Raw genomic sequence first — 576716 nt, forward strand, 5'->3', positions numbered from 1 at the left:
AGTGTTAGACTGGCACACCTGACTGGCTCTGTTGGTAGTACTGTGACCCTTGGTCTTGAGGTGGTGAATTCGAGCCCTGTGTAGAGTTGACTTAAAAAACATTTTTTATATTACAGAAAATAGAATATTAGACCTGCCTTAAGTAGGTGCCAAGGGAATTTTTGCTTTAGTAGAAGCGTGGCCTACTCTTGTAGGCTCTGTTGTCACCTTAAATAATATTTAAGGGATAATAAATTTGGAGTACCTTTTCCTTTTTGATTTGCATCCCCAAACTTAAATAAAATGCTATGTGCTACTGCTGCAATTCTCTACAGAACTTACTATGTAATATTCAGGATGATAACTAAATATCATTTGAAAAAATATGGCAGCCTGGAAAACATCTATAATAATGACCTACTGAATCTTTTCATAAAAACTCACCACAAGTAAAATTATTTTCATTTACCCCTACACGTGATCCATCTTTCTAGTTTACATCCTCTGCAGGTGACTAAGCTAGTGATTAACCTTTATAATTCTAATAATGAATTTTCCTCTTTATTCTATAATATTTTTGTAATTAAATTATATATTTGGGTAGCTTTCATTTTATTGTTATAATGTATTATTCACTTTTTCGAAGTTGAATCACTATTACTGTACTGAGAGAGCGAGAAAATATGATATTATTCCTGTCCCCCCAGGAACTTAAACCATCTTGTGGAGGAGAAAAGGCCTACACAAGAAATAGTTATCTACAAACAAGATGACATGTAAGTGCCCAAATTAGTGGTAAACTGTGTTCAATATGTGTTTGAAGAGTCAAAGATTTTAGTGAAGAAATTATTATTGAACAGGGTTGAAAGGACAGGTGAGATTTCAATAGGAAAAGTGAAAGCAGAAGATTTGAAGTAGCCAGAGATAAAACAGAATAGGGATTGGAAATAAAGCAGAAGTAGATCCAAATATCTTTTGAAAGCCAACCCCCAGGTATCTAGACTTGCTGTCATACACAATGAGGAGACCAAATCTTCTTGGCAAGGAAGAACCTTGACACAGTAATTTAAAGAAGTTTGGACTGACAGGCAGGATAGATTAGAAAGGATAGTGATTGGATTGAGGGCATAAGAGAAACTGCAAAAAAAATGTAGTTTTCATTGTGACCAGTAAGTTCTTTTTTCAGAGGAGCATCAAAAAAATTTTTGAACATCTAATGTGTAACAAGTACCATAATAGGAGATAGAAGTCACAGTCCCACCCTCAAGTTGTTCATAGTTGATTTGGAGAAAATTTTAGTAGAGGTTATAAGTATTATGACAGAGTGAAAGTCCAGTATATTATGGAAATGCACAGCAAAGTTACCTAATCCACTCTTACTGAGTCAGAGGCAATTTCTCCTTTTGAAAGAACTTTCCTCATTCTCAAAATATGAGTAGGAATTAGTTAAGAGATGAGCAGTGGCCCTCAAAGAGAAGTTATAGCACCCATGAAACCTTAGAGAGGCCTGAGAGGGTGGAGCTTTTTCAAGATGGTGGGAGGATATTAGATTGTAGTAGAGTTTGGGATACTAAGTGAAAGTATTACAAGAAATGGCCTAAAAGAACCCAGATGACCCAACTGGGACTGTATCGCAGAAGGGCTAGCACACTATGCTGAGAGTTTGGACTTATCCTGTAAGTCAATGGAATAATTTAAACAGAGGAGTTTCAAATTTGGAAACTCGGCTGTTAATATAAAGAATCAACTGAGACGGAGGACATTGAATATAGAAACATAGCAGCTAGTGTGACACTGGCAAGAGATAATGAGAGCCTGAATCAAGGTTGAGTCAGCGATGAGGAAGAAGCAGCAGATTGGGTTGGGATCAAAGAGAACCAGGGGGACCCAGTGAATCACTAAAATGAGCATTATAGAAGTGAATATTGTAACTTCAAGGCTCTAATATGGCAAAGGAATGAGAGAAATTTAAAAATCTCACAATATGCAGCTAACTGCCTTTAGAGTCTTTTCAAATAGAACAATCTTAACATCATGTGTTCAAATTTTTGGTTCCAAAAATATATGCAGACACCTTTCACCCATTACCTGTAGAAATGCTTTGAGAACAGAGCCTTCCCTAGGTAAATCAAACAGAGGTTCACTTTTATCTTTTTGAGTGAATGCCTTACTAGACCAACTTGTTGTGTATAGTATTATACTAGGGCATCGGGAGTGGCCTTCGCTATAAAAATGAGTATCCAAAAAAAATGAGTATCAAAAGCAGCCTTAAAAGAAGCAATAGCAACAAAAAGATAGCCTAAGATGGCAGATGGTGGAAAGATAATGAGGAAGTTGTGTCAGTAGTAGATGTGGGATCTTCCAAGAAGAGTTGTCCTCTTGCACAGTGCTCCTTTCTCCCATCAAGTCCTCAACCTGCTTAACTTCTCAACCCTGGAGCTCTTCCTTCCCCCTCTACACAATTAAAAAGGAAGGTAGAAAAACCCCAAAACTATTTCCTATTCAGTGAAACAAGTATCCAAAATGTGTGTTTGGTTTGTTTTTAATTGTATAAATTAAACAGAAAAAAGAGGAAGTTTTCTTTTGCTTAACAACTTTCCATAGATAGAACCAATCAATAATTTATGTAAGATATCATGGAAGATATGTGTAAATTCCTAAGGAAATTTTCTTCAAGAAAACAAATTATTCTCTTTAGATGTCATATAGAACTACTTTGGTCTTTTGTTTGAACATTTTGTTTATTTATTGGAGAGAGAGAGAGAGCATGACTGGGGAGGGGGGTGTGGAGGCAGAGGGAGAAGGGAGCCTGACATGGGGCTTGTTCCATCCCAGGACCCCAGGATCATGGCCTAAGCCAAAAGCAGACACTTAACTAACTGAGATACCCAGGTGCCCCTACTTGGGTCTTTTAAAGTAAAAATTTGGGATCCCTGGGTGGTGCAGCGGTTTGGCGCCTGCCTTTGGCCCAGGGCGCGATCCTGGAGACCTGGGATCGAATCCCACATCGGGCTCCCGGTGCATGGAGCCTGCTTCTCCCTCTGCCTGTGTCTCTGCCTCTCTCTCTCTCTGTGTGACTATCATAAATAAATAAAAATTTAAATAAATAAAGTAAAAATTTTATTTAGTTTGTAAAGTAAATAAGTTTATTAAACTTGTTTATCCTGGCACTGGTGATGCCCTCTAAGAATCACATATTCTCACATGTAGAAAAGTAGATATTTTCAGTAATAGTTCAAAGAAAAACAGATGTCTCTCCTTGTCTCCCACTGCCCCTTTTAACTGAGTTTCAAAATCCCACTGTAAGCTGTTGCAATGGGCATTTAGTCTTTGGGGTTTTTGTTTTGTTTTGTTTCTTCCTACTGCAAGCAATTTTATACTCTGTTGCCAGTCATATTGTCAATACTCTTATCAAGTTACCAATGGTTCAATCTCAACCTGAAATTCCAAGTTGTAGCAATTTACTTTTCGAGCCTTATCTTCCACCGCTCTTTCTAAATAGTTTCTAGTTACTCGTTTACTTTAGCTCCTTACTAGATCGTCAGCCTTTTGCATCATGGAGGGAGTCTTATCCTTTTTTTCTGTTCCTGAAGTACTGATTTTAATTGATTGATATGCTGATACCAAAATAGGAAGTGTTTTTAAAATTTTAAGTAGATTTTCATTTAACTTCTGTTAATCAGGCTTCTTAATCTGAGTTCTCTGTCTGAAAGTTTTGTGGGTTTGTTTGTTTTTTTTAAGATTTTGTTTATTTATTCATGAGAGACACACACAGAGAGAGGCAGAGACATAGGCAGAGGGAGAAGCAGGCCCCATGCAGGGAGCCCGACATGGGATTTGAACCTGGGACCCCAGGATCACACCCTGGGCCGAAGGTGGCGCTAAACCGCTGAGCCACCTGGGCTTCCCCCTGAAAGTTTTTTAACTATAAGTCATTCAGTGAAGTTATTCTGTGGGACTTGTGGCATCTCTTTAGGCTTAAAACTGACCAAAATGATAAGCACTGTGAAAATGTGTAGATGTGCAAAAGAGAGTGAGAATTTTAAATAAACGAGTACTGATTTTATCCATAAACCACTCTCAGCAGGTGTGGTTTTAGAAAAAAGTGAGGGCAGCCTGGGGGGCTCAGCGGTTTAAGCGCCTGCCTGCAGCCCAGGGTGTGACCCCGGGGTCCCAGGATTGAGTCCCACATCAGGCTCCCTGCATGGAGCCTGCCTCTCTCACTCTCTCTCTCTCTCTCTCTCTCTCAGTCTATCATGAATAAATAAATAAAATCTTTTAAAAAAGAAAAAAGTGAGAATAAGTGAGTTTAGAAAAAGATCCATTAGTTAAATGCTTTTATCTTTCTTGTTTTTTACTAGTGTTTTTACTTTTTCAGTCATGTTAATAAAACAGTAAAATCACTTTTCTTCAGGTATCCAGCAACAAGACGGTGTATACTATACCACTTTGACCACCAGGCGGCTCCCTTATTTCATGTTCTAAGAACTGGAGATCACTCCATTCTCAATGTCTAGATGTGTCTTGTTAAATTTGGTTCACAATGTTTTCTTATTGAATTTGAATAACGATCAGAACAGGCTCCTTGAACACTATTTCCATTAGAAGAGTCCAGTGCTTTGCATTAGTGGAGAAGATTGGCGCTACTAGGCAGAAAGTCCACAGGTTACCCCTTTTCACAAATACCAAAGCCGGGACTTAACAAACAAGACCTTGTTAGGACTTCACTTTAGTCCTGCAATGAAACATAATTTACAATTCCTGAAACACTGGCAGAGGCATCTAACCCAGAGTTGTTTGAACATTTTCACGTGACACTAGCATTTGCCAGATTCTATCAAAGTTTAGCAGAGTTATCTGGAAAGCATTTTATTAAGCAAAGTTAGGTTTTAGAGTTTTTAATTTTATTTGTTTATTTTTTAAAGATTTTATTTCTTTATTCATGAGAAACAGAGAGAGAGAGAGAGAGAAAGGCAGAGACACAGGCAGAGGGAGAAGCAGGATCTGCACAAAGAACCTGATGCAAAACTTGATCCTGGGATCAGGATCCAAGCTGAAGGCAGATGCTCAACCGCTGAGCCATCCAGGCATCCCTAGGTTTTAGGGTTTTCTAAAACCATTATTGACTGGGTTTCTTGATAATCAATTTTTTGAAAAAAAAATTCTCATTATTTCCTCCCCCCTATTTTCTCTCCTCTGATTATTTTCTATCTTAAAATTGCATTTTAACAATATTTGAGACTGTTGGACAGCCTCCAGGATAACTCTGTATATTATCATAAGAACAAAAAAAGGATTAATTGCTATAAAGTTTTTGTGTTTTTAGGTTTCCATTAAGAAGTCTTCAGATGTATAGGGGTGCCTGGCTGGCTCAGTTCTTTGAATATGTGACTCTTGACTTTGGGATCATGTGCTCAAGCCCCATGCTGGACATAGAGCTTACATTAAAAAAAAAAAAGAAGAAGACTTCAGATCTATAAACTGACAGGAAGTTCCCCAATTATAAGATCTTATTTGGAATTTTAGGTAGTAAATGCAGCTACTGATAACTCCGTTACTAAAGGCAAAAGTATAATAGTGAGAAAAGAAAGATGTCATTACATCTATTCTAATAAACCAAAATATCCCAAATGATGAGGGGAATGTTGAGCTATCATAGATCATATTTGACTTGAATACGATTTCAGGTTGCCTATTTCAGGAATGTTGGATAATTTTTAATATTACTTTATTACCTAAATCTCAGCCACTATTTTTTCATGTTCTCAAAGGAGAAATTATTTTACCCCTGTCTTCCAAACATGATCCTTTTGGAACTGAAGGCTGTTTCTACCATAACACAATTCAAGTCTTCCATATGTTTCAAACAGGAACTCTTTCAACTTGAAAATTCTTAGCATCATGAATAATGATATCCTCACACAGGCTTTATAGGCAAAAACCAGAAAAAACAATAATTGACTTGTTGTTGTTTATAGAGGGGAGGTGGGGCTGAAGGAGAGGGAAAGAGAATCCCAAGCAGGTTCCATGTCTGGAGCAGAGCCCAATGCAGGGTTCCATCTTACAACCCTGAGATCATGACCTGAGCTGAAATCAAGAGTCAGATGCTTAACTTACTGAGCCACCCACGCACCCCATGACTTTTGACCTATGAGCAAAAAAGCTACATCCTTTCAAAGAAATTCACACAAAAATATTTTATATTCTCCACCCCAAAGCTGATTTGAAGACAAAATTAAAAATCTGAATTAGGATTCCTTTAATTCATAGATTGTCCGAAGTTCTGGAAATAACCTGTCTTAAGGTAGGTAGGATCTTAGCAAATTATGTTCTATTTAGATCTTCTTCTTAATCATTTACTATTTCAATCTTCTTCCATGTCATTTACATACCTAACATATAAGAGGAGGATACTTTAATACCTATTCTCCAGGAAAGGTGTAAAATCATGATGAGCCTATACCTGAACTCAGCCAAGTCAGCTGTGTTTTGTTTGGCCTGTATAATATTTAAATTTTGATTTTATTTGAATGCCTTTTTGGTGGGACCTGGACTCTTCTAAAACCCAGCAATTCCTAATTGTCTTCTACCCATCAAGTCTTACTAATTTACATTACCTTTCTAACCTTTGTAGACTTTTGGTTTGTGCTCCCTGTTCCAGGAATTTCCATCGCAGGCATTACCTACATATAAGAGCCTGGGGGAAACACTTGGCATATTGACATAATTCAAGAGGAGAGGCAGCCATGGCTCAAACTGAACGAAGGCAGATTGTTTTGCTTTCTCCACTGGTGAGAACTTTTCTTCTTCCATAAGGAGTCAACTATTATTTCTTCATTATTCCTCTGTCTCCTTTTGAAACCTGCACATGAATACTCATGGGATAAATGACTACTTCATTTTTTTAAGCTTTTACCCATTTATTTGACAGAGAGAGAGAGCAAGAGCACAGGCAGAGGGAGTGGCAGGCAGAGGGAGAGGGAGAAGCAGGCTCCCCGCTGAGCAGAGTTCCCCACAAGGCTCCAGCTCAGGACCCCAGGATCAAGACCCAGGCAGAAGACAGACACTTACCTGACTGAGCCATTTCTTTTTTTTCTTTCTTTCTTTTTTAATGTTGTTTTTTTTAAACAAAACATCTGGGTGGCTCAGTCAGTTAGGTGTCTGACTTGATTTCAGCTCGTTATGATGATCTCAGGGTGGTGAGATCAAGCCACGTGTCAGGCTCCACACTGGGTGTGAAGCTATTTAGGATTCTTTCTCTCCCTCTCCCTTTGCCCCTCCCCCTACTAGTGCTCTCTCTAAATAAATAAATACATCGTGTTTATTCACAAGAGACACAGAGAGAGGCAGAGACAAAGATAGAGGAAGGAGAAGCAAGCTCCATGCTGGGAGCCCGATGTGGGACTTGATCCAGGGACTCTAGGATCATGCCCTGAGCCCAAGGCAGAGGCTCAACCACTGAACCACCCAGGCATCCCTAAAAAAAAAAAAAAATTTTTTTTAAGCTGTGTTATTCTGTCCCAATATGGCTTTCTGTAAACCAAAAGCAAATTTCATTATACAAACATCATAATGCAAAATGGAATAATCATCAATCATTCCACATTGAATCCTGGTTGGTTGTTTTTATGGAGGCTTCTCTTTTTTGAGGGGGGAAGGCTTCCCTTTTTCTCTTTATTTCTCTCTTTCTCTTTCAGATTTATTTATTTATTTGAGAGAGAGAGAAGGGATAGAGGCAGAGGGAGAGGGAGAGGAAGAGAGAATCCTCAAGCAGACTCCCCACTGAGCATGGATCTGATGTGGAGCCTGATTTTACAACCCTTGAGACCAAGACCTGAGCCAAAATCAAGTCAGACACCTAACTGACTGAGCCATCCAGGCGCCCCAAGAGGGTTTTTTTTTTAATTAATGCTTTCTTTTTTAACTTAGTAGGAGAGATGATCAGCAAAAATAGAAAAAGAAGGCCACCTTGAGAAAGGAAAAGGAGACAGAATTTCAATCGCACCTTTTAGTATGGTAGGACCAGAGAGAAGAGGCATTCGAAAAATTATTTGCTCTAGGTCAAGCCCCTTGCTTGCAAACTGAACCAAAGATGTGTGGAGCTGTGTGCTACTGGCCTTCTCAGAAATTCACCTCAGTGTCCTTTCCCTTCACAATCAAAATTTATTTGTACTGTTTCTCACCTGAAATTTTTTTTTCTTTTTTTTTAAATTTATTTATTTATTTATTTATTTATTTATTTATTTATTTATTTATTTATGATAGTCACAGAGAGAGAGAGAGAGAGAGAGGCAGAGACACAGGCAGAGGGAGAAGCAGGCTCCATGCCCCGGGAGCCTGACGTGGGATTCGATCCTGGGTCTCCAGGATTGCGCCCTGGGCTGAAGGCAGGCGCTAAACCGCTGTGCCACCCAGGGATCCCTGAAATTTTTCTTTTAAGGTTTATTTATGTGTTTGTTTATTTGTTTATTTATTTGAGAGAGAGAGAGAGAGCATGAGTGGGAGGGGCAGAAAGAAAGGGAGAGAGAATCTCAAGAAGACTCTGCACGAAGCATGTAGCTCTACCCAGGGCTTGATCTCATGACCCTGAGATCATGGCGGGAGCTGAAGCCAAGAGTCGGACACTTAACTGACTGTTCCACCAAGGCACCCCTCACCTACAATTTTTGTGGTTGTAACTCTGGAGTATTTATTCTTTTAGTTGCTCATGTCAAAAGAAGCACTTGGTGATATGCTTTTAAATAGATAAGTTTCAAAGCTAACATAAACTCTCCCCTATAATTTTTCTTTTCTATACTACAGAGTCTCCTTCACTTTCCTGTTAGCCTCTTTCTCATGTCTTATTTTGAAATGCTCTCACTGGATTTTTTTGTTTTGTTTTGTTTTGTTTTTTTGTTGTTTTTTAAAGATTTCGTTTATTTATTTGAGAGAAAGTGAGCTAGAGAGAGAACATGAGTGGGGGGAAGGGCAGAGGGAGAAGCAGATTCCCCATTGAGCCGGGGAGCCTGATGCAGGCCAGGACCCTGGGATCATGACCTGAGCTGAAGGCAGACACTTAACCTCTTGAGCCACCCAGGTGCCCCAACTCTCCTCATTTATTGGTAACCTTTCTCTGTTTTGTTTTCACCCAAATTATGGGGGCCCCAATCAGACCTTTAGTACCGTCATATTAGTATATAATGAATAATGATTTCATTTTGGGGAAGGTTACTGATGCTACTATTCCTGTTAAACTGGCCTTTCTAGACCAAAACTTGAGCTAGATTCAAAAGGTGTAGATTTTAGTTCACAGCATACAGATGTACCTCTCTAAGCAAATCTGCTACCTGAAAACCTGGCTTGGGGATCCCTGGGTGGCTTAGCGGTTTGTACCTGCTTTTGTCCCAGGGCGTGACCCTGGAGTCCCGGGATCGAGTCCCACGTCAGGCTCCCTGCATGGAGCCTGCTTCTCCCTCTGCCTATGTCTGTGTCTGCCTGTCTCTCTCTGTCTCTCATGAATAAATAAATAAAATCTTACAAAAAAACAAACAAACCTGGCTTTAGAGACTATAAAAGTGATTCTTCAATTAGAAGGATTTACTATTCCCTCTGCCAATTCTTAAAAATAAGCTCTCCTCTAATACAGTCTTTTCAGAAACACATCTATCATGCAAATTAACATGTGCTTGCATAATTTGGAGAGTAAGAAGAAAAGTATTTACAAATTGAAGCAATATAAAAGCCGCCAATTTTATAGAAAGTAACACTACGTCTTTGTGTCATGTTATCCTACACTGCTCTTTCCTGCACCTTTCTTAGGAAATCTCCAACCAAAGACAAAATTTAAAGGGCTTCATTTCTACTACTATCCTCCAGCCTAAGTAATTAAACCCCTTCCCATAGAGTAAATAGAAATGAAATTAACTCCTCAATTTAAGAAAAGTAAAAGCAAACATATGTAATCTCTCTTCCTTTTTAAGCTTCAAAATAATTAAGTTGATTTGGACTCTGACTCTTTATTCTGTAAGATTACATTTTAACTGAAACAGACAAAACAAGAACTTCCCTTATAATTCAAACAGTTCCTTGAATTTTTCAGATAAGCTCCACCCTTGGCAGCAATGACATCTCAAAGGTATAAACCAACACCTAAATTCCCTTTGCACCTGGGATTAGGGAACAATATTTCCGCGTGTGTGGATGTGAGTGTGGGTGTGTGTATGAGAGAGAGAGAGAGAAACAGAGTCATAGACAACAAATTAAAACTGAGAAAACTGGAATTCCTAAAACTCAAAGCTCAAAACCCTCTTGATCCCTAAAGCAGTGGAAAATCCATTTCACTTACATTGTTACCCAGAAGTTAGAAGTGGCAAAACATAGGGAACTTATTGTCTTAGAAATATAGCATGCCACACTAGCAAAGGAAGTAAGTGGTTTGAGTAGGGTGCCCATTATTTTTTGAAAATAATATAAAAAAAAAAATTTTTTTTTGCCCACCTTTTTCCAGGGAACTAACTACAGGAAATTCAGTGGTTCCTTTTATACTCACCAATTTTACACCTTTGTCTGATAAACTCAGGAGTCTACATTTCCAAAGTGAGTGGCTTACTTCACAGAATGTGGTGGGTCATTTTATTTTATTTTTTTAAAGATCTTATTTGTTTATTCATGAAAGACACACACAGAGAGAGGTAGAGACACAGGCAGAGGGAGAAGCAGGCTCGGTTCAGGGAGCCCAATGTGGACTTGATCCCAGGACTCCAGGATCACACTCTGGGCCAAAGGCAGGTGCTAAACCACTGAGCCACCCAGGGATCCTCTGTGTGGGTCATTTTAAAATTACTTCTTTCTGACTATGCTCTAGGTGAAACCTTGACATCATTGTCATATTCTGGATGGGTATGTTTTGCCACTTAAAATTTTTTTTGTCTAGTCTTACATCTTCTGTAAGTACAGTTTGTTTTTTTTTAAGATTTTATTTATTTATGAGAGACACAGAGAGAGAGGCAGAGACACAGGCAGAGGGAGAAGCAGGCTCCATGCAGGGAGCCCGACGTGGGATTTGATCCCGGGTCTTCAGGATCGCGCCCTGGGCCAAAGGCAGGCGCTAAACTGCTGCGCCACCCAGGGATCCCAAGAATAATAATTTTAAAAGAACAAATTTTAATTTAAAAGATACTATTCAAATTTAGTAAAATAGTTCATGTATGAACTAAAATATGTACTAACCAGATGCAAATGTTACATCTTGCAGTGTGCACTAGGTTCATGATTTTAAGCTTTAAACATAAATGAAACTTTCAATGAGTATATACAATAAGAGAATAAAAATCATTGTGTATCTTAATCTCTACAACCACATGGTATCATTTCTTTTGAGTCTACTGTTTAAATTCGAGAATAAGTCATACTACAGGAGCCTGAGATGTAGACTGGCCCCAAAATAAGCTACAACTCTAAACTATTCTGAATTTACTCTAAAAATGCTTCTGTTAAGTTTAATCTGCATGTCTTGAGACACTGCTGTATAGCTGAGAATTCTCTGAATTAACTTTTATGTAAAATAAAATGTTTATTGAAGCATAAGTAATACAAATGTGCTAGTTTGAAACTTTCATTAGTGAAACTCAGTAATAGCAACAACCGGTAGAGAATTTATACTAAAAAAAAGAATTTACAAGGGAGTATTCTATCACCGACATTATTAAATTAAAGACTAATGGTGATAATAAAAAGCAAACTAGCTCCTAGTTTGTTTTTATTATTGTTTTTAAATGTGTGCCCTTATTGCCTGAACCAGGAAAGTACTATCCCTATTGCTTTGCCCTTGTTACTCGGCTGCCTACTTTGAGCCAGGCATGCTGTCAAGTGTTGGCACACCATGTTGGACAAGGACAAACGACCTCCTGTTTTTATGGTGCTTCCAAGCTCATGAGAGATCAACGGAGACTAAGTAAACAAATAAGAATTTATAAAATTCAAAGGGCTATGAAGGAAATTAATCAGATCCAGAGACAGAGAATTAAAAGAAATCTATGGGACAAAGTGGTGAAAGAAGGCTCACGTTCTTGGAGCTTGATGAGCAAGGGAGAGGGGTGTGAATTGAAGTTGGCAGATAGGCAGACACCTGACCAGCTTTGAAGAATTAGGCTTGTATTCAAAGTGCACAAAAAAAATCCAAGTTTTAAGCAGTGGAATGACATAAACTTATGTTTCCAAAAGATGATTCTGGCTACCATGCAGAGAAGGGATTGAAATATGGTAAGAATAGATTCTTGAACACCTACTACACTGTTTCTAGCCCTGGAGAAAGATACTCATGGCTTGGCCTCAAGAGATGGCAACAGTGATGGAAAATATAGTAACATGTTTTCAGTAGGAATGAATGAAAGTGGGGAGTGAGGTAAGGGAAGTTGTCAAGAATGATGCCCAGGTTTTTGGCTTGTGTAAATAAGAGAATGCTGATTTTTACTTAAATGAGAAGTTTGAGAGAGGACAGGTTTCCTAATGATAACTTGATCCAACATGCATCTCTCTGTGAACTTTTAGTTGTTTTGTTTTTAATAGACCTTATTTTTACAGAGATTTTAGGTTCACAGAAAAATTAAGTAGGAAATACAGAGAATTCCCTTATATTTCCTGCCTCTCCTCCCTGCCTCCCCAACCCCACCCTCTCCCACTGTCATCATCTCACATTGGTCTGGTACATTTGTTAAAATCAATTAATCTACATTCACTCATCATTATCGCCCCAAATTAATACTTTTCATTAAGGTTCACTCTTCTTGTACTTTCTATGAATTTTGAATAATGTATAATAACATGTATCCACCATTACAGTATCAAACAGAATAGTTTCACTACCCTAAAAACCCTCTGGGTTCTGCTTATTTATCTCTCCTTCTTCCTAACCCCCTTCCAGTAACCACTGATTTTACTGTCTCCATAGTTTTGCTTTTTCCAGAATGTCATATCATGAGAATTATTCAGTATTCAGGCTTTTCAAATTGATTTCTTTACTTAGTAATATGCATTTAAATATTTTCTATGTCTTTTCATGGCTTACTAGCTCATCTCTTTTTTTCTTTTTTAAAGATTTTATTTATTTATTCATGAGAGACAGAGAGAGAGAGAGAGAGAGGCAGAGACACAGGCAGAGGGAGAAGCAAGCTCCATGCAGGGAGCCCAATGTGGGACTCAATCCCGGGTCTCCAGGATCATACCCCAGGGCTGAAGGTGGCGCCAAACCGCTGGGCCATCGGGGCTGCCCATCCATCATCTCTTTTTAACATGGAATAATATTCCATTGCATGGACGTATCATAGTTTATTTATTCTTGGTTGACTTCTTGGTTGCTTCTAAGCCCTGGCAATTCTGAACAAAGCTGTAACATCAGGTGCAGATTTTTGGGTAAACACAAGTTTTCAATTCATTTGGGTAAACACCAAGGAGCACAGTTGCTGGATCATATGGTAAGGGTATGTTTAGTTTGTATGAAACTGCCAAACAGTCTTCCAAAGTGGCTATAACATTTTGAATTCCCATCAGCAATGAATGTTGCTCTACATCCTTGCTAGCATTTCATGTTGTCAATGTTTTGGATTTTCACCATTCTATTAGGTGTCTACTGGTATCTCATTGTTGCTTTAATTTGCATTTCCCTAATGACATATATATTGAGAATCTTTTCATATGCTTATTTGCCATCTGTATCTCTTCTTTGGTGAGGTATCTGTCCAGGCCTTTTGCTTATTTTTAAAATATATTTTTATTAATTTATTTGAGAGAGAGCACAAGTGGGAGGAAGAGGTAGAAGGAGAGAGGAAGCAGAACTGAGCAAAGAGCCAGCCATGAGGCCTGATCCTACCATCCTGAGAGCATGACCTGAGTTGAAGGTAGATGCCTTGCCAACTGAGCCACCTAGGCACCCCTTTTCTGCCCATTTTTAAAAAATATTTATTTATTCATGAGAGATACAGAGAGGGAGAGAGAAGCAGAGACACAGGCAGAGGGAGAAGCAGGTCCCATGCAGGGAGCCTGACATGGGACTCAATCCCGGGACTCCAGGATCATGCCCTGGGCCAAAGGCAGCGCTAAACTGCTGAGCCACCCAGGGATCCCCCCTGCCCATTTTTAATTTAAGTTGTTCATTTTTTTTTTTTTAATCTTTTTTTTTTTTAATTTTTATTTATTTATGATAGTCACAGAGAGAGAGGCGCAGAGACACAGGCAGAGGGAGAAGCAGGCTCCATGCACCGGGAGCCCGATGTGGGATTCGATCCCGGGTCTCCAGGATCACGCCCTGGGCCAAAGGCAGGCGCCAAACCGCTGCGCCACCCAGGGATCCCTAAGTTGTTCATTTTCTTATTGTTGAGGTTTATTTTGTTTGTTTTCTAAAAGATTTATTTATTCATTTTAGAGGGAGTAGGTGTAGAGGGAGAGTGAGAGAATCTCAAGAAGACTCCTTGCTGAGGGAGGAGCCTAATGTGGGGCTCAATCCCATGACCCTCAGATTATGACCTGAGCTGAAACCTAAGAGACCAACGATCAACTGACTGAGCCACCTAGACATTCCCTTATTGTTGAGGTTTAAGTGTTCTTTGCATATTTTATTTCATTTTATTTTTAAAAGATTTTATTTATTTATTTGAGAGGTGCCTAGGTAGCTCAGTCAGTTAAACATCAGGTCATGATTCCCACTTCCTGGGATGGAAGAAGTCCTATGTTGAGCTCCTTACTCAACAGAGAGCCTGTTTCTCCCTCTCTCTCTGCCCCTTCTTCCTGCTGATATTTTCTCTGTTGCCTGCTCTCTCTCTCTCTCTCTCTGTCAAATAAATAAATAAATAAATAAATAATAAATAAATAAATAATTTTTAAAAGATTTTATTTATTTGAGAGAGAGAGAGAGCACAAGCAGGGGTGAAAGGGGCAGAGGGAGAGGGAGAAGCAGATTTCCTGCTGAGCATGGAGCCCGATGGGGGAGGCTCGTTCCATCTCAGGACCTGGGGATTAAGCCATCCTGGAACACTTTTGTGTCTTTTATTTTTTAAAGCTTTTTTTTTTAAGAATTTTATTTATTTATTTGAGAGAGAGAGAGAGAGATAGTAACGGAGAGCACAAATGGGGGCAGAGGCAGAGGGAAAAGCAGGCTCCCTGCGGGGAGCCCAATGTGGGACTCAATCCCCTGCCCCCAGGATCATGGCTGAGACAAAGGCGGACGCTCAACCACTGAGCCACCCAGGCATCCCTCTGCTGTTTTAGAGTGGAATATTCTGAATAGAGAATCTATTAGACCCATCTAGTCCAGTGTGTTATTCAAAGTCACTGTTTCCTTGTTGATTTTCTGTTTGGATATGCTATCCATCGATGTAAGTGGAGTGTTAACATCCCCTAGAATTATCGTATTACTATTGATTACTTCTTTTTATATTTGTTATAAGTTGTTCCTTTCTTCTCTTGCTCTCTCACAATTTGCTGGCTTTCTTTAGTGATATACTTCAATTTCTTTCTGTTTATTTTTTGCCTATTACTAGTTTTTGACTTGTGGTCACCATTAGGTTTATTTATAATATTTTATACATATGCAGTCTATATTAAGTTGATGATTGCTTAAACTTGAACTCATTCTTTACTCTTCTCCCATGATTTAGTTATATGGTGTCCTACTTTACATCCTTTTGTGAATCCCTTGACTGATATGTATACTTAAACTGGGTTCTTGGAGGTGTTTTTAGGCCTTTTTTAAAGAATATGACTGCTGTATTTTTTAGGTGTGAAAACAGGGGATCTCTGGGTGGCTCAGCAGTTTAGCGCCTGCCTTCGGCCCAGGGTGTGATCCTGGAGTCCCAGGACTGAGTTCCACATCGGGCTCCCTGCATGGGGCCTGCTTCTCCCTCTGCCTGTGTCTCTGCTTCTCTCTCTCTCTCTCTCTCTCTCTCTCTCTCTCTGTATCTCTTGTGAATAAATAAATAAAATCTCAAAAAAAATTAATGTGAAAACATTTCCCTCCTTGTTACATGTGTCCATTTTTACTTTTTAATTTTTAAAAATATTTTATTTATTTATTCATGAGAGACACAGAGAGACAGAGACATAGGCAGAGGGAGAAGCGGGCTCTCTGTGGGGAGCCTGTTGCAGGACTTGATCCTAGGACCCTGGGATCATGACCTGAGCCAAAGACAGATGCCCAACCACTGAGCCACCCAGCTACCCCCATAGATGGCTTTTCTGATATTGAGGTATGTTCCCTTTATCCCCACACTTTGAAGAGTTTAATCAGGAATGGATGCTATGTTTTGTCAAATGCTTTCTCTGTATCTATTGAGAGGCTCATATGGTTCTTGTCTTTTCTTTTATTAATGCGATCTATTGTGCTGATTGTTTTATGAATGTTGAACCACCCTTGCATCCCAGGGATAAATGCCACTTGGTCGTGGTGAATAATCTTCTTAATTACTGTTGGAGCCTATTGACTAGTGTCAAGAATGAGAATTTTGCATCCATGTTCATCAGGGATATTGGTCTGTTATTCTTCTTTGTGGGGTCTTTGTCTGGTTTGGGGATCAAAGTAATGCTGGCTTCATAGAGTTTGGAAGTATTCTTTCCATTTCTATCCTTTTAAGATTTTTAATTTATTTATTCATGAGACACAGAGAGAGAGAGAGAGATAGAGAGAGAGAGAGAGGCAGAGACACAGCCAGAGGGAGAAGCAGGCTCCATGATGGGAGCCTGACGTGGGACTCAATCCCAGGTCTCCAGGATCACGCCCTGGGCTGAAGGTGGCACTAAACCGCTGGGCCACCGGGGCTGCCCCATTTCTATCCTTTGAAACAGCTTTAGTAGAATAGATATTATTTCTTCTTTAAAGGTAGAACTCCCCTGGGAAGCCATCTGGCCCTGGATTTTTGCTTCTAGGGAGATTTTTGATGAATGCTTCAATTTCCTTGCTGGTTATTGATCTGTTCACTTTTACTATTTCTTCCTGTTTCAGTTTTGGTAATTTGTAGGTTTCCAGGGATGCATCCACTTTTTCCAGATTGCCTAATTCATTGGCATATAGTTGCTCATAACACATTTTTAAAATCATTTGTATTTCCTTGGTATTGATTGTGATCCCTCTTCTTTCATTCATGATTTTATTAATTTGAGGGTTTTTTTTCTTTTTAATAAGTCTGGCTAGGAGTTTATCTATCTTATTAATTCTTTCAAAGAATGAGTCCCTGGGGGACGCCTGGGTGGCTCAGTGGTTAAGCGCGTCTGCCTTTGGCTTGGGGCATGATCCTGGAGTCCTTGGATAGTCCCACATTGGGCTCCCTGCATGGAGCTTGCTTCTCCCTCTGCTTATGTCTCTGCCTCTCTCTTTCTTTGTCTCTCATGAATAAATAAATAAAGTTTTTATTTTTTAAATTTTTTTAAAGATTTATTTATTTATGATAGACATAGAGAGAGAGGCAGAGACACAGGAGGAGGGAGAAACAGGCTCCATGCCAGGAGCCCGATGTGGGACTCGATCCCAGGACTGCAGGATCGTGCCCTGGGCCAAAGGCAGGAGCTAAACTGCTGAGCCACCCAGGGATCCCCAATAAATTTTTTAAAAGAGGAGGAGGAGGAGGAGGAGGAGGAGGAGGAGGAGGAGGAGGAGGAGGAGGAGGAGGAGGAGGAGGAGGAGAAAATCTGTCCTTGGCTGAGAGTGGAGTGTTGAAGTCTCCTACTAGTAATGTATTATTATCCATGTGTCTGCTGTTAATCTGGTATTATCTCCATATACTAGAAATCTCTTGTCTCAAGCTGCTTTTAGGATTTTCTCTTTACCTCTGAAATTTGCAAGCTTCACTATTATATGTTGGGATGTTGATTGGTTTTTGTTGATTTTTTTGGGGGGGGGTCCTCTCTATCTCTTGGATATGAATGTGTTTTTCCCTCCTCAGATTAGGGAAGTTCTCAGCTATGATGTGTTTCAAACACACTTTCTAAGGATCCCTGGTTGAGCGTCTGCCTTCAGCTCAGGATGTGATCCTGGAGTTCTGGGATCGAGTCCCGCATTGGGCTCCTGCATGGAATCTACTTCTCTTCCCTCTACATGTGTCTCTGCCTCTCTCTGTGTCTCTCATGAATAAATAAATAAAATCTTAAAACACACACACACACACACACACACACACACACACACACACTTTCTGGTCAGATCTCTCTCTCCACATCCTCTGGAATCCCAATAAGATGGATGTTATTCTTTCTCAAACTATCACTTAATTCTTGGAGTCTCTCCTTGCAGACTCTTAGTTGTCTATCTCTTTTCCTCAGCTTCCTTCCTTTCCATCAACTTGCCGTCTATGTCACTCACTCTCCTGTCTCATTACCCTAGCAGTTAGAGTACGCAGTTTAGACTGCATCTCAGAATATTTTAAACTTCAGCCTGATTAGATCTAATTACTACAGTAAGAGATTCTCTAGAGGGCAGCCCCCGTGGCGCAGCGGTTTAGCACCACCTGCAGCCCAGGGCGTGATCCTGGAGACCTGGGATCGAGTCCCACATCGGGCTCCCTGCATGGAGCCTGCTTCTCCCTCTGCCTCTCTCTCTCTCTCTCTCTGTGTGTGTGTGTATGTGTGTCTCTATGAATAAATAAATTTAAAAAAAAAAGATATTCTCTATAGTCTTTTGTACTTTTTTCAAAGCCACCAGTAATTTTACAATTGTAATCCTGAATTCTAACTCCAACCTCACTTAAATTTATATCCATTAGATCTGTGGCAGAGAGTATTACTTCTGGTTCTTTTTTTTGTGGTGGATTCTTCCTTCTAGTCATTTCATCCACTGTAGATGGCTGTACAAGTGAGCAGAGTCAAAAATATCAACCACAACCCAAGCAAAACATACCCTTGGAGCCCAATGTTGTGGTCCACATGACTCTCACTCTACTACATACTCTGCCTAGTATATATTTAATTTCAGTTATTGAGTTCTTCATCTCTGATTGGTTCTTTTCTTATGTTTCCTATCTCTTTGTTGAAGATCTCACTAAAATGCCCCACTCTTTCCCCAAGTCCAGTGAGTATCTTTACAATCATTACTTTAAATTCTCTATGAGGTATATTATTTATCTCTGTTTTGTTTAGCTCTCTTGCTGTGATTTTGTCCTTTTCTTACATTTGGGACATATTCCTCTGTCTCCTTATTTTGTATAGCTCTCTGTATCTGTTTCTATGTGTTAAGAAAATCAGCCATATCTCCTGCTATTGAAAGTATGGCCTTCTGAAGTTCTCTAGTGCCCTGCAGTGCAATATCGCATGTTGAACGGGGGTGTCTTTAGGGGTATCTGCAATGTGTGTTGCATGTACCCTACTATTGTGGATGAGCTGCATTTGCTTTCAGTCCAGTCATCTCCAATGGATCTCTTTGCCTGTTGTGGGCAGGGTTTGATCCCTTTGTTGTTAGTGAGCCATTTGGGGGCTGCCTTTGGCTTGAGTTCAGTCAGACCAGATATTTTCCAAGGATGTAATAGCACTTGGGTGCTGTCCTATATCTTCCCCTGAGAAGCTTTCATTGGTGAGTGGAGCCTGCAGTCATACCCAGTAAATGCCCCCAGCCTACTGCTGGGGTCACAGTTGGACTGGTGTGTGTGGTTATCTTCCTTTCTCCCCAGGACAGGAGTCACTTTGGAGTGGTTTTGTGGGGGTAGGGTGTAAGGTGCCAGAGAAGTCCATGCTGATCCCCTCCAGTGGAAGGATCTGCAGCCACTTGGGAAAGCTCCTGCCAAGAGCAGCCAGGTTGGAGGGGGGAGATCTGCAGAAGGGTGGGGCAGTGAGTGCTGTTAGCAAGTAGGTGGAAAGTGCACTGCCATGCTGGTTCCAGCAGGTATCTGTATATCTAGGCTGGGGGGCAGGGCAGGAAAATGGCACTTGCCAGCTCTTTTGCTCTTGGAGAAGTTTTCCAATGATCCCTGCCCCTCCAGCTCTGAGATTAGTAAATAAATATTCCCATATACCCCAGGCATTTTTCAAACTGCTGTGTCTATGCTGTATCTCAGTAAGCTGTTTGTTGTGCTGTCCTTAAGGGCAGGGACTCAGTTTCCTATTGCCCTCTGTGTCTCTCAGTTGTTAAGCCCCAGTGATTATAAGAACTCACAAGGTTAGGTCCCTCTGCTTTTCAAAGCTAAATGTTATAAGGATTTGTCTCCCCAGTGCAAGTTCCCCATGCTTGGGGTGCCTGGTGTGGGGTCTGCTCCTCTCCCCACCCCATGCCTGTCATGTCCCTCCCTCCTGTGAACAGACCAGTGGATCATTTTGGCTCCTGACTGGGTCTCCACCCTCACTATGCTCTTCTATGTGGCCTCTTCTCTCCATTTAGCCCTGGGGAGTCAGTTCTGCCAGTCTTCTGGTCATTTTCTGGGTTATTTATACAGATGTGGGTGTTATCTAGTTGTATCTGTAGCGGGAGGTGACCGTAGTGTCTTCCTACTCTACTATCTCCCCCGGATGTCCCTTGGGTAACAGTTCTTTAGCAGATATGTCTTCTGTCCAAATATTTCTTCCCAGTCTGTGGCTTGTCTTCTCATGGTCTCAGTTAGTTTTCAGTTTTATCTCTCCAAACCACTGCTTCATGTTTCATTTTAATTCAATCAAATGTGGAAATATTTTATATTGTATAAAACTTTTTCTTTTTTTAAAAATGAATATATATTTAAGATTTTTTATTTATTAGAGAGAGAGAGGCAGCACAAGTGAGGGTGGTCAGGAGGGGCAGAGGGAGAGGGAGAAGCAGACTCCTTGCTGAGTGGGGAATCCAACACAGGACTCTATCCCCAAGATCATGACCTGAGCTGAAGGCAGATGCTCAACAGACTGATCTGCCCAGGTGCCCCCAAAATGAATATATTTTATTATTACAAAAGTAATACATATTCCTAATGGAAAATTTGAAAAACACATAATTAGGAAAGAGAGGAAAAACCTGTGAAAAATTCTGGCACCAAGAAGACTAGTGGCCTTGGGAGTATCTGGAAACCACACCCTTGGCCTGGGCAATTTGACAATACATGTCAGAAGCCTAAAAAAGATACCCACCCTTTGACCCAACAATCCTTATTTAGAAATGTATTCCAAGAAAATAGCTGGATGTGTGCCCAGAGAGTTAAATACAAGGATGTTTCTAATTTGAAAAAATTAGAAACAACCTATATTAGTTTGTTAGGGTGGCCATAACAAAGCACCACAGACTGGATGGCTTAAAGAACAGAAATTTATTTCTCATGATTCTGGAGACTAGAATCCAAAAGCAGTGTAGCAGCAAGATTGGTTATCTCTGAGGCTTCTCTCTTTGGCTTCTAGATGGCCATCTTCTGTGTCTTCATATAGTCTTCCTTTTGTATGGGGACCAGTCCTAGTGGATTAGGGCCCACCCTAATGACCTCATTTTAACTTAATTATCTCATTAAAATCTAATCTCTAAATAAAATCACATTTTGATATACTGGGGGTTAGGACTTCAACATATAAATTTTAGGGGAACATGATTCATTCCATAACACAACCTAACCCAATAATTGTGAATTAGTTATGAAGTAGTCACACAATGGTACATTCATACATTTTAGTTCATGTGTGAATTTTTAATACTACCATTAAAAATAGCTCTAGAAATTTATGTGGCACAAAAAGCATTTCATGATATATGTTGCTCAGTGAAAAGAATGGGCTATAAAATAATATGGGTAGTTCTCTTTCTTTTCTTTCTTCTTTCTTTTCTTTCTTTCTTTCTTTCTTTCTTTCTTTCTTTCTTTTCTTTCTTTTTTTCTTTTCTTTTCTTTTCTTTCCTTCCTTCTTTCCTTCCTTCCTTTCTTTCTTTCTTTCTTTCTTTCTTTCTTTCTTTCTTTCTTTCTTTCTTTCTTTCTTTCTTTCTTTCTTTCTTTCTTTTTCTTTCTTTCTCCACACTCAGCATGGAGCCTAATGAACGGCTTGAACTCACAACCCTGAGATTATGACCTGAGCAGAGATTGAGTCTCAACCAACTGAGTCACCCTAGTGCCCCTGATTGTTGTTCTTTCTGTGTGTGAAATAAATACACAAATGCACAGAAAAATAGCTGAAAGGGTTTAATAGCAATTATATTCAGGGGATGATATGTATGATTTTAATTTGTTTTATTTTTGTTTACTTATTTGTTGCTTAACTGTGCATTTACACTTTTTTTTCCCACAATAAGTTTGTGCACTATTTTAAAAGAAACCCCTCATGATACAAACACCCCCTAAAAAAAAGAGGGGGAAATCTACCCTACCCTAAGTATACCCTAAGTATTTTTTTATAACAATTCTCCACCATGTTGTTTTCCTTTAACTGTTTCTGCTTTCCTTCCCCTAAACTGAGTTTTGGTGAGATATAAAGCTCACTGTTTCTATTTGCCCCTATATAGTAATAGCCTGCTCATTTAATGTGCAGTGAAGTGCTCAGTGTACTTTATTCTTTTTTGGAGATTATTTGGAAAGATTTTTACTTAATCATAAGGCATCGCTGAAGCCAGTGACATTATGACAAAATGATTCATCGTGGTTTAGGGCTTATGATCAGATAGGCTCTGAACTCTATTTTCAAATTTATAGAGAAAGTTTTTAAAAATAGAGTGGGTTTCCAAAAAGAGAGGAAGGTGAATATGTTTGGCGTCCTGATTCTGTGATTTCTAATTTAGGAGGCAGAGTGTCTGTTCACACCTCATTCATGGGAGAGTAAACTGTAGTCATTTTTCTTCTAAAGTCTGTTATTTCTTCAGAGGCTGAACCTACCACTCCAATCACTGTTTTCCAGTCCTGCTCCTTACCCCCCCACCCCCGCCCCACTTCTGTAGCTTGGATAATTTATGCACAAAACAAGTAATGTCTGAATAAAAAGAAAACACCCAAGTTAAGACATAATGAAATAATCTGAGGTTACCTGAAAACAGGATTCCACATGTAAAGCTTTCACTTTGCATTATATACCTTCATGGCCATCGAAACTTTTGGTGAACTGAACTGTAGCCACTCCCCGGGGTGTTATATGGAGTGGTGATGGATTTAGCATCACTACACCTGCATCAGTAGGTAGTATACAACAAGAACAGAACTTGAAAATTTAGTCTTATAATAAAGAGGGTATCTTGTATTGAGCACCTTGTTTACACTGCTGGCAAGTCTTAACAATACCTCTAAAATTAAGAATCCTCCTAAGAGGCATGTATTTCATAGACCACTTCTTGCCCTCAACTTATCAAACAAATAGAGCTGCTTGTGCTCATTTGTCCATTTTTACAACAGAGTAATGATCATGCACTCCACGTTCCTAGCATTTTGCTTTGATCCAGAATAAAATCTGATTAAATATTTACATCTATTATTTACACTACTCTCAGTGAGCAGCTTTGATTACAGTGTCTAACCTCCATCTCCTGGCCAGTAAGTGTGAATTAGGAATTCTCTTCAGGTTGGTTCTTGTGGTGACCAGTCAGCCCTTACTACCTTACAATACTTTGAAATTGATAAACATAAAGAAGGAAAAGAAGCCAAGAGGTTGCCTACCAAGGTGTCTCTGGCAGAACTCTCCTGAACAGTTGTTTAATCTTTGGTCAGACCTGGATAGTACTTAGATAAGAGATTATCTGTGAATATAGAGTCTTAGAGGTGTTTCCTCTAGGCTGACAGCTCCTCAAGAGCATGGGCCACGTCTTTTTTGTCTTGAGAGTTCTAGGCCTGGCATAGAACAGCCATATGTATTATGTTCAATTTAATTCAAAATCAACCACCTACTTCCTTATCACTCTCATTCTATATATTTTTTCTGTAATTAACCTGTGATATAAAATTCTAAAGGCTTGAATATTTTTCTATTATTACTTGAAATTTCAGAGATGAATGACACACCTGAAACTGCTTAACAATAACCCACAACCCTCGGACCAACTCACACCTGAAACTAATGCACTATTGTGTGTCAACTATACTTCAATTAAAAAAATAAACACATAATTTTTAAAAAATTAGATTCTATGCCCTACATGAGGCTTGAACTCACAACTCTTAAGAACAAGAGTCATATGCTCTACCAACTGAGCTAGCCAGGTGCCTCAAATAAATATTTTTTAGAAAAATTAGAGGGGTGCCTGGGTGGCTTGGTCAATTGTCTACCTTCTGCTCAGGTCATGATCCCAGTCCTGGGATCACCCTGAGTTGGACTCACTGCTCGGCAGGGAGTCTGCTTCTCCTTTTGCCTCTCCCGCTGACTTGTGTTCTGTGTGTGCTTGCTTGCTTGCTTGCTCTCTTTCTCTCTCTCTCTCTTAAATAAAAACATTAGAGATGCAAGAGACCTTAGAGATAATTACTACAGAATGCCTTCATTTTACTTCATTTTACATGAGAAAATGAAGTCCAGAGAGGTTATTTGACTTTTCAAAGCTGGTTAGTGACAGAGATAAAGCCAGGAGAATCCAGGTCCTTCTGGCTCCTTATTTGCTACTAAATACTCCTAAGCCACTGAGAAGACTGATTATGCTTTAAGTTGTACTGTTTTTTTTTTTTCTTTCCTTTTTTCCTACCTCTCTTCACATGTTCCCCACCCCCCCACCCCTCACACTTGGACATAAGATCATGCAAATCGGAGAACTTGGAAGTTTTTAGAAAAACTGGGCTATATTGCGTTGTGGCCCAGGATGGTGGAAGTGGAACTTTATCCTTCTGGAAAGGTATTATATTTACTCATGTTCTCTGGGCAGTGGTTGAATGTGAGAGCTTTGCCCAAGTGCAGATATCTTTACTGCACAGTGGATGTACCTTGCACTGGAATGTCAGGAGACTGATCTCTCATCTTGCCTCTGTTATCACTCCTGTGGCCTTGGGAAACTTAATTTTCCTCTCTGGGCCTCAGTTCTTCATTTATAAAATATATAACCTGGAGCAGATAAGCTCTAAAATCATATGATTCTACCTGTTTCTGCTTCTGATTTATAAACATTAAACTTTTTTTTTCTACCTTTAGAGTAAACGCCACACCTAAGCCCCATGGAATTTGGTCACCCTTACATTTTTCCATAAATGTGGATAGGTCTTCTCTGCTCTCTTTGGTATAACTGGAATGATTTAATTTTTAAAATTTCAATGGGTTCAATTACTATCTTCCACTTGTCATTCTACCAAAGAAGTAATTGGCACAATAGTTAAAGTTGATCTATGACTCAATTCCTTTGAGTTTTTTTTTTTCAAGTGTTACTTTGAAAATCTTTAAGCCTCCTCTAGCTATCACTTGTCTAGAGTTACATGGTCTCTATGCATCCTGTCTTCTTTTGCTTCTTGTGGAATTGGGAGAGAGGGCATAGTTTCTCCTCAGGATCAGGAATCCCAGGAGGTGTCCAGAAGAGGGAACATTAAGTAGAGGAAGGGAAAGCTGCCAGGTTACTGACTCTGCTGTAGCAGGTGACAAGTAGTTGCAACCTGACTCCTCTCCCCACTGTGGGGTTACTGGCTTTGTGTTGTCTCGGCAAAGTCCCCTAGACATGTCATGGCAGCCTATCCTTTGCCTTCTTCTGCTTAAATGCCTCCACGCCCTGGAATGGAGAATCAAGAGATCAGCTTTTCTGGATGCAGTTGAAAGGATGCCCTGTTTGTCAGAGGCAAGTGGCCTGACTTACCTGAAAATTACCCTGATGTGCAAAGCTGCAGAATGCATAGCTGTTTGTTACCTGCACTTAAAGGAACATAAGGCCCAGTGTTGCATTACTTTGTTTGTCTCTAACAGATCTTTCTCTTTTGCATCAACTGTTTCACACTGTCAATCACTCAACAGCAATTATGAAGCTCTTGCCTTAAGCATGAAGGAAGGTTGAGAAGGAAGAGAAACCATGACCTCTGGCCTTGAGGACTAAAAAATTGCTGAGAGAAGACTTGAGAATGCATAAAAACAGTAAGTACTTCATAAACAAGTATAGATGAACATAATGGAGAGTATTTCCAGACATGTTTAGGAGTTAACTGGCATAATCAAGCTTGGGTGCAGTTAATCAGAGAAGACTTCTAGTTTCTCACAAGAACAGGCACTACAAATTTAATTGAATATATTAACATACTTACCTAGAGAACTCAGGGACAATTTTACAAAGGATTTGAATGATTTCAGAAAACCCCATCAAGTCATATTCCAAAAAATATAAAAGATGCGAATGAAAAAAATCACATGGGAAATATGTGAGAAAGAATTGAGTAGAGTGAATGAGGAAGCTAAACAAGTAATTTGTAGAAATCTATGCTAGGCTGAGGAATTGGATCTGATCAAATGTGCAACAGGAAGTCACCGGAGGTTCTTGAAAATGGAGATGGCCTATGAAATCATCTAAGGAAGATTAATCTTCCTGCTATACATAAACTAATATAGAAAAGTTAGTGGCAGAACCCAGGACAGGGCCTTACTTGTGGAAATCAAGTGAAGATAAACTGGTGGGATGAGATGGAACAAATTGGCAGGGCTTGACTTAGGTTTGGACAATAATAGCCAATGTTCATTGGTTGCTTTCTATGTCCTGGTCTCAGGGCTGAGGGCTTGTCACATGACTTAGAACTATATGAGAAGAAATTAAATAACTTGTTCCAGACCATGCAACTATGAGTGAGGAACTAGAATTTTAACTGAGGTATTCTGGCTCTAAAGCAACTTAACTACTCTGCTAGACTGCATCTCTGAAGTCAAACAATAAAGGAGAAAATTACCCTGCTGCAGTGGTTGAGAGTTTGCCCTTCAGATTCAGACTCCTTGGGATTTCATCCTGTCTATGACACTTACTAGCTGTCCACTCCTGGATAGTCCACTGAAAATTCTACCCCTCCTTTTCCTTATCTATAAAATGAGGATAAATAGTGCCTGTGTATACTCTTGTAAAGTATAAATGTGTTGTAGTGTGTACTCACTCATCCTAATACCTGACACATAGTAAGTGTTCAATAAATGTTAACTACCAATAAAATTGTTGTTATCATCCTATGTCTTGAGTCCTGGCAAAATAGTGCTGTAATTGCCCAAATAAGAAAAAGGGGAAATTTGGCTTAAGATTTTTTTCCTCTCACAAATCCTTTGCTCTTGAGTTATAGACTCAGGGATCAGTAGAATCACACTGAGGGAAGTGATGAGAAATGCAGTGATATTCCTAAGAGAAGAAAATGCCAGTCTTACAGATCATTGAAGAAAAATCATGCTAGGAGTGAGGGAAAGGGAAGGAGGCTAAGACTTTGATTATTGTAGAGCCTCTTAGGTTGTAGGCAGGGAGGAATGGGATTGCCATTTTATTAACTTCTAGATGAGCATGAATTTAACTTCCCTTTTGGTTTCCTCTTTTTCATCCTCACTATTAATAAACTATGCATATATTGAGAAGTAATATATGCTGCAACTCCTCCTCAGAACTGTATGTACTTAAGATGTAGTTAGTAGGGAAGATTTTAAAGGACATGTTTAAAGAAAAATACAAAAAGCAGTAACATGATACGTGACTGTCATTGTTCATAGATCTTAGTGCTGCTGGCCTTCTAAAGTCTCTTTCCTCCTAGAGAAATCTCCAAGAAATCTTTGTGCCCACACATAATGACTACTTAGGAGCTGAGTCAAACAAGGAGTCTTATTTTAGTTTTCTAAATACCAAGTCTGGGCAGGCCTGTGTTTTCACTACATGGGTGGGGTACGTGGTTAAGCTTATTCACATGTTAGTTGCCTAAGTCACCTCACAGGGTACCATGGCTCGGTTAATTCTCTCAACTGACCAGAGACAGCATAAATGGGGTGGGGGGGGGTGGTGCTAAGCTACTTCCCACTGAATGTAACAGGAAGTAGTGAGTTGACACTCCACCCTTTGAATTCATTCTGTATTCTGGCATGGCTAAGTGAGCATGGCTAAGTGATATTGAGAAAAGACAGAGTAATCACTGGTGACATTAGTGCTCTCAAAATCATTAATTTGCAAATATTTATTGACAATGATGAGCATCTATATAGAATACAATATCTAATACATAGTAGAAGATTATATATTGTTGACTATGAGCCAATGCTTGGACTGCACATTGGCCAATATACAGCTTTTAACTGCATTTCTTTTTTTTTTTTTTAAGATTTTATTTTCAAGTAATCTCAGGCTCAAAATCATAACTCTGAGATCAAGAGTTGCATGCTGTATCAACTGAGCCAGTCAGGCATCCCTTAAATCCCTTGCATTTCTGTAAGCAAAATTCAACTATATCTACAGGTAAGAAAGATGAGGTACAATGTAGATTAGATGTGTTTTCTCACTTTTGTTTCTTCTGTGAAGAAATCCCAGCTCCACTCCAGCCATGGTAAAGTGTGATTACGCAGCAGTGATTAGTGTCTGTGAACTCATGTTGAGTGGTTGTTGTAGAATTTGAAAGGGCAAGGCATATTCCCTGTACTACTTCTCAACTATCTCCAACAAGCTATCACCAAAGAGACAGAAAACTTAAAGACTTCCTTACAATCATTTTGGAAGGGAAATACCTATTTCTGGCTGAGATATGGATTCTCTAAAGTAGAGTTTATGAAGAGTTTATTATCTACTTTATAGTGAGGAATTCAGCACAAAATATGGAACAACCTTGTAAGGCAAAGTGATTAGCATAGAGCTAGGTCCTACAGGTCAGTTATGACCTGGATGTAATTTGGGTACTCTAGAAGTAACTTATTTTCATGTTCTATGGCCTGAGTTTTTCTAGAGTGTAGTTGAATAGTTTCTTGACCTAATTATTCTCATAACGTACAGAGCAATCACCACCTTGAGATTAGATCTCCTGTAAACATTCAAGTCATAAACTCAGTATCAGTTACCAAAGATCATCTGGTTTAAGCAATTTTTTTTAACCTGCTACATCCTTAGATAAATTAGACCAAGCACCTCTTGATAGGTTTCCATTTTTGTCTCTACAGTTTTACCAATTAAATGGGTTTTTTTTTTGAGAATCTAAATTTGTTTTCTAGAAAGATGAAGAATTTACTTTTTCAAACAGCCTATGTTAATACTAATTCTGAAGCAAAGTAAAGCCCATGGAAAAGAAAAATTTATTTCAGTCTACTTTACCACTTGGAACATTAATTCCATAAGGAAAACACTTGATTAAATTCTGCTGGCATGTAAAGCTTATATAATGCATTGCTTGGTTCTTTAAACCACAATGAACTTTTTTCTTTGGATGTTTCCAAAATTGCATTGGAATCTATCAAATTTTAAAATACATATCCTTGGATACCACAATTTCACTTCAAGGAATTTCCTCCAGAAAAATATTTCCATTGAATGAAAGTCCATTCTGAACTGGAAGCCACTCATCCTAATTTCTGCCCTTGGCTCCAAGAATGGTAGACAAGAGCTTGGCAGATTCTCTTCTGAAAAAATTTAACAGCACAAAAGAAATGATTTTTGGAAGCTCTACAATAAAGCAGATGGATTCCTGCTTGATAACTTCAAAGTAAAGCCCACCAGGGACAAACCTCATTTGAGTACCCAGATCTAACAATCCCTAGTATGTGAAAGTCACTTGACATTTGAGTAATGTCTTTGTCAAAGGAATTTTGGAAAGCAGAGACAATGCAGGAAAATAAATAAATTATATCCGTGAAACATGAGTAAACAATGGAATGCTATATTAAAAAGGAATGATCAGAGATACAAGGAGCTCTTTGAAATGAAAAATATGATTGCTGAAATAAGAAATTCATGAATATAAGGAATTTCCCAGAAGGTAGATCCAAGAGATGACATAGAAATGGAAAATAGAAAAGTTACAAGGTTAGTCCAGGAAGCTCAATATTTCTTGGAATATAGAGAGACAGAGTACAGAGAAAGAGAACAAACTATATCAGAGTCCCAATAACAAACCCACTTCACCCCATATGGTGCAATAAAGAGAATTTTACCAAGTGGCTACTTAAAGAAATGTGAACAGAAAGGATTAGGGAAACACAAGGGTGGTATGATGTCTGGAGACTAGCCACAGTGAGAAACTTACAGTCCCAGGGCAGAGGGGTTAGGTTGGAGGAGTACTGTAAATGGAAGACAGTGACAACTTGAGCCCAGGAGGAAGGGCCTCCCAGTGGGAAATACAGCTACTGCCTGAGACATGTGGTTGTACATAAAGGATACAGCAGAGAAGAAATACTCTGACTTCTCTCTCTTCCTGTGATCTAATCTCACATTGGACAAACCTAATCAGAAATCAGCTGATACAATTAAGTCCACAGGAATCATTCTCTCAGGGCAGGGCAGGGCTAATAAGCGAAGAGAAATAAATTATCAAAGAATTATACAACAACATTTTCCCATCTGAAAAACATCTGGTGTTCATCCCAGGGAAATTAAAAAACAGAGCAAACCAAAAAAACGCCCTACATAAGGCACAGCACAGTGAAATTTCAGAACACCATTAACAAAGACAAGATCCTAAAAGCTTCCAGAGAGGAAAAAACAGATCATATATAAAGGATCAGAAATCACAATAGCATTGGATAAATGAACAGCAACATTGAATGCTATATGATAATGGAGTAATGTCTTCATATTTCTGAGGAAACATCCTTTCCAAGCTAAACCATCAATCAAGTGCAAGGGTGGAAAAAAGACATTTGCAAACATGCAATGTCTCAAAAAATTTACCTTCTCTACACATATCCTTAGGAAGCTATTACAAAACAAAGGAATAAACAAACAAACAAAAATAGAAGACTCTGGGTTGAGGGAACGTGATATATGCATAGCCAAGAAGTGAAGGTAAATCCTGGGCTGACAGCTGTGCAGAAATCCTAGAACATATCTAGTTTAAACAGAGCAGGTGAAAAGAAGCCTCCATTAAGATGTTTTTAGGGAAAAAAGAAATCACTAATCATTTTCAGAGAGGTTTAACAATTCTTTGGAGGGTTTGGGAAGGGCAATGAAAATGAAGCAAATGACTGCTTAAGAAAATCAGCCTTCTACAGCTATTTGATTTCTTAATTTGTGTATACATATTGCTTTGATACAACATTAACTTTAAAATACTCTCACAAGAATGTAAAGCATAAGTGCAAAGATATTACTGTATGTTATATCACAAAGTTGAAAATAACCTAAATGTCCATCAGCAGGAGAATGATTGAATTACGGTATTGCCAAATGATAGAATACTATGTATCCTTTAAAAAGGAGAGGGGCACCTGGGTGGCGCAGTGGGTTGAGTGTCCAACTCTTGGTTTCGGCTCGGGTTGTGATCTTGGCGTTGTGAGACTGAATCACACGTCCAGCTCCCAGCTCAGCTCAGAGTCGGCTTGAGATTCTTTCTCTCCCTTTGCCCCCCTTCCAACTCTGCTTGCATATTCTCTCTCTTCCTCTCTCTAAAATAAATTTTTTTTTTTTAAGAAAAGGAGAGAGAATCTAGATGTATACCAAGTCTTAGGTATATGTTTAAGGGGGAAAAAACAGGTTTCAAAACTTGTATCCATAATGTGATCCTATTTTTTAAAATACAAAAATTCTTTAAGTATATATTACCTTATATGCAGAAAATCAAAGATTGGAGAACTGTGGATTTTTAGTTTCTAAGTAATTTTTTTTGTATTGAATTGTTTTAATGAGGATAGGCTTTGTGTACTCAGAAAAATCAACATAGATTAATTTTTAACAAGATTACTTTGGTACTTAGAAATCAATTTTTCTATACTTTCAGTTAACAATATTCATTCATCAAACTATTGTGTTTGGTATTGGAAAGACAGATGAATAAAATATATTTTCTGCCTTCAACTTTATCACAATCTAGTGAAATATTTTTAAACTGCCCTGTGCTTCAGGGGTAGAATAAATATTTGATCTGAATTTCATTTTCAAAACATATTTTAAATATTAAAACATCTGTAACAAAATTAATTAATTTAATATAAAACATTTTAATATATTGAGATCACCACTTGTTTTTTTTTTTTCTTAAATATTTATTTATTATTTTCTTTTAGAGAGGGAGGGAGAGAGAGAGATAGTATGTGCATGTGAGCTGGCAAGAGAAAGAAACAAGCAGACTCCCCACTGAGCATCATAAGCCCAACTTGGGGCTTGGTCCCAGGACCCTGAGATCATGACCTGAGTTAAAATGAAGAGTCAGATGCTAGGAAGGAAACTGAGTGGGGAAAAATTAGAGAGGAAGACAAACCATGAGTGACTCCTAACTCTGGGAAAGAAACAAAGAGTTGTGGAAGGGAAGGCTGGTGGGGGGGGATGGGGTAACTAACTGGGTGATTGGCACTAAGGAGGGCACTTGATGGGATGAGCACTGGTATTATACTATGTGTTGGCAAATTGAATTTAAATTAAAAAAAAAAACAAACAACTGGATGCTTAACTCACTGAGCCACATAGGTGCCCCAAGAGACCACCCCTTGTTAATGTCAGGTAAACTATTTTTTTTGTCAGACATAAATTTTTCCTGTCATTTTAAAGCACATATTTGAATTTGTTGTGAACATGTCATTACATAGAAAGGTTGTAGCTTTACATTGATCTTTTCAAAATCCACAGTGCATATTTCTACTTCTAGAAAAATCTACAGGTGACTACAACCACAGCAAAAGTGCTGAGCACAATTAAATACACAGCAAAGTTCACCTGCCTGATGAACATTCTTTTTTTTTTTTTTTAAGTAAACTCTATATCCAATGTGGATTTTGAACTCATACCCTGAGATCAAGAATCACATGCTCTACTGACTGAGACAGCGAGGTGCCCCCTGATGTACATTTTTATGTGCAATACAACTAAATGGATAACATGTCAGGTGGCATAGGTAGAGTTTTGCAAATTTTTAAATTTAGAGCTTTGTAAATTTCCAGTATTGTCTGAATTTTATAGCAAAGGATGTGAACAGTTGTCTATTTTTGTGAAGCAATTTTTGAAAGATTTTATTATGGACACTTTGAAATAGATACAAAGCAAACAAAAGAATAATGAACAACTTTATACGTATCACCCAGCTTTAAAATTATGAATATTCCATCATTCTCGTGTCATCCAAATCTCCATCTGTTTCCTCACTTGATTATTTTTTCCAATAAACATTTTCTATTACTCCCATTTCAGGTTTCTGAATCTGCCTAGTTGAAGAGCCATTTTAATCACTTAGCTTTGTTGATCAGCTGTTTCCCAATATTATCTAGTCTAAACAAAATACAGAAATATTTTGGATACTGAAGCTTATACAAATCTGCAATTATCATTTACAAGTCCTAATTTCAAACTTCAGTGTTCACCAAAATAACCTGGTTTTCTGAGATTTTTTTTGGTTAAAACTAATACATAAAAATGCTATAAAACTTCAAAAATCGGGGGGCACCTGGATGACTCAGTTAGTTAAGCATCCAACTCTTGGTTTCAGCTCAGGTCATGATCTCAAGGTCATGGGATCCAGCACTGTATTGGTCTCTGCATGCAGTGTGGAGTCTGCTTGAGATTCTCTCTCTCCCTTTCCCTTTGCCCCTCCCCCTGCTCATGCTCTCCCTCTCTAAATAAATAAATTAATTAAATCTTAGAAAAAACACACACACAAAAAAAACCCCTTCAAAAATCATACAAAGTGTGTGTATAAAAAAAGAACATCTTCCTTCCCCTCCCCCTGAGAGGAACCCAGTTCCTCTTTTCGGAGACCAATTTCTTGAGACAATTTCCAGAAATACTCTCTGCGTGCACACACAAGCATGTACATAGCTATAATCCTTAAAAGAAAGCCCTGATGGTGGTGTACACTGTTTTATACCATACCATGCCTTTGTTCATTAATATATCTTTTAATAAACAGATTAGATCGAAGTGTTTCTGAAAAGGCACAAAAACTGCTGGTATAGGGAAACTGTATCTCTAACAGCACATCAGTGAATGAAGGGAGGAGGGAGCCAGTACCTTGCTTTGGGGAAGTAGAAAAAGCCATATGCTATTTGAGCTGAATCTTCATGGAAAAGCCTACATGGCTGAAAAGTAGAAGATTATTTTAAGTGATAATACTTACCAATTCCAAACCTAGTTTATTTGGGTTTTCTTTTCTTTTCCTCATGGCATATGTTAATTGGCAGGTACAAAATATCTATAGCGGCTGCTGGTTTGTTGAAAGTCAGCCCTACTATGGTGAAAGATTATTAGAATATGAATCACAAGACCTGGGTTCTAGTTTTAGGCAAGCCATGTGACCTCTTCAGTTTCCTCATTTATATAATGAAGACACCTTGTACTTGTCTTTCTCACCAGGTTTTGGAGATTATCTGCTGAACTAGAGTACTACCCTATGGTGAAAGCAATTTGTCTTGGAGTCTGAGACAAGGTTTGAAATCACTATTCTGCTACTGTGAATGGTACAGTTGCTAAATCATTCAGTCCGTTCATAGGAAACTATTGAGTATCTTCCATATTGCAGACACTGTCCTAAGCATGAGGATACGAGGGTGAATTTAAGATAGGAACTTAAATTGTTTTCGAGCACTTAGTGTGTGCCAGCACTGTGCTAAAACCAAAAAGTAGTGGTAATTCCTTAGGCAGTCTCATTTGCTCACACAGCTACAAATTACATCTATATGCTGAAAATCCCCAAATTTATACCTTCTGGCCTGACCTTTCTGAACTTGAGTCTTACATATACAATCTCCTTTTCAATGACTCCTTTTAAATAATTCCTAAAAGACTCAAACATAATACTTCCAAACCTAGACTAATTTTGATCTCAGGCTATCCTTCCCTCCTCTCTTCCTCATCTTAATAAACAGACCATCATCCACCAAGGTGTTCAAGCCAGAGGTCTGGGGGGACACCCTGACGGCTCCTCTCCCTTACCTCTCACCACCTATAAGATAAATTAGTTTTACCTAGAAGGTAGATCTTGAATCTATCTACTGTTTTTCTCTCTGCAATCCCCTCTGCTTCTTCTTCTTTTTTTTTAAGATTTTATTTATTTGAGAGAGAGGGAGAGAGAGAGCATGAGTGAGGGCAGGGGTGGGGGGAGCAGAGGGAGAGAGAAGCAAACTCCGGACTTAGCAGGCAGCTCCTATGCAGGGCTAGATCCTAAGACCCTGAGATCATGACCCGACCTGAAGGCATACACTTAGCTGACTGAGCCACTTGTGCCACATCCTCCTTGCTTCTTTGCAATAGAGTCCTCACCATTTTCTTTGCTCCTTCTTGCTCCCTAACAAGCCATTGGCCATAGTGGCCAGAGTAGATTCCCAGCACGAAAGCAACAGCAACAGTAGTGATAACAAACAAAACAAATTAAACAAAACTGAAAATAGAAGAATCCTTTCATTCCCATATCTTTCTGGGAGGAATTCAACCCAGCCCACCCCCATCCCCACCCTCTCCACCCCAAGTCTGGGGCTTTTGTTGTGCTGATCAGGATAAATTGGTTGAGGCACAGATTTAAGTCAGAAAGGATAGGTTGACTTAGCTTAACAAGAGCAGGGAAAGGGATCTTGAAGATGAGAGAATGAAGCCAAGCAAAGAAGAGCCAAGTCCAAATCTGGCCTACTTTTTTGGGGTAATATTTAAAGAGAAGAGAGATTGGAGAGTATTACTGTGCTGTGCTGAGTAGAACTTAGATAAATCAAGATTTTTTAAAAATCATGTTTACTGAGATTCATACACGGAAATTTCCATTTTGTGCTTATTTCATAGGCCAGTAAATATTAGATTACTTTTCATTTTATATTCAGTATCTGTTGTTTTCTTTGAATGAGATCTTATGCTAATATGGGCAACGAGTGGGCTCAGCTTTATTCAAAATACACCATTGTGGGACGCCTGGGTGGCTCAGTGATTTGGCACCTGCCTTTGGCCGGGGGTGTGATCCTGCAGTCCCGGGATTGAGTCCCATGTCGGGTTCCCTGCAAAGAGCCTGCTTCTCCCTCTGCCTGTGTTTCTGCCTCTCTCTCCCTCTGGGTCTCTCATGAATAAATAAAAATAAAATCTTAAAAAAAAATACACCATTGTACTTAGGATAAAATCTAAGTCCCTGGGGGCACTTGGGTGGTTCACTTGGTTAAGCGTCTGCCTTCAGCACTTGACATGATCCTGGGGTCCTGAGATCAAACTCCACATGGGGCTCCCTGCTCAGCGGGCAGTCTGCTTCTCCTTCTGCCTCTCCCCCCCCCCCCCCCCCCCCCCCTCATGCTCATGCTCGGTCTCTCTCTCTCTCTCAAATAAATAAGATCTTTTTAAAAAATCTAAATCCCTTATTCCCTTATCAGGACCTAAAAATCCCTAAATCATCTAGCCTCTATTTAACTCTCCAATCTTATATCTGAACTAGTCTTTCCTTTGCTGACACGGGTCTTCCTTTGGTTCTTCAAGCACACAGAAGCTTTTCCTTTCTTAGTCTCTACACAGCTATTCCCTCTTTGGAATGTTCTTTCCATGATGGCCCATTCTTATCTTTTTTTTTTTTTTTTTAAGATTTTATTTATTTATTCATGAGAGAGAGAGAGAGAGAGAGAGGTAGAGACAGGGGCAGAGGGAGAAGCAGGCTCCATGCAGGGAGCCCGATGACGACTCGTGGGACTCGATCTGGGATCTCCAGGATCATGCCCTGGGCTAAAGGCGGCGCTAAACTGCTCAGCCACCCGGGCTGCCCTCCCCCATTCTCATCTTTTAGGTCTCATCTAAAATGTCACCTTTTCAGAAAGTTCTTTCTACCTAGCTTAGCTAGACCTCCATTTTTGTTGTTCCTGGCACTCTATGGTTTCCTTTATAGAACTTTGCAGGTGGTAATTTATTCACATGTGTGGTTATATGTGTGTGCACACATGTCTGTTTTGCTCATTGTCTGTCTCCTGCAGATGTAAATCCAAGAAGACAATGGGCTTGTAGGTTTTTTCATTGCTGTAGGGCCAATGCCTCACAGTGCTCTGTGCAGAGAAGGCTGCCAATGAATATTTGAGTGAACAAACAGGCTCTTATAGAGCTTAACACTGACAAGAAAATACAGATGCTGAAGATAATGTGTTATGATGACTATAACAGGAAAGTACAGTGTTACTGTAAACCTGAGGAAGCTAAATTAAGTGGGGAGCAAGACAATCCAGGCCTCCCTGATCTAAGAACTGATCAAGAATTGGCCTAGTGATGAGAATAAGGAGTGTTCCAGGCAGAAGAAATAACAAGTGTGAAGGCCTTAGGATGAGAGTATGAAGTATTTGGGGGAAACCAAAGAAGACAGTATGGCTGCACTGTAAAGAGGAAGAGGTGGGCCCATGGAATGTGTGGCAAGCCTTAAGACTGGGAACTTTATCCTAAGAGAAATGGAAAGTTTCAGACAATAGAGTGAAGTAATTAAGTTTGTGGTTTTAAAAGACTATTATAGATATGTGGGGAATGGATTACAGGTGAGGAATGGGTAGCTCGGAGAAGTAGGCTAAGGCAGAGACGATTTAGGGTGACTAGCTAGGTAAAGTGTAAGAGTACAGGCCAGAAAAGATAGAGGCATGGCTGAGTTTGGAGAAGAGTGGTAGATTCACAAAATATTCAGAAGCTAGTGTAGTTGAGATACGGTGAGTCATTGGACTTGCCATATGGAGTGTGAGAGCCACAATGACTTCCAGGGTTTTGATTTCAACCACTGAGTAGATGTGGTACCATTTATTGATATGAGAGAAAACTGGAAGAGGAGCCAGTTGTATGTGAGTGAGTGGAAGGAAGATGACGAATTCAGCTGTGGACAAGGTTTGAGGTACCTGTGAGGTATACAAAGATTGATGCCAAGCAGGCAGTTAAATAGGTGGCAGTGTGATGGTCAGTCTGCTGCACACAAATGGAACCATCTGTCTAGGGAATGAGTGGAATCAAAGGCTTGGGGATAGAGTCCTGAGGTACTCTCACCATTTAAGGGTCAGATTGAGAAGAAGTCAGGAAAAGTGACCAAGGAATAGAGAGGTAAGAGTAATACGTGATGTATTGGAAGGCCTTAATGAAACGGTCTTAGACAAAAATCTCAGTGAAGTAACAGTCAGATTTTGAGTACAGAACATTACTCAGGAATTTAAGCTCTGATAATTCTCCTTCATTAGGAAATTGTATACAGTAGCCCCTACTCATCCAAGGGAGATATATTCCAAGACCCCCAGTGGATGACTAAAACTGGATTGTATCATACCCTATGTTTTTTCCTATACACACATACTTATGATAAATCTTTTAATTTATAAATTAGGCAAAGAGATTAACAACAGTAACTTGTAACAAAATAGAACAATGTACTGCAGTGAAAGTTATGTGAATGTGGTCTCTCTCAAAATATACTGCACTCAGACTTTTTTTTTAAAAGATTTTATTTATTTATTCATGGGACACACAGATCGAGAGAGAGGCAGAGACATAGGTAGAGGGAGAAGCAGGCTCCATGCAGGGAGCCTGATGTGGGACTCGATCCCGGGTCTCTAGGACCATGCCCTGGGCCGAAGGCAGGCGCCAAACTGCTGAGCCACCCAGGGATCCCTGCACTCAGACTTCTTGTGTAGATGTGAAATGAAATACCCACAAGATGGAATGAAGTGACATGAATATCATAGATATTATGATAGGCTACTATTGATCTCTGACTATTTGTCAGAAGTGGGATCATCTGCTTTCAGACTGGGGTTGAGTATTAGTAACTGAAACCATGGAAAGCAAAACCATGGATAAAGGGAGTGGTTGTATCAACATTTCTTGGGGAAAACAAAAAACACCTCCTCAAATCCCACCTTAAAAATGACTTTTAGTTTCATAATACTATTTTATCCCTCAATATGTGTTTATAATGCATATACATTTTTATATTGTTGCAGTTGTAACGGATGCATTTTATTTTTTCCATTTTATTTATTTATTTTTAAAAAATATTTTATTTATTTATTCATGAGAGGCAGAGACACAGGCAGAAGGAGAAGCAGGCCCCATGCAGGGAACCCGATGTGGGACTCGATCCGGGTCTCCAGGACCACACCCTGGGCTGAAGGCGGTGCTAAATCACTGAGCCACCAGGGCTGCCCTATTTTTTCAATTTTAAAGGAAAGGAATTTATGACTTATAATTATCATTTTAGTGGCTGTATAAGTTCCATTAGATGACATTTTAGAGATTTAGAAAAGGATATGGCTGATTCAGGCAGATAAACTTTTTCTCAGAATCCACCTTCGTTTACCATAACAAGATCACTTTATTTTTTATTTAAGTAGGCACCACACCCGGCATGGAACCCTACACACCATGGGGCCCAACACACCTCAAGGCCAATGTGGGGCTCAAACTCAGGACCCTGAGATCAAGAGTTGAACACTTAATCAACTGAGACATGCAGGCACCCCAATAAGGTCACTTTAAAGAGTTAAGAAAGCAGAAGCAAATGAGCGTCTCAGTAATGCTGTCTCCTGGAGTTTAAATACAGATAAATAAATTTCAATATGAGGCTTTTTCAACCTCACACATAATTTGAATGATATCCTAAGAATGGGGTTAAACCAGAGGGACACATGTTTATTCTGTTGATCTTTGAAATACAAAGACTTACTTCATAGATAAACTGGGAAACTGAAGGCCAATATATCACCTTGAATGCAAATTATTCTGAATCTTCAGCAACAGATCATGAAGTCAAGGGCAAGAGTAAATGATGCTTTTATGCATTGACATTAAATCTTAAAAACAGGGGCGTCTGGCTGGCTCAGTCGGTAGAGTATGTGACTCTTGATCTCAAGATTGTGAGTTCAAGCCCTGCACTGGGTGTGGATCCTACTTTAAAAAAAATCTTAAAAACAGACTGAAGAATTCTAAGGTATCCAAGAAACTTACACACATATATGTATATATGTATAAATATAGCTTTCTTTGATGATTTCACACCTTCAAAATTCTCTTTACAAGCCATCACAAACATCCTTTAGTACAAAAGGGCTGAAATGGTTAACACCTGCTTCAGTTCAAGTGCTTTCATTTGTTTAAAGTTGACTCCTAGACTGATGAGTGAGATAAACTGAAAAAGAAGCATTTTCTGGAAATGTGGAGTTTTTTTTCTACAGGAAACATGACAAAAGCAGAAAGTGAACTCATGATTGAGCCAAGGACACTTTAACTCTTTGATCTAGTGAAACTAGGTGTTGAAATCAATTATTTTTTTTTAAAGATTTTATTTATTTATTCATAATAGTCAGAGAGAGAGAGAGAGGGGCAGAGACACAGGCAGAGAGAGAAGCAGGCTCCATGCATCGGAAGCCCGACGTGGGATTCGATCCCGGGTCTCCAGGATCGCGCCCTGGGCCAAAGGCAGGCGCCAAACCGCTGCGCCACCCAGGGATCCCTAGGTGTTGAAATCAGTACATTAGCTCAGAAAAGTTAAAAGTCTTTTTCCACTGACATATAGCTCTTTAGTTTGGTGACGTCAAAAGTAATTAATCAGGCACGCCTGAAATAACATAACATTGTGTATCAACTATGCTCAAAAAGTTTTTAATTAAAAAAAAAGAAAAAGAAATAAAAGCACTGAATGGAGGGATGAATTAAAAGGGTGGGCAAAATATAATAATCTTGAACTCATCAGGAAAAGAAAACATCAGGAAGCCCCAAACATGAGGGGCTCAGTTTAGTTCAGTAAGTATGTACTGAGCTCCTACATTGTGCAGGACAAAAGTGTCAACTATAGTGACCATGACATCTTTATTTAAAGGCTTGTCTTCTCTCTTACTCATTGTTTTAAGATGGGACTTCACCACCTGCCTGGATCTCATTGGCAGTTTCCCATGTGTTCTGTCTCATGCGCAGCTGTTTTTTTGTCTTAGGAGAGGTTGTTGGGATATCAGATGTCTCCAGAGCACCAACCAACTTAAGGTAGTTGGTTCATGGGCTAAGGTGTTGGGGTGGTTCTTCTGGTGGGGGAGAGAAGGAGTGGGTGATAATGAGACGTGTGGGCCTCTCAATTACATGGAGACTCTGGAATTAACTGAGTATCTTCTACGTGCCATATTCTCATTTAATTCTTGGTTAATAATCATGATCGTATGAAGGAGATGGCTCTGCATTTTACAGATAAGGAGACTGGCTTAGTGATCTATCTATCTAAGGTTACAGAGTAAGTAGTGGGTCTGGGATCTCAATCTCTTCTCCAGGTCTTCAAAGGCTTTCTTCCACAGTGCACAGGGTCCCAGGAGAATTTCAGGTCCAGAGAGAATCATACTGTGCCCTCCACTCTTACATTTTTACAAGACAAAGGATCTAGAATGGACATCTAAAGAACTAGTAAAAAGAGGTCATGGGCCAGCAAGCAATTCGTAGCCTGAAAAGTCAGTATGTGGTGTCTGGGTCTACCTCTCCTTGTTGTTGGTCTTGATGAGGAGCTCCTGAGATTAAGACCTACCGTTACTGCCGGTCTTCTTAAGTTCTTGCCCATACTACAAAGACTTGTTTCCTTCATTAGACAAAACTAGTCATGGCTAGTCCAGTTCTGTCCCAAATAACGATGCCGAACATCAAATAAATCCCTTTGCGGACTACGGCACTTTCCGAACCTGTAGCACACATCTTTCCAAGGTATCGAGCAACGGTGAAGTTGCTGACTGGAATAAAATTCTCGATTCCTTGCGATGTAGGAAGGTGGCGACAGCATTTGGTTTAACTGGACTTCCTGGACACAATCTGAAAAAAAAAAAAAAAAAAAAAAACCAACAACAAAAAAACCCTCACATCCTAACCAGCAAAATTTTAATCTCCCTGAGGTTTAGCTCGAGGAGATTTAAACAAACAAAAAGAAGCCGAGGTGTAAAATGCCCATAAAAGATCAGTTAAATTTCCCCTCCGAGCTCGGTCCAAACGTTGACGGAATTAGGACAGAACAAAAAGAGATGCGCTTACACGTCCTCGGCGCGGAGATACTGAGGTAAGGAGAGGAGTTCTGAGGGCGAGACTTCGGACGTCCTTGGGGACCGCTCCCGTCCGGGACCTTCTCTTTGGCAACACTCCAGAGTCCGAGGCCCCAGGGCTCCCCCCTGCGGGAAGGGGAAGACTCGCGTGGCCAGGGCGCGCACGCGTACATTCACGTGTACACACACACACGCCCGCGCGCGCGCACACTCTACACACACGCACGGCCTGTTCCCTCCGCTCCCCCTTCCCCGGGGGGCGGGGCCTCTTTCTCTTTAAAGAGCAGACGGCCTCGGCGCAAACCCAGGCTCTCTAAGGCCCCGGGGGCCCGGACCCGAGCCGCGGGCAGCCAATGAGCGCGGCGGAGCGGCTCGAGCGCGGCTGACGCGGCACCAATGGGCGCCCGCGGGGGGCGGGGACAGCGGAGGAGACACTATTGTTGATGAGGAGGAGCGGCGGCGGCGGCGGCTGCACCACCACCACCTCGTTGCTGCCGGCCGCGGCCCGGGCGCCCCCTGCTCCCCGGATTCCGGCTTCGTCACCCCGTCGCGGGGACCTTCCCTCCGGCCTCGAGAAGCCGAACCCTGCAGCCCAACAACAACAAGCCCCCCCCGTCTCGCCCCGTCACCAGGGAGGGGGGGACCATGTCCCAGCGGGTGAGGCGCAATGGGTCCCCCACGCCGGCCGGCTCCCTCGGGGGCGGTGCGGTCGCCACGGCCGGGGGAGCCGGGAGCCGCCTGCAACCCATGAGGGCGACGGTTCCGTTCCAGCTGAAGCAGCAGCAGCAACATGGCAGCCCCACGCGGAGCAACGGCGGCGGCGGCGGCAACAACGGCGGCTGCTGTGGTGGCGCCTCAGGCCCCTCAGGCGGCGGCGGCGGCGGCGGCGGCGGGGGCGGCGGGGGCCCGCGCACCGCCTCGCGCAGCACGAGCCCCACGCGCGGCGGCGGGAGTGCGGCCGCGCGCACCAGCCCCACAGTGGCCACGCAGACGGGCGCGTCCGCGACGTCCACGCGAGGCACCAGCCCCACGCGCGGCGCCGCGCCCGGGGCTCGCGGGAGCCCCCCGCGGCCACAGCCCCCGCCGCCGCTGCTGGGCACCGTGTCGTCGCCTTGCTCGTCGCCCACCCACCTGTGGACTGGCGAGGTGAGCGCGGCCCCACCCCCAGCCCGCGTCCGGCACCGGAGACGGTCCCCGGAGCAGAACCGTAGCTCCCCGGAGAGGAGGAGCCCAAGCGCCCCGGTTTGCAAAGCAGGTACGTGCTGGGGACCGCGCGGCGAGGGGAAGGCGGCGGGAAGGGGTCCTGGGCGCGCGCGGCTTTCGCGCGGGGACTGCGGCGCTACCGCGGAGCGGGGCGGCCGGGGGGCGGGGCCGGGGCGGGGCCGGGGGCGGGGCGGGCCCGCCCTCCACACACCTCGCTCCGTGGGCGTCTTATTCATGGCTCTACCGACCTTGCTCCGGTCCCGCATCGGGCAGGTGCAGCCGCTAACCTGGTGGCTGTGCCGAGACGTGTTAATGATGAACCTGGGATTCTGGTCACACGCTGGTTCCTGCTTACCCTGCCTTGGGAGTGAGGCTAGGCGTGGTTTGTCACTTGGGTAATGTTAGTATAGCACATGTCTGCTGCTAAGTATTTCTTTTTCTCAAAACAGTTTCAGATTGTAAAGACTGAATTCATTAGCATAGCAGATTTGGATTCCTGTAGAGACGTGAGGCTGGGAGCCTTTAGCATTTCCTAAGACTTGGTAAAAGTGGGTAGCAGGAAAGAAGTAAGTTACAGAAGATTCCTTTAGAAGGGTTATGGGCTTCCTCCTAGAGTCCGGATGTATTTCTGATATACAGATGTTGTTTAGATGTAAAACCATTGATTTGTTTTATTAAAAAACGAATCTAACATTTATCCCTTTGTTATTATTTTAGGGATCCCTCAAAAAACCCTGTTGTTTTTCTATGTATTTGGGAGCTTTCTTGGAAAAGGTTCTGAATGAAGCTGTTGGGTTCCACTGGAGTCATTCATAAAGAGTAACTCAGAAAGAAATTCACATTGTGAAAGTGGAGAGATAAGATTTGTCATCGAATTGCCTTCGTATTAGAATATAGTGAGAAAAAGAAATAGGTGGTTTTTAGCTTATGCAGTTATACTACCTTTATTCTTCCCTAGAGAATTTCTTTAGACTCGGGCAGAATTACTGGAAATTTCAGGAGACCTAACACAGTACATCTCAACCAAATAAGAGATTAAGTAGTTTTAAGGGTCCCTTCAGAAATGCAGGGAATGGGATGAATCTTTCTTACTATTTTATCAAAGATTTTAGACAATGGATACGTTTGGAGAGATCGCTCTGAAAAATGATCAATAGTGTTTTCTAATTAGAAAAAGAATACTGTTTTAAACCTTTTGAAAATGCAGGGTTTTTTTTTTTTTTTGACTTTTACATTGTTAAAAGTACTAGAATCCTCCTCTCCTTCAAGTAAATAGTTGTCACTTTACTAAATTCCTACCGTGTGGTTGGTGATTTACCTACAAGATCTCATTTTAACTCTCATGATAGGTTTTGGAGAGGTTAAGTAACAAGTGGTAAAGTCGAATTTGAATTCTGCTGGATGGTACTCCAAAACCGTGTCTTTTATATCAAGGAGGTAGCCTCATGATGTATAAGAGAGAATCTGGATATATATGATGCAGCAAAATTACACATGCTTAGGTTTTGAAGCAAGTCTTAGATGTATTGGTGAACAGAATTACTTCAATTTGCCCTCTATCTTCTGGAGCTGGCACAGTGTGGAAAGTGGAAGCAGAGCAGCAACCTGAGGAGAGTCTGGTTAAATTAAGTATTGGTAAAAAGTGGAAGAAGATGTTCTTCTGCTTTTTAGGACCCTGTTTTGCAGGATGTGCCCACTGTTCATATGTCCCAAAGCTGCCATGTCTCAGATCTGCCTTCCAGTCATAAAAGTAACCCTTCTCAAAAGCTTCCCACCATCTCCCCACCAATACCAGAACAAAACAACCAAAACCCCCCCCAGAAAATAAAAACTTTTTCCTCCGGTGCAGCACTCTCAACTAGATGTTGAAAGGAATAATGTTCATCATTAAGTCATACTGAAGTGAATGTCCGATAGCTTCCTTCTTGGAATGTCTGGTTTCATTCTAGTGAACTTTCATGCAGAGTAGGACTTTCAGATTTCAGATTTCACGTCTTTATAACACAAACACAAACACAAAATTTGCTGTTTTCTTCAGACTAAATCTGGAGGGAGAGAAAGGGAAAAAGAATCTCTTTAATCATTGAGACTCCCTTTTTGCTTTGAGGGAAATTTTCTCCAATTTCCAGCCTCTGTGAAATGTGAAATCCTTACTGATAGAGGAGAAGGGCCTCTACTTCTGTAAACCTCATATGACTCAAATTCCAGGGATCATCTAGATAAGGCTGCCATCTTCAAGGTCTCTGTCACATGAATTGGATGCCCTAACCTTTATTAGGGAACCCAGTATCTGGAAGCCTCAGAGTTGGAGGGCTCAGAATCTTCAGGGGCATCTTACTCTGCTAGACTCTTACCCAGTTGCTTTATTCCTCTAGGGTCAGAGATAATCATTGGTTAATCCAGAGCTTCCTTCTTTTCACTACAAGAAGGTAACCCAGGCATCTAGCCCTGACACATTTTAAACTTCTCACCTTCAGCGCCTGCCATCTCCATGGCAAAGTGGTTTGCCATTAGGAACTGAGATGTGCATAGAGAGGGTAACTAGGCAACAGTGTTAACTGCAGATAAAATAGGGAAGAAGGTGAGGTTTGTTTTTGTGCTTTCCCCTCCTTTTGTCTTTTTTTTTTTCCCCTCCTTTTGTCTTAATAAAATGTCAAATAGCTGTATTACAAATAGAAAGGTGGCATATTAGCATAGGCTTTGGATAGACAGTCTGGGTTTAAATTTGTTTTCTACCACTTAGAAGCCATGTGATATGGGGAAGTGGATAACTTTCTAACCCTTAACCTTTTTATCTGTAAAATAGGTGATCATGTTGATATATACTTCATATGGTGGTAAGGATTAAATGAAAGGAAATGGAAAAATACTCAGCACAGTACCTCAGTATAAAAGTTAGCTATTGTGTGTCACATTAGTTTTGCTTCTAGTTCTAATGGATGTAACATAAATTGCCAACATAGGCTTAGTTTTCATGGTTGTATGAAATTTCAAATTGGAGAGAACACTGCCTGTCAGCATCCAGAACTGTAGCTCACCTGTGGTCTGGGTCCCGCCCCCCCCCCCCCCCCCGCCGGGTTTATCTGTATCAGAATTACTTAGGGTCCTTGCTAAAAACGCAGGGTTTGAAAGTCCCCCATAACACCCCCTCCTGTGATTTTGCTGTAATCTAAATTTGAAAAGCGGGCACTAGAAGCTCCAAAGGAAAATAGTTTCATTACAGAAAAGAACGCTAGTATAGTATGTATAAAAATTAGTTTTGCAGTGTGGCTCTTACATATGTAGCAAGTTGTGTTTTTACTAATTTTTCCCTTACTTGGTATACATTATGTTATGTGTGAATTTGGTTGTTTATTGGGGTGGGGGAGTGGTAAGAGCAGCAACAAGAGATGGACTTTTCTGGACTAGTAATCGGGAGGTAGGTTACCAGGACTTGATCTCTATGGCATTTGGGTCTTCTGCTTTCTAGTACTCTATGATATACACAGCTTTAAGAATTCAGTGTTTCTCTAACATTTGGAGGATTGATTCTAACTTCATACCTTTGGGGGAATCATTTTGGGTTGTTATGTGTATTTAATAGTTGATGATGAGGCAAAGTGGAACCTTACTCTTAGTTCAACATCTTGGCTGGTAGACTTTACATTTAATTCAGTTTTGTAAGTAGTGATTGAACTACTATGTGTGTTAATAACTGTGCAGTACAAAGATGTAGAAGACACCGGGAACCCCAGAGACTCACAAATCAGCCATGTAAAACATGTACAAAAGTATATAATACGTTGAGCACTCTAGGCTCATAGAAGAGTGAATAATTCTGTAGGGAATGGGTATAGAAGTTCTGCCAGAGGAAGGTGGCTTTAGATTTGGGTTAGAAAAAGAAAAACAGAACTTTATACTTGGATCATAGAGGTGTGGAAATAGGCATGACATATTCAGACTTATGTGTCATAGAGTATAGGATATAGGAGAAAAGGGGGATGGAACAGTAGAAAAGAAAGTAGAAACCTAAGTTTTCAGGAAAGCTTTCAAGATAATGTATGAATTAGAATGTATTCAATGGTTCATGGCTCTGCAGTCAGACTTCTAGGGTTCAAATCTTGGCATTACTGCTTATTTAATTTAAGCAAATTCACTTCACCTTCAAAAAGACTGCTATCGGGGTGCCTAGGTGGCTCAGTCAGTTAAGCATCTGACTCTTGGTTTCAGCTCAGGTCATGATCTCAGAGTTGTGAGATTAAGCCCAGTGTCTGGCTCCATGCTGGGAGTGGAACCTGCTTAAGATTCTCTCACTCCCTTTCCCTCTGATCCTCTCTCCCCTCCCTCTCCAAAAAAGGGGGGAATACTAATAGTGTTTATAGTAGAGGATTATTAGAAGGATAAACTCCTTTTAATCTCTGTGGTAATAGAAATCTCTCAGTATTAGCTATTTTCATATCATCTTTATCATCCTCGTGATCTGAGGGTTTAGACATTTGAGGTAATTTGTTAGTGGTAGTAGCATTTATATTCTTAAGATGTGTAGAGTTCATAGTTACTTAGATGAGTAGAACATGAATTTGAGATGAGAGAGACTTTAGGATAGTAACTAAGGCATCGAGCATGTGAACATGTGAATTTAGGAGCAGTGGAAATGGGGATGGCAGGATAAAAGAGAGTGAGGAGGCTTTGATTTGGTAACCTGATAGAATAGAGATTGATAAAGAGGCAGTTGAGAATGATTGGTTGGTTGGTGGTACTAATTGTGATAAGCAGCACCATAGGGAATGCAAGTTTGTGAAAAGAAAATGAACAAAGTTTTAGACGTGCTTAGTTTGTGCTCTGAGGAAATCCAGGCAATTTCCTAGACTGTGGAAAATACAGTTTTAGAATTCAGGATGCAGTTTGATTTAGGGACAAAAAATTGGGACTCATTGATTTCAGTTCAGTAAACATTCAATTAATATGTTCTTCATGCTAGGCATTTGCATGTGGGCAATACTTGAAATGATCAGAATGGATAAGATGATGGGGAGAATGCTGGGATAGAACTCTGGGAGAAAATCAAGCATTTTAAGGGTAGAAAAAAAAAAGCCAGTGACGAAACCTGAGAATATGGAAGAAGGAGAAATAGTAGAATAGTGTTGAGGAAGCCACAAGAAAGATTGGATTTCAAGGAGGGGATGATAAAGATTTTCAAATTCTGTGAAGAGAACAAGTAGGCTGACCCTGGAGAATAGACTTTTGAATTTGGCATTTGGGTCAGTTGATGATCTCTGAAAGACAGTAGTTTGTGGGGAACAGAAATTGGACTAAAGTAGTAGGTGAGGACGTAGAGGTAATAGAAATTACTTTTAAGGAGTACAAATTACTCTTATGTCACTGAAAGGAAGGAAAGTGACAAAACAGGATGAAAAGTCGAGCTAAGGTTCCTTTATTTATAGAATGGAGAAAACTTAAGCAAGTTTTTTAGATATGGGGAAAGGATTCAGAGGAGAATGAGACCACAGGTATAAGAGAAAATGGAAATAGTAGATGGGGCAAGGTCATGGAAAATGTGAGTGGCAGTGGGATCTGACACATGGAGAGTCTGGAAATCTCAGAAACGACTAAGGACGCTTCTTTCTCCAAGGATGAGACGGTAGTAAGGGTGGGTTAAGATGATACATAATTTAGCAAGAGAAGGGAAGGAAGCAGTAGAAAGGAAGGAAGTTGAGAAAGTCAGCTACTTCTATCTCCAAACTACACGCTCTGGTTTCTCTTCAGATCGCATAAATCTTTCGCCTTTTACTATCTCCAAACTACTTTAAAAAAATAGCATATTTGTCTTAAATACTATATTTTTATTTTTATTTTTTTAAAGATATATTTTTTAAAGATTTTATTTATTTATTCATGAGAGACAGAGAGAGGCAGAGACACAGGCAGAGGGAGAAGCAGGCTCCGTACGTACGGAGAGCCTGATGTGGGACTTGATCCCAGGACTCCAGGATCATGCCGTGGGCCGAAGGCAGGCGCTAAACCGCTGAGCCACCCAGGGATCCCCAAATACTATATTTTTAAATTTAAATTTTGTTTTTATCAAAGTACATTTATGTAATTAAAAATATCAGCACTGGGGTACCTGGCCTGCTCAGTCAGTGGAGCGTGTGACTCGGGGTTGTGAGTTCAAGCCCCATGTTAGGTGTAGGGATTACTTTAAAAACCTTTCAAAAATCCGATAACACTGATCTTATAATCAAATAAAGTGTTTTCCTGATATATCTCTCTTCTGTCTTGTGACTCTAGAGACAGTCACTTTCAATACTTAGTGCTCTTTATTTATGGGGAAATTTTTTCTGTCATTTCTCCTTTCTGTTCTCTTTGTTGTATCTTTTTGGAATCCCTGCTCTGTGGGACCTCTTGAATTAAACTAATACTTTTCTTATTTCTGTCTTAGTTTACATCTTTGTTCTTCTTTCTAGCAGATTTATTTTATTCTCTTTCCTTTCAATTGATTTTTAAATCTTGGTCATCATATTTTCATTTTTCTTTTTCTTTTTTTTAAAATTTTTTATTTATTTATGATAGTCACAGAGAGAGAGAGAGAGAGAGAGAGGCAGACACACAGGCAGAGGGAGAAGCAGGCTCCATGCACCGGGAGCCCGACATGGGATTCGATCCCAGGTCTCCAGGATCACACCCTGGGCCAAAGGCAGGCGCCAAACTGCTGCGCCACCCAGGGATCCCTATTTTCATTTTTCAAGAGAATTTACTTTGCTCTGATTGTCAATGTCTTCTAAAAATGTTTATAAAAGGTATAAATATCCTCAAAATTGTTTTTTAGCCCTCTGCATTATCTTCAGAGCTCTTTTTGTCTTGAGCTTTGTCTGTCATGTTGAAAATTGTCATTAGTTTTCTGTTAATATTTAAATAAGGGGGAATCCCTGGGTGGCGCAGCGGTTTGGCGCCTGCCTTTGGCCCAGGGCGTGATCCTGGAGACCCAGGATCGAATCCCACGTCGGGCTCCCGGTGCATGGAGCCTGCTTCTCCCTCTGCGTATGTCTCTGCCTCTCTCTCTCTCTCTCTCTGTGTGTGACTATCGTAAATAAATAAAAATTAAAAAAAATTTAAATAAGACCCAAAAATTTGTCTGGCTATTCGTCTGGCTAAGTCACTGATGGCAGACTAGAGGATCTTACAGGAGAATAATGACAAAAGGATTCTCTAATGCAGAGTTTTTTCCTGCCAGGTTTCCCAGGGAAGAGTCTTACAGTATCATGCCTGAGGATATGTCTGGTGTCTTTAAGTCCAGAGCCTGCCTAGTTAATCTCTCTAGACCAGTTTTCCCCAGTCTTTTTGCTCTGGAGGTAATTTCTGTTTCTCAAGGAACCCCTGCTTTCAAGATCAATAAGCTAAGATATGATGGTATGGTGGTAATTAATGTTCTTTTGAGTACAGACTGATTTCTCTGTGGATCTATTTGACCAGTGAGTTACAAGCTTATTTATTTTGTATAATTTTCCCCTCTGCCTCTTGGGGGGAAAACATGGTTTAGCTTACCTTTCTTGAAATCAACCTTCCTTCCTTCCTCTTTCTCTCCTGCTTTCTTTCTTTTTCCTCCCTATTTCTTCCTTTTTTTCCTCTCCCTGTTTCTTCATTCCTTTCTTTCCATTCTTTCCTTTCATTTTTTTCCTCCACTCTCCCCTCCTCTCTTTTCTCCCTTCTTCCCTATCCCCCCTCTCTTTCTTTCAAGCTCCATGCCCCATGTGGGGCTCGATCTCATGACCTGGAAATCAAGAGTTACATGCTCTACTGACAGCCTGCCAGGCGCCCCAGTCTCTTTTCTTTTCGTATATATTTTTAAGATTTCTAAGCCAATTTCAGTACATTTTGCTTAAATAATTGGTTTAAACCAAATGAGATTTATTTTTTCTAAAGGTAGACTCAATAGATTTAATTTATTTTTATTTCTTTTTAAAGATTTTATTTATTTATTCATGAGAGACACAGAGAGAGAGAGAGAGAGAGAGAGAGGCAGAGACACAGGCAGAGGGAGAAGCAGGCTCCCTGCAAGGAGCCCCATATGGGATTCGATCACGGATCCTGGGATCACACCCTGAGCTGCAGGCAGACACCTGACTGCTGAGCCACCCAGGTGTCCCTCAAAAGATTTAATTTAAATAAAATTAGTAAAGTTAGTTTTTTACAATATGAAAATTTATTGACAAAGTTGTATAATAAAGCTACAGAAACCATAAGCCAAGATAATATGAAAAAAAATTTAGCCTGAGACAGTTTGTGTAATAGTTAGAAAAAATTCTTTCTGTAACATGATCTGTCTCAGACGTAAGTCATCAAAATTGTACACTTCTTTTGGTTTCATGATCTCTTTTATAGACTTATACATAAAAAGTGATTGTTTCAAAATTTTAAAAATTATCTCTTTAAGGCAATACATGTACTTGAGTGTTTTTATTTTGTTGTATGAATAATTCTGGGTTGGACTTGAAATGAACACACCCACATTTCAAATGAAACAAAACATTTCTTTCCTTGCTTTATGCTTGTTAAACAAGAAAAAGTTTGTTTATTCATATAAGAAGTTGAAAATGCAGCAAAGTATTCATTGCTTTCCTGTGAATGGCAAGACACTTTCTTTGCACAGAAATCTAGAACTTCTGTTGGGCAGTTCAAAAAATCTTGGATTGAGTTTACCATCAGACTGCAACTAATTTATCACTTCATATATTTGCTCTGAAAACTTGGCTGAAACATCTTTTATGTGGTTGTCGTTTTTCCTGTCTGTTGTCCTTGTGGGTTATACATTCCTATTCCTTCAGTCTTCTTAGAAATATAACAGCCTTTCTATCAAAGGCTTGCGTACAGTGGAGGTGAAATTACCTTTAGTGTATTCCAAAAAAAATGACATGGATTTTTTTAGTTGACCATTCTTTGTAAACTAGTATAAAATTCTTTTGGAAGTAAACTTAAATATTTTGTTTGGAGTTCTTGCTCTTAAAGAGCTGATTTTGTAGTTGTATGTTATAGTTTACCTACCAGCAAGTATTCCTTCCCCTCCTGCAGATAATATATACACATGATAAAAAAGGTTATAAATGGTAAAAGAAAATAGTAAGAGGTCTTCTCTATACTTGTCTTTAAGTTCATTATTCTCAGAGAAATTCAGTTAGCTGTTTTTCTTATATTATTCCAGATTTATTCAATGCATGTACAAATATGTATATATGTGACTAAACTTATAGGTTTATTTACTACACATATTTCATCAGGCTTTTTTTTGAATATTTAGATCATTTCCAATTTTTGCTGTTCTTACTATATTGCTGTTCATATACTATGTTGAATATTTTTGTTTATACTTTGTACTAATGAGTGTGTATCTGTAGGATGAATTCTTAGAAATGAAATTTCTTGTTCAGAGATATGCATTTTTCTGTTGTCAAATGTATTTCAGGGCTTCATATTAGTTCATACTTGACTTCCAGGAGCCTATGTTCTTTTCCCCCATTTTGCTTTGGATTATTATTTTTTTTATGATTCCATTTTATCTTTACTATTAGTTGTATCTCGTTTTACCACGCTGTAAGTGGTTACACTCAAGCAGTGCTGTCCAAAAGAACTTCCTGCAGTGATGGCTATGTTCTGTATCTATGTTGTCTAATATTTCATGTTAGAATCTTCTATTAATATACTTCCATTTCCTGCCTCCCATCCTTTGTGCTCTCATTGTCAAATATTTTGCTTCTCTGTTGTAAATCCTATAATACATTGTTGCTATTTTTACTTTAGATTATCTTTTATAAGCAATTAAAAATAAAAAATCTTTTATATTTACTTATTTTTACTGTCTTCAGCACTTCTAAATTGTGTGAAATAGAGTGGTTGTAGTGTGAATGAAAAAAGGGCTTATTTGAGAAGCAAGTAATTGATGGGACTTGTTAACTGATTGCATTTGAGGGATGAGGGAAATGAGAGCATAATGATGCTGAGATTTTTAACCTATTTGGGTTATTAAGTTAATAATGTTAATGGCAACTGGTTTCTTAAGTGCTACTTTATTCTGTATGCATACAGAATAGACCACAAACTTTTGGAGTAGGGTGCAATAATATTTTTAATAATAGACATTTTGGAAGATAAAGAATAATTTTTTTTCTTTTTTTTACGCATGCCCTTCTAATTTACCATTCTTAAAAATCGTTATTTTACTTGGTGTTATACTGGGATTTACTGAACTCTAGTAGTTTCTGGTAAACACCATTTCACATTAGTTATGTTTTCCCTTTGTGCATGTACTGATATTTCTAAAGATAAGGATAAATGATGTCTGTTTATATTATTTTAGAACTTGAGCTCACTCTGTGCAGAGCTGCTTAAAAGGTATTAAGAAGACATCCCTGGCCTTAATGGATTTTAGAATTGGAGAAGCAACATAGAATTTTATAATATTCAAGATTTAATAGTAAAACAAGGAAACATATAACATTACTAAGAAGAGTAGTATTTAATGGCAAAAGCCTGATAATGGCTATATGGGACTCTATTGTGAGTCACTCTTTATGTACAAGGATTGCCAGGTGATTTGTAGGTAGACCGTCTTCTCCAGAAAGCAGTTGCCATTCATGGTATGCCTAAGAATTCTTGTAATGTCTGCTTCTGGAAATTGATACAGTATCATAGGAATGCACCTGATCTACTTCAGAAATGTTATGTTTTTTTTGTATAGGAAAGGCATAGGACCACAACTTTGGACAGTCTCCCTACCAATTTTTTTTAATACCGTGTGGTCCACTCAATGCTTCTGGTTATAATTAATTTGTTCCTTTCTCCCTTTAGTTGGGGGAATTGGGTTAGGTAGAACTTGCAAGATTTAAATGACATCCAGTAAAAATTTTCTTCAAATGAATGAATGAAAAAAAAAATGAATGAATGGTTGGATTCTTGTCTTTGAAAAAATATTGTGAAGACCCACACCCCATCCTCTATTTGTCTTCTATTTTTCCCTGTTTGTTTGGAAGGCTTGGGTAGCATTGGGTTTTGCCTAGTTTGAGTACTATTTTTTTGTCTTATAAATGAATTTTTTGGATGAAGATTATACTGCTAGCTCACTACTAAGTATAGTATCTTTGAAAATCCTTGGAGTCCTCCTATTGGAAATTCCTTTAATACTCTAAAGTTGCATATTTCTAGTAACAGTTGATTAGATTATTCTGGTCCATCTACACATTCTTGACTGGTACTTTTTAAATTAATAGTTTACTTTTTTTCTAAGGATTTTATTTGTTTGTTAGAGAGGGCGAGCATGCATCAGCAGGCGGAACAACAGAGGGAGAGGGAGAAGCAGGCTTTCCGCTGAGTAGGACCCTGGGATCGTGACTTGTGCCCCCCCTAATAGTATACTTTTAATTTTTTAATTGCTAACTGTGTTTAAAGCTTAGTTGGAGATTATGGAACAGTTTCCCTCTTTGTAAAGCTTTTTAAAATGTCGTGTTAAAAAAATAATAAAAATAAATAAATTAATTAAAATGTCATGTTAAGCTTGGCCCTGGGCCGAAGGCAGGCGCTAAACCGCTGAGCCACCCAGGGATCCCCTGCTGTGTGAATTTTGATAAATAACACAGTTGTATAACCACAACTATGATCAACATACAGAATATTTCTATTACCCATAAATGTTTCTCACACCGTTTAAGCATTCTCCTTTTACCTCTGGGCCATAGCAACCACTGATTTGTTTTTGGTTGCTGTAGTGTTATTCTTTCAGAACATCATATAAATGAGTTACACAGTACTTTGTCTCTTGAGTCTGGTTTCATTTACTTAGCATAATGCAATTGAGATTCATTAATGTTATTGCATGTATCAGTAGTTCATTCCTTTTTATATCTGAGTAGTATTCCATTATACCCCAGTTTGTTTATTCATTTACCAGTTGAAGGATACTTGGGGATTTTCATTCCTGATATTGGGAATTTGTGCCTTCTCCCTCTTTTTTTTTTTCTTTAATATATAGTCAGCCTTAGGTTTATCATTTTTGTAGATCTTGTCAAAGAACCAGTTTTTGGTTTCATTTACAATGTTATTTTTCTGTTTCATTGATTTTTGCTCTTGTCTTTATTATTTTCTTTGTTTTACTTACTTTGGGTTTAATTTGCTCTTTTTCTAGTTGCTTCTCTGATGGAAGCTTAAATTACTCATTTGAGACCTTCTTTTCTTTTCTTTCTTTTTTTTTTTTTTGAGACCTTCTTTTCTAATAGAAGCATTTAATGCACATTTTTCTCTGAGCAGTTGTTTAGCTGCATCCCGTAAAATTTGATTTTTTAAAAATTTTAGTTTTTTATTTATTTTTATACTTCGTGAAATAGTACTGTGTAGAAAGCATCTTTCAACTAACATCTTTCATGAAGAAAGAAGTACTTTCAAATCTGTGTGGAAATATAAGGAAATTGCCATATTCTTAATTCTGTGAACCAACACTATGTAAAAAGTGTCTTTTAAATTTTTTTTATTTAAATTTTAGTTAACACACAGTGAAAGTTTAATATTATATATTTAATATATATATTTCAGTTCAAAATATTTTCTACTTTCCCTGAAACTTTTTTGGCTCATGAGGTAGTTATAAATAGTTTGTTTGAGAATATTCTAGATAACTTTCTTTTATTGTTTTTTAGTTTGAGTCTTTGTCAGAGAACATGTTTCTTATATATAATTTCATTTTTTCTAAGTATATTAAGGTTTGTTTTATGCCCCTGCATATGATCTGCCTTGAAAAATGTTTCATCTGCCTTGACAAATGTGCCCATATGTATTCTTGTATTCTTAGCTGTTGTTGGGAGTGGAATGTTCTATAAATTTAAATTAGGTAAAATAGATTGATAGTAGTTTTTAGCTCTTCTATATTCTTGCAGATTTTCTGTCTACTTGTTTTATCAATTACTAAGAAGTTGAATTCTCCAAATACAATAGTAGGTTTTTCTTCCATTTTTGTTTGCTTTGGCTTCATGTATTTGACACTTTTTTTTTTAATGTGCAGGAATATTTAGCATCATTATGTTTTTTTATATTGACCTTATCATTATGAGTTTTTTTTCTTATCTCTGGTGATTTTCTTTGTTCTGCAATCTACTTTAATGTTTGTGTATGGTCTACTTTTTCCATCTTTCAATATTATTCTATATTTCCATCCTATCTGTATTATATATGGTGGGTTTGTCTTATAGACAGCATATAATTGGGTCTTGTTTTTTAAATAGACTTTATGCCCATTGAGGGACTTGAACTCATGACCCTGAGATCACGGGGGGGTCCCCAGGATCTGGTTATTTTAATTTAGTCTGATGATATCTGTTTTTTAATGTGTTTCGATCATTTACATTTAGTGCAATTATTATGTTTGGCTGTTTTATTATTTGCTCTCTGTTTTCCCTTCTGTTTTTTTTGTGTCACCTTCTCCTCTTACCTATCTTCCTTTGGATTACTTGACTATTGTTTAGTAATCCATTTTAAGTTATATATTGGCTTTTTGGCTATTGGTTTGTATAAATTTTTTTGTTGGTAGCTGAGGGGATTACAATATAGATAACTTTTTATATACTTGAAGTAAAAGGCAGAGATTCTTTAATCAGCTGTGTCTCTTTAGACTCTTCTTTTATGTTATAGTCATGTCATATATATTACATCTTCATACATCAAAAGCCCTATGCAGATCATGTATATAATCTTATGTATGTATCTGCACAGTATACTCTTATAAAATTTTACATGATAATGATTGTTTCAGAAGAAAATAAATGTTCTAATTGATTAAAATTAGATATAGTCAAAAGCAGACTGGGTCTTTATTATAAGCTCTGTATTAAAAGCAATTGAAATGGGAGAAAATTATTTTAGGAAAATAAATGTGAAGATTGGAAAAATAATTTATGTTCTTTAGGAAAATAAATATGAAGATTGGAAAAATAATAAAAAATTAATAAAAAACTAAGTGAACTGACTCAGAGTTCGTATTGGAAAATACCTTGTTTGTAAAAAATTATTGTTACAGTTTTTTAATTGTATATACATTTATTTATTCATGATAGAGAGAGAGAGAGAGAGAGGCAGAGACACAGGCAGAGGGAGAAGCAGGCTCCATGCCAGGAGCCCAACACGGGACTCGATCCCGGGACTCCAGGATCGCGCCCTGGGCCAAAGGCAGGCGCCAAACCACTGCGCCACCCAGGGATCCCTAAATATCTATTATAGATACAGGAATGAAGAAAAGAAAAAGGTCCCTGCTATTGGAAAATATATACTAACAGGGAAAGTACACCATAAAACCAACAAATAGGTTAGGTAGTAACAATAGAAAAAAAAAGTGGGGTGAAGGAGTTAGGGAGCATGAGGTAAGGGGTTGCCACTTTTTAAAAAAGATAGATAGATGGGGCTCCTAGGTGGCTCAGATGGTTAAGGGTCTGCCTTTGGCTCAGGTCATGAACTCAAGAGGCCTGGAATCGAGCCCCAAGTCAGGCTCCTTGCTCAGCAACGAGTCTGCTTCTCCTTCTCCCTCTGTCTCTACTCATGTTCTCTTTCTAATAAATAATAAAATCTTTTAAAAAACTAAAATATAAATTTAAAAGATTAACATTTATTTACTTATGAGAGAGAAAGAGCACAGTATGGAGAGGCAGAGAACAAGGGAGAGAGTCTGAAACAGACTCTATGCTGAGCTGGATGCCGGGCTGGATCTCATGATCCTGAGATCACAACCTGAGATGAAACCAAGAATCAAATCAGATTGCCACCCAGGAACCCCTGGGAGGGGTTGCCATTTTATACAGATGTTAAGGAAAGCCTTTCTGGTAAGGTTATATGTGAATAGAGACTTTAGGACAGACAGGGGAAAAAGACAAGGGCATCAGGGGAGGGATCCTGCTGTAGAACAAGCTGAAAAGTCCTGAGGTACAAGTATTCTTGGCCTCCCCCAAATCACTTAACCGTTTCCTCTCCTCTACCCTCCCAATCAAACAATACCTTTCTAGTCGTTCTTTCCTTTCCATACCCAATATTACAGACCTAATTTCAGCCTTTGTCACTTCTTGCTTTAACAGTTCCACCACACTAGTCTGCCTACAGCTTCTCCCTTCCTCCATCCTACACTCTGCTACCATTTATGTTACCAATTCCCTTAAAAGTTTTCGATGATTACACAATACACATTGAATAAAATCTATAATCTTAGTTTGGCATTTAAGCACTCCTCCAAATCTATCCCAACCTGTATTCCCTATTTTTCCTACTGCTCCTAGAAAGAGTCAATAGAATATAGTGTTTAAAACAGAGGCTCTGTCCAAAGTTTGAATTAAAAACCTTGACCTGGGGCAGCCCAGGTGGCTTGGTGGTTTAACACTGCCTTCAGCCCGGGGTGTGATCCTGGAGACCTGGGATCGAGTCCCACGTCGGGCTCCCTGCATGGAGCCTGCTTCTCCCTCTGCCTGTGTCTTCGCCTCTTCCTCATGAATAAATAAAATGGGGATAATTAAGATATTCCTTTTAAGATTTGTTGTGAAGATTGCTTAAAAAAAATCTATGTGCAGCATTTAGAATCATCTCTGGTAAATCATACATATTTCATAAGAAAATAATTTCAAATATTTATATGTATGTCTCTTGCAATCTCCTAGTTTATTCAATAAAATTTATTAAATCATGGTACATCTACATATGAAATACGATTTCAATAAAATGAGTGAGGTCTACGCTATATAAGTTAGTTATACCTAAAAAAAAAAAAAGTTAAAAATCATATAATCCTTCCAAAAGAGAAGTAGCTCTATGTATAAAAAAAACATTCCAACTTTAACAATAAAAATGTGTAACTTTGTATACAGTATGATACCATTCTACAAAAGTTGTCAAAAGTTAATATATATGTATACAAATAGTTATATGTGTAGGAGTATATCACTATATAAAAATTCTTCAAGAAAATAAAAAAAGCTGTTAATAAGAAGCCATGGAGAAGAATATCTATTTTCCATTTTAAATCCTTCCATGAAGCATGAGCTTCTTTTAATCATGTACATGTATTATTATTTTAAAAAATTAAAAATATTTGGGGGCACCTGGGTGGCTCAGTTGGTTAAGTGCTGCCTTTGGTTCAGGTAATGATCCCATGATCTGGGATGAAGCCCTATGTCAACTCCCTCCTCAATGGCAAGCCTGCTTTTCCCTCTGCCCCTTCCCCCACGACCTCGCTCATGCTCTCTCTCACTCACTCTTTCAAATAAATAAACAAATAAAATCTTTAAAAAATTAAAAATATTTAAAACCAACACATGCCAGGCACTATATTCATTTACGGTCTGTTGGGACAGGCAGGTTCTACACAAGTAATCAGAAACCTAATGAGACTTAAGAAGGAAGAAGAACAGATTGTTCTGAAAGCTTATGGAATAGAAGTGTCATCAAGCTCAGACCTGAAGAATTAGCATGAGTTAGCTAAGGAGAAAAAGTTCTTCAAGCTAAGAGGAAAGAATGTGCAAGGGATATGAGGCAGAAAAGAGTATTTTTGCTCAAGAAATCAAAATATAGTCAATATGGTAAGGCCACACAGATAGAGTATGGCTAACTTCCTTTTTATCCTGATGAAATCCCACCCTTTTAAGACCCAGTTCAAGTACCATATCCAAGAAACGTTCCCCAACTTTCTTCTGTTTGTAGAAGCACTGAGTATACACTTTAGCACCTGCGACACAGTCTACTGAACTCAACTGTTTGTCTCTCACACTAGCCTATAAGATCCTTGAAGGAACGGATTTTATGTCTCCTTTGTCAGTTATAGAATACAGCAGGGGTTAGCCAACTATGACCATAGGCCACGTACCTAAGAATGGGTATTTACATTTCTAGAAGGTTGGAAAAAATACCAAGAGTATTCCGTGACATGTGAAAATTATATGAAATTCAAATATGACATGTGAAAATTATATGAAATTCAAATATCAGTGTCCATAAATAAAATTTTATTAGAATATAGCCATACTTATTTATTTACATGTCACCTATGGCTGCTTTCTTGCTACAATGTCAGAGATGATTGTTGTGGCAGAAACTATATGGCATACAAGTTTAAAATATTACTGTCTGGCCCTTTCCATAAAAGGTTTACCCACTCCTGGTAAGCCTTATATCTGGCATAATGTCCCTGAACTTTCTTTATAGTCTCCCTATTTGAAACTTGAGTGGCCTAAAGGATTATCAGAAATTCCAGGGGGTGGGGGGGAAGAAATGAAATTCTAGGGTAGTAATGCACACTTAATATTATAATTTCTTATTCTGAATATAATATAAATACCTATTATTTTCATAACTATAGTCTCCTACAGAAACCAAAATCCTACTAAAATCTGGACAGTTTATACTTACATTTTTTTAAGTAGGCTCTATATCCAGCATGGAGCCCAAAGTGGGGCTTGAACTCACAATTTGGAGATCAAGACCTGAGCTGAGATCAAGAATCAGTGCTGAACCAACTCAACCACCCAAGTGCCCCAACGGTTTATACTTTCTTAATGTAATTATAAATATTTTCTATTTTGAAGAGCACATGTTTCCTATAAAAATAAGATTTAGTGCACCTGGGTGCACTGAGCACTGGCTCAGCTGGTTAAGCATCTGTCTTTGGCTCAGGTCATGATCCCAGGGTCCTGGGATAGAGTCCTGCATCAGACTCCCTACTCAGTGGGGAGCCTGCTTCTCTTTCTCCCTCTGCCTCTCTCTCTCTTTTACATCAACACACACCCACACACATGCTCTCTCTCACATATGCTCTCTCAAATCTTAAAAAAAAAAAAAAAAAAGGATTTAATGTTGAAGTCATCTAAAAGAAACACAAAAATGTATCCTGAGCCGAGGCCTCATAGTCAACATGCTCTCCTCTACTGGTTGTTTTCCTGACAGCTGAGTGACAATTCTTCATTGTCAAATAGGTCAGGGACAGTTAATGCATCCCATCCAGTTAGGCTGGAGCCACATGACTGGTTTTTGCCATGTGTTATGAATAAAGTGACATGACCAAAGCTGATGTAAGAATAAGTGTACCATCTCTAAGTTTTCCCCTGTCTATGTGGTGCACAGAAAGGACTAGTGAAGTTTCAGCTCGGGTCTCTGAGTCATTGGTTGGAGGACAGCTATGTGAGAGAGCCACTCAACATACAAAAGCCTGAGAGGACTCTGCTGTGTTAAGTTACTGAAATTTCTAGTCTATGTTTTAGCAGACAGTGTTAACTACCATAACATAGTATATGATAGTTGTATATGATAGTATATGATAGTATAAGAGAAACTGAGGTGGGAGGAACATTGGTTAGTGTAGGTATTTATGTTGTTCTAGCAATACATGGGAATATTGGTGAAAACTCAAAGGACAAATTTACCTACTTTGAGGATATACAGTATCTTTCAGAAATTATACCTGAATCTATCAATGCCCCACCCAAATTCATTCACAGCCACAAAGGAGAGCACCTACAGTTTCTATGGACAGTTTTCCAGTTTCTCAAGCTTCTGTACCTCTCTGCCTGGGAGCATTCTCTAACTAACGGAGCAAACTCAACTTGGCAGGAGGGCAAGCAGAAAGTGCCTGGGAGTCAACATCCTTCAAACTCTCAACCTCTAAGGAATAAGAAGTGGTGGATAAATATCCTAGCTTTCTCCTTCACTGAGGTATTTCTACATAATCTATCAGAGGTGCTCATCAAGTGAGCTCCAGTTCCACACTATAGTATACTACTTTTCAGTGCATTCTTATTGGCTTTTGTCCCCCTGTGTCTTCCCTACTTCCTCAATCAAACAAGTCCTTCCTTATTTCAGGATCATCTTCTGGAGAACTTAAACTAGAATATCATGGAACATTAACTTCTAAAACTACATCTTTATACAACTACCTTTCTGTCAGTATGGCAAATAACGTGGGAACAATACACTGAAATCATTAAATTACTTGTCTGACCCTCTGGACATCATATTGAAGATCACAATTACCCTTGATTTAGAAACAAGAAAAAAAAAAAAAAGAAACAAGGAGAAAAACCAACACTTTCAAGCTTTCAAAGTTAGTAAAGTGTTGGTAAGTTTATTTGAAACACTGAATATAAGGACTCAAACTTCAAAATGCAAACATCAAGGAAGACCAAAATCTTTGCCTGTCTAGTATATACTCTCTCCCCATCCTTTTCTTTCTTTTGGCAACAGACTCTGGTCTTGAATAGCATGTATAAAGGACCCAGACTTGGTTAACAATAGTACCTCTCCTTTTGGGTGCAGTAACTGGTGCTGGAGTGAGCACAAAACCTAACACAGTCCCTTGGTATTTTTTTACCTGGAGTTGGTGGGGAAGAAGCCCCCCTGTCTCATGGGTCTTGCAGATGAAAACACGAGTCTGGAATGGTCTGCGGCCTTGTTCCTAGCTATGGAGAGAAAGTTACTACACTAGAAAATATGAACTTGAGGACACAGACTTACTCTGTCTTATTTCATTTGTTTATTTCAATTGTTTCTCCAGCAACTAAAATTTTGTCTAGCACATAGCAGAAACTCAATAAATACTTGTTAATTTGAAACAGTAGAACAGAATGATGCTAACAGACACAGATGAAAGATTATGACAAAGTATCCTGAAAACATCCTTGTGGACAGATCTATGCAGGTTCTTGGTTATTCAGAATTTCATTAATTCTATTGCCATTCTACTTAGTAGAAGTTGGGTTCTTATTGGCAACCAAAAGTCTAGAAAAATATATCTCAAACAAAGGAAAAATCCAAAAAGATGGATAAAGCAAATTGGTGCTTTTTAACATTTCTTCATCTTTGACCTCATAAAACACTGAAAAATAAGGATTCCAAAGGAAAAAAAGCAAGTCATCTACCACTTTTTCTAAAGGATGATTTAAGGAAATACTTTTACAATGACATGCCTGAAAATTCCATCTAAAACAATGTGAGGAACATTTCTCTGAGTTTTGTTCCCTCTTGGCCAAAATATCTCCAAGAATAGTTTTTATAATTTAAGCTTGATTCAATTAACAGATTAACTTTCAAAAAAATCAACCTGAATAATTTCGGCAGAAAATATCTTCTGGTTCATCTCCCCTCCCCCTGCTTTCCAAAATAAGCAAACTTTATTCTGTCTTTATTATTTATTTTGCAAAGCTGGTACTTTTTCTTGCACTTCCGGCAATAAAAGCAAAGATTTCCTAAGTAAAAAATCTCACTGATTTCCATACTATGTGGGACGACAAACCTGTTGGCAAGTAAACACTCTGATACATCATAATTATTTAAAAAGACATACTTTTCTTTATCAATGACAATTTTTTCTCCTTGAATCACCACTGCTTTATTTTTGAAATCATGTCTGTTTTAAGATTTCTAACATTATAGTTCAGTATCTATGTTTACAAAATATTGGTTGTGATTTTAAAACACTGAAAAATACTTCTACTTGAAATGCCCTGTTTTCCAACTTGTTCAGCCAATTTTTCCAGATCACTCTAACCATTCTATCCACTATCAGTGTATTTACTCTCTCTGTTTCCCCTAAAATTACTCATGCCAGACAATCTTAGAGGAACTCACTACTAGAGACTCCTCCAACTAGAAGCAAGAATGGAGGAACTTCTCATATATATTATGCCTTATTTTTATGTTCTTTTGAAACATCCACCCTAGTATAGTGTTTATTTGTAATAATTAGTCAATGTCAACTAAATTATATTACATAATAATTGTGACAAGATTTTAAAACACAGGCCTTGAGATGCTAGGGTGGCTCAGTTAAGTATTTGCCTTCAACTCAGGTCATGAACCCAGGTTCCTGGGATAGAGCCCTGCTTCTCCCTCTCCCTCTCCCCTCCCCCTGTCCCCCGCTTGTGCTTGCCTTCTCTTGGTCCCTCTCTCTGAAATAGATAAATAAAATCTTTGGGGGAAAAAATGATCTTGAAATGAAATAGGAGTTGAAATCCCACATTTAGTGACTCTCTGAAATACTACATGACTTAACTCTCTGGGCTCAAGAATGCTCATTTATGAAATGGGACTAAATATAGCCTAATTTGGAGGCATGCATCTAATGCAAGAGGTATGAATTCAAACATACTTCCTTTCTTCTTTCTTTGCTTATACAGAAAATAAAGAAAACTGCATCCCAAATCCAATGTTTTGTATTACACTCTAAATAACGCCTCTCTTTTTTTTTTTTAAGATTTTATTTATTTATTCATGAGAGACACAGAGAGAAAGAGAGAGAGGCAGAGACACAGGCTGAGGGAGAAGCAGGCTCCATGCAGGGAGCCTGATGCAGGACTCGATCCCGGGACTCCAGGATCACGCCCTGGGCTGAAAGCAGCGGCTAAACCGCTGAGCCACCCAGAGATCCCCAATGCCTCTTTTTAATAAACAGATCCTTATGTTGGATGAGGATTATTACTAATCTCTCTTTAAAAGTATAAAACAGAATATTTTAAAAATTGTACTTCCTAAATGTTTAGATACTCTAGATAAACTAAGTTCATGCATGTATAGTTCTGCCCATTGATGTGACAGGTGCTTCTCAATAAAATCTTTAGAACCTAGTTATTTTGACTAGTAATATGTATACTGATTTGATTGTGATTTTACTTCTAACTCATCCACTATCCTCTGTATTATTCCTCATCCTCATTGCATCACCTTCTCTGTGGTTCAGTCATGCCAAATGTGATTTCACTACATATCCTCATCCACCACTATCCGAAAGATGGAAACCTACAGAAATAAACAGCCAGCATACCTCTTCAACTAGATAATCCATTATTTATTTACTTTTACTTAGATCCCTAAATGTCATAGAGGGGCTCAATGGCTAAGGTTCATCTTGAGACTGGTCTAAAACATAATACAAGTACCACCCAAGGGCACCATGATAAAGCTGTTCCTCTAGATATAAATTACTTTCTTCAAAGAATTCAAGAACAGAACATCACTCTACAAAAATAGAGAACACATACACAGAAGAAACTTTCTCTAAGCCAGCTCAAAGAGAAAACTTTACCAGAACAGTCCAAATAGAGACCCAGAGCATGTGGAATTAACATTATTGCCTTATTTTTAATCTTTTTTTTCTTAAACATTTAATTCCATTGTAAATCACTGCCATAATACAGATGGGTTTTTTTGTTTTGTTTTTCTTTAAAAGAAAGCACTTTTATGCTTGGGGGTTGGGGAGAGAGGAAGAGAGAATCTTAAGCGGGTTCCACATCCAGCATACAGCCCCATCCAGGGCTCAATCTTATGACCCTGAGATCATGACCAGAGCAGAAAGCAAGAGTTGGATGCTTAACTGAGCCACCCAGGCAACCCCAAATAGGTTTTTTATTAGACCTTTTATTACAGAAATGAAACATTCTACTTCAAAGTATTTAAAAAATAGAACTGTTTTGGGCAGCCCCGGTGGCACAGTTTAGTGCCGCCTGCAGCCCAGGGCCTGATCCTGGAGACCCTGGATCAAGTCCCACGTCAGGCTCTCTGCATGGTGCCTGTTTCTCTCTCTCTCTCTGTGACTATCACAAATAAATAAAAATTAAAAAAAAAAAAAAGATATTTAGTAAATGTTTATTGAATGAATTCTGTGGAAGGTAGGCAACATAGGATGAATAGAGAAGGCAGTAGAAATGATAGGTTCAGAATTGCTTGTGATTCATTGCAGATGGATCTGTTTATTTTAGTTTGGGGTGGAGTTTTTTTGTTTGTTTTCAAGAGAAGTGAAAGACCACAGTGGGAGCCCAGAAAGGAGCTATGACATATTTATGAACTAAAGTAGCATGAATTTTGTTTACAGCTGGCTGGTACTGTATATGCTAGAGGGCTAAGTCCATGTTTCACCACAAAGCATTTCCTCTGTTTGTTTTGGACTTGATTTTAGTGTTAAAAAAGGTTGCAATACTGGCTTTAGAGTGATGAATTAAAGGCCAATTATTCCTTTGTAAGGTTTTTAGTTTATTTCTTTCCCCTCATAAGGAACTTTTATTAAGGGATCATGTCTAACCTTTCGCTTCTTATACATGCCTGACTGTCCATTGTGACTTCTGACTGTTGGCTTTATTGAAATGGCTTTTGACTTTTGAAGGGAGTACAGTATGCTCTACATACTAGTGTTTTATGTTTTTTTTTTCTTTTTTAATCCTCACAGCAATCCAGAGGCAGGGTCTTTCTCAAACTTCTCTTTCTTTGCAGGTCCCTGGAATATTCTTGTTTCCCAGGGTTCCAGTCAATATTGCCTTCTCTTATGGATCATCAATTGTTTGTGTACCAATAGTTTTTTACACAAATTACTTTCAAATTTGTCCTTCTGGCATGGAACTCCATACATACTCTGTAGCCACACTAATGTGTAAAACATTCTATACCTATATAAAACTTAGTGCATTTCTCAAAGAAATATCTTACAGTTGCCCAAGCATGAAACTTTTGGAAATCATAATCATGCTAGATGCTATTCATTGTGTCTTGGCTTTGTGCATAAGCATTGTCATGTAGCCCTCATAACAACTCTATTTATTTTACAGATGCATTAAGAGAGATTCAGAACAGTTAAGTAACTTAACCAGGTGGCACTATAGCTGATGGAGTTGGATTTGAACAGGGTCTAGATAGTTTCAAATTCCACATTCTTTCCAATCTGCTGCACTTCTGTCCCCTTCCCTTCATAATGAACACACTGCACATAGACACTCCTAAGTGGACTCAGAACTATTGATCTCTTGAATTGCTCAGAAATATTTTGTGTCTTGATTCTAGTTGCCTTACTTAACTTGGATTATTGCAATAGCCACTGGATAGATTTTCCTGACTTAGTTTATTCTTCATCTGTACTGCTGCCAAAAAATTTCTTCTAAAATGCAAGTCTGATTATGTCATTTCCCTTAAGAAATCCAAAATTTGGGGTGCCTGGGTGGCTCAGTCAGTTAAGCTTCAGACTCTAGATTTTGGCTCAGGTCATGATCTCAGGGTTGTGAGCCTGAGCCCTGTATCGGGCTCCACACTGGACATGGAGCCTGCCTTAAGATTCCCCCTCCCCCACCCCACCCCATGTGCACTTGCAGGTGTATGCTCTCTCTCTTAAAGAAAGAAAGAAAGAAATCCAAAAATCTTTGACATGCATTCAAGGCCTCCTCTGGTCAATTCGTGGTCATATTGAATCATCGTTTTGTTTTAGCCATTATAAAGTACATGTAACTTCTAGAGCTATATTTCACCATTTCTTTTTCTTTTGGCACATCCAATCCTATTCCCTTACCATCAAAATCCCATTTTTAAGAGTTGGTTCAAGTGCTACCTCCTCTGCTCTTCTAGGCATTTCCTCTTCCCTTGGGTATCCCTCATTTGTGATTACTACTACTTTCATCATACCTCTGAGATGGCTCTCAATGGACCCACTTTCTGGTATTCATGCCCTTGTGTAATACCCTCCCCTTGATTGTGAGCTGGACCTAGTGACTCCATTCTGATGAAAGAATACAGCAAAAATGATGGGATGCCATTGCTGAGATTAGGTTACTAAAAGATTGTCATTTGCATCTTGCCTTTCCTCACTTATTTGCTCTCTGTGAGTCCTTTCTGTTGAACTTGTTATATTTAAGTAGTCCTAGGGAGAGGCCCAAATGTAAAGAAATTGAGGGCTCTGGCTGACAAAAGTCAGCAAGGGCTTGAAGTCTGCCATTAGCCCTATGAATGAGCTTGAAAGCAGATCCTTCTCCACTTGAGCCTTGATAACTGCAGTCCCAGCTGACATCTTGATTGCATGCTTGTGACAGACCCAAGTCAGAGACTCTCAGGTAAATCACACCTAGATTTCTGACCCATAGAATCTGTGAGATAATGAATGTTTGATGTGTTAAGCCAAAAGTTTTTTAGTAACTTGTTTTGCAGCAATAGTTAATATGGATTTTGGTAACTGCAAAGTGGGTGTTACCATAACAAATATATATAAACGTGGGAGTGACTTTGGAACCAGGCAGTGAGTGGAGGTTGTAAGAATTTTGTTGATCATGATAGAGAAATTTCTTTGAACAGACATTAAATTTGTGCTTTGAGGAAGCTGCAAGTGAGGGCTCAAAAGGAAATGAGAAATGTATTGTTGAAAACTGAAGGAAGGGTGTTTCTTGTTATACTGAGGCAGAAACTTAGCAACACTCTTGCCTTCAGTAGCCTGGAAAAGTAGGAAATGTGCCTAATGAACTGGATGTTCTAGCTGTGGAAATTTAGCAAAGTGTTGAAGGATTTCTAACCAATGTGTGGGACAGATTTCTTCTTTCTGCCTCTGATAAAATGTGAGGTGCCCTGTGAGTTCTCGTCTTAGACTGTGGCCATAACCACTCTTCTAGTATTTGTCATACTGTTTATGTACTTAATTATCTGTGTTTCTTAGTAGACTTTGAGTTCTGTGTCAGGCCTTCTAATATAGTAGGTCTTGCTCGGAGTCCAGTTTTAAAAAGATTTACACTCATATCTTGGCTCTGCCTCTTACTTTGTAATGGTGACAAGTTATTTAACTTTTCTAAACCTCAGTTACCTTATCTGGAGGATGGGATTAATGATGATAAACTCCTAAAGATGATGCCTTTTGACTTTTGTGCACACTGCCATGTCACCAGTACCTAGAAGAGTCTAGTAATAGGTGTTAATAAAGGTTTATTGAATTAATGAATTGAGTAGTCCCTGCCTCAAAGTGTTAAAATGAGATAATGCATGGAAAGCAATTGCACAATGCTTGATATGTATTAATTGCTAAGTCAGTGTTAGTTGTATTTAGATATTTCTTTGTTTTCTCATTTTTATTTTCATTTTTTCCCTCATTATTTATATAGTTCTTTATGCATCAAAACTACTCCATGAATAAAACAACTCACTAAGCAGAAAATACATATATGGTTCTGGATAATAGCTCAGGAATAGTTTGAGTTTAAAGTATGATTATTTGGATGTGAAGAGACTTCTTCTGGCCATGATGAGAAACTGTCTCTGGACTTAACCTCCTATGGTAAACAATGAGAAAATTGGACAAAAGATATCAAACAGCTGTTTTTAGATATTGGATAACAAGCAGTGAGGGAATATGATTCCTGAGAAAAAGGGAACAAGTAAGATGAATGCTATAATTGCCCTGGATTTCTGCTAGAAGACACATTTCAAAGCATGCAGGGGGAGTCTTCTTGGTCAGTCTGTGATGTCTGGTTGAATTGATGAGATAGAGATTGTAGTTCAGAGAGGTTGAAGTGGCTGAAAATTGCTAGACAGAACTTCAGAAAAAAGGGAGCCATGTAGAAAAAGTATTAGAGATCTGCATAGGGGTTTCCTTTAGCCTTTATTAAAAGAGTGTATAGAATGTGTGTATGTACAGTAAAATTCCGTGAAGCTGGACAAGGATTGGGGAGCTGTAAGTTGAATAATTCCTAAAGCTGAGGAATTGCTTTTTTTTTTTTAATCACCCAGGATGCTCAGTAAAAATCCCAAGAGGGCCATGCCTTATTAGTAGGGCTAAACTAGCCGAGAGTAAAATCTTCCCCAATCTGTCCTAAAACTTAAAAACAGACTTCAAAGATCAAGCCAATCTGCAGGTTACTTATTGACTTTCAGAACAAAGCCTAACAATCTTTAAAGGAGATAACAAATTCCAGACATTTAAAAGTATATCACTGAGTATAGCATCCAATTAAAAATGACTAGAATCAGGGAAACATGAAACCAGGAGACAACTAAGACTAAGATAACACTGTGAAAACAAGATAACAAAGATGATAGCAGACAAAAACTTTAAAAAGATGGGCATTATAAATGTGCTCAAAGATTTAAAGGAAAACTGTAGTGAGAAGAAAAAGTAAATTTAAAAAAGAACTGAATGGAATTTGTATAGATGAGAACTACACTAAGTAAAATGAAAAAAAAATCACTGATTAGGATTAATAACAGTTTTTTATCTAATGAAGGAAAGATCAATGAACTTGAAGACAGCAGTAGAAACTATCCAAAAATTAAACAGAGAAAAGAAAGACATAAATGAATAAATGAACAGAGCTTTTGTGACCTGTGGTATAATGTGGGTTTAATTTTACTCCAGAAGTAAGGGGGAGGGGGAAAAATTTAAAGAAGTAGTGACTGAAAATTTCCCAACTTTATAGACATTGTAAGCCTACTGATCCAGGGGGTTCAATATCCTGAGCAGAATAAACACAAAGAAGACCGTACTGAGGTACATCTTAATCAAATGGCTAAAAAAACAGTGATAGAGAAAAAAATTTTTAAGGAGCTAGAGGAAAATAATATTTTATGTACAAAGGGAAAAAAAGGATAGCAAATTTTTTGCTGGAAATAATATATGACAACAGAATGAAATGATACCTCTTTAACTTGAACTTTAATTGACATACAAAATTATATTAGTTTCAAGTCTGCAACACAGTGATTCAAGAATTCTATACATTACACAGTGCTCACCATAAGTGTATACTTACCATTTGTCACCATATAATGTTATTACAATACTAATGACTGTATTCCCTGTGTTGCACTTTTCATCTCTGTGACTTAATTATTTTATAACTGGAAGTTATATCCCTTAATCCCATGGAAGGTCCTCTTTAGAAGGTTGAAAGAAAACTGTAAACCCAGATAGAATTTTTATACCCAGCAAAAGTATCCATCAAAGTGAAAGCTATATACTTTTTCATATGTACAAAATCTGATAGAATTCTTTGCCAGCAAGCTTGCACTACAAGAAATATTAAAGGTAGAAAAAAAAAAGAAAAATGAAACAAAAAATATTAAAATATTAAAGGCAGTTCTTTATGTGGGAGGAAAAGGCTATCAGAAAATTGGATCAAGGGGCGCCTAGGTGGCTCAGTTGGTTAAGTGTCTGCCTTTGGCTCAGATCATGATCTCAGGGCCCTGAAATGGAGCCCTGCATTGGGCTCCCCACTTAGGAGGAAGCCTGCTTCTCCCTCTCCCTGCTGCTCCCCTGCTTGTGCTCGCTTTGGTCTCTTGTTCTGTCAAATAAATAAATATAATCTTTAAAAAAATTGGGTCTATACAAAGGAATAAAGAGCACTGGAAATAGAAAGATAAAAGACTTTTTTTGTCATCATTTGATTTTTTTTTAGAGAATAATTATTTAAAGCTAAATAGTAATATTGGTATAAATAACATATACATAAAATATATGACAACAGTAGCACAAAGGACAGTAGGCAGCAATGAAAACGTACGGTCCTAAAAGTCTCAGGTTATATACAAAGTGATATAATTTGAAGGTAGAGTGTGTTGAACTACTAAAAATACTCATGCCAAAATTATTTAGGAAAAGAGGGAAAAACAACAGATGAGACAAATAGAAAATAAATTAGGTAACCATATCAATATTAAATGGTCTAAGCATTTATATTAAAACACAGAGATTATCAGACTGAGCTAACAAAGAGCAAGATTCAATTATATGCAACCAAAGACTAAAAAGTGGGAAAAATACACACTGTACAGAATTGAACACAAGCTAGAGTATTGATTATTATTTAAAGTACACAAGAGGACAGCCCCAGTGGCTCAGCGGTTTAGTGCCTGCCTTCGGCCCAGGACCTGATCCTGGAGTCCCGGGATCAAGTCCCATGTCAGGCTCCGTGCATGGAGCCTGTTTCCCTCTCTGCCTGTGTCTCTACCTCTCTCTCTCTCTCTCTCTCTCTCTGTCTAATAAATAAGATCTTTTAAATAAATAAATAAATAAATAAATAAATAGGACAAGAATAAGGAGAAAGATATTGCATAATGACAAAGGGATCAATTTATATTATAAGAATGTATTTTTTACAGTGTGTGTTTCTATTAGTAAAGCTTCAGAATTCCTGAAGCAATGATCAGCATTCCTTTCCTAGTAATTGATAGTACAAGTAGATAGAAAATCAGAAATTAGTTAGAAGACAAGCAACATTACGAACAGACATAATCTAATTTGCATTTATGGAGCACTCAACAGCAGCACAGTACACATTGTTTTCAACTGTACATGGAACATTCAGCAAGATAAACCATATGCTGAACCATGAGATAAGTCTCATTTACTTTAAAAGGAGTGAAATCATATAGAAACGTTTTCTGAGTGCCGCAGAGTTAAATGAGAAATCAGTAACAGAAAGCTCTATGGAAAATATTTGGAAATTGAAAAAACATTTCTAAATAATACATGGGTCAAAGAAGAAACCACAAGGGAAGTTAGAAAGTATTTTGAATTGAATGGTAATGAAAGCAACATAAATTATTTGGGATACAGCTAAGACATACCTAGAAGGAAATGTATAGTTTTGAAAGATGCTTATATTAGGAAGAAAAATCCAAAATCAGTAATTTTCTAAGCATCTATCATAAGTTAGCAAAAGAAGAGCAAATTAAAAAGAAAGAAGGAAGGAAATAAAACAGAAATTGGTGACTTAGAATATTGATAAAGTAATAGAGAAAAATTAATGGAATAAAAAACTGGTTCTTTGAAAGGATAAAGAAAAGTGACTAACCTTTAGTTAGATTGATGAAGCGAAAAAAGATACAAAATTACCAATGCCAGTAATGAAAGAGAGGGTATTATTACCGATCCTGCATAAACTAAAAGTATAATAAAGGACCATTGTGGACTTTATGCCAGTAAATTCAACAATTTAGATGAAGTAGATAAATTCCTTGCAAGAGACAAACTAACAAAGCTGACACAAGAAGAAATAGAAAATCTGAATATCCCTTTATCCCTATGTCAATTAGAGATTGACTTCATAATTAAACCTCATAAAGAAAACTGTCCAGATAAATTCAAACATGAATTCTATAGAACTTTAAAGAAATAAATAATACCAATTGTCCCTAAGCACTTCCAGAAAATAGAAAATATTTTACTCTCATTTTGAGATAATGTAACTCCAATATCAAAGCCATACAAAGCTATTTTAAGAAAACTAACATCCTTCATAAATGTAAACACAAGTTCTAGAATTTATGCCAAGTATACAGATTTGGTTTGATTGTAAAAAAAAAAAAAAAAAAAGTATACAGTGAATCCTTACTATTCAAAGATTCCATATTTGAAAATTTGTTCACTATCTAAAATTTATTTGTAACTCCAGAATCAATACTTGTGACATTTGGTACATTCAGTGAAAAATTTGAGTCACCTGATGTATATATTCCTAGCTAAGGCTGAACAAAACACTCTGCCTTCTTTCAGTTCTCATATTGTAAACAAGTATTCTTTTCACAGTCTACTTAGTATTACATTTTTCTCATTTTTTGCTTTTTCGTTGATTTTTCTTTAAAATAGCCTTTAAAAGTAAATAATAAAAAATAAAATAAATAAAATAGCCTCCAAACTAGTGCTGGCATGCTGTCTAGTGTTCCTAAACAAGAAGAATGTCATGTGCTTTATGGAGAAAATATGTGTGCTAGGTAAACTTTGTTTAGGCATGAATTATAGTGATGTTGGCCATGATTTCAATGTTTATGAATCAATCCTGTATATTAAATAAGGTGTCTTTAAACGGAAACACATAAAACAAAGCTGTTTATTAATTGATTGATGAAAATGTTGCGATCAGAAGCTCATAGATCTAACCTTGGATTTCCCCTGAAAACAGTGGTTCAGGGTTCACTATTTTATTTAATTTTTTTTAAAGATTTATTTATTTATTTATTTGTTCAGAGAGAGTGAAAGAGAGGCAGAGATATAGGCAGAGAGAGAAGCAGGCTCCATGCAGGGAGCCCGACGTGGGACTCGATCCCGGGTCTCCAGGATCACACCCCGGGCTGCAGGCGGCACTAAACCGCTGCGCCACCGGGGTTGCCCAGGGTTCACTATTTTAATGTTCATTAGAGACTCTATAGAACATAAATACTATGAAAAAGGAGAATTGACTGTATTTTGCCGTTATCTGATAGCAAAGTTGGAAAATCATGATGATTCAGCTTATGCAGAAAATGTATTTGACAACATTAATCGCCCCTTCTTGCTAAAAACTCTTAGGAAACTAGAGCTAGAGGATAACTTTATTAATGAAAGACTATTGTGTGTGTGTGTGTGTGTGTGTAAGCAAGCCTATAGCTAACATCTTTCTTTCCTCATAAGATCAGGAATGAACCAAGGATTTTAGCTTCAGTGACTCCTATTCTGGTCTTAAAATTTATATCAATACGTAAAATTTTATTGTTTACTATTACATTTAAAAATTATATGAAACTGCAAGAAAATTTATATTGAAATGCAAGTAGACAAACTATTGAAAAATAACTATTTAAAGTTGAAGAACTTATGCTATACTGCCTATGGACAGGGGATATAGATCAATGGAATAGAGTAGAATATCCAGAAATATTCCACATTTCAGTAAATGTTCCTAAGTTAGTTCAGTAGGGGAGAGTATAGTATTTTCAAAAAATGTGGTCTGAAATAAATGTGTGTGTGTTTGGGGGGGAATAGGCCTTGATCTGTTCCTCAGACTATACACAAAAAAATATCTAAATGAATCAAAAATAAATGTCAAAGCTAAAATTGAAAAATGTCTAGAAGACAACTTAGGAGCGAATCTTGATCTTAAGGTTGGCAAAGAATTCTTAGGAAATAAACTGTTAGAGTTGATAAATTTATATTATATTGAAATAAAAAATTGCTTCAAAAAACATCATTAAGAAAATGAAAAGACACACCTCAAACTAGGAAAAAATTTCCACCTCCATATATTTGACAAAGGATTTATGTCCAGGATACAAGCATACCTTGGAGACATTGTGGGTTCTGTTCCAGACCACCACCACAAAGTGAATGTTGCAATAAAATGAGTCAGATTGTTTATTTCCCAGTGCATGTTAAAAGTTATGTTTATACTACAGTGTAGCCTATTAATAGCATTATGTCTAAAAAAAAAACCCAAGGTATATATCTTAATTGAAAAATACTTCATTGCTAAAATAGGCAAACCATCATCTGAGCTTTCAGCAAATCATCTTTTGCTGGTGGAGGGTCTTCCTCTGATGTTAATGGCTGCTGACTGATTAGAGTCTTGGTTGCTGAAGTTTGGAGTGGCTATGGAAATTTTTTAAAATTAGACAACAGTGAAGCTTGCCACATTGATTGACTTTTCCCTTCATGAATGATTTCTCTGTAGCATGTGATGCTTTTTGATAGCAGTTTTACCCCCAGTAGAATTTTTTTTCCAGAATTCAAGTCAAACACTTCTGCTGCCTTATCAACTAAGTTAATGTAATATTCTAAATCTTTTGTTGTCATTTCAACTGTCTTCATAGCATCTTCACCAGAAGTAGATTTCATTTCAAGAAACTACTTTCAGTTGCTCATCTGTAAGAAGCAACTCCTCATCTGTTCAAGTTTTATCATAAAATTGCAGCAAATCAGTCACATCTTCAGATTTGACTTCTAATTGTAGTTTTTCTGTTTCTACCATACCTGCAGTTACTTCCTCCACTAAAGTCTTGAACCTCTCAAAGTCATCCATGAAGGTTGGAATCCATGCATACTCCCCTTCATGTTGATATTTTGACTTCTTCCCATGAATCACGAGTGTTCTTAATGGCATCTAGAATAGTGAATCCTTACCAGAGGTTTTCAATTTTACTTTGCCCACATCCATCAGAGGAATCACACAGCAATAGCCTTATGAAATGTATTTCTTAAATAAGACTTGAAAAGTCAGAATGACTCCTTGATTCATTGGCTGTGGAATGGATGTTGTGTTAGCATGTGCAAAAACAACATTAATCTTGTATATCTCTTCAGAACTCTTAGGTGACCAAGTGCATTGTCAGTGAGCAGTAATATTTGGGCAGGAGTCTTTTTTTTCTGAGCAGTAGGTTTCAACAGTGGGCTTAAAATATTCAGTAAACCATGTTGTAAACAGATATGCTGTCATCCAGACTCTGTTGTTCCATTTATAGAGCATGGGCAGAATTGATTTAGCATGATTTTTAAGGACCCAGGGATTTTCAGTATGATCAGTGAGCGTTGCCTTCATCTTAGTTACCAGCTACATTAATCCCTAACAAAGAGTCAACATCTCATTTGAATATTTGAAGCCGGGCATTGACCCCTCTCTAACCAAGTCCTACATGGCATCTTTTTTCCTATATAAGGCTGTTTCATCTATGTTGAAAATCTGTTTGGTATTATCTTAGATCTTCTGGATAACTTGGTACAGCTTCTACATCAGTACTTGCTGCTTCGTCTTGTACTTGTTATAGAGATGGCTTTTTTCTTTTTTTTTCCCTAAACATTTTTTTTTAAGTACTTTCCATGCCCAACATGGGGCTTGAACTCACAATCCTGAGATGAAGAGTTACTGACTGAGCCAGCCCCAAGGTGGCTTTTTTTCTTAAACCTCATGTACCAACCTCTGCTAATTTCCAACTTTTCTTCTGCAGCTTCTTCACCTCTCTCAGCCTTCATAGAATTGAAGAGAGTGAGGGCTTTGCTCTGGATTAGGCTTCGACTTAAGGGAATGTTGTGACTGGTTTGATCACCTATCGAGACCACTAACACGTGGTCCATATCAGCAATAAAGCTGTTTGGCTTTCTTATCATTCAAATATTCACGAGAGTGAACTTTTAATTTTCTTCAAGAAATTTTCCTTTGCATTCACAGCTTAGCTAACAGTTTGGCACAAGAGGTCTGGCTTTTGGCCTTCTTTTGGCTTTGGACACATCTTCCTCACTAGGCTTAATCATTTCTAACTTTTGATTGAAATTTAGAGATGTAGGACTCTTCATTTGATCACATAGAAGCCATTGTAGGGTTATTAATTGGTCTAAGTTCAACATTGTTGTGTCTCAGGAAATAGGGAGGCTCAAGGAGAGGGAGATTTGAAAAGGCAGAAGCTGCTGGTCAATGGAGCGATCAGAACACACAACATTTATGTTCACCGCCTTATATAGGTGTGGTTTGTGGTGCCCCAAAGCAATTACAATAATAATATCAGGGATCACTGATCAGAGATGCTATAGCATATATAATGATGAAAAAGTTTGAAATACTGCAAGAATTACCAAAATGTGACACAAGAGACATGAAGTAAGCAAATGCTGTTAAAAAAATGCCACAGAAAAAAAAAATGGCACAGATAGGGATCCCTGGGTGGCGCAGCGGTTTGGCGCCTGCCTTTGACCCAGGGCACGATCCTGGAGACCTGGGATCGAATCCCATGTCGGGCTCCCGGTGCATGGCGCCTGCTTCTCCCTCTGCCTATGTCTCTGCCTCTCTCTCTCTCTCTCTCTCTCTGTGACTATCATAAATAAATTAAAAAAAAAATTTTTTTTTAAATGGCACAGATAGAGTTTAACTCAGGGTTGCCACAAACCTTCGGTTTGTAAAAAACACGTAGTAAAGCAAAACACAATAAAATTAGCTATGCTGGTATTTCTTTCCACAGACATTTTGAAGGAAGGGAAGTGTGTGTGTGTGTGTGTGTGTGTGTGTGTGTGTATAAGTTTAGACAGTGGATGAATAGGCATATACTTTTATAGGAATTTAATCAGACTGCATACTATTTAACACAAAATTGACTACATTTTCCTGAAAATTTTTTTTAAGATTTTATTTATTTATTCATCATAGACACACACACACAGAGAGGCAGAGACACAGGCAGAGGGAGGAGTAGGTTCCATGCAGGGAGTCTGACGTGGGACTCGATCCTGGGACTCCAGGATCACGCCCTGGGCGGAAGGCAGGTGCTTAAACTGCTGAGCCACCCAGGCTGCCCCATTTTCCTGAAATTAATGAGAAAAGCTAAAATGAAACAGAAGGAACTCCTTTAATTTAAATGTTTATTCAGAAGAAAAGATCTCTATAAAATTGAGAAAAGGAAGGAGTAATATTTTTAAAATACTGGTAATGTATAAAAGAACGAGTTGCCAGTAAATGAATATTTTATAAGTAATAATTGAAATGCAAATAAAATGTTATTTTTCATCTTTTTTTAGATTGGCAGAAATTAATAAAATATACTGTAGAATGTGGGTAAATGAATACTCTTGTGAGGGCAAAATCCTTTCTGGTGGGAAGCAATGTGGCAGTACTTAAAATTTTAACTTAGGTATGTCCTTAGATATACAATTTGATATCTAGAAATTTTTTCACTGAGAGATAATTAAATGTAAAAAGACCTATATCTGCCTCTGGAAATGTCCATCATTATGGGATTAAGTCAAGGTATATCCATCAGTAGGATAGCATACATCTATTAAAAATTGTAATGAATTATAGATTTATATTTATTGCAATGGAAATAGGTCCTCAACAAGCCCATTTTATTTCTCAACAATAAGTAATAGCATCCCTAATGGAGCCTCATTTATATAAAATTGTGTGTGTGAGTGGTAGACAAATTTTGATATACTCATTAAAATGGTTATCTCTGAGTGGTAGCCTGTTGGGATTGCTTTTATTTGTACTGTTAGGTTTCTTTATGAGGAGTATTTATCATTTTTATACTTGAAAAAGGAGTTTTATCCCCCTCTTTTGGAACAAGTATGAATACAGCCTTTAAGCCAGTACCTGATTAAGTTCTATATATACCTAAATTTAACACAGTCTATTGAAGCGGTTAATGTAATACCTACGGGCTGCGGTTTGGGATGCTGTACTATTATCGTTGAAGTCACTCAGGAACCAGTAGAACTGGTCATAGATAGTTGGTGAGTTCTGAACTCCAGAGCCCAAGGCGCTGACTGCTATTTTTAGTGCCACACCCTGCTGCGGTTAACTTCTTTAAAAGACTTGATTGTTAAAAACACAAAGTCAAGTTTGAACCTCTGTTTTGTTTTAATTTACTTTTTTCCCCCAGCTTTACTGACATATAATTGACAAGGTGGGTAAGATACTTAAAGTGCACACCATGATTTGAGATATATATATGATATATATATATCCATCACCTCAAATATTTATCTTTTTTAAGTTGTGCACTTAGCAAATTTTAACTGTACAGTGCATGGTTAATCAGCCATGCCACCATGTCACAAGTTAGATCTTTAGACCTTACTTATTGATTGTATAGCTGAAAGTTTGTGCCCTTTTATCAGCCTCTTCCTATTTTCCCATGACCTGGCAATAGCTTTTCTATGAGTTTCATTTTTTTTTAAAAGATGCCATATGTGATTCATAATAGGCAATATTTGATTTTATGGCTTTACTTTGGATTAACAAGAATATCACAATTTATTGCACACGCTTGCCCTTGTTGATGAAGAATAGTAACATTAGAAGTCTTTCTCTTGGGATCCCTGGGTGGCGCAGTGGTTTGGCGCCTGCCTTTGGCCCAGGGCACGATCCTGGAGACCCGGGATCGAATCCCACGTCGGGCTCCCGGTGCATGGAGCCTGCTTCTCCCTCTGCCTATGTCTCTGACTCTCTCTCTCTATGTGTGTGTGTGTGACTATCATAAATAAATAAAAATTAAAAAAAAAAAAAAAGTCTTTCTCTTCTCTGCATATATATCAGGTACTGTCTTTATCATTGGGATGGAGGGGAAGTAAAATTCCTGCCCTTCAAAACCTCATTCTGTAGTGGAACATTCAAGAGACTATTTCTATGAACCATGCTATGGCAGTACACAGTAGGACTTTTGACTTAGAAGTTGATGTGTTTCTTGGGCTTGAGTATCAGCTGTTTAAGAAAGATTTTCCAGAGGGAATACCTGAACTGAATTTTGAATTTCAGTTTAGACAGCTGAAGTTCGAAAGGTTAAACATGAATTAGCCAAACCAAAGAAAGGGATCTCTAGGGATACCTAAGTAGAGACAAAGGTGTGGATGCATGCAGGGGCATAGCACTTGTTGGGAACTGCTGGTCATTCAGCAGGTAGCAATTGAGGTGGTACAGGCAACAGAGTGAGGCTGGAGAGGCCAGATCAAGAAGGGTTTTGTTGGCTGTCAAAGAGTTTTTTTCTCTGGATTTCCTTATAAATACAGCCTTTGTTCAGGTGGGATGGGATTCTTTGAGTTGTCTTTGACTGTTGAGGCTCTCTCCCAACCCTTAAACTCCCTCATAATTAGGGACGAATACTGTCAATTTGGGGAACTTGGATTGAAATGGAATAATGACAAGCTAAATGTAGACTGTACTCTTTACAGCAGACTGTAACTTAGTCTTTTAAATATTTAAGGCTTTGCACTGGCTCACACACCTTTAGTAAATGTTTAAATGAATGGGTTACAGGAAAGGAGTTATAAAAAGAAAATGTTTAGTATTTTTACATGTGACCATGTATAATTTTTCTATTCCCCATTTCATTATAGAAGATTGTAATGGGCCTAGCTGAAAAGTCAACTCTTGGATAATTAAAAATCTTCAAAATGGAATCAGACCCAATAGTAAGGTCTGTTTGATTAGTGTACGGGTGGGTGACTGAATCAGCATCATAGTAGGAAAAAAGTACCAGACAACTTCAGCAATTTTCATTTTGATGAATGAACCCCAGTTTACCGAATATATGTGTCTTTTCTCCCCCTAGCTGAGAACGATCTTCTCGTGGCTGCCCCATAGAGATTATTTTTTTAGTTTTCACTAAAAAATTGTGGACCATGGACATTTATTCCTTTTCACTTGTCATAATGTGAGACCATGCTTTCTTGAACTTATGGATATGTACTCTTTATTTTCTGTTTGTTATAAAAGGAAGGATACACAGAGATGGTTAGCATTTGCAACAATTAGGCATTGTTTTAGTGAAATAATTGTGCCATTTTGAAAGCAAATTATGTATCTGAGGCATATCTGTGAAGCAGCTTTATGATTATCAGCAACACAGCTGCTGTAACTATTATGTTAGTGGAATTGAATCTTTTGTTAATATGGGTCACATAACCAGCAGCTGAACTTTTATACTTGTAACTATGCAAGATCCTTACTAAGACATAATGTAATACAAATAGAAGAGATGTATCTCAAAGTGTTTTCAAATATAGGCTTAAGATTAGCAAGGTATTTGTTATCATATAGAACTAGAATGATAGCATTATAATGCAGTCTTATTTATACATATATTTATATTTAATATTTTTAGTGTTTTCTTTCTATATTTAATATTTTAAAGCTTTTTTCCCCTTTGCTGGCATTCTTGCGTCCTTTCTCTCTCTCTCTTTCTCTCTTTCTCTCACTCTTTCAATCTTTCTTTCCTTTTAAAGCATAAATTAGCTAAGCCTATTTCCTTCCCCCATAAAAAGAAAAAAAGGAGATTAAAAGGTGTTTTTTTCTGTGTCCCATCTCACTTCCCATTACTTCTAATATTTTTAGTTTTTATTTTTTGCTTACATCTAAATACATATTCTGTAGCTTGAAATGGAAAAGACTTTTGCATATGTGGCTTCAATGATAGCTCCTGTAGCCTGGTTAATACAGTTTTATTGTAACAAAATCTCCCTGAGGTATGTGTCATATAGAGCTGATGAAAATGGAACTTTCCTGTAACTTTACCTTAACTGCCTTATATCATTTTGAGTATAGGTGGTGTAATAAGTATTTTGTACATTATACCTATTTAATCTTAAAACCAAGATGAACATTTTTAAATGGGTATATATACATTTGTCTTATTTTCTGTTTTTCTGTAGAGTTGATTACAGTTGTAACAAATAATACACATTTTTTATACTTTCTTTGCCCAGTCTCCCTCAGTGATAACATTTTGTAGAATTATGGTACAATATTACAACCAGGATATGGATGTTGTACAATCTGTTGCTCTTAATTCAGATTTTTCCAGTTTTACTTGAACTCATTTGTGCGTGTATATAATTCTGTACTGTTTAATCTTCTTGGTGTGTTTGTATTTCTAGCACTGCATGGAGTCCAGCTGAATAGCTCCTTATCACAAGGGTTTTCTATGTTGCCCTGTTACCACACCTGCTTCTCTTCTGCTACTTCATTTTCCCTCTCCCATCTCTAACTCTGGGCAGCTATTAATCTTTCCTCCATTTCTGAATTTTTTTCATTTCAATAATGTTACATAAATGAAATCATACAGTATGTACCCATTTAAGAATAACTATTTTCACTCTAATTCCTTGGAGATTCATCCAAGTTTGTGTGAATTAGTAGCTTGTTTGCTTGTTTTTTATATTTAAGTTAGAGAATTTCCACATAGTTTAAAACTTAGTTTCTACTTTGTTTCCTTCCTAATCTATTTTAAAAATACATATATTTGTTTTAATCTAGGTGACAAGACACGACCACCATCCTCAAGCCCCTCTAGTATTATCCGCCGTACTTCCTCTCTGGATACACTTGCTGCTCCATACCTTTCTGGCCACTGGCCTCGTGATAGTCATGGGCAAGCTGCTCCTTGCATGAGGGACAAGGCTACACAGGTAGGTTTATTAAAATTCTTATCATGAAATGTTTTACTCTGAAACCATTTCTCATAATATTATTTGTTTTTACTCTGTGTTCAAATACTTAAAACATTAGTGTGTATTAGAATGACCTGAGAACCTTATCAAAAGTACAGATTCCCAGGCCTGACTTCCAGATACTTTGTAGTAGGCTTTGGTTGTGGTTTGGGAATGTGCACTTTTAAATAATATCCAAAGTAATTCCAATACATAAGGATAATTTATGGATGCACTTTTCCCATTTCCTCTTTGTTTATTTAGAACATCAGAATATATTTAATATATTGAATTTGTAACAGGATTACTTTACTTTCCATCTAACCTTATATTTTTATGCCAAAAATCTTCCCATGTTGGGAGATTGGGATTGTATTACATTGCAGATAAATTCTGTAAATGTAAGTATCCTGACAAAGAGACCCTGGATGCAAAATTTTGTACTTTTAGATTAATGAAATTTTTTAGTTATAAGAATCTTAAGAGGGGCACCAGCTAGCTCATTTGGAAGAGCATACAACTCTTGATCTTTGGGGTTGTAAGTTTAGCCCCACCTTGGACATAGAGATTACTAAAAATAAAAGGTTCTTATGAGATTGCTTAGATCTACTTCCTGATTTTACAAATGAGGAAGCTGAGGTCCAAGATCAAAAAGTCAAGTGATAACTGCATCTTAGTTTGGTATAGTTTCTTTCATAGCACTTACTATAATTTAAAGTTAGTTAAATATTTGTCTAATCATTAATGTTTCCCATACTCACTAGATGTTGAACCCATGGTCTAGCTTGTCCATTTCTGTATTTTTATCTCGAGGATTTAGTACTGTACCTGAGAGAATAAACACTCAAGGATTATTTGCAAAGGAATGAATAAGCAGAACAGTTAAAGCTTTATTGCTGATGAAGAATGAGAATCAGTTAAAGAGTTAAAAGATTCTTTATATTGATTGTTGAAAATTAGCTAAGGTATTATCTTGCTTTAAACTTCAAATTTATATCACTCATAGTTTCTTGATCCTAGCACTTTATGAAGAGAATGTCCTTTTACAGAACCAAGTAAATACACTTTGCAGTGGTTTTTGGATTTGCATTTTGGTTTCCAAAATTCCACATGTTCTTGTTGTGTTGTGTTTTTTTTCTATTCTGATATTCTTGAAACTGTGTCCCGCTATTAGGGTAGATGTTTGGGATTTGAGATTACCTTAATGTTTATACTCCAGTGGCAAATACAGAAATGAAAACAGAGGCTATACTCCTCAAAATTAATGAATCTTTTGAGAAACTGACTTTAACCAAATAGTGGTACAAAATTCTCCATTTATTCAAAATCTCTAAGGTTGTGAGATTAGGGCATGTAGTATGGGAAATAAGTCCCTACTTCCTTTCTGCTTAATCCACATGCCATGTTTAAATTACTGTGGATATTAAAAAAAAAAAATTACTGTGGATATATTTCCTTGAACATTTCTGCAACCCTTGTTATCTCTGCAGTTTCAGGTTCAGTGGGCTCAGATATTTTGTCTTACCAGTAAGAATAAACAATCTTATAAGTCACTAGGATCCCACCTAGCTCTGACAACATTGAATTAAAGTATAAACCCCATACTCGCTTCACCTTTTTCTAAATGTCCCCCAAATTGGGAATAATAAGGGTATAAATATAAAGAAAACTTGTAATTACCATATTGTTAATCTTGCTTGTAAAGCTCACATTAGAATCTCCTAAGGTACAATACGGCAATAGCTGGGCGCTCTGATCTCTCATTTACACTGTGGGCTCCCATCTTTGGCAAGTGACTATAGCACTAACGTGATTAATCACAAGTTCTCAAATTCCCTATTGGTAGGTGCTGGATTCACTAATGTATGTATGTATGCTAGTTAATTAAGTGAGCTTTTTAAAGATTTCCTTTTTTTTAAAGATAGCATGAGCAGGGAAGGGAGTAGAAGAAGAGAGAGAAAGAGAAAGAGGGAGAGAGAGAATCCCAAGCAAAATCCATGCTGAACACAGCCTGCTACAGCGCTAGATCTCATGACATGGAGATCATGACCTGAGCCAAAACCAAAAGTCGGTGCTTAACTGACTTAGCCACCCAGGTGGCTCTTAGATCAGCTTTTAAAAATTTTGGTAAAATATATATAACATAAAATTTACAATTTTTAAGTATAAAGTAGCATTAATTATATTCACAATGTTGTGCAACCATTGCCATTATCTGCTTCCAAAACTTTCCATCACCCCAAACAAAAACTCTAACTCCCCATTCTTTCTTCAGCCTCTGTAACCACTGTTCAACTTTGTTTCTGTGAATTTGCCTGTTCTAGATATTTTATATAAGTAGAAGCATACAATATGTGTAAATCTTTTTAAGATTTTTTTTTTTAAGATTTTTTTTAAGAGAGAGAAGAGTACAAGTGAGGGGAGAGGGAGAAGCAGGTTCCCCATTGATCAGGGAGCTACATGTGGGGCTTGATCCCAGGACTCCAGGATTATGACCCAAGCTAAAGGTAGCCACTTAACAAGCACTCAGGTGCCCCCCCAATATTTATAATTAGCATTATGTTTTCAAAGTTCATCCATGTTGAACCTTTTCATGGCTGTATGATATTCCACTATATAGGTAAACGTGTTTATCCATTTATCTCTTTGTGGACATTTGAGTTGTTAACAAATTTTGGCTATTGTTAATAGCCAAATGAACATTGATTTATAGGTATCTATTTGAATCTCAGCTTTCAATTCCTTTTAGTACATATGTAAGAGTGAAATTGCCTGACAGTCATATATTTAGCTTTTAGAGGAACTGCGAGACTTTTTTTCACAGCAGGCTACACCAGTTTATATCCCCTCTGGCAATGTATAAGGGCTCTAGTTTCTCTCTATCCTCACCAAAACTTACTATTTTCCTTTTTTTCTTCAGTATAGCTATCCTAATAGGTATGAAATTGTATCTTACGGGTTTTATTTATATTTTCCTAATGACTAATGAGGTTGAGCATCTTTTCATGTGCTTTTTTGTGTATCTTTGGAATTCAGACACTTATGTGCCTTTGTTTCCTCTTTGTAAAATGGGAAAATAATAGTACCTATCTTTTAAGATTATTATGAGGATTAAACTAGGAAATATATGTAAAACACTTAGAAAAGTGTCTGGCACATAGTGCATTTAATAAATGCTCATCATTAAAATTACTACCTTTGATTATTGTCAGAACAAGGATGCACGTAGGTTTCATATGTTAGGCAGTTTGTCAATTGCTGTTAGATTCTGGGAGCATTATGTTGGCGAAGATTCAAGCTAACAATTACTGGGACTGATTAGCAATTTTTGTCCTTGTTGAGAGGCCTTGGGCTCTCATAAATCACCCCTGATAAAAATCACCCCTGGTCCAGATAGTGCTAGAACAGACAATATGATGAAAGTAATTTATTTTATATTATAGATGGGTGCTTCTGGGAAGTTCCTGTTAGACTTTTGACAGAACATATCATGTTACCACTCTGAGCCCTGGTTCTTCATTAAAAAAAAAAAAAAAATGGGGATGCCTGGGTGGCTCAGTGGTTGAGCATCCGCCTTTGGCTCCAGGCATGATCTCAGAATCGAGTCCTGCATCCGGCTCCCTGTGAGGAGCCTGCTTCTCCCTCTGCCTATGTCTCTGCCTCTCTCTGTGTGTCTCTCAGGAATAAATAAGTGAAATCTTAAAAAAAAAAAAAAAAAAAAAAGTATGATTCTAAGGTCTGTCTCAGCATCTCCAGGATGAGTGGGAATGAAAAGAGGAGGTTCTGGAAAATACAGAGAAAGGCACCCATCAAAAACATTGAGTATGACAGCAAGTTTTTAAAGATGTCAATCTCTCCTTCTTCCTTACCTCTACCCCATTATTTGCATTGGTCATAAGAGTGAGTGGATGAAAAAAAAAAAAAAAAGAGTGAGTGGATGATTAAAATTTTATTGCACATGATTATTTGACACAAAGATAGTAAATATATGGCATCATTTCTTTTTTCCTCTATCTTTGGCAGACATTGCTCATTCTCTATGAACTCAAATAGCCTGAGTCTCTCAAGTTCAGTGCTTTAGCTTGCCATTGCCAACGGAGCAGAACTGGTCCATGAGACTGTCTACAAAACTGATCTACCATTTCTGCTTTAGAGTCTGATACGCTGCCTAATACTTTGCTGCCTCCAACTTCTCCCTTCTGTCCCTCCACTTCCTATGTTCTTTTAAAGATCCTAAAACTGACCATTTATCAGCTTGCCTTCCAAATTTAGACTATATTCCCAGCATTAGCTGTTTTGCAGTTATATTAATCTAATTTAACTCCCCTAATCTTCCAGGGGGGATGCCTTTTGAATTTTCTGACTACAGCAGTTTGTGGGCATAAAATGAAATGTATATGTGTGGCTGGATTATTTGACATTATTTTGACTCAAAAGGTATTCTCTTCCCAATTTTCCTAACCACCTAGCCTTCTTTACCTTACAGGGGGCATGTGTGAGTTTGTGAATTTGTGACTCATGTGGTTGGTGTCTGGTTTTCTTTATCATTTCTTTCGTTTGTTTCATAAACCAGTCATCTTTTGCTTTTACAAATCTAATGTTATTTTCTCTTGGAAACTCCTACATTTCAGAGACTATTTTCCTCCTTTAGTGGTTGATTTTGATTCAGAGCTTACTTTTTTTTCCATTTTATGCACTGGCTTGAAATTGTAAGCCAAGTTCAGAAACTATAAGATGGTCTGTTATTAAAACCTAACAAAATTAAATACTTGGTAAATTAGAGACTAAAATAATGTTGATTTATTGAAGGTAGTTGTTTATAAGTCCATAAACTTGTTTAGAGGTTGTTTCCTTTTTTTTGAAAGAATGATCTGGAACTTATAGCAAGAAAAGAAATAACTATTTTGTATGTTTGATGTAAGCAATACTACAGTGTATCTTAGTGTTAGGAGATGAAAGTACTGAACAGGTAAATCAACTTTTTAAAAAATTACTTTTTGAGGAACTCTTGCTATTTTGTATAAAACCTTGGTCCACTGGTTAAAATTGGTAATATTAAGAGGGAAGGAAAGGGTTAAGATCTTTTTTTTTCCCCAGACCTAAATTTAACAACCTCTATATAAGTTCTATAGTTGGCTTCTCGGTAGCTTTGCCTTTCTTGGTTAAGCCTAGGATTCTGAAACAATCTAAATTTCCAAATGTTTTACCACTTGACTGATGTTGTTGTCCTTCACAGTTTACATCAGATTTCTTTAGGTCAGTGATTCTATACATTGTTTTTTAAACAGGCTGGGCTATAGCATAATAAAGTAGAGTCATATCATGAAATCCTTTAAAACAAGTAATTTCTTGACTGTGTAACCTTTTCTTTTCTTTTCTTTTCTTTTCTTTTCTTTTCTTTTCTTTTCTTTTCTTTTCTTTTCTTTTCTTTTCTTTTCTTTTCTTTCAATAATTTAGAAAGTACACTCCTACTCTCAATAATGAACTTGCAGTGCCCTGTGTACTCTATTCACTAACGCTTCTCGGGTTTTCTGTTTTGCCTGGAATGCTTTTCCACCATTTGCTTGGATAACTTCTATGCTAATGCTCATAGCAGCCTCCCCACCCCCCATTCCATAAAATCTTGCCTATCTCTTTCCCTGTCTTTATAGTTTGGGTTAGATGCCTTTCTTAGGGGGACCTCTGTCATCAATCATACCATGATTGGCTATTACCGTTTCTCTTTTAGAAAAAACTTTTTTTTGTTCATCAGAATAATATTTATTTATTTATTTTTCTTTACATTTATTTTATTTTTTTAAATAAATTTATTTTTTATTGGTGTTCAGTTTACCAACATACAGAATAACACCCAGTGCTCATCCCGTCAAGTGCCCCGCCCCAGGGCCCGTCACCCATTCACCCCCACCCCCCACCCTCCTCCCCTTCCACCACCCGTAGTTCGTTTCCCAGAGTAGGAGTCTTTATGTTCTGTCTCCCTTTCTGATATTTCCCACACATTTCTTCTCCCTTCCCTTATATTCCCTTTCACTATTATTTATCACCATTTATCGAAGAGACTGTCTTTTTCCCAGTGGATAGTCTTTCCTCCTTTGTTGAATATTAGTTGACCATAAAGTTGAGGGTCCACTTCTGGATTCACTATTCCGTTCCATTGATCTATGTGTCTGTTTTTGTGCCAGGACCACACTGTCTTGATGACCACAGCTTTGTAGTACAACCTGAAATCTGGCATTGTGATGCCCCCAGCTATGGTTTTCTTTTTTAATATTCCCCTGGCTATTCGGGATCCTTTCTGATTCCACACAAATATTAAGATGATTTGTTCCAACTCTCTGAAGAAAGTCCATGGTATTTTGATAGGGATTGCATTAAACGTGTAAATTGCCCTGGGTAACATGGACATTTTCACAACATTAATTCTGCCAATCCATGAGCATGGAATATTTTTCCATCTCTTTGTGTCTTCCTCAATTTCTTTCAGAAGTGTTCTATAGTTTTTAGGGTATAGATCCTTTACCTCTTTGGTTGGGTTTATTCCTAGGTATCTTATGCTTTTGGGTGCAATTGTAAATGGGATTGACTCCTTAATTTCTCTTTCTTCAGTCTCATTGTTAGTGTATAGAAATGCCACTGATTTCTGGGCATTGATTTTGTATCCTGCCATGCTACCAAATTGCTGTATGAGTTCTAGCAATCTTGGCGTGGAGGCTTTTGGGTTTTCTACGTAGAGTATCATGTCATCGGCGAAGAGGGAGAGTTTGACTTCTTTGCCAATTTGAATGCCTTTAATGTCTTTTTGTTGTCTGATTGCTGAGGCTAGGACTTCCAGTACTATGTTGAATAGCAGTGGTGAGAGTGGACATCCCTGTCTTGTTCCTGATCTTAGGGGAAAGGCTCCCAGTGCTTCCCCATTGAGAATGATATTTTCTGTGGGCTTTTCGTAGATGGCTTTTAAGATGTTGAGGAATGTTCCCTCTATCCCTACACTCTGAAGAGTTTTGATCAGGAATGGATGCTGTATTTTGTCAAATGCTTTCTCTGCATCTAATGAGAGGATCATATGGTTCTTGGTTTTTCTCTTGCTGATATGATGAATCACATTGATTGTTTTACAAGTGTTGAACCAGCCTTGAGTCCCAGGGATAAATCCTACTTGGTCATGGTGAATAATTTTCTTAATGTACTGTTGGATCCGATTGGCTATATCTTGTTGAGAATTTTTGCATCCATGTTCATCAGGGATATTGGTCTGTAATTCTCCTTTTTGGTGGGGTCTTTGGTTTTGGAATTAAGGTGATGCTGGCTTCATAGAATGAATTTGGAAGTACTCCATCTCTTTCTATCTTTCCAAACAGCTTTAGTAGAATAGGTATGGTTTCTTCTTTAAACGTTTGATAGAATTCCCCTGGGAAGCCATCTGGCCCTGGACTTTTGTGTCTTGGGAGGTTTTTATGACTGCTTCAATTTCCTCCCTGGTTATTGGCCTGTTCAGGTTTTCTATTTCTTCCTGTTCCAGTTTTGGTAGTTTGTGGCTTTCCAGGAATGCGTCCATTTCTTCTAGATTGCCTAATTTATTGGCATATAGCTGTTCATAATATGTTTTTAAAATCGTTTGTATTTCCTTGGTGTTGGTAGTGATCTCTCCTTTCTCTTTCATGATTGTATTAATTTAAGTCTTCTCTCTCTTCTTTTTAATAAGGCTGGCTAATGGTTTATCTATCTTATTAATTCAAAGAACCAACTCCTGGTTCTGCTGATCTGTTCCACAGTTCTTCTGGTCTCGATTTCGTTGAGTTCTGCTCGAATCTTTATTAACTCTCTTCTTCTGCTGGGTGTAGGATCTATTTGCTGTTTTTTCTCTAGCTCCTTTATGTGTAAGGTTAGCTTTTGTATTTGAGTTCTTTCCAGTTTCTGAATGGATGCTTGCATTGCGATGTATTTCCCCCTTAGGACTGCTTTTGCAGCATCCCAAAGATTTTGAACGGTTGTATCTTCATTCTCATTAGTTTCCATGAATCTTTTTAATTCTTCCTTAATTTCCTGGTTGACCCTTTCATCTTTTAGCAGGATGGTCCTTAACCTCCACGTGTTTGAGGTCCTTCCAAACTTCTTGTTGTGATTTAGTTCTAATTTCAAGGCGTTATGGTCTGAGAATATGCAGGGAATGATCCCAATCTTTTGGTATCGGTTCAGACCCGATTTGTGACCCAGTATGTAGTCTATTCTGGAGAAAGTTCCATGTGCACTTGAGAAGAATGTGTATTCAGTGGAGTTTGGATGTAAAGTTCTGTAGATATCTCTGAAATCCATCTGGTCCAGTGTATCATTTAAAGCTCTCGTTTCTTTGGAGATGTTGTGCTTAGAAGACCTATCGAGGGTAGAAAGAGCTAGATTGAAGTCACCAAGTATAAGTGTATTATTATCTAAGTATTTCTTCACTTTGGTTATTAATTGATATATTTGTCAGCTCCCACATTTGGGGCATATATATTGAGGATTGTTAAGTCCTCTTGTTGCATAGATCCTTTAAGTATGATATAGTGTCCTTCTTCATCTCTCACTACAGTCTTCGGGGTAAATTTTAGTTTATCTGATATAAGGATGGCTACTCCTGCTTTCTTTTGAGGACCATTCGAATGGTAAATGGTTCTCCAACCTTTTATTTTCAGGCTGTAGGTGTCCTTCTGTCTAAAATGAGTCTCTTGTAGACAGCAAGTAGATGGGTCCTGCTTTTTTATCCAATCTGAAACCCTGCGCCTTTTGATGGGGTCATTAAGCCTGTTCACGTTCAGAGTTACTATTGACAGATATGAGTTTAGTGTCATCATGATATCTATTCAGTCCTTGTTTTTGTGGATTGTTCCACTGAACTTCTTCTTAAAGGGGAATTTTAAGAGTCCCCTTAAAATTTCTTGCAGAGCTGGTTTGGAGGTCACATATTCTTTCAGTTCCTGCCTGTCTTGGAAGCTCTTTATCTCTCCTTCCATTTTGAATGAGAGCCTTGCTGGATAAAGTATTCTTGGTTGCATGTTCTTCTCATTTAGGACCCTGAATATATCCTGCCAGCCCTTTCTGGCCTGCCAGGTCTCTGTGGAGAGGTCTGCTGTTACCCTAATACTCCTCCCCATAAAAGTCAGGGATTTCCTGTCTCTTGCTGCTTTAAGGATCTTCTCTTTATCTTTGGAATTTGCAAGCTTCACTATTAAGTGTCGAGGTTTTGAACGGTTTTTATTGATTTTGGGGGGGGGGGGGGATCTCTCTATTTCCTGGATCTGAATGCCTGTTTCCCTTCCCAGATTAGGAAAGTTTTCAGCTAGGATTTGTTCAAATACATATTCTGGTCCTCTGTCCCTTTCGGCGCCCTCGGGAACCCCAATTAAACGTAGGTTTTTCTTCCTCAGGCTGTCGTTTATTTCCCTTAATCTATCTTCATGGTCTTTTAATTGTTTGTCTCTTTTTTCCTCAGTTTCCCTCTTTGCCATCAACTTATCTTCTACGTCACTCACTCATTCTTCCACCTTGTTAACCCTCGTCGTTAGAACTTCTAGTTTGGATTGCATCTCATTCAATTGATTTTTAATTTCTGCCTCATTAGCTCTAAATTCTGCAGTCATGAAGTCTCTTGAGTCCTTTATGCTTTTTTCTAGAGCCACCAGTAGCTGTATAATAATGCTTCTGAATTGGCTTTCTGACATTGAATTGTAATCCAGATTTTGTAACTCTGTGGGAGAGAGGACTGTTTCTGATTCTTTCTTTTGAGGTGAGGTTTTCCTTCTAGTCATTTTGCTCAGTGCAAAGTGGCCAAAAGCAAGTTGTATTGGGAAAAGGAGAAAAAGAGAGGAGAGAAAGAAGGAAAGAAAAGAGAAAAAGCAAAACAGAAAGGAAGAAAAAAAAAAAAGAAGAAAAAGAGAAAGAAAAAGAAAGAAAGAAAAAAAGGGTGGGGGAAGGAAACAAATCAAAAAGCAAAAAAAAAGAAAAAAAGAAAAAAAAAAAGAAAAAACACACGGGGGAGTATCTTCTGCTTCTGTATACTTTAAGTCCCTTGACTTCCCCTGGAACTTGTCCGTCTAGCTGGTATTCTGGGGGAGGGGCCTGTTGTGCTGATTTTCAGGTGTTAGCACTTGGGGGAGCTGCTCTGCCCCCTGCCTGGTGCAGGGCTCAGTGGGGGTTGTTTACCCCGTGAGGCCCCAGGAGGAACAACCCCAGTGGCGGGGCCAGCTCTAGAGCCCTGGAGTCAGCTCCCACAGTAACTCCAGAGCTCTCTGTCTGCAGGGCCTGGAGGCTCCGGGGCGGGGCCGCTATCTGCTCAGCTCGGGGCAGGAGCGTCCTTGCTGTCCTGGGCCCTCCCAGCCTCTGCCTATCCCGGGGGAGGCGGGATCCTGGGCTGTGTCCCGGCGCCCTGTGCCCTGTGCCCTGCGCTGTTGGATTCGCGCTCCCGGCCTTGCAGCCCCCTCCACAGAGCCTCCGCCCAAGCCCCTCCGAGCTGCTCCCGGCCACGCAGCCCCCTCCGCGGAGCCTCTTCCTCCGCCCGAGCCCGCCCGCCGAGCTGCTCCCGCCCCGCAGCCCCCTCCGCGGAGCCGCCCCCGAGCCCCCCGAGCTGCTCCGGGTCCCGCCGTGCGCGCTGCAGCCCTTAGGGAGCTCGGCGCACTCTCCTGGGCACGCAGTTGCTCTGTTACTGTCCCGGGGAGCCCGAGGGCATCCCCGCCCTCCTGGGGTCCTGCTCCACCTCCCTGTGAGCCCCTTTCCACCCGGGAAGGTTGGTGCAGCTCCTGCGTCTCCGGGACGGGGCTCTCCTGTCCTGGGGACACTCGCCCCGGCCTCAGCCCGGCTCCTCGCGGGCCCCTCCCCCTTGGAGGCCTTTTGTTTCTTTATTTTTTCCCCGTCTTCCTACCTTGATAGAAGCGCGAACTCTTCTCACTGTAGCATTCCAGCTGTTCTCTCTTTAAATCTCAGGCCAAATTCGTAGATTTTCAGGATGATTTGAAGGTTATTTTGGTAATTTGGTGGGGACAGGTGATTTGGGGACCCTACTCTTCCGCCATCTTGCCCTTCCTCCTAGAAAAAACTTTTTGAGAGTAAGGACTGCTTTTTCCTTAACCCCAGTACCTAGTGCAGTGCCTGACACATTAATAGAGATGCTTGATAGTTTTCTAGTATAGAGTGCAAGACTGAACAAAATTAAAATATACTTGATTAAAACTCAATTTTACTTTTTTTAAAAAAGATTTTATTTATTTATTCATGAGAGAGACACACACACAGAGGCAGAGACACAGGCAGGAGGAGACGCAGGCTGCATGCAGGGAGCCTGACGTGGGACTCGATGCCAGGACTCCAGGATCACACCCTGGGCCAAAGGCAGGCGCTAAACCACTGAGCCACCCAGGTATCCCCCAATTATACTTTTTTATTAACATCTAAGGGTGTCTTATAATAAAGCACAGCTTCTTAGTAGAACAAAGAAAGCAATTATCTTTTGAGTTAGGAATTTAAGTAAAGTTAGTGACTTTTTAAAGTATTTTTTCCTGTTTGAACATCTTATAACTGAAGTTAGTAAAGCTTGTCAATTGCTCTTCATGCTTGCTTTTATTTTTCTTGCTTAGTACTCTTGTCCTTATTATCTTAATTTATTCTTAACAAACCTATAGGAAACTTTTATATCCCTTTGATTTTCATTGAGTTAATTTTATACTTAATATATTTAGATTTCCCTAATTTAAAAATCTTTTTATTTAGAAAAAGTCTCATATATGGAAAAATTGCAAGAGGCATGCCTGGGTGGGTTAGTCAGTGGATCATCTGTCTTTGGCACAGGTCATGATCCCGGGATCCTGGGATCAAGCCCCATGTTGGGCGTCTGATCAGCGGAGAGCCTGCTTCTCTATCTCCCTTTGCCTGCCACTCCCCCTGCTTGTGTGTGCATGCTCTCTCCCCCACCCCGTCAAATAAAATATATTAAAAAAAGAAAAATTGCAAGAATAGATTAAACACCAGTAAACTCTTCACCTATATTCACCAGTAAACATTTTTATATATTTTTATTTTTTGGTGTAGATATAATTGCTTTTATTACTATTTGCTAATTGTTAGTAAGTTGCAGACATTCTAACCCTTTTCAGATACTTCAACATGTCTATGAACAAGGACTTAAAAACAATTACCAAGGATAATTACCAAATCTTTCAAGTTTCCTCAGTAATGTTCTCTGTGGTAATTTGTTCTGCAAGCCAGGATCCAGTCAAGAAACAGACATGGCATTTAGATGTTATGTTTCTTTAGTGTCCTTTAATCTGAAACAATTCCTTAGCCTTTTATATTTTTCCTTTTTTTCCTAACTTTGATATTGTTTAAGAGAGCAAGCTGGTATTTTTATTGAATATTCTTGAGACTGTCTTTTCACAATTAAATTCAAGTTATTACATTTTTGGCAAGAATACCATATATATGTTGTGTACATATTCTTCCACAACCTCCTTTTTCCTTAAGGACATTACTTATCCATATAGAAAGATTCTCCCTTTAAAGTCCTCTCCCCATCCCCATATATAAGGAGGTATTATTTTGAATAGGCTACATGTTTATCCTTATGGTGCAGCATCTAAGAGGTACAGAGTATATACAGTTAAGGAAGGATCTTCTTCCCATGAGGCAACCACTGTTATATTTCTTCTGTTATAGGGAGCCTTGAGTTTTTAACAATATCTCATAGAGATTATTATGAATTTCCTTATTTTTTATAGCCAAATAAGTATTCTGTTGAAAAGACACATCATTACTTTATTTAACAAATCCTCTATTTATATTGTCTAATCTTTTACTTGTAAAAAATGGTGCTACTGGGAATAATATGCTATCTCATTTTGTGCATAAAGATATGTATTTTGTACATTTGCATGATAAATTACAAAAGAAGGGTGAATGGAACAGTATGCATTTATAACTTCAACATAAGTTGTTTAGTCCCCTTCCATAAAGTCTGTACTAATTTACACTTCCACCAGCAGTGTTAGAGGGAGTATGATATCAAATCACACAATCTCAGTGAACTTTTAACTTGGATTTCTCTTATGGGTGAGATTGAGCATATTTTCATGTACTAAGAACTCATTTTATTTTTTCAGATGCAATGTCTTTAAAGTCTGGATTTTGTATAACCACTAAGTATTAAAAAAAAAAAAACTAAGTATTTATCATTTTTGAGGCTATACTTTGCAGATATGTAAAGCAAGCCTAGATATAGTATAGAAGTGAAGACTGTGGGCAGCCCCAGCGGCGCAGCAGTTTAGCGCCGCCTGCAGCCCGAGGCGTGATCCTGGGGACCTGGGATCAAGTCCCATGTCGGGCTCTCTGTGTGTAGCCTGCTTCTCCCTTTGCCTGTGTCTCTGCCTGTCTCTATATATGTCTCTCATGCATAAGTAAATAAAATCTAAAAAAAAAAAAAAAAAAAAAAAGTGAAGACTGAACTCCAGAGTCTTAGGTTTATATCTTGGCTTTGCCACTTCTTAGCTGTGAAACAATAAGCAACTTATCAAGCTTCCTTACCTGTAAAAATTGTAGAGCTTCACATATATTTTCAATCAGATAATACAGTGAAGACCTTTCACTGTACTTTCATAAAGCAAAGTTGCTTAGCACATAATAAGATCACAGGAATGTTAGCTGTTATTAGTATGTGTTTGCTCAATAAATGCTATGCCTATAATTATGTAAAAATAATAACCAAGCATTCATTAATAATAGAAATAAAGGAAATAGGCTAAAATAAAGTAACTGGTGCTGGAAGAATTTTGGGTCATTGTGTTATTTTAAATATTCTAGTACTTAATTTTCTTTGATAGGAATGTATTGTATAATAGAAAAGTATACTTTTTAGAAATGAAACTTTTTCAATTTTATTGAGATAAAATTGACATATACAGCACTGTAAAAGTTTTTGTACAGCATGTCTGGGAATACATTATGAAATGATTACCACAGTGAGTTTAGTTAACATCCATTATCTCATATAGTTAAAAAAAATTTAAAAAAAAATTTTTTTTCTTGTCATGAGAACTTTTAGGATCTACTCTTTTAGCAGTTTTCAAATGTACCATACAGCAGTATTAAGTATGGTCATCATATTATACATCTCCAGTACTTGTTATCTTATAACTAGAAGTTTGTACCTTTAGACTACTTTCATCCAATTCCCCCTCCAGTGCCTCACCAGTGCCTGCCTCTGATAACCACAAATCTGATCTCTTTTTCTCTGAGTTTTTTAGACTCTACATGTGATCATACGGTATTTTTCTTTATCTGCCTGACTTGTGTGATTGAGCATGATGTCCTCACGATGCATCCATCTTGTTGCAAATGTAGTATACATTTATTGTTAAATGGTTAACATATCCTTTCCGTCTTTTTCCCATTATAGACAGAGAGTGCATGGGCCGAAGAATACTCTGAAAAGAAGAAAGGGTCTCACAAACGTTCAGCGTCATGGGGCAGTACAGATCAACTTAAGGAGGTCAGGAAAATGGTTCCAAGGAAGGGGGTGTTGAAGTTTGATACCTTTCTTGGCTAGTTCCTTAAATCCTTCTTGGGCAGCAAGGATTTGTCAGTTTCCATTTTTTTGTGTTGGTTTTGTTTTTATCTTTTTGATTTGTTTACTTGAGAAATAATGGAAAATAGTTATTACATTGATTGGGTAAAGATTTGAATATGAGAAATGTACACATTACTTACCAGATTTATATGTCTTTTTCCTGTCTTTTTGTTTTATTAAATAAGAGTCCATGCCTGTTAACATAACCTGAGCGTGAGATGTGTAAAATTGTGATAATGTAACAAATTCACATTTATTACTTCTGCATATAATGGTAGTGTTTCTGAGATTCAGTAACACAATATAACCAAATTGATTATGGCCCTATGCTGATTACCCTTTTCTGTGCCTATAATTAGGACATTTGTACTTTTACATGTAACCTAGAAATAAAGATTTACTGAAGGAATACTATAGGATATTGATTGAAAGTGTTTCTTATGTAAAGATTGTGTCTGAATGCATTACATGGCTTGAATTGATGTCTAAATACTGTTTAATTTTTGGAGCTTTTGAAAGTTAGGTTTTTAAAGAAATCTAAGATGTGATTCATTTTTAGACAATGAGAATAAAGTTCATTATTTTTAAATTCTTTGTGAAAGCTATAATGTAATTTATTCTAAGTGTTGAAAACTTCATTGATTTAGTACTTGAGAAGCTTAAAGGCTCTTAACAGTGTTGGAACGTAATTTTGTTTCTCCCTAAAAGGAAGATACATATGTATACACATATGTATGTGTATATATGTAAATTTTGTTCAATAAATAATTTTGTGATAGGATTTTAGAAGTCAAAAGATTTATTAAGGCTAAATTGTACTGGTTTTATTTTTCCAGCAAGGATATGTTTTATGTACCTTGGAAAACTCTGATGCGCTTTTATTTTTTCCCCTTTGCAGATTGCAAAATTACGCCAGCAGTTACAAAGAAGTAAACACAGCAGTCGACATCATCGAGATAAAGAAAGACAATCCCCATTCCATGGCAACCATGCAGCTATTAACCAGTGTCAGGTAGGAGCACAAATACCACAAAATCCAAACAAGGGATTTGTTGTTTTCGGGTGATATGCTATTTTATAGGTAACTATTCAAGACAGAGATGTCCAAAAGCATTTTTGAAGCCATGATTACATACTGAATCAGCCTTAAAACACAAAACAAAACAAAAAACGCAGAATACTAAGTTGACAAATGATACTTTCCTTTAGTAATCTGTGATTTGACTTTTGGAAGGCATAGCTAATTACATATTTTTATTTACCATATTTTTGTCTTTATTGATTCAATATATTGAGACCGAATAATAGAGAGATCAGCATTGGCTGTAGAATCAGACCCTGGATGAGCAATCTGTTCTTTCTAAGTCTCAATTTCCTCATCTGAAGATTGAGAATAATAATGATACGTCTAATAAAATATTTTAATGGGGGAAAACCTTTAACTGCTTTGATTCCTTTATTAGAACCCTATGAACTGCTCTTGATGGCTCACCCAGGGAACATTTCTCTTTAACTGATTTGCAATTGAATGGGGTCTCTTGGCAAAAGAGCAAAAAAAATTTGCCAACCCTTTCTATAGGTTGATAGCTTCTGATAACCGACTATGTCTGGATTTTTCCAAGAGAAAGTGTAAGTAGAGGTATATTTTTTTTCAAATTAAATTTGCCCTTAAATATTGATATATGGGTCAAATTTGATTTCATAAATTTATGGTTTGGTTATAGTTTCTAATAGCTTTTGTCCATTTATAAGGAATTTTAATTATAAAATGTGAATACACACTAAATACATTTAAAAACCTAAACAAACTAGATTTACATTTGGAGAAATAGAAAATGAAAAGTGACAAAAAATGAAAAATTTGAATAGACTAATAACTGTCAAAACTGGAATACTAATTAAAAACCAAACTCCTAGGGGCTCCTTGGTGGCTCAGTCATTTAAGCATCTGCCTTAAAAAAAAAAAAAAAAAAAAAAAAAAAAGCATCTGCCTTTGGCTCAGATCATGATCTCAGGGTCCTGGAATCAAGCCCTGCATTGGGCTCTCTGCTCAGTGAGGAGTCTGCTTCTCCCTCTGCCTCTGCCCCTGCTTGTGCTCTGTCACTCGCTCTCTGTCAAATAAATAAAATCTTAAAAAAATTTTTTTTAACCCTCCCAAAACCCAAATTCCTTCACTTTCAAAAGATTCAGATGGCAGTATAGGTGAATTTGCCAACCTTATACTCCCTCTAATTTATCCATTAATAATTTGTATGTACTTCTAAGAGACAAGGCCACTTTGTATCTCCCAACTCCTTTTTATTACCAAGTAGAATACAAATTAGATTTAACTTTATTGAATTAAGTGACTTAATTCAATAAAGTTTAGGAGTTTTTAGGAGTTAATAAGTTTTAGGAGTTAATAAGTTTCTGAAGTGAGTTTTTCTTTAAGATTTTGTTTATTTACTCATGAGAGACACACAGAGAGAGGTAGAGACATAGGCAGAGGGAGAAGCAGGCTCCCTATGGGAATCCTGATGCAGGACTCAATTCCATGACCCCGGGATCATGCCCTGAGCTGAAGGCAGATGCTCAACCACTGAGCCACCCAGGTGTCCCTGAAGTGATTTTTTTTTTTTAAGTTGTGTTAAAATCAGCAATTAAAGTAGTAAAATTATCCAAAATTTTCCTTTTTTCCCCTTCTTATAAGTTGAATTTGCTTAATAACATTATTGGAGTTTGCATAAAATTCATGTTTCTTTTTTTTAAGTTTTATTTTTTTTAAGATTTTATTTATTTATTCATGAGATACATACACAGAGAGAGAGAGAGAGAGAGGCAGAGACACAGGCAGAGGGAGAAGCAGGCTCCATGCAGGGAACCCGACGTGGGACTGATCCTGGATCTCCAGGATTAGGCCTTGGGCTGAAGGCAGCGCTAAACCTCTGAGCCACCAGGGCTGCCCAAAATTCATGTTTAAAACATACCTCCCAGAGAAGGTAAGGGCTAGAAAATAGAGTAACTTAAAAAATCAATTTATGTAACTTGAGTTTGTATACTTGACACACCAAACATCTTGAATACTTGACTTGTTTTTTGAGTGCTAATAGCCAACCAAAGATCAAGCACATGTTCATCATGAAAGCTATGACAGTGGTATTCATGTTGAATTGAAACTTTCAGGACAACCCGGGTGGCTCAGCGGTTTAGTGCCGCCTTCGGTCCAGGGCCTGATCCTGGAGACCCAGGATTGAGTCCCATGTTGGGCTCCCTGCATTGGAGCCCACTTCTCATTCTGCCTGTGTCTCTGCCTCTCTCTCTCTGTGTCTCTCATGAATAAATAAATTTTAAAAAATTTCAGACCATGGAATGTGAAAATATTATTAAGTTATGGGTATGTCTTTGTTTTAGTTCATTCTTTCTCTAGTGGAGAAAACTACCACTTTGAGATTTGTGTATTTTTTGAGGTCATTCCTCTATTCATGGAACATTTATTAAATATCTGCCATATGGTTCATACTATAGTACTCATTAGGGGATGCAGCGATAAGTATTGGGGCTTGCCCCTCACCAAGTCTCAGCTAGATATAAGTAAACAGTCATTGCACAGTGTAATGAATGTGTTGATAGTGTTTGGGAGAATTTACACTGTTACAGAAGGAGTATTTTCCTTGAAGCTCTGGAGCCATCTATAGAGGCTTGTCAGAGAAAGTAGTGTTTAAGTGGATCCCTGAAAGCTGATTTAGCCAGTCTTCTAGAGGTGGAAGATAACGTAGGAGTTATAGTAAGAAATTAGGCTAGAGAGTTAAATAGCAGCCAAATCTAAATGTCTTCCTGTCTTAGTTGTTAAGAAGTTAGGACTTTGTCCTAGAGGCACCAGAGAACTATTTTTTTAAATGCAGGGGATTGATGCTAGTAGTGGTCATTATGAGTCCAGACTAGAGAATGAGTTTGGAAGAGGACAAGATTAGAGGCAGGAAAACCATTTAAGAAGAGGGTTTATAATCGAAGTAAATGATGGTGGCCTAAAATAGATAGTATGTGCTTACAATATGGCAAACACTCTACTCAGCTTTTGTATGTATTATTAACACTTAATCATTTTTGAGGTGGGGGTTGTTACTGTCCTCACAGACAAGGAAATTAAGGCCAAGAGAATTTAGGAACCTTGTTCTAGGTCATATGAAACAAAGCTAGTATTCTAACCCAGGCATTTTGACTTCAGAGTCTGAGTCTTTAAAATCTATATTAGCTGATGATTGATGAGAAGGGAATGATGGAGGGATGCCTAGGTGGCTCAGTGGTTAAGCATCTGCCTTTGGCTCAGGGTATGGTATGATCCTGGAGTCCTAGAATTGAGTCCCACATCAGGCTTCCTGCATGGAGCCTGCTTCTTCCTCTGCTGTGTCTCTGCCTCTCTCTCCCTGTCTCATATGAATAAATAAAATCTTAAAAAAAAAAAAAAAAAGAGAAAGGAATGTTGGAGAGGTAGGAGTAAAAGGGTAATGCCAATTCTTGCCTTTAAAACATGAGTTAAGGGCAGTTCGGGTGGCTCAGCGGTTTAGTGCCGACTTCAGCCCAGGGCATGATCCTGGAGACCTGGGATTGAGTCCCATGTCAGCCTCCCTGCATGGAGCCTGCTTCTCCCTCTGCCTGTGTATCTGCCTCTCTCTCTCTCTCTCTCTCTCTCTCTCTCTCTCTCTCTCTCTGTCTCTCATGAATAAATAAAACATTTTAAAAAATAAAAAAATAAAACATGAGTTAAAAAATGCATCCACCTACTTCATACCATGTACAAAAATGGCTTAAAATGGATCAAAGACCTAAATGTAAGAGCTAATACTGAAATCTCTTAAATGGAAGCATAGGCATAAATGTGGAGTTGGATTAGGCAATGGTTTGTTAGGCATGACACCAAAAGTACAAGGAAAAAGTAGATAAATTGGATTTTATCAAAATTAAAACCTTGTGCTTCAAAGGACTCTACCAAAAAAGTGAAAATATAACCAACAAAGTAGGTATTTGCAAATCATATTATTTGATAAAACATGTATTTAGGGATGCCTGAGTGGCTCAGTGGTTGACTGTCTGCCTTCGACTCAGAGTGTGATCCTGACTCAGAGTGTGATCCCAGAAGCCGGGATTGAGTCCCACATCAGGCTTTCAGCAGGGAGCGTGCTTCTCTCTGCCTTTCTCTCTCTCTGTCTCTCATGAATAAATAAATAAATCTTTAAAAAAAACCAACAACACCTGTATTTAGAATATATAAAGAATTCTTATGGCTCAGTAATAAAAAGATAACCCAATTTTAAAACGGGCAAAGGATCTAAATAGTTCTCTGAAGAAGATATACAGCTAGCCAACTAAGCACGTAAATAGATCTCCACTGTCATTCCCTGTTCAATAGGGAAATGCAATTAAGAATTTTAGTGAGATAATACTTTATACTTTATACTAGGATGGCTAAAATTAAAAAGACTGCTAAGTGTTAGAGAGGATGTGGAGACATTAGAACTTTGTATATTGCTGATAGGAATATAAGGTGGTGCATCCACTTTGGAAAATAGTCTGGCTGCTTCTCAAAAAGGCTAAACATAGGTTTATTATATGATTCAGCACTTCCTCTCCAAGGTATGTACCCAAGAGAATTGAAGACCTATGTTCACATAAAAACTTGTACACAGGGGTGCCTGGGTGGCTTAGTTGGTTGAGCGTCTGACTCTTGGTTTCACCTTAGGTCATGATCTCATGGGTCATGGGATGGAGCCTTGCATCAGGTTCCATGCTTCTTGTAGAGTCTGCTTGAGATTCTCTCTCTCTCTCTCCCCCTCTGGCTCTCCTACCACTTGCACATGCTGTCTCTCTTTCAGTCTGTCTCTCTGTAAAGTAAATCTTTAAAAACAAAACAAAACAAAAACTTGTACACAATGTTCATAGCAGCATAGCTCATAATATTTGGAAACAGCCCAGATGTTTATCAACCAATGAATGGATAAATATAATGTATATCCAAAGAGTGGGATATTACCCAGTCATAAAAAGAGAGTACTGATGCATGCCACAGTATGGGAAATCTTGAAAACATTATGCTAGGTGAAAGGAGCCAGACACAAAAGAACACATATGATACCTCTTAAATGTCCAGAATAGGCAAACCTGAGGAGACAGATTATAGATTGGTGGTTGCCTGTTGCTGGGAGGCTTGAGTGGAAATGAAATGATTGCTAATCGGTGAGGGATTTTTTTTTTTAGTGTTTTCTAAAATTAATTGTAATGGTTGTACAACTCTGTTCAATAATCATTAAAACAAAAATTTTATACTTTAAATGAGTGAATGGTATGGTATTGTGAATTATTTTTCAGTAAGCTCTTATAAAAAATATCTACCAATCAACATTAAAAACAAATACATAAAATACAAATATACTTGTTTGGAAATAATAGATGTTAAAAACTAAAAATTAAGCTGGAATGTCATGTAGCAGTAAAGAGAGTGTATACAGGTGCTCTGAGATCAGACTGTTTAGGTTAGATTTGGGTCCTGCCACTTGCTAATAACTACGTGAAGTTTCTCAGCTTCTCTGCATTATAGTATTCTCTGTTTCTTGTATTGTCCTAAGGATTAAATGGGATAGAGTATTATGAACTCTTCATACAATTCTTGGTACATAATAATTGATCAGTAAATCTTAGGCCATTTAAAGTAGGACCTAATATAAAAGAAGCAATGAACCAGTTGGGTTTTTTACCAGGCTTTTCTGTCAATTTTTTTTATTGAACTTATCTTTTTTTTTTAAAGATTTTATTTTATTTTTTTTATTTATTCAGAGAGAGAGAGCGAGAGGCAGAGACACAGACAGAGGGAGAAGCAGGTTCTGTGCAGGGAGCCCGACGTGGGACTCGATCCCGGGTCTCCAGGATCACACCCCAGGCTGCAGGCGGCGCTAAACCGCTGAGCCACTGGGGCTGCCCTGAACTTCTCTTTTAAAGCTTTATTTTTTTAAAAATTTGGGCTATATTTTATTTGTTTTTATATTTATTTTTATTTTTTAAAGTAATCTCTACACCCAGCATGGGGCTCAGACTCACGACTGCAAAATCAAGAGCTGCATGCTTTATTGACTGAGCCAGTCAAGCTCCCCTAAACTTTTATTATTAAAAGTATTTTTGGGATCCCTGGGTGGCGCAGCGGTTTAGCGCCTGCCTTCAGCCCAAGGCGCAATCCTGGAGACCCGGGATCGAATCCCACGTCGGGCTCCTGGGGCATGGAGCCTGCTTCTCCCTCTGCCTGTGTCTCTGCCTCTCTCTCTCTCTCTCTGTGTGACTATCATAAATAAATAAAAATAAAAAAAAAGATTTAAAAATAAATAAATAAAAGTATTTTTATGCTTGTCACAGAAATTTTAGAAACAAAAAATACCAAATAGAAAAATTCTATCTTAATAAAGGTGTTATTTTTTAAAAAATAAAATAGAAAAAAATCATCCATAGTGTCATCCTCTTAAAGACATTTTCTTCTGTATTTTTTTCTTTGCATTCCATGTCGAGATCATACCGTATTTCCTTTATATTTGTTTTTTGGTATTTAGCATGGAAAAATGTTAGTTATTACAGATGCTTCAGGAACATTTTTAATATTTCAGATTCTGTAGAGCATTTCCCAAATTTCGGCCATTTAATTGGGTCCAGTGTCTGTGTGCTTAAAGCTTTTTCATGTATTTTTACTTTTCTAGGGCATAGATTTCCCATTATTTGATTCAGAAGTTTGTATATTTTGGAGGAGGGATCTTTGATTTTTCTTTTGACAGGCTTTCCAAGTTATTACAATTTTTTGTTTGTATTTCATGATATTGTAAATTACTTTTACTGGGGAAATTCCTTTAGTATTTATTTTATTTTATTTTATTTTATTTATTTTATTTTATATTTTATTTTATTTTATTTTATTTTATTTTATTTTATTTTATTTTATTTACTCATGAGAGAAACACACACAGAGAGAGAGGTGGAGACACAGGCTGAAGGAGAAGCAGGCTCCGCAGGGAGCCCGATGCGGGACTCGATCCTGGGATTCCAGGATCACAATCTGGGCCAAAGGCAGACGCTAAACCTCTGAGCCACCCAGGGATCCCCTCCTTTATTATTTCTTAACAATCAAAGGACAGTATTGCTTTTCTGATAATAGTATAGATTATAACCACTAGTTAACAAAAGGTCTTTTTCTTGTGCTTACAATGGATTTATTATAGTTAGAGAAGAATTCTCACATACTTTTTTGAGTGGTTCTTTCCCTGGAAATTCAAGGGGCAGTTATTTGTTATGAGGAATAAATGCTGCAAAGTTTCTTAGAAGACAGTCTTTCACATTTCATTGGTTTCCAAAACTGACAAAGCCCTCAGATGCTTAAAATGTCATATTCTTAAGGAGCATTTCAAGAATACTTTCAGTATAAAATATAGCCAACACATTTCAGAATTGTTTGGGGATGAGAATCAGATGTTAGTAACAGGAGAGTGGGAGATGCCAGCATCTTCACAACCACATAAATTAATTTATAATATATATAAATTATATTTATATATAATTTTTATCTGAGGAATGAGCATTGTACTTTAAAAATGAAAATTGCTGCTCTGCACTGGAATCTTCATATGCCAGTCTGGGATGTGATTGCTATTCTTAAATTTTTAAAGATTTTGCCACTTAGAAATCAAGAGTAGGTATTTCTGCCGCATCCTTTATTAAAGAGCCTAGCTGCAGTTTAGAACTAAGAGGTGGATTCCAGATGAGAGACAGTGATTGCTGAAGGACAGAACTAAAGTCATAGTGACAGGACAGAAGGGATCAGGGCCTTGTGGAAGCCCCAGTTCAAGTCCTTAAGATAGGAAAGCTTTTTTTTCTGATGTGTTCTAATGTTTTTTCCTCCTCCTTCTTTTTTTTTTTTTTTCTTTTTTCTATTCTAAGCATCAGTTTTCCCCTCCCTTTTGTTATGTTGGGCTCATATTTGTTATGTTCTGGCACATATTTCTCTCATAGATCTCTGTTGAATTGCTGAACAGATCTTTTTCTATCCTACTTGCCTCTTAAGGCATATGTTTATTTCTTTGAAAATTGAAATCTGTATTTCTTCTCTCTATTCATCTACTGCTTCAGTGGATATTCCTATCTTTTCTAACTCTGTTGTACACGGTCTTACCCCCACACTTTGAAACAGGTATTAAGTTTTAATATAGATTGGTCTTAGAAGATACAGTATTGGCCAAACCTTTTGCTTTTCTTTCTTTGTTGGCTAACTCTGTTTTTAGACAGAATTTGATATTGTTCTTTTTTTTTTTTTTTTAAGATTTTATTTATTAGAGAACGAGTGGGGTGGGTGGGAGAGGGAGAGCGAGCGAGAAGCAGACTTTCTGCTGAACGGGGAGCCCAATGAAGGACTCAGTTCCCGAACCCTGAGATGACCCAAGCTGAAGGCAGATGCTTTAACTGACTGAGCCACCCCACCTCAGGCAGAATTTGATGTTTAAACTGTAATGTTATATAGACATATGGAGAATGTAAATGGAAAAATAAAACTTTAAAATGGTGATTCATCTAATTAAAACCCTTAATTGATTGGAAAATATTCTGATTTGAAGAAAAAGAAACAAAAGCTGAGAAAATAGGAGATCTTGTTCTTGATGTTTCCAAAGGACAGGGAGATTTTACCTTAGTACAGTGAACTTTTAATCTTTCAGAGCTGTCTAAAGATGATCTCTCAGTTAATATGATAACTCACTTATATTTGCATATATTGATTTATATTTAGAAGTACAGATTTTATTACAGAAACATATAGGTATAGAAAAATAAATTATATGCCACATGCATGTAAAATTCCTTAAGAGTCCTTGAAATGAAGCATGGAAGTTTAAGTATAAGGATTTTTTTTTTTAAAGATATTTTAGAGTATGGTTTATGTGAGGAATAAAACCAGAGGCCTATTACCTTCTATTTCTGGAACAATAATAGTATGTTTAAATGAGGAAAATCTTTCCCAAGCAGTTTTAGTGGATTATTTTTCCTATAATCCTGTAACTATTTAAATTAATTATAGTTGAACCTTTGCTTCATTTACCTAAAATGCTGTGTGAACCTTAGGCAGTTTTTTTCTTTTCCTTCTTTTTTTTTTTTTTCCTTTGCTTTAAATAGATTAAACTATTGGTAAATACTTGCTGTTTAGACTATATTTGAGAAAAACTTACCAGCTATGTAGAGCATGACTCCTTAGCTATTTTGACAAGCAGTAACTAGGTGTACAATTGGTTATGACACTGGTAGGTTTCTATGTATGTGCATATCCCAACATAACAGCCAGAAACCTTAAGCTTTCTGTTCTTAAGATATTTATGGTTCTACAATCCAAGAAGGGGGACGCCTGGGTGGCTCAGTGGTTTCAGCGTCTGCCTTGGCTCAGGGCGTGATCCTGGAGTCCCGGATCGAGTCCCACATCGGGCTCCCTGCATGGAGCTTGCTTCTCCCTCTGCCTGTTTCTCTGCTTCTCTCTGTGTGTCTCTCATGAATAAATAAACAAAATCTTAAAAAAAAAAAATCCAAGAGGGTCAACATTTTATAAAAATCTTGTCAGAGCATCTTCTCTTTCTATTCTCCTTCTTCAATTCTGTAATTTAACAGTTTTAAACCAAATACATATCTGGGAGTGCCCTGAAAATGGCATCCAGTGCAAGCTATTTGTTTTGTTTGTGACATTGAGAAAAGAAAATTAAGCTTAAGAGTTAAAAAAAAATCTATTTGTGAATATATACTAACCCCTGAGATCTTTCTTGGTCTGTACCAGTTTTCTGCCATTATTTGTTGACGCAGGAAGTGTTTAGTTATAGGTAGGATGAGTGTGTGATAGAAATGTTCTAATACACTCTCCACTCCAGACTAGTTGAGCTATAGATTTCTTTAACCTCTAACTGTCTTAGTCGGAATCTGTTTCCTGTCACCTATTTCCTTTCTTATATTAGATCAGGTCCCCATTCTTATGTTACCTTAATTATTTCCTTATAGCCCCCATCTCCAAGTAATAGCCACATTGGGGTTAGAGCTTCAGCACAGGAATTTTAAAAGGAGGATGCAGACTTTCAGTTCATAGCACTAGCCTTGTTGAACAAGCATCATGTCTGATCCAGACTCTATTTTAGGCAGTGGCAGTAAGGAGATGCCTAAGAGGCAACATTACTTACTCTTGGGCCCCCAACTCTCACTTTCTCTGCACGGAACATGGGAAACACTGCAACCCACCTCAGAGAGAGTGGTCCTGACAATGAAATGAGAGGACATGTGGTGTCTGGCCCACAGTGGATGGATGCTCAGTAAACAGTAGCTACAACTTTTATTTTGTGTTCTCCCTATTATGTATTTTATTCTTAAAACACTTTGTCTTTTCGCAGTCTTTTTCAAGTATCATTTTCTTCTAGTAGTATCTTCTGACTTCCCCCCTTTCTAGTCCCTCTGTTCCCCAATCTTCTCTCCATACCCTCACGTTTCTCATTATCTATTCCCTCTTCACTTCCATCCCTTCTTTGTCTGCTCCAGATTGAAGCATCCTCTTGGCATTTTTCTCACAAATTTTCCAAGGACAGAGACTTGCCTTTTCCAGGGATTGTTGTGTTATGCTTATTTTTAGAAAAAAAAATTTATAAAGGTGAGCAGGAATGAAAGAGGAGAAATGCAGGTTTAACACTAAGTTAGTTTTATATCAGACAACAGGCTTATACCCATTGAATGGGAACTAGTGATGATTGGAGGCCCTATTACCTTTGTCTCCTTGCCCATCTTCCCCTGAAAGAGGTTTTTCAAAGAAACCTCCCTAAATGTAGGATGGGTTAATTATATTTCTTTACTAGATAGCAGGACAATATGCAGAATGATCTTCTGGCACACTGTTGCTGTTAACTTTAGCAGATACCTCTGTAATTTTTGTTTCATATTTTACTTCAAGTATCTTGTCAGGAAACTATGTAATATCCTTTAATTATGTAATCAGTTATTTCTTTTCAAAAATAATACTATGCCAGTGGCAAAAGAGAAAAATGAATTATATCATTTTCTTTCCTTAACAAAACATATTAAAATCATCACAGTGGAAGAATAAATAAATTTCACAGGCAAGTTCTTCTCATTTCTGCATTCTCGCTGTTGTATGTGGACTTTGGAACTGATTTTGTTTTTTCCAAACAAAATTTTATGTCTTTGATAAATCACCTTTTGAAAATTTTCTTTCCTGGAGTTTAGGTAATTGGAGCACTAGAAGACTTTTAAGTTACGTTCTAAAAATCTGAACTCTGTTACAGTCCTAGAAGAATTTCTGGGATTGACGTTCTTTTAATATTTTCCTTTATCCCTACTCTCTTTACAGTCTTCATAGTTGTGAATAAACTTCTGAAATTCTACCTTGATAGTCTGAAGCTTTTACTTTAAATTATGTTTTGTGTATACTGAGGAGTGTTTGATTACTCATGCTTTTTGTGAGGCCTATAAACTAAATTTTGATATATTTCAGAGTTATTCAGGTCAGCAGGAATTATGCTTCAAACCGGAAAATTAAAAGGTAACATATTAAAGCTCTCTTTTCTCTCCTCTACTGTTTTTTTTTTTTTTTCTTCAGGCTCCTGTTCCAAAGAGTGCACTTATTCCAGTAATTCCCATCACTAAATCAACAGGCTCCCGGTTCCGGAATAGTGTGGAAGGATTGAATCAGGAGATTGAAATAATAATTAAAGAGACTGGAGAAAAGGAAGAACAACTTATAGTAAGTAATCTTGTATCTTAAAATTGTCCTTTCATGTTAACTGTTCTAATTATTTAAAAAGTTACAATTTCATTTTCCATATTTACTTAGGTTTCTTCCTTCTCGTTGAGAGAGAATGAAAATTTGTCTCTTTTGGAAAACTTTGACCTTGGCAAGTGAATGAAAAGTTTTCATTTCTTTGCATCTCATAGAGACAACTGATATGACTTAAGTTTAGATCCTTGAACAGAAACTACTTTTTGTTTATCCATATTTAAAAATCATTAGACAGGTGATAACACTTCTCATTTACTATAACTCCATGTAACAAAATTTAAATTGCACATTTGTTGGGGAGGGAGGGATGTGACTTCAAATACTTTCTAAACGTGAATCTACTTGTTCCCTCTTGTTTGTGAAGTACTATTTGGTTGACTTTATGATCATGAAGTGCAGTTCTGCTTACCTATAATGCACATAAGACATAAGAATGATTCATACATAAGACACAGTGAGAAAATTTCCTATTTATATTTAAAAGCATGTCACAGAGTATATTTAAGCTTTCATTCTTCAGTGAAAGAGGAATCGGGGAGTTTGAAATAGTATTTTATTGATGCTTAAGATCCTCTCTGTGAAGATTAAAGGTTGGTTTAGCTTGGAGGAGACACAACTTCCCACACCCTCTTGTCCATATACTGCATGATGGGAGTAACCCCCTGAAATAATAAAGATAAATGAACCAAAGGTGTATGGGGAGCTGGTTTTCCTATTAAGTGAGCCACACAAGATTTCCTCTAAATGTTCTCCTTGATTTCCCCCTATAACCATTGCTACCATTAACGTTTCCCTTATTTAGGAAGGTATCTTTGGAAAAACTTTCTCAGGGAGATGTAGGCAGGGGAGAAGGTAACAGGACCTGTCATCAGGTATCTCTAGTTCATATAATGGATGACATTCTCTTCTAATATGGAACCTAGTGTTATGCCTAGATTCCTCCTTTCTCTTTTACCATGGCAGTACTTGACAATTTTAAACATATTTAGAACATGATAACTAATTCATTGAAATTTATCATTCAGGAAGCATTGAACACCTGTCCTGTGACTAACCCTAGGAATACAGTCTTTGCATTTGCTGCTCTGTGTTCAGTAGGGCAGTCACATTAGACAGGAATGTCACTGATGGTGCAACACAAAGGCTTTTTTCTCGTTAGACTTAATAAGTGGGGCATTTCTGACCTGTGAGTCATCTGGAACAATAGGGGAAGGTTGATATTAGGTGCATTTCTGGTGAATTTCAAAATTGATGATAAATACACATGTTTTTAAAATTTTATAACAGCCACAAGATATTCCAGATGGCCATCGTGCACCTCCCCCGCTGGTACAGAGAAGTAGCAGCACACGCAGCATTGACACGCAGACCCCCGGGGGTGCCGACAGGGGAAGCAATGACAGCAGCCGCTCTCAGTCTGTGTCGCCCACGTCCTTCCTCACCATCTCAAATGAAGGTAGCGAAGAGAGCCCTTGTTCAGCTGATGACCTGCTTGTTGATCCCAGGGATAAAGGTACAATGCAGGAGGGACTTGTTACCAGATAAAGGAGTACCACCTACTGTATCATTCATTCTGTTCATTTTGTAATAGAACAGACACACTTAAGGCCACTAACGTAATTACTTTGACATGCATTCTTAACATAGATTTTTAAAAATTTAAGTGCAGAACAGTTTTACTATAGTGCTCAAGTGATGGTCTAGTTGGGTCGACTTTTGTTTGTAATTTTTCTTTTTCTTCACTTGTTAATGCAAGTTCCTTATTAGTGAGAGACATTCTTTTGGTATAAATGAACATTTGTCTTGAAAAGCACTTTGTTCTCTCTTGCCTTTTATTAATTTTTTTTTAAGATTTTATTTATTTATTCATGAGAGACACACAGAAAGAGAGAGAGAGGCAGAGACACAGGCAGAGGGAGAAGCAGGCTCCATGCAGGAAACTTGATGTGGGACTCCATCCCAGATCTCCAGGATCACGCCCTGGGCTGAAGGTGGCGCTAAACCACTGAGCTACCCAGGCTGCCCCTCTCTTGCTTTTTAAAACAAACATGACCTGTCATCTGTCTATATTGGGGCAATATTTTGTTAGCCTAACCCAAGGTACTATGTGTACTTGAGGGCAATAATATATTTGTAAATTCTGCAGCTGAGCTCAGTAATCATTTATTTCAAACCTCTTACAAGTGCCTTGAATGTCCTAAAAAGTTACAATTGACCATCACCATCAATCACCTAAATTACTGAGACTGTAACAAGTGCAGACAATCTTAAGAGTTCCTGAAGATGTCAGTTAAAGCTATCTATGGCAGTTGTAAATGTTATTATTTGGACCCTTTTTTTTTTTACCAGCTTCTAAATTAAGTAAAATATGGATACTCCAGGCCAGCACTCTCCACCAATTATATCACAATCCCCCGCGGGTTGAGATACAAGTTCCAAGAGTTTTTGATGCTCCCAATGTGCACCCAGGTCTGACACAGAATTAAATCCTTTGGTTGGGTTGTGTGTTTCTTATCAGGAATCTGCATAATTAAGTACTATTTAGACTTATTGTTCGGATTAAAAGGAATAGTAAATGCAGACCATTTAGCACGGCTCCTGGTACTTAGTACTCAATCAAATGTAACACATACACACTTCCTTTAAAAAACATGGTTATTAAAATATGCCATACTTTCTATTTTTCAGTAACGAGTTGAAACTCCATGAATTTTGTGTAATGGTTTATTTGACTTTAAGAGATGTGACTGGTTAGTTTTTTGAAATTTCTAAGAAAATAAGGCCACAGTGCTACTGCCTACAAAAAACTTATGGCTTAGTTGACATAGACACACTGAAAATTTAGAACACTTAGATATCAGGAATTTTAATGTAGTGGAACTGAGAATATGAACACTGAACAAGAAATACCAGAGCGAAGAAGTATATTTTTTTGTTAGGGTTAATTTGAAGAGATTTCAAAAGTTTGAGCTAGACTTTGAAGGAAATTTTGGGGGATGAATAGAGATGGACCTCTTCAGGTATGGAGAAGTTCATAGGCAAAAGGAAGTCTTTGGCGTACAGTGCATAGAAGACTCCTGACGACCTGGAGCAGAGATTGTAACCAGAGAAGCAGAGAAATCAAATTGAGAAATTCTAAAGGGCAGGCCAAGAGTGAATGTTAGGCAGCCAGTGAAAAACCAGCTTAGTTAAGTGTACTAGAAAAAAGGAACTGGCATTGGAGTCTGTTTGCTGGGTATATAACAGAAAAAAGGGAGCAAGATATCAGTGTGAAGGGCCATAGATTAAGTGATACAGCCTGAGCTATAGTAATTGTAAGTGGAAAAAAAAATTTTTGTTTATGCATTTATTTAGCAAACATTAATATTCTCCTCTTTAACAGGTTTTGTGTTAGATCTTGGGAGGTGATGTTGATGAATAAACACTCTTCTTACCCTCAAGAAGTTCATAGTGTGGAGGGAGGCCATGAGCAATTAAATATAGTATGACTGCATTTATAGAGTAGTATTTCTTAGTAATCCAGCATGCTGTTTTTTGCAGAGAATGGGAACAACTCTCCTTTGCCCAAATATGCAACCTCACCAAAACCTAACAACAGTTATATGTTCAAAAGGGAACCTCCTGAGGGCTGTGAAAGGGTCAAAGTCTTTGAGGAATGCTCGTAAGTATCCCTCCAAATAACTTCTATTATGAAAATTTTCAAGTAAGTTGAATAGTACGGTGATCACCCATATATTCACAACCTGGATTCTGGAGTAAATATTTTGTTAACATGTGCTTTGTCTGGCATAGGGGTGGTTAGTTTTTGCTGAAGTTTCTGGAAATAAGTTGCAGACATCATGACACTTAATGATAATTAGAATTTAACATTTGTTTCCTAAAAGTAACCATAGTACTCTTCTATAACCATAATATCATTATCACACCAAATAAAATTAACAGCAACGCTAATATCAACTAATATCCAGTTGCTTTTCATATTTCCTCACTTGTCCCCAATGTGTCATCTGTGGCTATTACTTTTGAATCTGTGTACAGTCAATATCACACATTGAATTTAGCAGTATTTTTATTCAAGGTGGACCACAGATCTCATCTAGTGTGGTTTCTTTTTTTCAAGAATTGAATTCCCCTCAGTTTTTTTTTTTTTCTTTCTCTTTTTTTTTTTTTTTCTTCCCCTCAGTTCTTATGTATTTTTGGTCTCTAGTTCTTTAAACAGTATTAGAAGTATTTTGTCTGTCAGTATAGGAAATAGAATTCTATTACTTTGTAGAATGATGTTACTGTGATGAAGATAACGTAAGAAGTAGGATTTTAAACAGTGTCTAGTACTGTTGGTATATGATCTCCTATGCTCATATTTCTGTTGGCTGGTCATCTGGTGAAGTACTTTAGTTTTAGACTCAAAATTTGCTTAAGATTAGCCTTAGTATTTGCAGTAGCCATGGCTCCTTGCTTTATAAGTGATGGCTTCAGGATTGTAGACATGTATGAGACAGCAAAGTAGGTGTAATGAACATTATTTGGGGATATGATGGTAGTACTGGGCCCTCACCTTCCAATATCACTATGGCTGCACGTCTAAGAGTCATCCTTAGTCATCCTTGCATTTACTCTCCTGTGAAACCTGGAACACGTGAAGGTTGTCCAACCTTGACTGACTCATGAAATTGATCTTCTTCCTCCATTATGAACATCTTGGAGTCATTTTGAAATATGGTATCCTTTTGTTCTTCCATGTGCTCCTGTCAGTGCTTCTTTTAACCTAAATATTGAATAATTTTGCTGCACAAAGAACATTGTTTTTAAATTCCCTCAATTCTATACTAGGAAATCCCAGCTGTCAGTCTCCTATCTGCTTTTATGACAGTAATTGAAAACTGTGTTAGCAACTGCTTCCTCCCACCTTCCCATGCCTACTATGTTAGTCTAAAAGCCTGACTGGTGCTAGCTGAGAATTTAAGCAGAATTTATCTAGCTCTGCTTCATGGACTCCCTAAATCATAATCGTCTAGGATATGAGTTGAAACTGCAGGATTCCCAGGCCCCATCTCAAGCCTAATGCATAAATATGGAGGTAGGACCTGGACTGTGGATCTTTAACAAATACCTCACATTTTTTATGCCCAATTTGCAGGTGCTGGCTTAGGCTTTTCCATAAGAGTTCTTAAGATATGGAATCATTCTATTAAGTAAAAATCAAATGGTCCAAATGGACCTTTTTGGAGTTGAGCTTTTTTATTTACTCATTGGTAGTTTAAATTGCCCAAATACAGGGATGCCTGGGTGGCTCAGTCAGTTAAGCACCCGATTCTTGATTTTGGCTTAGGTCATCTTGTCTTGGGATCAAGCCCTGAGTCGGGCTCATACTCAGCATGAAGTCTGCTTGGGATTTTCTCTCCCTCTGCCCCTTCTCCCACCCTTGCTCACTCTCCCTCTCTCTCTCTCTCTCTCTCTCTCTCTCTCTTTTCTCTTCTCCCTCTGAATAAATAAAATCTTTTTTAAAATTGCCCAAATGCAGAGAAATTGTTGATTGGTTCAAAAGCAGTTTGCATTCTTTTTATAAGTGACTTGAGTGAATATTTGTTGTGTAGGTTGGTGTCCTATGGTATCTGCCGTAAACTCTTGCATTTGGAAAATGTCTCAGGACTTAATACCTGAGCTACATTATTTGTATCTAAAGGGAGGGAAGAATGGTTAGGAGTGTGTGTGTGTGTGTGTGTGTGTGTTTGTGTATGTGTATAGATGGATAGCTAGATCAAAGAAATAGAAGGTAAACCATAACATATTACATTTTTTATGGCACATCCATCTATTATAAGGTAGACTTAACTCTTTTTAAAATGTACATAGTTTGTTATAAATTATACTGATACAAAAGATGTGTAGCATACAAAAACTTATTCTATTTTAAGCATTTTCATTATGTTTCAAAAACAAATTAACAGCAGTAACCCAAGAGTGGATTCCTTAGAGGTAATTTTAACTTTCTACCAATAAAACAAATTACTCAAAGTCTAAAAAAATTAGTCTTTTTTGCCCTACCTCTGTCCAAATGAGAGCAAAACCCACTAGGCACAGCAGCAACAAACAAAGATAGATTACTGGTCCTAATTTAAAAATTTTAAGCTTATTTAATCATTCTTTGAAGAATACTTTTCTCTTTAATTCTTAACTTCTGGTTTAAAGGAAATAACTCTGATCTGAACTGGGGATTGGAGTGGGGTGAAGGCTCTGGTTTCTAGAAATATCTGTTTATTTACCTGAAAGGAAATAGATGGTTGAATTAAGACCCAGAATTTAAACCACATTTTGTACTTCTTTCAGTCTCTATGTTCTTTGTGAAACGATACATACCATAGCCATGCCATCTGCGCTTAGTCTTTTTTTTTTTAAGTTTTTTATTTATTTATTTATGATAGTCACACAGAGAGAGAGAGAGAGAGAGAGGCAGAGACATAGGCAGAGGGAGAAGCAGGCTCCATGCACCGGGAGCCCGACGTGGGATTCGATCCCGGGTCTCCAGGATTGCGCCCTGGGCCAAAGGCAGGCGCTAAACCGCTGCGCCACCCAGAGATCCCCGTGCTTAGTCTTTTTTTAAAAGGAAGTCAAATATGCTATTTCTTCCTCCAAACTAATGAATTCCTTGGCTTTTAGTTACCTTAGATTCCTAGATATTATGGCCTCTTTGCAGTATAGAGGTACTATTAAAAATACAACATGGCTCTCCTTCTCTCTCTCTTCTTTCGATTAGAGGTAAGTTGGACCCACCGTTGTCTTTGCTGATAATTTATGCCTGCATTAAAAAATTACACAGGCCTTTTTAAAAAGGCAGGAAAGAATTCCTTTCATCAGTATAAGAATACCAAGAGTTACTATTCAGCCCATCCATCAGTTTTTCAGAAAGCTCTCAAACAGTCATATCCATTTTTGAGAAAAAATCCTTTTGGAATAACTTTTTAAGGAAAAGTAAAAATTTAGTTATGAGATTTTTTTTCTATTTATGGTTATTAAGTTTTGAAGAAACCTTTGAATTAGTATTAGTACTTGTAGCTTCTATTGCCTAGGTATTTATGGGTCATACACCAGTGGATTATACATTTCTTAGGTAGTATTCTAGAAAAATTTTAGAGGTCAGGAGTGATTCCTCTTGCTAGGTTGGGGTGGATCTGGAAGAGAGAAGACAAAGGAAGGTGTTTTGTTGTGGGTTTTTTGGTTTGTGGTGGAGAAGGTTGGTGCTTTTAACTGGTAAGGTTTTGTTTCTTGATCTTGGTGCTTTTGGATAAGTTATTACTGTTTATATTATTTTCTGTGTGATCTAGTTTAATGAAAGCAGTAAAGAAGTTAAGTAATTTTAAACAAGATAGCCTCAAAGAAATTAATTAACTAAAAATCTAGGCCTCATTTGGAGGAGGGTATAAAAATTGATTGGCCTTTTTTCCCTAAGATAAGAATGAAAGTGACTTCTAATAATTCCACCTTCAAAAGAAAATTCAAGTATTATTTAATTATAGAATCCTAAACTCAACATCCTGTCCTCTTCAAGGAATTGAAAACCATACTCTTGTATAGTAAAAATAGAGAATTGTGTACCCTTCTTATCACTAATCTATCCAAATACACTTGTCGCTCTAAAATTACTGGACATTTCCATCGTATATTAGAACAGTGCAAAGTAAACCATCAGTTAAATAATTTCTTTGTTCTTAGATTATTGTATTTGTCAAAGCTGTCCTTGGGTAGTAGGCACTATTAATAAAATCTGCCCACCAAAAGCATTGTCTACTTGGAGCTTCTTTTTCCCCACCCATTCCACAGGTCTGTTAATAATTTCTGATATCTTCATTTCAGATATTACTTCCCTTGTAAGCCTTCTTTCTAGCAAATTTTCCCTCTTCCTCTGTGCCACAGGTTATCCACTCCCCTGTGCTATCTCTAAACCTTATATAAGCCATTTTTATCACATCTATCAGACCTTTACAGGAGCTCTTGACCTTTTTTGTGCTGTGTGGCAAAGATTAGGGATGCTTGAAGTAATTCATAACTTGGGTGATTAATGTTTGAAGTGCAGAAAACATTAAAAATGGGATTTGTTCCATACCCAGTATCTTCCTCCCCCCATGAACTACATGGTTAATCTATCTTCTTGTAGATTGTTTCATTTTTGGGTCCCCAGAATCTGTTGCAGACTTGGCACACTTAAATTTTAATTTTTTGAATTTCATTAGGAGAGCTGAGCACCGTACTTTTATCATATAATCATACTGCCTTTTCCCACTTGAATCTTGAATCATATTGCCTTTTCCCACTTGAATCTTGATTTACTTAGGCTCTCCCACCTTAATTTCTTTTTAATTTTGTGGCACTTCCATGTTACTTTAACAATTTAATTTTTTAATATCTTTATTTTCATAGAACACCATTATTTTTATTTTGATTTTACATTTCTGTTATGTTTCTCAGAAAACCATCATGGTTAACTAAAAAAAAAAAAGTTTCAGTCAAAGAGATTTTTAAGCACACTTGAAGAGATAACTCATGCCTACCAAAGTTTTTTCGTGCAGTCATGGAATTTAGCAAAAGACTTGCCTTCTCCCTTCAAAATAGTACAGGCTTTGGAAAAACTGTAGTAAGTGGAACATATTTTTGTCTTTAAACATGTAGAATTTCTTTTGCTTTAGGAAGTTCTTTATAATGGGTGTCTTAGACCTCAGTGAGATGCAGTGGTCACCAGCCTGAGTCACCTGTATGGTGCATGAGGCTCTCCAGGGAATTGAAAGCAGCAAAGACGTATGATGTCCTTTTGGCATTCTAAGATATATATTTTGAATTATGTGTCTAATTCCAATTTGGCCTAGAGCATTTGAAGCTTTTGATATAATCTGAGTTTTATATTCATGTATCTCTAAGTTATCTGTTTAGAAAAAAAATAATAAAAGAACTTAACTTCATTGTTCTGTGACTTAAAACTTCTGGGTTGTCTGTTCTGTGCCTAGGCCAAAACAGCTTCACGAAATCCCAGCCTTTTACTGTCCTGACAAAAACAAGGTGAATTTCATTCCTAAAAGCGGCTCTGCCTTCTGCCTCGTCAGCATCCTCAAGCCACTCCTTCCCACACCAGATCTTACCCTCAAGGGCTCTGGTCACAGTCTGACAGTTACCACTGGCATGACAACCACTCTGCTGCAGCCTATTGCTGTGGCCTCCCTGTCCACAAACACAGAGCAAGACCGAGTCTCTCGAGGAACGAGTACAGTCATGCCATCGGCCTCTCTACTCCCACCACCAGAACCAATTGAGGAAGCTGAAGGATAGGTCACAGGGCTGTGTGGCCATTTTTCTGGGCAACTGAGAACCTCCTCAGATCATTTCATTGTGATGGCATCGCGAGCTCCCAGTTGGCTGTGGTATGCTCCAGCTTTCCAGGGTGACACGTCACAGTATGACTTCTGGAAGAAGGCAGCGCCCTCTGATGGCTTTGCTCCCTCATTGCTTAGCCTGCTTTTTCTTAAAGCACTGGTTGAAACAAGAAAGGTCTCACTCTTTACTTTTGGAGGGCCAATATCATTGTTTTTTTGTTTTCAAATTAAACTTCTTTTTTAAAAAAAAACTAATCTCTGCAAACCTAATTCCTGAAGGGAGACATGAATGATGCTGCAAGAACCATCTTTTATATGAAAATGACTATTTTATAATACCAATGTTACATTTTCTGAAACGTAGCAAACAGGATGTTCAAAGATTCTTTGGTGGCCTCTTGTTTCTTGTTTCCCTTTCTAGATGTGTGCTTTTCTCAGCTGTTTTCAGCTTTGGGACCAAAGGGATTGTTGACATTTTCCCAGCAATCTTAATCTCATGACTATGTTCTTCTCCCAAACAAGAATTGATAGGTAAATGCATTGGACAAATATATAATGAGATAAAAAGCAATATTAAATATTAGTACATTATGTGATTTATGTTTTTTGGTGTCAGAAGTTTGTGCTTTGGGTGAAATACTTGTAAAACTGCTGTTTTCTTCACTACACCTGTACACATTTCACCATGTGGTCAGAAAAGTTATAGTCTGGAAACAAGTGCTTTAATATGTTCTCACCCGTCATTGGAACTTGGTTTAAAAGTCAGTGAGCCAAAAGGAAATTACCCAGTGTTGATTGCTAGCTAGGAGTAAGGAGCCCCCTTGGTTTTTTACAAAATACTTGCCACATGATCTCCCTTTATCATCACTGTATCATAGTTCCAAGAGGTCCTAAAATAACTGTGCATGGATTTCCTCCTTTGCTTTTGTGATGTTGTTGTCTTGTGGATTTGGTCAGGGTTAGTAGTTTGCCAGGAGTGTAATCCATTGAATAGCAATCCGTAGTCACAGAGTCTTGCGACTGACATTTTCTTTATGGTGGTTGGCACTGAGATATGTTGCTTATAGATTTTGCTAGTTTTCCCTCCAGCATTCCACACAGTGGGGAAGACCGGCCAGGAGAGCTTTGGAGCATATTAAACAACAGGAATCTTTGAAAAATCCATACAGTTTTGGGTTTAGGCTCATCTTAATACAGTCACTGCCAGTATCACATGACAACAGTATTTCATGTTTGTGTATATGGTAGTGAAATTAAGGAGCAGCTCTTTTTTAAAATGAGTTTCAGCAAACAGTAATTGATAAAAAGCATCCTTCTAAGATCTTCATATACTACCTATGATGCAATAATTTAATATTCCTATACATATAGGGAGAAATTTAAATACTTGTAAAAGGGATACAGTTTAGAAGGTTAATACGTCAGTTTGTTCAGACATATACCATCAGAGGAAACCTAGTGGTAGCAATAAATCTTCTGAAAGGACTTCTTATATTCATGCACCTTTAAAACATCTAACTAATTAAAATTATGCCCTGTGAAGTTTAAGATGGAGATGTATTTAGGCAAATTAGATAAATTCAGACCTTAGAATAAGTTTGTCAGGTTTCACTTGGTAGCACTGATGAATTTTGGTAATTTCTCCATCCAAAACTAGCTTACTTGGATTTATAGTACATTGTGGCTTCTAAATCACTAAAACTCAGTTATTCAGGGTCTAAATTTTCTGGTTGGTTGGTTTTTTGAGAAGAACCTTGATTCTTTGCCTTATTTGTTATTATGTGTCTTGACTTTACCATTTCACCACTGAGAACTGCTCTATCAAAAGTGCAGAAGAAAAGGTAAAACTCATCAGGTGAGTTGGTATGAATGGTAGGAGGAGGAAGTTTAAACAAGTTTCTAAAAAAAAAAAAAAAAACCCTCAGTTTTTGGATTACTTGAATTCCATTAAATCTGTGGGTTTTTTCTTTACCTTACACTTACTTTCTTCTGTCCATTCCTGTAAATGACAAGGGTATTTTGTAACTAAAATGCCACTTTATAAACCGTTTTTCCTTTTACTCTGTTGTGCATATTTGTATAATTCACATCTTTCTGTAGAGTGTCCTATATCCTTAAAGTAATTTAAAACTAGAATGGGAGAACAAGTTTAAAAGTTATAATTTACATAGTCTTATAAGTGGAACTTTTAAACGTTTGGTTGTAAGGAGAATGTGAATTTGCAGGTAAATTAATTGTATGGCAACCAAACATATCCCTCGGGTTTGGGAGAAATAGAGCCTGAGATTTGAAAGACAAAAAGGTACAAGGTACAAACAACTCTAACTGCCAGTGCCAAAGGGCTAATTTTTAAGCATATGAGCTTTATTGCAGTCTTGAAAAAATATTAACCATAGGTCCATTCAGCTCTTTTGCTTAACCCTTAGTTCACAGATGGCTGATTAAAAAAAAAAAAAAAATGGATCTACTTTCAAGAGAATATTTTCTAAAATTACATTCCATAATTATCTTGCTATTCTGTAGAAAACTGTACAGAAGATAAATTAGAATAGCTTCAATGGGAATATAATTTAAATTTTTTAAAGTTTTAAATAAATTTACTTCCATTGCAGTAAAAGAAATAGGTGGCATGTATATTTTGGCAAAAGGAGCTATTCTCTGATTATTTACTTTGTCTTAAGTTATTTCTCTTGATTTCTTCCTTATGATGATGAAAACATAGAAATTTATTGTTTCTGATTATGACTAAGTCTATTACTTGTCATGGCTTTTGTTAGCAATTATATTTTTAAAATATCTGTTCTGCCTCTTTGGTTAATATGATGAGCATGGATGCCAAAATTATTTTGAACTAGAGTCTTCATTTTGTTTAAAATATTTCTTACACTTATGATAAGCCAAATCAGCCTTTTAGAAGGTGCTATTGCTAACTGTGGAATAACTGGCAAGAAGAAAGGCTTTTTTTTTTCCTTTTTTTTTTCTTTTCTTTTTAATGGCTGGCTTTTACCGGAAAAGAGATATTTTAAAAAATGGCAGAATTTCTAGCCTTCTGTATGTCCAAGATTAGGACTGGGTTGTCAAGATTTTCTTCTGTTAAAGGAAATAAAACTCGCCATTACTGAATTCAGCTTACTATTCTAACTTAAGATTCATTCCTTAATGCTTGGAATTTTGATGTCTCAAAACTGGACCAGTGGAAGTGCTGAATTTGCATTAAAAAAGCTAAGGATACTTCGCACTTTAAGGTTTAAGTTTTACTCTGCTTAAATTAATGATAAGCAGAGCAGCCCTGAACAATATTTTGTTTATACAATCCTGTTGAAGAATATAATTTATGTTTTTTTGAAGTCTGTATCTTTCATCTGTTTAAGCTGTGTAAATCTTTTGAAAATGCAATTTTTTTAAATTTTGTTTTTCTAACAAAAATCTCCCCCAAAAAACAGCATTTCCAATGGTGATAAATATTGTTATTATGTACTTATGTATTCCCTGTATCTGACACTTACTGCTGCCTCACAAGAAAATAGAACTTTTATGTTAAAAATAAAGTCTGTTCTTGAGAGTTTTTTTTTCCATGTGCTTTTATGAATGTTGTTGCCTCATTTCGGATTTTCTTTTCAGACACTTCTCACCTGAAATAATTTAAAGATAGTATATTCTTTTTCACAAATGTATAGAAAAATGGGTGTGTTAAGTAGCAAGATATATAATATTGTCAGTTGTTACTTCCTTGCTGTCTCTTTACTTCCTCTAGAATGCAAAATACTTGATCTTTGTGGTAAGTGATAAGCACACTGAAAGATAATATATGTTTAGAAATAATTCATTACTTCATAGTTAGAGATTTAGCTAGGACAGTCACCTAATGTTATCCTGAAGTACAAATAGAGGATTTTTTCCCTTTGTTTTGGTAATTCGTTTTTTCTAAATCAGCCATGTTCTTCCATATATACAGTGGTTTATATGTGCAAGGTAGTTGTTTAGGCTCAGGGGTTGTCTGTATTCACAGAACAGAGCTAGTTAGATATGCCCCCAATGAAGGCTGCATGCAGTATATATATAACATATAGAAAGCAGGGACACCATTTTAAGTGAAGTAAAAAGTCACTACAGAGATCAGTTATAAAAAGTAGTCATCAAATTACATTGTAAAAAATTCCGAAAATTATTTTGGGGTGGAGGTTAACTAGAATTTGGGGATAGCTAATGAATATATATTTACCTTATAACCTAGCATCAAATGCAAAGAAAATCTGAAATTGGTTCTAAATCTTCCATTTTTTTCCTCTGTCTTTCCCCTCTGTCTTTAAAGAGGTTGAGAGGAGAAAAAAAAATTTTTTTTTAAAGATTTATTTACTTGAGAGCAAGAGAGAGCAAGGGAGCATGAGGGAGGAGGGGCAGAGGGATAGGGAAAGTCTTAAGCAGACTCCACACTGAGCATGGAGCCCAACGTGGGGCTCAACATGGAGCTCAGTCTTACAACTCTGAGATAATGACCTGATCCGAAACCAAGAGTTGGTCTCTTAACCCATCTGCACCACCCACGTGCCCCGAGAAAATTTAGATCTCAATTTGGGTGTTCTTCTATTCTCCCATTTTTTATTTTGATTCATTAAATATACCACACACACACCCAGCAGTTTTTAGGTCTATAATGATCTTTTCCCTTTAAATTGCTTTTAAGTAGTTGGGTATGAAATTCAGTATCCTCTTCATAGCAATTCCCTGCCAATGTATATCAATACCGGTTTTTTTTCCTTGCTAAGATGAGGTATGCTTTAAAAATATTTTATACATCTACTAGAGCATAGTATGATAATACAAATAGCTTTTGTATCTCTTTGGTTTAATGTTTTTCAAACTGAGTCTTAAAATTAATTTAATAGGTCTAGCCAATGTTTTGTTTTTTAATGAAGCTGAATAGAAAAATAAGTATTTGGGATCCCTGGGTGGCGCAGCGGTTTGGCGCCTGCCTTTGGCCCAGGGCGCGATCCTGGAGACCCGGGATCGAATCCCACGTCGGGCTCCCGGTGCATGGAGCCTGCTTCTCCCTCTGCCTCTCTCTCTCTCTCTCTCTCTCTCTCTGTGTGTGTGACTATCATAAATAAATAAAAAAATTAAAAAAAAAAGAAAAATAAGTATTCATACATAAGGAGAATATCTGTAAAACTTTTGCTAGACATAGATACACATTAGGTTACAAAATGAATTTCATAGTATGAGAATCAAAATGATGAAAAGTACTACTCTAGATACAACTTTTGTGTGTATGTCTTTGGGTTGGTCAGTATCTTCACACAGAGATGAGAGTAGAGTCTTTAAGACATTGTTTCTAATTCCCTTTAATAAGTATCTCCAAATATCTCTGGTTTTGTAAAAATAAAATACTAGTTTGTTCTGCAGTTCACATCTTCCTCAAACTGAGAATTCATCTCTGTATACTCCTTGTTTGATTTTGGAAACTAGTGTGAATTAGTCTTGCTAAATCATTATGTTTTACAGAAGACTGTCATGGAGGCTTTGTTGGTTAAAAACCAGGAATGTAACCATTTATCTTCATTCTGTGCCTTACACAGTTATTTTTGAGATCCTTAGGATAATTCAGAGAAGATGCAGAAAAAGCCCTGGTTTTAGGGCCACAGTTTGGGGTACCAGTTCTGGTTCAGCAGCTTAATGTTCATGGGATCTTGAGCAAAAAAGACTTTTGAGCTTCAGTCTTCTTATGAGATGAGGGATATAGTGCTGTCCATTAAGTGGTTACTGAATGTGAAAGTAACTTCTAAAACTGGAAGCAAATACTTACCTCCTTTATATTTTAAGTTTATTCATTCCTTAAGAAAGCCAAAAGTTTTCAGTCATAGGAAATGGTCCCATGTAATTCATTTTAGCTTGTAAAGTTATAATACAGTTAACCCTTGAACAACATAGGTTTTTTTCAATAGATATTGGAAAAATTTTTAAAGATTTTTGATAATTTGAAAAAACAGATGAACTGTGTAGCTTTGAATTCTAAAAAATAGGTACCATGAATGTGTAAAACATATGTAGATAGTATTATATCTTAAAATATATGTAGATATATTATATCTTACCATTTACACTACCATAAAATATACACAAATCTATCACAAGTTAAAACTTACCAAAACTTAGTTGCACACATAACCATACATGGAGCCATTTGTAGTCAAGAGAAATGTAAACAAACGTAAAGATGCAGTATAAAATCACAACTGCGTAAGATTTACTGTAGTACCTACTGTATTACTGTAATCTCATTTATACCTGTGGCTATTGCGATAAGCTCAAGTGTTGCAAATATCCTCTTAAAATGCTGTGTAACACTAATCATCATGAGCGATTCATCTCTCCAGTAAACTGCATATGTCAGTAAAAAGTGATCTTGTAGTTCTCATGTATTTTTCATGTTTAGTGCAATACTGTAAAGCTTGAATAACACCATGGAACCCATATGAGGTGCCATCAGAGATGCTGGAAGTTCTCCCAAGAAGCAGAGAAAAAAAGTGGAATTGCTTGTTAACATACTATAGATTGAGATCTGAAGTGCAGTAGCAACCATTTCAAGATAAATTAATCCAGTTAAGGACCATTTGTCATATGACAAAGCAAAAGGAAAATGAAGGATTTAAAGCAGGAGAATTTAATGCCAGTAAAGGATGGTTTGATAATTTTAGAAAGTGTTTGGTTTAAAAAATGGCAAGAAAACAGAACATCTTCTGATGACCAAGAGGCAGAAGATGAGTTCCCAGATATCATTAAGAAAATAATTGAGGGGAAAGGATATCTGCCTGAATGGATTTTTAATGTAGATGAAAGTGCCCTATTCTGGAGGGAAAAATGCCAAAAGGACATTTAATAGGAAGAAAAGTGAGCATCAGGATTTAAGCCAGGATTTGCACATTTGTGCAAATGTAGTTGGATTTATGATCAGGACTGCCCTTTTCTATAAAACTGTTAATCCCCAAGTCTTGAAGGGAAAAGATAAATACTAGCAGCCAGTCTTTTGCTTGTACAAGAAGGTCTGGACAGTGAGAACTCTTTTTCTAGATTGGTTCCATTAATGCTTTGTCCCTGAAGTCAGGAAGTACCTAGCCAATGAGAGACTGCCTTTAAAAATTATTTTGATATTGGATAATGCCCCTGGCCTACCTAAAGCCCCATGAGTTCAACACCAAAGACCTCAAAGTGGTCTACTTGCCCCCAGACACAATGTCTCTAATTCAGCCTGCAGGTCAGAGGTCATAGAGACTTTTAAGTTTCATTACCCACTGTACTTAATGGAAAGCATTGTCAATGCTATGGAAGAGAGAACCCTGATAAAACATCATGGAAGTCTTGAAAGTCTCATCACTGAAGATGGGTGGCATCACTGTTACAGAAAAAGCTGTGAAAGCTATGAAATCCAAAAGAATAAATTGCTACTGGAAAAAATTGTGTCCAGATATTGTGCATGACTTCACCGGACTTATGACAGTCCATCAAGGAAATAATGAGAGATTCTGGATGTGGCAAAAAAAAAGATGTGTGTGTGAAGAGTTTCAATATATGGTTCTTGAAATTCAAGAGCTAACAGACACCACACCAGAGGAATTAACAAAAGATTTGATGGACATGGCTGCTTCGGAACCAGTGCAGCCCATGAAGGAGAAATGTAGAAGAAGCAGTGACAGAAAACAAATTGACATTAGACAATCTGGCAGAGGGGTTCCAGATATTCAAGACTACTTTTCACTTGTTTCATAACATGGACTCTTCTATGATATAATTATTGAAACTAAAGCAAATGGTGGAAGGAGATTTGATAGCATATAGGAATATTTTTAGAGAAATGAAAAAGCAAGAGTCAGAAATTACAATGTCTTTCCATAAAGTTAAACAGAGTGTGCCTGCCTCTCTGTTTCACCTCCTCTTCCACCCCAGAGACCATGAGATCGACGTTTCTCCCCTCCTCCTCAGCCTACTCAATGTGAGGATGAGGATAAAGACCTTTATGATGCTTCCACTTAATGAATAGTAACCAATCATTATGCCATGCTGTTAATAAACTTAACTGTTGTATATGTTGTGTCTTTGTGTGAAAATCTATAACTGTAAGGCAAGAACTGTGTGAGATGTTTTTGTGTCATCATATTTTAAGTATTCATTGTGAAGAACATCACGTGCAAGACTTCAAGTGGATAGCCTATCCTTACGGAGGCATAAGGTAAGTGATACTTAATATAAAATTAATGGATTAGTTTTATGATATTGCTTTCAAAGAATTATATTACCATGCAGTATGCTTCTCATAATTGAAGCAACTGTATTAGCTTATCATTACAGGTAAGTGGTATTTTTTTAAAAGTACTGTTTCTAATACTGTATTATGAATGACACTATTACTTAATGTATGCCATAAAAATATAACCATTCATTAGTGTATAAGCTAGGCTACTATGAAGCAATTGTATGCATTATACTAGGCTGTAAAGCAGTCATACTGATGCTGCTTCATTATGAATGCATGAATTCTTATGTTTGTGAATAAATATGAATTTCCTTTTCACATTATCTTCATTTTTTACGTCTAGTGTTAGCATACATAGTATCTACAGTGTCTTGTATAAAACTATTTTTTTAAATTTATTTTTTATTGGTGTTCAATTTACTAACATACAGAATAACCCCCAGTGCCCGTCACCCATTCACTCCCACCCCCCGCCCTCCTCCCCTTCTACCACCCCTAGTTCGTTTCCCAGAGTTAGCAGTCTTTACGTTCTGTCTCCCTTTCTGATATTTCCCACACATTTCTTCTCCCTTCCCTTATATTCCCTTTCACTATTATTTATATTCCCCAAATGAATGAGAACATATAATGTTTGTCCTTCTCCAACTGACTTACTTCACTCAGCTGTATAAAACTATTGATGTAACTGACAGATGATTAAACTTGTAAACACATGACATCAATAAATTACAGTACTATTCGAGTCCCAGTGGAGTCGCAAAAAAATAAAATAAATTACAGTACTATAAAGTATCTTTGACTTAATATCTTAATTTCTCTAGCTTTGTTGTAAGAATACAGTATATAGTATACAAAATGTGTTACTGGTAAGCCTTCTGGTCAATAGTAGGCTATTAGTAATTCAGTTTTGGGGGAGTCAGAAGTTACACAGAGACTTCCAATTGTGTGTATTGTGGGGATTGGCTAACCACCCTGCACTGTTCGAGGAACAGCTGTTTAGTCCAGGATATTGAGCTGAAATCCTGAGAAAAGTAGGTAACACTATTGATAGCCTACCAAGTACCAGGCACCTTATATGATAACTAAACGTTTACCCTAATCTTTACAGTAACCATATAAAGCCAAACATGGCTATTTTTACTATCTTATAGATGACCAAATTGGAATTAGATGAACTCTTTGTTGGTCATCCGGGAAATGTCGAAGTCTGGCTTTGAACCAGGTCTGACTAGGGCTCAACACAAAGCCTTACTGCTACTTCCTCCATAAGAGTGACCTTAATTTAGGTGTTGAGTATCATTGTGGATTACCTGCCATTGAGCCATTGCCTTGTTTTCATTTGCCATCCTCTTCCTTCAGCTGCTGGCAGCTTGGTTCAGAGTGTAAAGAGAAAGTATTCTAGTTAGACACCAATTTCTTACCAAAGAAGTTACTGACACAAATCTTCAAGCTGTTAGTTTTATGTTGCACAGCTGCAGAAATTCCAGAGAAATATTTTAACTTGGGGAGCACAACTTTTAGGCAGAAGCTGACTTCAATCACATTTTTGGTGGATTTTTTTTAACCTGACATTTTGAGGAAAAGATTTCCAATCTGTTCATTCATTCAATTTTTCATCAAGATATGTGTACTCCTTAATCCCCATACCCTATTTCCCCCGTTCCTCCACCCACCTCCCTTCTGGTAACCATCAGTTCTCTAAACTTAAGACTTTGTTTTGTGGTTTGTCTTTTTTCCCCTTTTCATTTGTTTCTTAAATTCCATATGAGAGAGATCGTACTGTATTTGTGTTTCTCTGGCTGACTTAATTCCCTTAACATAATAACTCTCTAGCTCCACCCATGTTGTTGCAAATAGCATGCTTTCATTATTTTGTATGGCTAAATAATATTCCATTGTGTACACACACGTGACATACATGTCACGTCGTCTTTATCCATTCATCTCTCTGGATACTTGGGTTGCTTCCATAGTTGGGCTATTATAAATAAGACTGTTTAGTGTTTTTGTATTTTTAGGGTAAATACACAGTGATTACTTGTAGAGTAGTTCTATTTTTAATTTTTTGAGGAACCTCCATACTGTCTTCGACAGTGGCTGTACCAGTTTGCATTGTCACCAGCAGTGCACAAGAGTTCCTTTTCTCCCCCCACATCCTCCTCAACAATTGTTTCTTGTGTTTTTTATTTTAGCCATTCTGATATCTCATTGTGTGAGGTGATACCTCATTGTGGTTTGGATTTGCATTTCCCTGATAAGTGATGTTGAGCCTTTTCTTCATGTGTCTGTTGGCCCTTTGGATTTTTTTTTTTTTTTTTTTTTTGAGAAATGTTATGTTTTCTTCTCATTTTTAAATTGGATTATTTGTCTTTTGGGTATTGAGTTGTATAAATTCTTCATATATTTTGGATACTAACCCTTTATTATATATGACATTTGCAAGTATCTGCTCCCATTCAGTAGGTTGCCTTTTAATTTTGCTGACTGTGTCCTTTGCTGTGTAGAAATTTCTATTTGGATATAGTCCCAATAGTTTGTTTTTGCTTTTATTTCCCTTGCCTCAGGAGACATATCTAGAAAAATGTTCTACGGCCAATATCATCGAGACATTGGCCTGTGTTCTTTTCAAGTATACGTATGGCTTCAGGTCTCACATTTAGGTCTTTAATCCATTTTGAGTTTATTTTTGTGTATGGTGTAAGAAAGTGGTCCTGTTTTCTTTTTTTGCATGTTGCTGCAGGTTTTCCCAGAACCATTTGTTAAAGAGACTGTCCTTTTCCCATTGTATATTCATTTCTCCTTTATCAAAGATTAATTGACTAAATAATTGTAGGTTTATTTCTAGGTTTTCTGTCCTATTCCATTAATCTATTTTTTTTAATGGCAGTACCATACTGTTTTGTAATGTAACTTGAAATTCGGAATTCTGTACCTCCAGTTTTTTCTTTTTCAAGATTGTTTTGGCTATTCAAGGCCTTTTGTGGTTCCATACAGATTATAGGATTATTTGTTAGTTCTTTGAAAAATGCTGTTTGTATTTTGATAGGGATTGCATTAAATCTATAGCTTGCTTTGGGTAGTATAGATGCTTTAATAATAATTGTTCTTTCAACCCATGAACATGGAATTTCTTTCATCGGTGTTTTACAGTTTTGAGTATAAGTCTTTCACTTCTTTGGCTAAGTTTATTCCTAGATATAAACTTGTTTTTGGTGTAGTTGTATGTGGGATTGCTTTCTTAATTTTACTTTTTGCTGCTTTATTATTATTGTGTAGAAATGCAACAGATTTCTGTACATTGATTTTATATCCTATGACTTTACCAAATTCATTTATCAATTGTTAGTTTTTTGATGGAATCTTCAGGGTTTTTAATATATATAATATGTCATCTGCAAATAATGAAGGTTTACTTCTTCCTTACCAATTTGGATGCCTTTTATTTCTTTTTTGTTGTCTGATAGGTGTGGCTAGGACTTCCAGCACTATGTTTAGTAAAAGTTGTGAGAGTGGAGGGTAAAAGGGTAAAAGCTCTCGGGTTTTCAACATTAAGTATGATTTTAACTGGCTTTTTCATGTTATGGCCTTTACTATACTGAAGTATGTTCCCTCTACACTTACTTTGTTGAGAGTTTTTGCATTGAATGGATGTTTTACTTTGTCAAATGCTTTTCCTGCATATGTTGAAATGATTATATCATTTTTGTTCTTTCTCTTGTTTATGTATCATGTTGAGTGATTGGCAAATATTGAACCACCCTTGCAACCCAGGAATTAATCCCACTTGATCATGGTGTATGATTTTTTTTAATGCATTGTTGGTTTGCTACTATTTTATTGAGGATTTTTGTGTCTATAATTCATGAGAGATATCGGCCTGTCCTCTTTATGTCTTTGTCTAGTTTTGGTATCAGGCTGATACTGTCCTCATGAAATGAATTCGGAAGTTTTCCATCCTCTTGTATTTTTTGGACTAGTTTGAGAAGAATAAGTATTAACTCTTCTTTAAATGTTTGGTAGAATTTGCCAGTGAAGGTGTCTGGTCCTAGACCGTTGTTTTTTGGGAGACTTCAGATTACTGATTCAATTTCCTTGGTGGTAGTTGGTCTGTTCAAATTTTGTTTCTTCCTGCCTTATTTTTAGTTAAGTATGTTTCTAGAATTTATCTACCACTTCTAGGTTGTCCCAATTCGTTGGCATATAGGTTTTCATAATATTCTGTTACAATTGTTTGTATATCTATGGTGTTGGTTGTTATTTCTCCTCTTTCATTAGTGATTTTATCTGGGTTCTCTCTCTCTCTTCTGATGAGTCCTGCTAGAGTTTATCAATTTTGTGATCTTTTCGAAGAAACAGCTCCTGTTTTCATTGATCTGTTCTATTGTTTTTTTAGTTTCTATATCATTTATTGCTGCTCTAATCTTCCTTCTTTTTGTTGGTTTTGGGTTTTATTATTTTTGTAGCTCCTTTAGGTGTAAGGTTAGGTTGTTTTGAGATTTTTCTTCTTGAGGTAGGCCTATATTACTTTAAACTTCACTTTTAGAACCACTTGTGCTGCATCCCAAAGATTTTGGATCATTATGTTTTCATTTTCATTTGTTTCCATGTTACTTTTTATTTCTTCTTTGATTTCCTGGTTGACCCACTCATTTTTTAGTAGCATGTTATTTAATCTCCATGCATTTGTGCTCTTTCCAGATTTTTCTTGTGATTGATTTCTGGCTTCAATAACATGTGATCAGAAAAGATGCATGGTAGGACTTCAGTTTTTTTGAATTTGTTGAGACTTGTTTTGTGGCCTAATATGTGATCTGTTCTGGAGAATGTTCCATGTGCAATTGAAAAAGATGTGTATTCTTATGTTCAGTATGGAATGTTATGAATAAATGTTAAATCCATCCAGTCTAGTGTGTCATTCACAGCCACTGTTTCCTTGTTGATTTTCTGTTTGGATGCTCTGTCCATCGATGTGAGTGGGTTGTTAAAGTCTTCTACTATTATATTACTGTCAATTATTTCCTTCATGTTTATTATTAACTTTTAGTATTTGTGTGCTCCCACGTTGGGTGCATAAATATTTACAGTTGTTATATCTTCTTGTTGGATTGTCCCCTTTATTCTTACATAGTGTCCTTGGTCTCTTGTTACAGTCTTTGTTTTAAAGTCCAGCTTATCTGGGGGTGCCTGGCTGGCTCAGTTGGAAGAGCAAGTGATTCTTGATCCTGGGTGTTGTGAGTTCAAGCCCCATATTGGGTGATAAACTTAAAAAAATTAAGTCTAGTTTGTTTGGTACAAGTATTACTACCTCAGCTTTCTTTTGACATTTATTTGCATGATAAATATTTCTCCATCGCCTCACTTTCAAAATGTGTCTTTCAGCTGAGATGAGTCTCTTGTAGGCAATATATAGAAGATCTGGTCAAAAGTAATATTCTAATCTTAATTTGGTATGCTCATTTCAGACAGAAGACAAAGTGAAATCACCTGGATCACAATTTATGTATCAGGCCAAAGTTACTATAAAATAACTATGATATTAATAGTGGTTATTCTGAATGGCAGAGCTGTGGGTGATTTTTTCCTAAATGAGAGAGTATTACTTTGAAATGGGAAAAAGGAAACGTTTTCCTTTTTTTTTTTTTTTTTTAATTTTTATTTATTTATGATAGTCACAGAGAGAGAGAGAGAGAGGCAGAGACACAGGCAGAGGGAGAAGCAGGCTCCATGCACCGGGAGCCCGATGTGGGACTCGATCCCGGGTCTCCAGGATCACGCCCTGGGCCAAAGGCAGGCGCCAAACCGCTGCGCCACCCAGGGATCCCCGTTTTCCTTTGATGTAAAAACATGCACTTCAAAATCTTAGTTATTAACACCACCCAGATCTCCTTTTTGTATTTACTCTGCTTGTTGATCAGTTATTTATACCACTGAAGGAAGAACCATGTTTTGACTTTAAATGCCAAGGAGAGTTAATTCAGCTTCTTACTTTTTTTAAATGGTACATAAAAAAGGAGGAGGTATTTTGTGGTTGGCATATTGATGTGACCTATCCTGTTCAATAGGTTTTCACTGCCATATTTAAATAACTTACCATTTATATTTTATGTGCATTACTTTCAATGCTGCTGAATTAACATTTAAAGTTTGTATTTCCTTCCTAGTTTAATTTCAGTATCCCAAGTTCTGGGAGCACTTCATTGCTCAAGGTCAGAAAATGTGGGGCTCTGCCGATACTATAAAGATATATATAAACTAGATTGATTTTGGCTTTCTTCTTTTTATTCATGCCTTCAGCAAATCAGGTTAAATACTATGCTTATATTTCATGGGTTATTATTTCTAGGTTCAAAATTTTGACATTTGATGGTTTGTCTTTTGTTACTGATTGTATTTACACAAAAAACACATTCTGTTATTTCCCATATCTTATAATGTCCCATCTGTATGAAGTTAAAAAGAATCAGTCTCACAAAGATATTAATTGTCTTGGTTTTATTTTCATTCTGTGTTATCTATATATCAATTCAAACTACCTTTTTAATACTACGGTCCTGAGGTGTAAAACTCAAATTTTTGAATAAGTTAACAATAATTGGATTTATATTTAATACTTTAGGAAAACAACTTTTCTGTTTTATGCTGTTTTATAATCTTTATTAAAAGAAGCTCAGAAAAATAGAGCACAAACTTCCCTTGTTCTTATGCTGTAAGACCTCTACATTTCCGGACAGTCTATAAAGATAGTTATGTGAAATAAATATCCATAGTTGAAATACAAACACTGAATTTCATTGTGCAAATACTGAAACCTATTTTTTTTTTTTAAAATACAGTTTGTTTCTAACCATATCAGAGCTGTTTTACAGTTAATGAAGGATTTCAAAAAATACAAAGTTACACCAATCTGATCTTAATATGCCCTGGTATTCCTGTCTCACTTGTAAAGTTGTTGTAAGAAAGATTAGACAAATTTTAGTTTTTCTGGGGCTTTTCTAAGGTTAAATGCATTCTTTTTTGGTATTAAAAAACAGAAGATGTTTTCCCCCATTTAATATAAAAACATCCATTTACTTTGAAAGAGTTCTCAGTCTACCTCTGGTTAAGGTTATTTCTTATTGAGTGTTTGATCTAGATTTAGACAAATAGCAAGTGATCACCTTTCTGTTCTATGTTTATCGTGTCCTTCCTTTACTCTTTCCTGAGTGAGTGGTTCATTTCCTTTATTAACAATCTAGGAATAATATAGCCAGATTTCTGTTTCTGGTCTCTCAGTAAATGAACTTCAAATAATTAATCTTAAAAAACTATGATTACCTTCATTTTAATAACAAAGTTTTCAATGTGCTCTTCAAAAACGGAGTTGTGAGATTTGTTGATATTATAACTGAACTTGCTAAGGCAGTTAATGTTGCTTTTGGATTAAATGGGCAACTACATACTCTGAGAGAAGAAATGTTAAGATACTCTAAGAACTGAGTAACAAAAACCTATTGTGCACTTCTATTTTTTTGAGGACTTTTGTTTTTTGGAAATTGAGTGCAATGTGAATACATTGATAATCTGGGATTCAGGCATCTGGCTTGGAGAGATCAGTAGTTTTCCTGTTAAGGTGTCTTTTTTATTTGAGGTAACAGGGACTTTGCATGCATGTGAAGGGAAATATGCAAATATTTTTTAACTAATACATTAGTGAAATAGAATTAGTGAAAGAAAAATGGCACAAGCTCAAGATACAAAGCTTTTTTTTTTTTTAAGTATTCAAAGTTGAGCGCACAGAGTCACCAAACATTTATAATTTAGATTGTGATTATGAATCACAAACCTTGGTGATTGAATCTTCTGGAGAATTTCGCTGAATAAAAAGGAAGTGGTAGAAATGCTTCTGACTAAAAGGATAACCAAATAAAGATATAGGAATAAGCATGAATAGACTATATAACATTTTCCTGAGTCCGTATTTCTGACCCTCAGATAAGGTCTTTCCAGCCTATGTCATACTACACCATACTAGAGATTTTCTGGAGAGCTCGTGGGCAGTTCATGATGTAGCTAGGCCTGAATGCAGTACATGGAGGCGGACTGCACTTTACCCACTCTGGTCCATTTCTTAAAAGTGTTCTATTTTACAGTGACTCAGACGTTACAAGCCATTCTCTTGTAAACAATAAATAAGCCTGTTTAAAACTAGGAGCACATGGAAACAGCTGTGAACAACTTAGTTAAAATGTTCCCTTATGGAGATGCAAGGAACTGAAGGACAAAAATAAGACACCCGAAGCACTGCCTCAAATCTGAAGGATGGGCAAGAAAAAAGAACAGGAAATTGAGTGATATGTATATACAGTGTCTATGGGTTCATTGGCCTACACTAACTTCCTCCAGTAAGGGTTTTTCCTCAGTAATCAAATAGAGCCTCAGATTATGTCACCCACAGAAAGGGAGGGAAAAGTGGAAAAATAAGACCCTTTCTGATATGTAGAGTCTTCTGTGACTGCCAGAAAAGTAATCTGGATTAAATCACATCAAGAAATAGGTTATGATTGTACAAGGATAAGCTTAGAATTTTTCCCTCATTCAGACAGAAGTTTCAGGGTAATTTCAGGAATACTATTGCCAGTTGCTTAGGGATTATTCTCCCCTTTTCTTTTCAGAAAGAATATGAATACTGTACATTATGGTAGCAATGTGTGAAAAACCAGGCCTAAAGACACCTGTACAATGTCTTGAATATTACTGGACATTCTTGTGGTTTAGGAAATGGGTTTGAGTTTCTACAGAGGATGGATTTAGCAAATAAATCATCCTGCTACTTTCCCATGAAAATTCAATATGGGATTGGGGGGGGGTGTCCATGATTTTGTATGAAGGAAAAGAACTAAGTAATATTACATTTTAGCCTCCAAGTGGAGAAAAGCACCAAGTTTCTCTGTGATTTCATTAAAGCAAACTGAGTTCTCAAATCTTACTCTATTTTTCTAACTAAAGACAAAACTGATCTGGTTCTAGTGCTATTTTCCACAACAGAAAATTCCCCCTACTATGGTTTTATTTAAAAACCAACCCTAAATCACAACCCAATTTACATGCTGTCTTTATCCACATACAGAATTCTCACAGCCAGCAAGGCAATTTACACGTAAAAGGCTTTCCAAAGAAATAAGCCCAATTCCTTATTTACAGAAGTATTCCTACCTATTATTTTGAAATAACTTTTTTGGTATCTATTTTCAGACTCAATAGTTCATAATATTTTCCACTTATTATCAACAATTGCAAATCCAAGATATTAAAGAAATACTTAATCTATTCAAATGTAATCCTTACCATCTCCTTAAAGTTGGCTGAAAAGTGTTATATTCATAAACACGATGCTTTTGTGTATGGGTTACAATATAAACTCCTTTCCACAAAGGCAATATGTTGTAAAATTGATGTCTCAAGGCCACTGAAGTGACGACATAATTTCAGTCAAGCATTAAGAAGTTCATCATCTGAGTGTCCAATAGCATCTGGGTTTGAAAGTGGATCCAAGTCTGCAAATAGATTGAACCAGGCCGACATGTCTTGGTTACCATTGTTGGGAGCTATTAAAGAAGAAAAAACACATTGAAGATTTTTAACGTGATTTTAAAAATCACATTACCATTTATGTAATTTTTAAAGTAGATGCTTTTTTTTAATAAAAAAAAATTAAGACAACTGATAATTTTGAAAAGCTAATGCAGAGATCTTGTGCTTTTCTGAGTTCCTTAAATGTACGTGATGTTACTCTGAGAAATTATTAAAAGTGAAAAGGCAGGCAGTAATAAAGTCTTAGAAACAGATAATTTATAGAAGTCTCTCAGGTAAGGTTCAAAAGTAAAAGTAACCTTTGTTTCTACAAAGTAGGAATATTACATTTGTGTTTAAAATCTACATTTATTATAAAATATTAAACATGGAGGAAGAAAACCCTTCTGATTCTATCATATTAACATACCCAGCAGTTCTCATTTTGGTTTATAGTTGTTTCCTTTGTCTTTTCCATGTACATTTTACAAATTTTTGATAGATATTTTATGGAGTAGATTGTGTCTCAGATACAACTTTCTGTTAACCAACTCCCTCTCACCTCCCTGCAGAGACTGGAAAATCACATATCAATAGTCTCCAGGTTGTGCTGTGGCAGATATTTCAAGGATATACATTTAGGCTGAAGGCTGAGACTAGTAAAAAAAATACACAATGGCACAGACAGTGAGTCATCTCAGAAGGCTAGGCTCTTGAGGGTTGAGACCCAGGGGACAATCTAAAGACCTGCATATGAGACAGGACAGTGGGCAGGCAAGCCATACTCAGAAGAGTCTAAGGCAACCCTCTTTTATAACCATGGTTTCCCACTTTCTGCAGATCAGAGGGCTGTAGTTTGGACTGTGGGAATTCCAAGCCTCAAAGATCAGGAAAAGTGAAAAGCTTCCATGTATTTCTAGGAACCCAAAATTAGTGATACCTACATAAGTTCTGGCCTTGAGTCTTCAGCACACTACCTAATAATAAGTAATAATGGGGACGTCATATAACCCCACAAGCTCTTATTTCCTCATCTGTAAAGTAATAATCATTAAACCAAGATACCTGAGAATAAACAGGGGCCTATTGAGGATTATTAAGCTGGGGGCACCTGAGTGGCTCAAATTTTTTTTTTTTTTTTACTTTCATTAAAAAAACCCTTTATATATAAAAAAAAAAGACCCTTTATAGTCATTTCATGTCGGTTGGAAATCACATAAGTTAGGCAGAAAAATAACCCAGGGGACAGATACAAAGGGATGGCATGGCATTTCCCCAACAGGTCTCTGCTCCACAGGTGGCAGGTGGGGCCAGGGCAGGCCTGGGGCATCTACGCATGACAGGTGGGCCTGGCCACCAGGGCTCAGCTATCCTCCTCGTCCAGGGACTCTGAGTCCATCCGCACCCTTGAACGCTCCTGCCGCTCCTTCCGGGTGCATCCAGCTCGGAGCCCTCACACGCATTGTCATTGTGTAATGGCTGTTCAGAGGAGCCACAGCCTGGCCCCTCCTCGGAGTTCTGTCCTCCCTCCTGCTCCTTGTCTTCCATGCTCTCCCCTTTCTGGGACATGGCCTCACCGTTCACCAGGGCTGAGAGATCAGCATTTGCCTCATCCTCTACCCTCTCCATGGGCGCCTCCTCTCCAGCCAGTGCCTCCTCGGCCTTCTCCACCCCAGCTCTGGTCGCCATCTGGATGGCCTCAATCCCTTCTTGATTTTTGGCTGAGGTCATGATCTCAGTCAGGCTTGTGATCTCAAGCCCTGCACCAGGCTCCATGCTCGGAGGGGAGTCGGCTTCCTTTCCTCTTTTTTTTTAAGATTTTATTTATTTATTCATGAGAGATACACATAGAGAGAAAGAGAGAGACAGAGACAGGCAGAGGGAGAAGCAGGCCCCATGCAGGGAGCCCGACATGGGCCTCGATCCCGGATCTCCAGGATCAGGCCCTGGGCTTGGGCTGAAGGCGGCGCTGAACCCCTGAGCTACCCAGGCTGCCCTCCTTTCCTCTTCCTCTTCTTCACCACCACTCACCCCCCAATCTACCATGCTCACTCACTCTCTGTCTCTCTCAAAATAAATTAAAATCTCTTGGGCAGCCTGGGTGGCTCAGCGGTTTAGCGCCGCCTTTGGTCCAGGGACTGATCCTGGAGTCCTGGGATCGAGTCTCATGTCGGGCTCCCTGCATGGAGCCTGCTTCTCCCTCTGCCTGTGTCTCTGCCTCTCTCTCTCTCTCTCTCTTTCTCTCTCTCTGTGTCTCTCATGAATAAATAAAATCTTTTTAAAAAAACAAAATAAATTAAAATCTTTAAAAAAAAATTATGCTGGAATAAGCAAGAAAAATCCCAAACGACAGAACTATACTCCTAAAGGAGCTAGAAAATGAACAATCAAAACCCAAAACCAGTAGAAGGAAATAATAAAGATTAGACTAGAAATTAACAAGAAACAAAACAACAACAACAACAACAAAAAAAAAACAATAAAACATGCCAATCAAACCAGGAGCTGGTTCTTTGAAAAGACCACAAAATTGATGGTAAGCCTTTAGCCAGACTTATTAAAGGACTCAAAATCAGATATGAAAGAGGAGAAATAACGAACACCACAGAAAGGATTGTAAGAGAACATTATAAAAAGTATATGCCAACAAACTGGGCAACATAGAAGAAATGAATACATTTGTAGAAACATATAATCTTCCAAAACTAAATCAGGAAAAAATAGGAAATTTGAACAGACCAATTACTAGCAAAGAAATTGAATCAAAAATTTTAAAAATCCCAACAAACAAAAAGCCCAGGACCATCTGGGCCCATTTGCCTTCACTGGCAAATTCTACCAAACATTTAAAGAAGAATTAATACCTATTCTTCTGAACCTGTTCCAAAAAAATACAAGAGGAAAGAAATCTTCCAAATTCATTATATGAAGCCAGTATTACACTGATACCAAAACCAGATAGACCCCACAAAAGAAAAAGAAAACAAACCCTACAGGCCAATATCTCTGATGAACACAGATGCAAAAATTCTCAACAAAATAGTAGCAAATTCAACAATACATTAAAAAATCATGATCAAATGTGATTTATTCCTGGGATGCAAGGGTGATTCAATATTTGCAAGTTAACCGAGATAGATACATTACATCACGAGAAAAGATAAAAATCACATCATTCCAATGGATGCAGAAAAAGCACTTGGACACCTGGGTGGCTCAGTGGTTGAGTGTCTGCCTTCAGCCTAGGGCATGATCCTGGGAGTCTTGGGATCTAGTCCCACATCGGGCTCCCTGCATGGAGCCTGCTTCTCTCTCTGCCTGTGTCTCTGCCTCTCTCTGTGTGTCTCTCATGAATAAATAAATTTATATATGAAAAAAAAAAACACCTGACAAAGTATAAAATTCAGGATAAAAACCATCAACAAAACAGGTCTAGATAGAAGGAAACATACCTCAAAATAATAAAAGCCTTATATAAAAACCCACAGCTAACATACTAAATGGGAAAAAACAAAGGTTTTCCTCTAAGGTCAGGAACAAGACAAGGATGTCCACTCTCACAACTTTTATTCTACATAGTGCTGGAAGTCCTAACCACACCTATCAGACAAAAAAAAGAAATAAAAGGCATCCAAATTGATAAGGAAGTAGTAAAATGTTCACTATTTGTAGATGACATTATACTATATATGGAAAACCTGAAAGACTCTATACCAAAAAACTGATAGAACTGATAAATTCAGTAAGGTTGTAGGATATAAAATCAATGTACAGAAATCTGATGCATTTCTATAGCTAATAATGAAGCAGTAAAAAGTGAAATTAAGTAAACAGTTCCATTTACAATTGTATCAAAAATAAAATACTCAAGAATAAACTTAACCAAGGAGGTCAGAGACCTGTACTCTGAAAACTATACAACACTGGTGAAAGAAACTGAAGATGACACAAAGAAATGGAAAGATATTCCATGCTCATGAATTGGGAGAACAAATACTGTTAAAAATCCATACTACCCAAAGCAACCTACAGATTTAATGCAATCCCCATGAAAATACCAATGGCATTTTTCATAGAACTTAGAACAAATGATCCTAAAGTCTGCATGGAACCACCAAAAACAATCCTGAACAGCCAAAGCAATCCTGAAAAACAAAACTGAAGGAATCACAATCCCAGATTTCAAGATATATTACAAAGCTAGTAATCGAGACAGTAATCAAAGTTATCAAAACAGTACTAGCACAACAATGGAGACATAGATCAATGTAACAGAATAGAGAACCCAGAAATAAACCCACAATCATATGGTCCATTATGACAAAGGAGGCAAGAATATGCAATGGGAAAAAGTCCAACAAAAAGTGTTAGGAAAACTGGGCCACTTTTCTTACACCATACACAAAAATCAACTCAAAGGGGATTAAAAACCTAAAGCAATAAAAATCCTAGAAGAGAGCAGAGCACAGGCAGTAATTTCTGTGACATACTTCACATAGCAACTTCACTCTAGAGAGGTCTCCTGAGGCAAGAGAAACAAAAGCAAATATAAACTATTGGGACTGCCTCAAAATATAAAGCTTCTGCACAGCAAAGGAACCAATCAATAAAAAGACAACCTATTGAATGGGAGAAGATATTTGTCAATGACATATCTGATAAAAGGTTAGTATCCAAAATATATACAAATATATACAAATCAACACCCAAGAATCCAATTAAAGTGGGCAGAAGATTTGAACTGACATTTCTCCACAGACATGCAGATGGCCAACAGACACATGAAGGAGACGTTCAGTATTACTCATCATCAGGGAAATGTAAATCAAAACCACAATGGGGGATGCCTGGGTGGCTCAGTGGTTGAGCCTCTGCCTTTGGCTCAGGGTGTGATCCTGGGTCCAGGGATCAAGTCCTACATCGGGCTCCCTGTGAGGAGCCTGCTTCTCCCTCTGTCTCTGCCTCTCTCTGTGTGTCTCTCATGAATAAATAAAATCTTAACAAAAAAAAACACACACAATGAGGTTTCACCTCAGAGCTGTCAGAATGGCTAGACTCAAAAACACAAGTGTTGGCAAGGCTGTAGAGAAAAAGGAACTCTTGTGCACTATTGGTGGGAATGCAAACTGGTATAGCCACCGTGGAAAACTGTGTGGAGGTTCCTCAAAAAATTAAAAATAGAATTAGCATATGATCCAGTAATTCCACTACCAGATATTTATCCAAAAAGGTACAAAAGCACTAAGCCAAAAAAAGATATATGTACCTCTATGTTTACTGCAGCATTATTTGCAATAGTCAAAGTACGGAGACAGTCCAAGTGTCCATCAGTAGATGAGTAAAGAAGAGGTAGTTTATATGTATACTATGGAATGTTAGCCATAAGGAAGAGGGAAATCTTGCCATCTGCAACAATACTGATGGATCTAGAGGGCATAATGCTAAGTGAAATAAGTCAGAGAAAGGTAAATACCGTATGATTTTACTCATTGTTGAATTTAAGAAATAAAACCAGTAACGGAAAGAAGAGATAGACAAAATAATAGACTCTTAAATTTGGAGAACTCATGGTTACCTGAGGGAGCATGTTGGGGGATGGGAGAAATAGATGAAGGGGATTAAAAGTACACTTATTGTTGATAAGCACTGGATGTTGTATGGAAATGCTGAATGAATTATTGTAATGTACACCTGCAACTAATATAACACTGTATGTTGACTATACTAGAATTTTTTTTTAAATAACTGAAAAAATAATTATACTGCAAGAATAGGTGTCAACCAGGATATGTCATTCCTGTAGTCATTCCAGTAATATCTGACCTTCTTGGTGTAGCTGTGGAGAGGTTCTGGTAAGTATATGAAATCCTGTAAGCATTTTACAAACATGGGATGGTTTTATATTGATTTGTCACAGTGGAAAATGAAAGAGGCTCTCCTTGTGTATACTTTTCTTGCCTCCAGAAATTCTTATGGAATAAATAGCAAATGAGTTATACTGAAAATGTAATATATATATAGAAAAAAAGAGTCCAAATAACTGTCAATAGTTTTCATAAGATAAAAGCAACTGTAAACAATGTCAATTCAAGACATAAAACAAGGGGATCCCTGGGTGGCTCAGCGGTTTGGTGCCTGCCTTTGGCCCAGGGCGTGATCCTGGAGTCCTGGAGTCCCGAGATTGAGTCCCATATCGGGCTCCCTGCATGGGGCCTGCTTCTCCCTCTGCCTGTGTCTCTGCCTCTCTGTGTCTCTCATGAATAAATAAATAAAATCTTAAAAAAAAAAAGACATAAAACAAGACTACTCCTTAGAAGCTACCCTTGTGACCCCCTTCCAGTCACTGTTCACACCCCACCCTCCAACCTAGCAAACATTGAGATAAATTCCATCTTAAGATGGCTATTAGCAGCAGTGTTGTGACAACATTCTTGTGTATACATTTTGGTCAACAAATGGATGCACTTCTGCACTCAGAAGTGGAAATGCTTGGTCTTGTGTATTATATGTATGTATATCCAATTTTAGTAGAAACTGCTAAACAGTTTTCCAAATGGTAATGTGAATTTGCATTCCCATGGGCAGTGTCGGTTCCTCCACATCCTTGTCATCACATGGGATTTTCTATTTTTCATTTTAGCCATTTTGGTTGGTGAATAATGGAATTGCATTTTGGTTTTAAGTTGCATTTCTTCAAGGATTAGTGAAGTTGGGTAATGAATTTGGGGGGGTAATGAATTTTAAAGCTGTTGAGAATTTCAATTTTTATTAAAACTCTCAGGCTTAATTTCATTATCTTGAAGCCTCAATGATTATAGGCAAATAGCAGCTTTCCCAATATTTCTCAATACTTCTTTCCCAAGTTCACTTATGAAATTTACCTTATAGTCTCTATTTTAAATGATTACACACAAATTTAGTTTTAGTGGGTTTTAAAAATGAAAATTATAATTAGGCTGAATCCCAAAGGGATGGCCCCACATCACAGATTCACCCCCAGATAGTGTGAATCTGTGATTAGGAATTGATGGATTTTCCAATTGATTTTTCCCAAAGTACTGGTAAGAATAGGATTCTAAGAGTATGATACATATCAACAAATAAATTAAAAATGAGGGACAAGAGAAAGCTGTTTCATACAGTAGAATGTTAAATAATAAATGTAGAAAGAATGAGGAAAGAGAACACCATTTGGCAACCACCACAGTAATACTTAATGCAAAGAATTATCAATGAATGCTAAATTAGTGGGTGAAACTTTGATAGAAACAAGCCATTTACACAGTTTCAAAATACTTTCCCACAAGATATTACAAAGGGAAAAATAAAATAGTAATTTTATAGTGCAGTCACCTGGGGGTTACCATCTTAATCAATTGATCAAAATTAACATCTCAAGCCATGGGACAATTCAGAATCATGTACCTCCTGATGTTAATTAAGAAGGCACATCATCTCCTATTCTGCTAGTCCTACCAAAATGCATAACCTGATCTAATTATGAAAAAGCATCAGATAAACCCAACTTAAGGAATATTCTACAAAATATATGGCCTCTTTGGTATAAAAAGATGATGAAAGACAAAGATTAAGGTACTGTTCCAGATTAAAAGCAATTAAAGAGATGTGACACTAGATGCAATGCGGGATCCTGGATTTGATCCTACACTAGGAAAAAAACCCTCTTTCTCTTTTGTTATAAAAAACATTAGTGGGACAATTGGCAAAATATGAGTAAGGTCTATAAATTAGATAATAGCACTATGATGATGTTAATTTCCTGATTTTGATCACTGAATTGCAGTTATGTTAAAAAATATCCTAATTTTTAGGAATCCTTGTTTTAGATTATGAAGTATTTAGGTTTAAAGGAGCCTTAGGTCTGCTACTTACTAGTCTCAGAATAATTATAGTTCAGAAGAAATTATATATATTATACAGACACAGAGAATAAAGTAAACATGGTTCACATTTTAGGAAATCTAGGTGAATACACGGAAATATTTTGTGTTATATTTGTAAGCCTTCCTGTAGGTCTCAAATTATTTGCAACTTTAAAAATGTTGATAACACAATATTATAAATAGAAAAAGTATCAGTTCATATAGATAATACAAAAATGGGTAAGAAGAGAGGTCTTTTGTTTACAGCAGAGTACTGAGGTCTGGCTGAAGTGAACTGTATGGAATGTGAATTATATGTCAATAAGGCTATTTAATATTGTGATCAAATAGCTAAGTAGGTTTAAAAAAAAGGTAGTATATCCACACGATGGAATATTATTAAACCTTAGAAAGAGAGAAAATACTAAATGAAATAAGCCAGTCATGAAAAGATAAATACTGTATGATTCTACTTATATGAGGTACCTAGAGTAGTCAAATTCATAGAAACAGAAACTATAATGGTGGTTAGCAGGGGAAGGGGAAAAAGGATTTGTTGTTAAATGAGTATAAAGTTTCAGATTTGCAAATGAAAATGCTCTGGAGATCTGTTTCACAACACTATGTATATACTTAACATTACTGAACTGTTCACTTGAAAATGGTTAAGATGGTAATTTTTTAAAATATTTTATTTATTTATTCATAAGAGGCAGAGAGAGAGAGAGAGAGAGAGAGAGAGGCAGAGGCACAGGCAGAGGGAGAAGCAGGCTCCATGCAGGGAGCCCAACGTGGGACTTGATTCTGGGTCTCCAGGATCATACCTGGGCCGAAGGCGGTGCTGAACTGCTGAGCCACCCAGGCTGCCCAATTTTGTTAAGTGTTTTCTACTACAGTAAAAATGTTAAGGGAGTGCTGTGGTTAGAAAATCATCATTTTTCACCATCCCTTATAGTGAAGACTGAATTAGACAAAAATTAACAATGCATGCTAACTCTAAGTAGAAATTTTGATGACAAGGGCATCTGGGTGGTTTAGCGGTTGAACGTCTGCCTTTGGCTAGGGTGTGACCCTGGGATCCTGGGATCGAATCCCACATTGGGCTCCCCATGGGGAGCCTGCTTCTCCCTCTGCCTATGTCTCTGTGTCTCTCATGAATAAATAAATAAATAAAATCTTTTTTAAAAAATAAAAAAAAAAGTGGCAGCCTGGGTGGCTCAGCGGTTTAGCACCACCTTCAGCCCAGGGTATGATCCTGGTGACCTGGGATCGAGTCCTATGTCGGGGTCCCTGCATGGAGCCTGCTTCTCCCTCTGCCTATGTCTCTGTCTCAATGTTTTTTAAGGGACATCCTTAACCATTTACAGTAATTAGACATGGATCTTCAAAAAAATTGTTCTCCTTGGGGCAGCCTGGGTAGCTCAGCAGTTTAGCGCCTGCCTTTGGCCCAGGATGTGATCCTGGAGTCCCAGGATTGAGGCTCCCTGCATGGAGCCTGCTTCTCCCTCTGCCTGTGTCTCTGCCTCTCTCTGTGTCTCTCATGAATAAATAAATAAAAATTTAAAAAAAAGAAATGATTAAAAAAAGAAATTCTGATGATGAGCTGGACTTGTGCACAATCACAAAGTGTTTCATCACAGACTGCTTAGTAATTGCAAGAGAGGACAAAAAAATATAAAATAGTAATTATTTAAGAGAAAAATTGAACAAGACTTTGAAAGGGTGGCTAAAATTAACATCATCAATGTGGAAGAAATGGACAGCATCAACTTTCAGATGTGAAACCCTGAGACAGGAGTGTCACCTGTGCAGTACTCCAGGCAAGAATGAAGAACCTGCATTTAATCACAATAAAATTCAGATAAAACTGAAATAAAGAATATTCCATGAAAAATAAAGAACATTGGAACAGAGGGACTATATTCTATTATAATGCCCATGTTAAAAAAAATCAAAGAAAAGCTATATAAATGCTTCAGATTAAAAGAGGCTAAAGAGACATGGCAACTTGAATACATGACCCTAGACTCAATGTCCAGAGGAGGAAAGTGCTATAAGAGATACTACTGGGTCAACTCACAAAATTAGAATACAAATATATGATAGATAATGGAAAAAGTGTTACGTTAATATTAAATTTCCTGAGGTTTACAACTGTACTGTGGTTATGCAAGAGAATATACCAGTGCTTATGAAATACAAACTGAAGTATTTTGGGGTAAATGATCATGATGTATGTAACTCACCCTCAAGTGGTTCAGAATAAAATGACACATGCATTAGACACACACATACATACATATATATGACTATATAAAGCAAAATACTAACAGTAAATGAATCTAGATAAAGCGCATACACGTGTTTGTGCTATTTTCACTTATGCAACGCTTCTGTACATTTGAAATTCTTTCTAATTAAAATTTTTAATAATCGACATCAGTGACTAAGATTATTATGTATCTAAAACCCTGACAGTAAAAAAAATAAATAAATAAAATAAAATAAAATAAAATAAAATAAAATAAAATAAAATAAAATAAAACCCTGACAGTGTCAACTTGCTATGCATATCCTACATGGTAATTATAATATGGCCCGGTTTTGCAGATAACAATATGGTGAGTACTCGATAAAGTAATTGTTAGCAATTACTATATGCCAGGCTCTTTGCTAAATGCCTAATGTACTGTTTGTCAACAGACATCTTGTAATCAAAGAATACCTTCTATCCCTAATGGTATTATCCATTACCAACAAATCTTAACACAAAACATAAAAAATTAAAGTACAAAATTTAGTTTACTATGACAAGCCCACAGTTTTATCCAGTTTTTTCCATGATGAGGGGTAGCCAGGTATAATTTATTTATTTAAAGATTTATTTATTTTAGACAGAGAATGAGTGCATGTGGGGGAGGGACAGAAGGAGAAGAAGAGAGAATCTCCAGCAGACTCCACTGAGAGCAGAGCCTGACATAAGCCTCAATCTCACAATCCTGAGATCACAACGTGAGCCAAAACCCAGAATTGGACGCTTAACCAACTGAGCCAGTCAGGTGCCCCTAAAACTTTAATTTTAATTCATTATTAACAAAATATTTTTCTGAACAATATGAGGCCAAGACTATAACATAATCCTTTTCTAAATTTATCTGAATTCAACTGATTGTTAATATGATGGCAAAGAATATAAATAAATAACTTACACTTTGTTAATTTCTTTGTACTCTGTGAAGGCACTGGCTGGTCATCAGTGTGTGGAAGAGGAACTTCTAATCCCCCTTGGGAGGCCCAGCCTGTGGGAGGGAAGTATCCATTGTCAGTTAGTCAAGTAAAAAATAGCATCAAAAAAAATAAGAAAAGGCAAAAATATCTAATGAATCCTCAGATCTTTCTACCAGGATGCAATTCTACAATATAAGACATAGAAGACACTTAAAATATATCTGCAATTAAGTATTTTAGTCAGATCATCTAAGTTTAGACTTCCCTACAGTTTTCAAAATGGTTTTGAAATAAATATACAAGTTTTCTTTTTAAACAATGCACATAGATAAGGTATAGAAAGAGAATTTCTAAGAAGCTGGGCAAGAGGAAATAGATCTGACAATTAGAATATTGAAAATTTTAAGCATGTTTATACCCTTGGACTTAGTAATCCTATTCCTAGAAATTTATCTTAAGGAAATAATTTAAGTGAAGAAAAAAAATACATGTATGATTATGTTTATTGCAGCATTATCTATAAAATGAAAAAATCATAACAGGAATGAATTAAGCAGATTATGGGAGATAAATGTGACAAAATACTATGCAGTCATTAAAAAGTATCATTATGAATACTCTATTACTAAGACCGTGAAATGTTTGCTATAACATGAGAAATTATTTAGGCTGTAATTCAAATACAGTACCAGAAAAAAACTTAGATTATCCTGCCTGCTACCTTTCTTGTACGGAAGAGATTATTTGAAGCCTATGTTCTTACTTAGGGTTTCTAGAACATATATCTTTTAACTCCACACAGCTCACTTTCCTGGTTTACATTGCAGGAAAATGAGGAGTAGCCATAAAGAAAAGGCTAGAGAAACAGGAAGAGTCCTGTACTAGGAGGCAACAAGACCAGATTTTGGTTTCCTCTTAATTGTTTAAACTGCCTGGTGATCTTAAGCAAGGCACTCGTTACACACTGAGTACTAAGTGCAAGTGCCTCAGCCATTGCATGGGAATATCCTGTCAGCCAGCAGGCAGGGACCAGAAGAGATGCTCTGAGTGGTGAAGAAATATTGTTGATGATGTACTGCCAGAAAATAACAAAAAAATCCAGTGCTGCTAGAGATGTGGGAAGTTAAGGAGAAAGGACAGTAGGATTTCATATGGAGAATGAATCTGTGTGTAAATCTTTGTAACTTTTAGGCCACACTGATATGGCATATGAGAATAGTTGTTTTCTAAAATTTTATAGCAAAACATTTGAATTATCCTAGATAGAGTGCCTCTTTATCGAGTAACACTGTCCATTCTTACTTTTAGACTATTTAACAAATTCTTACTGAGTGATTATTTAACTGCTATTTTACTTATTGAACTAACTTTATGCTGCTGCCATAGAAAGCACAAAGATAAATCACCTCATAGGCTGTGTCCTTGAGGGGCTTACAGATTGGATAAAGTATGATGGTCTTACAGATATAATATGAACATAAGTATTTTAATATCAAGTACAAGGTATCAATACACTTTTAGGTGCTGTCAACCATTTTCTCAGGGTTAAAATCTACTAGGAGATGGAAGACAGGGACAGAAGGCAAGATGAACTACAATTACAATTAGCCATGAAATTAGCTACAATTAGTCATGAAAACAGAGAGAGTACTATGGGAGGCCACAGGGAGAAAAACCAACTGCATCAGGCAGTACTATTCAAGACTTGGCCACCATGCAGAAAACACTGGCCTAGGAATCTAACACACAGGCTCAAGTCTACCTCCATTACTGAACATCACGTAAGGCAAACTTAAGTGCAAAACAATGATGTCTCAGAGGGATCTGAAAATAGTCAATATAGTTATAGAAAATGGTTAAGTATTTTGAAGTAAGTTAAGAGGTAAGAGTGGAAATGGAGGAACAAGTTATATCCTGGAGCCATGGTCCCTCATTTTTTTAAAATGTAAGCAGAATGCTAACATCAGAATCTGCCGCTTGGATAAAGAACTCTGGAGAAAGCATGGAAGAGGTGGCCTGGGGCTTGGGAGGCCTGGTAGGAGAACTCTTGCAGCAGCCCAGGAAACCAAATAAAGCTCCAAATGCCTCTGGTAATAGAGTTAGGAGGAGTGTGAAATTAGAAATGTTTTAGAAACAGAATTGACAGAGCTTAGTAACCAATATGAAGTGGGGAGCAAAATGACTCCCAAGGTGCGGGGTTGGATTCAGGCTGGTGGGACAGTAGGTCAGTAGAGGTAGTCCCTGACATAGAAACAAAGCACCTTTGGAAAACACCCTGCCCAGGTTTCTACCACAATCCTCCAGTCCTGCTGCCTTGCCCAGGAGGCTGTCGTGAAACTATCATTGTCTACTCTGAACTCATGGGAAGAGAACACACCAAGCTTTGCTAGATGGAAGAAATAGTATCACCTGCCCTACGTAGAGGTAACTTAGCAAGTCAAGAGTTTAAAATAAGACCCTGATTTTCTATGTAGAGAAGACTTCTGGGAAAGTCAAAGAGTGGGGTTTGGTGGAGACAGCAAGAAAGCAGCCCTTGTTTCACCCTTGCCAATACATCATAGTAGTAATATTTTTTGGTGGGTGAGACAGATTTTATCTAGTAGTATTGAAGTTAAAATCAATATCCTGGTTAATTTTAGCATCCACATACACATAGTTTTGCTTCACAAAGATAAAATAATTCTGGCTGTCCAAATGTTTCATAAGCACTTACTGTTGAAAGCTCCAGCAGCATGAAGACCAAGGTCAAAGAGCTGTGAAGGAAGGAATCCTGAAGAATGAGCAAGAGGCTCAGACCCCACGGCAGGCTCCTGCGACATGAAGCTTGTGCCGGGGCTCCCAAAGGCAGTCTGGCATTCTTGGGTAAATTCACCAGTACTTGAAGAACCAGGACTTAGGAGGTTGTTGAGAAATGAGAATTCCTTCTCAAAATCATCTTCCAGTGAATCTATAGGTAAATCTTTTGCAACTGTTGAGTGAAAATAAAAACAGAACGGCTTTCTTTCTTTTTAAAGAAATGAGAGTAGGACATAAGGCAAATCAAAGTTGTTTCACTGTTCTCACACATTAACATAATTTTTAAAAATTTTAACATTTTATTTTTATAAAGATTTTATTCATTCATTTATTTTTATAATAGCACTTAGTTTCTTTTTCAGATTTATTTATTTATGATAGACACACAGAGAGAGAGAGAGAGAGAGAGAGAGAGAGAGAGAGACAGGGAGAGGCAGAGACACAGGCAGAGGGAGAAGCAGGCTCCATGCCGGAAGCCCAACGCGGGACTCGATCCCGTGCCCTGGGCCACAGGAGGCTGGCCAAACCGCTGAGCCACCCAGGGATCCCAGATTTTATTTATTTATTTGAAAGAGAGCAAGTGAGAGAGAGAACACAAGCAGGGGGAGTGGCAGAGGGAGAAGCAGCCTCTCAGCAGGGAGCCTGATGTGGGGCTTGATCCCAGGTCCCTGGGATCATGACCTGAAAGCTGAAGGCAAATGCTTATTAACTGAGCCAACAGGTGCCCCTAAACATAATTTATAATGAACAATTAAATTGATTGGAAGTTTATGAGAAATTATTTCTAATTGAGTAGGCCATAGATCAAAATGACCACATTTCACCATGAAGACAGAACAGTTATGAATATCTAAGTGTGAAATAATGAAACACCCACCTATGAAAGGCAGAAACTACAGGGAATGCAAAGACAAACAGAAACTAATGATAGTAGACTTTAATATACCATCATTAAAAAATAGCAGCTTTTAATATATCACTCTCAGTAAAAACTAGGCCAAAAAGACAAAAGATCTAAAAGATCTAAAAAGCATAATCAGGGCAGCCCCAGTGGCGCGGCAGTTTGGCGCGGCCTGTAGCCCAGGGCATGATCCTGGAGACCCGGAATGGAGTCCCATGTCAGGCTCCCTGCATGGAGCCTGCTTCTCCCTCTGCCTGTGTCTCTGCCTCCCCCCCCCACCCCGTCTCTGTGTCTCATGAATAAATAAATAAAATCTTTAAAAAAAAAGCATAATCAACAAGAGTTATTTTGAATATATGCAAAACCTATTAGAAAACATACTTTTTCTCAAGCATACATTGAAAATTCACAAAAATTATACTAACGTACACACATAAAAATCAGTGAGTTTCTTAAAGTAGAAACATTACAGACAACATGCTCTGATTATGCCATAAAATGAAATAATTTAAAAATGAAACAAAAAAAGGTTTTTCAACTGTTGTTGAAAGAGGAATGGAATTTTTGAAATATGATAAAGAAGGCATTTCATAGTATAATCCATGGGATACTTAAATAGCAATAAACAGAAAAAAAATCCTAAACACCTTTATTGATAAAAATGAAAAAGGCTTCCAGCATGATAGAGTGAGGACATCTATGGACATGCGCACCAGTTTTTAAATAACTGATGAAAATGGTTTAAAAACAACCAGAAAGTCTCTAGAAATTGTTCCAAGGACACACATGAGGAAACATTTGTTCAAGACAATCTATTAAAATTCAGATTCTGGTATTTGACCTAGGAATCACTCCCTTCCTACTTCCCTCCCAATTCAGCACAATGGAAATTCCCCTCTAGCCCTGTGTGCTGAAAAGGCTGAAAACATAGGCTCTCTTCTCCCAGCTCTCAGCCAGTTCTGTTCCCAGGAAGGGCAGGATGTCAGTATTTCCTGTCCTGTCCTCAGTTACTTGTTGGCTAAGTCTGGGCAGTGCAGTCAAAAGGTGCAAGTTCCCATTTCCCAACCAGATCACAAGACCACAGTCATAAAATGGAGACTCTGATTCGGGTGTGGCGTGCTGGGAATACAGGGGCCCTGGGTCACTTGATTCTGCTCATAACTTGGTAGTTTCATTCAGTAAGAGGCAAGCCAAGAAGACCTAAGACTATCACCTTCCTCACTTCACACTCCGCTCTTAGAGCAAGGATCTCACACAGAAATATGTCACGTTTCCACCTAGAGATAAAACCCTGATTCAGAGATTTTGCTTAGAGGGAGAAGCTGTAGAGCTGCAAATACTTCCCAAAGAATTGACTTCATTTGCAACAGTGTGTGGGGAAATTCCTAACTCACAAAAAAATTCCTAAACAAAGCGCTGCAGAAGGGGAGCCGGGTGAGGGGATGGGGTGACTGGGTGATGCGCACTAAGGAGAGCACTAGATGGGATGAGCACTGAGTATTATACGATATGTTGGCAAATTGAATTTAAATAAAGTATTTAAATTTTTTAAAAAAGAGAATTTCAAGCCTAAGGATGCTCTTTAAAACAGGGAAGGTTGTGGTGAAGAGCAACTGGGAAGAGACCAGTAGAGTCATTGGGCATATAAATTAAATTGTGGGCCAACTAGTTTGGCTGAAAAAGCCTGTGAGGGGTGGGGGGCAGCCCGGATGGCTCAGTGATTTAGCACCACCTTCAGCCCAGGGTGTGATCCTGGAGACAGAGATTGAGTCCCACATCAGGCTCCCTGCATGGAGCTTGCTTCTTCCTCTGCCTGTGTCTCTGCCTCTCTGCACCCCCCCCCCTCTTTCGCTGTCTCTCTCATGAATAAAAAAATAAAATCTTAAAAAAAAAAAAAAAAAAAAAAAAAGCCAGTAAGGAAGAAGAGCCTGCTTAGGTAGGGTAAGAACAAATCTCAAACACTGACCTTGGGAAATGTCCTCTCAAAGGAGTCCAAATTTTACTGGTTTTGTCTATAGAACAATTTACGATCCAGAGCATTCTTAAAAATAATGAAGAAATCTGCTGAAATTAGTGGAATTTAACTGGGTGTGATCAGGGAAAGAGACTGTCAGAGAGAGAGCCCTTCCAAAACAACTGTCATCCTGGGGTGACTGTGGGTATACATAAGTCTGTATCCCATAAGGAGTTACACTGTTGGGGGCTGAAGGAAGTGATCCTGGAGACCTGGAATCGAGTCCCATGTCAGGCTCTCTGCATGGAGCCTGCTTCTCCCTCTGCCTCTCTCTCCACCTCTCTGTGTATCTCATGAATAAATAAATAAAACATTAAAAAATAATAAATAAAATGTATCATCTAAAATGTACAGTTTCCAACAAAAACATGGTAGGCCAAAACAAACAAACAACAAACAGGAAAGTATGACATATAATGGCAAGAAGGCAGGCAACACAAACTGCCTGTGAGAGAAAACTGAATTATTAGATTTAACAGACAAAACCTTGAAAGTAACACTTACAAATATATTCAAAGAACTAAAAGATTGTATGATTAAAGTAAATGAAGTGAGTTGATAGGTATGTTAATTAAACTACATGGAGAGAATCCTTTCACAGAGTATACATATATCAGCACACTTTAGCAATCTTACAATTTTATTTATCAATTATGCTTCAATAAACCTGAAAAACTGTTAAAGCAAAGCAATCTTTAAAAAGCAAAGGAAGGTGTGATGATAATGCTGCATCAAATAGAGAATATCAACAGAGTCCGAAACTATTAAAAAAGAACCATATGGAAATTCTGAAATTGGAAAGTATAATAACAAATGAAAAATTCACTAGAGAGGATCACCAGTAGATCTGAACTAGTGTAAGAGAGAATTAGCTAACTTTAAGACAGACTGACCGAGATTATACAACCTAAAGAACTGAGAGAAGAAAAAAGAATAATAAAAAAAAATGCACGATATCTCAGTGAAATGGTGGGCCAACATCAAAAGTACCAGTATACGCACAATAACAGTCTCAAAAGGGTGGGAGGGGGAGAATGTGAAGAAATAATGGATAATCTCCAAATTTGTTGAAAACATCAATATACTCTCAATGTATAGATATCCATATCTACATACACCACAGGCAAACCACTAAAAGCAGAGATAAAAAGCAAATCTTCACATTCATAGATTGGAAGAGTTAATATTGTCCAGATAGCAATTAACTCCAAAACTGATGTATGAATTCAATACAATACCTATCAAAATCCCAGTAGGCTTTTTTGGATAGAAGTTGACAAGATGATTGTAAAATTTATATGGAAATGTAAAGAAGTTAGAAGAGCTAAAACAATTTTGGAAAAAGAACAATGCTGTGGGATTTACACTACCTATTTTTAAAATTCAGTATAAAGTGACAGAAATCAAGATAGTATGGTACTGGCTAAAGATAGGTATACAGATCAGTGGAATAGAAACTAAAATCCAGAAACATAACCTTAATTTTTTTATTTTTTTTCTGGTCACTTGATTTTAACAAAAATGTCAAGAAAATTCAAAGGAGAAAGGAATGTCCTTTCAATAAATAGCACTGGAACAACTGGATGTGCATATGCAAGAAACAAAAACAAAAATTAAAACTAAAAAAACTTACCTACCTCACACCATACATACCAATTAACTCAAAATGATCATAGTCCTACATAAAAAGCTAAAATTAAAAACTTCAGGAGATCCCTTGGTAGCTCAGCGGTTTATCACCTGCCTTTGGCTCAGGGTATGATCCTGGAGTCCATTGAGCTCCCTGCATGGAGCCTGCTTCTCTCTCTGCCTGTGTCTCTACTTCTCTCTCTCTCTCTCTCTCTCTCTCTCTCTCTCTGTCTCTCATGAATAAATAAATATCTTTAAATAAATAAATAAATAAATAATAAAATTTAAAACTTCACAAATACATAGGAGAAAATCTTTGAGACCTATAGGTAGGGAGAGTTTATAGATTTGATACCAAAAGAACAATCCATATAAGAAAAAAACAATGGAGAGTTGAACTTCATAAAATTTTTAAAATTCTGTGTTTCAAGAGGCAAAAATCAAGAAAATAAGATGACTAGGATAAAATATTTATAATTCATATGTCTGACAAAGAACTTGTACCAAGAATAAAGAAATCTTAAATCTAATTATAAGATCAATAACCCAATTAAAAAATAGACAAATCATAGATTTGTCAACAAAGAAGATATATGAATAGCCAATAAACACAGGAAATAATACTCAAAATTATAAATCACTGGAGAAATCCAAATTAAAGCCACAAATTAAAAGCACTAAAATATACATGTCAAAAAGACAATACCAAATGCTGACAAAGATATGGAAGACTAGACACCTCATTCTTTGCTAACGGGAATGAAATGGTAGTAGAGCCATTTTGAAAAACAATTTGGCAATTCCTTAAAAAGTAAACTCAGGGATCCCTGGGTGGCGCAGCGGTTTGGCGCCTGCCTTTGGCCCAGGGCCCGATCCTGGAGACCCGGGATCGAATCCCACGTCGGGCTCCTGGTGCATGGAGCCTGCTTCTCCCTCTGCCTGTGTCTCTGCCTCTCTCTCTCTCTCTCTCTCTCCCCCTGTGTGACTATCATAAAAAAAAAAAAAAAATTTAAAAAAAAAATAAATAAATAAATAAATAAATAAAAGTAAACTCAAATTTACCCTATATATAACTTAGCAATTCCACTCCTAGGAATCTAACCAAGAAAAGTGAAATCTTATGTCCATATTGGAGACATATTTGAATGTTCATAACAACGTTATAATAGCAAAAACCCAAAAACAATCCAAACATCCATCTACCAGTAAATGGATAAATATAATGTGGTATATCCATACAATGGAATACACATTCATGAATAAAAAGTAATGAACCACAGTTAGCAAAATGTGCCGTATACATACAATGTAATATTATTCAGCCCTGTAAAGGAAGAAAATTCTGCAATATGTCACAATATGGATGAACCTTGAGAATGTTATACTAAGCAAAATAAGCCAGTCACAAAAAGACAAATACTTTATGATTCCATAGAGATGAGGTAATTGGCGTAGTCAAAATCATAGAGATAGAAGAATGTTGGGTGTCAGGGACTGGGCAGAGGTGGGGGAATGGGGAATTATTGTTTAATGGATACAGACTTTCAGTTTTATAATGAAAAAAGTTACAAAGTTGGATGGTGGTGATGGTTGCATAATATTATGTATTTAATACCACTGAATTATACGCTTGAAACAGGATGCCAAATTTTACATGTATTTTACAATTAAAAAATTAAGAAAAAAAACTAATGAACTGCTATCTGCAACAACATGGATGAATCTAGAAAAACATTAGGCTTAATGGAAGACCTATAAAGCCAAACACAAAATACTACCTTTTGTATAATTTCAGTCCACGAAAGGGAAATTTATAGAGACAGAAATCAGATTAGTAATCTTCTAGGCCTGAGAGTGAGAGTGAGTACTGTAAACAAGTATGAGAGATTTTGGTGATAGATGCACAACTCTATACATTTACTAAAAATCACTGAATTTTACATTTGTTAATTTACAATTGGTAATTTTTTTTTAAAAAAATTTTATTTATCCATTCATAGAGACAGAGAGAGAGAGAGAGAGAGGCAGAGACACAGGCAGAGGGAGAAACAGGCATCATACAGAGAGCCCGACGTGGGACTCGATCCAGGGTCTCAAGGATCACGCCCTGGGCTGCAGGCAGCGCTAAACCGCTGTGCCACCGGGGCTCCCTACAATTGGTAATTTTTTAAACCTATTTCAATAAAGCTGCTAAAAAGCAGAGAGATTTTATATAAATCTATGCAAATAAATCTGATAATCTAAACAAAATGAATAATTTGAGAAAAATAAAATTTACTAAAGTTGATCCCAGTACATATGTAAGTTTAAATAGACCAATTTTCATAGAGAAGACAACACAAAAAGCACCAGGTCTAAATGTTTTCACAGAGAAATCAATAGCAATGCAAAAATAGTAAATAAAACATCATCAAATTAATGCACAATGACAAAGCTGGGTTTATAACTGGAATGCAAAAATGGTGTAATTATCAGGAGACCTAATAATATAGTTCATCATATTAATACATTTAAGAAGAAAAATGAAATAATTGCCTTTGGCTCAGGTCATGATCCTGGGGTCCTGAGGTCAAGCTAAAAAAAAAATCAGCAAGGTAGCAGCATAGTATAGTAACATGCAAAATATCAGTAGCATTTATATACACAAAATAATAAACAGTTAAAAATAGAATGGAGGGGGATCCCTGGCTCAGCGGGTTGGCACCTGTCTTTGGCCCAGGGCATGATCCTGGGGTCCCACGATTGGGTCCTGCATTGGGCTCCCTGTGTGGAGCCTGCTTTTCCCTCTGCCTGTTTCTCTGCCTCTCTCTCTCTCTGTCTCTCATGAATGGATAAATAAAATCTTTATTTATATATATATATATATATATATATATATATATATATATATATATACACACACACACACACACACACACACACACACACACACACACACATACTGGAAAAGGGGCACCTGGCTGGCTCAGTTGGTACACAGCATGCAACTCTTGATCTCATGGTTGTGAGCTGGACCCCCATGTTGGGCATAACATAAAGATTACTTAAGAAAAATATACACACATATATATATTACACATATATATGTATATGAAAAGAAATACATATATTAAAAGAAAATATTTATAATGGCAACAAAAATATAAAAAGAAATAACAAAAACTGCTCAAAACCTATATGAAAAAAACTATATAAAAGATACACAAGGATGGGCAGCCCCAGTGGCCCAGTGGTTTAGTGCCACCTTCAGCCCAGGGTGTGATCCTGGAGACCTGGGACTGAGTCCCACGTCAGGCTCTCTGCATGGAGCCTGCTTCTCCCTCTGCCTCTCTCTTTCTCTCTCTTTCTCTCTCTTCAATAAATAAATAAAATCTTAAAAAAAAAAAAGATACACAAGGAAATTTTAACAAATAGAAAAATGTCCCTTGTTTCTAGTTAGGATGTCTCAGCACCATCAAACTGTCAGTTTTCTCATTTAATGTTATCACAATAAGAAGAACAACGAGGGGCACCTGGGTGGCTCAATCATGTAAGCATATGTCTTCAGCTTGGGTCATGATCCCAGGGGATCATGTAGCAGATCATGATCTGTTCAGCTGGGAACCTGTTTCTCTCTCTGCCCCTCCCCCTGCTCATGTTCACCCTCTCTCTAATAAAATCTTAAAAAAAAAAAAATAAGAGGAACAATGAGCCTTTCTATAGAGCTAGACAATATTATAGAAAGTTTATATTAAAAAATAAGCGTGCAAGAATAGCTAAGAAAATATTGAAAAGGATACTAGCCCTACCAGATATAAAACACAAAAGAAAGTTTCTATAATTAAAACCATGTGGAACTGGTACATGCAAACATCAATGAAATATAAAGAAAATCCAGAAAGAGACCCAAGTACATATAGAAACCTTATATATATTTGGAAGCTATCTCAAATTGCTGTGGCAAAGGTAGCATTTTAAAAAAATGATATAAAAGCACAGCCACTTGTGAAATGATAACATTTAATCCACTGCTAATACCATATGGCTAAATAAACTCCAAGTGAATTGGGGATCTAATGTAAAAAATAAAAGCACACAAGTGCTAGAAGACAGTATAAATGAACTCTTCTAATCTGGGTTCTGCATAAGACAAAAAAAAGGATCCAATAAAAGAAAAGATTAATAAATTTGGCTACATAAAATTATTTTTTAAATTTACATAGCAAGAAACAACTACATGAAAAGTCAGACAAATGATAATTGATTGGGAAAGATATTCAAGGTAGCATTTACTGATGGTCTACAACTGCTGGAGAGTGAAAGTACAGCACACAGTGAGACAGACACCATCCTACCAGTCCTCACAGTTATACAGAAATGTTTGGACAAAGGTCTGCACATACAAAACAAATAATGACTTCATTTCCATTGTGATGTGCTACAAAATAGAAGTACAGGGCTGCATCCCTGTGTAGGGACCTATACAGGTTTTGTTAAGGAAATAATTATTAAATTAAAACTAGAGAATTTTAAATAACAAATTATCTGTATATATGATGAAGTTATAATTTCTTACCATTTTCAGAGTTAGAAAACTGAGGTGCTCCAAACTCTCTTATTTGAAAATGTTTTTCCTTGTCATCGTCGGCTGCTGAAACACAAGCACATAAAGGATAAACTGAACAAGGAGAAATTTAGCATGCTTATTTACTGTTACATTTTATAATAATTCAGCCTAAGTGTTCACTTGGCCAAATCTGTTAATAATACACATAAAGGCGAGATGTAAAAAATTTAAAGAACCATATATAAAAATCACATTTGTGTGCATAAACATGTATATTTGTGTGCATAGATGGTCCCCTACTTACACAGAGATCCCCTACACTGGTTTGACTTACAAATTTTTACTTTATAATGATGCAAAAGAGATACACATTCAGCAGAAACTGTACCTCAAATTTTGATGTAGATTTTTTCCTGGGCTAGTGATATGCAATACAATATTCTTCTGTGATGCAGGACAGCTGCAACAAGCCACAGCTCCTTCTCAGCCATGTGATAATAGATAAGCAACCTTCTGTACCCATAAAACCATTCTGTTTTCAGTTTCAGTGCAGTATTCAATAGATTACATGAGATATTTAATACTTAATTATAAAATGGGCTTTGTGTTAGATCATTTGCCCACCTGCAGACTAATGTAAGTATTCTGAGCACACTTAAGGTAGGCCAAGATAAGTTCTGATGTTCAGTATGTTAGATATATCAAATGAATTTCAAATTATGATATTTGCTTTTTTTTGGTATAGAAGGAATATATATTTTTTCTTATTTGATTAAAAAAATTTATTTTAGGGATCCCTGGGTGGCGCAGTGGTTTGGCGCCTGCCTTTGGCCCAGGGCGCGATCCTGGAGACCCGGGATCGAATCCCACGTCGGGCTCCCGGTGCATGGAGCCTGCTTCTCCCTCTGCCTATGTCTCTGCCTCTCTCTATCTCTCTGTGTGACTATCATAAAAAAAAAATTAAAAAAAGAAAATGCTTTATTAAAAAAATTTATTTTAATTCCAGTATAGTTTACATACAGTGTTATATAGTTTATATTAGTTTCAGATGTTCAACTTATTATTTTCAACTTAGGATGGGTTTATCAGGAGTAACCCCATCTAAAGTTGAGAAAGATACAATATACATAATTTATATATATACGTATGTATACACACACAAATAACTTTATAATACCCACAGATATTCAGGGCCTTTGTTAACATCTATATCCCCTTGAAAGTTAAAAGTTTTCACATTCCATGTAAATTGGTACAACTGCTATTGAAAACAGTATGGAGGTTCCCGCCCCCCCCCCCCGATTAAAAATAGAACCACCAAATGATCCAGCAATGCCACTTCTGGGTATTTTATCTGAAAAAAAAAAAAAAACAAACAAAGAAACCCAAAACCACTACCTCAAAGATGTAGCCCCACGTTCATTGTATTATTTATAATAACCGAGACTCAGAAACAACTTAAGTGTCCATCAATGGATAAATGGTAAGGAAAATGCAATACACACACACACACACACACACACACTCTCTGGAATACTAATCAGCCATCAAAAAAATGAAATCTTGCTGTTTTTCATTTTCAATAACATGGATGGACCTTACAGACATTATGCCATGTGAAATAAGACAGAGAAAGACAAATACTGTATTATCTTGCTTCTGTGTTGGGTATAAAGAACAAAAAGACATAAAAACCCAGCTCACAGATAGACCAGACTTGGTGGTTGCCAGAGGTGGTGGGGGTGCAAAATAGGTAAAGGGGTTCAAAAGGTACACACTTCTGGTTATAAAATAAATAATAGGTATGTAATGTGTAGCCCGGTGACTAGTTAATAATATTATATTATATATTGGAATGTTGCTGAATGAGTAAATCTTAAAAAATTCTCATCACGAGAAAAAAATGTTCTAACTATATATGGTGATGGATGTGAACTAGACTTATCGTGGTGATCTTTTCACACTATAATGCAACTATCAAGTCATTATGTTCTAAATCTGAAATTAGCATGTCATTTATACCTCAATTAAATAAAGGTTTTCACATTCAAAAGCCTATTCTTTCCTGGTGGACCTGTGTCTAATTCTGTATTCTCTGGAAGTTCATTTTATGTTTTTTTCTGATCTCCATGTCTCTGCGCATCAGATATTTATGTGCATAGCTGTAAACAGAACAAAAAGTGAGAATAACAGTGATTTCATATGAAGTGAAAAATCCAACATATATGCTTTTTAAAGACAGCATACTTCCCAAAGCTCCCCAAGCCAAATGTTATTTTTGTTTTTCGCTTGTTCTTTTTTTAAGATTTTATTTATTTGAGAGAATGAGCATGAGAGAGAATGTTTATGAGAGACAGAAAGAGTGAACACAAGCAGGGAGGAGGAGTACAGGGAGAAGGAGACTCCCTGCCAAGCATGGGGACTTGATCTCAGAACCCTGGGGATCATGACCTAAGCTGAAGGCAGACGCTTAACCAACTGAGCCACATAGGTACCCAAAAGGTTGTTTTTTCAAAAAACTGTCCAAGTTTGGGGTGTATACTGAGACAAATTATGCCCTATTATTAATGTGGGAGCCATTTTCCCACATAATTTACCTGTACCTCAGTATAAATACACAGACCAGGAAAAATATTTAATAACCAAAGGAAAAAAAAAAAAAGCCCAAGATTTTCACATCTTCAACTATTATCAAGGACATTTTTTAAAAAACATAATGAAATGTATAGGTTTCCTACGTACAACATGAACAGTGTTGCCATACAGTGAGATGAACGGGTGTAATATGTCTAAAGACAAGGCAGTAATATCCCTACTACACTCTTCTTAAAATTTGATGCTCAATTTGGGATACTACAAAAGAAAATGGAAAAATTAAATCAACCATAATAATCTAAAGAAAGGTATAAGGAACTCAGTGTTATTTAGCTTTAAGATAAGGAGGCAAAAGATAAATTAGGTTCTAAGTTCAAATAGTATAAAGATGGTGAAAAACTACAAAAGATAAAAAAGAAAAAACAGACTCTATCACTAAAGACTTCAGTTGAACTTTGGAAAAATGTAGAAATGGGAAGAGATTCTCTCTGGCTAGAAGGAAGTGAAGAGGAGGAGAATCAGGGTTGGAGGGCAGGAGGGAATGGGTGACAGTAACACCATGGAAATTTTGGCAAGCTCTAGAAAGAGTTTGTGAAATATAGAGGTATTAAAGATCTTTAAGGAAGTGTTGCTGTTTAAGACACAGGGTAACTTCCTTCCTCTCTCTTCCCCAGAAATCTTTAATAATGATCTGCTTTACTCCACATTGCTTTTGGTATGATTTATGTGGGGTTTGGTTTTATTTCCTTTTTTTTTTTTTTAAGATTTATTATTTCTTTGAGAGAGAGTGAGGACAGCATGTGAGGAGGGGCAGAGGGAGAAGGAGAGAAGCAGACTCCACTACGCATGAAGCCTGACTCAGGGCTTAATCCCACGACTCTGAGAACACAACCTAAGCCAAAATCAAGAGTTGGACACCTAACCAACTGAGCCACCCAGGTGTCCCTGGTTTTATTTCATTTTAATGCTACAGATGTGTATGAGATTGGGATCTACATAGGTATATCAGAAAGAAAGGCTGGCTCAAATGGCATAGTTTATTTCATTATATAAAATACCACTTCAATAAATATCTCAGGAAATAAATGCTTGAAGGCATTCCAAATTACTTACACAAGATAGTTCTAAAAGTAAAATTATTGAATTGAATTCTAGGATGAATGTATTTTTCAGAAACATTATCCCAGTTTCCTCTCCTACAAGTAGTGATGGTATTTTCTTGGTCTCAGGAACACAGAATATTTTTAAAATGTTCCTATTATTATGACCAATGAATGCTACCTGGAAATATAAGAGACTATATACTCAGAAGCACCCTGTCTTACAAAAAAAATACTTGGGCAACCCCGGTGGCTCAGCGGTTTAGCACCGCCTACAGCCTAGGGCATGATCCTGGAGGCCCAGGATGAAGTCCCGTCGGGCTCCCTGCATGGAGCCTGCTTCTCCCTCTGCCTGTGTCTCTGCCTCTCTCTCTCTCTCTGTGTGTCTCTCATGAATAAATAAATAAAATCTTAAAAAAAAATACTTGCTGAAACTATAAAACAAACTTTTTTTAAAAGATTTTATTTATTTATTCATGAGAGAGAGAGAGAGAGAAAGGCAGAGGCACAGGCAGAGGGAGAAGCAGGAACCATGCAGGGAGCCCAATGTGGGACTTGATCCCAGGTCTCCAGGATCATGCCCTGGGCTGAAGGCAGGCTCCAAACCGCTGAGCCACTTGGGATCCCTAAAACAAATTTTTAATGCATTGATGGACTTGTTAGGAACAAATGACATGAGCGGAAACAAGAGATGTGTGCAACAAAGCAAAGAAGGGCAGATGCCATACCTACACTGCTCTCTGGAGACAAAGCCCTCAGCAAACACAAAGAAACTAAGATGTCCCCAGGATTCTCATGTTAAGCAAAGGCCCAGGAACGGAAGTCATAGTAGTCATGAGGCAGAATGTTCCCTGGCTCTAGAAAGAAGTAATATCAACTTATCTAGAGAAAAGTCTTTTAAGCCCCACAGTTAAAGAGCAAACAAATATTAGCTTACAATCAGAAATCACTAAACAAACAAGCGGATGAGTTACACAAGAAAATTGAGAGGAAACCAATAAATAACAAAGTCACCTCTTCAAATATGTATATTTTTAGATAAAGATATGAGTCAAAAGGTGAGAAAGAACTAAGGATTTAAGGATTATAAAAACCAGTGAGGCATAGATTTGTAAAAAAACAAAAAACAAAAAACAAACAAACAACAAAAAAAAACCAAATAGGACTCTTAGAAATAAAAAGCATGGTTGTTGGGGAGGTGGGAAATTCATATAGATTAAACACTAGGTTTAATGTAAGAAGAGAAAATTAGTGAAAAATAGGTCTGAAGAACTTACATAGAATGCTGCACAGAAGGAAGGGAGATGGAAAATATGAAAGAGAAGATAAAATATATGGAAGATGAATGAAAAGGTCCAACATAAGCTTAATGGAGTTCCACAGAACAGAGAAAATGGAGGTGAAGCAATATTGTAAAAGATAATGGTGGAAGTATGTATAAATATCATATAAACAAAAAAGGAAATAATGATTGAGTATTTTCCAGAACTGGTAAAAGACACAGGTACAGGAAATACAACTTATATTATGAAAGATGAAAAAACAAAAAACCTTTCATATTTAGACACATTGTACTGAGACAGCAGGGAATACCAAAAACAAACAGCATATCCTAAAAGCAACCAGAAATAAAAACCAAATTCACTATAAAGGAACAATAATTAGACTAACAAGATTTTTCAACACCCAGGGAAAATAGAAAACAATAGAACAATATTTACAAAGTGGTGAAAGAAAATACCAACCAACCTAAAGTTGTTACTGAGCAAACTGCCTTTCAAAAATGAGAAATTGGGGTGCCTGGGCAGCTTAGTCAGTTAAACATCTGCCTTCAGTTCAAGTCATGATCCCGGGATCCTGAGATCAAGCCATGCATCAGGCTCCCTGCTAAGCTCCCTCCCTCTCTGCCCCTCTATCTCTGGGTCAAATAAAATCTTCAAAAATGAGAAATAACAATTATTTTCAGATAAACATAAGCCAAATGGCTAAATTTACCATCATGGCATCTCACTAACTTCCAAACTAAAAGCTCTAACTACAGAAAAGGAAAATGAGATCACAATGAAGATCTGAAATATATAAAGAAATAGTAACAAAGGAAAATACCAGTAAAATGTAAGTAACATTTCTTCATAAAACAAAAATATTTTTTATTATTTGTATAGAAGATCACAAAAAGAGAAATAAAATACTGAAGAATAATAGTTGATGAAATGGAATGGGAGTAACTGGGTTTAGTTTTTTAAGATCTTTGTAATGTTTTAGGAATACTGAGATAGTTACAAAGCTAGCCTTTATTTAAAGTATTTATGAGGGAAGCCCAGGTGGCTTAGCAGTTTAGCACTGCCTTCCGCCCACGGTATGATCATGGAGACCCGGGATCAAGTCCCACGTTGGGCTCCTGCATGGAGCCTGCTTCTCCCTCTGTCTGTGTCTCTGCCCCTCTCTCTGTGTGTCTCTCATGAATAAATAAATAAAATCTTTTTAAAAAATGAAATAAGGGGGATCCCTGGGTGGCGCAGTGGTTTGGCGCCTGCCTTTGGCCCAGGGCGCGATCCTGGAGACCCGGGATCGAATCCCACGTCAGGCTCCCGGTGCATGGAGCCTGCTTCTCCCTCTGCCTGTGTCTCTGCCTCTCTCTCTCTCTGTGTGTGACTATCATAAATAAATAAAAATTAAAAAAAAAATGAAATAAGGGGATCCCTGGGTGGCTCAGCGGTTTGGTGCCTGCCTTCGGCCCAGGGCGCGATCCTGGAGTCCCGGGATCGAGTCCCGCGTCGGCTCCCGGCGTGGAGCCTGCTTCTCCCTCTGCCTATGTCTCTTCCCCTCTCTCTCTGTCTATCATGAATAAATAAATAAAACCTTTTAAAAAAATGAAATAAAGTATTTAGGATAAAATTCAAGTGAAACCACCAAAACCAAAAATAAAACGTATAAATTCCAAGCTAGTACATAGGGAAAGAAAAGGACTAAGAAATCTTTAAAAACAAATGAAAAAACCTTAATCAATCCAAAATAAGGCAAAACAGGGGACAAAAGAATGGGGTAGAAGAACAAAACAAAGAGAAAACAGAAAGTACAGGTCCAAATATAAATCATGACAGTCAATGTAAATGGACTAAACTCATCAAGTAAAAGAAAGACAAACTTACATATGGGGTCTTTAAAAAAAATCCATCTTAATCTTATTTATAAGAGACATAACCTAAATGTTGCGTGCTCTGCAGCAACACGATCAGGGTCCTGAGGGATATAAGAACATGGAAAAGTTGAAAGTAAAAGTGCAGAAAAAGGTATGTAAAGCAAATACTAACAAAAACAAAACTATTTAAGCTAAGCTAATATCATACAGAGGAAACTATAAGATAAGAATTAATAATAGGGACAGGAGGGGTCATTATATTGATGACAGATTAATTTGCTAAACAGATATAAGAATTCTAAAACTGGGGCACCTGGGTGGCTCAGTCAGTTGAGTGTCCAACTCTCGGTTACAGCTCAGGTCACAGTCTCAAGGTCATAAGATTGGGGCCTGCCTCAGGCTCTGTGCTTGGAAAGGAGTCTGCTTGAGGTTCTCTCCCTCTTCTTCTCTCCCTCCCCCGTTTATGCTCCCCCTTCTAAAATAAATAAATAAAATGTTTTTCTAAAAAAGTCCAAACTTATATGCAACCATCACTCTAAAATCCTCAGAGTATATAAATTGAAAAACTACAGGAAGAATGAAAATCACTTCCAGCAGAGATTTCAAAACACATTTCTCAATTATTGATACATCAAGTAAATTAAAAATTAATAAAGATATAAAAGATTTAAAGCAGCACAAATAATTAGCTTTTAGTCTTAAAAAACTAAAATATTATTTTTAGGAAAAAAATTAATTAATGAAACAGAAACAAAGATTCAAGAGATAAGTTTAACAAAACCAAAAGTTGATTTGTTGAAGGAAAAATAAATCTTTAGCAGGATTACTTAAGAAAAAAAGAGGAAAGGAACAAATGTCTGGAATTTAAAAGTGGACATAATGGGATGTGTGGGTGGCTCAGTCAGTTGAGCATCCAACTCTTGATTTTGGCATGGACATGATCTCAGGGTCATGAGATCAAGCCCATTAGGGTCCATGCTCAGTGCAGAGCCTGCTCAGGATTCTTTCTCTCCCTCTCCCTCTGCTCCTCCTCCAACTTGTGTCCTTTCTGTATCTCTCTAGATAGATAGATAGATAGGTAGATAGATAGATAGATAGATAGATAAAATATTTTTTAAAAGTGGACATAACTACTGATACAGCAGGTTTTAAAAGATTGAATAAGGGTAGCCTGGGTGGCTCAGCGGTTTGACGCTGCCTTCAGCCCAGGACGTGATCCTGGAGACCTGGGATGGAGTCCCACATCGAGCTTCCTACATGGAGCCTGCTTCTCCCTCTGCCTGTGTCTCTAACTCTCTCTCTCTCTCATGAATAAATAAAATCTTAAAAAAAAATAAATATAAAAGATTGAATAATGCTACAAATGGCTGTGAAACTACAATAATGTACATTATATTTTATCAGGGACTTTAAAAAAATATTCTCTACTTGGGTACAGGATTATATACCTGAAGGAAGCTAATCATTTGGACATGTATATATATATATTTTTTTTAATTTATTCATGAGAGATACAGAGAGAGATACAGAGACACAGGCAGAGAGAGAAGCAGGCCCCCCATGGGGAGCCTGATGCCAGACTCAATCCTGGGACCCTGAGATCACACCCTGATCCAAAGGCAGACACTCAACCACTAAGCCACCCAGGTGTCCTTGAACATATTTTGAAGCTATGTTATATATACAAGTCTATGATTATTATGGTTTATCAGTATTATCTGTATTTATGTGTTCATTCATTTTTTTTAAGTTTTTAACTTTTTTTAAAAAAGATTTTATTTATTTATTCATGAGAATACACAGAGAGGAGAGAGAGAGAGGCAGAGACACAGGCAGGGGGAGAAGCAGGCTCCATGCAGGGAGCCTGACATGGGATTTGATCCTGGGTCTCCAGGATCAGGCCCTGGGCTATAGGTGGTGCTAAACTGCTGAGCCACAAGGGCTGCCCTTATGTGTTCATTTAAAAATGCCTCTTGCATTTACTGCACACCTATCATATGCTATGTAGTTTATAAATATTATCTCTAGTCTTAATATCTTTTTAAGATAGGAATATATGACTCATATTTCAGATGAGAAAAATAAGAGAGGTATAAATTACTTGTTTTTAAAAGCTGGCATTCAAACTGATTTTTCTGGCTCTGAAGCCACACTGATTGAATATATACTGATTGTATACATAATATGTATTTATAAAAAAAATAAGAACATGTGTTTAAGTGTGAGGAAAAGCCTGAAACTTAGTCATACAACCCTGTGAAAGAAATATCTACATTAAAGGTCTAATTTTAGAGAAAATCAAAATTTCCTAAAAAAAAGTAAATACACTTTCTAATTAGGTACTGCTAGAAAGCTAACTCTTTACTTAGTATAGCCTCTTGTTCCACCTGACCAGGAAGCCTGGACTGAGACCCTGGGAAGTTGCAGAGCATATCCTGCCACCCACCCAGAAAGAGAAGTCAGCAGCCCCTCCCAAGTAGGAAGCATAACCTCTTGCCTAGCTCACCAGGAGGCCCTAGTAGTGAGCATCACAACCCAGCTTACAGTGCTGCCTAGCAGCAACTCCAGTCTGTAGCCCTGCCTGGAACTGAAGCCAAGCTGGTGGCCATGCCCCATTGCTAAGCACAGCCTGCAGTCTCACCCAAACAGGGAGCCCATTCACTCCCAGCTGTGAGGCACAGCCTCAAGCCCTGTCCAATCATGCAGTAAAGCATGAGGCCCACTCAACTAGGCAGTGTAGCCAGCAACCTTGCCTAATAACAGAGCATAGCCACCATCCTACATGATTTAGAACCCAGCCTCTGCAGTCCTACCTAATTGCAAAGCACAGGCTGAGACCATATCAGATCATGAAGCCCTGCCTATGACCCGCCTGAGAAAAAGAGGGTAGGCAGCGGCACCATTTGGCTAAGGAGCATACTCAGTAATCCTGCCTGATCCGAGATGACAGTGAAACCTAGCTACTGACCCTGCCTAACCTCAGAGCACAGCCCTTTACCAGAGATTCCAGTCATAGCACCACTTAAAGACAAAATGCAGTCAAAGGGCTTCCCCCAACCTCAGAGCATGAGCAGCAGCTCTGCCTACTGACAGACAACTTATAGTAATTATAGTCAAAAGTCAAAGACAGAATTTTAAAAGCAGCAAGAAAAAAGTGATTTGTCACATATCAAGGAGCCCCTGTAAGACTGTGAGCAGATTTCTCAGGAGAAACTGTGCAGGCCAGGAGAAAGGCATATGACATATTCAAAATACTGAAAGAAAAAAAAAGAAAAAACAAAGCCTCAAGAATATTATACCCAGCAAAGCTGTCCTTCAGAAATGAAAGAGAGATAAAGCCCTTCCCAAACAAACAAAAGTTGAGAAAGTCCACCACCAGACCTCCCTTACAAAGAAGGCTAAAGGACATTCTGCAGGCTGAAATGAAAGGATGTTAAATAACCTTGTAAAACTGCATGAATTTGTACATCTCATCAGTAAAGGGAAATATATAGTCAAAGATTCTATAATATTGGAAGAGTGGTGCATAAATCACTTTCAACTCTAGTTTAAAAATTAAAAAAACAAACATTTATTTAAAATAACCATAACTACAATAATTTGTTATTAGATACACAATAAAAAAGATGTAATTAAAGCATAAAATATGTAAATAAAAATATGTAATTAAAATGTGAGAGGAAGAGAAGTGTAGTTTCCATACACTATTGAAGTTATTAGCTTAAAATAGTATGTTATAAATATACATCATGCATGTATACAGAATGGAATTAGTCAACCATAAAAAAGAATGAAATCTTGTGCTCGCTTCGGCAGCACATATACTAAAATTGGAACAATGAATAAATAAATCTTTAAAAAAAAATAAAGAATGAAATCTTGCCATTCATGACAACATGATGGACCTATGAGGTATTATACTAAGTGAAATGAATCAGACAGAGAAAGACAAATATCAGGATTCCCCTTACGTGTGGACTCTAAAAAAAAAAAAAAGGCAAAACAAAACAACAACAAAAAGAAACAGACACATAAATATAGAGAACTTGGGGATCCCTGGGTGGCTCAGCGGTTTAGCACCTGCCTTTGGCCCAGGGCATGATCCTGGAGTCCAGGGATCGAGTCCCACATTGGGCTCCCTGCATGGAGCCTGCTTCTCCCTCTGCCTGTGTCTCTGCCTCTCTCTCTGTGTCTCTCATGAATAAATAAATAAAATCTTTAAAAAAGTAAAATAAAAAAATTTAATAAAAATAAATAAATATAGAGAACTAGAGGTTGCCAGAGCAGAGTGGGGTGGAGGTATAGGCAACATAGGTAACAGGGATTAAGAGGTACAAACTTCCAGTCATAAAACAGATAAATCATGAGAATGGAAAGTACAGTACAGGGAATACAGACGATAATATTGTAATAATTTTGCATGGCGACTACACTTATTCATGGTAAACATTGTATAATGTCCATAACTGTTGAACCTCTGGGTTGTGTACCTGAAACTAATATAGATTTTCATTTATTTATTTAACAGAGCGAGAGAGAATAAGCAGGGGGAGTGGCAGGCAGAGGCAGAGGGAGAAGCAGACTCGCACTGAGCAGGGATTTCCCTGACATGAGGCTCCATCAGAGGACCCTGGGATCATAATCTGAGCCAAAGGCAGAGGCTTAACAGACTAAGCCACCCAGGCGCCCCTCAATACCTGAAACTAATATTTGTCATCCATATTTCAATTTTTAAAATGTTTAAAAAAAACTAGGGAAAAACTCCTTGACATTGGTGTTGGTGATAATTTTTTGCATAGGACAACAAAAACACAAGAAACAAAAGCAAAAATAAAGAAGACTACATCAAAGTAAAAATCCTCTCCACAGCAAAAAAATAACAATAGAACAATCAACAATCAAAAAACTCAATCACATCTGCCTACAGAATGGTAAAATTTTTGCAAACTATCTAATAAGAGGTTCTAATCCAAAATATGTAAGGAACTCATAACTCAATAGCAAAAACAGAATAACCTGATGAAAACATGGGTAAAAGAACCTATATACACATTTTTCCAACCAAAGAAGACATACACAGTGAACACATACATAGAAAGGTGCTCAACAACACTACTCATCAGGGAAATATGAATCAAAACCGCAGCGAGCTATCACCTCACACTTGTTAGAATGTTAGTATTAAAAAGACAAGAGAAAACAGATATGGTATAGGATGTGGAGGAATGGGAACACTTGTGCACTGTTGGTGGGAATGTAAATTGGTGCAGCTATTATGAAAAGCAGTATAGAGGTTCCTCAAAAAATAAAAAAACAGAACTACCATATGTTCCCACACTTCCACTTCTGGGTATATATCCAAAGGAAATAAAATTACTATCTTGAAGAAGTATCTGCATCCCCATGTTCATTGCAGTATTATTTATAATAGCCAAGACATGGAAACAACCTAAGTAACCATCACAAATAAATGGATAAAGAAAATATTAGATATATGCATATATATAGTAGAATAGAATCAAGTATTATTTACTTATAAAAAAGAAAGAAATTCTACCATTTACAATAACATGGATGAATCTGGAGGGCATTATGTTAAGTGAAATATGTTAGACAAAGAAAGACATATACTGTATAATTTCACTTATATGTGAGATCTTAAAAAGCCAAACTCAGAAACAGAGAGTAGATTGTTGGTTAATAGGGCCTATGAGGGGAAAAACGGTGAAATGTGGTCAAACAGTATAAACTTCCAGCTAAAGATGATTAAGTTCTGGGGATCTAATGTACAGCATGGTGACCACAATTAATAATACTGTATTACACACTTGACTGTTGCTAAGAGAATAAATCTTAAATGTTCTTGTCGCCAAAGGATATAATATATAGTAACTATGTGAGGTGATGGAGGTGTTAACTAATTTTATAGTAATAATCATTTAGCAATACATACATATATCAAATCATCACACCATATGCCTTAAACTTACACAGTGTTATATGTCAATTTTAACTCAATAAAGCTGGGGAAAAAGCAAGCTAACTCAAAAGTTTTTATATAGAAGGGATTTGTAAATTGACTTAATGTTTTTTAAATGAGTAGATATTAATACAATCTGTTTTAAAAAAGATTGTGACAAACTGTTTTGACATTTCAAATGTGATCATTTCACATTTTAATGAATTTACCATCTTACCTGGTTTATTTCCCAAGCTCACTTCCTCATCTGACAAAACTAACCTAAAGTAAAAACCAAAAAATGCAAAGATTTTGGTTAAAATATACTTGGGACTCACATTCTACAGTTTTATATGGTTAAAAAAAATTTTTTTAACTGAGATGACATGTATAATATTGTCCTGTAGATCAATCTTCTAAAATCTGAGACAAATGTCATTTCTTCTCTAGATCTACAGACTATGAACATAATCCTTCATCTCTTACTCTTTCAACAACATTTACTGAGTACTGATGAAGCATGAGGCACTGTATTCAGTATTATAGACACTGTGCTGAGTACCACCTCAAAGACAACATCTATCACCAAAGTCAGAGTGTGGGGATTAGTTTTCAAGCTCTGCAGGATTTGCTCAAGAATACCTGGGCTCTAAATAGAAGGAATGAAGAATTGCAGAAAAAGTGGACTATTCTATTTTGAACAGTAAAGTTATATTTGCAAAAAAAGATATATTTGCCTAAATATTCTCAGTAAATACTAATTTTGGATATTTATATCATCCATCTGTGGTTATAAATTAGACGAAGAAACTGAACATAGATTTAGGCATTATTCTTGAGGTATAACCTCACAATTGTGTAGTAGAGATTGTTTTTAATAAATCTTTAAAGATATGTAGAAAGCAATATAGGTATCCCCTGCTTTTCAAAAATTTGCATTATGCTTCTATGGAAGACCTACATTAGTACTTATCTTTACTAACTGGAAGAAATCCAAAGACAATTTTCACTTTTACAAAAAAGGCAAAAAGCAAATACAGTATTGAGTGTTTGTTTTGCAAAAAGCCCTTATAGAGGTAGCATGTACTCAGAGCAGTGGCCCCACCAAGCACCTTCCCTGGGAACTACACTCAGCATCTCAGCATTAAGCCATTATAGCTCTGAACTGTGTCTGTGTGCATCTTTGCTTCATCTCCATTTATTCTGTGCATACATTAGCAAGATGTGTGCCAAGATATCTGAAAAGCTTGAGAGGTTATTTTTTAGGTCTAGGAATACTCAAAAATTTTTCCCACAAAAAAGTAATGGTAATTACTTCTTTGCCTTACACTGTACTGGCTTATGAAATGTTTCATTGGGACACTCTACTTTCAGATAGCAGAGGAAACCTACAGAGAATTTATTTGCAAAAAAAAAAAACCAAAAACACAAAAATAAACTTGTAGAGCAAAGAGATACTAATGACTTGGAATGAAATTTCCAATAACAGTATATACACATGGGTTTTTAAATAACTTGGAAGGAAGAAAAAGTGAAATGCTTTGGAATCAGTTAACTCAAAAGGTAGTTTTCATAATGCTGAGGATGATTTTGAATAAAACTTTCATGAAATGTGATAATGGAAAAAAACACTAAATTAATATATTTTATATAACATAGTATTTTAAATGTCAATGTATAACTTATAAGTTTCAATTATAACTATACATTTAATTAATCTACATCCTAAATTGTTTATATATTCAAGTTAGCAAAAAAATTTGTTTAGATTTCCCCAAAGAGAAAAGAGGGACATGCTTATATCCTGGATCACCTTCCACTCAACAATATATGGTTTGTCACTGTTTGGGTCTTATTTCTGGGTTTGTTACTACTACACTCAGTGCAACCTAGTTAACATGAGAAGTGGCAGCTCTGAAATGAAATCAAAGGTGAGATGCAATAAAAGGGAAATAGGCAACCTAAAGGATGTGCATGACAAGAAGCCCCATTTTCAGGTAACCAGCCCCAGTCTCATTTGTGTTGCTCTGGAGACAGATTTTTAATAGCTTCTGTTTCATAGCTGCTGGCACTTGTCCCTTTCTCTTTTAAGCTGGCCCTTTTGGAATTCACTGGGTAGGGGCTCTTAATACAAAGCTATCTCCCAAACTACAGAATTTGGAGTTATCAATCCAATCTGTTCTGTACTCTTGCCATCAACTTTGCCTGCCATGTTGAAAATGGGGGGAGAAATAGGGCTTCAAAACGAATGTTTAACATTAATTGGAAAAATGGGGCACCTGGCTGGCTCAGTCAGTAGAGCTAATTCTTGATCTCTCTTGGTTGTGAGTTCAAGCCCCACGTTGAAGGGAGAGCTTACTTAAAAAAAAATAATAACCTGGCAGTCCTGGTGGCTTAGGGGTTTGGCGCCACCTTCAGCCTGGGGTGTGATCCTGGAGACCCAGGATCGAGTTCCACGTCAGGCTCCCTGCATGGAGTCTGCTTCTCCCTCTGCCTGTGTCTCTGCCTCTCTCTCTCTGTCTCTCATGAATAAATAAATAAAATAAAAAATAAAATCTTAAAAAAAAAGAACCTTAAAAACATTAATTGGAAAATGACATAGAAATAAATATTCAGTAACTCAGAAGAGAAAAAATTCTTTCCAAATATATCATGTATCAGTATACACAGCTTCCAAAAACATCATATATCATGTATCAGTATCCATAGCATCACACTTCTGCCTGCTTACTTATTGAGGTTTTCAGTGAGAGAATTGCTTTCTATTTGCTCTTTGTGGTCTTCAGTAAGCTTGCTTGGAGTGTCTTGCAGTTGCTAAGGACAAGAAATTCAATGTTAAGTAGATGGAATCTGTTTCTCTCTTTGTGCAAACAAAATGAGAATAAAAATTCTAAAGAACAACATAAAATAGGGATAATTCTATAGTTGAGAGTGAGAAATATGGGAAATGTAAGCTAATGTAATCTGAATTGAGCCCTGTGTCCCTGTTTCTCCTGGCCGCCTATGGCAACCACACAGACTGTGACATGGGCTAGCCACAGGGTTTCCAAGTCTGTGATATGCCAAAGAAGACTTACACTGTGTTTCTGACTTTGACTGCAATGCTCTAAATATGGCTAAATATTTTCAACTTCATCTGAACAGAAATTAGATATTAAATTTGCCTAAAAACAGAGTATGCTATCCAGTGAAGCATTAATATAGAAAAAAAAAACATACACACAACAAAAAACATAGACTAATACAAGGGTATCTATTAGACTGGAAGATGCTATGTCAGAACATGACTTAAAAATCCATACCACGCCCCAGAAATATACAGGAGCAAGATATGAATCTATCAGATACCACATCTAGCTTGAGTAATCTCAACAGTAACATTTTCAAGCTCTATTGAAAAAACAAAAAAGGCAGAATAACTTCAAAGGCACTGAAACCTAGCTTACTCAAATTGAAGAAATGATTTACCATGGTGTTTTGCTAAATGAGCCATATGCAAAGAAGGCTGACAGGAAGACATACAAATGTTAAAAGCCCAAGAACACCTTTTACATGTAGGCAACAGAAAGAGCTGATCTAATAAAATACAGTACTCTCTTCAGCTGCAGTCACCCATAACTTCTGCATCATGAATTACACTACCACATTTGTATAAAAGTAAAGAAAGGAAATTTCTTTAGCTTCTAAAATTGTCAGGTAGGTACTCTAGTTGTTTTTCAAAACCAATGACCATTTTCCATTGCTTGTGCCTCTTAAGTTTTTCTTTCCCATAACTTTTTCTTACCTCGTTTACATTTTAATTTTCTTTTCTTTTGCTCGCTCTTTTATCCCCCCCGACACCGGCCCAGTATCTTGAGCCTACCAGCAGGATTCTTATGTATTTGTTTAATATTGCTGGGAGCACTTGGAATCAGGGAGGAACAGAAAAACAACTGGCTGAAGGAGTGCAGAAAAATGTTTTCCAATGTTTTGTAAATTCAAAGTTAGGCTTAAAACAAAACAGTTCCAATGTTATCCAAATGAAGTATAATATATCTCTAAAAGAAATGGAAAGAAGTGTACCTTAAGAGCTACAAAATCGTATGGACGAAAGCCAGTACAGGCCCCATGGATCTGGGACATCAATCGAGCGGTTTTTTCCCAGAATCCAAGCAGTGTCCTCTGCAGAAAAAAAAAAAAAAGGTAGTCACTACAGTTACAATTTTTTTCACTGCTATTTTTCCTCACTAGTGTAGGCAGATGAATGGTTGCTGAATAATAAGCAGCAGGAAGTAAAATAAATTTCTAGGTTTGGGGAACCAGGAAGCAGTGTAAATAGTAATTCTGCATAAGAAGTAGCATCTGTATCAGCACATATATGTGCTTCTGTACACAGCTCTGGAATGTACACTGGAGTCAGCTAGAGAGTAATGCTAATAGATGAGAACATCTTCTGAAGAGTCCAAAAGAGAAATGTTAAAAGCACAAAAATACTATATTTGTACAAGGGGTATATGTGTAAATCTTTATGTTGGTAAGCATATATAACCCTTTACTAACTAGGAAAAAAATTATATAAGCCACTAAATTTGGTCTTTCAGTTATGGCATAAGAAAGACCAAAAAAAAGTGTTCTCATGCCAAATCAAGTAATTGGACATTCTCCTGGTGCTTAAAAGTTCCTATCCAAAATGAGGGGGCTGAGTGGAGAGAATAAAGGAGAATTGGACTAATAGCTATTGTGTTTCAGGTGTATGCTACATGGACTGCCAGATACTTTTATTTTCAAGTGCATACTTTCCTGACTCCTGAATTCCACAGTACTGAGCTGAAGGAGGTAGATTTCCTACAAGCCCCAGTGAATGTCCACTCCCTTTAGTTTATTATTATCTTATGTAAATAGAGTTTATTCTATTTTGCTATTCACAAATATCTGTTAAAATTAGTCACTGCTACTAATTAACATCTGACTTATTCACTGCATGCTATATATGTGTGATTTGGGGTAATAAAAGCATAGGTGAGACTGCTGAGGTGAAAGTGGTGGGAGACAGCAACTTGACAGAATGAAAAGAACACGTGGCCCAGCATGAGCAAACTTAGGTTTTTAGCCCAACATTGCCACTTACTTTAATTCTAGGGATCACTTTCCTCAGCTATAAAATGACGAAGTTTTAAACTATTGGGCCACAGCATCTTTGCTTTAAATGAAACTGTATGTAGTTTAAGGTGGAGCAGTTCTGGGTGAACCAGGGTTAATGAGCTGCGAATCCTGCCACGTGAACCTAGATAGCCCCTAAGTCTCCCTCTCCTAGAACACCAAAGAGAACAACATGAAGATACAGGAGTAGATAATCCCTAAGGCCTTTTTCAGCCTAGAATTCTATGATTCTCTATCATAACCTCGGTGAGTCACTTTTCAAAGTCAAAGGAATCTGATTAATTAAGCACTTTTTTATACCCTTTAGACAACTTTTAAAAAGGAGTCTCACCACTCATCAAGGACATGCTGACCATGGAGGTGGGTACCTGGTAGGTAGTGAGTGAGTGAGATAACATATTGCAGCGACTAGCTCCAAGTAAATCCACTTTCTGACAAACATCCATCTTTAACTTGTCAAAAGAAGCTTTGCTATTTCTCACTTGGATCTGTACCTGCAACCACAATAATAGTTGTTATTATTACTGATAATACAGATATAAATATACCACACAGGCTCATGATACATATTTTCAGATACATGAAATTGTAATAAGGAAGACTAATTCCCTTTCCTTGTATTATTATTTCATAATTAATGGTAAAGATTTTGGCTATTTTTAGTAATTGCAGGAGGTTCTTTCTAGTAAATATCTTTATGCTGAGAAAGTATGCAGTGATAAATGGAAAGTATAGTTAAGAAGAAATAACTCCAAAGATTCCAAATAAAAAGAAACATCCAAAACTACTGATGGATAATATGTAGCTAATAGAAGAATGAACAGAAAAAGGACAAGTTAAAGTGTTGAGAAGCATTAATGATAGTTCTGAATCATGGAGATAGATTTATAAATTTAAATATAGGCCTGTCATATTTCTTATACACAAGTATGAATACTCAACCTTTAATACACTTATTAATTCATTCAACATATATTTATAAGGTATCTATTTTGTGCCAGGCACTGGGATATTGTGGTGAACAAAACAATGTTCTTTCCTACCATCCTTGAATGGGGAGGCACAGGAAAAACAGTAGCAAATAAATATATAAGATCCTCTCAAGTTGCAAAGATAACATACAAGTGAAAAGGAATGATAACTTTTGGTAAGATGATCAGGGAGGCCTTTGGTGAGCTCATGCAAGATGTGTGAACTGGGACAGAAAGATGGTAGGTGAGCCAGGCCAAGATTCTGAGAAGAGCATCCCAGGCTTGGGGAAAATCAAAGACAAAAGTCCTGGGTGTGGGAGGTGGGCAAAGAGCTTAATATGTTTGCAGAACAATATGGAAGAGGCTAGAGCATATTCCTTCCTGGGGCATGGAAAGGGCTAGAGTATAGAAAGTGCAAGATGCGGCTGCACACATGCCAGGAACCAGACTGTGCAGGGCTATTTGGGTCCAGATAAGTTTAAAATCATTCTTCTTTATTAAAGCATAGGTGAAATTCAGATAACATAAACTTAACCATTAAAAAATATATAATTCAGTGACATTACTGTATTCACAATGTTGTCTAACAACTCCCTTGGATTGTATTCTAATTGTCAAGGATTATAAAGTGGAAAGAATAACAGGTTGCTGTGACCTATACAGCTGGTATAAAGAATCCATCAATATTAACTATGATTTGTATTATATGTACTCTTAATACATATGAAATAAAAGAGTGAATTTTATTATTCATATATGGTAAATTTAGGGGATACAATTCATAAGTAGTTTATTTAGCAAAAACATAAGTCCATACATACTTTAAAAGTCTGTGGTCAAACTATGTATTGTAGAAGAAGAAAAATCTGATAATCTTCACTTTTTCTTATAATAAGTTATTTATCTGAATTTTTACTTAAATTATTTATTTATTCCTCATTTAACAAACTATTTCCCTCCTGCAAACAAATCCCAAAAGTACAGGGAAGCAACACCTAAAGGGCAATGATACCTATTATGAAAAGGATAAAAAAATTAATGGAAAAGGTTGATGGAGTAGGGATGTCAAAGAGTTAAAAAAAAAAGTGTAAAAAGTTTTTGTACTTCAAAGATCTCCAAGGAACCAAGAATTTATAATATAACGTGTTTTGAAAATAGCTTGATATTTTATGGTCTTGATTATTCTGTATAAGTTCAATGGGTATGTGTATCAAGAAAAGGAAAAGGATGTATTTTCATACTTTTCTGAACTTTTCCATTTGTTTTAGGGTGTCTGGGTCCAGTTCTTGGGATACATCTTTCATCCACAGCAGGGCTCCTCTGTATTCTGTGCGTGCTTGCTCCATCCGATTAATTGTCATCAAGGTATCAGATACTGCCCTTTGACTGAAAGTTGCTACTTCTTGCTTAAGACGAGACAGAGGCGTATACAGGGCCAATCTAATGACGGAGAGGTAAAAATGAGAGGGATGTACATCCCATGAACAAAACAAATAAAAACAAAGGTTTAAAACCATAAAGCATATCAGCATATCTGCTGTCAAGATGAGTCCATAAAACAGGAAATTATTAAGATGCCTAAGGAACTTTAGAAAGCAAATAAAGATCATACAGCCAACCTTGAATTGTTTTTTTTTAATTTATTTTTTATTGGTGTTCAATTTACTAACATACAGAATAACCCCCAGTGCCGTCACCCATTCACTCCCACCCCCCGCCCTCCTCCCCTTCTACCACCCCTAGTTCGTTTCCCAGAGTTAGCAGTCTTTACGTTCTGTCTCCCTTTCTGATATTTCCCACACATTTCTTCTCCCTTCCCTTATATTCCCTTTCACTATTATTTATATTCCCCAAACGAATGAGAACATATAATGTTTGTCCTTCTCCGACTGACTTATAATAATGTGTCTGTATCTCTCCCTTTTCTTATTCTAAGAAATACATAATTTTTGCAACATTTTGGATATTAATCCATGTATAAATAATCTGCCAAGTAAATCTGCATTTAGAAAAGAGTTCCATGGGTAAAAGAGATCCTGTATTCACAAAGCATAATCCTAGATAAATAGAAAGTCTTTCATATGACAAATTAGGTATAGAAAAGCAGATAAAATGCTAGAAGAACTAATGAGTATTGAGTTCTTAGCAGCTAAGGATGAGGACAAAAAAACCAAGGATTTAAGAAACACAAATCAAACCCAGCTCCTCTGGTCTGCTTTTTTGACTTAGTGGCACTGAAGGGCCTTGTATTGATTGTCCCTTTGTAATTTCCTTAATGATGGGTTTTGCATTGATGTGGTATTACAGAATAAAGCCACTTAAGTTATACATCATCATTATAGGTCTGATAAGACCTGTTTTTATTTTTCTTCTGAAACTGCAAAGATTTTGGCTGTATTTAGTAAATGCAGGAGAGGGATCCCTGGATGGCTCAGTGGTTTAGTGCCTGCCTTTGGCCCAGGGCATAATCCTGGAGTCCTGGGATCGAGTTCCGCATCCGGCTCCCTGCATGGAGCCTGCTTCTCTGTCTGCCTGTGTCTCTGCCTCTGCCTCTGCCTCTCTCTCTCTCTCTCAATCTCTCTCTAATAAATAAAATATTTTTAAAAAGTAAATGTAGGAGATTCTTTGCAGTAGGTATCTTCATGTTAAAAATCTGTAAAGTGATAAATGCCAAATAATTAAGAAGAAAAAATGCCCTTGCTTAAAATGAGGAAAAATTCTAATGTATTCCTAGATAGTATAGTATCCAAAGAAAAGAGAGAATAATTAAAATATTCATATTTTATATGTGTGTGCCTCTGTTACATTAAACCATAAGAAATTTAAAAATAGGGCAGCCCCAGTGGCACAGTGGTTTGGCGCTGCCTGCAGCCTGGGGGTATGATCCTGGAGACCCGGGATCGAGTCCCATGTCGGGCTCCCTGCATGGAGCCTGCTTCTCCCTCTGCCTGTGTCTCTGCCTCTCAGTCTCTTCTCTCTCTCAATAAAATAAATAAATCTTTAAAAAAAATTTTAAATAGGCTTAAAGCCTATTTATAGGAATTAAGCAACCTAGAATGTCAATTTTTAAGTAATTCTTAATCTTTTTTTTTTTTTTTTTAAGATTTCATCTATTTACTCATGAGAGACACAGAGAGAGAGAGCGCGCGAGAGGCAGAGACACAAGCAGAGGGAGAAGCAGGCCCCATGCAGGGAGTCTGACGCGGGACTCGATCCCGGGTCTCCAGGATCACACCCTGGGCTGCAGACAGCGCTAAACTGCTGCGCCACCAGGGCTGCCCTAAGTAATTCTTTTACATACAAAATAAGTTAGGCATCAAAACAATTATATGCTGTAATAAATTTCTCTTTTAACCCTTTACTAGAATGATAAGTAATCTTTATAAATATGCAAATTTAAATACATAAGTCAAAACTGTATGTTGACTACAGATTAAAGGATGATGTAAAACATAGTAAACCTTTGCTTGGCTGAAGAACAGAGTGCCTTGCCAGTAGCATCCATCATTTTACCAGCTTGTGTCATATCCCGTTCTGCTTGAAACTTTAAAAAGAGCCCTAGTTCATTTTCTTCCTCTGATATAACTAGAAAAAAAATTACAGTATAGTTAACTGTTTCATTTCACCATTTGTTTAAAACACACAACTAAAATTCTCACAGCAATAATTCTCTATACACAAGAATTACTTGGGGGAAGGAAAGGCTTATTTTAAAAATGCAAATTCCTGGGACTCCATTTCCAGAGATTCTGATTTTATAGGTCTGAGGATCCGCTTCCCCCTACCCACAAGTATTCCAGATGGTTCTAATGTAGTGAATTCATGGACCTTGCTTCAGGAAAGACTGATCTTTAGTGGAAAAAAAAATTCCAAAATGACAAAACCACAAATGATACATTTCCAAATGTGTAGACATGCATTTTATCATTGCCTCTTACAAAGTATTTGTTTCCTATTTAAACTAAACTTAATCTTGACTTCCACCGTGGCTTCAGTGGCCTATGCTTAGTATTTCAGGCTCATAGACATCTACAATTTTATGCTGAAACCCTATAAGTTGTCATGTAGTACACTACTACTCAGAGTGCGGTCTACTGACCAATTCCAGTCCAGAACCATTTGTCACTGGCCTGTGACAAGTACCAAAACTAAACAAAGCTGTTTAGAAACTTTTACTAATTTGACTATATCTGTTGAATCTAATAATAAAAAAGTGTGCTTATATTTTACGTATCTTCTTTAATTTCATTTTTCTAGAAATTCTTTTTTATTGTATATTACAAAAGTGTCAGTTTACAACAGATTGAAAGTAAAACACAAAACAAAGTGGTCTTTGGGATCCCTGGGTGGCGCAGCGGTTTGGCGCCTGCCTTTGGCCCGGGGCGCGATCCTGGAGACCTGGGATCGAATCCCACGTCGGGCTCCCGGTGCATGGAGCCTGCTTCTTTCTCTGCCTCTCTCTCTCTCTCTCTCTCTCTCTCTGTGTGTGTGTGTGTGTGTGTGTGTGTGACTATCATAAATAAATAAAAATTAAAAAATAAAAAAAATAAAAAAAAAAAACAAAGTGGTCTTTGACCACAAAGTTTTAGAAGTCTGACCCTCTAATCACAATAAGACCAGTAAGTGTGTGGGGAGGAGCCCATAAAGTGTTCAAATTATAAGCTTAAAGTGAAAAATGACTATAGTCATCCCTAATTTCACCCTGGTTTATTGCTTGGAAAAAGTGATTTAAAAACTGAAAAGGGAAGGGGTGCCTGGCTGGCTCAATCAGTAGAACATGTGACTTCTGATCTTGAGGTCTTGAGTTCAAGCCCCACACTGGGCATAGAGCCTTCTTTTAAAAAAACACACACAAAACAAACTGAAAGAGAAGTCCCTCGATACCTCTGAGGCAGCAGCGGAACTCAAGCCCACTCACTTGTTAGCTCCCCATTCCCACTGCTATTTGCTGTCACCTCTTTGTCATAAAGAACCATTCACAAAATAGTTCAGTAAACTACTGTTTTTACATTAAATCTTTCATTCTCAAAAACACAAGTAAATTATTTATTTTCAAAGGGAATTATTGGATAATATCTATTTTATAGATATTATAAGGATTTCATACCATTGAGTCTTAGCTGGTATTTCTCAACTATCTTCAGAAGTTCAGTGCATGTCTCTTGAATGGAGTGAAAAACCTTTGAAATATAAATTTTATTAGGACAATTTAAAGAACCATAAACAAATATATCTGTTATAAGCACTTTGAAAGTAGAACATTTTTTTTTATAGGTGCTAGGTCTATTTTCCTTGACTTTGATGTACTTCAGTATTGATTTTATTTTTGATGTAAAAAATTTAGATTCCCCCATGAGGGCTGGAAAAAATGGTGATAAATACATGGGAACTAATAAAATTTGTAACTGTGAAGTCTGTCCTCCTTTCAGCTCCAAACTACCTAAATAGCAAAAATGTAAATCCAATATAAACTGTTTCAAATACTGCCAATTGAGAAGAGTACAGATAATTTTAGAAAATGTTAACTTTCAATCTGGCTTTTCTACAATATTATCCTAAGCAAAACAGGCCAGTGAATAACCATAAAAATTAAATAATAGGGCAGCCCAGGTGGCTCAGCGGTTTAGTGCTGCCTTCAGCCCAGGGCATGATCCTAGAGACCCGGGATCGAGTCCCATGTTGGGCTCCCGCATGGAGCCTGCTTCTCCCTCTGCCTATGTCTCTGCCTCTCTCTCTCTCTCTGTCTCTCATGAATAAATAAATAAAATCTTTAAAAAAATTAAATAATGTATTACAATATCAAAAATAAATTACTTTTGGATTGTTTTTGTTTAGAATTTTCCCTTCATTACTACTGTTGCTAATAACTAACAAAAAATAAAACATCCAGTAGACACCCATTTCAAAGCAAGCACATGAAAGTTGAAGATTAGGATACATTATACACATGAGGTAACTCTTCTCACACATCTATAAATTTAGGTTTTTCCCAGGGAGATGAGGTGGCATAAATAGGTTTTAGGGGACAGCCTTCTTCCCATGAAGTCCCATGCTGAAAAACTGTTGTAAGACTTTAGTTCACAAAGACCTTGGCACAGCACAGTATTGGGCCCTAACCCTTTGAATATCAAAAAAATTTCTGATGTCACCATTTAGCCTGAATTGCCTCTCTGAAACAGTTTTGTTATTATTTTGATATGTGATCAGACCTAAGGAAGATCAGTGATAGACTAAAATCTAAATGGAGGAGCAACTATTAACTTTCCACCTAAGTTTACGTATGTTTGAAATGAATGTGGTATATGGACTTACCAGCTTAAAAAGCTGTTTTAAATTCATATGGAAGACTAGAAAAGAATATAAACATGAGTGTTCTACTATGATGAAATGATCATGGTTGGTTTTTTTCCCATAGGCCTTTGAAAGATTTATATATATGATTGCTTTTTATTTTTACAATGAAAGTTTAAATGTGAGGGAGGGATAACTTGACAAAATTGTAATATATTTAAAGTGAACAACATGATGATTTCAGTATACACACAATGAAAAATTATCTCACTCTCAAAAAATATACTACAATTGTGGGAGAAAGTACTTGGGTGATTTCAAATATTTGTCTAATGTACAGGAATATAAAATATTCTTGGATTCCCTGACAATGTATAAATAAGACAGGAAAATCTACTTCTGTGGGAATCGTATGTGGAAATAGTGAACAGAAAAAAAAAAAAAAGGAAATAGTGAACAGTTCCTTTAGCCTTAAAACATTTATTACTTATAATCAAGTCACTTAATTTTTTCCACGTTTGTCATTGAATCCTAAGAAGAATACTTTTCAATGCAAATAGTAAAAGCTTGTTAATTTGTTATTTCCACATTGTTATGGCCATAAGTTTACATTTTGTAGGATAAAAATACTTGGTAGATTATGACCTATTTTGAGACCTATACTTTTTAAGGATTGCAACAAATGAGTATATTCCAAGCATAATAGAACTCCTGCTTGGAAATATCTTTAAAGGCTATCTTCAATTAGTATACATACATAGAATTAGTAAACCTGCATTTAAAAACCCAGACCTTTCTGTATATACAGGAAACTTTCTTCCAATTAGCTTAAGTACTTAAAAGTATAAAACACTTGCAGGTTTAAAGTCGTTTCATGGGAATTACTCCTTTTATTTAAAATGAAAAACATAGCCAAAAAAATGCATTACAAATAACTCTATCCCTTAATTATAGAAACAAAAACTAACTTATAAAAATCCTCACTCAGGGGTCACTGGCTGACTCAGTTGGTGGAGCATGCAGCTCTTGATCTCAGGGTCCTGAGTTTGAACCCCACATTAGGTGTAGAGATTACTTAAATAAGAAATAAACTTAAAAAAATAAAAAAATAAAAACCCTCACTCACTTTGATTTCAATTAATTTCAGTGAGGTATAAGATTTCATGTAAAAGTAGTACAAAATATTACGGCATGATATATAAGGAGTATACGGTACCAATTAGGAATATAATTGATTCATTAATATTTAGCTTAAACACTAATGCTTGTGCCAGATAAATTACTTAATTATTTTTTCTTCAATTTATAATACCAGTTCTGCCAATTCTCAATTTGTGAGAAATGTGACCTACTCAGAAGATCTGATTGACAGATGAATAGAACTGAACATTCTATTATCAAATCTGCAAGTTCTCCAGTCTTAATTCCAAATTAAATACAAAGAATACAAATACATTCTTAAATACAAAGAATCTTCAAATTTACCTCGAGTTTAGCATCCAGTTCAGCATCAGATGCCACCACGTGCTCATCCTCCTTTTTTCCTGTTGCTTTGATAAAGACTTGCTTAGTTTTCCAGTATTTCTTTTGCATTCTGCTAACTACTGACTGGTTATCTTCTGGTCTGGGTTGCCCAAAGGAATCCATGGAGTGACTACAAAGAACAGATTAAAATTTCTTAAATTTTTTTCAATAACATGTATCTAGTCAGCTAGTATTTAATCCAATTGAAAAAGTGAAAAATATATCAAGTGGAATATTAATAGCTACACATACTAATATTCGCTCTGTATGGTCTAAATTTATGATACAACTTGTACAAGTAACAGGCAAAAATGTCAATGATAATTACATTAATTTCAGTTAGAAGATGTGATAAAACTATTATAATTCTGCTATAATTATTGGAAATAATTTTATTTAACCAATCTATTTGTAGACATATATTAGTTTGTAATTTTTGCTTTGTAATAATACTGCAAAATGAATTTATATACACATCTTTGCATATTACTATCATTTCCTTAGAAAAGTTTGCTATAGTTATAACTGCTGTGTCAGAATAGACATTTAATAAATATTCTCAGATATGCAAAGATTCAGATACATACTCTCCTTTAAAACCCAAAGGAAAAAAAAAAAACCAAAGAAATACTTTAGTATTCAATAAATAAACAGAAATAAAAACTTAGGTATAGGGTAGATATGTTAGAAATAAAGATGGGGAGTGCCTAGCTGGCTCAGTCTGAACAGTATGCAACTCTTGATCCTGGGGTCATAGGCTGAGCCCCATTTGAGGTTTAAAAAGTTATTAAAAAAACAAAGAAGGAAATTATAACCTGACAAACTTGAAAATTAATGTCTGAGCAGTTCTTAATACAGTTAATATGGCTATATCAGGAAATGCAAATGTGAAAAGTATTCCTTAAGGAAACGTAAAGAAAGAAATAATAATAGTTTTAAAAGCCTAAATTATTCCATTAAATGGTGTGAGGCAGGAACACAGGGAGGTACTAAAGTACGTGATTTTTGTTTTCAGGGGAATCAACAGATATTGACGTATTATTAATGTTAGTAAAGAAATAAAAGTTCATTTTCTTTTTTTTTTTTAAGTAATCACAAAGTAAATAAAAACAGAATGTCTGCTTTCTAAATTACCAGAGACAATAAAAAAGAAAAACCAGCAAGCAGGCTGGGAAAAACAAGATTAAAGCAACATCAAACAAGACTAAGGCAGGGCAGCCTGGGTGGCTCAGCAGTTTAGCACCACCTTCGGCCCAGGGCGTGATCCTGGAGACGCCGGATCAACTCCTGTGTCGGGCTTCCTGCGTGGAGCCTGCTTCTGTCTCTGCCTCTCTCTATCTGTTTTTCATGAATAAATAAGTAAAAAAAAAAAAAAAAAGACTAAGGCAAACAATATAAACTAAGATGACAGAATAAGAACAATGACACTATTTAGTATGATAAATGCAAACTTCCTTTCAAATATAAACAATTTCAAACCATAAAAAACAAAAAAACTACATCCAACTCCATGCTATTTGGGGTCCACCTCAAACAAAATGAGATAGAAACGAAAGTAGGAATAGCCATACTAATATCAGACCAAGTAGGTTTAAATAAAAAGCATTAAACAAAACAAAGATAAAATCTAAACTCCCCAAGTGGCCACTTGCCAGATATCCTCTGAATATTCGCCGTTGGATATCCAGTTTAGATGAGTTACCATCTAACTGCAGAACCTCTCATATGCTATGCTGGGTAACTTGGCTAGACATAAGTTGAGACAGAAAATAGAAAAAGAATTTAATCTTGGTACAGAGTCAAATTGGATTTGACATAATCATTATATTGTTCCAACACATAAAGAGTCTTGAGAGAAAACTTGCAGTTCATCTTTCCCATCCAATTTGTCTCCTTTGGCAGCTTCCACTTAGTTTTCCCTCTAGACTGTTATTAGCATGAGGGTCAGTCCAGTTTTATGACAAACTGCTGATTTCTTCTACTAAGCTGACTGTCAGCTTAGGTCCGATCAGTTAAGAGAACAAAATTTAGGGAGCATCAGAAGAGAACATCTCTTCTCCACCTCAACTGCAATGCTGACACAGCTCAAAGAGTATATTCCTTGCCTCTCTCCACTCCCTCATTATCTCCTTCATGGAGGAGAAAAAGTAACTTACCAGACTGGACTTGAGAGAAATAAACTTAGTCCTCCCTTTCCTCTCTGGAAGCTATCCTGCCTGAAAAGAGCACACATTTTCTGGCAAGGGGAGGATAGTGGCTGGGGTGTAAATCTACAAAAGATGAGATTTGCATTATTTGTGCTTCTCACTCTGTGCCTCCTACCCCTGTGCTCTGTCAAATAAACGAAATTTTTAAAAAATTTCTTTAAAAGTTATAGTTCGGGGATGCCTGGGTGACTCGGCAGTTAAGCGGCTGCCTTTGGCTCAGGATGTGATCCTGGGGTTCCAGGATCCAATGCAATCCAATCCAATCCAGCCCACATTGGGCTCCCTGCGAGGAGCCTGCTTCTCCCTCTGCCTAGGTCTCTGCCTCTTGTCTCTCATGAATAAATAAAATCTCTAAAAAAAAAAAGTTATAGTTCAACATATGCAGACAAATATAATAAATTGTCAACATTCTGCCATTTTAAAAATAGACTCTTCATTTTAAGATTTATTCATCTGAGAGAGAGAGAGAGAGAGAGAGCGTGCACATGGATGGGAGGGGCAGAAGGAGAGGAAAAGAGAATCCCAAGCAGACCCCACACTGACCACACAGAGCCCAATGTGGGGCTCAATCCCAGAACCCCAAGACCATGACCTGAGACGAAATTGAGTCAGACACTTAACCAACTGTGCCATCCAGGTATCCTAATATTCTGCCATTTTTTAAAAAAAGATTTTATTTATTTATTCATGAGACACAGAGAGAAGAAAAGAAGCAGAGACACAGGCAGAGGGAGAAGCAGGCTCCACGCAAGGAGCCCAACGTGGAACTCGATCCCAGGACTCCAGGATCACGCCCTGGGCCAAAGGCAGGCACTAAATCGCTGAGCCACCCAGGCTTCCCTAGTGTGTTCTTTTTTTATTGCCCTGCATTGGTCTAAAGAATTAGGAAACAAATAATGTAAGGTATAGTAGCTGAAAGCCAAAAATCCCATTTTTTGTTATTAACAATGGCAAAGTTTGTAGATACAGTTCAGTGTGAAAGCTAAATGGTCCTCCTCACTGAGCATCAGGACTAAACAAATTTGCCAACTAGTCAGAGGTAACTAGATTAGGGCAGGTTTCCCCAAATGGGAAGAGAAAGGATAGCTAACCATTATTTCTTATATCCTATAGTTTCCTTCTTTGCTCTTGAAACGGTCCATCTTTAATAGTTCTTATAGTGAATCCTGTGGGTAAAAAATGCTTGGTCTTTTTTTTTTTTTTTTTAAAGATTTATTTATTTATTCATTCAGAGAGAGCGAAGGGAGAGGCAGAGACACAGGAAGAGGGAGAAGCAAGCTCCACGCAGAAAGCCCAATGCGGGACTCGATCCTGGGTCTCCAGAATCACACCCCGGGCTGCAGGCAGCGCTAAACCGCTGCACCACCAGGGCTGCCCATGCTTGGTCTTGATATCTATGAAACTCTATTTTGCTTTCTTTCATGTTTGTTTTTGTTTTTTTTTTTTAAGATTTATTTATTTGAGTGAGAGCACAAGCTGAGGGAAGGGCAACGGAGAGGGAGAGAATCCTCAGACTCCCCACTGAGCTTGGAGCCTGAGGTGGGGCTTGATCCCAGGACTCCGAAATCATGACCCAAGCCAAAACCAAAAGTTGGATACTCAACCGACTGAGCCACCCAGGTGCCCCCATTCAATGTTTCTTGTATATAAAAGTCTAGACTAACAACTTCTTGTATTTTTCCTTTTTTTTTAAGCTATCACTATTGGTCCATGCAAGATTCATTTTATTTGTTCGTTGATTTTTTTTAACTCCTTTCTCATTTCCATCTCTCCTCACAATCATTCTAATGTGTTAAATGTGTACTTTTTTATCTGAATGTATTCTTCTAAAATGTGTTATGTACACATTCTAGCATACACAAATGTTACAGTGTTATAGATTTCTGACTTTTTGGGTATTTTTCACTCAGCCCTTTGTTTTTAGGTCCTATATACGTTGCTATGTATGCATGTGTTCTGTTGTTTCCATTACATAGCATTCTTTAGTGTTTAATTCTTTGAAGACAGAATCCCCATGTCTTAGGGCATCTGCTGTAGTCAATGAGAACTCTGGAGTCAAACTATCGCTTCTTTCTGAGTAAATTTTATCATCTTTTGAATCTTTTAGAGTATTCTATTTAATGTTGATGCCCTCAGGCTCTCTAGGATATGTTTTGGTAGGGTATTATCATTCTGGAGATTCAGGTCCTTTCTTTTAAGCCATAATTTCTTCTTTTTTATCTACTTCTTCTTTTGGGTATTATTCATTATACATCTTTTTTTTTTTTTTTTAGATTTTATTTATTTATTCATGAGAGACACGGAAAGGGGGCGGGGCGGGCAGGGACACAGGCAGAGGGAGAAGCAGGCTCCATGCAGGGAGCCCGACGTGGGACTTGATCCCAGGACTCCAGGATCACGCCCTGGGCTGAAGGCAGGTGCCAAACCGCTGAGCCACCCAGGGATCCCCTCTTTATACATCTTAATGGATCATTTTTGTATCTGTTTTTCTGTGCCGTATTTTGGGTAAATTCCTCACTACAATCTTCCAATTTATAAATTCTCTTTTACAGTTCTGTCTAGAGTTCATCACAGCTATTGACGTTTTTTTAGTATCCAGTGACTGCTTCTTGATTTCTTTCTTTTGTAATTTCCAAGATTTCTAATTGGTTCTTCTTCATATTCTTCTAATTTCATGTCTTTTTTAACAGTTAACATTCTATAATTTTTCTCTGTAGCAGCATAAATATATAGTATTCTTAGACTTTTCCATAAAATTATTTTCACCTGCAATGAATTCATGTTCCAAATGTCAATTTTGTTGGCTTATTGTGAGTACAGAATCTTTAATTTTTTCCTTCTCCTCAGTGGTTATTCCTCTTTACTACTGGTTATTCACTTGTTTCCAGTTCACCTTCAGGGTTCCCACTTCCACAGCATCTTAAACGGTTACCTTAGAGCCTCTGTTAGAATGATAACTGAAATACTATTGACCTAATCAGGTCTGAAGAAACAGTGCATGGGAAACACTTTAATTTCTACTAACCTGCAGAAACTGAACTCCTAAATGCCAGAGCCTATTTCTATACTGTGAGCTCAGCACATCTGTTTCAGCTCCACTCACTACTTTATTTTTCTATTTTGTTTTTGGTTCATAATTATCTTATTATCTAGCTAAGATACATCTTTTTGGGGTTGCTTCTTAATTTTTTTCTAATTACCATAAGTTGAGAGCAAATGTTACTATGCCATCTTAACTAGCAATCTTTATTTCCAGTAAGAGTATTTTTTTTTTTACTTGAACACAGTCACCGTATAGAACACTTTATTCCTTTTTGCATGAAACAATTTCTATTTTTTATCTATCCCTTGGATTTGGAGTACAAATCTTAAATCAATGTTCTCTTCAGAGGTAATTCTGTACTTACTTTAGTATCTCATTACTGTGACATCACTAAAAAGGAAGCAAATCAGACTGATGGTAATATGTAGACTGATGGAAGTACTAAAATTCCCTTGAGAAAAATAATCTGTAAAGACTTTTGACTAAATATAACGTAACTGCTTGGTGCAATTAAGAAAATACATTAGACAAGTTTGCTGTTTAATATTAATATAGTACTCCTGATTACTCTGGCTCCCAAACCATAAGTTTTCTTACAATTAGCATTTCCCCAAAGGATCAAAGTTTGTTAATGATTTCAACTAATGATAAGAAACACTCCAAAATGTCAATAAATTTTTTCTCTACAGTGGGATAAAGAGTGATAGTTTTCTGTAGTTTACCAATTTACTACTATTAACATGTATAACTAGCTTTTGCATAACTATTATTTTGAAAAATGTTTACCTGATTATCAAGCCCATTTATATCTTTTTGGTTTTGTCTTTCTCATATTTTATTTATTATTATTATGCAGCACTAGCAAGCTCTTATCCAAAGATGAGAGTCATCCATTCATTCATTGTTAAGTACACATTAAATAGTTATACTCTTAAATAGCAATTTTACTTATGAATTAGCAAGTACATTAAAAAAGACTGAGAAGTTATTACAAAGACTATGTATTAATGCCACATGAACATTATTTACAAGGGAGCTCCTATTTCCCTCTCTTACCAACAATCTCACACCTATTAATAAAAGAAATAAGATTAGAATTCAGGTATGCTAGGTACCACAAGTGAAATACTGAAGAAACATAGAGATCTTGGGCAGCCCGGGTGGCTTAGCGGTTTAGCACCGCTTTCAGCCCAGGGTGTGATCCTGGAGACCCAGGATCAAGTCCCATGTCAGGCTTCCTGCATGGAGCCTGCTTCTCCCTCTGCCTGTGTCTGTGCCTCTCTTTCTCTCTCTCTGTGTCTCTCATGAATAAATAAAATCTTAAAACAAAACAAAAACAAAAAACAGAGATCTTAATAGCATGAGACAAGGAAATGTCATTCCAAAAATAGACTGAAAAAGAAAAGGATAGATTGCTGATAGATTGTAGTGGTCTCTATATTTAATAGGTAATGTGGTACCAATAAAGGTTTTTTGAGCAGCAGAAAGGTTAAACAGTAACAATCTTTCCTTAGTAACAATCTTTCCACATTCCAGACATAATCTAATAAGAATCAGGACCAAGGACAATACCCTAAAAACAGATTTGAAGGAATAATCTTTTTTTTTTTTTTTAAGATTTTATTTATTTACTCATAGAGACAGAGAGAGAGGCAGAGACACAGGCAGAGGGAGAAGCAGGCCCCATTCAGAGAGCGTGATGTGGGACTCGATCCAGGGTCTCCAGGATCATGCCCTGGGCTGCAGGCGGCGCTAAACCACTGCGCCACCGGGGCTACCCTTGAAGGAATAATCTATATAGAATTTGGTTAGCAATGACTTATCAGTTTTGCTCCTGAAAAATAAGGAGAATTAGGAAAAGAAATGGGAACATTTTGCATCTGATATGTGAAATTCTGAGTCGGAAATGTTAAGTGGCATCTGAGTTTACAGAAATAATTAAAAAGCAATTACAACTGTAGTGATAAAGATTGTTTCAAGCGTGGGTCTCTAGTCAGATTGCTAGGTTTGAACTTAATAACTCTACTACTTACTAGCTGTGGGATCTTGTGTGAGTTTTATTAGTCTCTCTGACCTTTAGTTCTCTCATCAGTAAAACAGGGAATAATGAAGTAAATAGATTGTTATAAGAATTAAATGAGAAAATCGATGTGAAGCACTTAGAAATTTTGAGTATTTAAGAAGTATTATTTTGTAGTTTTTCATTTTAATTTTTATTGGCACTCAGATTAGAAATGGTGATTTGGGTGGTTATTTAACCAACTGACTGCCTCTTGATTTTGGCTCAGGTCATGATTGCAGAGTTGTGAGATTGAGCCCCATGTTTGGCACTGAGCATGGAACATAAGATTCTCTCTCTCTCTCTTCCTCTGTCCCTACCCCGCAAAAAAAAAAAAAAAAAAAAAAAAAAAAAAAAAAAGGAACAGTGATTTAGGAGTTAGCTATAAAAAGACATTTAAGCAGTGGGAATTGATGAGACCTTCAAAAAAGAAAGCAGAGAAGAGAAGCACCTGGGTGGCTCAATGGTTGAGTGTCTGCCTTTGGCTCAGGGCATGATCCCGGGGTCCTGGGATCAAGTTCCACATCAGGCCCCTGCAGGGAACCTGCTTCTCCCTCTACTTATGTCTCTGCCTGTCTCTGTGTGTCTCTCATGAATAAATAAACAAAATCTTTAAAAAAGAAAAAAAAAGCAGAAAGGTGGTAAAATTTGGAGAGGGTTCAAGGAAGGTGAATTAAATTTGGACCAGGCTCTTGGTATTATGTTATGGATTCACTATGATATGAATGATATAGGTTAATGAAAAATGTGTTCTCTGTATAAGAGATACTTAAATCACGTTAAATCTAGTTCAATTTTCTATTTTGATTCAAGGGATGGAGACAAAGATATAGTATATGTATACAATGGAATATTACTCAGCCATTAGAAACGACAAATACCCACCATTTGCTTCAAAATGGATGGGACTGGAGGGTATTATGCTGAGTGAAGTAAGTCAATCAGAGAAGGACAAACATATGGTCTCGTTCATTTGGGGAATATAAAAAATAGTGAAAGGAAATAAAGGGGAAAGGAGAGAAAATGAGTGAGAAATATCAGTGAGGGAGACAAACCATGAGAGACACCTAACTCTGGGAAACGAACAAGGGGTGGTGGAAAGGGTGACTGGGTGATGGGCACTGAGGGAGGCACTTGATGGGATGATCACAGGGTGTTATGCTATATGTTGGCAAATCGAACTCCAATAAAAAATATATACAAAAAAAAAGGGATGGAGACTTTTTTTTTTAAGATTTATTTATTTATTTATGGTAGACCTAGAGAGAGAGAGAGAGAGAGAGAGAGGCAGAGACACAGGAGGAGGCAGAAGCAGGCTCCATGCCAGGAGCCCAACGCGGGACTTGATCCCAGGACTCCAGGATCATGCCCTGGGCCAAAGGCAGGTGCTAAACCACTGAGCCACCCAGGGATCCCCGGGATGGAGACTTCTATAAAATGAGAAACTGACAGAAGGCTTATAAAAAGCCTTATGGGGCAGCCTGGGTGGCTCAGCGGTTTAGCACTGCCTTTAGCCCAGGGCATAATCCTGGAGACCCGGGGTTGAGTCCCATGTTGGGCTCCCTGCATGGAGCCTGCTTCTCCCTCTGCCTGTGTCTCTACCTCTCTCTCTGTTTCTCATGAATAAGTAGATAAAATCTTAAAGAAAAAATAAAATGCCTTATCATAACTAAGAGTATAAAACAATTACATACAGAAAACATATTCTATCTAGAGTCAGAGTGAAAAGTTTACATTAATTCTAACATTCAGGGCAGCCCAGGTGGCTCAGCAGTTTAGCACCGCCTTCAGCCCAGGTTGTGATCCCGGAGACCCGGGATCCAGTCCCACATTAGGCTCCCTGCATAGAGCCTGCTTCTCCCTCTGCCTGTGTGTCTCTGCCTCTCTGTCTCATGAATAAATAAATAAAATCTTTTAAAAAAATTTTTTTTTTAATTCTAACATTCAACAATGCTATAAAGGGATTAGAGTATTGTTTATCCTCATTTGTTACAAAATCATTCACTGGTACATTAGCAAAAGACTGTATGTACTTATTAAAGTTTTCATTAGGGTGACTGGGTGATGGACACTGAGGGGGTCACTTGATGGGATGAGCACTGGGTGTTATACTATATGTTGGCAAATCGAACTCCAATAAAAAAATATACAAAAAATGTTTTCATTAATAAAATAGATAACTGATCAATAAGAAATTGATAACATTAGACCATTTTTGACCTACAAAACTAGCAATTTCACATGGTTCAACCTAATAAAAGGAACTCAGGTTTACCAGTGTAATCCAACTCATCTCTGAAGAAAGTGCTTTGTGGGCAAATGATCTACTTAACTGAGAACACATCTCAAGTCAAGAGTTGATCTAGGCTGACTGGCAAACTGGTCTGCAGAAAAACTAGTTCTGAGTTGTTTTGCTACAGCAGTAGAGTTAAGTAGATTAAGTAGTTAAACCACCAGATTCCATGGCTCACAAAGCCATAATTACTGACTATATGGCCTTTTATAGAAAAAGTTTACAGACCCCCAATCTAGACCATGATTCTCAAAAGTATACTTTGAAGAATCATAAGTCTCTTTAAGCTTTACTGTTTGTAATAAGAAAATGTTTATTCTTTGTTCATATGCATATATGTATATACATACATAAATATACACATACATTATATATAACATAATATATATATCTAACATATATTATATATAATTAATTTTTAAAGATACTACCTGACTAATCTTTTATCAACTGTCCATTAATTTGGAAATGGTTTTTAGTTCTAGTCAATCAATGAGTAGATTAAGTTTGCTCCCTGTCATACATGGAGATAAACTGAAGCCCACTAATATTATTAGGGACTACTGATTTGAAAGTCTATCAAGTCACTGATTGACAATCTTCCTGAAACTGCACCAATGGATATATTATATATAAAGTACCAGCTTTAATATTTGACTAGAATTGTATAAAGGCTACAAACATGAATCCTTTCAGATACATAAATTTAACTGTTGTTTAGCCAAATATGATTTGGTTACTGAGATACAAGAAGTATTACAGGACTAGAGTAATTGAAATTAATAAAATACAAAAGGGGCACCTGAGTGGCTCAGTCAGTTAAGCATCTGCCTTTGGCCCGGGTCCTGATCTCTTGGTCCTGGGATCAAGCCCCAAGCTCCATGCTCAGTGGGGAATCTGCTTCTCCCTCTCCCTCTGCTGCTCTCCCTACTCTCACTCATGCTTTCTACAAATAAATAATATCTTTTAAAAAATGAAATTAGTAAATACCATGGACATTAGAATTAGTGAACTAAATTAGCTGAAATTTCCAAGTAGTCCCAATGAGGAAGTCAGTTTCACATGTATGTTAAATGTTGGCTTTGTTCTGGGTGCTGTAACTTGGCACTGCAATCATAACACTAATAAGACACCAATATGAGGGGCACCTGAGGGCTCAGTAGTTAAGCATCTGCCTTTGACTCAGGTCATTATCCCAGGGTCCTGGGATCAAGCCCCGCAACAGGTTCCCACAGGGAGCCTGCTTCTCCCTCAGCCTAGGTCTCTACCTTTCTCTGTGTCTCTCATGAATAAATAAATAAAATCTTAAAAAAAAAAAAAGACACCGATATGAGAAAATTAAATTAAATACAGACCTATATCTATCTAAAATAGAAGGATTATGGCAATTACTTACATTCAAAATCCCATATTAAACAGGAAGGTCACCCACAGAGAGGTTATCATCTTGACCAAATATTCTTATAAAAGGACTACAGCTTAATTATTTTTCTAAAAGAATTCAAAATTATATAAATGGTAAAGTCTTATGGGAGGCTTACAATATCTAGACATTTTTTATAATCTTAGTATTACTATATACTAAAATAATAATTATACTTGTAGAACTCTTGACAATTTTTAAAGTTGTCACACATTTCATCAAATTTGATCCTTATAATAACCCCGAAAGCTAGAAATGATTGATTTTATTATTCCAGTTTTATAAAGGAGATCACTGAGGCTCTGTGAAATTAAAGGAACTTTTTCAAAGATACATGTACATTAAGAACACCCTGATACTTAGTACACATCCAGGTTTTGTTTTGTTTTTATAAGATTTTATTTATTCATGAGAGACAGAGAGAGAGAGAGGGAGAGGCAGAGAGGCACAGGCAGAGGGAGAAGCAGGCTCCATGCAGGAAGCCCCATGTGGGACTCCATCCTGGGACTCTGGGATCATGCCCTAGCCAAAGGCAGTCACTAAACCGCTGAGCCACCCAGATGTCCCCACGTCCAGGCTTTTTGATTCCACAAGCAATGTTCTTTTCCATTTTGAAGGTGGGAAAGGTGTGATTAAAGATGTCTCCTATCTTATAGTGAGTTAACTGAAATACACAATATTTAGTTAACTAATTTCCAGGCAACCCAACTTTGAAAAACCTACAGGTTTCCAAGAACCAGATAGATACATAAAAATTGGTGTTGTTTATAAGAATGAAAACAAGAGAGACAGGTATTAACAAAATCAAGTTTTGATTGTAAACTACATTTGAATTTCTAGTTATAATAAAATTTATTTTTATAGAAGTAGTCTATAATTTTGGTAGTTAGCATAATTTTAGTCTCTAAAGAAGTTAAAAAAAGACAAATCAGAGCTCATTTTTTTCCCCAAAAGTGATGCCTCAGGATTATTACCTACTTTTCAGACTTTCTGTTTAAGAATTTACTATAGAAATATGATTTACTTACATCACCTTAATTATATCATTTCATAAAGAATATATGAATAGCATTTAAAATAGATTACTAGAGGGCAGCCCCGGTGACTCAGTGGTTTAGCGCCACCTTCAGCCCAGGGTGTGATACTGGAGACCTGGGATCAAGTCGCACGTCGGGCTCCCTGCATGGAGCCTGCTTCTCCCTCTGCCTGTGTCTCTGCCTCTCTCTCTGTGTGTGTCTCTCATGAATGAATGAATGAATGAGTGAATGAATAAATAAATAAATAAATAAAATAGATTACTAGAAAACAAGACTTGAAAAATTTTGATGAAATCAGTAAGACCAGGGATCCCTGGGTGGCGCAGCGGTTTGGCGCCTGCCTTTGGCCCAGGGCGCGATCCTGGAGACCCGGGATCGAATCCCACATCGGGCTCCCTGCATGGAGCCCGCTTCTCTCTCTGCCTGTGTCTCTGCCTCTCTCTCTCTCTCTCTCTGTGACTATCATGAATAAATAAATAAAATCTTAAAAAAAAAAAAAAGAAATCAGTAAGACCATTCAAACTATAAACAATATATTAAGACGGGTACCTGGCTGGTTCAGTCAATAGGGTGTCTGATCCTTGATCTTAGGGTCATGAGTTCAATACCCATGTTGGGTGTGGAGATTACTTAAAATTTTTTTAATTAAAAATAAATTTTTTTAAGTAAAAAGTAGAAAATAAAAATATTAAATAAAGGGGTGCCTGGCTGACTCACTCAGTGGAGCATGCGATTCTTGATCTCTGAATCGTGAGTTCAAGCTCCACATTGGGTGTCAAGATTACTTAAAAAAATTTTTTTTAATCTTATACATTATATTAAGGAAAAGGAAGTGAGCCAAAAGAAATATTTTTGAAAGAATGGCTAAAAAACTATATTTAAAATCCTTTTAACAGTTTAAAGTATCAATTACTAAATTCTTATGTTAAAATGATATTAAAGCTAATCTCCTTCAATAGGAGAAAGACAATTATCATAGTTTCACACATGAGGGGGGAAACTGAGTTGGGAAAAATTAGAGAGGAAGACAAACCATGAGAGATTCCTAACTCTGGGAAACAAAGAGTCGTAGAAGGGGAGGTGGATGGGGGAATGGGGTAACTGGGTGACCGGCATTAAGGAAGGCCCTTGATGGGATGAGCACTGAGTGTTATACTATAGGCTGGAAAACAATTTAAATTAAAAAAATAAAGCTAATCTCCTAGGAAACTTAAGAATATTTCCAACTTCACTGCATATTTCAGGCCAATACTTCTTCCAGCCTTCTGTTATGCTCAACCTTCCCAAGTGCAGAGCCTCTCATATTATGAGGATCAAATGGAATAACACGCAAAATTTCTTTGAAAAGTATAAAGTTGTGAGGTGTCTGCCTGGCTTATTTGGTAGAGCATGCAACTCTTGACCTCAGGGTTGTGAGTTCATGTACCGCATTAGGAACAGACCTTACTTAAAAAAATAAATTTGTATACAAGTATAAGATGTTATTTTAATGATTACATACAGCCTATAAATAAACAAAAATATATAGGATGTAAATTTTTAAAACCTGAAACTTTTTACTTAACTGATTTTTAAATTTAAAATTTTAAAGCTCAACATTCCTGGAAGAGGTCATTCAGGTATTAAAAAATTAGGTGCCCTGTTAAAAATGCAGATTGACCACATGCACTTACCTGCTTTCCTTTCCCTAATCCACTAAAATAACAGTAAAAACATAAAACAGAAAAGCAAGCAATTAACTCATAAGTATATGGAGAGTAAGTATAGTGACAAAGCAGATGAGAAACTTGAGTACATTTTTGGAGAAAAAGTTGTTACCTAAGCAACTAACAACTAATGCTAATAAGCAGTGAGTCAATTATCTTGCAGATAAAGACTCACCATTTGGAAGTGGAAGGAGGATTCATTGAAGTCTTTATACAGCTGTCTGGACCTTGAGGCCCCTTCTATTCTATGCCACTCAATGAGAGTTGAGTAAATTGAACCAAGGAAGTTCTGGACTTCAGTAAGACAACACTGCAGAAGACTCGGCCTAAAAACAAAATGATAAAGTGAAAGCCTACATACAGAACTTTGAATGTCAAGTTCTTTTTCCATTCTTTGTTCACCAGTAGCAAAGCTTTCTCTCCCCCCCCCCCCCCCCCCCCACACACACACCTTTCCATTCCTCAGAAAGGACTGTAACATTCTTTTTTCTGGAAAGAATTAAAAGCTTCAGAGAAAAGGAGTATGTCATTTGGACATCATAAAAGGATCTTTGCCTATTTACTCTAGAGCAAAATTAGCCAGTTGACAAGCTCACTCATATATACAAAGCTTCTGATTAGTTTTGTTAGAGTCTTCCTCTTAAATATAAACAGAAAACCAAAGATCTACAGGTATCTGAGGGAAGTCTCCATCAAGAAAGACCTCTAACCTAAACCAACAAATAGGAAAAAGAAAATAGCTGAAGGAAATTAAGACAACATAGAAGGGAAACAAAACAAAACACAACCCTCTAACTAATATCCTCAAAAAGGAATAATAAAAGAATAAGGAAGGGTCCCTGGATGGCACAGTTGGTTGAGCATCTGATTCTTGGTTTTGGCTCAGATCTTGATCTCAGAGTTGTGAGACTGAGCCATGTTGGGCTCTGAGCTCAGCATGGAGTCGCTGGAGATTCTCCTCCTCCCTCTGCCCCTCCGCCTTCTCAAACTCTCTCTCAAATAAATAAATCTTAACTTTTTTAAAAAATAAATCTGAATGTGAACCTTACTAGTTAAAACAGAATGGTACTGGCAGCAGGACAGACACAACAGTGGAATAAATGAAAATAAAATTCACAAAGAGACCCAAAAATATCAAAGAATAGGTATATATATGATCAATGTATTAATTTCCCGTGGCTGCTGAGACAAACTATCACAAACTCGGTAGCATTAAAAAACAGAAATTTATTATCTGAGTTCTGGAGGCCAGAAGTGTAAAATCAGGGTATCAGCAGGGCTGGATTCTCTGGGAAGCTTAGGAGAGATGCTTCCTTCTCTCCTCCAGGTACTGGTGACTGCTGGCAGTCCTTGAATAGTGGCAACATAACCCCAATCTCTGCCTCTGACTTCACACCTTGCCTTCTCCTCTGTGTATGTGCTTCATCTCCCTCTGCCTCTCTCTAAAATAAGGACACTTGTGATAGCATTTAGAATCTTCCCAGGTAATCCAGAATCATCTTACTTCAAAAGATCCATAACTCAATCACATCTGTAAAACTTTACCATATGAGGTGACATTCACAGATTGCAGGACTTAGGACTGGTTGTCTTTGGGGGTCACATTCAGCCCACTATAATCAATATAGCATTTCAAATCAGTAGGAAAGGGATATGTTATTCAATAACTATCATTGGACAATTAACTGTTTGAAAAAAAGTGATTCTTAGTCAATGTAAGGATGGCTAAAAATTTAAATGTTAAAACCTTATAACAACATCATGTGAAAATACAGAATGTTTGATAAGTTTGGGGTCAGAAATCATTCTAACAGGATACCAGCACAGAAATCATGTAGTATATTGTTAAAAAATTTAAATTTATATAATAAAGGCACCATAAGCAAATCTTGAAAAGATATAGCTGGACAAGGTAAGATATAAAGAAGAAAAATTTAGTATTTTTAAATTAGAGAACTCATAACTGAAAATACAAACTCATCATTTGAAAGATGAAGACAAAAGAATAAGCAATTTAGAAAAGAACATCAAAAATCCAATGAATACACAAAAACGTTATTTACTCTCTTTTGTAACTCAAGAAGTACAAATGAAAAAAAAAAGGAAGTACAAATCAAAGAAAAATATGTTCATCTGTTAGATGAACAATGATTTAAAAGGTTAACAGCTTCTGGGAAAGATGAGGAAATGCATCCATGTTTGCATAATTCCTTTCAATGACCAAAATAGAACTAAAATCGGAGAAGGAAACCCCTGTGCAAAATAGTCACATCTCACAGCACTGATGCTAATGTATAAATTTCAGATACAATGAAGTTTGCATCATATTTAAAGCGGATATCCAAATCTGCCATGCATCTCATCTAAACTCAAAGAGATTCAGTTTTGGCAAATTGAGTGGGTCCTGAAGAACAATTCCAATAATCAATCACTAAAACATGAGTCCTTAAAGGCACAGCAGCCAGACTTATGGAGGAAGCAGACAGCATTCTACGGGGTACCTATCTCTCTAAGTACTCTAATACCTATCTCCCTCTTCTTTGCCTATTTCCTGGCAAAGAAGACTACTAAAAAAGGGATCATGATGTTTAAGGTGGGGGATGTTTATTTTCAATTCTTCTAGTTTCCACAAGGACAAAATTTCCATACACCTTCCTAGCCTCTTGCCCTATTACCCCTTAAGTGAGAAACCTGACAAGTTCACCTCTGGTCCATATTTTTTGATTGGGTAGAGCTAATTTATCAAAAGTCCTAGGTAAGTATGACTATTACAAAGACCCAAAGTTTCCCGTGGGCTGGAAAACAGACATATTAGAAGACCACCCATACTGTATCTTCCAACAGCTCTCTCAACAATAAAGCTGATATTTTATCTCCATCTGCCTCAGCTCCTTTCACCTTATTTGAATTGGTTTCAATCTCAGGAGACAACAAAAGAGCCTAGAGGTAGGGATGCCTGGGTGGCTCAGTGGTTTAGCACCTGCTTTGGCCCAGGGTGTGATCCTGGAGTCCTGGGATCAAGTGCCATATCGGGCTCCCTGCATGGAGCCTGCTTCTCCCTCTGCCTGTGTCTCTGCCTTTCTCTCTCTATCTCTCTCTCTCTCTCATGAATAAATAAGTAAAATCTCAAAAAAAAAAAAAAAAAAAAAAAGAGCCAAGAGGCATTATGTATTGGGCTCCCTAAAACCTAGTTGCCATGCATTTTTAAGTTTTCCTTGCCAAGAGATGTCTGCAGAGAAACAAAACAGTAAGCTAGTGGTCAACCTTGTCAGCAAACTAAAGCAAAGCAGATCAATCAGAGATATATCAGCATTGATTTGCCTCTGGAATGAATGTTTAACATATGCTGTGGGAACCTGATTAGAGAGAGCATATGACAACTGTTGCCACCAAGCAGCCAATTAAAGAAAAGAGATCACGACAATGTGTTCAGTCTCCTATCTTGGCCTCTAAGGCAGTTATTCCAATGGCTTATACCATTTCTGGGCAAAGAGTAGTCCAGAACACAACTGCCCTTTTCAACAATAAATAATATTAAAAAGTAGGACTGGCTGAAAAGGAGGAGGGATCATAATATGGAAAAGAGAAAAATATGTACATTTGGAGAACTGCTTCATAAAATAGAATTTTAAAGAAAAACTTTGCATCAGATAAATAGAACACAACTCCACCAAACAGATTTCTTAAAAGAGCTGAAAGAAGCAAAAAATAAAAGGAAAAAAGAGAGAACAGTACTTGAATTCATATTAGAAACAACTCCAAGTAGAATAGCTATTTCAGAAAAGCAAGTTAGTAATATGGATGACAAGCCAGGGAAAATCATTCAGGATGAACATGACAAAATAAAGGTGGTTAGATTCTAACAAAGAGGTCAGAACAAAGATGGTAGATTTGTAAGATAAGCCATTTAAATCTAACATAAGTAATATTCTTGGACAGAAAGGCAGACAATATGGAACAGCCAAAATATTCAAGGATATAGAGGTGAAAAACTAAAAGGTTTTTGTCATGTATCAGGAAAAATTAACACGGAATAATCAAGATTTAAGATATATTATGGGATGTTGCCAAATTTTAAGGATAAAGAAAAGATGTTATTAGCATCTAGAAGAAGCAGGGTCGCTTACAAATTAAATAATTTATGCTGGCTTCAGACATCTCCTCAGCACATTTAGACAATGGATAAAAGTGAGTACTGTGTACAATGTGAAGTGAAAAAGAATATGACATAGAATTTTCTACTTAGTGAAATATAATTTTAACATTTAATATTCCACTTAATGGATGTACTATAATTTACTAAAATGGTCTACTATTGACATATTTAAATTGTTTCTGGAATATTATTATTTAAACCATGCTGAATAGTAAGAATAAGCATATATATTATTTAAAATACATGCAAATTTGCCTATAAGATAAAATCCTGGAAGTATATTGGCTGAATCAAAGAGTATATATATGCATTTAAATTTTTCATTTTCCTAAACTGTCCTCCATAGAGATTGTACTGAATTTTTACTCCTACTAATAATGAGAGGAAAGTGCTTATTCACTGCAACTCAGCACACTGTTATTAAATTTCTGATCTTTTTAAATCTTATGGATAAAAATTATTTTATGGTAACCTAATAATTTGGAATTATCATATTTTTTAAAAGATTTATTTATTTGAGAGAGAGAGTATATGTGAGCAGGGGGAGAGGGAGAAGGAGAAGAGAATCTCAAGCAGACTCCCCAGTGGGTGTGGAGCCTGACATGGGGCTGGATCTCACAACACCAAGATCAAGACCTGGGCCAAAACCAAGAGTCAGATGCTTAACCAACTGAGCCACCCAGGTGCCCCTATCTTACCATATTTCATCATGGGAAGATACCATCATTTGAAAAGTATACCATTATTTTACATAACTCTATATAAGAAAGAGTTACAAAGTAAACTATTTTTCAAATCATCAATTTTGAAATGTATAAAAATTGCAGATTTCAGAAATAATTTCAGAGATGTGAAAATATGAACAGGTGCTTCTTAGAATCAATGAGATAGGACTATGAGGAAGACTGAGTATCTGGAAAAGTCTTTTAAATATGCAAGAATTAGGAATACAGCAAACATAAATGTCTCCCCAGAACAAATAAAACAAAACGAATAAATTATTTGAAGCCACAATCCATACAACTAAAATGTCTTTAAAAATGAAGAATTTATAAAGTGGAGAAATGGTGAAAAGGGTTAGCAATTAGCATTTAATTTGGTTAAATCTAAATGTGATTATAACGAACAAAACAGAATTGCTATAATTGTTAAAATAATAGGTACATGTATAAAAAAATAAAAATTTGATGAAAATTACTGTGACAAAAATTCCAGAACATCTCATTAAAATGTTAGCAAAAACAAAAGTATTCTTCATCTTCATGATAAAGAGGCATTTAATAAAATTTAACATCCACTCTAAGATTTAACATCCTTTTTTTTTTTTTTTTTTAATCTTTCAGGGGTACCTGGCTGGTTCTGTCAATAGAACATGTGACTCTTCATCTCAGCATTGTGGGTTCCAGCCCCACGGTGGGCATGGAGTATACTTAAAAAAAAAAAATTTTTTTTCAATGAAATGGGAATATAGGTTTCTATTCTAATGGGGGAGGGGCTTAAGCACACATACACACAAACTCATAATTATTAAATACACATACAGGCCAGCATAGGGGCACCTGGGTGGCTCAGCGGTTGAGCATCTGCCTTCAGCCCAGGGCCTGATCCTGGAGACCCTGGATTGAGTCCCACGTTGAGCTCCCTCCATGGAGCCTGCTTCTCCCTCTGCCTATGTCTCTACCTCTCTCTGTCTCATGAATGAATAAATTTTTTAAAAACGGCCACCATAATGCTTAATGGTAAAACACCAACAGCATTCCCATTAAAGCAAGGAATAACATTACAATATTAAGGAAGCCCACTATTACTCTGTTATTAGCATTGTTCTAGAAGTGCTGAATGATACAGTGAGACTAAAAAAAAAAAAAATGAGGGGGCGCCTGGGTGGCTCAGTGGTTGACTGTCTGCCTTTGGCTCAGATGGTGATCCTGGGGTCCTGGGATCGAGTCCCACATTAGGCTCCCTGCATGGAGTCTTCTTCTCTCTCTGCCTATGTCTCTGCCTCTCTGTGTCTCCCAGGAATAAATAAATTCTTTAAAAAAAAATGAGGGATTAGTATTAAAATGGAGGGGTCTAAGCTATCATTTTACATGTGTCAATATACCCAAAACACTTAATTCACCGTGAAACTACTGGAAGTAATAAAATCTTTCAAAGGTAACTGGTTATAAAATTAGTATACAAAATTAAGCAGTTTTCCTACCAATTTCCCAAAAAATCAATAGAAAATATAATGGAAGAAAAAAAACATATCTCTTAAAATTCCTAGGAACAAATTCAACACCAAATAACTTATATTAAGAAAACTTAAAACACTACTAGAACAGGGACACTTGGGTGGCTTAGTTGGTTAACTAGCTGACTCTTAATTTTGGATCAGGTCATGATCTCAAGGTTGTGGGATGGAGCCCTGTGTCCAGCTCCACTCAGGGTGGAGTCAGTCCGCTTGTCCCTATCCCTCTGCTTTTTCCCCTGCTGGTGCTTTCTCTCTCTCTCTCTGTCTCAAATAAATAAATTAAATCTTTTTTTTTTTTTATAACCCACACTACTAAAATAGAGAAAAGACTTTAAAATGATACGCCTTTTTCTCAGAAAGCAAGACAATAAAACGAAGAGCTCTTTTGTCTCTAAATTAATCTACACATTCAATGTAATCTAAATCATTACCAAGAAGTTGTTTGCAATTCTTTTTAGAAGACAAATGGAATCTAAAATTCACTGGGAAACAACTGTAAGAATACCATTAAAAAAAATCTGGAAAATAAGAATAATATAAAAATAAAATAAGAGTAATAAAAATATTTTTAAGCAATATTAATTCAGTTAGTGTAATACTGGTCTTCCATTTCCACTTCAGAAAGCTGCAAGAGAATATTAACTCCATCCCAACGAGAATAAGCTAAATAACCCACAAAATTTAATGTTTTCTTAAAGCCCACCAAGGACTGAGAATTCAGGAAAGCTAATGATCCAAAATCCAGAAAATGACTATCCCTACCTAGGACTGCAGAGACCCCTGGCTGCTTTCATCTTTGGCAGGGCAGCAGGAAGAGGAGGAGGTTGCTTCACAAAGTAATGGAGTGCAAAAGATAAGCAAAGTGTATCTTTAAGTATCTTTAAATCTTGAAACAAAGTTGGCCAAGAATTCTATATCCAATAAAAATATCCTTCAAAAATGAAAGCAAAATAAAATTTCAGACAAAGCTGAAAGAATTTGTGCCACACACAAATTCTGCACTACAAATGAATTGAAATATTCTTTACAGTGAAGGAAAATAACATATAGAAACTCAGTTCCACAGGAAGCAAGAGAGAAATCAAAAAGGGTAAATAGGATTTCACTTTCTGCTGCTTCATTATTGGTGTATAGAAATGCAACAGACCTCTGTGCATTGATTTTATATCCTGTGACTTTGCTGGATTCCTGTACCAGTTCTAGCAATTTTTTGGTGGAGTCTTTCGGTCTTTCTATATAAATGTCATCTATGAAGAGCGAAAGTTTGACTTCCTTACTGATTGGATGCCCTTTTTTTTTTTTCTTTTATTTCTTTTTGGATGCCTCTGATTGCTGAGGTGAGGACTTCCCATACAATGTCAAACAACAGTGGTGAGAGTGGACATTCTTGTCTTGTTCCTGACCTTAGGGGAAAAGCTGTTTTTCTTCATTGAGGATGATATTAGCTATGGATCCTTCATATATGGACTTTATAATGTTGAGGTATGTTCCTTCTATCCCTACTTTCTTGAGGATTTTTTTTTAATATTTTATTTACTTGAGAGACAGAGATGGTGACAGAGACAATGAGAGACAGCATGAGTGGGGAGGAGAGGGAGAAGCAGGTTCCCCACCAATCAGCAGGATGTGGGGCTCGATCCCAGGGCCCTGGGGTGGTCATGACTTGAGCTGAAGGCAGATGCTTAACTGAGCCACACAGGTGTCTCCTTTTATTTTATTTTTTTCAAAGACTTATTTGAGAGAGAGCACAAGCAGAGAGAAGAGAAAGTATTTTCTTGAGGATTTTTTTAAATCAAGAAACAATGGTATATTTTGTCAAATGCTTTTCTGCATCTATTGAGAGGATCATATGGTTCTTTGTTTTTTTAAGATTTTATTTATTTATTCATGAGAGACGCAGAGAGGTAGAAACATAGGCAGAGGGAGAAGCAGGCTCCCTGTGGGGAGCCCAATGAGGGACTCCAACCACAACACTGGATCATGCCCTGAACCAAAGGCAGATGCTTAACCACTGAGTCACCCAGATGCCCCAGGATCATGTGGTTCTTATCCTTTCTTTTATTAATGTGGTATATCACATGTATTGATTTGCAGATATCAAACCACCTCTGCAGACCAGGTATAAATCTCACTTGGTTGTGGTGAAAAGATGTGGTATATATATACACAACAGAATACTGCTCAGCCATCAAAAAGAAGGGAATCTGGCCATTTACAATGATATCATGGATGGAACTAAAGGATATTATGCTAAGTGAAATAAATCAGTCAGAGAAAGACAAATACCATAAGATTTCACTCTTTTGTGCAATTTAAGAAACAAAACAGATGAACATAGGGGAAGGGAAGGAAAAATAAAGACAGGGACGCAGGGACACCTGAGTGGCTCAGTGGTCAAGCGCATCTCCCTTTGGCTCAGGTAGTGATCCTGGGGTCCCCCACAGAGAGCCTGCTTCTCCCTCTGCTTGTGTCTCTGCCTCTCTTTCTGTCTCTCATGAATAAATAAATAAAATCTTAAAAAAAAAAAAAAAGAAGGGAGGCAAATCATAAGAGACTCTTAACTATAGGGAACAAACTGAGGGTGCTCGAGGGGAGGTGGGTAGGGAAATGGGATAATTGGGTGATGGGCATTACGGAGGGTACTTGATGTAGTGAGCACTGGATGTTGTATGTAACTGATGAATCACTAAATTCTACCCCTGAAACTAATATTACACTATATGTAAACTAACTTGAATTTAAATAAAATCTTGAAAGAACAAAAAAGGTAAATATGTTGATAAATACAAAGGAATTTTTGAACATTACGTATACACATGCATCTTTAAATTTCACTAAAAAGTTGATTTCTTTAAATTAAAAGTAATAAAAATATAGGTCACATATAGAAGTAAAATGTGGGATCCCTGGGTGGCGCAGCGGTTTGGCGCCTGCCTTTGGCCCAGGGCGCGATCCTGGAGACCCGGGATCGAATCCCACGTCGGGCTCCCGGTGCATGGAGCCTGCTTCTCCCTCTGCCTGTGTCTCTGCCTCTCTCTCTCTCTCTGTGTGACTATCATAAATAAATAAAAATTAAAAAAAAAAAATAGAAGTAAAATGTGTAAGAGCACAAAGGTAAGAAGATGGTAATTGCAAATATAAATGTAATAATATTCTTACACTGTTGATTAAGTACTAGAGTATCTTTGAAAATACGTTGTGATAAATTCAAGAAACATACTAAAAAGATAGGAAAAGAAATATTTTTCTAAATATTCTAAAGAAGGCAAGGGAAGACAACCAAAGAGTAAATGAGAAAAACGGAAAAAAGAACACCAGCACTGGCGGTATTAAGTAAGAATGATAAATCACTGACCTCTACCTCTGAAACCAGTAATACATTACATGTTAATTAATTGAATTTAAATTTAAAAAGAATATCAATACGCTTAACCTAAACACAGAAAAAAGTTTCAAAAATATCAATGGACCATATACCACTATTAGAACACAGAGATTGTTGTGAGACTGGATAAACACCTACAACCCAACTGTACGTAGTTTATAAGAAACACACTTTAAACATAAACACACAGATGAGTTAAAAGGAAAAGATAGCAAGAGGCAAACATTAAGCTTCTATTAATGTCAGAACAGGATTCCATTTAAAAAGTATTTTCAGATCTAGAATGGGCATTTCATAATGATAAAAGAGTCAATTTGGCAAAAAGACACAGCTATCTTAAAAAGTGTATGTGACTAATAACACTACCAAATCATAAAGAAAAAAAAAACCTGACAGAACTGAAGGGAGAAATAGATAAATCTACAATTATAATTAGAGACTTGAGACTTAACACGTCTCCCAAAGTAACTGACAGAACAAGGAGACATTAAAAATGTGAAGATAAAAGGTTTGAGCAACACTCTCAACAAGCTTTACCTAACTGACATTTAGACCACTCCACCCACCACCAGTAGAATACAATTTTCCCTCAAGGGTAACTGGAGCATTCCCCAAGACAGACTATATATTATAAAACAATTAATAAAATTTGTACGAGAGACTGAACTGGTACCAAATACCAAAATGTATCAGATATAAAAGAGATGTTATAAATTGTATTGTTTACACTGTCCAACTTTGTGATTAGGCAAAACAAAACAAAACAAAAAAACCCACCTCAATAAATTTAAAGGTACTGAAATCATACATGTTTTTTGACCACAACATTGCTAATTTAGGAATCAATAGCAATGATCTACCTAAAAAATTCTAAAATATTTGGAAATAAAAATAACATACCCAGTAATAGATCAAAGAAATCACAGGGAAATTTTAAAATATTTTTAACTGAATGATAGTGAAAACATTCCAAATTTGTGGTGTCTAGCTAAAGCATGCTTAGAGAAAACTTACAGCTTTAAATGCCTAAAAGGAAAAGAAGGTGTAAAAGCAATTATTTATGCTTCCACCTTAGTAAGTCAGAAAAGGAGGAACAAATTAAACCCAAAGTAAAAGAAACAAAATGAAGGAGGAGAAATTTGTGAACAGAGAACAGGAAAACAGAGAAAATCAACAAAGTGAAAAAATTTAAATATAGGACATATCACACTATGAAATCACAAAGTTGGACGGTGTAAACAATACAATTTATATCATCTCTTTTATATCTGATACATTTTGGTATTTGGTGCCAGTTCAGTCTCTGGAACAAATCTTATTAATTGTTTTATAATAAATATTTCTAATAAAAATGTGGTTTCCTAGTTTTTCAACCACTGTCACGTTGGCACCAATCTCATGTTTGCAGTTTTCTCACTTTGGACTGGCTGAGCTTTGAGCACCCATTTAACTCTAAAATTATAATGATTTGCCTGGCAATTATAATTACCGATAATTAGAGCAACGTCTTGCACAGAGTTGTTTCAATGGCTGGATGCACAATCCTTCTGCGCTATTAAATACAGAAATTTTGCAGAATACTGGCAATGTTGGGCACAGATAAATATAAAGCGATCAAAATTTTTTCATCACATAAAAAGTATATACGTACCAGCAGATGTTTCTTTGGCCAATACATGTGTAATTAACGTCCTACTAAAGGATGAGGCACCTGTGGCTACTCCATAAATATTGATGTTAAGATGATGAAAGTAATATCGCCTTACAGTACGCTGCCTACGTCTAAACCAAAGCAATCAATGCATAAATGCTTAGAGAAATAAATGCTTAAGAGAAAATCCAAAACCGTAGATATAAACGTGATTTTCCCAATAAGCTATTTCATAGAGACTCCTAGTTTATAATGGGGTTTTTGCTCTGTGCATTATCATCTATTACATGAAAAATAATCCCACCCCCTCTCCTGGCAAACCCACGGCGTCACGGGGTGGTTGCCAGGTCGGATTTTTCCCCCTCTCCATCTTTCTCCAGAGCATCAGGTATCTGACCATTGACATCATCTGAGCGCCCGACCAGGTGATGCGCGTTCCCAGCACCGGGTGGTGGGTGCGCGGCCGCGGGATGTGCGCGCCGAACGCCTCGGGTGCTCGGCCTTTCTGCAGTTCGCCTCAAACCGCGCACTGATTAAGGTGTTTTTTGTTTTGTTTTGTTTTTAAAAAGATTTTATTTATTCATGAGAAACAGAGAGAGAGAGAGAGAGAGGCAGAGGCACAGGCAGAGGCTGAAGCAGGCCCCCTGCAGGGAGCCTGACGCGGCGACCCCGGGTCTCCGGGGTCACGCCCTGGGCCGCTGAGCCACCGGGGCTGCCCCTCAGGTTTTTGTTTTTACCCAAACGCTTGCCACTTCGTTTCTAGAGAAGGCATTTCCATTACAAAATAATGACATAAAAACAAACACAACAGAAGGGGGGGAAAAAAAAAAAAAAAAAAGAGGCGAGCCGCAAGGCACCTGAAGGCCGTGACCGTCCGCCTCAGGGGGAGGCGACCTCCACCTCGGCGAGAAGCCACCCCAGCAAGCGGGCCCGGGGCGGGGGCGGGGGCCGGGGCCGGGCGAGCCCTCCCGCCCTGAGGGGGCCCAAGGGCCGCCGGACACGGCTCCTGGGCCGTCCTGCCCCCGGGGAGCTCGGGCCGGGGCGCCGTCCGGAGGGAGGCCGCGGGCGCCGGCGAGGCCCCGAGAGACCGCGTGTGCGCGCGGCGAGCGCCTCCCGCCGCGCCTCCACCTCGGGGCGTCGCCACGGGAACCCGGGGTTTCGGCCTCCGGCCGCGGGGAGGCCGGGGGAGGGCGCGGCCCGCCGCCCGGAGGGAGGGGGGAGGGGGGAGGGAGCGGGGGAGGGGGGCCGAGGCCGCACTCTCACCGCGACGCTGCAGCCGCGACGCGCCGGTCCTCCGCCACCTCGGGCCGCGCTCGGCTGCGCGGAGGCCCGTCCCGGCGCCCGTCCCCGTCCCCGCCGCCGCCGCCGCCGCCGCCGCCGCCGCCGCCCGCGAGCCCCGAGACGCCGCCGGGCCCCTCCCGCAGCCCGTGCCCCTCCGCACCCGTGCGTGGAGGTGTCGGGCTCCGGCTGCGGGCGGCGGGAGATTTAAACCCGGCGGCCTGGCGCGCGCGGCGTCTCGGCCCGGCGTCCGCGTTCTCGCCCTCTCGGGCCCTCGGTCGGCTTGGGGATCAACTCCGGGACCCATTCCGGTCCTCCTTCGCCAGATTCCGGGCTATTAACAAACACCGCAGCGCTCAGAGCATCGGAGTGAAGGAACTGAGCGTGAGACCTCTGAGGCGTTCCGGGTTTCCTTTTCCAAGCCCGGTGCCCCAGCCCAGGGGGGCGGGGAGGGGGGGGGTCCCCTAGCTCCTCCAGGCCCGCCCCGCCCCGCCCCGCCCCGCACCTGCAGGCCCCTCCGGGGCCGCCCCGACCGGGCGCTGAGCTCCCGAGCCTCAGGCATTCCGGAGTCCGCGCCAGTGCCGCACGCGGGGACCGTTCACGTGCTGCATTGAACTCTCCTCTTAAAGAGGATTGAGTTAATAACTGTTAATAACTGACCTCAGATGCACATATGCATAATCATAACTTGTAAATGAGGTCTTCGAGAGTAGACGGCAAAAATGGAGACTAAGACCTTAATTTTTTTTTTTTAATGGTAAACAAGGCAAAAGTAAATTGTTACTGGTGGAAGAGAATTTAAATTCAAAGAACTTTCTTTTTAAAGATGACTCCGAATATCCTATCACTTTACTGAGGCTTTACAAAATACGAATTATAACTGTGACATAGGCTATTAAGCTTGCACTCCAGGTGGTAACTAATAAGTTTGTAAAATGTGGAATATGGAGTGAGTTTCTAGAATATTGCTACAAAGCACTTACCTTAAAAACCTGAAACAAGGGATCCCTGGGTGGCGCAGCGGTTTGGCGCCTGCCTTCGGCCTAGGGCGCGATCCTGGAGACCCGGGATCAAGTCCCACATCAGGCTCCCGGTGCATGGAGCCTGCTTCTCCCTCTGCCTGTGTCTCTGCCTCTCTCTCTCTCTGTGACTATCATAAATAAATAAAAATTAAAAAAAAAAAAAAAAAAACCTGAAACAAGTGGGTTTTTTTTTATTTATTTATTTTTTTAATTTTTTATGGGAGACACACAGAGAAAGGCAGAGACACAAGCAGAGGGAGAAGCAGGCTCCATGCAGGGAGCCCAAGGTGGGACTTGATCCTGGGATTCCAGGAACACGCTCTGAGCTGAAGGCAGATGCTTAACCGCTGAGCCACCCAGGCATCCCAAAAGAAGTAGTTTTAGAATAGGATAAAGAATAGGGTATCACTGAGACATCATGTATGAGAGGAAAGGGTTTATTCCAGAGGCAGCCAAAGAAAGAGATAAAAGGGCATGCTTCAAATCTAGAAGGGGGAGGGATTTTTTTTTTTTTTTAATAAAAGGGTTGGTGTTACACATATATTGATGAAAAGGAAGAGGGAAACTTGTGGTTTTTCATGAGGAAAGATGGAGCATGCTTACTGAGCAAACATGTAACATACATCCCATATTCACTTGTGGTGGAGACTTAAAATGAGGCAAAGTCCAGCACCTGCTGTCAGGGATTTTAGGACAAGGAAAGGGGCTATGGGCATGCTCCAGGAGAGCCCAGATAAACTGGAGGGGGTCTTGGGCTCATTATCTAGGGTGAGGAAGACCGGGCCTTCTGTTCATAGGCTGGAACCCTATCAGTGACTTCTAGCCTAGGTCTCCCTAGTGGATTTGTTAGTGGGGTCTGGAAACACACAATAGCTGATTAGGGAGAAACAGGCCTCTGAAAAACAAGCTTTAGATTTCTGGTTAATTTTGACCTCGTTAACCCTAGGGGTGACAATCTCGGAGTCCACAGCTTTTCTCAGGTTCTCCAAGTCTAGATCCTTCGAAGGGAAGAATTAGCATTTGGCAAATGAGGAGAACTGCTGTACTTCCTCAGATCTTTCCTGACTCACTCATGCTAAGTTTAGCATCCCTCCTAAGGACATATTTCTACTCTCAACAATTGTAATTTTTTTTCTGCCTGTCTTCCCCATTGGATGCTGAGCTCCTCCAAAGTAAAATATTTATGCATTTCAGTAGCTGAGTCTTCAAGAGTAATATATACTGCATTCTGAATGTTTATTCAATAAGTGAACAGAAGGAAAGACAGCTAATTGACAACTGAAGGATACTGTATAAAATATCTAAAAAGAACTGAACACTTTTCTTCCTAAAGAATAAATGACTCTAATGTGGTAAGAAAATGACTTTCAGAATGTTACCATGCATGATATGTTAAGTTTCTTGGGATATTTTGGAAAATGCTTGTTCCAACAGGATAAAGTTTAATTCAAGAGAATATTAAACTAGTATGTTTCTTCAGCTCAATCTGAGGCAGATAAAGGCACTCCAAGAAATACACCAGAAAGTCAGAGTACTGTGGGCAAGGCCTGTTGGTTTTGTTTACTTAACTGGAGAAAATAAATGAAAGATACACAATGTCTCCAAGTCACCATAAAAATGTAGCATTTACACATCACATTTCCTTCACAGGTCACTCCAGAAAGTGGGCAAGTGGAGGCAGTTTAAGAATGGTTTCAGCAAATATGGTGGAGCTACTGACGCTCCTGGGCAAGAATCAGGCTTTCTTAATCAGATATTTGATAAATGTTTATAGAATGAATTAGTAATCTTCCATTAGCTGTTGGATTGATTAAAAATATATATTTAAATGCCTTTAGCCCCTTAACAGAAAATGAGGCTCCCAAAGTAGTTAAAATTTAGTATTTCTAAATGGGCTTTTTTAGAAAACAAAAGAATTTAACACTATTCAAATACTTTTATATGGGAAGATGTTTCATCTAGAAGTGTGAATATTTTTAGAAGTACTATCTAATTTTATATCAACAGATTTATCTTAATATAAAGTGCTTTCCTCCACTGTAGGCTTCTACAAGTGAACTAGAAGACCATTAGATGACTTGGGATGTCACTTGGGAGCTTTGAGAGGCTCCACAAATCTGGGATCCCAGAACAATAAACAGCAATGATCTTTTGCACTATCAAGCAGACCTCTGGTGAGTCTCCTAAATAAAACTTCAATTGGTATTTAAAAACATACTAAGAATTCTATGCTTTGGTACTATTTTACTCTTATTAAAGATCAGGGATCTACTGAACCTGATATCGTGGAAATAGCTCCCATTTCTTCAAGGTGTTCCAGTTTCCTTTTCATCTGTTTGACCTTATCAAGGAAATCAGAAGTAACAGGTCAGTGGCCGTTAGTGAGGGTATGGAAAGCTATCTTCCCAGATGCTTACACTATTACTTACTTACAAATGGCAAGCTAAACATGCTTTCTCCCATGTTGATTCAAGGCTAGAATTAGAGACAGTATCATTAGGATGATTTTTTTTAATGTGAAATGCTATAGACCTATAAAAAAAGTATTTCCCTTTTTGGTTGTTTCCCCCTGAAACAACCACTGGACTTAATTTGGTATTACTAATTCCCTGGCATGTTGTCTATATTTTTACTAACTATCCATATCCATATAATTGTTTGACATGTTTCTCAACTCAGATTGTACCTAACAAGATCATTTCTCTGGATCTTTAATTACTCTGAGGCATGTGTCCTATCTCCATCATTAATTGGCTATACACCTTCATACAAGGTATTTAAGCTATCTGGATTGTCGTTTCCTTTAATAACATGAATAATGTAATAATTCAAATGATATGAATGAGTAACAGGATAATTTCTAAAGTTGCCTTTTGGTTATATGCAATTCCCATATGAAAAGAAATAGTCTTTAAAGAACACATATATTATTATGCTAATACATTTAGTGGTACACTAAAATTGAAATTTATTTTAAAGGCAAGAACATGCAAAGCTGAACATAACATTATGGTCATTTGGTACCAATAAATGCCACAGAAATTTATATATAGCCTTTCTTTTATGTAGGTGAAGACATAAACTTATTCTTCACATTTATAAAAATATCATTCTTATGGATGACCTAATCATTAGCAGAATATATATGTAGTATTTAGAGCTTGAGCTCTAGACTCAGATACATCCAAATTCAAATCCTGACTTATTTATTGGCTACATGAAATCTGGTCAAATGACTCGACCCCTCTAACACACATATTTCTCTTTTAAAATAAAGGTCACTGGGGGATCCCTGGGTAGCTCAGTGGTTTACACCTGCCTTTGGCCCAGGGCATGATCCTAGAATCCCAGGATCGGGTCCCACATCGGGCTTCCTGTGTGGAGCTTGTTTCTCCCTCTGCCTGTGTCTCTGCCTCTCTCTCTCTCTGTGTGTGTCTCATGAATAAATAAATAAAATCTTAAAAAAAAAAAAAAGAAAAGAAAAAAGAAAATCTTGAAAAAAAAGTAAAATAAAGATCACTTAATCATTTTAATATCAAAGGATTGCTATGGTAGGATACAGGTGGATTTGGGTGGGTTTTGTGTGTGTGTGTTTGCCATTTTAATAGACACTACCAGTAAATAATTTACTTCTTCAAATCTGTGGATATCAGTAGATACTTTAACAAAGATAGCCTATCTAGCCCTATTAAGCAACCCCCAAAATTCTACTAAGTTATGTTAAAAGATATATCTAGCTTAAAATCAAAACCACAAGAAATATCAAGTTTTGGCAAGGATGTAGAGAAAAAGGAACCCTCTTGCACTGTTGGTACGAATGCAAGCTGGTGCAGTCACTGTGGAAACTTGTATGGTGGTTCCTCAAAGAGTTAAAAATGGACCTACCCAACAATTCAGTAATCACAATACTGGTATTTAACCCCAAAATACAAAAACCCTAATTCAAAGGGATACATGCAATCCCTATGTTGATTGCAGCATTATTTACAACAGCCCAAATGTCCATCAGTAGGTGAATGGACGTAGTATGTATATACAATGGAATATTATTTAGCCATAAAAAGAATTAAATCTTGCCATTTGCAATGACATGGATGAAGCTAGAGTATAATGCTTAAGTTAAATAACTCAGAGAAAGACAAATACTATATGATTTCATTCATGTGGAATTTAAGAAACAAGCCAAGGAAAAAAGACAAACAAAGGAACAGCCTCTTAACTATACAGAACTGATGGTTACCAGAGGGGAGGTGGATGGGGGGTGTGGGTGAAATAGGTGATGGGGATTAAGGAGTACACTTGCTATGATGAGCACTGGGTGATGTACAGAATCAGTACAATCAGTGTTGTCGAATCAGTAGATTGTACAACTGAAATTAATACAACACTGTGTTAACTATATTGGCATTAAAATGAAAATCATAAAAAAGGAAAAAAGATAATTAGCTTATATAACAAAATATTAACATTACTTTTTTTTTTTTTTTTTACAGCTCCCACCCCTACCCACTCTTATCCCTTTTTTTTCTTATCCCTTTTTAGTATGTTTGATACTAGAAGTCTAGGATAGTCTAAAAATGTCAGTATTAAAGTAAATAAAAGTTCTTGGTGCTTTTATTGGCAGTTTCTCATTAGTAAAATTTGGATTTCACTTGCGTTTTGAAACCTGATTCCAATTAATGAATTTTTAAATAAAAGGAATAATTAAATATTGATTGCCTTGTCTTAAAATGTTATTTTTTTTGTCCTTTTAGGAGCTACAGTAGTATCAAAATTATTTCTCCTTATGTTTGCTTCATATATGTAGTTTTTCAAAATTAGAATACATAAAAAATTTTTTTGTGAAAAGATTTCAATATTATCAAATTTCCAGAGAGTATGTGGTTAGCAGGGTTGTTTGTTCAATTATCCAACTATGTGTATTTTATATCAATTTAAACTTTCATTTGTTCTTTTCCCCAATAATGCTAGGAAGCATTTTGATATATTATTATGCATTGATGACAATAGTTCCAAAATGGCCATTCGAAATTCACAGGACAAAGCAGATACTGGTCATCTATTCCTAAAAATCTATTACGTTTTCCTGCATTCTATGTAGAATTAAAAAATCTTATATAACTTAACTGTCTACCTGGATAATCTCTAGGTATTTGCCACAGCCAGGTTTTGTTTTCATGGTTTCCAATATAAAAAGATAATCATGTCTTAGATAAGACCTGGAGGCAGCTTTAACTAAAAGAGGGAAGCAAAACTGAACTTCTTAGCATATGAAAAAATATATTTTCTTCCTTCCTCGTGTTATTTCTTAGCTATCATTTCTGATGCTTTTGTGCTGCTCCCTGTGCCAGAGGGACCATCTCCACCTTCCCAACCAGTATCTGTCCAGATCTGGCTCAAATATCACTATTCTACAATATTTTTCTTGACATCCAACTTACTTCCCATAAAGCTAGTTGCTTCCTTTTCTATGCCACCTTTCTACCTTATATTTACATCTTTTATACATTTAAGTCACTGTTATAACTAATTCTTATTTATATAATATTTATATAAGTATTTCCATGCAAGGTTATCTTTTTTGGAGGTAGTGTCCATGTCTTAAACATTTTCTGCTTTTCTCCCCTTTCCTCCATCTTCAAAGAGACCCTGGTACATGGGAGAAGTTCAACCTTTGTTCTTGAACTATTAGGTAGACTTTGAGGCTGATTTTTAATGTTAATGCTTATCATTAAGCAGTAAGAAAGGAATTTCTTAAAACTTTGATGAGGTAAGAGCAAGCATCAACAAGTTTATGAATCTCATTACTACGGTAAGATAGCATAAGTAATCTTGTACCAATCAGCAGGTCCTGAGCACTGCACTGCCTCATTCCTAACTTTGCCATTGCTAGGAAAGCAGCAACACTCATTTTTCCACAAGAATCTTGGGAGCAGATAAGTCCATGTAAAGCCCTTGTCTCTGGTGTAACTAAAATAGAGGAAAATGGACCATTGAAAGGGAGACGCCTACTTTGGAGGAAATGGTGGAGGATGGGAGTAGGAGAGCAATATGTTCTAAGGGCACTGAGTCTTCTAGGCTTCAGTTGTCCTCTCATACTTTTCCTGTTTGAAGAATAAGATCTAACCACTTGAGTTACACAAGGAGAGAAACTGGGCAGAAGATTGATCCCAGAGCCTTGATCATTAATGTTACACCCATCCCAAAGGAGAATGCTTGAACCATGAATGTATCCTTGGAACCAGGGTTGAGAATAAGTGAGGAAACAATAAGTGATGCCACTTCCTTTTCTGTTCACTACATCTAATAAATAGGCCTCTTTACCTTTGCTTCAATTACCTAGTGTATGCATACTACAACTGAAAAGCCCAGATTGGGTGTGTAAAGAAAACCTTTAAAATAACTCTGTCCTTAAGGCTCATTCAGGGAACATCCAAAACAAGAATATAAATTCTTCTTTGTCCTATAGAAGTTAAAAAAAAAAAAAATGAAAGTAAGAAAGAGAGAGGGAAGAAAGAATACAGAGAGAGAGGGAGAAGATTCCCCACTAAGCCCAGTGTGGGGCTCAATCCCAGAACCCCAAGATCATGACCTGAGCTGAAGGCAGATGCTTAACTGACTGAGCCACCCAGCCACCCCTATTTTTTGGCATTAAAACATACTTTCTTTTAAGAAATGTTATAATAACAGTAGCTCTAGCTCTTGTGTGAAGATGAGGACCAAATCCTATGTATAGACAGAGCTTGGGTCCCTAAGAGTGTGGAATGAAACTTTCCAGACCTGGACTACCTCTGGATTTCATCTTGTAAGAGAACTAAACTTCTGGCTTAATCTACTGCTAATTCGGCTCTTAATTGCAGCCAAGTATATGTATTATTTCCTAGACCTCTGTTAGGAACATTTTGTGAGATTTACTGAATTACAGTCTAGTGATGAGACTAAACTTATTTTCCATATATTAGAGGCTGAAGTGCTCTGCTTGAGGAATAAGTCACACTTTAAGAAGACATTTACATTAAATATCTGGTATATAATGTATGCATTAAAATAAATGCTAATGATATAAAATTTATAGAATATTATCTAATACTGACTGAAAGGTTTGTCTAAAGATTCTATTCTATACAAGGATATATTAGGAAGAAAGATTCCAGGTTACCATGAAATCTGTATGTAACTTCTAGAGGATTCTAACATCTTTAATACAAGTACTCCACTTAATATATTTCAACAAACTCTTCATTGGCAGCATCTAAATGTTTTAATTTTCTGAATACCCACAAAGTCTTATTATAAACATCAATTATTTTACCCTAAGTAAATTATATTTCTAATTTTTTCTCTATTAGAATGTATTAGTTTTCTTATGATGCTTTTGTTAAACAGCTAATGTACAAAAAAACTCGTTTCCTCATCAGAAATAAATATCTGGACAATTACTATATTTTTAATACTTTTACAGCATCTCAAAAGCAAATCTTAATTCAAATGAATACCTCTAAAAGGAAACTAAAAAACTTAGTTTAGTTTCAAGAGTTTGCATATGGCAGAGAAGGCAGGTCACATTTTATATTTTAACAACACAAACTATTGTATAATAAATATAAAATGAAAAACAGTGATAGCAATTAACAAGGGTGAAAACATTATATAAACTTAAAGAGGCTGCTTTCTGAACCATCACTGATACAATCTGAGGATTCTTTATCAATTTCATTTACAGAAACAATCTCTATAGTCAAATTTGTCATTCACTTTCATGCTCCCACGTGAGAAGTAGTAGGTGAATATCTGTAGGAATACAATTTATTGTCTGCTCCTCCACTCAGAAGTAACTGCATAAAGGGAGAGGAAAAAAAACACGTAAACATAATTATTTCATATGATAGTGAAACATAGTTAAATACCGATGATTCTGATTACAGAAAGAATTATAGATGAGCAGTTAACTCGCATTCAGAGTTAATACTTAAAAGGACCAATTACATCAATTTCACTACCATATTATAATACACTATATTAAAACTTTAAAAGTGATCATTTGAATTTGGTTGAGGCTACTGTACTTTCTATGAAGCATTTGTTAAGAAATGTAATAAAATTTAAAAGTCTGAGGGGTGATAAGAGTTTTTAATTAATTTCTATTTAAGAAAATTAAGGTTTTTGTTTTTCTTTTTTTTAAAGATTTTATTTATTCATGAGAAACACAGAGAGAGGCAGAGACATAGGCAGAGGGAGAAGCAGGCTCCTTGCAGGGAGCCTGATGTGGGACTTGATCCCAGGACCCCATGATCACGACCTGAACCAAAGGCAGATAGATGTTCAACCACCGAGCCACCCAGGTGCCCCAAGAAAACTATGTTTTATAGGAGAGTATCTTTTTTTTTTTTTTTTTTTTAAGATTTTTTATTTATTCACGAGAGACACACACACAGAGAGAGATAAGCAGAGACACAGGCAGAGGGAGAAGCAGGCTCCACGCCGGGAGCCTGATGTGGGACTCGATCCCCGGTCTCCAGGATCACACCCTGAGCCGCAGGCGGTGCTAAACCGCTGCGCCACCAGGGCTGCCCATAGGAGAGTATCTTAACTGTTTGCAGGTAAATGGATATTACAAATTATTCAAGTATCCTTAGGACCTGTATTTGGAAAGAATCCTTAGGCAATAAGAGCTAATGTTTACACATAAAAAGAAGTAAACTCTAATTCCTTAAGCACATTATATAGTCTAGACTTAATTCTGCAAAATTTAAGTGGGAAATAGATCTGTTTAGTCTAAAGGAGCAAATTTATGGACTTAAAACATTTCATTAAAATACTTGAGAAAAAGGGATGCCTGAGTGGCTCAGCAGTTAAGCATCTGCCTTCAGCTCAGGGCATGATCCTGGAGTCCTGGAATCAAGTCCCACATCAGACTCCCTGCATGGAGCCTGCCTCTCTCTCTGTGTGTCTTTCATGAATAAATAAATAAAATCTTTAAAAAAAAAAACTGGGAAAAAAACTGCTTCAAAATTTTCAAATTTTACTACTCCTAATTATAAAAAACAAATTTGTTTCTTCTTTGAACGTGATGGGAGACTTTTTTTTTGCGATGTGAGATTTTTATGAGTAATATTTTATGAGAAAACTTAGAATACAGAATTATAATTATCAGATAGAATGAAATTAATAACTCCCTAAATACAAAGACCAGATTTATTCTCTATTTTTCCTCTTTACCAGATAACTAATAAATTCTTACCCCTGTGTCTGTCCAGTCTACGCTCAGAACTTTGTCTTCATGAGCAGCCAGATCATAGAGAGGAGCTTTACAACTAAAAAAATCAAAGTATTACCATGTTATATGCATTTCACAATATTAAAATATATGACACATCATATTTACTTTTCTGAAAAGTTTACAGACTTTATCATCCTTGCCCCTATAACCAGTTAATCTTAAAATCCTGAGTACTTATTGACCATCTCTCCTGATTTTCCCCTATCATTAGCAGAATACAGAGATTTACTATAACAAATATTCAAATAGGAAAAATGCTATTTATAAATATTTATTCATAATTAGTCTCATTTTCACACTTCCTTGACCATTTTTCTTTTACCATCAACTCATGACCTTATATATCCTTCGTCTATCCATGTATATGATGACAACTCTCAAGTTTCTATCTTTAGTCCAAACTCATTCCCTGATTTTGATGTGTATCCAATTACTCAACATGTGGATATCTTATGGGCACTACAAATTTAAACCAACAAAAACAAAACTCTTGATTTTCCCTCATAAACTTGTTTCTCTACTCTTTTCCATCAGAATAAATTGCACCACTAATGGCCCAACTGCTCAGGCAGAAAATAATGGGCATTATTCCTTGATTTCTATTTCCATATTCTACCCATGAGCCTATCCTGCCAAAGAGATGTCTTCAAAATATACCAAGAATCCAACTTAGAACCTCTCTGCTTCCATTCTTCCTACCCTAGTTAGAGCCCCCCAACGCCTTCCCCATTATTGGGTACTTAGAATGATTCCCAAATTCCTTACCATGGCCCATAAGGTACTACTCAGTACAACTACTACCTGGTTCATCTCCTACCACTCTTCTCCTTGCTTACATTCCATCAACACTGGCCTTCTTATTTTGCCAACACGCTAAGGTTTTCCCCACCTTGTCTGCTGGTTCCCTCTAATCATGGGAACATGATTTGTGCATGGCTAATACCTTCCCATTGTTCAATTCACTAGAAAATCACTTTCAAGAAGAGCCCATCCCTAAAGAAGTATCATTTTACTCTGCTTTACTTTCTTCATGGCACTTACTACTATTATCAGAAACTATATGCTAATGGCTATATAAAGTATCCAACTAAAATGTTAACAACTTTCTAGATAATAACAAATCACACATCATAAGGTAGTGTAAGGATGTTAGAATACAGATTTGGGTAAACAACAGGTATTTGATTAATGCCTCTCCATTCTACTTGTAAAAATATGTACGTAAATTGTGTATGCATTTCATTGGGGGCACTCTGTATATACAGTATCAAAAAAGAGAACTTTAATATCTAGTTATCTTTTAAAATATGTATATTTATTTAATTTCCTACTAACATGTAATTTCTTATTTGATTATGCTTCCATTTATTTAGAAACCACTGGCTTCCTATATCATGTTTATATTAAGGTTCAAGATAATTTTTTTCAGAATGCAATAAATAATCTATCAATAATGAAGAAAATTCCTTTGACCCTGGCTTTTCTTTTAGACATGAATATTTATCATATCAGGTCATATAACCAAAAACTTTTTCACCCTTCTGCTTCTGGATAATCTTTTCAGCATTTATTTCATTGTCATTGTATATAATAAGTAATCGATGTATTTTCTTTGTAGATCATAAATAGGATTTACCTCCTTGTATCCCACAGTTTGACAATGTTATCTAAAGAGCCTGAAATCAGCTGCTGCTCATGGGTAGGAGACCACTTTAATGATGTGACCCAGCCTGTATGTGAGGTCAGGGACAGCGACACCAAAGAACCATCTGAACAAAATAAAAATAATAATAATTATTGAATTTTAGAAGATAAGTAGGTAGAACACAAAACAATGTTTGTAGAAAATTATCTTTTAATACACATCTCTGGTGAAAGGAGAAACTGATGTTATTTACACATATTTCTCCTTCAGTGACTTACACAACTCACCTTTAGTTCGGGGATCCCACAGTCGGATATGTCTATCTGTGCTTCCAGATGCTAAACGTTTACAAAGTGGAGAATAGGAGATACAATTAAACACTTTATTTCCTGTCTGAAAAACAGAGAAAGAACATTTGACCATGTGGACTAGAAATAACTATCTTTAGAAGCTCAAAGTTAATCAGAGAATCACTGAATTTATAAGTCTTACCAGAGTTGACTTAAGACTGCCAGACTCTACATCCCATACTCTAATTGTGTGGTCCCAAGATGCACTGCAGATTTCTTCAGCATCTGACCAAAGAACCGAGGAAATTGCTTCCTTGTGGCCAGAGAGGGTCACTATAGGAGTCTAGAAATGAAAGATAACCAAAAGGAAAAGCATTTTCAGTTTAGAGTAATTGAAACAATAATATTTACTTCTGAAGCCCCTATGCCAGATGCTTTAGCTTTCTTAGTTCTTTATAATAACCCTCCAAAACAGATACTTGCTTTTATTTTATAGATGAAGCAGAGAAAGGGAACTTGCTCAAGGTCATACAGCTTACACATGGCAGATTTAATTTGAACTCAAATATTACTCCGAAGTTTGTAGTCTTTCGTCAATATCCTGCTGCCTTCCCATCTACTTTTTATTTTGAGAAGTATTAATATTAACCCTAACTCATATATAAATGTTATATATAGAAGTTAGCTGAAAAGCTCTGGGGTCAGAGAGATCTAGGTTTGACTCCAGATGCTGCCATGTTCTTCCTAACTCTTCCAGGTAAATGAATCTCAGGTTACTCTCACCCTTTCCTCAGCATCTTTTAGTTCTCTTATTCAATCTTTAAATAATGCCCATGGTTCATTTAATACTTCCAAATCTCTAATTTTTTCTCAAATTAAAATTCCCAAACTAGGTGTAATGTCTATCTTAAATATAAAGAACACGTGATAGAGAGAGGGAAAGAGTTCTGAAATGGGAGACAATCTACTTTTCTAACTTTATTATATTTAACCTCCTTAAATATTACCTCATTTATAATGTGAGAGGCTTCTATCAGATCAGAGATCAGCAAAGTTTCTCATAAAGGTCCAGAAAGAATTTTAGTCTTTCTAGTCTCTGTTGTATGTTCTTCTTTATTTTAAAAACCCCTTAAAAATGCAAAAAACATTCTTAGCTCTTTGTAGTATAAAAATAGGACACAGCCAATGAGCCAGTAAGCTGTAGTTTGCCAACTCCTGGACCAAATGACCTGAGACCTCTCTTCCAGCTCTAAAATTTTCCTGGATGATGTAAAGGAGCCTGATAAGAGGAATGAGGAACAGAACTACTTCTGTCATGATCTGAAGCAAAATTAAGAGTAAGGTAACAAAGATAATCCAGCAGAGGCTCTAGGATAGAAAACAGCAAAGTAAAAACAAATGGGCAACAGGAGTGTTAGGAGATGATAAACTGTGTTGTATTTGGTTATGTAGTAGTTATTCTATGCATTTATCAAAAATTAAAAGTTACGAACCAAAAAAAGTGACTTTTCCTAAATGCAAAATTTTTTAAAAAATAGGTAGGAAAGTCAACTTTGGCACCGCTTCAACAAATAAACTCAATAATACTGGAGGAGAAAAAGAAGTTTCGAGTGAAAATGAAGAAAAAGCCTGACTATATGTTAATGTATGAAGTGGATGACAAGTAAATTAACTGAATGGCAGTATTACTCATATTAATACATGCAAGGTACTAGAAAGAAAACCAGAGAGAAGATAACTGTTTTTGAGATCTGTCTTGTCTAATCATTTGGCCTTAAAAATCCAACCTTTCTATTATTTCTAACTGCAGCACAATTGTCACTTCAAACAACACTTCAAGGATTTCCAGCACAACTTCAGTTACTTATAAATGCATGAATCTAAAGCCTACCTACAAAACCCCACTTAAGTGAGAAAGTGAATATATTATGATTTCTCTCAAATAAAATGGACAATGGAAGCAAGCTTAAAAGTGCACACCTATCAACAAGGTACCAACTAGGAGAAAATACTTAAAAGTATTTAAGACAATGAATTGAGAATATAGAACTCTTACAAATCAGCAAGAAAAAGACAACACACCTTTGTTTTCTTTTTTTAATCGTGTATATTTTTTTCTTGCACTTTAAAAAAATGGGCTAAAAACATGAACAGGCACTTCATAACTAGGCATCAAAGGGCCAGGACTTACACAACACACCACCAGAAATCAAGAAAATAATAGATTTTTAACAGTTAAGTAAATGTATAACATATATGTTAAATGAAATTAGTTATGACAAAAAAAATTGACCATACTGAGTGCTGGTAAGGATGTAGAGTAACTATGAATCCTTGTACACTGTCAGTGGAACTACAAACTGATATAACCATTTTGGAAAACTTTTTGGCAATATCTAACATTTGGAAAACTGAACCTGTGCCTACCCTGTGACCCAGAAATTCTATTTCTGCAATTCTACAAATGCAGAAATGACTGAATATGTACACCAAAAGACAAGAACTTTCTTAGCAACTGTATTTATGGTAGCCAAAACTAGAGTCAATCTAAATGTCCACCAAAAGAAGAATGGATATAGGCTGGTAGTCAATGCAAAGGGATGCTATACATTAATGATAAGAACTGTTGCATGTAGCAGCATAAAGGAAATCTCATAGATATCACCTGAAGTTTAAAAATATCATCCAACGTAAGATGACATCAGTTAGAATGGTGACTACCTAACTTTAGGGGCTACTGATTGCGAGGGAGGCTAGAGGGAGACTTCTGGGTGTTGGTAATTCTGTTTCATTTGGTAATTTCATTTCATTCTGTTTCATGATTACATCTGTAAAACTCATTGTACACTTAACCATATGTATGTCAGACTTCAATTGAAAGAAAGGAAGAAAAGCTACCATCTGAGAAAGAATTTCTTTAATTCAAGACATCTTTTCCTACTCACATATTTCTTAAGGTTGATCAGAGAGATGCATCACTAAATTACCACTGGCACAATATCCAACTGGTAAGGCACTCAGTTTTAATTTAAGACTAAGTGATAAAGAAGTTAAGTAGCTGCCAGATCATTCCCCTTGGAATTCAGCAGTCCATGTTTATATGTATTAAATTGGGGGCTGGATGGCTCAGTTGGTTAATGACCTGCCTTTAGCTCAGGTCATTATTCCAGGGTCCTGCGAAGCAGCTATGCATGGGGCTCCTTGCTCAGTAGGCAGCCTACTTCTCCCTCTGCTTGTGCTCTATCTCTGTCAAATAAATAAAAATCTTAAAAAAAAAAAAAAAAACCCACACACAAAAACTTATAGGGGTGCGTGGCTGGCTTAGTTGATAGAGCATGAGACTCCTGATCTCAGGTCTGTCAGCTGGAGTCCCATGTTGGGTGTATGGATTACTTTAAAAAAAAAAAAAAAAATCTAGGGACCCCTGGATGGCTCAGTTGGTTAAGCGTCCAATTCTTGACCTTAGGATTGTGAGTTCAACCCCCACGTTGGGCTCCACGCATGCGCATGGAGCCTACTTAAAAAAATAAAAAAAAATTTTTTTTAAAGATTTATTTATTCATGAGAGACACAGACTGACAGAGAGAGAGAAGCAGAGACACAGGCAGAGGAAGAAGCAGGCTCATCACAGGGAGCCTAATGTGGGACCCAATCCTGGATCCCAGGATCACGACCTGAGCTGAAGACAGGCGCCCAACCACTGAGCCACCCAGGCATCCCAAAATAAAATCTTTTAAAATATATTGAGAAGTTATAAATCACTACTTTGAGTTGGAACCAGTTAAGTGCTGTCTTTTATTGCATTTTATGTGAGTCTGACAAATCATTTTATAATCATACTTTATTCCTCCTTTTCAACCATTTCTTTTTAAAAGATTTATTTGGGTGGGTGGGGGGCAGAGGGAGAGGCAGAAAGAATCTGAAGCAGACCTGGCACCAAGCCAGAGCCAAGCTGGAGCCAGACATGAAGCTCAATCCCAGGACCCTGAGATCATCATCCAAGCCAAAACCAGGAGTTGGACACCTAACCGACTGTGCCACCTAGGTGTCTCCGTTTTCAACCATGTTTATAAAATATCTTGTTATTGGTAACCATAAGAACTTAATATGCTTTATTGCACATTCATTACAGCTATAAAAAGTGAGTGAAAAACAAGTTTTCCTAAACCTGATTCAGTACCATCCATCCCATTAAGCATATTAACATAGGTAAGAACAGATTATGATAAATATTTTCCTAACAAAACAGAACAAATAAGAATCAGGACGAACTTTCTGAGTTTGATTTAACTGGATCTAATAGCTAAATGACAGAATAGAAAATCAGATTAAACTCTTGGTTTCTATTGATTTAGGAGACATAATTAGCATTCCTTGTAAGAATTATATCCTCAGTGTAAAACAATATTAAACAGTCAGGTAGTGAAATGCTTCATTTAACTTGGGTGTAAGCTTTCACAATTAAAAGATTCTACTACAAAATGCACCATGAGATCAAACATAATAGCTAAATAATCGACACCAATCTGTAAGCCTGGCTCAGTATCACTACATTCAAAGACTCAGATCAATGTTGCATAGTACAGTATGTGTAATAAAAATTTACAAATCTACTCCAAGAAAGCCTAATTATGATTGAAGTAGCAAGGCAAGAAAATGGGAAATTTAAATAGGAAAGATTAAATTGTCGTATATTTGTCAATATAGGCCAAATATAGTTAAGTTCTCAAAAATACTTACCCTTGTCAGTCCCAACTGTTCTGTTTTCTGTTTCTTTCTTGGTCGATTTGTGGGTTCCTCCAATTCATCCTCTTCATCTGTAGGAACTGTATCACAGAGAATTAAATTTGATATTTTAAAAATTTATGGTAAATATTAATTGCAAGGTCTTTTATCTATTTAAGTAATCCGTATGCCAAACATGGGGCTCGAACACATGACCCCAAGATCATGAGTTGGGTACTCTACCAATTGCTCTCTGATTGCAAACAGTCCTAAAAGAATTCTTGTATTTTGGGCAGCCCCGGTGGCTCAGCGGTTTAGCGCCACTGCAGCCTGGGGTGTGATCCTGGAGACCCGGGATCCAGTCCCACGTTGGGCTCCCTGCATGGCGCCTGCTTCTCCTTCTGCCTGTGTCTCTGCCTCTCTTTCTCTCTGTGTATCTCATGAATAAATAAATAAAATCTTAAAAAAAAAAAAAAGAATTCTTGTATTTTGAAGTTAAATTTTTTTTAAAAAGTTAAAAAAAAAAGAATTCTTATATTTCTGAGTATGTTTTCTCCATGTTATCTCAAGTGGTTAAGGAATAGCTATGCCTCCTTATTTTGGTTAACAGAAATTTATATTTAAAAACAACACCTGGAAAAAAAAAAAAACCCAACACCTGGGTTATCAATCTTCTAAAAGGAAAAAGCAAAAAATAGAGCACACTAAAATCATAAAGTCTAACCAGTTTGTTATTTTGCCATGTCTTTAAGATCATCATTATGAATATTAATCACTTTACCATATCTATGAAAAATTACTTAGTATTAGTTCACCCACATTGCATTTTTATTATAAAGAAGGGAATGACAAGGTTAAACAAACACATTAAAAGGAAATATAATCCAGTCATGTTTATTTTGACTATTTTACTTTTCTAACAATGAATTAAGAGTATCTCAGACAATGAAATATACACTAAAATATACTTTCCTACAAAAGGAAAATTATCCAAATAAACCACTTTCTGCCTCAAAACTATTTGCTTAAAGAGGTGCCTGGGTTGCTCAGTCAGTTGTGTCTGACTCTTGACTTCAGCTCAGATCATGATTTTAGGATTATGAGGTCAAGCCTTGAGCTTTAGGCTCCCTAGGGCAGGAAGTCTGCTTGAGATTTTTTTCTTTCCCTTTCCCTCTGCCCTGCCCTCCAACCCCCACTCTCGCTCTCTAAAAGAAATAAATAAATCTTTAACAAAACAAAACAAAGCTGTTTGCTTATTGGGAAATCTACTGAATTGACCTCTATATTTCCTGCCACTATTTAAGCTTTTCTTGATCTCCCAAATCAACTTTGTGAACTGTATGCTATTTTACTGTAATACGGTTATTCCCTCAGACATAATAGAGATTCTGCTTCTGTTTACCTCTTTAAGTAATTCTAGACCACAGTTCTTTTTAATTTAAATATCTGTGGGTCTTCCCTCTCTTTTTTCCGTCACTAATGTCAAAGTACCTTCCTCTTAGAGTCCTCCCTCCTTCAACTCTTCCTCTTCTAATTGTTCCTTCTATGTTTTCAAAGTAAAAAAAATTAAGTTTGGCAAAACTGCATTAAAAACTTAAGTAAATCAGCTTAAACAAGAAATTTCTCTGGGCAGCCCTGTGTCTCTGCCTCTCTATCTGAATGAATAAATAAATAAACCTTTAAAAAAAGGAAGATTTTATTTATTCATAGAGACAGAGGGAGAGAGGGGCAGAAACACAGGCAGAGGGAGAAGCAGGCTCCATACAGGGAGCCCGATGTGGGACTCGATCTGGGGTCTCCAGGATCACACCCCAGGCTGCAGGCGGCGCTAAACCGCTGCGCCACCAGGGCTGCCCTGAATAAATAAAATCTTAAAAAAAAAAAAGAAAAGAAAAGAAAAGAAATTTCTCTAACAGTGGAGTCTATCAAAATGACTCAGAAAGTATTTTTATTTCCAGGTTCCAGAATAAGAGAACTCTGAGAACTAAGGCAGTTATGTCTTATTGCATCAATCATGTTGTTGCTTACTTGCAGCAATTCAGTGACACGGTTCAATAAATAAAAGTGTGGACACGGTTCAATAAATAAAAGTGTGGTAGAGAGAAACACATTTTGAAACACAATGAAGTATATTAATTTTTCTCTATATGCTCCTTTATTTTTGTCCTCTAAAGCTCTGGTCCATTTTTATGGAAAAATATGTGTGAAATAATATTCTTTCACTGAAATTCTTGAAACATCATTAATAAGTCAAAGTACAACAAAAACTTAATTTAATTTACCTGCAGACCAGATCTTTAGCATCTTATCCCAGGAGCCACTGCAAAACTAAAAAGATATACATGAAGAGAAAAAGAGTATGCAATATAATCATATTATTTGCCTTGTTTTTTCTATTTAAAACTTAAAATCTTTACTTTGTTCTGAAATCTTTTACTACTATCGTACCCTCTGCATGGCTTCCTAGTCTCCTGGGAGTTGTATTGTCAATCTCATGGCAACTGAAGGAGCTGCCATTTTTATATGGCCCTGTGCCCGGGCTATGGTTGCTTAGATCAAGGTGGGAAACTGGTCTATACAGTGCCCACAGATCTCTCCCTCCTCCAGGATCTTTTTTTGAAAACTTGTGTTCCACAGAGTTGAAGTTAGTCTTTTCCAGAGACTGATGGTATAATGTAAAACCTAGGAATACTGAAGGTCAGGTTTTAATGCCATATGGAAAAAGTCCATCTGAAGTGCAAGAGAATAAAGTCAATTTAGGAAGATAAGTGAGGGAGGTATGTTGGCCACATTCAAGCTTCAGTTCCTGAGTCTCAGATGCTGGTGATAGGATTATTCACTCCTTCCTGGATCTCACAATCTTTTAAACTGAAAAAAGTTCAAGATGAGTTTCTGTCTCTTATAGCCAAAAGATAAGGTATGAGTAATTAATTTAAGTTTTGACTTGACAAGGTAAACCTTATTTATGGCTCAAATAAATAATCATACATCTTTACCTCTGAATGCATGAAATTGTCCTCTGTTATGCTAATTAGCAAAGAAATGCTGAAGAAGCACTCTGAAATTCAGAATTTTAGGTAATTTTCAAATGGCATAACCCCTCAAAAGTCAATACAATGTTGCACTCAGGATTGTGTCCTTTTAATTAACTCTGACCATTTTGTCATGATACAGTGAATCAGCACAAGTAGTAAACAACCTCTATTAACACTAACCTTAGTGTACCTAAGGCTTAGATGATCAACTAGACATTTTCAATTCATGACAGCACTGAGTAGCTCAAAGGTTGAAAATGTCAATCACTATAAATAAAGTTACACTGCTTATTAATCTGATTTCATAAAATTTCTGCAGTTTATATTAAAGTTCTAAACCAAAGAAACCCAGACTGAAGAAGTGAATCATTATGTCTCTTATTATAAGACTATGTACTTTGGGTTCAATTTCATATTCTTTGTTATGAAAGTAGGACAATCACAATGGATACATGAAGAAAAAATTTTTTGCATAGGAAGTTCAAACTCTAATTCAACAGTAGCAGTAACACACTAGCTACTTACTTTAGTTCCCGTGCTATCAACAGCTATAGAATCCACACTTCCAGCATGACCCCTGCAGCAGTGCAGGGCTTTCACTTTGTTTCTCTCCACATTCCACTCCCATAAGAGAATAGTTTGATCCATAGAGGAACTCAGTAGTAGGCAAGACAAATTATCTGGAGAAAGGAGATCAGAAGAATAAGAACAAATTAGTAAAAAATTTAAAATACACTGTATTCTGAAACTGAAGAATTGACTTATTTGTTGTTGAGAAAGACATTAGCCAGCTTTGAAAAATAAAAAGGGGCACCTGGGTGGCTCCATGGTTGAGCATCATCAGCCTTTGGCTCAGGGCGTGATCCCGGAGTCCTGGGATCAATCCCCCAATCGGGCTCCCTGCATGGAGCCTGTTTCTCCCTCTGCCTGTGTCTCTGCCTCTCTCTCTCTCTCTCTGGGTCTCTCATGAATAAATAAATAAAATCTTAAAAAAAAAACCCAGTTACTTATGGTATAAAAGGACAAGTCTTCAAAAATACTATAAAATATGAGTTTAACACAGTATTAACTTCGAGGTATATTTTGTTATAATTTAGTAAGGATTGAATTCTACCACTCTTACATAATCTTTTTCTTCTTGCACACTATATTTTTGAAAGACCTCACAATAACTGAGGTATGAGGTACTTCCTACCCGATCCCCATTCTGCCCCAGCACTGAAAATGGCTTATTTCCAATTCCCTATGCAGGATTCCTTTCAGTTTAGGCAAACAGTCCTAACCTTTTTTCACCCAGGCCACATCTTTTACAACATCTGTATGTCCCACAATTGTCATTATTGACTTTCCTTCCAAGGACCAGATCCGAGAAGTCTTATCATAAGAACCAGTCAAGATCCTGTGAAGAGAAAAAAAAACTTCTATGAAATACAAAAAGCTTTTTCAAAACCTGAAATCAATTATATTCCTAAAGCAATGACAAAGTAAACCTTCAGGAGTATACTTTAAAAACTTCTTTAGGGATCCCTGGGTGGCGCAGCGGTTTGGCGCCTGCCTTTGGCCCAGGGCGCGATCCTGGAGACCCGGGATCGAATCCCACATCAGGCTCCCGGTGCATGGAGCCTGCTTCTCCCTCTGCCTATGTCTCTGCCTCTGTCTCTCTCTCTCTGTGACTATCATGAATAAATAAAAATTAAAAAAAAAAAAAAAACTTCTTTAACAGGAAGACTAAGATTTCAAATCACAACAGAATAGATCAGAAGATGTTACATTTGGCTTCTCCTGACCTCCTAAAAGTACAAATGTAACTAAAAAATGCTAGATTTCATTTTCACTACTGTCGTAAACACTACAACTCTCAGGGAAATTGCTTGTAAAACCTAACGGTCCTTTGTCCTGAACCAGTGAAAAACATTTAACAGAAAAACAGTAAAACCATCTAAAGTAAAATTAAAACCAGTAAAAGCATCACTTGTATGCCAACTCCAGGAAGATATTCTTTAAAAGAAGTAAGGTTGTACTATAATCATAATCCATTCTCAAGTGCTATTCTACAAGTAAGGCCAGTAAGGGTTTGCGCTGAGTCATCCATACCTGCTTGAATCTAGTCTTCCCTTTTTATTCCTAAAATAAATTGTATGATCTACATCTTCACGGGAGTAGGCTAGGAGATCTGTGGCTATACAAGGCTTTTTCCCCCTCTGTGAAACAAATGATATCTTTGGTCTTATAAGCAACACACTCAAACAAAATGCCCTAAGACACTTGACTGATTCCATAGACGAATGTCACTACAACATCTTGAGACAGATAAGTTTCTTCTTAAATAAATTGAATGAAAAGATCTTTGGCATGGTTCACTGATACAGATATCACGAAACTACTTTCACAAAGAACACAGAGTCAATCACCGAAAAATATTCACATAGTACATTTAAAAAGACTGATAAAGTAGCCTAATGAAATGGATAGAAGAACATTAATAGGGTAATACCATTCCTCTGCCCCTCTGACTGAACTGATCCAGTCATCGTGGAACAAGCATTGCTCTGGCTGAGGTGCAGTGTACTTCTCCACATATTCCAGTTCCACAACCTCTTCCTAGTCACAGAGAAAAACCAGAAATCAATGGGTAGGAAATATTAGAAAGGGAGACAGAACATGAAGACTCCTAACTCTGGGAAACGAACTAGGGGTGGTGGAAGGGGAGGAGGGCGGGGGGTGGGGGTGAATGGGTGACGGACACTGAGGTGGGCACTTGATGGGATGAGCACTGGGTGTTATTCTGTATGTTGGCAAATTGAACACCAATAAAAAATAAATTTATTATTAAAAAGAAGGAAGGAAGGAAGGAAGGAAGGAAGGAAGGAAGGAAGGAAGGAAGGAAGGAAGGAAGGAAGGGAAAAAGAAAGAAAGAAAGAAAGAAAGAAAGAAAGAAAGAAAGAAAGAAAGAAAGAAAGAAAGAAAGAAGAGAAAGAAAGAAAGAAAGAAAGAAAGAAAGAAAGAAAGAAAGAAAGAAAGAAAGAAAGAAAGAAAGAAAAGAAAAGAAAAGAAAGAAGAAAAACCAGAAATCAATCAGGCGTACAGTTTTAAAATAATACACTATGGGGCAGCCAGGGTGGCTCAGCGGTTTAGCGCCGCCTTCAGCCCAGGATGTGATCCTGGAGACCAGGGACTGAGTCCCATGTCAGACTCCCTGCATGGAGCCTGCTTCTCCCTCTGCCTGTGTCTCTGCCTCTCTCTCTCTGTGTCTCTCATGAATAAATAAAATCTTTAAAAAAACAAAACAAATAGTACACTATGGAAATAAAGGACTCCCAGTTTAACATGTCTCCTTCATGTCAGTCCCCTTCACAATTCAGAAAATCTGGAGCCATGCAAAAGGTGAAAATTTTATCTGACCTAACAGTAGTATTAAGAAATATTTATGACCTTGGAAAACTTATGCCAAAAGTGAAGGGGGACGTGGAGGATAAAAAAAACTTTAAAAAATAAAATCATAAAAGCATTTTGTTTAATGATGATGATGAAAGAGTTCTGGATATGGACAGTACCGATGCATACATAATATTGTGAATGTACTTAATGCCCCTGAATTATACACTTCGATAAAAATGGTTAGAATGATAGATCTTAGTACATTTTATCACAGTTCTAAAACTTGTCCAAAAAAGTGTAAAAGCTGTATTTTAAATTATAAAAGCAATATTAAGGAAGCTTTAAAAATTAGAGGAAGGGGGAACAACAATAAATCACAATAACCTAACTTGTAAGTTTTTGTATGCACACATTTTGTACACTTTTATTTGCAGTAAACGTATATTTGCTATTCCCTTTTCTTCTCATATTTGTTCATCTGCATTTCTTAATATACCCTCAGAAGAGAGGATTTCAAAACTGAATACACAAAAACTGAAGTTCAAATTTCTAGAAAAAAACAATAATAAAAATCTTGGTTGCTAAAGATTCAGGATGATTCTAAAAGTTTTCCACATTGTCTAAGAACACCTGACATAAAATAGAGCAGGTAAACATTTGAATGAACTTACTGATGAGATGTTTTCCAGTTCCATGTGTTTGAGCAAGGGCAACCGGAGAAACTGGCCCTTGATAAGGAAATCGAACTCCACATGTTTGTGGAACTCTAAAAAAAATACATAATAAAATGATCACTCAGCCTGAAGTAACATTGGTAGAGATATATGAGTAACCCCAAAACAACAGGTACCTATTATCCTAGTTGGCCTCTGAATTTCTCCATAGCATAATCAGGCCATGTATTCCACTACCCTACATGATTTTTAAGAACAGATTCTTTCTTCCGTTGTTATAATTTTTTATTGTTATTGTTGGCACAATGATCTCTATTTTAAAAAACTTTTCATTCTCTGGATAATTCCAAATATATATAAAAGTAAAAATAACATTGTAAGCCCCCATCCTTATCACATATTTTGACAATTACCAACTCATGGGCAATCACCTATACATCTTACTCTATGCCTCTGCAGGTTTTTTTAAAATCAAACCTTAGAAATGCTATCATTTTATCTGTAAATATTTAGTATGTATTTCCAAAATATAAGGACTTAAAGTAGGGATGTTAAAAAATTTAATCACTATTCCTTTTAATAGCAAATATTCATGTTTTTTTGTTTCATAAGTCTTTTTACAGTGAGTTTTTTAGAATCAGCATGTAAAGTCCACATATTATATTTGATTAATATATCTTATTTAATCTTTAGCAGTTCCTCCTCCTTTTTCTCCCTTGCCATTTATTTGTAAAAGAAACTGGGTCATCTATCTTCTAATATTCCTTACATTCTATATTTGATTGGTTACATCTCCAAGGTGTCCTTTAACATGTTCCTCTACCATCTATACATCCTGTACACTAGGTGGATTTAAACATGTAATTAGACTTCAGGCTTGCTTTTTTTTTTTGTAAGAATACTTACACACAGTATTATGTGTTTCCTATTGCATCACATCCATACACTGGTATTACAAAGTATTTATTTCACAAATAATTTTTTTTTTCCTTAAAGAAAGAGTGTAAGCAGGTGGGGAAAGGCAAAGGGAGAAAGAGAATTCCAAGGTGGCTCCACACCCAGCAAGGAGCCAATGCAGAGCTCAATCTCATGACCTCAGCCAAAATCAAGAGTCAGAGGCTTCATCAACTGAGCCACTCAGGCACCCTATTAAAAGAACAATTCTTATTCCAGCTCAAACACTTTTTCAGTAAATAAGATATATGACAGTCTTGTAATTTAGAAGTAACTACTTATCAGAATCTCTATATATCAACAGATAAGGTAAAGACAAGAACCTATGGGCAATGCTATGGGACTATCTCTGAATGAACAATCGCCTGGTAGTAGTGAAAAAATTGCAGATCCTGACCACAGCCTTTGCCAAAAAAGAAGATAAAGTTGTTCAAAAACATCTCAGGGGCACCTGGCTGGTTCAGTGGGAAAACCATGAGATTCTTGTTCTTAGGGTCATGAATTCAAGCCCCACATTGGGTGTTGAGATTACTTAAAAAAAGAAAAACAAAATAAAACATCATATCAAACTTTATAAAAAAATTATGGGATTATTTGAAGATGGAGAAGGGGAAAATATTGGGCATTAATTTATAACTCTCACCTCCCATTCCTCCAAGTAGGGTAGAATCAAAAGAACTCTGAAGTATCAGAAATACCTGTTTAAAAATATGCTTGCTTTGGGGCACCTGAGTGGCTCTGTGGGTTAAGCATCTGCTTTGGCTCAGGTCATGAGCCAGGAGTCCCAGGATTGAGCCCAAGTTGACTTGTGCTTCCTGCTCAGTGGGGAGTCTGCTTCTCCCTCTACCCCTCCCCCTGCTCACGCTCTAATAAATAAATAAAATCTTTAAAAATAAATAAAAACATGCTTGCTTCTAAATGGTGACATCATTGACAAAATTTTGTTTTTAAAGGTCATACTTTATGTTATTCTTAATTTTTCTATTTTATGTATAATTTCACTATTTTTTAAAAAACATCTTATAATACAAAATGTCAAACATATGCAAAAGTAGAGAACAATAATAAACCTTCATACATCTTCCACCCAATTTCAACAATTATCAACTCATGGCCAATCTCCTTTCATTAATATTTTTGCATATTTTGTTCATACCAGTTTTATGGGCTAATAATTTATTTTCATACAACAGCATATGTTTAATATTTATACCTTTTAAATGTTTTACTTGATATCCTTTATAAACCTTTATCCATTAATTTTTGAATGAATCCTAAATACTTTAAAAATACTAGTATTAATATTGGCATCTGTTATTACACAAAATAAATACTCAAATAGTGACATTGTCATTTTGCTTTGTAGAAGTGTAGCAAGTAAGACCCAAGCACCTAGATGCTTGTTCTATGCCTACCCATCCCAGGTCTCCCTACTATAATCACAATGTCATAAATGACACTAAAACCTTATTTCTAAATCTTAACCACCTTATCTTCACATTGCTTTAAAATCAGATTAAATGGAAATAATTTTTTCTGAAAACTTCTATCTCAAAGCACTTAAAAAAGTATCATGCAGCAGGGAAACATGTTTTACAGTCCATAAGTTTTACCATTACAAAATATATACAGTGTTATAAAACAAAGCCCAAAAAAGGGAAATAAAATAAAAATGTGATGTATTTTAGTGTAGTTAGTGGCACTGCACCCTCTCCTAACTTCTCAAAGCCTTTATTTATACACACCATTTTTGGCCTCCAGCAATTTATTGATGATGTTACTAAGGTCAGCAATTTCAGAGGCTGCAGGAATTGAGAAGGGTACATCATCTACCACATATCTGTAAAAAGGAAATGATATATCAAAGTCAAGTCTACAGATATTTTAACAAATGTGCATTTATTCATTCAACAAATATTTACTGGGTATCTAATAAATGCCAGACATTTTGCTACATGGTATTAACAAAAATGAATTAGGACATGATCTTTGTTCTCAGAAAGGGCCAAAGCCTGGTAATCAAAATACAATAAAAGTATGTAAGAATAATGTCATAAGCGTATATAGAATGGGAGAACAAAGAAGCTGTAGATCATTTCAACCAAAGAAAAAGATAGACAAAACAAAGTGTAAAAGAATACACAATAAAGGTCTTTCTTAAGCTACCTCTGGAGAGTGACTTTGTCAGGTAAGAGGGGGCAGACAGAAACAAGGGGTGCAGAAAAGCAGCAAAAGCAGCAACCAATAGCAGCTAAACTGCCCACGCAGCCTATTCCGCAAAGGTGATCTTGCTCTAGACAGTGACCAAAAATAAGGTTAAAGAGACGTGCATGGAGTGGTTAATCTACTATGTGAAGTAATTTTTACTTCTTTCCCTAGGCAATGAAGTACCACTGAGTCCTAACAAAGAATATCATTGGAATTTTGTTTTGTTTTGTTAGACCTTTTTGGCAGCACTGTTGAGACAGGATTAGAGGAACATACAATGGTCAAATTAGAAAACTCTTGTAAGAGAGAATGAGAGAAAATATGTGCAAATCACATTTCTGATAAAAAACTTTTATCTAGAATATATAACCTACACTTATAACTCAATAACAAAAAGATAAGCCAATTAAAAAAATGGGCAAACAGGGACACCTGGGTGGCTCAGAGGTTGAGCATCTGCCTTCGGCTCACGTCGTGATCTCAGGGTCCTGGGATTGTGTCCCACTTTGGGCTCCTTGCAGGGAGCTGCTTCTCCCTCTGCCTGTGTCTCTCTGCCTCTCTCTCTGTGTCTCTCACGAATAAATAAATAAAATTCTTAAAAAAAAAATGGGCAAAGGATTAAAATGGACATTTCTCCAAAGAAGATATGCAAATGAACAACATTTGCATGAAAGGCACATGAAAAAGATGCTCTACATCATTATTCACCAAGGAAATGTAAATCAAATCATGATAAGATATTAGTTTGCAGTCACTTTAAAAACTACAATAAAAAAGACTGGCAGTGTTAGTGAGTAAAGAAATTTAAACCCTTATTCATTACTGATGGGAATGTAAAATGGGGCAGTTGCTTTGGGTAAACTTGGCAGTTCTTCAAAAAGTTAAACATGGGGGGATCCCTGGGTGGCTCAGCGGTTCAGCGCCTGCCTTTGGCCCAGGGCGTGATCCTGGAGTCCAGGGATCGAGTTCCAGGATCGAGTGCCACATCGGGCTCCCGGCATGGAGCGTGCTTCTCCCTCTGCCTGTGTCTCTGCCTCTCTCTAGGTCTATCATGAATAAATAAATAAAATCTTAAAAAAAAAAAATTAAACATGGAATTATCACTTGACCCAGTAACTCCACTTCTAGGTATATACCCAAGAGAAATGAAAATATATGTCTACACAAAATCTTGTACACAGGGCGCCTGGGTGGCTCAGTTGGTTAAGCAACCTACTATTGGTTTTAGCTCAGGTTGTGATCTCAGGGTCATGAGACTGAGCCCTGCCTCTAGGCCTGTGCTTAATTCAGAGTCTGTTAGGGACTCACTCTCCCTTTGCTTTTTCCTCCTCTCCCTTGCACTCTCTCTACTCCTCTAAAACACATAAATAAATCTTTAAAACATCAACAACAAAACTTTGTACACAAAAATTCACATCACCACTACTCATAATAGCCAAAAAGTAGAAACAACCCAAATGTCCATTAACTTAAAAATTGGAAATGAAATTTGGTATACGGTATATTCGTACAATGGAATATTTGGCCATAAAAAAAATGAGTACTGATACATATTACAATACGGATGAACCTTCTAAACGTTATCTTAAGTGAAAGAAGTCAGTCACAAAAGACTGCATATTATATAATTACATTTATACGAAATGTCCAGAACAGACAAATCCAGAGACAGAAAGTAGATTAGTGGTTGTGTAGGGCTGGGATTGGAAGGATTAGGGGGAAATAGCTAAAGGGTGATTAAAAATGTTCTAAAATTGCAGTGACAGTTGTACAATTTTGCTACTACTGGACATTTTAAAATGCGAATTCTGTTGTTTGTCAATCACATCTCAACAAAGTTATTACTACAAAAAAAAAAAGTCTAAAGCCTGAGTTAGAGCTATAGGTGTAGGGAATGGACAAGTTTCAAAAGATGTTAAGATAGAACCAGGGGCTCATCAAGACATGATACAACAGATTTCTTTTGCCATAATGAGGTAGACAAGGGGGCTTCAGATCTTGTAAAAATGTGGAGTCGCAATCAGTAGGTCTGCGGTGGAGTCTGAGATTCTGCTTTTTCTAACAAGCTCCCAAATGATGCTGCTGTTGCTGATCTTCAAACTACACTCTGAGTAGTAGTAAGGCTACAGCTATATTTATATGTATATGTATCAAGCCTTAAAAAAAAGGTAAGCAGTAACTTAGGTCCTCCAAAAGGTAACAAAACCTAGAATTAAAGTTTTTGTTTTTTCCAGAACACCTGAGTGGCTTGTTTGGTTGAGCATCCACCTCTTAGTTTTGGGTCATGATCTATGGGTCAAGAGATTCAGCCCAGCCTTGGACTCCATGCTCAGTGGGGAGTCTGCTTGGAACTCTCTCCCCCTCCCCCCACTCATACATACGCACGCGCTTGCTCTCTCTCTCTCTCCAAAATAAGCAAACAAATTTTTTTTTAATTGAAGTTCAATTTGCCAACATACAGCCTAACACCCAGTGCTCATCCAGTCAAGTGCCCTCTTCAGTGCCCGTCACCCAGTCACCCCATCCCAAGTAAACAAATCTTTAAAAAAAAGGGTTTTGTTTTTCCTTGCATTTACTATTGGGTCAGTAAAATAAGGGGGAAGAAGTAACATAATTCACATACACACGTATATGTAAAATATATACACATAGGTGAAAAAACCAGTCCCCCCTCATTTGATGCGCCAGAATATACTATGTGTTAAGCAAAAACTTAATTTTTAGGGGTTGTTACCTTTTTGAAGAATTTAAACACACACATACACAAACATATATGTATTATTTGTTCATTTATCTCAGGGGTTAAAACATAATGGTCTATTATTTCTGAAAACTTCATGTAAATCTATGATTATCTCAATAAAAATTTCAATTCGAAAAAAAAATACAGGGACATCTGGATGGCTCAGCTGTTGAGTGTCTGCCTTTGGCTCAGGGCATGATCCCAGGGTCACGGGATCGAGTCTCACATCGGGCTCCCTGAGTGGAGCCTGCTTCTCCCTCTGCTTCTCTCTCTCTCTGTTTTTCATGAATAAATAAATAAAATCTTTAAAAAAGAAAAAGAATACGGGGGGGGGGGGTGGTGCCTGGGTGGCTCAGTCAGTTAAACACCTGCCTTCAGCTCAGGTCATAATCCCAGGGTTTGGGGGGATCCAGCCCCTGTGCTCTCTGCTCAGCAGGGAGCCTGATGCTCCTTCTCCCTCTGCCTACCACTCCCCCTGCTTGTGCTTGTCCTCTCTCTCCCCCATCCTGTCAATAAACAAAATTTAAAAAAAGGAAAAAAACATAGGGGTTATGCTATTGTACCACATTGCTTGAAAAGTATTTGGACCAAGTATAAATACTCCTGTGCATTCATGACACAGTTTATGTATACTGCAAGCAACAATACAAGAGGAATGAATATAATTTACCAGGTCAACTCATAAAGCTATGAAGAATCAAGGATATAATCTTAATTGAGGTGGGAGGTTTTTTAGTTTACCAATGGCGTTAGCTTGTTAATACAACAAATATTCATTATTTATCATCAGTACGGGAAGAAATTGACATTTGTTGACTCAGTCAATCCAAGAACTGTCATACACAGTCCCTCCCATCAAAAGACTTACAATATAGCTAAACAGACACTAAAGAAAAATTATGGGCAGCCCAGGTGGCTCAGCGGTTTAGTGCCCGCCTTCAGTCCAGGGCGCGATCCTGGAGACCCGGGATCGAGTCCCACGTCGGGCTCCCTGCATGGGGCCTGCTTCTCCCTCTGCCTGTGTCTCTGCCTCGCTCTCTCTCTCATGAATAAATAAATAAAATCTTAAAAAAAAATAATAGTGTAATACATACGTTAGGTTTCAAATGAATGCTACTGACTCAAGAGCCGTGAGTAAAAATGCTCATATGTACATGCACGCATATAAATACACATACATGTCTAAGTATGTATATAAATACACAAACTGTAACTGAATTGACTTTGCATCCTTTTTTTTTTTAAGATTTTATTTATTTATTCATGAAAGACACGAGAGAGAGGCAGAGACACAGGCAGAGGGAGAAGCAGGCTCCATGCAGGGAGCCCGACGCCGGGCTGGATCCCGGGTCTCCAGGATCACGCCCCGGGAGGAAGGTGGTGCTAAACCACTGAACCACCCAGGGTTCCCCGACTTAACATTCTTATCCAAAACCAGTTCTGCCAAACGGCTATTCAGAACTCCACTTTCCAGCCTGGTTTAGAAAAGCATCGTCTATTACCTCCTCCAAATAAACCTGTGTGTTCAGAAACTGTGAAACACCACTAGCCGGCAGCCTGTACCGACCAGGTCCATTGTTCATTCTTAAGGAGATGTACGTGGGGAAGCAAACCCGAAGCCCTTCAGATCCCTCTACACTCGCAATTCAAATCATACACTGATGAGCCTGAGAAGCTGGGCAAAAAAAAAAAAAAAAAAAAAGGGATCAGTGATCGCAGGGATCCATCCCCGGGAAATCCCGGAAAGGCAGAACTTTCAATTAAGCCGAAAACTCGCAGAAGCCAGGAATACAGTGGAGGGGAGTAAAGGGGGGGTGGGGGGAGCGGAGGAAAACTGAGAGCAAAGACAACCGAGGCTTCACAAAGTCATACGGAAGGAGCTCTTGGAAAGGATCCTAGGGAGGCGAAGAGGAGAGGCAAAGGGTGCTTACTTCTTGTTGTCAGTGAAGAAGCGTGTCTGGAGCTGGGCCATGGCGAGGAGCGCGCACGAGACTTGTCTACGGAAGCGTAAGGGGGAATGGTCAGACAACAGGCGAGCCGGTCTCTTAAGACTACAAAAAAAAAAAAAAAGAAGAAGAAGCAGCTCAAAATTAGCTCGCACAGGTACGCGAGGAGATGCGGTCCGAACGGGCCTCCTGAGCCCGGAGCCAACCACGAGGCCGGTCTGACACCAGAGGCCCAGCCCACAAATATCAACTACCGATTCCCAGATTTAGGAATCATCGATTGGCGAAGCATAGTCTTAAAGGCAGAGTGTCCCTAATTTTACTTTTCCTTTACCGTATTTAGGCCTGTGATCGATTCTGAAGATACAGGAGGGCCCAGTGCAAACTGTTTCTCTCTCCCTTTTTAATTTTAAGAGGTTATCTTCAGACCCGATACCTCAAGCACACTTTCTAGACACTACCACTCCCAGAATGCAGCGCTTCTCAGACGCTTAGCCACTGGGAATTGTAGTCTTTTTTTTTTTTGCCATGCTGCCCTCACGATATTTTATTTGCATTAAACTTTTCCAACTCCAGCCAGATATCTATTATACTGCCTCTGCCTTCAGCTTTCATTTACCAAAGGCTTTCAGGCTTTGTGTCTTTACGTATATTCCCAATCGGAACCTCACTCTCCCGAGACTTCCCGAGGGCTCCCGCCGCTGTAGCTTCAGGCTCTCTCTAGACGCAGGTGGGAGTCAGGAACGCGAAGACGAGACTCGAAAAGGAAACGGACGACGGTGGCCGATAGTGGTCTAGTCTCACAGTCCTGCGCTGCGCGCTCTCAGAAGGATGCGCCTGCGCATTGTGCTGGTCTCCATGGCAGGGCCTCGGAGCCAAGACGAGGTTGAGTAGACTCGTTTTGAATTTTCTCCCCTCTGCTCCGGCAGCTTGTGGACTTCCCTCCTCGCCCTGTGGGGCTCTCAGAGGCGGCGGGACTGGAGGAGTCGGAGGTTTGGCCGAGCTGTCCGCGCCCGCGGACTGGACGCTGCCTCCCAACCCCCATTTCTTTCCTTCCGCCTCCTCCCATCACCTCCTGACCCGCGCTCCGGAGCCGCCGCTGGCCCCCGCCCCCCGCCGCCGTCGGGCCCGGGTGGTGCGGTCCGCGCCCCGCCTCGGGGCCGCCCGGGGGCCCCACGCGCTGAGGCCCGCTCCTCCCCTCCCGGGGCCGCGCTGTGGGCCTCGGGGAGGCAGGCTGCAGAAGGTGGAGGTTAGGTGCCTGGAGGAGGGTTGACGAGCCCTGGGATGCGCCGCCGCCGCCGAGACGCGCCTGGACCCCCGGGGCGGGAGCGCCCGGTGTGTGGTCCTTTGCGCATCCAGGAGCCCCGCTTATTAGGGTGGTTGTTTTTTTTTTTTTTTCTTCCTTTTTTTTTTAATTTATTTTTTATTTTTTTCCTTTTTTTTTTTAAATCCCCCCCTCTTTATGAGCTCTTTTATATTTTATGGTTAGAAGTCGTCCTCCTCTACATTCTCCTACGCTTTTTGATCCCCCCCTCCTCCCCCCTCCAAGTCTTGAAGTTCCCTAAAAGGCCTCTGCCTGACTTGAAATGGTCCGGAGAGTTAACCCTAATTTGAATTTAGTTTCGCTGTGGGAGGATGGATGGAGAGATACCATGTAGATCTCAAAGTCACTTTTTAAGTCGTTCGCCCAAAAAAAAAAAAAAAAAAAAGCCGCAAGTAGGGGACTTCAAGAGACAGCATTTTAGAATTAGGCAGAACTGGACTGCAGAATTTGTGGGCAGAGCGGTCTAGTGTGCAGGTGAAGACAAGGAAAGCCTTCTTCCTTCACGTTGCTTAAAGATGCGCTGCAGTGAAGTAGGCACCTGGTATTTAAATCAACCAGAGCCTACGCGGAGGTATTTAAACAATTGCAAGCGAAAAGTAATCTTTTATTGGAAAGCAATGATAGTGAAAGTGGGACTATTTTCAGTTCACTCACCTATTTTTTTTTTTTTTTTTTTTTTTTTTTTTTTTTTAGAATGCGGGCTCTGGAACCGGAATGCCTCAGCTAGTTATTAACCTCTCTGTGCTACACTTGGGTCACTGCGAGAATTAAATGCCACGTAATAAATATTTAGTTTATCACCATCATTATCATTGAGATGTCAGTTTGACTAGGAACTTTGCCAACGTGAACAAATACGAGAAAGTAGCCTCATGGTTCGAGAAATAAAAAACAAAACAAACCAACAAAAACCCCTCGTTGCTGCAGTCCTACCTAGGAAAGGAAGGACTGGGCTTGCAAATAGAACCTGTAATCTAAAACGTGGTCATTTAACCACGTGACTCATCGTAATGGTGAGAATCGTGTGCCTTAAATAATTTAGATCACCTGAAGCTTGAAACACTTTCTTAACTGAAGTCTTGCTATTTAATCCATGTTTTCTGACTTGGATAGATGGGAAAGAAATTTGACAGTTTTAAACATTCTCCTTTGATCCTAAGTGATTTTTTTGAGTTTTCAGCTGTAAAATTACCTGAATTAAAATTCATAGAGCCTGAACTAATCTTCAGATAATTAGGTTCTGTTTCAGATAGTTTTGTTTTTTTATTATTGATAAAATATCATTGGTTAAAAGATCTTTTAAAAATTTATAGTGAGAAGGGTGCCTGACTGGCTCAGTCAGTGGAACATGCAGCTCTTGATCTCCAGGTTGTTAAGTTCGAGCTCAATGTTGGGTGTAAAGTTTACTTAAAAATAAAGTCTTGGAAACAGCAACAAAACACACATATGTTTAGTGTAATAAATTTTATCGATCATTAATTTGACATTTGCCAAAATAACAAAGTACAATACCAGATAGTTATTATCAGTTGATCTTAATTTGAATTGGAAAGTATGACAGTAAGATACAAAACGTAAATATATACTAAATAAGATAAAACTTCAATTTGCAAGGCAGAAATGTTAAATCCACTGAAGTACATTTTTCATTCAAGACCTTCCTTTGATTAAGGAAAATTCTAAGTGTTCCAAGCAAACTGAACATCCACTGTGATGGCTTTGGTGTTTTTTTCAGTAGTGACTCATGTCATATTTGGTGTTCCTTCCATGCAGTACTTAGGGTGTGCTTTTACTTTGAGTGTTTTTCTTAGAACATTAATTTCACGCTTTTTGTTCTTGATGATTTTCTATATGATTCATTTACTGTGGTCCTCATGAAGACACATTATTACTTGAAAAAAATCACAGCTTGGAAAATATGCCTATTACGGGTTTCTTTTCTTTTTTTTTTGGCATATAATGCCATGGTATAGTATGATCTGAGGACTATGCATGGGCTTCAGAGTCCTATTTGTTTTGGGGGTTTTTTCCAACTTAGTTTTGGAATCTGAGCTCTAATGCTCTCTGTGATTTTAGGCAAGTTACTGGACAGCTTTGGTTTTCTTATCTATAGAGACTCAAAGATCCAACTCAGTTATTGTGAGGATTAAATGAAATAATCTGTACAGTTTGCAAAGAGGTAAAAAGAGGTATATATTTACAGGGTAAGAACTGTGTAGAAACAAAGATTATAGGGAAGTTTATAGAGAGGGCAAACCTTAGATAAAAGACATTATGAACATTAGCCTTAAGTTTTCAATGAAAAGTTAACTTATTTTAACTTTTTATTATTTTTATATATTTGCATACATTTAAATTTTTAATATTGACATAATTTTCCAAACCCATCTTTTACAAAAATAAATTATTCTATCAAATATTTGTGAACTAGGAGTCTTGATTTAATTTTTGACACCACTGATTCGCAGTAATTTGGCATACATCGTAGAAGGAAACATTGGGTCATTTACCTACCCTAGAAGATGAGAAAATTTTAATTTTCTAAAGTACTTTTGAGCAACATTTTTTAATGTTAATAAATTATAAGATCTGGCACTGATATTGAATATATTTCAAGATCCTTTAAATTTTAGGACACTAAAAGGTACCTAGAATTAGGAGAATCTCTAGGACTAAATTAAAAGTGGCTTCATCTTCCAGTTATCCTGTTTGGGGATTTATTCTCAGGTAATGGGTTTTAACAGATACAATTTACTATACAAAAGTTTGTAGAGGAAACAACAAAATAATTGAATGTTAAGACAGGATTACCTCTAAAGTTTTGAACAAATAAAATTCGTTGTTAAACGAAAGCAGTAGGTCAAAAATGTATCACAGAGATCTGAGTGACTATGGTCTGAATAGTTTTCTGTCATGCATTCAATATGTATAAACAATAAAAAGTCCTTTTTCCCCATAAAACATGAAACTTCTAATTTAACAGTTTCTAATCTTTGCTGTTGGTATAAGGTAAAATCCACTTTTTAAATGTGATGTGAAACATTCTAGAAAGCAATTTGACAGCAAAATATAATGCTTTAGTGTGTGTTCTGAACTCCAATCATTAACTGTCTATACATGTAATACTTTTTTTTTCTGTTTATATAATCCTACTACTGTTTGCTTAAGAACTAACCTTGTCAAATCAATTCCAGGATTTTTTAGAAGGTGTAGTTTGGGGAGGGGGACCTTTATTCTTAAGTTTCTATGGTTCCAAAAAAAAAAAAAAAAAGCCCTGTTAGTAAATATTTCATGATAGAAATGCAATTTGCTGGGGAGGTCTTTGTTTCGGTAATAGATACAGAACATGAGTTGAAACAAAACTATAATCCAAATGGTTAATTTTATTTTTTTTTATAATTTTTTTAAAAGATTTATTTTTATTTATTTACGATAGACATAGAGAGAGAGAGAGGCAGAGGGACAAGCAGGCCCCATGCCAGGAGCCCGACGCGGGACTGCATCCCGGGACTCCAGGATCGCGCCCTGGGCCAAAGGCAGGCGCGAAACCACTGAGCTACCCAGAGGTCCCCTCAAATGCTTAATTTAATTTAATTTTTTTTAAATTTTTATTTATTTATGATAGCCACACAGAGAGAGAGAGGCAGAGACACAGGCAGAGGGAGAAGCAGGCTCCATGCACCGGGAGCCCGACGTGGGATTCGATCCCGGGTCTCCAGGATCGCGCCCTGGGCCAAAGGCAGGCACTAAACCGCTGCACCACCCAGGGATCCCCAAATGCTTAATTTTAGATAAGGAAACAGACACAGGTTAAGTCACCTACTACTGAATACATGCAGTTATTTGTAAAGAAAGTCCTAATCTTTTAGTTTTCTTCAACTAACTCAATTTAGGGTTCTACTGTACTGGGCTTGTAATGGCTATTTTATAATAAAACCTGTAAAATCTAATAGTTTTCTTCATATGTAGGAAAAGAAAATACATTGAATACCTTCTCATTACAGAAAAAAAATGCTGCTGTGAAGATGTAATTATAGCTCTCACACAGATGAAGCCACAATACCATGATTTAGTGCTCCCAAAAGGAGGAACTTCAGTGGACAAGAGAGGGCGTTTCTGAGAATAGTAGAATGCTTGAGGCCTGAATTTAAACTTGAACTACTATCTGAAGGTAATACTTTTATTTTTAACTAATTGAAAGTAACAGGTTTATAAAAGTTAACTATTATCTATTAATGAAAAATGAAATTACACTTGGTATACAGGTACTTCGTTCTGTTTGTGCTTACCAGTTGGAAGAAAACATTTTATACCTAGCTACTTAATATCTTCTTTCTTAAAAACTTCACTTTGACATAGTTAATTGAAAGTTACAGATTATAATTTCTATCTAGCTTGTACTGACATTGAGATAAGACGGGAAAATTGGATATTTTAAGTTATCCTGCAGTTGTCAGGATTGTAAAGTCTTAACGCATTTTGATGGGGAAATCAAGGGAGGCAGTAGTATTACTTTTCTTTTCGCTTCATTCAAATTTAAAAAAATTTTTTTTGGAAAGGATGTCTGTAACATAGAAATATACTTTCAACTTCCAATTCAACAATGGACTAGTCAATAGATAGTGAAGCTCCTTTTTCCATAAAGAAACGACTTTAAGTAGCATTTTCCCAGTAAACAAAAAACTTCTTTAACTTGTAGTATAGATCTACATACTGAAAAGGAAATTTTGAGTTTTCAGTTTCAAAATACAGTGGAAAAATATCTTTGAGTGGCAAAATTCCAGTTTAAACAAAGTCCTGAAGTAGGTGGTTTATGTTTGGCAGTGTTCTGTTAACAACATCCCCACCACCTTTGCTGCTGCAGTTCCTTAGGGCATTTATTCTGTCCTCTTCATTGCAGCAGAGCTCAGACCTCTGCTGAAGCCCTTTTAAATGTTGTAAACTTCAAGTGTACTTGCTTTCTCACCTTTAAATTAAGCTTTCCAGGGTAGCTATTCTGAACTCATCTTAAATGAAGGGAGCTATATAAATTCACACAAATTTGGTAATGACTGATACTCTGTCCAGAGTTCTTTCTTTCTTTTCTTTTCTTTTCTTTTTTCTTTTCTTTTCTTTTCTTTTCTTTTCTTTTCTTTTCTTTTCTTTTCTTTTCTTTTCTTCCTTTTCTTTCTTTCTTTCTTTCTTTCTTTCTTTCTTTCTTTCTTTCTTTCTTTCTTTCTTTCTTTCTTTCTTTCTTTCAGATTTTATTTATTTATTTGAGAGAGTGAGAGAGAGCATGAGCCAGGGGAGAGACAGAATCCCCGCTGAGTGTAGAGCCCAATGTGGGGCTCCATGGGGGGCTCCATCTTAGGACTGCAGGATCATGACTTGAGCTGAAGGCAGACACTTAACCGACTGCACCACCCAGATAACCTGAGTTTTTTCTTTTAAGAGAAAATCCTAATAAATCTTTGCCTTTTAGACAACTGTGGCTCAACTTTGAGGCTTTTCCTGGGATTATGCATGCTGCATGTATTTTTGAGGCACACAAGATAAAAAATAAGTAGAGAAATTTTTCTCTATAATGTATAAAATAAACGATTGTCATTACCTGCCCACCCCCCACGTCCCCCCAAAAAGAGAAAATCCTTGTTAACTCCAATGAAAATTTCAGCTAGGGTAAGAGAAAGTAAATAAAATGAAAAAAAATGTAGGCCAGTAGGGATAATTTGTAATAGGATCAGGACAGCTATTAGGAGATTGGTAGTGGGTTTTTAGAATTCTTTCTCCTAAGCTGTTTGCACTTTTCACTACTCTTTTCCAAGTCCTGCTTTTGAATCTGTTTGCAGAATGTTTTCTCAGTTACTGCAGCGCCTACAAGATTAGAACTCTAGCTTTTTCAAGGGATTAGAGATGTTTAGATTGTTTGCAGGAGTGCTTTGAGGAGGGCCTCTAGCTGAATTTCAATTAGGAAAAGTTGAGACCAAAATGAACAAAGAATTTTTTTAGCATCTATAATTTGTTAACCTATCAGAAAAAAAAAGATTTAAAGCCATGACTAATTAAAGAAGGAGGGAGTTTTATTCTGTTAGTTTGATAAAATTCCTATTGTAATAACAAAGAGTGGGCTTTGCTCAGCCACTAAGTATACTGGTAATTTTGGGAAAGTTACTTAATTGCCTGAGTCTTATTTCCTTCTATGTAAATTGGAGCAAGTAAATGAATCACAGGGTTGTGAAATGATTATATAAAATGAAATATATAAAACACTTTTAGGGGCACCTGGGTGGCTCTGTTGGTTAAACCTCCTACTCTTGATTTCGGCACAGGTCATGATCTCAGGGTTGTGAGATCCAGCATGGTGGTGTGCTCCACGTTCAGCAGGAAGTCTGTTTCTCCCTCTCCCTATGCCTCAACCCCTACTCCCACCCACTTTTTCTCTCAAATAAGCAAATAAAAAGAAAAACTTTGGGATCCCTGGGTGGCGCAGCGGTTTGGCGCCTGCCTTTGGCCCAGGGCGCGATCCTGGAGACCCGGGATCGAATCCCACGTCGGGCTCCCGGTGCATGGAGCCTGCTTCTCCCTCTGCCTGTGTCTCTGCCTCTCTCTCTCTCACTGTGTGCCTATCATAAAAAAAAAAAAAAAAACTTTTAGGGGCGCCCAGGTGGCTCAGTTGGTTGGGGTCTGTCTGCCTTTGGCTTGGGTCATGATCCTGGAGTCCTGGAATGGAGCCTGCTTCTCCCTCTCCCCCTGCTGCTACCCCGCTTGTGCTCTCTTGTGTGCTCTCTCTCTAAAATAGATGGAATCTTCAAAAACAAAATAAAACCCAAGTGCTTTACCATAGCGCTCAATAATTGATAACCTTGGGGTCCCTGGGTGGCGCAGCGGTTTGGCGCCTGCCTTTGGCCTAGGGCACGATCCTGGAGACCCGGGATCGAATCCCACGTCGGGCTCCCGGTGCATGGAGCCTGCTTCTCCCTCTGCCTGTGTCTCTGCCTCTCTCTCTCTCTCACTGTGTGCCTATCATAAAAAAAAAAAAAAAAAAATTGATAACCTTATAACCTTGAGCAGTAAGCCTCAATTTCCTTTTCTGTTAAAATGGTGGTAATAAATTCTACATCACAGAATATGGAGTGATTATTAATAATTCTATATAGTAATTAGTATAATAAGCATTAAATTATATAGCTTGAAAAATTAATAATCTTCATCTATTTTTTCATAATGTGCTTATATTTAAAACTCAAAAAGCTCTCAAAAATATTTTGTTGGTTTTTTTGTTGTTGTTTTTAGAGATTTATTTATTTTAGAGTGTGAGGTAAGGGATATGGGCAGAGAGGAGCAGAGGGAGAGAGAGTCCTAAGCACATCCCACACTGAGCATGGAGCCAGACATGGGACTTGATCTCACAACCCTGAGAACATGACCTGAGCCAAAACCAAGAGTTGGAGGCTTAACCAACTGTCTTATTCAGGTGCATCTCAAAAATATTTCTTAATCTTGATGTCATTATGTTTAGATAGTGAATATTTCAATATATTTAATTTACTTTAAAAAATTGAATTGTATTCCTGACAGCAATTATTTTAGTTTTTTTTTTTTTTTTAAGATATATTTATTTATTCATTCAGAGAGAGAGAGGCAGAGACACAGGCAGAGGGAGAAGCAGGCTCCATGCAGGGAGCCTGACGTGGAACTTGATCCCGGGTCTCTAGGATCACACCCTGGGCTGCAGGCGGCGCTAAACAGCTGCACCACCGGGGCGCCACCCAATTATTTTAGTTTTAATTCATCCCTCAATAGGACTTTATTTTCAGTTGAGTCTAACTTTGTAAGAAGTTTCTTTTTGAGTGGTGTTCTTTATTTTCCTACTCCGTATGTTGGGACATTTACAGGAAAATCAGTAGATTTACAGAAAAATTGAGAAGGGGCACCTGGGTGGCACAGTCAGTTAAGCATCCAGCTCTTGGTTTTGGCTTGTGTTGTGGTCTAAGAGTGCTGGGATCGAGCCCTGCCTTGGGCTTTGTGCTCAGCGTGGAGTCTGCTTGGGATTCTCTTTCCCTCTCCCTGCCCCTCCCACTTGTGTGCTCTCTCTTTTTCTAAAATAAATAATAATTTAAAAAGATAGAAAGAAAGAAAGAAGAAAGAAAGGTCAAGCAGGGAATACAAAGATATCTGTATCCACCCCCCCACATACCCTGTCCTTCTTCTATCTGCTAGCACACAGTTTATTAACGTTTTGCATTACTGTGGTACATTTTTTAAATTTAATTTTTATTTATTAAATAAGCTCTATGCCCATCCTGGGACTAGAACTCATAACCCCAAGATGAATTGCATGCTCCACTGACTGAGCCAGCCAGGCTCCTCTAGTGTGGTATATTTCTTAAAGGTAACCAATATTGATACATTATTTTGAACAAAAATCTACAGTTTGCATTAAGGTTCACTATTCTGTAATTTTATGGATTTTGACAAAACCTGTGTCAAATGTCATGTATCCACCATTACAGTATCAGAAAGCATTGTTTTATCACAATAAAAATCTTTCAACCTCTAGCAACTGTTGATCTGTAGTTTTGCCTTTTGAAGAATGTCATATATTTGAAATCATATAGTATATAGCCTTTTCAGAGTGACTTCTTTCAGTTATCAATATGCATTTAAGTTTTTTCCATATGTTTTTGTGGCTTTAATAGCCTTTTTTCTTCAATTGAGGTATGTATGACATAGCAGTTTCAGGTGTACAACATAATGATTTGACAATTATAAATAATTGTTAAATGCTTATTGTGGTAAGTGTAGATATCATCTATCATCATACAAATTTATTATAATGCTGTTGACTATATATATTCTGTGTGCTGTACTTTTTGTGCCTTTTATTGTTACCATTATTTGAGAGAGATTGAGCAGGGAGGAAGTGCAGAGAGAGAGGGTGGGAATCTTTTTTTAAAGAATTTATTTATTTATTAATGAGAGACACAGAGAGAGAAGCAGGGACATAGGGAGAGGGAGAAGCAGGCTCCCTGCAGGGAGCAGGATACGGAACTTGATCCCTAGATCCTGGGATCATGCCCCAGGCTAAAGGTAGCCACTCAACCACTGAGCCACCCAGGTGTCCTGAAATCTTTTTTTTTTTTTTTAAGATTTATTATTTTAGAGAGAGAGAGACAGCATAGGAAAAGGGGCAAAGGAAGAGGGAGAGAAAGAATCTCAAATAGACTCCCTGCTGATCAAGGAACCTGACTCCAGGCTCCATCTCACAACCCTGAGATTGTGACCTGAGCTGAAACCAACAGTTGGACACTTAACCAACTGAGCCACCCAAGTACCACATGACTTACTTATTTTATAACTGGTAGTTTTTAATTTTGATGAAGTCTAGTTTGTAGTCCTATTTTCATGCTTTTTGTGTCATGTTTAAGATATTTTTGCCAAACCCACAGTCACAAAGATTTTTTTCCTATGTTTTCTTCTAGACCTTTTATAGTTTTACAGGTCATGATCTGTTTCAAGTTAGTTTTTTTATATGGTTTGAGATAAGGGTTGTTTATTGTTTTGCATATAGCTATTGTTTCACCTCCATTTGTTGAAAAGACCGTCCCTTCTCTCTTAATTGCCTTGGCACTTTTATCAAAAAGCAGTTGACTTGGGGCACCTGAGTGGCTCAGTCAGTTGAGTATCTGACTTTTGGTTTCAGCTCAGGTCATGATCTCAGGGTCACAGGATCATGCATCATTGGACTCTGTGCTCAGCAGGGGGTCTACTTGAGATTCTCTATCTCTCTCTCCCCCTCTGTCCCTTCGCCTGCTTGCTCTCTCTCTTTTATTCTGTCTTTCAAATAAATAAATCTTAAAAGAAAAATAGCAGTTGACTATATATGTGAAGGTCTGTTTCTGGATTCTCTTCTGTTCCATTGATCTATTTGTCTGTCTTAACACTAATAGCATACTATCTTGATTATTCTAACTTCATAACAAGTCTCAAAACCAAGTAGTATAAGAATTCCAATTTTGTTGTTCTTTTCAAAAGTTGTTTTGGCTATTTTAACCTTTGAACTTTTTTTTTTTTAAGAGAGGGAGAGGCGGGGGAAGGATAGGGTGAGGGGAAGAGAGAATCCCAAGCAGGCTTCATGCCGGGTGCAGAGCCCAGTCCTGGGCTCAGTCTCACAATTCTGAGATTATGACCTGAGCTGAAATCAATGTTGGACACTTAACTGAGTGAGTCACCCAGGCACTCCAACCTTTGAATTTCCATATGAGTTTTAGAATCAGTTTGTGAGGTGTTTTTTTTTTTTTTAATTTTAAAGATTTTATTTATTTATTTGAGAGAGAGAGAGAATGAGCAGGGGAAGAGGAAGAGGGACAAGCTGACTCCCAGCTGAGCAGGGAGCCCAACATGGGGCTTGATCCCAGGACCCTGAGATCATGACCTGAGCCAAAGGCTTAGCTTGTGTGTTAAAAAAAAAATAGTAGGCAATTGATTATAGATATCAATTCAGTATCTTAACAATATTGAGTCAACTATTCTGTAAACACGGTATGTATTTTTCATTCTCTTAGGTCTTCTTTAATTTCTCCTATCTAGGTTTTACGGACTTCAGTGCATAGATCTTGCATATATTTTATCTCAAAAATTTTCATAATTTTTATGCCATTGTACTGTTTTAGGCAATTGGTATCATACTGTTTATACAAAATTGTACCCTAAATTTAGTCCCCATGTTGGGTGTACTTAAAGCCATTGATGTCTTACATTTAATGAGACATGTTATTTTTATTATTTATTGCTGGATTTTGTTCACTGAGATTTTATTTAGGATTTTAGGATTCATATGTTTATGATTGTTTTATTTATTTATTTTTTTAAAGATTGTATTTATTTATTCATGAGAGAAACAGAGAGAGAGAGAGAGAGGCAGAGACACAGGCAGAGGGAGAAGCAGGCTCCATGCAGGGAGCCCAACATGGGACTCGATCCCAGGACCCCGGGGTCATGCCCTGGGCTGAAGGCGGCGCTAAACCGCTGAGCTACCGGGGCTGCCCTTTATGATTGTTTTAAAACAGATTTTATTTCTCTTCATATATGGTGAGGTCAATAAATCAGGAGATGATTGCCACTGAAAAGATAGTTTATTACTCACAGTTCCTAAGAGAAGGGAAGGCATGCCACATAGGGCCACACAAGAGAAAACCCAGGTCAGTAGCAGGCACAGAGAGAAGAGGATATCAAATCCTGGACATCATAACATATAATTTCATCTATAATATCATTCACATACCTAAAAAAGCAATTTTTAATAAATATCTAGTCCATATTTACATTTTCCTGATTGCCCTACTCACATAACACACGCACACATTTATATATGTATATGTTTTTTCTTTTTGGTAAGAAATTTAAAGAACAGGTGAAATTCATATAACTTAAAATTAATCATTTTTAGATGAACAGTTTAGTGACATTTTCTACATTCACAGTGTTGTATAAATATTACCTCTGTCTAGTTCTAAAATATTTCCATTTACCCCAAAATAAAATCTTATACTCAATAGGTAATTTTTTTCCTGTTCTCGCCTTCCCCAGGCCTTTAGCATCTACCAACCTGCGCTCTGCCTGTATGAATTTATCCATTCTGGATATTTTATGTAAATGGAACCATGTGATGTGTGACAATTTGTGTCTGGCTTCTATCAGTATGTTTTTGAGGTTTATCTATGTTCTGGCATCTATCAGTACTTTTTTAAAAAAATATTTTATTTATTTATTTATTCATGAGAGAGAGAGAGAGAGACATAGGCAGAGGGAGAAGCAGGCTCCATGCAGGGAGACCGACATGGGACTCGATCCTGGGTCTCCAGGATCACGGCATGGGCTGAAGGTGGCGCTAAACTGCTGAGCCACCCGGGCTGCCCTCTATCAGTACTTCATGCCTTTCTGTGGCTGAATACTATACCATTATATGGATGTAACACATTTTGTTTATCTGTTTATCAGTTGATGAACATTAGGGTTGTTTCTACTTTTGATTCTTGTGAATATTGCTGCTGTGAAAATTTATGTACAAGTGTATATTTGACGCTGGTTTTCAGTTCTTTCGGGTGTATACCTAGAGTGGAATTGCTGTCATATGGTAATACTATGTTTAATTTCTTAAGGAACTGTGAAACTTTTTCATAGCACCTGCACCATTTTACATACTCATCAGCAATGCATGAGGATTACATTTGCTCCATATCCTCATCATTGTTATTTTCTTTAAAAAAATTTTTTAAAGTAGGTTCCACATCCAATGTGGAGCTCAACACAGGGCTTGACCTCATGACTCTGAGATCAGGAGTCAGACAGTCAACCAACTGAGCCACTCAGACATCTCTTGTTTTCTTTTTTAAAAAGTATTATCATCCTAGTAGCTGTCAACTGGTATTTCATTATTGCGTTGATTTACATAATTCTGATGACTATGACTTTAAACATCTTTTTAATATGCTTGTTGACCATTTATGTCTTCTTTGGAGAAATATCTATTAAACTCCTTTGTACATTTTTAAATAGGGATGTTATGGGTTGTTTTATTTGAGTTGTAGGTGTTCTTTCTATGTTATTTTTACTGATTTATTTATTTATTTTGAAGAGAGAGAGAGAGCTCAGTGAGGAAGGGCAAAGGGACAGGAGAGAAGGAATCCCAAGCAGATGCCCGATTAAGTGTGGAGCCTGATGTGGGGCTATATCTTAGAACCCCAAGATCATGACCTGAGCTGAAATCAAGAATCAGACCTTAGCTGACTAGTCCAGGTACCCTCCCCTTTGTATATTCTTTATATATTCTAGACCTAATCAGATATTTGATTTACAAAAATTTCTCCTGTCTGTGGGTTGTCTTTTTGTTCTTGTCATGATATTCTTTGCACAAAATTTTTTATTTTGATAATGTCCAATTTATAATTTTTCATTTTAATTCTAGTTTCTTTGTGTTCTAGCTATGGAACCATTGCCAAATCCAAGGCCATTAAGATTTACCCTTATATTTTCTCCTAAGAATTTTATGGTGTTTTACATTTAAGTTATTGACGTATTTTGGGTTGGGAATTTCTTTTTATATACTATGAGGTAAGGGTTCATCTTCATTATTTTGTATGTGAATATTCAGTTGTCCTGGCACCAGTTGTTGAAGAAAACTGTTCATTTTCATTAGATGCCTTTGGAACCCTTGTTAAAAATTATTTGACCATAGATGTTTAGAGTTTTTTTCTGGACTCTCAGTTCTACTCCATTGATCTATGTGTCGATCCTTAAGTCAGTACTACATTCTTTAGAGAATTGTAGCTTTATAGTAAGTTTTGAAATTGCAAAGAATAAATCCTCCAACTTTGTTCTTTTTCAAGATTGTTTTGGCTATTCAGGTTCCTTGGAATTTTATGTGAATTTGACTTTTCCATGACTGAAAAAAGGCCGTTGAGATTTTGATATGGATTGCATTAAATCTCTTTATTGCTTTGGGTAGTATTACCATGTTCATGTCTTCCAATTCCAGGAGCATAGTATGTCTTTTCATTTGTTTAGATTTTATTTAATTTTTTCAGCAACATTTTATAATTTTCATGTACAGGCTTATACTTCCTTTCTTAAATTTATTCATCACTATTTTATTCTTTTTTTTTTCATAAAGATCTTATTTATTTATTCATAGAGATGCAGAGAGAGAGAGAGAGAGGCAGAGACACAGGCAGAGGGAGAAGCAAGCTCCATGCAGAGAGCCCGACGTGGGACTCGATCCAGGGTCTCCAGGATCACGCCCTGGGATGCAGGCGGCGCTAAACCGCTGTGCCACTGGGGCTGCCCCACTATTTTATTCTTGTTGATACAACTGTAAATGAATCATTTTCTTAATTTCATTTTTGATTGTTTATTGCTAGTATAGAGAAATCAACTGAGTTTTGCATATTGATCTTATATCCTATAACTTTGTTGAATTTATTAACTCTGATAGTATTTTGGGGGCTTCTTTGGGCTTTTCTATGTATAAGACCATATATGAATAGGGATAGTTATACTTTTGTTCTTAGTATTTTCTCATAATCCTTTTAGTTTCTGTAAAATTTTTTAGTCATGCCCACACTTTGATTTCTGATTTTATTTTTTTTTTAAATTTTTATTTATTTATGATAGTCAGAGAGAGAGAGAGAGGCAGAGACACAGGCAGAGGGAGAAGCAGGCTCCATGCACCGGAAGCCCGACGTGGGATTCGATCCTAGGTCTCCAGGATCGCGCCCTGGGCCAAAGGCAGGCGCCAAACCGCTGCGCCACCCAGGGATCCCTGATTTCTGATTTTAGTTATTTGTATCTTTCTTCTTTTTTTGTCAGTCTAGATAAAGTTTTTTTTTTTAGATAAACGTTTTTCAATTTTGTTAATCTTTTTGAAGAACCAAGCTTTGCTCAGTGACAGTATCATAGCCAATAAGGTTTATTCGAGGCACGATTATTGCTAATTGAAAACTTTTTGAAGAGTCAACTTTTAGATTCATTAATTCTTCTGTTTTTCTATTCTGATTTTGCTTATCTGTTCTCTAATCTATATTATTTTCTTCCTTCTGCTAGATTTCAGGTTAGTGAGCTCTTATTTGTTTTTTCTTTCTTTTTTTTTTTTTTTCTTTTAGAGAGAGAGAGAGAGAGAGAGAGGCAGAGACACAGGCAGAGGGAGAAGCAGGCTCCATGCACCAGGAGCCCGATGTGGGATTCGATCCCGGGTCTCCAGGATCGCGCCCTGGGCCAAAGGCAGGCGCCAAACCGCTGCACCACCCAGGGATCCCCTCTTATTTGTTTTTGAGAAATAAAGTCAGGCTGTTTTGAGATTTTTTTTTTATATAGGCATTTTTACTCTAAATTTCCCTCTGAGCAGTTTTGATATACTGTGTTTATCTGCCATCATCCCCTCCTGAGTTACATGTATTTTATTTAGTTCTTCGGTATTTTACTTCTATTCTTAAAACACACATACACAAAATTATAATAGCATTATCATTTATACAGATGGTGTTTCTTTAGATTTTTTCTTTCTTTCTTCTTCTTCTTTTCTTTTTTTTAAGATTTTAGTTAATTATTCTTGATAGACACAGAGAGATAGAGACACAGGTAGAGAGAAGCAGGCTCCCTGCAGAGAGCCGAATGCAGAACTTGATCTAGGACAGAGATCAGACCTGAGCCAAAGGCAGATGCTCAACCCCTGAGCCACACAGGCGTCCCTATTTAGATTTTTCATAGAGCTTTTAATTTACTAGCTTACCATTTTTCTAGCATTCAGGGCTTCCTTCTGGTATCATTTTTATTTTCTGTAATAGAGTTTTCCTTCATGCAGGATCTATTCATTGTAAACTCTATTTTTTAAAATCTTAAAGTATCTTTCTCACCCTGTTTTGTGAAAAAATATTTGAGCATATGTAATCATATAGTGATAATTACTTTTTTTAATTCCCATGAGTTCCACCATTGTTGCACTATATATATGTCTAATGTCAGTACTCCGGAGGAGGGTGATCTCCTCTCTCTAGTTACATTTTAGATTTTCCTTTCTCTTCAGAATTTTGTACTTCTATTACATTGATGATGAATTTCTTTCTATTTATTTTGATACATTTTGTACTTTGTAGATTCGTGTATTCAGTTTTGAAAAATTGTTAACCATTATCTCTTCAGATATTGTCTCTCACTCATTTTTTCTTTTCTATTCTTCTGAGATTCCAATTGTAAGTATGCAATACTTACTCTATTTTTCCTAGTTTTAAGTCTCTTCTTCATATTTTTTACCTTCTTTTTTCCTGTGATGCATTCTGAGTAATTTTTAAAAATCTGACTTCTAAATTTAGTAGTTCTTTCTTCTGCATGTATTCTTCTATTTTATATATCCATTGACTTATATTTTTTAATTTCTGAAAATTCTATTTGGTTTTCCTTCAGATTAAACTTTTCAGTCTTGTTGTTTGAGTATTCCTATGATTCATTCATATATATCTCTTTGAACATTAAATGATTTTTTAAAAGATTTTATTTATTTATTTAAGAATTTAAGAGAGAGAGCACAAACAGCAGGTGGGAGGATGGGCAGAGTGAGCGGGAGAAGGAGACCCCCCAGTGAGCTGGGAGCCCAACTTGGGGCTGAGATCATGACCTGAGCTGAAGGCAGACATTTAACCAACTGAGCCACCCAGGTGCCCCTACATGATTATTTTATATTCACTGTTAGATGATTCCAATATTTGAAGTTTATAGGGGGTGCTGACTCTTTTTTTGATAATTTTCCTGTTTTTTTGGCACTCTAAGCTTATGTTTAATATTTTTTTAAATTTTTTTATTTATTTATGATAGTCACACAGAGAGAGAGAGAGGCAGAGACACAGGCAGAGGGAGAAGCAGGCTCCATGCACCGGGAGCCCAACGTGGGATTCGATCCTGGGTATCCAGGATCGCGCCCTGGGCCAAAGGCAGGCGCCAAACTGCTGCGCCACCCAGGGATCCCATGTTTAATTTTTTTTTTCAGATTTCATTTATTTATTTGAGAGAGAGACATAGATAGTTACAGAAATAGCGAGAGAGAGTAGGAGCAGGGAGGAGAGGGAGAAGCAGGCTCCCCACTGAGCAGGAAGCCCTACACAGAGCTCCATCTCAGTACCCTGGTATCATGACCCGAGCCAAAGGCAGACACTTCACTTAGCCAACTGAGCCCCAAGCTTATATTTAATCTTAATGTAAAGAAAACTAATGCCTTACTTGGGTTTGTGTTCCTCCAAATAATAACTGCATTAAGCTAGACTAAACTTTTGTTTCAGGATCTTTCAGGTTCCTAGCTTTATTTTGGGATTTTAAGTTCTCCCCTAAGAACTACTTATCCTAGCCCCATTTTCCCAACCATTAAACCTGTGTATTAGCACTGCTCTTGCAGAAATTTTCCTCTTTGCTTGTGCTTATCACTTGGGTTTTGGCTCTCAGCATTTGGTTTTCTTTTTATGGGGGGAGGGATCATAGAGGGTAGGGAATGACCTTTGACGTTGTTACTTGTAGCAGCTCCCAGTCTCAAAATATTTTGTTTTAGATCAACTTTCTGTTTCTTGTTTTCTAGCAAGAGAGCCTTCTATTACCTAATATGCCATTATGCCATTAGTAGAACTTTGTTTCATTTTTTAAACCATATATAAACGATATTATTCCTAAATTTTATATGTATCAATAAAAAATTCAAAATAGAACCAGAACATTATAAAATAAAACTGCTCTTACTTCAGAGGGTAAGAGTTTTGGGGATTTTTATAGTAAATTAAATAGAATACAAGTGATAATTTAAAATCTTAGAAGCAATTTTAAGATATTTTATATTTATTAAAAATAAGACTGATTTTTAACCTATTACAATTTATGATTAGAAGTATTTATAATATTTTGGAAATATGAAATGAAAACCTTGTAGATTTCCTGAAATGGTTAATTTTGCAAATGTATGTGTGGATGCTATCACAGAAGAATAAGTTTTTAGTGTATTCAAAAACATGTACCAACTAAGTCTTTTTAAAAAATTATTATTTTTTAAATTTATTTCCAACTAAGTATTAAGTACAAGATATATAAATTTGTATTAGTGCTTAGGATGATTGAATTATTGTATATCCTGGTTGTGATGTGGTCACATGTGTTAAAATCCATAGAACTATACACCAAAAACAACAAAAAATTTAATTTAATGCATATTAATTTTAAAAGACAGTTTTCAGGATTTTTATTTTATTTTATTTTTTTAAAGATTTTATTTATTTATTTGAGAGAGAAGGCACACACAGTGAGGAGGGGGCCAAGGAAGAGGGAGACAAGGAGATTCCATGTTGAGCAGGGACTCCAGACTTGGGGCTTGATCCTAGGACCCTGAGATCATGACCTGAGCCAAAGGCAGATGCTTAACCGACTGAGCCATCCAGGTGCCCCAATTTTCAGGGTTTTTTTTTTTTTTAAAGAATTTATACCGTCTTATGAAAAATAAAATTAAATGTGTGGGTTCTTAAAAATGTTACGTGAAGTTTATTTTATGTTAAGGTAATAGAGAATTAAGTATTCGTTATAATATATTAGGCCAAGGTTTCTGAACCTCATCACCATTGACATCTTTGTTGTGGGGGCTACCTTGAGCATTCAAAAATATTTAGCAGGACCTCTAGCTTCTCCCTGTTAGATTCCAGTAGTGTTCTGCTCTCAGTTTTTGACAACAAAAATATTTCCAGAAATTGCCAAATATCCCCAGGGGGCAGTGTGTGTGTGTGTGTGTGTGTGTGTGTGTGTGTGTTTAAAGACAAAATCACCACCAGTGCTAACCACTGTACTCAGCCTATGTGGCTCAAACTTTTTGGAATACATATTTCTTTATTTTCAAAGTTTGTCAAGCCAATATTAGTGGTATAATGTATGTTATGGTAAAAGCCATGTGTATAAAATCTCTACACCAAAACATCTTTTCTAAAATTATCTAATACATACCCATGAAATTATGCATTTTATGAAATTAAGAACCTTTATTGGTATTAAATCTTTGTAAAATGAGAATTTTAGAAGGATTTGGAAGAGTGAAAAATACCTGTCCCATAATAACAATCTTAATTAACCAGTACATGAGTGTAATTAAGAGTAAGATGAGGGAGGGGGATCCCTAGGTTGCTCAGCAGTTTAGCACCTGCCTTTGGCCCAGGGAGTGATCCTGGAGTCCCGGGATCAAGTCCCTTCAGGCTCCCTCCATGGAGCCTGCTTCTTCTGTCTTTGTCTCTCTCTCTCTCTCTCTCTCTCTCTTTCTGTGTGTGTGTGTGTGTGTCTATTATGAATAAATTTTTTTTTTTTAAAAAAAGAATAAGATGAGGGAACTACATAATGGTAATCTCTGCTTTGCCTTAAATGTGTTCTGGTGCTTTGGCAAGTCATTTACCAAAAATGTTTATTTTCCTTATAGAATGGAAATGATTGGGCAGCCCGGGTGGTTCAGTGGTTTAGCACTGCCTTCAGCCCGAGGATGTGATCCTGGAGACCCGGGATCGAGTCCCACGTGGGGCTCCCTGCATGGAACCTGCTTCTCCCTCTGCCTGTGTCTCTGCCCCCTCTCTCTCTCTCTCTCTCTCTATCTGTCTGTCTGTCTCTCATGAATAAATAAATGAAATCTTAAAAAAAAAGAGAATTCCCTTTAAAAAAAAAATGGAAATGATTTAACCTGAATTTTATAGGGTAACACAATAGAGGAAATGAGAGATTTATTTAAGACAAACATTCCATAAAAATGTTAAGTGCTTTAATCACATACTTATATTTTTTCAGCTACTAAATAAAAGAAGAAAATGGAATTGAATATACCAGCATGGAACAGGCTAATGATTCACTAAGAGTCAACCGTAATGATTCCGAAGAATCAAAAACAGCTTCTCATGTATATGAGGTAGGAATTCAACTGGGAACTTTTTTCCATTCCATTTAACAACTTTTTCAGGATGCCTAGATGGCTCAGTGGTTGAGCATCTGCCTTTGGCTCAGGGTGTGATCTCAGAATCCTGGATTGAGTCCCACATGGGGCTCCCTGCAGGGAGCCTGCTTCTCTGTCTGCCTGTGTCTTTGCCTCTCTGTGTCTCTCATTAATAAATAAATAAATCTTTTTTTATTTTTTTTTAATAAATTTTATTTTATTTTTTATTTATTTATGATAGTCACACAGAATGAGAGAGACAGAGTCAGAGACACAGGCAGAGGGAGAAGCAGGCTCCATGCACTGGGAGCCCGACGTGGGATTCGATCCCGGGTCTCCAGGATCGCGCCCTGGGCCAAAGGCAGGCGCTAAACCGCTGCGCCACCCAGGGATCCCAATAAATCTTTTTTTAAAAATGTTTTTTTACATATAAGAAATAGTGTTATATTTGTTATATTCAAGACTGTTAACCTTTATCCACAATTCTATTATATATTTAATTTTATTATATAGAGCTTTTTTAATGTATTCATAAAAATCTACATATTAAAAGTCTATTTTGAATTACGTATCATGATTTCAGGTTGTATTCCCACGGACAACTTTATTTCAATAAAACTGAAATAAGGGATCCCTGGGTGGCACAGCGGTTTGGCGCCTGCCTTTAGCCCAGGGCGTGATCCTGGAGACAAGGGATCGAATCCCACATCAGGCTCCCGGTGCATGGAGCCTGCTTCTCCCTCTGCCTGTGTCTCTGCCTCCCTCTCTCTCTCTGTGTGACTATCATAAATAAATAAAAATTAAAAATTAAAATAAAATAAAAAAAAACTGAAATAAAATATAAAAATCAACAATTTCACTTAAGAATTGCTTTCTGTCTATATGAGTATATATGAATTGGCAACTCTTGGAAAAAGCAAAGTTACTGAAAAATTAATCTTTCTATTTTTATTATAACATTCTATATATTTTATTTTAAATTCCACTATAGCTAACATATTATGTTAGTTTTGGGTGTACAATTCAGTGATTTCATATATCACCCAGTGCTCATCACAAGTGTACTCCTGGGGTGCTTGGCTGGCTCAGTTGGTTAGGCATCTGGCTCTTGATCTCAGCTCAGGTCTTGATCTCAGGGTTGTAAGTTTAGGCCCTGTGTTGGTCTTCACGCTGGGCATGGAACCTACTTAAAAAAAAATTTATAAAAAAACTAAACAAACCCAAAACAAGTACATTCTGTAATCCTCATCTCTTATTTAACCCATTCACCTGCCCCTCCTTCTCCTGGTAGCCATCAGTGTGTTCTCTATAATTGAGAGTCTTTTTCTTACTCTCTCTTTTTCCCTTTGTTCATTTGTTTTGTTTCTTAAATTCCACATATGAGTGAAATCATATGGTATTTGTCTTTCTCTGACTGACTGACTTCACTTAGCATTATATTCTCTAGGTCCATCCATATTTGTTGCAAATGGCAAGATTTGATTCTTTTATATGGCTGAATATCCATTCATCAGCCAGTGGGTGCTTAGGCTGTTTCCATAATTTGGCTATTGTAGATAATGCTGCTATAAACATGGGGGTTCACCTATCCCTTTGAATTAGTGTTTTTGTATTTCTGGATAAATACTCAGTAGCTTGATTACTGAATCATAGGGTAGTTGTACTTTTTTTTTTTTTTAAGATTTTATTTATTCATGAGATTACACAGAGAGGAGAGAGAGAGAGGCAGAGACACAGGCAGAGGGAGAAGCAGGCTCCAGGCAGGGAGCCCGACGTGGGACTTGATTCCGGGTCTGCAGGATCATGCCCTGGGCTGAAGGCAGCACTAAACCGCTGAGCCACCTGGGCTGCCCTGTATTTTATTTTTTAAAGATTTTATTTATTTATGAGAGAGAGAGAAAGAGAGAGAGAGAGGGGCAGAGACACAGGGACACAGGCAGGGGGAGAAGCAAGCTCCATGCAGGAAGCCTGATGTGGGACTCGATCCCGGACTCCAGGATCACGGCCTGGGCCAAAGGCAAGTGCTAAACTGCTGAGCCACCCAGGGATCCCGGGTAGTTGTATTTTTAATTTTGAGGAATGTCCATACTGTTTTTCACAGTGATAAACTTCTATTTTTTTTTTTTTTTAATTGTAACATTAGGGACACTGGGCTGGTTCAGTCAGTAGAGCATGCTGCTCTTGATTTTGAGTTTGTGAGTTGGAGCCCTGTGTTGGGTGTAGCTTACTTGATAAAATCTTTTTTAAAAAATTAAAAATACGCATTGTGACATTATATTTTACAAACACCCAAGTGCTTTTTTTTTTTTTTTCTTTGCAAAAGCATCTAACCTGTATGGACTCCAGGGATCCTTCCTTTGGACAGAATGATTCTCCTAGAGATTTACCCATCACTTCTCATGAAGCAGATAATTCACTCACATCACAGAATATACCAGGGGCCCTGACTCAGACACAGACTCTTTCTGCAGAACAGTTCCATCTAGTGGACCAAAATGGGCAACCTATACAATATGAACTCCAGTCATTGGGGGATTCTAATGCACAAATGGTGAGTGTATTTTAGAAATAACTTGTTTTATGCTATTAAGCAAAATATAATAACCTTATTAGATCACCTTTATTTCTTGAAACTGTTGATTTGCATTGCTCTGAAAATACTGTTTCCATGATGTTCATTTTTAAGTTATGTGAAGATTTTAAAAGATTTCCTAAAAAAAAAAAAAAAAAAAAAGATTTCCTTTTAGGACTACTTATAGAATGCTAAACCAATACTTCCCAGCTACTATGTCTAGGTACGCTGTCACTTTCAGATTACTTGGAAATGTGTCATAATTTGTAACTAGTGCCAGCATTTACATGTAACTTTTATTTATTTTTGTGTATACATTTGACTGAACTCAAGGTTATTGCTTTACCTACCTCTCAGTCACTAATTTGCAGTCTCTTAAAGCAAAAGAAAGCAATGGAAGTACCAGTGGTATACTGGCAACTAGACATACCTTTACTAATGGGTAGATATGTATGTACCATGTAAATAACAATGCATTAAAGTGAAAATATTGCTTTAAACTGTTAGCTGAAGTATTTATGGCCAAGTTTATAGTTTGAGTAGAAGAAATGAAAGATGGTTTTGATTAAAATAAAGATAATTACTAAGAAAAACTTTTAAGTTTCTTTCTGATTAATAAGAATATCCTTACGTTAATTATATGAAGAATGACATATCTCTTGTTTACCTGTTTCCCAAATTTTCTACAATGGGTATTTATTAATTTCATAATAAAAATTATGTTAAAGATTATAACTTCAGTTATAAGTTATACCACAGGTGAGCAACCATTTTACCTAAAATTAATCCCTCTTTTGTTTCCATTCTAGAGTTAATCTATGTCCTATTGTATGAAGGGTTATTTTAAAAGCACATTAAAGTCATTTTTTTTAGTCTAAAAAATGTTAGAGTTCCCATTCTCTTTGTAATCGTATTAAACTTTCTATACAAAGTGGTCATAAAGGTGATTTGTCTGAGGTAGGAGATAATGCAGAGGGTTATCTGAAGCTATGAAATAGAAGATCTATGGCATGAAGCATGGAAATAAATGTAAGAAACAGAATATAAGAAAGTATTTTCAACATTACTTTGGCTATTTGGGGTCTTTTCTGGTTCCATACAAATTTTAGGATTATTTGTTCTAGCTCTGTGAAAAAAGTTGATGGTATTTTGATAGGGATTGCATTGAATGTCTAGATTGCTCTAGGTAGCATAGACATTTTAATGATAATTGGTCTTCCCCATGAGCATGGAACATTTTTCTGTAACTTCCTCAATGTCTTTCTTTTTTTTTTTGTTTTTGTTTTTGTTTTTTTTCCTCAATGTCTTTCATGAGTGTTCTATGGTTTTCTGAGTGTAGATCCTTTGTCTCTTTGGTTAGGTTTATTCCTAGGTATCTAAGCATTTTTTATGTAATTATAATGGGATTGACTCCTTAATTTCTCTTTCTTCTGTCTCATTGTTGGTACATAGAAATGCAACTGATTTCTGAACATTGATTTTATTTTTTTTAAAGATTTTATTTATTTATTCATGAGAGACATAGGCAGAGGGAGAAGCAGGCTCCATGCAGGGAGCCTGATGTGGGACTCGATCCCAGGACTCCAGGATCTCGTCCTGGGCCAAAGGCAGATGCTCAACTGCTGAGCCACCCAGGTGTCCCTGTGCATTGATTTTATAACCTGCCTCTTTGCTGAATTCCTGAGAGTTCTAGCAATTTGGGGGTGAAGTCTTTTGGGTTCTCAGCTGGTGGCATCACAATTCCAGACTTTAAATTCTATTACAAAGCTGTGATCATCAAGACAGTATGATACTGACACAAAAACAGATACATAGATCAATGGAACAGAATAGAGAACCTAGAAATGGAAAATCAACTCTGTGGTCAACTAATATCCAACAAAGCATGAAAGAGAATCCAATGGAAAAAAGTCTTTTCAACAAGTGGTATTGGGAAAATTGGACAGCTACATGCAGAAAAATGAAACTGGACTATTTCTTACACCATATATAAAAATAGACTCAATATGGATGAAAGACCTAAATGTGAGACAGGAATGCATCAAAATCCTAGAGGATAACACAGGCAACAATCTCTCCGACCTTGGCTGCAGCAACTTCTGACTAGAAATCTCCAAAGGTAAGGGAAACAAGGCAGAAATAAACTATTGGGACTTCATCAAGATAAAAAGCTTTGCACAGCAAAGGAAACAGTCAACAAAACCCAAAGACAATATATTGAATGAGAGAAAATATTGCAAATGTTTTATCAGATAAAGGCTAATATCCATAATCTACAAAGAATTTATCAATTTCAACCCCCCAAAAAGAAAACAAATCCAGTCAAGAAATCGGCAGAAGACATGAACAGACATTTCTCCAAAGAAGACCTACAAATGACCAACAGACTCATGAAAAAATGCTCGACATCACAAAGCATCAGGGAAATACAAATCAAAACTACAGTGAGATAGCATCTCATACCAGTCAGAATGGCAAAAATGAACAAGTCAGGAAATAATAGATGTTGAGGATGTGGAGAAAGGTGAACCCTCTTCAGCTGCTAATGGGAATGCAAGCTGGTGGAGCCAGTCTGGAAAACAGTATGTAAGTTCCTCAAAAAATTGAAAATAGAGCTACCCTATGACCCAGTAATTGCACTACTAGGTATTTACCCAAAGATACAAATGTAGTAATCCAAAGGGGCACCTGCACCCTAATGTTTGTAGCAGCAATGTCCAAAATAGCCAAACTATGGAAAGAGCTCAGATGTCCATTGACAGATGAATGGATAAAGAAGATGTGGTGTGTATATATGTACACACACACACACACACACACACAGAGTGGAATACTACTCAGCTATCAAAAAATGAAATCGTGCATTTGCAAGGATATGGATGGAACTAGAGGATATTATGCTAAGTGAAATAAGTCAATCAGAGAAAGACAATTATGATTATGATCCTACCTATATGTGGAATTTAAGAAACAAAACAGAGGATCATGGGGGAAGGGAGGGAAAAATAAAACAAGACAAAATCGGAGAGGGAGACAAACCATAAGAGACTCTTAATCATAGGAAGCAAACTAAGGGTTGCTGGAGGGGAGAGGGTGGGAGGATGGGGTAACTGAGTGATAAACATTAAGGAGGGCACGTGATATAATGAGCACTGGGTGTTATATAAGACTAGTGGATCACTGACCTCTAACTCTGAAAGTAAGAATACCCTATATGTTAATCAATTGAATTTAAATTCAAAAATAATTTTAAAAAATAAAGTTTAGGAAAGATCTATGAAAAAACAAAGAATGAAACTAGACTGTTTTCTAACGCCATACACAAAGATAAATTAAAAATAGATTGAAGACCTAAATGTGAGACTCAACACCATAAAACTCCTAGAAGAGAGCACAAATAACTCTGACATAGGTTGTAGCAACTTTTTTCTAATTAGATCCCCTGAGGCAAGGGAAACAAAAGCAGAAATAAAGTATTGGGACTTCATCAAAATAAAAAGCTCTGCACAGTGATGGAAACAATCAGCAAAACTAAAAGGCAACCTTCAGGATGGGAGAAGATATTTGCAAATGACATACCTGATAAAGGGTTAGTATCCAAAATATTTAAAGAACTTATAAAACTCAATACCCCAAGAAACCAATTAAAAAATGGGCAGAAGACACAAACAGACATTTCTCCAAAGAAGACATACATATGGCCGACAGACACATGAAAAGATCAACATCCTGATCATCAGGGAAATGCAAATCTAAACTACAATGAGATTCCACCTCATACCTGTCAGAATGGCTAAAATCAACAACATAGGAAACAACAGTGTTTGCAAGAATGTAGAGAAAAAGGAACCCTCCTCATGCACTGTTGGTGGGAATGAAAACTGATATAGCCACTGGGGAAAAAAGTATGGAGTTTCCTCAAAAAGTTACAAATAGAGCTACCCTATAATCCAGCAATTGCACTACTGGATATTTAACCAAATACAAAGACACTAATTCAAAGGGATACATGCACCCCTGTATTCATAGCAGCATTTTTTACATCAGCCAAATTTTGGAAACAGCCCAAGTATCTATCTACTGATGAATGGATTAAGAAGAATGAGGTATAGATACAATGGAATATTATTCAGCCATTAAAAAAATAAAATCCTGGGGATCCCTGGGTGGCTTAGCAGTTTGGCGCCTGCCTTCGGCCTAGGGCGTGATCCTGGAGTACTGGAATCAAGTCCCACATCAGGCTCCCTGCATGGATTCTGCTTCTCCCTCTGCCCGTGTCTCTACCTCTCTCTCTCTCTCTCTCTCTCTCTCTGTCTCTCATGAATAAATAAAATATTTTTTTAAAAAAATTAAATCTTGCCATTTGCAACAACATGGATGGAGTTACTATAAAGCTAAGCAAATAAGTCAGTCAAAGGCAAATTTCACTTACATTAAACTAAATTTCACTTAAGTCAGTCAAAGACAAATTTCACTTAAAAGTGGAATTGAAGAAACACAACAAAAAAAAAACACAACAAAAAGAAACAAAACAAATGAACAAAGAGGGAAAAAAAGAGACAAACCAAGAAACAGACTCCTAACTATTGAGAACAAACTAGTCGTTACCAGAAGGGGAAGTGGGTGAGGAAAAAGGTAAAATAGATAATGGGGATTAAGGAGTGCCCTTATCATGATGAGCACTGCGTGATTTATGGGATTGTTGAACCAGTATACCTGGAACTAATGTAACATTGTATGCTAACTGGAATTAAAATAAACATTTTAAAAGGCAGTGATGTTTTGGGAAATATAGTGGAAATTTCGGGGGGTTTTGTTTAATAGACCATTTTTTAGAGTAACTTTAGGTTCAAAACAAAACTGAGCAGAAAGTATAGAGATTTCTCATAAAGCCCTTGCCCCTATACATGCATGGCCTTCCCCATTTTCAACATCTCCCACCAAATGGAGCTTTTTTTAAGGATATTTCTTTCAATCAATTTTGTTTATGTAGAAGTTATGAAGGAAGTAGTAAAGATTCTGTAGTGACTGAATCTGCAATAGATGAAGAGGTTTTCAAGTGAAACAGGGATGGCATTTTGGATTTATTACATATATTGTACAGCACACAAAGAGCCCAGTAAATATGACTACTTATTAGCCATATTTCTGATAATGTCAATGCCTGCCTCAAATAGAATGCTTATTTCAACAGATGACTTTTCAAAACTATTTGTTTCCATTATAAGATTAAAAGTAATTAACTTCTTTTAGAATAGTAAAAGTAATATATGTCACGATTATCAAATTACATGAACTGAAAATATTTTTTTAGGTATCAGATAGAATTAGCTATGGAAAGAGAAAATGAAGGAGATTCTTCTCCACTGTACATAGAAAACATATTTTCAAAATTAAGAGGATATTCCACAGATCATTCTTAATTATGAATTTTTTGTATGATTGAATAAATTATAAATATATGTGTTTTGTTTGGATTTAGTTGTAACCACAGCAATATTTCTTATTTTCTAAGAATGAATGGAATATTTTTTACAAATACTCAATCTCATTTGAGGAGTAAAGGATTTAAAACCATATTATTGCTGTTACTTTTTAAAGTCCAGCAGTATTTTTTGTATTGTTTTAGTCTTTTTTTTTAGGTTAAGTAACATCATTAGATAATGGAAAGCAATACAGAGTAGTTTGAATTGGGTTTGAATTTCAACTCACCACTGTATAACCCTGTGTTATCTTGCATAAGTTGTGTAACCTCTTGTGACAATATCCTCAAGTATAAAATGTGTTTACTTCATATACATGTGATAAAGATTAAATACGGTAATGCATGGAAAGTCCTCCCACTTAGTATGCACTCAACAAATGTAAAGCAGTTACCATCATCAGAGTTTACAGTTGCTTTCTCATGATGAGGTGATAAGAGGTATAGCAAGATATTTTTATCTTAAGAAACTTGATAAGGGAGGGTAACAATTACTTACTCTTAATTTCTGGGAAATGTTTATATATTTAAAGCATCTACTTTGTTGAAGTTTTTTTCAAATTTAATTTTTTTCAAATGACCCTCTTAAAACTAGGACTACAGTCTCTGTCAGGCATCAGTCATGTTTTCATGCATAGTATAAAGGCAGTCTTGGAAAGTAGAATGGTTACAGAGTTACTTGAGGGAGAACTGAGAATAACAGGCTTTGGGTAAAACAGTAACTTTCAATAGAAGAGTAGTAGGGTAGGTAATAAAGTTTACAAGGTGTCTAAAAAGCCTGGAAATACAGGATAAACTTATTTTCAAATAATATATTAGTTTTCTTCTCTTTTTTTTTTTAAGATTTTTTAATTCATGAGAGACACACAGAGAAAGGCAGAGACATAGGCAGAGGGAGAAGCAGGCTCCCTGTGGGAAGCCCCATGTGGGACTCGATCCCAGGCTCACACCCTGAGCCAAAGGCAGACGCTCAACTGCTGAGCCACCCAGGCATCCCTAGCTTTATTTTCAAATAATAGGCTCAAAATGTTTTTCTTCAGATACCGTTTTAGTTGACAGTCCTCTAAATTTAAGGCAATGGATTCAATTGTTAAACTGAAGGGAAAAAAGGAAATAATAAACATATGATTTTTCTTATATTTTCAGAATTTGGGGGTATTTCATGGTATTCCTTATGGACCATGACAGGATATATATAAATTCATAGATACAAAAATAAATTCTGTTTAATTAGATATCTAACAAGGTACAGTTTTTAAACTAATGAAAGTGACTTAAAATATGGAATAAATGATAACCATACAAATAATTCAGACATAGGGATATCATACAGTAAGTAGAAAAAGAGTAAATATGTTTAGTCCAGTCAGAGCCTTGTTCACATTACTAAGTAATTAGGCCTCATACATGTATAATGATTAATACCATAAGTGGTTAAGATTATAGGAACTAGGACCAAACTGCCTGTTTTGAATCCTAGCTTTACCACTTACCAGTTCTGAAACTTTGGATAAAATTTTTTATGTTCCTCAGTATTTTCATTTACAAAATGATGGAAATAATAGGATCTACCATATAGATAGGTATCTCTTCTATTAAATCCTTGTTGGCTTATGTATCTGATTTCTTTTTTAATGCTTCCAAGATGATTGTTGCTAATCCATCAGAAAATGGAGAGGTGCTCCGTGTAATTCCATCTACCCAGACAGGAATGGCACAAGTGATTATACCTCAGGGGCAGCTTGCGGATGTGAATAGTACTCGCGGTGAGTAATCATGAGATACAGGGGATTTGAGAATTTTTAAAGAACAGATGTATATTTCAGAAAATCACCTCATGAAACTCGGCTAAAATTGATCTCTTTGGGTAAGATTGCGAACTGAATAATTAGAAAAACGTTTTTTTAGCTCAAATAAATTTCATTTTTCAACTCCTGTCTAGGTTAGCTGTCTATTTCATTTTGGAATTCAATGAAGCTGGTTGACTCTTGCTTCCTCCCAAATCACCAGTGAGCATAAAATAAATTCTTCTCGATTATAATAACAGCAATAATAACAGCAACAATAACAAGAATATAGTGCTAATAGCTACTGGAGAAATTTTTACATTTGTATTTTTATCCATATTATTGTTAGCCATGTGACTCATTACTCTTGTATTTAACTATTCTTTGCATCCTCTTTGCTCTTTTCCTCTTACCTTTTTTCCTTCAGATTCAGAAAGGAGAATCATGCTCTTCATTTTTTATTCTTTTCCTTATCTATTTGATAATATTCCTGTTCTCTTTTTTTGCTTCCTTTCCTTGTCCATGTGTTTCAGTCCCTTTTCTAACACCATAGCCACACTGTTTAATCATTCATTCAGAGCTAATGACTTAAGAGTAGACAGTTTTACCTTAGTGATATGATTCTTTGTTAGCAGTTAAAAAGTAAGGAAAAAACAATTTGCAGACAAAATGATAAACTTGGCATAGAAATGAAAAAGAGTTTTACATATTCCTATTATATTATGAAGCTATTAACATAACAATTCTACTTTGATATCCTGTCTATTCGATATAAGCTTCAAAAACTTAATTATAAAATTTTAGTAGACAGTATTATAATCTGAAATGAAACAAGTTTATTAGAGAAATTTTTAATAAAGCATTATAAGTTTTGCTGTCTTTATCTTTAGAACATATCTTGCCTTTCCTACTTCAAATGTATGAGCTCTAGTTAGTTATATTCTCATGGTCTAATTCAAGATATTGATGTTGCTTTGTTCTTGTTATTGCTGCTCAGATGTCTCTGAAGAGAAATCCAGTGATAGAAGTTTACCAACTGTAAGAGTAGATGTTCTAGCAGACAGTACCAGTAATTACACTCTTCATTCACAAGCATCCGTCACATTGCCCAAAAAGACAGTGGCGAGGTGAGTCAGTGGGAAAGAGGAGTTCATGTTTTGAAATCATCATAGAAATCTTTTTTTAATTTATCACATGTAAATTGGGCTGACTATAGAAAAAATCAGAAATTCAGGAAATAGAATAAACTATCATCAAATTATTAAGTATCTTTAATTATTTTAATGGTATCTTGGCAAGTAGGAGACTATCCTTGAATGCTACTTTTCTTCAGTGACACCTGTTATCTTTTGAAGCAATTTGAAAACATCTGAGACTGGGACACCTGGGTGGTTCAGCGGCTGAGCATCTGCCATCAACTCAGGGCATGATCTGGGGATCTGGGATCATCAAGTCCCACATTGGGCTCCTTACAGGGAGCCTGCTTCTCCCTCTGCCTATGTCTCTGCCTCTCATAAGTAAATAATAAAAATCTTAAAAAAAAAAAAAGAAAAGAAAAGAAAACATCCATTCTAGTTCCTAAAATGTTTAATGGTTCATCATCTTTTTATGCATTTAATTCCTCTGTGGTGTAAAATATTAAATGTTTTTTGTTAACATGTTTCTGTTTTTATTTTTGACAATACTGTTTATAATAATTTAGGCAACTATAGACATAAGTTTTGTATTATTTACATTCTTTTAACTATTGGTGACAATATTTAAAAATTAACGCAATATTTATGACATTTAGTCTTAGAGCTTGCCATAAAATCAAGTTAACTCTTAACAAGTCACTTGAAGATGTTTATTGGCTCATTTTTTTGTCAAATGAAAAACAATTATATAATGAGAAGACTACAAAATAAGGTTTAAGAGAGATATATAAAGCACTTAAATTTGTTGGGGTTATAGATATTTGGAGGAAGAAACTTAGGCCTTTACTTTAGCAGTTAATAAAATAGTGATATTTAAAGAAAATTATAATTAATACACCGATCAATTGTATTGTTGTTATTTCTTCTTTTGTTTTAAGCTTTTGTTTTTATTTTTTAAAGATTTTATTTATTTTTTCATGAGAGACACAGAGAGAGAGGCAGAGACACAGGCAGAGGGAGAAGCAGGCTCCGTATGGGGAGCCTGATATAGGACTTGATCCTGGGACTCTGGGATCATGCCCTGGGTAGAAGGCAGACGCTCAACTGCCAAGCCACCCAGGCATCCCTTGTTTTTTAGTAAACTCTACACCCACCTTGGGGCTTGAACTCATGACTCCCAAGATCAAGAGTCATATGCTCTTCCAACTGAGCCAGCCAGGCATGACTATTATTATAGTTTCTTATTGGTAACCTCAGTATATTGTCTTTAACATTGGATAATGAGATAAAACAATTGAATGTCATATGTGTGTTTGTGTGTGTAACTTGTAATATATATTTATTTATATTCCTCCCTTGTCCCAGAATGCTTGAAGAACCCTTTCTGGCTCCTCTCCAGCCACTTTCTTCTAACACACCTATGTGGGCCTGCCGTCTTAGGAGCTGTGAGGTGAGTTAAAAATAAACCTTACCTAGATTCACTAAATTGATAATAACTATAATGCATCCCAAAATGTCCTCTTTTAAGCACAACTTAGAGACTATATCTGTAATACCTTGTTCATGTTTATGCTAACTCTGATCTCATCTATTCTTTTATTCCATAGAGATTGTAGGCTCTGTTAAAACAGAGATCATATAAATCCCTTAGTGCTTTACTATCATTTTTTTCTCTTACAACTCTTCTATAAAACTTCACTATCATGTTTTCTGGTTTTTATCTGTTTATTTGACCATTCCTTCTACTTCTTTGTTTGAACTTATTTCTTTTTATATTCTCAGTGGAAATTCTTTAAGTTTTACTGTTTGACCTTGCCTTATTTCTCTACATTTTATCCCTTGGATAGCTGATCAACTTTGTTAACTTTCAATTCTCACTTTTATAAAAATGATTTCCAAATCTATATCACTGGTTCTTTTATTATCCCTTTGCTCTTGCCCCAGATCTCCAGCTACTTACTGAAGTTTTACTTGAATTTCAACTCAAATTTACCATATGCTAAACAAATTACCATGTCACAACTAGCTCTACTTCCTAAATTCCTTGTCTTTTTAATTCTTTGGTATTTATTATCATTACTTTTCTTAATTATTTGCTTAATTATTTATTCATTATTACATAGCATTGAGCAGGGGAAGGAGCAGAGGGAGAGGGAGAAAGAGAATCTCAGACACTCCCTGCTGAGGATGGAGCCATCTCGGGGCTCAATCCTATGACCCTGAGATTAGGACCTGAACTGAAATAAGAGTTGGATACTCAAGTGACTGAGCCACTCTGGTACCCCTGATGAGAGTTTTTAAAATCGTTGTTATAAACTTGACAGAATTCTATAAACATTAAAGCATTAGCAATTATATGGCCAAAACACATTGCTTTACAATCATGTGCATTGTGTGGTTTACCTAATGTTACAAATCTTATAAGAAACTACTTAAAACTGTCCAGCAGAATGGATCATCACCAGTGAAGGATTCTTTCTTCTCTCCTAAGCTATATCAGTAGTGAAAAACAATTTTGGTTAATGGCTAAAGGAGTGTTTTCTGCATTTTGTTTCAAAATATTGTTTAATAGGGGTGTCTGGTTGGCTCAGTCCGTTGAGTGTCTGACTTTGGCTCAAGTCATGATGTCTGGGTCCTGGGATTGAGCCCTGCATTGATCTCCACACTCAATGGGGAGTCTGCTTGTCCCTATTCCTCTCCCTCTGCCCTCTCCTCTGCTTGTGCTCTCTCAAATAATGTCTTTAAAATATGTATATATATAGGGGTGGGCAAAAAAAATAATAATAATAAAATAAAATATGTATATATATATTGTTTAATAATCCTTTTTACTTTTTGACTTTTATGTTTTTCCATAAGCATTTTTTAGGTTTGACTAATATGTACTAATTGGATAACTTTTAAAATTGTGTTAAACTTTTATCTCCTGACAGATGCCTGGTTATATTGTACTAATTCTAGAATTTTTCTTGTCATTGACAACATTATAAACTGTATTCATTTTATTTATTACAAAATGTTATAGCTGGACTTTATGTTTCTTTTTTTTTTTTTTTAAATTTGAGCTCAAAAGCTCAAGTTTTATTTTATTTATTTATTTTTTAAATTTTTATTTATTTATGATAGTCACACACACAGAGAGAAAGAGGCAGAGACACAGGCAGAGGGAGAAGCAGGCTCCATGCAGGGAGCCTGATGTGGAACTCGATCCTGGGTCTCCAGGATCACACCCTGGGCTGAAGGCAGGCGCTAAACAGCTGAGCCACCCAGGGATCCTCGTGTAATCAATATTTTGATGAAGAAATATCTAGGCTAGAAAGAAATGTGTAAGCCTAGGAGTTTTTATTTTTGTTAGGAGAAATTGGAGATAATGTATTGCTTGGCATCAGGTTATCTCTTCTTAATGTGGCCCAAAGTGCAGCCACAACAGTATTTTGATACCTTCGTTCTTGTTAAATGTATTCTTGCAGGGTGAAATTTTTTTTTTTTTTCAGGGTGAAATATTTAATAAATAAAGAAGAAAAGATTTCTAGTCCCACATCTCTGCTCTTATTCCCTTTAATGGGAAACACACTTGGAGTCAGTTTTGGGTCTGTCTGCATTTTACTGTAGAAATCACAGTTAATAGATTTTTCTCTATTGGTATAGAAAAAGCTTCCACTCTTGTTAATACCAATTTTTTTTTACATAATTTATTTATACCTTCCTTGTTTGAGGAAGAATGAAAACAGCTTACAAAAATACATAAAATATATTAGCAAGGTAGAAATTAAAATGGGAACTAAAGAATAAAGAAAAATAATAATGTAACCATAAAATGGAAGTTTATCTTAATGAACTGTATGTACACACATGTATGTATGTCCACATACACACACACTTGTCTATAAGCAACTATATTTCAAAAAGAAGCAACTCAGTTATTCTGTGTCCATTAGATAAAAGTAATTAAGTTAATTTCCATAAAATAAAACCATTAAAAAAATAAAACCATTAACTATTTTTGGTACTAAATTCAAACAATTTTCTCTCAGAGAAGGATCTTCTTAAAAAGAATTTTAATAAGCAAATTCTTTGATATCACTTAGGAGATACTAACACAATTTTCATAGGCTTTTAAAAAGATACATGTCTTATCAAAATTAATTTCAGGGCAGCCCGGGTGGCTCAGTGGTTTAGCGCCACCTTCAGCCCAGGGCGTGATCCTGGAGACCTGGGATCGAGTCCTATGTCAGGCTCCCTGCATGGAGCCTGCTTCTCCCTCTGCCTGTGTCTCTGCCCCCTCTCTCTCTCTTTGTGTGTCTCATGAATAAATAAATAAAATCTGAAAAAAAAATTTAATTTCAGCAAAAGAAAGGTAACCTAGTTAGTTACCTGTGGCTAGTTTTATGCTGACCTGATCGGATCCAGAGTTAGAACTTAAATATAAGGAAGAATGGGTATATAATGTGTTCCTCAAACCATTTTCCCTAAATATTATTTTTCAAGCAAAATTTTGATACTGATGATGTGGCCATGAGTTTGACATTATGTTCTCTAACAAATATTTAGAGAATATCTATTTGATAATGCTGGCTGAAAGTGGATCAGATATACTGATTGTAATAAGTCATTGATAGCAGAGAGAATGACATTCTCTTTTGAAAACTGATGAGCTTTTATCTTGGATAACCACTTCATTGAATTTTTTTGTACAATGAAACATATTTGCTAATAATTTTGTTATTTAATTTCTACTTCATTCAGAAAATTGGAGATTCATACCGTGGCTATTGTGTAAGTGAGACTGAATTAGAAAGTGTCCTAACATTTCATAAGCAGCAAACACAGAGTGTTTGGGGGACCCGCCAATCTCCAAGCCCAGCAAAGCCAGCTACACGCTTGATGTGGAAATCTCAGTATGTCCCATATGATGGAATTCCATTTGTCAATGCAGGTACTTTTTAAAAGAATTATTAAAAAAAAAAAAAAGAATTATTTTAAAAGGTTCAGCACAGCCATGATCCTTTGTGAAAATGTTGTTTTCCTAAAAATTTTGCACCAAATTTTCATTTTTGTGGATGATAACTGAATGTTAATTGATGAAAATGCATATTAAACTAAAAAGAAAATTGAAGTAAATATGACCAATTATTTTGTTGTGAAATTGTATTTTAGTGTATTAGAATAAATAATACTTAGATATTATGCAGATAAATAGAAAATAAAAATATTAATGGAGCCAATGTTATTAATCTAAATATGTATATCTGTTAGGTTTTTTTTTTTTTTTATTGAGTCCAGATAGTCTCTTGTCTCTTGATTCATCTTGTGGGACAAATTTATTTATTTAGTTATTTAGTTAGTTATTTAGTTATTTAGTTATTTATTTTTGTGGGACAAATTTATATTCATTTTCTATAGCTTATAGTTTATGACTCTGGAGTTACTGTATAGAATTTGTATGCAATCTGGGGTTGTGTTATATAGATTTCCAATATTAGGATTCTCCAGCATCAGATGTCCTACATATACTATTCTGAAATATTGGGCTAGTGTGTATTAAAGTGATAGAGTTTGTGAAGTTTTTTTAAGATTTTATTTTTAACTAATCTCTATATTCAATGTGGGGCTCAAACTCACAATACCCAGGTCAAGAGTTGCATGCTCCCCTGACTAAGCCAGCAAGGCTCCCTTAAAGCAGCAGAGTTTCAAACAATTTCCAGAATTTCACCGTAGGGCCAGTTATACATGAAAGAACATAAAGATAAGTGATTTATTTTAGGACTATGGGAATGCTGATTCAGCTGGAAGAGTTGCAGTCTCACCCTGGCCCTCTGAGGATATAAAAAAATATGTGAAGGAAGATGAAATAAATATAACCTCTTCTTTCTAGGTTTCATTAGTATCCTATAAAAGAAATGCAGCATTTTTCCCTTCCCTAGTTCTTTTTTTTTATTTTTTTTATTTTTTTATTTTTTTTTTAAATTTTTTTATTTATTTATTTATGATAGTCACAGAGAGAGAGAGAGGTAGAGACATAGGCAGAGGGAGAAGCAGGCTCCATGCACCGGGAGCCTGACGTGGGACTCGATCCCGGGTCTCCAGGATCGTGCCCTGGGCCAAAGGCAGGCGCCAAACCGCTGCGCCACCCAGGGATCCCCCCCTTCCCTAGTTCTAATTCCCATGTTAACTCTCCACAGGCAGCCACTACATAAATGTGGTGTGTATCTTTCCAGTCTATATTTTTATACTTTAACACACATATTTTATTTGTAATAATGTATTTTACTGTTTTGAATATTTTGAAATATTCACAAATAGTAAACTATAGACATTGTTATGTAATTTTTCACTCACCTTGCTTTCTTGAAATCTATCCACATTGATACTTTTATAGATCTTAATTTAACCAGTACATAATATTCCAGCATATGACCAAACCACTATTTTTCTACTAATGATCATAGGGTGTTTCTAATTTTCAACATTATAAGGAATTCTGTAGTCAAACCTTAACAATATATATTTTCTGTTGAAAAGTTGTAAATAAGTTGATGGTGTATGCATTTAAGTGGAATTGCTGAGTTGCAAAGTATGCCCATTTCGTCTTTACAAGATTATCTCAAATTGTTCTCTGAAGTGATTGTACAGGTCCAAAATCTCTAAAGATTTTGGGCCACTTGTATTTCAGAATTTTTGGAATGTTATACCATAATATTACAGAATACTTCCAGCAAATATTCTGTAGACCATATCACATAATCAAATACAGTAATACTTTTTGGATAGTAATACTAAGAGGAATAAATAAAAGACTATAAATAGCCCCATAAAGTTCAGGTCAAGTTTTGTAGTCTGATGGGTTCCCCAAAATTTTGTTTTCTGAACTTTTTAAATTTCAGAATTATACTTGAGGAATTGACAACTTGTACCAATTTTCACTTGTTTCAGCAATGTGTGAAAATTTCCCTTTCTTCATTTACCTTAGAGTTGCACTGTCAGACTTTAGAAATCTCTATATTCTGGAAATTTTCATATATATACATATATATCTCAAGTTAAAGGCAATATATAAAAATAATACATATATATATATGTCTCAAAGTAAAGGCAATAATATATGAAATCCCATGACTCCCCATCTATCCATCATCCAGCTTCGACAGCTATTAGCATATGGTCAATCTTACCTCATTTCCCTACCAACTTCTCCATTCCCCATCTCCAAGATAATTTTATAGCAAATTCCAGATATCCTATTGCTTTATCTATAATTACTAAAATATATTTTATATATTAAAGTATATATCTCTAAAAGATAAGAACTCTTTTATATATATATATAAAAATCACATACTTTAAATGAATTAATGGTAATTTCTTAATGTCATAAAATGTCCAATGTTCAAATTTTTTTACTTATCAAATAATGCTATTTCCAGAGGTTTGTTCAAATTCACATCCAGGGTTCACAGATTACATTTGGTTAATTTATCTCTTAAATATCTTTTCATCTAAAATTATTTCTCCTCTTTTCCTCTAGGTAGTTTATCCTGTAGAGCTTGCCATATTCTGAGTTTAGCTGGTTTCATCTCTGTACTGTAGTTAACATGTTTTTTTAAAAATCTCCTATATTTCCTGTGAACTGTTAGATCTGGAGGCTTGATTAAATAAAGATTTAATCTCCATTAGTATTTTGCAAGAATACTTCATAGGTGTGCTATGTACTTGTTATTGCTACCTATGTGCAACACCTTTTTCTGATGTTAAGATTGATTGGTGGATTCAGTTATTTAAGAACATTGTTAAATTTTTTATTTTTGCCAATCTGAAGAGTGTGAGATAGTATTTTATTGGTTAAATTTGCATTTCCATATTTACTAGTAAAGTTCAACATCTTTTTTATTGTTCATGTAATATCTTTTTTTTTTCATTCTGAATTGCCTATTCATAATCTTTACCAAGTTTTTGTTTGGTTCTTTATTTTTAAAAAATTATTTGTAGGGATCCCTGGGTGACGCAGCGGTTTGGCGCCTGCCTTTGGCCCAGGGCACGATCCTGGAGACCCGGGATCGAATCCCACATCAGGCTCCCAGTGCATGGAGCCTGCTTCTCCCTCTGCCTATGTCTCTGCTTCTCTCTCTCTCTCTCTCTGTGTGTGTGACTATCATAAATAAATAAAAAATTTAAAAAAAAAATTATTTGTAGCTCTATATTCTGCATATTAATTCTTTGTTATATGTATTATAAAATACTGTTTTTCAACTTCTTTACCTTCTAGTGTCTTTTAAATTTAAGTATTTAAAATTTATATTTAAATTTTTTTAATTTAAAATTTTAATGTTGGCTTTATCAGCACTTTTATTTCTGATTGTTTCTTATTTTATATTTGAAAAGTTTCTGTACTTGACCTAGAGTAGGGTATTTTTACTTACAGCCATAACTTATAGGGACACCTGGGTGGCTTAGTGGTTGAGCTTCTGCCTTTGGCCCAGGGCATGGTCCTGGAATCCTGGGATCGAGTTCCACGTCGGGCTTCCTGCATGGAGCCTGCTTCTCCCTCTGCCTGTGTCTCTGCCTTTCTCTCTCTCTGTCTCATGAATAAATAAATAAAATCTTTTTTTTAAAAAGCCATTACCTATATAGTTTTCACATTTACCTAATTATAGTCTATTGCTATGTAACAAATTACTCAAAACTTGATGACTGAAAACAACAAACATTTATCTCATGGTTTCTGAGTCAGGAATTAAGAGTGGCTTAGCAATGTGGTTCTGCCTCAGGTTCTGTCAGAAGAATGCAGTTAAGGTGTTGGCTTGAGCTAAATTCATTTCACCACTTGACTGGGGGAGGATCTGCTTCCTAGCTCACTCATGTGGCTTATTCCTTGTCACATGGGCCTCTCTACAGAGCTGCCTCACAGTAGACAGCAGAGTTCGCCCAGAGAAAGCAATTCAAGCAAGAGCAAAAGAGTGCCCAAGATGGAAGTCACAATCTTTTTATAACCTTGTATCAAAAATAACATCTTGTCACTTCTGCCATATTCATTAGAAGTAAGTTAATAAGTCTATCCCATGCTCAGGGGGAGGGAATTACACAAGGACATGAGTACTAGGGGGTAGGGATCATTGGGGGCCATCTTGGAGGCTGGTTGTTACATTATTTTAGTCCCCCCTTATCCGCAGTTTCACTTTCCAAGGTTTCAGTTGCCTGTTCTCAACCACAGTCTGGAAGCAGATGATCTTCCTCCTGACATATTGTCAGAGGGTCAGTAGTAGCCTAATGCTACATCACAATGCCTTCGTCATTCACCTCACTTCATCTCATCACATAGGCATTTTATCATCTCATATCATCACAAGAAGAAGAAGGGTGAGTACAGTACAATAAGATATTTTGAGAGAAAGAGAGACCTCATTCATGTAACTTTTATGACAGTATATTATTAGAATTGTTCTATTTTATTAGTTATTGTAGTGAATCTCTTCCTGTGCCTAATTTATTAAACTTCATCATAGGTATATAGGTGTAGGAAAAAACATAGTTTATATAGGGTTAAGTACTATCCATTGTTTCAGGCATTCACTGTGGGGCTTGGAATGTATCCCCCGCGGATAAGGGGGGACTACTGTATTCTAACAATACAAATAGAAATAAGGAAATAAATAATTATAAAAGGAAATAAAACTTCACATGACAATATTTACTAATAAATGTAGCTTTTGTAATTTCTATATAAAAGAGTAATAAAAATTTTATAATTAAAAAACATGTATGTAAATAATCAGTTAACATTCAGTAAATGTGGTATTTTCAGATTTCTTTCCCATAATGTACATTTGGTAAATGTAACTTTTGGTTACATTTTTATATTTAGTAAAAATAAACTTTTAAATTTGTGTGTTTATATTAGTAAGACTTACTGATGTTTTCTTTCCTTAAAGTTGTGTAACTGAAAGTGTAAATTTTAATATTGCCACCACCAAGTTATTTTTATTATAGTGTCCAGAACAGATGGATACTTAAATTAATATCAATAGTTGGTTTTGGCCCACAGGGAGTAGAGCCGTGGTAATGGAGTGTCAGTATGGGCCAAGGAGAAAAGGTTTCCAGTTAAAAAAAATCAGTGAACAAGAGAGCAGGTCTTGTCAGCTCTACAAAGCCACTTGTCCAGCCCGGTAAGCTTTATTTTTTTATTTCCTTTTTACTATGTATTTATTTTCTATTAAGTAGTATACACATTTTTATGAAGCTTAAACTGTGCCAATAAGCATACGTGAAATCTAAGTTTCCTTTTACTCCCACTCCCTATGTCTCCCTTTTTTTTTTTTTAGATTTTATTTATTTATTCATGATATAGAGAGAGGGGCAGAGACACAGGCAGAGGGAGAGGCAGGCTCCATGCCTGCAGCCTGACGCGGTACTCGATCCTGGGACTCCAGGATCACGTCCTGGGCCAAAGGCAGGAGCTAAACCACTGAGCCACCCAGGGATCCCCCCTATGTCCCTTTTTAAGGCAACATCTCTTACCAGCTTCTTAAAGATCTCTCCAAAGATATTCTGTGTATATATGCATACATATATATCCTCCTTTATACTCATAAATGTTGAAATCTCAGTAAAACTAATATTTTCTCTCCTTAAAGTTAGGTAGTAGTATACCTTCTTTCTTGCTGTGAATTCGCATTGCTTTATTTCTATTCTGAATACCTATTATGGTTATTTACCGCACAACTATTTTGTTCATACTAGAATGAATGTAATGACATATACCACTCTATGCTTTGCTTTTTTTTTTCATTCCCAGTGTACCTAAAAACTGCCTCCATATCTGTACATAAAAGGACTGATTCCTTCTTTGTTTTTATTTTAGAAATAAATAAAATCTTTAAAAATATATATGTATATAATTGACAATAACTTTATATTAGTTTCGTGGTTCCTTCTTTTTGATAGCCATAAAATATTACATTTGTGGATGAATTGTCGTTTACTAAATTAGTCCTCTGATAGATATGTAGACTCTGAAAAATATTCTTTATTATTATATACGAAGTTGCAGTTAAGGGATTTCTGAGTGGCTCAGCAGTTTAGTGCCTGCCTTCAGCCCAGAGCGTGATCCTGGACTTCCAGGATCGAGTCTCGCATCAGGCTCCCTGCATGGAGCCTGCTTCTCCCTCTGCCTGTGTCTCTGCCTCTTTCTCTCTCTGTGTCTCCTGAATAAATAAATAACATCTTGAAAAAAAAAATTGCAGCTAATAACATTGTACCTATTTGTATACTTGTACAAGTATATCATTAGAATAAGTTTGTTGAAATTGCTAGGGCAAAGGTTATATTTTGAAAATATTGACAGGTGGGATCCCTGGGTGGCGCAGCGGTTTGGCGCCTGCCTTTGGCCCAGGGCGCAATACTGGAGACCCGGGATCGAATCCCACATCGGGCTCCCGGTGCATGGAGCCTGCTTCTCCCTCTGCCTATGTCTCTGCCTCTCTCTCTCTCTCTCTCTGTGTGACTATCATAAATAAATAAAAATTAAAAAAAATAAAATAAATAAAATAAAATATTGACAGGTATTATAAAGACAGTTGCTCTACAGAGAGATTTTACCAATAATATTCATACTAGCAATGTATGATATCAACACAATAAGTTTTAGATAGACGAGGACTATAGATTTGTCATTGCTTTGGGTTTTACATTTCAGAGAACTATTCATTGCTATCCAGTATGTATCCCTTGGGGCACTCAGGTTAAGCTTAGGAAATACACTGCCTGCCTCCAGGGAACTGATAGTTTCTTGACCTTTAGAGGTGAGTTTGGGAAATTCTGGTGCCATAAGGGTAGCCATGTTCTCATCATCTGACCGCTGTGTTTCTTCTGCCTTATCATCACTGGCTGAGAATGTTTTGGTGGATCTTCCCTTCCTGAAACTACCAGAGTTCCATTATCAAGTAAATAAATAATGCTTCACATTCTGAGGAAGTGGAAGAAACATTGGCTACCACATGGAGAACTGACAGTGCAGCACATGTTCCTTCATCCTCTAGCTGCCCCGACTACTGCCTCTCTCCCTCCTGCCAGCACCCTCCTGTAACCCACAGGCATGAGTTTTTTATGGCTTCCAGAAGAGTTGAGAAGAGGCAAATCCAGAAACAAAAGTTAATATACGGGATGCCTGGGTGGCTCAGCAGTTGAGCATTTGCCTTTCGCCCAGGGCATGATCCTGGAGTCCTGGGATTGAGTCCCTTATTGGGCTCTCTGCATGAAGCCTGCTTCTCCCTCTGCCTGTGTCTCTGCCTCTCTCTATGTAGCTCTCATGAATAAATAAATAAATCTATAAAAAAGTTAATATACATAAATATCCAGATATTTTTACTGATGTAATTATTGTTAATTTGCTAATATGCACGGAGAATATGGCTTCTTTTTTCTACATAATCCTCTGAATGCTTTGTAGTTTAATTGATTTTTCTCTAAACTTTAATGCTTAAACTTCTGCTTGGTAAGTTTGATTTTCTTGACATTATATATGAAAGAATTTCTTCTTGTAAACAGGATTTATATTAAAAAGGTACAGAAGTTTCCTGAATATGGAGTTCCTACAGACCCCAAAATTGACAAGAAAATAATCCGAATGGAGCAGGAAAAAGCTTTTAACATGCTAAAGAAGAACTTGGTAGATGCTGGTGGTGTTCTTAGGTATGACATTTATATAGTTATTTTATTTTTACAAATTAATTAGCTCCATTTACAAGAATGTTTTCTGTAAGAGAAATTATAATTGTTTTCTAATTACTTTATTAAGAATGTTTTTTATGGGCAGCCTGGGTGGCTCAGCAGTTTAGCGCTGCCTTCAGCCCAGGGCGAGATCCTGGAGACCCAGTATCGAGTCCCACGTTGGCCTCCCTGCATGGAGCCTGCTTCTCACTCTGCCTGTGTCTCTGCCTCTCTCTCTACCTGTGTCTTTCATGAATAAAGAAATAAAATATTTTTTAAAAAGAATGTTTTTTTATAAGGGAATTGTCTCCCTAGTGGTTCCCTAGGTATTAAAATTTGCCACTGTATAAACCGTTGTGTTTATCAGCCAAACGTTTGGATAATGCCTACCTAATAATTATGTATACCATATGGAAGATTTTCCCCAAAATGAAAAATGCATATTTAGCAACACATATCATTATATATTTCGTACTTTGTTTCTGATACTTCTTAGGAGCCAAACTTACAGTCACCTGTATATTCTTTTTAACCCATCTTCGATTACTTATAGTAGCCAGAATTCTAAGCTCTACATAAAATTCTATTTTATACTTGTTGTGCTTCAGATTTTACATAAGAAGAAATACTAGCTTGCTTTCTTACTTTTCTTTATGTTAGTTCAGGTGAAGAACTTATAATGGGATTAAGTGCATGGATTATAGTTTTGGTAAAAAAAAAATTTGCTTTTTTTTTAAGTTTTATTTATTTATTCATGATAGACAGAGAGAGAGAGAGGCAGAGACACAGGCAGAGGGAGAAGCAGGCTCCATGCCGGGAGCCCGATGTGGGACCTGATCCCGGGACCCCAGGATCACGCCCTGAGCCAACGGCAGATGCTAAACTACTGAGCCACCCAGGGATTCCCTCCCTAAAATTTTCTTTGCATATTGGCACCTGGGTAGCTCACTTGATTGGTTCTCCACCTCTTGGTTTCAGCTCAGGTCATGACCATGAGGTTGTGTGATGGAGCCCGGCTCTGGCTCTGTGCTCAGTGGGAGTCTACTCTCTCTCCCTCACCCATCTCCTGCTTATGTGTTCTCCCCTCCCTCTCTAAAATAAATAAATCTTTACAAAAATAAATAAATAAATACCTAAACTTCTGGAAATGTGAAAAATGAGTAGCCAATAATTAAATCATTCAGTTTGGAGAACATTGCATATAATTTTTAAATAGCCTCTGTTACATGTATAGTATTGGTCATTGCAAGCACTTTGTACAAAAATATCAATTAAAACAATATGCTACCAGATTATTTCATTTTCCTAGCATCTGTGTTTTTGCAGTGCTATTTGAAAGATATGTACTCATATTCTATTTTATTCTCTTGTTCATTGGGGCAATAGGAGCTGTGTACAGTAGAGGGGCTGTGGCACAAGAGAGGGGCTGTGGCGCAATAGAGATAGCGTATTGAGCTCCTATCAGAGAAGATTCTCCTGCACATCTCAGTCTTGGTAGACTCCAAATTATAGTCACCTTTTTTTTTGGAAGGATTATAGGTGGAACACAGAATTTATAATTTGGGGATAAAAATCATAGAAAATGCACAGTTTAAAAGATGGTGACTTTGGAAGTCTTATTAAATTTACTTAACATTTTGTTTTTTTTTTGTTTTTTTGTTTTTTTTTTTTTTTTAAAGATTTTTTATTTATTTATTCATGATAGTCACAGAGAGAGAGAGAGAGAGGCAGAGACACAGGCAGAGAGAGAAGCGGGCTCCATGCAGGGAGCCCGATGTGGGATTCGATCCCGGGTCTCCAGGATCGCGCCCTGGGCCAAAGGCAGGCGCCAAACCGCTGCGCCACCCAGGGATCCCTTACTTAACATTTTGAAATTTAAAATACCATTTTCATGTATACCTAACTGCTGTACACTCTTTAACTATAGGGCTATAATGAAAGTATGTAAAGATTTATAAAGATTTTGATTTAATTGGGTATAGCCAACTTAGAAAGGAGTCTGGGTGGCTTAGTTTCTTGGCTGTCCAGCTCTTGGTTTTGGCTCAGGGTGATGAGATGAGCCCAAATCAGGCTCCATGCTCACCAAGGAGTCTGCTTGAGATTCTCTCCCTCTCCTACACTCTCTCTCCCCTCTGCCCCTCCCCCAGCTTGCACACGTGTGCTCTCTTTCATGTGTTGCACTCTCTCTCTAAAACAAATAAAATTTGTCAAGTAAAGCATCAAGCAGAGGATATTTTAACTTTTATTTACATTTATTGTTTTAAAATGTTTATTTACTTAATATGACATAATCATATAATCTTTTCTTAAAAGATTCTTTTTTTTGATGAGTTTTTTAAAAAGGGTTTTATTTATTTATTTGACAGAGAGCACAAGTAGGGGGTGCAGCAGGCAGTGGGAGAAGCAGTCTCCCCGCTGAGCAGAGAGCTGAATGTAGGGCTCAATCCCAGACTCTGGGATCATGGCCTGAGCTGAAGGCAGTTGCTTAACCAACAGAGCCACCCTGGCACCCCTTCTTGATGAGTTTTAACATAAGTAACTATGATTCTTGCCTTTGTCTAGTAACATAATTCAAAATATTTCTTCTTGTCAGGTGGTATGTACAGTTACCAACAAAGCAAGCTCATCAGTATCACGAATTAGAGACTTCCTGCCTCCCTTTGCCACCTTCCCCTTTTCCTATGTCTTCTCTTGAAGAAGAGGAAACTACAATTAGGGATGAGAATTGTGCATTACCCTCACGTCTGCATCCTCAAGTAGCACATAAGATTCAAGAATTAGTGTCACAGGGAATAGAACAAGTATATGCAGTAAGGAAACAGCTAAGGTATAGTAAAAACAAATTATTCTTGTACATTTTTCATTTTTGTTTGTTAGTTTAAATAATATATTTACCATCACAGACATTTTCCAGGATGTATGCTATCAGAGAAGATAAGAAATATAATTTATTAATTCATTAAAATAATCTTATTTATGAATTGACCGGTTTTCTAGCAGATACTTGGCAAGCCATGAGTAATGACTCAACTTACTCATTTTAAAGATTCCATATTCAGATTGAGCAAATTGAACTATTTCTGAATTATATACCAATTGAATTGTGTAATAAATGCCTTTACAGAAAAAAACCTTCATAGAACTAAAGATTTTAAAACCTAGGCCAAGATACTTATTTAAGCTATTCAAAATGCAATTAAATTGTGTTACAACAAAAGAAAATGGATAGTTCTTTGTATGATAGAAGTTTACAGTAGCACTCTGTCCAATGTTATTGATACTCAGGTTACAATAACAATTATTATTATGTGGCACTTAGTATATGTGTGCCAGGTATTATATGCCCTTTATATGCATGATCTCATTTATTGTGACTCTATAAAGTTGGTATATTTGTCTCCATCCTGTACATGAGAAAATGGGTGGTATGAGTGGTTAAATAACTGGTTGAAGAGGTAGAGGTAGGACTGAAATCTAGATCTAATTCTACAGCCTGTGCTTTTTTAAGTACCATGATTTCGGGTACTTAATTGGCCTTATTCCTAATGGTCATCCTGTAGTCTGATCTGAACAACACAATGAGTATTTCCTAGGATTATATCTTAATTAATATATGATTTTCCCATTTAGCAGCTTTCTTAGACATTTTATATTCATTTTCATTGGGGCATTGTTAGAGCAGAGCCAAAATTTGGTAAAGCCATACATTATCTATTAAACTTGAACCTTAAGAACAGAGGTATAATATAACTCTGACATATGATCTATGGAATATAATGCATAAAACATATAAATTTTGGACTTTATAATAATTTTTATGTATTTTTATATATTGATGTGTCAATGCTGACTCCTATTTCTGTATTCTCTTTTGTCTACTTATAAAATGCAAGCAGATCATATTTCATATAGTAAGTGATGCCTTTTGGCTGAAGTGTAACAAGATGTTTATGCACATAATCTGGTTGTAGGCCCAAGCTCTCTTACTTACTGCTAGATGTTAACTTTGGCAAGTTATTTAACTTCAGCAGCCCTTAGTTCCCCTCTTTGTAAAGTGGGAATGATAATTGCACTTACCGCACAGGATAATAGTAAGTGTTAAAGGAGATCCGTGGTAAGAAGTGTTCGGTACACTAGCAGTCAAAACATACTATGCTTAAAATGAAAATAATGATTCCTTTAAAAATTCTTAAAATTGTTAAAGCTTACTCTAGACATAGAGATATTTAACCAATGAAAGTATGTTGCTTTAGTCTGCATGATTTCTTTGATTTGGTGTACAGAAAAAATTAGAAGTGGAAAAATATAAATTATAATGCTGTAAACCATGCTTTAAGAAGTTTATGCTAAAAAAGAAATTTTCTCATTTGATCTGAAATATATTACTAGATTATTTATGTTTTAATTCTATTTTATGCTCTCTACAGAAAATTTGTAGAAAGAGAACTATTTAAACCTGATGAGGTACCTGAAAGACATAATTTATCCTTTTTTCCAACTGTAAATGATATTAAAAATCACATCCATGAGGTACAGAAATCCTTGAGAAATGGAGATAATGAGTATAACTCAGAGATTATTCCAGCAACGGTATGATTACAATTTCAATTCTTCATTTTATTATAGAATCTTTCTCAATGTCTCTTATTATTTGGCCTAATGGTGGAGTGGTTGTTATTAGGCCATACAAATAACTGTGATGAGGACAGCCCAGGTGGCTCAGTGGTTTAGCACTGCCTACAGCCCAGGGCCGGATCCTGGAGACCCAGGATCAAGTCCCACGTCAAGCTCCCTGCATGGAGCCTGCTTCTCCCTGTGCTTGTGTCTCTGCCCCTCTCTCTCTTTGTCTCTCTGTCTGTCATGAATAAATAAATAAAATCTTAAAAAAAAAACAAAAACAAATAACTGTGATGAAAGAAAAAATAGTAGTTTTGGGGTGCCTTGGTGGTGCAGTTGGTTAAGCATCCAACTCTTGGTTTCAGCTCAGGTCTGATCTCAGTGTTGTGAGATTGAGTCCTGCTTTAGGCTCCTTGCTCAGTATGCAGTCTACTTTAGTTTCTCTCTCCCTCTTCCTGTACCCCCTCCCTTGGCCCCGAGCTTGCTCACTTTCTCTCTCTCTCTCTCTCACTGAAATAAATAAATAAATCTTAAGAAAAGGGAAGGGCCACTTGGGTGGCTCAGTTGGTTAAGCATCTGCCTTTAGCTCAGGTCATGATCCTAGGGTCCTGGGACTGGGTCGGGCTCCCTGCTCAGTGGGGGCTCTCCTTTGTCCTTTTCCCTCTGCCCCCCGCCCCTGCTTGCTCTCTCAATAAATAAATAATATCTTCTTTTAAAAAAGAAGAAAAAATAGTTTCTTTTTCAATGTGAACACTATGAACCTTCATGATGATTTGACTAAAATTTTATATTACTTTCAGAAGAAATATCTGAATTTCCAGCTCTGACTATAATAACAATAGTTATCTTCATTTAAAAATCAATGTATTGGGGATCCCTGGGTGGCTCAGTGGTTCAGCGCCTGCCTTTGGCCCAGGGTGTGATCCTGGAGTCCCGGGATTAAGTCCCACGTCGGGTTCCCGGCATGGAGCCTTGCTTCTCCCTCTGCCTGTGTCTCTGCCTCTCTCTCTCTCTCTGTCTATCATGATTAAATAAATAAAATCTTTTAAAAATATAAAAATTAAAAAAATAAAAATCAATGTATTTTATCTCTGTAAAAAGTATATCTTATTCATCCAACAAATATTTATTGAGTATATATTGTGTATACCTCCCCCTCTTTTAAAAAATAGACAAGGGGCAACCTGGGTGGCTCAGTTGGTTAAGCATCTGACTTGATATCTGCTCAGGTCACGATTCCTAGTGGTGAGATCAAGCCCTGCACTTGTGGGGCTTTACCTCTGCAGGGTGTCTGCTTGAGATTCTTTCCCTCTCCTTCTGCCCCTCCCCTGCTCTCTCTCTCTCTCAAATAAATAAATCTTAAAAAAATAAAACAGACAAGTTTCAGTAGAATAATTCAGACTTGAATACATAAAGGGATGATGTTCATTCTATATGCCATCTTTGGATGTAAATTTTACCTCATACTGTGATACTGTAATTATCCCCTGAATATTGGTCAGTTCTGTAAAAATTTTGCTAAAAAACTACTAACTATAATACAGGCAGTAATTATGGCATTAAATCTCAGTAGCAGGGCACCTAGGTGGCTCAGTCAGTTAAGTGTGTCTGACTTGATTTTGGGTCAGATCATGATCTTAGGGTAGTGAGATCAAAGTCCCACTTCGGGCTCTGTGCTCAGCAGGGAGTTTGCTTGGGATTCTCTTCCTTTACCTCTCCCCCTCGCCCACACTCGCATGTGCTCCCTCTCACTCTCTAAAATAAATAAATTTTATTTTTATTTTTTTTAAGATTTTATTTATTTTAGAGATAGAATGAGCAAGCAAGAGAGAGAGAGAGCATGGGCAGAGGGAAAAACAGACTCCCCACTGAACAGGGATCCCCATGTGAAGCTCAGTCCTGGGATCATTCAGTCATGACTGGAGCCAAAGGCAGATGCCTAACCAACTGAACCACGCAGGCACCCCAATAAATAAATCTTTTAAAAAAATCTAAGTAGTAATACCCTTTGTTCTCCAAATTTTTATTATCCAAATTGTGTCTTCTTAACTAAATAGATTCAGATTTTAGCTACTGCTACTATTCTTTTCCATCCAAAACTCTCTTAATTATTCACTATCCAAAGTTCAGGAAGTAAAACATTTGGTTAGCAATGATCTTTGCCATCTACACTTGCTATCCAGATTCGTGCTATCTGAACTTGGGAAGTTAATGTATTTGGATAATGAAGTATACTTATGTTTTGAGAATATAAACAAGTGAAGAAACTAATTTCTGAATAAAACACAATTATGCTATCACTGAATAAGATGATAGTTGTATTGATACTTTAAAATACTTTTAATATAAGTGCTTTATTATTTTTACTGAATTAAATGTTCTCATTTCAGCTTCAGTGGACTACAGATAATGGGCATATTCTCAGAGAGACTGTTACAGTTACATTTGCAGAAGGTAGGTTATCTTAAATATCTTTAATATATAAAATCAATGTTAAAGCTGGAAGATATTGAAGATACTATCTCACCTAATCAAATTTTATGGATAAGGAAACCAGGGCCCAAAGAGACAAGAGCAGCTATGTTAAGATTTGTCAAAATAATTCTAGCTGTTTAAACATATATACTTATATTTACTCCTATATACTTTCTCATATATATTAATCAGATGTAAAAAAGGATGAGATGTTGCCTTTTGTAATGACATGGATGGGCCTAGAGGGTATTATGCTAAGTGAAAAAAGTCAAACTTCTCATGAGAAAGACAAATACCATATGATTTCACTCATATGTGAAATCTGATAAACAAAATACATGAATAAACAAAAAGTACAATCAGACTTACAAATACAGAGAACAAACTGATGGTTGCCAGAGGGGTGAAGTAGTAGAGGATGGGCCAAATGGGTGAAGAGGAATGGGAGAAGGCTTCCAGTTAGTATGAATAAGTCACGGGAATAAAAGGCACAGGAGTACTTAAGTGGCTCAGTTGGTTGAGCATCTGACTCTTGGTTTCAGTTCAGGTCATGATCTGGGGATCATGAGATCAGGCTCTGTGCTCAGAAAGAGTCTGCTTGAAGATTCTCTCCTTCTACCCTCCCCCCTCAAATAAATAATCTTTTCTTTTTTTAAGATTTTATTTATTTATGAGAGGCACAGAGAGAGAAGCAGAGACATAGGCAGAGGGAGAAGCAGGCTCCCCATGAGGAGCCTGATGCAGGACTCGATCCCAGGACCCCAGGATCACAACCTGAGCCAAAGGCAGATGCTCAACCACTGAGCCACCCAGGTGCCCCAATAAATATTTTTGAAAAAGGCACAACATAGGGAATAGAGTCAATGTTACTGTGATCACATTGTTTAGTGATAGATGGTAGCTACACTTGTGATGAGCATAGCACAACATATAGAAAAGTTGAATCACGGTATTATACACTTGGAACCAATGTAACATTGTATATCAACTATACTCAAATAAAAACAAAAATAAGGAGGGCCTGGCTGACTTAGTTGGAAAAGCCTAGGACTCAATATTGAGGTTGTAAATTCAAGCCCCACATTAAGTGCAAAGATTACCAAAAATAAATAAATAAACTTAAAAAAAAATAAATAAATAAATTTCCTCACATAATCAGCTTTTATGCTTTATGACTAAAATTTTGAGACTGATTACAAGTACACCTGACTGTAAAGCTAGGCAACTTCCTGTAATAACCTTAAGAGATCTTGATCAGGAAACTATTATTCGTTTTATATGGTTTATATGGTTTGCTTTCTTTCATATACTCTTACTTCTGTGTTCTCTTGCTATTCCAAGCTTATTTTACTCTTTTTTCTCTTTTCTGGAGATGCGTTTTCTCTGCTTCTATATGGCAAACTCTTCTCACTATTCAATTGAATTCCTTTGGCTCATTCTTTTGTACTTACCTCTGCCTTTAACATGGTATCCTTTTGTTTATATATCTGTATCTTTCATTATGATTTGAGCTCCTCAGGAGCAAGGGCTGTATTTTATTCAAGTTAACCATACCTAGTTCCTAGCATAATCCCTGCTATAAAGGCAACATCTAAATAAATGCTTTAGAATAAATTAATAACTATATGCAGTACAATTATTTCTTTATTCTTTAGCTCATTAACCTTTGAGTCACTGTGCATAGAAAATAACTTTCAAATTCTTTAACATTATTCATTTGTTCTGCACATATTTTACTTATTGTGGTAAGTGCTGGACAAAGAAGAGAACAAGTAAGTTTCTTCACTGAATTTCAACTTGAGCAAGAGAAAAAGACACTAAGCAAATATATTCTAATTCCTATTATGAATATTGCCATAAAAGAGTTTTTCTTTTTTAAAAAAATTTTTTTTCTTTATTTCATGAGAGACACAGAGAGAGAGAGAGAGAGAGAGATATGCAGAGACACAGAGACACAGGCAGAAGGAGAAGCAGGCTCCATGCAGGGAGCCCAATGTGGGACTTGATCCTGGGACTCCAGGATCACACCCTGGGCTGAAAGCAGGCACTAAACTGCTGAACCACCCAGGCATCCCAACCATAAAAGAGTTGTGCAAAATTGTGTGAGAATAATGACAGAGAATATAACTTAATCTAGGGAGTAGAGAAGTGACACTTGAGAAAGTGGCTTTTAAACTAAGAACAGAAGAATGGATAGGAATTTGCTAATCAAAAGATTACCATGTTTGAAAGGTAAGCAAGGTAGAGCTTGTCATGTTTCAGGAACTTAAGGAAGCTGGTATGGTTTTAAGCATAGACAATGCTTGGAAATAAAACTCAGTATGCAAAGTGGGTTTAGGAGGCCCTTTGAGCTGTCCAAATGAAAGGGGGGTAAAAGAATGGGAATGATCTGGGATGAATCCTGAGTTTCTTCCATGAACAACTGATTGATAATGGCATTTACTGAGGTAGGCAGCACTGGTATAAGAATAGGATTTGGTGATGGCAAGGGGAAAGAAAAATGTTCATAAAATCAGGTATGGAAAGCTTAAGTATCAGAGCCATTTCAGTTGGGTGGATTGCGAAGAAGCCACATTGGGATGGTTGAAGAGTAAATGGGTGATGAATGAAGAAGTAGAGACAATGTACTATGAAGGGAATATGGGGCTAAGGGAAGGTATTCTCAGATAAGACAGACCTGAAGAGAGACATGAAGATGAAGGTATTTGATATCTTTGGTGATGAGAAGTTGAGGAAATTACTGATAGTTTCTCTTTTCTCTTTAAGTAAGAGTGCTGAGAATGAAAAAGGTCTCAGGTAGTGTGGCCAAGATTGGACATCTGAAATCTTCTATCATATAGAGTGAGAGAAACCTAAGATTGTCAGGTACAGGTGAAGGTCCTGTTGAAGTTGATGATCATGAATTGGTATTAGTAGTAGCAGCAAGTTTCTTTCTCAGTGACATTCCGCTTCAAACATGTAGGCTCTGGAAGCCATTTTCATTCAGTGTTAGGATTTTATCAGAGGTTATAACAAAAGTACTAAGAAGCAAGGGAGTTTAGGGTATTTGCAAGAGTGACTGAAACTGTAACTGTAGGATTCTACTAAGCTGAATGGGGAGAAAATTTTATTAAGGAAGAAGTTGATATATCTGAAGAAAACTGAGGAAACGATGGACTGAAGTTCACGTGAGATTAAGATAACAGGTCTAGTAAAGTACTTAAGGAAAGTCCCTGGAAAAATAAGAGTTTGTGATCAAAGAAAATGAGATGTTTGAATTAGCGATTTAATGAAGCCAAAAAATGAAATAAGTTAGAGAAAGACCTATACCATGTGATTTCATTTATATGTGGACTCTAAAAACCAAAACAAATAAGCAAATAAAAAGCAGAAACAGACCCATAAATACAGAGAACAAACTGATGGTTGCCAGAAGGGAGGAGTGGTAGGAGATGGGTATAGTGTATTAAGAGGAGTGGAAGATACAAGCTTCTGATTCTGGAAGGAACAAGTCACTGGGATAAAAGAGAACATAGTCAATGGTACTGTAATGGCATTGTATGGTAGCTACACATGAGATAAGCATAGTACAACATACAAACTTATGATGGAGTCAGTATATGTACACCTGAAACTAATGTGACATTGTGTACCAGCTATACTTCAATTAAAAGAAATGAAGAAGCCAAGAAATGTGAGAGTGCTGTTTGTTTTTTTTTTTAATAGATTTTATTTATTTATTCATGAGAGAGACAGAGAGAGAGAGAAAGAGAGAGGCAGAGACACAGGCAGAGGGAGAAGCAGGCTCCATGCAGGGAGCCCAATGTGGGACTCGATCCTACGTCTCCAGGATCAGGCCCTAGGCCAAAGGTGGTGCTAAACCGCTGAGCCACCCGGGCTGCCCAAAGAGTGCTGTTTAACCTCAAAAGTCCTTTGAGGAAGATTCTCTTACTCCTGATGTTACAGATGAAACTGAAGCTTAAAAACCAAGTTAAGTAGCATGTTGAAGGTTACCAAGAAAAGCTAGCTGGTGCTTAAATCCATCCTTGTCTGACACCAGGGTCATTTTTAAAAATTACTTAGTTACAGTATAGAAGCAATAAACAGTTGTTGATATTGGTTTTGATTGGCTTTAAGAGATGCATATATTTGGGTTAATACATAAAAATTACATGAGAGGGACTATATTCTCTAAGGACAATTACTTTGCAATTGAGATACTTAAAAACAGATTTTTACTCTTATTCATTTACTCCAAAATAAATTATTAAAATAAAATTTAATACTATTATTATTGAGGACCCACTTTATGCTGGGTATTATCCTAGGTATAAGGGCTACCAAAGATAAATTAAGTTTGGTCTTTATAATTGAGAGGCTCAATAAGTTTTATATATCCAGAGAAGCATGAGCATGGAAGTTAGATTGCAATTAGAGTTGCAAATACATTATCTTTCAAGGAAAAAAAAAATTCCAATATCAGATCCTAGATATACTGAATTTAAATTAATGGAGGTTGAGCCTAGGAATTTATATTTTTAAAAAGTTGCTGAATGAGGGCAGCCCGGTGGCTCAGCGCTTTAGCACTGCCTTCGGCCCAGAGCATAATCCTGAGGACCCGTGATTGAGTCCCACGTCAGGCTCCCTGCATGGGGCCTGCTTCTCCTCTGCCTTTGTCTCTGCCTGTCTCTCTCTCTGTCTCTCATGAACAAATAAATAAAATCTTAAAAACAAAAAAGTTCCCTGAATGAGGGATGCCTGGGTGGCTCAGCGGTTTAGTGCCTGCCTTCGGCCCGGGGCGTGATCCTGGAGTCCTGGGGATTGAGTTCTGGGGATCAAGTCCCACATCGGGCTCCCTGCATGAAGCCTGCTTCTCCTTCTGCCTATGTCTCTGCCTCTCTCAATCTGTGTCTCTCATGAATAAATAAATAAATAAAATCTTAAAAAAAAAAAAAGTTCCTGAATGATTCTGATCCTACCAGCTCAGGAAATAGTGGGCAAAATAACTTCTTGAAGTCCTTTTCAAACCTTTGACTTTATTTCCTATTCTAATTGTGACAGTGTTATAATAAAATATAGTATCACATAACATAACATAGAAGCCATAAACATTATTTTGTTTTGATAGCTGTTTTTTTTAATATAATTTAGGAAATTCACTAGGAGAATCAATAAATACCAAAGTGGAAACAAATCAGACAAGAGGTTCTTTGTCTCCAGAGCCAGCCCACTTGCTTTCTTCACTTTCCACATTTCAGCCAAAAATATTTACGCAACTACAGGTAGGTATCCAGTGAAATAGACAAAATTGAAACTTTTCCCCTTCCTCCTCAATCACTCTTCTTCTAGGGATTTTATAGAATTACTATAGAATTATAATAATGACAAAAGATGTTTTTATTATTAATTTCCTGACTTTTTTGATATCTTGGGTATATGAGGAGCTAGCCCACACTGTGGAGTATCTTGATATAAGATCATTTAAACAATACTTTTTGAAAAAAAAAAAAAACTTTTTGAAAAAGTTGGAATTGACTGTGCATGCAATAAAATTTAGTTGTACTACTTTTCCTTTGTTTTTCTCTTCAATATCTTAGCAACTATACTCCTATATTTTATTCTAATTATGTGTCAAAAGAATAATATATCCTATGAGAAAATTAGACATAGTAAATTTCAACATTTTGATGTAATTCTTTTTGGTTTAAAAGGGTTTGCAGTTGCAACCAAGATTCACTTCTGATGGATCACCGGCTCTGCTATCAGTAAATAACCACCCTTCCTCCAGTCCTTCAAGACTTCTGGATTCATTAGAAAGTACTGTAATGAATAATAATTCTCTACTTCTTGGTCAAAGTCATAGTCTTCAAACAGATACTTGCCTAACCCCAAACAATAGCATTATTGCCTCTACCATGGGTAACCTTCCAGGACCAGATCAAAATCTAGCTGCAATGGACCAGCTGGTGGAAGTTGGAGATGTTGAGGATACAGAGAATATGGAAGGAAGTGTTCATCGGATTCTGCTAGGAAATGTGCAGACCATCCCAATACAGATTATAGATAGCCACCCAGCTATTAGTAAGTTCAAAGCAACTTGTAATTTTATTTTGTTAACTTTTATAGACTATCATTACTATTACACTACAGAAAACATTATTTCTTCTCAGGGGCTTATAATATATAAATAAAGCAAAACTACAAGATAAAGGGGAAAATGTCAAGAACATAATAACTTTTAAATTTCTTAATTTTTTTCTCTATCAAAATTATTCATTCCCTAATTACATAATTTTACATGGAAAATCTGTGGTGACATGAAATCAGAGGATCATTTTATAATGCATGAAAAAAAAATTAGAAAAAAAAAGAAAAAATTAGAAACTTTAAAAGGAAAACATTTAGTGTAAAGATTACTGTGGAAAAAGTGTTAAAAGGAAAAATGGAATGGAGTGGGCAGATATAAATGTTAAAGATTTAAAAAAAAAAAAATAAATGTTAAAGATTTTGCACCTGGGTGGTGCAGCGGTTTGGCGCCTGCCTTTGGCCCAGCGCGCGATCCTGGAGACCCGGGATCAAATCCCACGTCAGGCTCCCGGTGCATGGAGCCTGCTTCTCCCTCTGCCTGTGTCTTTGCCTCTCTCTCTCTCTCTGTGTGACTATCATAAATAAAAAAAAAAAAAAAGGAAGTATACATGACTGAACCCTGTTCAGGCCTGCATAAAAAAAAACTTTAAAAGATTTTGAGTTATAAACTTAAATCTTGAGTTCTACAGAACTTGAAAGGGACCTAGGTAAACCTTGGAGACTTGGGTTTAATCCAAGACCTTGTTACCTTCACTTTGTAACAAACTCAGCTAACATAGTAATATATTCAAACTCTTACTTGACCCGTATACTCGCTTTCACATAGCTATTCTAGATTGGGCACTTTTGTGGGGAAACATTTGTGATTTGCTTTGAAGAGCAAAAATCTTCATAGAAGTTATTGTTAGAACATAAAAAGTATTTACTTTCTTTACATTCTTAGTCATCATCCTTCTGGGTAAGGAAAAGTATAAGATAGTTCCTTCCAGAAAAGAATCATTATCTTTTAAATTTATTGGAAGCATTATTTTTAAGAAAATTTATCCAGAGTTCTGTGGCAGTTGACACTACTGAATAAGTTTAGTAGAAGAGAGAGAAAAGGAATATATGTGAATTAATCCTCACAAATTCCTGAAATAGTTGATGATGTCTCCATTCTACACATAAGGAAATCAAGGCTCAGGGAGGTTAAGTAATTACCTAAAAGTGATAGAGCAGGAATTTAAACCCAGATTTATCTGCCTCCAAAGTTTTGTTCCATTCTAATGTGCTTCTCCCTCTGTGTTGTACCAGTGGGTACAATGGGAGCTCTAATTCAGATTGCTTTTTGTTTGTTTGTTTGTTTGTTTGTTTGTTTTAAGATTTTATTTTTTCATGATGGACAGAGAGACAGAGAGAGGCAGAGACACAGGCAGAGGGAGAAGCAGGCTCCATGCAGGGAGCCCGACACGGGACTCAATCCCGGGACTCCAGGATTGCGCCCTGGGCCAAAGGCAGGCGCTAAACCACTGAGCCACCCAGGGATCCCCTCTAATTCAGATTGCTTTAAAGGAGACCCTCTTTGGATCTGAACTTGCATGATATATCAAGTTAGATCATGATCTGAGGGTCTACTTCACCTGAATATGAATTTTGAGGGTCATTCAAATCCATCTTCTACCTTTTTTTTCTATAGTGTGGACTAGCTCCTTATATACCCAAAGTGTGTTCAACGCACTTTTCTGAGCAAATATTAGTCCCTTTAATCCTGGTTCCCTATAGCAAGTCAAAACTGATATTGCGAGAAAGAGAGAGAAAGATTTTATCTTAGACATTCCACCTGCCAGATAAGATAGTGTTGCTGGTATGCTGCTTTCAGATTAATCTGATCATAAGTACTTTAAAATTAGAATGGTAAGCACAGTGTGCAGTATTTCAGATAAGCAAACACATAGCTTGTACAGCTAAGTCAGAACTATCCATTAAGATATGGCACATTTTTTATATGTACTTATATAGGGGAGTTTCTTTAGGGAGGGAACATTTTCCTCGATATATGACCACATATGGAAACCAAATGGGAGTGGTAACAAATCTGTGAATTTGTAATATATATGTCTACTGTTTGCAAAATATCATTTTCAAATAATGGGAGGCTTCCTGACTTCTTTTTACATATATTCTTAAAGACAGTTAAGCTTAAATATAAGATAGTCCTCATAATTTTATTAAATTATGGACTGCTTTTTTGTCAAAGTATCTGTAAAGGAGAATAACTATGGTTTTTAGTCCCTTCTTGTTTTCATTACCAGAAGCATACTGAAAGAATTTTTTTAAACTTCTCAACATTTAATTTTTTATAATTTTTCTTTTTCTTTTCTTTTTTTTTATTGAAGTTTAGTTGACACATATTGTTACATTAGTTTCAGGTGTACACATCCTGTAAGAATTTATTATAAATGACTATTAAGATGTCAGAAGTACTGAGTTCTCAAACACACTGACTGCTTTTCAAAAAAACTGCAGTTTTTTGCCTTGCTTCTAAATTCATGTAATTATAAAGATTCCAGTGTTATAAGTTACATTAACCTTTAGGCTTTTTCTTTTATGTTTGGTTTTAAAGTTGAAGAAAATCCAGAAGGTACCATTTCTGTGAACCAAGTTAAGCAAGAACCCAAAGAACCTCCATTGTCTATGGAAACAAAAAAAAATTTGGACTGTAAGAAATTATCTGCCACATAAATTATTGAAGCTTTTCAGAATTTACAACTTGGGTGACTTCTGATGTCATAAAAAAGAAGGTGAATATTGTCAAAGCGCAGCATTGTGATAAATGGACTGAAGACTAGTTCAATGAGCAACTTTGATTTAAAACCGATGTTTGTTGCCAAGTCCATATTTTTGGAAGCTATTTTACTCCTCTCATTTTGTATAATTCTTATGCTTTTTGATTACTGATAAGGCCAGTATTTCAAAAGATCATTTGAATTTATCCATGACAATATAGTCTGAACACAAATAGTTACCTAACTCATACCTTGGAAATACCCAGTTTGAGGTCTGAATAGACAAAAACAACAACAAAAAGGTGTGTGTGTGTGTGTGTGTGTGTGTGACTGTGTATATGTATGTTGACTTTTTAAAAAGTTACAAAAGAACTTTTTTCCTCTTTAAAGTTGTGACGAAATTCTTTACGTTAGCAGACAGGTGAGAGATTATTTGTAGTCTGTCTAATAGGAAGGATAAAACAATAGTAGATTTTAATCATAACACGAAGCGCAGCATTCACATCTGTGGAAACTGTAGTTGCATTTTGGCTTCTTCCATTATAATTTTTATACTTAACACTACAAACCTGTAACATAATAATGGTCATCTAGTAGAAATTTAAAGTGTCTTGGTAAGTACTCAGAATTTTAACTTGAATTAATCAGATAAGCAACAGAAATAAATGTATATTGCATGGATTTATATACTAATGTAAGGAAAGCACTACTTGTGGATAGAAACATGTAGAAATTAAGAGAATTCAGAAAGAATAATAGACTTCCCCTGGTGTTTACAGATGATTTGGGGGAACTTTTTGATATCAGGAGAGGATTTTTTTTTCCTATTTTGTATCGAAGATTCAGCTCTGGTTGGAAAAGAATTTGAGTTGTGTTTATTTTTCTATGCCAGAGTTCTTACTGAATTGGTGGTATTAGAATTTATAATATTTCAAGGTAAGTATTTGTAGTTAAAATTTAGTTCATATTTAAAACAACTGATGTGTATGTATATTTGCTTGTTGAGTAACTATATTTACTTGAAATGCTGAATAAGTCCTAATCACTATATTCATTGTAAGCTTCTGTTTTCTGGAAGGTTGGTAAACTAGAAATGTCAATTATAAACTGTCAATAAATCAATGTAAAGGTTTTTTTCAACCCAGAGACCATTTGTGGGTATAGTTAGGATTTTATTTAAAAGTAATAAGGATTTCAAATGGATATTAATGTTTAATATTCAAAGCATATAAGATATAATGTGAAATTTAACCATAATATTTTATATAAATATGAATCATTTTTCTCTTTTCTAAGTCCAGTCTCTCATTCTTAATTCACTTTGTTGCAGGTACACAGCATGTATCTAAGTATAAAGCATTGTTATATTAGAAGTGATTGGAACTCTTAAAGTCTTTGCTCTTTAGATTTATACCCTATTTAATATGAAAATGTATTTATAATCCTATTTAATAAAAAGTTAATATTCAGTTACATATATGATTTTTAGTTAGAATAGCTAACTGTTCTAAGAATTGAAAGTATTTGATGTCAGCATTTTAGAGGCAGGCTGCAAAATCTGATTATGTTACTCCTAAGACACAGCTCTTAGTTACTTCAACCCCAGATTTCTCTTAGTCTGTGTGTACTTAAAGGGTATAAGTCTAAATTTATAATGTAGTATTATATTATATTATAGGTAATGATTCTTTTCATTTGTTATTTCTGGGTTTTATGGAAACTGTTTTCAAGATATTAAGTAATCTTTTCATTAATGGCAGTAGTTTTTTATTATTAAATATTTTACCAGTTGAACTATATTCCTTTGGAGACATTCTATTCCTTTTTGATGTTGAGTTGTTAAGGAGAAATGCTTGTTAAGAAACAAACTCTAGTCAGTTACCTACAAGGATGAGAGATGTTAGAGCATTCAGACTTTGGCACTTGATCAAGAACAAAGCATAGTTAAAAATATTTCTCTCACTTCATTTTATGTGAATGTCTCTTTCTGGTACTGGGTTTTTGTGGGGGTTTGTTTTGTTTTGTTTTCTGTTTTTTTCTTTCTTTTTTTTTTTTAATGAGGACAGAAAGTTACAGTACATCCTCCCCACAAACAAAAAACAAAATTAAAAAGCATGAAGGAAGGTTTAAGTCCCTAATTGTATACTCTTTTGGTTTTTAGGTAGAAACTGGAACTATCAATATTTTCATGTAAGTATTTCAATGAGTAGCTCTTTAAAAATGGCTTCTAAATTTTTAAAAATTCATTTGTCCTCTACATGCATGTTCAGTCACAGTATATCAGTATTATATTTTAAAGGTGCTTAGCATCACTTTTTTAAAAGTATGTTTACATATTTTAAATAGTAAATTATTTTTTAAATGCACAGGGTATTAAATGCAAGTGCATAAAATTTTCAGTAGCTATATTTGGCATTCTCCTAACAGCTCTACAGCAAAGTTTGATATATGCTCTTTTGTGTCATGTATTACAAGGTGTAATATCTGTCATAAAAGTTGGACGTTCAAAATAAGTAGTTAGAAATTCATAATTGCAACTGAGCTTTTTCACTCATTGTAGTTTTCATGTTTCAAAGCCTCCCAGTGAATTTTATATACACTATAGTGAATTATAAATAAATACCGCCATGGTGGGCTTTTCCTTCAATATTAATTTTTTCCATAAGCAGTTAACATGCTTAAAAGAAAAAGCTTTTATAAAAAGTACCTTGTCTTATCCGATGTTTTCTAAAAGTCATGAAAATGATAGAAAACAGATTTTGGAAGCTGATCCTGCATTACAGTTTCTGATTTTGAGGCCTACCAGCTTGTGTTTCATTTTTACATCCTGTCAAAATACATACTTAATCATGTGAGTATGAGAAAGATGTCATTTAATTTGTACCAGGTCTTTTTTAAAGTTTTAAAATGTGTGTGTGTGTGTGTGTTTGTGTGTGTGTGTATATATATATATATATATATATAGCAACTTAATGTATAGTGTCTTTGTTATAATGTAATATTTTTCATTAAAAATCCTGTGTTATTTTTTTCTTAAATTTGTTAGTTTTCTTTTTATACTTTTTTTCTGGGGATAGTGGTAGTTTTGTTCATCAGATGTTGAATAAACACTTTACCTAAGAACTTTGGCTAGAAATTTATGTTCAATTTGGAACCTGAAAGTTTTTCAGTATAACTGCCGGTAATCCCTATTATTGTTACATTTAGGGACATATATGCATTTAGTACTCTCAGCTCAGCCAACCATCAATATTTTAAAACAATGCATGTAAGAAGGTATTAATTCTTTTTCTATTACATCTTGACACTGTGACATCTTCAAGTACAGCTTTATATTTTTTGACATAATGAAAGAAGTATATGATTCAAAAAAGGAGGGATCATCAGTGTTTTCCCTCTTGGCTTTTTTTGCTTTATTCCACCCTGCCTATTTTATAGGACCATAGAAAATCTTATTCTCTTCAGAAAAGACACTGTATTAACTGTTCCCCATCCGCTGATTTAGACGTTAGACATGTTAAATGGTGTATTGCTTTGGTATCTGTAACTTCTACTTGATTAACTTAGTTATAATGGCAGAAATTTAGTGTACTTTTGGCACATACATGTTAGCTATGAAAACTAGTGTTAAATAATACAAATATTCATTGCTGACTGAATTCTTAAGACTTCAGGAATAAAATCAGAATCTTAAAAAAAAACTAATGGATTCTAAATTTGATTCATGAGAAGAATAAATTCTATAGTTAAAATTGAAAACCTTTGAAAATGTGATATGGGTATAATAGTACAGGGGAAATGTTGTTTAAGGGTACAAACTTGCAATTAGTAAATAAGTCCTGGAATTCTAATGTACACATAGTAAGTATGGTTAGCAATACTGCATTATAAAATTCAAAGTTGCTCAGAGACTACATCTAAAAGGAAAGAATGGGGGGTAATAAAAAGAGGAAAGAATAATTGTGTGGCATGATAGTGATATTAGCTAGCTCTATCTATGGTGGTAATTATATTGCAAAATATAAATTAGCAAATCAATACATTGTATACCTTAATGTTATGTGTCAATCATATCTCTACTAGGAAAAAAAGTTTCTAAAACTAGAGGACAGAGTGGAATCAGATATTAGCAGAGGTTTTAAAAATATTTTTATTGAGGTATAATTGACATAAAACAAAAAGCACATAGTTAAAGTGCACAATTTAATAAGTTTTGATATCTATATACCTATCTATATATCTATAGATATATATATCTATATCTATATATATATATTTGATATCTATATATATCATATCTATATACCTATGAAACCATCACCACAATCAAGATGATGAACATATCCATCACATCCAAAAGATCCTACTGCCTCTTTGTAATCCATACCCTCTTCTTCCTGACTTCCATCCCCATCTCACCATCCCCAAACAATGACTGATTTGCTTTCTGTCCCTAGACATCAATTTGCTTTGTCTATAATTTTATAAAAATGATATAGTATGAACATTTTTATCTGACCTTTGTCACTCAGCATAGTTATTTTCAGATTTATCTCTGTCACAGGATATATGAATAGTCCATTCCTTTTTATTGTTGAGTAGTATTCCATTGTACAGATATACCAAATTGTCCATTCATCTGTTGATAGATAGCTGGGCTGTTTACAGCTCTTGGCTATTACAAATAAAGCCTCTATGAACATTTGTATAAAAGTCTTTTTTTTTTTTTTTTTTTTTTTTTGTATAAAAGTCTTTGTATGAATATATGCCTTCGTTTCTCTTAAGTAATATCTAGGAGTGAAATGGCTGCATCATATGATAGGTGTAAATTAACATTTTAGGAAACTGTCAAGTGATTTTTCCAAAGTGGATGTACCACTTTACATTCCTGTCAGCAGTATATGAGAGTTCTAGCCAGCACTTGGTATGGACAGGATTTTAGGCATTGTAATAGATATGTAGAGTATCTGATTGTGGTTTTAATTTCTGTTTGTATAAGGACCAATGCTGTTGAACATCTTTTTATGTGTTATGTGCCATCTGTATATCTTCTTTAGTGAAGTGTCTGTTTGAATCTTTACCTCAGTTTTAATTGGAATTGTTCTTTTCTTATTACAGAGGTTTAAAAAGTATATTGTAGACCCACGTCCATTTTTTAGAAATGTTATTTACAAGTATTTTCACCTGATCTATAGCTTATCTTTTTAGTTTCTTAACAAAATCTTTCAAAGAACAGTTCTTAATTGTGATGAAGTCCAGTGTATCTTTTTTTTTCTTTTGTGGATCATACTTTTGTGTAAGAGACCTAAGAGATCTTTTCCTAACCTATGGTTAGAATTTTTCCCAAGTTTTCTTCTAAGAAGTTTTATAACTTTGAGTTTACATTTAGATGCATGCTCTATTTTGAGTTAATTTTTATATATGTGGTACAGGACTCTTTCTTGCATACCATTTTTTAAAAAAGATTGTATTTAAAAAAAAAGATTGTATTTCTCCACTGAATTAAATTTATACCCTTGATGAAAAATCCATTAATTACATATATTTGGATGACTTTCTGGACTCTGTTCTTTATCATTGATCTCTAGTCTATCACAGTGGTCTCAAGCAGGGCAATTTTGCCTCTAGGGGACATTGCACAAAATCTGGAGACTATTTTTTATTTTTTGAAAGACTTTTATTTATTTATTCACGAGAGAGAGAGAGAGAGAGAGGCAGAGACACAGGCAGAGGGAGAAGCAGGCTCCAAGCAGGGAGCCTGACATGGGACTTGATCCTGGGTCTCCAGGATCATGCCCTGGGCTGCAGGCGGCGCTAAACTGCTGAGCCACTGGGGCTGCCCTGGAGACAATTTTAAAAGAGCTAAAGAGATATTCTGGTTTCTGATAGAAGCCAGAGCTTCTGCTCAATATTGTGCAATGCATAGGACAGTCCCCACAACAAAAAGTTATCTAGCTGAAAATGTCTGTAGTACCAAGATTGAGAAACTTGTCCGTACTGATGCCAGTACCATGTTATCTTGATTATTATACCTTTATAATGAGTCTTTGAATCCAGTAATATAGTCTTTGAACCTTATTCTTCCTTTCAGATTTCTTTTGGCTATTCTAAATTCTTTGTTTTTCCGTGTGAATTTTAGAATCACCTTGTCATTTTCTTTTGTTTTAAATGCCTGATTGGATTTTGACTGGGATATGTAGACTATATAGATCAATTTGGTGATAATTGAAATCTTAATATTGATACTTTATTTTTTTCTCTGCAATGTCTTAGAGTTTTCAATGTATAAGTCTCACATATCTTTTGTCAGATTTATCACTAAGAACTTCTAAATAAGTGTTTTTTAATTTCAATTTCTTTTTTGCATCAATATAGAAGTACAATTGATTTGTTCTGTGGATCTTATCTTAACAACCTTATTAAACTCACTTATTCTCATAGCTTTTTGGTAGATGCTGTTAGATTTTCTACATAGACAATTACACTGTTGTACATCTTCTTTTCCAGTCTGAATGCCTTGTATTTCTTTTTCACAACTGTTACACTGACTAGAACTTAAAGTAAATTTTGATTAGAACTGGTTGGAGTGGGGGGCACCTGGATGGCTCAGTGGTTGAGCATCTGCCTTTGGCTCAGGTCGTGATCCTGGGGTCCTGGGACTGAGTCCAGCATTGGGCTTCCTGCGGGGAGCCTGCCTCTCCCTCTGACTATATCTCTGCCTTTCTGTGTGTCTCTCATGAATAAATAAATAAAATCTTTTAAAAAAAACTGGTTGGAGTGTACATCCTTGCCTTGCTTCTGATCTCAGGGGGAAAGCATTTAGTCTTTCACTGTTACAAGGTTAACCATATTTTTTGCATATGTCCTTTATCAAATTGGACAGAAATTATCAAATTCTGTTCTTAGCTTGCTGAAAATTTTTGTTAGGAACGGATATTTGATTTTGTCAGCATTTAAAATACTGTTAATTTTATCTCATTATTGAGGCAAATCCTTTCTGAGTATTCTACACTGCTTTTGAATTAATGGGGTTTTCTTCTTTGGTTGATGAGAATTGGCCTCTTCTGGACCCTGGGAACCTTAGGAGGTTGTTCTTCCCCTGGTCTTAAGTAATTCCTTATACTCATGCACTGATTGTTAAATACTCTGTTGAATGTTAGAGAGTAACCTTCTATCAATCTCTGGAGTTTTCTGTGTAGCTCTTTCTTCTCCAGTACTTTATCCGACACACTCTAGTTGCTTTGGCCTTCCTTGATTTTGAGTTTCATCTCCTCTACTCTGGGAGGTTTTGCGTGGTTTTCCACTCCATCTGCCACAGCCAAGAAACTCTTCAGACAGCAATCTGGGATAACATAGGTTTCATCTCATTTGTTTTCCATTTTTCAGGGATCACGGTCCTTGTTTGAATGATATCCAATGTTTTGAGAATAATTTTTTCATAGATTTTATCCAATTTTATAGTTGTTTCAGGCAGGAGAGTAAATATGGTCACTTGTCCTCCATCTTGACTAGATATGAAAGCTCTCCAGACAGTGTTGATAATATGTCACATTTGGGTTTCTGCAGGAGCAGTCGAATTGGGAGAGGACGTAGGAGGTTGTAAGGGAAGTGCAAGGATAGATTATGAAAAGGAGTAAAGTACAACAAATCTGAGTGAAGCAGGTAGGTATATCATAGTGGGATTTAAGGTATAGAATTGGTTCAAAGTAATTCTCCAGAACAGCCTGACTGTATAGGGACCACCTTTTATGGTATAATTTCCAATCTGCACTGCCATGGTTTCACCAATCATAGTGACTCAGCCTTCTGTGTGCCTCACAGAGTTAAGCCATGTAAGATACCAAAATGAATATTTAAAGGTTTGCCTTAAAGGGACTTAGGGTCTCTTACAAATGATATATAACTTTATACAAGGTAGAAAATGGTAAATTTAATACTAAGAATATGGATAAAATCATATAAGAATTAAGAAGAAGACATTACATATGAGGAAGAGAACTGACATTTTAGTAAGCATCAGACATTTTATTTGGTGCTTTATATTGTTTTGTTAAAGCACTTGGCATTTTGCCTGGCAAAAAGTAAGTAGTTTATTATTATAGCGAAGACTGGTTGCTAAGAGCGTATGCTCTGAAGTTGGACAGTTAAATTTGAATGCCACTTCCTCTTTATTAGCTGTGTAACTTTGGACAAATTACTTAAACTTTCAGTTCTTTGTATTTTTCTTTCCTCTGAAGAAATAGTAGTAGTAGCCACTAACTAAGCTATTATGAGGATTAAATGAGTTAGCCTATGTTGAGACCTTAGAACCTATAACACTCAATATATGTTCATTTTTATGATTAATATTAATAATAAGATTTTAAATCCTGAAAGGTAAGCATTATCCTTATTTTTTTTAAGTAAGCTCCACACCCATTGTAGAGCCCAACATGGGGCTTGAACTCATGACCCTGAGATTAAGACTTGAGCTGAAATCAAGAGTTGAACACTCAACCAACTGAGCCACCCAGGCACCTCATCCTGATTTTCAAAATGATGTATCTGTTAGGGAGTGTCTTTGGCTGCATGCAACAGAGACATGATTACATACCTTAACCAAATAAAGAGGTCTTATTTTTTAATGAAACCAAATCTGAAAGCAGTCTCACCAGGACTGGTATGGTGGTTCCATGTTGCCACCACGAACTCACCCTTCCTTAATCTTCTCATATGACCATCTCTAATATGTGGCTTTCATCTGTATACTTGCTGCTTTTTTGTCCATGATGGTTGCTCTACTTCCAGCATTGATCAGGATTCAGATAGGAAGAATGAATGAGCAAAAGGCCTATGCTGGATGAGTGAGCCAAAGGTCTCTCCTAGGAGATCCATCCTTAACTTTCATTTTTGTCTCGTTGGTTAGGAGTATTATATGACCACCCTACTTATAAGGGATGTTAGGAAATGTAGTTCTTTTAAAATTCTAGACTGCTTCAAGAAAAATTATATTTTAATAAAACAGAATTCATTGACTATTGTTTAGGCCACTAATGGTGTCTCCCACAAATGGGAGACTGAAATTCAGAAATTCAGTAACTTGCTTGAGGTTGTAAAACAACTATTAAGTGATAAAGTTAATATTGGTAGCAAGGTCTGTCTAATACCATTCCATATTCCTTTTGCCACACAGTCCAGAAAATAAGTGATCTATTAGGATTACAGGATCTTTGAGTTGGGTCTTTCATGACAGAACATTGACATGAGAGTAAATCCGGATGTATAAAATTCAAGGAGCAAGTAGAAAGAATTATAGGGCAGCCCCGGTGGCACAGAGGTTTAGTGCTGCCTTCAGCCCAGGGTGTGATCCTGGAGACCCAGGATCGAATCCCACATCAGGCTCCCTGCATGGAGCCTGCTTCTCCCTCTGCCTGTGTCTCTGCCTCTCTCTCTCTCTCTCTCTCTCTCTCTCTCTCTGACTCTAATAAATAAATAAAATCTTAAAGAATTATAAAGCTCATTTGGGGATACAAATATAAAGTTCATTTTTTTTGTTGTTGTTAAAGTTCATTTTAATGAGAACTTTAGGACTCAATGAAGGAAAGAAGTGGAGGTAAAGACTGAAAAGAGAGTGCTTAAATGGCAGAAATTCTAGAGGGCCAGACTAAGAATTTTACATTTTGCTTAGTAGGTGTTACATTTAAAGTTCTATCAAACTAATCCATTAAAGGAGCCCATTGAATCAAAAAGCTATTCTAAAATCTGGATGAAATTTTAAATTTTGCAGATTTCTGAAGATAGGTATAATGACCAAATGGAAATGATAGAGTAATCTTTTGATTACCATAATAAAATTGCAAAACAAATTTCTGGCGATGACTACTGTTATCTATAATTGCTTTATAGAAACTGTTGGGTTTTTACATTTATATTCTACAAGGACAGTCTAAAATCTTAAAGATGGTCATCATTCATTCAGTAAAAGACATATTTCCTGCCCTTTTGAAGTTTACTTTCCAGTAGAGGGAAATAGATAATAAATAATAAACATAGTAAATAAGTATATATATTAAAATAATAAGCACATTATGTACTTAAGTAAAAAATATTAAAATATATTATTATATATTAATAAAATAATATTAATATATTATTGTATGCATACTATATACTTATGCATTAGGTTGACAAGTGACGTAGTATAAAAATGGAACAGAGAAAAAGGGACATTTGAGAGTTAATATGGTAAGAGTTGCAGTTTTTAAATAGGGCAATCAGAATGGGCTTCACTTCTAATTTAAGCAAATTCTTAAAGGGAATAAGAGAATCTTGCAGATACGATGGAGAGTAATGCAAAATAAGAGAACTACAGGATTGGGCGGTATTCACTACCCTTGAAGGTCAGCAACAAGGCTGATATAGTTGGAGTGGAGTGAGAAAGTGAGAGAGTACTGGGAAATGAGGTCAGAGAGATAATAGGGAGTCAGATCACGTAGGGTCTCATAATCCATCATAAAGATTTTGGCTTTTACTCAGAGTGGAGATGGGAAGCCATTGCCAAGTTTTGAGCAGAAGAATGACAACATAATATGACTTGCCCTTTAAAAGGATCATTTTGGGGATGCCTAGGTGGCTTAGTAGGTTGAGCCTCTAACTCTTGATTTCAGCCCAGGTCATGATCTCAGTCATGAGATCAAGCCCTGCATGGGGCTTCATGCTCAGCATGAAGTCGGCTTGAGATTCTCTCCCTCTCCCTTTCCCTTTGCCCCCCCACCCCCTGACTTTCTCTCTCTCTCTCTAAATAAATAAATAAATTAATTAATTAAATCTTTAAATAAAACAAAAGGATCATTTGGCCACTATATTAAGAACAAACTTTATAGTTTATCTGTCTCTCCCTACTAGGTTAGTAGGGGCAGGGATCTTTGTCTTTTTTTTTTTTTTTTTTCCCATTGATTTGTGACTGTGGCAGATGCTTAGAAAATATTTCTGAATAAATTACCATACATATTTAAGTTTTTAGAGTGTCCTTATAAAAAAATAAAGGGAAAACAACCTAAAGAGAGAAGGGGAAGTTGTTGAGGGGATAAAATTGCTAAAGAAATGTCTTTGAGTAGGAGAAAGGGAGTACCTAAGTAAAGGGTTTGACTTTGGATAGGACCATGGATACTTTATCTATAGATAGATAACAAGGGACACTACATGGGTAAGAAGCTAGTAGGTGGGTACAATTGAGAGTCTGGAAATTCTCTTTTGACTGATTCAATTTTCTCAGTGAAATAAGAAGCAGGCCTTTATATAACTGTGAGGATGGGTGTGTGGGGGAAGCATGTTGGGGAGAAAAGCTAGTATGAAAGTAATTAGGCAAAGGAGATGTAATATTATTGTTGGGTCTCCTTGATTAAGGGTGCATTTAAGGTTCATGTTCATAAATTGAAAATCAGATTAGTCAACATGTTTGTATGTTTTTGTCCAATCATTATTAATAGTGGCTGAGTATTGAGAACCAGACACTGTGTTACCTGCTGGCTGTATGAAAGATTAATAAAACCTAATCTTAGCCTGATAGGGACTCAATGTAGTGGCAGACAGTTGTATTTTTTTTTTTAGATTTATTTATTTTGGGGAGCACATGTGCAAGGGGAGGGGTAGAGGAAGAGGGAGTCTCAAGCCGACTCCCTGCTGAACTAGGAGCCCAGTGTGGGACTGGATCTCACTACCCTAAAATCATGACCTGAGTTGAAATCAAGAGCTGGCTACTCAACCAATTGAGTCACCCAGGTGCCCTGTGGCAGACAATTTTTTAATCAACCAGTTATAAAATGGTGTGATAAGTACTATCAATTCGAAAAAACACTGTAAATCAAAGAAGTTCCAGGCAAGTGAACAATTCAGGTTATAGAGTGAATAACAGATTAGTCTAAGAAGGCAAAAGATTGTGAAAGAATCACTTCCAAACTCTTACCTCCAGTGTCCAATCAAAAAGGTATTATGTATAAACTTTGTGTAATTCCATTCAGATCCTCTTCTTTGCAACTCATCTTAAAAGAGATCCCAGAATTCATAAATATCGTACCTCTGACTTCCCCTGTGAGATACTAAGACTATCCAGATAGTATTTTCGCTTACTGCAGTAAGCAAAAACCTCAGTTTTGCTCTATCAACAGGTTATTTTGGAGGTATTTTAAAGGAGTCAGCGTTTGACGGTCTTGGAGATCTTATCAAAATCTGGTCACCTTGGAAACAGCATAATTTTCTGAGGCCTTTTCAGCCTCCAGCACAGGGTCTCTCCAATGAAAGTGGTGAGGTAAGTTCATGTTGGGTCTGAGCTCTGATTTCTAATTGTGTCATCAGATACTCCAAATGCCAGTTTGTTTTGTTTAGTTTCATACTGTATCTAGGAATAAACTCTTTTTTTTTAATCCATTGATTGATCAGGTTTGAAAAACTTTTCTTTGGTAGAAATCTACATTATTATGGTCTATATTACTGTTTGTTTGCTCTTGTCATTTCTTCATCATACATCTATAAGAAGAGGTTCATAGGGATGAAGGTGGGTGTAAACTTGTAGGTTCAGAAGGTTTTTTTTGAGACTGGCATCCTTTGGGAAAACTGTCTCAAGTAATTTATGAAAGTTTCATGAGAATTTTGCCCACTCTTGTTTTATTTTGTCCATGAAAGTCTGGTTCTCTTTAACAGGGAAGTCCCCAAGTTTCACATTTGGCTAGAGTGTTCTCAGACTCAGGTTTATCTTTAGTTTGGTTCTGTAGCCATTCTGGGCTGGATTCCTGCATCTTATATGTATTTATGCTAGAATCAAAATGTGTCTTATTTACTTTCTAGATAAAAGAATTAGTTGGAATTATAATTGTTTTGGAGGGGGGAACTTCTGATATAAACACAATTGTTCCTTTGGGGAGGTGATTTGAAGCAAAATGAACTCAATACCCAAATATATAGTTGTCTACTTTTAAGGCAAGAGGAAACTTCCAAAATATATTCAATGGATTATGAAATTGCCTCCTTAAAAGATTCTTTGGCAAAGGCAAGAGAAAAACATGAAAAATTTAGAACTGTCTTTTCTAAATCCTTTCAAATCACAATTTGAATATGATGTCCTTTATTCTTCTGTTCCACTTCCTCATCCCATGTTCCTCCATTTCCCTCTTCTGTCTCTCCTTTGGACTTTTTCTCCTTCCCTTCAAAATACCCCATAAGGAGATATTCTTGTTGGTCTAAAAGAGAAAGATCACTTTAGTGTAATACGCTCTCAGTTTTATACTTAAAGTATTAACAATTTAAACCAGCTGTAATGATTGATTCCTTCTCCCTCATCCTCTTCTATGTACATGTATGTCAAATACATTTTCCCGCATCTAAAGTTTTCCCTCTCATTAATTAAAAAGAGATAATTAATCTTTTACACTGATAATTCTGTATTTGACTAAAGGTGGCTCCTTCTCTTATTTATTTATTTATTTATTTATTTATTTATTTATTTATTTAATTTATTTTCCTTCTCTTTTTAAATTTCTATTCCTCCTCTTCTTTTCCCTCCTAGGGAAACATTAAGAATTGACAAAAACAATTATTCTGTCATTATGTGCTCAATCTAGGAATGTATAATGAACAATTTCTAAAATAGAAAAATCATTAAATTTTGTTTCTTTTTCTTTAAAATTGCTTTTAAGAGATATTTCTGGTTAAAACTACAAGAAAAGGGCCACTGTGTGGCTCAGTCAGTTGAGATCCAACTTTTGGTTTTGGCTCAGGTAGTGATCTTAAGGTCATGAGAGTGAGCCCCAAGTTGGGCTCCCATGTTCAGCATGGAGTCTTCTTGTCCCTCTCCCTCTGCTCCTCCTCATGCTCATTCTCTCTCTCTCTCTCTCTCTCTCAGATTAAATAAATAAATAAAATATTTTTTAAAGAACTGCAAGAAAAGAAGAAAAAAAACCTTGGTTTCAAGATGAAGGACTTTGAAATAGGGTTTAAGGAGTTTGCATAACTTCATTTATAAATACAAAGTTTATATATTATGTAGAAAATTTTCATAAAATATTCCTGATGGAGGAATCAGTGGACAAATTAGAATGAATTATTCATACTGGTTTAAAGGATTAAAAAACAATTATCTTCCTACTTTAATATATCAAATTAATGCCAACACAATATGCTAGTTTATACAAAAAGATAGAACATCTCATAATTTAAACTTTATATACTCCTTGCATTGATTTTATGGGACAAACAAGTAATTAATATCATTATTTCTACAAATTAAGCTTACAAAAATTTAGAGTCATGATTGACTAGATAAAATTGTAATGATATTTTTAAAAAGTTTTATAATCTTAAGTTATTTCTATAATATCAAAATTCTTAAGAACTTTATATTTGGGGTGCCTGGGTTGCTCAGTTGGTTAAGTATTTGCCTTCCACTCAGGTCATGATGCTGGGGTCCTAGAATCGAGTTCTACTCCCTGCTCCACAGGAGAGTCTGACTCTCTGTCTTCCCTCTGCCCCTCCCCACCCCCCCTCACTTATGCTTTCTCTCTCAAATAAATAAAATCTTTTTTTTTTTTTAAAAGAACTTTATATTTAACTAAAATCATAGTTTCTAGTTCCTTAGCTAACTCAAAGACCTTAGACAAGGGTCAAATTGAGTTAATTGATGGATAATTTTGAATACTTGGGTAAAATCTAAAGAAAAAAAATGAATGAAATTGGTCACTAAACAGTTTTATTTTGCTGTCATATATTTAAAAATAGATGTAGATTGGAGTGCCTTATTGGCTTAGTCAGTAGAGCATGTGACTCTTGATCTCGAGGTTGTGAGTTTAAGCCCTAAGTTGGGACTCAGCTTACTTAAAAAATAAATAAAATAAAATAAAATAAAATAAAATAAAATAAAAAATAAAATAGATACAGATGTGAAAATGCTTTTTGATTTTTTTTTTTTAATACAGGCTCCATACCCAGTGTGAAGCCCAACACAGGACCTGAACTCATGACTCTGAGATCAAGACCTGAGCTGAGATCAAGAGTTAGACACTCTGCAGGCTCCCTGCATGGAGCCTGCTTCTCCCCCTGCCTGTGTCTCTGCCTCTCTCTCTCTCTCTCTCTCTCTCTCTCTCTCTCATTTATGGAGAAATAAAATATTTTTAAAAAATTTTTTAAAAATTAAAAATAAAAAAGAGTCAGACACTTAGCCAACTGAGCCACCCAGGCCCATGGATTTTGTTATATACATAGGTCTCCTTAAAATGTATAAAGACAATATGACAAACATTCTCATTAGAAAAACAACTAAGCAATTTCTTATTTCCTATCTTCTACTTTTGTCTAGGGAGAAATAAAAGTTGGTCACCTAGGTTAAATGGAACCAGTAAGGCTATACTCTGTATAGTTACAGAGAGATATGAATATGTATGCAAAACCATGTGTATGGTCTGTTTCTTCAAAAAATTGTTGCACTTAGGATGATACATTGGTAGAATGCTGAAATGGCCTTCTTAAAGCAGAGCTCCAGCATTAGAGGCAACATCCTGAAAGGATGTTGATTCTTGAAGATGTAATATATGCCTTAAATCAGAGACCTCTCTATGGTGCTGTGTTCCTGACAGGAAGAATACATGAATGCAATAACCAAGGGACAGAATCAGAAATAGCCCCAATGACACACTGGGAGATTTTGTGCTTCCCATCCTTTTAATTCTGGGCTCTGTAGGGTTGGGAGTCCTGGTCCCCAAAGGGAGCATACTCTTGCGAGGGAACACACAAAAGTTTGTATACTATAAGATAAAGCTGCTGTCTGGGCACTTTGAAGTCCTTGTATCCAGGCACCAACAGGTAGGAAAAGGCATCAGCATACTGGAGAGGGTAATCAACCCAGATCAGCAGGAGGACATAGAGCAGAGGGACTGTGGAACCCAGATGATTCATTTGGGCACCTTTGGTTATTTCCATGCTCCACTATAATTGTGAATGGGTGCATGTAGCAGTGTCACCATAAGAACGATACGATTGCTTAGTCCCCTCAGAAACTGAGATTTGAGTCATACTGATGTGGGAAACAAAGGCAAAAGAAAAATTAAATTTCCTTACTACTTACAGCCCATTGACAAGTCCTTGATATAGGCCAAGTGGCATTTTCTCTAGGATCTCAGCTGTCTCAATGTGAATACTTTGCTAAGGGCAAAATGGAATGTTAGCCTGACCCCCAGAATCCTGTAAGTCTACTTTAACATATAAAAATCCCTTTGGGAACTTCCTTTAACCCCCAAAATATGTGTTAGCAGTCATCTCCCCAAGTATATGACCCACCAATAATACATCTGAAAGGTCTCATGGCTAAGGTCTTATTAGACAGTAATAAATGACCTTTTCCCAACAATAGCTAGCCCCCACTCCCCCTCAAGATCCTGGAAGCCTTCCTTCCAAAATTCCTTAGAGACCTAGGCTCTCCTTAACCCCCTCCCAACTTAAAAGTATATAATCACCACTTCTTACCCCAGTGAAGCTCTTCCTACCCATGGGTCCTTCCCTGTGCATTAGTAAAACCACCTTTTTGTATCAAAGACATCTCAAGAATTATTTCTTGGCCATCAGTTCCAAACACTAGCATCTTTCCTACATCAATACCAGCAGTGAGCCTCCAAGACCTGGTGAGTTAATAGCTGAGAGTGAGGGAAATTAGAATAACTACTGGAAGTGGGAGAAGATGAATACCAGTTGTAACTCCAAAGATCAACTACAGTGTTAGAGGTTCCTTCTAAGTTTCCCCTCAGGAAAATGGGCCCAGAAGAACCATAGAAGTCTGGCACTCTGATCTGTGAGAAGAGATAAATCTGTTTAGCACAAGAGGTAGGCCACGGCAGCTATGAAAATGAGTCCCTCAGAGCTCCTGCTGCAGATGGAGTAATTGACAAAGGATCCCAGCTGCTATGCTCTGGATCTACCATGGTGCTGGTGCAGAAGCTGTGCTTCTCACAGGCTGCTCCCAGACAATAGCTGAGCATGGCAAAAGTACTAAGATGGTCCTACTTATGTGAGGAGGAGGACTTTTTGATGGGTTACTTGACTTGAGGTTTCCCCATCAGGCTTGCAGACTACTCAATACTAATGAGGCCCTTGTATTGAAAAACTGAAGTTAGACCCCCAGAACCTCATAAACAACCTCCTCAGAGACACTGCTAAGGTCTGTCAAGGTAGTATTCTCCTTACTGCAATAAGCAAAAAACTTAGTTTTGCTTATCAACAGGTTATTTTGGTGGTATTTTTAGGGAAATAGCATTTTAATAGACAAACGGAACCATCATTCAAAAAGCAGAGGGAAGAGCTTCACAGATAGGAGGAATAGTAATGCAAAGGCCTTGAGTTGGGAAAAAAAGGAGAGAAAGAAAAAAAAAAAGGAGAGAAAGTAGGCGTATTAGATGGTGTATTAGGTGGTGTATTAGATGAGGTCAGAAACGTACAGAAGGCCTTAGAGTCCTTGGTCATTGTAGTATCAATTTCATTCTGAGTAAAACAAAACGTTAGAGAATTTTTAGTGGAGAAGTGATGCACCCGGGTTTATATGTTGTAGAATATGTTATAGAGAGACATGAATGGAAATGGAGCAATTAGGAGGTTATTGGTATGGCACAGGTGAGAGTTTAGGTGATTTGGATCTAGAGTGATAGGGATACAGGAGGCAAAGAGAAATGGACAAATTCAGGATATATTTTAGAGATAGAATCATCAGAACTTGCTGATTGGTTGGCTTTTGGGGGAGGACATGTGGGGATGTGTGTGAAAGAAGGGAAGGAATGACTCCAGCTAAGGTTTTAGCCTTGATCAACTATGTGAATGGTAGTGAATTTTACTGAGTTGACGAAAACTGAGGGAAGGAATAGATTCAGAAAAACAAAGCAAGAGCTCTTTTTGAACCTGGTTGGTTTTGACTTTCAAATGGAAATGGTAAGTAGGTACTTAGAATTACAAGTCCAAAGGTCAGCATTGTAGATAAACATTTTTGTGAATTATCAACATGGATGATAATGAGAAACTGGAGAACAAAGAGATCACCTGAGAGGGAAAAATGCAGATAAAGAAGAGAAGAATGCCCAGGATCTAGCCCTGAGGCCCTCCAACATTTAGATTAAGAAGTTAAAAGACTGACATGTGGGTGGCTCAGCAGTTGAGTGTCTGCCTTTGGCTCAGGGCGTGATCCCGGACTCACACATCAGGCTTCCTGCATGGAGCCTGCTTCTCCCTCTGCCATGTCTCTGTCTCTGTCTCTCTCTCTTTCTCTCTCTCTCTCTCTCTCATAAATAAATTAAAAATCTTTAAAAACAAAAAAAGAGAAGTTAAAAGGAACACCAAGAATGCTTAAAACTGGTCAATTAAGTCCACTTTGAACCTGGGAGGTAATGTTGGGGCAGGAAGTATCACAGATTAGATTAGTTGCTAATTAAAGCAATCTCTTCAGTCTCTTAGTTAACAAATACATATTCAGTGTATACAGTGTATTATCATAGCGGTGTCCAAGAGACATTACAATATAAGGTGGTAACTCCAGTCTAAATGCCCCTTACTATTCCAGGTATATATATTATCGCTTCTCTACAATTGAGGCATATCAGATTTGTAGACCTGATTGTAAAAATATTTCAGAAAAATCTTTCTGCTTTCTAGTCTTTTTTTTTTTTTTTTTAAGATTTTATGTATTTGAGAGAGAGCACAAGTGAAGGGAGAGGCAGAGGAGGAAGGAGAAAGAGGCTCCCTGGCTCAATCCCAGTACCCCAAGATCATGACCCAACCCGAAGGCAGAAACTCAACCCTCTGAACCACTCAGGCGCCCCTGTTTTCTAGTCTTTTTTCAAACCAACTACCTTAAACTATCATTTTTTATCCTTTTTATACATTATTCAGTTTTTTATTTAATAAACATTAAACTTCTTTAATTATTTTGCTTTTGCCTAAAATATGGTTAGGTAGCAGTAATAAATTCTGCCTTTATTATTATTATTATTTAGATTTTATTTATTTATTAGACACAGAGAGACAGAGACAGAGAAGCAGGCTCCAGGCAGGGAGCCCGACGTGGGACTTGATCCCGGGTCTACAGGATCATGCCCTGGGCTGAAGGTGGCGCTAAACCGCTGAGCCACCGGGGCTGCCCTAAATTCCGCCTTTAAGAAGATGATTAGAATTTGGTAAATATATTAGCTGTGTTAAGAAGATCCTTCTTCTCTTTTCAGGTTTGATTAACATTTGAAAATACCTTGTAATGCTTTGATACTAGAATTATATGAATAAAAAATACGGGTGTATTTGGGTTTTCAAGAATTTCATCGGGACAGCCCAGGTGGCTTAGTGGTTTAGTGCTACCTTCCGCCCAGGGCATGATCCTGGAGACCCGAGATCGAGTCCTGCGTTGGGCTCCCTGCATGGAGCCTGCTTCTCCCTCTGCCTGTGTCTCTGCCTCTCTCTGTGTGTCTCTCATGAATGTGTGTGCCTCTCTCTGTGTGTCTCTCATGAACAAGTAAAATCTTAAAAAAAAAAAAAAGAAGAAGAATTTCATCAAAAGATACAGGAAAGAACAAAACAAAACAAGCCGATAGTAGCTATAAGACAATTTGTGGCTTTCAGAGTAACAGACTTCTGTGTCAGTTGTATAATAGTGATTATTTATTCACGAAGTCTTTTTATTTCCATGGAAACACTGAGATCATTTTAATTTTTAATTACACTAGAGTTTACAGTTCCATAGATTTTAACTCTGTAGCAACAAGTGCAAAAGCTAGAGCTTTACCCATTTCCACTTTAAAAGGTATAAAGGAGGGGATCCCGGGGATCCCTGGGTGGCGCAGCGGTTTGGCGCCTGCCTTTGGCGCAGGGCGCGATCCTGGAGACCCGGGATCGAATCCCACGTCAGGCTCCCGGTGCATGGAGCCTGCTTCTGTCTCTGCCTCTCTCTCTCTCTCTCTCTCTCTGTGACTATCATAAATAAAAATTTAAAAAAAATAGAAAATAAAAGGTATAAAGGAGAAAGAGGAGGTTAAAAATTATCATAAATTTCATTTAGTTACAATCTTTAGCTGTATAATTTCTCCTGAACCTACTCTTCAATTTTTTTGTTTTTTTTTTGTTTGTTTTGTTTTGTTTTTCTACTCTTCAATTTTATGTCCAGTTAATTCTTCCATTTTTGTCTATACCATTTGGCTAAAAGTGTTTTCACAGGAAATACCTGCAATGCAAAATTCAACAATGGATGCTGTTAAGATAGTTTGTGAGATGTATAAATTTGTTGTGAAGTAGTATAAGAAGCAGAGGACTAACTCTGCCTGTTATTTACGTGAATTATCTTAGGTGAATCACTTCATTTCTGTGGCCCTCGATTTCTTCCTCTGCAACCTGAAGACTGAGGTTGGATAATAGAATTCAGTGGTTCTCTGAAATAGGTTGGCTGTGCTGAGCCCAGGACTTGTGGAAACTATCCACATAGGCCCTATAAATATGTTGGTAATATTTCTCATGACATGAGTATTTGTCAACAGGAACTGGATGCAGAACAGTAATAAAAAGCTATTGAATGAAACAATTTGTTCACTAAATGGATCTGATAAAGATTTTATAGATAGGAAATATTTTTTTTTTTAGTCTTCTTTCTGTATCATTAAATTTCCTGATACATAAGTTTTACTGGTTCAGTTCCTATTTGATCAAGGTAATTTTCAGAATGCAAATGATGTTTTTATAGTCATTCTATTTTATTACCAGTTGTTATTGGGACATCTGGATGGCTCAGTGGTTGAGCGTCTCTCTGCCTTCGGCTCAGGACGTGGTCCTGGAGTTCCAGGATCGACTCCTGCATTGGCTCCTGCATGGAGCCTTCTTCTCCTCCCTCTGCCTATGTCTTGGCCTCTCTCTGTGTCTCTCATGAATAAATAAGTAAAATCTTTTTAAAAAATTACTAGTTATTAATCTCTTACTGTGCCTAATCTAGAAATTAAAATTTATCATAGGTATGTATGTATAGGAAAAAACATAGTATATGTAGGCTTCAGTAATATCCATGGTTTCAGGCATCCGTTGAAAGTCTTGGAAAGTTTCATGGATCAGAGAAGATTTTTGTAATTTCTCCTCTTTAAACATAATTTGGGGATGCCTGGGTGGCTCAGTGGTTGAGCGTCTGCCTTTGGCTCAGGTCATGATCCCAGGGTCCTGAGATTGAGTCTCAGGGCTCCCTACATGGAGCCTGCTTCTCCCTCTGCCTATGTCTCTGCCTCTCTCTGTCTTTCATGAATAAATAAATAGAATCTTAAAAATAAATGAATAAACATACTTTGGATCATATACAGTCATAAATCCTGCTTTTTTTTTAACGAACACTACATTGTATTGAAAGTTTCTTTAAAATTGTTTTTAATAATATAGTATTGCATATGTTTTTCACATCTATTTTATTCATCCCCAGATTGTTGAACACTTGCGTAGTTTCAATATTTTTAATGCCAGGGACGCCTGGGTGGCTCAGTGGTTGAGTGTCTGCCTTCATCTCAGGGCATGATCCCAGAGTCCCACATCAGGCCCCCTGCATGGAGCCTACTTCTCCCTCTGCCTATGTTTCTGCCTCTCTCTCTCTCTGTGTGTCTCTTGTGAATAAATAAAATCTTTAAAATATATATATATATATATATATATATATATATATTTTTTTTTTTTTTTTTTTTTTTTTTTTTTTTTTTTACAAATTCCAATGTTTTTACTTGGGGTCATTGTGACAACAGAGCTCATGTTTGGCAAGGGTGAAGCATGGAAGCTTTACTTAAAATATTCTGTCCATATTCCTTCAAACTGCCCAGTTTCATGTGACTGCAGCTGAGCTAAACTTGCAAAGCACCAAAGTACATAATTGATTGTATTTAGTTTCATAATCAATAACTGACCAGGACTTCTGGCAATAGCCAGTCCACCAACCCAAGTAATCCAATATTTAAATTCCATCTAGCTACTCTTAAGGGGCTAGGGAAGCACACACACAAATCCTGGGCCATGATTGATACCCTGATGCCTCACATAGTGAGATATGTCTAACTGCACATAACACACACTTCAAAAGACAGGCCAACAAAGCCTAAGCTTTTTATCTCACCAAAAAGTATTTTTGATTTTCTGATGCTGTACTTTATAAAATCTTCAGAGTCCACAGAAACAGCATTCAGACTTCCTATGTCCAGAGAATGGGATCCAGAGGCCAGGAGAGTCAGGCCTCAAGCTGTTTTTCAGTGGGAAACATGGCTGACATTTTTCTGCAGGTCTGTGTCAGTTTTTAACTTAACTGAATTTTAAGCTCTCCATCATCCCAACTTTTTTCCATGGCATCTATGACACTCATCTTTCATATATACAATTCCATGGGCAGGGGGTGGAGGGGGAGCATTACACAGGCACCAGCCAAAATTTTGAAAAGCCAGAAAAATGCATTTTTTACTCTGTTTAATGGCAAAGAGATGTGCAAAACTATGATGAGTGTCCTGACTCTTCCTTGAGGTAAGCTAAGCAGGATTTTTGTGAATGGAAGCATGCCATGAGAAAGGCAGATTAAGTTCTATAAAAAATAAAGTTGCTCCCATCTCCATGAGTAGTGCATATAGCTGCCTCCAAGAACCCAGGGATGCCCACATCCCATACCTCATCCAGTCACGGCTAATTTCTCATGCACAGCTACATAGGAAGCATAAAACCCTTTTGTGAACTTTTTTTTGTTTTTGTTTCTGGTAGGGGGGAGAGCTTGGGAAAGATGTAAGATGGACTTAATTCCCTCCCACCACCAAAAACTATGTATCTACACACACACACTCAGACATACCTACATATCCAATTTTAAGAAAGTTTTTCTTCCCTATGACTACAGGATCCCAGAATTCAGTCTCCCTCAGGCTGAGAGACAATGCCTATTAACTGCCCAGATCTGGTGCAGAGCATACTGTAAGGCTCCTGTGTGGTCTCACAAGCTGACAGGGCAGGGGCAAAGGGAGCGGATACTCATGGGGGATTTGCTTTTTGTCTTAAATCCGATCTATTCAGAAACACTCTTAGGTCCAAGGGCTGCAAGAGGCTCTGGGCAGGATGTGGTGGATGACCTGATGGTCCCAGACCACTGTGGTAAGGAGAGAGTGATTGAGCGGGGACCACGTAGCGTCTCTCACAAAGTCTCTGTGGGCTTGGCTTCTAAACCAAAAACAAAAACTTCACTCTGCTGAGGATGCCAAGCCAGGGAGGTAGGAAGGTAGCCAGAGGCAGTGCAGCCCATCTGTAATGCTGGCTTGGGACAGCGGGTATCCCAGAGTAAAATTCTGTTGTCCTCACCGCATAAAAGGAACATAGAATCCTTGTGGGAAGAGGCCGTGACACAGGTGACCTGCCCAGAGTGAGCTGCGTGCCAGAGCTCAGGACACTGACACGATGTCATCATGCTCATACTTGCAGAACTCGCTGACAATGAGTGTCTGGTTCTTGTCCAGCTCACACAACTCAATAGCACCTGAATCGGAAGCCACTAGGATACCTGTCCCCAACCCAAGTGAGGTCAGCCACTCCGGCTTCTGTCTGGACAGCGGAGCAGAAGCCTTCGTTGGGGGCGGCACAAGGGTCCTTGAAGAGCCAGAGGGAGCCAGCCCAGCAGCAGCCACTAAGGCTGGAGGCCCCAAGCAGGAGCGCCCCATCGGACCGATACTGCGCAGCCTCTAACTGCAGTTTCAAACGAGTGGGCGCATTAGGGGGAAGGTTCCACTCGCGGGGGGCGCTCGAGGGGGCGGGGCTTCCTTCCGCATCTCCACCCCTCTAACTCCAACCTAGACCCAAACTGGACGCCCGCCCGAGATTCCTAAAAATATATTTTTTTACTGCCAAATATTTTTGGTATAAAAGTCATTTTTTGCATCTCTGACTACTATGTTTTTGGTTTGGATTCCTACACATAAAATAATTGCTCAAACTGGGATACCTGGATGGCTCAGTGGTTGGGCGTCTGCTTTCAGCCAGAGAGTGATCATGGAGACCAGGGATCAAGTCCCACATTGGGCTCCCTACATGGAGCCTGCTTCTCCCTCTGCCTCTGCCTGTATCTCTGCCTTTCTCTGTGTGTCTCTCATGAATAAACAAAATATTAAAAAAAAATAATTGCTCAAACAGCATAAGCATTTTTACTCTTGATAATATTATCAATTTTTTCCCATAAATGTTATATTTATCTATCTTAAAGTATTTTTTGATTGTGCATCTAATCACATCCTCATGAGAATTAAATATAATTCCAAGACTTTTCTAGGGGTAACTGGGTGGCTCAGTGGTTTAAGCGTCTGCCTTTGGCTCAGGTCGTGATCCTGGGGTCTTGGGATTGAGCCTTGCACTGTGTTCCCTGCTCAACAGGGGGCTTGCTTCTCTCTCCCTCCCTCTGCCTACAGCTCCCCCTGCTTGTACTCTCTTTTATTAAATTAATAAATAAAATCTTTAAAAAATACTTTTCTAATTTGAAATACCTTACTTTTGTTCAAATTAACATGTTTAATTAGTGAGGTGCTTCGTATTTTTTTATATGAAATACTATTTTTTTAAAGATTTATTTATTCATGAGAGACAGAGACAGAGAGAGAGAGAGAGAGAGAGGCAGAGACACAGGCAGAGGGAGAAGCAGGCTCCAAGCAGGGACCCCGATGCGGAACTCGATCCTGGTCTCCAGGATCATGCCCTGGGCGGAAGGCAGGCGCTAAACCGCTGAGCCACCCAGGGCTCTGAAATACAATTTTTAATGTGAAAATGGACACTAATCCATTTTTATATTGCAATTCAGTTTTTTAAAGAAATCAATTTCTGTTGGCCTTGTATTTCTTAAAAATGTTTAAAAAAAGCCTTTATTTTTCATTTGTAAATACTTTTATTTTTTTTTATTTTTTATTTTTTTTTGTAAATACTTTTATTTTTAAAAAATCTTTGAATTATTTGATTTATTAAAATCAATGAAAAACATTTAGGGAAAAGCAGTAGAAAAGAGATGGGGAAGTTAACTCCCTTAGGATAGGGTGTAAATCAGTGGAAGAACTGCCCAATGTGAATCCTATGTTATGTAATGTTCATAAATCCTATCTTTCTCCCTGCAGTCCTTTATTTTATAAAATACATGTTTATGGGATAATTGTATTTCTTTTATTACTTGAGTAGATATCTAGTTGTAGAAGATTCAAATATGGGAATATACATAGGAAATTACTTCCTCCCTGACATACTTCCTTATTGATAACCATTATTAACAGCATTCTAGAGTGTAGTATTCCTATTCTTATTCTAGTAATATGTACATATCTCCATATTCTTTTTTTTTTAATTTATTTATTCATAGAGACACAGAGAGAGAGAAAGGCAGAGACACAGGCATAGGGAGAAGCAGGCTCCATGCAGGGAGCCCGACGTGGGACTCGATTCCGGGTCTCCAGGATCACACTCCGGACTACAGGCGGCGCTAAACCGCTGAGCCACTGGGGCTGCCCCATATATCTACATATTCTTTAAATGTGAAATATAAATACACACACACACACACACACATATATATATATATAAATGTAAACGGATAATATAATACCTACTATTCAGAATCTTAGTTTCTTCACCTAATAGAATGTCTAAAAGAGCTTACTTTTCCCCCTACAATGTAAGAAACTTCTTTTCCCTCATCATATATACAACCCCTGATCATAATAAAAAAAATTTGATTAAGATATGAAAGATGGGGATGCCTGGGTGGCCCAGTGGTTGAGCATCTGCGTTCAGCTCAGGGTGTGATCCTGGTGTGGAAATCGAGTCCCACATCGAGACCCACTTGGGTTCCCTGCAAGCAGCCTGCTTCTCCATCTGTCTGTGTCTCAGCCTCTCACTGTGTCTGTCATGAATAAATAAATAAAAATTTTTTAAAAAAAGATATGAAAGATGTTTTTAAAATGCTAAAAATCACCTGAAATCAGTCCATTAATATTTTGGCAACCATTCTTTCATGCATCTCTTAATATATCTTATGTAATTAATGTTTATTCTGACACCAGCTGGTATACTGCAATTCAATTCTGGCATTAACCACCCAAAGTTAGTACAGACCATACAAGTTTAAAGGCATGGTCTCCCAACAACTGCCCCTACTTTAGACACCAGTTAAAAGTGGGGAGCCCAGGTCACCTACATGTCCAGCTGCCTACAAATATGGGACAATCCCATGACCCCTGAAGGTTTGATAATTTGCTGGAATGATTCAGAACTGTTGTTAAAAATTAAAGTTTATTAGAAAGTGTACAAGTCAGAAACAGGCTAATAAGAGATATTTAAGGCAAGACCTGGGAGTCCTAAATGCAGAAGTTCCCATACCTTTTCCTCATGAAATCAGGGCAGTTCACCCTCCCATCATATTAATGTGCTCACCTACTAGGAAGCACTACTGAGCTTCATGAGTAGAGCTCCTATTGGAGTTTCATTACATAGACAAAATTGATTAAATCATTGGCCTGTCATCATAGAACTCATTCTCCTTTTCCCAGAGGTCAGAAGGTCGGGCTGATATCATGAGGCTCAAAGCCCCAAGTTTTTAATCACATGGTTGGTCTATCAGGCATGATCAGCCCTGATCTAGAAGCTACCTAGGGTCCACCATGAATAACCTCATTTGTATAAACCCAGATATGATCCAAAGGGCTCATGAATAACAGAGACATTCCTTTTACTTGGGAAATTCTAGGAACTGAGTTCACTCCCAGGAATCAAAGACAAAGGTGAGTTAACTTCTTTATTATACAGAAGTGTCTTGTATAGTTTGTTTTTATTGTAGGTGCCTATTTTTAAAAATATTTTATTTATTCATGAGAGACAGTGAGAGAGAGAGAGAGATAGAGAGAGAGAGAGAGAGAGGCAGAGACACAGGCAGAGAGAAGCAGGCTCCATGCAGGGAGCCCGATGTGGGACTCGATCCCGGGTCTCCAGGATCACACCCTGGGACAAAGGCAGCGCTAAACCGCTGAGCCACCGGGGCTACCCGTAGGTGCCTATTTTTGTCTCCAATTTCTTACTGTGTCCATATATCAGTTCTTTCTCATTTTTTCCAAGGCTGTGGTGTGAAATATAACATGTTTTATATATTAAATGTATTAATTCTGTCTATAAATAGTTCTTGTTCCCTCTTTCTGGTTTGCCCTTTAATTTGGTAATTAAAATTCTTAGTCCTATGCTTAGTCCTTCTCCTTTAGACAGCAAGTAAATATTTATCTAAAATTTCTTGCAAAAAAAATTTCTTGCAGCTTTTAAGTCTTTTTTCCCCTCACATATTGAATTTATTCCAGCACAGAGTACAAGTAAAGTTTAAATGTTTTTTTTTTTTTTAGTTAACCAATTGTCCCAACACAATGAAATGAATTTTCGTTTTTCATATTTACCCTTGCAAGAAATGGATGAGTTGTGAGGAATTAGGGGTTTGATATGTTATGAGAAAGGTATTATTATCTCCATTTTTTGGATGAAGATACTGAGATTCATAGTAGCTAAATAATTTTACTGGGTTAATCTGGAAAGGAAAGAATTACCTATCTGAATCTAAAACCTAAAAAATGCAATTATTAAATACATTTTTTTGTAAAGGGCATTTAATAAATAGCCAACACTGAAGTCACATGTAAGTACCAAATGACTTAGTGGGTACCTAAGATTATAAAATAATTTATTCTGATATGAAGATTGAAAATTAAGCAGAAGATGGTGAAAATCTAGTCATGACAGTGGAAAATTTGCATTAAGCATAAATCTGGATCCCCAACACAAAATACACTTCCCTTGTGTTGATCAATTTAAATTAGTACTCTACTCTTACTAAATCATACAGAAATTACTAAAAATGTTCACCAAATTTTGGGAGTATGTTTCTAATGGTCCAACTGGAATGTTTTGTGATGCACATGTTAAGAAAATTCATGTTAAAAAGTCCAAAGGGGTTATATTAGCAGTCTTCCTAAGCATCTCAAATTCAAAGACAACTACATTATAGAAGACTATTCAAAGACATATGCTGTACAGTAAGACATAAAGTGATTAATTCCCAAATTGCAGGTCACAAGAGATGTTGATTTGTGATCAAGTGACCTCACAAAATCAACTCCTTGTACTTTACATTAGGGTGAGCAGCATAGACTCATTTGTTTAATGATGGTAATGATGAGTAAGGAATTTTAGGAGGGCCAGCTATTTGGTAAAAACAGTTTAGTGGGAAGGTATTCTTTCTTTTTTTCTCTACTCAAGTCTGGGTTAGGGTACACTGAGAAACATTTAGACTTAAAAACTAGAATGTTAAACTGAAAAGAAGGAGCAAAATAATTCAGATTGCCACAGATGAGCCAAGTAGTTAAAATTTCATAGATACAAAGCAAGTGAAGATGCCATTTTGTGAAATACTGCATCAGCATTCACTAGATTTATATAGTAATACATTTTTAAAAAAAATACTTTGTTTATTTACGAGAGACAAACACACACAGAGAGAGGCAGAGAGGCAGAGGGAGAAGCAGGCTCCATGCAGGAAGCCCGACATGAGACTTGATCCCCGGTCTCCAGGATCACACCCTGGGCTGAAGGCGGCGCTAAAACACTGAGCCACCTAGGCTGCCCCTATTTTCTTTTTTTAAAGTAGGCTCCATGCCCACAGTGGGATTTGAATTTATGACCCTGAGATCAAGAGTCACATGCTCCATGGGCAGAGTCAGCCCGGAACCCCATAATATATTTACTATTACATATATTACTACATACATTATAAAATTGACTACTACTGCATGCATTATAAAAATCAACCCTAGACTCTGACTTCCTATATTAATTTTCCCTTGAGATACTGTTGTATTGGATTAATGCTTTATAATAATAATAATAATAATAATAATAATAATACATTGGGAATTGTTGTATAGTTGTAGAAAAACCCATTATATATACAATACCTCATTTGCTCTTTATATTTCCCTATAGGTAGGATTTGTTATTCACTTTATTTCTAAGTCTTTTCACATATTGCTTAACTTCACAAAATTTTTGTGTTAGAATCAAGTGTAAGTAGTCTTATTTTATAGCTGAGGACACTAAATAATAGGGAATTAGTGACATGAATTCTGATGCCTCCACCTTTGCTTTTCTTTTTCAAGATTACTTTGGCTATTCAGAGTCTTTTGTGGTTCCATACAAATTTTAGGATTGTTCATTCTAGTTCTGTGAAAAATGCTGTTGGTATTTTGACAAGGATTGCATTAGATCTGTAGATTGCTTTGGATAGTAATGACATTTTAACAGTGTTTGTTCTTCAATGAGCATGGATTGTCTCTCAATTCTCTGTGATATCTTCAGTTTCTTTCATCAGTGTTTTAGAGTTTTCAGAGTGTATGCCTTTCACCTCTTTGGTTAGGTTTATTCCTAGGTATCTTATTATTTTTGGTAAATAATTGTAAATGGGTTGTTTTCTTAATTTTTCTTTCTGCTTCTTCATTATTGATGTATAGAAATGCAACAGATTTCTATACGTTGATTTTTGTATCTTGCAATTTTATTGAATTCATTTATCAGTTCTAGTACTTGTGGGAGAGCCTTCTGGGTTTTCTACATATAGTGTCTGAAAATAGTGAATGTTTTACTTTTTCCTTACTGATTTGGATGCCTTTTATTTCTGTTGTCTGATGGCTGTGGCTAGGACTTCCAGTACTATGTTAAATAAAATGATGAGAGTGGACTTCTTTGTCTTGTTCCTAGCCATAGGGGAAAAGTTCTCAGTTTTTCCCCATTGAGTTTGACGTTAACTGTGGGTTTTTCATACGGCCTTTATTATGTTGAAGTATATCCTTCTAAACCTACCTTGTCGAGTGTTTTTATCATGAATGGATGTTGTACTTTGCATTTATTGAAGTGATCTTACAGTTTTTGTCTTTTTTCTTATTGATGTACTATATCTCACTGATTTGGGAATATTGAACCACTGTTGATCATTGTATTCACATGGTGAATGATTTTTTAAAATGTTTTGTTGGATTCAGTTTGCTAGTTTTTGAGGATAATTATATCATTGTTCATCTGAGATATTTATTCCCCTGTAGTTCTTGTGTGTGTGTGGTGTCTTTATCTGGTTTTGGTATCAGGCTGATACTCCCTCATAGAAAGAGTTGGGAAGTTTTCTTTCCTCTTCTATTTTTTGCAATTGTTTGAGAAGAACAGATATTAACTCTTCTTTAAATGTTTGGTAGAATTCACTTGTGATGCCATCTGGTCCTGGACTTTTGTTTTGGGGGAGTTTTTTTTGATTACTGATTCAGTTTCATTGCTGTCAAATAGCGTGTTCAAATTTTCTATTTCTTCCTGATTGGGTTTTGGGAAGTTATGAGTTTTAGGAATTTATCCATTTCTTCTCGGTTGTCCAATTTGTTGGCATATACTTTTTCATAATATTCTCTTATAATTATTTGTATTTCCTTGGTGATGGTTGTTATTTCTCCTCTCCTCTTTCATTTTTGGGTTTGTTCTCTCTCTCTCACTCTTCCTCTCTCTCAAGCTCACCTGCTCTTACACCCCAAGAGTATACTTTTACTTTAATAAACTTTCCTGCTTGTGTTGCTTCTTTGCTGTGCTGTGTCTGTCCTTGAATTTCTTGTGATTAGAACAGGAACCTTCAGCAACATCTTTGGGATGGGCTGGGTTGAGGCCACAGGGGGTGGGCTCCCCCAAGTTTACTCAGCAACAATTTAACCTATATTTACTTTACCTGGTTCCAAAATATGATAATACATAACATTTAATGAGTGTCAAATGCTTTATATTTATCAGTTAATCTTCATACCTGGAATAGGGTATTATTATCCCAGTTTTATGGAAGAAAAACAAACAGGTGGATTAAGTACCTTGCCAAAGATCATACATAGCTAGGAAGTCAAGAATCAAAGATCTAAACCCAAAACTTTTTTATTCCAAAGTCTGCATTATAATCAGATTTAACTCTAAATTAAACAATTAATGAACTATCAAAATTCACCACATGGAAGAGGATACTTCCTGTCAACCTAGAGTCTATAAATTAAAAGATAAGGGACTGTAGGATATGCATTAATATATTAATGGGAGAACTAATTTTTTTTCCAAAGTAGTATTAACACTTTAATTTTATTTGCAACCCACGTTGATCTTTGAAATATCTTACAATAAAATATTTAATTAAAAAGATATTATAAATATTTAATAAATAGAAGGACAGTCTTTAATTTTTCTTTTTTTAATGTAAGTTCTATGCCCAACATGGGGCTCAAATTCACAACCCCCAAATCAAGAGTTCCATGCTCTACCTAGTAAGCCAGCCAGACACCATTAGGGACAATCTTTAAGGAACATTAGCACTGAACCACTTCTTAGATTTTTGTAAACCAGATAGTTCAAAGGATATTTAAATTAGAAAGTAAGCATTACATTCTGTAATTCATACACATTTGGAACTCTTTAGATTTCAGATCTTTTCTAGTTTTCCAAGAGTATCTATTATAAGTGGATGTTGACTTTTGTCACATACCATATCTTTTGAGATAATTATATAGTTTCTCTCCTTTAGTTGGTTAAATTGGTGAAATGCATAATGGTTTTTTTGTTTTTATTTTAATTACAGTTAGTTATCATACAGCATTATATTAGTTTCAAGTTTACAATACAGTGATTCAGCCCTTCCATACATCATCACCCTTTGCTCATCACCACAAGTGCACTCCTTAATCTTCACCACCTTCTTAACCCACCCCCCACTTCTCCTCCCCTCTTGTAGCCATCAGTGTGTTTTCTATATAAATTGATGTTTAAATGATACATGTCATATGTATCTTCTGTTACACATGCACACATTTTCTCCAGCTATATACAAAGTAATTGGGTCATTTGAATATACATATCTTTAGCTTTCCAGATAGTGCCAAACTGATTATACATGTTTATGCTATAACTAACAGCATATGATGATTGCAGTTTCATATCTTTAACAGTACTTTTATTGTCAGACTTCCTAGTTTTTCAAAACTGATAAATATTTAGTGTTTTTAAATTATGGTTTTAATTTGCATTTCCTTAAGTCAACTGAGTTTGAGTACCTTTTCAAAATTTGTTCACCATTTGTATTTCCCTTCCTATGAATGGTCAATCCAAATATTTTGCTCATTTAAAAACTTAGTTTCTATTACCTTTTTATTGGAATTCTATATATAGGAGTCTTGTATTAAAAATATGTATTGCAAATATATTTTCCCATTCCAGGGTGTCTTTTTGCTCTCTCTCTACTATGGTGCTTTTGAGTAACAGGCTTTTAATATTTTAATGTAGTTAAAGTTACCAATTTTTTCCCTTATGACTAGTACTTCGTTACTTTTTTAAGAACTTACTGTGGGGAAATCTAAACTGGTCTATGCAGGCAACCCACATTTAACAGGTTGTTTTATGGCGACAGTCCAGCTAAAGTTACAAGCAGCATCCAGCACCAGCCATGTAACTAAAGATGTCTCCAGATTATTTCAGCTCTCTGCCGTGGAGTCATTCTCAGCTTTTGAGTTTTCCAGCTGAAGCCCAGCCATGGTAGAGCAAAGACTAGTTATCTCTTCTTTGCTCTGCCCAAATCCCTGGTTCACAGAATCTGTGAGCACAATAAAATGGTTGTTTTATGCCACTAAATCTTACTAAGTTTTTTTTAATGCACAGCATAATTTTATTATATATACTTGCATCATTGGATAAATTTAGAAAAATGGGAGGAAATGCACACTGAGTTGTCATGGTTGTCTTTGGATCATGCATATTTACAAATAATGACACAAAACTGGCTAAGAGGAAAAGAAATTTTACTCAAATTTAAAGATACCTGATGAATTTCTAAATGTTTATTTTTTAAATTTATTTAAACAAAAAATAACAGTTCATCCATTTTTCCCCCCCCTCAACCCTTGTCTCTGGTAACCACCAATCTGTCCCCTGTATCTATGAGCTTGGTTTTTATCTATTTAAAAATATATTTTTTTTCTTTTTTTTTTTTTTTTAAATTTTTAAAATTTATTTATTTATGATAGTCACACAGAGAGAGAGAGAGAGAGGCAGAGACATAGGCAGAGGGAGAAGCAGGCTCCATGCACCGGAAGCCCCACGTGGGATTCGATCCCGGGTCTCCAGGATCGCGCCCTGGGCCAAAGGCAGGCGCTAAACCGCTGCGCCACCCAGGGATCCCAAAAATATATATTTTTTCGATTCCACATATTAGATCATACAGTGTTTATCTTTTTCTTTCTTATTTCACTGAGCATAATGCCTTTGAGGGGCACCAGTAAGTTTTAAGATGGTTTGTTACATAAGAATTACAGAATAGGGGCACCTGAGTGGCTCAGTTGGTTAAGCGTCTGCCTTTGGCTCTGGTCATGATCCCAGGGTGCTGGGATCCAGCCCCCAGTCAGGCTTCAGGTGCTGAGCAGAGAGCCTGCTTCTTCCTCTCATTCTGCCCCTCTCCCTTCCCCACTCCCTGACTATGCTGTCTCTCGCCTTGACTTTCAAATAAATAAATAAATAATCTAAAAAAAAAAAGATTGGTAGAATAAAAAGACCATGGGAACCTTTCAGAATAACATTGTGATAGATGCAACTTAATAGTTTTTAGACTCTGGAGATAGTAATATTTTAAGAGAATCAAACAAACCACGTTAAGTTATCCTGATGTTGGGAATAGGGTAGTGGGGCAAACTGCAAATTGTTCTCCCCAAATCCATCTTCATAGTATTAGCTAGGTACATGGGTTCCTACTGTGAAATAGTATTTCCAATATCCTTTCTAGCTGGATGTAGGTGTTGACTAAGTCTTGCTCTTGGAATATGAGGAGTGCAACTTCTATGGTACCCAAAAGGAACTGGTCCTTTATTTCCACTTTCTCTTCCTTCCTATATGCTGGTTAATAAGGACAAGGTTGGAAGAGAAATGAGAAAGGGCAAATTAGGGTCCTTGAGTCTCACTGTGGAATGGAGTTGCCCTATTATCTGGACAGTTTTCCTACCTTAAGACTGTTAGAAAGTTTTAAAATTCGTGTCTTATTTAATCCACTGCATTTTATATCTGTGCTATATTAGTGTAAACTGTCCTCCCACCCCCTACCTCTTTTTTTAATAAATTAATTTTTTATTGGTGTTCAATTTACCAACATACAGAATACCACCCCCTACCTCTTAACACAGGTAGTTAAAAATAGGAGCGGAGAGACAGAAAGACGATAGGATTCCCAGGAGCAGAGCCTAGGAACTTGGCAAGGTTGGAAATTATCAAGACATCACTTTATTTAAGATTTTATTTATTTATTCATGAGACACACACACACACACACAGAGGCAGAGACATAGGCAGAGGGAGAAGCAGGCTCCATGCAGGGAGCCCTATGTGGGACTCAATCCCAGGACTCCAGGATCACGCCCTGGGCCGAAGGCAGGTGCTAAACTGCTGAACCACCCAGGGATCCCAAGACATCACCTTAAAGCAAAATCTGTAAAGGATGGATCAGGAATCTAAGAAGGAAAGGAAATTGCTATCTTTAAATAATCTTATGCTGTCTCAGCTGGTCAGTTACTGGCCACTCACGTCTCTGGAATTTATAATCACTTCTACAACCTCTATTATTTTTAACAGCTATTAAAACTGACTGATGAGAAATAAAATTTATAATGCATAAAATACACAAAATGTCTAATTTGGCTTTTAGAATTTCTTGCATTTTTTTTTTTTCTATATCCCAGTCAAGTGGAATAACTAACTGCACTTCTCCCTCTCTTTAATGATAAACTCTACATAAGGTAAAGTTTAACATTTTGGCTTTAAAGGTACAGTTCCTTACCATTCAGTACATTCACACTGTTGTGCAACCATCACCACTATCCATCTCTAGAACTTTTTATCATCTCTAATTTTAACTGTATAACCATTAAATAAGAACTGCCCATCCTACACCACCCTAAGTGGTTATATTTTTTGTAATAAAATATCAAATAAAACATCAAAAAAACTTTAATGAAACTGAGTGGATAACTGCAAGCAGTAAGAAGATATAATTAAGAAAGTAGGCTTTTGTATGACATTCTATTTGTAAAATTATTCAGCCGAGGGTATATTCTTTACAGAGCTCCTTGGTTTCTCACCTGGAAACCTAAAAACTAAATTGAAAATTTTTCTTTAATTTTCTATTCTCCCTCTTAATTTGTACTGAAACAAGCTTTTGTTTCATTTATACTTACTTCTTTAGGGCACTATTTTCCATTTACTTATCCACAGCTGGAAACCATAATCTTCTTGATCTAATGTGTTTCACCATGATGAATCATGTGATAAACAAAAACAAATGATCCCTTTGGCAGGAAAAAAGTATGAGAATGTAATGCTCAGTAAACAAAGATCTTTTCCTTAATTAAATCCATTATAATAAAATAGGAAAAGTGAAATATGTAACTTTTTTCAGAAATGTCTTCAAGAAACTGTGAAGCATTTCATGTTTTAATCATTGTTGACTGCCTTTAATATGTGTCAGAGTGTCAATTTAAGTAGGAACTACCTGATTTCAGATTTTTTTAAGGGTTACCTTTTTGATTACTTAAAAAAAAAAAGATTTTATTTATTTATTCATGAGAGACAGAGACAGAGAGAGAGAGGAAGAGACACAGGCAGAGGGAGAAGCAGGCTCCATGCAGGGGAGCCTGACGTGGGACTCCATCCCGAGACTCCAGGATAATGCCCTGGGCCGAAGGTGGTGCTAAACTGCTGAGCCACTGGGGCTGCCCCCTTTTTGATTACTATTAAAGGTTTGTTGTAATATGAAAAATGAAAGCCCTGTAAGTCATGGGTCTTTACCTCTGACATGCTACATCTCATAATCTTAATTCCAAATAAGCTGATAATTATTAATTTACTTTATTACTCAAACAGAAAAAATAAAAGCCAGTAAATCTAATGAATATACAAATCAAATGAATTATCCAAAAAACTGAAAACCAATGCCAGATGCAGTTCCTAAGAATGCTACTAGATTAATGTCAGAAATACCACATATTCTTTACTTTTCCTGTGAAGAATGTAGGGAAAAAAAGCAATTGAGATGTGCAGTTGTACCCACATACATGGGGTAGAGATTACACAGAGTTTTTTTTAAGATTTTATTTTTAATTAATATCTATATTCAAAGCAGGGCTCAAACGTAACAACTCCAAGATCATGAGTCACATGCTCCACTGAATGAGTCAGTCAGGTGCCCCTCATTTTCTTAATTCTTACAGTATTGTATTGCTGCAAGAAAGAAATAATACTTGATACTTAATAAGTAAAGAGGTATCAGATATTAACTCAAATTTGAATTAGAGCAATTGGATTTCAAGAAAGCTGCTTGCTTAGAAAAAGAAATCTCTCCCATCTCAAAATTTTCTTCACATTTAAGAAAAAAGAAATAATTTAGAAAATGGTAATTTATAAGTAAAATTTCCTGCAATTTCTTTTTTCTTCTTGATTAAAGGTTTTTTTTTTTTCTCTATTGTACACTGTGGAAGTCTTAACTTTTAATTAACTTCCCAACCACCATAGAAAGTTTATTATACATGAAAGTGAAGTGGTTTTCTTTCATGTTTCAACTGAATTTTAATAACTGTATTCTGTGTATTGGGAAGAGTGTAGGATTACATGTTGCCTTGGGAAAGATATCACAAGGTCTAGGACAACAAATATAATTTTAACCTTGTCAGGGCCTTGCTTTAAGACTCTCATTTTATACAGAATGAAATAGAAATCATTGAGCCAGCATTCAGGACCTACAAAGAACTAGTTGCAACCTTTATGTTCCTAATCCCATCTCCTTCTTCCACCCTAGCTAGACAGCTCAAGTAAATCACGGTCTCTCCAAAATTCAGAGGAGAATTTCCTTGGGAGTAGCATTCTTTTTTCAGAATTCTTTCCTTTATGCCTGGGCACTCAAATTCTGACATTCTTTTAAGGTCTAACTCAGGTACCACTTTCCTCTTTAACTGTAGTAATCATTTGGTGGTATCTCTCTGCACATCTCTCCACTGAATGTCCCCACCCCTTTAAGAATTCTATTTTGTTCTATTTATATTCCTTTCCCTATCTTATGTTTCAGATCTACCTCTTCAGTCCTGAGTGCTAATGAGCTTGTCAGAAAGGTGTATACCCAATCCTGAGACCCTGACCTGAGTGGAAATCAAGAGCAGATGCTTAAATGACTAAGCCATCCCGGCACCCTCTGAAGGACACCTTATGTGACTAGGAAATCCTGGGTACCTGAGGTTCTCAACTGGGGATGATTTTGCCTTCAGCTTTGCCCCCAGGATATATGGCTTTGTCTGGAGATAGTTTTGGTTGGTGTACCTTGAAGATACTATTGAAGTCTGCAATGAACAGGATAATCAGTCCAGTCCAAAATGTCAGTAGTGCTGAGTTTGAGAAAGCCTGCTTTAAACTCATCGTCCTATGGACTATGAAAAGGCAACACAGTATAGCCAAAAAAGCCTAAATTAAGGAGTTCTAGTTCTTGCACAAATGGTGCATTGCAGGACAAGTCATTTAACTTATTTCTCTATCCTCTGTTTCCTATAATGTAAATTAGCTCTATACCTGCACTGTCCAGTAGGGTAGTCATCAGTCACATATGTGTATTTAACTTAAAATTATATAGAACTAAAAATTTCTCTGTTGCACAAGTCACACTGCAGTTGTTCAGTGATGTGTGGCTAATGGCTACTGCAGTGAACAGATGCAGAACATTTCCATCAGATGTGGAACATTTCCATCATTGCAAAAATCTCTAAGGTAACTCGCAGTTTTCAAGTTTTGTGATTCTAATTTTTAAAAATTTTATTTTAAGTAAACTTTGTGCCACATGTGGGACTAAATTCACGACCCTGAGGGGTGCCTGAGTGGCTCAGTCAGTTGAGCATCCAACTCTTGGTTTGGGATCAGAGTGTGATCTTAGGGTCCTGAGATCAAGCCCTGAGTCAGGCTCCATGCTCGGCAGAGTTTGCCTGTCCTTCTCCCTCTGCTCCTCCCCCTACTCTTTCGCTCTCAAATAAATACAATCTTAAAAAAATAAAACCCAAAAAACTCATGACCCTGAGATCAAGAGCCACATGCTCTGCCAACTGAGCCAGCCAGGGACCCCTAGTCTTGTGATTCTGAAAGAGAATACATAAAGTAATGTACATTAATAAAAGAATAGTAACTTGTAAATGGGTAGCTAAGGAATTTGGAAATAACCCATATTCCAATTAATACAATCATAATCAGAGTTTTTGTATTAGCATGTCTGACACTGAAGCTTAGACAGCTTTATGGGCACCTACTGAAAAGGTATGGACAGACTTCCAGTTTCTAGTTCAACATGTAAAGATCTTTTTAAAAGATTTTATTTATTTATTCATGAGAGATACAGAGAGAGAAGCAGAGACACAGGCAGAGGGAGAAGCAGGCTCCATGCAGGGAGCCCGACGTGGGACTCGATCCTGGGTCTCTAGGATCACACCCTGGGCCGAAGGTGGCGCTAAACCGCTGAGGCACCTGGGCTGCCCAGCATGTAAAGATCTTGAAAGTCATCACTCCATCCTAACACCAAGTAAAAAGCCAAACAAACTGAAAACTCAACAATCTTACTTAGCTCCATCAGAGATGTGAAGTCACAGGGCAAAACAGTACCCCCAAAATTGAAGAGACAAAAATTGAACACGAGAGTTACAAGTTATCAGAGCAGAAATCCTGAGGAAATTCCTCGCTATTATGATGAGAAAACCTAAACTATAATTGATGGATTGCTATAGGCTCAAACTGGACAAGTCTGAGGGTTAAAAACTCTAGAGAGTCCTACTCACGTTGGGGGGCACACTTTTGAGAGTTTTATTTCAAGGAGCTTGACCAAGTTCTTATAGTAAATATTGGAGAAAAATCCCCTCATTGCTTCTGGTAGGGGAAGAGGGAAAGGAACTATTTTCGAATAACCAGAGCATTCTGTTCTTTTTAACAAGGTCTGGCATCAAGAGAAACTATTTTTACCAGAGCCTGACTGATGAGGAGTCAGAGAAATACCCAACTCCAGCCATCCTTTCCCACTTAGGTGGAGAAAAAGCTGAGAAACACTCCGGAGGTTTAGAGTTCACAGCCACAGGCTTACTAAAAAATTGAGACCTAATCATAGGATTATAGGAAGTTTCCCTTACCCTAATATCTTACCATCTCACTACCGAAGTCCTATTTATTGCAGTTCCTTTTACCTTGCAACATCATGTCTGGTTATCAAAAACTGACAAGGCATACTAAAAGGCAGAAAACACAGTTTGAAGAGATAGAGCAAGCATCAGAACCAGACTCATATACGGGAAGGATGTTGGGAATTACCATACAAGGAATTTAAAACAATTATGATTAATATGCTAATAGATGCAGTAAAGAGATGGATAGTGTAAACAGAGATGAAAATTTGAGCTCTTCATTTCTGTTATAGTGCTTTTGATTTGCAGCATTTCTTTTTGAATCTTAGAATTTCCATCTCTTGGGGTGCCTGGGTGGCTCAGTTGGTTAAGCGTCTGCCTTCAGCTCAGGTCATGATCCCAGGGTTCTGCTCAGATTCAAAAAGAAATGCTTCATATCAAAAGCACTAAAACAGAAATGAAGATTGACTTTTATTAGTAGACTAAACATGGCTGAGAAACACCCTTTGAGCTTGAGGATATGTTAATAGAAACTTCCAAAATATAATCACGGGATCCCTGGGTGGCGCAGCGGTTTGGCGCCTGCCTTTGGCCCAGGGCGCGATCCTGGAGACCCGGGATCGAATCCCACATCGGGCTCCCGGTGCATGGAGCCTGCTTCTCCCTCTGCCTGTGTCTCTGCCTCTCTCTCTCTCACTGTGTGCCTATCATAAATAAATAAAAAAAAATTAAAAAAACAACAACAAAAAAAAAAAAACAAAAAAAAAAACAAAATATAATCACAAACAGAAAAAAAAAAAAAAAAACCCTGAAAAATCAGAACAGAATAGCCAAGAACTGTGGGACAACTACAAAAAGCGTAATGTGTGTATTAGGCACGCTAGAGGGGAAAAAGGAACAGAAGAAATATTTGAAGAAGTAAAAACCGAGAATTTCCCCAAAGTAAGGACAGACTCTACATCACAGATCCAGGAATCTGAGAGAACACCAAGCAGGATAAATGCCAAAAAATGCTATACCGAGGCATATCATATTCAAATATTAGAATATCAAAGACAGAGAAAAATCTTGAAAAAAGCCAGAGGGGGGAAAATACCTATTAATTTAATTTTTAAAAAAGATTTTATTTATTTATTCATGAGAGACACACAGAGAGAGAGGCAGAGACATAGGCAGAGGGAGAAGCAGGCTTCTTGCAGGAAGCCTAATGTGGGACTCGATTCTGTGACTCCAGGATCACGCCCTGAGCCAAAGGCAGATGCTCAATTGTTGAGCCACCCAGGCGTCCCAAAAATACCTGTTTGTAGAAAATATAAAGATAAAAATTACATTTGCTTTCTTTTCAGAAACCATGCAAGCAAATGGAGAGTGGAGTGAAATATTTAAAATACTGAGGGAGGGATCCCTGGGTAGCGCAGTGGTTTGGTGCCTGCCTTTGGCCCAGGGCGTGATCCTGGAGACCCGGGATTGAATCCCACGTCGGGCTCCTGGTGCACAGAGCCTGCTTCTCCCTCTGCCTGTGTCTCTGCCTCTCTTTCTCTCTCTCTCTCTCTCTGACTATCATAAATAAATAAAAACTTTAAAAAAATAAAATACTGAGGGAAAAAACACCAACCTAGAATTCTGTACCCTGTGAAATTACCCTTCAAAAGTGAATGGGGGTGAATAAAGACTTTCTTAATCAAAATAAATACATAAATAAATAATAATAAATTAAGGGAAATTCTTGCCTTGCAAGAAATGGTAAAGTTTTTCAGAGGGGTACCTGGGTGGCTCAGTCCGTTTAGTGTCCAACTCTTGATTTTGGCTCAGATCACGATCTCACGATCTCAGGGTCATTAGATTGAGCCCCATGTTGGGTTCCATGCTGGGTATGGAGCCTGCTTAAGGTCCCCCCATTCCCTCTGCATCCCCCCAGCACTCACTCTCTAAAAAAAAAAATTGTTCTTCAGAGAGAAGAAAAATGATATAGATCAGCAACTCCAATCTACATAAAGAAAAGAAGAACATTAGAGAAAAAATAAGTGAAAGTAAAATAAGACCTTTTATTATGCTTCTTTTTAAATGTTCTAACAATTGCTTAAAGCAATAGCCACAATACATTCAAGTATGTGTATTTATGTATATATGCATATGCCTGCTTATGTAGAAGTGAAATGGCAGCAATGACACAAGGGATGGAAGGAGGAATTAGTAAATATTTTGTTATTATAAGGCTCTTGCTATGCCTGTGAAGTAGTCTAGGGTTGTTTAAAAGTGGATTTGGATTACTTGTAAATGTATATTGCAAATTCTAGGCAACCACTAACAAAAGAGCAAAGAGAGAAGAGTAAATGATATTATATAGAATGTTCAATTAAACCATAAAAGGAGGGCAGCCCAGGTGGCTCAGCGGTTTAGCGCCGCCTTCAGCCCAGGGGGCTTGATCCTGGAAACCCAGGATCGAATCTCACGTTGGGCTCCCTGGATGGAGCCTGCTTCTCCCTCTGCCTGTGTCTCTGCCTCTCTCTCTCTCTCTCTCTCTGTCTCTCTCTCATGAATAAATAAAGTCTTAAAAAAAATAAAAGGAGGAAAAAGTGGAAGAAAAAAATAGGAATAAAGAATAATGGCAACAAATAAAAACCGGTACAAATATGGTATGTATTAGTACACATATATCAATAGTTATTTTAAATATCAATGGTCTAAATACACTATTTTTTTAAAGATCTTATCTATTTGTTTGAAAGAGAGAGCACAGGGGGAGCTGCAGGTAGAGGGAGAGGGAGAAGCAGACTCTCCACTGAATAGGGAGCCTGATGTGGGGCTCAATCCCAGGACCCTGAGATCATGACATGAACCGAAGACTTAACTGACTGAGGCACCCAGGTGCTCCTAAATACACTACTTAAAAGACAGATTGTCGAAGTGGACTAAAAAATAAGACTCAACTATAGGTTGTCTACAAGCAACCAACTTTGAATATAAAGACACATATAGATAAATGGGCAGAGAAAGAAAAAGCATCCTAACACTAATTAAAAGAAAGCAGGAATAACTATATTAACCTCAGACAGAGCAGACCCAGAGCACGAAATTTATCAGGGATAAAGAGGGGCATTACATAATGGTAAAGAGGCCAATTATCCAAGAGGATATAAAAATTCTTGGGGTGCCTGGCTATCTCAGTAGAACTCAACATCACTATCAATCATATTGAATATAGTTGACATCTATCAGCTGCTTCACACAACAGGAGAATATATATTCTTCTTAAGTTTACATGGAAAATTCACCAAGATAGACTCCATTCTGAGCTATAAAACACACTTTCACAAATTTAAAAGAATAGAAATTAAAGGGAAAACTGGGAGCCTTTCCCCTTAGGTCAAGAACAAGACAACCGTGTCCATTCTCATTACTTTTATTGAACATAGTACTTGAAGTTCTAGCCACAGCCATCAGACAACAGAAAGAAGTAAAAGGCATCCACGTCATTAAGGAAGAAGTAAAACAGTCACTATTTGCAGATGGCATGATACTATATATATAGAAAACCCAAAAGACTCCACCATAAGAATACTAGAACTGATAAATGAATTCAGTAAAATTGCAAGATAGAAAATCAACGTATAGAAATCTGTTGCATTTCTATACACCAATAATGAAGGAGAAAGAGAAATTAAGAAAACAACCCATTTACAGTTGCACCAAAAATAATAAGATACCTAGGAATAAGCCTAACCAAAAGGGTAAAAGGCCTGTACTCTAAAAACTATAAAACACTGATGAAAGAAATTGCCAAAGCAATCTTGAAAAAGAAAAGCAAAGCTGGAGGCATCACAATTCCAGACTTCAAGTTATATTACAAAGCAGTAGTAATCAAAACAGCATGATATTGGCACAAAAATAGACACACAGATCGATGGAACAGAATAGCAAACCCAGAAATAAACCCACAACCATATGGTCAATTCATCTTTGACAAAGCAGGAAAGGATATCCAATGAGGAAAGGACAATTTCTTCAAGAGTGTTGGGAAAACTGGACAACTACATGCAAAAGAAAGCAATAAGACCATTTTTAACCCTATACATGAAAATAAACCCAAAATGCATTAAAGACTTAAATGTGAGGCTTGAAACCATAAAAATCCCAGAAAAGAACACAGGTAATAACCACTTTGACTTCTGCCATAGCACCTTTTTTCTAGATATGTGTCCTGAGGCAAGAGAAACACAAGCAAAAATAAATTATTGGGACTATTTCAAAATAAAAAGCTTCTGCACATCAAAAGAAATAATAAAAAAAAAAAAACCTAAAAGATGACCTACTGAATGGGAGAAGATGACATCTGATAAAAGGTCACAACTTCTACAACTCAATAACCCCCCAAAAATAATCCAATTAAAAATGGGTAGAAGAAAAAAAAATGGGTAGAAGTTATGAACAGACATTTCTCCATAGAAAACATGGCCAGCAGACACATAAAGAGATGCTTAACATCACTCATCATCAGGAAAATGCAAATCAAAAGTACAATGTGCTATCACCTCACACCTGTCAGAATGGCTAAAACTGACAACATAAGAAACAACAGGTGTTGGTAAGGATGTGTAGAAAAAGGAACTCTTGTGCACTGTTGGTGGGAATGCAAACTGGTGCAGCTACTGTAGAAGATAAGATGGAGGTTTCACAAAAAGGTAAAAAAATAGAACCACTTTACAATTCAGTGATTGCACTACTTAGTATTTACCCAAAGAATACAAAAATACCAATTTAAAGTGATACATGCACCATATATTTATAGCAGCATTATCTACAATAGCCAAATTATGGAAACAGCCGAAGGGCAATCAGTTGATGAATCTATAAAGAAGACATGAATATATATATGAATATTATTCAGCCATAAAAAATCATGTAATCTTGCCATTTGCAACAACATGGATGGAGCTAGAGAGTATAATGGTAAGCCAAATAAGTCAGAGAAAGACAAATATGATGTCAATCATATGTGGAATTTAAGAAACAAATGAGCAAAGGGAAAAAGAGACAAACCAAGAAATAGACTTTTTTTTTTTAGTTTAGCACCATTTATTAAGTGATCTCAGCTGTTGTTGTAGCTGCTGTATATCAGCCTGTTCTTAAAACATAAAATGCTCTTCCAATTCCTCTCGTCCAGAAGGATCTTCCAGGTAGCACGCCAACAGAACAAGAGACTCCGATGATGCCGGCTTCAATGATGGTGCCATCCAGAGAGGGAGAGGGTCATGGCACATTCAACTGCGGCTTCCAGAGGTTTTGAAAAAGGAACCTTTGGGGGCCCAGCCTGCCTGGCATTTTGATGCTGTAGGTGTGGGTTTTGTACTCCATAATGGTGTTGGGAGGTAGGTTAAGCACTCGCCGAAGGGTATCCCGGATGAGGGCTGTGGTTGCTTGGTCACTGGCAGTCTTATTCCATATTGAAATAATGTCCTCCTGAAACCGGACAGAGACCACAGCCCCACAGATCTCCTCCCCAACCATGAACTGTTCCCCCAACATGGCCAGGATGAGATTCTCCCAGCAACGGGATGCCAAGCCCTTCCGCAGTCGAATAATCCACTTGCCACCATTTTTATTTGCATCATCCTCCCACATGGGCTTAATTCCTTCTTTGAAGAGATGGAAGTCACTGTGGCCTGTCAGGTCCCCAGGACGTACCATGTGGCTATAAAACCTCCAGAACTGCTCCACAGAGGCAAAGGTGCCGATCTGTTTGATATTCTGTTCATAGCTCTGTGAGCTGGTGGGACGGCCGGGGGTTCTTCTGGAGTACCAGAAAGTATAGTTGTACTGCAGGGGATGCTCTGCTGGCCCAGGGACAACAGCCTTCCTGTTACTGCTGCCCTGACTTTTGTCTCGTTCCGTTTTTTCCTTCTCACCATCTTTCTGTGTGCTGTTTTCTTCATTCTGATCATGGCCCCCACTGTCATCATCTTTCAATGTGTTGAACTTGTTGTTCATCCTCTCACCTCTGCTCTGCCGGGTCTTCCCCCCCCCCCCCCAGTTTAGGGCCCCCAAGAAATAGACTTTTAAAAATTAATTTATTCGAGAGAGTGTGCATGTGCATGCGAGGGGGGCAGGGAGGAGCAGAGAGAGTGGATCGTGAGCCCAAACCAAGAGCCTGAGCCAACTGAGCCCCCCAGGTGCCCGAATAGATTCTTATAGAGCACAAACTGATGGTTACCAGAGGGCAAGTGGGGTGGCGTCGTTAAGTTTAATAGGTGATGGGGGGAAGCCCAGGTGGCTCAGCGGTTTAGTGCTGCCTTTGGCCCAGGACGTGCTAAACCACTGAGACACCCAGGGGTCCCCAGGGCCTACTCCTAAAACCAAAGCTTATTCCCACTCCAGGGAGCTATCAGAAATCTCAGCCATGGAAGACTATTGGCACCTAGCTGATAACTAGATGCCATCTAAATGCAGCAGAATTTGACAGACTCAAGAGGGATTTTTTTTTTAAGATTTTATTTATTCATTCATGAGAGATACAGGGAGAGGCAGAGACACAGGCAGAGGGAGAAGCAGGCTCCATGCAGGGAGCCTGACGTGGGACTCCATCCCAGGTCTCCAGGATCACACCCTGGGCCAAAGGCAGGTGTCAAACCACTGAGCCACCCAGGGATCCCTCAAGAAGGGATGTTTAATAATACACAGACTTATAGTAAAACAGTCTGCAAATATTTATTGGGCACCTGTTGTGAATGAGACACTGTTCAAGGACTTGAAGGTATATACCAGTGAATAAAGTCCCTGTTTTTTTTTTAATTTTTATTTATTTATGATAGTCACACAGAGAGAGAGAGAGAGAGGCAGAGACACAGGCAGAGGGAGAAGCAGGCTCCATGCACCGGGAGCCCGATGTGGGATTCGATCCCGGGGCCTCCAGGATCGCGCCCTGGGCCAAAGGCAGGCGCCAAACCGCTGCGCCACCCAGGGATCCCTAAAGTCCCTGTTTTAATAGTGCTTACATTTTAATAGAGGGAATTCACAATAGACAAATTATATGTTAGCTGATAAGTACTAGAGTGAAAAATAGAGTAGGGAAGAAAGGGATGCTATTTTCTAAAAGAGGGTGAAGGAAGGCTTTATTGATGTCTTAGAATGTTTGGGCTGCTGTAACAAAATACCAGAGACTTGTAGATTACAAACAAATTTTTTTTTTACAGTTTTATAGCCTAAAAGTCCAAGATGGGTGATTATATGAATGCCATCTTCCAGGTCCCAGACTTCTTGTATTTTCACATAGTGGAATGGGCTAATGAGCTCTCTGAGATCAATTTCCTAAGAATACTATTCCCATTCATGAGGGCTCCTTCCTCATGATCTATTTTCAAAGGCCCTACCTCCTAATACCATCACCGTGGGTGTTAAGATGTCAACATATGGATTTTGGAAGGACACATTCAGACTATACTAACGGAAAAGGTGATTCTTCAGCAGAGGCTTGGAAGACTGTGTGTGGACATGTGCGGAAGGAGCGTTCCAGGTGGAGGGACAGCTTATATAAAATTACTGAAAATGGGAGGATGCTTTGTGAATTTTAGAAGCAGCAAGGAAGCCATTGGTCTGGAGTGAAATAAGGCAAGACCAGAATAGTTGTGAGAAGTTTTTTTTTTTTTTAAAGATTTTATTTATTTGTGAGAGACACAGAGAGAAAGAGTCAGGGAGAAGCAGGCTTCCTGCAAGGAGCTCGAGGTGGGACTCGATCCCAGATCCCAGGATCATGCCCTGAGCTGAAGGCAGATGCTCGACCACTGAGCCACCCAGGCGTCCCTAGTTGTGAGAAGTTAAAGAGACATAAGTGTGGGAGGAAAACACAGGTCCTCGCTGTTTTAATTGTGGCATGGGAAACTACTGGAGAGTTTTTAGCAGAGGTGGGACATTTTATTTCTGTGTTAAAAGATCACTGTGCTGACTGTGTTGAGAATAATCCATGGGTGGAGAGAGTGCAGAGGCAGAGAGACAAACTGGATCGCCTTTACAATCTAGGAAAGATTTAGTGGTAATTCGCCTGAGAGGGACAGTGATGGGCCAGCCCAGGTGGCTCCGTGGTTAGCGCCGCCTTCAGCCCAGGGCCTGATCCTGGAGACCCTGGATTGAGTCCCACGTCAGGCTCCCTGCATGGAGCCTGCTCCTCCCTCTGCCTGTGTCTCTGCCTCTCTCTCTCTCTCTGTGTCTCTCATGAATAAATAAATAAAATCTTAAAAAAAAAAAGTGAGTGGTGCTAGTGTATAACAGGAGAAAATGAATGGGCATGGCTGTGTTGCAACAAACTTTATTACAACGCTACAACTCGACTTTTACATTTTCTCCAAATGTCACTAAATATTACTCTTTAATACTAATTGTTAAATACACACCGAGCAAAAACAGTCTGCAAAACCTAGAATATTTACTCTGGCTGTTTAGTCTTTCAAGCTTGTATAGATGAAACAAGACGGGACATTAGTTGGTAATGGTCGAAGACGGGCGAGGATATGTGGGGTTTATTGTACTAGTTTACCTTTGTATATATATGGTTGGCATCTTTCAGAAAAACAAAAGTCTGATAGATGTTTAGGGGTGTTAAAGCTGGTCATGCGTCTTCCCATCCCCTTTCGACAAACGTCGCCTGAAAGTCGTGTAAATCTGGTAAATGCAGCCTTTGCTTTTTTTCTTTTCCTGAAAAGGCAAAAACCGTTTCAAGCCTTTAGGGTTGTCAAAGGAATCCCTTTGGATTGGACATTTGGCGGCCGCGAGAGTGGGAGGCACAAACGCGATGGGGGAAAGGGGCTTTGGTTTTTTTTTTTTTTTTTTTTTCACATCATATATGTGTATATATATATATTCACTCCCAAGACCAACCCCCTTTTTACAAGGAATCAAGACAAAATCCCCGTTAGTTATCACTCCAGGATTCCCCGCCCTCAGATGAGTCCCGGAAATGACGCCGTCAGCCCAGCGCTCCCTCCGTCCGTCCCCAGTAGCGGCGGGGCAGGAACGTCAGCACGTCGGTCCTCCCGCAGGTCCCGCACGGGGACGACCCGCCGGAACGCCCCAGCCGGCGCCAGTCCCCGAAGCTTCGGGAGTCCGGGAGACTGCGACTGCGCAGGAATGCCGGGGCGGGACTTCAAGTGGCCCCGCCCCCCCTCAGACCGCGCGGCCAATGAGCAGCTCCTGCCCCGGGGCCGAGTAAATCCCCAGAGGCCGGAGTGATTAGCCGAGGCCCGCCCCGCCCGCCCTTGGCTTCTCCCGGCTCTCGCTCCCCGCCTCGCGCCGCCGCCGCCCCGCCTCCCTCCCTCTGCCGCCCGCCTCCCCTCCAGCGAGGTGACACGGGGCTTCGGCTGGGGAAGGGGGCGAGGGGAGTCGGTCAGGCGTCGGCCCGGCGGCGTCGGCGCGGCCCCCAGCCTGAGCGCGGTGAGGGGTGCGGGTCGCAGGGGAGAAGGGGGCCGCGTGGCGGCCGCGGGAGGGCCGTGAGCGCGCGGCGGGGGGCGCGCCGTGGCGTCTGGGGGCGGCCGTGAGGGCGGCGAGCGCGACCCGGGTGTGCCCCAGGGCGGTCGGCCGGGCTCGGAGGATGCCGAGCTCGCGTCGCCCCGTTTCCAGAGCTTCTCTTGGCAGCTTGGCACAGACCTTAAGGATTTTGCCTCTGTTTGGGTTTGTGTGGGCTGCGAGGAGGACATTTAAAGATCCCCTGAAAACACTTGGAGGCTCTCTCGGGGGTGCTTGCCCCGCGCGGGAGGGTGCGTCCCCGGCCCTCGGTCCTGGGTGGGGAGGCGGGGAGGCGGGGAGGCGGGGAGGCCAGGTGGGCCGGTCCACTTTCGCTCTCCGAGTCTCGTTAAAATAAACAAACCAGGAATTCCTCGCCCTTCTCCCCACGCCCTGCCCTGCCCCACTCAGCGACACACATACCCAAGTTTTTAAGAAGCTGACTTAGAAAATCCTAAGGGCGGGGCGGGGGGGGGTCTCCTTTGTCTTGGAAATACAGCACTAGTACGTGCGGGTTTCTTTATAAGAAATATGAGTGGTCTCAAAAAAAAAAAAAAAAGAAAAAAAGAAATATGAGTGGAAAAAAGAAAAAAAATATGAGTGGCCCTGGGGCGAATTTGTGGTCCCGAGTAGTCCTCTTTCAGGGTCCGCCCTAGAGGATTCTGACGGTATTGATTGGTGTGAGGTACTGTGTTGGCTGCGACGCCTGCGTGAGGCTCTGCGCTCTGGAAAAGCAATCCCCATAAAAGCGTAGCCGGTTGTTTGCAGGAAGTGAAGTAGATAAATCTATAGTTCTGATAAATCTACACTTATTATTTTTTTTAAGACGGCCTCTGTTCCTACCAAACCTTTGCGTATTTTTTTTTTTTTCTCTTTCACAGATTTGATTAATCCTCTCCCCCACCCAACCACCTACCACCGATGAGGAGAAGTTGGAGTGACTTGGTTGAACTGAATTTTATTCACCAGAAGACAGTCCCGTTTGTTTCACTTCTTTTCGTTTTCCCTGCTGCTTTGGGCTTTACTGTAACGGCAGAAAAACTTGGAAAATAAAATGAACATGCTGTGGTCTTGAACATACATTTTTTTTTTTTTTTTTCCTTGAGGAAAAAATTAAAGTGCCAGAGTGAAAGCCAGAATGGCATCCAGAGAGAGGCTCTTTGAACTTTGGATGCTTTATTGTACAAAGGTAATTGTTTTCCTTTTTATTTCTAAGTTTTGAAATACTTTGTTATAAGATTTTGTGACCGGCCTTATTTTATTTACCGGATAGTAGCAGATTTTTATTCATAGTAATGACCCGAAATTTAGAAACATGGACTTTTCCGTCTTCCACTTTTCTTGGGTTTGAACACAGCACGATATTGACACACTTTTAAAACATGTAGGTATGGTTTTATTTGATAATTTTCTGAAGGGATTCCCCAAATTATATCCCCCAGAGTTAATGACCTTAGGAGAAAAATAAAATACTTGTTTTCCTGCTTTTCTTTTCCCCCCACAAATAGGGGTAGAATAGATATTTTTATGAGAGGAGCATTAACATTTTTTGTATAATCTCTTAATTGGCTTAAAAAAGATTATTGATTATGTAAAAATGTTACTGATTTCAGGTGGTTATAAACTTATTGTGATGATAGCACTTGATAAATATTGGATCGTTTGATCCTCACAATAGTCCTGTGAGATGGGTATTGTAATTATCCCCTTTTACTGACCAGAAAATTGATGTAGAAGTTAAAGGGGCTATTGAGAAGTAGAACCACTTGAGTTGTTAAATCCATGCTTTTATCCATAATGACTCCTTAATTTTTATTTTATACAAGAGAATTTTTTGTCTTTGTGTGAATTTTTACATGTTAGCTTTGATTTTAGGTTATTGGAAGAGAAGGATACTATTTGAAAACATGTTTTTCAAGAAAAGAGCTACATTAACCACTTGGAAGATATTGTTAAGGGTCAGGAAACCTCTCTAATTTACTACTTGAGTTTCTTTAGCTCTGTGGTGAAGTTCTCAGGTCTCAGCTTTTATTTCTGCATTATCCCTTCAGGCTCCTTTTTTTATTCAGCTTTTTTTTTTTTTTTTTTTTTTTTTTTTTTTTTTTTATTCAGCTTTTTAAAGAACAAGTTACTCTTTAACAAGTGATCTCCGTTATCTCTAATACTAAATTTTAGAGGTCACAGTGGAATTTTCTTTGACTTCCTGGTTTGGTATTTCTTACAGTTACTGAAGGACATTTACTTTGAAATGTTTGATAGTGGATTTTTAAAATAGCTTTTTTAGTCTTGTGTAATTTAATGCCAGAAATGTCTTTTTAAAAATAGACCATTTTTTCCAATAAAAAAGGAATCTAATTCACCACTTTTGAAAATAGTCACTAACATACATGTCAGCCAGAAATTAAAATGCATTTTAGTATGAAGAATGTTGATTGTTTAAAAATGATTTATTTAAAAATTCATTAAGATTAGGAGGTTTTACATTTTCAGGATGACAAAAGATAAATGGGGTTACATCTTATTCTGCTTTGTAGGTAGAGCTCTTGTTTTGTCATTGTGCTTATTGAAAAGATAGTATAGGGGCACTTGGCTGGGTCAGAGCATGTAGAGCATGCAACTCGTGATCATGGGCTTGTGAATTTGAGCTCCACATTGGGTGTAGGGGTTACTTAAAAATCTTTAAAAAGAAAAGATAGTATAGTTTGTTGGCATACCCCGAATTTTATTCTTGATAACCTTTATTATAAATATGAATCCTTACTCTTTTATAAAGATGTTTAAGTAAATAACGAAGACCCTTCACGGTCAAATTTTAAAGCCTAATTTTGGACAGGAAGATAAACCCCTCCTTTTAAAATTTTTTGGATAGGGCAGCCCTGGTGGCTCAGCAGTTTAGCAGCACCTTCAGTCCAGGGCATGATCCTGGAGACCCGGGATCGAGTCCCATGTCAGGCTTCCTGCATGGAGCCTGCTTCTCCCTCTCCCTGGGTCTCTGCCTCTCTCTCTCTGTGTGAATAAATAAATACAATCTTAAAAAAAAATAAGGTTTTTTGTATGAATCCCATTTTTATGTTTAAGATTTAAATCAGTTGTGCACTTAAGATTTAAAATTTTTTGACTATTTTCAAAAATTGTTATTAAAATAATGATTTATGTTTCATCAGTTCATGGGTAAGCTTGTAAGCTAGATAATGTGTAAGCTAGACAATTCAAGTAGTTTCCAAATATACATCATATATTTAACACTTCTGCTCCCCGGTGAGAATGATTACCAGATAGCCAGTTGTTCTTTACACTGTCCAGCCTTATTGCTCTCATTTTAGCATATTGCTTTCAAACCACCTGCCTCTTTCACCTGACTTTTTAGACCTTTACTTACACCTTTAATGAGTCTTCAGACTACTTCAAGACTGCACAGATCTTCTTTTAACTTAGCTCCAATTTAGACCTTTTGTGGGCTTGTAACTGTGAAGTTAGTTTTGGCTTTGCTCCTGTTTTATTTTGTGACCTTGAGCAAGATTTACCTCTTTGGCTCTCACATTTTTTCATTTGGTCTGTGTGTATAGGGAGAATGCTTGTTTTAATTCACCATTAACATTTTCATTTGTTTTGACTTCGGAGGGACATGCATTTATTTTGTCCTTATACTTCTGGATTGTCATATAGATTTTTTTAGCTCATCGTCTTTGTTAAGTTTTTCCTTATGAAAAATTTCAAGTAGGCATAGAGAAGATAATACAGGGAACTCTTTTGTATCTGTCACTCTGCTTCGGTAACTTATCAATTCATATCATCTATAACCCTCCATTACCCATGAAATATTTTAAAGCAAATCCAGACAACATCATCTTATCTAATAAGTATTTAAAAGTATATCTATGAAACTCTTCTTAAAAACGTGATAATCAGGGATCCCTGGGTGGCACAGCTGTTTGGCGCCTGCCTTTGGCCCAGGGCGTGATCCTGGAGACCCGGGATCGAATCCCATATCGGGCTCCCGGTGCATGGAGCCTGCTTCTTCCTCTGCCTGTGTCTCTGCCTCTCTCTCTCTCTCTCTCTCTCTCTTTCTCGGTGACTATAATAAATAAATAAAAATTTAAAAAAATAAAAAAAAACGTGATAAAATATAATTCTTCAAGTCAGTCATCAAATATCTGGTCAGTGCTCAAACTTTTCTGATAGTATAAATATTCTTATTTTCCTGCTGTTTGACTCAATATTTAAACAAAGTATACACATATTTTGTTGAAAGTTTCTGTTAAATCTTTTAATCTATAGGTTCTCCCCCACAATACTTTTTATTCCTTCTGATTATTTGTTGAAGAAACCAGGTTTTGATATTAGAGTTTTCCTCATTCTGGGTTTTGCTGATTTCATTACTTGATTTTAATTGTTTTTCTCTCCTGGTGTCTGCAAACTGGCAGATCTAGAGACTTGGTTAATTCATGTTCTCTTTGGTGGGGGAAGCCTAGAGTAAGTGTTTCCACTATCAGTGAGTTTTACTTATGTGTATTGATTATTTCATTAGGAGTTTGCAAAACTGTGATGTTCCAATTCTATTATTTCTTTATTAGCAGAACGTATATAGAGAAGTGTCCCTGTATCTATTGTTTGAGAGTCTTTAAAGGGAAGGCAGGCAGGATAAATATTTGATTCTTTCTCTTTGTTTTTAGAATGATGACTTGAGTTACTAGCATGCTCCAAAGGTGATCAGTTATTTTTCTTAAGTATCAAGTACATCTTTAATGATTAAAATTTAAATATTGTCTACCATTTTGCTGTCCTCGTTGGTGTGCTATCCATACCAAACTTTGTTTACATACCTGATTAAAGATGACTTTGAAGATTTTTGAAAGTCTGTTTCAGAATGGTAAGGTTAGGACATTCTCCATATTTGCCACAGTGCTAACTGGCAGAGGCATTCCACAGTGTATTAGCCATAGATCAATATTAAGGTATTATCCTAGTGTTTCTATGTAATGTGATGTTTTAAAAGTTGCCATTGATAATTATAAAAGTTTAGTAGGTCTTTAGGGCAATATCAGAAATAATCCTTGGGTAATACTGTTTAGGCAAAAGAGAAGAGAATATATAAATATGTTTTCTTTTAGCCTAGGTTCAGTTGTAAGCCTAAATGCTAGTGTTTAAAGTCTTTCAAGTACAATTTAAAAAGTTTACTGGTATCAGTTTTTAGCAGATGGCGTCCTACAAATTAAACTTGATATTTGAAAATAATTTGGGTAAAAGACTTGGCAGTTTTTTTTTTTTTTTTTAAATTTTTATTTATTTATGATAGTCACACAGAGAGAGAGAGGCAGAGACACAGGGAGAAGCAGGCTCCATGCACCGGGAGCCCAACGTGGGATTCGATCCAGGGTCTCCCGGATTGCGCCCTGGGCCAAAGGCAGGCGCCAAACCGCTGCGCCACCCAGGGATCCCACTTGGCAGTTGTTTTAACCAAACTTTTCAGGTCTAATTTTTCACTTTTTTCTTCTAGGAATAGAGTTTAATTGCATGGTTAGAAACATGCATCTTCCTACTAGGTTATTTGTTAACATCATGTTATTATCACATAATATAGACAGTATGATTTCTGAAAACCTAGCATTCCTGCTTTCTATAGATAATTTCACTAGATTGATTATGTAGTCTGATCTTTTCTCCAAACGGCCATACCCACCCAGGGTCAAGGATTTCATTAACAGTGAATTTCATATAGCTCTTATAAGTTAAACATTAATTTGAACAGGTTTAATCATGTATCTGGATTTTAGTATAGTTAACTATTTCTTGTCTGAGCATATTTTTCTTAGTATTAAAGGCAAATTGATTTGCTTTTGGATATCTAAAGATTTTAGTTCATATTATCTGTAGTAGGCACCACATTATTCCTATCCTTTGACATTTTTTTACATAGTGTACTTAACGGTAAGAGAGACAGAACAGTTTTTGTCTGTTATACAACCTTTTGGAATTTATCTATTGCAAATAACAAGACATATGTATCATAAGTCCCTCTCTTAAGTCCCCTTGGATAGGCATTAGGATATATTTCTGTTTAACATTTAGCTTTTTGAGAGTGCTATAGTTGATCACTAGAATACTGCAGAAAAGAAACGGAACCTCTCAAATTCTTAGATAAGATTAAGTTATTTTTGTTCTGTGTAGTGGAAAGTATCAAATGCATGAACTCACTAAAAAGATACAAGGTGACTCAAAAGCATCAGGACATTTGAAATATAGCAGTGAACAAAAAAATGAAATATAGCAATGTGGGTTGAAATTTATGGTTCATTTTTGTCATTTGCTTTTTTAAAAAATTATTCATTGTACACTAAAGAATTTTGTGAAGCTACAGAATTAGAGCCAACATTTAGTCCCAGTTTTGCTTCTGAGCTTAAAGAAGGACCTGAAAACAGGTCACATAATTTCTTCATGTTAACAATTTTCTCATCTGTGAAATGGGAAAAAAGTGATTATTTTTGCATCTCTCAAAGTTGTGTAGAAAAGATGAATTGATTATGTTTACATGTATTGTAAGGGTGAGAAATATAAAATGTAGTCTTTATTAGTAGTTTTAAAATTCATATATGAGCTCAAGAGTGTAGCATTACTTCCATTTTGCCTTTATTTAATATAATAGAGAACAATATTCTCACCTTTTTATCTAGTGATGAAGCAGAGCTCATCAATGGCTTAATTTTTAATCTTTTTATTTTTCTATCAGTCATAGTGCTTAGTTATTCTAATAATGATACGGGATATTTTTTTCCTCCTCTAAACCAAGTTTGTTTTGGATCTTGGTGATGCTCCATTTCCTGCTGTTGCCCTTTGTCCTGCTAAATCTGGAATATGACTGAAATAGATAGTTTTGCAATGAGCTCAGAGTAAGCTTCCTTTTCAGAATAAAAGTTTTGCTTCATAAAGAAAATAGAATTTAGAGTTGTTTATATGTAGATTCGGGAAAAAATGGAATGAACATGAACTCTTCCAATGAGAGAATTATAATTTTAAGTGAAGCTTTTAAGATTCCTCAATATGTATATTCCTCAATATACATTAGCCTTTATAATTAACCTACATTTAATAAGTCTCTGGTATGTGCAAAGTGTAAAATGGCTCTTAAATTTCTGTGGCTTAATAATGACTTTGTATATAAGGAAAGTAATGTTTGACTTGAAGCAAAACAAAAAAAAATTGCTAGCAGTTCAGTAGCAGTGGTTACCTGTTTGTTTTACGAAGTTAGATGTGAAAACAAGAAATAAATATCTTACATCAATAGACATGAAAGTAGCCCTTAGGAAAGGAATATTACCTTTTTGATTTGACTTGAGCTTATGTACCACTCTAAAAAGGGGTTAAGATGCATGAATTCTTATCTTTTGAATATCAAAATTTGAACTTCCTGGTAGAAAGTAGAATTAATAGCATTTGAATATGTAGATAGGGGTGTGAGTGAAAAATAAGTCTAAAATAATTCTCAGGTTTTTTATTGGCAGATTCAGGTTTTATTGGCAATTACTGAAGAGTTACATGAAAGTAAGAAGAGAAGAAGATTTTAGGGAGTCCTGGAGAACATTATCATTTAGGAGGAACATAGAAGAGTTTGTAAGGAGTTTGAATGGGGGGACAACAAGGAGTGAGTAGTTGCCTCAAGTAGAGGGCTTATTTATTTATTTATTTTTAATTAATTTTTAAAAAGATTTTATTTATTTATTCATGAGAGACACACACACACACAGAGGCAGAGACACAGGCAGAGGGAGAAGAGGATCCATGCAGGGAGCCCGACCGGGGACTCCATCCCGGGTGTCCAGGATCAGGCCCTGGGCTGAAGGCGGTGCTAAACTGCTGAGCCACCGGGGCTGCCCAATGGCTTTTTTAAAGAGAGTAGTCAGTACTGTCAAATTCAGTATAGCAATAAAGAAAAGCACTATGAAGCATATGTTGGATTTGATAATTAAGAGATTATTGATGGGGTGCCTGGGTGGCACAGTTCGACATTTGGTTTTGGCTCAGGTGCTGATCTCAGGGTTGTGAGATCGAGCTCCATGTGGGTTTCTGTGCAAATAAGTGAGGGGTCTGCTGCTCTTCCTTGTCCCATGCCGCTAAACCAACCCCTGCCATGGGCACACTCTCTAGTAAATAAATCTTTTAAAAAGAGATTATTGGTGGCCCTACCAAAGTAATAATAATACAGGAATAAAAAATGTTAAAAGTACAATCTGGGCAAATAAAAAAAAAAGGACAAATCCCTACTTTAATTTTTTAATTAAATTTAGCAGGCTTAAAATTACTACCAAACTGCTGTTCTTAAAGTTTGAATATGTTTACTTTTGATTTTTGTAACTTCTCTGGCCAAGGAATCTTTATTGACCTCTATACTATACTGCTCTAGAACGTCTGAAAATTCAAGATTCCATCTGTAATTTGAAAAATGCAGCTCTGTGGGGCACCTGGGTAGATCAGTGGTTGAGTGTCTATCTTTGGCTCGGGTTGTGATCCTGGGATCCTGGGATTGAATCCTGTATTGGGCTCCTGTGGGGAGCCTGCTTCTCCCTTTGCCTGTGTCTCTGCCTCTCCCTGTGTCTTTCATGAATGAATAAATAAAATCTTTTTAAAAAAGAAAAATACAGCTCCACAAATTGAAGTCACTGATGATCATTGATAGTGCAAATGTGACCACAGAAATTGAGTGCTAGTTATAAGGTAGTCAACTTTGATATACTTAAATTAATTTGAAAATTAATACAAATGAGAGTACAAACTACATTTTTATGTGAAACTTATGGACCCAGAAATATTTCTCATAACCTCCAGGGATCTTAGACATGTTTCAGAAACACTAGCCTTGATCAGTATCTGACATACCGCTGCTGCTTTGTCTTTTTTACAGCTTCTTTTCCCTATTGCAAAATTACTTGGCAAATTTACATGAGGGGGTGAAATTTGGGGCCAAGAATCCAGTCTACCACAGTCTGATTTTTTTGGTTACAATTATTCATATCTCTCCCATATACAAAATCTACTTCATGTCCATTTTAATAACACCAGAAGTCTTATCCAATCATCATACCAATTAAAACCCAAGATCTTATACTATGTATCAGGTCCAATTGTGATTTTTATTGGTATAGAGACCTGTGACCTCAGAAGACATGGTTGATATCTGGCCCCCACAGCCCCAATATATTGTAATGAAACTAAAATAGGAATGCCACAATAAAGACTCTTGGAAAAAGAGAGAATGGGAAGCATAGAGGAGGCTTTGGTCCATCGCAATTCTGAATACTGGGCAAATGTCACCTCGTCCCTCTACTTTCAAAGAAGGAATGTTCCATGATTTGATTCTGGTTCTGTGCCTTGGGAGTAGTTGCACAGGCTACTGTTCTCTCTTGTTCCTAGAGGTTCTTTTTCTCTAATGTTCTTTTGGTACATCTGACGAAGGCACTGGAGACTGTGTACATTCTTATGACCAAACCATTCATCTGGCTTCCTGCATATAGAAAGTCCCCTATAGGGATCCCTGGGTGGCGCAGTGGTTTAGCGCCTGCCTTTGGCCCAGGGCGCGATCCTGGAGACCCGGGATCGAATCCCACATCGGGCTCCCGGTGCATGGAGCCTGCTTCTCCCTCTGCCTCTCTCTCTCTGTGTGTGTGTGACTATCATAAACAAATAAAAATTAAAAAAAAAAAAAAAAAGTCCCCTATAGAAAATGAGAGTTCACTAATTCTTTTGCCTTCACTTGTTTTCTCTTGTCTAACTATATTGTCAAATAACTCCAACATGGTATTCTGTAGTATTTGAAATAAAAGGCAAACTTGTCTTCTTCAATTTAGGGGGAAAAAGACTGGGGTTTTCTATTAGGTTAGCTTTAGACTTTGGGACTGAGACATGTATTATGTATAACCCTCTGAATTCATAGATCAAATTTGTGATAGGTAAATGATAGATGTTTTACTTTATTCATTTTTTTTTTAGGCATACTGCTAACATTTCTAATTCAGGTTTGCTATTATTACAATATATTATAAAACTACTTAGAATAGTTCTATGTGTGTACTTGTTAAGATGTGGCTAATTAGACTATTCCTAAGTTCTAGAAAAATAAAGACTTAGTATGAAAAAAAAATCACAGCTTATTTTAATCATTGGTAGATAGTGGCTGTCATTTTAAATATTCTCTCTTTTTTTTTTAATCTTTTAAAAAAATTTTTATTTATTTACGTTAGTCACACACAGAGAGAGAGAGAGAAGAGGCGGAGAAGCAGGCTCCATGCACCGGGAGCCCGATGTGGGATTCGATCCTGGGTCTCCAGGATCGTGTCCTGAGCCAAAGGCAGGCGCTAAACCGCTGCACCACCCAGGATCCCCTAAATATTCTCTTTTATTAGAATCATTATGAATTGTAAATAGATACATTGGGAATCAGGTGCTATACTTAATTCTCAGTGGTCCTTCATTTTAAATTATGTAAAATAAAATGCATGTAGATCAGCATTTAGTGACTTGTAGTATATGAATTTAAGTGTTTGGCCTACCTAACTTTTTCTGTTTATACTCAGATGCCTTAACAAAAACTTTTGATTTATTTTGTGAAAATGGAATTTATTTTTTCTGACAATTTTTTTCTGGTCATTCAAAATTTTTCAAGATGTGGGTAACTATGTGAAATGACTGGAATCTACCATAAATATAAATGATCTCCTTTGATGATGACAGAATTCAGACAAGTGTTAGTTAGCAGCCCTGATTTCCTCATCTTTTCCTCAGCTTTTACTAAAAAGAATAGAATTCACCTTGTAATGTGCCACTTCTTTTTCAATAGGGAAAATAGGGAGCCCTACTCTTAAATATATTTATAGGGACTATACTATCCTTTAAAACTTTTTTTTTCTTTTTTTTGAGAGAACAAGCATGTGTGAGCACCAGGGACGGAGGTGAGGGGGAGAGGCAAGGGGAGAGGAAGAGAGAATCTTCAGCAGACTCTACACCTGGCACCAAGGCCCATGTGGGGCTCAATCTCACCATCCTGACATTGTGACCTGAGCTTAAATCGAAAGTCAGACACTTAACTGATTGAGCCACCCAGGTGCTCCTGGACTACATTGTCTTTTAAAATACTGAAAGTAACTTGTTCTTACTTACATCTAAGGAATATTAACATTTTCTTTTATGTCTTGTGACATAAAAGATTCAAACTCCTGGAATTATCTACTCACATTGAACCAAAGCATTAACTGATCCATGCATTTCTCAAAAAAGTCATTCGAGCATTTCACAATTTGCCTCTGTAAAAAAATGTAGTGTTGTTTGATACATTTAACTGCTACATAATCTTTCCTGACATTAAACATTTGTTTGAATAGGTCTCCTAAATGGCTCAGTCTGTTAAGCATCTGCCTTCGGCTCAGATCATGATCCCAGGGTCCTGAGATCAAGTTCTGTATCAGGCTCCCTGCTCTGCCAGGAGCTTTTCCCTCTGCCTGTCACTCCCCCTACTTTGCTCAAGTGCTTGTGCTCACTCGCTTGCTCTTTCTTGAGCACGTGCTCTGTGTAAAATAAGGAAAAAAATTTAAAAAAAGAAAGCATTTGAATATTAGGAAAGATATGTACTATTTTATGGTATTGTGAAGTGAATTTATACTTTTTTATTGAGTAATTTTGACTCAGGATTTTTGTCAAAATACAAAATTTAAATAAGTTCAAATATAAAATTTTAATTTTCTAGTGAATTAACTTCATTTTAGGGATAAAAATGCATAAATTTTCTAATTTAGATTTATGGTCTAAGAAAAGTTCTGATTTATGTCAGCATTAAAATTTTTTAAATTTGAGATACAATTCTAGAAAATATAAACATTCAGAAAGTAAACATTTCATTTTTTCAGAGATTTTCAGTTTAAGTACTTTATGGATGTGATTGAAAAATCTGTAAATTATATTTACTACTATTAACATCATTAAGATATTAAATTTGAAAAACTTAAACCTAACATGACACTTCAATATTATTTTAAACTTTTAAGCTTCGTTTAAAAGGTATCAATGTTATATTTAATTAATACATGCCTAGTGGTAGGCTTATCTTAAAAGAATTCACCGTAGGTGGGGGTGCCTGGCTGGCTCAATCAGCAGAACATGCAGCTCTTGATCTTGGGGACATGAGTTTGAGCCCCACGTTGGGTAGAGATTACTAAAAAAAATAAACCTAAATAAAAAGAATTTGCTGTAGTTCAACTAGTTATTGGGTACCTGCTTGTATACACATGTTGCTTACTGTCACTTTATCCCTTGAATTGTGTATTTTCCTCTATTTAAAATTTTTTTAACATAAACTTCATTTTTTAGAGCAGTTTTAGATTCATAGCAAAATTGAATAGAAAGTACAGAGTTCCTTTGTATTTCCTGTTCCTACATATGCACAGCCTTCCTTGCTGTCAGCATCCCATCTCACAGTGGTACATTTGATCACCTGATTTCCCAGAAACACCTGCTCCAGAAATTTCTTTACCTGTCCACCATGTGTGAAATTCCAAGGTGAATGCAACATTAATGGAATAAGTCATGTTATACCTAACATTTAAATGTTCCATGTGTTAGCGTTTTCAAATCCTGCCAGGTTTAACTGAATCAGCTATGTTGATCAAATCTGGAACTTAGTTATCTGAATGACTTTTTTTTTTTTAATGAATACCTAAAGTAAAATTTGAAATCATTTCTATAGGAATTGGTGTATTCTAAGCCTATTTTTTACATAAACCTCTATTTGAACGTTCCTTTTTCATTTACGTTAAAATGACTTCCAAACCTTTAAAGATGTGACAGGCTTTCTTTCATCAAAATTTTGTATCTTTTATCTATTTAATTGACTAACTTCATCTGTGGGCATGCTTTTCCAACTAGAGTCAGTTTCCCATTTAGATTGTAGGCTTAGATGTGAGACTTTAGGGAAGATGAATGAACTCATCAGAGATTGATTAAAGAGAGCATTTCATCAAGGTTTTAAAGAATGGATAGTAGTTTGATAGCCACAGAATATGTTCCAGACACATATAAATCCTGACCAAAATTATGAAAGAAAAGTGACCTTACGGTAGACTTTTCTTTCTTTTCCAAGGGTTGTTGGACCAACCCTTCTGAAAATCATTTACAATGCTGAATAAAATTTAAGTCATATTTTAATAACATTGAAAAGCTGGCAGGATGGTAAGGCTTTAAATCTTAGTGAAAGCAGGAACTTCATTAGATGGAGAATGGAAGCCACTTTTCCTGGTGAACTTCTGCTTTTGTTTTTTCTCATCTTGTGGATGGAAGGAAGAAGTCAAAGCTAAAGACTAATTAGAGTGAGAAGTCTAATAGGTTTTCCCTCGTGACCCCCAAAGGTGTACACCCTTGGCGTAAAGCTCAATTGAAAAGCAAACCCACCTCACTCTTCCATCTTCAGTTGGGAGACTAGGGAAAAATGGCTTTGTTTTAAGCAGAGCTAAAAGGAGAAAAGTCCCTGAGAAGATGTTACCACAAGTTGATTCTTTTGTGGATTTGCAATCAAATCTACCTTCCTTCCAAAGTCCAAAATCCCTAAGTCATGGAGACTAGTCTGGTGCTTGGTAAAAGCAAATGCAAATTCCTCTGGAAGAAGAAACTTCAATACAGATACCAAATATATTTTCAAATTGCAGCTTAATAATTTAATTCATGATTTGTGAATCAATCATAACAGGCTCTTATTGTCTTGGAATATCATATTTTCCAAGAGATTTGACAGATACTCTTGTCTTCATTTGCATTGGTTGGCATATGGTAGTTAATTCTTTGCATGTATTTCAGTTTCCTCTATTTGAGGGTATCTCCCATTGTTCACTTCATAAAGCACTTGCCTTGTCATGAAACATAAAATTGTGATTATTTCTATGGTAACAAATAGTTGTATCATTAATGTCAAATTATACCCTACTGCTCTGTTTTCATACCTTTTTTGTATACACAACTTCATTCTATTGCCTAATCATAGTAAATTTTTAACAGCAATTAAACTCAACATGTGGTACTAACTGTGCATAAATCTAGAGAAAGAATATCAATATGAAACCTTTGTTACCAGGTTTGCAAAGCATTGACAAATAGGTCTTAACAACAGCCTTTCTGAGAGCAATTAGAAGATGCATTTTGATTTCAAAGATACCAAAGTGTGGGATCCCTGGGTGGCTCAGCGGTTTAGCACCTGCCTTTGGCCCAGGGCGTGGTCTTGGAGTCCCGGGATCCAGTCCCACATCGGGCTCCCTGCATGGAGCCTGCTTCTCCCTCTGCCTGTGTCTCTGCCTCTCTTTCTCTCTCTATGTCTATCATGAATAAATAAATAAAATCTTAAAAAAAAAAAAAAAACACCACACAAACCAAAGTGTAAAAAAAAAAAATCTTGGAATCAGAGAAATGTGATATAAAAGTGAACTAGTAGTTTAAAAAAAAAAAATCTTGGAATCAGAGAAATGTGATATAAAAGTGAACTAGTAGTTTTAAAAAAAGAAATAGAATATCTAGGGGAATAATGGGGAATCCCAGTAATATTTAAAAACCAATAAATGTGACCGATTTGGGTTTAGACAGCTGAAGAGAATTAGAGAATTGGAAGGGAGATCGTAAGTCCTTTTTAGAATATAACTAGGAAGTCAAATGGAATATATGGAAGGAAGGTTAAGAGATGAAGGCTAATGTGAAATAACATGTTTAATTGGATTCTGAAAAGGAAGAGGAAAGGAAGAAGGAGACAAACGTATTACTTGAAGAGATTAATGAAATGTTCCAGGATTAATGAAAGTCCACAGAATTTCAAGCAGAGTAAATAAAACTGATTTCATACCAAGATACATCATAGTGAAACTTTAAGTGGTTTTGCAGAGAACCAAAGAAAAAGAAAAATCTTAAAAGTTGCCAGAGAAAAAAAGATCTTCAAAGAGATGACAGAAGTAATAGCTGACTTTTTAGTAATAATGATGGAAGCAAAAAGGGTGACATCTTTGAAGAAAAGACTTATGAATCTATTATTTCCAACCAAATAAATTTTTTTCAAAGTAAAGTGAAATAAAGCCATGTTCAGAAAAACCGTTCAATTCAGCAGGAAAATATAACAATTTAAAATTTGTGTGTACCTCAGTGTCAGAGCAAGCACAGAGAAATGAAAATATGACAATCATAAGGTTTTTTTTTCTATATGACTTGCCTTATTAGTTTTTTTAAAAACAACACTTCAGTAACTGAAAGAATGCATAGACTAAAAATGTCAGTGAAGATGCAGAAGACTTAATAGAATTGACAAGCTTGATAATAAGGAATTTATGTAGAACACTATACCCAACATATATTCCTTCCGACCACGCATTTACAAAAATGATATGAGACCTTAGAGCAAATTTCAAATGATCAAAATAATAGAGTATGTTTAACAGTGACAAATATATTTTGATCAATATCAGATTAAAACTGAATGAAGGTTGTGAAATACCCTTTTAAGTAAACCTTTGATTAAAGAACAAGTAATAAAAATTAGAGTTTTGAAGGGCACTTGTGTGGCTCATTTAAGCATCTGAGTCTGATTTTGGTTCAGGTCATGATCTCATGGTTGTGAGATGGAGCCCAGCATCAGGCTCTGAATTGGGTGTGGAGCCTGCTTAAGATTCTCTCTCTCCCTCTCCCCTGTCCTTCCTCCACTTCTTTCAATAAATAAGTAAGTAAGTAAGTACCTGAATGATAAACATACAACATTTTATTTTATTTATTTATTTATTTATTTATTTATTTATTTATTTATTTATTTATTTATTTTTAAAATTTTTATTTATTTATGATAGTCACAGAGAGAGAGAGAGAGGCAGAGACATAGGCAGAGCAGGCTCCATGCACCGGGAGCCCGACGTGGGATTCGATCCCGGGTCTCCAGGATCGCGCCCTGGGCCAAAGGCAGGCGCCAAACCGCTGCGCCACCCAGGGATCCCCATACAACATTTTATAACTTGATGGGAAGTGACTACACATGACTTAGGAAAATTTGTGGCTTTAAATATGTTTTTTAAAAAAGGCTAAAAATTTATGAACTAGATATTTGTAGTCATAAGCCTTTAAGATCCTCACATCCTGGTAGCCCCACCCTTTTACAGTGGCCTCCTACGGTGTACCAGGATTCTTTTGTGACCATAGAATTTGGCAAAAGTATATCATTTCTGAAATGAGAAAAGACACCCTTGTTTTCATCTCAGTTACTCCTTTTTTCTTGGATCATTGACTTGGAGAAGCCAGCTGCTATGTTTTGAGCAGGTCTATGGAGAGGCCATGTTATGAACGGAAGCCTTGCCAGACACCACATTAGTGAGATTGAAAGTAGTTTTTCCAGCCCAGTCAAGCTTTGCTAAGACCACAGCCCTACTTAACATCTTCATTATGATGATGGCTCATTGGAAACTCTGAGCTGGTTTTGAATTCCTCACCCAAAACACTCATAAAATATTTGTTATATAAGCTTCTGAATGTATTTAATTTGTTATGCAGAAATAGATTAATATGCTATCCATTTCAAGAATAATAAATCCAAAGAAAGTAGACTGAGGGAAATTATAAGCTCTTCAATGTGAAAATTCTCAAATTTATTGTTCTGTTTTTCTTTTTTTTTTTTTTAATTTTTATTTATTTATGATAGAGAGAGAGAGAGAGAGAGAGGCAGAGACATAGGCAGAGGGAGAGGCAGGCTCCATGCACCGGGAGCCCGATGTGGGATTCGATCCTGGGTCTCCAGGATCGCGCCCTGGGCCAAAGGCAGGCGCCAAACCGCTGCGCCACCCAGGGATCCCTATTGTTCTGTTTTTCAATTGTTGTAGGAAATATACAAGAAGATTGACATGTATTGAGTATATTTAATTTTAAGAAATCATAACATCTTGGGATGAACTATCTGGTTATATTAATTAGGAATGTGGAAATAAGATTAATAGTGCTTTCTTTTTTTTGTTTTTTTGTTTTTAAATAGTGCTTTCTTTTGCAAATCTTTCTAGTAGTCATGGTGACATAAAGAAATTATAAGGTTTTTTTTTTTAAGATTTTATTTATTCATTTCATTTATTCAATCACAGAGAGGGGGAGAGAGAGAGAGAGAGAGAGAGAGAGAAGAGACATAGGCAGAGGGAGAACCAGGCTCCCAAGTACCCCAGGATCATGACCTGAGCTGAAGGCAGATGCTCCACCACTGAGCCACCCAGGCATCCCAGGAAATTAAAAGGTTTATTGCAAAAATTAATCATACTGGATGTAGAAAATGATAAGTGGCTTTAACATCGCTAAAGGGATAACTAGACATATACATTCTGAAGGACATACATAGCAACACCTATGTTTTTTGTCTAAAAACAAAACCTAAATTTGATAGTTTCAAGATCTAATTATTTGGAAATACAGAGTACTGAGGAACATGTAAAATGGCATAAGAGCATACAGTCAGCAAAACCCTGATGTGAGAAATACTACCTCACAGATGACCCATTGTCTTCAACAAATAAATTATGACCAAAAAAAAAAAAAAAAAAGTAATAGAAACCTATAGGTTTAAATAGACCTAAAAAATACATCATCCAGGGCAGCCCAGGTGGCGCAGCGGTTTAGCGCCGCCTGCAGCCCCAGGCGTGATCCTGGAGACCCTGGATAGAGTCCCACGTCAGGCTCTCTGCATGGTGCCTACTTCTCCCTCTGCCTGTGTCTCTGCCTCTCTCTCTCTCTCTCTCTCTCTCTCTGTGTGTCTCTATGAATAAATAAAAAGCTTTTAAAAAAAATACATCCTCCAAATGTAATTTATGGACTTTATTTGGGTCCTGATATTATCAAATAGTTAAGGCATTTGAACACTGATATTAAGGAACTGCTAATTTTTTCAGATGTGATATTTGATCATAGTTTTTAAAAGATCTCTTGGGACTATGTATTGAAATATTTGTGGATGAAATGATATATCTAGGTTTGCTTCAAAATAATCTGGTTGAATATGGGGATACAGGTGAAAGAATATTGGTCTTGCATGATTTGGTAATTGTTGAAGCTGAGTCATGTCATTCTAAGTATTTGCGAAATTGTTTAATAAAATGCTTTTAGAAAGCAGAAATTAATAAACATAATGGAAAAGATTTTAAAAAGTTATTTCTTTGATAAAATAAATGAAATTGAGTCAGGAAGATAAGGTTCATGATTATATATGTTTTGAAAATTTCACATTATAACCACCACTTCTAATGTCATTCACACGGCATATTTCATCTTAAAAATAATATATTGTTTAAAATCTCATTTAACCATTCCTAACTAGTGCTTCTCAAATTTGATTAAGTACAACCATTTTTTTCTTCTTTTTTTCCCTAACTGTCCATCATATTTGTCCAAGTGAACAGTGTCCTTAAGTACTTGCTCAGGAAATGCTAACTTCTCCCGTTTATCTATTTACTTAATAGGACTAAATATTGTACATCTTTGAAAATATCTTGCTATTTTCTGTCTGTCTGGAATTCCCCTCTTCCTCTTCCTCCTTGAGTGTGTCTGATTATGATGATCTATGAATACTTTTAGTGCTTCTGCTCCTCACTTATTTCTAATTTTGACAGTCAATAACTCCCTTTTTATTTTTTTTTTAAGATTTTATTTTTAAGGAATCTTTACCCCTAATGTGGGGCTCAAACTCATAACCCTAAGATGAAGAGTTGCATACTCTACCAGCTGAGCCAGCCAGGCTTCCTCCTTTTTATTATTTCAGTACTTTTTACAGCTGCTTTATTTCTTATGCTGTATGCATTTATTTGTTTATGCCTCTTTTCTGCTGAACAGTGAGCACTTTGAGGATAAGATTATGCATTTTTTTGGGGGGGTAAAATTGATTTAAAGTTTTGTTTTGTCATTATAGCTATAGAGCCTAGTATTGTTCTTGGCTGTTACATGGTCATGTACTTATTTAATGTTTTTTTTTTTTTTTTAATTTTTATTTATTTATGATAGTCACAGAGAGAGAGAGAGAGAGGCACAGAGACATAGGCAGAGGGAGAAGCAGGCTCCATGCACCGGGAGCCTGATGTGGGATTCGATCTCGGGTCTCCAGGATCGCGCCCTGGGCCAAAGGCAGGCGCCAAACCGCTGCGCCACCCAGGGATCCCTATTTAATGTTTTTTGATGTATCTAGGTTCTGTCAGAAAAACTTGAGGACTGACCTGAAAGATGAATTACCATTTGTTATAATGTTTCTGTTGAGGGGGGATTTATCTTCTTTTGGTAGGAATTAGAAACTATATTATGAATATAACCGACTTAAATGAACTCTTATTTTTTTTTTTTTTTTTTTTTTTTTTTTTTTTTTTTTTTTTTTTTAATTTTTATTTATTTATGATAGTCACAGAGAGAGAGAGAGAGAGGCAGAGACATAGGCAGAGGGAGAAGCAGGCTCCATGCACCGGGAGCCTGATGTGGGATTCGATCCCGGGTCTCCAGGATCGCGCCCTGGGCCAAAGGCAGGCGCCAAACCGCTGCGCCACCCAGGGATCCCCTAAATGAACTCTTATAATGCAACTCGTATGTAAGTTGGGAAATGCCCAATATTGGTTGAAATATATATACATATATATATATTTAAAGGTTTATAGTTTTAAAACTTAAAGGACTATTACAACCCAAATATCTTTGCATGGAGGAAGTAAGGTGTTCCCTATTCTTACCTCTAACCCCACCCTGTAAGAACTAGATGAAGTTGTATGGATCTCTTAATTCCATTACCCACTAAAGCCTCCCAACAGGGAAGTGGATGTTAAGAGAAGATAAAAGCCTTCTGTGTATTAATGTAATTTAAATAATCACATTTGGCTAGTGGCCACTGTCTCTTAAGTGTTTAAACTTCTTCCTGTGATAATGGGGGCCATTGAAGGTATTTTAACAGGAGGGAAGAAATGTTTAGATTTAAATTTAACAAATCCCATTAGTAGCTATGTATAGGGAGGAGAAATTGAAGCTGTGAAGACCAGTAGAGAACCACCTAACAGTTCAAATGAAAGACAGTTTTAAACACTGGCAGATGACTGGATGAATATTTGAGGGCAAAATCGATAAAGTTGTTTTTGTAGTTATTTCACTAAGTGCTTATTTATTACATTAAATCATGACCAACTTGATAGCAAGTCTGTATCTTAATAATGGTAACCAACATGTTTTGAGTAATTGCTAAATGACAGGTACTGTTGATTGCCTTAGATGTATTATCTTATTCAGTGCTTTCAACACCTTACGAGGTAGGAAACAATATTATAGATGAGGAATAGATCAGAGAGATCAAGTGACCTGCCCAAAGCCATACAGATAGTAAATGCAAAGAGATTTGGAAGGAAAAGAATACAATTAAAATCATGGAAGGGGAATCAGGAAATAGTTAAATATGTTTATGTGTTGCATAGAATATTCCTATTTTATGGGAGTTCCCTAGTTTTGGCACATGAAAGATTATAAATATTTTAATACATGAGCATATACTATGTGCTAGACATTATTTTAAGCCCTTGACATATATTAGATTATTTACAGCCCTATAGGAAAGGTATTATTATTTTACTTTTTGGGGGAAAGGTATTATTATATTCATTTTTATAGAGAAAAAAACTGATAATGCAAACATAGGATGACTTATTCGAGAAAGTGGCAGAGCAGGTATTAGAGTCCCTGTAATTTGGTCCCAGTGCTCCTACAGTACATAATACATCTGTGTGTTGTGTGTAAATAGTGTACAAATAGACATTACTGTGGTGTTTCAGTATACCGAACTCTTAAACATGAAAGTGACTTAGTTTGAGTTTAATTAATATTGTTCCTGTAGAGTGGGTAGGTTAAGGGTCTGCTTTTGGCTCAGGGCATGATAGGGCTGATCTCAGGTTCCTGGGATTGAGCCCTGCATAAGGTTCCCTGCTCAGTGGGGAGTAGGCTTCTCCCTCTCCTTCTGCCCTCCCCCCCCCCCCCCCCCGCTTCTGTGTATGCTCTCTCTCTCTCTCTCAAATAAATAAAATCTTACAAAAAATAATATCATTTCTGGGTATGTGGACATCTTTTTGTGTTTTTTGGCAGTAAAGTATAGATTCTCTAAGAATTTTGTCTGTGTAGAATGTGGCTGTGTTATGTGTTGAATTATTTATAGCCTTGAGTTTACTGACCCTGAGTCTTTTCCTCTATTTGCTCACTAAAGCTGTGCTCATAGTTCAAAGAGAGTGTAGTGTAGTGGAAGGAGCACATTTGGATTCATCTATCTTGCATTTTAATCCCAGCACTATCAATACTAAATCTGAGACTGGACAAGTTATATTTTCTAGAACATCCCTTTTCTTTCCTACAAAATGGGGAAATGAAACCTCTGGATAGGTATAAGGAGTAAATGCAGTGGTACATATTTAAAAATGCCTGCTATAGTACTTACTTAGCACATGGCATATGCTCAAAAACTGTAGCTGCTTTACTTTTTAAAATGAAGCCTTTCCAGATTTGAGTACCATTTTTTTTCTGTATAAGTTGTCCTGCTTCCTAGGGGAGCTCTGTACACGCCAACCACTTGTAACCCTGACCTTTACACTTTGAACCAGATACTGTACAGTTCCTAAATAAACTATGAGGAGAAACGCATTAATTCTTTATGGTGTTACGAGACTGTTTTGTGTCTTTTACAGAGAGATAATCCTATGCTTTATTAAAAGCAAGAATGATAAGGAAAACTCCACAGCTACTTGTATTTCTGTTATTCTGTTCTGAATGGATAAATGAGTAACTGAATAAATGAATAATGTACTAGTTGGAAATAAAAACAGCAAGTAATGGAACCCTTGAAAATTTCTCACATAAGGTAGTTCTTTTTCTGAAATACTTCCATCTTGTTTCTCAGTGATGATGTAGATAGTGGCAATTTACAATCCGATTTTGGAACAGTGTATTAATAGAAAAAAAATACACAAAAGGTCACCAGTCTCTGTATATTCTGGGAACATTCTTTTAGCAGTTCTGATTTGTAGTGTAATGCTTTTATTTTAGGGAAATAAATTACTTGAGTTCCCTTTATCCAAGTGCAGTGCCTAACCAATAGTGACTAAGTAAAACTTCTGAGTATTGTTGAAATTGACTGCAATAAGGAAGGGTTAAGAGAGGGAGGAAATACATTTGAGCATCATTTTTAACGATGCAATTTATATTTAAAGAGATATGTCTGAGGAATAATTTTATTTCAAATAAACTGTGAGATATAGACCATAAAATGCACACATTTTAAGTGTCAAATTTCATGTTTTTTTTTTTTTTAAGATTTTATTTATTCAAGAGAGAGAGAGAGAGAGAGAGGGAGGGATGGAGGGGCAGAGACACAGGCAGAGGGAGAGGCAGGCTCCATGCAGGGAGCCCGACGTGGGACTTGATCCCGGGTCTCCAGGATCACGCTCCGGGCTGAAGGCGGCACTAAACCGCTGAGCCACCTGGGCTGCCCCAAACTTAATGTTTTGTTACAGGCAAACATTTGTGTAACCACTTACATAATTAAATAGAAAATTTCTATCACCTAGGAACGTTCCCTTTGTGTCCCTTTATAGTCAGTCCTCTGAAAGACAGCCAGTGATCTAATTTCTCTCATCATAGCCTGCTCTAATGAAATCGTACAGTGATACACTTTAATGCCTGGCATTTCTTGCTCAGTTATGTTTTTGAAATTTCTGTTTGTTGTATCAATAGTTAACTCAATATTATTCCTGAATAGCATTCCGTTGTATGAGTATAGCACAATTTCTTTGTCAGTTAACTCATTGATGGAATTTTGGGTTGTTTCCAGCTTTTGCATACTAAAAATAAATCTTTTATGAACATTTTTGTACATTTTTGTAGTTATGTGTTTTTCCCTCTCTCAAGGGAAGACCATGTGGTATGTCTATGTTTAACTTTAAAAGAAACTGCCAAACTATTTTCTAAATGATTATACCATTTTATACTCCCACCAGAAGTGTGTGAGTTCTAGTTGCTCCACATCTTCCCCAACACTTAGAAGGGTCAGGGTTTTTAGTTTTGGCCATTCTAGTGAGTGTGTTAGTGGGTATTCCATTTGATTTTTATTTGCTTTTCTCTAGATAACTAATGATATTAAACATGCTTTCATTCACTGGTCGTTCCTATATCCCCTTTCGTGAAATGTCTGAACTTTGGCGTTTTTTGTTTTGTTTTTAGATTTTATTTATTCATTTATTCTTGATCCCAGAACCCCGGGGTCATGACCTGAGCCAAAGGCAGATGCTCAACCATGAGCCACCCAAGCACCCCCATTTTTTTGTTTTTAAAGATTTTATTTATTTATTTATTTATTTATTTATTTATTTATTCATTCATTCATTCATTCATTCATTCATTCATTCATTCATGAGGGACACAGAGAGGCAGAGATGTAGGTCAAGGGAGAAGCAGGCTCCCTGCAGAGAGCCTAACGCAGGACTCAATCCCAGGACCCCAAGATCACAACTTGAACTGAAGGCAGACACTTAACTACTGAGTCACCCAGGTGCCCCCCACTTTGCCCATTTTTAAATTGAGTTGTCCTTTTGGTAGTGATTTTTAGGAATTCTTTATATATTCTTAGTGTAAGTTCTTTGTCAAATATATGTATTAAGAATATTTTCAGCTGATATGCCTTGCCTTTTCATTTTCTAACTGGTGTCTTTTGATGAGTAAATGTTTTTAATTTTGATTAAGACTTAACTAAGTTTTTTTTTGGTTTGTGATTTTTGCGTATTAGTCAAGAAACCTTTGTCTACCCCAACGTTGCAAAGGTATATCTCCTATAAAGGTATATTGTATCTCCTATATTTTCTTCTAGAAGAGTTTAATTTTAGTTTTTGTTTAGATTAATGATCTATATCTGATTTTATTTTACTTACGCATCTTGTATTTCTCATTAATTCACTAAACAAATATTTATTGAGCACCTGCTCAGTGCCAAGCACTGGTTAGATATCCATTAGTAAACAAAAAGAAGTCACTCATGGTAAGCCCTTAGAAAGGCCTTGCACTTGTGAAGCCTACATTCTCAGGGAAATGACAGACAATAAACTAATAACTAAATAAAGGACACAGTATGATAGAAGGTGAGAAAGCACCACAGGAGGGAAACAGAATAGGGTTAGGTAAAGTTAGTAAGATTTGCAATTTTAAGACAGGATGGTAAAAGTAGGCTTTTGAGAATGTCATTTAAGGAATGACTTGAAGATGAGGGAGTTAGCCATTCATTCATCTATCTGGGGAAAGAGTGTTCTGGCTAGAGAAAATAGTCTTTTGACTGTTGAAGGGCCTTACGGTAGAAGTATATCTAGCATGTCCCAGTAATAACCAGGAAGCCAGGGTAGTAGAGGGTAATAGTGGATAATGTCAGGGAATAGAGGAGGGCAAATTGTTTAGAATCTTATAGGACATTGTTAAAATTGTAGCTCTTTGAGTGACATGGGAAGCCATTTGAGGGTTCACTATACTTTCTATTTTATTTATTTTTTTGACAGAAAGCGGGCACAAGTAGGGAGAACAGCAGAGGGAGAGGGAGAAGTACGCTCTCTGTCAAGCAGGGAGCCCAATGCAGGGCTCAATCCCAGGACCCCAGGATCACGATCCTAGCTGATGCTTAACTGATGGAGCCATCCAGGTGCCCCAAGGGTTCACTATACTTAATAGACATTTTAAAATTTCACGTGTGTTTTCCTGAATATCATTTAAGAGATTTCATATTATTGCTTCTATATGCTTATAGGAATGAAAGCATGTTTTTTTTTTTTTTTTTTCCCCTGACAGGTATACTTAATATTGGTTTTCTTTTTTTCAGAAAGATCCAGATTACCTGAAACTCTGGTTGGACAATTTTGTTTCTAGCTATGAACAATTCTTAGATGTTGACTTTGAAAAGCTGCCTACCAGGTATGTAGAAATACTTAATTTTCTATTCTTAGTTGACTTTGTGAATTTGAGGCACAAAGACTTCACTGATGGCCTATTACAAGGATAGCAATTATGTGACATACATGATACTTCTGCATAATCCTGCTCCTATGGCAGACTTTGTTAATTCATCATAGCATGTTTGCCTGCTAAAATGAGACCTGGCTTCTTGAAGTAAAGATTACGTTGGTGAACTACAACCAAACTAGGTGTCTTGCAATTCACTTCATTTCTAACACTACCTGGAGTCAGTGATAGATCCCACAAAGTAAGGGCAAAGTTCTCAACAAGACTGCTCTCACTTAAGACACTGGTTGCAGATCCTGGGAGCCACTCATGCCTCTGACCAACTGGATATAAGTTTGAAAGTTTTCACGACTCCTTCAGGTTCAGTAATTCATTAGACTCACAGAACTCACTGAGAACACTATACTTATAATTACGGTTTTGTTATAGAGTGAGGCCTTAGAAGACATCTTGGAGGAGATGAAATATTCATATTTTTCAAAGTTAGAGTTAAAAAACACAAAAATGATAGAAAAATTCAAATTTTGTGGAAATTACTCTGCCAACCATCATTCTCCATTCACAGTTCCCAGGCCCACTTACCAGATAAAAGTTTTTACTTTTTTTTCAAGCCATCTTGAAGACCTTATAGCTGTTACTAAGGTAAGAGGGGTTAGGTTAGGCTGGGATAAAAAGCTGGAGAAATGAGGAGACCCTAGACACTTTTAGCCACAAAAAGAACTCCCATTTATAGAGATACATTGAGATGGAAGGGGAGAAATGGGTGGTGGTTGATAATGAGAAAGAGTATCTAAGGAATTAAAAATCTTTAAGGAGGAAAGCATTTGCAGTTTGGGGATGGGGATAGTCCATCAGAGGGTGGACATGGGTGAATTGAGTCTGGAGGATCAGAAGCCAGATCATGAAATGCCGTGTATGCATGGCTAATGGACTTTGATTTTTTGTTGTGGAAGATGTGAGGCTCTGCAAAAATTTTCTACATGACAGTGTCATGATTAAGTTTGCTTTTTAGGGATCCCTGGGTGGCGCAGCGGTTTGGTGCCTGCCTTTGGCCCAGGGCGCGATCCTGGAGACCCGGGATCGGATCCCACGTCGGGCTCCCGGTGCATGGAGCCTGCTTCTCCCTCTGCCTCTCTCTCTCTCTCTCTCTCTCTCTCTCTGTGACTATCATGAATAAATAAATAAAATCTTTAAAAAAAAAAAAAAAAAAAAGTTTGCTTTTTAAAAGTCCCTATAGTGGTATTAGGTTAAACTGGAAAGGGTTGAGACTGAAGGCAAGAAGTGCAGTTAAGGGGTAATTTTAATAATTCAGAGAATAAGTCATTAGAGCTTTGGACTGAGGCATTGAACTTAAGATGTGCTTTAATGCTCAGAAAGCATTAGTGCTTCATTATTTATACATACAGTTTCAGTGTTCTTCCTTATTAGCTAATTTGTAACAGGTTTATAAAGGTTGAAAAGTATTAAGTCTTGAACTCAAAATAAGATTACATATTGATTTCTACTCATAAAAGAGTACTTTTGTGGTTTATGCTTAGAAGTGGTTTTATTTTAATAACTTGCAACTCCGTTAAATCATGAGCCTAAGGATTCATGGAGTCAAGACTTGGGCCTTTGAATTTTTGGGATATTGAAATGAAGTCTAAAGTTTATAAGATGCACTTGTTATACATGTCTTTCTTGGGAGGTCATTTCTAAAAACTTTATGTAGACTTCTATTGCCACTGTGTTTATTTATTTATTTATTTTTTAAAAAGATTTTTATTTATTTATTCATGAGAGACAGAGAGAGAGAGAGAGAGAGGCAGAGACATAGGCAGAGGGAGAAGCAGGCTCCAAGCAGGGAGCCCAATGTGAGACTCGATCCCAGGACTCCAGGATTATACCCCGGGCCATAGGCAGGCACTAAACTGCTGAGCCACCCAGGGATCCCCTGCCACTGAGTTTAAAATAAGATGAAGGGGATCCCTGGGTGGCACAGCGGTTTGGCGCCTGCCTTTGGCCCAGGGCGCAATCCTAGGGTCCTGGGATCAAGTCCTGCATCGGGCTCCCAGCATGGAGCCTGCTTCTCCCTCTGCCTGTGTCTCTGCCCCTCTCTCTCTTTCTCTATGTCTATCATGAATAAATAAATAAGTCTTAAAAAAATATGATGAAAAATGCCAGAACAGTGTTTTATTCATGATTTAGATGGTTTATTTAAAATTTTATTTCATATCTGATAATACTAAACCATGAATTTAGATTTTACTAATAGAAATGTTCAGCTTTTCAAGTGAATATACTATGTGCATGATATATAAAAGTGGTCTGTTCACCTTAAAGATAAAAAACAGATAATCCTTATTTAAATTAAACTGACTTGATAGAACTTCTAAGAGAATTCATGATGCAAGGCAAGGAATGTTTTTATCAGAATTTAAAGCCTTGCAATTTAAATTGGACTTTTTCCTGTGTTAGATGGAGACAACAATGGGCAGCTGCTTAATACAGACATTCAGTAGTCAAACAGGAGTGAAACAGAATTCTGGAGATTGGAAAATTTTAGCAAAAGGAGCTTAGAATTTGGGGGCAGCAAAGTCCTAATGATGGGAAAATGCTTCCAAATTCTTAAATCCTCATCACATTAGGAATATGGCCAAAACTTTTAATTTTATCTACAAGTAATTTCTAACCAAATCCCAATTTTATAATGAACATAAACACAAGAATAGATTTCTCTTTTAGAAGCTAATTTTTTTCTGTCTAGTAAAAATGAAAATAGAGAATGGGACAACTAAGGAAAATCCTTTAAGTAGGATTGAAATATTGGGAAATCTGATGTAGGTTTCTTATTGACTTATGTTTTTGGAAAAGTGAGTGGGAATAGTTTAGTTTGGTCTTGAAAATCACTTCTATTTAAGTTTAAATCTTTATTATTTTGAAGTTACTGTGTTTTTTAATCACCTCTTTTTAGCTTTGTAGCAAGAAAAGTATATAAAAATGGGAGTTTTTCGGGTACCACTAAAAAAGAATGAAAGAATCCAAAGTACGAGTGAAGTGATGCCCAGACTAAAATGAAACATGTATTTTTGTGACATGATTATAGAATTTGGCAACCTTGGTAATGTGCTGTGTAATTGCTGTGTAATTAAGGGCTTTATTTTGTAAAGTACTTTGTGTTGTGGGATGGTTCTGAGAGAGGCTAAAAATATTTATCATGTATATTTATATAACTACTGGTAATGTGTTTCAAATTTTTCTGTCTACAATGAATGAAATAGCTTTAAACTTAGTGTAAAAATAATAGTAAATCTTCATATTAAGCATTATCTGAAGAAGAGACTATTTAAAGTATGATTGTCATTTAATCATAATAGCTCTTTATGGTGCTCCTTTGCGATTGGGTGTTTTTCTTTCTTTTTTTTTAGATTTTATTTATTTATTTGAGAGAGCTGGAGTGCAGAAGCAGTGGGGAGGGACAGAGGGAGAGGGCTAAGCAGACTCCCCTACTGAGCAGGGAGCCTGATATCCTGGGATCATGATCCAAGGCAGACACTTACTCAACTGAGCCATCGAGGTGCCCTGTTTGGGTACTTTTCTTAATAGAGATAGGAAAATTAGTATTCAGTGGCTTTATGGAAAGATCCTTAGGCTTTAGTGATTATATGTTTAAAACATATTTTTTTAAAATTTTTTTTATTTATTTATGATAGTCACAGAGAGAGAGAGAGAGAGGCAGAGACATAGGCAGAGGGGGAGAAGCAGCCTCCATGCACCGGGAGCCTGACGTGGGATTCGATCCTGGGTCTCCAGGATCGCGCCCTGGGCCAAAGGCAGGCGCTAAACCACTGCGCCACCCAGGGATCCCTAAAACATATTTTTATAGTTCTTTACATATTTTTAGGCTTTAGTGTTGTATGTTTAAAACATATTTTTATAGTTCTTTACATATTTCATAGTTAAAAGTGCACATTGACCTTTTGGTTTCAGAACCCTGTGAAATAGGGCAGATGATATTACAATTTTATAGATTAGGGCATATAAGGGATTATGTGAAGTGCTTCGTGTTATAGAGGTGGAACTTAGTCTACAGGCCTTCTGACTTTGATTCTAGGGGAATTGTGTTATAAGAGTAACCCGTCACATCTGGTCTTGGCTTTTGTCCTTAAAGAACCAGATGGTCTTCTTACCCAGAAACCAGATGTCACAAAATATTGATATATTATTTTTTTTAAAAGTTATTAATGCTCATGCTTAGGGTTTTTCATTTACCTGCTTATCTTTCTCCTTCCCATTTGCTGGTTATCTTCTCTCCCTCTTCTAACCACATGGCTTGGGGAGCCTTTAGTAAGTGAATATCGTTTAGTAAAGCAGTTGACAGATATTAAACCAGTTATAGGTACTTCATTTTTATTTGCTAGTTATTGTTCCTTTTAGAAATGGTATACACACATATATACACATACATATTTTATTTCTAGGTAGAAAGTGAACTACTAATTCTAAATATTTTCTTTCAAAATAGCACAATTGGAGATATTATTATTATTTTTAATGTTTTATTTATGTATTAATGAGAGACAGGGAGAGAGGCAAAGACACAGGCAGAGGGAGAAGCAGGCTCCCTACAGGGAGCCGATGTGGGACTCAGATCCCGGGTCTCCGGGACAATTGGAGATATTAAATAGATTCTCTAACTTCCTCTTTTCAGTGAGCCTCTTCTGAGGTAAGACTAACTTCTGTGCTCTACTAATCTTCTAAAATGTCACACTGATCATCTGGTGGTGCCTTGCAGAGAAAGCACAGAGCATCTGGAATAAAAGAGTTTCTTCAGGATTTGAGATAAAAATGCAATTCATTTAAAATTCCAAAGATTTTCTTGTACTTAATGACCCTTCTTATTTTTTCCCCTTACAGGGTAGACGATGTGCCTCCAGGAATATCTCTACTTCCTGATAATATTCTGCAGGTTCTAAGGATCCAGCTGCTACAGTGTGTTCAGAAAATGGCAGATGGGTTAGAGGAACAACAACAAGCTTTGTCAATTTTGCTTGTCAAGTTCTTCATTATTCTTTGCAGGTATCTGGTACAAACAAACTAGTTACATGTTTTAAAAAGTTATTATCAAAATAATGCATTTATTGATTATTAATGGTGTTGTTCATATGGAGCTTTAAAGATTGAGTATATCTTTTATGAAAGGCTTTGATTTGTTATTGTATTGGAAAGCTTTTTATTTATTTTTTTTACTTAATGTTTTATTTCTTTTAAGATTTTATTTATTAGAGAGCACAAGCAGTGGGAGGGGCAGAGGGAGAGGGACAAGTAGACTCCCCGTTTAGCAGGGAACCCAACACTGGGCTTATTCCCAGGATCCCAAGATCATGACCTGAGCTGAAGGTAGATGCTTCGCTGACTGAGCCACCCAGGTGTCCTTAATGTTTTATTTCTTTATTTGAAGTGGGCTTCATGCTCAATATATGGCTCGAACACACTACCCCGAGGTCAGGAGTCTCATGCTCCAACGACTGAGCCAGCCGGGCCACCCCTATTGGAAAGCCTTTTAATTTCCATACCTAGTTATAGAGCGATTCAGTCAAGATTAAAGAAAAAAAAATTACTCTAAGGACAGTGACTGGAATTTTCACCTAACCAAGAATTTGTCACGGCGATATTTTCTGTGTGATCCTCACCTGTAAACATATGTACATTTTTACTACTGTGCATTATCATTTGTGAAATGTATTTTTCTAATCTTTCATTTTATAATTTTACCAAAGTATAATTATTCTATAGCTTATATTTCCTGGTTTATAGATAATTAGGTCTGTGGCACTTAAATTTTGGTGTGCATAAATATCAACTGGGCAGCTTAGTAGGCATACAGAGCTTGAGCCTTATGAAAATTCTGACTTCAAAGAGCTCAGGCATTCTAATTTTTCATGAGTTTCACATTAACCTGTATATACAAATTTAAGAACTGTTGGGTTAGGGGCATTGTATACCTCTTTAAAGTCTGCCTTCTTTTTGGAAGCCATTTCCTATAATATATACTATTTGTTTTATAAATATTTTAGAATTAATTAGTAGACAAACAGGGACTTAATTTACTGTGCATTTATTTACCTTTCACTTAACTGCTCATGCATTTGACTACAAAAATCACAGAAAGATTGAGCAATAATTGCTAAAATGTTTCTCCCCTAATTTAGGCTCTTCTAGAACTGTACTTTTCTGATTTTATACTCTTTATCATCCTTTCTATTTAGAAAAATAATACAAGAATTAAAGGGTTGAGGGGAAAAAGGATTTACTTAGGTGATAAAACATGAGTTGGTCTGTTGATCTACAATATTTTGTCCTATTAACTACTTAGTATAGTTTTACAGAAATCAGAAATCCTATAGATAAATAACTGTTTTAAATCCAATATGCTTAGCTCTTTTTAAAAAATAATTTATTTATCTTAGAAAGAGCATGGGTGGCATGCATGCAATTGGGGGGGAAGAGCAGAGGGAGAGAGCGAGAATCCCAAGCGGACTCCAAGCTGAGTGCATCTTTTGGTTGAAAAATTTTTTTTTTTTTACTAGGAGCTAATAATCTCTGATGAGAAATTTAATGTTTATTTTATTTTAAATTTAATGTTTGATAGCTGCCAATTACAGAATATGTTTCTATTTCTAGAGACTTCTCTGTTTAAAAAATTCTTAAAAATTTTTAATAGGTTTTATGTTGTATAGCAGTTTAGTTTTATATAAAAATTTGGAAAAAATGCAGAGTTCCTATATGCTTCTTCCACTCCATTATTAACATCTTTCATTAGGGTGGTAAGTTTGTTACAGTTGATGAACTGGAAAGATATATCATTAACTGAAATCTGTAGAGTACATTAGAGTTCACTTTTTTACAGTTCTATGAGTTTTGACAAATGCATGCTGTCTTGTATCCGCCATTACAATATGTTACAGAATGATTTCATCACCTTAAAAATGCCGTGTTCACTTTTTTCATTTCTCTCATGTCATGCCCAACCTCTGGCAACCACTGATTTCTTTTTATTGTAACTAGTGTTGCTTTCCCAGAATGTCATATATGTGAAAACATACAGTGTGTACTGTTTTCAGACTGACTTCTTTCACTTAGCAATATAGATTTAAGGTTCTTCATGTCTTTATGTGGTTTGATAGTATCTTTTTTTTTTAAAGATGTTATTTATTCATGAGAGAGACACACACACACACACAGAGAGAGAGAGAGAGAGAGAGAGAGAGGCAGAGGCAGAGGTAGAGACACAGGCAGAGGGAGAAGCAGGTTCCATGCAGGGAGCCTGACATGGGACTCTATCTTGGGTCTCCAGGATCACGCCCTGGGCTGAAGGCGGCACTAAATCACTGAGCCATCCGGGCTGCCCAGTGTGTATCTTTTTATCACTGAATAATAATACTCAGCTTATGGATGTGCACCTTTGTGTATTCATTTACCTAATGAAGGACATCTTTGTTACTTCTAGTTTTTGGCAGTTACCAATATGGCTGCTGTAAACATTTGTGTAGATTTTTGCATGGGCATAAGTTTTCAACTTGTTTGGAGCCTTGGGTAAATATTCTCATTCTGTCAGGACCTCTTCCCTTTCCCTGAGGCAGTACATCTGATTTATTCTCTCCATTCTGTTCCTTGGAACCTATGAGGGGAGGTCTTCATGCTCTGTCGTTACTTTTCTGGGGAATGTGGGTATCAACCTAGGCTTGGGGGCCTTTCTGCTCATCCCTTAGTGTCTTATCCCTCTGCCCTCTGGCACAGCTTTTTTCTGCTCTTCGTTTTATCTTTATCTGAGAAGCTATGTCCCTTGTGCTGTCTCTTTCCTGTCCTACCTGTGCCCTGCCCTCCAGCTTGTATTTAAGTCCCTGGCATGCCCCCCACTCCTAGGTTCCCCTCTGGTATCATGTCAGGCATTTTGTAGGGAAAAGCCCCTTAGGGAAAGATGGAAAGGACAAAAACTAAATAAATTTCCACTGGTCCTCAGGTGAGCTAAGGATTTAAGTAAGGAAAAAAATAAAGAGAAAAATAATTCTGTTATGAACATGAATATATCTTCAAGACCCTACTTTTGAGTCTTTGGGGTACATATACAAAAGTGGACTTGCTGGATCATATGGTAATTGTATTTTTAATTTTTTGAGGAATTATAGACTTTTTCAGATCAGTGGCTGTAACATTTTACATTCCCATTGTTGGTGCTCAAATATCTCAGTTATTCCATGTCCTTGCTAACGCATGTTGTTTTCTGTTTGCCTGCGGTTTCTTGTTTTGTTTTTTGTTTTGTTTTGTTTTGGAGGGGGAGCAGAGAGAGAGGAGAAGAGATAGAATCTTAAACAGGCTCTATACTAGGTAGAACTCCATCTCAACCTGAGCCAAAATCAAGAGTCAGATGCTTGGGATCCCTGGGTGGCACAGCGGTTTAGTGCCTGCCTTTGGCCCAGGGCGCGATCCTGGAAACCCGGGATCGAATCCCACGTCGGGCTCCTGGTGCATGGTGCCTGCTTCTCCCTCTGCCTATGTCTCTGCCTCTCTCTCTCTGTGTGACTCTCATAAATAAATAAGAAATTAAAAAAAAAAAGTCAGATGCTTAATTAACTGAGCTGCCCTGGTGCCCCGTTTTTTTTTTTTTTTAAGATTTTATTTATTTAATCATGAAAGACACAGAAAGAGAGAGAGGCAGAGACATAGGCAGAGGGAGAAGGAGGCTCCCTGCAAGGAGCCTGATATGGGACTCCATCCTGGAACCCAGGCTTGTGCCCTGAGCCCAAAGCAGATGCTCAACCGCTAAGCCACCCAGATGTTCTTTTTTCTTTTTCTTTTTCTTTCTTTTTCTTTTTTTCTTTTTCTTTTTCTTTTTCTTTTCTTTCTTTTTATACTAGCTAGCATCCTAATGGGTGTGAGGGACTATCTCATTATAGTTTTGATTGGCATTTCTCTAATGATTTTTTTTCTCTAATGATTTTTGATGTTGACTATCTTTTTGTGTCAAATATCTCAGTTATTTTTTTGGCCATTCACATAGTTCTTCAGAGAAATGTCTATTCAAGTCTTTGCCCAGTTTTGAATTTGGTTGAATTTTTGGATGTTTAGAATTAGGAACTCTCTATATACTGGATATTAATCCTTTGTCAGACATATGATTTGCAAGTGTTTTCTTCCATTTTGTGAGTTGCCTCTTTACTCTTTTAATAATGTCTTTTTTTTTATAGTGTCTTTCAATACACAAAATTTTTCAGTTTTCATGAAGTCCAGTTTGTTTTTACTTTTGTTACCTATACTTTGGTATCATATCCAAGAAGTCATTACTAAATTCAGTGTCATAACACTCTTGTACTTTATTTTCTTCTAAGAGTTTTATTGTTTTAAATCTTATACTTAGGTTCTTGATCCATTTGAGTTAATATTTGTATACAGAGTAAAGTAAGGGTCCAGCTTTGTTCTTTTGCATGTGGATATCCACTTTTCCCAACATCACTCTTTGAAGACTTCCTTTCCGTATTGAATGGCAGCACCCTTGTCAAAAACATACATGTGAGGATTTATTTCTGGGATCTCTATTTTATTCCATTTGTCTATATGTCTGTCTTTCTGCCAACATCACTGTTTTGATTATTATAGCTTTGTACTAGGGAATAAATCAGAAAGTGTGAGTCTTCCAGTTTGTTCTTATTTTTCAAAATTGTTTTGGCTATTTGGAGTCCTTTGGGATTCTATATGAATTTTAAGATGGGTTTTTCTGTTTCTGTAGAAAATATTTTTGGGATTTTGATAGGAATGGCATTGAATCTGTAGATTACTCTGGGTAGTATTGATAATTTAATAGTAAGATGGCCTCTGATCTGTGAACATGACATGTGGTTGCATTTATTTATGGCTTAAGATTTATTTCAGCAATTTTTTTTTAGTTTTCATTTTACGCCTTACACTTCCTTGGTTAAATTAATTCCTAAGTATTTTATTCTTAATGCTGATATAAATGGAATTGTTTTCATGATAATCCTTTCTCATTATTGTTTATGTACAGGAATGCAGTTGATTTTTGTGTGTTGATTTTTTTATCCTACTACTTTACTGAATTCATTAATTCTAATGGTTTGTATCTAATTTTTTTTAAATATATTTTTTATTTATTTATGATAGTCATACAGAGAGAGAGAGAGAGGCAGAGACACAGGCAGAGGGAGAAGCAGGCTCCATGCACCGGGAGCCCGATGTGGGATTCGATCCCGGGTCTCCAGGATCGCGCCCTGGGCCAAGGGCAGGCGCCAAACCGCTGCGCCACCCAGGGATCCCTGTATCTAATTTTTAAAGTTTCTTTATATAAGATTATATTTGCAGGGAGATAAATTTTACTTCTTTTTTAATTTAGATGCTTTTTATTTCTTTTTCTTGTCTAATTGCTTTGGTTAGGCCTTCCAGTACTGTGTTGAATAGAAGCAGTAAAAATGACCATTCTTGCCTTGTTTCTGTCTTAGAGAAAAATCTTTCAGTCTTTCACCATAAAGTATATGTCTGCTGTAAAATTTTTATATATGGCTTTTTATTATGTTGGGGTGCTTTTGTCCCTGACCTTTTAAGTTCCCTGAAAGTTACTTCAGCCAGAGAGCAAGGGCTTGCAACAGTTGGGTGAGATATACTAACAATGGCTGCCTGCCTTTTTCATTTCTGTGATCAGAAGCAGCAGTCAGTGATCAGAGCACAAATCTCTGGTATTTGAAGGACCAGGGTTCTTCTGTCCACCTTGGTGCCTTTAACTTGTTAGCAAGCTGTTAGGGGAAGATGTACAGACCTGCCCACCACATGGGTGGGGGTGAGGTTGGGTGTTGCTACTGTGCTAATAATAGCTGAAATTTACCAAAATTAACCAACATTAACTGTAGTTTACTGTCCAAGGTCTTCGCTGGAAGTTGCCAGCATTCAGCAAACTTCAGAATTCCAGAATGAGTTATATCCAGTAAGTTGTTTTCTAGGTGTGGAGACAGATTCATGGTGATTCCTGTTTTTCCATCTTCCTAGAATCTTCCATAGGGTCTTTGAGCTTTACCTCGCCTTTACTTTTTTCTTTTCTCAAAAAAGTCATGCCAGTCTGACTTCTTATATTAAGAACTTGGTTAATTCCATTGTTTTTCCTCTTCTTTTAGCATCGGTTGTATTTTAAAGGTTTTTTTCAATTTCACAATGTCTCAGAACAGAAGATTAATAGATTTTAGTTTATTATTCTAAGAAAAAGATTGATGATGTTAGTTATAGGAAAATGTTAGCATTATGTGTCCTATCTTGTCTTGTAAAAGTGGTATAAAAATGAGGACCATATTTTAATTAAACACCAAGCACTTATTGACCCACTCACTGCTTTAAACAAGACATTATATTATGCCCTTGTAGGAATGTACAGATGCTGGGTCTTTCTATCAAGGTCTTTCAATATATTTTATCTATATCTAGATATCTAGATATAAAGGAACTGTAATTTCAAAAAGCAAAGTGAAAACCCTAAAACTGTACATGTGTTATAATGGCAGCAATATGTATAAAAACCAAACTAAGAATCTACATACAAAAAAAAAAAAACCTGAAAAGAAATAATTCAAAATGTAAATAGTTGCTAACTGTTGAGTTGTAGGAATATTTCTGATTTTTTGTTTCTCTTTTGTTTCCACCTTGTGATATTTTTCATTTTTTCTGTAACAAATAATTGCTAATCAGCATGTATTTCTCTTAAACATTTTGTTTACAGTAGTTAAATGGAGCTTGAAGTATGTTTCACATTCTTAGTGGAAAATCAGTTATGTAAACCATATCGATTTTAAGTTTTATTTTATTTTATTTTTTTTTCGATTTTAAGTTTTAATGAATGTCATTCATATTTCATTTGCCAACATGTATTTTCAAAAATCAACCTGAATACATGAGCATACACTTTTGTTACTATTCATGTGTAATTAGTATTCTTTTCTTTCTCACAGAAATCTCTCCAATGTGGAAGAAATTGGGACTTGCTCATATATTAATCATGTCATCACTATGACAACACTCTATATTCAGCAAGTAGGTGAATTAATATATTCCTTTTGTTGCTTTACTGAGAGTAACTAAGTTTTACTTTTTTTAATATTTACTATTAGTAAAGTTAAATGTTTTTAGAGGAGGTAATAAGTGAATTAAAATTACTGTTAGGTACTATATATTTCAGACATCTTAAATGTTTTATCTAAAAGTAGGAAGCAATAATTAATATACTTATTTTAATTAAAAATTAAAGTTTTATAAATGGCTTTTTATAATGACATAATTTGTCAATATATGTATTATATATTATTACTATCAAATAGCCCTCTTAGTGAAAAGATACTTGCTTTTGTTACTCATTTGAAACTCTTCCTAGAAAAAAAAAAGAAAAGAAAGAAAGAAACTCTTCCTAGGCCATATTTAAAATTTGAAAAATTATATCCAGTCCGTATGATTAACTGACCCTTTAGACTCAATTGGAATTCAGGTTTATTTGAATAAAAATGATTTATTAGATTATTAATGAAACATGTTGCCTTTTAATGATGTAGATAAGAATGTTATACCATTTCATATTTTTAACTAAATATAATTTTTTGTTTACTTTCAGTTAAAAAGCAAAAAAAAAGAAAAGGAATTGGCAGATCAGACATCTATTGAAGAATTTGTGATCCATGCATTGGCGTTCTGTGAAAGTTTATATGATCCATATCGGAATTGGAGGCATAGAATTTCAGGGTATGTCTTATAAATCATATTGCTTATTTAAAACCTGAATGTCAAAAAACAAAACAAAACAAAACAAAAAAATAAAACCTGAATGTCATAAATATTTGTAATTTTTTAGTGTAGGTCTTATTCTCATGACAGAAATATGTAAGATGTGTATAAGACCCCTATCTCTATCTCTGAGATAGAGAACTGTGTTGGAAGTAATGAATTCGTGAAAATGGCCACCTCCAGATAATAAATTTACTCTGAACCTTTATTTTATAATGCAATTGAATGCTAAGAATCTGATAGGAAAATTTCAAAGTACAGTAACATCAAGTAGAGTATACATATTTTTCAAGGAAGTTCTCTTCTTTTAAGCTTCTTTCATAGTATGAAATGATTTTTTAACAATATTTTGTCCGGGGCAGCCCCGGTGGCGCAGTGGTTTAGCGCCGCCTGCAGCCCGGGGTGTGATCCTGGAGACCCGGGATTGAGTCCCACGTCGGGCTCCCTGCATGGAGCCTGCTTCTCTCTCTGCCTGTGTCTCTGCCTCTCTTTCGCTCTCTCTGAATAAATAAATAAATCTTTAAAACAAAACAAAACAAAACAAAAAAACAATATTTTGTCTGCTTTGTGTGTGTGTGTGTGTGTGTGTGCACACGTGCGTGCGCATGCGTGTGCATGCATGCCTGGAAAGAATTTTATTATAAGCAGTTACCTCATGTGATTTTAGAGCCGGACAAGCCCAAATCTGCCATGTGGGCTGTCAGGCTTGTGACCCAGGAAAGCTAAAGCCTGGTTGCAATCTGAAAGCTGGCAAATAGAAAGCCAGTGTTCTCGTTCTCTAGTCCAAATGTAGTCAGGCTGGAGACCCTGAGGTGATGATGGAGGTGAAGTCCAAAGACAGTCTGCTGAAGAATTCCCCTTTGCTTAGAGAAGCTAATTTTTTTGTTCTACTCAGTCTTTTCGCTGATTGATTGAGGCATTTTGTAGCCGGTAATCTCCTTTATCCATATTTCACCAGTTTAAATGTTAATCTCATCCAAAAACACCCTCCCAAGTTGACACATTAAATCAACCATCACATTGTTCTAATACTTTTCTTGACTGTTCATTAACAAGAAGGAACTAATGACCTTCTGAATACTTCATTTTTTCCTCCCACCCCACCATAGGAACAGCTTGAACCAGAGTAAATAGGTACTTACTGTCTAGCAGGAGTCCTGCTTTATTTTTTATTTTTATTTTTATTTTTTTAATTTATTTATGATAGTCACAGAGAGAGAGGCAGAGACACAGACAGAGGGAGAAGCAGGCTCCATGCACCGGGAGCCCGATGTGGGATTCGATCCAGGGTCTCCAGGATCGCGCCCTGGGCCAAAGGCAGGCGCCAAACCGCTGCGCCACCCAGGGATCCCCAGGAGTCCTGCTTTAAAGAATAGATAAAAATAATTTGTACTTATTTAAATCAAAAAGCCTAAGCAGTACCTAGCTTTTGCTTTCAGTGCACTTATGTTGTTGGGAATTCATTTCTCTAAAATTTGTGTCAAGTAAACAGTTCTTCTATAAACAATTTACTTAGTATTGAATACTTCCTTGTCTGTTGAGCTTTAATAGATCTCTTTTCCCCAGAGAGAAAGTGCTTTGAATTTTCTTTGGCAAAGATATTTTATCAGTCAGGATAAGACAGATGATGTTGCAATAACAAACAAGGGATTAGAATAATAAAGGTTTATTTCTTGTTCATGCTGTTTGCCATCATTGGCAAGAAACCCTCAGTCATCACAGTCACACAAGATCCCAAGCTGACAGAGCAGCAAGCATCTAAGGCTTTGCTAGTTACCACATGGGAGAAAAGAAAGCTCTGAAATATCTCACGTTAGCAATTTAATGCTCTCATCTGGTCATGACACATTTTGTTTTCATTCAGAACTCATTGGTCAGAATTAATCCCACATCACCATCTACCACAGTGAGATCAAGAAGTTCCACTCTGTGACTAGAAGGGGTAGGCATTAAAGTAATTGGCAGACTGTACTGTCACTACCTTTCGCCTCTGCCTGAGCACTGCTCATGACTCTTTGAAGATTGTAAGAGGCACATAATAGCGTTCCATTTGTAGCCTTTCTACTCATTTATCACTTTGGTTCTTGACTAATCCATGTTCTCTCTCTCTCTCTCTCTTCCCCCCCCCCCCCCAAAAGGCTTTATTATTTACAGAAGTGAGGGAATCCTTCTTGTCTACTGCTTTCTCATTGCTGCCAGGACATTGCTTAGCTCCTCTCCCCTTTTGGTATGGACATGTGTCTCCATACTTTACTTTTCTTGATGAACTTGAGGGTGCTCTTGTCCTTGGAGACCTTGCACAGCTCCGTGGCATAGTGCTCACATGGGGCGAAGCCACAAACCTCTCGATCATGTCCTGCATAAGCTTGGTGTGCTTGGTCAGGTGCCCATGGTGGTGGCTGTTGCCTCGGCTTGCTCACATTCTTTGTCACCTTGTAGCCCTTGTTGAGGCCCATGTCCATAGGGTTGGAGACCTATGGCTACTGCTTCTCCATGGCTTTCTGGTGGAAGCCAATATTCTCTATTTTGACATTAATGCTAGGGATTTCTTAAGGAAATTCTATCTCTTTTTTCACTCTTGGTACTTCCCCATCCTCTGCCTCAGATCTGTCAGTAATGGCAAATCTAAGATAATGTTTTAAGTTTTGAAATAATGACAAATAGTTTTTCTTTATAGATAGCAAGACATATAGAGAGGAACATGAGATTAGTCTGAAAATGACAGAGAAGAGGCTTTTAGAGTATTCTTAAGAAGAAGAAAAATGAAGTTAAAGTTGGGAGGAGAGAAGATATAAAAAAGTAGATCTGACAACAAATTAAAACAAAGTTGGTAAATGAAAACAAAAACAACTTTGAGAAACAAAAACAAGAAGAAATTTAAATACTATAGTACAGAAAGAGAATTCTACATGTATAAGGTGACAACAGGAAGAGGAACAAAGAATAGAGGATGAGTGGTGAGATTTCATGAATGTGTGCAATAATATCCATGCCAGGAATTATGCTGGAAGCTGTCCCTGTAGTATCTCTAATAGGCATAACAATTTTACTGATGATAGTAGGAAATGCTTCAGAGGTAACTGGTAAAGCAGAGGTTTAGACTTGGATTTCTTTGACTTCGATAGAGAAATGAAACATACTACAAATAATCATGGAATTAGAAAAAATCTATAGCTCATGGGAGACCTAAACAAGGGAGCAATAGCAGTAACTTACATCTTATGTATTAATCTAATTCTGAAGTTAAGTGTAACATAGAATGTACATATTTTCTAATTTATTGTGTTTGTTGCTTACCAAAACGACTAAAAGAGATTAGAAGAATATAAATCAAAATTATTCCAAATACAGAGCCATTTGAAAGTATGTTTCCTTGGGTGCCTGGGTGGCTCAGCTGGTTAAGTATTCTACTCTTGGTTTCAGCTCAGGTAGTCATCTCAAGGTCCTGGCATTGAGCCCTGTGTTGGGCTTTGTGCTCAGCAGGGTGGTGTCCATCTCTGTGTAATTTGATTTAATCATTAATAGCTCAGTTTTGATTCCCTTTGTATCATCTTACATATTTAGAAAGATTTTTCGTGGGGCACCTGGGTGGCTCAGTCAGTTAAGCATCTGCATCTGGCTCAGGTCATGATCCTGGAGCCCCGCATCAGGCTTCTTGCTCTTTAGGGAGTCTGGTGCTTGCTTCAGCAGCACATATACTAAAAAATTGTAGGCAGTCTGCTTCTCCCTCTCCCTCTCCCTCATGTGTGTGTGCGCATGCTCTCTCTTGCTTACTCTCAAATAAAATCTTAAAAAAAAAAAAAAGGTTTTCTTAAGTGGAACTAAAATAGATGTAGGAAAAGAATTCCTCCCTGAAAAGGACTTAATCATTCAAGCATTTATTTAAAAATATATTTATTGAGTTTCTACTTTGTGCCTAGTGTAGGTACAGTAGGACTCATTACCTGCCCAAAGAGAAAAACAATTTAATTAGACTAAGTTATGCCCTGGGGCTCCTTCTGGCCAAATCTGGGACAATGTATATATGAAAATAATTAATTGCCGTAAAGAATTATGAATGGAGCACCTGCCTGGCTCAGTTAGTAGAGCATGTGACTCTTGTTCTCAGAGTCATGGATTTGTGCTCCACATTGGGCGTAGAGTTTACTTAAAAAAAAAAAAAAGAATTATAAATCATTGGGGGAAAGGGAATTAATGAGTCCATACCAGTGATAGATGATAGGTAGGTTGATGGATGGATTGATAGATAAGATGAATGGTTGGATGGATGGATGGATGGATGGATAGATACATAAAGGGAGAAGAGGACCCTTGCTTATAGTATAGAAGGCCAAGTGCCAATTAGTAAATACTAATTGGAAAAAAAATCAGCATTTTACACAAATTATAGGAAAGATATGGATCAGGTTGCTAAATCTAGGGGAAGTTTTGATAAGCAGCATGATTTTTGCATGGTTTTAAAATGTTTACCCACAGATTACTTACTCGTTGCAAAGGAAAAATTAGTAATTATTTTGTATAGTACTGGATAGTACATTGACTGGATGATCAAAATTGCCATCAGTGAGAAGCAGATGGACACCTGTGCCTCTGTGATACTCTTGGTTTTATAGTATTCCAACCATGAATGTATAAGCTGAATCTAATTGTATGGAAACATCAGGCAAACCCAAAATGAAGAACATTATAATGAATTAAAGGAGGGAATATGGGACAACATTCTTTAAAAATGTCATAAAGGTTGTGTAAATATTTCAGATTGAGGAAGGGAAAAGATACATGACAGCTAAATGTAATATCTGGACAGGAAGTTGTACTGAGGGGCAAGAAAATGCTATAAAGGATACTGATAGATCAGTTGATGAAACTGGATTATGAAATGATAGATAAATGTATTAATGTTAAATGTATTGAAATTTATAATTATACTATGTTGTGTAAAACAGTATCTGTATCCTTAGCAAATCTTAACTAAAGTACTTAGGAGTTAAAATGCCAGAATATACATAATTTCCTTTTAAATGTTCTGAAAAATAGGGCAGCCAGGGTGGCTTGGTGGTTTAGCACCGCCTTCAGCCCAGGGCGTGATCCTGGGGACCTGGGATTGAGTCCCACATCGGGCTCCCTGCATGGAGCCTGCTCTTCCCTCTGCCTGTGTATCTGCTTCTCTCTGTGTCTCTCATGAATAAATAAATAAAATCTTTAAAAATAAATAAGTGTTCTGAAAAATATATAATTTTCCTTTTAAATGTTCTGAAAAAATACATTTCGTATGTAGGTGTGCATACATATATGCATAATATGTGTATAAAAATATGTGTGCACTTTATAATAGAGAATAAACAAATGATAAAGGATTTGGGATAAAATTTTAACAATCAACCTGGGTAAGATACATTTGAAGTACTTTATACTATTTTTATTCTTGTAACTTTTGCAAGAGGTTGAATTTATTTCTATATTAAAAGTTAAAGAAAAATAGGCACATCCGAGGCATGATGGCAGCATAAAACAGAAGCACAAAATAATTGACCAAGGACATGAACTTAGAAAACTGAAATGCAAAATGTTTTGCAGCCCTCATAAGTTGGTATGTATTAGCATCTGCTAGGTACCAGATGCTTGACCCAAATATCAGATAATAGTGCAACGAGGAAGTATGCTGTGTTCTAAAACTAGTATAAGACTAAGTTCAGTTTTAGCTGTTCTGGCTTTTCCAATTGAAAATGTGTAGTACAAACTACTCATGCCTTAATGTTTGTGATACATATAATAGTTTCCACCCCTTTTATTAATGTTAGTATATTAAATGTTACTACAACACTAATGGGAATTATTTATGTTCATATGTTACATCTAATACAGGGCCTTTAGAATTAGTCCTTAATCACAGATTGCAGGAGTACATTTTCATTATGTTACTATAGTGAGAATGTTTGCTGTTTGTAGCACAGGATATTTGGATAGGATAGATCTAATCAGTTCATAGCATAACTTTAAAAAATGTGCAAAATGTAAACAATGTGAATAATTTCATAGAAAAACTTAACTGAAAGCTAAATCATCCTTTTAAAATTAATTTTTCTACCACATTACTGAAATTTTTTAACATCATGACTAAATTTTCAGTTTGAAACTCCAGCAATATTTGTATTCTCTTAAAGGCATAAAAAAAATCTCTATACTGGTCTTAATTAAATAGAAAGATCCAGTAATGTTCTAGGATATTATGTTTGAATTTAAAATAAATAAAATATCTGATCAATCATCTGCCTTCTCCACAACGAAAATAGTCACAGATTTGAAAAGCAGAGCAGTAGCAAATAGTGTCTAATACGATTTCTAGTGAATCTGGATATTAGATCTGGATCTTAGAACTCTTAAGTCTGTCATTACTGAATCCAGCTGTGTCTATCTTACTTGGCTTATTCTGTGACCAATTGACTTTTCTTTCTAGCTTTGACTATAAGGAAAATAATTTTAGATCTCAGTTATGGTTGTTAAGTCATATTAATCCATTGCTTTATCAGTATATCATATATAGATGTATACAATTTCTGTGTGGCTGTTTGTCAAATATTTTTCATTTTTGTTAGCTTTATCTTACAATGTTAAGAGTTTTTTCAGGATATGAAAAAAATGAGTTTTTTGGTTTTTGTTTAATTTTCAGCAACCAGTCGGATGTATCACTGTAACAATAGTCTCTATTACCCAATCCCCACACTGCCGTACCCATCTAAGAGACTCATTTTATGTTGAATTGAAATGATCTTGGTAAAAGGACGTGCTATTTGTGTTGGCTTTACCAAAGTCTGTAGAAATATTTCAGCCATCAAAACTAGTGGGAATTGTCATTAAAAATAAAAATAATCCTAGCCTATACTAGATCTACATTAAGTTAAAATGGAAGAAGGCAGTGGAATGGATTGTATCCAGATAAAATTTCAGAAAGTGGCAAAGAATGGCCTGATTTCTGATGAGTTTTATTTGCATTGTGGTAATAAGCTATAGCTTTAGATGTCAAATTAGCAGTACTGCTGAACAAATAACTACATATTGGAAATTTTAAATGCCTAGTTCCTTTTATTTGGAGACTTAACCTGGCTGCTTTGTTGCACTGTTGTTAAGCATTTAAAAATTTTTTGCTTATGTCAGAAGAAATCCTTTCATTGGTGAGCATTTAAATTATAGGTGAGACTTCCTTTTCAAGATTATGCCAATCCTAGAGATTATTGTAATATTATTATTATTGTAATATGTATTGTTCAGTATACAAATAAAAAGTAATATGTTAAATTTATTTTATAATTGTTTCTGTAATTATTGCCATCTTGCCCATGTTATAATATGGTATTTTTTTTATAATATGGTATTAATTTTTTTTAACTTCTTTTTAATGATAGACGAATCCTTAGTACTGTGGAAAAGAGCAGACAGAAATATAAACCAGCTTCTCTCACAGTGGAGTTCGTCCCTTTCTTTTATCGTAAGTATTAATCCTACTTTCTCTTTGATTTTGATGTTATTCTGATTACTTTTTATTTTTTTATTTTTTTGATTACTTTTTATTTTTATATTCATTTTCTGATTCTACTTTATTCAGCTTTGTGTATGTTTGAGATAAAGATTGTAAGAACCTATCACTGGAGTACTTGATTCATATTTTGCTATGATTATTCTTCCTCTAATTTACTGTTCTGAAAATGGTTTTGTTTTGTTTGAGAACAGCCTAATATGTCTGTAGTATAGACCTTCAGAGTTTTTGGTGAAATAAACTTAAGGGGGATATGGGGGCCCAGCTGGTTCATGGCTACTGCCTGGGAGCCTGAGGCCAGGGCCTCTTGCCCAGGGGCTACCCTGCTGGGCTGTGAGCTGGTGGTGGGCTCTGGAATGAGGCTTCCCTTTTGCCAGTTGGGGCTCTGTAGAGCTGAGTGCAGCCTGGGCCCAGGCCATGTTTGGGATAGGGGGCTAATAGGCCCACTTACCTTGCAGGTGAATGGTGTAGGGGTGATGGTGATAGACCCCTTAGAGGAAGAGAGCTTTGCATTTTTGGTCTTTTCGCTTCTGATACAGAATTTGATGGTGTGGTTGGATTTTATTATCATGAATGAAGAGTTCCGGTTATTAAAAATTTTATGGACAAGTACTCCCAGGAGAGTTTATAGACATGGGAGATAATAAACACACCTACATGCCTTTTTGTAACAAATATATTTCTTTGGTAGAAAAAAAGTATATTGGAGAACATTGGCTAGAGCAGATTTCTAGATTTTTTTTTTTTAATTATTTTTTATTAATGAGAGACACACACAGAGAGAGAGAGAGAGAGAGAGAGAGAGGCAGGGACACAGGCAGAGGGAGAAGCAGGCTCCATGCAGGGAGCCCGACCCAGGACTTGATCCCAGGTCCCCAAGATCAGGCCCTGGGCTGAAGGTGGCGCCAAACCGCTGAGCCCCCCTGGACTGCCCAGATTCCTGGATTTAACATGGCAACTTGCACAGCAACTTTGCAACACTGTAAAGATGAAGTAGCTGGTGACATACTCAACACGCTGTTTATGTTTACAGAATTTCTGGCTTTTAAAGAAATATTTCTTGGCAGTAGAGCAGAAAAAGAAGGCTGGAAACTGGTTTAGTGGTGACTTTGTTGTGCAAATCATTTTTAGCAGCTTCCCAGACCTATCTGAGGCCCTGTGGTCCACCTCTGGACAGTGAAGTCTTTCTGCATATGCCAGCCCACTAGACTGGGGGAGGCTAAGGCTAATGTGACAGGAAAATACATCCTGGGAAGAACCACTTGGTTTTGCAGCTGTTCATTAATGTTAATTATTATTGGGTCAAAGAGAAAATTACCTGACCCTCTTGGGACCTGTTTCTCTTGAAACACCTTCTTGTATTTAATAACTCCCCCCTTGTAGTAGATCCCTTTCTCAGGGGCTTTTGAGTCAGGCTCTTTTAGAGCAATCCCAAGGCCAACATTCCACCTGGGGGTCTCTTCCCCAGCATACCTGTCGGTGTGTCAGTGTTTGAAAAACTAACTACTATCACCAATCTTCTTTACCCCAGCAGCGTGTGCATGTCCCAACAGTCATTTTGTACACTCAGGTTTTTATATGCATCAAAGTTTCAATCCTGCACCTCAGTGGTATTTTTGACTGGGAGTATTTATCCAGGATATTAAGTCAGCTGATCATCTTGAAATTTTTAAAACTTCTACTATAGCAGTCTTGGTTGTAGGAATCAACTGAGAGTTGACTGAGTGTCCTTTACCCAAAAGCTACATGTGAACATCAGTTTCTAGTCTTGTATTTACAGTCCTTGTATCACTATCTTGTGCTGATCTTGACGTAGTCCCACTGTTTCTTGAATTCCTTTTAAACATTTTTGAAAAAATATTTTTATAGGGTAATTCTCAGGCTGACCTCTAGTGAGTGTAATTTTCAAACTTCATGATTACCCACTTAAAGTTCAAAGTAATATATGCTGTGTGCTTTTTAGTTGTTAGTACTATTGAAGCAAAAATGCTTTGTGCTTTAGTGTTTCTGTTTTAGTGGACACCAATGAATGTATACTTACCCTGGGGGTAAGTTAAAAGGTATCGTTTTCTTATAGCATATTAAGTGTTGTGTAGGTTTGCCAAAGCCCTTTCTGTATAAATCATTAGGTTTTCTGTTGAGGTAAGGAGTTCCTTTTTCCTGTCAAAAATTTACCAAGATGGTTTCCATGGGTGTAACTAGCTCAGCAGAGTAGGCTATAAAAACAGTTACTGGTTGTCTGTTTGCTTTGATTCAGTACAATGTTTGATAGAACATTACTAGAAAACATGATGTCACATCTCTAGAAAGAAGAAAAAACATACTAGTTGAATTCCCAATGTGTTTTCTTTCTTTCTCTAGCCATATGTGTGTGTGTGTGTGTATATATATGTATATATATATGTATATGTATGTATATATACACACACATATAAAATAAAAATTTTAAATAAAAATTTATATTTGTATTTATTATATTTATTATAATTATTAATAATTTTTAAACCTTTTTAAAGTAAAAAAATCTGTACCAACTTTTCACTTGGCTGTTCTGGTTTAAAGGATAAGGTATAAGTTATGTGTTTTTTGCTGATGTGACACCTATTAAATATTTTTTTGTTGTGACTTAAACTTAAGAGATTTGGCTACTATATATGTGATCTATGTGAATTTTAGTTTTTCTTAAAAAAATGATTTAAGAAGGTTAATATAGAAAATATTGCAGAATATATAAAAGGAGTATCTTGTGTTTCCTACTCACATATGTCAGATCTTAACATTTTGTCGTGTTTGGCTTAGTTCTCTTTTCTTTTTTTTTCCTAAGAATTAAAACAAGACAGAAATAGTCTTTTGTTGAGTGCTTGGTGAAGATGATTGCAGTGCCCACTCTGACCAGCAGTAGTGATATTGGCTTCAGCTAGATAATCAAACCAGTTGATTTCTGGATTCTCTTTTTTGTTTTACATATCTGCCCTTATGATATTATCACACTGTATTGATTATTATGAATTTATGCCAAGTCTTGAAATCATTAAGTCCTCCAACTTTATTCTTCTTCAAAAATTTTTTGGCTCTTCTGGATCCTTTACATTTATTTTTTTAAGATTGTATTTATTTATTCATGAGAGACAGAGAGAGAGAGAGAGAGGCAGAGACACAGGCAGAGGGAGAAGCAGGCTCCATGCAGGGAGCCCAACACGGGACCCGATCATGGGACTCCAGAATCACACCCTGGGTCAAAGGCAGGCGCCAAACTGCTGAGCCACCCAGGGATCCCAAATCCTTTACATTTTTATATACATTTTAGAAGCCATTTTTAAATATTTTTACCAAAATGGTTGCTGGAATATTTATTTGGGATTGTGTTGAATCTAGGAACCATTGTAGAATTCACATCTGAAGAATACTGAAGACTTCCAATGCTTGAATCAGATAATCTCATTATTTGTTACTTCTTCTATCAATATTTTGTAGTTCTCAGAATATAGATTGTGCACATATTTTGATAGTTTATCCCAAAGAAGTTATCACCAGTACTTATAACTGTAAAGTGTTTAAACTGGTAGATTTTTAAATTTTATTTTCATTTTTTGTCTTTGATAATGACATGTCCCTTTTAACCCACAGTAATATTCCTTGCCTTATCTTGGTAATATTTTTGCTTGCTTTGTCAGATACTAATATAGCCACTCCAGCATTCTTATTAGAGTTTACATGGCATATCTTTTTGTATCCTTTCTATGTTTGTGTCTCCTGTGGCTGAGTAGGACCCTGTCATCTTGCAGCTCTGTGTAAAATCTGACAGTTATTCAGTTTAAAGCCTCTTGGTAGGTTTTTGCCTGTCTTGTGGGATTTCACAATACAGTGTAAGGATTGCTACTTTGACTCAAAGTGACCCCTATGAACATTTCTGGAGTGCTTTCTCTGTGTGACTTGTTCCATTTGTTCCAGTACTGCTTTGCAAATTCCAGTTGCCTAGGCCTCCCCAAATGTTTATCTGTCTCCCAACTCAATAAATAGCCATATTCTTTTAGGGTTCCCCTTTTCTTTGGGGTTCTTCAGAACACGTCTGCAATAGGAAGCGGAGATGCTCCTTGAACTTATACTTGTTTCTGTTGAGAGAAGGAAAGGTTCTAGAGTATATAAATTTCTACCTATTTTGTTTAATTTTCTAGTTATGTCTAGCAGGAGGCCATGTAACTACAGTTACTCCAACATAGCTGGAATCATTTAATTTTTTAAGTGTAAATTTCTGATTTCTGTCAATACATTTACTTTAAAGCTGTTTGGTTTTGGTAATGTTTATTATCTATAAAACTGGAAATAATTCTGTTATAATTTGTCTCTGTATGTAATGGCACATGCAAAAAGATATTCATTACTGGGTTATTAGAATATCAAGATAAAGAGGAAAATTCATAAGTTTATCAGAGAACTGGTTAAGTGAATTAAAGTGCATCATTATAGTCATCATAAAATAGAATAAGGAAGATGTATGTGTTAAGATGTAATAATACCCAGTATGTATTATGTTAAAAACAAAAAAAATGATGCAGTAGATATTTATAGCTTTTTTAAATTATTATTTTAAGGTGTGGGGAGCATGGTAGATTGAAGAATAGATTTGAGGGAAACTTCTTTGTCAATTATTTTATGCTATTTTAATTACTCTTTGTTACATGCATGTATTAACCTTTTGAAAACAATAAAATATAATATTAAAAGAAAGGTTACTGTTGGTACCATAACTTTGGAATGTTTGCCCAGGAGTAAACCAGGAAATCTTTTTTTCCAACTCTTCCAATTTTATAATTGAATAATTACAGTCAATTATACTAATAAAAGGCAGTAGTAGTAGTAGTAGCAGCAGCAGCAGCAGCAGCAAAAACAACTTACTTTATGTCAGATTTCGGTTAGCTTCTAGATTGTCACTTAGCTCTGTAAGTTTAGGCAGAAGTATCATTTGTTCATTTATAAATAAGGGCAAAATATCCTCATATGGGTATTATGAGAATTAAATAAGATAACATAAATTATCTAAAATAATACCTGATAGACGGTTTCTCTTTTCCTTTATTATGAAAAAATGCATATCAACTTTGCCTTTTAACAAATTTTAGTCTTTTAATAGTTGTTAATGTTTCAGAGTCAGACATTCCTTAGAGATAAACAATACTGTCAAAGAGAAATCTTACTTGTTTATTTGTGTATTATATTCACAGAGTGTTTTCAGGAAAGTGAACATCTCAAGGAAAGTCTTAAGTGTTGCTTATTGCATCTCTTTGGAGCCATTGTAGCTGGTGGGCAGGTGAGGAAAGTGTTGAAAGTTAATATTTAAAACAATAGTTAATAGTGCAAAGATTTTTCCATGGATTTTTTAATGTATTCTTTGTTCTTTTATAATCTTATGAACCACACATATTTTTCTGAGTTTATGGCTTGTTTAAAATTATTCTTTTATTTGTTAAAACTTCTTTAAAAACCTAAGTAACAATATTAGCTAGTAAAACTTACTTATTTTTAAAGGTGAGCATCTTAAAAGCTGTCTGTGGTAAACTTTTGAGTATAACTACTAGTTGAAAACAGTATTATAGTTCAGAAAGAACATCCTATATGTTTTCTTTAAGCACACTGATCTTTAAGTTTAGATCAGAAGTTTCAAACACTTTGTATCATATTATATGGTTGGTAGTCTGTAAAGCCCCTTGTAGAATATTTCAAATGCATAAAATAAAATACATAAGATTGCAAAGAAAACTAGTTATGCTGAAATGCAGTTTCAGCATGTAACATAGTAGTATGTGCTTATACTAAATAGATGTAAAAGCAAGTCTAGTAATAAATACAATTTCAAGAAAAAAAAAAGACAAACATGTTTCAAGACGTTGCAACAACTGTAAAAAATGAAAATATGTAGGATTTCTTTTGGTAACAAGTTACAGATATGGTTAATAATACTACTTGGGTTTCCTAGTGGGCTATCTTGCCTTTTCTTCTTCACTTTCGTAGAAGAGTCTGTTTTTTTGTAAGGGGGTTAGTGACCAGAATCTTATTTTTTAGTTTGTTTCTTTGTCACCTTACTTTATTAGCTGATTTCCTTCTTTTACATCAGTACCTACCCATTTCCATCAGTTTTCTACTACTAAAAATAAAAATAAGTACACATGAATAAAATTGGAAATGACTAGTGGAAAAGCTGGCTAGATCCATTACCATTTTGGACACTGAGAGACTTATTCTTGTTAGTGCCCAGGGGTAATCAAGCCCTGAAAGACCTCCAATAATTAAAGATCACTAGAAGTCAAGTAGCTCCTAGAGGGCCAATTTATTATTTTATGTACTGAAAGTACTCAAAATCCTTACAATCAGGGTATAGCTGTAGTTAGAGCTATTTTGAGGTCAGAAGGTTATTTATTGAATATAGAGTAAGTACAAGGATATTTAGATGAATTGAATATCTACAGGTGTAAGAATGGCCTGTCATAAACAACAGAAAAATTGAAGTCTTATGACTGGTCTTCCTTCTCCAAGCATCATGCTTGGGCTTCCTATTAGCATATTTGTTCTGTTTTGTATTATGTTAAAAGGATAGGCTTTGGAGCCAGACTGACATAGGTTTGAATCCCATGTCCATCTCTAACTAATTGTGTGACCTAAGATAAACTATTTACATGTGTTTTAGTTTCTTTATTTATAATACGGAAACAGTAACACTTTTAAGATAGTCAAAAGGACCAAATGACACATAATATATGTGAAGTTCTTATAAGAACTAAGTAAATCGCAGGTCTAGACAGATTTGTGATTCCCATAATTAGCAGGAAGTACTAAAATTATAACAGCTTAAGTTAGAAGTTAACTCTTTCTCATTAAAAAAAATGGCAGCAAGCAGGCCAGAGTTAATCTGGTGCCTCTAGGATCTTCAGGGATCCAGGTTCCTTCTGAATGTCAGTTTGTTATTTTCTTTTGATACATACAAGATTAGCTTCTAGAATTCTGGCCATTTGCATTTGCACTTTGGGCACAAAAATGGAAGGGGAGATGAGAGAGACAAATGTCACATGCCATGTATCTTTAAAAAGGTACTGAAAAGCTGACAATCTTTTTTTCTCTCTCTCTCTTTTTTTTTTTATCTCACTTGCCAAATTCCATGAAATAACTGCAAATTTAAAAATAAAAAAATTGATAAAACTTGCTTCCTCAGCCTCCTTGGCAGTAAGGGAGATTAGGAAATGTAATCCTTATTCCTGGTAGCCACATGTCCAGCAGAACATCAGGGTTCCTTTTAATAAGGAGTTGGAGGAAAATGGATGTTGGGTGTTCTATAAGCAGTTTCTTCCATTGTAGCACTTATTATCAATATTATTTATTATATTGCTAATAACAAGCTCTAATGGTCTAAGTGCTGTTACTTTCAGATGATTTTACATAACTATGTTTGGATTCATTATATATCAATTTAACAGTCTTAAGCATATGTTATTTCCAAGTTTAATGGATCACCTTGAATAGCTACCATACTTAGAATTCAGAAATAATGTTTGTAGAATCAGTCTCAAGCTGGTCCTCTTATATATCTGTATCATTTAGGATGGATTTGCTATAACCAACAGAAAACCCTAGAGAAGTGTAACCAAATTGAGGATTTTTTTTCCTTTTTTTAAAATTTAAATTCAATTTGCCAACATATAGTTATAACACCCAGTACTCATCCCATCAAGTGTCCTCCTAGAGCCCATCACCCAGTCACTGCATTGCCCTATCCACCTCCCCTTCCACAGAGGGTTTTTTTTTTTTTAAGATTTTTATTTATTCATTAGAGCACACAGAGAGAGAGAGAGGCAGAGACACAGGCAGAGGGAGAAGCAGGCTCCACATAAGGAGCGCGACATGGGACTTGATCTCCGGACTCCAGGATCACACCCTGGGCCGAAGGCAAGCACTAAACTGCTGAGCCACCCAGGTGTCCCTTCACAGAGGATTTTGTTTTGTTTTTATGCTTGCATAAGAAATCCATATGTAGGCACTTCTGGGCTGGTACAGCAGCTCCATGGTATAATCAAGGACTAAGTCCTTCTCGTTCTGCTCTCTTTAGCCTACTACTTTAATTCTCAGTTTTGTTTCTTCATGATTTAAAGGTGGCTCCTGCATTCCAGACAGGAAAAAGGTGAAAAGGGCAAGAGCAAAGGGTCCTTCTGTTCTTATTTGCAAAGTTATATTTTCTTCATACTCTACCAGCATATATTCTTGACCAAGGGAGGGTTATAAATAAATTTTCTATGTGGGCAGATTGCTATCTGAATAAAAAACAGAAATTTTGTAATCTAGAAGGAAATGAAGACTTAATATTCATAAAACACTAGCAGTATCTATCAAAGTATGTGCTTAAAATTTTTTAATATGTTGATTTATTAAGTCTTCAGATTTATTAAGCTTTATTTTTGCAAACATACAGAACTTCAGTTAGATTGGGGTTTCATTTTTATTATCTCTCATGTTTCAGAGGAATGCTTTGCAAGCAATATCTCCAGCCACCATGGAAGTTCTTATGAGAGTTCTGGCAGATTGTGATTCCTGGGAGGATGGAAATCCTGAAGAAGTGGGTAGGAAGGTAGAACTTACTCTAAAGTGCCTTACAGAAGTGGTTCATATCCTTCTCACTAGCAGCTCTGACCAGCGTCAAGTGGAAACCAGCACTATTTTGGAGAACTATTTTAAGTTGCTAAATTCAGATCCTTCAGCTTTACCTAATCAAAGGAGGTCCAGACAGTGGGAAAGCCGGTTCATAACTCTACAGATCAAAATGTTGAGTAAGTATTACATAAAGTTTATTATATACCAATTTCTCCGAGTCTGTATTTTTTTAGACTTATTTGAAATTCAAGACTATCGTATAGGAAGTGTTGATTGTTTAATTCACCTATTGTGTTACTTTAGATTTTGATTTCAAAATAATATGGAATTGATTGATTTGTTTACAGCACCTTTGCTTTGAGCCTCTTTTGTTTTTTGAAAGTGTAATCCACTAAAAGCATCAATGTTAAAAAGAAAGTCAGCAGGGGCGCCTGGATGGTTCAGTGGTTGAGCATCTGGCTTTGGCTCAGATCATGATGCTGGGGTCTGGGGATCCAGTCCCACATCAGGTTTCCTCTGGGAAGCCTGCTTCTCCCTCTGCCTATGTCTCTGCCTCTCTATCTGGGTGTCTCAATAATAAATAAATAAAATCTTAAAAAAAAAAGCTGTTTTTAAATTCTAGGAAAAGTAATTTTTAGCAGGTGCTATTTGCATTGTCTAATAACCTATGGTAAAGAATCACATATGATCAATTTTATATGTGCTTTTATAAATCTATGTAGATGTCACTTTAACATCTGTCCTTTTTCTAGAGGGCCTCTGTTTTATTTTGTTTCCTCAGAGCCTCTGTGTATGTGTGTCTTGTTTCTTTTGCCCTGTCTTTGTGTTTGTTGGTGTCATTCTTTGCTTATATATCTTTGTTTTTTTTCTGTAATCTCTTTCATCAGTATATGTGATTTCTTATTGTATTCCCATTAGATTGATAGATACAAGTATTTTTAATTGAGAGTTTCTTTTTTAAAGAAATAAAATATTTTCAGGGCACGTGGGTGGCTCAGTTGGTTAAATGTCTACTCAGTTCTGGTCATGATCCTGGGGTCCTGGGATCGAACCTTGCATTGGATTCTCTGCTTAGTGAGAAGTCTTCTTCTGTGCCACATTCCCACTCATACTCTCTTGCTCTATCTCAAATCAATAAAATCTTTAAAAAAATTAAAAAATATTTTCATTACAGCTGTACTAGGAAATTTGGATAAATAAAGAGTTTCTTGTATTCTAGCACCCAGACATAACCAACATTAATGGTTTATTGTGCAGCTCTTAGAGACTTAAAAACATGCTTGTGTGAGAGTGTGTGTGGTGTCTAATTTAAAAATATTAGACACCAAAATCCTGGTGAGACTTGATCCCTTACAATGCATAACAAAAGACTTTCTTTCTGTAGGAAAAGAAGATTCATTTTATTTAGTTTCTGTTCTTCTATAAGACATGTTGTGTTTTGTAATTGTTACAAATTGTAAGTTTATAAAGTTTGAGTCTATATTGAGTAGACTTATTTGTTAAAAACTATTGTATTATGCCAATTATCCCTTGATTTCTGAATGAGGATATATGTTCAGTAGGAAATAAGAGCAAACCATCATTATAAATGGATTGGTTCCCTAAATTTCATTTTCTTAATGGCAATATGCTAATTTTATACTGTATAAGTGAGACTTGCCAAACATAAGCAGGTGTTGGTTATTAATAGCAAGTTGGGAACCACAGTTAGTTATACTTGAACACTATTATAAAGGAAGAACAACTATGTAAATCTCTGGGAAATATATATGACTTACATATAAAAACAAGTCTTTTTTTAAAAGATTTTGTTTTATTATTTATTTGACATAGAGAGCAAGAGAGCGAGCATAAGCAGGGGGAGCAGCAGAGGGAAAGGGAGAAGCAGGCTCCCCAGTGAGCAGGTAGTCTGATGTGGGCTCAATCATGATCTGAGCCAAAGGCAGATGCCTAACTGACTGAGCCATCCAGACATCCCCAAAACTTAAATATTTTTAATAATAAGTTATATTATTAATAAAATATTTTTATGAATATTTTGATAAATTATAGAAATAAGTTTTCTTAACAAGTAATAAGTACAGTTTTGTTTTCTACTCTCCATCCCTATTTCTTTCTAATTCATTTTACATCTGTTTGTCAGCTGAAAAGCCAAAACTAAAAATATGGCCAAAGTAAATGTTTCTCTGATTCCAAATTTTCCACTTTATATAAATGGATGATTTTGTTTTTATTTTCTTAGATACCATCACAGCCATGTTAGACTGCACCGATAGGCCTGTTCTTCAGGCCATTTTCCTTAACAGTAATTGCTTTGAACATCTCATAAGACTGCTACAGAATTGCAAGGTATTTTTCTATTATTATTCTCTTTGACTTTAAAAAGCTATTGTTTTGTTTATGCTTTGATTCAAATTTAAACTGTACTAATTTTCTTTTTTGTTGTGGTAAAACACACATAAGATTTACCATCTTAACCATTTTTAAGGGTATATAAGTCAGTGATATTAAATACATTCACATTGTTTTGCAACTTCACCACCATCCATTCTCCATATGTCTTTATGTCTTATAGAACTGAAACTCTATACCCATTAAACAATTCCACATTATCCCCTCTCCCTAACCTCTTGGGCAACCACCATTCTACTTTCTGTCTCTATGATTTTTGATTACTCTAAGTACCTCATGTAAGTAGAATCATACAGTGTTTGTCTTTTTGTGACTGGCTTATTCCACTTAGCATAATGTCCTCAAGATTCATCCATGTTGTTGCATATTGCAGAATTTTCTTTCTTTTTTTTAGGCTGGATAATATTCCATTGTGTATACATACCACATTTTGTTGATCCATTCATGTGTTGATGGACTCTTGTATTGATCCCTCCTTTTGGCTATCATGGGTAATGCTGCTATGAACATGAATATACCCATATCTCTTAGAGTTCCTGCTTTCAGTTCTTTTGGTTATATTCTAGAAATGAGATTGCTGAATCATATTGTAATTAAATTCTAAAAATTTTGAGGAACCAACTTACTGTTTTCCACAGTGGCTGTACCATTTTATATTCCCACCCATAATGCACAAGACTTCCAATGTCTTCACATTATCCATGATAGCTATTTTCTTCTTTTTGATAATTGCTATTCTAATGGGTGTGAAATAGTATCTCATTATGATTTTGATTTGCCCTTAATGATTAGTAATACTAATGTACATCTTTTCATTTGCTTATTGGCTATCTGTATGTGTTTTTTTGAGAAATGTCTATGCAGGTTCTTGTGCATTTTTTTTCTTGTGCATTTTTTAAGTGGGTTGTTTTTTGTTGAGTTTTAAAGTTTTGTGCGTTGTTAAAATTTGGTGTGAGCATTTAACGCATATAATTGTGTGCTTTTGTTTTCATGTAAGATAATGTAGTTTGCATTTTCCTGTGTTATGACTTTAATATCTATATAATATTAAGTGGATGTACCATAATTTACTTAACTTTTCCCTATGGCAGATACTCCATTTATTTCCAACATTTTTGCTATTACATAACTCCCTCAAGTTCATAGACTAGAATTCTATTTCTGATAGAATTTCTGGGTCAGATGGCATAATATGCTTTTTCAAAATTAGGGGACGTTATATAAAAACAATTTGTAAGTAATTGGGGAATGGAGAAAAGTAGAAAAATAGAAATACCATTAGTGTTCTTGATACATAATGCCAATTTGATAATATTTTTCTTTCTTACTAGTTTATAGTTGTAACAGATTTGTGAGTACATAATAACTAATATCTGATTATTTTTTCACAAATTTCAAGATGGTATCAGAAATATTTTAGAGAGGTTCTTGAAAAGCCTTTGAAGGGCAGCCCCGGTGGCGCAGTGGTTTAGCACCGCCTGCAGCCCGGGGTGTGATCCTGGAGACTGGGGATCGAGTCTCACATCGGGCTCCCTGCATGGAGCCTGCTTCTCCCTCTGCCTATGTCTCTGCCTCTCTCTGTCTGTCTCTCTCTCTCTCTCTCTGAATAAATAAATAAATCTTTAAAAAAAAAAAAAGAAAAGCCTTTGAAAATGTTAACTACTTCAAAGAGCTTTTACTTTTTCTATTTGAGATATTCCTTTCATGGACTCCTTGCTGAAAAATACTAGGGTTTCATTCTGATATTGTAAGACTATCTCAAAATGAATTTCTTGAATTTTTCAAGAAAATTCTCTCTTTAGGAGAGATATCCCTGAAAGCATTTATGTTACTATGTTGCTTCTTAAAGTGAAATAGTAAGGAAATAGCATAAAAAAAATAAGGAATATATTGATGAAGTAAATAGTGATGAATATTTACAGTCAGTGAGTGTACCAAACTTCACTAGAGAGTGAAGATGCCTCCCCCCCACCTTTTAAACATTATTCTTAGGAAGGAAATCATAGGGAAATGAAAGCAGCATAAGAGAACTGTTTATAAAGCCTTTTGTTAGTTAAAAAAAAAAAAGCAACGTGGCATTATCATTTACAAGGCAACTTCAGTAATAAAGACAAAATCTCATATGTAGAGAACCTGCCAGTCACACATTATAGAAGGGTAAATCATTAGGATAAAGTGTAGTTCCTACTAAAATTTATTAGTGTTTTTCTTCAATATATGAAACTCAGATATAAAAAATATATCATGGTCAGTAATATCTTTTGAAAATTACAAAGCTTTTTGCTGTAGCAGTCATGATGTTGAGCTACTGTTTGCTCTTTCTACTGTGGTGTAGGCTAAAGTTTCTTATGATTTAGATCTTGCTGACAATCCTAGCATTTTAAAATTTAATTATTTGATAGCACTTATCACATTTTGTTTTGAGACAGAAAATACCATTTCAGAGAAGAAAGTCAGGCTTTGGGACCTCTGCCTTCTCTCCTGGAGGTGGTTGTCTTCTAGGCAAGATGTTCTACTCAGAATCACTATTAACTCATCAGTAAACATTATAAAGTCTTAACAACATGGAGGAACCTTTGAAATAAACTGTCCAACTTGTTTATTATACAAATGAAGAAATATGTCCTAAGAGATTAAATGATTAGCTCAAGATTAATACTGTTCTCTGATAGAGGCAGGATTTCTTACCCAGGTATTCTGACCCTGAGTTCACTGGTCATATGTAGTTTTGTTGTCCTGATACTTAAGGTCAATAGAGTCCATAGAAAACGTTTTCTGTGCATTAAATATACTGATAAATCAATTTGATAGGGATGGGTTAATATGATTCTTAAATATATAAAAATGTTTAGAATCTTTTGAAAACTTAAGTTCTAAAATGTATTACAGGATGTTACAGATGACTATGATTGACTCCTGTTTAAATTATTTTGTTAGTAAGACAGAATCAAGACAGCAGTTGTTTAAATATTCAGACCCAGAGGAAACATTGTCAACTAAGCTTAAACAAATATTTTATGAATTTCATGGAGAACTTTAGGCTGACTGCCTGTAGTTTCAGTGCTTTCTTTTTGTATGAGATTAACCAGCCAGTTTATGCATTAATTTCCTAACATATCTGTGCAAAGACTTTCAGGTTATCAAAATGAGTTCCATCTACCATGAAGTACTTAAAATATAATTCAGTGGAATCATACATTTAACTTTTCTGATAACTGTGATGAACCTTAAACATTTGAGAGTTGTTTTGTTTCACCATATTACAGTTTGGAAGGGGGATATGCTTTGAATTAATGTAAAAATTATTTTTAAAAGCTGTCCAAGGACATTGGGATTAATGAGAAGAAATTAATGAGAAGAAAATAGCAAATTTCTAGTAGCAAAGAGAAGGGTTCAAAACTATTACATTTACCTTAGCACTCTGCTTGGAGTTTTAATCAGTTTCTAATTTAAATATAGATGTGTAGTATATTATAAATATGTAAGTTCTATTTGAGGACTTAACTCATAAGATTCTGGGAAGTTACTGATACTGTGGTCTTGTTCACATTCCTTAATTTGTTTTCTTCACTTTCTTACTTTTCTTCTCCACATTTACCCTCTGAAAATTAACTGCAGCAAAAATTTCTCAACAAGGCAGTCTTAGTAGGAATGAGAATTTATGAAAGGAGCAACTAAGGGATACTTTGTGGAAAAGAATGTTGGGAGTGGATATACAGAACAGCATGGTTGAAAGGTTGATTTTGGGAGTTGTACCTGCCTGGATTCATGCACATTGCCTTATTTGAATAAGTTTCTTCTCATTTAAAACATGAAAGTAGATTTTTTTTTTAAATTCTAGAGCAATAATCAACATAGATTTTGGAGGAAAGAAGGAAGTATGAAAATAAATTTTCATAATTTTTTATAAAACATGTTTGTATATATAAATATCAAAAAATTTTAAAACTGTGGCAAAATACTCATAACAATATTTGCATATATATATATTTTAAAAATTTTTATTTATTTATGATAGTCACACACAGAGAGAGAGAGAGAGAGAGAGGCAGAGACACAGGCAGAGGGAGAAGCAGGCTCCATGCACTGGGAGCCCGACGTGGGATTTGATTCCGGGTCTCCAGGATCGCGCCCTGGGCCAAAGGCAGGCGCCAAACCGCTGCGCCACCCAGGGAACCCTTGCGTATATATTTTTAATGAGGATATATTTTTACAAAACTGGAATACCAGTGAATATTTTTGTATTCTACTTTTAAATGTATTATATTGTGACTCCCATATACCATCATACATTTTTCAAAACATTGTTTTTAATGACTGCAAATATTTCAACCCAGAAGTTCACAGAAGTATGGGGTCCCCAAGATCATTTTAGGGAATCTGCAAAATCTAATCTTAACACATCAGTTTGAGACTAGATTTTTCATAAACTTGAATCAGAACAACATTGTAAGTCTGAATGCAAAGTAGATATTAGAGTTCATCTGTCTTCTATCAAGTCAGATGTTTAAAGAGATTGCAAAAATGTAAAAGCACTGCCATTCTCACTAACATGTATTTGAAAACTCTAGGTTTTCATAAAAATGTGTTTTTATACCATCATATAATAGGTTTATTATTTTTGAGTGAATAAACATTTTTTAAATGTCTTGATTTCAATTTCTCATATGGTAAATATTGGGAAATGTAAACCCTATAAACAAAAGTTCTTTGGGATTCTTAGTAAATTTTAAGACTGCTAAGTGGTCGTGAGGCCAGAAAGTTTAAGGACTTCCCTCCCCTTAAGCCTCTGGATGAACCATAATTTATTTCACTATCCTACTGTTTAAGGATATTTGGGTGGTTTCTTTATGCTATTGTAAATAAAGTCAAAGTGAGCATCTCAGTTCTAAAATCTTGGTGTGAGTTTCTGATCATTTTTTTTAGAGTAGATGTCTATAAATACAATACTAACAAAGTAATTTTAAGATTCTTGATATGGATTGCTTTCTGGAAAGATTTAGTCATTTTTTTCTTTCTTAATGTTTTTAGCATTCCTGTGTCCCTGCTCCAGATAATATGGAATATTAGTATTTAAAAAATTTTGCTGTTAATAATAGCTTTCATTTTTTAAACCCTTGTTATGTGCCACTGTTAATAACCTATTTTAGATTATCTCATTTAATCTGCATCCCTGTTTCATGAGTTATTCTTTTCCCTTTTGAGAAAATAAGCTCAGAGAAGTAGTTTTTCTTAAAACCAGACAGCTAATAATTATCAAAATCAGTATTCAAATCCAGGTTTCTGATTCCAAAGCCTGTTTTGTGTGCACTTATCTATATTTAGGTTAAGCTTTGTTTATGCTGTGTATATCATGTTATACCTTATCTTTATTTTATATTGCTTTATTTCAGTATATTACTAGACTTTTATTTTGTATTTCCTGAAATGAGAGAACTTCCTAAGAGAACTTCCTTCTTAGGATGCTCTTGATAAATTCCTTTATAAATCTAACTTTCTTCCCCTTTTCACTTTCATTTGCATTATCTTTCTTTTTATCCAAAATGAGCTTGAGATCTATTGGGATGCTAGTTTTATATGCTTAAGCCAAAATACTTGGTTCTGTTCACAATCCCCATGTATGTCAGAGATAATCCTAATCCCCCTTGATGTAGAAACTAATATAATTTATGCTCAACTCTTAATAATTTTGGAAAATACATACATTCTTTGTCAAAGCACATTAGCACATTTGAGACTCTGAGAAATATTTTCCGAAAGAACTATTTTTAAAGTTAAATAGCATTTTACAAACCTACTTGACTACAGAATCCTTACTGTACATTATTTACCATAGTATCTTTAATCTATCTTAATAGCAAATTTCCTTCTTTTTTGTGAGACATTTTCTGCTGATTCTTTAAAGAATTTAGGAATATTAAGTAACCTACTTATTGCAGTTATTTCTTATTTTAGTAGCTTCAAGTTCCAAGAGAGAAATAACTAACAATTATATGGCATATGAACTAATATTTGTAATCCAAAAAGTGAATAGTTGATTTTCTGTTTAAAAGTAGTGTACTTCACAGGTGGATTCTTGAATTTATTTTCAAGAGACATGGAAATCCATTTAGACTTCATTTCTGCTTACCGGTAACTATTTAATGTTCTTTCTCCATTATTCTTGTCTCTGTTTTTAACAGCTATTTTTAAATGCTAACAATAAGGTGGCAGACAAGAACGAGAAAGACCTTGCCAACAAATTACTGACAGAAATGAATGAGGACCAGGTATCTACAAAGCCTGCATCTTGTTTCAGCTGAAGTCAAAATCAGTCAATGGGAACAGCTATTCCTGTACTTTTCTTCTTATGTCTTAAAATACACAAACACTATCTAATTCTAATCTTCATGAATTATTTTTGAATATTGTTAAAAAATTAAAAATAAAAATTTTTTCATCTTAAACATTGAAATCCTGGTGGTTGATATAAATAGTCAACAGTATTCCAACTGTATATGTGTATATCCTGTTCAGTTTAAGGAGACACAAAGTACAGGAATGGGATCCCAGTATCAATGCTGTCTACATGGTGGTGACTTCATATTTTGGGAGCTTCTTTTTCTAAGCATTGTGGTGTATTGGGACCTTAGGCTTTGTTTGTGAATATGTCTGGTCAGTTTTTTTTTTTTTTTCTGGTCAGTTTTAATATCTTGATTCTTTGCTTCTTGATGATAAGTAATGATTACAATTCAATGGACAACCCGAATCCTGGAGGAAGGGAAGAAGATGCTGAACTCTTTGAGTCTTACTTTAGCATAAAACTTAACCGTTTTCTATAAAGTCACTTTTATATGGATATAAAGCAGAAATAAGTAATTTTTGTTGCTTTTCAGTATTAGGTAATTTAGTTTTGAAAAAACTACTTATTAAAAGTGCTATGGTATTTTTTCTTTCCCAAAATGTTTAGAGAGCTTACATGATATCTTTTGTTTATGTTCTCTTAATACCCAGGTTTATAAATAGAACTGTGGTATAAAGAGACTTGAAAATCTATTGTTTTCTGTTATGGATGTAAAATATCAACTATAGAGTACCATTTTAGATTTCTCTATAAATGTTAGTTCCTCTTAAGACCTTCTTATATAGGTTAACAAAATAGTTACAATGATATTCTTAGGGGTTTATGTTAGTATTTCTAATTATGTTAGCTTTCCTAGTTATGTGATGCCTAGCCATCTTGGACAAAGTGTAGGAAGGAAAGATCTTATTCATATGAAATCCTTTATGCAGAATGATTAATGGATATTATAATGTGTTTATTACATATATGCTATGTATATGTAATAATGTTTAATAAATAACATTAACAGAAATCAAGATACTGGCTTAAAAGTGATAGATCTTAGTTTAAAATGACAGAGACCAAATCAGTCCCCTTTTACTCAGGTCATTTTTAGTGGGAGGGAGAAAGGAAAGTCCCATTTGTGGAGTGAGTAGCTTTAAGTCATAGTAATATATTCCCAAAAGCAGATTTTTGGGACTGTGAGTTTTTGCAACATTTCTACTTCTGCTATGCTTTCATGGTTGATTAAGCCTGATTATATAACAATCATGTTCAGTTTTTTTAATGTTGTTAATGTTATATTTTGTTTTCACTTTTTTCCTCTAAATGTACTGCCCTAAAATTTAATACATCTCTTTATGATGAAGCTTAAACAGAAATAGACAAAATGAAGCTGAAGTTGTTTTGTTTTTTTTTTCCAGCTTTTGGCATTAAAGGTTACCTCTCAGAAACGTGATAATGCTTATAGATACATATTTCATTTTCTGTTATGCCTCAAATTTTGCACTTTATGTAAAAATAGAATACCTTATTGTTTGCAAGTGTGATTGGTGAATAAACATACCATTTCAATTATAACACAGGGCTTGGAAACCAAATAGACAACACCATTTTAAGCATCTTATTATACATGCTAATAAAATTTCAAACTAAAAGGTTCAGTATATTTCTGAAGAGAAATTAAAATGTAATAGAATTTCCAATGATAGACATCCCTCCCTTCCTCTGGAGATTGTCCATTATTTTTAAAAGCATGTAGTAAGCTTGGTGTTCTTTTTGGTTTTGGTTTTGGTTTTTTTCCAAAACATTTCAGAGTAATAAGTGAATGTAGTGTTGTCCTTGATAAGTGGTTTATTTTCTGTCAAATAGGTCACTTTTCTTGCAGGTATAGTGTTTCAGAAATCTGTTTTATTGGAAGAGGAATGTATTGCATGTTTAGTAATTATTTTTTCAGGTTTTCAGAACAAGGGTTTCCTGACTGAATACAAATGTTGAACATGTTGTTAATTTCTTGCCTCCTCTTTTTTTCCCCCTCTCTCTCTGGTAGGTGTTTCAGGGACAATTGGATTGTTTGGCTATATCAACCATTCAGGCTTTGACAGCAGTAATGAACAAATCTCCAGCTGCTAAGGTGAAACATACATCCTCAAGCTCTAAATTGTTATTTAAATATACTAATTTTCACTGTATAATTCCCAAAGTAATGTATGAAAGTATGTGTATAGTACCTGTTGTTTCACACCTGAAGTGAAATAGTTCACAAACTATCTCAGTACAGGAATCATTTTGCTGATAATTTTAGAGACAAACACCTATGGGCACTACTTTAGGATTTTATGATACAATTGTAACCTAATAGTGATTTATATAGTGTCAGTCAGCAAAGGTAGCACTGGTGTTGTTATGATTATTTTAAGTGATTCTATGGTTAGTGTGTTTAAAGAATTACATTTTATGTCATAGTTTTTCTTCATTAATAAATCATGACTCTTTCACTTTGCTCAGTTTATGACTGACTACATTGTGAACATTTTCCACATGTGAGCAGCCTTTTCAGTTTGGGACTTGTTTTTCCAGATGACCATGGAAGTTCTGCTAGTTACTCTTAGGGTTTTCTTTCTTTCTCATTCACTACCATTGACTCTGTCCTGCTTTTCACTTACACTGATTTTGTGCTAGTAATTTCCACATTGAATAGTTTTAAGGATTAGTGAGATCATCTTTGTAAAGCGGTAAGCATAGTGCTAGGCACATGCTAAATCCTTGATAAATATCAATGTCTATCATCATCGTTATTATTACCATTACCATTTTTCCTTTTATCTAACACCTCTAATATAGTTCATGGTTTGCCTTTCTAATAGCAGACATGAATGAATGATTCCTTTTTCCCTAAGCCATGCCTTCAGTAGTATTCCTTACTTTCCATTGGTTTTTGTTAGGAGACTCTTAAAAATTGCTCTGTAAATGTTGCTATATATAACTCATGGTTAGATGCTTATTAGATAGGCTTATACAACTTTTACAGGCTGGCTTAGGAATTGAATGCCATTTACAATAGTTTCTGTAAAAAATCATTTTGGAGCATCTGGGTGGCTCAGTCAGTTAAAAGCATTTGCCTTTTGCTTAGGTCATGATCTCACAGTTCTGGGATGGAATTCTGGGATTCAGCCCCATGTTGGGCTCCCCCACTCAGTGCGGAGTTGGCATCTCCTGCTTCTCTTGCTTATGCTCTCTCTCACTCGTTCTTTCTCAAATAAATAAATAAAATCTTTTAAAAAAATCATTTTAAGTTCTAAGTAATTGATTTGAGTATAATAGATTGTACTATACTTGAATTTCAGACCTGGAATGATCAAGTCTTATTAAAATACAATTTTTAAAAATTATATAATGCTTTGTATGATTTAAAGTTCAAAAAGTTACTTTAAAAAACCCTTTTGGGGAGCACTTGGATGGTTCAGTCAGCTAAGTGTCTGACTCTTGACCTCAGCTCAGGCTTTGATCTCAGGGTTGTGGAATTGAGGCCCATGTCTAGCTCCATACTCAGCATGCAGTCAGCTTGAGATTCTCTCTCTCCCTCTACTCCTTTCCCCATTCATGCTGTCTGTCTCTCAGTCTCTAAATATATAGATAAATTACTGAAATCTTTTTTTATAAAAGCCCTTTAAAAAATGATTGGTATTCTTTTTTTTAAGTTTTTATTTAAATTACAGTTAAGATACAGTGTAATATTAGTTTCAGGTGTACAATATAGTTGTTCAACGCTTCCATACAGCACTCAGTGTTCATCACAACAAGTCACTTCTTGCTCTCCATCACCTGTATAACCTACCTCCCCACCCACCTCTCCTCTGGTAACCATTAGTGTGTTCTCTATAGGTAAGAGTCGGTTTCTTAGCTTCTCTCTCTCTCTCTTTTTTTTTTTTCCCCTAGGCCTGTTTGTTTTGTTTCTTAAATGCCACATATGAATGAAATCCTACAAATCCTATTTGTCTTTCTCTGACTGACTTATTTCACTTAACATAATACTCTAGATCCATCCATGTCATTACAAATGATATTTCATCTTTTTTATGACTGAGAAATAGTCCATCATATATATATTTATATATCTCTCTGTCTCTCTCTATATATATCTACACACACATCTTCTTTATCCATTCATCAATTGATGGACACTTGGGCTATTTCTATAATTTGACCACTGTAGCTAATACTGCTATAAACACAGGGGTGCTGCATCCCTTTGAATTAGTATTAAAAAATTCCTTTAAAAATTTTTCTTCCTCCCCTTCGCCCATAGTCAACTAGTTCCCCTCCACAGAGGCAACCAATCTTACTCATTTTATTTAAATATTTGATTTTAAGTGTATAGATTGATGCCTGATTTACTGGACCAATGTTGTATTACTAGCTTTTTTGGTTGTCTCTTTATTTTACTTCTAGGGTTGTGTGCCCACTTGTTCGAAAATACATATGACTTAGATCCTAACAAAATGAACTTGATATTTCAGATAATTCAGTCCTTTTAGATACAAAAAGCAGAGAGAAAAATTGGGTTGCCGAACTCTAATTTAATCTTGAGAGACTGCTGACTCCTCTTACCCCCAAAGTCTCCTCAATTTCTTCTCCGTATTTGTTTTGATTTCATATATATTTCATGTTAAACTATATCATTACAAAACAAGTGAAAGGAAATGAATGTACCTGAATCTGAAATGAAAATAATAATTTTATAATGTACAATTCTTGCTTATTTATTTTACATTTTGATAGACTATGGTCACATATTTCAGAAGGTATATAGTCTATTTTAAGATGAAGTGATTTAAGAAATAAATATTGAGCTCAGTCTTTTCAATATTAAGTTAATTAACTTAAATGAGTATATAACAGCATTTTAAAATTCCAACAAATACAGTCTTTGAAGATTGTGCTTTGATGTATTTCTTTCCCTTCCCCTAGGAAGTATTTAAAGAAAGAATTGGTTATACACATATGTTTGAGGTTTTAAAATCCCTGGGTCAGCCACCACTGGAACTACTTAAAGAACTTATGAATATGGTGAGTTTTATAGTTTTTAATTATTAAACACTTTCCATTATCTCCCTATCCAACGTGGTTACTAACCTTTTATCTTTTATGTTGCTTTATAGGCTGTAGAGGGTGACCACACTTCAGTTGGGATATTGGGCATTAGTAATGTCCATCCTCTCTTGCTTCTTATCCAGTGGCTTCCAGAGCTAGAATCCCATGATCTGCAAATTTTCATCTCTGATTGGCTGAAAAGAATTTGCTGTATTAATAGGCAGAGTCGAACTACTTGTGTCAATGCAAACATGGGAATTCACATCATCAAAACACTTGATTCCCATTCTTCCCTCCATCGAACTTGTGCTGAGAACTTGATTGCACTTCATGGTTCCTTGGGGAGTCAGTCAGTGAGCTCAGAAGAAATACGTCGACTACTGAGATTGCTGAGAGTGGATGAATCTGAATATATTCATCCTTACACCACTCCTGTGACTCGAGCAATTCTGACAATGGCCCGAAAACAAAGTCTAGAGAGTGCACTACAGTATTTTAATTTGTCACATAGTATGGCAGGAATTACTGTGCCTTCCATACAGAAGTGGCCAGGATCTGCCTTTTCTTTCAATGCTTGGTTTTGCTTAGATCAGGATCAGTTGACTCTTGGCATTGCTAACAAAGGAGGAAAAAGAAAACAGTTGTACAGGTACTGGTACAAATTATGGAATGTAAATGAATACTGTCACAACAATATATGCTGTAATTCCCAAACAGGAAAAAGCATTTCAAGCCTCTAGTTTTTAAATGCAGGACAGTTTATCTGAAGCTTCTCTATCCTTAGGGTATATACAGTTTAATTATTAGTATTTTATTATTTCATTATATTGATTACATATCTCAAATATTTTGCTAGTTCTTTGGTTTAGAAGCAAAGTTCCTTCTTAAAAGTATTGTAAAAGTGGAGAAAAAGGAAAAATTTTTAAATGAATGCTGATCTTTTTGTTCCATTGAAAATGCCATATATTTATATGAAGGATCAGAAAACCTTTGTTTCTGTGGATCCAGACTTAATTAGTTCAGTAACTAATAAGTTTTAATACACCTTGTGATTTTTAAGACTTTTATTCATGCTTTTTGAATCCTGTTTGAAAGAATTTTGAAGATTTGAAAGTTTATTGTTTTACTGTTGTTTGATAATGGGATCCCACTCTTATGGCTACCTTTTTATAATTTACTAAACCAATTATTAAACCTAAAAAAGAATTATCTTTAAAGCAAGATTGGACTGATTGATACTTGGCAGCAGAATGTAAACCACAGCATAATTGATAAAGATATTCATGATGATATGGTTTTGTGTGTTCCAGTGATGATAACTGAACAACTGACTTCAAAGGTTCTGATAACATATATTTTTGTTAGCTTTTTTACAGGAAGTGGCATGGGTTTTGAAGCTTTTATTACCCATTCAGGTATGTTGGTTGTGGCAGTGTGCACAAAAAGAGAATATGCTACAGTTATGCTTCCTGACCACAGTTTCTGTGATTCCCTCTGGGTAAGGTTTTAAGACATCACATTTAACTTTTTCTGGTTCTTTCTTTTTTTTTGTTTTTAAGTTTGATTTGCCAACATATAGTATAACACCCAGCGTTCATCCCATCAAGTGTCCTCTTCAGTGTCCGTCACCCAGTTGCCCCATCCCCCTGCCCACTTCCCCTTCCGCAAACCTTTGTTTCCCAGAGTTAGGAGTCTCTCGTGGTTTGTCTCCCTCTCTAATTTTTCCCACTCAGTTCCCCTCTTTATAATCCCTTTTACTGTTTCTTATATTAAAAACACATTTGGTGCATGTACATGAGGAGTTGTCTCCTTTTTGAGAGTTGATTAATTTTTACTTTAAAATTCTATTTATGTTGAAGTTTATCTATAAGGAAGTTAACATCATTATCATCATCATCATACATTCAGCAGCAGTAAGTTTTCTCCTAAAAAGTTAAAAGGAAATGTTAACATTTCTTTCAAGTTCTCTAGAATCTGATTTGATTTTGAAACTCCACTTAAAATGAGAACATAAATTAAATTATTAAAAACAATGCATTTCTGTTGCTTTTCTTAAAGTATAAATTGCTTATTAGAAAAATTGATTATAAAGAATACTCAGACTTGATAAGTGCAGAAAAGATACTATGTTACAATTGTGTATAAATTTTCCAGAATAGATGTAAATGCTTTTATTGTACTACAGGAAAAATTGTCATTCACTTTAAGAACAGAATTTTAACCAAGATTTAATTATGCTTAATCTCAATGTTCTACTGTTCACACAAACTAATACTCTGAAAGTATTTGTCATTCCAAAGATTTAATGTAATTTTAATCTTTAAATTTATGTCTTACTTTATTAGCACAACATAACCATTGTTCATATGCCTGGAAAAAGACCCTTTGGTCAGAGCCTTGTCTATATCTATGACAACGGACAGCAGAAGGTCTCTGCCCCTCTCAGATTTCCTGCCATGAATGAAGTAAGCATATCTAACCTATTCTTTATGGGACCCATTGATTGAGAACTCTTGAAAAAAAAAATTTTTTTTAAGATTTATTTATTTATTTATGAGAGAGAGAGAGACAGAGAGAGAGAGAGAGAGAGAGGGGCAGAGACACAGGCAGAGGGAGAAGCAGGCTTCCATGCCAGGAGCCCGACGCAGGACTTGATCCTGGGACTCCAGGATCGCACCCTGGGCCAAAGGCAGGTGCCAAACCACTGAGCCACCCAGGGATCCCCCTTGAAAATTTTTAATTTAATGTAGAAGCTTCTGTTTTTTTAAAAATATGTGCCCATAAATTTTAAAGGGTTTTCTATATTATAACGTATAGTAAGTTAATATTTAATACCATTAGCCTATCATTATTAGGTGAAGTTAAACAACATGTAATAAAAACAACTTTTAAGTTTCTTCTTTAGAAGAAACAAATGTAGTTAAATTCGGCTTAGGAGAAAAAGACTAAAAATAGGAAAGCCAAAGAAATTGAATAGTAGAGAGCAAAAGATTGTTTAATAAAGCTCCTCCAAGGGCACCTGCCTGGCTCAGTCGGAAGAGCATGGGACTCTTGTGGTTATGAGTTCAGGCCCCACATGGAGTGTAAAGATAACTTTAAAATAAAATCTTTTAGTAAATAAATAAAGCCCATCAAGTATACAAGGTACTTAGAGATTGTTATGATGGCCTCTTTTTCATTTCTACTGAATTTAAAATAGTAATGAAGAAACTTTTTTTTTTTTAGAAACTTTTTTTTAAAAGATTTTATTTATTCATGAGAGACAGAGAGAGAGATGCAGAGACATAGGGAGAAGCAGGCGGGGAGCCTGATGTGGGACTCGATCCCAGGATCTCGGGATCATGACCTGAGCCAAAGGCAGATGCTCAATCACTGAGCCACCCAGGTATCCCAGTTATGAAGAAACTTTAAGCCTTTAAATTGTAGTCAAATATAAACCAGAATTTATTTACTGAGATGATTCTTTTTTTTTTTTTTAAGATTTTATTTATTTATTCATAGACACAGAGAGAGAGGCAGAGACACAGGCAGAGAGAGAAGCAGGCTCCATGCAGGTAGCCCGATGTGGGACTCGATCCCGGGTCTCCAGGATCGCACCCCAGGCTGCAGGTGACGCCAAACCGCTGCGCCACCGGGGCTGCCCTACTGAGATGATTCTTGAAGAACATTAGTGTAAAGGTTTTTTGAGAATTCTTAAATAATTTTGAAAGAGCTTTTTAAAAAAACGATGAAATACATTATTTCCTAAGTCCTTTTAGGATTCTAGTAATTGTTGTTATCTATCCTGATGCTCATTACAGAATAACCTGTAATTAGTATTATTTATACAAATGTTTAGCTTGTTTATAAATTTTAAAGGCGAAAAGTAGTTTCCTCTATTTGAGAATGCAGTAAAATTGTTAAAGATTTTAAAAATACTCATTAAAATGTGAGTTATAAAAGTAATGCATCTAAATACTATAGGCCAAAAGTAACATCTGTAATGACTTACGTGTACACACATTATGACCCAATAAAATTAAAACTTCCTGTTTTAGTTTCCATCTATTTGTTTTCTTAATTTTATGAACTGTTTTTTTTTCAATATCAAGTTAGAGATGTAATTAAAATTGTGTAATTTATTTTGTTTCTTAATTCTTAGCCTTTTATTTCCTGCTGCATTGGTTCAGCTGGGCAAAGAACCACGACTCCTCCACCATCCCAAATTCCAGATCCGCCTTTTTCTTCCCCCATTACTCCTCATCGGACATCATTTGGTGGAATTTTGTCATCAGCCTCCTGGGGAGGATCACTTGAAAAATCAAAACTGATTACGAAATTGATATCAGCTGGAACCCAAGATAGTGAATGGGGATGCCCCACATCTCTGGAGGGTCAGCTAGGGTCTGTTATCATCTTCTACGAAGCACTACAGCCTCCTCAAGTGAAGGCATTATATTTAGCAGGTGAGCATGTACAGTCATACTTCTTAAACTTAGTTTTTTTGTTGCTTACATGTATTTTGAAGAATATATTTGATCTCAAGAGTATATTTGTATTTGTAATGGAAGCTGAAAGGGAAGAAAAAACTCACTACATTTCATCCTCCCCACCTCCAACTTGATTGGGGTATTATTGGTATAGAACATAGGTATGTTTAAGAAGTACAGTGTAGGGATGCCTGGGTGGCTCAGTGGTTGAGCGTCTGCCTTTGGCCCAGGGTGTGATCCTGGAGTCCCAGGATCAAGTCTCATGTCAGGCTCCCTGCATGGAGCCTTCTTCTCCTTCTGCCTATGTCTCTGCCTCTCTCTCTCTCTGTCTGTCATGAATAAATAAAATCTTAAAAAAAAAAAAGAAGTACAATGTAATGATTTGGTACACATATATATTGCAAAATGATTACCACAATAAGGTTAGTTAGGACCTCTGTCCGTCACATAATTACAGCATGTGATTGTGTGATGTGTGGTGAAAGCATTTGAGATCTACTCTCTTAACTTTTTTTTTTCTTAAGATTTTATTTATTCATAAGAGACACACAGAGAGAGGCAGAGACACAGGCAGAGGGAGAAGCATGCTTTATGTGGAGCCTGATGTGGGACTCGATCCCAGGTCTCCAGGATCAGGCCTTGGGCTGAAGGTGGCGCTAAACCGCTGAGCCACCTGGGCTGCCCTACTCTCTTAATAACTTTTTGGGGTATAATATAGTTTGGTTAACTCTAGTACACCATACCTTTTTTTTTGGTAAGCATAAATAAAGCAAACCTTTAGGAAATATTTCAAATATCCATAATAATGTCTATATTAGTCTGTTAGGACTGCTCTAACACAATACCACAGACTTGGGTTACTTAAACACTATTTCTTCACAATTCTGGATGTATAATTCCAAGATCAAGTTTCCATCAGGCTTGGTTTCTGTTAAAGATTCTCCCTGGCTTGTAGATTACTGCCTTCTCACTGTGACCTCACATGGCATCTTCCCTTGGTGTATGTGCGAAGAGAAAGATGTCTATTCCTCTTCTTATGAGGGACCCTTATGACATCATTTAACTTTAGATACCTCCTTAAAGACCCTATCTCCAAATATAATCACGTAGGGTGCTAAAACTTCAACATATGAGTTTGGGAGGGACATAATTCAGTATATAATATTGCCAGTACTTTTGACAGATTTTAATAAATTGATGAAACAAAATATGTCTATGTTTATAAGAAATCATATGATTGATTCTAAAATTATGTGTCTTGTTCTAAGACTTGTCATTTTTATATTAACATACCTGAAGAAATGAGGACAGAAGAATCCTATTTCTTGGATAAGATTACAAGCTATTTTTGTTTTGGCTTTTCCTTTTTCTTTTGGCAGTGATTTTAAAGATACACACTGTTATTATTGGATCATAACTATTTTCAAAATTATATCTATATTCTAGTAGGATGTTCAGGAGGTAAACCTCTAAGTATTTATATGTACCAACTGCAAAAGAGTTATGTAAAAATATCTTTTTTAGATTACATAATCTTGAAATGAATGGGACTGCCTAGATTTAATTTGGATTTTATTTTTATAATTCTTCCAATTTACAGTTCTACTCTTACAAATAATAGTTATTTGTTGTATGGTCTTCTTAATGATTGTTTTGGGTGGTTGCATAATATTTCATTGAATCTGTATTGCATAATTTACTTAGGTTGTTTATAGTTTTTAATTTGACATAAACTTGAAGTATTAAATAAGATGAGCTATTGTACTTTTAGTGTTTTTCCTTAATTTGGATACGTTCACTTATAATAAACTCCCAGGATATATATTCAAAGTGTTTGAATTTTTTTTTGGCTCTTAATACATGTTGCTTAATCTGTTTCCAAAAGATACATACCAATTCATAGTGTCTACTAGTAAAATGTAAGTATACCAATTTCATCACAGGCTTATTAAGGTGGAATGGTCAGTACTATTTCCTTCATTTTTTGATTTAAGATGGGAACTTGTTATAATTTGTATTTGTTAGATTTTTTTTTTAGTCTTATTAATTCACAGTTCAATTTCTGTGGTATCTATTCACATTATTGGTTGATTGTTTTGCTATTTTATCTTATAAATTTAAATTACGTTAGATAAATTACTAAGTAGATTTTGTTATATTTGATATTAGTTTTCTGATACCATATAAAATTCCCTTTCTCTAGTGGACATCAAACCACCCCCCAGCTTTTTTTAGGTTTTAGATGAACTGGAGGTGATGTAAAAATAAAGTTCATTTGGCTAGTATGTTGTTTTTTTTTTTCCTTTTCAATCAATCAATCTTATTTATTTCAAAATTTCCTTCTTTTACCTTCAACAAAAATACATTTCCATTCCTTCTATCTTTGTAACATATCTCCTAGTTTTCTACATGCAGAATTTATCTCTGATTCTTATCAGTTTGTATAGTTAGCAGAATTTTAACTTTTAGAAACCTTAGTCTCCCTTGAAAACAATATAGTAAGTAAGCATGAACCCTTACATCTGAATTCTTTAGACCTAAGTTAATGAATCAATAAAGCACAAACCATGTATACCAACAGACTCAAAAATCCTTAGTTTCTTTGCAGTAAGAAATAAAAACCATAAATCTGTGTTTCGTAAGCAGTGCTTTAGTGCTTTACCCAAACTTGAACCCTAACCCTAATCCTAAATTGGGTTCTTTTTTTTTTTTTCCTAAGATTTTATTTATTTACTCACAAACTCATGAGAGACACAGGCAGAGGGAGAAACAGGCTCCGAGCAGGGAGCTTGACGTGGGACTCGATCCAGGATCTCCAGGATCACGCCCTGGGCTGAAGGTGGCGCTAAACCGCTGAGCCACCCGGGCTGCCCCTAAATTGGGTTCTGACTCAACCCAGCCCCATAGCCTGGCCCAGAAGCACAAGGGACTGACAACACATAAGCGACACCAGAAAACTCAGCCACCCACTCGGGGAAATGTGGCCATTTGGAAGACCAGCAAATGTCTAGAACCCAAACAATTGGAAGGGCCTCCTGAGCCCAGTCATACATTCAATGTCGCCACTGCACATCAGCTCCAAGCCTGAGCCTCATGCTAAGCCTTGCCCTCAACTCAGCCTTCTGGGGAGGTCTCTACCATTTGGGCAGATGGGAACCTCCAAGCTCCTGGGCCCTAACCCTAACCCTAGATTGAGTTGTGATCTGACCCAGCCCCAGAGCCTGGGTCCAAATCCCAAGGGACTGATGATACATGAGCGACACCAGAAAGCTCAGGACACCCTCTAGGAGGAAAAAGTGCCGTTTGTATGAGGGGCAGACAGCAGGAGCTCAAGAAATTGGAGGGGCATTCTGAGCCCACCCTGCACACCAGCCGTGCATCTGAACCTCACTAACCCCTGTCCTCACTTCAGCCCTGCGGGGATGTCTCCCCCATGATAGCAGATGGGACCCTCCAAGCTGTTGGACCCTCACCTTCTCCCTAACCCTAACCCCTAACCCTAAACTCAGCTCTCCATTGAGGTGTCCTCACTGCTGGCCGGTAGGTCCCTCCAAATTCCTGGGCTCTAACATCCTAGCTTTGCATCCAGATTTTGTACCATGGCTAGTATGTTTTATCTGTGTTGAATAGCTTGAAACAGCTTAATTTTTAAATTTATTCTGATTACACAGAACCAAGGAGGCCATATATATTCAGTGACATTTGTGTATGTGTGTCTAAATAATTTTCAGGTCCAAACTGTTTAAGTCCTTGGAAATTCCAAGAGTCTGACATGGCTGACCTGCCTGGTAACATCCTTCTTCACTACACTGCAAAGGTGAGAATAGATGCATGGAGTGTATCTAGTTGTAACTATGCTGTGAATAAAATTCCATTTTTGTTCCTTTTGTCATTTCGATGGATATTTGAGAAGGATGGTCTTGAATTTCCATTTAAAAATTACTAATTTTCAAAAGAAGAGGAGAAGCAATAAAAATTAATTTGCAACTCTCAACTAGGATTCAAATGTTAATCATTATTTCATCCCAGTAGTATGAGTGGGAATCGTTATAGTTGGAATACTAATGAATTGACGTCAGTAAACTTATATTATCCTACTGTTTTGGAAGGAGAGATTAAATAGAACAACTTTTTTTTTTTGTTTATTTTTTAAATGTAATACTAGCAAGAAAACAAACCAAAAAAAAAAAGAAATGTTTATTTCATAAAGAGAAATAAGAAACTACTTATATGCAAGCACACATAGTCCTTTTTCCTTCAAAGACTTACCCAGTGAAAGTAATTAAGATCAGCAATAGCTGAGGGAAAGATCAAGTGTAGAACTCGAAGGAAGAAAAGGAAAGTGACATAAACAATATTAGTTGCCTTCATTGTACCAAATGTTACGTTGACCCAGAAAATGCTTTTGTTTGTGAGATTATACAATGTAGAAATTTTTTTCTAGGTTAGCCAGCTAGTACATGGTCATAATTTATTACTTTGAAAACTTACTTGTGATATCTGACCTAATAAAATTTACTTATTTATATTACCCTTAACTTTTTATTTTGATTAATTTCAAGCCTAGAGTGTTTGAAGGAATGGTAAACTAAAATCATATATACTCTCCACCTGAATTCACCAATTATTAACATTTTGCCATACCTGTTGACTGTCTCAATCTTTTGTGAAGATAGATTGACGTAGCTATCAGACACTTAGAAATACCCCTAAATATTTCTATGTAATTATTAACCTACCTAGAAAAATTATCAGTAATTTATGTACTCTTTCAGATTTTCCCAGTTTTCCCGAAAATATTTTGTTTATTAGCCTTTTAAAAATTTAAATCTGGATCAAGGTTCATGCATTGTATTATCTATAAGGTCTCTTCCGCCTCAATCTTTTTTAATGTTTGCCTTTTGTAACACTAACATTTTTCCAAAGATATGTTTGTCTACTGAACTAGACTTTTAAGTTATTTTCTTGGCAGGAACTGTATCATATTCTTATTTTCACTTTTAGAAGTAGATAGGAAATAATTGAATTTAATCTCACTAATGTATTTAGTAGCATGTTCTAGACTTAATAGCTAATTGAGTCTTTTTAGCATTATGGTTGTCATATTCTCTTTTCAAATTTAAACTTGATAAAATTCTGTAATAAAATAGCTATTAATGTTTTTCCTCAATAAATTCAGTATGGCAAATATATACAATAAACAGTTTCTTCGAAAAATATTTCTTAAAAATGGTGATGAGTGTTCTGTGGTTAAGTTTGGGGAGATGTATTTTGTATATCCATTTAGAGATTGATATCACTTGAAAAATCTTGTTAAAAACTAGTTTACTTTTGTTTTATTCTACTTTTTTCATAAGTTATTTGAGCATAGAACATGTTCTGTTTTTTTTTTTTTTAAGATTTTATTTATTTATTCATAGAGATGCAGAGAGAGAGAGAGAGAGGCAGAGACACAGGCAGAGGGAGAAGCAGGCTCCATGCAGAGAGCTCTACGCGGGACTCGATCAAGGGTCTCTAGATCACGCCCTGGGCTGCAGGTGGCGCTAAACCGCTGCGCCACCGGGGCTGCCCACATGTTCTGTTTTTTTAATCGTACTTATTGACAAGTACTAGTCTGGGAAAAGGTGCTCTAGAGGGTTTTTTGACAGTCAGCAGTTTTTCATTTTTGTGCTGATGTGTAGGAGGTGTTAAGCCATCCATTGCTGATAATTTTTTGAGTGTCTTCTTCAAGCCAAGAATTGTGCTGAACTTTCAGGATATAAAGATGAATAAAGTGTCTGACTTTAAGAAGCTTATAACCTAAAGTGAAGTAAATATGAAAAAAAAATTGCAGTATAATTTTGTGAGCATCTTTCTTTTTAGCTGCCATTTAGAATAGTAATATTAAACTTAATATTGTAAGCATCTTATCATTGACTATTCTATATACCCTTTTAAATTATGGTGAAATGGGCAGCCCGGGTGGCTCAGTGGTTTAGCGCCGCCTTCAGCCCAGGGTGTGATTCTGGAAACCTGGGATTGAGTCCCACGTCAGGCTCCCTGCATGGAGCCTGCTTCTCCCTCTGCCTCTCTCTCTCTCTCTCTGTGTCTCTGCCTCTCTCTCTCTCTGTGTCTCTCATGAATAAATAAATAAAATCTTTAAAAGAAAAGAAAAAAAATTATGGTGAAATGTTTCACATATAGTTAAAATGATGTTTTGTCCTCACTGTGCTTAGCTATTTGCCATATTTTCCTTTTATTCTTAGGCTTGCAAAAATTCAATCTGTCTTGATTTATCTACTAATTGTTTGCATGGGAGATTAACAGGAAACAAAGTAGTGAACTGGGACATCAAGGTAAGTAATGATGAGCAACATACTATGTTGAGTTTATTGAACCTTTTAAAGAGTTTATCTTTTAAGCACCACCAGTTTTTTTTTTTAATATTTTATTTATTTATTCATGATAGTCACACAGAGAGAGACAGAGAGGCAGAGACACAGGCAGAGGGAGAAGCAGGCTCCATGCAGGGAGCCTGATGTGGGATTTGATCCCAGGTCTCCAGGATCGTGCCCCGGGCCAAAAGCAGGCGCCAAACCGCTGCGCCACCCAGGGATCCCTAAGCACCACCAGTTTAATCTGAGTAATAAGTCCTGGTGAATATGTTTGCAGGCAAGATATACAGTTTGAAGTATAAACAAAGAAGTAGAATGATTAGTTTGCTTGAAAGTTAGTTACCTTCTTAAACTACGTTTGAATTTAACAGTTTCTTTTAGAAGAATATACTGCCTTAGTTTATTGATCTGCTTTTAAGGTATTTAATCCCTAAACTTATATGGCAGATTTCAACCAGAGAGCACAGGTGAGGGGTGGAGCAGAGGAAGAGGGGCACGCAGATTCCCCACTGAGCAGGGAGTCAGCCCAATGCAGGGCTCAATCCCAGAACCCTGAGATCATGACTTGAGCCAAAGTCACATGCTTAACTCACTGAGCCATCCAGGTACCCCCCCCCCTCCAGTTTATTTATTTATTTGAGAAAGAGAATGTGCATGCAAGCAGGGAGACTTGCAGAGGGAGGAGAAAGAGAATCCTCAAAAATATTTCCCACCACTGAGAGAAGTCCCAGGACCCCAACTGAGATCATGATCTGAGTGGAAGTCAAGAGTGAACCCTCAACAGACTGAGCCAGCTAGGAGTCCCCCAAAACCCTGTTATCCTATAGTCCGTTAACACCCATCAAATAATGCCTTTTGTTTCAGTGGAACAGAGATCATTAGGATAATTCTGCCAGTATAGAAAATGAACCCATCAGTTGTTAGTCCTGTTATTCATATGGTATAAAGCATTTTTCTCTTTGACTTTGAAATGAGACCACTTAATTTTACCTGTTAAAATGATAAAATTAAAAAATAAATAAATAAAATGATAAAATTTATGACATTTGTCCATTCATAAGTTAACTTTTGCTGTCACTTAATAAGATTGGTCTCTGAGGCTAGTTGTAGGTACGTATTACTTGTATGTAGAAAGCTGATTATTTGTGCCATACATTATATTTGAAAATCAAAGTAGTTTTTGGTGCCTTGAGTTACAACTACAGGGAAATCAAACAGAAACAGAATGAGGAAATGTTCATTGTATTTTTTTTTCCTTCAGAAAATTATGTTTTACTTTTAATTTTTTGGGTTTTTTAAAGACTTTTTAAAAATTTGTTTCAGAGGTAGAATTTAGTGATTCATCAGTTGCATATAATGCCCAGTGCTATTATATCAAGTGCCCTTCTTAATGCCCATCACCCATAAATTATCCCTTCCCCTACCCACCTCCCTTCCAGCAATGTTCAGTTTGTTTCCTAGAGTTCAGTGTCTCTTATGTTCATTGTATTTTTATACTGCAACAAAATCAAACAAAATTTGTTAAATGACAACAAAGAAAAATACTTGCCATTTGGAAAGCTAATTTACTTGCTATACTCTTAAAAATCAGTATGAAAAACAGGCAAAAAGAATGAAAAGGGTTGTTTAATAATGAAACTGAGTCTATTTTTTTTTTTTTTTTTTGAAACTGAGTCTAAACGGCAGATCAGAACATTTTAGCAGTTAATGATGGCCAATCTTGGGTAGCACCCAGCTCATCAGGCACTAAGCACTCTTTTATTAGCTTAATCTTGGTAACAACTTTACAAAGTGAAAATTATTATTATCCTCATTTTACAGATGAAGAAACCAAGGCCAGAGATATTAGTAACTTGTTAAAGAATGTGGACTATATTTTGTTAAGCTATGCAAAATAGTCACTTTGAACTTTGGTTGAAGCCACCCACTTCACCTTTTTTGTTAATTAAAATTAGAGAAGTCAGTCATATTTCTACCACCAGTTGTATTTTTTTTCTTAATTTATTTTATTATACTTAATTGCTTTATGACAGTTGATCCCTCTTGTATCATTACTGTTACATTTTAAAGTCTACTTATGGGGTCAAGTTTGGATTGCCTGTGTTTGAAATCCCTAAACTTTGAAAAACAAAGTTTTGGTACAAAGGGTCTGGCATAGTTTTGAATATTGATTTAGTGACCCCCATGGCTACTCTTTAAAGCATCTTCCCAAACAAGAGTTCTTTTAGCTTAGGCTGTCCTGTGTATTGCCTAAAAGTTTAGTAAAGTGCAACCTCACACAGGCTGTATAAATATTAAATGACAAAATTGCCATTGTTTTATAAGATTAAAAAATTGTAATTTTCTTTCTCAGGACATCATAAACTGCATAGGTGGATTAAATGTACTCTTTCCTCTGTTGGAACAAATCAGCCGCTTTGGTGAAGGACAGATTTCTGAAGGAATGAATGAAAGCACAGTTTCTGAATTGGTAACTCCTGTAGAAGGAGATTGGGTCGTATTGACCTCCACAAAGGCATCAGGTATCAAGATATAATTAACACAAAATAGTCATCGAAAATTTGGGGATTAATTGAAACATAGATAAAATGTCTTGCCACTGTTAGGAGGAAACTTAACAATTTGTAGCTGAAGCAGCCCATCCCTAATTTTACTAATGTAATTCCAAAAGTTCATAATATTTTAGTCAAAAAAATTAAGAAGTTGGTTTTATTCTTGCTATCCTTAGTTCGTACTATTAGTAGAAATATGACAGCATTGCTAAAATTATGGTAGAGAAAATATTTGCATGTGTATGTAAGTATATGATACACAATCGCTGGTTTCTCTGATATTTGCATTGTCCCAGTGACCTTTGGAAGCAGATTGCTCACCCAGATCTTTTGTTTATTACAATATGCATTATGGCAGAAAATGTGATAGAAGAGTGATTAGAATAATTATAATTAACGACATGTTCACAATTCCTCAGAGTCAAGATTAGAAAGAAATTTAATTGCAACATTTATCTTGATTGTGAAACACTTTATTCAAAGACATCCTATCAACCAGGACAATCTCATTCACTCCCATGGAGTTGCCACTCTTGGTGCCTTACTTCAGAAGGTGAGCTAGTTTAATATTTGTCGGTGTGGCTAATGATTGTAATTAGCAGTTTGTCTTTAGGGTTTTTCTTCTTACTAAGTAAATATTTTTAAATTACGTTATTATGGCTTCAGTTATATTCATGGATGTAACTTTGTTTGACAAGCAGATTTTTAAAACCTACACTGAATCACTTTTTTATAAGAATTACTCACTTAGGTAATAGTGTATAATCTTTTATACATAGGATTTTGTTAGTACTGGTATTTGGGATATTTGATAAATTTAAGACTTTTAGGAATATGACATTAGGAATATATGTTCTAATGTACATTGGAAAATTAAAGTTTAAATTGTTTCTATTTTTGTAACAAAGATTCTCATATTTAGATGTTCTGAGTTAATCACTTGAAATTTGATGTAGCTTAATGATAGTTATTTAAACTAAAATTTACGAAACTCTGTTTGAATTTCAGGTGCCAAGCGCCTTGATGGATGTTAATGTACTGATGGCAATTCAGTTACTAATTGAACAGGTATCATTAGAAAAAAATATGCAGCTTCTGCAGCAAATGTATCAGTATTTACTTTTTGACTTCCGTATTTGGAACCGTGGAGATTTTCCCTTTCGAATTGGTAAGAGCATTCTGTTGGATAGAATTTTATACTTGTTATAGAAATTTGTAACTACCTGTGGGATTTTATTTTAGGTATTCATTTAAGAGTGAACTTTGTATTTTAGGTCATATACAGTATCTTTCCACCATCATCAAAGACAGCAGGAGAGTTTTCCGAAAGAAGTATGGTGTGCAATTTCTCCTAGATACACTTAGGATTTATTATGGGTATGATGTCCTTGCTCCTTCTCAGTGTGATACTGTTTTCTGCCTGCTGCTTGCTTGGAATATCTAGATTATTTATTTCCCAGTAATTCTAATATCCTTTAACTTCAGAAAGACAGGAGATTGTGGAGGTTAAAATGATGAACAGTGGATCACATATATTGAATTTGAATCTTGTATTTCATTAATTGGCTGAAGGCAACTTAACTTTTCTGTGCTTAAATTTTCTTGTCTGTGACAGGAGATACAAACCTGTGATATCCTATGGTTGTTTTGAGAATTAAACTAAATGCATTAATAATATGCAAAACACTTAAAACTGCATCTGACACTTAGTGTTGCTTAAATATAAGCTGTTTAACTATTTATATCTTTGTCATTGAAATTCAAGGTTTTCCTTAAAAAAGAAAACAAAGATACCATGAATTCTTATAATTACATGGAAACATCTTTATTTAAACTATGAATTCTTTCATGTAAAATACTAAAATGTAAACATTTTACATTTCAATTCTTGCACTTTTACTTTCTCTTTCAGGACTGATTGTAAATATAGTGAGCTGTCTTTAGATGACGTTCGAACAATAAGGACTTCTTTGTATGGACTAATTAAGTATTTTCTGTGCAAAGGTGGAACTCATGAAGAGATACAGAGTATTATGGGTTATATAGCTGCTATCAATGAAGAAGAACAGGTATTATGCCCAAGAAAAGTCTTCTTAAAAAAAAAGTCTTCTTTTCTTTTTCACACATAAATTGCTATATCATCTTCCTTGAAAATTCCATATATATTAAACATTTTAAAAGTAAAATGTTTATCATATGAAAAACTATATTATGCAGTTAAAGAAGTAAATTTTTATCTCTTAACTGAAAATTTAATTAAAGAGGTGGTAATGTAATCAAATATTTTAATTAGCTAGAAAGTAGTATATCTGGAAATAGTTGTTGTGGTAGTTCTGAATCTTATTTTCATAGGCCACATGATGTATAGTTACCTGTCATTCAACATACTGGGCAGATTTCTAACATGTTTTAACATAGGTTTATAAAAATTTTGTATGAAGAGTAAATTATAAATATATTTATATATTCAGATACTTTTACATTCTTACTTATTTGTATCTCAGAGCTACTCTTTAAAACAGTGGTTCTCAATGTATGTTTCCTGACCAGATTTACCTGGGAGCTTTTTAGAAATGCACACATACTGAACTAAGCCTTCCAGGTGATTATGACACATGGTAAACTTTGAGAACCACTGATATAAAATATACAGACCAGGAATTAATCTTCCCATTTGCACATTTGGAAGTACATATTCAGAGAGATTAGATGACTTAAAAAGTCATACAGCTAACAAACCTGGGAATAGAACTCAGGTATATTTACTGCTATTTCTGTGCTCTTTCTGCATACCACTCTCAACACCAAACCTTAGTAGCCTTAATTTATGTTGACTCAAATATTTTGTGTTCTATGATGAAGTATTCATTGTGTAAGCAGATATTACATGACTTCATAATTGATATTATATAGATGAGTTAAATTAGGCTATTTCCCCATAAGGTTAGACTCCAGAAGCTTCTTTTTATTTAGTCAGTAGCCATCTTATTTCATGATAGCTGTATTGTCACCCACTGTGATTAATTGCCAATATTTTCTTGGTCAATTCAGTCAAAGAGGTATTTATTGAAAGCTCATTATACACACAGAGTAATATTAAATATTATGGGTATATTAAAATGAGTAAGTTAGCATTCTTTTAGCCTAATAGAGGGAAGGGTGAATAAGAGAAGTTTATAAATAATTATGAAACAAACAATAAAAGAATATGATAGTAACTAGAAGAGTAATACAAAGTCCTATGAGGTTTTCAAAGGAGAGTATTACATGTTGAGACCAGGAAAGGCTTTTTTATGGAAGACATAGCTTTTTTTTTTTTTTTTTTAAAGACATAGCTTTTTATGTAGCTGAGGCATAATAAGGCTCAGCATGTGAACATGCACATTGAGAGGATGTACAAAAGGAAATAAGCCAAAAACATAATGGAGGTTAAAATCAGGCTATTTCATAAGACATCAGACATTCAGTTAAGCTAAAACATTAGGGTATATAGAACTTAGTTTAAATAACTGTCACTCAGATTTTATTTTTACTTCCATATATGAATGTGGTTGTTTTGTGTTGCTTAATTTTAAAAGCTCTTCGGAATTTTGGATATGCTCTTCAGTCTCCTACGTACCAGCCCAACTAGAGGTCAGCTTTTCTTACTGCTGTTTGAACCAGGAAATGCTGACATACTTTATGCCTTGCTCTTAAATCAGAAGTACTCTGACAGACTAAGAGAAATTGTTTTTAAGGTACACACATTTCTTAAGCATCTTTATATTTGGGGACATTTGTGAGTATATGAATTTACTTATAAATATCTATTTTATAAATGTAAATTCTTTTTTTCATATCTATCTAATTTTAAATTGTTGTAGGGGTACCTGAGTGACTCTGGGTTAAGCGTCTGACTCTTGATCTTGGCTCAGGTCTCAATCTCAGGGTTGTGAATTCAAGCCCAGCGTTGAGCTCTATGCTAAGATGTGGAACCTGCATTAAAAATAAACTAATTAGGGGCAGCCCCAGTGGCTCAGCAGTTTAGCGCCGCCTGCAGCCCAGGGCCTGATCCTGGAGATGCTGGATCGAGTCCCACGTCAGGCTCCCTGCATGGAGCCTGCTTCTCCCTCTGCCTGTGTCTCTGCCTCTCTCTCTCTCTCTCTCTCTGTCTCTATGAATAAATAGATATAATCTTAAAAAAAAACAACTAATTAATCAATTCTTCAGTTTGTTTTGATATATATTTTTCATGTCTTGAATTTTTAAAAACTAATTATATTGTAATCTGATCAGTTATTTCAGTGGAAAATCCACTTTGTTGTATCATCCTCAATAAAACCTCTCCCTTTTTTGCCTTTTAACAGTTTCTTTAAAGTATAATTGATACACCATGTTACAATAGTTTCAAGTGTATAACATAATGTTTCTAAAAGTTTATGCATTATGCTATGCTCCTCACAAGTGTAGCTACCATCTGTCACTTGTTATTACAATACCATTGACTATATTTCCTACGTTCTACCTTTTATTCCTGTGACTTACTCATTTCATAACTGGAAGCCTGTACCTCCCACTCCATTTCACTCCTTGTCTCATCTCTCTTCTGACTTACCATGGGTCTTTGTTTCAGGTCAGACATTTTAGCAGTTACTAATAACAACTAACCTCATGTGGCACCCACTATTCATCAGCCAGTGAACATTCTTCAGATGTTAGCTAACTTAGTCCTTGCAAAAACTTGATGAAGTGTACATTGTTATTCCCATTTTTCAGGTAAAGAAACTGAAGTCAGAGAGGTTAGTAACTTGTCAAAGGATATTGAATATATTTTGTTAACCTATCCAAAGCAGTCACTTGGAGCTTTTGGTGAAGCCACCTACCTCACTTTTTTTGTTTTTTGTTTTTTTTTTTTTTAAAAAAGAGGAGTGAGTCATATTTTTACTTCTTGTAATTTATTCTGTTCGTTCAGCCTGATTGCCTATGACATTTGTTTCTTCTTATATCATTAGTGTTACATTTTATAATACAAGTCTATTTATGGGGTCAAGTTTGGATTGTCTTTGCTTGGAATCCCTAGACTTTGGAAAACAAAGGTGCAATAAAAATAATCTGGCAAAGTCTCTCATGAGTATCACTTATGGGGCCCCCTTGGCTGCTCTTTAAAGTATCTGCCCTGGGGATCCCTGGGTGGCGCAGCGGTTTGGCGCCTGCCTTTGGCCCAGGGCGTGATCCTGGAGACCCAGGATCGAATCCCACATCGGGCTCCCTGTGCTTGGAGCCTGCTTCTCCCTCTGCCTGTGTCTCTGCCTCTCTCTCTCTCTGTGACTATCATAAATAAATAAAATAAAAATTAAAAAAAATAAATAAATTTAAAGTATCTGCCCAAACAATCACTCCTTTACAGAGATTAAATGTTATTTCTCCAGAAATGGCCTTATATGGATTGTTCATGTTATTATTCTGCCAAAATTATCCTTTCTGTAGAGTTTCATATGTCACTTTTAAAACACTGATCACACTTCAAAAAAGCATGGGATTACTAACTCGTTCTCCCATTTGAACATATAGATGTGTTGCTTCACAAAATGTTTCCTTGTTCTTAAAAAATTATTTTGATAACTTACATAAATATTACAGAAATTACTAAATTGATCTAGAAGTATCTTTTTTCTCTTTTAAAATAATATACTTTTGTTTTTCATGAAGGCTGTTAAGGTTTGTTTTTATCTAAGCCTTAGCCATTAAAAAGGAAATTTTAAATTCTTTGATCTGCCAAGAAATATATGTAAACAACAGTTTTAAATATATATATATATTTAAAGATTTTATTTATTTATTCATGAGAGAGAGAGACAGACACACACAGGCAGAGGGAGAAGCAGGCTCCACACAGGGAGCCTGATGTAGGACTCTATCCTGGGACTCTAGGATCATGACCTGGGCCGAAGGTATGCACTAAACCGCTGAGCCACCCAGGGATCCCTAAATATATTATTTAAATGCAAATTTTAATTTTATTTTAGTTCAGTTTCTTAAATCCATTTTTTTAATGAGAGTATGTTATGAAGTATTCCTCCCTGTTACTTCTGGAATTGTTGTACTTAAGCAATAAAATGATGCTCCAAAATAATGCTAGTATGGTAATATTATATTCAGTATTAACTTAAGTGACAGACTGTTCTCAGTTCTCTGTATTGAGAAGAATATATTACTGTTGTGACCAGGTTATGGAACAAATGTTGAAATGCACAAATGTTTATGAACGAAGTAAACAACGTATTCGGCTCCGAGAAGTTGGCTATTCAGGATTGGGACTTCTTCTTAATGAAGCATCTGTTAATACCTCTCTCATTAAAAGCCTCACCAATCAAATTATAAATACAGGTATGACTAAGGCTAATAATATTGATATAATTAAGAAATGTTCTTCGTAGTAGCATAATTCTATTTGATGGTTCTCAATTTTTTTCCTAAAGTGTTTTTTTTCCTTCCTTCCTCAGGTTACTTTTTAATGACCTATTATTTGATTCAGCAGGGCTTTTCTTGGGTACTATTTTTTATTTACCTTTTTGTTTTTTTCTCTCCCAGGCATACATAGTGCCTTACTTGCTAGGCCTTCAGTAATTGTTTATTGATTGATTAGTAAATAATTGAATCCTCTATAATAAGAAAAGGATGCTAGTGAAAATACATACAAAACATTCTGTCTTTTTGTTTAGGGAGCTTAAATCCTTAATTTTAGTATTCTTTCAGATATCCTTTTGTTTCTCATTTTTAAAAATTTTTTTAGTATGTACTACAAACTGTAGTGTTTATGTCAGATGCTAGGGGTTCAAAAGGTATAGGTTTCTTTGTCTTGAATGGTTTATCTTATTGATAAGCACACAAGATAAAAGGCATGTACATAAAAAAGAATAATGTAAGAAACAGTATGACAATCAGAAAAAAAACTGTTATTTATGACTTAGAATGTCAAATATTCTAAATTCATTTTCTTTGTAAAATTTAGACATATCTGTAATTCTTATTTGTTAAAGATTTCTTTATTTTACAGAGCATGAGTTGAGGAGAGGGGAGGGGCAAGAGGAAAGGGAGAGAGATAATCCTCAAGCAGACTCCCTGCTGAGCATGGAGCCCAACATAGGGCTTGATCCCAGGATTCCAAGATAATGACCTGAGCTAAAATCAAGAGTTGGCTGGTTAACCAGCTGAGCCAGCCAGGCACCCCTCTACAGTCTTTATTTTACCTTTTTTAAAAAAAATTATTTATTTATTCATGAGAGACAGAAGGAGCTTTGCAAGGAGCCTGAGTGGCACTCGATCCCAGGATCAGGACCTGAGCCAAAGGCACTAAGCCACTCAGATGCCTCTAATAGTCTTTATTTTAAATGAGATAGTCATTTCAGTATAACTATTACCCACAGTTTATTCTTTGAGAAAGAACTTGAAAAAGAAGAAAATAGCTGAAAGCATCATAGGTCTTGATTTCAAATTATACTACAAAGTTATAGAATCAAAACAGTATGGTACTAGCATAAAAACACGCATAGACCAGTGGAATAGAATTGAAAACCCAGAAATAAAACCAGGTATATTTGGTTAACTGATACTTGCCAAGGGATCCAAGAATACTCAGTGGGAGAAAAATAGTCTATTCAATGAGTGGTATTGGGAAAACTGGGTATTTATTTATTTATTTATATTTTTAAAAAGATTTTATTTATTTATTCATAGAGACAGAGAGAGAGAGAGAGAGCAGAGACACAGGCAGAGGGAGAAGCAGGCACCATACAGAGAGCCCGATGTGGGACTCGATCCAGGGTCCCCAGGATCACGCCCTGGGCTGCAGGCGGCGCTAAACCGCTGCGCCACCGGGGCCGCGGAAAACTGGGTATTTATATGCAAAAGAATAAAAATGAAGCCCTATCTTATACCATTTACAAAAATTTACTTAAAATGGGTTAAAGATTTCAGTGTAAGCCCTGAATCATGTAACTCCTAGAAGAAAATATAAGGAAAAGTCCTTGACATTTGTCTTGGCAATGACACCAAAAGCACAAGCAACAAAAGCAAAAACAAACAGGTGGGACTGTATCAAACTAAAAGGCTTCTGCACAGTGAGGAAACCCATCAACGGAAAGAAAAGGCAGTCTACAGGTGGGAGAAAGTAACTCAAGAAAAATATTTGTAAATGACATATCTAATAAAGAGTTAGTATCCAAAATCTGTAAAGAACTTATTAAACTCAACATCCAAAAAACAAATAATCCAGTTAAGAAATGGGCAGAAGACACGAATAGACATTTTTCTGAAGAAGACATCCAGATGGCTAGCAGACACATGAATAGGTGCTCAACGTTACTAATAATCAGGGAAATACAAATCAAAACCGTGATGAGATACCATCTCACACCAGTCAGAATAACTAAAATTAACATCACAGGAAACAACAGGTGTTGGCTAGGATGCTAAGAAATGGGAACCCTCTTCCACTGTTGGTAGGAATGCAAACTCATGTAGTCACTTTGGAGAACATTATGGCAGTCCCTCAAAAAGCTAAAAATAGAACTACCATATGATCTAACAATTGTGCTACTAGGTATTTCCCCAAGGAATACAGAAATACACATTTAGAAGAGTACACGTACCCCAGTGTTTATAGCACCATTATCAACAATAGATACTACGGAAAGAGCCCAAATGCCTATGGACTGATGAATGGATAAAGAAGACGTGGTGTGTGTTTGTGTGTGTGTTTGTGTGTGTGTGTGTGTGTGTGTGTATGTATATTCAGCCATCAAAAATACTATTCAACCATCGAAAAAGAAATTTTGCTATTTGCAGTGACATGGTTGGAGCTAGAGTATATTATGCTAAGCAAAACAAGTCAAAAAGATAAATACCATATGATTTCACTCATGTGGAATTTAAGAAACAGATCAGATGAACATTTGGGAGGGGGAAAGAAGAGGCAAGGGAGGGAAAGAAATCCTGAGAGACTCTTGGCTATAGAGAACAAACTGAGGGTTGATGGAGGGAAGTGGATGGGGGGGAGGGGTAAGATAGATAGATGGGTGATGGGTATTAAGGAGGGCACTTGTGATGATGAGCCCTGGGTATTACATGTAGATGATGAACCACTGAACTCTACTCCTGAAACCAGTATTGAACTGTATGTCAACTAACTAGAATTAAGAAAAAAAAAAAAAGGCAAAGAACATGAATAGACATTTTTGCAAAGACATACAAATAGCCTGTAGGTATATGACAAGGTACTCTACATCTCTAAGTATAAGGGAAATGTAAATAAAAACTAGAAGGAGATAGCACGTCACATCTGTTGAGATGGCTGTTATCAAAAAGACAAAGGATAACAAGTGCTGCTAAAGATACAGAGAAAGGGAAACCCTTGTGCAGTGTTGCTGGGAATGCAAATTAGTGCAGCTACTGTGGAGGTTCCTCCAAGAATTAAAAACAGATGTGTGTGTGTATAACTTTATATGTGTACATATATATAATAATATATGTGTATATATATATAATATCTAGCCATTTGTAATAGAACAACAGCAGGGCATTATTATGCTAAGTGAAATAAGTCAGAGAAGAACACATACCGTATGGTCTCACTCCTGCATGAAATTCAAAAAACTGAACTTCTAGAGACAGAGAGTAGATTGGAAGTTGCTGGGGCTGGGGGTGGGGCAAATGAGTGAAGGTGGTCAAATGGTACAAGCTTCCAGTTATAAGATGAATAAATTCTGGGGATCTAATGTGCAACATGGTGACTATAATTAACAATGTTATATACTTGAAAGTTACTAAAAGAGCAGATCTTAAAAGTTTTCACTTTAATGGAAAATGGTAACTATTTGAGGTGATGGATGTTAACTAACCTTATTGGGTATTTTCAGTATATACATATGTCATATCCTCCTGTTGTATGGCTTAAATTTATACACTGTTTTATGGCAATTATATCTCAACAAAGCTAGAAAAAAAATAAAGGATATCTTGTTGACAGCAAGAAAAATAAAAATGAAACAATTATTATCTATCACAGTTCTTTCTTTGGTTATCTCTGGAATTTTATTTTAACTTTTTGTTTTTCCCCACCATAGATCCTGCTATTAATTTCAAAGATCTGTTGTCTGTGGTATATATATCTCATAGAACACATATAAATGTCAGGGTGGTTGTCTGCAAAAAGGTTAGTAAACTTTTAAGATATACCTAAAAATAAGAGTATTGTTAATACTGTGAATAACTTTTATATTGAGTATTTTACACCAGATATAAGTTTTAATTTCTGTTATTTTATAAATGACATGATTTTATAAATAAGTCCTTTCCTTTTTGGGGGTGAATTAACTTCATGTAGTCACAAAATCAGCATAAAAATGTGTTCTTAGCTTTGCATGGTCTCCTGGAAATGGGCCCTTTCCACAGTAAAAAATTTATTAGAAGAATAAGGTGTCAACAATTGTGACCATTTCTGATTCATATACCATTATTGTAGAATTTCTGAATCATTGGATCTTTGTGGAAGAGCAACAGTGACTTGCCTTCATTGCATCCCTTTAAGATTTTTTAAAAATTTACTTATTTGAGGGATGCCTGGGTGGCTCAGTGGTTGAATGTCTGCCTTCGGCTCAGGTCGTGATCCCAGAGTCCTGGGATTGAGTCCCACATCAGGCTCCCCATAGGGAGCCTGCTTCTGCCTCTGCCTATGTCTCTGCCTTTTTCTCTGTCTCTCTCATGAATGAATAAATAAAATCTTTTTAAAAAATAAATTTGAGAGAGTGAAAGTGAGAGAGATCACAAAGAGAGAGGGGAAACAGATTCCCCACCTTTGCAGGGAGCCTTATGTAGGTTTTAATCCCAGGACCCCAGGATCATAACCTGAGCCAAAAGCAGTTGCTTAACTGAGTCACCCAGGCACCCCCAGTACATCCCTTTAACTAAGTCAAGAAATAGTTATCCTGTGAGCTTCTTCCTGATTATAACCCTCTCCTCTACTAGCAATCACTGACCTACTGTTTAATTTGCTTCCTTGGTTTTCTTTTTAATTTTACTCCCTAATTATGCCATTAGTAAGTCTGGATATATATCTTTCTCTTTAGCAGCTGTGTATAGTTTTTATTCTGTGGCTGTTGTATAAAGTGTTACCTGGTTCCCTATTCATGGACATTTAGGTTGTTTCCTGTTTTTCTATGTTAAACTTCTGCTAAGAACACCTTTTTACATATATTTTTCCCTTTTTTTGGTAATTCATCTGTAGGTTATAGTCCATGAAATGGAATTGCTGTGTCAGAGTGTATTCATATTTCACATTTTGATGGATTTTGCTGTATTGTCCTTGAAGCTAGTCATATGGATTGATCCTTTCCATTTGAAAAGAGCTTTCAGTGCAGCCTAGTTTTATCCATTATATGTTTATAAAGTAGACATAAAATAAGTCTTATTTTATAGAAATTTTAAAATCATGAAATCAGAATTTTTTTGCTTAGAAAAAATTGATATTCTGCTTCAGTAGCATAATAGTAGCTTACCAATAGCATTAATAAGGAAAGGAACTTCGTGTCATTGTGACTTATTGCAACTCATTGCAGAACTTGTTTTAATCCAAAAATTGGAATCAGTTGGGTAGTAGAGATCATATACACTGACATGTCAGTGTCTGTTCTTTAATTTCAGTTTCTTTTTCCAGCTAAATAGCAGTATCCATCTTATTGGAATTAGTGTTTGTACAATATATAGTTAATGGGGAAAAAATGTTTTTGCACAAGCAACCATTAACTTTCCCTGGAAAAGAAAATAAGATGGGGAAACATTCTTGGGATATCTAGAGTCTATTAAAGTGTTTGTGTGTCTTATTTACTCCTTTAACCCTAGGGCCAGAATGAGACCTGGTACATAGTATATATTCAGTATTTGCTAAACAAATGTAGTAGGCTCATGGAAAGTATTTAGTTGAGAGGAGGTAACTATATTACATTTTATATATATATATCTTCATTCTCTTTGACCAGATTAAATTAATAACATGAGTGTTGTTGATATGTAGAAGATCATTTTTTTCCTTTTTTTCTTTCAGCAAATATTTAAGTACTCTGTAAAATGAGTAATATGCAGATTACTTAAAAACACAATGTATACCCTCCAGATAGTTTGTAATCCAGTTAAGAACATGATATTTTGAAAGTATATCTTCCCACAGTTTCTCATTAAATTACACTGCCATTAAAATAACTGAAAAGAAACTGTTTTTGATGTGAAGTACTGCATATTTTGACGAATTTTGTATTCTTAATCTCTTTGTAGATTTTACAGATTTTGCAGTCCCAACCAGATGCAGCACATCAAATATCCCAACAAGTGGGTTGGCAAGACACTTTAGTTAAACTTTTTTTAAAAATGAATTTTGAAAATGGGAATACTCTTCATAAGCACAGTAGGGCTGTTTCAATGAAAGACAATGATAAAAATATATCAGCTGAAGATACCAGGAGGAACTTTGATGAAAAGACTGATGAAGAAAAAATCAACTCTTTTGCCTCAGCTAATGTGCCTTCAGATCAATGGAGTTTAGAGGATAGACACTCTCTAGACTCAAACACACCATTATTTCAAGAAGATAGTTCTGTGGGAGAATTATCTTTCAAATCAGAGAATCAAGAAGAATTCTGGAATAATAACCTTTCACATTTGAGTTTAGATCTCAGTGGAATAGATTCATGTGAACTGAGTGACAATGGAAGTCACATGCCAGACAGCCTGCCTAGCACGCCATCCCCAATAGAATCTACTAAGTCATTTTCTGTGCAGTCTGACAAAGAGAGCAGCATCATAAGTGATACAGGGTTCGGTGATGACTTCTCTTTACTTGAAAGCCAAGAGGTAAAATTACTTATTTATCCAAATGCTGTTTTTTTTTTCTTCGCATGTCTGTTTTACACTTGTAATCCTTAGAAATGTGTAATTGTTAAAAATTTCGTATTATATTCATGTTATAAGTCTTATGATCTAAGATTTTGGAAGCCTAGAATCATTAAATTGTGTCTTGAGAACAAAGCCAGTGTCTTACTCATCTTCATATCTCTAGGGCCTACTTAGCAAAGTTCCTGGTTCATCAAGACACTTTAAAAATGTGTTAAGTGATTATAGTCAGTATATGTGATGGTTCTTTTTATGTGCTTTTAACACCATCTCCTTTCAATGATTTAATATTAGTTTATCTTTTTTATAGAGATGTGAGGAGGAGCTTCTTCAATTACTGACAAATATTTTGAACTATGTAATGTGTAAGGGACTAGAAAAGTCTGATGATGATACTTGGATTGAACGGGGACAAGTGTTTTCAGCACTAACTAAACCAGGAATATCCAGTGAACTACTTAGACCATCAGATGAAATAAAATTAATGTAAGCATTCTGTTGGTGATTTACCCTTTCCTTTTGAAGTAAAGGAGTCTAAAGTGTTATTTATTGAACATTTATTCATGATTTAGTAGGTGTAGTGAGGGAAAAGGAGAAACTTTGTGCTCAGCCCCCTTTTTTCCTCTGTTGCCATTTTAGTGAAATCTAAAGAGAAATCCAAAAGTAGGAGGAGATTTAAATTTTTAGTTTGGATTTTAGTGATTTTATATTCCTTGTTGTTTAAATTAGTTTTGTAATAAGTTAGGCATCATGTTCTACAGTCTTGTCCAAATTAGTTTCTATGTGAGGGAAGCAAGTGTATTTTCATAAAAATTGCTTCACTAAAACATTTAGAGTTCTCTGCAGGGCTAGACCTTCTAAAAGACATAATAAGGCCTTTTTTTCTTACCTCAATTTCCAGCTTTAAAGAAACTTTTAAGTATCTCATAGAGAATGAAATTTGAATTATTTTAACAGCTTTTTTATAGTTAAATAAAACATAATTTTTACTTTCCTTTTGTATTACATTTATTAAAGATATATACTTCAGATGTTAAAAGGTGCTTCATTGTTATTAAATGTCCTCTGATCCCTGCCAGTAAGTGTGTATCTTTGCAGATTACAGGCATATTAATGAATAACTAGGGTTTTTTTTTCATGTTTTACTATTTTGCTAAACTTAAAATGATTTTAAAAGGAATTTGTTTTGCATTTAGTTTGCTACAGAAAATGTTAGAATGGGCAATCACAGAAAACAGAGAATCCAAAACTAATCCAGTAACTGCTGATAATGCCTTACGACTCATTGTGATCATACAGGACTTTCTGCAGTCAGAGGGGCTTGTTAATTCAAACATGTGGACTGAGAAGGTACAGTAATAATTCTTTGATATTATTTTTCTGGTTGTCAAGGACTTTATTCAACAAAATTTTGTGCCCCCTCTTTTTAGAGCATTACTATTTAATCAGATACAACAAACATGGATAAGATGTGATAAATCATTAACAGATTTCATTAGCTATTACTAGGATAATTCTTTTAGCTTTTTACCAATTGAACTAATTTTGAAATATATATGGTATGTATTACTGTTGGGGAAAACTCACCAGTAGGTATTAAAATGGAATGTTTTTATTTCTCAATTTTTCCCTTGTGATAGCTTTTAGAGGATCTGATGCTGCTCTTTGATGGTCTGTCAGTTTGCTGTTCTGAAAGTACAATATGGAGAGAACTTCCTCAAATTCAAATCCAGTTGCTTCTAGGTTTCATTGGCAGGGGTAATGTGCAGGTTTGTCAATTCTTTTGCATTATCTTCTATACTTTGCATGAGGCATAGGAATTATTCGTGTACTAACAAAATGATAGTACATAATTTTTTTATTAGTTTAAAAATATCTGATTTCACTGTAGTTTCAGTTTTGTTAATCAGAAAGAGGCTTCAGAGGCAGCTCGTTGGTTGTTTCTTCCTGGTGTATATGGCACAGTATAATTTTAAGTTTTCCTTTAAAGGATTTATACAGGGGATCCCTAGCTCAGCGGTTTAGTTCCTGCCTTTGGCCCCAGGGCGCGATCCCTGGAGTCCCGGGATTGAGTCCTGCGTTGGGCTCCCAGCCTGGAGCCTGCTTCTCCCTCCTCCTGTGTCTCTGCCTCTCTCTCTCTCTGTGTCTATCATGAATAAATAAATAAATAAATCTTTAAAAAAAATAAAAGGATTTATACATAGGGTGCCTGGGTGGCTCCACGGTTGAGCATCTGCCTTCGGGTCAGGGTGTGATTCTGGGGTACTGGGATCGAGTTCTGCATTGCGCTCCCTGCATGGAGCCTGCTTCTTCCTCTGCCTGTGTCTCTGCCTTTCTTTTTCTTTGTGTGTCTGTCATTAATAAATAAACAAAATCTTAAAAAAAAAAAAAGATTTATACATAGCTTACACAAGGAGTTGTTACTCATATTATGTATATTTAATGTAGCTAGGAGGTAAAAACCTGCCTAGACTATTTATACATGTTATTATACGTGTGTAGTTTAAGGCTTATATTTTTAGGAAAATTATTTTTTTTTCTTTCAAAGTCTTTTTACTAATCCAGTTTTACATTATATACCATATTTTTTAATCCATCAAACACTGAATACCTAGTATGAGCATTGTGTTAGGTTTTCAAAAACAGATAAATAACATATGGACCAAGGAATATTATTTCTGTTTTTAATTAAAAATTTTAAAGATTGGAAAAGTTCCACATAAATTTTAGTCCATCATCTCCCTGTTTACATTGGAGAACCTTGGTTGGATTAATCATGACATGTATCCCTTGCTGTTTACCTGGCCTTTTTTATTTTCTTTTCATACTGGAATTTTAAGTACTTGGGGAAAGAAGCTGGAGGTGGGGATGGTTTCCAATATGTATAAACTTACTGTAATGTTGATGAAAACATGGACAGGTTAAATTCCATTAGGTTGCCATATTTTTAAAAGGCCTTACTTTTCAGTAGATTTTTTTTTTCTAATTGTAAAAGTAACATATGCTCATTATGGAAAATACACAAAAACATAACGAGATGTTTTTTTCAGATGATTGAAATGATCACATATTTTGATAATTTTATTTTCCTTTCTCTTAAAATTATATTAAACTCATTTCTACATATTACTTACTACCTTTTAGAAAATACCTTTTTTAATCATAAAAATAACATGTTCATTGTAGAAACATGGAAAATGCAGAAAAACTAAATAAGGAGATGGGCTTTCTGATATATGGATGGTGGAAGCTTGAATATGCAGCCATTCAAATACAATTTGAAAATATATGAATTAGGTACTTAAAAAAATGATCACACTCTTTATCTAGTAATTCTGCTCTAAAACTATAGCGTCAGGTAATAATACAAAATACCAAACAGCCTTTGTATATATAGATGTTCATGATAGTACTCTTTTTTTTCTCTACCTAAAAATAAAATGAGGATAGCTTTTGGGGTTTTTTCATTAATATTAGCCTAATGGCAATTAAAGCAGTTGCACCCAGCATGCCAGTTAGTTATTTTAAATATGAGGACTCTTTTTTTTTCCTACTTCTAGCCACCTTCACTTTTTACAAATAAAATATGTTTGTTCACCATTTAATATACAATACCTATCCCATAGTAGGGCTCTAAAAATCCTTGTTAAATAGAGGTTCAAAGGGGCAGGTGCACTCCAGTGTTTATAGCAGCAGTGTCTGACAGTAGTCAAAATATAGAAAGAGTCCAGATGTCCATTGACAAATGGATAAAGAAGATGTGATATATATATATACACACACACAATGGGATATTACTCAGCCATCAAAAAGAATGAAGTTTTGCCATTTGCAGCAAGGTAGATGGAACTAGGGGGTATTCTGCTAAGAGGAATAAGTCAGTCAGAGAAAGACAAATTCCATATGATTTCACTCATACGTGGAATGATCACACTCTACTTTCATTGTGAATGAAACTCTTTCATTGTTCGTGAGTGAAACAAAACAGATGAACATAGGGGAAGGGAAGGAAAAATAAGAGGAAATCAGGGAGGCAAACCATAAAAGACTTCACTATAGGGAAAAAACTGAAGGTTGCTGACGGGAGGTTGGTGGGGGGATGGGATAAGTGGGTGATGGACACGTGACGTAATGAGCACTGAGTGTTATGTGATCTGAAGAATCACTAAATTCTACCTCTGAAACTAATCCAATATATGTTAATTAAATTGAATTTAAATTTTTTTAAAAAACTGAAGGCAAAAAATAGAGTACAGGATATCCCTGGGTGGCTCAGTGGTTTAGCGCCTGCCCTTGGCCCGGGGCACGATCCTGGAGTCCCAGGATCGAGCCCCGCCTCGGGCTCCTGGCATGGAGCCTGTTTCTCCATCCTCCTGTGTCTCTGCCTCTCTCTCTCTGTGTGTCTATCATGAATAAATAAATAAATCTTAAAAAAAATTTGAGTACAGAAACTATAGATACCTTGTTTACCAGTAGTTAGTAATCTAAAACATTTTTTACTTGCTAGTTTAATTTTATTCTCTGAAGAATAAAAACATATTTCTCTGAGGTTGTGCATGTTAAAGGCCAGGAAAGGAGCTTCTTTCCCTATACAGGTTATTAATAGAGCTTTTTTGCAATCGGGTTACAAATTTGTTTTGTTTGGCTCATACTTATTAGTTAATTGCTAGTATATAAGTATTAGATGTAACATAAATGTCAATATTTCCTAGCTTATCTCAAAGGCAGGACTAGGTGGTTGTTGATTTATGTAGATGGAGCAGATGGTCTTCATTTTGTCTGGTTTCCTCCTCCCCTAGTTGTTTTATCTCAGCGAGCAATGAGAACATGAAATCACCTGGAGGAGCTTTTTAGAAATACCTTTGTGGGACATCACCCTTAGTAATTACATCAGAATGGAGGAACTAGGGCATTGGTAATTTTTGTATTTTTCAGGTGACCCTAATGCAGTATTCTTTATGAGGGTAGGGGAATCCTATATGTCTTTATGGTGTGTGTGTGTGTGTATGCAAAATTAAGACAGTGGTCAAATATATTATATTCATTTAAAAGTATCTTTATACTTTTAAATAAATATAGAAGTTTATAGTTTACTTAATACCATGATATTAAGTTAAAAACAAAGCACTAGATATGCAACTTTTTATGTTAAATGGTATTTTAAAAAAACACATAGGTAAAAAGCCTAGAATTATTAGCATTGGTATTTCCTAGATGGTGAGTTTTTTATGGCCTTTTTTCTTTTTTTTAAAGATTTTATTTATTTATTCATAAGAGACACAGAGAGAGAAAGGCAGAGACATAGGCAGAGGGAGAAGCAGGCTCCCTGCAGGGAGCCTGATGTGGGACTCAATCCTAGATCCCAAGATCAAGCCTTGAGCCAAAGGCAGACGCCCAACCATGGAGCCACCCAGGCATCCCAGTGGCCTTTTTTCTTATCTTTGTTGGTCTCTATTAGAAGTAAGCTGCTTTAGTCAGATTCAGATGCTAACATGGAGGATTGGGGAAAGTCTGAGGAGATTAGAAAAATTTCACCAGTAGACACTTCAGTTAAAAGTAGAAAAGTTAAAGTCTTGAGCCAGTTAAAGTCTTGAGCCACTGGAGAAACAGTGCTGTTTGTCTCTTTTAGGGCTTGTGTATAAAGACTGCCTAAGGTTTTTTATTGCCTTGGTCTGCAAAGATCTGTGCATACAGCTCAGATCAGTGTTTGACACAAATACAATTTTGAAATGATGTCAGGTTCTGATACTTTACTCTTTTCTCTCATTTTTCGTCATTTTGAAGGTAATAAGACTCATATTTTCTCTCTCAAATAAATACAATCTTTAAAAAAAAGAAGGAGGGATCCCTGGGTGGCGCAGCAGTTTGGCGCCTGCCTTTGGCCAGGGCGCGATCCTGAAGACCTGGGATCGAATCCTACATCGGGCTCCCGGTGCATGGAGCCTGCTTCTCCCTCTGCCTATGTCTCTGCCTCCCCCCACCCCCCGTGACTATCATAAATAAATAAAAAAATAAAAATTAAAAAAAAAAAAAGGAAAAAGAGTACTTCTTCCTACTGTCACTGTTGGTAGACAGTTCTTCATGGATCTCATGTGTTTCTGCATATTTTATAAGTGGAGACACTAAATGTCTTTGTTTTGAACTACAATTTGAGGATGCAGGCATAGTGAACAACTTTGGAAGACAGAGATTATGTCTCCCTCCAGAGCAAAAGGCAGGTTTGTTTACTATCCAGTATAATAGTGTCTCCCTCCAAGGCAAAATTCAGTTTACTGCCTGATATAGAAGATAGGGGTTCCTTATACTTAGGGTTCCTCCCCTATACTGCAGCCACTGCATGTGCAAGCATCATCTACCCTGTTCATCTCTTACCTGTTCATCTTGCAGTTCAGGGAACCAGGGCAAAGACTGATATTCTGGCTGTTGTGACTGCTATAGATCTTTGTCTTTGAGCCAGGAGTTTCATGTCTTCCACCAGCATCTATGAAAAAAGTGGCAGGCTAACTTGTTAGCTGGAGGCAAGGCAAAATCTGAGAATCTTCAGAGTTCTTGACAGTTACTAGTAAAAGTTCTGAACTTGACTAGTAAAACCCATCCCCAAATGAATCCCTGTGATGAAAGCAGTGACGTAAGTTTACTGAAAGATTAGTTACCTGAACCACTCACTGTGCAAAGTGGTTGGGTATTCTGTTGGGCTTATATCTTTTAGGACCTATTTTTGGAACTAGAGATGGAATAATTCCCCTATCCTTGCAGACTATAAGGAGGAGTGGAATGGATGTTGAGGTGATTTCTTTTTTTTAAGATTTCATTTATTCAGGAGAGACCGAGAGAGAGAGGGAGAGACACAGGCAAAGGGAGAAGCAGGCTCCATGTAGGAAGCCGAATGTGGGACTCAATCCCGGGACTCCAGTATCACACCCTGAGGAAAGACACATGCTCAACCGCGGAGCCACCCAGGTGTCCCGGATGGTGGGGTGATTATCCACCACACCTTTTCTATGTATTCTGCTTTTATAATTGATTAGAAAAAAAAAAGACTTCAGAAGAGCCAAACAACTTTTGCTGTCTGCTTTATTCTGTTTTTTTCTCACCTATACTGTTTTCCTCAGGTTTGTGCAATGGCATCAGCTAAACTAAACACCCTTCTTCAGACCAAAGTGATTGAAAATCAGAATGAAGCATGTTACATTTTAGGGAAGCTGGAACATGTTCTAAGTCAGTCAATCAAGGAACAGACTGAAATCTACTCATTTCTGATTCCCCTGGTCCGTACCCTGGTTTCCAAAATTTATGAGCTTCTCTTCATGAACTTGCACCTGCCTTCTTTACCTTTTACCAATGGTAGTTCTTCATTTTTTGAAGATTTTCAAGAATATTGCAGTTCAAATGAATGGCAAGTTTACATCGAAAAATATGTAAGTTTTGTCTATTTTGAGTGAAAATTTTCAAAGTTGTCATTTTTATAAAAGTGTGTTTAAAATTTTCTGTATATATATATATATTTTTACAAGATTGTGCCTTACATGAAGCAGTATGAAACCCATACATTTTATAATAATCATGAGAGCATGGCACTTTATTGGAAGAATTGTTATGAAGCCTTAATGGTGAATATGCATAAACGAGACCGGGAAGGAGGAGAAAGCAAGCTTAAGTTTCAGGTAAAAAATACACATTGTTTTTATTATCAGTTTTTTATGTTGATTTCAAGCATTTAATATTCAAGTGAGAGTAATAACAAGTCTGAACTTTGAAAACAAATGGTATTTCCTATGTTTAAAAACTATTTCAGAATTAAAAGAAAAAGACTGATCAGTAACAGTTTAAAAGTCAGTGTCAAAATGTTCTGTGTATAGTGGGTGTGTAAAAAGTCTGTTAAACTGATAGTACATATCTCTAAGGAGGCTGGATATATATCAGTGCTTAGAGAATGAACATTGATTGATTGATTGATTTTATCTACTTATTTGACAGAGAGAGAGAGAGGGACCACACACAGGGAGAGCAGGAGAGGGAGAGGTAGGCTTCCCGTTGAGCAGGAAGCCCGACCAGGCAGGGTTCAATCCCAGGACTCCGGAATCATGACCTGAGCAGAAAGGAGGCGCTTAACTGACTGAGCCACCTAGGCGCCCCACTTAGAGAATATAGTACTAAATACTTGCTTTAGAAAAGAAGAAAGACTTAAAATTAATAATTTAAATTTCTGCCTTAGAGAAAGAAAATTAATCTAAACGGGTTTCTAAATAAGAAACTAATAAAAATAAGATCAGAAATCAATGAAATTGGAAGCAGGAAAAACAATAGAGAAAATTAATAAAACTAAAATCTAGTTCTTTAAAATGTCAATATAATTGAGGTGCCTGGGTGGTGCACTTGGTTTAGCATCTGACACTTGGTTTCAGGTCAGATTGTGCTCTCAGGTTTGTAAAGTTGAGCCCTGCATTAGGTTCCATGCTCGGTGTGGAGTCTACTTGAGACCCTCCCTCTCAATCTCCCCTTTCCCCCCACTCACTCTCATGCTCTCTTTCTAAAATTAATACTAAAATAAATAAATACTTTTGAAAATGTCAATAAAATTGATAAACTTGTAGCCAGATTGAAAAAGCAAAAAAAGAAAGTGAAAAATTTTATTACCAGGAATGACAGGAGATATCCCCAGTGACTCCACAGACATCAACATGATAATAAGAGACTGCCACAAACCAATCTATGCACATAAATAAGATAACTTAATGGATCAATTTCCTGACAAATATAAATTTCCAAAACAAATTCAATAATAAATTGGTAGCCTAGATAGCCTTACCTATTAAAGAAATTGAACTTATAGTTTAAAAACCTTCTGAGGGGCAGCCCAGGTGGCTCAGCGGTTTAGCACCGACTTTAGCCCAGGGCTTGATCCTGGAGACCTGGGGTCGAGTACCGCGTTGGGCTCCCTGCATGGAGCCTGCTTCTCTCTCTGCCTGTGTCTCTGCCTCTCTCTCTCTGTCTCTGTCTCTCTCTCTTTTTCTCTCTCTGTCTTTCATGAATAAATGGATAAAATCTTAAAAAAAAAAAAAAAAAAGAAAAAAACAAACTTCTGGGGCACCTCAGTCCCCAGAACTCACTCAGTCAGTTAAGCATCTGCCTTCGGCTCAGATCATGATCTCAGGGCCCTGGGGTCCAGTCCCCAAGTTGGGCTCCCTGCTCAGCAGGGAACCTGTTTCTTCCTCTCCCTCTGCTCCTGTTATGCTCTCTCTCTCTCTCTCAAGTAAATAAATAAAATCTTTAAAACAAATAAGTAAATATCTTCCAAAAGGGAAAACTTCAGGCCCAGGTGGTTTCAGTAGTAAGTTCTGGTGAACATACAATGAAGAAATAGCACCCAATTCCTCACAGTCTCTTCAGAAAACAGAAAAGTAGAATCACTTCCCAACTTACTATATGAAGGCAATGTTATCCTCTTTGAAACCATACAAAAATAGTACAAGAATATACCTGAAACTCCTATAATACTGTATATTAGTTAAACTGGTTAAAAGTCACAAAAATGGTCTAAGAAAACAAACCAATATCTCATAGGAACATAGATACAAACCAGATCTAGCAATAAATAAAAAAATAATACATTATACCAGTAGTTTATACTGGGGATGCAAGACTGCTTCAACATTTGATAATTAGTATAATGATAATGGACCAAATTCATATTCATTAAAAAGAAGCTATATAATCACATCTGTAGATGTTGAGAAAGCATTTGACAAAATTCAACATCTATCTTATGATCAAAGATCTCAACACACTAGAAATAGAAATAGAATCTCTACAAAAATCCTACAACCAGTTTTATATTTAAAGATGGAAAACTGAGGATGCCTGGGTGGCATAGTCGGTTAAGCATCTGACCCTTCTTTCCACTCAGATTGTGATTTCAGGGTTGTGAGATCAAGCCTCACATCAGGCTCAGCATGGAGTCAGCTTGAGATTCTCTCTCTCTGTTCCTCCTGCCTCTCGCTTCAGTGGATGCATGTGCTCTCTCTCTCTCTCTCTCTCCCTGTCTCTCAAATAAATAAATAAATAAATAAATAAATAAATAAATAAATAAATAAATAATCTTTAGAGGAAAAAAGATAGAAAACTGAGCACTTTTTCTTAGTAGAGGAGAACTAGGTGAGAATGTCCACTCTCAACACCCTTCTAGTCACTGTTGCTCTGTAAGTCCTAGCAAATGCATTAAGAGTAGAAAGAGGGGGAGCTGGGTTGCTCAGTGGGTTGACCATCCAACTCTTGGTTTCTGCTCAGGGCATGATCTCAGGGTCATGGGATTGAGCCACACTTTGGGCTCAGCACAGAGACTGCTTGAGATTTTCTCTCTCCCTCTCCTTCTGGCCCTTCCTCTCCCCCTGCTTTCTCTCAAATAAATCTTAAAAAAAAAAAAAAAAAAAAAAGGATAGAAAAAGAAATAAAAGTCATTTACCTTGGGAAAGAAGTAATAAAAGTATTTGCAGATAATAATGATTATGTAAATAATCCTAATGAATCTACCAAAAATCTCCTGTGATTAATGAGCTTAGCAATACTGCAGGACACAAGATCAGTACACAAAATTTAATCATATTTCTATATACTAACAGTGAACAGTTGGAATGTGAAATTTTGAAAAAGAACTATTTATAATAACTCAAAAAAGAATAAAATACTTAGATATCAATCTAACAAAATACATACAGGATCTAAAAATAAACATGTTGAAACAAGGATGACCAAATAAAAATATATTTATTACATAAAATAGTATAAAAAGTAATCCACTACTATTAACATTTTGGTATATATCTTTCCTGGCTTTTATGTATATATTTGGTTAAACCAAAATGGCACAGTTTTTGTTTGCTATACTTTTTCTTAAAAAGTATTGTGAACATCTTTTCATGCCATTATATGACTGCATTAAGTAGTCCATTATATTATGCATTAGGACATATTTAAATTTATGTCCAAGTTTTAGATCTAATTTAGCTTTGTTTTCTTTATTATATGTAGTATTGATCATCTTTATGGTCATATTTTTATGCTTATCCCGGATGGCTTTCCTAGAATAAGTGGAATTACTGGATGCAACACTTATGATAAATACTGTTATATTGCCCTCATAGAAGTTCTGTTTCTGTTCCAATCAACACTTTCTCTGTAATTTCACCCTTAGCTTTTCTAGGGAAACCTAACCTTAAAATATTCTTATTGCTTGAACTCATCAACTCTAAAATTGATGTTTTATTATTATGGAACTGTCATGACTTCTTCAGTTTTCTTAGCAATGATTTGTGTTAAATATTTGTTAATTCCAAATCATTGATTTCCCAAAGGTCTAGTAATAATTATAATAACAATTATAGTAACAACTGCTCCGTTTTACTAAGAGCTTACTACTTTTCTGGCACTGTATTAAGCACTTTAAGTCTTAATCTTTTTCGATGACAATTATTGTCAACCTCATCTTAGAGATGAGGATACTAAGCTTCACAGAATTAAGTAGTTAAGATTTGTACCCAGGCCTAACTCCAGAGTTGTTTTGTTGTTGCTGTTGTTGTTTTAAGACTTTCATTTATTTATATGAGAGAGAGAGAGAGAGATGTGCCTGCAAGCTGTGGGGAGGAACAGAGGGAAAGGGAGACACAGACTCCCCGCTGAGTCCAATGCAGGGCGATCGAAGGATCCTAAGATCATGACCAGAGCTGAAGGCAGGTGCTTACCCAACTGAACCACTCAGGCACCCCCAGAGTTATACTATATTATGAACCACAGTCTGCTGTACTGCTTCTCTGAAAGATGTCTTTTGAATCCATATCTAGGGGCACCTGGGTGGCTCAGTGGTTGAGTGCCTTTGGCTCAGGTCATGATCTCAGGATCCTGGGATTGAGTCCTGAATCAGGCTCCCTACAGGGAACCTGCTTCTCCCTCTGCCTGTCTCTGCCTTTCTCTCTGTCTCTCATGAATAAATAAATAAGGTCTTTTAAAAAAAATAAATCCATATCTAAATCCATATCTTTAACTGTTCTTTTCAACATAATTCAGATCGATTTTTGAAACAAATTAATACTGTTAATTTGGTTCCTTCGTGATAGGTGAATATCAGTGTGAGTCAGATAAGTCAGTCTTACCACTTGTCTTTTTGAAAACTGTAAAACTTTAAGGGCTTAGCATTCTTTCTTGAGAGAACCCATTCTATTAGCAGGGTCTGTTTTATCCTGAAAACTGGAAAAGTATGTGAATTCATTTGCTGATAACTAGGATGTTATTCATAGAGCAGTCCACATGATGAAATTTTTCGTTGTGAGAGATTTGCTCCTGTAGATTTCTTTTGTTTTTGGCATTGTCTTTCAGTTTCCCAGTAGTAGTATGGATGTGGTTACTCTTCCTTCTACTTTTAATCATGAGTCTCAATCCATTGTTTTAAAAACCAAAGGATACCAAAGGAAGATACTTTTATTTGACTATATGAGGTTAATAACTTTGAGTTTAAAAATCCTCTATTGAGGTATATTACATTTTTGAAGTTCTTTTTTTTTTTAATTTTTATTTATTTATGATAGTCACAGAGAGAGAGAGAGAGAGAGAGAGAGAGAGAGAGGCAGAGACACAGGCAGAGAGAAGCAGGCTCCACGCACCTGGAGCCCGACGTGGGATTCGATCCTGGGTCTCCAGGATCGCGCCCTGGGCCAAAGGCAGGCACTAAACCGCTGCGCCACTCAGGGATCCCCATTTTTGAAGTTCTTCACATGTTTATTTATTATATTTTTAAAATTTTACAAAATACAATGGATTATAGTTAGAATCATGCTTCATTAAAGTAAGTTGTTCTAATGGAATAAGAAAATAACTGTTGGTTAGTTACCACTTCTTTTATTGCGTGATTTTATTGAGTCAGATTTTTAAAATTATTTAAATTTATGATTCAGTGCTATTATTTATTGCTGTTTCAGGAGTTTTTTGTGGAGCCATTTAATCGAAAAGCACGCCAAGAGAACATGAGGTATAATAATACGCTTAAACAACTTAGCAGTCAACAGTTAATCACTCTGAGACGCTGGAAGGCAGTACAGCTCTATCTTACATCTGAAAGGGGACCTTGGGCTGAAAGGTAGTAGGATATTATTTATTAAATACACTTTCTTCTTTAAAACTCCTGCCTAAAATTTTTTGAGCCAGTGACCTCTCCAATTTTTAAAACACTCAACTTAATTAAAAATTGCTTTTAAATAATTTCGTTGTCTTTTGTGAATTACAGGTCTCGGAAGTTCAGAGCTTTGTATATATGTTTTTTCACCATGCAGTTATTATTTCCCTTCCTTTTACCCTGTGATGTAGGATTTAAGTCTTGAATTTGTCTTCATGATACTGCTAGAGTTAGTGAGTGATGTTATGTATTTCAGTATTTTACAGATTATTTACTTGATCCTTCAAGTTACATATATTTTACTGAAATATATTTCATATTTATATGTATATGTATCCCACCCTTTTTATTGTGGTAAAATGCACATAATATAAGCTTTACCACTTTAACCATGTATATTGTTTTTTTAAATATACAATTTAGTGACATTAACTACATTCATAATGTACAGTCATTACCACTCTCCAGCTTCAGGACATTTTCATTACTGCAAAAAGAAACCCTGGACCCATTGGTCTGTTACTCTGTATTATTCCCTTTCCCTTGGCAACCACCAGTCCTTCTGTCTCCAAATTTGCTTATTCTTGATATTTTATATAAATGGAATCATACAATATGTGACCTTTTGTGTCTAGCTTCTTTCTCTCTTAGCATAATATTTTCATTATATTGTAGCATGTATCAGTAGTTACTTTATTAATGGCCAAATAATATTCCATTGTGTGATTAATACCACATTTTGTCTATTCACTCATCAGATGATAGACATTTGTGTTTTTTTCCTTGTGGTTGTCATAAATAGTCCTGTTATGTGCATTTGTGAACGAGTGTTTCAACATTTGTTTTTAATTCTTTTTAAGTATATACCGACAAGTAAAATTGCTAGGTCATATGATAATCCACTGTCTAACTTAGGAATTGCCAAACAATTTCCACAGTAACTGCATCATTTAACATTCTCATCAGCATTGTTTGCGGGGTCTGGTTTATCCACAACTTTACCAATATTTGTAAAATTTTTCCAATTTTTTAATTATGACTGTCCTAGTGGATGTGAAGTGGTATCTTATGATGTTGATTTGTATTTCCAGTGACATTGAGTATTTTTTCATTTGGCCATTTGTATATCTTTTTTGAAGAGATGTCTATTCAAGTTCTTTGCCCATTTTTAAATTGGATTGTTTGACTTTTTGTGGTTGAGTTATAAGAGTTCTTTTTCTCAGTAATAGACCTTTATCAGATATATGATTTGTACATATGTAGGTTGTCTTTTCATTTTCTTGATAGTAGCCTTTGGTATACAAATTTTTTTTTAATTTCAAAGTTCAAATTATCTCTTATTTTCTTCTGTTGCATGTTTTTGATAGAATATCTAAGAAACCACTCCCAAATTCAAGGTCACAAAGATTTACTCCTCTCTTTTCTTCTAAGAGTTTTAGCTCTTATATTTAGATCTTTGATCTATTTGTAATTATATTCCCCTTATTTATAGTAAAATTATTTTATTTTGAACATTGTATTTAGGATAAACTCATTGTATATTTAAGAATTTCCACTGAACAGGTAAAGAGTAAAAGATACTAGCTAGAAGTGTAAAGATTTATATTCAGTTCTTATTTATGCTACTTGTAAACAACATGGCATCTCAGGCAAATGATTTAGTCTGCCTTAGGTTCTTCATATATAAACTGCAGTAATGCATATCCACATTGGTTTTCTTTCAGGGTTGTTTGGGTCAAATGAGATAATGAACGTGAAGTTTTTATAAAATGGTGCTATCCAGATGTAAAATTCCACAATCAAATAGATTGATTCTATTTCAATCAACCAATCTTTGTAACTTCAAGCTAAGTAATTTTACTTGTTTACTTATTAATATTCATAGGAAACAAAATCCAATTCACTGGAAACTAGCTAATGTAGAAAATTATTCCCGCATGAGACTTAAATTGGTGCCAAATCATAACTTCAAAACTCATGAAGACGCTAGTGCTTTGAGAGATAATCTAGGTGAGTTCCAATGCCTATTTAATTATTTGTTGAAGATAGGATCTTGATGGGTTGGTTATTGTTTTTATTAATTGTTTCAAAATTCCTTACTCATGATTGAAGTGTGACAGTTTATAATTACTTCTTTTTCAAAATGTAAGATACCATTTACAAAGCTTTGTTGTACAGGAATTACTTGATATTTAAATGGTTGTATATGTTAAATGCTGTTACCTTGGCCTAAATCTAAGATGACTTCCTGTATCAATTAATTGTAATTTTTCAAAGAAAAACATAATTTGCAATCATAAAATTATATTGTAGTTTATGTGCAATGAATGCGTTGTCTCTTGTATCCATTATGATGGTACATTGAAACAATGATTCTTTTCCCTTAATCATCTTCTTACCAAGACTGAGGCTAACTTTAGATATATTTAGAATTCTTTTTTTTAAGATTTTATTTTTATTTATTCATGAGAGACACAGAGATAGAGGCAGAGACAAGGCAGAGAGAGAAACAGGCTCCCCATGGGGAGCCCAATGTGGGACTCAATCCCTAGACCCAGGATCATACCCTGAACAGAAGGCAGAAGCTCAACCAATGAGCCACCCATGCATCCCTATATTTAGAAATCTTAGAAATCCTTTAAATCTTTGTTCTAAAACTTGTTCTTTTTAGACCTTTAGTATCTTAGATGGGCCAATGCTTTTTTCTAGAAAAAAGTGCAAAAGTTCTAAAGAGTCTATACAACTCTTTAGGAAATCCTTCCTTTCTAATCATCTGACTTGGTATCTCTCTTTTTGGTTTTGTTTTGTTTTGTGTTTTTAAAGATTTTATTTATTCATTCATGAGAGACACAGAGAGAAAGAGAGGCAGAGACACAGGCAGAGGGAGAAGCAGGCTACATGCAGGGAGCCTGACGCGGGACTCGATCCAGGGTCTCCAGGATCATGCCCTGGGCTGAAGGCGGTGCTAAACCACTGAGCCACCCGGGCTGCCCCGTATCTCTCTTTTTGAAGACAGTCTGTGAAATACCCAAAATATTGATTTATTCAGTCATGTGTACACTAAATTGCTTCATTATAGCCACCTTGTGTTTAATGACTAAATTTTAGATGAAATTCAAGTACCAGCTTTTTAAAAGTTGCCTTAATAATTGGCCAATACAGTTGATGCCATGTATTAATCAAGAATGCTGTCTATGATGCCTGCCATTTATGGTCTTACATTCAAAAATAAATCAGACACAGTAACTAACTTTCCTTAGTGCAAAATAATGGCCCCACACATGAAAGAAACTCTAACTTTGAGAGTATCTTATACTTATATATAGCTTGTCCTGCCTACTTGTATCTTGAGACAATTATATTTTCTCATTGGAATTTGATAATGCTTATCACTCAGCCAGTATCTTTGGTAAATGACTTGAATCTAGTAATACTTAAAGAATAGCATCTCCTATTTTTTCTTCATTTTTGGCAAGAAATCCTACCCCAGGAAATCCCCGTTCCTCCTCTTCTCCTCACCCCTTTATACAGGTACACAGATAAAATTTTATGTCCCTTCTTCTTAGTTTTAGTCTAGGAAAATTCATGTTTTCTATTTTTCATCTCTCAGTTTTTCTCCTTACCTCGTTTCCAAAAATATCCCAAGTATGTTAGTGATAGTAAGATAATAAAGAAGAAACAAAGTTCATACATTTCAAAGTGAAATTGGAAATACTATAAAACCAGTGACAAAAAACTCTAAAGCTCTTTAAAATCTCCTGAACTATACTTCAGAATTAAAATGTTTTAGTCAACTCCTTATTTTTGTCTAGAAGTATTTTTTTGTCTATAAGTATTTTTATCAGCTGCCAGAATTCATGTTATTTTTAAAATATTCTATTTTGTTTTGTTTCATATAACCCTACTGTTTGTAAGCCTCCCATTGCAAATGTACAGAGTAGTTTTTACATTGTTGGCTAAACTACAAAGTTAACCGTTATCTGTAACATTTTTGATGGGAAATTCATTGTGAATTTCAAACAGGTGATTTGTGAAGCCTCTTTTGGAACACAACTGCTTATGAATTATGGAATTTAAATAGTCAAAAATAAAGTGTATTCTTAAATATATCATAAAATACTTGGTTTTAGAGAGAAAAAAATATTTTATTTTGGTTTTAGAGAAATTTTTTTGTCCGTACTTTTTCATTAGATATTCTTTCCTTAGTATTTTCAACAACTTACTTTTAGTCCTTACATTGTTTCTATTATCTCTAAATTTTGGTAGTTATCCTCCTCTGTAAGTGTATCTTTCTTTCTAGTGCTGGTGCTTAACCTCCTAATTTTCTTACCAATTTCTCATCTTTTCTTGGTTACCTTGAAAATAATCATGTTCCTAGGTCCATACTTAGCCATCTTGCCTTTTACCAGTGCTTACTCTGAAGAGGTGATCTCACGACTTCACCACTATATATATATGTATATACATACACACTATATATACACACACACTATATATATATATACATATATATGTATATGCACACATACATATATATATGTATGTATAAAGGTGTTTTCTCACCTGTATTTCTAATTCTTACCTGCCTTTTGACCTTTAGACCAAGATTTCCAATTGCTTGTCTGTCTTTTGGGATACCTCTTCCACAGAGGCCTCCACATAAGATTTTTGTAATTAAATTATCCTTTCTCATTTGTCTACTCCTCACCCTAGACTCTGCTTCTCTTGTATCTTGGGTTTTAGTTTTATTTTCTTCATCTATTAGTTACTCCATATCATTAATATTAGCCATGAGTCTGTCTTCATCCTTCCTAATCCCCTATACATAATAGCTTTTTAGGTACAGTGTCCTGTTAATTCTCCCTTGCATATCTTTTGAATCTTATTCTCATCCTTCTGCTGTTGCCATGGCTTAGCTTGGTGGTACCTTTTCCCAAACTTAACTGTAGTTTGCCAGCTGGCCTCTTTGCCTGACATGATTCCCATCCTCATTTTATTCACCAGTCTTTCTTTTCTTTAAAAAAAAAAAAAAAGTTATTTATTTGAGAGAGAGCAGCATGCGAGCAGGGAGAGGAGCAGAGGGAGAGGGAGAAACAGACTCCTCTCTCAGGCAGACAGGCTGACTCATCGCTCAGTCCCAGGACCCTGGGATCGTGACGTGAGCCAAAGACAGATGCTTAACCATAACTGAGCCATCCAGGTGCCCCTTACTCACCAATCTTTCATCAAATTTTGAACTTACACTCTTTCGTAATGTCATCTGTCTACATAAAGTCTGTTTTCTGTTTGTATCAGAAATATCTAGATTCCTTATTTTCAGTTTTCATTGCATGTTCTAATGTGCAATCTTTGTTTAATTAAATGTTTAACAATAAATTTTGCCATATGAAATAAATGAGACCGGGCAACCCGGGTGGCTCGGCGGTTTAGCGAGGGCCCTAGCCCAGGGCCCGATCCTGGAGACCTGGGATCGAGTCCCACATCAGGCTCCTTGCATGGAGCCTGCTTCTCCCTCTGCCTATGTCTGTGCCTCTCTCTCTTTCCCCCTATGTCTCTCATGAATAAATAAATAAATAAAATTTAAAAATAATGAGACCATGAAGAATATGAAGAAACCTATTCAGTGAAAGTAGTTATTTCTTCTAGGAATAGTGTGAACCAGTGCTTCCTGGGTAGAGACAAAGGTGTGATCAAAGGAGATTTAAACAGAAAAATGCAACTGTACATTAGGTTGTTTGATTTTTTTTTAATGTCTGAGCAATGATACCTTTTGAGAAATTAAAGGAGGATTTTGTCATCTTTATAATACTTTGTTATTTAGGGGTCTTTTTGTTGTTTGTTTTCTTCTTTTTTATTAGGGGTAGGGTGGACAGAGGGAGAGAGAGACTCTTAAACAGGCTTCATACCTAGCACAGAGCCTGATGCAGGGCTCGATCTCACAAACCTAAGATCATGACCTGAACAGAAACCAAGAGTCAGACACTTAACTGACTTAGCCACCCAGGCACCCCTATAATGTTTTGTTATTTAGTATGAATTATTTGTATTTCCCACAACTGAAATACTCTTATTCATAGTTACATACATAAATTTTTCCTAGTCCTACCTATAAATTATGCAGTTATTACTATTCTTACGCCCCTCAGTTAATTGAGAGGTGAATGTACAATAATGATAGCTGCCAAGTATAAAGTTAGTGTAATGTGATGTATCTCCATTTCACAGTTAAGAAAGCAAAGATTCAGAGGGGTCACCTGGTTAATAAATGGCAGAACAGAATTTAAGTTTACCACTTCACACATGGCCTTTGTTCTTCCTATTACATTAGCCCTGCCCTCTTAAAAATGTATTATTTCTAAAATGTATTATATTTATTGCATATTTTTGTATACAGAATTATTTATTAAATTTCATGTGCCCCAGCTCTTGAGTTATGTATTCTCTAACAATTAAAGATAATTTGTCATCATCTTGGGGTGCCTGGATGGTTCATTTTTTTTAATTAAGCATCTAACTTGATTTTGGCTTAGGTCATAATCTTGGAGTTTTGGGATTGTGCCCCACGTTAGGCTCTATGTTCAGCATGGAGTCTACTTGTCCCTCTCCCTCTGTTCTTCTCTCTCTCAAATAAACAATATTATAAAAAAAAAGATACTTGTCATCTTTCTTAATATTTTAATACAAAGACAAAGTAAAAGTTCTATTAATACAGTGAGAAAATTCTATCTATGACATATTGACGTGCTTTAGAATTAAATTAGATTAAAGAGATTACTTGACCCATTTTGAAACATAAATAATATCATTATTAAAAATAGATAACATTTTTAAAAACATTCCTTTTATTATACATGTAATGGTTTTTAAGATCACAGCCTAGATTACTCTGAATCACATATAAAAACTTTTCTCTAGTAATTGCTTTCTTCTTTTTAAAGATTTATGTACTTGAAAGAGTGCACATGAGTGGGGGGGGGGGGTGAGGTACAGAAAGGGAAAGAAAGAGAATCCCAAGCAGACTTCCTGCTGAGCACAGAAACCCAACACAGTCCTCAAGCCCATGACTCCACCTGAGCTGAAACCAAGAGTTAGACGCTTAACTGACTGAGCCACCCAGGCACCCTGTTCTTTTGTCTTAGAAAACTTTAAGTACCTTAGTTTTTTCCAGTTCTACTGAGATACAATTGACATAGAATACTGTGTAAGATGTAGAATACTGTGTAGATGTAGCTCATAATGACTTGAGCTACACACATATTGTAAAATGATTACAGCAATGTACACTTAACATCTATCACAGCATATAATTACAAACTTTTTTTTACCTTATGATGAGAATTTTTAAGATCTGCTTTTAACAAATTTCAAAAATGCCATATAGCACTGTTAACTATAGTCATCATGCTATACATCCCTAATACTTAATTATCTTACACCTGGAAGTTTACACATTTTGACTCCCTATACCCAATTCCCCACCCCTCCTCCTTTACTTTATAATAGATATTATGAAAAAAAAATACATATTATTATTATGTAATTAACAAATTATAGAGATTATTTTTTACTGTGTTTATTTATTTTTAAATATTTTATTTATTTATTCGAGAGAGAGAGAGAGAGAGAGAGAGGCAGAGACACTGGCAGAGGGAGAAGCAGGCTCCATGCCCGGAGCCCGATGCGGAACTTGATCCCGGGACTCCAGGATCACGCCCTGGGCCAAAGGCCGGCGCCGAACCGTCGAGCTACCCGGGGATCCCCTTTTACTGTGTTTAATAGATAATTTGTATTTATTTAAACAGGTGTCCAACACTCACAGCCTTCCAGTGATTCTTTGCTTTTGGAAGTAGTGAAACAAGTAAAAGTTAGCAATATGGAGGAAGATAAATTAGACCTTCCTGAAGAAGACGTAACAGCCAGAGTAAATACGTATGTATAAGCATTTGAAAGAATTAAAAATTATTTTGTTCTCAAAAATGAAATTATAAAATTGTTGAATATATTTGATTGTAATCCTAAGAACACTGACCCTTGAATAATAAAGGTTGGAACTTCATGGATCCACTTATATATAAATTTTTTCAGCCAGTAATATACTGTAAATATCTGTATTTTTTCTTCCAAATAGTTTTCTTAAAAACATTTCTTTTCTCTAGCTTACTTTATTTATAGGAACACAAAATGTGTTAATAGACTGTGTATGTTATTGGTAAGGCTTCTGGTCAGCAGTAGGCTATTAAGAGATAAATTTTTAGGGAGTCAGATTTATTAATGGATTTTTGACTGCACTGGGTTCAGTGCCACTAACCGCTGCATTACTCAAGGGTCAGCTGTCTTTTCAGGATCTATCATTACTGCTATATCAGCAATTAGGCATCTATCAGTATTAAATGAAAATATATTGATTTCCTTATTTCTCCTTTGTGTTATTATTGTCATAAATACAGACTTTCATATGTTTTAAGACCAATAGTACAGTTTACTGTTTTTATTATATTTTTAAATTTTAAATTCAATTGATATATAATGTATTATTAATTTCAGAAGTAGAGTTCAGTGATTCATCAGTCTTACATAATACCAAGTGCTCATTATATCATGTGCCTGCCTTAAAGTCCATCACTCAGTTACTCTATCCTCCTTTCCCTCCCCTCCAGCAACCCTCAGTGTTTCCTATAATAAAGAGTCTCTTATGGTTTGTCTCTTTCTCTGATTTCATCTTGTTTTATTTTTCCCTCCCTTCCCCTATGATCCTTTGTTTTGTTTCTTAAATTCCACGTGAGTAAGATCATATGATAATTATCTTACTCTGATTGACTTCTTTTACTTTGCATAACATCCTCTATTCTATCCATATCTTTGCAAATGGCAAAATTACATTCTTCTTGATGGCTGAATAATATTCCTCTGTGTGTGTGTGTTTGTGTGTGCGTGTGTGCGCGCACACCACATCTTCTTTATCCATTCATCTGTCAGTGGACATCTGGGCTCTTTCTGTAGTCTGATTATCGTGGACATTGCTGCTATAAACATCGGGGTGCACGTGCCCCTTCAGATCACTACATTTGTGTCTTTGCGGTCAATACCTAGTAGTACAATCGCTGCGTCATAGAATAGGTCTGTTTTCAACTTTTTGAGGAACCTCCATACTGTCTTCCAGAGGGACTGCACCATCTTCCATTCCCACCAACAGTGTAAGAGAGTTCCTCTTTCTCCACATCCTCACCAACATCTGTCATTTCCTGACTTGTTAATTTTGGCCATTCTGACTGGGGTGAGGTGGTATCTCATTGTGGTTTTGATTTGAATTCCCCTGATACTGAGTGACGTTGAGCACTTTTTTCATGTATCTGTTGGCCATTTGTATGTCTCCTTTGGAGAAAGGTCTGTTCATATCTTTTGGCCATTTATTGATTGGAATATTTGTTCTTTGGGTGTTGAGTTTGATAAGTTCTTGATAGATCTTGGATACTAGCCCTTTATCTGATGTGTCATTTGCAAATATCTTCTTCCATTCTGTCGGTTGTCTTTGTTTTTTTTCGACTGTTTCCTTGGCTGTGCAAAACCTTTTTATCTTGATGAAGTTCCAGTAGTTCGTTTTTGCCTGTTTCTCTTGGCTCTAGAGACGTGTCCAGCAAGAAGTTGGTGTGGCCGAGGTTAAAGAGGTTGTTGCCTGTGTTCTCCTATAGGATTTTTGATGGATTCCTGTCTCACATTTAGGTCGTTCATCTATTTTGAGTCTGTTTTTGTGTATGGTGTAAGAAAATCATCCAGTTTCATTCTTCTGCATGTGGCTGTCCAATTTACCCAACACCATTTGTTGAAGAGACTTTCTTTTTTCCGTTGGGTTTTCTTTCCTGCTTCATCAGATACTAGTTGACCATAGAGTTGAGGGTCCATTTCTGGGTTCTCTATTCTGTTCCCTTGATCTGTGTATTTATTTTTGTGCCAGTACCATACTGTCTGGATGATTACATCTTGGTAATAGAACTTGAAGTCCAGACTTGGGATGCCTCCAGCTTTGGTTTTCAACATTCCTTTAGCTATTCGGAGTCTTTTCTGGTTCCATACACATTTTAGAATTGTTTTTTCCAGCTCTGAAAAATGCTGATGGCATTTTGGTAGGGATTGTTGCATTGAACGTCTAGAGTGCTTTAAAGGGGTAGCATAGACATTTTAACAATATTTGTTCTTCCAATCCATGAGCATGGAATGTTTTTCCATTTCTTTGTGTTTCCCTAAATTTCTTTCATGAGGGTTCTATAATTTTCACGGTACAGATCTTTGCTGCTTTGGTTGGGTAATTCCTAGGTATCAATGGTTTTTGGTGCAGGTATAAATGGCATTGACGTCTTAATTTCTCTCTTTTTTTTTTTTTTGTCTCATTGTTAGTGTATAGAAATGCAGCAGACTTCTGTATGTTGATTTTACATCCTGCTACTTTGCTGAAGTCCTGTAGGTGTTCTAGCAATTTTGAGGTAGTCTTTGGGTTTTCCATATACAGTGGAAGAATGAGTTTGTCCTCAGCGAAGAGTGCAAGTTTGACTACTTTGCTGATTCAGATGCCTTTTATTTCTTTTTGTTGTCTGGTTGCTGAGGCTAGGACTTCTAGTACTATGTTGAACAACAGTGGTGAGAGTGGACATCCCTGACATGTTCCTGACCTTAGGGGAAAAGCTGAGTTTTTCCCCATTGAGAATGATATTCACTATAGGTTTTTCGTACATGGCTTTTATGATACTGAGATTTGTTTTCTCTATCCCTACACTGTGAAGAGTTTTAAGAAAGGGTGCTGTACTTTGTCAAATGCTTTTCCTGCATTTATTGAGAGAAACCTATGGTTCTTGTCCTTTCTTTTATTAATGTGCTGCATCACATTGGCTGATGTGCCAATGTTGAACCACTGTTGTAGCCCAGGAATAAATCCCACTTGGTCATGGTGAATAATCCTTTTATTTTTTTTTTAATTTTATTTTTTGTGAATAATCCTTTTAATGTACTATTGGATTCTGTTGGCTAGTATCATGAATTTTTGCATCCATGTTCACCAGGGATATTGGTCTATAATTCTTTTTGGTGAGGTCTTTGTCTGGTTTGGGGATCAAGATAATGCTGGCCTCACAGAAACAGTTTGGAAGTTTTCCTTCCAGTCGTGTTTTCTGAAACAGCTTCAGAGGAATAGGTATTAATTCTTTAAATGTTTGATAGAATTCCCCTGGGAAGCCATCTGCCCCTGGACTCTTGTTTGTTGGGAGATGTTTGATTACTGCTTCAATTTCCATCACTCCGAAAGGAAATCTTGTACTTTTTAGTAGTCACTCCAAATTTTCTCCTTTCTACATCCCCTGAAAACTATTGATCTGCTTTTTGTCTCTATTGGATTTACCTGTTTCGACATTCCATTTATTTCTTACAATATGTGGCCTTTTGTGTCTGTCTTATTTCATTCAGTGTAATATTTGCAAGGATTATTCATAGAGGAGCATGTAAGCTGTACTTTATTCCTTGTTGTGGTTGAAAAATATTCCATCATATGGATATACCACTTTTGTTTATTCATTCACCAGTTGTGGCCATATTTCCACATTTCTACTTTTTAGCTATTATAAGTAATACTTCATGAGTATTCATGTATAAATCTTGTGTCAACATGTTTTCAGTTATATTGGGTATATACCTAGGAGTGAATTTGTGAGTCATATCGTAATTCTTTGTTTATACAAGGAATTATTAAATTATTTTAACGATGACTGTACTATTTAACATACTCCAAGTAATGTATGGGGGGTTAAATTTCTCCACATCTACCCTAACTTTTGTTATCTAGGAGTTTCTTTATTATACCATCCTAGAAGATTTGAAATGGTGCCTTGTAGTTTTAATTTGCATTTTCCTAATGATTAATGATCCTGAGCATCTGTTCATATATTTATTTACTATTTATATATCTTTTTTAAGAAATATTTATGCAAATCCTTTGGTCATTTTTTAATTGAGTTGTCTTTTAGGTATTAAGTTATAATAGTTCTGTATTATAAATGCCTTATCAGATACGTGATTTGCAAAAATGTTCTTCCATTGGATGTGTTTTCCTTCAATTTGTTGATGCATAGAAGTTTTAAGTTTTGAAACCCATTTATTTTTTCTTAAGAGTTTTATACTTTATCTCTTACATTTAGATCTTTGACCCACTTTTAGTTAATTTTCTTATATGATGTGGGATTCTATATTCTTTCTTTTGCACGTTATTATCCAGTTGCCTGAGAACCATTGCTTTCTGTTTTGAAGGATAGTTTTATTGGCTATACAATTCTTAGTAGAGAAGTGTTTTTTTCCCGTCAGCATTTTGAGTATGTCATTCCACTATCTTTCTTAGACTAATCCTGTGGAGTGTTTCTTATCTGCTGTGTGTTGCCAGTAATGTCTATATTCATGGTTTTTTTTTTTTAACTTTGTTTTGTTTTTATTTTTTATTTATTTTTTTAAAGGTTTTATTTATTTATTCATAGAGACACAGCTAGAGAGAGAGTGGCAGAGACACAGGCAGAGGGAAAAGCAGGCACCATGCAGGGAGCCTGATGTGGGACTCGATCCCGGGTCTCCAGGATCACGCCCTGGGCTGCAGGCGGCGCTAAACCGCTGCATCACTGGGGCTGCCCCTTTCTTTTGTTTTTAAATGAAAAGTTTTTTTTAAAAAAAGTTTGGCCTTTTAAAGTTACCATAGTTCAGTGGTCAGTCAATAATTAGTTAGTTGGTTGTATTTAAGTCCCTTGCTGCAGAAGACTGCTATGTTTTGCCAGTGGATCTCTGTTCCTTAGGGAACGTGTTTGAATTTTGTGACTTAAACATCTACCCTGACTTTTACTTTTTGTTTGTAAAGTCTCACCTTCAGCCAAAAATGAGTTAAGACCTAAATATATAATTTATTCTGAACATCACTCTTTTGGGGATTATTAATTACATATGACGTATATTTCTTTGAAGCTTATTTCAGGATTACAGATTGACCAGTTTCAACAGTATATTTTGTTGACATAAACAAGTTCATATAATTTTAATAATTTTTAAAGATTTCCTTTCTTAAGTTACCAGTTATCTTCTCCAAAAAACATAAGGTGTAACAGTCCTTTTAATACAAGATGATTTCACTCTAAGTGAGATATTGCAGTAGTAGCTCTTTGTATCATCCCCAGTTCCATTGTCAGGGGATATTACCTAGATTCAGTAACTCTTGAAAAGTCATTTTACAAGTTAAGAATCAGTCATAATTAGTGCTTCTGATAATTGTTTATAAAACATCACTAATGATGCAGTCCTTTATTAACAGATTCATATATTCCCCTTGGTTAATTCATGTGTCCCAAATATAACTAAATCACACTGCTATTGCTACATGTTTGAACTGTCCTCTACCCGTAATAATAAAGATTCACTATATTTTGTTTTAATGTTTCACATACAATTAAAATGTAAAACTTTTTGGAAACTGAATTATTGGGCAGTAACTATTAGATAGTATTTAAGTAATTTAATATGCACTGAAATATTTTTGTAGGTAATTCAAATACTCTTTCTTGATATTCTTCAATTTACGTAGAATACATTGTTGGGTGTGTTTTGATTGGTTGATTTTTGTTATTTACAGTGATGAGAAAGAAGAACAGGATCAAAAAGAAAAATTGGTGTTATCGGAAGACTGTGAACTCATTACAATAATTGACGTAATTCCTGGCAGATTAGAAATCACTACTCAACACATTTACTTCTATGATTGCAGCATTGAAAAAGAAGATGGTGAGGAGTTCTTGGGGAATAATTTCTGTTGTTCAATAGTTAAGTATCTAGTTTATCAATCATTAATGAGAAGAAAACAGTAAGAGGAGACTAGAATTGTGGTCTATCATGTAAAAGGAGAAATGGAAAGTCAATATGGGATTCAATTTATTATTCAACAGTGTATTGAAGGGAATGCTTTTTTTATTAATTTTTTAAAAGGTTTAGTGAGAGAGGATTGCTGTAAACTTGTGATAAAATGCAGTCTTAATTTTATTTGTATATTTCTATCAGCTTCTCACCTAGCCCTTTGCCTGAAAATAAAAAGGATATTTAAATCTAAAATGCCAACATAAAGAGGAAAGGAAAATTTTTTTTTGAGATAAAATAATCAGGATTATTCTGTTTTCATAAGAAGGAAGAGGAAAAGCTGTAGAATTTTGTGAACGTTTTTAAACCATTTAGGGTTGCCTAGATGGCTCAGACACTTGCATGTCCTGCTCTTGATTTTGACTCAGGTCATAATCTCAGGGCTGTGAGATCAACCCCCATGTCAGGCTCCATGCTGAGTATGGAGACTGCTTAGGATTCTCTGTCTCCCCCTCTCTCTGTCCCTGTCCCCCACTTGCATACACAGGCATGCCCTCTCGCTCTCTCTCTCAAAAAAAAAAAAAAAAAGAAAGAAAGAAAAGAAAGAAACCCTTAAGCATCCACTAAATTTAACAAATGATTTCTGTGAAACAAATTAAATTCCTTTTCCCTAAGTGCTACCTTTGTCAGGAACTAGGAGATATTTTCTGCATAACATGAGTAACTTCATATGGTACCTTGGTCACAGGATTTCTTCTGTTTTCAGGAGTAGGCTTTGATTTCAAGTGGCCTCATTCTCAGGTTCGAGAGATTCACCTGCGGCGTTACAATTTAAGGAGGTCAGCTCTTGAGATTTTTCATGTTGACCAATCCAACTACTTTCTCAATTTCAAGAAAGAGGTATGTAAGATGCGACCTTTCTGGAAGCCCCAGTGTTAACTTGAAATAATTTTTCAGGGACGCCTGGGTGGCTCAGCAGTTAAGCATCTGCCCTAGGCCCTGGGTGTGATCCTAGAGTCCTGGGATCAAGTCCCACATCGGGCTCCCTGCATGGAGCCTGCTTCTTCCTCTGCCTATGTCTCTGCCCCACGCCCCCCCCCCCCCCTCGGTCTCTCATGAATAAATAAAGTCTTAAAAAAAAAAAAGAATTTTCCAACTAGTAAGCTGTAATGAAACTTTGGACTCTGCTCATTTGTGAAGTCAAAATATTAGAGGAAAAATAAATACACTTTAGGAGCTAAGTAGTCAATTAATTCTATTGGGATTTATATTTGAGTATTTTTAGAGTACTTGTTTTCAGTTTTTATATATGAGTAGGTAAATCAGTAGACTATTAAGTGTCAGCCAATAAGTGTCTTACAGTATCCAGTTGTGAAATCATATGCAATATATATAATATGACAGGATTTATGAAATTGGATTGGCTTCAGTTAAATAATAATAGGGCAGATATTTCTTTCAGGAATAGAGTAAATTCTTGAATAGTGTAAGTGGTTAAGATATTACCACTGAAGCCAGATTACCTGGGTACAGATACTAGCTCCACCAATAGTTGTGTACCTGTAGCACATTACTTAGGACACTTGCCCCCAACCTTTCTTCCTTCTGTTATTCACTTGAGGTCAGACTTGCTTCATTCTTTGACAGCTCTCCCTGTCTTGTCTCGTTCTCCATCTTCCATCACAGGTGCCTCTACTAATAAAATCCTTGAATGTTCCATTCTCTTTTGCCATCTGCTTCTGAGATGATCTGAATTAGCACAGTCAATAACTAAGTTTCTGTTCATTTGTGGGATCCAGGGTTACTTATAGATAATCTTATTCAGACGTTTGAAGGGCATTTTGGGGGGTGCCTGGGTGGCTCAGTCAGTTAAGCATCTTCCTTTCAGCTCAGGTCATGATCCCAGGGTCCTAGGATTAAGCCCTGCATCAGGCTCCCTGCTCAGTGGGGAGTCTGCTTCTCCCTCTGCCTCCCCTACTTGTGCTCATGGTCTGTCTTTCTGTCTGTCTGACTCTCTCAGATAAATAAATAAAATCTTTAAAAAATAAAGGACATATTTGTAGTTTTACAAAAGGATACTTTTTTACTATTAGAAATAAGTTTTCCCCATAGGAATATGAAAAGCTATTGTTTTTTTGGAAGTTAATTATCTTAATTCAGTGCATATTGATAATTAATCAATTATCTTATCTATAATTTCTATTATCTTAATTATACACTAGTATAATTAAACCAAGCATGCTCCTGTTGAATACTGTACATTTGTATAAATTTATAGTTTTTTTTAAACGATTTATTTATTTATTTACTTATGATAGAGAGAGAGAGAGAGAGAGAGAGAGGCAGAGACACAGGAGGAGGGAGAAGCAGGCTCCATGCCAGGAGCCTGACGTGGGACTCGATCCTGGGACTCCAGGATCGTGCCCTGGGCCAAAGTCAGGCACCAAACCGCTGAGCCACCCAGGGATCCCAAATTTATAGTTTTAAAAGCACATTTATACATGGTATCTAATCTTCATAACAACCTTCAGATTCAATATGGCAAATTCTATTATTCTTTTTTTATAGATCAGGATACTGAAGTTCAAAGATGAATTTTATTACTTTATATTTGTGTAACCTAGAAGAATTCAGAAGACTATAGGGGCAGAGATTATTATGTTTAATGTACAAATGAGACTCAGTAAATTAATTGATTTGCCAGTATGATTAGTAAATGGCAGAACAAAATGTGAACTGGATTCAAGCTAGTTTTGTTTTGCAGTATCTGTTGATCATTCCATTATATACCATAACTTTTTCAAAAAATATATGGCTTGACTTCACCAAACTTAGTATAAAAGAGAAGTTAAAACCATAATCTATTTATGAGAAATGTCCAGAAGAGGCAGATTTGTAGAAACAGAAAGTATAGATTAGTGGTTGTCAGGGAATGAGAGGGAGTGGGAATTGGGAGGTGATGGCTAGTCAGTATGAAGTTTCTTTCAAGGATGATGAATGTATTCCAGAGTTAGATAATGTTTATGGTTGCACAGCTCTGTGAATATACATCAACAAAGCCCACTGAATTGTGTATTTCAAAAGGGTAAACTTTGTGGCATGTGAATTATATTCCAGTAAAATAATTACAAAGCCATAATCCCACTTTGTCTTGATCAGTTTTTAAACTATAAAGTGAAAAAAAAATAAAAAATAAAAAATAAATAAAAAATAAACTATAAAGTGCTTTTTTTTTTTTTTCTAGATTAGAAACAAAGTATACAGCAGACTGTTGTCACTTCATTCTCCAAATAGTTATGGAACCAGATCTCCACAGGAATTATTCAAAGCATCAGGATTGACACAGGTGGGAAATTTTCACAGTCACTCTTTTAACATTTGTTTTATATTTCAGGCTTTTGCTTAAAAGTAAAACTTACTCTTCCGATTATTTTATTTTGGTTGTGATAACCACCTTTCATTCAAATTGATCTTTTGAATTATCTTTGAATCTTTCTGTTTCACTAACACAAAGCCCTGCCTTCCAGCTTCCAAATGATACCATTTGGTTCATGAGCATATCTTATGAATTCTTCTATTTTAATAATTTTATCTTTTTAAAATATAACAAATGAGTTTGTTGGGGTTTTCTAATAATAAATTAATCCACACATGAAGTAAAAAGTGGAAAAACACACAAGACCATGGGGATAAAGGCAAAAAATTTAATTCTTTTGTCAACCAAATTTAATTAATCTTCTTGTATATTTTATTCTCACCTATATCTCAATATCTCTTGAATTTCTATTACCAAAATCCAAGGAAAGGCCATTGGTTTTGCTTTGTATGACTGTCAGTAGTCTCCTAATACAGATCTCTGCTTCTTGACTCTTTCCTCCCTCTCACATCCGCATTAATAATAATCTTAAGTGTTACTCTGTTCAGAAGCTATCTGCAGCTCTTTCATATTGCTTACGGAGTAAGCTTTGTTTAATGGAGTACATTTCCTGTTTTTTTTTGTGGAACAAACTTTATTCGTTAAGGTAATTCTCAAGTTAGCACTTGATAATTATAGTTGGGGTTTCTATAAAATCTCTCTCTATATATAGATTCATTTTTCACCATTCTCATAAGTATATTTTTTGCTTAAGGCAAAGAGTAAACTTAAATGTGAATGTTAATCTGTCAGCAAAATTCTTGAGCATACCTACACTTTGTAATTAACAGTCTAGGATAATGAAGTGATTAAAAGAAAATAGTGATTATATTTTTCTTGAGAAAATTTTATATCTAATATAGCAAAATCCCATCTACTCTTGCTCTAGCAAGACAATTTTCTAAGGATAGTTAACATAATACTTATTTAGAATTTGTAGAACATTTTAATACATTAGGTTGCTTTTATTTAATATGTGCACTTATGAATATTTCAATTTATAACAAAATTTTCAATGTTGGACAGTCCTAAAATTGACATTTTAAAAATATTTAAATAAAATAATTGGAAAAAAGGTATAATTCTTATGAATTTTTTACTATAACAAAAGATTTTAATTTTTTCTTCCTTTTCTAATGACCAATTTTTAACAGGTAGGATATTTAGGAAAAATACATTGATTTAAGCCTTTTTTTAAAAGTTCTATTCTTTGTATTAGAAAATTGATCAAGGCAATAGGAACAAAATATTCTGTTAGTACTATCATTTATAATTAGTAACTTCTAAATATTTAAACTTTTGTTTTGTGTACTGTCTAGAAATGGGTAAACAGAGAGATATCAAATTTTGACTACCTCATTCAAATAAATACAATGGCAGGACGAACCTATAATGACCTTGCGCAGTATCCTGTGGTAAGTTTTATAGAAATCACATAAATATGGAATTTCCTTTCAACTTTATAATACACAAAAATGTATGTGTATGATGATTATTTTTCATCTTTAAAAAAGATACAAAAACTGTTTTTGCCTTTTGTTTATTTTCTACCCTACTATCTTCAAAAAGTGTATAAACATGAAAAGTAATTAAATAATAAAAGTTTTTTTTTTTCACTTCACTAAAAATATTCCAATGGTATTAGAGGAAATGATGCTTCTGGTCATGGAACTAAAGATGAATAAACATTTGAAACAGGGAAAAATATTTTTAAAAACTATCCCTCTTTGTCTTTAGATAAGCATTAGATATTATATATGGGGATAGTAGTTTCTGTGGAAAGGAATGTCTAAATTGTAAATTGTGGCTCTTTTAGTTTCCTTGGATTTTACAAGATTATACTTCAGAAGAGTTGGACCTTAATAATCCATCTGTATTTCGAGATCTTTCCAAACCAATTGGGGTAGTTAATGATAAAAATGCCAAAGCCATGCGAGAAAAGTAAGTGCCTTTTATCCGTTTTGAAAGATACCCATCACTTGTGATGGTATTTTGAATTTGCATTAATTTCTATTATGGCCAACTAAGTATTACTTTTTTTAAATGCACAACTACTTTTGGTAATCAGAGTCTGATAATCCCTTCACTATGTTTTCCTGAGAATATATCAGTTGTCCCTCATATCTTAACTATAGTCTGTTTATTTCATTTCCTTGCCAAATTTAAATTGATTTTGTTTAGTTTCTTTTCACATTGTATGTGGTGAAGGGTAATTTTTCTTCCCAGGTATTTTTACATTTATTAATCTCCTAATCTAAACATGCAAAAATACCCTTAATAGAATATTTTGATAGATTTAAAAATCAGTAGTAATCCAACATTGACAAATAATGTGAATAAATATAGTGAAATATTTAGAAAGTTATCTATTTTAATAAGGAAAGGAATTTTTAAATTCTTTATATTTATGATCCTGTGAATGTCTTAAAATTCTTTTTCTTCAAAGCAAGCTGCTGACAGGTAAAATAATAATCTAATTTTAATTTCCCTTTTTCTTCATGTGAAATTGTGAATGACTTGTCAGTTTTGACTTCTGATAATAAGGGCAAAGAACTGTTTTGCAAACAAACAATGTAGATTTATTTGAGAGTAGATTGCACATTTCCTTTCTTTCTTTCTTTTTTTTTTTTCAAATTTACCTTAGAACTTTTTGCAGTGTTTAATATTTGATTTGATTTACTAGTGGAATTCTGTGTGTATGTTACCTCACTACCATTAGTCAAACTTTTCTGACAATAACAAAAACACAATTTTTTTAACACTGTACCACGGGAAATATTGTTTTAAATTTCACTAGTATATGTTTTTGCATAGATGCAGATGACTCTGACCTGAAAGATTTTATTCCCCTCAATATTAATGATTTCTGTGTGAAAGGTAATTGGCCTCAACTGGATGAGCTAATTACTATTTTGGTTTGAAAAGTTTAGTGTTTATTTTCTTCAAAAAGCTGTTTGTTCTTATTCAGATTTTATATGCACTAATTCAGATGTCAGTATTTAAACCACCATTCAAAACAATTACACAGTGGTAGTGCTTACAGAATCACTATATATATCCTTTGCTTATTATCTGTTTTAGGTCTTCCTACCATCATCTTCCTCCTTTCCTACCTTCTTTTTCCTTTGATTGTTAGGCATTCATTTCCACAATTCTTGACTGGTCCTCCATATTTTTCTTCCATTACCTTGGCCACAAATGGATGTTTTATTATATTTCTTACAATAGCAGAAAAATGGAAACAACCCTTTATATATAAAATTAAAGAAATAAAGTGTTGTATGTTCATATATGTTACTGTTAAAAATACCCTATGCCTGTTAAAAAATAAATTGTTCAGGGGATCCCTGGGTGGCGCAGTGGTTTGGCGCCTGCCTTTGGCCCAGGGCGCGATCCTGGAGACCCGGGATCAAATCCCACATCGGGTTCCCGGTGCATGGAGCCTGCTTCTCCCTCTGCCTATGTCTCTGCCTCTCTCTCTCTCTCTGTGTGTGACTATCATAAATAAATAAAAATTTTAAAAAAATAAAAAATAAAAAATAAACTTCAGTTGGAAAAATGTAAATAGAAAATTGTTAAATGAAAAAATAGGTTGTAAACATTATTTTTAGCACTTTTATATTGAAATATATTTGTATATTAACATGCATTAAGGGTGACAGATGTTCATCAAAAAAATTTTGTTTAATATTTTATTTATTTTATTCATGAAAGGTACAGAGAGAGAGAGAGAAAGGCAGAGACACAGGCAGAGGGAGAAGCAGGTTCCATGCAGAGAGCCTGACATGGGACTGGATACCAGGTCCCCAAGATTAGGCCCCAGGCTGAAGGCGGCGCTAAACTACTGAGCCACCCAGACTGCCCTGTTCATCAAAATGTTAATGTTACTTATCTCTGTACTTGGTTTTAAGTTTCTTCTTTTTTGTTCTCTGTATTTTCTAACTTATCTACAGTGAATATGTATTATTACATAATATGAAACTATTCCAGAATCCTGTTTTTTAGTGATATTGTTCAGAAAATAGTATTAATAAATTATTTTTATTGGTGTGATATATGAATACATAAATAATAAATATTAATAAGGACTTCTTAAAAACTGTTTCTAGTAATGCAATAAATCTTATGTCCTCCTAATTTTAATTTTACTGTTGTGGTTACAAAACTTTAGTTTCTTTTTTTAGATATGAAAATTTTGAGGATCCCATGGGAACTATTGATAAATTTCATTATGGTACTCACTATTCAAATTCTGCTGGAGTTATGCACTATCTTATTCGTACAGAACCATTCACCACCCTCCATATCCAGCTTCAGAGTGGAAGGTATGTTTTGGGTAAATAAGTTATTTTCTTAAGACTACATGTTAGCATTGAAAACTCTGCCTTTCATGTCATGTACTATGTAACAAGGCCTTATCTTTTTTATTCTCCTCTGTTAGATTTTGATTCATTTAATAGCCTCTAGATAAAAACAGCCAAACTAGTTTGAGAATGGGTCATTCCAATTGACTTAACAAATGACCTTTAAGGAGAATTCCTTTTTACTTTTACCTAGTGTATCTTTGTGATTTTTACTGGTTTTAGGAACCTACCAGAGATTGAGAGTTTGAACTAATTTAGACCAAGATCCAGAATGTCTGTCAGAGATTTAAACCTAACCAATGCCTCTTTAAAATATTTATTAAAGAATAAAAAGGAGGACAAATGAGGGGCTCTTACATAATTAGCAACAACCCACATTGGTCTGAAATGCTATTGTATTATCATATTACCTGTCAGAGTTATAACTTATTATGTTTCGTGCTTTCCTAATAATCCTAAAGAAATAAACTTCTTTGTGAATCTTTCGTTTTCTAGTGTATATCCTCCCTGTAGCTCCCTACTTATTCACATGTTATCTCTATGTTGTCCTATTCTTTAACATTACTATTTCGCCTTTCCTATGTACCAGTTGAGCTGTATAAACATTATCCATTGTACTCTCTTTGCATATAGTTTTTATCTCTCAAAATTAGCCTTTACTCTTTAACACAGTAAGCCTTAGCTTAGCTTTTAAGAAGAAACTCTGTCCCAGTGATCACATTAACCATCTCCAAATCTTACATTTACATGATAGCAGGTAATTTTCCCCTTGTTAAAATACTAACTGGGTCTTTTCAGCTTTTAATGATTTTAACAATAAATGATTTGATTGCAATACATGATTTGATTATAGAGCTTTAGAAATAGATTCTGTGCTTCAGAAGACACCATCAAGAAGGGAAAGGGACAACCCTTTCAGGGGGAGAAGATATTTTTAGGTTATATATCTAATAAGGGACTTGTATTTATTTATTTATTTAAAGATTTTATTTATTCATTCATGAGAGAGAGAGAGAGAGAGAGAGGCAGAGACACAGGCAGAGGGAGAAGCAGGCTCCATGCAGGGAGCCTGACGTGGGACTCTATCCTGGGTCTCTAGGATCACGACCTGGGCTGAAGGTGGCGCTAAACCGCTGAGCCACTCAGGCTGCCCCAGGGACTTGTATTTAGAAGTCTACAACACAATAATCCTTACAATGCGATAATAAACAGACAATGACCCAATTAAAAACTGAACAAAGGAACTGAATGGACATTTCTCCAAAGAAGATGTACAGATGTCCAAGAAACATATGAAAAGATGCTCAATATCATTAGTCATCAGGGAAATTCAGATCAAAAGCAAATTGAGAAACCTCTTCACATCTATAAGGATGGCTATAATAAAAGATAGATAATACCTAGTGTTGACGTACATATTGGGAAGTCGGAAACCTTATGTACTGCCTGTGGAAATAAAAAATGATTCAGCCTCTGTGGAACAGTCTGGCAGTTCTTCAAAGGGTTAAATATAGAATTATCAAATGACCTAGTAATTCCACTCCTAACTATACGTTCAAAATAATTGAACACATATGGTCTCACAAAAACTTGATACAAGTGTACATAGCAGCATTATTTGTAATAGTCAAAAAGTAAAAACCACCCAGATTTCTGTCAGGTGATAAAATGTGGTATATCTGTTCAATGGAATATTATTTGGCAGTAAGTAGATAAAAGGAATAAAAGATACATGCTATGACACAGATGATTCTCACAAACGGTATGTAAATGTAATCAGACATAAGCCACATGTTGTATGATTTACATGAAGCGTCCCACATAGGCAAATGCATAGAGACAGAAAATAGATTAGTAGTTGCCAGAGAGTGGAGATAGGGGGAATGGAGAGTGACTGCTTATAGCTACAGGGTTTCTTTTTGGAGTGACGAAAATGTTCTAAAATTGGTGATTATTGCACAACTCCTGAATAAACTGAAAAACCATTCAATTGTGAATTTTATGTAAATTATATCTCAGTAAAGCTGTTCTCCCTCACCCAAACAAAAAATCTTGCCATTAAGATTGTGTCTCCTTGAATTTGGATACACCATCAATAGACTTTATTAATGACCCACTCACTGACGGTAATTAAATTCAGAGTTCTGCTAAGTTCAGCTTCACCTCAAACCAAGATTGGTAGGCATAAAAAGCATCAAAATAGTCATCAGCATCATTTAGTAAGTCATTAACTAAATCCAAGAAAACAATATCAAAGGAGATGAAACAGAGGGGTTTATGCTTTTTGTGAATATATCAGAACAGTATAATAAAATTGCAACTGGCTACTTGCGCTTCTTTCAACTACCATAGGCCTGTGATGAAACTTAAAATAATAGTACGTACAAGTAAAATATAAAAGCTTTAGCCACAGAACTATTTCCCTAACTCACCCTCTGGTTTTTAGCAGAAGAGTTTGCAAGGATATTTATATAGAGAGATTATCAGCAGCATTCCTTGGATCTGTTAATCATGTATATTAATAGTAATATTTAAACTCTGTCATTCTAAAATATCCGAATAATTTTTATTCACTCTCTATATTGAATTTTACTCAGCAAAAATTAGGCCTTTCCTTAGTTTTTTTTTTTAATTTTTTTTTAAAATTTATTTATGAGAGAGAGAGAGAGAGAGAGAGGCAGAGACACAGGCAGAGGGAGAAGCAGGCTCCATGCACTGGGAACCCGATGTGGGATTTGATCCCGGGTCTCCAGGATCGCAACCTGGGCCAAAGGCAGGCGCCAAACTGCTGTGCCACCCAGGGATCCCCCTTTCTTTAGGTTTAAATTTAGTTTAATCTGTGGAGATTTTCTCCAGTATGATTGTTTTTTCAGCTCTTTTAACTAAAATATTAGTGATTAAAATTACATATTTAGTTCTAGCAACAAAATTTGAAAGATAGATTATAATAAGAAAGAAAACAAATTGTGTTATCAAATATCAAGAGAAAGATGATTGAAAAAGAAGCTCTAATCATTAGGAAATCTGAAGGGAAGTGTAAGGCTTGTTTCCTGGCTGCTGTTACTCACTATTCTCTATTAATCTCCACATGCAGGTTTGACTGTGCAGATCGACAGTTCCATTCCATTCCTGCCACCTGGCAGGCACTCATGGACAACCCATATGATGTGAAGGAACTGATTCCTGAATTCTTCTATTTCCCAGAGTTTTTGGAAAATCAAAATCGTAAGAAATAAGAGATTAAAAATCTGATTCAACAGGTCCCAGTGAAGGATCCTGAAAAATACCTTCCAGGACATTTTTGTGATATTCTATAGTATTTAAGGTTCATTGTATCTGTGTATTCATTCAATAGGGTTTGACTGATGGCCAGATGTAGTCTGGCATTTTTCCAGTAAAATGCTATGCTCTGGTGAATGATGATAAGTGAGTCAAATTTGAATTGGTGAGAGAATTTATCAGAGTACACTGTTTACCAGAAAGCAAAGATGGCTATATGCTATTTCAGCCATATAGCTAGCCACTTAGACTGTGTTTGAGTTAGGAGTAGGGAAGAAAAAAATGTTTGAGTTAGGTAAGATGAGGATTTAGACCAACAGTTTGCAGACTATAGGTCTGTGGGTCATATCTACAGGGCAAAGTTATTTGTTGTGTTTTGTTGGAACACAGCCAAGCCAATTCATCTACATATAGACTGTGGCTGTTTTTATAGCTTAACATCGTATTTGAGTGATTGCAGTAGAGACGATGAGGCTCATAAAGTGAAAAATATTTATTCTTTGATACTTTATAGAAAAAGTTCGCTGGCTCCTGGTTTAGAGCAGAAGAGAAGAGGCAAATTGAAAATAATGACAGAGTATAAGTTACCACAATATTTGAAAAATTATATTATGTTTTTGAAGTAGAGAATTATGGAGCCAAATACAGTCTTTAAAAATATCCAAATACTCCTCTAGGAAGTATTTTTGGATTTATTTTTAGGCACAATAAAAATGGCAAGATTGTTATTGGTGTTCTTAAGGGAAATTACAGTGTCAAAGGACCATTATCAGCTTCTTTTTCCTCCTCTACTATATAATGTTAATGTTTGACCCTTTGTTTCTTCAGGAGAGTTGTTTGCTACACTAGGGAGAGTATATCCAGGGCTTTGTGTGGTCTGATCATGCACTCTGGAACACACTGATAGAGGCAGGGCATTGATTTCTCAGAGTGAGGTAATTAAAATTGGTCACTTTCAGAAAATCAAATGAATCTATTGATGGACTCTGAGCCATAGGACTGGAGCCTCCAAAGCCAGGGTATCTGGGCGAGGAGGGATGAGCAGATTAAATTTGGATGCCAAAGATACTCTTAGCTTGACAATTTCTGATGTTCGCTAGAGCAAGTTGTTGTCTCAATACAGTCCTACTGGCTTCCTTTTCTGACTGTATGTTGCTTCTTTGTTTGAAATGAGGTAGGTGGGGGCGGCCTGGGTGGCTCAGCGGTTTGGCGCCGCCTTCAGTCCAGGGCCTGACCCTGGAGACCCAGGATCGAGTCCCACGTCAGGCTCCCTGCATGGAGCCTGCTTCTCCCTCTGCCTGTGTCTCTGCCTCTCTCTCTCTCTCTCTGTGTTTCTCATGAATAAATAAATAAAATCTTTAAAAAAAAAATAAATGAGGTAGGTGGGAGAAAGCAAATTACATTATTAAGAATGTCATCAAATATTAATATTAATTAGGAAAACAAATATTAGTAAAACCTCAAAATTGTACAAGCAAGAAAATTTTAGTATTTTCCACAGTGCAAACTACAAGGTATGGTAGTATTCAAGTAGCTTAACAAAATCCTCAAAACCAAGTTCTTTCTGTATTTTCACCCTGCTGTTCTAAGTGTTTCAGCTTTGTCCTTGGCTAGTCCCTCTCATGGTTGGAAAATGACTTGTAAAGCATTTCTAGACTTCATAGGCAGATACAACAGTGTCTTAGAAGTGGATTGTTAATTCTTTGTGTCATTTCTTAAAAGTAAGAAATCCTTTCTTATAGCCTTTCCTCATTATTCCTACACCAGTCAGGCTACATAAAATAAAGCACAAGGATGGGTACTTAAATAAAATCAAAGTTCTGTTACCAAATAAGGAGGGATGGCTAGTGGGTTGGCAATTATGTCTGTTACACAATAGTTGAGTTAGCAAAGCCACAGGCCCTATGCATCCTGTCATTCTATGACATTGAAACCTCTCTCCAGTTTTGGGACACACTGATATTTTAAGGCAGCTTCTTTTTTGAAGGTCTTTTTTGTTAACGCTTTTCTTTTTCCCACTATGAAAACAGAAAACCTCATTTTGGGGACAATTTTGTCAAACTACTGTATTTTAACTATATGAGCAAATCTTTATGATGTCAGTATCTACTTAGAATAGTGGTATACAAATATATTTTTTTCCTTATGACAAACATAACACTTCTATTGCATAAATTTAAAGTATAAGTTATACAGGGACGCCTGGGTGGTTCAGTGGTTGAGCATCTGCCTTCTGCTTGGGTCATGATCCTGCGGTCCCAGGATCGAGTCCCACATCAGGCTCCCTGCATGGAGCCTGCTTCTCCCTCTGCCTATCTCTGACTTTCTCTCTGTGTCTCTCATGAATAAATAAATAAAATCTTAATAAAAAAAATAGATACAGTATAAGTTACACCAAAAAGCAATAAGGAGCTGTATTTTGTAAATTAACTATTAGAGGGACTATATTATTTTTAATGCAAGAAGAATATTGAATATTGCATTATTGTTTAGAAATCAGTTTAGGTCATGTCTATGGTATCCCCCACTTCCCAACCAAAAATCAATTATTAATCTGATTTACTTCGTAATAACCAATTTAAAACTGTTTTATTCTCATTTACTTTTTAAATCAACTGATAAAATACATTTCAATGTAATTATTTTTACCTGTTCAGTAAATTTAGAATAAGAAGGGAACTTGATTCCTTCTTAATTAGAGGAGAAGAGAAGCCTCAATTTGGCTAAGGACTGTGCCCTTATATTTGTTTTACGTGATTTATTTAAATCTAAAATGATTTGACACATTTATCCTTTACTTATCTTAGAATTTAACTTGGGTTGTCTCCAAGTTTCCAAAGAAGTGGTAAATGATGTCATTCTCCCCAAATGGGCTAAATCAGCTGAAGATTTCATCTATAAACATAGGAAAGCTCTGGTAAGATTTTTGTGTTTAGTTATTGCATTACTAAGACTGAGATGCATGTGTTTTCTAGAGAATGGACTAAAGAATATCTGGCTATTATTTTTCTAGATTTATTTGTCATCTGTTATATATACTGTTGTAGAGAGTATAATATGGTAATTTATTTTGGGGTTATAAATCTTTGGTAGAGTAAAAATATAGTGTCGTTCCATGGATATATTTATTTATAGTACATATATAGTATATATTTATTATATATTATATACATAATGTATATATTCAGGTCTTTACTATAACTGCCTATTGTATTTTAAACTATTCCAACCACCAAGCTGGTGTTGTTTGGTGTTTTGGAGTTCCCACATTTGTTTCAAACCTAACAAGAATGAGGGGCACCTAGGTGGCTAGGTCGGTGAAGTGTCCAACTCTTGACTTCAGCTCAGGTCGTGATATTAGGGTCCTAGGATCGAGCCACTTGTCAGGCTCCGTACTCAGTGTGGAGTCAGCTTGAGATTCTCTCTTTCCCTCTCCCTTTTCTCCTCCCTTGGCTTGTGCTTATGTACATCTCTCTTGTTTTCTCTCTCTCTCTCTTTCTCTCTCTCTCCTCCTCCTCCCTCCTCCCCCCCCAAATAAATAAATAAATAAATAAGTAAGTAAATAAATAAATAAATAAATAAATAAATAAATAAATAAAATCTTTTAAAAATCTAACAAGGATGAGTGCATTTATATTTTCTCTCAAGGATTTCAATTAGTTTTTTAATACGACTGCTAAATCCTAAATTCCACTTTTAAAAAATATTAGTTTTTAGCTGAATTTTCAGTTTGGAATTAAATGAATAGAGTTATAAACATTGCTATTGTGTCTTTTTTGTAAACGATGCATTCCCCCCACTAAGCTCTCTATCTAAATTGAAATGTTTCAGAGTCTGAAACTAATTAATTAGGCCAATACTTGGAAACATTCCCTGTCATTAGTATATAGTATGTCAGGTTACAAAATTCAGGATTAGATCATAATATTTGTAATCAGTAACACTATGCATGAATAAGAAATTGAAAAAAATTAACTCTGAAAAATAATCTTTTACTTATTTAGCTAGCCAGGAACTTCCTAGATGCATTCCTCTGTATTATCTATGACATGAAGTAGGGGTCCAGGATTTTAGGAATATGTTCCTTATATTACTATGTTAGAAGCCCATGTTTCAGTTATATATTTCTGTGCAATAAACTACCCAAAAGTCAGTAACTTAAAATTTAGCCATTTTATTTTCTCTCACAGTTCTGAGTAAACTGGTCTAAGCTGAGCAATTCTCACATTCTTGAGGTTCTCATGCCCTTGGCAGTCATAGCAGCTGAGTTTGGAGTCATCTGGAGGCTGCATTGAGACACTGGGATACTGGGCTTTTCTCCCTTTCCATGTATTCTCAGGATATCTCCTCTTCTTGTGGCCTCTCTAGCTAGGTACCCAGACATGTCTAGAGCTCAGGGAGGAGTACAAAATTGGAAGCTTCCATGCTTTCTTAAGGCTTAAGGCTGTGAATGGTCACAGCATTTCTGTCACCTTGTCAGAGTCAAACAGTAAGAGCATCAGTGCAGATTGAAGAGGAGGGAAGGTGTAAACACCATCTCTCAGCAGTGGGAGGGAAAAAGAATTCTCAACCAACTTTAATCCACCACAGTCTGCCCTCTGACTGCAAATTATTTGCATTTCTCCTACATGCAAAATGTACATAGTTTCTCCGGTCTCTCAAGATCCTCCCAAAGTCTCATGTCAGCAACCTTTAAGTCAGGAATCTGCAAACTTTTTCTATAAAGGATCAGTAAATATTTTTGCTGGCTTTAAGGTCTGTGTCAAAATTCTGCCACTGTAATGCAGAAGAAAATGGATATGGCTTTGTTGTACTACTCTACAAATCTAGAGGTAGTAAAATTTGGCCCACAAGCAATAAGTAGTTTGCTGATCCCGGCATTAAGGCATGAGGTCTGAAGTCCAGAATTTTGTCAGTCATCTAAATCAAATCCATGTGTGCACAAAACTACTCAGGTTTGTCTGCTCTTGCATCTGAAGACTGTGGAGTAGAGAAAAAGGTTATCTGTCCCCACATAACAACAGTGGTGTGACAAAGACAGAATTATAATAGGTATATCTCTCTCATTCAAAAGAGAGATTAAAAAGGGTGCCTGGCTAGCTCAGTCCATAGAGTATGCAACTCTTGATCTCAGGGTCATGAGTTTGAGCCTTACCTTGGGCATAGAATTTAATTTGAAAAGGTAAGGGACAAAAACAAGAGGTACCTAGCAGCAACTGGTTTAAAACAATTCAGAATTCTAGCAGAGACATGGTTTCAGTTCCTTTATCAGGGCCCAGTGCTATTCCAGAGTTCTCCATGGCTATTTTGTTTTACCCTTTGGCTCTTAGCTTCCTGCTTTGAGTCATTTTTTTTCTTTTATATTAAAAAAAAAGTGCTTGCATGGGTATTTCATATTTTACTGATGACATTCTGATTTAATCATTGACTTTGACCATTTCTCATTTAGAGAGTCTTTGCTCTCTAGTATCCTGGAAATGAGAATAACTGTATTTAGAACTCAGCAAGACCTGCTCCTTTATATTTTTTCAGTTATATTTAAAACCTGAATAGTTCTTTTTTTAAATTCATCTTACTCTTCCACACTTCATCATAGGCAGCTAAAGGAACCAATTAAGAAAGAAAGAAAGAAAGAAAGAAAGAAAGAAAGAAAGAAAGAAAGAAAGAAAGAAAGAAAACCAATTGCCATGGAAATCTCCATCCCCAAACAACATCCAGGTGCTCATCACAACAAATGCACTCCTTAATCCCCATTACCTATTTAACCCATTCCCCATTCCCATTGTACGGAAATGTTGAATCATTCTGTTGTATACCAGAATCTAATATTACACTGTGTATTAACTAACTGGAATTAAAACTAAACAAAAAAAAAATCTGTCACTAGATTCATGAGTTGATTAGGTACTCTTTCTATCTTTGATGGAACTAAACATGGACCCCTTTTCTTCTGTCTCCAGTAACAATTTCCATACTGTCTTTCAAACCATCATTAACAGGCTCCAGGAGGTCCTTTAAACCTCTGCCACACAGTCCACTTTCTTAGTGGGTATTAGGTTGGGTACATTGGAGGGAGTGATTTTCAGCCACCTTTAATCAACCCCAACTGTTTGTTTCTTTGAAGTTCTAGATGGCTATTTCAATGGAAATTTCATAGCAAAGATATATCCATAGCCATCATTAAGTTTTTTGTTGCTGATATTTAGACTATTAGAATACTTGAGTTATTTTCTTCGCCCATTCATTAAGAGGTGTGTGCGTATTATTAAATATTAATAAATATTTCTACATTATGCTAGATAAAATATATATAAAATATGTGGTAGATACTGATTAAATGTTTAACATGATTTTGAGATAATTTTATTTACAGTGGTAAGATTTATGTTTGGAAATGCTTAATTATCTCTTACTTTTTTGAAGGACCCATATTTACATTGTAGTTGGAAGGTATCTCTGTATTATTTGTTCTTTTTCTAGGAGTCTGAGTATGTTTCTGCTCATCTTCATGAATGGATAGATCTGATTTTTGGCTACAAACAGAGGGGGCCAGCTGCAGTGGAAGCACTCAATGTTTTCTATTACTGTAGTTATGAAGGTATAAGCCTATAAACTTTTTATCTTGCATTCCGTTGATAGAAAGTATCATTTAATAGATGTTCATATACGGTATTTTGGACATGAGAAAGACTACATTTAGAAATAGTTTTAATGATCTCTTCGATTTGAAATATTAAGAGATTGATGTGTTTTTTTTTAAGTAATAGTTAAAAGTGTGTATGCAAATCTTCACTTTGCACAGTGAAGGAAATCGTCGACAAAACAAAAAGGCAACATACTCAATGGAGAAGATATTTGCAAGTGATATATTTAATATGCAAAATATATAAAGAATTTATACATCTCAACGCCAAAAATCAAATAATCAATTTAATTTAATTTAATTTAATTTATTTATTTATTTTTTAAGATTTTATTTATTTATTCATAGAGACACAGAGAGAGAGAGAGAGGCAGAGACACAGGCAGAGGGAGAAGCAGGCTCCATGCAGAGAGCCTGACGTGGGACTCGATCCAGGGTCTCCAGGATCATGCCCTGGGCTGCAGGTGGCGCTAAACCGCTGCGCCACCAGGGCTGCCCAAATAATCAATTTTAAAAATGGGCAGAGGACCTGAACATTTTTCCAAAGAAGACATACAGATGGCCAACAGACACATGAAAAGATACTCAGCATCACTTATCATCAGGGAAATGTAAATCAAAAGTACAGTGAGAAATCACCTTAAATCTGTCAGAGTAGCTAAAATAAAAAACCTAAGAACAAATGTTAGCAGGGATATGGAGAAAAAAGAACCCTTGTGCACTGTTAGGATTGCAAACTAGTGCAGCCATTGCAAGAAACAGTATGGAGGTTCTTCAGAAAATTAAAAGTAGAAGTATGCTATGATCCAGTAATAAGTAGCCAACATATGGAGGCAACCAGTGTCCACTGATAGATGAATGGATAAAGATGTGCGTGCACGCTCTCTCCTCCTCCCCTCTCTCTATATCTATCTATCTGTATGTATGTATGTATATATATACATATATATATAATATATACACACACACACACATTCACCATGGAACATTACTCAGCCATAAAAAAGAATGTGATCTTGCCATTTGTAACAACATAGATGGACAAGGGGTATAATGCTAAGAGAAATAAGTTAGAGAAAGAAAAATACCAGATGATTTCACTCAGATGTGGAATTTAAGAAACAAAACAAAACAAATGAGCAAAGGGGCAAAAAGAAAGACAAACCAGGAAACAGGCTCTTACCCATAGAGAACAAACTGATGGTTACCAGAGGAGAGGAGAGGAGAGGATGAGCTAAATAGATGATAGGAATTAAGGAGTACACTTCCCCTGATGAGGATGGGTGATGTATGGAATTGATGAATTATTATGTTGTACACCTGAAACTAATATTACACTGTATGTTAACTAACTGGAATTTAAATAAAACTTAAAGAAAAAAATAAATTAGAACTTAAGAATGATGTAAATAAGTTTTTAAAAAAATGAACAAAGGAGAAAGGAGACTGAAAGACTACTCTTAAATACGGAAAACAAACTGGTGGTTGCCAGAGGGGAGGTAGGTACAGGGAGGAGTGAAATAGATACAAAAAAACGTTATGTATGCAAATCTAATTATAAATGTCAGTTATTGGTGACATAAAAGGTTTTGCTTTCTAGCCCTAAGTGTCCTATTCAGTCAGTCCTGTTATAAGTATTCAGTGTTGAATTGTTAACAGACTTTAAAAGATCTTAAGTATTATAAATAACAAACTCTTCTAATGATAAAATAAGGTGACATCATTCTAATGTTTAGCTCAGGATCAAGAACATTTCTTGAAGGCTTTGGAAGCCTTAAGAAGTAGTTTTTTTCTTTTCTAATCCTTCAATAGTAAAGATGGTGAATAGTGTGAAGTTGGATGAATTTGAACAGAGTCCACATGCCTTTTGGTAAATAGACAAGCTTGTTTTTGCTTTGCCATATTCATTTGATAATAGAGAGGTAGTATGTTTGATGGTTATGAGCTTAGACTTTGAAATCAGACTTACCTAGTTTGGGTACTTACTAACCATATCAAGTACAGTTGGGTATAATCAGTTAACCAGAATATCATCTTTCCCAGTATTTGTTAGATAAGCAGTAACTTATAGAAGCATTTTGTGTGATTATTATACTTGTTTCAGTTTGATTATCATGAAGAAAATAAGTAGTTCTACTGTGAGGCAGTTTGCGGCTCAGTCAATTAAGCATCTGACTCTTGATTTTGTTTCAGACTCATGGGATTTTCCCTGAGTCGATCTCCATGACCAGCATGGAGTATACTTGTGTTTCTCCCTCTGTTCCTCCCCCTGCTTGTGTTCAAATGCACTCTGTGGCTATCAAATAAATAAATTAAATCTTTTAAAAAATAAAAAAAGCCTCTCTTACAATATTCTTACAAAAATTAAGAAAAGAATGGTATTTTATTGAAAATATACTACTCAGTCTCCAGTATATTAATCAGTTGTGTGGCTTGCTGATTTGTTTCACTCCATAGTGAGTTGAGTGCTTCTCCTTGTTTTAGGAGCTGTGGATCTGGATGCCTTAACAGATGAGAAAGAAAGAAAAGCTTTAGAGGGGATGATTAATAATTTTGGGCAAACACCTTGTCAGCTGCTAAAGGTAAATCATTAAAGCTATTGATTACCAAAAATTTTTATTGATTACATATGATTACATTGCTGAATTTTAATGATTTAAAACTGTATCTCTCAGAATTATCTAGAATTTCAGAAAAATTATACTGTCACTTAAAAGTAAATAGGTTTAAATGATTGTTCATTTTTTGAAATAACAAAATATTGTGGTCAAAATCCAGATATTCAATCAATAACTTCAGTCACAGAGAAGTTAATATTTACTCAGCCAATCACTTTATTTTGTTTAAACAACTAAAATGTGACTGGAACCAGGATTTGGATGCATGACTATCTAATTCAGAAGTATTTCTATCATGCCTTGTCTCCTCTGAATTAATAGCTATAATCTCATTTATTGAACTAGATCACTTTCTATGTTTTATAAGCTGTTACTTATATCCTAATTGTGACATTTTCTGCCCTAGTTGTATATTTGTGCATTTGTCTCTTTATTATAAATATATTACAGGCAAGCAGCCTTTTTTTAATCATTTTATATCATTCTTGCATGTAGTATATGTGCAGTAGATATTTGTGAATTGAAATCTCCACAGCTGTGGAGCAAAAGAGATACACAGCAAGACTGTATCTAAATTCTGGCTTATAAATCTGTTGTACTTTTCTTAATTCAGTTATCAGACTAAGGTTTATAATTGCTACTTTTCCTTAGCAGACTTTATTTGAAGCCTCCAACATTTATTTTTTTACAGAATAGTCATATTTAAAATCAATGCTTTATCCCTGTCTGCTGATGGAATGCAAAAGTAACAGAAAACTTCCCTGAGCTTTGAAATAGATCCTATAATATTTTTGCACTGGCTTACTTTTCTTTTTTTCATGAAAGTAGAGCTAATTAGTTTTTACCACCATAAAAAATAACAGAAAAATTAGCCATTGATTTTTCCTTAATTTTTTCTTTAAATTCATTTTAGTTAACGTACAGTGTATTATTAATTTCAGGGGTAGAATTTACCGAATTCTGTTGCATATACACCCAGTGTTCATTATGTCAATTGCCCTTTAATGCCCATCACCCAGTTACCCCACCTCCCCCCCAACTCCCCACCAGCATTCCTCAGTTTGTTTATGATTAAGAGTCTCTTATGGTTTGCCACCCACTCAGTTTTTATTTTCTTTTCCCTTTCTTTCCCCTATGTTCATCTGTTTTGTTTCTTAAATTCCACATTTGAGTGAAACGATAAGATATTTGTCTTTCTCTGACTTATATACTTTGCATAACAACCTCTAAGTTCCATCCATTCTCTCTCTGCCTGTATCTCTGCCTCTCTCTCTTTCTCTGTGTCTCTCATGAATAGATAAAATCTTAAAAAAAAAGTTCCATCCATGTTCTTACAAATGGCAAAATTTCATTCTTTTTGATGGCTGAATAATAGTCCTCTGTGTGTGTGTGTGTGTGTGTGTGTGTGTGCGCGCGCACACCACATCTTCTTTATCCATTCATCTGTCAGTGGACATCTGGGCTCTTTCCGTAGTCTGGTTATTGTGGACATTGCTGCTATAAACATCGGGGTGCACGTGCCCCTTCAGATCACTACATTTGTGTCTTTGCGGTCAATACCTAGTAGTACAATCGCTGCGTCATAGAATAGGTCTGTTTTCAACTTTTTGAGGAACCTCCATACTGTCTTCCAGAGGGACTGCACCATCTTCCATTCCCACCAACAGTGTAAGAGAGTTCCTCTTTCTCCACATCCTCACCAACATCTGTCATTTCCTGACTTGTTAATTTTGGCCATTCTGACTGGGGTGAGGTGGTATCTCATTGTGGTTTTGATTTGAATTCCCCTGATACTGAGTGACGTTGAGCACTTTTTTCATGTATCTGTTGGCCATTTGTACGTCTCCTTTGGAGAAAGGTCTGTTCATATCTTTTGGCCATTTATTGATTGGAATATTTGTTCTTTGGGTGTTGAGTTTGATAAGTTCTTGATAGATCTTGGATACTAGCCCTTTATCTGATGTGTCATTTGCAAATATCTTCTTCCATTCTGTCGGTTGTCTTTGTTTTTTTTCGACTGTTTCCTTGGCTGTGCAAAACCTTTTTATCTTGATGAAGTTCCAGTAGTTCGTTTTTGCCTGTTTCTCTTGGCTCTAGAGACGTGTCCAGCAAGAAGTTGGTGTGGCCGAGGTTAAAGAGGTTGTTGCCTGTGTTCTCCTATAGGATTTTTGATGGATTCCTGTCTCACATTTAGGTCGTTCATCTATTTTGAGTCTGTTTTTGTGTATGGTGTAAGAAAATCATCCAGTTTCATTCTTCTGCATGTGGCTGTCCAATTTACCCAATACCATTTGTTGAAGAGACTTTCTTTTTTCCGTTGGGTTTTCTTTCCTGCTTCATCAGATACTAGTTGACCATAGAGTTGAGGGTCCATTTCTGGGTTCTCTATTCTGTTCCCTTGATCTGTGTATTTATTTTTGTGCCAGTACCATACTGTCTGGATGATTACATCTTGGTAATAGAACTTGAAGTCCAGACTTGGGATGCCTCCAGCTTTGGTTTTCAACATTCCTTTAGCTATTCGGAGTCTTTTCTGGTTCCATACACATTTTAGAATTGTTTTTTCCAGCTCTGAAAAATGCTGATGGCATTTTGGTAGGGATTGTTGCATTGAACGTCTAGAGTGCTTTAAAGGGGTAGCATAGACATTTTAACAATATTTGTTCTTCCAATCCATGAGCATGGAATGTTTTTCCATTTCTTTGTGTTTCCCTAAATTTCTTTCATGAGGGTTCTATAATTTTCACGGTACAGATCTTTGCTGCTTTGGTTGGGTAATTCCTAGGTATCTATGGTTTTTGGTGCAGGTATAAATGGCATCGACGTCTTAATTTCTCTTTTTTTTTGTCTCATTGTTAGTGTATAGAAATGCAACAGACTTCTGTATGTTGATTTTACATCTTGCTACTTTGCTGAAATCCTGTAGGTGTTCTAGCAATTTTGAGGTAGTCTTTGGGTTTTCCATATACAGTGGAAGAATGAGTTTGTCCTCAGCGAAGAGTGCAAGTTTGACTACTTTGCTGATTCAGATGCCTTTTATTTCTTTTTGTTGTCTGGTTGCTGAGGCTAGGACTTCTAGTACTATGTTGAACAACAGTGGTGAGAGTGGACATCCCTGACATGTTCCTGACCTTAGGGGAAAAGCTGAGTTTTTCCCCATTGAGAATGATATTCACTATAGGTTTTTCGTACATGGCTTTTATGATACTGAGATTTGTTTTCTCTATCCCCTACACTGTGAAGAGTTTTAAGAAAGGGTGCTGTACTTTGTCAAATGCTTTTCCTGCATTTATTGAGAGAAACCTATGGTTCTTGTCCTTTCTTTTATTAATGTACTGCATCACATTGGCTGATGTGCCAATGTTGAACCACTGTTGTAGCCCAGGAATAAATCCCACTTGGTCATGGTGAATAATCCTTTTATTTTTTTTTTAATTTTATTTTTTGTGAATAATCCTTTTAATGTACTATTGGATTCTGTTGGCTAGTATCATGAATTTTTGCATCCATGTTCACCAGGGATATTGGTCTATAATTCTTTTTGGTGAGGTCTTTGTCTGGTTTGGGGATCAAGATAATGCTGGCCTCACAGAAATAGTTTGGAAGTTTTCCTTCCAGTCGTGTTTTCTGAAACAGCTTCAGAGGAATAGGTATTAATTCTTTAAATGTTTGATGGAATTCCCCTGGGAAGTCATCTGGCCCTTGATTGTTGGGAGATTATTGATTACTGCTGCAATTTCCTTGCTGGTTTGGGGTTACTTCTTTCTTTTCTTTTCTTTTCTTTTCTTTTCTTTTCTTTTCTTTTCTTTTCTTTTCTTTTCTTTTCTTTTCTTTCTTTCTTTCTTTCTTCTTTCTTTCTTTCTTTCTTTCTTTCTTTCTTCTTTCCTTTTCTTTCTCTTTCTTTCTTTTCTTTCTTTCTTTCTTTCTTTCTTTCTTTCTTTCTTTCTTTCTTTCTTTCTTTCTTTCTTTCTTTCTTTCTTTCTTTCTTTCAGATTTTATTTATTTATTCATGAGAGACACAGAGAGAGAGAGGAAAGGCAGAGACATAGGCAGAGGGAGAAGCAGGCTCCATGCAGGGGAGCCTGATGCGGGACCTGATCCCAGGTCTCCAGGATCACCCCTAAGCTGAAAGCAGCCACTCAACCACTAAGCCAGCCAGGCATCCCTAGTTCATGCTTTCTATTTCCTCCTATTTCAGTTTTGGTAGTTCGTATGTTCCTAGGAATTTATCCAAATCTCAGATTGCCTAATTTGTTGGCATATATAGTTACTCATAATATTCTCTTATAATTGTTTGTATTTCTTTGATGTTGGTTGTGATCTCTCCTAATTCATTCATGATTTTTTTTTTTATTTGGGTCCTTTTTCTTTTCTTTTTGATAAGGCTGGCTAAGGGTTATCAATCTTATTAATTCTTTTAAAGAACGGGCTTCTAGTTCCATTGATCTGTTTCACCAAATTTTTTTTTATTTCTATATCATTGATTTCTGCTTTCATCTTTATATTTTTCTTCTTGTGCTGGATTTAGGCTTTATTTGCTCTTCTTTTTCCATCTTCTCTATGTGTAAGGTTAGGCTGTGTATTTGAGACTTTTCTTGCTTCTTAAAGAAGGCCTATTTTGGTATATTCTTTACTCTGGACCACTTTTGCTGTATCCCAAAGGTTTTGAAGTGTTGTGTTTTCACATTCGTTTCCATGAGTTTTTAAAATTCTTCTTTAATTTACTGGTGGACCCATTCATTCTTTCATAGGATGTTCTTTAACCTATTTGTATTTGTATTTGTATTTGTATTTGTATTTGTATTTGTAGTCCTTCCAAATTTTTTCTTGTGGTTGACTTCAAGCTTAATAGCTTTGTGTTCTGAAAATATGCATGGTATGATCTCAGTCTTTTTTGTACTAGTGGAGTCCTGATTTGTGAGCCAGTATGTGATCTATTCTGGAGAATGTTCTATGTGCACTTAAGAAGAATGTGTATTTTGCTGCTTTAGGTTGGAATGCTCTGGGGACACCTGGGTGTCTCAGTGGCTGAGCATCTGCCTTCGGCTCAGGTCATTGTCCCGGGGTCCTGGGATCGAGTTCCACATCAGGCTCCCCCCTTCTCCCTCTGCCTGTGTCCCTGCCCTTCTCTTTGTGTCTTTCATGAATAAATAAATAAAATGTTTTTTTTAAAAAAGGATGGAATGCTCTGTATGTATCTCTGAAGTCCCTCTGATCCAGTATGACATTCATACCCTTGTTTCCTTGTTGCTCTTCTGCTTAGATGATCTGTCCATTGCTGTGAGTGGGGGTGTTAAAACTCCCTACTGTTACTGTATTATTGACAGTGATTTCCTATAAGTTTGTTATTAATTGATTTATGTATTTGGCTGCTCCCATGTTAGGGGCATAGCTATTTATACATGTTAGATCTTCTTGTTGGATAGACTCCTTTATTATGATATAGTGTCCTTCTTCACTTCTTATTACAGTCTTTGGTTTAAAATCTAATTTGTCTGACATAGGATGGTTACCCCAGCTTTCTTTTGCTGTCCATTAGCATGACAAGTGGTTTTCCACCCCTTCATTTTCAATCTGGAGGTGTTTTTGGATCTGAAATGAGCCTCTTAAGCACCATATTGATTGATCTTGTTTTTTATCCATTCTGATACCCTTTGTCTTTTGATTAGAGCATTTAGCCCATTTACAGCAAGTCACTATTAAAAGATATTAATTTAGTGCCATTGCATTACCTGTAAAGTCACTGTTCCTGTAGATTTTCTCTATTCCTTTCTGGTGTTTGTTACTTTTGGTCTTTCTGCTTAAAGAGCCCCATTTAATCTGAGTTGGTTTAGTGTTCACAAATTCCATTAGTTTTTGTTTGTCTTGCAAACTCTATCTCTCCTTCTATTCTGAATGACAGCAATGCTGGATAAAGTATTCTTGGCTGCATATTTTTCCTCTTTGGCTTGTTGAATATATCAGACCAGTCCTTTCTCACAGGCCAGGTCTCTGGAAAGGTCTGTTGCGAGCCTTAATGTGTCTACCCTTATAGGTTAAGGGCCTCTTGTTCTGAGCTGCTTTCAGGATTTTTTCTTTATTGTTGTAATTTGTAAGTTTCACTATAATATATCATGATGTTGATGTATTTTTGTGATTTCTGTGCCTCTTGAATTTGAATGCCTGTTTCCTTCTTCAGATTAGGGAAGTTCTCAGCTCTAATTTGTTCAAATAAACCTTCTGTCCCTTTTTTTCCATTCTTCTTCTGGAATTTCTATAATACAGATATTATTTTATTTTTTTGGAATCACTGAGTTCCCTAAGTCTACCTTTGTTATCTAATAGTTTTCTTTCCCTCTTCTTTTCAGCTTCATTATTTTCTATAATTTTATATTCTGTATCATTGATTCTCTCTTCTGCTCTGTCATTCTTGGTTTTTTTTTTAAGATTTTTTCATTTATTCATGAGAGACAGAGCAAAAGAGAGAGAGAGAGAGAGAGAGAGGGAGAAGCAGGCTCCATGCAGGGAGCCCATTGCTGGACTTGATCCTGGGACTTCAGATCACTCCCTGGGCTAAAGGCAGGCACTAAACCGCTGAGCCACCCAGGAATCCTCCTGTTGTTTATATGGCATCCACTTGGGTCTGTATCTCAGCTATCACATTAATTTTGGCCTGACTACATTTTAGTTCTTTTATCATTATACTATAGTAAGGGATTCTCTTGTGTCTTCTATGCTTTTTTCAAGTCCAGTTAGTATCTTTAAAATTGTTGTTTTAAATTCTAGTTCATATATCTATCTTATACCTATAGTGAATATACCTGGTTGTGAGTATGACTTCTTTTTCTTTCTTTTGGAGTGAATTTCTCTGTCTTGTCATTTTGTCCAGAAAAGAAAGGAAGGAAGAAAAAAAACAACAATAACAACGACAACAGAAAGAACAGAAAAAAACTAAATCCTGGGTGTGTTTTAGTTTTAGTCTGCTTATTTAAAGAAACTATGTACCAAAATAAAGCAAAGCAAAACAAAAAAAATATATGTATACGAAAAAAAATATGTATACATAAATATAATGAAAGGGAAGTAGAGATAAAACATATGTATAGAATACTAAAATAAAAATTTAAAAAGAATTAAAGTAACTGGAAAAAATAAAATTACTGAAAAAATAATAAGGACTAAAGAATAAAAATACAAAGAATGCTAGGTACTGTTTTCCCCTACAGCTGAAGTTCTTCAGTCGTCTTTGATCAGTAGACTTGGTGCAAGCAAGTTGTTTGTGCTGGTGTTCTGAGAGAGTGGCCCCCTTGTTCTGATTCTTGGGTGGGCTTGTCCTAGTACAAATGAGCCTCTATTGCACAGGGGAGCAGGTTTTGGTGTAAGTGACTCCAGGCTCCACTGGGTGGCGCTCTTTTGCTCCCTGAAGACTCACCGTGATTGAGCAGGAAGAATATGGTGGTGCCCTGCTCTCTAGCCGCAGAATTGAAAATTATACCTTCCTATTCTTCAGTAAGGCCTCACAGAAAGCAATCTATCATTTTTGTCTCTCCCTTTGTTATCAGAAATCTCTGTGTTCACCCTCCTTACGCCCAGCCTTCTTTATCTCAGGCACGTGATTGAGTTTCAAAACTCCAAAGTTTAGGGACTCCCACAGCCAGAATCTGTGCTGATCCCTCCCAGGATGGTCTTGCCATCCTTGTGCCTTTTATGGGACCTGTCCCAGGAAAGCAGTCACTTGGTAATGCAGTGGCTCAGTTTATAGCAACATAGAGCAGAAAGCCGGCACTTAGACTTGCTGTTGTCTGCTGGCTTCTGCACTCCTATACCTGGGAGCTGTGCTGCACTTAGGCACCACTCATTCTTCTTGTGACCCCAGGGATCCTCAGGCCACGCCGTCACACCTGGGATTCTGTCCTACTTCACCACCTGAACACCTTTAATTTAAGCCAGGAACATCCCCTGCTGTAGCAGTCTTCTGTACTTTCTGATTTTGCATTCAGCTGCTTAGAATACTTTGCAGTAGCCTCCTTAAGCAGGCTCCTTTCCCACCACTGTATCCTCAGTTCTATCACACTGGATTCAAGTCTCTGCACCTACTACCTTCCAAACAATGGTTGCTTTTCTACTTGTGGACTTGTACCGTTTGTTTTCTCAGACCTCCACTTGATTTCTTGGTTGCTCAGAATGATATGATACCTATCTAGCTGAATGATATAATAACTGTGTAGTTGTATTGAGGGAGGAGACAAATCTAGGGTCCCCCTACCCCTCTGCCATCTTAATTCCCAGTGAGACTTTGATTAAAAATAAAGTGAGTAATACTTACATGGATTGAAAGCTAAATATTGAAGTACTATGGCTGTCATATATTCTGTAATCTAATTTGTGATGGAGGTAGAAAAATCTTCTTTAGATGGAATTCTGTTTTGCATTTTAATTATGCCTTTTGCATGTTAATTTGATTTGCTATTGTTATTTGTAAAGGTAACACTATTCTATGTTGCTGACACTTTTAAAGTTAGGGAAAAATTTATTTGAAAACAAATGCAGCAATATTTATAATTTGATTCTGATAGTATTGACATTTGATCTTATTTCAGGAAATAAGGATTCACCTGTATAAATTTTGACTTTTGAATGATTCATTTAATTTTACCAAATATTTATTAAGCCTCTATCATACTTAATATACTATCCTAGGTATTGAAAATTCAAAAATGAATAGGACTTGTTTTCTGATTTTAAGATACTTTTTGCCTAACGGTGCGGGTGCCTGGCTAGGTCAGTCAGTGGAGTGTACAACTCTTGATTCAGGGGTGTGAGTTCAAGTCCTACACTGGTGTAGAGATTACTTTAAAAAAAAATCTTAAATAAAAAGGATACTCATTGCCTCGTTGGACAAGATGGACCACAAACAACTACGTACTACAATAGAGAGAAATAAGTACTAAAAATTACTAAACAAAGCAATGTGCTGGTGAAAATAATAAAAGAGTAATTAATCCTGGCTTAGAAATTCAAGACAGATGTCAGTAAGAAAAACTTTAAAGTAGAAGTAGGGTTTCTCTAGAAATGAATAGGGGTAAGAACTGCTGAGGGAGTAATCTGAGCAATGGCCTAGAATTGTCAACAGTTGCATGGTATGTAATCCATTGTATCTAGAGCCCAGTATGTATGAAGGAATACAGTGAGAGATGTCTTAATATAGTTATAGAATTATTTTTTCTTAAAATTTATTTGAAGGAACCACATCCTCCTAGATTGTCAGCAGAAGAAGCAGTGCAAAGGCAGACCAAAACGGACACTTCAACCTTAAACCTATTTCAACACCTCTCTGAACTCAAGTCATTTTTTATAGAGGTAATATCCAATTTGGTAATATCAAAGCATTGTGTATTCTATACACCTATCTGTGTTCCTTTTATTCTCTAAAGTGCGGGGTGGGGGGTCATAATATTTAATCCAAAATAGTAGACAACGTTTCAATAATATGCTTAGATTTTTGAAACAATCGTGTTGGAAGATTTTGCTTGCTGGCTGAGTGGTAGTCAACTATTTCTCTTGGATTTCTTCTGTTTCACATTTTCCTGATAAGGAAGAATAAATTATTTGATTTAAATTGCTTTTTATGACAGCTAAAATGATATGTGGAGGGAGTTAAAATAACTCGTAATTATAGTGTCTGCTCATTTATAAGATACTGCTCAATAAGTCAGATTGTTAATTGCTAATATCAGAAAGAATAATCAAGTAAAACAAGATAGTTAATGCTATAATTGAAAGAGTACTTTAAATTCAAATGTTTACATATTGAATTAATTTGGTTCAGAAGGTGAATATGAAATGCATTTATATCAATGAATTTGGTTAAGACAGATAATATTCTTGTCAAGAAGAAAAAGTGATGATAAAAAGTTATTAAGAATAATTTGGAGGGACGCCTGGGTGGCTCAGCGATTGAGCATCTGCCTTTGGCCCAGGGCATGATCCCGGGTACAGGGATCGAGTCCCACATAGAGCCTCCCTGTGGGGTGCCTTCTTCTCCCTCTGCCTGTGTCTCTGCTTCTCTGTGTCTCTCATGAATAAATAAATAAAATCTTTAAAAAAAAAAAGTGAATAATTTGGAAATGTGTGGAACAAGCAGTAACTCTCATGCAATACAATAGATGTTGATAAATTTGTCTTAAAGGGCTAGATAGTAAATATTTTGGACTTTGTAGTCAAAAGGCAGAATTACAAATGTTATATAGATGCATATATAACCACTTAAAATATAACCATTTAAAATATAAAATCCATTCTTAGCTTACCCACAGCCTCTAAAATAGGTGGTAGGCTGGACTTTGTACCACAGGCCAACTTTGCCAATTTCTGCATTAGAGCATCATTATAATGTGTTTCTTAGGTTCAGTATCATAGGAATTTTTTTTCATCATGACACAGGGTAGCTACCCCAGGATGAGTATTTGGAGCAGGATAAAGAACACAATAGATACCTTGGGTACTATTAATAATGTGTTGATCCTTTTTCATCATCATAAGAGAAGATACTTACCCACTCATTCATATGAAGAGAGAAAGCCTTTCTGTAGGTTATCTCTTCTTAGGTAAAATGGTGAAGAAAACAGAAGTAGCAGTAAAAGCAAGGGCCTAATAAATGAATTTCTTCAAACACCATGTTCATTTATGCTTGTTCAAATGTAGGTTGTTCTTCTCTTGATTCACAGAGTGAAAAGATAGGCACTAACTTTATATGGTTTATAATACATTATTTAATTCATATAAGGATCTTAGAACCTGGCAAATAGCCCAATAATGTTAGGTTATAATTTACCTAATAAATGTTAGGTATAATTTATGAACATATTGTTACATCAAAAAACTTAGTTCAAATCACTCTTCTCTTTCATGTTGTAATAAGATAATGAAGGTATTTTCTGAGGACTGTATTTTCTGGTCCTGTCATTTTAGCATTCCAGGATTGCATCAGTTAATGGAATAGATCTGCAAAAGGAAACTCAAAAGGAAATTCTATAAAAATATAACCAGTTGTTGTATTTGACTTACTTGAACAATATACTCTTATGTGGTCTATATTTTCTAATTTATATTCGTGTCAGTATGGCGTGGGAAAAGGAAAGATCCTAAATCATGGCTATTTTAAGTGGTTGACACCGCTTGGAATCTGCATTTCTGTTTTACTGCAGAGTAGTAGAATACAAGAAAATGATGGGTTTTAGGAATTTCAAGTATGCCACCCAAACATGATACAGTTCTTTTCCTACATTTTTTAACCTAACATTTTCTTAACTTTTTTTAAAAGTATATTTGACACATACTGTTACATTAGTTTCAAATGTACACCATAGTGATTCTTCTCCTTTTCTATACTTTGATTAAATGAAATATTTTGGTAGAGTACAATGCTATATTATAGGGTTCATTCACATTCAAAGAAATAGAAGTTTGCAATAACTTAATAAAGATAAGCAGAACCAGCCACTAAGCCTTTGTCTTTTATTTTATAGGGAATTAGTGATGGTGTTCCACTGATAAAGGCCATTGTCCCTAAAAATCAGTCTCGTTCTTTTATGTCTCAAGGCAGTCCTGAGTTACTGGTAAGTCGATTTATAGTTTTTCCACACTGCTATATCTGTATACATTACAACTTACAAAAACAAGAAAATAAATTTTTTGAAGACTTCTTAAAAAATAATAAAGAAGATTTTTTATGGAATTACCTTGATCAAATATAAAAATGTATTTTAAAGGGGCTCCTTGGTGATGCAGTCAGTTAAACATTCAACTCTTGGTTCTGTATCAGATCATGATCTCAGGGTTGTGAGATGGAACCCAGCAGCATAGGGCTCCACACTCAGCATGGAGTCTGCTTGAGATCCTCTCTCTCTCTCTTTCTCTCTCTCTCTCTCTCTCCCCCTCTCCCCTGCTTCCCCCCCCCTTGCATTTCATGCTCATGTTTTCTTTCTCTAAAAATAAATAAATCTTTTTTTTTTTAAAAAAGATGTATCTTCCAGCTATACAGCTTTTATTTCAAGTACTTAACTGTAATTTTTTTTTCTTTCATAAATGTGTCTCAATTTATTATTTGCTTTTGGTCAGTTTTTAGAACCAGAAATTGTTTTCATTTTTTTAAGTTTTCATTTTAAGTTTTAAATTCCAGTTAGTTAACATACAGTGCAATATTAGTTTCAGGAGCACAATATAGTGATTCAGCACTTTCTTACATCACTCAGTGCTCATTACAAAAGGTGTATTCCTTAATCCCCATTACCTATTAAACCCATCTCCCCACCCACCTCCCTTCTGGTAACCATCAGTTTGTTATCTATAATTAAGAGTCTGTTTATTGCTTTGCCTACCTCTCTCTTTATCCCTTTGCTCATTTGTTTCTTAAATTCCACATGTGAGTGAAATCATATGATTTTTGTTTTTCTTTTACTTATTTTGCTTAACATAATACTCTGTAGCTCCATCCATGTCATTGCAAACAGCAAGATTTTATTCTTTTTTATAGCTAATATTCCATTTTATACACATACACACAACATACCCCACATCTTCTTGACCCATTCATCAATTGATGGACGCTTGTTTTCTAAATTTGCTATTGTTGTAATGCTGCTATAAACATCAGGGTACATGTATCCCTTTAAATTAGTGCTTGTTATTGCTCTGTTCAAATTTTGTATTTCTTTCTATTTCAGCTTTGGCAATTTGTGTTTCTAGGAGTTTATCTGTTTCTTCCAGGTTGTGCAATTTGTTGGCATATAGTTTTTCATAATATTCTCTTATAGTTATTTGTATTTCTGTGGTGTTGGTAGTTATTTCTCCTCTCAAATTTGTGATTTTATTTATTTGGGTCCTTTTCTCTCTCTTTTTTTAAAGATTTATTTATTTTAGAGAGAACAAGCAAGGGGGGGATAGAGGAAGAGGGAGAGAATCTCCAGCTGACTGTCCACTGAGTGGGGGTCCTGATTGGGGCTGGATTTCACCACCCTGAGATCATGACCTGAGCCGAAATCAAGAGTTGGAGATTAAACTGATTGAGCCACCAGGCACCCATCCTTTTGATTTAGTCTGGCTAGAGGTGTTGTATTGGTTGTATTATTTTTTTCATATATCCAGCTCCTGGTTTCATTGATCTGTTCTTATTTTTTTAGTTTATCATTTATTTCTGCTTTAATCTCTTATTTCATTCCTTCTGCTCACTTTAGGCTTCTTCGTTGTCTTCTTTCTAGCTCCTTTAGGTATAAGGTTAGATTGAGATTCTCCTTGCTTCTTGAGGTGAACCTCTATTGGCTGTGTGCTTCCCTCTTAGTACCATTTTTGCTGCATCCTAAAAGTTTTAGACCATTATGTTTTCATTTTCAGTTGTTTCCATGTATTTTATTTCTTCCTTTATTTTCTGGTTGACCCATTCATTGTTTAGGAGCATGCTACTTAATCTTTAGTATTTGTGGTCTTTCCAGATTTTTTTTTCTTGAAGTTGACTTCTAGTTTCATAGCATTGTTCAGGTAGTTAACTGCAATTCTGAAGTTTATTTGGAATAATAAATATTGTGAAAATACCAGAAAATGTTGTATAAGAAAAATAGGATATAGCATCAGCTATTACAATATAGCATAAGCCAGTAAAAGAATGAAAATGAGAAATAATACAGAACTGATTAAGGTATACACGCATGACATAGTGAGTACTTTACTTGAATTTTATAATTTAATCTACCTAACGGTCCTGTGAGATAGGCACTATTATTATTTCCCTTCTACAGATAAGAACTTAAAATTCAGAAGCAATTTGCTCAAAGTCATAGAGCTAGCAAGTAAGAGATGTGGGACTCAGGCACATGGACCAAACCTAGGTTTGTCTTATTCTCATTTTGTCATGCACAAATTATAAGAATAGAGTATAGCACAGGGAACAGTAAAGATTATTTTTCTAATTATGCATATTGTATATTTACTTAGAAAAAAAGGTCTAGAAAGATATACTTTTTAAAAGTGCCTTTCAATGGTAGAATTCTTGTGACTTTCACCTTCAATACTTGTATCTCTTTATTTCTTTTTTGGTAATCTGTTTTATAATCAATAAGGGGGGAAAACTTTTCATTTAAATTTTTATTTTTATTTTTTTATTTTTTTTATGTGTACATAATCATTTATTGCAGCATTGTTTATAACACTAAAAATTTGAGAAACAATGAATCCATTCCACAGTAGCTTGTTAAATAAGTTACAGTGCATCCATCCATTTAGTGTTTAGTCATTAAAAATGCTTGAGAAGGAAAGGTCATGTTATTGACTTAAAATAACCAGATACACAACCATGTATCTGCGTTGGATGGATCTCTCTTCTCTTTCACATATACACACAGATACATACACAGATACACATAAATGTTTTGAGTCATATAAAAAGCATGTTTGGAAGAATCTTCAATATGTTGAAAAGAGTAGTAATATTTAAAGATGTAATTTCAAGTGATTTTCAACATTTTTCTGCTTAATTTGAATATTATTTTCTAAATGAGCTCACTTCATTTTGATGATCCCAATAAAAAGGTTTAATTATTTAGAGGTAGAATAGAAGATTCAGCAGAAGACCAATTAGATAGTATCTGACTTGGGGAAAAATGCAAAAAAAAAAGCAGACAAATTAACATCTTAAAATAGTCAATAAACTGAAGGAATCCTTATAGTTCAGAGTGACCCATATTTTAAAATAAAAGTGCATCCAAAGACCCCTAAATATGGAAAATATCAATAATAAAAATTTGAAATATATGAGGAAAGAGGATATAAGGGCAGGAAACCAGAATGCTATTTCAATTTACAAATAAGAAAGTACTTAGGAAAGATACATACAGAATATAAGTAATTTCCAATGTATATGGTTTAGCTCAGAAATCCAAAAAAGATATTTAGCTTTGAGTAATGCCTAGTAGTATCAAAGTATTCTTGCTCAGAAATCTAGAATTAATGGCTTTTTCTTCATTTTTAAAATCCTTCACTATATCACATCTTTATTTGAAAATTCTTTAGGACTTAACACCTCACTTTCATTTCCAAGTGATAGATTCAATATTTATGTTTACACCTACCTTTGAAGGTGCTCTTGGATCTTTATTTTTACTTCCATTACTTTTGCTAATATTTCATTTTCATTTTTAAAAGAATATTCAGTATAAGGGGCATCTGTGTGGCTCAGTTGGTTAAGCCTCTGACTCTTGATTTTGGCTCAGGTCATAATCTCAGGGTTGTGAGATCAAACCCTGCATCAGGCTCCATGCTCAGCGGGGGAGTTGGCTTGGGATTCTCTCTTTCACTCTGCCCTTCCTCCCTGCACTCGTGTATGTGCTTGCTTGCTCGCTCTCTTGCTCTCTCTCTCAAATAAATTTTTAAAAAATTCACTGTAACTATCACTAAGAAGAAAGAGCTTAACAATTTGCCATAACTTCTACTTATTTATGTTCTAAATTATATATGTCATATTTTTATGACTTGACTTCTAATTTCTTCTGATTGCCAACTAATAGATGCTAGTAAACTTGGAGAAATAATGAGGAAAACTATCTCACTAAAGAAAGATACGGGGGCACTTGGGTGGCTCAGTTGGTTAAGCATTGACTTTGGCACAGGTCATGATTTTATGGTCCTGGGATCAAGCCTCATGTTGGGCTCCCCACTCAGTAGGGAGTCTACTTGTCCCTCTCCCTGTGCCCCCTCCCCATGCTCGTGTTCTCCCTCTTTCTTTGTCTCTCATATAAATAAATAAAATCTTTTAAAAAGAGAGAGAAAGATACATTGGACAACTTTTCTTGCCATAAGTTATGAGATAAGCTAAAAATAAAGATAAGAATAAACAAAAAGCTTTTTCTATTTTAAGACTTTATTAATTATTATTATTAAGACTTTATGCAGGGCACCTGGTTGGTTCAAGGTAGAGCGTATGATTTCAGGGTTGTGAGTTTTGAGCCCCACATTGGGTATAGAGATTACTTAAAAATAAAATCTTAAAAAAGAATGAATTTTTTGTTTAAGTACAGAATCCCACATTATTCCTTAAGTGATAAATGCTAATATCATGGGAGCATTTGGCTATTTTGTGCTGCTTTGTTTAATCTTTTATTTCATTTTTGTCTTCATCTGTTCTTTTTCAGGTAACAGTAAGCATGAATTATGTTCTTGGAACCCATGGATGGCTGCCTTATGACAGAAACATTTCTAATTACTTTACATTCATCAAAGATCAAACTGTAACAAATCCAAAGTAAGTAAATGAACATTTAAAGCAAAACAGGTAGCAGCTGATAACCTTATTGCCAGGAAAAACAACTAGATTGATTGGTGTTGTTTTGAAAATCATATGGTAGACATGCAGATTTTCTTCTCTCTTTTCTTCCTTCCCTCTTTACCTTTTCCTGACTTGCTTACTGGCTGAAGGATAAAATAATTTCTGTAAGTAATGGAAACAGAAAATATTAGGAATACTTTTTAGGCTTAATTGTATTTTTATTGTACAATGTTATTTATAAATAAGCCTTGTGTGTTTTATATAAGAATTTATTCTTTACCTTAGTTAAATTTTTAAATATATAAAAGTTATGTTTTAAAGTCATTACTCTACATTTTAAATTAAGGTCATTACTCGGAGTCCATTACTCCAAGTCGTTTTATCTGTATGTTTATTACGAGCAATGTTTTTTTTTTCCTTCTTATCTCACACAGGACTTAGTACTGTTGGGCTTGGCACAAAACATGCCATCAGCAAATTAATATTGAATAATAAAGTTCTAGAGCTGAACTCTCAGAATTGGCCCTCATTCTCTGTACACACACTGAAGTACAATCACTTCTTTGTGTCTTTCTGTGAAAGCTAGATTAGCTGACCTCACAGGTATTTACTTAATTAGGAAGCAGATAAATACCATATACTTGCTTTAGTTTGAGTGAAGTATCTTCATGATACTTCATGAAGAATCTTCATGAGTATTGTTAGATACACATTTATCTGCTTGTGCAGTAGATTTCTGGTTTCAGTTGATTTCCAACTTTCCTCATCCTTTCATATCCTTATCTTGTCCTTTATACTTTGATAACTACCATTTATAGAATTGAGGTCTCACTGAATTGGCTTTGAAAGTCAAGATTTAAATCCTTTTCACACCTTCACCAGTCTCAATTTCTTCAGCTTAACCCTTGAGACTATTTGTTAGGTATCTTTTAATGTAATGCGAAATATGAATACAATTAATGTGTTTTCTGGAAGTCTTTATCATTCATTAATGGACATTTCAAATTGAACAGTTGAATAGATTTATTTTTCTTTCAGAGAAATTTAAGAAATAGTTGATATCAGTCTAAGTGATCTTTTAAGGAAAAGTCTAATATTTAATTGTGTTCACAGAACTCAGCGTAGTATGAATGGTCCTTTTGCTCCAGGGCTGGAGATCACTTCTAAGCTATTCATAGTATCACATGATGCGAAGTTGCTTTTCAGTGCTGGACACTGGGATAATAGCATTCAAGTGATGTCACTTACAAAAGGCAAAGTTATTTCACACAATATCAGACACATGGGTAAGTACTAACTTTTTTCCCTCAAAAAAGAAGTTTTTCTATTTCTTCTAAATACAAAGGCAGCACATGCTCCTATAAAAATCATTAAAATTAACCTTCAAAGTTGAGTGAACTTCTTGAAGAGCAGTGCTATGAACATTATATGCTTTAAGAGTATTTAATAAGGGATGCCTGAGTGGCTCAATTGGTTAAACATCTACCTTTGGCTCAGGTCATGATCTCAGAGTCTGGGATGGAGCCCTACATCAGACTCCCTACTCAACAGGGAGCCTGCTTCTCCCTCTCCTCACCACTTGTGTTCTCTCTCACTGTCTCTGTTGCTATCTCTGTCTCACACTCTCAAATAAATACAATTTTATTTATTTTTTATAAATAAAATTTTAAAAAGTATTTAATGTATTTGGGGTATACTAAATGCTGTACAAATTAAATATCTGAATGATGTTAGGCTAAGTCTTTTTAACCTTTTTTTTGTAAAGATTTTATTTATTCATTTGACACAGAGACAGAGAGTATAAGCAGGGGAAGTGGCAGGCAAAGGGAGAGGAAAGAGTAGGCTCCTCGCTGAGCAGAGAGCTCGACAAAGGGCTTGATCCCAGGACCCTGGAACCATGTCCTAAGCCAAAAGCAGATGCTTAACTGACTGAGTCACCCAGGCACCCCAGACTAAGTCTTTTTTAAAAAATTGGTTGATAACAGGGTCCCTGGGTTGGCTTAGTCAGTTGAGCATCCAACTCTTGATTTCTGCTCATGTCATGATCTCAGAGTCCTGGGATCAAGCCCTTCGTCAGTCTCTGCACTCAGCAGGAATCTGCTTAAGATTCTCTACCTCTCCCTCTCTCTCAAAATAAATCCTTAAAACATAAAAATAAAAGTTCTTGTTCTTCAAATAAGAATTTTAAGACAAAAAGGGTAAAAAAACCTCTCATAGTTGAATAAGACATCACCTGCCTTATTAGTTAACAGTTATACATGAGAGAGATAAATTATTGTAGTTTATCCTGGTGCTTCTTAGTGTTTCAGCCTTCAGTATAAGAATAAAACATCATGGGGGCACCTGGTGGCTAAGTTGGTTAAGCATCCAACTCTTGATTTTGGCTCAGGTCATGATCTCAGTGTTGTGAGATTGGCCCAGGTCAGGCTCTGTGCTGGGCATGGAGCCTGTTTAAGGTTCTCTCTCTCTCTCTCTCCCTCTCCCTCAGTTCCTCTCTCCCTCCATTCTCTCTTTCAAAACAAAACAAAACATTGTATAGATTTTCCACTAATAAACCTATTAGGAAAGGGAAATGGAGTCTGCTACTATGCTACACTGGTGGCTCCTGAGATGCCACTTAGCATCTAACTGAGCCACCCAGGCCCCTAAAAATAAAATCTTTAAAAAAAAATACTGCTGCTTTCCTGTGACAGCCTTTTCCATTGCCATTCTTATATTTCTCCTGCTAAACCAACTGATTTAGTAATAGTTTGAACATAAACTAAAATTGCCCTTATAGTTCTATTCCAGCAAAACGACACTATTTCATTTTTTGTAATTCTTTTTTTCTTACAGATATTGTGACTTGTTTAGCTACAGATTACTGTGGAATACATTTGATTTCTGGTTCCAGAGACACTACGTGTATGATATGGCAAATAACACAACAGGTAGTTACACATTGTCTTCCTTTTTGGGGGAACCACTATAAATCATAGATTAATAATTTTCATCAACCATATTGTACTCTTATAATGTTGCTTCAAGGAAGTGTTGTTTTTCTTTACGGCATTTAGGTTTTTTACTTAACAGGCTTTCCTCTACCCCAAATTTGTTAAAATAAATCTCTAAAATTTTTCTTGTAACATTTTTCTTGCTTTATTTTTTACATTTTAATCTTTAATCCATTGGTAATTAATTTTTCTATAATTTTAATATAGAATAAGAGTATTAGATATATACTATATAGTATACATGATAGAGTATAGAATATATATAATACATATTTTATAATAATATAGAATATTAAAATATATGGTTTTATGTACTGCTGGGTGGAAAGTCATTATGGCAGCATAAATGATTACCCAGTGAATTGGATCTTTTTCTGGATTCCCTGTATTTTACACTTACTTAGTTCTACGGCAACAACAGAATGTTTTCATTTTAGTAGTTTAATGTTTGGTGAAACAAATTTCTGTGTTGCCTTATAAAAAATGTTTTCAGCTATTTTAAAATTAGTGTTTATTCTTCCATATGAATTTTACAACTTTTTAAACCATATCATCCTCAAAAAACTCCATTTTAGTCTTGATGAAATTGTATTTTACTTACATGTTAATTTGGTATGGGTTGACATTTTTATAATCATGCCTATCCAGGAATAGAAAATACCTTTCGTATTTGTTTCAGTTCTTTTTTTAATGTCCTTCAACAAAAAAATCTTTTGGTAATTTTTTCCCATAGATTCTGTACTTTTTAAAGTTTATTTCTAATTATCATAATCCTCTTAATATTTTTAAATTCACTTTTCTTCTACTTCATTATAAAAAAATCTATTGATTTCTATATAGTTATCTAATTGATTTACCAAATCTTACCTCATCCTTATAATTATTGGTATTTTTTAGATTTTCTGAAAATAGATACAGTTTATGATGTGAAATAAAGGTGGATTTATCTTTTCAAGTATACTTATGATTTCATTTTCTTATTTTGTTACATTATTAGCTAATAATGCAGTAGAGTAAGAAAATTAGAGTGAGCACCCTAACATTTGATTTTGATGAAAATGCCTTCACTCTTGTGCCATTTAGTGTACCGTTTGCTATTGCACTTCACTATATATTGTTTTTCGGTTGTGTTTTTTTGTATATAACTAGTTACATTTCTTCTGTGTTTTTCTTTTGGTAGCTTTTTAGTAAAATTTCATTACAAAAATAGTGCATTTTTGCATTTGTCGTGTTAATCTCTTCCAATATCTTTCTCCTAGCATCTTTAAAAAAAAATTTAAAAGATACAGGGGCACTTGGTGGGCTCAGTCGATAGAGCGTGTAACCCTTGATCTCAGAGTTGTCTCTGCCTCTCTCTCTGTCTCTCTCATAAATAAATAACTAAAATCTTAAATAAATAAATAATTTCTTTAAATAAAGTAATTCTATAAAATAAGTCACAGAGATACAGCATAGGGAACATAATTAATATAACATAGTATGTTTACAGATAACTACACTTAACATGGTAAGCATTGCATAGTTTATAGAATTGTTGAATCATTGTTGTATACCTGAAAGTAATGTAACATTTTGTCACCCAAAAAGAAAGAAAGAAAAAAAAAGTATTCAGAGATAGAATACAAAAAGTTTTGGGTTTTTTTTAGATTTTATTTATTTATTCATGAGAGAGGGAGAGAGACAGAGGCTGAAGGAGAAGAAGGCTCCCTGTGGGGAGCCCGATGAGGGACTTGATTCCAGGACCCCAGGAGATCATAACCTGAGCTGAAGGCAGACCCTCAACCACTGAGCTACCCAGGTGTCCTCAAAAAGTTTATTTGTAATTAAGGGAGAACAAATCTGTAGATGAAAAGGGCAAATAATATACCTGTTAAAGTTAATCCAAAGCAATCAACCTTGAAACTATTCAGATTAAGTTTTGAAGCTTCATAAGACAGAATAATTTGAGACTCCAAGGAGAAACACAGGAATGAGTCCTATTGTGAATAGATGGCTGTGGTGTAAGAAGAAGTTGCAGTGTTAGTTTATGATTAGACTTATTTGAATATAGTATAAACCTTTTTGTAGAAAACAGCCTAATAGAAAATTAACCTTTGCTTCTCTTCTAATACTAGGGAGGTGTTCCTGTGGGCTTAGCATCTAAACCCTTTCATATTCTGTATGGACACACTGATGAGGTATTGAGTGTCGGCATCAGCACTGAACTAGACATGGCAGTGTCAGGATCAAGGGTAAGATTTCACCTTTAAGAAATGCTCATTTTGGGGGATCCCTGGGTGGCTCAGCGGTTTGGTACCTGCCTTTGGCCAAGAGCATGATCCTGGGGTCCTGGGATTGAGTCCCGCCTCAGGCTCCCTGCATGCCCCACATGGAGCCTGCTTCTCCCTCTGCCTGTGTTTCTGCCTTTCTTTCTGTCTCTCAAGAATAAATAAATAAAGAAAATCTTTCAAAAAAAAATGCTCATTTTCTGGTGCACCTGAGTAGCTCAGTCATTTAAGTGTCCAACTCTTGATTTTGGCTAAGGTCATCATCTCAGGGTCGTGAGATCAAGCCCCACCCTGGGTTCCATGCTCAGTGGGGAGTTACCTTGAGATTTTCTCTCTCCCCTTCTCCTCTGCTCCTCCCCCCTAATCTGTCTGTCTCTCAAGATAAATAAATCTTAAAAGAAAAAAAAGAGGGGAATAATAAATAATAAATAATAGTGAAAGGGAATAGAAAGGAAGGGAGAAGAAATGGGTAGGAAATATCAGAAAGGGAGACAGAACATAAAGACTCCTAACTCTGGGAAACGAACTAGGGGTGGTGGAAGGGGAGAGGGTGGGGGGTGGGGGTGAATGGGTGACGGGCACTGAGGGGGGCACTTGACGGGATGAGCACTGGGTGTTATTCTGTATGTTGGCAAATTGAACACCAATAAAATTTTATTATTAAAAAAAAAAAGAGGGCGCCTGGGTGGCTCAGTGGTTGGGTGTCTGCCTTTATCTCAGGTCGTGATCCTGGAGTCCCAGGATCGAGTCCCGCATCAGGCTCCCTGCAAGGAGTCTGCCTGTGTCTCTGCTTATGTCTGTGTCTTTCATGAATAAGTAAATAAAATCCTTAAAAAAAGAGAGAAAGAAATGCTGATTTTTCCTACAAATTAAGAAGCAGTATTTGTATTTAAATATTTTCATGCTTGCTTTGGAGGCACATACGCTAAAATTGGGATGATAATTTTTTCCTAGAGGAATGGATAAAAGGATAGGAATTCTTTATTGTTGGTGTAGGACTTTTTGCAGAAGTAGCATAACACAGAAGGAAAAAAACTTAAAGAGACTGGATTATGTTTTGGTATTTTACTGGTCTTGTTAGTTAAGGAAAGAGGGCATCTTACGAAATGGAATACTATTTCAAATTTCAGGATTGGAATTTTTTCTGATACATGTGTCCTTGGTAAAATAATAATTTTCTGAGTTCCTTTCCTATATTTATTTATCCAGCCTCTTTCTTTTTTGTTGTTCTGTGTCTCTTTTTCATATTCTGATATTTTCTGTGTATAGGATGGCACTGTGATTATACATACAATTCAGAAAGGTCAATACATGAGGACTTTACGGCCACCTTGTGAGAGTTCTCTGCTCCTAACTGTTCCTAATTTGGCTATATCTTGGGAAGGACATATTGTCATCTATTCCTGCACTGAAGAAAAGACCAGTCTCAAGGTATATAACAGTTATATGCAGTACAGCTAGACTATCTATAAATCTGTCTTTTCCTTTCCATATTATACTGTATAATAAGCATTTTGATGAAAAACACTGTATTTTGAAAAGGATATTTTCCTTTTATTTTTCAATTTGTTCATTCCTTACCATTAGATGGACCCCTATCACAGTCTTGACCTCATTTTATATTTTGTCCTAGGGATGTCTAGTGACCTATATGTTATATAGGTCTTTTTGATTTCAAAAAGAATTTCTGGTTATGTGGGAACTCATAAGCGTAAGTGGAAATTATAACCAAATTAAATTATTTTTGTATAGGCTGTATATAAACAAATCATGAATTATGTTTACTTTTCTACCCATGAAATTAATAATAATAAAAAAGAGGGGCTCCTGGATGGCTTAGTTGTTGGTTAGGCATCTGCCTTCTGCTCAGGGTCCTGGGATGGAGCCCCTGTCAGGCTCCTTGCTCAGCAGGAAGCCTGCTTCTTCCTCTCCCCTGCCTGCGCTCCTCCTGCTTGCGCTCTCTTTCTGTGTGAAATAAATACATAAAATCTTTTTTAAAAAAATTAGAGAATCAGGGTACCTGGATGGGCTTCCTAGGTTAAGTGTCAGACTCTTGATTTCAGCTCAGGTCGTAATCTCAGAATGAGTGGGGGATCTGCTTGGCATTCTCTCTCTTTCCCTATGCCCCTCCCCCTCTCCACTTGTGTGTGCATGTTCACACGCTGTCTCTTTCTGTTTCATAAATAAATAAATAAATAAATAAATAAATAAATCTATCTATCTATCTATCTATCTATCTATCTATCTATCTATCTAAAAAACTTTAAAGAGAATCTTGGGGTGCCTGGCTGGCTTAGTTGGTAGAGCATGAGACTCTTGATCTCGAGGTTGTGAGTTCCAGCCCCACACTGTGTGTAGAGATAACTTAAAAATTTTTCAAAAACTAGCTTTAAAAAAAGTAAGAGAATCTTTGTTTTTGTTACGACTATGGGGTTTAAAAAAAGATTATGGGGTGTTTTAGAGTGGATGAGATTTTAATTATTTTGAAGGGATGAGAGTTCTTGTTTAATATTTACTTGGCAGTTATTTATTGAAGAATTTTCTTAAAATATATAATTCTCATTTAAAATCATTTAATATTTTTCACACGCTTTCTCTTTAAACATAACTATTTGTTTTTTCAATATTTTAAATCCAGTAGTAAGTCTGTTATAGTCCCAGTTGTAATTGTCAGTGTTAAAACTCAGTTTTAATTTGAGATCATTAAAAGTTTTTGCATCTTATCTTTACAGGATAAGAATGCATTACATCTGTTTTCTGTAAATGGCAAATATCTAGGGTCTCAAGTCCTGACAGAACAAGTATCAGATATATGTATCACTGGAGAACATATTATCACGGGCAGCTTACAAGGCTTCCTGTCCATAAGGGATCTCCACAGGTAAATTACAAGAATTATTGAAGTCTCACTTAAGAAAAGGTAGTAATAGGGGCACCTCGCTGGGTCATTTGGTGGAGCATGGGATGCTTGATCTTGGGGTTCTGGGTTTGAACCCTGTGCTTTGTGTAGAGATTACTTAACAATAAAATCTTTATAAAAAGGAAGAAAAGGTGGTAATACTTTCAGCCTAGAGTGGAAATCAGCAATCAAAGATTTCTAATATTTTGGTTTATCATTTATTTATTTACATGTCAGTTTTGGCAACTGAAAAAACTTGGGAAAGCTAAAGTATTTCTGGATTAGAAAATGAAATGTAGATGTACATTCTAAAAATGTAGGAAATTGTATGTTGTGTATATTTACCACAAGTAAAATTTTTTAAAAAAATAACCAGCAAATTTTCATGGTGCCAAGCCTGGATTATAGATTTGGAAATTGTTCAATTGTAGTTTGAATTTTTACAAAGTACAGTTAGGGCTTAAAAAATTTTTTAATTGTGGTAAAACAAAGTAAAATACTTTTAAGGCTAATTGTTCATGATTGTGTATATGTATGTGTAAAATTGGTTGGTAGTCATGTTATTTAAACCAATGAAGGAAAAGGATGTTTAAATAGTGGATATGTAAAAAAAAAAATAGTGGATATGTTTTTAGATTTTATATTCATATTTACTAGCTTATATACACAAGGCACTATTATTGCCTGTATGCCCAAATACATTCTTTCCTTTCTTTTTTAAAAATTTATTGTGGCTTATATTTATGTTCCTGAGACTATCTTGGCCCCTCCCAAACCTTTCTTATAAGTCATTTCCTGATCCCACAGTGTTCTATCTTACCACATTCATATCAGAATCACTTCTGTGCCAACATCCTCTCCCCACTTTTGTATTTCTCTTCTCCTTTTTGTCATTCTTTCTCCAGCAGTGGACTACTGAATCCCTGTTTGAATCATATCTTTCTAACATTTTGTTTTATGGTATTGTTAAGAGAATCCCAGATCAGGAGTAAGAAAAAAAAGAGAATCTCAGATCAGAAAAATAAATGAGAGCTCTTAGCAGCTTATCCAAACATAGTGTGTACATCAGAGGATTCTTCAATTTCTAATCCTAAATGCCATATTTTCCATAATTATTATGTTTTCAGTGTTACATATTATTTAGTATATTATAATTTATATTATACATTTGTATATTACATCTTATTAGACAAGGCAAATAGACTAGTTTATAAACCTTACCCCCAACACGCATTTTGAACTTTTGCCCTTTTTATCCAACTTTCACTTTTTAATCAACAAGGAAAATATCATTTAGTGAGAGAGCATATATATGGTTAAAATAAAAACAGATGTTGAGAATAGAGAAAAGATACAGTATTTTAAGTAATGCTATAATGTGGGCCCTTGTGTGAGCAATTCAAGCTTCCTGAATCTAAGTTACATATATGTAGAATTAGAATGCAGAACCACGTGATCATTGAGTTATCTTCCAGGTATAAAATTCTCTGAATCTGTTATGTATCCATGTAATTATGTGTGTGTGTTTTATTTCTCTTCTAGTTTGAATCTCAGCATGAACCCATTAGCCATGCGAATGCCTATCCACTGTGTTTGTGTAACCAAAGAATACAGCCATATTCTTGTAGGATTAGAAGATGGCAAATTGATTGTAGTGGGTGTTGGCAAGCCAGCCGAGGTAAAAAATAGCATCAAGAACTTCTTTTCCCATACTATTGGGGATTCCTTTGGTTCTCCTTTGTTCCAGCTAAATCAGAAATCTCCAGTATGGATGAACAAATTAAAAACCAAATTTGATTTTTCAAAGGGCAGTAAATGAGAAGGGGATAAACTAGTATTCAAGAGTGATGTTTATATTATTATACAATTGAAAGCACACATTTGTCAGTTTCTATCACTCCATATAAATAAGAAAGTTATTTTATTATATACCTTTCCAAATCTAGATTCAAGACAGTACTTAGATTTTTAATACATAAAAGCCTTTATAAAAAATGAAATACAGACTCAAATAATAAAGCTATTTACTTTCAACAAGAATACCAGAACTAGCAAAATATGCTAATTCTCAGTGAATTTCCTGTGCTTACCGTAGATTCGTCAATGGTTTATCAATTACTGAATATGCAGATACCATAAATCTAATGCTGTTCCTTAGAAAACTTAGTAGCTATACTCTAGAAAACTTCTTTTATTACATAGAGTCAAATTAAACATTGTAAATTTGTATTGATACCATTAGTCTTTCCTGAGGAATCTAAAATATGGCATCTGTCAGAGTCATTTCAAGAGAAGCCATTAGTGAATAACACATCACTGGTTTTAGTAAATCTACCATGGATCATAGGGACCTTTTTGTTTTATATATATTTTAAGATTTTGTTAGTTTTTGTACCCTTTTTCTTTTCTTTTTTAAAGATTTATTTATTCATGAGAGACACAGATAAGAGAGGCAGAGACACAGGCAGAGGGAGAAGCAGGCTCCATGCAGAGATCCCAACATGGGACTTGATCCTGGGTCCCCAGATTCATGCCCCGGGCCAAAGGCAGCGCTAAACCCCTGGGCCACCTGGGCTGCCCCCTTTTTCAAGATATTATTATAATGAAAGAGAGATCTTACTAAAGTGATTGTGACATTTACCTTTAAGTGTAACAGTCCAGCAAACAATGTCGGCACATCCATATCTTGGTATTTCACCTATATTTAAAACATTTTAAGCATTTTTTCTCTTTGAGTGTGTTTCAGTTTCTGATTTTACTAAATTTTTTAAAACAAGTGACCATTATGTGCACACATTTTCTTCTAAAAATTGGAAAAAAATGCCTAAGCAGCTTAATTTCATAGGCCTAAATCAATGCTTTGTACTATTTACTAAATAAGTTTTTTGTCCTTGTTGAAAGATTTATGTAGTCTACAACACATGGAATCTGAATTGTGTATAGATTTTGAATAAAAGTATTTTTTGTCATTTTTTATCTTTGAATGTATCAGCTGAAGTATGGATCTACTTTAGTATATTACTATTTAGAATCTTGCATAATTAAAATATAATTTTATGACTGGAAATTAAATCAAGATTTAGTTATGGAAAAATTTTAATTCAAGATCTGATTTTATCTAAAAGATCAAAATCTTGATTAATGTGCATTTTAAGTCATGTACCCTTTATGTATTTAAAGTTTATGTATTACACTATCAGTTTTATATATTACACTATCAGTATGAAATTTATATTTGTAAATCAAATGGTAAAGTGGAAATGATGTTTTACAAATACATCTGGAAATGAAAATGCAAAACAAGCATATCAAAATATCTTTTCATGAAGCTTGATTTTTTTAAACCCTTCAATAAATATACCCTAGAGAAGGATAACCATTGGAAAAGGAAAGCAGATGAATTGCCATTAAAAAGTAGATTGCACTTGGGAAGGTAATTCTGACATCGTAATCACATGCTTAGACTGAGAAATGTTTCCTACATGGGTTCTTTTTTGCCCTACCTAGAAGGGTAAGCACTTTTAGAAGGGCATTTATTCACCAGTTTGATTAATATTTAATTAATTATTGTATGCTGAGAAGTGTGCTAGATGATATAAATTAATGATGGACAAAATGTGATTCTGACCTTCAGAGAACTTACGCCATTCCTGTTTTCCAAATTACACTTATCATTGTTGTTAAATATTATTTTTTGAAATTCATATATCAAAATATCCAAAATTATTTTCATCAAAACATTATTTTACTATTTTCTTATCCTTGTGATTAGCATTAATAGTACTTTATTTTATTTATTTATTTTTATAATAGTACTCTAAATACAAGGAGAAAATCCTCAAAATTATGTGTCTTATTAGCTAAAGTATAATTTCAGAAGATTATTTTAATGAAGTGATACACATTTTTGCCAATTTATAAAGAAAGGGACTCTGGTAATTTGGACAAACTGGGACATTGATTTTTAAAATTAACACATTGGCATTTGGCCTTTCTCAACTGAAAGACAATCAACATCAAGAAGCCTTTAATTATTATTAATCAAGGATCACTAAAGTGTTAATGATTCTGCTAACAAAACTTATATTCTGCATTCTATGAAATCAATGTCATGTATATCAATTTCACTTATTCTTTTTTCTCTTTTTTTCTTAATAACATCTATTCTTCATTTCTTTGGATTACCTTAAACAGATGCGTTCAGGTCAGCTTTCTCGAAAATTGTGGGGATCTAGCAAGCGACTCAGCCAGATTTCAGCTGGAGAAACTGAATATAATACTCAAGATTCCAAGTGATTACTATTTCCATCTTCTCTCATGTATAAATGAAACTTGATTTACTGCTTTGTCACTTTAGCCACATCTCTCAACTATCTGAAATGTATTAGGGCTTTTAACACTGAAAATCATTTAGGGACTACCAAAATTCAGTATGCTATGTATGTATAACATAGGTGTATTATTAGCCACTTTAAAAGTTCCTGATTAACATTGAGTCCAGTCTTATTGACTAATTCTTGACCTACACTAAAGTGGATTTGAGAAAATACGATTTAATTAGATTTGTGGCTCATTCCTAAAGATCACTGGATCCATTGGGGAAAAAAAAAACTTCCAAAAATGAAGAAGCTGGATACAGTTCCCTTATTATTCTAAACAGCAAAATTTAAGTTATTTCTAATTAGAGTACAGATGACAGGACAGTTGAGAGACATGGCTTTTAATGTACTCTTTAGTTAATCATTTTCCTATTTACTGACCACCATATTTAAAAATATATCAGTTTATTTATGGAACTCTTGATTGGGGTAATATTTTAAGGGCATCTGTTGCACACTTGCATTTTCAAAACTCAATGTAAATTCTAGATTTTCATGATAAGCTGAAGATAAGTTGAAACCGGTACATTGGGTCATTCCACTACTACTTAGAATATTACTAATGAGAACTTACTGAAATATATTATTATGCTTAATTAATAAAGATAAGTAGGAAATAAGAGAAACTAGAGATATAGCTTACAGATGTACGTCATTAGTATAAGGAAAAAATGCTGATTATGATTTTGACGGTTAGATCCTTTAAGTAGCATTTGCAGCACAATTTATATCTGCAAAATTCAAAATTTCTTGGTGTATTCTTTACTAAGCAGATGCTATGTCTTTCCCCATAATTAGAAGTGGTAGCAGTGATACCGAAATACATTAACATTTTTATCTAGAACTTCCATGTGATTGATAAATGAATTGAAAAGATATGCATCACTTAAACTAGTCATTTATAGTAATTTTTAAAAAAACACATTTCTGTTTCATGTTATGTATAACTTTTAAGAATATAATTTTATTTTACATAGTTATGTATTACATTATACTTAATGTTCAATATGTTAAAGTTACAGGCTGATTTATTTTGGAATTTAAAGAGATTGTTAAACCTAGTGGTTTTTTATAAGGTCATCTTTTGAGGTAGGTCAGAGAGCTTTTACTACTACAAGTGTCCTTAATCTGAGACTCCTTGAGTTTGGGGAATTTATGAATCCCCTGAAATTGTGTGGAAATTCTTTGTGTTAACTGCATTTTTTTCAGGAGTGAGTATGTAGCTTTCATAATGGAGTCTGTGATCAGAAGGGGAAAATAAAAAACTTCTTACAATAGTAGTTTCTTATAAAATAATAATATTCCTTTTTATTCCACAAATCCTAGATTTCCTTATATCCAGTTGTCTTCTCAATGGCATCTTTGAGAAACTTTCCCTCTGCAGTTCTCTTTGGTTGTCTACAGTATCTAGTACCATTTTCTTTATAATCTTATGAGTGGGTAAAAAAATTTTGAGAAGTAAAAGATTCTGTTTAGGGAAGGGAAGCTTTTTGAATAGATGTGGTCTGATTGAGTCAGGACTAATAAAAACTTATAGAAGAATTTTCTTTCCAGTTATTTAAAATCCCCTATTTTATTCAGTAAAAACAAACAGACAAAACCAAAAAAAACCCGGTTATGTTTTAGGTAAATAACCCTGAAATAAACTGGTGCTGCAGGTGTAAAATAGAGCATATGTAAATGTGAAGGTTTCCTTTTTAAGGACTTCATGAATTTGTGTGATGAAAATATCTCAAAAACAAGGCAATAGAGATAATTACAATTTATTGAGATTTGTTGCTTCTATTTATTTCATTCTATTTCTATTTTTTATACTACATTTCTTAGGTTTCAAGCCAGCAGAACCAACATGATTGACTTTTATGGTATTTTAAATGTTGATCTTTAAAAAAAAAAAAAAAACTTTTGTGAATCAAAATTTTGGAAATTTTTCTTTTGCTTACTTATCCAGAGATTTTGGTATAAGGATGCCATCTTTATTTTTAAGATTACTTATTTTGTAAGTCTTTTCGATGATGCCTACAAATTACAAAGAATTTTAATTTGTCAGGGAAGAATTCCGTTTTACTTTGCTGCTTTTTAGATGGAAGAACCAAACAAGCAGTATTCATCTTATAGTACAAATAGGAGACCCTTTGTTTACAGTAAACTGAACATCCTACCTAGACTAACAGATGTTCAGAGCTGTGGAATTCTTCCTTATATTACTTTTTCTAAAAAGTAAAAACCAAAAATAAAATTTTGATGAAAATCTGAGGAATACTAGCAGCAGTCTAAAGGAATGGAACGTGAGTTTATCTATTAAAGTAAGCAAATATAGTAGGACCATTAGCTGAATAATATAAACCTCTTTTAAACAGCATAGCCCACTGAATTAAAATTGACTAGATAAAATCACTGGAAAGATACAGGGGGATTCTGGTGTATTAGATGTTATCTGTTTAAGATGTTTCTATTTATATGATGGGAGAAATGAACAACAGTATGATTAGAATAGAATAATAGGTGATTTCAGTTGATCAACAGAATATCTCAACTTGGCTGCTATGAAGTTTGTTGTCTAAAGAAATTTTTATCTACTTTTGTTTCTTAACATTGGTAATGATGGAAATAAAAATCTCAGCATCCTGGTGATGGGAAGAGATTTATACTAGGATAATTTTGCTTTTAGAAAGTGAGGTCTCAAATATTAAAACATAGAGTAGCTATATGTTCATTTAGAGAATAAAGAACCAATCTTTCAACTCTTCATTCAGTATTCTGTCATTAGATAAAATTGAAGGAGAGAATTAAAAATAGATCAGGGAATGGAAATTAGAAAAGTACATGAAAATATAAAGCCTATCCAGTTGGCTTAAAATCTTTTAAGCCTGTGAAGCTTGTGTTAGCTATTAATAAGTTTCTATCTACTAATTTCTGTTAGATCACAGTGCTTTTTTTAGGTCACATCCTTTTATAGGAGAGGAAATGCCACATATTCATGTCATTAGCTAGGAACATCAGTGAGACTTCCCTTTTTTCTCTGTGTAAGGTATATAACAATTACCTTAAAGAACTGTTATTGAAAATCTATTTTATGCGTCTGAAGGAGTAAGTGTACCCTCATAATTAATTAGAATTTAGATTTGAAAGTTGAGTCTTAACCTAAGAGTTTTTATATTTTACTTGAATAAGAGTAGGCAGAGAAATTTTAACTTGAATACCAGATTTTTATTTAATGATAATAGATACATGGCTTTGCCTTTAAATATATTTTTATTGTTGTTACTAAAGAATTCACTTATGGAAATCTTTTAGTTAAGTTTAAAGAAGGTAACTCCTTTTATATATTTACATTTACAAAATGAGTAGCATTTCTTTATCACCTTTCCAAAGAAAAGATACAAGTGCATGAACTATATTAAATATAAATGTTAAATAATATATAACATGTACTGTCATAGGGTGTGTGAATGAAGGTTGTCTGTTTATGTCAATACAATTGTCTTACATAACTATCTGTAAGATATAATTTTTGACTGATTTATAAAAAATGAAAGTCTTTTTTTCTTTTCAAATCTAATCTGTTGGTTTCCCCATCATCCAGACTTGTCCTAATTACTGTCCTTTCATCAGCTGACTCCGTTCTTTCCCAGTATGTGGCCAGTCTTAAATATTTTTATCACTCTCAGAAATATCTGTTCTCAATATTCTTTTTGCCTGACTCATTTATCATATATACCCATTGTTTGCTTTGCTTTAAATTTGACCCCATCTGGAAAATTGTTCTGAAGAGCTTTCCTATATCAGAATCCTGGTGCTTTTTCCAATGCCATTTATTCCAACAACAATATAGTATTATCAGTCATCATTTCAATATTAAAATGTTGTCCGTAGCTTATATAATTTGAATCTACCATTTCCTAAGCCAGTGTTTCTTGAGATTGCAGATCAGACTTATCCATGATATTCTATAAATATACAGAAGTCTAGGCACTACTCTGAATCTCTTAACTTGGTATAAAAAATGTCTCAGTATTCTTATATTGTCTTAAAATATTTTCCACTATAGAAATATCCATTCATTTTTATAAATCAGATTGCTTATTCACAGGCGTATGTGAAAATAGATTTAATAATTAACCTTGGAGACATTTTTCTAAAATTTGCTTGGGATGGCTTTCTTATCTTTGTTTAGCTTGCCACTAAAATAGCCAAATTGCCTTTTCAGTTGAATTATTCTTATAACTTTCTTCAGACCTTTCACATTTGAATATTATAACTAACATTTGCTTCCAAAAAAAGTATCTGTTTCCTTTAATAGTTCCTAGTGACTGTCAATGAATGTTTTGCATATTTGAATTAGGTAACATTTTAAAGTATTAATAAAAAGCATGAGTTATAAAATGTTAGGTCTAAAAATAGAATTAGATCTCCCCTAGCCTTGAAGGTAGTAATCAATAGAATCTTTCTAATAAAAAGCATTGGATATATCCCTATCCGTACTTCTGATGACTTCTCAGTATGGAAATAATCTTTAATTTTTTCATATAAAGTCTTAGTATTACAGAAAACAAAGCATTAACATTTAAGATATTCAGGCCTATGTTGGAAATGATTCAGTTTTCTATATTAAAAATACAAAGCTATCCTAGATATAGGAGTTATGGAGTGATTTTCTTTAGTATAAGAATCCTCTAAAACTGGCTATTTTATCATATACTTTTTGGCTAGATGGCATCAGACATAGCTTAGACAATCTCACTAACATTCATCACATGTGGGTGATTTCTTTCTTTTTTTTTTTTTTTTTTCACATGTGGGTGATTTCTAAACACATTACAGGATTTGGACCTATGAAGCTAATGGCTATAGTGAAAAATAAAAGGACAGATACAACTTTTTACTTTTGTCTTAATGCCTGTATTTATATGAACTGAAAATTCAAGGGGAAAGAACTAGAAAGTCACTAACCTAATATTTGTTTTCTGTGGTATAGTTTTAATGTTTCCTTGGAAGCTTATTTTGCAAATATTACCGTAATAACATTAACAACAGCACAGTTCTGTCAGTGAAAAAATTACCCACTCATTTTTCAATGTTGAATGTCAGTGGAACTTTGGGTGTGTTTGTGTGTGTTTTTCCACTACTATGATGCCTGTCTCATTATTTAAAATTTATAACTATTTTTGAATGCACACAATGATCAGCTATTTGTAATATTATTATACTGTAGCATTGTAATTTAAAAAATAAGTTAGGACTTAGGATCAAAAAATAAAATGAGTATTTTATAGATTAAAATAGAAACTTTTAAAAAAGTCTTACTCCAATTGGACCTTATAAAATTTTATTTTGGTAATAATATATTTCAACTTAATAGGTATTAAAACCAGAGGTTCTCTGGTAGCCAGGGTACTAACTAGTTAATGTTAAAATGCTATTTTTGATGTTCCTTCCCTTGGAAACATTTCCCACACTATCCAAGCAATGTGTTTTAAGATTTAGTGGGCTCAACCTATACATTCAAAAAATGCCTGTGTTGCATTTTGAAGGAAAAATCTTACCTGTAATTGGCATATTTTGCTCCTCAGAATGTTAAAATTATATTAATCAATAAACACTTTAGAAGTGGTTCTGGTAAGGAGATATAAGTTATCAGACCTAACTGAAAAAATTCAACCTTTAATTTCTTATATAGGAATTAAAGAAAATAACTTTTTTTTCCTTTGAGATTTTGATTACTTTTTAAAGTATTTATAATAGTTTTACCTTCATCCAAAATTATGACTTATTACATATTTGTGGATACTGTTTATTTTATAATTTGCTTTACATAAGAAAAACTGTTAGAAAACTGTATGACTGGTATGTTCTCTTCAGAAACTCCTAAGGAGTATGGCTTTTCTTCCCCCACTTGTTTGCTTTTATATACTTGGAGCAAAAAATTTAGCAAAAAATAATCAGAGATCTAGCTAGACATTTTCTTTCAAATGCATTGCTGTAGAAGTGAATCCATTAAGACAGAAAAATATCAAACACATAGGAGTTGTCTCATGCCCATTTTTCTGGGATTCAGATTAAATAGGAACATTTCAGTGTTATGGAGGTTGACAATGACTTGAATGCATGAAAATGCACAAAGAGAAGGATGGCTGAAAATTTGGAATTGTTTAAAAAAATACTTGCAAATTGTGCTGCTACTTAAATATTTAAGGAATTCAAAAAGTTGTATAGTTATCATAAAATGTTCCTTCTCATTTATTCTACTGGAATTGACCATGAAAAAGAATATTAAGCCTTATTTATATCTAATTATTGACTGTGCAAACTGTGACTCAATGAATATTTGTATGCCAAAAAATGGTCTTAAAGTTGAGAAAATTTTAGATTTAACAAAGATGTGTAAATAATTTTGATTAGTCTTCTCGTTATGATGAAGTTACTGTTAATTTGGTGCAATACACTCTTCTTCATCCTTTTAAGATTAAATGTGTAAGATGTACGTTTTGTTTTGTTACATTGAGTGTTTAAAAATTTTTCAGTGTGTGTATATGAGCAAATATTTGATTTCTGTATAGCATGATTGAAGATAATTGAGAATTTTGCACTTTTTTTAGTCCTTTGGAAATTTGTATTCTAACAGTTTTTAAGAATGTACATTTATTTTGTACATAATACATTAGCTTTGTATATGAAAATGGGTTTAAATCAAATAAAAAATGATGTTACATTCTTCAGTTGATTTGTAATTCTCACTTCACAGTCTGATTAAAACACAGCCTTGGCTAAGTTATTGGAGTAAACAAGGGATTAAATACAAGTTTTGTTAAGCAGCAAATTGATCACTGCTTTGTATGAGAATTTCTTCTGCAGTCTTAATGTGTACAAGATAAATGTCATGTTAATTAACCAGTTTTTGTCATATATAACAACAGATATTAAGCCTTTGGTTTTAAAACTACCTCAGGACTATGGTTACATTCCCCCCTCAAGAAAATGATTATAAACCAGAGATATCCGTATGTAGTTCATCAAATAATACATTAAGCTGTTTTTTTTTAACTTTTCTTTCGTTTCACATAATTAAAAGCTTTTATTCATCAACTTTTGACAGTCTAAATGTTGATCTAATCCTCCTGTCTTAAGGTTAATAAAACCTAATCCATAATAAAACAATCCAAGCTCTGTTCCAGATTCTTTCTAGTACTTTTGTCTCTAGATCCAGAGTAACAACACGTCAGAAATGAACATTAACCTTTTTCCAGCCTAATACCATCTATGAATGATACTACACTTTTATTGAAGACAATGTACACTTTTATTGAAGACAATGGTAGAATTGGAAATTTCCTTCATTAATCTCATCTGGTGAGATCTCTCAGTCACAGGACAAAGCCAGGTCGGTTAAAGGCTTAATTAAGACTTCCTTGCTTTTGTGAAATAAATCCATAATACCATACCAAGAATCAAATAAAATATATTTTAAACGGTTATACTGGAGCTTGTATTTTCTCACCATGTGTCATTCATTTGATGAGAAATGGAAATTAAGCCGTTTTTAGAAACTATTGTGAATTTTTTTTTTTTACTAATTTTTTACTTTTTTTCACTACTGAACATATTATTAGAATGATTTTGACAGTCTGTTCAATTCTTGTAAAACTCTATCTACAGTAGTGTTTGGTGCATTTTCTAAAGTTGTGTCCATTCAAAAGTGGTTCAGTTGTAACTTTGTAGAAATTAGAAGATGAGAGCAAGGCTACCGAATATTTGTGAATTAGGATTTTTATGATCTAGTGCTAGAAAGTTATTTTTGAAAGTAAGTGCCTTCTTACAGTATTCAACTTTAACTTATGTTGCAAATCCTTCAGTAAACCATGGATCCTCAGAAAAGTGCCAAATCATTCCTAACGCATATGGCATGATTAAAGAGAAGGTAAAGATGGGTTTAATTAGCCTAAAACAACAATAGTTTCAGAATCCTATTTTAGCATCCTTTGTCAGAATACTATCATGCAACAACAAAGAGGCATTTCTAGATGGGAAAACACAAAAGAATTTGCTTACATGAGAATTTGAATAGTGTCAAACAGGTTGAAAATAAACACAACTTAGAGTGTCTGGGTGGCTCAGTCAGTTAAATATCTCCCTTCAGCTCAGGTTGTGATCCTGGGGTCCTGGGATCGTCTTGCCAAATGGGGAGCCTGTTTCTCCCTCTTTCATCCCCCCCTCTTTTTCTCTCATGAATAAATAATAAAATCTTTAAAGAAAATGGACAACTTACAAAATCTTTATTAAATTTTACATCTACAAGGAAATATGCAGAACTGGAGCTTTTGAGGTATAAAAGCTTAAGGATCTTTTATTTGAGAAAACATCTAAATTTTCATAAAATCTAAAATCATTTCAATTTGGTTGTTTATGCAAATCCTTTCGTTTTCCCATCCTGATTGAATACTGGTTATTACTTGTCTTATTTAGAGTCATGGTCATGCAGAGCAATTTATCTAGGTGCAGACTTTCTCAGGATGGTGTTAACCTTTTTTTTTTTTAAAGACTTTATTTGAGAGAGATTGCACAGGAGCAGAAGCAGAAGTAGAGCTTTCCACTGAGCGGGAAGCCTGACATGGCTGGATCCCAGGACCCCAGGATCATGACCTGAGTGGAAGGCAGATGCTTAAACAACTAAGCCACCTAGGTGCCCCAGGATGGTGGTTACCTTTTTTTTTTTTTTTTTTTTTTTGGATGGTGGTTACCTTGATGAACTTGTCATGGTTCGGGATCTGACCCCATCATTATACTAAAGAAAATCAAGCTTGAAAATGTTAATTGGCACAGTTCACAAGAGTGACATATATAAATTAAACAGTGCAAATTCACTAATTTATAATCTATTAATTTCTAGTGTTGAAGTCAACCTTCATTTTTTAATTTCTCATAATTGTACATACCATCAAAAGATCCTGATGTACTAAGGTCACTACTATTTTTTAAGTGTATTGAAACAGAAAATTCTGATCTATGGTCAATAATATTGGTCAAGATTCTGAGATACTATCATTTATCTCTAATAGAATGTGATATAGTGGAAAGGGCATGCACCTTGGAACTAAAGATCTGGCTTTGAGTATACTTCTACTATAAACTAGTCCTAAGACTTAGAATAAGACCCTTACCTTAAACCTATGTGGTTTCAATTACGTCATGTGTAAAAGAGAATGTTAATGATGGTTTAGGGATCAAATGAAATAAAGGATCAGAGGTTAAAAATCTATTGGAGGTGCCTGGCTGCCTCAGTTGGAAGAGCATGTGACTCGTGATCTCAGGGTCGTGAGTTTGAGCCCCACATTGGGTGTAGAGATTACTAAAAATCTTAAAAATCAGAACAAGAAAATGAGGGATCACTGATTGCCCTGAGTGTAAATTGTAAGCCCAGCATACCATTAATCAGAACAGACACAGGCAGTCATCTGAAGAATGATGAAATGTGGTAGATGGTTGTTAGGTAAGTTGTGATTCGAAGGATCATAAACCAAATTTTTTTTTAAAGAAATAGACCATTAATACATAATTTTAATTTCACTTTAAGTAGACGAATTGACATTTTAGTTACAAAGATCCAGATTATTGCTACATATGTTTAAATGTTGGGTAACAAATATGGAGTTCATAAAAATGCACTAAAAGATCAATAATAAATTATAATTAAACAAGGGAATATGTGATGCATATTATGCTATGGAAACACATATAAAATACAGAGACAAATCTTATTCAAGGAGCTCAGTGCTTAGATTATCTTTCACAAAAGAGAAATCTCTATACTTCCTTGGCAAGGAGTAATCTAATAAGAGGCAGTTTCTTTTAAGCGAATAGCTGATACTCTGAATCTAATTACCTTTACTATAAAATAGTATTTAACTGATGGATAATATTGATCACAACATTAGGATCATTTCCTCCCTTTAAATTATGTCATTTCGGGTAGCCCCGGTGGCGCAGCGGTTTGGCGCCGCCTGCAGCCCAGGGCGTGATCCTGGAGACCCTGGATCAAGTCCCACGTCAGGCTCTCTGCATGGAGCTTGCTTCTCCCTCTGCCTGTGTCTCTGCCTCTCTCTCTCTGTTTGTATGAGTAAATAAATAAAATCTTAAAAAAAAAAAAACACTTAAAAAAATAATGTCATTTCATTTCAAAGGTGATCATACTACATTCCTGTTGTTGCTGTAATAAATCACAAATTTAGTGGTTAAAAATGACATAAATTCACTCTTAAAATTCTGGAGGTCAAAAAAAAAATTCTGGAGGTCAGAAATTTGAAATCAATTTCATTGAGCTAAGTTCAGAATGTCACTGGGGCTGATTTATCTAGAAGCTCTGTAGGGAAAATCAGTTGCTTTGTCTTTTTCAGCTTCTAGTGGTCACTTGTGTTCCTTGGTTTATGGCCACTTTCACCATCTCGAAAGCTTATCACTTTAACCTCTGCTTCCATCATCCATCACCACCTTCTCTGCTCTGACACTTCTGTGTCCCTCCTATTATATTAGGTCTATTATTATTTTATTGAGCCCACATGGATAATCCAAGTTGATCTCCCCCATTTCAAGAATCTTAGCATAATCACCTCCACAAAGGTAACTTTACCATGTAAGGTAACATTTATAAATTCCACAGATACTAGGATATGGACATGCTTGGATGCCATTATTCAGCCTGACACAGTAACGAACATGAAAAACCAATAGTACATACCAGTTTGCATTCTTTTCTCTTTTGCTACCTGAGCCAAATTATTTCCTTACAAAATGATACAACTAGTTTCACTTTGCAATTAGTGTCCACAGATCTTATGCAGTAAAATTATATGGAGATTTGAAATGGGAATGTGTATCATTTATGAAACATTTTGTTTTTAGCTTGTAAGCCAGCAAGTTAACCAGCGTGAAAAGGTATTTGTTAAAGGAAAATCTGAGTTCTATCAATATCTAAAAGGCAGAATTTAATTTTGAATATTTTTAAAAATATGAGCTATTCAGAGTGCCCAGGTGGTTCACTTGGTCAAAGATCCAACTCTTGGTTTTGACTCTGGTCATGATCTCATAGGTCATGAGACTGAGCCTTGCATCAGGCTCCATGCTCAGTGGGGAGTCGGCTTGAGGATGCTCTCCCCTTCCACCTCCTTCCACTCTCTCACTCAAATAAATCTTTAAAAGTAAAATAATAAATAAATAAATAAATAAATAAATAAATAAATAAATAAATGTATTTTACTTCTAGGTTTCTGGAATCTTAAGTAAAATAGTGATCAGCTACAAGGACTCTTAAGTACCATTTACCTTTTGCCATAGTTGTTGGTTCTGTTTGCACAGATCTTGAAAAGACTAAACTTTGGGGATGATAGACTGAATATAAGTAACTGTATTTAGTTTTGCTGCATATTAAAATTCTGCTAGAACAACAGTAAAGGCATAAACCGACAGGGCAAAAAGAAAATAGAGAAGATAAGCAATAAATTTTGGACAGTGGAGCCACTTGGTTGATCTCATGGTTGTAAGTTCAAGCTCTACATTGAGTGTGGATTGCTTAAATATAAAATCTTTAAAAAAACTTTTGGAAAGTGAAAAAATTTTTTTAAAGATTTTATTTATTCATGAGAGACACACACACCCAGAAGCAGAGACATAGACGGAGGAGAAGCAGGCTCCATGCAGGGAGCCTGATGTGGGAAGCAATCCTGGGACTCCAGGATCATGCCCTGAGCTGAAGGCAGGTGCTCAACCGTTGAGCCACCCAGGCGTCCTGGGAAGTGGAAAATTAACGGATGAATAGTAAGGCAAATTCAAATGGATTAGTATGGATTACAGGGTACCTAGGATAATGATAGATATCCACAATCCTAATCTCTCCACATGCCCTCCAAAAGCCATACAGATAATAAACAAGAGTAGTAAAATCTCAAAAAGCCCATGACTTCTAGGTATCTAGAAGACAACACTACAGAATTCAAGTTACTTAAAATTAATAGAAATTTAAAAACAAATTTTAGCAGAGCTATCTCTTAAATTTCTACAGTAAGCCTTTGTGGAGAGGAAGGAGTCAAGAAAAATTCAGAGAATAGGTGATTAGAGGACCTAAGTTTGGGCTAAAAACAAGACTCCCAGAAAGAGAAGTTCATCTGAAGTACAAAAATATTGAACACAATTTGAGTAGATTGGAATACTGTACAAAAAACTGGACTTTGTGAAAGTTGATGTAGCAACCTCATATTTATTTTATATAGAGATTGAACAAGCGAGTGCATGCGTGAACTGGGGGGTGGGGCAGAGGGAGATGGGAAACAGACTCCCCACTGATTGTGGAGCTGGGTCCCATGACCCCAAGATCATGATGGAGTTGAAACCAAGAGTCTCATGCTTAAAAGACTGTGCCACTCAGGCGCCCCTTGAAACTGAGTAATTTAAAGATTCATGAAGATGTGGGAAGGGTTTAAGGACACCACAAGGTGTCAGTAGTCCCAGACTAGCAACAGAGGTGAACAGTCACTAATCCTGGGCAAAAAAGTAGCAAAAGGACGAACTCCAATTTCTAGAAAGGGTATCTAAATGGAGAAGGCCTATGATAGGAGCTATGGCCAACAGTGAGTCCACAGCATGAAAGCCAGGAGGATGAATATCTTTACTTTCCTCTCACCCTCTTATGCTATTTCTAATTGGCTAAACTTTTTTTTTTTTTTTTAAGATTTTATTTATTTGAGAGAGAGAGAGTGAGAGCAAGTGAGCACAAATTGGGGGAGGGATAGAAAGAGAGGGAAAAGCAGACTCTCCGCTTAGCAGGGAGCCCAACGTGGGGCTCGATTCTGGGACCCCAGGATCATGACCCCAGCCAAAGGCAGATGCTCAATTGACTGAGCCTCCCAGGTCCCCCCTGGTTGGTGAAACTTAACCAGAAGTCAGAGGGCTAGAGAACCCACGGAATATCCTTTTATATGGACAGTATTACCTAGAGACCAGAGCAAGACAAGACCTTTCCTTGGGTCCCGTGCTTGAAAAATGCCCACATAACATGAATCCATTTTAAAAAATATTAAAGAACACATGAGCATATCAGGATTTGGTGCCCATCAGGATTTAGTACAGCTCAGTATTTATACAGTGTAAACTTTCAACATCCACTCTCATAGTGAATACTCAGGCTTTTGGGAAATATTTCATATCTCATATCCTTTATCTTTAAAATAAAATGTGACAGCATCTAAATGCTATAAAAGTTTATAGGTTGTGCTCTTGCTAAAGTTGGAGAAGAATATATGCATGGAAAGAGGATTTGAGCAAGTAGATAAAATAATTTGTCAAATCTTTTTTCTCAATAGCATAAACACAATAGATGCTTGCATAATGAAATACCACTTCCCAGCAGTGCTGAGCAATCATTTTCTTCTCTTAGGGTTCCAATTAATGAACTAGAAGCACTCAAGAATTATTGTGGTGACTACAAGGGTTACAATGGGCAGCTTAGAAACCATTTTCTATATTAAACTATTCTTATATTCTAAACATGGGGATCTAGACATGAGTAAAATGTGTTATCAATTCTTTATATTATTGCACAGATGTATCTATTGCTTTGAGAAATGATGAAAATAACAATATAAGTGATACAATTGTTATGATGAATTTAAAATATTTTATAAAAAATAAAATATTTTATATTTCCTGCAGTAAAAAATGCTACCATTTGCAATAATACCCTTATATTCAAATACAATAGGTAAAATTCATGGTTCATTTCTGAATCTAAGTATTACTTAAAAAATTTTTTTTAAAGATGTTATTTATTTATTCATAGAGACACAGAGAGAGACAGAGACACAGGCAGAGGGAGAAGCAGGCTTCATGCAGAGAGCCTGACATGGGACTCGATCCAGGGTCTCCAGGATCACGCCCTGGGCTGCAGGCGGCACTGAACCGCTGCACCACCAGGGCTGCCCTACTTTTAAAATTTTATTGATAATTCCAGTTGCTACTGTCTCAACAGAGCAAAATTTCTCCAGTTCAAAAGAATTAAAAAACTATTCTTTATATGAATTATGCCTCAATAAATCTGAAAAGATTATTAAAAAAAATCTATCCAAGAAATACTATGACCCAAGGCAGGCTAATTTGGCATTAATGCCTATAGAACACAAAAGATGTGAAAATCTTGATTCTAAAAATAGGAATATTGCTGAGATGAAGGGAATAAAATTAACTTTATGGAATACATAAATAATTTGTGAACTATATGTCTATTTTTATCTTTTGCCCAAACACACTAGACCATTATAGAACATCCAGACATGTACAATAGTTAAGTTCAGCTATCTTTTGTTAGTTTATTGACCTTTAATTATAAAAACCATACACGTTTTAATTTTGTCACTATGAAGGCATAGAGTATCATTTATGTAACAGTTTGTTAACCTCCTTGTGATTTGTATTTTGACATGTCAACAAAATCCATACAACCTTCCCATCTCCCTAAACCTGTAGATTTCTTTCCTCTATAGCAAGGACCCACAAGCCTTTTCCTGTAAAGGACCAGATAATAAATACTTTAGGCTTTGAGAGCTATATGGTGTCTGTCACAACTACTCAATTCTACCATTGTAGCATGAAAGCAGCCACAGGCAATACATAAAGGAGCATAAGTGTTTTCCCATAAAACTTTATTTACAAAAACAGATGGGGCCTCACAATCCTTAGTTTGCTGACCCCTGTAAAATAGTATGCTAGGAAATATCTGGTATCTCAACCTGAATGTCTTGGCCAATATTCAATCCAGGGTTCAATTAACCAAACAAGCACTTTCAGATCCAATATCAAGTGTTCAAGCTAACACTAAATCTCAAATCCTGAATGAATGAAACTATATAAATATACTTGGCCCTTACTAGCTTTTATATTTGATTCTTTTTTTTTTTTAATTTTTACTTAAGTAATCTCTACACGCAATGTGGGGCTCAAACTCAAGACCCCAAGATCAAGAGTTGCATGCTCTTCTGACTGAGCCAGCCAGACGCCCGTTTTATACTTTTTAAACAGATATACCTAGAATCCACCCTGCACGTTTCCTAGGTTCTAATTCAAAAATTTGTTTTAAGATTTTATTTATTTTCTTGACAGAGCAGAAGTAAGGTGAGCAGGAGAGGAGGAAGGCAGGGAGCTGATGCCAGGACCCTGGGATCATACCTGAGCCAAAGGCAGATGCTTAACCAACTGAACCACCCAGGCCTTTTGACACAAATTAAGAAGATCTTACTGTTTGTTTGATATATATGCCACTGTTCTGCCCCAGGTTCAGACAAAAAAGGGTGCCCTGTGTGTAGAAAATTTTATTATTTTTTAAAATATGGAACGCTTGGGATCCCTGGGTGGCGCAGCGGTTTGGCGCCTGCCTTTGGCCCAGGGTGCGATCCTGGAGACCCGGGATCGAATCCCACATCGGGCTCCCGGTGCATGGAGCCTGCTTCTCCCTCTGCCTGTGTCTCTGCCTCCCTCTCTCTCTCTCTCTCTGTAACTATCATAAAAAAAAATAAAAATAAAAAAAAATAAAAAATATGGAACGCTTTACGAATTTGAGTGTCATCCTTGCTCATGGGCCATGTTAATCTTCTCTGTATCGTTCCAATTTTAGTATGTGTGCTGCTGAAGCAAGTAATGTGTATAGAGAATTTTAAAACAATAATAAACCAACTAAATGTCTTCTGCTTTTTATTATCAAAATGTGCTGGCAATTGTAAAAATGTCAGTGATGAATTCCTCCATTCTGCTGGGGTTGCTTTATCACCAGCCTCTTTTTCTTGAAATGCCGTTAGGTTATTTCCTCTAGGAACTGAACAGTTATTTCTCTTCATGGGCCATGAGGAGTTTAACTCTCTTTATGGGCCTGGAGATGAGGAGGGGAAACAGGAGTTCTTCTTCAGGATAATAGGCAGTCCCTTGTGATATAACTGACCCAGGAGAAATTTCCGAATGACTTTTATATGAGAGAAGGTAGCTTTCTCCGCAGAGGAAAGGTAGCAAGGTTCAGAGGGACTTGGGATTTGGGCTTTGTCTTACACTGACCAAAGGTCTTGATCTGTTTTATTCCTTTTCAAACAGTGCTCTAACTTTAGAATAAGAGACTTGGCAAGGCTGTGCTTTTAGCTAGGCATTGAAACTCTAAAACCTGCACAATTAAGTTTTGGGGACTAATACTCAGTCATTTCAGTCCTGCAACTGCACAAGATAAGGAATCCTTTTGAGACTGCCATAGAAGGTTTCTGGTTCTTCATCTCTACCTTATTTTGAGATTTCACAGCTTTAAGCTTATTTTTCCCCCTCTGTAAGATCTTTAACGCAGTCAGAAATAGCCATCCACTTCACAATCTTTTGTAGTCCCCACTGCTGTCATCAAGAGTTACCCAACCAACAAAAGTTTTGTTCCCTACTTGGCATTCTATCCCATGCCATCATCAGTGATAATCTGAATAATCTTGTTGCCAGTGCATTGCACAGACTATCAAGGACAGATGTCATTTATGAGGCTGTCAAATCTGTGTTTAACCTGGTCCAGAATTCCATCTTGTTTCAAGGGGCCATACTTGTTTTGAAAATAGTATTTAACCCAGATTGTTATGAAGGAACTATACACAGAGGTATGAGCAGGGTTAAGAGATCAACAAGGGATGCTGAAATATCCAGAGACCAGCAGCAGGGGAAACCATTAGCACTCCTAGACCTGAAAGGTCAAGGGGAGAAAATAATAATAATAATAATATTACTGTTGCTCAGAAGGCTGGATTATCATGGGAGGAGACTACCTCAGAAGCTGTAGGTAGAAAGGGATATGGAGCCTGTGGGATAACATAGCTTAGAGCTGAGTGAGGCTGACTTCTCAGCCTCAGCATACCAATGTTTCCTATTGGTGGAACCCAATAGGAAGCAAGTTTATAAGGAAGCCTAGGTGGTGTAGTCTGTAGGAATTAGCTCCAACAGTCACAATACAGGGCAGAGAATGACAGGATGATCTGAGGATATGTGGGAAGGGTGTAAGAATGAAGAACAATCAGCAAAAAATATGTTTCCATTCCTAATTATTTCTTTTCAGTAAAATGGAAAGAGGACCTAATCGAGATGTGAAGGTGAGGTGACAGATCATAAAAGCAGCACAGTAAGTTGTATACATATATAATCCTAGTTAATCATTTTTATATGATTTTTGGTCTCTCAAAAGGACTGCAAAAAATTAATGTTGCTATAACAATGACGCATCTTGATATTTTTGTAAATACTGTGTCCTGCTCAACTTCTGTCATCTTTCTCTCTTTTCACAGACCCTCAAAAGTTCAGAAGGTCTGTGGCTTTATAAAGGTCAATTTAGAACCTAAAGGGGAGTCCAGATACCTCTGAATATTAGTGTCTAGTGTTACTGTCATCTATTTTAGGCATTTAAAAAATCTGACGTTTACTGTTTTGAAAACCTATATAAGATATGATTTACATGGGAAATGTCTTTAATATTCCAAAGAAGATATTTAAAAAAAAAAAAAACGTTCGAAACACAAGAGTTAAAAGTACAATTTCTGCCAGACGAAGTATCAAATAGCAACATTTTGCTACATTTGCTATAGACGCCAAAAGAGTAGGCACTTTTAAGGAGATAGGCCTCATGTTTAAGGACCGTCGTTTGTCGGGCAGCCCGGGTGGCCCAGCGGTTAGCGCCGCCTTCGGCCCAGGGCGTGACCCTGGGGCCCCAGGATCGAGTCCCGCATCGGGCTCCCTGCATGGAGCCTGCTTCTCTCTCTCATGAATAAATAAAACCTTAGAAAAAAAAATACAGGACTGTCGTTTATCACAGATGTTCTAAAATGCAATCTCAAAAGATTTCTCTTACCTAATTGTTGCCTTTGTGTGTGAGAGACAGATTTTATACCGTTAAAAGTATAAAATCTATACTTTCAGGAGGCGTTCAATAGACGGAGCGCCCGTAAATATTTGTCTTGCGTTACTGATATCAAAACTTGAGTCCCGTAAACAGGAGACGGATCCTGGTGCATTTTTATGCTCAGAACTAGAGCGCAATACTAAGGAGCCTTCTGCCAGGAGCTCGAAGTACTTCTCTAAATTACCCGATTTGTTCCCGCAGGCATCTCTGCGCGGAATCATTTCCGTTGTTTCCCACGAAGCACTTGCAAGTTCGACTTACAAAATTCGAGGTTACGGACGCTAAGGGACGTCCCCCATCACTGAGCAATTCGCTGCCTTCACCCAGGACGAAGGGTCGCGGATCACATGTATCAGCCCTTCCTGTAAACTCTTTTTCGAACAAGGCGCCTCCGACGGCGCTTGGCAGTGGGGCGCCTCGCGGTGCAGGCGCGGGAAACGGCGCTGAAGCCACCCGAGGGCGACCCTCTCGCGCCCCGAGGCTCGGCCCTGCAGGTCTGCGCCTGCGCAGAGGACTCGGCGTGCCTAGCAAGCTCCCCGCCGCCGCGGGAGCTGCGGTCGTTCCGGGGAGCACAGCGCGAGGCTCTCCGGTTTACGGGTTTTCATCTTAAATCCCCCGGGGACACGTGTTGGTCGGGGCAGAGCGACGGTAACTCCTAACGTGTCTTAGAAGCCCCGACGGCGCTTTCCGTCCTCCGCCACCTCCGCCCTGGGGTGTGGCTGCAGCCCCGCCGCACGAGCTCGGCGCTCCATTGCTCTCCCCGCCCGCCCCCTCCCGGCCCCGCCCCTCCCCGCGGCCCATTGCTTTCCCCGCCCGCCCCCTCCAGGCCCCGCCCCCCCGCGGCCCATTGCTCTCCCCGCCCCCTCCCGGCCCCGCCCCCCGGCGCTCCATTGCTCTCCCTGCCCGCCCCTTCCAGGCCCCTCCCCCCCGCGGCCAATTGCTCTCCCCGCCCCCTCCCGGCCCCGCCCCCCAGCGCTCCATTGCTCTCCCCGCCCGCCCCCTCCAGGCCCCGCCCCCCCCCGCGGCCCATTGCTCTCCCCGCCCGCCCCCTCCAGGCCCCGCACCCCCCGCGGCCCATTGCTCTCCCCGCCCGCCCCGCCCCCTCTCCCCAGGCGCTCCATTGCTCTCCCCGCCCGCCCCCTCCAGGCCCCGCCCCCCCGCGGCCCATTGCTCTCTCCGCCCGCCCCGCCCCTCCAGGCCCCGACCCCCGCGGCCCATTGCTCTCTCCGCCCGCCCCGCCCCTCCAGGCCCCGCCCCCCCGCGGCCCATTGCTCTCCCCGCCCGCCCCGCCCCTCCCGGCCCCTTCCCCCCGGCGGCCCATCGGCTCGCAGGTCGCCCCGGGCGCCTCCGCCCACTCGCCCCATTCCGCAGAGCGAGCCAGGCCGAGGCGCCGCTGCCCGAGTGTCGGATCCGAGACGTGGCTCCCGGCAGGAAGAACCATGTTGGATTTTGCAATCTTCGCCGTTACCTTCCTGCTGGCGTTGGTGGCAGCGGTGCTCTACCTCTACCCGGTAACCGCCGTCTCGGCCTCGGGGGCTCTAGCCGCCGCCCGGGCCTCTGTGCTTCCCGTCTGCACGTCGCTCTGCGCTCAGCGGGCCGCAGGGGGGCGGGCCCGAGGGCGGTGGGTTCCCGCTCCAGCTCCCGCTTGGCGCGGGGGCTGCTCCGGAGCCAGGGACGCCCCGCGGGTGCGCATGCGCGCGGGCAGCCCTGGGGGTTGAGCGGCGCCCGCTGCTCGAAGACCCCTCGGGCGTCTCGAGGTGGCGGGGCGCGCGGCTGTCCGCGTTCTTAGGTCCTGCCTCCCCGCCCCCGGAATTGCCTCGCCTCTGCTACACCCTCCGCGAGAAGTACTTTTTTTTTTTTTTTTAAGATTTTATTTATTTATTCATGAGACACAGGGAGAGAGAGAGAGGCAGAGACACAGGCAGAGGGAGAAGCTGCCTCCATGCAGGGAGCCCGACGCGGGACCCGATCCCGGGTCTCCAGGGTCACGCCCTGGGCTGAAGGCAGGCGCTAAACCAGAGTCACCCAGGCGTCCCGAGAAGTACTTTTTGGGTGGCTTTTTGGCAATAACGACGCCAAACCCAAATTCCATTTTCCAGTATGTCTGCGAGGAAATTTGAGGATGCTTTGATCCTTTCAAAGGATTTCCCCCAGCTTTTTTTTTTTTTTTTTTTTTTTTTTTTTTTTTTTTTTGCGGCTCCTGCCTTTCCATCCGACTTTCCATCTGTTGTTATTGAAATCCAAAGTCCTTAAGGCCCAGATGGGTCTTGCTCTTCACGGAGCCTCAGAAGCCAATGGAGCGGCGGAGCGAGCATTGCCGTGCGTTAGTGCGCGAGCTTGTGAGCTTGACGTGGCGACTGCCTCAGCTCTGAACCTCCTTCTAGCCTTTTTTTCTCTGCTTGCCTCTGTCAGCCTCAGAGGGTGATTCTGAGAAAGAAAGGAGCTGGTAGGTGAGCAGTCGTTTCTTAACCCGTCTGCGAAACAAGCGGGTGTTTTTGTGGAAAGAGCTGTGAAGCAGCTGAACAGGCCAAAGCATCACTGATGGTGACCGGGCGCCTTCTTAAGAGTTCTTCTCAGAGCTGGTAAACGGATTAGGTTGGAATGTTGCAACTACACAATCCGGAGCCTCCAGTATCTTTTTTTTTTTTTTTTTTTAAGATTTTGTTTGTTCATGAGAGACCGAGAGAGAGGCAGAGACACAGGCAGAGGGAGAAGCAGGCTCCATGCAGGGAGCCCGACGTGGGACTCGATCCCGGGTCTCCAGGATCACGCCCTGAGCGGAAGGCAGAGGCTGAACCTCTGAGCCACCCAGGCGTCCCCAGTATCTTATTTCCTGAGAAACTAAACGTTTAATGGCTCCAGAGCTGGAATTTTTTATGATCTTTAAATGAGACTGTCCTTGGATTAGTTAAGAGAAGGCAACACTGTTTATTTCAACCAAATAGGTGTGCCAAATATGGTTCCCTGTACTGGGAATACAGCAATGAGCAACCAGGCAGAAAGTTACTGACTCATGCAATTTATATTCTGGTGACGGGAAAAAGATAATATAAACAATAACACAGATGGTATTTTGGTGTTGAGAATTACGGAGCAAGGGCAGCCTGGGTGGCTCAGCGGCTTAGCGCCGCCTTCGGCCCAGGTCATGATCCTGGAGACCTGGGATCGAGTCTCAATCGGGCTCCCTGCATAGAACTTGCTTCTCCCTCTGCCTGTCTCTGCCTCTCTCTCTCTCTCTCTCTGTGTGTGTCTCTCATGAATGAATAAATTAAAAAATATTTAAAAAAAAGTACTTAATTTTTTTAAAAAGTAGTACTTAATTATGTATTAGTTGATGTAGAATGGATGTTAATTTTTTCAAACTTGTTAATGTCATTGACACAGGAAGATTATTAAGATTATTCTTTTAAATACAACAAATCCAGTTTTTTGTATTTTAATACAGAAAGAATTCTTGAGGGATGCCTGAGTGGCTCAGCGGTTGAGTGTCTGCCTTCAGCTCAGGGTGTGATCCTGGAGTCCTGAGATCGAGTCCTGTATCGGGCTCTCCTTGAAGAGCCTGCTTCTTCCTCTGCCTGTGTCTCTACCTCTCTCTCTCTCTCTGTGTCTCTCATGAATAAACAAATAAAATCTTTAAAAAAAAAAATTTCTTGAGATTCAACCAAATTGGAAAGCCATCACTTAAGGTCCTACAGATGTCTTGGCAAAATATCTGACTTATGGGATATATGATTATATGTTAAATACTAAATTATGTATTATATACTAAATCATTATACTAAAACTATTTTTAAATTTCTCCTTAAGGCTTCCAGACAAGCTGCAGGAATTCCGGGGATTACTCCAACTGAAGAAAAGTGAGTAATTGTTTTGGGAATTCAGTGGAATTAACTCTTAATTTTTGGTATCAAAACAAAAATCTATTTTTAGATTACTCAGTTTATTTAATGACTTTGTTTACTCTAAGTTTATCTCTGGACATACAACCTGAACTTTGTTAAGAACAGAAAGAAGGGCTGTATAAATCAAAAACTTTAATTGCTTTTGGGGTGTCTGGCTGGTTCAGTCATCAGAACATGACTCTTGATCTTGGGGTCGTGAGTTTGATCTCCACATTGGGTGTAGAAATTACTTTTAAAAATAAATAGGGGTGCCTGGGTGGCTCAGTCAGTTAAGCATCTGCCTTTGGCTCAGGTCATGATCCCAGGGTCCTGGGATAGAGCCCCACGTCAGGCTCCTTGCTTGGCAGGAAGCCTGCTTTTCCTTCTCCCTCTGCCTACTGCTCTCCGTGCTTGTGCTCTCTCTGTCTCTCCATATATATATCAAATAAATAAATTTAAAAAATCTTTTTAAAAAATAATTAAAAGGTTAAAACACACACAAATCTTAAAGAAGATTGTTTTCATTTTCTCTAACCGGAGAGAGTGGTTAAAAAATAGGAAGATAAGATAGAAGGAAAGAAGAAAAGAATGCTGATCTGGTCATTTAAATCAACCTCTGATGATGTTCATTTGTTTCTCAGAATGAGATGTTGCAAAAATTGGATCGTTTTCCATTGTCTAAGTCAGATGTTCCTTGTATATCTAGTTTACTTGGCTTGAACTGTCATAAATTCTCAAAATATCAGACAAATCCATGTCTAAATATGACTCCAAAGAAAATGAGAAGTCAAGTTAAGTTAAGCTTGTGATTTTGCAGTAATTTGCATTTCATGCACCTCTGCTCTCATCTGTTGACACAGTTAATTCAGAATCAGCTATTGTTTTTCTCATTCTTCCAAGTTAAATTTCTTATTTTTCCAAGTTATCTTGTCAAATGTTGCTCTCTTCTCAGAGATGGTAATCTTCCAGACATTGTGAACAGTGGAAGCTTGCATGAGTTCCTGGTTAATTTGCATGAGAGATACGGGCCTGTCGTCTCTTTCTGGTTTGGCAGACGCCTTGTGGTTAGTTTGGGCACCGTTGAAGTACTGAAGCAACATATTAACCCCAATAAGACATGTAAGTTTAATTATTTTATTCATTAGCTGATCTTTATCTTTTAAGAATTAACATCTATAAGTGAAGAGCCATACATTGTTCATGGCTGTAAGAATAGCTAACATTTATTGAATGCTTTTTATTATGTGCCAGGCATTATGCTAAGATCTTTGTAATTATTACAACTATTATTGTACCTTTGAGGCACAATGTTGTAAAATGATTATTTTTTCCTTTAATTTATAGGTATATACAATAGAATCCCAATGTAAATTCCAACAGGAGTTTTTGGGAAAAAATAGTTCCAGTGTCCATCTGGAATAGTAAAGGTACTTGATCAGTCAGGAAACATCTGGAAAAGATTATTTATGAGGGGAACACTTGCTTGGGTAGAGCAATGTGCTATAAACAGATTAAAGAATATGTACTGTAATAAGATTAAGCAGATTGATGGAATAGAGGAGATAGTCCAGTAGACAAGCCAAGTATACATAAAAAAGGAATCATTTTATGATAAGAGGAAAGGTAATACATGGTTTTGGAAAACTGGTTAGCCATTTGGAAAAAATAAATCATCATCCCTGCCTTACTCTTTATGTCAAAATAAATTCCAAATAATTAAAATTTAAAGTCATAAAAATATTAGAAGAAAATGTGGGTAAGTATAAATTGGGGGTGGGTGGACATTTTCTTACCATAAGATGAGATCTAGGAGCCATCAAGCACAAGACAAGAAATCTGTCTATATAAAAATTTTACAAACTTGGGAGAGAGAGTTGACAGGATCTTTGACTCAGCAGTGATGTCATAAGGAACTTACCATAAATTGATATTCATATAAATGAGAAAAGACATATTAATGTTATTTGCAATGAGAATTTGAAGCAAACTTAAATGTTTTCAATGGCTGAATGAAAGAATATATTCAGGCCTTAATATAACAGAGATTTGTTTATCAAATATCTGGTATAGCCTATTCTATGCCAACACTGCTATAAGCCATTTAAAATTTAACTCATTTAATCCTTAGAACAACCTTATGAAATAGATATTGAGAAAACTGAGGTACAAAGAGGGTAAGTCATTGGCCCAAGGTTGTATAACTAATTAGTGGTGGAGCTAGAACTTGAAGGTAGAGTCTGGTCTAAGTTTGTGCTCTTAATCACTAAATTTTCCACAATGTGGAAGGATGGCTCTGTCAGGAAGTACAAAGATGAATAAAACCAGACACAGCTTCTGCTTCTGTGGAGTTTACAGTGTAATACTAAGGAATAGGGGAAACTAGTTACCATTATTTAAATGATCACACTAATGAACTGGGTAAGGTGCTCTGAAAGAAAGAATTGTATTCTTTGCAAAATCTGACATATTTTTTGTCTGTTTCTCTCTGTTAAGTAAGGTAACAGCAATAAAAAAACATCTTGAAAATATTTAATGGTATCTCTGTGGTGAAATTTAGATGAATTTTATCTTCTCTGTATTTTACTGTTGTTTTAATTGTTTATAATGACAATGTATTTTTTGTATGAAAACAATTGAGTCATTAAAGAAACATTTAAAAATGAATGAAAAAGAAAAAAATTTCTGGACTTAGCTAAATAATTTTAATTGTAATACTTGACCATTACATACAGACAACAATTTTGCTTTAAAATCCATGGAATGAGCTTTTTATAAAGTCAAAGATATTGTTGTCATGAAGGTAGAAAATTTATGTAAGTATTAGTGATTTATATTAGAATTCCAAGTCAGGATATTGTATTCTTGCCAATTTTTATTGCCTCTTGAACTGTTCATATATAGGAAAGATAATGAGGGGAGTTGGGAAAAAAGTCGGCATGCTCTAAGCTGCAGTCCCTTACCTCCTGGTCTCTTTGTATGCTAGAGTTTTTGTTGCTGTTTTGTGTTTTTTCTGAGTGATTACTTTGACTCAGAAATGTTTAATTTGTCTGTTTCAGCGGACCCTTTTGAAACCATGCTTAAGTCATTATTAAGGTATCAATCTGGTGGTGCGAATGTGAGTGAAAACCACATGCGTAAAAAATTGTATGAAAGTGGTGTGACTCATTCTCTGCAGAGTAATTTTGCTCTTCTGCTAAAGGTAAGGTGATAAGTTTGGCCCAGAATTCTATAATACAGATAATAGTATATTTTTTCACTGTTAATGTGTCTTATCTTTGGTACTTTTTTTCTTACTTGTCTTTCTTTTATCTTTTTTTTTATTTTTTAGATTTATTTATTTATTTTAGAGAGTATGTGTATGGCAGGGAGGGGAAAGGGAGAGAGAGAGTTTTAGCAGACTCCCCACTAAATGTGGCGCCCATCTTGGGGCTTGACAACCCTATCACGACTCGAGCCAAAATCAAGAATCAGGGGCAGCCCTGGTGGCTCAGCGGTTTAGCACCACCTTCAGCCCAGGGCATGATCCTAGAGACCCAGGATCGAGTCCCACGTCAGACTCCCTGCATGGAGCCTGCTTCTCCCTCTGCCTGTGTCTCTGCCACTCTCTCTCTCTCTCTTTCATTAATAAATAAAATCTTTAAAAAAAAATCAAGAATCAGATGCTCAGTTGACTGAGCCACCCAGGCACCCCTCTTACTTATCTTTTTAAGCTGATTTTATTCTCCTGAAATTTTGAAATAAAACAAACAATCAACAAAAATCATAACACCTATAAACTCCCTGTGTAAGTTGGAATGATGGGAATGTAGAGAGCTTAAAGAAATCTTCTATGTCAATAGATTTTGTCCTTTGTTTTCTGGCCAGACTCTAAACCAGTCACAAAACCTGATCTGGGCTCACCTATAACACTTTCTCCTGTAAAAAGTGCAGATTACTGGGCACATCTGCATAGACAAGCTGAATCATATTGGGAGAGGGACCTGACATTTTTAAGAAGGTCCACAAATGAGTTACAGAGTTTGAAAACAATACTAATCCATACTATTTTCTTTTTGTCCCTAAAGATCCTTGGCTGAGCCCTGTGTGCTACCTGACATTTCTCTGTGTCCCAATAGGACTGTTCCAAACCTTCACCTTTATTCTAGTATTGCTGATCCTAACCAACCCCTTTGCTTGTTATAGATGGCCTTACCTCCTGCTTTGCTGAGACCATCGAGTTCCTCACCAACAAACTCTATCCATCTCAATCTTTTGTTCTAACTTCTCATATTAAATCTTAAAGTATCCTTCTTCTGTCCAAAACTAATCCATCTATTTGTGCCCTTTAAAAAAATGGAATTTATAAAATTAATATATGGTTGCTGTAGAAAACATGAAAAATCTAACTAAAGAAATCACCCATAATTTCACTGTAGATTTATATGTGGATGAGATCATACTGTATGTTCAATTTTATATACTTTTTCACTTTAAGGGGCACCTGGGTGGCTCAGTTGGTTAAGTCGCCAACTCTTGATTTCTACTCAGGTCACGATCTCAGGGTCCTAGGATTGAGCCCTGCATTGGGCTCTATACTCAGTGGGGTGTCTGCTTGAGATTCTCCTCTCTTCTTCTCCCTCTGCCCCTCCCCCTGCTCATGCTGTATCTAAAAATAAATAAATAAATTTTAAAAAAAACCAAACATTTCTCATGTCATTAAAATTTTTCCAAAAATAACTAAAATTATGCTAATTTTTTTCTGATAGTCATTTTACAAAATAGGGAAATATTTAGGAAAGTGCTAATATTTAGGATAATGCTATCCATTATTCAGTGAAAACCATGTTTAGCATATTAAAATCCTTCCTATCATTTTAGTCTTTTCTACTGTAGTATGGACTCCTTCCAAGAATATCATTTTTTTTTTTTTAAATTTTTATTTATTATTTATAATAGTCACAGAGAGAGAGAGAGGCAGAGACACAGGCAGAGGGAGAAGCAGGCTCCATGCCGGGAGCCCGATGTGGGATTTGATCCCGGGTCTCCAGGATCAGCCCTGGGCCAAAGGCAGGCGCCAAACCGCTGCGCCACCTAGGGATCCCCCAAGAATATCATTTTAAAATGTGTAACTACAAAGGAAAATAATATGGTTATAAAAATATTATTTAGAAAAACTTGGGGATCCCTGGGTGGCTTAGTGGTTTGGTGCCTGCCTTTGGCTCAGGGTGTGGTCCTGGAGTCCCAGGATCCAGTCCCGCATCTGGATCCTGGGTGGAGCCTGCTTCTCCCTCTGCCTGTGCCTCTGCCCCCCACCCCCCCGTGTCTCTAATGAATAAATAAGTAGAATCTTTAAAAAAAAAAAAAAAAAGAAAAAGAAAAACTTGTGGTATTTAATATATGCACATCATCATTAATGCATTAAATAACAAGATCCAGCAATGCTTCCAAAACTTCCATAATTTTATTTAATAAAATTTTTTCACATTTAATGGATTCTACTAATTTTTTTAAGTTTTTCTTTAAATTCCAGTTAGTTCATAAATAAATAAGTAAATGAATAAATAAGTAAATAAATAAATAAATTCCAATTAGTTAACATACAGTGTTATATTGGTTTCAGGTGTGCCTTATACTGATTCAACAGTTCCTTACATCACCCAATTCTTATCACAACAAGTATGCTCCTTAATCCCCATCACTTATTTACCCATTACCTGCCCACCTCCCTTTTGTAACTACCAGTTTGTTTCTATAGTTTAGAGTTTGTTTCTTGGCTTGCCTTTTTTCCTCCCTTTATTCATTTGTTTTGTGTCTTAAGTTCCACGTATGACTGAAATCATAGTATTTGTCTTTCTCTGACTGACTTATTTTGCTTAGCATAATACTCTCTAATTCCATCCACGTTGTTGCAAGTGGCAAGATTTAGTGTATATATGTATACACCACATCTTCTTTATCCACTCATCAATTAGTGGACCCTTGGGCTGTTTCCATAATTTGGCTATGGTAGATAATGTTACTATAAACATCAGGAACGCATGTATCCCTTTGTTTTTGTTTTTTTTTTTTTTTTTTTTTTGCATGTATCCCTTTGAATTGTACTTTTGTTTCTTTGGGTAGACACCTATAGTGCGATTGCTGGATTGCAGGGTACAAAATTTCCATAACTTTAGAGTAACGATGTTATGAGGGACAAAACCATTATTTTGAGAGTTTTACAATAAGTATAAGATGATAGGAACATATTTGAAATTTATATTGATGACAGAGTCAAGTACCGATATTCACAATTAAAAGGCTAAATTTCAAAAAAAAAAAAAAAAAGGCTAAATTTGAATTAGAAATTAGTAAAAAATAAAAGATTTTTCTCCCTCACAAGTACACAAGTTCATGAACTCCTTCATTCTAGGCATCAACTCTTTGGTATCTGTGGACTTGAGGTTCAGAACCCTGAGAATAGATATTTTCAAAATGCAGTTCTTATTTTATTACTCCCTTGATCAAAAATCTCTACTGGAGGGCAGCCCCGGTGGCACAGCAGTTTAGTGCTGCCTGCAGCCCGGGGTTTGATCCTGGGGACCCAGGATCGAGTCCCACGTCGGGCTCCCTGCATGGAGCCTGCTTCTCCCTCTGCCTCTTCCCCTCTCTCTCTTTCTCTATCTCTCTCTCTGTGTCTCTATGAATAAATAAATAAAATCTTAAAAAAAAAAATCTCCACTGGATTCCTTTTGCTCTTGGGACAAACTCCAGAATATTTAATGTAGACTTAAAGACCATTTGTGATTTAGCTTGCCTACTTTTCCAGTCTTGTTTCCCATTCTCATTTGTGCCTGGACTGTAGCCACACTGGCTTTCTTTTAGTTCTCAACTCTGTTCTCTCCCCTCTCAAGGCCTCTGTCTATGCTGTTCCCATTGCTTGGATTGTCATCTCTAACCACCATAAACCTAGTAAATGCATGTTCATGTTTCATCTTAGTTTGAATGTCACTTCCCCAGGGAAGCTGTCTCTGATTGGTCCACTGTCCCTAGGTAGGTCCCCTTTTAGTTGCAGTCATAACAGTCTGTAATTATCCTTCACACCACTTTTCAATCTGTTAATTACATTTTGTGTCATTCTTTGAGTGTCTGTGTCCTAAACTGTATGCTCCATGAATGGAAGGTTTGTTTTAATTTTGTCTGTATACTTGGCTCTTGATGTAGAACAGACCCTCAGTAGATATGAGTGTAGTTCTTTTCTCTCAGGAAACATTTTTCTCATCTTGCCTGGCTAACTCTTGCTTTAGTCCCCAGTTTGGTTACATACCTTTCCTATGCACCTTCTCTTAACTACAGTAACAATCTGAAAATACTTACATGACAAAATTAAATTGATTTTTTTTTATCTCTCTCCCTTCTGTGATTGTGTTTTCCGTCTACTTTTCCTAATCTGAGTGTTTCAAATGAAGTTATTTATTATGTTGTATGTTTAATGTAGCTCCTTAGAAGTAGCATTATTTTATAGTGTGAAGATTAAACTTGAGCAAGAAGCTTTGAATCTTGCTTCTGCCATTTATTATCTACATGATTGATTGGGAAGTTTCATTTCATTTCCTCATCTTAATAACATCTACATTACAAATTTGCTGTGGGGATTATGTGAGACAGTGATGTAAAATACCGAACAGCAGGTCTTAGTACACAATAACTACTCAAGAAATCTCTCTCTCTCTCTTTTTTTTTTTTTTGGCTAGAGAAGTAGATTATCCTACCATTTGTTTGCTGATCATCCTCCTCCCCCAATCTTCTGTTAACATTTCTCCTTGCATATGATTTCCTTGGTTCTCTGAAATACTTCCTTTTTTATGTTTCCAACTTGCTTAATGCATTCCTTCTTTCATGTGAGTTGTTTTTCTTTTTTCTTTCTTTTTTTTATAAGTAAGCTGTAAGCCCAACATGGGGCTTGAACTCACTACCCCAAGATCAAGAGTCACGTGCTCTACTGACAGCCAGATGCCCCTCATGCAGGATTTTTATAGTTGATGGGCCTATTATATCTGTCTCCTTTGGAGGGTTACATAGAAGTCTTTTCTGTTCTATATAGTTTAAATCCACATTCACTCCCCAGAGCACAAACACATCCCATTTATTCTTGTATTGTATAAAGTAAATAATTTTTAAAATCATGAGAATTTAAAGGAACAGCTATAGAATAGTATGACTATCCGTGTCCTTATCACCAAATTTTAACAGTTTTCAAATTAGACTCAATCTTACTTTACTTCTGCCCTTACTTACCTCTCTTATCTTCTCTCTGGATTAGTTTATCTTATTATTATTTTTAAAGATTTTATTTATTTATTCATGAGAGACAGAGAGAGAGAGAGAAAGAGGCAGAGATACAGGCAGAGGGAGAAGGAGGCTCCATGGGATTGCTTGGGACTGACGTGGGACTCAATCCCGGGTCTCCAGGATCACGCCCTGGACTGAGGTGGTGCTAAACCGCTGCCCCACCCGGGCTGTCCTTGCCATCATATTTTTAAGTTTTTATTTTATTTTATTTTATTTTTATTTTTTTATTTTTAAGTTTTGGTTCATAGACTGGGTCCAAATGTGAGAAATGTGTTTCAGGTTTATGTTGTCAACCTCATAGGCCAAGCCAGTTACTTAGCTTAGGAATTAGAAATACCAGCTAAATGTTTTATCAGGAAGAATGTGATTTAATAGTGCTTCTGTCAGAGCAACTTCCTTCCTACCTAGAGTTTTCCTTGAGAGAATAATGCTGTTACCAGAGTTACCACTCCAAAATAAATTGTACACTTCATATTGACATAATAAACTTTTGCCTTTTTTTGTTTTTTTTTGTTCAGATCTGAGTTCTGTGTTCTGATTCTTCTCTTATCCTCTCAAACCTCATCCTCTGACTTCTGGCTCCTTCCTGTCCTGACCGTCTCTGCTCCAAGGCTGTTTATAACCTCCGCTATAATTCTGTGAGTGCAACTTCTGTCTTCTCTATGCTAAAACCCATATCCTCCTGTTACTTTTGGGGAAAATTCTGATTTAATAAGTATTTCTGGATTTTAGAATTTAGGACTATTGTCCAGAATCCTCTTAATTGACAGCTTAGGAATAGTTAATAGTGAAAATTATTGAGTTAGTTGGTTTAATATCTTGCATGAACTCATTTAAGCCTCATAACAATTTTATGAGTAGGTATTATTATTTACCCCTTTTTATAGGTGAAGAAACACAGACTGGTTAAATAAACTAGTTCAGGGTCATATAGCTAGTAAATAGTAGGACCAGGATATCATCCCAGTCGGTCTGGCACATTGCTTCTCTAGCTTGATTCTGCTACCCTGGGATGTAGTTTTGCCTGACTGGGTTTTTCTTCCTTTCTTTTAAAAAAATTTTTTTTAAGCTTGTGGTCATAATAGTATACACACGCTACTATAAGGTGGAATTGAAAATAATTTGCTTCTCTGAAAGTGTTTTTTTTTTTAAGATTTTATTTATTTATTCATGAGAGACATAGAGAGAGAGGCAGAGACACAGGCAGAGGGAGAAGCAGGCTCCATGCAGGGAGCTTGACGTGGGACTCGATCCTGGGACCCTGGGGTCATGCCCTGAGCTGAAGGCAGACACTCAACTGCTGAGCTACCCAGGCATCCTAGCTTCTCTGAAATTCTAATACACAATAATTACCTAAAGATTTTTTTTTTTTACTTTAGTGAAACAACTTCTTTATTTCAACGTTCTATTTACAAAAAGACAAGAGGATAGAGTAAGGATATATATATATTTTAAAGATTTTTTATTTACTTATTCACAAGATATACAGAGAGAGGGAGAGAGAGGCAGAGACACAGGCAGAGGGAGAAGCAGGCTCCATGCAGGGAGCCTGATGAGGGACTCGATCCTGGGACTCCAGGATTATGCCCTGGGCCGAAGGCAGGCGCTAAACTGCTGAGCCACCAGGGATCCCCAAAGATCTTTTTTCAAAAAGAAAATCTGTATTCTTTCTGAACACCTGACATACATTCTAAAATCTTATCTGTTGAATTTAAGTCTCCCTCCAGATGCACTTGTATCTCAAGCCTTATTTTTCTGTAATATAATTGATATTATGTTAGTTAAAATAGGCTTGGTATTTTAATATGAACATTCTGGAGAAGTCTGAATCATATTGTATCCTTATTCGTGACACATCGTAAGATTAATAGGATACATTTTTCGTGTCTTTACAATTTGTATAGAATAGATATGTGGCTTATGTATCGAATAATAGCTGGTGAAAGAATAATCTGGCATAGACACATTCCTGTTACTCAGCCACTTTCATGTAAATGCACATCTGTCACAGGAAAAAATTGGGATAGTCCAAAAAAAGAGTCCATTAGGAATGAAAGGATTTATCAGAGTTAGACTATAAGTCCATATGTAATACATAATACATATCAGATGAAGCTCATCAACAGTTAGGATTTTCACCTACTATAAACTGATCAATATTCATAAACTAAAAGAGATTCACATGATGCGTTAGCAGAGATATATGTTCCTAGAGAAAAATCCTGCATGAGTCTTTTATAATATTTGCATTGTTTTATAGAGGACTGTGTAAAACAAGTAGATGAAGCCAGGAGCAAATCACTATGCATTTATGTGATATAAGTGTGACAGTATTGGTAACAAAATTTTATAGCCAAAAAAATGGGGGGAAGAGAAAGAAAAAAAGACTTTACCTGCACTTAATCTATTAGTTGTATAATCAGCAGTGATCTGATACTGTGGGGAGATAGTCACAATTCAAATCTCTGATAAGTAACATATTGTTCTAATAGGTTTGAGGATACCATTTGGGTCCCAAATTTGGTGTTTAGAAATGCCACCTATGGCTTTTTTTTTTTCTGTAATGTGTAATGTCTCACATAAGAAGGCTCACCAGAAAACTGTTTGACTACCTGTCACTCAAAACTGAGGAAAGATACACCCTGGATTTCATTTAAAACCCAGCTGTACAAAAGCTTTTGTACACTATTAAGAAATATTAGCTCCAAAAGAAGAATGGCTAAAGAAGTGAACATGCAATTCATTGAAGAAAATATGTAAGTGGTCTTTAAGTTTTTGAACCTTGTCTAAACCCTACTAATTATTAACAGAATAAGCCAGTTAAAGCAATGTTGAGATATTTTTTACATGTCAGGCTGACAGAGGTTTTTTAAAATGACAATACCCAGTGCTATCAAAGGTGTGGGAAATGGGCACTTTGATATTGCTGATAAGCGTATAAATTGAGAAGTGCTTTCTGTAGGGCAGCATGGCAGTATGTATCAAAAGCTTAAAAAAATGACTACTACCTTACTTAGCAATTTCATATCTAAGGGAAGCCAGTTGGAAATAGATGTACTTCCATGTACAAAGATGACTACTGAAGCATTGTTAAGTATTAGAAATTGGAAAATACTTAAATGTCCAATAGTAGAGGATTATTTAAATGATAGTGAATCCATACAATGGATTAGAATAAAGACATTAAAAAGATGGCAGACATTTATTTATTAATATAGGGTAATGATTTTAAGATGGTTTATTAGTCTGCTAGGGCTGGCAAAACAAAATATCACAAACTTGGTGGCTTAAACAACATAAATTTATTGTCTCACAGTTCTGGAAGCTAGAAATCCAAGATCAGGGTGTCAGCAGAGTTGGTTCCTTCTGAGGGCTGTGAGGGAGAATCTGTTCCATTCCTCTTCCCTGGTTTCTTTTGGTTTGCTGGCAGCCTTTGGTGTTCATATTGTTGTATTGGGTTAAGGCCCACCCCAATCGGTTCATCTTAACTTGATCATCTGTAAAGCCCTCATTGCCCAAAAAGGTCACATTCATAGGTACTGGGAGTTAAGGACTGTAAGATCTTTTTTGGGGATACAATTTTAACCCATAACATAATGGTAAGTGAAAAAACCAGCATACAAAACAGTTCATATAGCATTATCACATTTTCCAAAATATATCTATATACATACATGTATGCATACATGTAGATGTATATACATACATACAGAAAAACTAACGAAAAGCTATATATAAAAATGCCATAAGTAGTTATCGCCATCTGGGTTGAATTGAGGGTGATTTAAATTGATTTCTATATTTTCATTCATATTATTTGATTTTCTTTTCCATTGACCTGTATTACTGTACAGCTCAAAAAAAACAGTGAACTACTCACCTGTCAGTGATAGTCTGTAGCATCTGTTCTATTAGCTTTATGGTCAGCTGGTGTTTTGACAACTTTACCTTAAACACTTGACAAAAGAAAAAAAAGAAAAGCAAAAAGAAGAAAATACTCGTCCAGTATTTGTAGATTGGCTTTGCCCTTAGGCCTTCCTTTATTTTTATTTTATTTTATTTTATTTTATTTTATTTTATTTATTTATTTATTTATTTATTTATTTATTTATTTATTTATTTATTATTTTATTTAATATTTTATTTTATTTTATTTTATTTTATTTTATTTTATTTTATTTTATTTTATTATTTATTTTTTAAAGAGGCCTTCCTTTAACACTTACCTGGGCCTTTTATAAATCTACCTTAGCTTTTACTTCCTTCTTGTGTGGAGTCAGAAGACCTGTCACATGTGAAAATTCGGTCTCCTCAGGCCCTCTCCAAACATGTGTCCTGTTTCTTGGTATGTGTGGCTTTCTTAATTCCCTGGTATATGCAGAAATATGTGCTCTGGGAATGTTGGGTTGTGCAAAACAAAGGAAGGCCTTTGCACCAGTTCTTAATAGGAACTGCCAGGCAGAGTGAGACTCAGAACTACAGTTCTTGGAGAATAATGTCTTTATTTCTTCCTAAGTACTCTGCGCCAGGAATATGGACTGTTTTTCTCACAGCTGCTGCCTATCTGGGGTTTGGGCATGGTAGGCAAGTTGTTTAAAATGCCACAGTGCTTACCACAAAGTAACACCTGCTTTTTTTTTTTTTTTTTAAAGTAGCAGCTTCTTTATTCACCAGGCTTTCCCCTGGCTGTTGTAAGTTTTTTTTACTGTGTTATAGAGTTTTTTTGGAAGCTGATTCTGACAATTTTAGCCAGCTCATTACTTGCTTTGGGAAGAAAGAGTCTTGGGATTCTCTACTCCATTTTCAGTGACCATTTTGGTGACCAGTGGTGATGATGCTTTTAATAACACTCCAAAGATGTCAGGTCTCTGTAGTGTCTGCAATGCTGTTGGCTTTTGGTCACCATGCTACTACTAAGCTGGGGAGAGCTGGAAATAACCTGGGGTTAAAACATCACAGATTCCACTGGTTTACTGAGGTTCAGTTTCTTTTTGAATAGATACTTCTCAGTGGGGACTGGGTTTTGGTTAACTGCCAACATGCTATAACGTGTTTGGTTGGTTTGCATTATTTTAGAGGGAGAGCAATATCACCGAGGCCATCACTTAACAATTCTGAAAGTCAGTCTCTCTTCTGGAACATTTTGAAAGAGAATAGCAGGAGGGGTAAAGATGGCAGAGAAATAAGGGGACCCTAGGTTTGCTTGTCCCTTGAACATAACTAGATAAATATCAAATAGAAATTGATCTGAGGACAGCCCGGGTGGCTCAGCGGTTTAGTGCTGCCTTCAGCCCAGGGCCTGATCCTGGAGACCCGGGATCGAGTCCCATGTCAGGCTCCCTGCATGGAGCCTGCTTCTCCGTCTGCCTCTGCCTGTGTCTCTGCCTCTCTCTCTCTCTGTGTCTCTCTCATTAATAAATAAATAAAATATTTTTTTAAAAAAAGAAATTGATCTGAGTACTGAGACAGCAAAACTGAATGACTAGAGGTAGAAAAAAACACCATATCATGGAGGGTAGGAGCTTTGGGGAGCTGATTTGGGGGAGAGAAGAGCTGTAGATATTACAGGGGACAGACCCCTGATTACAGAGAGGAACAGGAGAGAAAGGAAAGAAAGAAAAAGAATGAAAAGAATGAAAGAATGAAAGCTCATGCAGGGACTTGCACAAGAGAAACTCTTTCCCCAAAACCATTGACTGGGAAAGAGAGGGGCTGAATACCACAAGTTTTATGAACAGTGAAGCTCAGGGTCTGAAGTTCAAAAATCTATGCCATTCCAGGGTCACGCCTGGTGGGCTTAGCAGTCCTCTGGTGGGGAAGGAGGGTGGAAAGCCAGGAGTGGGCAGTATGGTCTGAGGATCCTCTGGGTTGCACAGGGAGAAGCAGTTCCCTGCTTGGAATACATTTGGGAGTAGTGACATAGCCTCTCTGGGGACAAAAAAATCTGACAGTCACCATTGAGCTGCCCTCTTCCCAAACATAGGAATAAAGACAGCAGCTGAGGGCAGCAAACCTTGGTGCTGGTTTTTAGCTGCACTTTACCATAAACTCTGAACCACTGTGTGCTTGTGCAACTGATTTCTGGAACAAGCCTGCACTAACCACGGCACAGTGAGATCCTACCCCAGAAGATAGGTGAGGATCTCCAAAATTTGGAGTTTTGAAACCCAGCTGCCCACCTGAGATAAAACATAGGAGTGCTATGCCACCTGGCTGGTGGACAGCTTCAAGACAGGCATGGTGAAGGCAAGGGCTCTGTCAGAGCTGGGGACACAAGAGAGGTGATTGTTTCCTCTTCTGGCTTCCTGAAGAGTGGCGGGTGTGAGCTGCTTGCTCAAGGGAGGAGAGAGCCTGACAGTGCCATTTTCCACCCTGCTATCAGCACTGACCAACTTCAGGAGGCAAAACACCACCACCTAGTGGAGGTCGGAGCTTCTGCACCAAGCATTCTCCCTGGCTATGCCCTGGGTCTCTACTAGGGCAAGACAGCTTGAGAATCAGCACCGCAGGCCCCACTCCTGCAAGACCCAACAGAAACCTCTTACATGGGGGATCCCTGGGTGGCGCAGCGGTTTGGCGCCTGCCTTTGGCCCAGGGCACGATCCTGGAGACCCGGGATCGAGTCCCATGTCAGGCTCCCGGTGCATGGAGCCTGCTTCTCCCTCTGCCTGTGTCTCTGCCTCTCTCTCTCTCTCTCTGTGTGTGTGTGACTATCATAAATAAATAAAAAAAATAAAAAATAAAAAAAAAAAGAAACCTCTTACATGTACTAAGTCTGCTGATCATAGGGTGCTCCAAAGCTTAAGCTCTTAAGGGAAATAGGACCTAGCTTTTTTTTTTTTTTTTGACATTTTTTAAAAAAGATTTATTCATTTATTTTAGAGCAGGGGGAGGGGCAGAAGGAGAGGGGGAATCTCAAGCAGACTCCCTGCTGAGTGCGGAGCCCAGCACAAGGCTCAATCTCAACCCCAAGATCATGACTTGAGCTGAAATCAAAAGTTGAATGCTGGGGCAGCCCCAGTGGCACAGCGGTTTAGCGCTGCCTGCAGCCCAGGGTGTGATCCTGGAGACCCTGGATCGAGTCCCACATCAGGCTCTCTGTATGATGCCTGCTTCTCCCTCTGCCTGTGTCTCTGCCTCTCTCTCTCTCTCTGTCTCTATGAATAAATAAATAAAATCTTAAAAAAAAATAAAATAAAAAAGAGTTGAATGCTTAACCTACGAGCCACCCAGGCACCCCTTGGACCTCTTCCTAATATAGGCATGACTCTCAGGAGCAGGAGTACAACAGGCTTCCCTTACTATCACACACACAAAAACAGTGACCTAGACAAAAATGACAAGACATAGGAATTCACCTCAAAGAAAGAACAGGAACAATTCATGGCCAGGATTTATCACTACAGATACAAATAGGATGTCTGAACCAGAATTTAAAATGACAATCCTAAGGATTCTAGCTGGGCTTGAGAAAAGCATTAGAGAGATTCTCATTAGAGAATCCTTTACTGCAGAGACTAAAAAAACCCTAAAAACTAGTTAGGCCAAAATAAAAAATGCTATAACCAAGATGCAAAACCGACTTAATGCAATGACCACAAGGATGAACAATAAGGAATGCACATATATCCATACAATAGAACTATACTCAAACATAAAGACCAAACTATTGATACATGTAAAAACATGGAGGAATCTTTTTTTTTTATTTACTTATGATAGTCACACAGAGAATGAGAGAGAGGCAGAGACATAGGCCTCTCTATGAGGGAGAAGCAGGCTCCATGCACCAGGAGCCTGACGTGGGATTCGATCCCGGGTCTCCAGGATCGCGCCCTGGGCCAAAGGCAGTCGCTAAACCGCTGCGCCACCCAGGGATCCCAACATGGAGGAATCTTAAAAGCATTATGTTAGACACAAAAGATAAGTGGTTGCAGTGCACTAGAGTGAGAGAAGAGAACTGACTGCAAAGGAGCACAAGAAAGCTTTTTGGAGTGACAAAAATATATCACTGAATGAATCAGTGATATAAAAGATAAAATTATGGAAAATAACAAAGTTGAAAAAAGAGGGAATGAAAGGTATTGGATCACAAATGTAGACTTAAGGAACTCAGTAACTCTTTAAAGCATAATAACATTTGTATCATAGAGTCCCAGGAGAAGAGAAAGAAAAAGAAGCAGAAGGTTTATTTGAGCAAGGTTTATTTGAAAACTTCCCTAATCTGGGGAAGGAAACAGACGTTGAAATCCCACGAAGCACAGAGAACTCCCATTAAATTCAACAAAAGCCAGTCATCATCAAGACAAAACATAATCAAATTCATAAAGTACACAAAAGAAAGAATCTTGAAAGCAGCAAGGAAAAATAAGTCCTTAACCTCAAAGGGAAGACAGATCAGGTACACAGCAGATCTGTCCACAGAAACTTGGCAGGCCAGTGAAAGTGGCATGGTATATTCAACATGCTGAATGGGAAAAATATGCAGCCAAGAATACTTTATCCAGCAAGGCTGTCATTCAGAAGAGAAGGAGAAAGAGTTTTCCAGACAAACAAAAACTAAAGGAGTTAGTGATCACTAAACCAGCTCTGCAAGAAATATTAAAGAGGATCTTTGAGTGGGAGGAGGGGGAGACCAAAAACAACAAAGACTAGAAAGGAACTGAGAACATCACCAGAAACACCAACTCTACAGGTAACATAATGGCACTAAATTCTTATCTTTCAGCAATCACTCTGAATGTAAAAGGACTAAATGCTCCAATCAAAAGACATAGGGTATCAGAATTTATTAAAAACACAAGACCCATCTATATGCTGTCTACAAGAGACTCATTTTAGACCTAAAGACATCTGCAGATCGAAAGTGAGAAGATAGAGAACCATCTATCATGCTAACAGATGCTGAGAGAAAGCTGGAGTAGCCACCCTTATGTCAGACAAGGTAGATTTTAAACCAAAGACTAACAAGAGATGAAGAAGGGCACTATATCACAATAAAGGAGTCTATCCATCAGGAATATCTAACAATTGTAAATATGTATGCTCCCAACTTGGGAGCACCCAAATATATAAACCAGACTTGTAACCAGCAGAGAAATTGAATCAATAATAAAAAATCTCCCAACAAACAAAAGTCCAGGGCCAGATGGCTTCCCAGAGGGATTCTACCAAACTTTTTTGTTGTTGTTGAACATTTTATTGTTTGAGAGAGAGAGAGAGAGAGAGAGAGAGAGAGAGATAAGCAGGGGGGAAGAGCAGAGGGAGAACCAGACTCCCTGCTGAGCAGGGAGCCCAATGCAGGACTCAATCCCAGGACCTTGGGATCATGACCTGAGCTTAAGGCAGATGCTTAACTGACTGAGTCACTCAGGTGCCCTATCAGACATTTAAAGAAGAGTTAAAACCCATTTTTCTCAAACTCTTCCAAAAAATAAAAATGGAAAGAAAACTTCCAAACTCATCCTAGGCGCCTAGCATTACTTTGATTCTAAAGCCAGACAAAGACTCCTGTAAAAGGAATTGCAGGCTAGTATCCCTGATGAACATGGATGCAAAAATTCTCAAGATCCTAGCAAATCAAATCCAATAGAAATTCAGAAGAATTATTCACCATGATCAAGTAAGGTTTATTCCTAGGCTGCTAGAGTGGCTCAATATTTGCAAATCAATCAATGGGATATACCACATTAATGAAAGAAAGGATATGATCCCCCCAGTCGAATGCAGAAAAATTTGACAAAATACAGCATCTATTGATAAAAACCCTCAACAAAGATGGAACATATCTCAACATCATAAAAGCCATATATGAAAGTCCCACAGCAAATGTCCTCAGTGGAGAAAAACTGAGAACTTTTCCTTTACAATTAGGAACTAGACGGGGATCTTCACTCTTACCATTACTATTCAACATAGTATTGGAAGTCTTAGCCTCAGCAACCAGACAACAAAAAGAAATAAAACGTACTTAAATCAGTGGGGAAGAAGTCAGACTTTCGCCATTTGCAGATGACATTATACTCTGTGTAAAAAACCTGAAAGACTCCACCAGAAAATGCTAGAACTAATATATGAATTCAGCAAAATCACAGGATATAAAATCAATGTACAGAAATCTGTTGCATTTCTATATACCAAAAATGAAGCAGCAGAAAAATAATCAGTCCCATTTACAATTGCACCAAAAACAATAAGATACCTAGGAATAAACCTAACTAAAGAGGTAAAAGATCTGTACTCAAAACTATAGAACACTTATGAAAGAAATGGAAGAGGACACAAAGAAATGGGGAAAAAATTTCATGCTCATGGATTAGAATAAACATTGTTAAAATGTTTATACTACCCAAAGCAATCTACACATTCAATGCAATACTTCTCAAAATACCACCAATATTTTTCGCAGAGCTAGAACAAAGAATCCTAAAGTTTTATGGAACCACAAAGACCTGCAATAGCCAAAGCAATCTTGAAAAAGAAGCAAAATGGGAGACATCGCAATTCCAGAGTTCAAGCTGTATTCAAAAGCTGTAATCATCAAGACAGTCTGATAATGGCACAAAAACAGGCACATACATCAATGAAACAATAGAAAACCCAGAAATGGACCCATAAGTATATGGTCAACTAATCTTCCACAAAGCAGGAAAGAATAGCCAGTGTGAAAAAGTGTCTCTTCAACAGTGTTGGAAAAACTGGACAGCGACATGCAGAAGAATGAAACCAGACCACTTTTCTTACACCATGCATAAAAATAAATTCAAAATGGATGAGAGGAAAAACAATAAAAAAAATCAAAAATTAAAAAAAAAATTGATGAGAGACCTAAATGTGAGACAGGAATCCATCACAATCCTAGAGGATAATACAGGCAGCAACCTCTTTAACCTTGGCTGTAGCAACTTCTACAAGACACATTGCTGGAGACAAGGGAAACAAAAGCAGAAATGAATTATTGGGACTTCAGGATAAAAAGCTTCTTCATAGCAAAGGAAACAATCAACAAAACAAAGGCTGCCTACAGAACGGAGAAGATATGCAAATGACATCTGATAATGGGTTAATATCCCAAATCTGTGAAGAACTCAAACTCAACACCCAAAAACCAAATAATCCAATCAAGAAATGGGCAGAAGACATAAAATAGACATTTTTCCAAAGAAGACATCCAGATGGCTAACAGACACATGAAAAAATGTTAAACACCCTTCATCATCAGGAAATACAAATCAAAACCACAATGAGATACCACCTCACACCTGACAGAATGGCTAAAATTAGCAACACAGTAAAAAACATGTTGGTGAGGATGTGGAGAAAGGGAAACCCTCTTACCCTGTTTGTAGGAATGCAACCTGGTGCAACCATTCTGGAAAAGAGTATGGTGGTTCCTCAAAAAGTTAAAAATAGAACTACCCCATGATCCAGTGATTGCACTACTAGGTATTTACCCAAAGGATACAAAAATAAAGATTCAAATATATACATCCTGATGCTTATAGCAGCAATATCAACTATAGTCAAACTATGGAGAGAGCAAAATGCCCATTGACTGATAAATGGATAAAGAGGTGGTATATATGTATATATAATGTAATATTACTCAGCCATCAAAAATGAAATCTTGCCATTTACAGCAACATAGGTAAAGCTGAAGTAGTGTATTATGCTAAGTGAAATAAATCAGAGAAAGAAATACCATATGATTTCACTTGTGTGGAATTTAGGGAAGAAAACAAGTGAACATGTGGGAAGAGGAGAAAAGAGAAGAAGGGGGAGGCAAACCATAAGGGACCTTTTTAAAAAAAAAAATTCATTTATTTATTGAATGGTGGAGTGGAGGGGCAGCAAGAGAAGGAAAGAAAGAGAAGCAGACATCCCCCTGAGCATGGAGCCTGACTTGAGACTCCATCTCACAGCCCTGAGGTCTTGACCTGAGCCGAAATCAAGTCACTTAACCAGGGGAACCACTCAGGCACTTCAAGAGACTCTTAACTATAAAGAACAGACAGGGTTGATGGAGGGAGGAGGGTGGGGGATGGGCTAAATGAATGATGGGTATTGAGAGTACTTGTTATGATAAGCATTATATGTAAGTGATAAATCACTAAATTCTACTCCTGAAGCCAATATTACACTATATATGTTAACTAGAATTTAAATTTAAATTAAAATTTGGAAGAAAGAGAATGGTAATAGGAAACAAACATACCAATAAATTTTCAAAGTTGTGATAGTGGCATATGTGGAGTTGACAAAATAGACAGTGTCCAGAAAAAGTGCCAAGTTCATATGGGAATCCGTGTATAATGAGTGGCATTTCAAATTAGTGGAAAAAAAGACATGTACTTAATGGTGAGCATTTCGAAAATTAAGTGAACAAATAAATCAATGGAATGCACACTTTATACCAAAGTAAATTTTCCTTTTTTTTTTTTTTTTTTTGTAAATTTTCCTTTAAATGTGATCTTCAAGGTAAAGGCTCGGCATTGATATGTGATACTTGGGATAAATTCAAACAATGGCTCAATACTAAGATTGTATAAGAGTGTGGTTTTGTCACGTAGTGTTTGGCCTGACAAGTTCCTTAAAAAGGAGTAGATATTCTGGAGTAGGGACGCCTGGGTGGCTCGGTGGTTGAGCATCTGCCTTTGGCTCAGTGGGTGATCCCGGAGTGCTGGGATTGAGTCCCACATTGGGCTCCCTACCTGGAGCCTGTTTCTCTTTCTGCCTATGTCTCTGCCTCTCTCTCTTTCTCAGGAATAAATAAATAAAAATTAAAAAAAAAAGATATTCTGGAGTAGACTGAGTTGATGAAGAAGGTAAGGTTTGGTACTTCAGTATCTGAGTGGGTGAACACTTAACACTCAGTGGGATTTTTCCCAGTTCTGTGCATGAATCTGAGATGGTTGCAAGTTCCATATTTTCCTAGAGTTGTTTTGAGATAAAGCAAAAGAACTTTGTTTAGACAAAGGAAATCGGGTCCCTGGGTGGCGCAGCGGTTTGGCGCCTGCCTTTGGCCCGGGGCGTGATCCTGGAGACCCGGGATCGAATCCCACGTCGGGTTCCCGGTGCATGGAGCCTGCTTCTCCCTCTGCCTGTGTCTCTGCCTCTCTGTCTCTCTCTGTGTGACTATCATGAATAAATAAATAAAATCTTTAAAAAAAAAAAAAAGACAAAGGAAATCTTATGGGTTCATTATGTATCTATTAATGTGTTTTATTTTTTCTACCAGAAAGCATTTTTACCCCCAATATTTACCTTTCATATTTGGAATGTCTGTGATTATCTGTAAGTCAAACTTACATTGGCTTTTCTAAGTTTGCCTAGAAATAGCCTCAATTTAATGGTTTGTTTCCAACATCTTTTTTCACCTTTTAGTATGAAGTTATGTGAACTTGAGTAGTTACTATAGAATATAAATTTTTAAGGTATTGGAATTATTTTGTTCATAACATGAAAGTAATTTTTAAATTATGTAGTAATATTCTGTTTTAATCATTATCTTCCTATTTTCTTCACACTTCACCCATCTCAAAGAGTTCTTTTATTTTTTTAAAAAGATTTTATATATTTATTCATGATAGACAGGGAGAGAGAGAGGCAGAGACACAGCCAGAGAGAGAAGCAGGCTCCATGCAGGTAGTCTGATGTGGGACTCGATCCTAGGTCTCCAGGGTCACACCCTGGGCCAAAGCCAGGAGCTAAACCTCTGAGCCACCCAGGGATCCCCTCAAAGAATTCTTTTAAAGTATATTAACTGGGAGCACCTAGGTGGGTCCGTGGTTAAGCATCTGCCTTTGGCTCAGGTCGTGATCTCAGGATCCTAGAATCTAGTTCCGCATCTGGCTTCCTGAAGGGAGCCTGCTTGTCCCTCTGCCTCTCTCTGCCTGTCATGAATGAATGAATGAATAAAAATAAAATAAAATAAATAAATAAATAAATATTTTTAAAAATATATTAACTGGTTCAACTCATTAATCTTGATACTATGGAATCATTAAAGCTTCCCTTCTCTTTCTCAAAAAAAAAATGTATTTCAGATACATCACTTTATGTTGCTATAAAACCCATGTAGTGAGATTCTTTTCATTTTGAACATTTATTCTCTTTCTCACAATACTTAATTTTAATCCTTTACATTGTGACAAAACTTTCATGGATTTGATATGGCAGAGGAACTTAAATTTAAGTATATTACCCCACAAAACCTTTCTTCCATTATGTGACATGGGTGTAGTTATCCCTATCACAGCAGCCACACAAGACAGGATTTGTCATATGCATTTACCTGTTGGGAGACCTGAACCATAGAAGAGTCAAGCAAATTGCTCGCAGTCACCTTGTTTCTGAGTGACAGAGCTAGAAGGAAAAGTTTTTTCTGACTCCAAAGTCTCTTTACTACCCACTGTTTTTATTCCACATGGGATTTAATAAATATTTATTGAATGAAAGAATGGCAAAGAGACTGAGAAGTTTCTGTCACTGAAGCATGTGTAAGGTTTTACATATTTATGTTTATTGAATGTGATGAACCTTTTTTTAAAATTTTAGAGTATTTTTAGAAACTACGATTTTAGTCTCTTAATTTCTATTAGGTTTGAGGTTTTTTTCAACTCTTGAACTTTTCATTTATATTTTCTGTTTGTATTATTATGATGGTGGTTCTGTTTTGTTTTGCAAATCAAAACCCTTTGACAGAATCTGAACCTGAACCACTGAGGGTATAATTGTAGGTAGAGCCATTGTTAGCCTGACAAATCAAGTAAACACCTGAATGTTTACTTTGATTACAGAGTTGAACTGTGAAATTAATCTACTTGCTGAATTTTTCTAAGATTTATCAAGAGAAATTAATAAATCATTGTGGTTTTCTGTTCCCTTTCAGCTTTCAGAAGAATTATTAGATAAATGGCTCTCTTACCCAGAGTCCCAGCATGTACCCCTCTGCCAACACATGCTTGGTTTTGCTATGAAGTCTGTTACACAGATGGTAATGGGTAGTACATTTGAAGATGACCAGGAGGTCATTCACTTCCAGAAGAATCATGGCACAGTAAGTCTTGGGACAAATGTAAAATTATTCTTTCATCAAATTGGATAGTTTAATGATACAGACTTCACCTCTCAAGAAGGTTTAAGGTCCTGTAGTGTAGAATTTCCTTGTTTTGAGCTAAAATGGCAATGCAAGCAAAGATAATTGTCTTTCTAAAAAATGTAAGAATTATTTTTTTAAAAGATTTTATTTATTTATTTGACACAGAGATTGAGAAGGCATAAGCACTGGGCAACAGCAGGCAGAGGCAGAGGGAGAAGCAGGCTCTCCGCTGAGCAGGGAGCCTGATGTGGGCTTGAACCTAGGGTCTCAGGATCATGACCTGAGCTGAAGGCGGATGCTTAACTGACTGAGCCACCCAGGTGCCCCAAGAATTACCTTTTTTAAGCAATTTTTGAAATTTAAAAAGTAGATGACTATAGAAATTTCCTTTTAATACTTATCAAATATGTTACTAAATTCTAGAATAAAGAGAAAAACTTTAATAGAACTAGACTATGTCCCATATAGAAAGAAATTAAAGCCAGTGGAACATTAGAATGCTAATGAAATGAATGTGACTTAAAGAAAAGCTAATTCAGTCTAAAACTGATTTACTTTTTTTTCTAAATTTGCATATGGAATTTATTTTATTCTATATTTTTAAAGATTTTTTTTTAATTTTTATTTATTTTATGATAGTCACACATAGAGAGAGAGAGAGAGGCAGAGACATAGGCAGAGGGAGAAGCAGGCTCCATGCACCGGGAGCCCGACGTGGGATTCGATCCTGGGTCTCCAGGATCGCGCCCTGGGCCAAAGGCAGGCGCCAAACCACTGCGCCACCCAGGGATCCCTTTATTCTATATTTTTATCAATCTCTGTATTAATTTATTTAATCCTAATATTAATTTAATTGATTCAAATCATACAAATGCAAGTCATTTTGCTGTATTTTGGGTCTCTGAAAGATTATTCCTTATTCAAATCTATAAAAAACATTTTGGTTAAATTATCAGGATAGTGTGTTTAAAATTAAAATCACTACGAATTATGGCTTTACACCCTGTTATTGTTTAATATACTTTTTCCCAATAAAATGTTTTAACTGCATATCTCTGATGATTAACAAATATACATTTCTTGTTAACATATTCAGGAGTGTAAAAATAAAGGTGGAAAAATCACTCTAACTTCCACTTCCTAGAGTAAACTAATCTGTACCCAGGCAAAATAAATTGGTTAAGGAATTCCTAAAATGCCTTCATATTTTAATGAAGAATCGATTTTTGACTCAGTTATTACCTGATTTTTTCATGTTGACAAGATAGCATTTTTTATTTTTTTAGATTTTATTTATTTATTCATGAGAGACACAGAGAGAGAGAGTCAAAGACATAGGCAGAGGGAGAAGCAGACTCCATGTAGGGAGCCTGATGTGGGACTCGATCCTGAGTCTTCAGGATCACGACCTGAGCCAAAGGCAGACGCTTAACCGCTGAGCCACCTAGGCATCCCAAGATAGCATTTTTTAAAAGAGGCATCCACTATTATTTCCAAGATGACCTGTTCTATATATTTTTATGCTGGTATTTTCTTTCTCTTCCTTTTTTCATTCTTTCCTTAGAACTTCAAAATAGAAAGAATTTCAAACTTAGAGAAAAAGTTGCAACTAGTGTAAGGAAGTCCCATATATCTTTTACCTAGATTCATCAGTTCACATTTTACCGTGTTTGCTTTTGTCATTCATTATCTACTTTATCTGTCTTTTCATTGCTCCCACTCTTACCTGAACCATTTGAGAGAAAAGTGGACATTTTGCTTTCTTTCCCTCCAAATACTTCAGTCTGTATTTCCTAAAAACAGAGTATTCTCTTACATAGTGACAACATAGTTTTCAAACTTGGGAAATTAAACATTTATACAATACTGTTATCCATAGCCCATATTCAAATTTATTTTCAGTAGTCAGACCTCTTTAATGTGGAACAGTTCCTCAGTTTCTCTTTGTTTTCTGACCTTGACATTTAACAAATACAGGGCAGTTATTTTGTGCAGTGTCTCAATTTGGATTTGAGTAAATTCAAACTATGTATTTTTTGGAATGTGGTATTCTTTTAACAGTACTAGAAGTTGTCAAAGGAAAGTTTTCAGACCATAAACATGACTTAAATTCTTTCTTCAAATGATCTTTTAATATCCACAGCACCACAGTGTCGCTGTTGTTCTATCATGCCACCAGGAATAATAACCAATTAATACATGCAGGGGCAATGACAACTGCATCATGACTGCTGTTTGGTTGACAACAGTTGAGAGATGCCATCAATTGTAGAATGTATACTGATTTCCAGATGTCAATCTGAAAAATGTACTCCTCACATATAGTTGCATACTGTGTTTCTGAAATGCCCCTCCAAAAACATTGTCCCAATTATTTTCCCAACGCTAGTGTGCTCTTTCCTTGACATTTAGAGTTATTGGTCCTTTAAATATTTGCCTATGTAATAAGTCAAAAGTGTTATTACATGATTATAATTTATATTTTTTATTGTTTATGAGGTTAAACATCATTTAATATTTTTATTGAACACTTGTGCTTCTTTTGTAGGATACTTTCTTATGTCCTTTGCCTATATTCCTACTGATGTGTTTCTTACTAATCAGAAAGAGCTATTTATTTTTTTAAATTTTATCTTTATTTTTTAAAGTAAACTGTGTGCCCACGGTGGGGTTTGAACTCATGACCCCAAGATCAAGAGTTGCATGCTCTACTGACTAAGCCAGCCAGTAGCCCAAGAGCTCTTTATTTATTTATTTATTTATTTATTTATTTATTTATTTATTTTTTTATTTATGATAGTCACACACAGAGAGAGAGAGAGGCAGAGACATAGGCAGAGGGAGAAGCAGGCTCCATGCACCGGGAGCCTGACGTGGGATTCGATCCTGCGTCTCCAGGATCGCGCCCTGGGCCAAAGGCAGGCGCTAAACCACTGCGCCACCCAGGGATCCCAAGAGCTCTTTATTTTTATCTCAGTTTTCATTTATAGGGCTTAAAAGCATTTATTTTTAAATGCAATTCTGGATTTACAATAAAACTGATAGAAAAGGGGGTCTTGGGGATCCCTGGGTGGCGCAGCGGTTTAGCGCCTGCCTTTGGCCCAGGGCGCGATCCTGGAGACCCGGGATCGAATCCCACATCGGGCTCTCGGTGCATGGAGCCTGCTTCTCCCTCTGCCTATGTCTCTGCCTCTCTCTCTCTCTCTCTGTGACTATCATAAATAAATAAAAAAAAAAAAAAAAAGGGGGTCTTGGTGGCTCAGTTGATTAAGCATCTGACTCTTGATTTCTGCCCAGGTCATGATCTCAGACTTGTGAGATTGAGCCCCACATTGGGCTCTGTGCTGGGTGTGAAGCCTGCTTAGGACTTTTTCTCTCCTTCTCCCTCTCAAAAGAAAAACAAAAATTGAGAGGAAGATAACAGAAGTTTCTTGTGTACGCCTTGCTTCCACACATGCATAGCCTTTACCATTATGGACATCACTTACCAGAATTGTACATTTTTTTCAAAGGATAAACCTATATATTGACATACCATAATTACTCCAAGGGTTCACAGTTGGTATTGTTCATTCAGTGGGTTTGGACAAATGTATAATGACGTATATCTATCATTATAATAACATATAAAGGATTTTCACTGCCCTAAAAATCCTGTCTATTCACCTCCTGCCCCTTCTTTCTGGCAAGCACCAATCATTTTATTGTATTCATAGTTTTGCCTTTTCTAGAAATGTCATATAGTTGGAATCATTCAGTATGTAGACTTCTCAGATTGGCTTCCTTCACTTACATATTTTTCACTTACATTTAAGCTTCATCCATGTCTTTTCATGGCTTGATAGCTCATTTATTTTAGCACTGAATAGTATTGCATTGTCAGGATGTACCACAGTTTATCCATTCATCTGCTAAAGGGTATCTTGATTGCTTACCAGTTTTGGCAGTTATGAACAAAGCTGCAGTGAAAATCTGCATGCAGGTTTTTTGTGTGGATATGTTTCCAACTCCTTTGGGTAAATACCAAGAGGTGTGATTGCTGGTAAAAGTATGTTTAGTTTTGTAAGAAACTGTTTTTGAGGATTCTATTATATATCCTCTGGTTTAGAGATTCTTTCCTAAGCTGTGACCAGTGTACTAATAAGCCTGTGAAAGGCATTCTTCATTACTGCTGCAGTGTTTTTTATCTCTAGCATTTCGTTTTGGTTGTTAGGATTTCCATCTCTCTGCTTACATTGCCTGTCTGTTTTTGCATGTTGTGTACTTTATCCTTTACCTAAGGATCCTTTAGAACCTTTAGCAACATATTAAGCAGAGTTATTTTAAATTCCTGGAGGCACCTGAGTGGCTAAGTCGTTGGGCATCTAACTCTTGGTTTTGGCTCAGGTTGTGGTCTTGGGGTTGTTAGAGCAAGCCCAGAGTTGGGCTCCACACTGGGCGTGAGGCCTGCTTGAGGTTATCTTTCTCCCCCTCCCCCCCCACCTCTCATGCCCTAAATTAATTAATTAATTAATTCCTTATCTGATAATGTCCCTGCCATATCCACATTCTCATGCTTGCTCTGTTTCTTCAATTATGTTTCCTCTGCCTTTGTAATTTTTTTTTTTTTTGATAGCTGTATGTGATATACCATGTAAAAGAAACTGGTGTCAATAGGCCTTTAGTAATGTGGTGGTGAGGTGTTGGGAAAGGGAAAGCGTCCCATAGTCCTATGATTAGGTGTCAGTCTTTTAGTGAGCCTGTGCCTCTGGATTGTGAACTTCATAAGGGCTTCTCAGGGGGGTTTTCCTCCTCATTTAGGTGGGACAGGATGGCTAGTGGGCTGGAGTTTGGTACTTTCCTTCTTCCACACAAAACACTAGCCCTGACTGGAGTGGGATATTTCCCTTGTCCCAGACAGTTAGGCTCCAACAAAACCCCAGCAGGTTAGGCTCTGAGGGCAGGCCTTGTTAGGAAGAATAGAGTGTTCTGGTTTATTTCAAATTGGTTCCTTTTTCAGTCCCCCTGCTAGAAGCCCAAGGGGAATTTCTTCAGTTTTAACTGTGGGAACCTGGTTGAGCTCTTTGAGGTAAATCTCACAATATTTGGGGGGGGGGGGAATCTGGCCTATGATTGGGTCTCCCTGGAGTTTTAATTCTCAAAGTTGTGTGCACTGAACCTCCAGCAGTTAATTACAGTTCAGGTTTTCCTACCCCAGAACTGGCTCCTGAGGTGGTTTCTGCTCGTGGGTCTCTCTCTGGTAAGAGGTAACTCCCTGTTTTCACGTGTCTCTTTAATCCCGGGCCCTTTCCTATCTTCCTCTTTTCCCAGTTTGTTTAATCCCTGGGTCTTCTCTTGTCTTAGGGTCCAAGAAGACTTGTTGATTTTTCAATCTGTTCAGCTTTTTGTCATTGGGATAAAGTAGCTAAATGAATCATGAATTTTTGCCCTCTGCTCTGTGTCATGCTCTGTTTCCTGGATCCATCCACCTGGATGGCTTAGGTCATGATCTTGGGGTCCTGAGATCAAGCCCTGTGTCTGGCTCCTTGCTCAGTGGGGAGTCTGTTTCTTCCTCTGCCCCTTCCCCCTGCTCATAAAAAAACAGAAACAAAAACCTCCTTTCTTGCTTTAAGGGTAATCCTAATATAAACATTTACTCTACATTTTCTTAATACTTTTAATAATTTAAATTTTCACATTTAAAAAATCTATAACATATATCTTTGTAAGGTAAGAGTTAAGGACTCTTAACTATTAATAATTATTCAAATATTTAGCATGAATGTTGTATTCTTTCCCTATGTTCTTTCACAAATTTTCAATAAGCTAAGGTTTTTTCAGGAACTAATTATCCAGTTTTGAAATAATTAGAATTGGGATCCCTGGGTGGCGCAGCAGTTTGGCGCCTGCCTTTGGCCCAGGGCGCGATCCTGGAGACCCAGGATCGAATCCCACGTTGGGCTCCCGGTGCATGGAGCCTGCTTCTCCCTCTGCCTATGTCTCTGCCTCTCTCTCTCTCTCTTTCTGTGACTATCATAAATAAAGAAAAAATTTTTTAAAAAAAGAAATAATTAGAATTCTGTTTAATTGTTTACTATCCCTAAACCTTAGACTAAATATTTACCCTTTTTTCTGAATCTCAGTCAATGCTTATTGTATCATAGATGAAGTGAAAACTTGGAATTCCCTATGAATTTGATTTATCCACTGTTAAAATAAAGTTGAAAATTGGCTCCACTGCCATGTCCTTTTAGTCCCCATTCCTACACCTTTTAAAGAAAAGAGACTTTTGACTTTCTAGTTATAATTAGTTTTAAAGTACCCTGACTGAAATTATTAAAATATAGTTGTATTCTATCCTCAGAGACTATGAAGTAAATTATTCAGCCCACTTAAAAGGGAGAGCTTAATTATCAGATATGTTGGTAAGATAGGAGTTCCTCAATTATTGGCTGAGATTGCTTGTTATTACCTAAAAAAAATCTACTTTATTAGATAATAGATGTTTTCCTATTTTCAGGTTTGGTCTGAGATTGGCAAAGGCTTTTTAGATGGATCACTTGATAAAAGTACTACTCGGAAAAAACAATATGAAGATGGTAAGTTTTGCCACTCTTAAATTATAGTAATGACAGAAGGATATGTGCCCCAATTTTAATAAGATTCTCTCTGAATCATGAGATTCCTGTATATTTTCTGTCTTTATGTTTTTCTCCTACATTTCCTATATTAAAGTTTTTTACTAAACAAAAGAGAGGTAAAAGCAGTGAATCAGTAAATGAAACTCTAGTACTCACTCTAGAATGAGGCTGGTATAGCCTATAGGAAAATGTAAGGGTATAGTTTTAGGAAAGCAAACTTGATAATACATATTAAGATACATAAATAATGAATGAAATTATCGAAGAGAAGAAAAATGTTATT

General features: G+C 36.5%; 6 protein-coding genes, 1 long non-coding RNA gene, 1 other non-coding gene and 3 pseudogenes across 50 annotated transcripts in view; 6 read left to right on the forward strand and 5 right to left on the reverse strand.

The window, feature by feature from the left end:
• The first annotated feature begins 42360 nt into the window (after positions 1 to 42360).
• FAM117B (family with sequence similarity 117 member B) lies at positions 42361 to 127315 on the forward strand. Of its 4 annotated transcripts, none has more exons than XM_038585425.1 (8): positions 42361 to 43108; positions 82305 to 82456; positions 96894 to 96986; positions 97963 to 98076; positions 109696 to 109839; positions 111163 to 111388; positions 113416 to 113536; positions 125668 to 127315. In XM_038585425.1, exons 1-8 carry the CDS (start codon positions 42499 to 42501, stop codon positions 125678 to 125680), a joined length of 1473 nt encoding a protein of 490 aa, XP_038441353.1. In that variant the 5' UTR covers positions 42361 to 42498; the 3' UTR covers positions 125681 to 127315. The 4 variants fall into 4 exon arrangements, with proteins under 4 accessions (XP_038441353.1, XP_038441350.1, XP_038441352.1 ...); XM_038585422.1 differs by lacking the exon at positions 125668 to 127315 and adding an exon at positions 118872 to 122796; XM_038585424.1 differs by lacking the exon at positions 125668 to 127315 and adding an exon at positions 119656 to 122796.
• A 6644-nt stretch (positions 127316 to 133959) lies between these two features.
• On the reverse strand, positions 133960 to 213839 carry ICA1L (islet cell autoantigen 1 like). 6 transcript variants are annotated; one of them, XM_038585427.1, is made up of 14 exons: positions 213729 to 213839; positions 200693 to 200843; positions 186711 to 186879; positions 184042 to 184114; positions 182396 to 182519; positions 180176 to 180374; positions 178332 to 178457; positions 176887 to 176985; positions 175556 to 175638; positions 173063 to 173106; positions 160038 to 160112; positions 150856 to 151110; positions 148124 to 148213; positions 133960 to 137066 (listed from the first exon to the last, which is right to left on the reverse strand). In XM_038585427.1, exons 2-14 carry the CDS (start codon positions 200716 to 200718, stop codon positions 136951 to 136953), a joined length of 1479 nt encoding a protein of 492 aa, XP_038441355.1. In that variant the 5' UTR covers positions 200719 to 200843; positions 213729 to 213839; the 3' UTR covers positions 133960 to 136950. The 6 variants fall into 6 exon arrangements, with proteins under 6 accessions (XP_038441355.1, XP_038441356.1, XP_038441357.1 ...); XM_038585428.1 differs by lacking the exon at positions 213729 to 213839 and adding an exon at positions 213387 to 213695; XM_038585429.1 differs by lacking the exon at positions 213729 to 213839 and adding an exon at positions 213209 to 213300 and having other exon boundaries at positions 160038 to 160109.
• Positions 213444 to 218872, forward strand: LOC102152753. Of its 3 annotated transcripts, none has more exons than XR_005385235.1 (6): positions 213444 to 213607; positions 215440 to 215597; positions 216289 to 216419; positions 216505 to 216612; positions 216925 to 217018; positions 218739 to 218872. It is a non-coding gene; the product is annotated as an uncharacterized LOC102152753 (long non-coding RNA). The 3 variants fall into 3 exon arrangements; XR_005385236.1 differs by lacking the exon at positions 213444 to 213607 and adding an exon at positions 213822 to 213980; XR_005385237.1 differs by lacking the exon at positions 216505 to 216612 and having other exon boundaries at positions 213446 to 213607.
• Positions 218873 to 221487: 2615 nt separating this feature from the next.
• Positions 221488 to 246210, reverse strand: WDR12 (WD repeat domain 12). 4 transcript variants are annotated; one of them, XM_038585435.1, is made up of 14 exons: positions 245743 to 246210; positions 245109 to 245174; positions 239972 to 240066; positions 237270 to 237364; positions 235715 to 235821; positions 234504 to 234619; positions 233746 to 233900; positions 232468 to 232513; positions 230201 to 230286; positions 225663 to 225803; positions 225458 to 225563; positions 225162 to 225294; positions 223487 to 223559; positions 221488 to 222080 (listed from the first exon to the last, which is right to left on the reverse strand). In XM_038585435.1, exons 2-14 carry the CDS (start codon positions 245147 to 245149, stop codon positions 222003 to 222005), a joined length of 1272 nt encoding a protein of 423 aa, XP_038441363.1. In that variant the 5' UTR covers positions 245150 to 245174; positions 245743 to 246210; the 3' UTR covers positions 221488 to 222002. The 4 variants fall into 4 exon arrangements, with proteins under 4 accessions (XP_038441363.1, XP_038441361.1, XP_038441362.1 ...); XM_038585433.1 differs by having other exon boundaries at positions 245109 to 245228; XM_038585434.1 differs by lacking the exon at positions 245743 to 246210 and adding an exon at positions 245458 to 245607 and having other exon boundaries at positions 245109 to 245228.
• Positions 245865 to 343555, forward strand: CARF (calcium responsive transcription factor). Of its 15 annotated transcripts, XM_038585412.1 has the most exons (19): positions 245865 to 246008; positions 250452 to 250618; positions 265765 to 265882; positions 268230 to 268457; positions 275606 to 275726; positions 276745 to 276874; positions 278249 to 278333; positions 281630 to 281819; positions 286923 to 287043; positions 289424 to 289567; positions 292179 to 292412; positions 294013 to 294175; positions 296593 to 296656; positions 301808 to 301938; positions 302368 to 302737; positions 305346 to 305523; positions 307670 to 307698; positions 313075 to 313170; positions 317655 to 317666. In XM_038585412.1, the coding sequence occupies exons 3-16, from the start codon at positions 265805 to 265807 to the stop codon at positions 305462 to 305464; spliced, it is 2178 nt and encodes a 725-aa protein (XP_038441340.1). In that variant the 5' UTR covers positions 245865 to 246008; positions 250452 to 250618; positions 265765 to 265804; the 3' UTR covers positions 305465 to 305523; positions 307670 to 307698; positions 313075 to 313170; positions 317655 to 317666. The 15 variants fall into 15 exon arrangements, with proteins under 15 accessions (XP_038441340.1, XP_038441348.1, XP_038441349.1 ...); XM_038585420.1 differs by lacking the exons at positions 305346 to 305523; positions 313075 to 313170 and adding an exon at positions 342701 to 343555 and having other exon boundaries at positions 317655 to 317794; XM_038585421.1 differs by lacking the exons at positions 305346 to 305523; positions 313075 to 313170 and adding an exon at positions 324522 to 324792 and having other exon boundaries at positions 317655 to 317794.
• On the forward strand, positions 260858 to 260959 carry LOC119867975 (annotated as a pseudogene).
• Positions 327290 to 329306, reverse strand: LOC102152264 (annotated as a pseudogene).
• LOC488481 (eukaryotic translation initiation factor 4E family member 2 pseudogene) lies at positions 349840 to 350779 on the reverse strand (annotated as a pseudogene).
• Positions 354012 to 532056, forward strand: NBEAL1 (neurobeachin like 1). 9 transcript variants are annotated; one of them, XM_038585404.1, is made up of 56 exons: positions 354014 to 354197; positions 355148 to 355455; positions 379147 to 379238; positions 384183 to 384344; positions 391271 to 391352; positions 391924 to 392051; positions 399497 to 399579; positions 404850 to 404935; positions 408131 to 408437; positions 410504 to 410610; positions 416856 to 416942; positions 419046 to 419129; positions 421967 to 422065; positions 422158 to 422738; positions 423455 to 423587; positions 424435 to 424554; positions 426231 to 426534; positions 430290 to 430375; positions 432804 to 432893; positions 435286 to 435454; positions 435904 to 436037; positions 436493 to 436652; positions 436759 to 436861; positions 437397 to 437553; positions 439063 to 439221; positions 441691 to 441850; positions 445588 to 445676; positions 447791 to 448366; positions 448716 to 448891; positions 449602 to 449755; positions 450046 to 450174; positions 455518 to 455823; positions 455920 to 456069; positions 461374 to 461531; positions 463453 to 463577; positions 469370 to 469496; positions 475213 to 475361; positions 476197 to 476330; positions 478675 to 478776; positions 480165 to 480260; positions 480662 to 480786; positions 483030 to 483170; positions 486304 to 486434; positions 489296 to 489405; positions 492969 to 493086; positions 495616 to 495713; positions 504972 to 505088; positions 507257 to 507346; positions 511910 to 512019; positions 513157 to 513329; positions 514879 to 514973; positions 517151 to 517267; positions 518573 to 518734; positions 520036 to 520184; positions 521745 to 521880; positions 524397 to 532056. In XM_038585404.1, exons 2-56 carry the CDS (start codon positions 355405 to 355407, stop codon positions 524496 to 524498), a joined length of 8169 nt encoding a protein of 2722 aa, XP_038441332.1. In that variant the 5' UTR covers positions 354014 to 354197; positions 355148 to 355404; the 3' UTR covers positions 524499 to 532056. The 9 variants fall into 9 exon arrangements, 8 of the variants coding, with proteins under 8 accessions (XP_038441328.1, XP_038441332.1, XP_038441334.1 ...); XM_038585400.1 differs by lacking the exon at positions 524397 to 532056 and having other exon boundaries at positions 354013 to 354204; positions 521745 to 523518; XM_038585406.1 differs by lacking the exon at positions 416856 to 416942.
• Positions 532057 to 540150: 8094 nt separating this feature from the next.
• LOC119867977 lies at positions 540151 to 540253 on the reverse strand. The gene has a single exon (XR_005385473.1). It is a non-coding gene; the product is annotated as a U6 spliceosomal RNA (small nuclear RNA).
• Positions 540254 to 543832: 3579 nt separating this feature from the next.
• The window catches only part of CYP20A1 (cytochrome P450 family 20 subfamily A member 1), a 57756-nt gene continuing 24872 nt past the window's right edge, over positions 543833 to 576716 (forward strand). For 2 of the 8 annotated variants that reach the window (XM_038585485.1, XM_038585487.1), the window contains exons 1-6: positions 543833 to 544036; positions 546333 to 546382; positions 547359 to 547525; positions 549463 to 549605; positions 569604 to 569771; positions 576313 to 576391. In XM_038585485.1, coding sequence (XP_038441413.1) covers positions 543965 to 544036; positions 546333 to 546382; positions 547359 to 547525; positions 549463 to 549605; positions 569604 to 569771; positions 576313 to 576391 — 679 coding nt within the window. In that variant the 5' untranslated portion in view covers positions 543833 to 543964. Of the gene's footprint in view, positions 544037 to 544270; positions 544370 to 544839; positions 544976 to 545023; positions 545108 to 546332; positions 546383 to 547358; positions 547526 to 549462; positions 549606 to 555231; positions 555352 to 569603; positions 569772 to 576312; positions 576392 to 576716 lie in introns of those variants that run through there. The other 6 variants (XM_038585490.1, XM_038585488.1, XM_038585489.1 and 3 more) reach the window with 6 other exon arrangements.

This window comes from Canis lupus, chromosome 37 (assembly GCF_011100685.1).
Source record: "Canis lupus familiaris isolate Mischka breed German Shepherd chromosome 37, alternate assembly UU_Cfam_GSD_1.0, whole genome shotgun sequence".
NCBI lineage: Eukaryota > Metazoa > Chordata > Mammalia > Carnivora > Canidae > Canis > Canis lupus.

Bases quoted from the DNA above. Each gene is read 5' to 3' on its own strand.
- FAM117B (XM_038585422.1), top strand. From the start codon at position 42,499: ATGTCCCAGCGGGTGAGGCGCAATGGGTCCCCCACGCCGGCCGGCTCC. The intron at 109,840-111,162 runs GTAAGTAATCTT...ATTTTATAACAG, and splicing joins AAAAGGAAGAACAACTTATA to CCACAAGATATTCCAGATGG. The intron at 111,389-113,415 runs GTACAATGCAGG...TGTTTTTTGCAG, and splicing joins TGTTGATCCCAGGGATAAAG to AGAATGGGAACAACTCTCCT.
- ICA1L (XM_038585427.1), bottom strand. From the start codon at position 200,718: ATGAATCCTCCTTCCACTTCCAAATG. The intron at 184,115-186,710 runs GTAAATTTGAAG...TATATTTCAAAG, and splicing joins AACTGGATGCTAAACTCGAG to GTTTTTCACTCCATTCAAGA. The intron at 176,986-178,331 runs GTACCCACCTCC...TTTTTTCTGCAG, and splicing joins ACTCACTCACTACCTACCAG to AGGACACTGCTTGGATTCTG.
- WDR12 (XM_038585435.1), bottom strand. From the start codon at position 245,149: ATGGCCCAGCTCCAGACACGCTTCTTCACTGACAACAAGAA. The intron at 234,620-235,714 runs GTATTACCCTAT...TTCTCTTCACAG, and splicing joins GTCAGAGGGGCAGAGGAATG to GATCTTGACTGGTTCTTATG. The intron at 225,295-225,457 runs GTGAGTTGTGTA...TATTTTGTTCAG, and splicing joins GTGGGATCCCCGAACTAAAG to ATGGTTCTTTGGTGTCGCTG.
- CARF (XM_038585408.1), top strand. From the start codon at position 265,805: ATGGAACAGGCTAATGATTCACTAAGAGTCAACCGTAATGATTCCGAA. The intron at 301,939-302,367 runs GTAGGTATCCAG...TTGGTTTAAAAG, and splicing joins AAATATTTACGCAACTACAG to GGTTTGCAGTTGCAACCAAG. The intron at 302,738-307,669 runs GTAAGTTCAAAG...TTTGGTTTTTAG, and splicing joins AGATAGCCACCCAGCTATTA to GTAGAAACTGGAACTATCAA.
- NBEAL1 (XM_038585400.1), top strand. From the start codon at position 355,405: ATGGCATCCAGAGAGAGGCTCTTTGAACTTTGGATGCTTTATTGTACA. The intron at 445,677-447,790 runs GTTAGTAAACTT...ATCTCTTTGTAG, and splicing joins GGGTGGTTGTCTGCAAAAAG to ATTTTACAGATTTTGCAGTC. The intron at 514,974-517,150 runs GTAGTTACACAT...TTCTAATACTAG, and splicing joins TATGGCAAATAACACAACAG to GGAGGTGTTCCTGTGGGCTT.